The 576,716-nt window shown below is 39.2% G+C and overlaps 28 protein-coding genes across 51 annotated transcripts in view; 16 read left to right on the top strand and 12 right to left on the bottom strand.

The window, feature by feature from the left end:
* Positions 1–5,415, top strand: part of mapkapk5 (MAPK activated protein kinase 5) — a 19,502-nt gene extending 14,087 nt beyond the window's left edge. Inside the window, exons 13-15 of the mRNA XM_062417089.1 lie at positions 1–105; positions 854–958; positions 1,812–5,415. The exon at positions 1–105 is cut by the window's left edge and continues 11 nt beyond it. Of these exons, the coding sequence (XP_062273073.1) occupies positions 1–105; positions 854–958; positions 1,812–1,906 (305 nt within the window). The 3' untranslated portion in view covers positions 1,907–5,415. The remainder of the gene's footprint in view (positions 106–853; positions 959–1,811) is intronic.
* Positions 5,416–10,778: 5,363 nt separating this feature from the next.
* Positions 10,779–21,632, bottom strand: ostf1 (osteoclast stimulating factor 1). Its single transcript, XM_062417088.1, has 10 exons — positions 21,503–21,632; positions 17,177–17,223; positions 15,398–15,448; positions 15,035–15,098; positions 14,824–14,877; positions 14,573–14,680; positions 14,149–14,198; positions 12,171–12,249; positions 11,871–11,969; positions 10,779–10,924 (listed from the first exon to the last, which is right to left on the bottom strand). The coding sequence occupies exons 1-10, from the start codon at positions 21,534–21,536 to the stop codon at positions 10,866–10,868; spliced, it is 645 nt and encodes a 214-aa protein (XP_062273072.1). The 5' UTR covers positions 21,537–21,632; the 3' UTR covers positions 10,779–10,865.
* Positions 21,633–22,861: 1,229 nt separating this feature from the next.
* nmrk1 (nicotinamide riboside kinase 1) lies at positions 22,862–29,989 on the top strand. 5 transcript variants are annotated; one of them, XM_062417368.1, is made up of 9 exons: positions 22,862–22,992; positions 23,090–23,155; positions 26,277–26,367; positions 26,461–26,509; positions 27,072–27,240; positions 28,289–28,360; positions 28,522–28,628; positions 28,827–28,914; positions 29,355–29,989. In XM_062417368.1, the coding sequence occupies exons 2-9, from the start codon at positions 23,127–23,129 to the stop codon at positions 29,377–29,379; spliced, it is 630 nt and encodes a 209-aa protein (XP_062273352.1). In that variant the 5' UTR covers positions 22,862–22,992; positions 23,090–23,126; the 3' UTR covers positions 29,380–29,989. The 5 variants fall into 5 exon arrangements, with proteins under 5 accessions (XP_062273352.1, XP_062273350.1, XP_062273355.1 ...); XM_062417366.1 differs by lacking the exon at positions 29,355–29,989 and adding an exon at positions 29,003–29,331 and having other exon boundaries at positions 28,827–28,910; XM_062417370.1 differs by lacking the exons at positions 22,862–22,992; positions 29,355–29,989 and adding exons at positions 23,265–23,327; positions 29,003–29,333 and having other exon boundaries at positions 23,058–23,155; positions 28,827–28,910.
* A 699-nt stretch (positions 29,990–30,688) lies between these two features.
* On the top strand, positions 30,689–35,837 carry LOC133978982 (gamma-glutamyl hydrolase). The gene is given in 10 exon segments (XM_062417374.1): positions 30,689–31,177; positions 31,237–31,292; positions 31,432–31,546; positions 31,737–31,787; positions 31,875–31,959; positions 32,714–32,852; positions 33,128–33,234; positions 33,512–33,605; positions 33,703–33,840; positions 35,360–35,837. Coding segments are annotated over 10 exon segments (1,242 nt in total). The 5' UTR covers positions 30,689–30,839; the 3' UTR covers positions 35,479–35,837.
* Positions 35,838–37,317: 1,480 nt separating this feature from the next.
* On the top strand, positions 37,318–52,558 carry rnf122 (ring finger protein 122). Of its 2 annotated transcripts, none has more exons than XM_062417373.1 (6): positions 37,318–37,740; positions 42,476–42,632; positions 48,935–48,980; positions 49,089–49,130; positions 49,361–49,440; positions 50,763–52,558. In XM_062417373.1, the coding sequence occupies exons 1-6, from the start codon at positions 37,716–37,718 to the stop codon at positions 50,875–50,877; spliced, it is 465 nt and encodes a 154-aa protein (XP_062273357.1). In that variant the 5' UTR covers positions 37,318–37,715; the 3' UTR covers positions 50,878–52,558. The 2 variants fall into 2 exon arrangements, with proteins under 2 accessions (XP_062273357.1, XP_062273356.1); XM_062417372.1 differs by having other exon boundaries at positions 49,358–49,440.
* A 3,643-nt stretch (positions 52,559–56,201) lies between these two features.
* On the top strand, positions 56,202–62,931 carry LOC133979364 (chondroitin sulfate N-acetylgalactosaminyltransferase 1-like). The gene is made up of 9 exons (XM_062417876.1): positions 56,202–56,564; positions 56,681–56,781; positions 56,894–57,072; positions 58,679–58,895; positions 59,022–59,123; positions 60,268–60,449; positions 62,108–62,202; positions 62,303–62,384; positions 62,648–62,931. The coding sequence occupies exons 1-9, from the start codon at positions 56,202–56,204 to the stop codon at positions 62,929–62,931; spliced, it is 1,605 nt and encodes a 534-aa protein (XP_062273860.1).
* A 5,020-nt stretch (positions 62,932–67,951) lies between these two features.
* LOC133979587 (phospholipid phosphatase 1-like) lies at positions 67,952–74,676 on the top strand. Its single transcript, XM_062418133.1, has 7 exons — positions 67,952–68,151; positions 68,343–68,509; positions 71,451–71,602; positions 71,698–71,978; positions 72,550–72,607; positions 72,939–73,115; positions 73,868–74,676. The coding sequence occupies exons 1-7, from the start codon at positions 68,105–68,107 to the stop codon at positions 73,991–73,993; spliced, it is 1,008 nt and encodes a 335-aa protein (XP_062274117.1). The 5' UTR covers positions 67,952–68,104; the 3' UTR covers positions 73,994–74,676.
* A 4,920-nt stretch (positions 74,677–79,596) lies between these two features.
* Positions 79,597–84,274, bottom strand: LOC133979084 (ATP synthase subunit alpha, mitochondrial-like). The gene is made up of 11 exons (XM_062417521.1): positions 84,157–84,274; positions 83,595–83,670; positions 83,028–83,197; positions 82,523–82,696; positions 81,827–81,993; positions 81,384–81,684; positions 80,962–81,186; positions 80,747–80,854; positions 80,222–80,366; positions 79,932–80,082; positions 79,597–79,802 (listed from the first exon to the last, which is right to left on the bottom strand). Exons 1-11 carry the CDS (start codon positions 84,214–84,216, stop codon positions 79,724–79,726), a joined length of 1,656 nt encoding a protein of 551 aa, XP_062273505.1. The 5' UTR covers positions 84,217–84,274; the 3' UTR covers positions 79,597–79,723.
* A 5,602-nt stretch (positions 84,275–89,876) lies between these two features.
* Positions 89,877–91,066, bottom strand: otos2 (otospiralin 2). The gene is made up of 3 exons (XM_062417875.1): positions 91,000–91,066; positions 90,246–90,278; positions 89,877–90,058 (listed from the first exon to the last, which is right to left on the bottom strand). The coding sequence occupies exons 1-3, from the start codon at positions 91,064–91,066 to the stop codon at positions 89,877–89,879; spliced, it is 282 nt and encodes a 93-aa protein (XP_062273859.1).
* A 4,719-nt stretch (positions 91,067–95,785) lies between these two features.
* On the top strand, positions 95,786–109,617 carry ark2cb (arkadia (RNF111) C-terminal like ring finger ubiquitin ligase 2Cb). Of its 2 annotated transcripts, XM_062417999.1 has the most exons (8): positions 95,786–95,985; positions 99,899–100,232; positions 100,388–100,519; positions 102,377–102,506; positions 102,686–102,790; positions 103,161–103,256; positions 104,667–104,770; positions 107,099–109,617. In XM_062417999.1, exons 1-8 carry the CDS (start codon positions 95,925–95,927, stop codon positions 107,214–107,216), a joined length of 1,080 nt encoding a protein of 359 aa, XP_062273983.1. In that variant the 5' UTR covers positions 95,786–95,924; the 3' UTR covers positions 107,217–109,617. The 2 variants fall into 2 exon arrangements, 1 of the variants encoding a protein (XP_062273983.1); XR_009925058.1 differs by lacking the exons at positions 99,899–100,232; positions 100,388–100,519; positions 102,377–102,506; ... (2 more) ...; positions 104,667–104,770; positions 107,099–109,617 and adding an exon at positions 96,977–97,562.
* Positions 109,618–112,136: 2,519 nt separating this feature from the next.
* Positions 112,137–137,175, bottom strand: loxhd1b (lipoxygenase homology PLAT domains 1b). Its single transcript, XM_062417873.1, has 44 exons — positions 136,783–137,175; positions 136,518–136,584; positions 134,340–134,454; positions 133,780–133,860; positions 133,001–133,185; positions 132,605–132,703; positions 132,381–132,529; positions 131,212–131,335; positions 130,662–130,771; positions 130,373–130,513; positions 130,144–130,279; positions 129,340–129,500; positions 129,185–129,271; positions 128,674–128,809; positions 128,437–128,591; positions 127,683–127,843; positions 127,502–127,578; positions 127,069–127,265; positions 126,315–126,507; positions 125,708–125,868; positions 125,488–125,598; positions 125,280–125,403; positions 123,897–124,048; positions 122,571–122,704; positions 122,258–122,403; positions 121,974–122,078; positions 121,774–121,902; positions 121,531–121,695; positions 120,610–120,791; positions 120,415–120,531; positions 120,046–120,208; positions 119,255–119,409; positions 118,964–119,173; positions 118,719–118,845; positions 118,018–118,226; positions 117,603–117,788; positions 117,371–117,498; positions 117,168–117,285; positions 115,619–115,796; positions 115,039–115,224; positions 114,080–114,250; positions 113,801–113,933; positions 113,397–113,552; positions 112,137–112,617 (listed from the first exon to the last, which is right to left on the bottom strand). Exons 1-44 carry the CDS (start codon positions 137,173–137,175, stop codon positions 112,137–112,139), a joined length of 6,894 nt encoding a protein of 2,297 aa, XP_062273857.1.
* Positions 137,176–152,386: 15,211 nt separating this feature from the next.
* Positions 152,387–154,744, bottom strand: ptger4a (prostaglandin E receptor 4 (subtype EP4) a). The gene is made up of 2 exons (XM_062417402.1): positions 153,890–154,744; positions 152,387–153,556 (listed from the first exon to the last, which is right to left on the bottom strand). Exons 1-2 carry the CDS (start codon positions 154,736–154,738, stop codon positions 152,987–152,989), a joined length of 1,419 nt encoding a protein of 472 aa, XP_062273386.1. The 5' UTR covers positions 154,739–154,744; the 3' UTR covers positions 152,387–152,986.
* A 14,121-nt stretch (positions 154,745–168,865) lies between these two features.
* Positions 168,866–179,163, bottom strand: mrps27 (mitochondrial ribosomal protein S27). The gene is made up of 11 exons (XM_062417650.1): positions 179,091–179,163; positions 178,191–178,268; positions 176,266–176,336; positions 176,096–176,154; positions 175,360–175,474; positions 174,671–174,749; positions 173,527–173,642; positions 173,148–173,250; positions 172,885–173,030; positions 171,016–171,177; positions 168,866–169,324 (listed from the first exon to the last, which is right to left on the bottom strand). The coding sequence occupies exons 1-11, from the start codon at positions 179,161–179,163 to the stop codon at positions 169,076–169,078; spliced, it is 1,251 nt and encodes a 416-aa protein (XP_062273634.1). The 3' UTR covers positions 168,866–169,075.
* A 4,719-nt stretch (positions 179,164–183,882) lies between these two features.
* znf366 (zinc finger protein 366) lies at positions 183,883–192,103 on the bottom strand. The gene is made up of 7 exons (XM_062417119.1): positions 191,990–192,103; positions 189,162–190,190; positions 188,901–189,068; positions 188,506–188,656; positions 187,676–187,867; positions 185,351–185,525; positions 183,883–185,257 (listed from the first exon to the last, which is right to left on the bottom strand). The coding sequence occupies exons 2-7, from the start codon at positions 190,181–190,183 to the stop codon at positions 184,656–184,658; spliced, it is 2,310 nt and encodes a 769-aa protein (XP_062273103.1). The 5' UTR covers positions 190,184–190,190; positions 191,990–192,103; the 3' UTR covers positions 183,883–184,655.
* A 2,352-nt stretch (positions 192,104–194,455) lies between these two features.
* LOC133978795 (isotocin-neurophysin IT 1) lies at positions 194,456–195,858 on the top strand. Its single transcript, XM_062417121.1, has 3 exons — positions 194,456–194,593; positions 195,053–195,257; positions 195,713–195,858. Exons 1-3 carry the CDS (start codon positions 194,474–194,476, stop codon positions 195,856–195,858), a joined length of 471 nt encoding a protein of 156 aa, XP_062273105.1. The 5' UTR covers positions 194,456–194,473.
* Positions 195,859–197,097: 1,239 nt separating this feature from the next.
* LOC133979312 (fatty acid-binding protein, liver-type-like) lies at positions 197,098–198,175 on the top strand. Its single transcript, XM_062417824.1, has 4 exons — positions 197,098–197,420; positions 197,672–197,844; positions 197,941–198,033; positions 198,125–198,175. Exons 1-4 carry the CDS (start codon positions 197,354–197,356, stop codon positions 198,173–198,175), a joined length of 384 nt encoding a protein of 127 aa, XP_062273808.1. The 5' UTR covers positions 197,098–197,353.
* Positions 198,176–198,497: 322 nt separating this feature from the next.
* smyd1b (SET and MYND domain containing 1b) lies at positions 198,498–207,117 on the bottom strand. The gene is made up of 9 exons (XM_062417685.1): positions 206,925–207,117; positions 205,717–205,893; positions 205,208–205,421; positions 203,686–203,816; positions 202,358–202,553; positions 201,240–201,332; positions 200,936–201,099; positions 200,636–200,804; positions 198,498–199,744 (listed from the first exon to the last, which is right to left on the bottom strand). Exons 1-9 carry the CDS (start codon positions 207,044–207,046, stop codon positions 199,580–199,582), a joined length of 1,431 nt encoding a protein of 476 aa, XP_062273669.1. The 5' UTR covers positions 207,047–207,117; the 3' UTR covers positions 198,498–199,579.
* A 1,701-nt stretch (positions 207,118–208,818) lies between these two features.
* Positions 208,819–210,129, bottom strand: sprb (sepiapterin reductase b). The gene is made up of 4 exons (XM_062418191.1): positions 210,031–210,129; positions 209,716–209,944; positions 209,279–209,566; positions 208,819–208,973 (listed from the first exon to the last, which is right to left on the bottom strand). The coding sequence occupies exons 1-4, from the start codon at positions 210,127–210,129 to the stop codon at positions 208,819–208,821; spliced, it is 771 nt and encodes a 256-aa protein (XP_062274175.1).
* Positions 210,130–217,851: 7,722 nt separating this feature from the next.
* On the top strand, positions 217,852–225,789 carry lzts3b (leucine zipper, putative tumor suppressor family member 3b). The gene is made up of 10 exons (XM_062417872.1): positions 217,852–218,215; positions 218,549–218,697; positions 219,429–219,559; positions 219,593–219,887; positions 219,983–220,150; positions 220,851–220,979; positions 221,609–221,800; positions 222,782–223,012; positions 224,653–224,904; positions 225,319–225,789. The coding sequence occupies exons 1-10, from the start codon at positions 217,852–217,854 to the stop codon at positions 225,787–225,789; spliced, it is 2,382 nt and encodes a 793-aa protein (XP_062273856.1).
* Positions 225,790–229,817: 4,028 nt separating this feature from the next.
* ubox5 (U-box domain containing 5) lies at positions 229,818–238,199 on the top strand. 2 transcript variants are annotated; one of them, XM_062417534.1, is made up of 8 exons: positions 229,839–229,911; positions 230,740–230,847; positions 231,022–231,085; positions 231,935–232,036; positions 232,476–233,242; positions 233,336–233,970; positions 234,088–234,273; positions 236,885–238,199. In XM_062417534.1, the coding sequence occupies exons 3-8, from the start codon at positions 231,032–231,034 to the stop codon at positions 237,103–237,105; spliced, it is 1,965 nt and encodes a 654-aa protein (XP_062273518.1). In that variant the 5' UTR covers positions 229,839–229,911; positions 230,740–230,847; positions 231,022–231,031; the 3' UTR covers positions 237,106–238,199. The 2 variants fall into 2 exon arrangements, with proteins under 2 accessions (XP_062273517.1, XP_062273518.1); XM_062417533.1 differs by lacking the exon at positions 230,740–230,847 and having other exon boundaries at positions 229,818–229,911.
* Positions 238,200–239,663: 1,464 nt separating this feature from the next.
* On the top strand, positions 239,664–241,399 carry avp (arginine vasopressin). Its single transcript, XM_062417532.1, has 3 exons — positions 239,664–239,966; positions 240,815–241,019; positions 241,125–241,399. Exons 1-3 carry the CDS (start codon positions 239,847–239,849, stop codon positions 241,259–241,261), a joined length of 462 nt encoding a protein of 153 aa, XP_062273516.1. The 5' UTR covers positions 239,664–239,846; the 3' UTR covers positions 241,262–241,399.
* Positions 241,400–246,201: 4,802 nt separating this feature from the next.
* Positions 246,202–247,594, top strand: ccl27a (chemokine (C-C motif) ligand 27a). Its single transcript, XM_062417871.1, has 3 exons — positions 246,202–246,274; positions 246,996–247,113; positions 247,492–247,594. The coding sequence occupies exons 1-3, from the start codon at positions 246,211–246,213 to the stop codon at positions 247,592–247,594; spliced, it is 285 nt and encodes a 94-aa protein (XP_062273855.1). The 5' UTR covers positions 246,202–246,210.
* A 6,497-nt stretch (positions 247,595–254,091) lies between these two features.
* On the top strand, positions 254,092–261,773 carry slc35d2 (solute carrier family 35 member D2). 2 transcript variants are annotated; one of them, XR_009925040.1, is made up of 12 exons: positions 254,092–254,373; positions 254,623–254,656; positions 255,966–256,052; positions 256,150–256,217; positions 256,320–256,391; positions 256,998–257,066; positions 257,548–257,650; positions 258,109–258,201; positions 258,298–258,365; positions 258,497–258,587; positions 258,960–259,044; positions 259,432–259,567. XR_009925040.1 is itself a non-coding variant. In XM_062417113.1 (12 exons), the coding sequence occupies exons 1-12, from the start codon at positions 254,243–254,245 to the stop codon at positions 259,559–259,561; spliced, it is 1,017 nt and encodes a 338-aa protein (XP_062273097.1). In that variant the 5' UTR covers positions 254,093–254,242; the 3' UTR covers positions 259,562–261,773. The 2 variants fall into 2 exon arrangements, 1 of the variants encoding a protein (XP_062273097.1); XM_062417113.1 differs by having other exon boundaries at positions 254,093–254,373; positions 258,497–258,575; positions 258,962–259,044; positions 259,432–261,773.
* A 27-nt stretch (positions 261,774–261,800) lies between these two features.
* Positions 261,801–264,808, bottom strand: znf367 (zinc finger protein 367). The gene is made up of 5 exons (XM_062417114.1): positions 264,309–264,808; positions 263,331–263,481; positions 262,876–262,995; positions 262,186–262,324; positions 261,801–262,060 (listed from the first exon to the last, which is right to left on the bottom strand). The coding sequence occupies exons 1-5, from the start codon at positions 264,588–264,590 to the stop codon at positions 261,802–261,804; spliced, it is 951 nt and encodes a 316-aa protein (XP_062273098.1). The 5' UTR covers positions 264,591–264,808; the 3' UTR covers position 261,801.
* Positions 264,809–269,075: 4,267 nt separating this feature from the next.
* On the top strand, positions 269,076–272,956 carry LOC133979358 (intracellular hyaluronan-binding protein 4-like). The gene is made up of 9 exons (XM_062417870.1): positions 269,076–269,352; positions 269,943–270,084; positions 270,611–270,678; positions 270,718–270,790; positions 270,870–270,941; positions 271,045–271,125; positions 271,902–272,076; positions 272,436–272,624; positions 272,851–272,956. The coding sequence occupies exons 1-9, from the start codon at positions 269,076–269,078 to the stop codon at positions 272,914–272,916; spliced, it is 1,143 nt and encodes a 380-aa protein (XP_062273854.1). The 3' UTR covers positions 272,917–272,956.
* Positions 272,957–273,340: 384 nt separating this feature from the next.
* cdc14b (cell division cycle 14B) lies at positions 273,341–287,355 on the bottom strand. Of its 14 annotated transcripts, XM_062417105.1 has the most exons (17): positions 287,065–287,353; positions 286,039–286,164; positions 285,792–285,882; positions 285,014–285,089; positions 284,038–284,130; positions 283,819–283,895; positions 283,410–283,476; positions 283,179–283,329; positions 282,851–283,081; positions 282,534–282,672; positions 282,221–282,386; positions 282,019–282,116; positions 277,350–277,397; positions 277,132–277,257; positions 275,964–276,123; positions 274,395–274,460; positions 273,341–274,174 (listed from the first exon to the last, which is right to left on the bottom strand). In XM_062417105.1, the coding sequence occupies exons 1-16, from the start codon at positions 287,171–287,173 to the stop codon at positions 274,437–274,439; spliced, it is 1,782 nt and encodes a 593-aa protein (XP_062273089.1). In that variant the 5' UTR covers positions 287,174–287,353; the 3' UTR covers positions 273,341–274,174; positions 274,395–274,436. The 14 variants fall into 14 exon arrangements, 11 of the variants coding, with proteins under 11 accessions (XP_062273089.1, XP_062273090.1, XP_062273092.1 ...); XR_009925037.1 differs by having other exon boundaries at positions 274,395–276,123; XM_062417106.1 differs by having other exon boundaries at positions 273,341–274,460.
* Positions 287,356–287,604: 249 nt separating this feature from the next.
* On the bottom strand, positions 287,605–290,439 carry prxl2c (peroxiredoxin like 2C). Of its 2 annotated transcripts, XR_009925041.1 has the most exons (7): positions 290,172–290,439; positions 289,786–289,854; positions 288,969–289,022; positions 288,769–288,874; positions 288,541–288,675; positions 288,109–288,444; positions 287,605–288,068 (listed from the first exon to the last, which is right to left on the bottom strand). XR_009925041.1 is itself a non-coding variant. In XM_062417115.1 (6 exons), the coding sequence occupies exons 1-6, from the start codon at positions 290,352–290,354 to the stop codon at positions 288,314–288,316; spliced, it is 678 nt and encodes a 225-aa protein (XP_062273099.1). In that variant the 5' UTR covers positions 290,355–290,439; the 3' UTR covers positions 287,605–288,313. The 2 variants fall into 2 exon arrangements, 1 of the variants encoding a protein (XP_062273099.1); XM_062417115.1 differs by having other exon boundaries at positions 287,605–288,444.
* A 3,048-nt stretch (positions 290,440–293,487) lies between these two features.
* On the top strand, positions 293,488–525,396 carry fbxl17 (F-box and leucine-rich repeat protein 17). Of its 2 annotated transcripts, XM_062417098.1 has the most exons (11): positions 293,488–293,623; positions 295,651–296,159; positions 296,942–297,322; positions 297,519–297,641; positions 297,889–298,146; positions 298,296–298,427; positions 366,841–366,948; positions 377,334–377,464; positions 460,113–460,189; positions 508,918–509,060; positions 525,022–525,396. In XM_062417098.1, the coding sequence occupies exons 2-11, from the start codon at positions 295,671–295,673 to the stop codon at positions 525,157–525,159; spliced, it is 1,980 nt and encodes a 659-aa protein (XP_062273082.1). In that variant the 5' UTR covers positions 293,488–293,623; positions 295,651–295,670; the 3' UTR covers positions 525,160–525,396. The 2 variants fall into 2 exon arrangements, with proteins under 2 accessions (XP_062273082.1, XP_062273083.1); XM_062417099.1 differs by lacking the exons at positions 460,113–460,189; positions 508,918–509,060; positions 525,022–525,396 and adding an exon at positions 441,878–441,985.
* The last annotated feature ends 51,320 nt before the right edge of the window (positions 525,397–576,716 follow it).

Raw genomic sequence — 576,716 nt, 5'->3', positions numbered from 1 at the left:
GTGATGGTTTCTTCATTCATGATCCAGAGAACGGAGGGGAGGACTCCAATGTAGCGCTGGAAAAATTACGAGATGTCATTGCACAGTGTATACTACCACAAGCAGGTCAGTAAACCAACACTGATGTTTAAAAACATGTAACTGCCTAGATTAAAAAGTAAATGTGCAAGCAGGATTGTACTGAGGAAGGAACCACAAATACACACACTTATATACTTTATATCTTGTATACCAGAATACGCTGGTATTTGGATTTCTCTTTAATGTTGGCGTTGTGTATGATGTGCCTTCAGTAGATGGTTTCCTTACATTTCTGTTCAACAAACAAACTTTTTGCCAGTTGGAGATTAAATCAAAACATAGAGACTGCCAATGTGCACACAAAACAGATGACCAGCTATTAATAATGTTTTAATATAATCTTTTTTTTTCATGTTTTGGTGAGCTGAAGACAATTTTCTACCATGGTGTATGTTACGTACCCGAATATTGTCCAGGGGATAAAGGGAGTAACACGTGTAAAAATGAGCAAGGGAGATAGTAACAAAGGGGAAAATAAATAGTTTTTCTACATTATAATCAAAAGATGGGGTCAAAATGGATGTCAAAAGAGAGATATTCTATTTTATTCTATTCCATAAAATATAACTGGCTGTGACTCTATATTTGTACGGCTATGTGAGACATCCAAACTGCTGAGAAAAGCTGCTGATGTTTTAAAAGGGCATAATGAATAAACATTGCTGGAAATCTAATTAAGCTTTTATGTGAAGGATGCACGTGAAGTTGTTCTGTAGCCAAGACAAAACAGCTCAGAGAGAGAGAAGCTTCTGATGTTGATATCTTTGTTCAGGAGAGAACGAGGACGAGAAGCTGAACGTGGTGATGTATGAAGCCTGGAGGTTCAACAGGGACTGTAAACTGCTGAGAGACGGCCTGCAGGGGCTCAGCTGGGACGGTCAGTACTCAGTATCATTGCTCAAAGATGCCTTTTTATATCTCATTTATTGGTTTTAAATAGTTAAAAGCGAAGCAGCAGTTTTGCTTCCAGAGAGAGAAACATCACGCACTCGTGGGTGAAATTTAAACCCACAGAGAGCAGTGCAGCTTCAGTTGTCTTCTCTGTTATTCATTTTTAATTAATCATTTAACCATAGGATATTTTTCTTTTCCTCATATATTTGTTTAGCTACAGTAACTCTCCACATGATCCGGCATTTTTGTTTCGTCTGAATGCCGAAAAATATAAGTTGTAGTTACAGAAACTAAACATATCAACAAATACATAGACATGACCAAATGTTACATTACAGCTCTAAACTAAAAGTGACCTTTGAATGTGAAACAAATTTAACAGCACCTATTGAGATTTTTCACTATTTTAGTAATTTTTGAAAAAATGGGAAACGTTACTTTGTTCAATCTTCTCAAACATGAGAGTGATAATAAACTGAATATTTGAAGGTTTTAGAAAGTCGGTTGTACAGAAGAAGCAATTTGAATATTTTACCTTGGACTTCAGGAAATTGTACAAACTACTTTTCATTTATTTTTTGTCATTTCAAAGACCAAATGATTTAATCAAGTAATCAAGCAAACGATCAGAAGAACAATCATTAGTAAAAATAACCATAAAGTGCAGCTGTAATGATCAGAATCAAAAGTACAGAAAACTCTGCATGTTTTATTGTATTTACTGTCTCTGTGATGAAACCCTATTAGCTAACTGAACAGGTGGAAAAAGACACTTTCTGTTCAAATTAACTTATTTATGATACTCGCTCCTTAACCACCAGCTTTTGTCGTTACAGGAAGAGCCTTCTCCGATAAAGTTGACCGCTTGAAGTTGGCTGAAATAGTGAAACAGGCCATCGAAGAGAAGACGAATCTCCAAGAATCTCATTAGCGAACACAGTCTTTCTATCTTCTTTTTATATTGTTTATTATGACCCTTTTTAACCCACATCTCTAAAGAAGCTTTTTTATGTAAAATGATGCGCTATTTTTTTTTTTTTTTTCATGAATTCACTTGCAAAGACCTATTGTACAGCTGTAGATATATTTCAAAGAGGACTCATTGGTACTATAATTTTTTTTAAATGGACACTTGCAAAGAACATGGAAAATCCTATATTTTCATTTTTGCAAAAAAAAGAAAGAAAAAAGTAAGAAAATAAGAAAAAGATAACAGATAAGATGACAAATCAGTGAAAGAAATTATTTTCTGGGAGGGAATTTTTATTAGCTGCTTGTCCACGATGTCACGTTTTATCCCAATAGTTCATTTTATTCAATTTTCTGTTCTTTTAACCATCCTAAGATTTTATTTATTTAAACAAGTTCATTATTTTATACTTTTCCTGTAGCCTAGCAGTGGGCTCTAAAGTTGGGAAAAGCTGTCTACGTTGTGACTCGACACACTCTCTGAGTCTTAGTCTGGGTTTAAATGATATTAATCTTTTTTGTGTGTGTGTGTAACTCGAGCTTGGCCTTTTTGTTGTATGGAGGTCAAGGAAGAGTGGAATATGGAGGTAAAAGAAAGTGTTCAGCCCAACATTCATTTTGCCACAACTCTCCCTCTTGAAGCTGGCAAGAGACGCACATAATAGATCTGAACAGACCTTAAGCATAAACACTACGGCTTGTTTTCTTTTCTGGCTCATGTACAATAAATCCACAAATATATTTAAAAATCGTAACTTTTTTTTTAGAGCTTTCAACTGACACACAATGGTGCTCAGGCTATGGCACATGGTTGAAAGTTAAGAAAAAAGCTACTAAGTGGATCTTGAGTTAAAATGTCTTCGTCTAACTGCTGTTTCCAAAGTTAAAAGTTAGATCCATGTACTGTAGTTTCACAATCTCGCTGTTCAACTCATACATGTGAAGTAAAGATGCAGTTTATTTGCTTCTGAAGTTTTTGTCTGGCAAGTTAAAATTATTTCAAAAATGCTTTTTATGTTTGCCCATTTCTAATGTGATTTTAAAAGGTCTTAAGTTCATTTAAAATGGTTGATCTGTGAAATGGACAGAATCTCAGCTATTTGGAGTTATATATCTACTTGAATTCAGTTAATATTTAAATTCTTTTTAAAGCAAGAGCATTTGCTACTTGAGCCAAAAGAAACACAAAACCACCTGACATTTTTTAGTGCAATTCAGTTGACTTCTTTATGTCAGTAGGAAAATATCCATAAACAGGTCTGTTAGGATTTCACTGTCATTAAACTTGCTGTGCTACTGAATGTGCAATAGGGCAATAATTTAATCATGTGTTCATAGTGCTTGCATGTACATGGAGGTGTGATAGTTCATATCAGTATGTCAGTATTACTGTCTAAAACAGATCTTTTCCTGCTTCATTTCATTCAAATACCAACAAATGGTCCTGCCCTTCTCTCCCCCTTTAAGTTGTTATTAATATCATATCATTGATTAGTCAGAATGAAATGTGCTCTAGTCATATCTGATATTATTTCTCCAAAGGAGGGGTTGAAAGATGGGATTCACACAGTGTGTAGATGGCTGCGGTTGCATCTTCTCTTGTTCAGTGCTGGATTATTTCTAATTCATGTACTTTAATTAAATTCATGTGTGTTTGACCTTAATGAGAAACTGTCTATTCAGAGTGATTAGCAAACACTGGTGCAATATATTGTGGCTTTTCCACTGAAAACTCCAATTTCAATGATTTTTTATTTTTTTTTTATATATATTTTTTTAGATAAACTGAAGGATGAAGCATTCGGTTATGGGATAAGAAAATTGTTACAAAGCTAAAAACAGATGCTCAGAGATGTTTGACAGTGACAATATTTAAATCGGACATGAAAAGAAAAAAATGCAAGCCTTCCTTTTGTATGCCTGTTTTTATTATCTAGGATTTGGCCTATTGTTTTTTATTTTATCTTTTAGAAAAGGCAATCAGTACTGACATGACTCTGAAATCATCTTGGCCTCCTGTCTTGTTAGAAAGAAAAATGTGAGAAACCTTGGCCAAGATGTTGCTTCACAGCCCCCTGTTTAAAGCCCAATGAAAAACATTTGAAAAGGCCTTATTGCATGGCAGAGTTTTACAAGCAAACGTGCCTTGTTTGTTTATCAGTGAGAATAAATTACAAGATGAAGGTGAAACTCAGAATCATTGCAGGTAGTATTTGTCCTTCTGGCTGTGATTTACTTGTTTCCATGTGGAGAAATTGAGATTTTATTCCACAATTAGAAGAGATTATGTCTTAAAATGACCCTGTAACACGTCTGTCTTTATGTTTCATGTTGGATAATTTCATTTTGGAGCACAAAAAAAACACATCAAACGTACGTTACTGCAAAATCAGCAGAGCTACTGTTGCTGTTTTGTTTCACTTTGACCAGGTCTGTGTGTGAGGATGTCTAATTAATGTATGTGTGTGTGTGTGTGTGTGTGTGTGTTAGTCTGACTGAAGAAAGTGTGTTGTTTTGTCTTTGTATTTCTGGAGGCCTATCAATGAATCAGAGCTGCTTCCTTTAATCTCTTCCCCACCCTTAGATAACAGAATATATATATATATATATATATATATATATATACCCTCAGCTGCCTGAGAGTATTAATATTGAAGGGCAGTGTATTTATTAGCATTTCTGTACTGTAAAGTCAAGGCATCTATCTTGATATTGATAATCCTCACAATAGAAACCCCCCCCAAGGGATCCGTTTAATCATGCTCACAAACCATTTAGCTGCTCAGTTCGACTCAGTGTTAATAAACATTTAAAATAAATCTCTTGAGATGCTACCTCCCTCCTCTGCGTCCTCTTGCTGAGTAGTTTCTACTGCAGGACGTCCTCACACTGACATTCAAGCCTGCCTGACCCACCTGTACACACATTTCACAAAGTAGCTTCCATTTGTCACTTCCTCTCTCCTTGCTGAGTGGAAAAAGACAAGTTTTATTGTTTTATCTGAGTTTTCTCAACATGATAATTAACTTTTCTTTTTTAAATTACCAGCTCTTTAAAAAAAAACTGCAACAGTGAAGTCAGCACTTCTAGTCTTGATAAATACCTTCTCTCTCCTCTGCTGTATGTGCACTCATTAAGTACATAGGTGGGGTTTTTTTTTTTTTTTTTGATTTTCGAGAACATGCTTGCTTTGGCAGATGTGAAGAAGAGCAAAAAAAAGCACATCAAGCAGCCATCCTTGTTTATGTTGATCGGTCGGGAGGAAATGTTTCAAAAGTAAGGAGCCTTTTCTCTGCTTTACCACTCTTGTTTCTTTTCTTCTGGTTTGGCAGTTATGTAGCATGTACCTGAATCCCTCATGAAAGTCTCGCTGTATTTCTGTCTACACATCTGGGTTTTTTGCCTTTTCTGCCTTCGTTGGAATGTCATCAACATGCTGACTTTGTAATAAAGGAATTCTTGACTTTTGAACAGTTCGTTATTCTTTTTTATTTATTTATTTATTTTTTATTGGTCTACATCAATGCTGAAATCAATACACTGCTCATAATTGTATAACTAGACATGAGTGATAGGCAAATAGTGGCCTGTCAGCCCAATCCGGCCCTCCAGAATATACGTGTCCCCCTGATGGAAGCTTCAGTGTTTACTTTAATAATTAGCATCAAATTTTTTACCTTATCCTTAACATATCTACTGTAAGTAACACAATTAACACAAGGCTCATGTTAATCCCAATAAATGTTACTTCTATACTGTCCCTACAGTGGGAGAGGCATTAAAATTGCAGTTGCTACGTGCTGTTTACACACTGCATAGTGCTTCAATTACATCTAATAAACCCACTGGAAATTACATTTTAATGTGACTCCCAGGGTTGTTTTGATTTCACAACTTTAGCCTATTGTTCACACACATTTTTAAAAAAAGGTGGCAGCTGAAAAGAAATGATGTGTTGATCAAAATGTGCCATTTTTTCAACAACAGTATTTTCAGTCAACCATGAATGAAACAGGCCACTGTGTGTATAACAAAGGATGTTTCTGGTCTCAAAGTACAACACAGAACTTACAGTGGGATCCAAAAGTCTGAGATCGCTTTCTTATTCACTTGAATATTCGTGTACGAGTCATTTTTTCCCCCTCCCTTAGCTACTACCTTATCGTGGTGGAGGGGTTTGAGTGTCCCAATGACCCCAGGAGCTCCGTTGTCGGGGGCTTTATGCCCCTGGTAGGGTCACCCAAGGCAAACAGGTCCGGGGGGAGGGACCAGACAAAGCGTAGCTCACAAAAAACCCCTTATGACGAGTAATATAAATGGAACCTCGTTTCCCCTGCCCGGACGCGGGTCACCGGGGCCCCCCCCTGGAGCCAGGCCTGGGGATGGGGCTCGATGGCGAGCGCCTGGTGGCTGGGCCTGCACCCATGGGGCCCGGCCGGGCACAGCCCGAAGAGGCAACGTGGGACCCCCTTCCCGTGGGCTCACCACCCGTAGGAGGGGCCAAAGGGGTCGGGTGCAGTGTGAGCTGGGCAGCAGCCGAAGGCGGGGACCTTGGCGGTCCGATCCTCGGCTGCAGAAGCTAGCTCTAGGGACGTGGAATGTCACCTCTCTGGCGGGGAAGGAGCCTGAGCTGGTGCGCGAGGTTGAGAAGTTCCGACTAGATATAGTCGGCCTCACCTCAACGCATAGCAAGGGCTCTGGAACCAGTCTTCTCGAGAGGGGTTGGACTGTCGTCCACTCTGGATTTGCCATTGGTGAAAGGCGCCAGGCAGGGGTGGCAATACTTATTGCCCCTCGGCTTGGCGCCTGTATGTTGGAGTTTACCCCAGTGGATGAAAGGGTAGCCTCCCTCCGCCTACGGGTGGGGGGACGGATCCTGACTGTTGTTTGTGCCTATGGCCCAAACAGCAGTTCAGAGTATCCACCCTTTCTGGACTCCTTGGAGGGGGTGCTGGAAAGTGCTCCCTCAGGGGATTCCATCATTCTGCTGGGGGACTTCAACGCTCACATTGGCAGTGACAGTGAGACCTGGAAGGGTGTGATTGGGAGGAACGGCCCCCCCAATCTGAACCCGAGTGGTGTTCTGTTATTGGACTTCTGTGCTCGTCACAGATTGTCCATAACAAACACCATGTTCAAGCATAAGGGTGTCCATATGTGCACTTGGCACCAGGACACCCTAGGCCGCAGTTCGATGATTGACTTTGTAGTCGTGTCGTCGGACTTGCGGCCGCATGTCTTGGACACTCGGGCAAAGAGAGGGGCGGAGCTGTCAACTGATCACCACCTGGTGGTGAGTTGGCTCCGATGGTGGGGGAGGATGCCGGTCAGACCTGGCAGACCTAAACGCATTGTGAGGGTCTGCTGGGAACGTCTGGCAGAGTCTCCTGTCAGAGAGAGCTTCAATTCCCACCTCCGGGAGAACTTTGACCATGTACCGGGGGAGGCGAGGGACATTGAGTCCGAGTGGGCCATGTTCCGCGCCTCCATTGGCCGACCGGTCCTGTGGCCGCAAGGTTGTCGTGCCTGTCGTGGCGGCAATACCCGAACCCGCTGGTGGACACCGGCGGTGAGGGATGCCGTCACGCTGAAGAAGGAGTCCTATAGGGCCTTTTTGGCCTGTGGGACTCCGGAGGCAGCAGGCAGGTACCGGCAGGCCAAGCGGGGGGCGGCTGCGGCGGTCGCTGAGGCAAAAACCCGGACATGGGAGGAGTTCGGTGAGGCCATGGAGAACGACTTCCGGACGGCTTCGAAGAGGTTCTGGACCACCATCCGGCGTCTCAGGAGGGGGAAGCGGTGCACCGTCAATACTGTGTATGGGGGTGACGGTGCCCTGCTGACCTCGACTCAGGACGTCGTGGATCGGTGGAAGGACTACTTCGAAGACCTCCTCAATCCCACCAACACGCCTTCCGGTAAGGAAGCAGGGCCTGGGGACCCGGGTGTGGGCTCTCCTATCTCTGGGGCTGAGGTCGCTGAGGTGGTCAAGAAGCTCCTCGGTGGCAAGGCTCCGGGGGTGGATGAGATCCGCCCGGAGTTCCTCAAGGCCCTGGATGTTGTGGGGCTGTCATGGTTGACACGACTCTGCAACATCGCGTGGACATCGGGGGCAGTGCCTCTGGATTGGCAAACTGGGGTGGTGGTCCCTCTTTTTAAGAAGGGGGACCGGAGGGTGTGTTCCAACTATAGGGGGATCACACTCCTCAGCCTCCCTGGTAAGGTCTATTCGGGGGTACTGGAGAGGAGGGTCCGTCGGATAGTCGAACCTCGGATCCAGGAGGAGCAATGTGGTTTTCGTCCGGGTCGTGGAACTGTGGACCAGCCCTACACCCTCTGCAGGATCCTTGAGGGTGCATGGGAGTTTGCCCAACCAGTCCACATGTGCTTTGTGGACTTGGAAAAGGCATTCGACCGTGTCCCTCGGGGGGTCCTGTGGGGGGTTCTCCGGGAGTACGGGGTATCGGACCCCCTCATACAGGCCGTCCGTTCCCTGTACGACCGGTGTCAGAGCTTGGTCCGCATAGCTGGTAGTAAGTCGGACTCGTTTCCGGTGGGGGTTGGACTCCGCCAGGGCTGCCCTTTGTCAACGATCCTGTTCATAATTTTTATGGACAGGATTTCTAGGCGCAGCAAGGGCGTTGAGGGGTTCTGGTTTGGTGACCTCAGGATTGGGTCACTGCTTTTTGCAGATGATGTGGTCCTGTTGGCTTCATCAGACCGTGACCTCCAACTCTCACTGGATCGGTTCGCCGCCGAGTGTGAAGCGGCCGGGATGAGAATCAGCACCTCCAAATCCGAGTCCATGGTCCTCAGCCGGAAAAGGGTGGAGTGCACCCTTCGGGTCGGGGATGAGATCCTGCCCCAAGTGGAGGAGTTCAAGTACCTCGGGATCTTGTTCACGAGTGAGGGAAGGATGGAGCGGGAGATCGACAGGCGGATCGGTGCGGCGTCTGCAGTAATGCGGGCTCTGCACAGATCCGTCGTGGTGAAGAGAGAGCTGAGCCGAAAGGCGAAGCTCTCGATTTACCAGTCGATCTTCGTTCCTACCCTCACCTATGGTCATGAGCTTTGGGTAGTGACCGAAAGAACGAGATCGCGGGTACAAGCGGCCGAAATGAGCTTCCTCCGTAGGGTGGCTGGGCTCTCCCTTAGAGATAGGGTGAGAAGCTCGGTCATCCGGGAGGAGCTCGGAGTAGACCCGCTGCTCCTCCGCGTCGAGAAGAGCCAGATGAGGTGGCTCGGGCATCTAGTTAGGATGCCTCCCGGACGCCTTCCGGGTGAGGTGTTCAGGGCACGTCCCACCGGTAGGAGACCCCGGGGAAGACCCAGGACACGCTGGAGAGACTATGTCTCTCGGCTGGCCTGGGAACGCCTCGGGATCCCCCGGGAAGAGCTGGATGAAGTGGCTGGGGAGAGGGAAGTCTGGGTTTCCCTGCTTAGGCTGCTGCCCCCGCGACCCGACCCCGGATAAGCGGAAAGAAGATGGATGGATGGAGTCAATTTTTCACCAAATGAGTATTAAAATAAGCTGGAACTTACGTTAGCCATCACTTATAAATGGGAACATGACATCTGCCCACAGATACGAGCCTAAACAGATTTAAATAAAAAAAATGTAGGCATGTGTTTCCACTGCCCCACTTAATGGCCCTCTAATGAAATATCTTTTAAAAACTGGCCCCTGCTCTACATGTTGGGGGTGTTTGTTTGCCCGTTTTTGCTTAAAATAACTTTGACTAACTTATTAGAAAAAAACGTCACTTCTGCAATTTTTGAAAAACAAAAAAAAACATCCTGTCACAGCTTTTAGTCCAAACTTCCTTTTTCATAGACCATTTTTAATTAATTGTTCTATAATAAATGTGTGCTGTTAATTTCCAGCTTTCAAAAATGTTTTCTCAGTGTGACACTTTTAAGTTAAAATCTTTTATTGCAGACTGAAGACAGAGCAGATAGAAATTATCTCAAGAAATTCATCACCTCAGACGACATAACATACACAACCGAAGACACACTCACTCTGTTACACATATTCAAGGCACTTTGTCTTTTTCTCATATATATATATATAATTTGTCGGAAAGCAGCAATAAAACCAGAAATTTGCTCCCAGGATGGAAATCAAACCATCAAAAGCTTGAAAGATTAAAGAGTTTTATGAAGTCTGTTTTACAGGAGGCAGATTTTCAGTAACAGTAAACGGATGGTAAATGGCAGTGGAAATGTTATTATCTCAAACCTGAATACATGCAGTACATAATGGTGAGTTGCATGGAGGAATAAGGACAGTCAATACACAGCACTTTACAGACACCTTTATGTGATAACCTTCAATTTTGATAGGAAAATGTCTCATTGGGTCCCTCAGCACATGTGATTAAAAAGGAGAAATATTAAGCTCCAAAATACAGATAGAAAACAGCTAAGAGATACTCTTGGGCGATTTTGGTAGTTTAGTAATTTATGTGCAGCTTGAAAACTTAACTAGAGACAAACCAGATCAATCTTTTAATCTGCACTGGCACTTTAATGCCAGTGTAAATGGGTTAAACATAATCTGTACGCGTGGAATGTGTTTCTCAGTGCTTTGGTCCTCTTTCCTCCACTACATTTATTCTGCCCCTCGGCCCACAGTGTGCAATGGATTCTCCCAAGACAAATTCTTTACTTGTGGAAATGCACTTGGCAAAGCAGGCGGACTGTAAAACGCATTCACTCGATGCTGTGAAATTCCCACTGACTCAATGCAGAGGGTGGAGAACTGAGGTTTTCGTCATACGTGACAGCGCTAAAATGGAGTTACAGGTAAGAACCAAAGCAGCAAATCCATTTTAGGTCCAAAATAAAACTCTCTGACCTCCCCACCCCCCACCCCCACCCCGAACCCAATGGAAGACAGTGTTTCAGCGGAGGGAGCCGGATCAGTCCGAATCCTCGTCGTCCAAATACTCTTCAGCGTTGCTGTGTGTGCGGGTGATGTCTGACAAGAAGAACAGTCAATTAATGACACCTGTAGTAGCTGTAAGTTTCATCATTTGTTTATACAGTATGTATAGTTTTGCATACTCTTAATAAATGCCTAATAAATATTCAAATAGGCTGAAACATGTTTAAAAATTAAAGCTACTAAACAATGACTATAAGATTCTCATTCATGATTCTTCCGAAAACTAAACATACAGGATGTGCTGGCTACTTGTAGCACGCTGTAGCTGTGTGGTTAAATACTGCGTTTTTATTCAAAGACAACAGGAAATAATAAAAAAGACAGTCACTAGTGAACAATATCTGACTTCTTTCACTTCTTATTTCTCTTCCCACCACAGATGAGTCCATAACACAAGGGTAACGCCCTCCTTTACCAAACTCTAGCTACGTGTCACACCGTTTACACAAGATGCACGTATGGGAAATGTGTGTGACGTAAATGGGCATAAACTGCTGTTTACAGCAAACCAAGCTGCCACACCTGCTCTTCTCAGGCAAAAAGACTATTCGTTTTTAAAAATATTATTTTTGTATACAGGTACATGCAGAGCTCAGTTAAGCTTGTTTAAGCTGTCTGGAGGCTACTGGATCCTACAGCATTTTGATACAGACTACAGCGTTCTTTGTAGTTAATTTTATGGATAACAATCATTCCTTTAAATGAAGTTACATCCTTACAGGCACACACATTAGGTAGCATGCACAGAAAACCAAGCAAGAATTCCTGTAAATGTGTTTTTGGTCAGCTTCCTGTTCAATAATTAAAGTCTCTGAAGCTCGTCAAACATACAGCTCATCTCTTCAACAGCTTGTCTCAACGGACCTTTGTTGCTGGCACTAGCGCTAATCTGGACAATACCCCTCGTTACTTTTTTCCCCTTCTCCTTGTGTTATGTGCGAGTGCTGCGATGCTGCCCCTCAGTGGCAGCTGTACTTACTGCCTCCCTGCCTCCTTTTGAGGAGTGAGGCACACTGGGCGTTGGTGGCCATTTCCAGAGCCAGCTTTTTCTCATTGTTCTTGATGTCTGTCCTAGCATCTGAAACAAAACACACTCGCATTACACAACTGGAAATTACACATAGAAACAGACACATATATACAAATGAGCACATCTAAAGACACTCATTCTTTGTGGTATCTCTCCTACAAGCTCTGGTGTTTTTCCTGCTCTGTTTTCATATTGGTCGAATTAAAAAACAAGCATGACCGCAGTATATTTTGAGACATAGATACTCACTCTTGTTCAGCAACATCTCCACAATGTCAGAATAACCCTTCCAGGCAGCAGCATGCAGAACGGTGTCCCCCAGCTTATTCTAAAACACAAAACATCATCATCACTGACAAACATCCTGACCGGCTTTGACATTGTTAAACTTAGATCACAAGTTGTGACCTGAACCACAGCTACAAGATTGTTTTGTATGAAGATTATTTCACATTGTTCTGTTACAAAATCACATCTACACAAAAGTAGCTAACCAGACAGAGTTTCAGTAGCATGTTGTTCCTCAGGGTTACAAAAGCAGATCTGATGTCACTCTGTGTTATTCAACAGGAAAGACCTGTCTGCACTGTTATCTATCCACTTCATTAAAATTTAAGCACCAGTATAGACTGTGGTTTGTTGTCTTTGTTCATTTTGGTTTGCTGAGTTTTCCAAGCATGACTAATTGTTGTCTATCTCATGCTGACTCCGGTCTCTTAAACCCCTGTAACTGCATGTTTTCAGGTCAGTTCCTGTTATGCTCTCACTCCTAGCAAACCTCAGTCAAGTTTTATTTTCAAGAAGCATCTGCACTTTCAGGCATTTTTGTTATAGTAGTTTGGTACAACATAAATATTAAGATAAGATAATCCTTTATTAGTCCCACGATAGGGGACATTTATAGTAATACAGCAGCAAAGTGGATAGTAAAAATAGAGCATCAATAAAAAAAATAAAGAATAATAAATGATGAGCAAAGAAGCAATATGAACAATGGGAAATAAAAATAGTATCTTAAGAAGAATATTGGTGTTGTCAGAATGATAATATACTAGATTTAAAAGTGAAAAAATATATTACACAGTTGAACTGAAAGTAAAAGTATACCGGAAATACTGTACATAAAAAAGTACAGTTTGTCAATTGTCCAGGTTGGGGGTGTTTGTGGTGTACTGGGAGGGGTCCTGATTACAGTCTGACAGCTGCAGGAAGGAAGGTTGTGCAATATTGCTCTTTCACACAATTATTTTTGTCTAACATGATGACACTAACTGAAGCTACAAATGCCTTTAGGATTTAGACATCTTGGTAGTCAATGTGTCTAAAGTACAGTAGACTGTGTGACAACAATGACTGTTTATTGCATGTCACATTGTGCCATGCAAATAAACTATGATAAAATCTTGGTTGCAATTAGTGTCAGACTGTACGGCCTGTATGAATGAATGCAGGAATTAATTAATGCATGGTGAATCTTAGCGCTATGTTGTAAACAGAAAAAAGTATATGAAAGCAGAAGAAAGTCGTCAGCTCATGTCATCTATCTGTGCCACTTTTATATTTTGAAAATGCAGAAAATTTAAAGCAAAGTTATTTTTTGTTTCACCTCCATCATTTAGATTTTTTTTGGGGGGGGGGCATGAATGTATTAGAGACCAGTGTGTTCTCTCCATAAACTTTACGCTAGTCAGTGTATTCTGTGTCATTTCAAGTGATTGATTTGTTTACAGATGTGGGTCTTGGCAGCACTCACATTTGGTGTTAAATTTTGACACTGTCAAGAGTTTGGCCTCAGGTCATCTTTGGTCCCCAAAGCCCCACATCTGTCGTCGGTGAACGTGTCGCTCAGTGTGATCTGGGGTCACCGTTTTGAGTGATGACCAAAGAGTTTACCACATTTCTCTCATGAATGTCATCTTTTATGTCAGACACCCCAAGCGTTGCACGGAGCAAAGGGGCTTTAAAGTAACATTGAGGCAGCAGAAATTTTTTATTTGCTGAAAACAGGTCAGCTGGAGGACAGCACATGACCTGCAGCTGTGAGGGATTTAATAGGAAATCCAGCAGGGCGACTTTCTGCCATCACTGAGCCTTGATCATGATCCTGTAGTTCTCCACCTTTGCCAGTCTCACTATGCTGATCATGTTGCAGTATCGGATTGGGAAATCCTAATAATTTCAAGTCCTAGCACGTTCATGTCTAAATGAGTTTTGAGACTGCTCTCACCTGCTGGTTGAGCTCCACATTGGGCTGGTTTAACAGCAGCTCCACCACATCTGGCAAAAAAAAGAAAAAGAAAAAGAGAACTTAGAGTGACAGACTGAGGAAGGTTTTATTGACACATTATCACATAACAGTAATACAGGAACGATGAACGACAGACAACTTTCATACACCAAGTTCCTGTTTTTTGTGAACTTCTCTTCTCATGTCAAACAAATCTGCTTCTGTGTCACAATTTAAAAGCAAAATCATTCATTTACTACCTAAACAAAAGTAATGTGTGTCAACCCAAAAATTAGGTCAAGCAATTTCAAACATCACTGCTGCCGGTCTCAATATTCAGTGTGTTTGTTAGAAGAAGCTGCCACGTAGTGACCTAAATCCATTATTATTATGAATCAGTATTCTTATACACAGTGTTTGTTACCTTTATGTCCTCCATGACATCCCCAGTAGAGGGCAGTATTTCCAGCCTTATCCAAACCGTTGATCCCCACCTTGTTGTCCAGACATTCTCTCAGCCAGCTCAGATTACCTGTTTAAACACACAAATACGTGCATAAACACACAGAACACACAAGGAGGAGGGTTACTAACAATGCAAACAGTGTCAAAGCTCTTTAAATGAAATAGAAAGGATGCACAGAAATCGTTCAGATATATAGCTTGTTGTTGCACCTCGTTTGGCTGCTTCATGCATCGGATTGTCGATAGACTCGGCCTGCTCAGCCACTGAAAAAAAACAAAAAACAAAACAAGACCATTAGTGCATTATGTAAGGTTCACTGATAAGAGGAGATTACAGTGTAACATTAGACTACATGTTGTAAAAGTCACCAAATAAACGTAATAAAATTGAAAGTTTGTTTTTTCAGAGTTATTTACTCACCATAGTTACTTGGAATTAGCCCTGTCCGTCCCCTGCATGTCCCCTTCCACCAATTAGTGTCACTCTGAAGGATAACAGTCGGGCAAGGAGAGACTATTAGTAACACAGAATGTTTGTTTCTTATAGCCAGAATTCACAGCAGAGACAAGCAGGATGTCACAAGCAAAACTTAAAGTAGGACAAATTATGCAAATGAAAAGGAGAAAAGACTTACTGGTGGTGGAAAATGGGGAAAAAATGACCACAAGAGCAGAAAATGCAAAGAGTGCAATGTTAAGAGTCAAAGGAAAGAGGAAGAAGAAGTGCAAATTCAGATTAAAAGTAAACAAGACATGAGGAGGTGAAGTAGAAACCGTGTGTTACCGTGTCGGAGATGTACAAGATGTCCCCTTCTTCAAAGTACAGCTCGTCTGGCTGAAAAAAACAACAACTCTATGAGCCTCTGAGTGGATCAGTCATGTCAACTCAAGAAAAGTTTAACACATTCACAGTACTCTGACCTCACTACTGAGTTGTGTGTCACTTTTCACCCACTCAATTCCCACCCAATCTTCCCCTTTTTCTTTCTGTTCACTACCAAACACATAAAAATGATCTGAATGTGGGCATGAAGTGGGATTAGTGACGAAGTTTAGTGGTTAAGGTTTTACTTTTTATTTCGGTGGTTTATCTAAAGCTGAAATTAAGTAATTAGTAATTTGTTTCAGTTTCAGTATTCTTATTCAAAAGCAACATTCACTGGTTTCAGATGGGGGTGGCTGCAGTGTGAGTTTTGGCTTGTTAATATGGATTAAATAACCAATTTGAAGACATAATTTAAAGAATTTACTGGCCTGAAATTGTGCTTTTAAAAAAAGCAACATACAGATTAAACAATTAACTGAGACAGACAATGTTTTTATAAAACTGGCAGAATCTGGTGGCAGGTGTGGTTAATCATTAATCTGCCCAGTCTCAAACTAATCAACAATTATTAAAAAAAAATGTGCATCTGAAACAGTAGAACTACAAAAAAATGATATGTCAACATAACAATATATAACTAGAAATACCACCTCACAGTTGTATTCCTTCACCAACGAGTCAAGTTGCAGTCTATGCATGTCTGTCCAGACTCATGTAATATTTGTAGTGAGGGCTTTGAAAGAATGTAATAAAAAGGCATGCAAGTGTATTTTCCTTGTATGTGTTCACATGTTGTTTGGGCAATAAAACTGATTCTGATAGAGCATGTCAGTATGACGGTAAACAATGTTTCAGATGTGGATGTTGCTACAAAGAAAATTCTAAAACGTGCATGCTTCTTCAACCCGGCAGCACAGAAGATCTGTAGGTATCTGTTAGACCACAGTTTCGAGGTTAACACCCAAGATTTGTGCAAACGATTCACTTTCTGAACAAATGTGAAACATGGTTGCATCCTTTTATGGTTATGGTGTTAAATAATGAACAGAAAAGTTATCTTGTAAAACAATATGCTGTCAAAGTGAAGTTGACCTTTGACCTTTTGGGTATAAGACATCACTTCATCATTAATCAGACATGCTATTTGACATTTGTATGAAACGTTGCCATAATTAGCATATTCATTCTTGAGTCATGGCCAATAATCTTATTTGTGAGATCACTGTGACCTTTGACCACCAAATTCTAATCAGTTCATCCTCGACTCCAGGTGCACATTTGTGCCAAATTTAAAGAAATTCCCTTAAGGCATTCCTGAAATATCACGGACAGACATAACGCCTTGGTCAAAGCTGTCTCCAGCGCAGAGGCATAAAAATATTAATAACTAGTTTTAAGCTAGAGAAAAGGGAGACCTTAAATAGCTTTATGAAAATATTCTTGAGAAAATTGGAAAAATCTCAACCCGTATGTTATGGAGACTACAAGAAGTAACATTTAAATTAATCTGAATATAAATGTATGAAAAATGTTTTATCTTGTATTCTTGAGTTGATCGTGTTGGTGTTAAAGAGGGTAAAGAGGATGATTTTCCAGCCCTGCACCTACATGATGTTTTTTTAATTGCCCCCCTTTTAGATTGATAATGAAAATAATTGTTAGTTGTAGCCTTTTAAAAAAAATCTATAGCCAATCATCAAATATCAGAACATCCATCTTTTAAAAAAAACCTCTTACCGTTCTGGGGTCAAAGGTGAACAATGCCCTGAACACCTTGACTTGGCCTGGAAAAGAGAAAAAAACGAGTGAGAAATGTGTCAGCATGATGATCCCTGCATGTGTAAGAGTGGTGAACAGAGCCCACAGTGCTCTATAGTGAGGTAAAACCACAAGTAGTGGCACTTCACTGCTTCTTAAAACGAGCTGTTTGGTTTCACTACAACAAACTGTAGAAGTGTGCAGAACGTATCTCTAATGTGGTCAATGAAACAACAACAAAAAAGGAAGCATCATCTGCCAACCACAGGCTTCAGTAACCTACATGACCACTGCAAACCTAGACTTTTTCCTTAAACATCGATTAATCTGCTCTGAGCTTCACTACAACAGCTCTACACAGTTTTACATGCAGTGCAGGGACACAGACACAGACACAGAGCTGGTCTGTGTGCGTGCAGCCCTCGGGGCCCGGGATGGCTCGCTGTCAAGCCTGGCGTTAGCTGCACTGCTGGAATACCACCAGAGTGGTTGTGGCCTTAGCTGACAGCTGAACTAGTATATGGAGATTCACTAAAAAGCTTAAAGAAACAGCAAATGTGCTTTTTAAAAATACATATATATATTATAACAAATGTATTTCTAATTCTATATAACTAAACATGTATTGAGTATTTTGTGCTGTATATTTACTATACAGACAATGTTTACTAAACAAATGAATAAGCTGGCTAAATTGCAAAACATTAAACCAGCTTTTGTTTTTGGTTAATCAAACAGTGCTGCTGCAGAGGTAATATAATTCATCTGCATTTGCATCAGATTGATAGATAATCATCACTCAGTAGTTCACTCTACTGACTTCCCTGACAGATGATTTGTCTTGGTGTACCCACCCTTATTGAACATGTCTAAATATGCTTTTAAACATATACACAGAATCTGTTTTATCCATTCGTTTGTTTAGTTGTTTTTTACCTGAATTTTAAAGCCTAACAGGCATAATATAGCCTACATGACATATACTGCATTACAGCATGCTCTGTATTGTCTCTGTTGACTAAACAAATAGATAAAAAATGTTCAAAAATTCATTATCCTCTCAAGCCAGAATTTGAACAGACGTCGGTGAACCATGAAAAGCATCTTTCAACACAACTAAAGCATCTTCTGGTAAAATGTTTAATGTGTTTTGACACATTTGGATGGATGCACATCTACTCTGGTTGATGTGCTTCAGCTTTAAAGCTTGAATGTTGGCCTGCTGCGGCTCCCCTCTGCCGTTTACTCAGGGTTTCTATTTAACTAAAACACTGGCTCAGTGTCTCAGAGTGAGAGGGACCAAGTCTCTACACAAACCGAGCTCTGTCTACTCTGCACTGCAGGCCTGGTCATGTCGCTAAAAGCTCACAAGAGCCTGTACTGACTAGTCCAGGGTTTCTCTATGCATTTTAAAGCCTGAGGCGAATGAGAGGTTTCACTCTGTCTGTCTAAAAAGAACATAAAGATGAAGAAAAATGTGATCTCAGAGTCTCAGAGTGAACAAAACATTGTCAGTATATTTTTTTGCTGGTGGGTTGTTGTTTTATTGCAATAGCAGCAGCTACAGTCTTGCCCCAATGTGTCTGATCTTGGTGGCTCCTTGATTTCCCATTCCTGTTCAAAGCCCAACCCAACAATAAACCACCTGAGCTTCCCACAGGGCAGAGATTGCAGCACAGCGATACAAAGAGTCTATCATTATCAACTAATCTGTTCATAATTTTCTTTATTAATCAATACGTTTTATGGTCTTTTTAAATGTCATAAAAATAAAGATGTTTCCGAAAGCCCAAGATGACGTCCTGAAATGTCTCATTTTGTCCTAACCAACAGTCCACAACCCAAAGATGTCCAGTTTACTATCATAGAGGACTAAAAAGGAAGCAGAGAATATTTACAAATGAGAAGCTGGAAGAAGAGAATCTGTACATCTCTTTTTTAAAAAGATGAATGTATTATTATCCACTATCAAAATATTTGGTAACTAATTGATTAATCGACTCAATAGTCCAGAGCCTGTAGTGTTTTTAATTGCAGATTACACACATGGCTCTCTAGTATTGCTCTCTAAATTGTTGTTGATCACAGAGCACAAATTTAGCACACATGCTGGTAAAATATGCAAGGGGCTAGTGTATTTGCTTCAATCACCAGCCAAAAAAATTACTGCTATTGAGTGGCTGGTAAAAATGTGGATATCCACTAGCCATTTGGCTGATAGACAAAAACATTAATTATGCACCCCTGCTGTTCGTCAGGAAATGTTCTGATTTTGAGAGGAAGAGAAAAAAGCTTTTAAAATCCACAACTCACAAGCATTGTTACAGCATGTGTGCAAAGCCAAAGATGTATTTCAATGCTGATAAAAATCTTTGTGGGAAAATTTTGCACCTCAGAACATCTGTCCAAGGGGCCAGTTAGAGACCAGCAGCCCTGAAGTTCGAGCAAATTCATTCAGGGATCAATACCAGCAAACATGGCACATTAAGTACAAAATATCTAAGCTGCTATTGATCCAACAGAAGTCATGTACGCAGTGAATCATCAGCGAGTCAAATAGGATGCATCTGGATTGTGGGACGTCCTGTGCTCAGGATGCATTCATGTTTGTGTCTCCACGTGAATTACTGGATAGGAAAAGAAACATAAGCTGTAGCTACAAACTCTCCCAACGTGGACCGCAGACTCTCCCCATCCCATGTGGCCATCTGTCACGGCGGGAGATGGGCATAGACTATCGCACCTGCCGCAGCAACCAGGCCAGGTTTCAGTGAGCTGACTCATGAATAGCCACATAGAGAATAATGATAATGACAAGTCCATACTAACAGCTTTGTGCTCAGTGTTTTCAAAGCTAGCAGTTAAAAATAAGAGCGAGCCTGTGTTCATCCTCTGAGTGGTGTCAAAGCACATTTTATAGACATGCCTATATTTCTGTACTCACTGATGTCATGTGCTTTTACTTCAGATGGGTGGATGGTTCACAGTTTTCTTTGTGAACCTTTTATTTTACACCTGTCATTACTTATGACATAAGGATGCAGACAAGATGGGAGCTGAAAACTGAAAACTAGGCCACAGCCCTGCAATAAATATTACCTTCATGGAGATTATAATGTTCAAATTTTGCTGAAAATGTTTTAGAGAGGCGTTGGTTCATCTTTATGGTTTTTTGGCTACCCTTATTAAAATAGAGGCTGAACAATACAACCTTGACTAAGAGTTATTTGCAGGAATTTTGCATTGGACCGCAGCACTTTTAAAGGACGGTTTCACCATTTTTCAAGTCTATCTTAAAGCCACAATCAGGTGCCCAAATGAACACTGAAATAGATTTTTTTCTTGCTGTAATAATGCTTCCTGTTAATACTGACCATTAGAAAATCCCTTCATAATGCAAACGTATGGGATGGAGGACAAAATCTACAAGCCTTTCAGTGCAAAAAGTTAATATGAAGTTTCAGTCTGTGTTAATGAGTCAAATCAAGTAGATATCTTTCAATGCTAGTCTTTTTAGTTCCAAGGTTCCTCTTTTTGTTTCTATACCACTGCAGCTCAACAGGAAAACATAAAGAGGAAATTTTTATGCTAAAAAGGCTGTAAATGTGGCAGATATGCACATCATAAGACTAACTCTGACTGCTGAAGCCTCATGTAAGCTTCAGATCAAATTTTAAATGCAGTTTTGATCAAATGTGTATGTGGACACACTGTGGACTTTGGCCCCCATCACTCACATTGAATGGGCTCTTTTAATAGTCAGTATGGTGAACAGGAGGAATGATTACACCATTTTAATGACTATGCAGACACATCTGTTTCGCCTGGGAAGGAGGTATCAAAAATAGCTGCACACAAAGAGCTTGCAGGAAGTAAGACTGGTGTCACTGAGCATGCAGACTCATCATCACCTCTTAACCTACGACCTAAAAGCTACTGAATGACAGCATTAGTTATGGAAATAGGGAAGTCACAGAGGCCTGTTGCAGTGAGCTGGATCCCCCCTGTCACTCAGCACTTTATCCAGCTTCATTGTGGTCCTATTCACCTTAGTGAAACGTCTCAGTGTTACCAAGCTGCATTTAAGTCCTTCTTATTGTCTGGGTGATCATAACTTCACACAAAACGCAAAGAAATATTCAAATATTACGTTTTCACTCACTCAAAAGTGCTCACCGCCCGCCCATAAACGCTCGCATCGCCGACAAGGTGTGTAGTCCTCGTCAGAGAGAGGAGCACAAGTTTTTTGTTTTCTTTTTTTAAAGCGAAATTTTTAACAATAAATACTCATATCGCTGGTCTTACCTGGCTTGGCCGGCTTGGGAGGAGGCTTCGACATTGGCGAGGATCAATAAAATGTGAAAACAAACCAAAGGAAGAAGTGTGTTGTTTCAGCCACAAACGGCGCTTGGACTGTAGAGCGCTCTGATATCCCTCCCAATGCGGAAGTTCACTAACACCAAAGGCTAGGCGGAAAAGTTGTCTGAGCATGCGCAGAGAAGACCTGTAAGGGCTTGTCTTTACCATGTGACGTCACGTTGTCACTTTACTATTACTGTTTGTTATTTTTATTTCTTATCATTTACTGTTACCTTTTATTCATTTGTTTTACTACTATAATTATTTTTACATAATTTAGTTTATTTAAAAAATATATATTTTGATGAGGCTTATGTATTTCTACTTATGTCATGTATTTTATTCTATTATTTTTGTGCATATTTAGTTTACTTTTTAAAATATTTTGATGAGGTTTCTGTATGTAAAGTCCTATTTTCATTTATTATATATTTATTTAGCCTATTATTTTTTATAGATTTTTTCTTTTTCTTTTTAATGTTTTAATTATGTTTGTGATACCTACCTATACTTTGCACAATATATTTTATTTGTTTATATTTAAAATGTATTTATTTATTTTTAGTTATATTATTTTGTACATAACTTAACTTTACATAGCTTTTTAAAATGTTTGGATTTTTCTTTTTGTTTGTGATCCCTGCAGTTTCTGCATGTAAACTCTGAGAAATTATATTTGTATCTTTTTAAAAATGTATGCGTATCTTATTTCATTTTGATTTTACTCTATCTTTCTCTCTGTCATTCATTCATTTATTTTGGTACTAATAATTTTTTGTACATATTATTAACTTTACATGTAGTATGTAAAGTATTTATGTATGTAATGTAATTGTATGTGATCCCTACTTTTTCTCTGCACACATACATTTTTGAATTAATTCATTTTTTCTCTCATCTCATTTTATTTTGGGGTTTTTAAACACATTTCCATTCTTTTATGTTTTGATAATGTTTAATGTGTAAACACTGAGCATTCTGTAGCCTATGTAAAAACAATAGCTATATTATTTATATATTGATCATTGATATAGGTTATTTTACATTATCTACTAATTTAGTCATTTACTATTATTTCAACATTACTATTAATGTAACAAACAGATTCGTTGTAATAGCGTATTGAATTTAAATGGTTTTTTTTTTTTTTCTTTCTCAATGGGCATGTCGAGAGTGACGTAGACGCTCAAGCTGCCAATCAAGAGCGTCTAATGCGGAAAAGCATGACTGAGCAGAGGGTAACCCTACATTTGCAAAATTCTTCAAAAATATACTTGTCTCGCTGTTTTAGGATGTGACAACCCTGTGGATGTGGTCTGACAGTATTTAGTTACAAAATCCACTTGGTTAACTTTAAGGAAAGAATTTGTGTTAACATTATCTCCTTAACCTGGTGTGTGGGGTTGAAGTTACGACTTGCCCACTAATCTCGCGAGGTTTGTAGACCCAAATCTAGGAGGTTACAGTACTTACTTGACATCTCTTTAAGCAGTTCAGTCTGTATCTGAGCTGTTTATTAATGTGTTTTTGCAGTCAATAACGCTCCAGTGACCTGCCGTAACAAGCTGAAATGAAGACACTAGTTGTGGGAATTGGCGGGTAAGTAAGTCGGGAGGATTGTCAACATTATAATTATTATAATGTGTTTTGTTAACCTCCATTCAAATTCTCTTCATTGTTCTCCTTGGGTCATTCTGCCTCCACCCAGCCTGTTGGACCTGACATAGCATTTTGCATGCTCACGTTTTTTAACCACCATGGATATAAATAAGTTGGGTTTTTTAAATTTTTCAATAAGCCTTTGCTAATGCATGCCATTTTGAGATTTGTAAATACTTTTTGGTGCTAAGTAAAGTCACTGAAACACAGACAGACAAGACACCATGGTGAGTAGGTCACAGAAAGACGTGAAAACGGAATTGCTTAATTATATTAAAGGGCAAAAATGCAGAAGGAGCCGTATGGGCACCATCAGATCAATAGGGCATGTGACACACATGAGGCAGCAAATACTGATAAGGGCTATTTACTCTATAGAGAGACAGTTACACGTGCACCTGAGACAAAGAGAACATATCTGAAACTCTAATTGTCTTTTTATGCAGTCAGTTTGTAAATACAAAACATGCAGTGGCAGCTGTGGCACACAGATGTTTTAAGTATTTTCGGATTTCAGATTAAGTGTCTAAAGCATGTCTATAACTATCAATGCGTTCACAATTTTTCAAGTGTCTTAAAACAACAGTTAAGTGCCCATATGATCCTCACTGTAATCATTCCTCTTGCTCATATATGATGGGGGCCAAAATCCACAGTGCGTCCATACAGTTGTTGTTTTTTTGCAAGAATGCAAAAATGGATCTGAAGCAAATATGAGGCTTCAACAGGCTGCGTTAGTCATATTGAGTGGATATCTGCCACATTTACAGTCTTTTAAACATCAGATGTCCTCTTTGTGTTTCCCTGTTGAGCTGTGACTGAAGTAGAGTAACAAAATGAGGGACTTTGGAACTAAAAAGACTGTAACATTGAAAGATATCTACTTGATTTGACTCATTTGAACAACTGAAGCTTTGTATTAGCTTCAGATAAACTTTTAAATACATTTTTACACAGAAGGACAACTGTGGATTTTGTCCGTCACCACTTGCATTGTAAGAGCATTATGAAGGGATCATCTAATGGTCAGCATGAACAAGAGAGATGATTATGGCAAGAAAAAAACTATTTCAATGTTCATTTGGGCACTGGACTATTGTTTTAGGACAGACTTGAAAAACGTATTTCTTACTGACAGCATGCAGTTACCTAACGTGACATATTTAATTTGTTTCAGTCATATCTCAATGTGAGCCTGAAAACCAGTGTGTCTCTTGTTTCTGGTTTCATGTTTTCCACCCCTGACCACAAGAAGCCTCACTGATGGTTGCAGCTGGGTGTGATCAAAAGTGCACTTTGTTGTTCCTCTAACTAAACCCAACAGTGCTAAGTATAACTGATTGATACTGGATTTTATGCATTGGAGGCTGATAGCAGTATTGATATCTGATAGGTTAGAACATTTGATAACAGTAGACCTATATCAGCCAATATCATTTTTACTCAAACAGGAAACAAACATTTTTGATTAAAAAAGAAAAAAATAGAGGAATCAAGTTTTCACTTGTTGCCTGGCAACATCACAGCCTTGACAATACTCCTCTGTATGTATAGAAGAGAAATCTGGGTCTTCACGATCGAAGTCTGAGCTTCACAACACAGGTTTGCGGAAGTGGGTCATGGCTCAAACAAAGAAGATTTCTGAGGATATAAGAAGACGAACTGCTGATACTCACCAGGCTGGAGTTGGAAAACCTTTTTTAACAGTTTGGACTCAACCAGGCAGATTATGTACAAATGGAAGATATTCAACACCACCGTTACCCTCTTTAGGAGTGGTCGAACAACAAAGATCACACCAAGAGCATATGTGTAATAGTCCAGGAGGTCATAAAGGACCCCCAGGGAAATGTCTAGGATATTGGAAGCCTCTCTTGCAGTGGCCACAGTCAATGTTCATGAGTCCACCATCAAGAGAACATTGAACATCAGTGGTGTGCATGGGAGAGATGCAAGGAGAAAGCCACTTCTCTCCTGAAAGAACATTGCTGCCCATCCACAGTTTGCTCAAGACCACATGGATAAGCCAGAAGGGTGCTGGAAAAATATTCTATGGAGAGATGAGACCAAACATTTTTGGCTTGAATGAGAAGCGTTATGTTTAGCCAGAGGCAAACACTGCATTCAAACATAAGAACCTCATCTGATCTGTGAAACATGGTGGTGGTAGTATCATAGTTTGGGCCTACTTTGCAGCCTCTGGACCAGGACGGCTTGAAATAATTGATGCACGTATGAATTCTGAGCTGCAGCAGTAAATTCTACAGGAAAATATTAAAGTCTCTGTCTATCTCAGTAGATAGTGGGTCATGCAGAACAACAACAACAATAACCATAAACACACAGGTCGCTCTATCAAGGCAGAAGAAAGGTAATGTTTTGAAATGGCTGAGTCAAAGTCCTGACCTTAATCCTATAAAATACTGTAGAAGGATCCCTCAAGAAACCCACCAGCATCCTTGTTCTTTAAGGAGGAAAGATTCTTCCAGGCCGATGTGCAGGGCTGATAAATGATCACCGGAAACATTAAGTTAAAGTTATTGCAGCAAAAGGGGGTCACACTGAAAGCAATGGTTCACATACTCTTGCTCCTCACAGATATGTAAGACTGGATAATTTTCCTCAATAAATGAACAAGTTTAATGTTTTTGTCATGTGTAATTGGGTTCCCTTTTTCTAGTTGTAGGTCATATTTATGCAGAAGAAGAACACTTTCTTAAGGGTTCACAAACTTTTAAGTACCACTGTATCTGCAATCATTGGCTGACATATCAACTCTGCTAAATGCTCAATCAGGCTCCAGCACTGACACACCTGGAGTAAACATGTATATCACTGTAGGGTGACAGGTGAGGAGTTAAACCACTGGAGGTCAGCAAAAACTAGATTCTCAGCTGGTGTTGAGTTGCTCTTTAAAAACACTTTTTTAGAAGTTATAGATGTCTAATTGAGGTAGGTGTGTACAACAAGTATAAATTATTATATACTTTGTTTGTGTAGCTTTACAATGAGCAAATATAATAACATCTTCTCATTGTGGTTTGTGCTGTTTTTCCTTCAGGATGACAAATGGAGGGAAATCCACTCTCTCTAAGAGTCTACCTGAGCAGATACCCAACAGCTGCATCATTGCACAGGATTCATTTTTTAAGGTAGGCTGTTACTTCAAATCATATTACAGTCTTTCACAGTCATGCCAGTAGCTTGAGAGCATGTGTGTTTATGGTTGATACTCTTTTCTTCAGGATGATTCTGTGGTGCCAGTGGACAGCAACGGGTTTAAGCAATATGACAGTAAGGATGCTTTATTTTCTCATTTGTTATCCAACATGAAGTCAGGATTTACACATTGCAAGTCATTAGATGTTTGTTAAAGTGAAGTTAATCACTTTAAATTACAAGACTTGATTTTATGATTATAAATTCTGAAGAGGCTCTGAATTTCAGAACTAAGCAGTAGCGATATTACAACTGATGTATTTGTGTTTTATTAATGAGTATATTGTCATGAGCCCAGCTTCTCACAAGAAAATTAATTAATTTACTTAGCAAATAGCGTTCAATAGTTGGAAAGGTTTTTGATTTACAGTGCGTGTCATATTTGTATCTTTGTGTTTATTAACTAGCTAAATAGAGTAAAATAAAATTCAAGACTATTGTCTACCAGAGGGGAACTTTTTCATTAAAACATAAAAGCACAAGCTGAAGAACATGTAATGCACAAAAAAGTAACACATAGACCAAATGTATAGAGTACACCACACTATACAAGTATAAAACATGTCACACCGAGACAGTGTTGTTGTAGCTGCAGTGATAGATTGATAATTATGGAAGTTTCTATGATTCTGTTTAGCGCTCGATGCTCTCCACATGGACAAAATGATGAGTGAGGTTGAATCATGGCAAAGAGATCCTGAATTGTTCTTGAGGGGACGAGGACTGACATCAGAGCGCACATCGCTGTTGGGCAATGAGGAGGTATTTGTGTTGATCATCGAGGGATTCCTGATTTTCAACTACAGGTACACAAAGTGTCATGACTGTTTCAGTTCAAACAAGTGGATTAAAACATTTCACATTAATGTTTAGAAAAATGAGTAACACTTCCTGATATTTTTTGCAATCATTTCCTAGAAAAAATTACAGTAGAGACAGTGTGCATTTCATCAATTTAATTGATTCCAATTAGCTGTAACTTAATGAGCCTTCTAGTCAGTGCACAGCAGTTCAGATAAACCTACAAAAATGGGAAATTTGTCTCCAGGCAAGCATACAATTCAACATGCACTGTATATGAGGAATAACGTTTCCTTTAATTTGTTAATAATGAATTCATATTTGGTTTATTACTGCCATTTTAAATTGAAATTCTGCTAAAAATCAACAACACAACCACTATAAATGTCTGTATTTTATACAGCGCTTTACAATGCTTCTGTTGCTCACTCACCCATTCACACACACACCTATATACTGATGGCGACAAAGCAGGATGCTGACACAACAATTAGGAGCAGTATGTGGTAAGCAAGGACACTTCGACATGCAGACAGGAGAAGACGAGGCTCAAACCACTGACCTTCTGATTAGTGGATGACGCGCTCTACTTCCTTAGACACAGCCGCTGGAACTAACAAACAACTTTTTCCAGGAAACTTGTTTAAATGATTAGAAAATAACAGACCTGTGACTGAATAAATGACAGACTGACAAGCTCAAAATTAATTCATGTTTTGCATAAGGATAGATAGATCAAATCAATATTTGGTGTGAACATGCTGCCTTTAAAATAGCAGCAGTTTTTGGTACTCTGATTTTTCGAGGTACTCAGCAGATTGGTTTTTCCAGACATTTTGGAGAACTTGCTGATGGTTTTGCGTAATGGAAAAATCTAAATATTCAAAGTGTCTAAAATTTGTTGCACAGTACTGTATATACAGTACACAGACAAAATTGTCTATTGCATTCTTGAGGTGGGGATTTCCACTTAAATTGATAAGGTTTTTGCAAAGCTACGAATTAGGTTATCTCTTATGACACGGTCACTGCAAATGATGTTTGTCTTTACAGGCCCTTGAATGAGCTATTTGACAAAAGATACTTCATGGAAATACCTTATGATGTCTGCAAGATCAGACGGAGGTTAGAATCTGTTTAATCTGAGTACTTTTGTCAAAAGTTTTGTTTTTGTTAACTTTTCTTAGATGTTCTTTCACATCATTTTTATTTTCATCTTTGAGCTGATGTAAGCGAAAAAGGAAGAGATCAAGTTTGCTTCATCATGTGTTCCCCCTGCCCCCCAGTTCCAGGGTCTACACGCCCCCTGATCCTTCTGGATACTTTGATGGATACGTGTGGCCGATGTACCTAAAAAACCGCGAGGTGATGCAGAGTATGGTGTCAGGAATTGGTGAGTGTCCATGTCTACTAGTTAGTTGTACTAGATAGTTTTGTTGGAACAATGTAGTGATAATAATGATGATGAGATCAGAGATGTCAAAACATCATGATGGTATTGATATTAATAATATTGTTGTTACTTTAGCAACTGTACAGTTGTTTAATTGTAAAGCAAATAATCTATATGTACAATATGTATTTTTTACAGTATTTCTGGATGGACTGAAGTCAAAGGAGGAGCTGCTGGCTGCTGTGTATAAAGATGTTAGTCAGGAAACAAAAAGGCTCACGGGTAAGTAGCAAAATATTTTCAATTAAATATGTGATCTGATGTATTTCGAATAAATGATGCTCCTTTGAAACTAACCCAGATTATGTCAATAGATGTTTTTGTATCTGAACAAAAGAAAAATTACCTACGGTAAGCTTATTTACCCCCACTTCTCGGAAAATGAAGACACAGAAATATAGTTCCTAATTTGTTTAACTGGAATAGATTAAAAATTAAGCCACAGAGTTTCAAACAATAATAAGCAACAAATCAACAACAATTATATGACAGCCATGAGGTGAATCAAGTAATTTATCAATACAAAGGTATCTTTTGGAATGCAACCAACAAGACCTTTAAGATAGTTCACTTAAAAATATGCACTATTATACACTATATTATATACATGGTTTAAGAGGAAAAACCCAGATGATTTGATTTTTTGTGTGTTTTTTTTATTTGCAGAAAAAGACATTGTTCGATTTATTGACCCTCTGAAAATGATGACTGCTACTGGAGCGGATGTCAAGAAAGTTAGTTGTTTGAACTAAAGTGCGACTGAAAGGATCAAACCAAATAACTTTTTAATGTTACAGGACTACATTTCAAATTGAAAGAAACATGGTGAAAATAAACTGATACTGTAGCGTTTCAAAATTGTCCAGCTGGAGATTGGACAGACACTGCCAGAACCACAGTAAACTCAATGTCTTTACTACTACATGCAGTATTTCCTCCTTTGAGATTACAAAGGAGGAAACCTAAATATATGAAGAATGTTATGTAATGTCTTAACAGTGTTTATCTCTCAATGCATTTTTTAATGTACAGGAGGATTTTGATCTTAAAGTCAGACTTATCTGTATATTGTATATACACATACCATTAACAAGTGATTTAACCTCAGATTACCAAATACATAAAGTGTGCATCATCATTTAAAAGACTCATATTTGTATATTATGAATATTAAACAGTTATCATTGGATAATGTGATTTGATGAGCATCTTTTTTGTTTGTTCTCTAACTATAATCTGAATTTAAAACTCAGCAAACTATAAGAAAAGACACATATGAGTAGAAATGTTGTGTATTTGCATGTTTTTGGGAATGTGTAAGGAAACTGGGGTTTCAAATATTTCTAAAAAGAAGAAGTAGTGCAAAGCATTGCTGGATTAACCTGTAAGGATTGACTTGTTAACTCTCAAAATACTGTTATCTTGAATTTAGTTTAGTAATGTTTACAAAAATGGTACAGGGATGATTGTTGCCCCGGCTGTATCCAAAACACTTTAGCCAAAAATGAATCACTGTCAACTGATCTTTTCTGTTGTCATTTCTTTTCTTGATTCTTTCTTTCTTTGACCAAGTGGCCCACACCATCGGTAAGCATGCAGTATGAACATGTGGGCTAAATTGGCTTTCAGTGAATTGATGAACATTTCAACATTTCATTCCTCTCTAATAAAACCGTTAGACCGTAGTCTCCTTTTTTATCCAGTCGTTGCACAAACCCTCTGTGTGAACTGCATTGCATAAGTTATAAAAAATAAATTGTTGCATCAGTGATTCATTTTGTTCCTTTGAACTGATATACACATAAGGCAATCCACAAACTTCAGCAGATTTTCGAAAAAATGTCCATGCAGCATTATTGGGTTTAAAAGGTCTAAAAATTCCATTAACCAATTTATTAAAACATGACAAAAATCTTTGGGTGATAAAACTCATCAGACAGTTTTAAAACCACAATGTTACAGAAGTCTTTGTCAACAGAAATACCAGAGCAGGTGCTCTTTCAGAGTGTGTGCATTCCTTTTTGCTCCCTCCCTTTAAAATCCTATTTATAGAAGGCCTACTTTCAGCTTTGGACTGAAACCTGTTTGACAGCAGTTTAAAGTGTGCTGTGTGAACTGAGAGCTATCTCCTTAATTGCCTTTGCGTGACTTATGCTATTGCAAGACCTACCTCTTACCCTCAAAGGTGCATCCTTTCAGACACACTTTAAGGTCCAAAATTTTACCAAAAAGTCCACGCTGTCAGCAAAACATTTATGTTTACCTCAGCACTCAACTTGCCTGACCGGCATGTGCAGTACAGGCCTTATCACATGTAAATCTGGGGATTCCTTACTTCCCCCTACTGACTATATCCTCTTCCAACTTGACATATATAAGTGTGCTGCAGCGTCTTTCATGAATCAATACTCTCTATAGCCGCACACTTTTTGTAGGTCTGATTTAAGCCTTGATTTATTTCAGGAAATTAATAAGAAAACATGTCAAAGGTTGGATTTTGTGCATTTGTGTGTTTACTTTTTGTCTGCTGCTGCTGCTTCTGTTGCAGCAAAGCTATGCCGACTAAAGTCAACCAGGAGGCTGTGAACGGGAGACCTGTGATCGGTGAGTGAAAGGCAGCATTAGGTTTGAATATTGCACATTTTACTGAATAGACACAAGATACAAACACAAAACCAAGTATGCGACTGTTTTTTGTTTTTTGTCTGAGTGATCTCAAACCTGCCGTGCTTTTGTCCCACAGGTATTTTGACTCAGCTAGTTTCAGATGAAGTCATGAAGCCATTCGGGAGGACCTACATTCCTGCCTCCTATGTGAAATACATCGAGTCTGGGGGCAGCAGAGTGATGCCTATCAAGTGGGTTAAGTTCTCATCGAGTCAGCTCTTTAAATCTGCAAAATTGAGTTTATATATGTGGACCTACTTTGGACTTTGGAAGTATCAGACAAATGTCAATTAATTAGGTGTGATGTCTTTTAGGATTAATATCATCTGTACTTTTAATAATACAAAAATTAAGTTTTGTTTTTTTGTTTTCCCTTCACAGATTAACTCATACAACTGCTGAATATGAAGACATCTTCAGGAAGATAAATGGGTAAATCTGTATGGCAAATAAATACATTAACTGTGTTTTTTTCAGTCCTTATTTTGTCTTTGTACTGATTGTGTGACATCTGTTTAGCCTGATTTTCATCGGTGGAGCTGTAGATTTGGAGGCGTCAGACTATGCCAGGGTGGCCAAGATTTTTTACAGGCTCGCTCTGACAGTAAGTACGACAAAAATGATCTTTACCATTTCTCCTGAAAGTGAAGTTAACGCTCTAAGCCTGGCTGTCTGTTTCTCTGTTTAAATAGCCCTTTCAATCTAACAACCATCTTTTTGTCTGTAATTCAAGTTTTTTTATTAGCTTTTGCCATATGAACACAATGTGGTAAAATACAACATACTGCTTTAAATCAACAAAGAACAGGTAATAGTAACAATAAATGTGGGCACATATTTTTTTGTATCTGCCTTTTAAAAATATTTGTAGTCTTTTTTCTGTTAATTATCTTTTGATTAAGCACATTTTTAGGTAGTGCTGTTGCACCTACCTCCATTTTTTCATGTTGTTAGTATTTATTGTTGACTTGTTTAAGTCAACAATAAATAAATAAATAAAACAGCCTTTTTACTCTGCTGTATTAATATTTATTTTGCATTATTATATGTTGCTGAAACATGCGATAAGCTTGTAAAATGTAACATGCAGGATATTGCAACATAATGATGGTGTGGATAGTGCAATGGTAATGCTACATTTAACAACAAATTTACAATTCATTGTCAATGTACTTAAGATTTCAAATGCAGGACATTACTCACCAGTGGACTGCCTTTCTACTATTGACTGAACTAAATTTTATGTTTATATTGACCGTCTTTTTAAAGGCGTTGCCACTCTGTTTCAGTGTTTCTTGGATCAAGTATATTCTTCAGAGGCAGCAAACATTAAACTTCTGACTCTTTGTGTGTTTCAGGCCAACGATGCCGGAGACTTCTTCCCTATCTGGGGTACATGCATGGGCATGCAGCTGCTGACTGTGCTGGTGGCCGGAGAAAATCTCTTGACCAACACCACAGCTGAGAATATAGCACTGCCCCTGAACCTAACTGAAGGTTATAAACTACTGATTTATTGCTGATATGTACTTACTTACTTACTAAGGTAAAGTGTTGGAAAACAGCACGTACTGAATCATACCACTTGGTGTCAGTAGTGACGAGTCACAAATCAGAGGGGGGGTTCTTGGCCCTAACATCAGACCTTCTTCTATTATCACCCTATCATTCTGCATTTTATTTTACTATAATGTCATTGTTTGATAAAACCTTGTCTTTATATACATATACAAGTGTATATGTTTCAACACCACTCTGTTTCTCCCCTGCAGAGGCCCACTCCAGCAGGATGTTTGAGGGTTTCCCCAGTGATCTTATGAAGGCTTTGACCCAAGAACCCCTCACTGGCAATTTTCACCACTATGGAGTTACATTGAAGGTACAGTAAAATACTCTATTGAGTAGTTTCACTGTATGTGTCACTTCCCCTGTTGGGATTTCAGTTTATACTATTGAGAAATAAAACTCGGAAACATTCATCCGGTCATTTCAACATCAAGAAGTGTGTTCGCCAGCGATTCTGTTTCATAGAAACTAAACATGGGTAGTACAGACATAAATTATATTATACATGAGCAATCGGCTTGTATAGCATGCACTCAGTATTACTTCATCTGTGATGGATTAATCTAACATGCAGACAAATGTTCCTCCAGACCTTCGAGGAAAATGAGAAGCTGCAGAGTTTCTTCTCCATTTTGTCGACAAATGTTGCTGAAAACGATGCCCGCTTTGTCTCAACTATTGAAGGTTAGAAACTTATTTTTATATTAATCTGCCATTACTCAGGAAAAGATTTTCTAATAGTTTCTAATAGCACCATTTCCTCCTTCCTTCTTCATGTCAGGTAAGAGATATCCCTTCTATGGAGTGCAGTGGCATCCAGAAGTGAATCGCTTTCAGTGGAGCAGCAAGCTGAACTTTCCTCACTCCTTTAACGCTGTCCGGCTGTCGTCTCTCCTGGCTGAGTTTTTTGTCAATGAAGGTAAAGAGTTAAACACAGTCAATTTATTAATAACGAGCAATTTCATAATAGGAATAAAGAGAGGTCAAAGTAGAGCTGTTTGTTACAGAGATTATTGAGATTTTGAGTGAACTACTGAACTGATACTATTTTAGATAAAATACCTTACTATCAGTGATAGAAGAGGTACTGAGATATTTTACTCAATTAAAAGTAGCAATACCACAAAAAAAATCCATTGCAAGTAAAAGTCCTGCATTCAACATCTTATATAACATAAGTATTGTACTTAATGTACTTTAAGCTTCAAAGTACTCAAGGTCTGCGGTTTGATCTCAGGCTCCTCCAGACCGCATGTCAAACTGTCCTTGGGCAAGATACTGAACCCCAAATTACTCCTGAAGGCTGTGCCATCAGTGTGTGAGTGTGTGTGAGTGAATAATTAGCACCAATCCTAATGAGCAGGTTGGCACAAGTGTGTGAATGTGTGGATGTGACATGTAGTGTAAAGCATTTTGAATGATTGGAAGACTATAAATGTAGATGCAGAGCTAATCTCAATTTATACTGTTGGGTAGTCAAATCTATTACAAGCTATTTTATAGTTATTTTATCAAGATAAACAAATACTCTCCAAATAAAATATTGATCTGAAAAGTAACTATAGCTGCGGTATAAATGTAATGGAATAAAATCATAATATTTCCCTCTAAAATGTAATTGAGTATAAGTACAAAGTAGCATAAAATGTAAATATTAAAGTACAAGTACCTCAAACTGGTACAGTACTTGAGTAAAGGCACACAGTTACATGCAGCCTGCTCACCATCACATTGTCCTGTGTGTCACTATATATTAATCTGCTGATTATTACAGTCTATATCCCAACGATAATCAGTTTATCATCACATAAGACAAAGAAAAACACCAATCTGCACACTTCAAAGCTGAAAAAAGGTTATGTTTGACATTTTTTCTTGAAAAATTATTATCAAAAAGTTGCTGCTTAATTTTCTGTGAAGTTATCAGTTATATAACTAATTGCTTCAGCTTTAGTGCACACACAGGTCGGACAGGCCAGTGTGCCCTTGCATGTGCAAACAAAATAAATAGATTACAACAGGTATGGATACAAATGTCAACCCAACAGCTCAGAACAGCCATGTTCATGACATTGTATTGAATAAATTAGGAAATATTCAGATTTTTATATAGTTATTTTAAATAGAGATTAATACTTTTAAAACACTAAACAGTTGAAATGAACACAGGCTCTGTCAGTTTTGATGTGAATTAACACAGAAATGAACACATACAGTTGGTTTATAAAAGCAAACTAACAATTAAAAAACACAGTATGGTGAAATCTCATTATCATCCAGTCTAATTATGCTCCATACTGTATATCCACCCCAAATAATACAATTATTAGATACAGTTACTCTAAATCTGTTTTTACTCGATTTCCCCTAATAGAGAGGATTCATCTATTCTGTTCTATTTTTTCTAATCACATGCATTTCACTTCTGCTTTGTTTAGGAAGGAGAAGTTTACATCAGTTTGACAATCCTGAGGAAGAGGCTTCGTCACTGATTTACAACTACACGCCAGTCTTTGCTGGAAACTTCACAGGATACGAGCAGATCTACTTCTTCTGAAATCCTCTGGCATCTGACTGTGTGGGTGTGTGTGTGTGACGCAGCTGCACAGGCACACAACGTCTTCTGAGTTTTAATCATCTAAAAATGATTCAGAATGCATTTCATGACACTTTTGGCACCAGAACTTTTAGTTTTATCATTGTAAATGAACTGTGAATACTTTAATGTCATGTTGCTGTTATCAAGCTGCTTATTTGCATAAATCAACTTTTAAAAAGGGCTTCTTTCTGTTTTTAAGCCCTTTGTAGTACAACATCTGGATTGGTGCTTTCCAAGGCTAACATTTAGGAAACTATGGTCATGTCCTCTTTGTATGCATGACCTTACAATTGACATGACTGCAGTCTTTAGTTAACTGTGGGCAAAGTATTTGATTTGATTTGAAGTACTTAAACATATTTGTTTAGTAATAGTGTGTGCACCACTAAAGCACAACATGAATTGAAATAATAAAGGTCTTAAAGCCTTCATGACTAAATAATCAAAAATCAAATTTAAAGAACATCTTATGATATTATGTGAACTGTTTACCCACCGACTCTCATGAGATTCTGATTTTAAAGCTAAACCCTGATTGGTGCATGAAAGTATGTTACATCACCTTTTTCTAAATGAGCCAGTTCAAAGCAGCGAGGCGAGTCAAAGAAAAACACAAATACACAGTTCTCCTATGTGGTATATCCCAGACTGTTCCAGTTTTGGCAGACTATTGTGTGTTCATGTAAGATGCCATTACTCACAGTGAGAAGCTGATTGAGAAAATAGGTTTTCAGGGCCTTTAAGGACACATCTGCATTTTAAATCGTAGGGAAATACCTGAGTTGAAGTTCAGAAGTTTAGTTTGTGAGGAAGCTCATGAAATGCGGAGGAGTTTTCATTGTTTTGAAATGAAGTTGAAAGTACCTGAAAAAACCTCCCAGAAAAACAAAACAAGTAACTTGTCAAACTTGTTTTAAAGTTTTAATTAATTCAGTTTATAGTGTGCTCACATTCTGCATCTACCTAAATAAACTGGTGCTCTGTGTATGAAAGACCAGTGGTGGGAAATAAGGATTTACTCAAATGTTGCATTTAGGAGTTTTACTTGACTATTTCCATGTTATACAACACTTCCACTCTTCATTTCAGAGGAAAATATTGTACTTTTCACTCTGCTGCGTTTGCTAATAGTTGCTACTAGTTACTTTTCAGATTAAGATTGTACATATCAGCATATAAATAATAATGCAGTGCTATTGAACTACCAAATGAAAGTAGTTACATGCTGCTGGCATATTAATGTGTCAGTACTAATAATCCAATAATATAAATGGAATACTGATATTGTAACACTTATTACTTCAATAAGATTTTGAAAGCAGGTCTGACCAACATTAAGATAAATAGATAAATAAACAAAAATATACATATACACCAAAGTGGCAAATTGTTTTTATACTTAATAAATGACTGATCATGAAAAGTGTTGCCTATTCATTTTCTTTCAATTGATGAATTGTTCCAACTACTTAGGCTACACAAGGCTTTGGAGTATGTTTGAACCGGGGGTCAATAGGGACCCATTTGCCCCAGGGCCCCTAAGAGAGGTAATCCGGCCCTATATGAGAGGGGACCTGGACCAATGACATCATTATTTCCAAAAAATCCAGGCCCTTTTTTAATCATCCTGTAAAACATACGCGCATTTGTAAACAGGGAGGCGATGATCACACGGCAGACCCGTCACAACACACACCGACCCAGGCGGGATGAGGATTGGTCTCCCCGCACGTCAGTCGCATCTGCGGGGGAGGGAGCAGGAATATCGAGCCAGTGCTCTAGTTTTTCCAGCTCTCACAAAGATGCTGCTGCTGCTGCTGGGTCACTGTTATACCCTCTATTAATAATAATAATAACAATAATAGAGTCAAAACCGACAGAGCGAGGAGCAGAGGGAGACATCCACATCATCACTTCTCCTTTTTTTTTTTTGATATCGGCGCTGCTGCAAATAATGTGACATCACCCTGCTTCAACTTTCGACTGGTTTTATTTATTTTCCTCCCATTTTATCCGTCTTTCACGACCTTTTTTTTTATACAGGTGTTACTGTCTTGTTCACCTGTCACACCGCTGGTCGACCTCACTGGCTCCATTTGGGCACTTCATCACGGTCGTCCATCTGCACAGGCGGCTGCGGCTTGTTGGTAAACACGGATCGGATCCCGCCGGCGAGGACTCCCTCTGGTGCATTGATGCACCCGTTTCAGTGGTGTAACGGTGAGCAGTCATTTATATATATATATATGTTGTGAGAGCTGTTGTTAGGCCTGTGTGATATTGTGCAATATCGCCCTTTATATCTGCAGAGTGAGTCTCTTGATGATGGCAGCAAGGGTGTAGTTTCTGAATCACTCCAGTGTTTTCTAAATTTAGACAGCTCCATTGTCGAAAGAAAGAGGGCTGACAGAAAAACAGAATCACTCTCTTTAACATGTATGTAGGGCTTTACAGTAACTTTAAAGTGTATATCAGTGGTTCTCAAACTTTTTCACATGAAGGACCCCTCAACTGACCCAAATTGGACCCCTGTTTGATAAGATTTTGTCCCAGTGTCTCTGATCTGATAAGATTTATAAATGTTTTATTACAGCAAGTTTATGAAACCCATGACCTTAAATTCTGTCATTGTGTTACTTATAGATGGGATTACAGTGAAAATAAATTATTATATATGCTTGGGACCCCCTCAAACACCCCTGGACCCCACTTTGAGAGCCACTGCCCTATAATATCACTTATTGTGTTTTAAGGTGTCTACAGTACAATATTTGGCTGTGAAGAACATGTTAAAACAGTAATTATCTGAATGTTTTATCAGTTTGCTAATTGATTGCCAGAATAAGTGCCTGCTGAGTCAATAGAAACCTTTATTTCCATCTAAATTCATTCCAGCTGAGAGCCACACAAGGCCAGTCATTGTGCTCTCCATGAAACATTTAGCAAAACATCTTGTTTACACTGCCGCTCTATCTCCAGTTTCTCACTTAAACTCTTGGCCTTGATCAGTTGACAAAAAAAGTCTGAACAACCTCTCAGTCTTGCTTGAAACGTACGTTGATGTGTGTGGAGGCGTTTCTGTCATGCTTAAATAAAATGGACCCCTGATATTGCATTGAAATGTCAATGCTTCATTGTCACAGTGAGACCTGGTGAAGATGATGGATTAGGTGATTTTTTTCCTCCGACTTCAGCCGTTTGGATGCAGCAGCCGCAGCGGTCTCCTCGGTGGACAGTCGCTGGTGTTCAGACAAGAACAATTACTCTCTTTGTGCTGCTCAACTTCCCTGCTATTCATAGAGGAAACAGTGTAAAAAGTATCAAAGAGTGACATTCTGCTGGAAAGAAAAATGAAGCCAGCCACAGCTCAGCGTCAGCTCAGTGTGTCCTGTGCGTCAGTTTGTCTGTTTGTTCCAGTGTTTATAAGTGACATATGTAGTGCTTTCATGCATGTGACGGGGACCTCAACCTACTTTCTTCATGAAAACCAGTAGCAGCAGCAGCAGGAGTAGCAGCAGAAGAAGAAGCAGCCATGCAGGCAAGCGTGAGTGTTTCCCCCCCATGTGAACTGTTGAATATTTGATGGGGAGTTCTGTCTTTAGTGCGAGCAGCCGCAGCAGCTTTGTGTGAACATGGCGTATATAGGACAAAACCCCACCAGGCATCTCATAGGAGTTGTCAGAGAAGCTGCCATAGTCGAGATATTTTACAGCTCTATCAAATCACGGAGGGACTTTTTGCCTTTTTGTACAACAACACGAGAATCAGGATGACAGCCCAAACTCTGTAAGACTGAGTCAGATTCTGTGTCCTCAAAATGAGAACTTTCTCCAGCCTGCATCCCATTTCTGCATCTGCTACCCTTGGCGCCATGGCAACCAATATATAGGTCAGTGGTCACACAGGGCTCCACCCCCAGAAAAATAACACATATAGCTGTCTGCTTTCCATGCATACAAAGGTGGCGGAGGAACACGTGGGCGCCCATCCATACAGACAGTCATGACACAATAAACTCACACACACACTGACCCAGATTTGGAGTGCGAGTCTACAGCAGCTTCACAGGTGACTTGTGCCATCAGCTGTGCAATGACATGAATACAAGAAGCAGAGACATGTACTCCACCCTCTACGTGTGTGTCTCTTTGTCTGTTGAACATCTCTGCGAAGCAGATGAATACACAATGAGCTCTATTGTCACTATCCACATGTTCACATCTGCATGTGTCCTTCGATCAGTTTGCCTGTGTTTTATTTACACCCTCGATCGCCCCTCACTGAGTGAAGTCATTTAGCGGTGGGACTTGATCATGTAGCCAGCCATCAATGAGTCCCCATTAATGGAGCATCAGTGCTCATTCAGAGAGAGTGGAACTAAGAGGCGGGAGGTATTGATCCTCTCATGCTGCAATTTCCACTGTGTGGCGACAGAAATGTCAAATAGAAATGTCAACGTGTTACTTTTGCTGCAGGAGTGACTAGAAATACAGAGATCAATGAGAAACTGTGCTGCAAGTAAACAATAACTGTCACAGTGGAATGAAATTGTTAAAGGTCTTCATCCATCCATCTGTCTTTCCATCCATCCAGATTAAGATTAAGATGTCTTTATTGTCAGTTCTCTGCACTCACGTACATTGAAACAAAGATGGTCCTCTGCATTTGATCCATCCTGTACCAACACTAGGAGCTGGGGGATCAACTCCAATTCTTTTTGACAGTGCCAGTGGTCAGGGGCACTGACAGGAGTATTAACCCTAGCATACATGTTTTTGCCAAACCAGAGCACGTGGCAGAAACCCACAATAGAAAAAAAAACCCCAGAGAGAACATGAACAATCCACACAAAAATTAGAGGTTTGAATCCAGGCCCTTCTTGCTGTGAGGCAACAGTGCTAACCACTGAGCCACTGTGATGCCCATCCATCCAACTGAAGATTTAGCATTCAATGTCAAGATGTCCTTTGTCATTTCTTTTGCACTTGCATACATAAAAAAATGATCACATCCCAGGGCAAGAAACAGTAAATAAAATAAATAGTAATACCAGAATATGCAGCGGCTTTGATTTAAAAGCAAACATAAGAGGCACCTATAAGTGTCCATCATGTACTTATAGTCCATCTTTCCACCCCTGCATTTGTCTTGAGATTCATCCATTCATTCATCAATCCATCACCTGTCTGTCCGCCCATCTATCTGTCCATTCATCCATCCACCCATCTATCATCCATACATTCGTCCACCAAACACTCATTTTATACAACCAACATGCTGGGCTGGAGCCTCTCCCAGCATGCACTGGGTGAGAGGCAAGTTAAACCCTCTGCTGGTCATCACTACAATACATGACAAATGAAAACTGACAGACACTTTCACACATTCACACCTATTATATAGAGTTTCAATCCACCGCACCTGCAGGTGAAAAAAACAGGAAAAACAAACTTTAAACAAAAGATTTTTCACACAGTACAGTTTGTTTGTACGATAAGATGAGTAGCTGTGTGGCTTGGAGGGCAGAGAGTCTGCAGCTCTCTATTATGATTCAACACACTCGTTGATTTTACTGATTACCAACTTGTGTATGAGTGAGAGCGTGCTAATCAGAGACATCTGTATAGCGTTTGATCAGAGACAAAACGTGCAGACTCTCCCACATGGCCTCCTGTTCTTGTTCTAATCTGGAGAGACTCATATCCCGTGTTAGCGCCAATTCACTATCAGTCACTGGGTTAGTGTGACCCCGCTATCACAAAGCCCCCTCTCACATGCATGCACTGACTTCTCATTACTCAGACTGTACAGACACACAAAACACAAGTGCTCTCTGTCTCTGTCTGAATTGTTTTTCTGCATCCGTCTCTCCCGTGAATCTTGAATTCATGTTTATTCTCAGTGTATTTAATACACAATACATGCTAAATTAATTATCATAATGCTTTAAATACTTAGTGTGCACACATACTGCACAATAAACACAATCAGTCTACTGTCATGCCACGTTTGTACTTTATTCTGCACCCTCCCCCACCTCTTTACCTCTGACCTTGACTGCAGACAGCAGTGATACGCTGATAATCTATTTCACAATAAAACAAACACACACACACACACACACACACACACACACACACACACACACACACACACACACACACACACACACACACACACACACACACACACACACACACACGAGTTCAGCATCAAAGCAAGGAGGATGAGACAAAGGAGGGCATCTTTATTGGGGATACCATCTGTTTGGATTGCATAGTTCTTCAAAAAGGAGCACTCAGTTCAGGACATGAAAACATCGGGTTACTGCATCTGTAGTGTATTTTTACTGCCATCAGGAGAGTATAATGGATGTTAGTATGAGAAGACGAATAACGTTTTAATCAAATTGCACTCACCATGGAGTGTTTTCGGTCTTGAAAGGGATGAAAAAGGTTTCAACAGCATCTTTAAATATATTTTAGTTTTAATGCAATAAAACAGGGCTGAAATATAATAGTCCTCTCATCTATACTTTCTCATCCTTCCACTTTAATGACTTTAAATGACACTGACCTGTTAATAGACAAAGAAACGAGGAGCTGTCGTGTCAAGAGATCCAAACATGTTGTTTAGCTACCACATTAAAATTGTTATATATTTAAGTACAAAAGGACGTCACGGGTGTTTATCTACCTATTTCCCTTCACCTTTATGTCTGTGAATGTATGTGTCTGTTCAAAGCTTCAATTTTTGGTTTCCATTAGAGGTGGACACAGCTGCAGGTCTGACCCTCAGCCGCCCATTAATAGTTTAAAAGGATGTTGCATTTAGATGTGTTTTAGAAACAAATTCTGTCGTGTGGTAGTGCCAGCCTTTCTTCCATACGTCTGTGTTCTCAGGTGCTTCCTGTATAGTTAATGTATTTTTAAGTCCTCCCTCTGTCTTGGTGCAGGGTGCTTCTGTGGTCTGGGACTGGTTTACTCCAACAAGTCGTGCACCATGCCGCCCATCACCTTCCAGGACCTGCCTCTAAACATCTACATGGTCATCTTTGGTACAGGAATCTTCGTCTTCATCCTGAGCCTCATCTTCTGCTGTTACTTCATCAGGTGAGGAAGTAGATTAATGTGATTTTTTTAAGAAGACTCCACTATAGAGGGATTGTGTCTTGTGTGTAAGGGAAGGAGGCAGGAACAGGGTGACCTCTCTCCCGCTGTTGACTGTGAACTCCCTGATGAGCTGAGAGGACGTTTGTGTCTGAAGGACGGGATATGAGGCAACAGGAAGCATCCCGTCACAATGTGTGAGGACAGCAGCGAGGGGAAAAGGCTAGATTGAGGGAAACTGCAGAGAAGCTCTGCTCAGAATAAACACGGCCTGAATAGCACACAGTGGGTGTACATGAAATCATCACACATGAACGTCTGTGTTGCACGAAGCTCATAAGGAAACTTCAACACCTGCAGTAGGGGTTGTTTGTTATCCTGAGCCTTCTTTGGATGACCGAGCTTCTGTATTTGGTGAATCAACTGACTTCTCTTAATGTGGTGTGCTATTTTGGGCGTTGGACAGGATTTTGAATCGCTGTCCAAATTGTCATGTTATCAAAATGTCAGTCGGTTGCAGGACCAATATGCTGTCTGGAAAACATGAAGCAGAAATGGAAATGTCAGAATACTATTGGACGTCATAAACAGTGACGTGGCACTTCATACTTAATTTTCTGTTTAAGCCTGCTTCTTTTTCTATAATAAGATACAACTGAATTCTAATGACAGCACTAAATGAAGATATAAAAATACCATCAATCGAATCAACTTCTAACCATAGTTTAAACTTCATTCAAAGTTCATTCTTGACCTCCAAACACCAGCTGTCAAAATAATCTCACCACAAGGTCTATTCAGGAGCAGTTTTGTTAGCTGTTTTTGTTTTTTAATTTTCACTTTAGCACTTAAGCATTTTAAGCACTTTCGGCACATATCATGCCCCTTATGTATCTTTATATATACCTTTACACAGACCGTCAGTTCAGCCTCTGTCTGAAACAGGCCTTTTTAGCTCCTGTCTGTTTAAGACCCCCCTCCCAATGAGCCCACTCTGTTCTCATTGATCAGCTCTTGGAAGCTGCCCCTCAGGAGACATATGCGGTCTCTGGAGGCCATGTCAGCAAAATATGAAACAAACAGTAGTAGTAGGATTTCACAATTTCTTCCTCATGTTTTACTCAAAATGTCAACTTCTCAAAAACATCCATATATGTTTTGACTGAATCTGATCTGAAATATGTGACCATGTGGACAATGCATACACATAGAAAAACCTTAGCAACAAACTTAGCAACCAAGTCTATAAAACAGACGGTAGTTTATGAGCATATGCCAGTTAGAAAAAAATGGTGCAAACAGTGTTCAAAGCAGGCTGAAACCCTGGGTTTTGACTTGTGGGGAGGATTTTGACATAAGTTCACCTCAAGTTTTGGAACTTTGACCTTATTTATACAATATCATGACAGTATTTAAACAACCGAAAAATACTCAAAGCACAATATGTCATCTTTAAGGACTTCTCATCTATGATACCTAAAAAAAACCCTCAAACTTCATCTACTGATCATCAAGATTACATTTGCTAAATACGATAAATTTGTTTCTTCCAAATTGGTCTCAGGCAACCTTGAAGTAAATGCTTTAAAATACAGAAAATTAGGCTTCAATTTAGAGTACCTTTTGATCTCATAACTATTTTTATATTGTAGTTTCTCACAGGTGTGTTTATGGGCCAAACGAGAGGATGACCCAAATGCAGCCATCAAGGCAGACAGGCAGAATGAGAGGAGCGAATGAGAGAATGAGGAGCTTTAATAATCTGAATCTGACATGCGGGCTTACAGGTCGGTAGAAGAAAGGCACCCCAAAACATGCAAACGAGACCAAAAGGTAAAGGCAGGGAGGTCATAAACAGGCAGATGATCTTAACCACAGGAATATCAGGAACAAGTAACGAAGCAGGAATGAAGCAACATTGATGAACTGGCAGGGGATGGGTAACAGAGAACTGGTTATACTGTATAGTACTGGGACTGATGTGGTAATGAGCAGGTGAAGCTAACTGGGGAGTGGCAACAGGTGGAGCAGGTGTAAATCAGGCAGGAAAGTCTGGTGGCATCTGGTGGACAGGTGGAGAATGGAAAAGCCAAGAGAAAGGGGTGAAGGCAGGGATCGAGGTAGAAAGGTCAATGAAAACAAACAGAACCGAGGAAGGAATTGTGACAGTAGAGAAAAAAAACCCTTTAAAATATTGTAAACAAATGCAAGCATTAATCATCCAACATAAACATATCTTTGGTATTACGTTTTGATTTATTACAACCCAGTATGTAGTGGTGAAGTCAGGCACTTTTCTGTAATCATTTCATCATAGTCATGTGTTTTGTTTGTCTTGGGCTTGTTGCTAAATTGACCATCAACTTTTGTCTGAAAGGTTCGGATCCTTCCTGTTTCTCTTAAAACACTTGCCCATGAATCATAACCAATGAGTCACTTCCTTTGGCCCCATCAACATGCTGAAGGTAGTCTTGGGTAGGAGTGTGATTGTGAATTCATTTATAGACTGGGTGATTCATCAGATGAATACTGAGTGATGAATGCCATTCTCTGTTGGGGGCAGCTTTCCTATTATCCCTCTCAGACAGACTCTTTTCTAAATCCAGAGTGCCCCGCAGGTCTGTGATGTTCAAGTTTAACATTACGTCAAGATGTTAAAAAAAAAATATATGTCTGTACAGTATTTGTTCGTCTACATGGGGTTTTTCTCTTTTAATCATACAAAGCAATTATATAAAAGCCTTGAAAGCTGCTGAAGGTTTGCTGAGCACACACGATCCTTTCAGTCCTGCTTCAGATTCAAACTGTTGCTGCTCTAATACTGGCACAAAGTGGGGGTGTGCTCTGCAGTACCTGCATTGTTCAGGAGTGTAAAACCACAAGGGTGCCAAAAGCACACACCAAAAATATCCTATCTTTAATTATACCCCCAATCTGTCCTAACACAGCCGAGTCTGTGTTCAAGTTAAGGAGCAGCACAGCAGTTAGTTTGTGGTGCGAGGGCAAGCTGCAGGTGTTTCAGCCAGACAATGCAGCGACTGAAAGGAAAGACATTAACCCCCTTACCCAAACTAAATTCACTGACTCATTTCATTTATTGTCACTGTACTCTCAGACTGAACAATCCTCTAATGGTTCACATCTTAGAGGAAAAAAGGAACATACAGGTTTAAAGCTTAACACGGTTAGTGCATATATCAACTATTTAATAAGAGGAAAAACCATTAAACTTAGAGGGTCACACAGATACGATCTTACCTGCAGAGAAGTGGAGGACAGATGGAGTTTGAGAAAGTAGAGGGACAGTTAATTCCAAAAAAAAGGGCGAGCTGGAGGTCATCTTCTAACACATGAGAATATATTGCAGCAGTAGAGTCAGCAGCTTATCTGGAGAAACATCTATTACATCTGTGAAACAGTTTCTTTCACTGGAGAAAGACATCAGGGGCCGAATTCACAAATGTTCTGAGAATATTCTCAGAGAGCTCCTAAAAGTTTCTAGCTATGATTCTGAGCTTATGAGTGATTTAGGACATTTTTTAGAGGAACACTGAGCAAGTAAGAGACAGAATATCTTACCTTGGTGAGGAGGTGTGGATGACCACATTGCCAGGTGTGACTCATTCTTTTAAAAGGTGTGATTGGTTGATCAATCAATAAATGAAAATATAAAAATGCACTTGTAGTGATAATGGGCATAGGTAGATAGGCCATAGATAAGCCTCATCATAAAATGTGTGTAATTTGAAATACTATTTTATGCAATAAAAATCTGTGCTACTGTAAAAGTAGCCTATGCAATCTTTGAAAACACAGGACAACTGCAGTAGATTTTAGTTCCTAATTTGATATTGATGGCAGAAAAATGGCTCGGTTTTCATTCATTTCTGTCAATACTGGTCAGTTTCTACAAGTGGCAACATTGGGTGGCATTTATAGCATTTTTTCCAGCTGCCAGCAAATTCTAAATTTTTCCAGTTGCCAAATATCTTAGTGTTGTGATCAATTTCATTTCTGATGTTATAACATTATTGTGTTGGGTGGGAGATGTGAGTGCCTCTCTAATGAGATCAACCACCAACATTATCCCTGCACAATCTAATCTTTAGCGTTTCAATAACTCACTGTCATTCAGTGTTTGGAGAATATTTATTTTACCTCTTACTTTTCTGACTGACTGTTTAAGCTTTTAGTATGTTCCTTACTGTGCCAGATGCAAACTTTATGATATATTGGCCAGATTGAGAAGATATCATAGATTTGGCTAAAATATTTCTCCAAATTGTATGTGTGAGTTGTATGTGCTAAAAAAACCAGAATAAAACCTGCTAAAATGTTGTTCTTTTTTAAAAATGATTATACCACTTATTTAACCAGGTTAAAGTCTCACTCAGATTAAAATTGCTTTTTTAAGAGTGACTTGGCCAAGAGAGCAGCATAAACTAACATACAGTAATCAGACAAATACAACTGTCACAGACAGACAAGTGAACACAATAGCTAGTTAATATGCAATACAAGACTATAGAAAAAAATCCAGTTATGATGCTTAAACAGCTACCATTTCTGCCAAACATTTAAGAGCAATCACAATGACTAAGAGTACTATTTTTATCGATCCTTTAAAATTGACTTAAATTCCCACATAGTAATCAACTCTGGTCCTCCTGTACATTATTCCAGGAAGACAGGGCAGCATATTTAAAAGCTTTTTTGCCTTATTTTGCTCTCTGAGGACCAACATCTAATTTTGGTTTTTACACATGTATGTACACAGATGTATCTGTAAAAGGAAAGGAGTTGGTTTTGTTGAGGGTGTTAAACTGGATTTCCTGAAGTTTTCTGCACACATCATTACACAATTTACACCTGTTGAATTCATTGTGAGTTCATACAATAAGAACGGGTTCAATAGCGGCTCTGTGAGGGGTTTCTTTTATTCTTGCACACCGACAGGGCACAATAGTTGATCTGGAACAGTCAAATCTCCGTCATGCCCCCCTTTCACCGACTTCACATCATTCTCTAGGCATGGGAAACCTTAACACATGTAAAACGTGTATCCTTGCATTGTTCCACATGGAGGATTGTTAGCGACAATTAGTGTAAACAATAAACTGAGTGACAAAAACAACGAATGACTGTCATTTCCCTCCTTAAAACGCACTTCAACCAGATATGATTTTTTTAGGGAGTGGGTTGAGGGGATCAGATCACAAATAAACATTAATCTTTCATTTGAGATGTTCTCTCTGCATTTTGTTTCAGCCCTAAATCACAGACAGTGATAGACATTTGAGTCTATGTTTAGTTGTGTAGAAACAAGAGGCCAAAAATAACTGCCTGAATAGACACAGCCCACCAAGTGATAAAGATCTGCTCTCCATTGTTGGTTCTGGGGGTGGTGCAGGGATTCAAAGAGGCAACTTACTCATTAGCCAGGTTTGTGTATATGTGCGTGTTTGTGTGTGTACTAACATGATACTTAAGTGTACGAACAATGTGTGTGTGTGTGTGTTCTTACAGGGGAACATGTACTGTATTTGTCTGTGTGTGTGTGTGTGTGTGGCCACTGTAAGTGTCTGAAAAGACAGTTAATCATCAAAGACTACTCTGCAATTACACCGTCTGTTACACACAGCACTATAATTTAACCACACAAACTTAAATCTTTGCCTGAAATTAAAGACTTGATGCTAAACGAAGCTTAGAATAAACAGACATCTTCCTTTCCTAATAAACAAACAGTGGTGGAAAGCAACTAAATACATTTACTCAAGCTATGTTTTTAAGTACAATATCAAGATAAATGTACTTTACTTAAATATTACCATTTGATGCTGCAGTAGTTTATACTTGTACTACAGAGAAATACTGTACTTTTTACTCCACTGCACTTATGTAGTTACTAGTTGCCTTGTAGATTAGAATTTTTTACACCAAACTTGTTCAATTTATAAAATATAACGCAATGTTTTAGATTAAACTACCGAAAAGCACAGAATCAGTTAGCTCCACCTTGCCCAGCTACAACATGTTAATGTATCCATAATAATTATCTTATAATATAAAATATACTTTAATATACTATAACTGATTTTTGTACCACAGTTAAGAGAAAACCGGAGACAGAGTGACGCCTGTGAGGCTGTGCTGTCCTTCCTTTATCATAGACAATTGGGGAAACGTCCAACAAAAGTCCACAGAACTACCCTCCACACTTGTGCTGCCCCCAAGTGGCCGAAAAATTAAATTAATGCTTTAATTATGAAGATTTATTAATGTTTTTGTCTGTTCATCCACAGCAAACTACGACACCAAGCCCAGAGTGAGCGGTTTGGATACAGAGAGGTAATCCTGATGTGATTATTTAATACTTTATACTTATATACTTATACTTTATGATCTATGCCAAAAGAAAATCTATATTGAACACATTTTGTTTTGTTACTCCTACAGGTAGTTTTAAAAGGAGATCCCAAAAAGTTGAATCTTCACGGGGTAAGAATGTGATTTCAGTACACATCAAGCAAAAATAAATCTGTTATAATGTGAAACAAAAAACAAAAATGATGCATAATTATAATCAAATGACTGTCCCAAATCTCTCTCTCTCTCTCTCTCTCTCTCTCTCTCTCTCTCTCTCTCTCTCTCTCTCTCTCTCTCTCTCTCTCTCTCTCTTATCTCTCTCCCTCTCTCTCTTTCCATTCTGTCTGTCACTTACACAGCAGACGTGTGCTGTGTGTCTGGAGGACTTCAAAGTGAAAGACGAGCTGGGAGTGTTGCCATGCCAACATGCTTTCCATAGGAAGTGAGTAGACGAGAGCACAGCAGAGTGTTTCTTCGCTCCGGTTACCACTTTGCACCAGCCGAGGCTTGTTAAAATGAAAGTGGTCATGTTCAATTTTGGGACAGCTTCAGTGATCAGAGGACTTATGCACTTCTAGCTGGAGACTTCCTGATGGCAGCATGGCGCTACAGGATGTTTCACAATGCTCAGTTCATTCATTTATTGTGGATATGCCTATTTTTACTTAAAGGAGAAGGCTGGTGATATTTTATTTTTTTCTTATTGTCAACAAATCCCATGAAGCCAAAACTATCGGAGAAATGATCCTTCTAACAATTACTGCTTATTATTATTCCTTATATTCACAAAGACCTCCATTGTTGTCCATGAACTATTAAAAACACATCAAGGAGTCACACTGTCGCTAGGTGAAATGTTCCTTCATTATACTGAACAGTGTATCTTATTTTCTACGTACACCACCCTGCAGCCTTGAATACTCATTGGAGCACCAAAATCTGCTCAAAATAGGCCCCAACAAATACACTATTTACTCCCAATTGAGTAATATTGACCAATAATTGCAGCGTTGAACCGTTTTGAAAAATTATTCAGACTATTTTAAAAATTAAATATAAATACCACAGAATCCACCCAGAATCTAGATGTTGGTGGTGGTGGATTAAAACCAGCAGGTGGTTGATTGAAATGCTCAGTTTAGTCTCCATTGACATGTTGGTGGTCCTAAATTACAATAATAGTCAAAGAGCAGCATCTAAGGACTCATTGACTCATTGTGTTGAGGAACACTGGCAAAAAAGGTCATTGCTCACATAAAGTGACGTCAAAATTGTAATGTGATGGAGCAGATTAGATCTGGATGAAATACCAGAAATTCATTGACTGAGGTATAAACACAAAAACTTTGAGAAAAGATTTAACTCTCGCTGTCATATAAATTTGTTGTAAATTAGTCCCTCAAGGCTCTCATATGCTTGTGCATGTGCTGCGAGTATTGTGTGTTTACAGCAGTGGTTCCTAAACTTTTTCAAGTTTTTTCATGGCACCCTGAGCCACCCAATCCCCAACCCACAAAAAAGGAATAATATGATTCATCTAGAGGCATCGTCCAGGGTGCTGTGGCACTTTCTTTGGGAACCACTGGTTTACAGTAGCAGTCAGAAGTTCAGACACAACTTCAAACTCATTTGAATGTTTGTCCAAACTTTTGGCTGGTACTTTATGTGAATTGTGTCAAAATGACTGAGAGGATCATATTGCATATTTGTTGAAACAGTTTTGCTTGTTTTCATTTTGTCTCCTTTTTGTGTTCATCTGTACAGGTGTCTAGTAAAGTGGCTGGAGGTGCGCTGCGTCTGCCCCATGTGCAACAAACCCATAGCTGGCCCCCCTGAGCAGCACCACAGCATAGGGACTCTGCTGGATGAATTAGTGTAATCTAACGACCCCTGCCAGCTCTGGGAGGGATGCCGGCGCCCAGCCAAACCAGCTGGCTTAAGTTAACGACTAACAGGACGGGGGACCACAGTTTTGCTGTTAAAACAGCAGCGAGACACCAACATGACGATACTAAGTTGGGGTAACCTAGTTACCACCCAGCGAAAGATTCTGAAGGATGCTGTTGCTTAGCAACCATCCCTGAGATGGCAACACAACACCTTGTGGTGTCTGAGAGATTATCTTCAGCCACCCACACATCACTCCACCACTCTTCTTTTAACATCCCCTTCTGCACCCGTTCCTTCACGTCTTCTCTTGTTGCCTCGAGTGAGGTTAATGGCACCACTGAAGTGGATGAGACACAGTTGCATTTTTCACAGCCATGTGGAAAGAAATTAGTGTGAAAGGATGAGAGCGAGCGCCGGGTAGGAGTCACTGGTCCTGTCTGAGCATGTATGAGTGTTGTATGTCGTGGTGGGCAGTGATGACGCAATATCAATGTTGGCCAAGGTTATTGGAACTCTTGTGGAAATGATGAGATGTTTTGAGACGAAGCAGCAGGCAAATATGATACTTTTTCAGCTTAAATGTCCCCAGCAGTAGCGCAAGGACATGTTGACAGACGTTACACTGCTAACAAAACGGTAAAGTCTCAAAATGTATTTGAAAAGAACAGGCTGAACAAAGTTTGTACACAAAATGAGCTGGCTGGAGGAGAATGGAGTTCTGTAGCAAGGACACAGAGAAATTAAATTCAGTTTTTTTTAAAAGATTTGGTGACCATAAACTGAAGTGACACTGGTTAAAGTTAAAGTTCAATAGGACCTAAATGATGCAGTCCAAGTGTAGCAAGTTAACCAGTGTTTTTATGAAATTAAAGCCTTTCACACACACACACACACCGACTAATCGTTTGTCAATGTGTGCAACTGATACTGATGTGTAATATCCATTTTTGGTTTCCACTTCCAATATTATGTACAGTAGGTTTTACATACTGTACATGCTTCACTGGGGTGTTTTATTCTTCAGACATATTTTAATTGTGTTATTATAGATGGCAGGAAATGGCCTCCTCCTGCCTCTCACTGTAACAGTTTGGTTCTTTGTTGAAATATGTTGAAGATTTTTTATGTATTGCAATTTCACTTCACAAAAAAACAACAACACCTGTTTCCACGCCTTTGTTCTTATGAAATGTTAAGATCACGGCTCGGATGCACCACAGCAGGTCGCTTGTTTTCAGGTGTGGTGAATCTTTTATCGAGTCTGTGAAGTATGAGAGATGCTGCTGCATCTGAAGATAAGGGAAGCAGCAGTAGAGACTTTCAGTTTTGTTCTGTGAATTCATCCGGGAAGAGTCTACACTTTCATACACATCATTTTGTGGCATTATTGCTGCTGATTATGTTTTACATTCCACGGTTCTAGGTTGTTTTATTTAAATTTGTGATTTACAGCGATTCAGAAAAGCAAAACACTGCCTAAATTGAGCACAAACCTCACGAAGCACATTGTCCTGACACAGTAGGCACCTGTACTGTAATTAGAAAAAGAAGAAATGACAATGAGAGAAATGTTTCTAACTTGTTGCGTCTGCAATACATCAGCAAGAGAAATGTTTGCTCTGATTCTGGCCACATTCCACATTTTGTAATCCAATGGATGTAAATAATTTGAAACAATAATAAATCCAGTTGTCTGTTTTGCTCAGCCTCGCTTGTTCATTCTCTGATAGTCATGTATCTGGCGCCACCATCAGGTGAAATAATGTATGAACTATTATTGGCATTGCTCTACATCCACTAGTTCAGTCTTTCTCAACCTTTTTTGTCTTGTACTGTTTTGTCACACCAGTAGTACCCTGCACTCATGTGTGTTGATGACACTCTTATTAAATTTAACATAACTGATTGAATAAAAATCATTTGAACAGAAAAAATATTATTTGGACCTACTCAGTAGCTGTTTCAACTCCTTTTCATCAGTCACATGAACCTAATTAGACACTTCAGCTTGTTTGTCTTTTATAAGCCTTGATAGTTCTGGAGAGAGTCCCAACCCCCAGGTTGCAAACAATTGGTCTAAATTACAGCACTGTTCACTCAGTCAGCAGCATTATTACATTACAGACTGACACACACACACACACACACACACACACACACACACACACACACACACACACACACACACACACACACACACACACACACACACACACACACACACACACACACACACACACAGGTAATGTGTGTATTATATTAGTCATTTGCTTGATACTGACAGAAATGAAAACCAAGATATGAAATAGACACTTTATAAAATTAATAAATAAAACTGAGATAAAAGTCAAACTAAACTAAAGCAAATTAAAACAGGTGGGCGTAGAGCTGATTTTTAAATGTGTTCACAGATATTATTGTAAGTCCAGTGGAATTTGAAAATGTAACCACAACTTGAGAAGCACTAAAGTGTCCTTTAGTTTAAAGCCTGAAATGAAAACCAACAAGTCCTGATCAGAAGATCTCAGAGACCTGTGGGTGATGTCAGGCAATAGTAGATCTCTAACGTAGGCAGGTCTAAAAGGGATCACGAGAATCTGGAATTGGATTAAGACAATGTTTAGACATCAAGGTTTAAAGGCTTAGCAGCAGCATTCTGGTCTATGTGTAAACAAGCCGAGGATGCCAAGATAAAACAAGTGAAGAGAGATTTATGGTCATCTGGACAGGATGAAATTAAAGAAGCAGCATCTTCATCTCAGGTTGAGACACAGTAGACCAACATTTAACGATATTCCTCTGAGAGAATTAATAAAATAATATTATAGCATTAAAGATGTTAGTATAAGTTCCACTTTTTTATTGTTTATCATTTCTTTTACAAAACATTTGACATAAATTTTACGCAATGTCACCCTCAAATTTCAGAACGTTAACACGTATTAAATACCATTTTTAAATCACACCATTTACAAGAAAAGCTGCTTTATATAAGTGCATTACAGGAGAAATGAAGAGGAAAAGCTCAGGAGTCAGAGCTCAGGAGTCAGAGCAAATGAAAACAAGGACCATCTGTACGGCGCCTCATTAAATGTGCAAGACCCCGTCCTATTGGTGGGAGCCAATTGGTACCTAGCTATTTCCCCACAACAGATTGCAGGTGGCAGAGCATCGAAGTCTGAAGGGCATTCCTTACTCCTGTTGCCTTCTAATTAGACTTAAGGGCAAAGCAGAGCCTCGGAGGACCTGAAAGGGAATTCAGGATGAAGGCAGATGGTGTGAGATCTCATCGGGATGGGAGTTAACACAGGCTCTAATAGAAAGTGAGAGATGGAAAGAGGGAGACGAGAGAGGAGAAGAAAATGAAGGAGAGGGAGGTGCTGGGAAAAAGGTGGAGACTGAGAGGAGAGAGGATGTAGTCAGACCTCAGTAGTTCAGTTCACACACTCATTCAACTCTCAATTTTGAAGAGGTGAAGAGTTGTTTCATCATTTCTGTCAACTTCTCACTTTTTTTTAACACACAGCTTTCTGACAAGACTGAGACAAGACCTTGCAAACGTTGTTAAATGCTGTTTTTGAGCAAAAAAACTGTCACAAACTGAAAACTGAGCACTTTAGGATGATTGATATCAAATCATAACTTTCCCACGAGCAGCAGTTGGTGAGTAGAAGTTTATCTATTTCAATTTTTCAATCTGTCTGTCTGTAATTTCACCTTTAGAAAAAGTGTTAACAGTGCACTGTGTGATCTGGTTTGCATGTTTCAGCCTGTGATCTCAGTTTTTTTTCTTTTGCAATCAGTTTCATTACAATAGCTCATAAATCTGACAACCACACTGCCTGTGAAGTGTTCAGCTGAAGTGATAGCCAGATGAAAGCTTTGCGGTAATTTTAAATAGATAAAAGCCTTTTTTTTCTAAATCAGCCACAAGAGATGAAAGATTACAATCATTTAATATAATAGACTTAAACACTGTTGATGCCATGTGAACATTCAATACATTCATGAAATGCCTGAAACAGCCTGCTATGTCTCTTAAAATGACAGATGGTAGACTGCATAAAAAAAGGGGCAACATGGTATGAACACATGTATGCAACTGTAATCGCCACACACACACACACACACACACACACACACACACACACACACACACACACACACACACACACACACACACACACACACACACACACACACACACACACACACACACACACACACATGCTCAGCCTGGGTGGACCTGGAAACATAAGCAACTCTTTCATGAGATCAGCCTCTACCTGGGCAATAAAGAGCCAACTGTGCTGTGAATAAACTGATGATGGCAACACACACACAAAAACAGAGAAATGCTTGTTTCTGCCACTTCCCACCTTCGGCTTCGTGGCACTCAGAGTGAATGTAAGGTCAGGTTAGTTCTCTTTCTGTGCATTTAAACCCGAGCAGCAGTCCAACGCCAACGATGACTGTTCCAAGAAATATTGAAGCACATATCAGACTGAATAGGTCAGCTTTGTCGTGCTGTCATTTGAGCTATTAAATGTATTTAAGTTTTCTTTCACTTATGTGTCTCCTTCCTCTGTTTCTTTCTTTTCTTTGAGATTTTGTGTGAAAAAGTGTTGCATAAAAGAGATGAACTTGACGCTCTTTGCTGTTGCTGTTATGTTCTTGAATTGCTAATTATTTTACATTTTACTACTTAATAATCTTTCAAAACAGGGGTTCCTACCCTAGAGTCCAGTCACCCCCAAGTGGTCCCTAGATAAATTTAAGAGGGCCATCTGATTTTTAATCAAAAGCCCTATCATTTTCTATGACTTGCCTCTAATTTTTTCCTTTTCTGACCCCTTCAGGCCCTTAAAATCCTGAAAAAGAAGAAATCTGAGACAGATTGTTTGGCTGATCTGCTCACAGTTTGTGTTCATAACCTGTAATGAGGGGTCACAAATAGATTTTGATTTACTTTCAGCGGTCAAAAGCCAAAAGGGTTGGTAACCACTTTTTAAAAAATGCATGATTTTGTCTTATAGGGAGTGTCAGCACTCTGGGGATGTGACACAAACACATTTATTCAAGAGAAATGAATGTTCGGACACCCTGTGAAGATGCTATCTGTGGATGTGACCAATGAGGACACCACAAGAAAAGATGAGGATGTTTTCTTAAAAAGCCATATTTTTTTAATCTGTGTAGCAGAAACTATGGGTTACTTATCTTTTTGTTGTTGCATCTCCATGTGACAAAAGTTTTGTCATGTTTTAATAAGCTTCAAGTATTTAAGAAGCCTTGTTTAAAAGACAGCCCACCATGTTTAAACGGTGGCTGCTAGCCCTGGTGGCCCGTGTCGGCCTCATTGTGCTGGGCCTGTGCTGCTGTCTGTTTCTGTTCTACCTGCTAGGCTGTAAGCCTGCATCACGCAGCAGCCAGCAGTCCCCTCTGTGGTCTGGAGGGGCCACCACGAAGGAGGGATACATGGCATTGTTGCAGGAGAGGGAGGACTCTCACAGACATTACATCAACAGCCTCACGAAGCAGATAGCCCAGCTGAAGGAGGCCCTCCAGGAGAGGACACAGCAGCTACAGGAGTCGCTGGATAAAGCGAAAACAAAAGGGATTCTGCCTCTGGGTCTGGAGAGTCTGCATAAAGCCCCGATACAGTCTGACCTGAAGGTAGGAACACTGGATGCAGCATGATGTGGAGCCAGAACAGACTCAATGAGGGCTGATGAGATGAATGAAGTGTGACACTATAGATGTAGTGGTAAATGTTTCATCATGTCCTCCAGGAGTTCTTCCGCTCCCAGCTGAACCAGGCAGAGGTTAACTCAGGTGTGAATCTGGCCAGTGAATATGCAGTGATACCTTTTGACACTTTCAACCTGCGGAGGTGAGTGAGAAATTTAAAAAAAACAGCAGCAGAGCTTGCAGGAGTATTGTGTAGGGTATTTTTGCCATGCCGAGTTTCTTGTACAGAGTGGGTGTTTCGTTATGTTGCTCAGGGTGTACCAGCTGGAGACAGGGCTGACCAGGCACCCAGAGGAGAGGCCTGTGAGGAAAGACCGCAGGGATGAGCTGATAGGCACTGTGGAAACAGCTCTGCATGTCCTCAACGGACCTCAGCAACACATAGACAACACCAGGCGGAAGCACACGTACTCCCCTTCAGACTTCATAGAGGGTGAGCGAGATGGGTGAGATCACCAGGGACACAGGGGGCTGGAGTCACGCACACTGACTGGAAAACCTTCAGAAAACCTCTGCAAAATGTTTTCAATTCATTGCTGAACTAACACAATAAAACTGTAGCTGGGGTTGTTTAAAGTGTTCACCTGACCTGAATGTCTGTGAGGAAACTAAGAGCCTGATACTCTGACTAAATTTTCATTTTGCTTCACTTCATTATTCAGTCTGAAATTGTGTGCATGTTAGCTGTTTTCTGTTTGGGAGGTTTTATTATTGTCATTGTCAGTTACAGGTTCACATCGGTCCAACCTTTTCTTCCCAGATACTTTAATCGATACTGATACTGAATTCGCAGTTATCTTTTTTCACAAATTTAAAATCAGTATTCCCCGTTGTGTGAAACCCACTGGAATCACTTTTATGATAAGATGATATGAGACAAGGGATTGCTAAAAACTAAGTCAACAAGCCCTGACTAATTAAATGTATCTGATAGCAGAAACACAAACTTTTTTTATGATGACATTAACGAAGAAACTGTATTTAATGTGAATTAATCACACTGGGTTGATATCCTATGTTATGGATTCGGTGCATCTCTACTTTTAGTTATTTTGTTCTTACTAATCAGTATAAAGTGCAGTAATATATCCGCCCTGGTGAGGTAATTTTGGTGAGGTCAACACATGAGCTAAAATAGTGGTTGCTAAAAGCAGTTTGCTTAATGTTAATTAGAACCAGTTCTTATTTTTGTAAGTCGACTTGCGACAGCATTTATAATTGCATTGATCTCATTCATCATTGTCAGCATGCAGTTTTTTGTTTTTTTTCTGGCTATGCACAGGAACATGCAAACTTTGATGGGCTCAGTTGTTGTTCCTGTCAGTAAACAGCTGTCAGTGAGCACAACACCAAAAATATCTGAACGGGTGAGGACTAATTCTTAGTTTTGGAATGACACTGACCTACAGTATGTCTATTATAAAGGACACTACAATGAAACCTGAGAACAACAATGCAAAAAGGACAATACCAATGTTCAAACCTAGGTACAGTAAATCAAGATAGATTTTTCATTGCATTCATAACATTGTGTATCCACTATGAGAGATACTGTGGATCAGCGGTTTTCAAAGTCTGAGAAAGTCTGATTATATTATTTGATCTCGCAGGCACTCAACAAATGAGCCAAGATAGCATGATTTTGCTGTTTGCCATTACTTCAGACTACACCAAATACATAAAAAGTCGGTCTGAAGGCATTTGTCAGTTTCTAACTCTGGGGAAGTGGGAAAAACAGTAAAATACCTTTAAAACCTGTATCTACGAACTAACTCTTTAACCAAATCACACACATTTAGGCTATTCTACATGATTTCCTTTGATAACTAATGTAATGGTTAGTAATATTTTTTCACTTCCATTCACTGAGCCTCCCCTGAAACTGTTAAGAGCCCCACTAGGGAGACCCACTTCCCACTGTAAAAAACCTCTGCTGTAGATGATAATAGCAGGATACCACAACTGTAAACTTCAAACAAGTGATCCTTCATTAAACTTTATTAAATGTTTTTTTCTCTGTCTTATTGTCTCTATTGCAGGACTGACTCGTACAGAAAAGGGGAAAGGAACAATTTACGACCTGATGTTTAAAGGTGACGGCCCTCAGGACTTCACACAGCTGGTGTTATTCAGGCCTTTCGGCCCCGTGATGCAGGTTAAGAGTGAGAGGATTGACACACAGAGCACGCTCATCAACATCATCGTTCCTCTTTCCAAGAGGGCCGACACGTTCAGGCAGTTCATCAGCAACTTCAGGTATCTTCTCAAAGTGCTTTAACACATGCTGACTGTGGTCAGATCATGATATAGTTGATCTCAAACTTGATTTCTCACATCTTTCTAAATCTCATAATACTGCCTTCACCTGTGTTTTTGGTTCAGAGAAGTGTGTATCAAGCAGGATGGCAGGGTCCATCTCACTGTGGTCTACTTTGGTCGTGATCAGATTGACCAGGTGAAAGCCACACTGGACCAGACCACCAGGTAATGTACTCATCAGCTAATGTTATATTAGTGTGGTGTGAAATAAATAAATGAAGTTAAAACACACGATTGGATGGATGGATGATACAAGAGATTAGATGCTTTAATTTCAAGTTTCTACATCTTGGAAAATAATTATTAGCGGTCATCAGTAGTGTTGAAACAGTGCAAGATTCAGAGGTGGGGTGAAGTTGTTGTTTTGAGTCACTCCAAATCAAAACAAATGAAGTCCAAGTGAAGTAACGAATAATTAGTGTTCAGTTGTTGATATCGAGACCTCTGGTTAGATAATAACATGCACTGATCGATGAATGGATCAATATCAAGAGGGAGAATCAATAACAGACCGCTGTGAGATGAAGATGAAACATGTCTCTTCTTCTCAGCTCTCTTGGAATTCACCATTATAGATTTGCCCGTGCTGCAATGCAGACATTTAGCCCATAAGATTGTTTTTTTTTTTTAAATAAGTGAGAGAGCGTCAGTGTTTTAGGGCTACAGTCTAATAATAAGCTAATCCTCTGAAGCCTCTGGACCCCCTGAGAGCATCACACACACCCCTATTGAGTATAGACTGGGATAATATGAATTGTAATTCAGAATCTGTTTTACTCATACAGTCTATGGTTTTACTTCAGGCTTTCTGGAGCAAATTACTGATGAACTTGTATGTGTTACTTTTAATATATTGTTAAACAGTCTACCAAGCTGATGAGACTGAATGTCTGCAGATTGGTTGTTTTTGAACTTCTCTTCACTTTAAATATGTTAAATTAAGACAATTAAAACAGTACACTATCATAGATGTTGCATTGGTTAACAGTTAGTATTCATTTTCATACTGACCACAATGAGCCAGCAAGCAGGAAAAAAACGTTTTCTTGTGATAAATCATCTCGTTATCACAACAAATTGGCCTTTTGTTTTCTCCAGATAAGATAAATTAACTTGTTATCACGAAAAAACAAGTGTTGTTATAAAATAATAATAAAAAATGTAAAAGTTCATTAAATTAAAACAATTAATTTGTGATCTCAAGACAGAAAAGGTATTTAAAAAATAATTGGGAGCAAGGCTGTTCTCAGCTTCTGTACCTGTCCAGCTACACACAGATGAATCGAGACATGACTTCCTCTTTCTTCAGGGAGACTCGGTTCAGGAGTTTCACTTTGATCCAGCTGAATGAGGAGTTTTCTCGTGGGCGGGGCTTGGAGGTGGGCGCCAGGGCCTGGAAACGGAGCCAGAACGTCCTGCTCTTCTTCTGTGACGTTGATATCCACTTCACTGCTGACTTCCTTACTTCCTGCCGCCTCAACGCAGAACCTGGTAAGACAAGGGGCTGCTTAAACTTTTTCCACATATCCTCATACAATAGTTGCACTTTGGTGTAAAGTAGCAGTAGATGATTTAATTAATCAAGGGTCCTGCTCACCCACAGAGGTGTTTAATTACTCTGTTCAGGTTGATGATGGGTGGAGATTTTATGTGATGTCACAAAAAAGTCCAAATTGTACATGTACTAATAATGAAGAATGGGTCAAGACAGATTTCCTTTAAATTGTATATTAATCCTGCTTTGTTTGTTTCATATCCAGTTAGTTTAAAAAAATTAACCTCTCGTTTAGGAAATATTGATTTTTTATATCCTTGGGGCGGGATGCTGGTTTGCTGCATTGAGTGCAAAGTCAATTATAAAGGTTAATGACAATTTAGTCTTTATAAGAAGCTTTTTGATTTACAGTCTGTGGACAGCAAGGCAAATATATTTATATAGCAGAATTCCTACACTGAACAATTTCAAAGTGATTAAAAAACCAACAAAACAAAACAAAAAAGACAACACAATACTTCTCTCAACTAATGCTGCCTCACAGTTTATAGTTCTGCCAGCTTTTGGCAACGGCAAAAAAAAACAATACATTTCCCCCGGCAAAATCTGTTCTGACCACAACAAAGAAGTGATGGCGTCAGTTTTCATGAACTGGAACCTACCCAAAAATTTAGGAGATTGAAACAGATTAATCATGGTCTGAACATGCCCACACAGCCCTGAGAACAGGTCTAATCAGAAAACATAAGTAAAAAGCATCTACCAAGGGTGTGAAATGCCTTTACGATTTTTAAATTTAAATTAAAGGTGCAAAGCCCACTTTTTAGAAATGTTTGAGACTTGCATTGTTTACATCCATGCTTACTTTCTAGCAGTCTTCTTCTTGGCTACCTTTATTGGTGTATTGCTGCGTTTCTTGGTGCAATACCACCACCTTAAAAACTGTGGATTAGTATGAAACCTTTACTATATTTATTTACTTCTGCTCCTTTACAATTTTTGGAACTAGCTTACTAATGAGTATGGGGACACAACACATACTTATGATGCTTTAATGACATTTATACAGCTGATTAAAGCAAGGAGAGATTTGTGAGCCTTAAAAGTTGTTCAGTACAATGTATTGAATTAAGCATGATATGAATTTAAAACTGCTTTATGCTTGAAATTAAGCACGGTAGCTGCCATTATATTATGTCTATCTTTCCTGATAAGCGTTTATCATTGTGGTGTTTTCAGCCCTGCACATATCAGAGATCATTTAGTAATCAGTCAATACTTAAAACACTGTAATTAATGTAAATCTCTGGACAAAGTGGTCTTCATTTCTCTTTTCAGCCCACTGGTCAATTTTGTCCACATACTAGCCCAGTTCTTGTTCTTTTCGCTCCAATTAAACGTCTGCTGCTTCTGTAAGTTATGAAAAATGCATCAGGTCATGGCTGGTAAAGAATGAGTCAGAGACAAACATAACTGAAACCAGCTTTTCAAAACAAAATGGGGCGAATGTCACAATAGCATGTTTTAAAATAATGTAACATCAATGTATTTACATTCAAATATCACAGATTATCACTTCAATTATTGTGTTTTTACTGGTTGTGTTATTAGTGTACATGTCATAGTGTGGAAATAAAGCTGTTTTTGTCTCTAGGTAAGAAAGTGTACTATCCAGTGCTCTTCAGCCAGTACAACCCATCTATCATCTACAACAATCAGACTCTTCTACCTTCTGTTCAACAACAACTGGTAAGTAATAAAATCATACACAAACAGCAAGATATACTTGAATAAATGAGTGAGTGAGTCAGGGGGACGTAAAACTAATCTCTGGTCTTTTTTGTCTTAGGTGATAAGGAAGGAAACCGGTTTCTGGAGAGACTTTGGGTTTGGAATGACGTGCCAGTACAGGTCTGACTTCATGAACATAGGTAAAGACAAATTTTGTGTCACCAATAATCTATCCTGATCCTTTCCCGCTCCATAAAGCAAAGCTGTTTCTCTTCTTCTTGAATTACACATTTAAGAGCTCCCTGCTGCGTTCTTTAACTTGAACTTTATTTATATAGCACTTTAAACACAACATAGATGATCCAAAGTGCTTTACACAGAGGAAAAACAAACACAGTTAAGTTATCCATCTCCTGATTGTCACTGTTACATCTCATGTCTAATCATCTACATTTCCTTGCAGGTGGTTTTGACAGAAACATCAAAGGCTGGGGCTTGGAGGACGTGCATCTGTACAGGAAGTACCTTCACAGTAAGCTGATGGTGATTCGCTCTCCGACTCGTGGCCTCTTCCACCTGTGGCACGAAAAGACCTGCATGGATGAGCTTCCATCAGACAAGTACAAGATGTGCATGCAGACCAAAGCCATGAGTGAAGCCTCACACGGTCAGCTGGGGGAGCTGTTCTTCAAACCAGAGATTGAGGCTCACTTGAACTCCCAGAGGCAGATAAACAGAGGAACATAGAGAACAATTGTTAGAGACGCTGATGAGATAATGTTTTTAGTCACTGTGATATATGTTCTTATTATGGTTTTCATGATAATTTATGTTTATTTACATTCATGTAAATCTGCCCAGGGGACAAAAGACAAATTTACCTAGGACTTGTGGAGAAACAAAGTGAATATTGTTTGATTTTATTATTTGTTAATAAAAGAACTATCGGTATGTGTCCATTGTATATTTCTTCTCTCTTGAAAAGTAATTGAGGGAATGCAGTGAAAAAAAATCTAAACTTTGATCAGCTTACTTAATAGTTTGTGTTTTTTCTGTCATGTCCCGCTCTAAAGGCTGAAAAAAATCCTCCCATGGTTCATATTTATTTCATATCTATCAGCTGGTAACATTACTGAGGAAACTAGTAACAAAAAGATACATTTTACTGAAATATGATTGATGAGATTGATTCCTCAATACTCTCTGTTGTAAAATATAAATAAAATACAAGTTAAACTTCTCAAACTGCTAAACTGATTTAGATTTGACTGATGTGTTTGTGATTGGATGTGATGATGAGCGTCGATAGTTTTTCTTTTATTCACTGTCAAAAATAGAGACATTTTGAATCGGAAAATCACAGGTAATCACTAACGTTTTAAGTCAATGACATTGATGATGGCTGTGTTCAAGCAATTAAAGGACAGGTTCACACTTTTTAAGTCTGTGTTAAAACAATAGTCCATTGCTCAAATGAGCATCAAACTTTGTGTTTCCTCAGACTGTGTTTTCCTGCTCAGCTGCAGTGGAAGGGTTGTAACAAAAAGACGGACATTGGCACAAAGAAGACTGTAAAACTGAAAGATAAGCACTTTATTTGACTGGCTCCGGTGACTGAAGCCTCATATAATATCTTCAGATGAACTTTTAAATACATGTTTTAAGGGCTGTGGATGTAAGCACATTTGGAGGGGATCTTCTCAATATGAACAGGGGGAATGATTAAACAGAGCAAAACCTGTTTCATTGTTCATATGGACACTTGACAAATTGTGAGCCTGTCCTTTGAGAAAAACCTTTGTCAGGGGTGTAACTAGGCTTATTTTAGGGGGGCTTCGTCAGGAGGAAGGTGGCGCCTACTGCCTGAAGGAGGATCACCACTACTGCCACCAAGCACAGGGGCAGCTTCACATCTCTGGGAAGACCACATGCTACTTCACCATCTGGACACCTAAGCAGTGTGTGATCATGCCCATCTCCCATGATGACTTCTGGCAGTCTAAATTGGGGATCTTGGAGTCCTTCTAAGGACTGCATGCTTCCACAGCTCGTGTAGAACTGTCAATGGACTAAAAGCTTTTTGTAAATAGTTAATAATGATTAACCATGTCTGAGATCAGTTCACATTGTTCAATTTGTTATTTTTTCTACAGTTGTTCTTATGGTTCTATTTGAGATTTTATTTATGTATATTTTTTTTGTAATTTGGGAGCTAATGGATGTGTGTCAGTGTTCTCATCACGCCACCTTTCAGTATCTGGAAACAGGGAAACAAATGATCCAAATCAATAGTGAAGTTATACAAAGTATTTTGTTTTAATAAACTTTTTGATACAATTTTGTTACTGTGTATCTCTATTTTACAGTCTGCTGAAAGCCAATTACACAACACCACACCCTCACTCATGTGTTATTTGAAATGTGATGCAATATCAAAATGTGCGTTTGTCATGGCATGAAGTCCAGTGGATTTGACCAGCGTTTGGTGTTTGGTTTGTCTGCTCTGGGCTACTTGGCCAGTAGAAACATGGAGTTGCAAAATAATTGGCTACTTGGAAGAAATCCAATCCCCCGGGAAGAACACCAGGCTTTGAAGCCAATTTCACAGAGTGGCCAAACTGTGTGATTACAACATCACTGGCCCAAAAAGATTTTTTTCCATAGACTTACTCTGTGAAAGAGACATCTGTAAATCAGCAGATACATTTTTTTGAGTGTCACAATCCCTGTGAAATGACTCATTTCTCTATCAGAATGTGATCCATTTGGTCCAGTCATATTTGGAAAGTCTAGAAGAGGCATGTAATTAAGTTACCCAAAGGGCTAAACCGGAAGTTAGTGATTGTGGCAAGCGAAAATCTCTACTGAGCGTTCTCCATCGACACGCTGGGACTTATAGAGCGTTCACAGTATGTTTTCATCCTGGTATTTCTCAGCAGCAGGAAGTGGCTTTTTTGGTTTCATTCACCACTGAGCAACTATGTAGATGTAAAGGGCTCATTCTAAAGTATCGAAAACATAACAAGTCTTATTTTCATGGCATTATACACTAATAAAAATTAATAAAAAATAATTAGAAAATACTTATGAATATTACATTCCTACCAATATTTCTGCCAATGGATTCCCTTAAATCTTATACACTGCTACTGAGATTTATTTTCCACTTAAACACTGTAATTAAACATGAATTCCTACACAGCCACATCTACTGTGTCTGGTGCATTGATGAGGAGACAGCAAACTCTCCTCTATTAATAGAGACACTGATGCAACCTCATTACCTCTCACACAGCGGAGGGAGGAGCGGCTCAGGCAGTATCAGGCGACGGCTGTCGTAACATCAACACGGGCACAGGATAGGCCCTGAACTCCTACTACCACTTCCCTGTCTTGTGCTGCGTTCATTTACACCTCGGAAATTTAAATTTAAAAAGAAATAAATTTGATTTACAACAGAAGAGATTTCACAATCATCGATTTGTTTTCTAACTGGACTTTACTCCAGTCAAGTGAGCATTGACCATACAGGACTAATCACGTTATCTACCACAGAAAATATCAAAGACAAAAACAACAAAAAAGGGCTACATGCTATTTAAAAAAAAAAATTAAATATATTTTCAATTAAATTAGCACACAATTGACCCAAAGGAAGACTAGGCCTTGAAGGCTTACACTGACTCCAGCTTCTCAAATGTTAGTATTTGCTGCTTCTCTGTTTTATATCACTGTAAAGTAAATACTTTTGGGTTGTGGACAAGGCTGATCCTACCAGCTGCTCTTGGGTTTAATGTGTGCCACATGGTTTGTGATGTTTTGACTAATTTAATCTTGAGGCCCTGTGTTGAGGATTTATTTGAGTATTTCCTTTTATTGCTAATTACGACTCAATTGTATTTCTGAGTGGAATATTGTACTTTTAAAAAATCACTTTTTATTTAATATAGTTACTCTACAGAAGAGTTTACATAGAAAACCTGTAAAAAGTGTATAAACCATAATGCATTGTCAAAAATAAGATGATTTTATCTGGGTTTGTATTTTCTTTGAACTGTCTCTTATTTGTGTTTTTATTGTCTGATTGCAGGTGGTCTCTCCTGTTTCTTAAACTTACACATTCTCTCTTTGTTCAAGCACTTCACACAGATATCAAACTGTATATCCCCATTCTCAGCTAATCCTGCTGCCACTAATGATGTACAAATTTCTAAAGCTCAATTACTCATCAACAAAACCCTTCACATTGTCAGGGCAAGACTGCTGGCTCAGTGGTTTAAGCTCTGTTCTCACAGTCAGTTTCCCTATGAGATTACAAGATTGTGTGTTTGATCCCTGCTCCTGGCGAGACGGCTTGCTATACAGAGACACACAGCTGGATCCAATCAGCTGACTGAAAAACTTCAGTCTGTCTCTCTCTTTCTCCAACACACACACAGGGTTGCTTAAGTCAAATTTGTGGTATTTACATAGACTTAGATTCATTTCCTGGACACTTACTCTAACCCTAACCATAAACACGACTTGCTTAAACTTAAACCTTAACCACTGACCCAGAAATGGGCGTTTTACCAATTGGGCTCACAGCTTTTGCCCTCAGTTGCACAAGCTGTCCCCAGTCAAGTGGGCTCATGTCGGTTATGTCTGAAAGTGACTTATCATATCTAGATAGACACACTAAATATTGGCATGTACACATGAAACCTTACTCTTTGTAACCATGTCTTCTCCTGTCTTCAAATTAAGCTGTTTAGACAGATTGTTATCTTATTTGAATATACAGTACTTACCATCATGCAATTTACAGCAACAATTTACGTGATGGGAGTTATTGTGTGTCCTCTTAAACATGTGTGTCAGAGCAGTCAGATGTTTTTTCTCTCTGATCAAAATTAAAACAATTCAAACCAGGATGAAGATAGATACGCATGTTACTCACTTGCTGCATACTGTTACATATATCTCGTCCACATACCTGCCGATATGAGGCATTTCAAAATAAAAAGAAACTGGTCGAAGCTGGTAATCAGCTGAGAGCAATCACGTGTATTTTCTTCAAGAGATGCACATTCTTAATCTACTGTCTCTTATTTTATTTTCTGTGCTATAGTAATAAAGAAGACTCTTCTTATTATTGATAAACTCCTCAACAGTATACAAATGATCTAAAAGTATCTCTTCATTGATGAGCTACCACATTAACATGCTTCTTTAACCAAACGGATAGGTTCACAACTTTTCAACTCTATCTAAAACAGCAGTCAGGTGCCAATATGAACATTGAATAAGGTTTTCCTCGCTGTAGTCATTCCTCCTGCTTATACTGGCTGCTAAATGATCTCCTTCAAATGTGATTTCAATGTAAGTGATGGGGGCCAAAATCCACAGTGTGTCCACAAAGTGTGTTTAAAAGTTTATCTGAAGGTTATATGAGGCTTCAGCAGTCTGAGGAGTCATTTGGACGTCTGAAGCTTCATATTAGCTTCAGATAAACTTTTAAATACATTTTTGCACAGAGGAAGGCATGTGGATTTTTGCCTCCATCATGTTATAAGGAGCTTTGAATGGCCGGCATGAACAGGAGGAATGATAATGTCATGGAAAAACTTTCAATGTTCATTTAGGCACCTGACTGTTATGTTACAACAGACTTGAAAAACTGTGCACCTGTCCTGTAAGTAAAACATTGCATGCAGGACTTAACTTGTATTTACACTGTGGTGCTTTGCTGAAATGAGTCTTAATACCTTTTAGATACTCACTCTCTCTCTCTCTCCACCCACTCAACGTCGCAACCAGGTTTCACACGTATGCTCTTTTTCCGAGCTGTACGTGAAGGCAGCACTAATAACAGTGGCAGACGGGCGCTTCTCTGTCCGCTGCTCACCGGTAATGTCCCATCTCAGCACCGGACGGCATTATGAGCGGAAGAAATCCTGCCGTGCTGTTTTTTGAGAAGTTGAAAGGGTGAGAGGCTCTTCACTTGTGTGGTGGTGTTAGATTAGTCATAGTCTCTTAGCTTGAGTGTTTAAAAAAAAAAAAAAAAAAAAAAAAAACCCTATAGATTATATTTTACCTTTTAGTGTTCATAGTTTATCGGAGAGTCCCCGGAGTTTTTGGTAGCACAATGACTTTGTTTTAATTTTTTGCCGGAATAGCGAGACATGTACGGCAGATAGGCTGCGTGTCGTCTCGTCCAAAATCAGCCGGCAAAGTCAGGACCGGACATTTTTCACAAAGACAGAGAGCAGAAGAGGAGGACGCAACATGTTTGAAGCCTCAGGAATGCCACTCATCCTCCTAGACATTACCTGTCTTCTCCTAGGTATGTAGCCTGAATCTGACCTACTCACCCCCCCCTGCTGTTAAACCGACCTTTTAATCCGTCTTGTTTATTTGTTTTTATTATTAGGAATTGCAATTCATTAAAATTAAACTTCAAATAAATAAATAAAAACTCATGCACTACTATTTTGGTGAAGGCACTTCTTTTTGTTTAATAAGTAGCTGTTTAAATAAATGATTTACACAATTTAAACATTTACACAAATGTTTTATAAATACCAATTGGGGAGCTTGGGGTTTTAGGGAAGCAGGCAAAAAGATGGAGAAAAAAAAGGCAACAAAGTCCCACCCTGTGTGTGTTTTTTTCCAAGCAAAGCTGTATTTTTAGCTCTCTGTTTGGAAAGTAATCATAGCACATATACATGCTGTAGGGCTGTGTGACATTTAATGGGCAGTCACACAACATTTTAAAGCTCAAAGTTGTAAATATTCAGGAATTTACTGTACTGGATACTTGGATAGTTTCAGTCAGATAGCTGCTATAATCACACAGAGCTCCAGTAATCTTTTCCTGTAATTAATCTGCTCTGTCATTTTGCTTAGTCAGTATCTTGTGGTTGGCTCCCCTCAGCTGAATGAACACCAATCATCTCCTCTGGTGTTATTTAGGGTCTGGCAGCAACAGCCAAACTGGATCTCTTTTTCCTTTTAAATCATTGTTAAGTCTGTCTCATTTTTTCTTAGTGTTTTATGTGATGCTGCTATCTTGGCCAGGACAAATCTGTAAATTAAAGTTATATACCTTAACAGTGTTCATCTTTGACCTGCAGTAAGATATATTACACTGATTGTCTGTTTCAGCTTTCAATATTATTTACAGTTTATGTAAAACATGAATGTCTCTGACTTTTCATCCTCTTATTAGCCTCATTTTTACTTTTTGTGAACAATTTCTCCTTTTATGTTCCCTTCTCATTTGATGGGGTCAGAGGGAAACACTGTAGCAAAATGGAGATTTAAAAGCAAAAAATGTGATTAAAAAAAACTGTTAGATCTATAAAATATGTCATAAAAATCTTAACTTTCAGCAAATATCAACACATACAGTGTTGCTAAATGCTAGTACTCACCTATCCTCTATAACACATACCTATAACTAGGTTAAGAAATTAGAATAAAATATTAGATTGTGCATTATTTAAAACTACCATGATATTTCACCTCTAGTTATGCTCCTCTGTATGTTGGGGGGATAATGTTGGTCCTGCTTTTTAGGTGGAAGAAAGTTTCACTCTAGTTAAAGTAGATATCATTTTGATGGATTAACAGTATCATCAATCAGCACAGTCCACTGATGTCACTCACACAATCACTTTTAGTTTATCCAGAATTTTAATGACGTCAATCGGGCTCTGCTGCAAGTTTACACAAACAGGCTTAAACAAAAGTCTGTGACTGTGCAATGAATCATTAAGAATCAATACCAGTCATATTTCAGTTTAACCAATCATCTGTCCAGTTTTGCAATAATCTGGAAATGTTCAGATAAATCAGAGAGGACAACCAAGAATGTGTAAACCAAAGCGAGTCAAGTCATGTTTTGTGCGTTTTGGTGATTCTTGTACAGCTGGTGCCTCAAGCTCATCATACAATCATTGTTCTATATTTAAAGTCAACTCGTGATTCGAGCGCCAGCAAGATTGTATTTCCGCTAACGACCCCTGAGCTGTTGTACTTGCTTTTGCTTTTGATCTTAAAAACTTTCAAGAGGGGAAACACCAATGTGATCCCAACATGTTATGTTTCCTTTGACAAAATCCTAAAATTACAAGCATTGCGTAATTGATAAGTGGCTCATCAAACTCAGTTTTTAAAGCTGCTTGTAAAGGGATACTCCAGGTTTTTTTTTAACCCAGACCCTATTTTCCAATCATTTTGGGTCTAAGTGACCAAAGGGGCTGCAATGTACTCCTTTGGGGCAATTGAGCCTGTTAAACTATATCCACTAAAAATGCTTGTTTTTGCCCCTGACAGACTCAAGATTGTTGTAATAAGTGTCTGACAATGAAAGTGAATATAGGAACTAGACACCTGTAGCAGCATTATGGTTAACTTTTTAGTTTTCTTACAATTAACTGTAATAAAAGGCAGCCTTGTACAAGTGAACAAACCAGCTTGCATGGATGAATATGTGGGTGACACATTCTGTAATTCCCCACAGTTACTATTATATTTTTTTTACCTGGCAGAGCTGAACTTTGGTCTGGCCAGGCTGTGAATCCATTTATAGTAGTTACAAAGCTGTGATTACTCATCTGTGGACACTTTTAGATTCTCCGAGTGTGGCAGCAACAGGTCTCACTCTGCACAATAAGTTTTCCTCCTCACTCTTCAGCAGAGCAGTGAGTGCAGGAACACCAGCAATTTCACTGAGGTAACCATTACTGTAAGTTATCTTTCATGACAGTAATGTTGCCTCTTAATTTCCCCTCTTTCATTTGTGTACTCCAGTTGGCTGGGTGGCCAGTCACAGTGAAATGACTCATAATCATCCCCATAATAGTCAGATGGGATAGTCCATCATTTTTTCCAGTCTAACTGGATGGTTTGTTTAGCTGTCAAGCTGCACCGGACATCCTCTAGATCCCTATGCAGTTAGCCATAATGCTGATACAGGCAACTTGTTCTTGTGTTTACTTTCACTGTCAGACATTTATAATAACAATCTGAGCCTGTCAGTGGCTCAATTGCCCCCAAGGATTACATTGCAGTTTTTTTGTGGCTGCCAGCTGAAGCAATCTCGTGCAATACTGGACCAATTTTAAAAAAAATGTTTGTCCACTGTAAAATAAAGGGAAATACTGTAGGTTCCAGGTTGAAAATAAGTTTCCCGTTAACATGATGTGCCCTTTTTATGTTTATCAACATAAGCAGAAAGATAAACATGATGTTTACAGTAACTGTCTGCCACTCTCTTCTAGTTGGACTTCCGTTTTTTATCCTCACCCCTCAACACAACCCATTCAAACAAGGTTTTTTCTGTAATGATGAGTCCATCAGATACCCGCTCAAAGAGGACACCATATCCTACCAGCTGTTGGGAGGAGTCATGATCCCCTTCACACTGATCGTGGTAAGTCATCATTCATCCTCTTTGAATGTTACTGCAGAGGTTTGACTGTTTTGGTGTGTGACTGTTTGTTTATTGTGTAATCTCTTCTCTTACAGATTGTCTGTGGCGAGTGCCTTTCTGTCTACTTGTCTCGCATCAAGAACCAATCTTTGGGTACAAAATATGCAGCCTGTATATACAAAGCTGTGGGCAGCTATGTTTTTGGAGCTGCTGCCAGTCAGTCTTTGACAGACATAGCCAAGTACTCTATTGGTCGTCTGCGGCCAAACTTCCTGGCTGTATGCAAACCAGTCTGGGATCGCATCAACTGCAAAGCCGGGGGATACATTGAGAACTTCACCTGCACTGGAGACAAGTTCCTGGTAGATGAGGCCAGGTAATGGCCTGTCAGGCATTATATGATAATTAAAGAAAGACAGATAATTTAAGATTTATTTACATTACTTTGGGATACATGTTGTGATTATGGAAAAACAGTTACACTATTAGAAGATACACATACAAAATAACAATTTCTTAGTTTCAGGCAAGCAGTCATTACAGGGATTCTCCACATACTCCATAAAGTTGGAAGAATATTCCCACTTTTAATTCAGAGGACTGTTTAAGATCCAAAAATACTGGATCCTACATTTGTCATTATGCAAGCTCAGTAGTGCCTTTTAGTTAAATCAATCAAGCAATCAAATGTATATATTTGTCACATGTAATCTTATATGGTACAGTCACAGTGAAATGCTAAATCTCCTCCAGAACCCCTGCAGAAATTATACAACTGAGTCGTTTTCAGCCTGTCAACAATGGGATGTATAAAATAGGAGGAGCTCCTATTAAATTTTGTTTAAAAAAATTCTAAAATGATAATAATAAATCATTTCTCATGAAAATAGCCTTAACTAAACCTGACTCATTTTCCATTCAGTATCTCTTCTGTTTATCTTTCATAGACTGTCTTTCTACTCTGGCCATTCATCCTTCTCGATGTACTGCATGCTGTTCCTCGTAGTGAGTACATATTTTCTATTTACATAAAAAATTATAGCCAATTTTTTTGCCTAATAATGACTGCTAGAGATACTCAAAACAAGCATATTCTAACAATATAAATCTCTGTTTCATCTGGTTTTCTGTCTATATCTTGGCCCTTAAAATGTACTTGTATATTTAATTATCATATCTGAATACAAGACTTATTATAAACTACAGAGCTCTTCTCAGCAAAGGCATGAGCGGACAACACATATAGAGTAAATATTAGCTTGGACAAAATAAACTATATGTTCAAGCATGACTCATTTGCCTTTTGATAGTTATTTTCTCCCTCTGACTACTGTAGCTGTACATTCACGCCAGACTGACGTCAGAGTGGGCGAGGCTTCTGCGTCCCACCATCCAGTTCTTCCTGATGTCAACGGCTGTGTATGTGGGTCTGTCCCGGGTGTCTGACTACAAACATCACTGGAATGACGTCCTCGCTGGCCTCCTTCAGGGGGGTATAGTGGCTGTTTTCACCGTAAGTATCGTCTAATGAGCTATTAAAGTCCAGATGAAATGGCATTTTGAGAGTGTCTAATTTTTGTATTCGTGATGTATTTTCGAGTGAAACAGGAAGGACAGGTGGGACAAGGAATTGGATTTAAACATTAAAAAGTGGGTGTGTAGTAATCAATATTAGCTCTGTGCTGCTAAAAGTTCAAGATTGATTGATGGGTGGAAGTCATGATGAGCACTTTATTTCTACATGTGGGTCCTATTCCTCAGAGGCCGCCATGTTGCACTGCCATGTTTCTACAGTAGCCCAGAACTGACAAACCAAACACTGGCTCTAGAGAGGGCCTGTTGCATTTTTTGCGAGTTTCGCTACCACCGTAGTTTCTCCTACACTCTTGGAAATGGAGGGGAGGGGTATTCAATTGGTTGCAATCTGCAACCGAACAGCTAGATGCCATAAATCCTACACACTGGTCATATAAGTTTAGAAGAATCTTACTTTAAATTTATGCTGGAAATTCTTTCACCATTGTATCAAATGAAAATATACCACATATCTTGGTCTTTCTTTTACATTTCCCCAAAATCCAACCTGAAAGTTTTGGTCTCTTTTGAAACTTTGGGATCTCGACTAGATGTTTAAAACACAGGGGTTGTACCATGTTTGTCTGCACAGCCTCACATTCCAGTGACTGGCCCATCAGGGTTTCAGTGAGGCTTTAAAGTAATAAATCAACAGAATAACAAATAATTTGTTTGATTGCTCTTTCACAGGTGTTCTGTGTGTCCAACTTCTTTGAACAGCCAGTCGACCCAGTGGTGTCGCAGGAGGAAGAGGCCTCACACAACAGTTTACAGGAAAACCCTTCCAATGGGAACCACTATGGCAGCACTGACTGAAACTGAGGCCTCATAGAGGATACTATATAAGACTGACTATTTCTTTGCATTCCTTCAACACGATTTGCTGCCGGAGCCAACACTGCAGCCTACAGGCATTAGCTGCTACTTTTGGTGTGATCAGTAAACTTTGATTACAGTAAGAAAAGTGCACTACAGAAGGCAGTACTTGAACTCTACTGAGATATAAGTTTTTGCAAAGTTTTAGGTAAATCCAACAGTTTGTTATGAAACGACAGGATAAAAGTCCTGGATTTACTTCAGAAAAAGTGGCTTTTTTACAGTGTAAGCTTGTTGGTTGCTCATTTATATTGGTCGGATGTTGCCGTCATGAATGAATGAAATTCCATTTGCCCTGAACATAATGAGCGTCTGTGTGCTCACTGCAAGCAGGCTTGTAGAGGGCCTGGCACCTGTGATGAAGAAAACCTGGACTGTCCTTAAACTTAAAGTGGAGCCTGAGCTCAGAAATAATATATTGTATGTCCATTTATTGCCTTAGTCAGATTGTTGCTGCTGTCTGCTGTTAAATCCCCTTCCTGGTGTAATTTCATGGAAATGTGATTTATTATGAATACAATGCATTGTCTTTCTTTCTTTTTTTACACTTTGTATGAAGCTCTGTTTATGTTTTTGTCCAATGCTCTGTTGTTTAGAGCAGTACTGGTAATAAAATTGACAAAAAAGAACTCCATTTTGCTACTTTGTTTAAAAAGGAAGGAAATTATTTTTGTGTATTTTTTCTGTGAACATTATAAGGCAGATATAACGCAAGATAAAATAAGCTTGGTCAGTGTTTGAAGAAGTACTCAGATCCTATACTTAAGTAAAAATAGAAATACATCAATATAAAAATACTCCATTACAAGTAAAAGTCCTTAATTTAAAGCTGAATTTAAAATCCTACTTAGTACAGAAGTATTATCAGCTACATTTTCTTAAAATATAGTACCTGTTGAAAATCAGGTCAAGACTCTATTAAATACATTTAATAAAGAACATTATCAATACTGATGAGTCAGTGCATAAGCAACATGTTATTATTATTTGATCTTCAAGACTTTATAAGAGTCACAAGATAAATTTAATGGACTGTGAGTTGATAATTTGTATAAGAAGAAAAAGTTATGCTTAAGAGATTTGGAGTCATTTTCCAGAACTTTATACTCCCAGATTTTTATCTGGAGTTTTATGTATTTAAAACTAAGTTTAGAGGAGTGAACAACTCAGACATCTTAAATGTGGAGAAATGACTACACTGATTCTATGTAAAGTTTGGGAACTGCTTGTTTAATCCCAAATAATGTCATGTAATTTAGAGGCTTATTTTATTTCAAATGTCAAATTTTAATATGTAAAATAACTACAGCTGTCAAATAAATGTAGTGGAGTAGAAAGTACAATATTTATGTCTGAAATGTAGTGGAGTGGAATTATAAAGTGGCATATAATGGAAATACTAAAGTAAAGTATAAGTACCTCAAAACCGGGTAAATGTACTAAGCTACTTTCCACTACTGGTGTTGGACATAGTGAGAGCTGTTGACTTCGCACAAAATGTATAGGCTAATTTGCTGTAGTAGATTTATCTTTTTCCAGACTGTGAAGTCAGGTATGGCATCGAGGGATAGAAACTACAGTCAGTGTGTTATTCAGTAACTAAATCTCTGTGAAATGAAGCCTATAACAATGGCTTTTCAGCTGTTTTCAAAGTAAACACTAGATTGGGTGGGTCATTCACTCCTTGTATAGACAGACCATTGAAACCATTCCTATGCAAATATAAGGAAACCTCTGACATCACTGGAAAAACGTGTTCGTCTGTCTGTGTGGTATCATGGTTATTGGGGTGAAGTGCCAGTCAGCACATTGACAAGCAGACACTTTCTTGTTGTTTCTGATGGGAACAGAGGTCAGCTTGTCTTTACACGGGGAAAAGTTCAGTCAGCAGGCAGGCGCTGATCCTGGGCTGCAAATGGAGAAGAGGATCTGCTAGAGCTGAAATCCTATTATAGTGGCAGAAGGAATAAGGCTGTAAGTTTAGCGACTTAGTGAAAGCAACAAACCACACTCACCAGTGTCGATCTAAGTGTATTAAAGGATATGTTCACAATTTTTAAAGTCTGTGTTGATAATGCCATAATCGTTCCTCCTGTTCATAATGGCCATTAGAAGTTCCCTTCATAATGCACTTAAAAGTGGTGCAATATAATGTGCAAAAATGTGTTTTAAAGCTTAACTGAAGCTAATGTGAAGCTTCAGCCATCCAATCAAGTCAAAACTAGTCAAAGCAAGTAGATATCTTCATTACAGCCTTTTAAGTCATTCATTTACATTCTCAATCTTCAACACTTCAAAATGAGCTCTGAATATTTTTGGGCTTTGCTTTACTTTGTGAAACTTGACTTTTCAGTCTCATTTCCTCTTAAAGTTTCATTTTCCAACTGCCAAACTGAATATTGAGACAATGCCACACAAACCAATGTCTGTAATTTTAAGAATGTGTTGATATGAGACACTTGGTAAATTCCTTCAGAGAAACGTGTTATTGTCTCTTTACTGACTAAGCTACGTTGACCATATTGAGCAAATTTAATTTAGAAGTAAAACCTTTGTGTTCACATTTGAGATACAACAAGCTCCATTATGCAGTGCTATTTAGGGGATATTAGAATTAATGTGTTATAGATGCCTCTACATACACTTTTATTTGAGAGTATGCAAGCAAAGCTTAAATGGAACTAGGCATGAATGTAAAAGGAATCAGCTAAAAATGTTTAAAGACAGGTACAATTTCCTGGAGAGATTGCATGAAACTATTGAGATTATATGCATTCTCATTTTTAGATAATTAGAAACCAATTATTCAGGAATATTTAATGGGCACTGCATCAGACACACACACACACACACACACACACACACACACACACACACACACACACACACACACACACACACACACACACACACACACACACACACACACACACACACACAAAACTGCCCATCTCATCGTGGCATCACTTTTACCTCCCCCACATCTGAAACCTGAACGGTCATGTTGTTTCTACACAGAGCTCCCTCTTGTTGTCATGCTGACCTCCACAATAGTTCTTATTGACATCAAGCTCCATTCACTCTCCCGTCACATGTCACACATTATCTTGCCAGGCAGTGACGCCTCTGGAGAAACAAGCAACTCAAAATGCATCGTGCAAAAAAATTATCACTGCAATGATTATTTGATTTCTCAGGCTACTTTTATTCCTTACACACACTTCTAACTTTTTTGGGCTATACTTTTGAATATGAACAATGATCAAGTGATCTTTATGATGGCATTAAATAAACAAACAAGGAATAGGAAAATAATGCAAATGAGGATGCAAACAAGGTCCTATGTGGTCTTGAACTCCACATAGGAAAGAACGGAAAATAGAGGAAGGCAGATGGAATTATCTGATTGAAATGTTGCATGTTTCATTTGGTTCCTGTTTGAGAGGAGAGAAACAGAGAAGTAGAAAACAGAAATACACCACAGAGGAGCGAAAGGAAAATGTGAGAACTGAGGTGTTATTGTGATGATTAAGTGTTGCCCCAAACAAAAAAACAAACATGGCCCTCCTCGATATTCCACCCTTTCGTGATATGCTGCTTTGACATTGAGGAAATAGGTCTGAAAGCAAAGGCTCTCACAAATCTGAAATTTGCATGATCGTACCTGGTGCTGTTTGGAGTCAGAGGAAATATTGTAACTATCAACACTGGCAGCCACTGTTTGTTTTGATAAGGGTAACACAACTTCAAGTTACTCTTTTCTGTGCCAAAATAGATTCAAAAAAAGAATCTTTACGCTTTTTCTCTTTTTACCCTTTTTCAAAAATGTAACATCTACATTGTACAGTACTGTGCAAAAGATTTTAGATGTTTAGATTATTATCTGTCACGCAATACCTTCTGGGAGGCGTCTGATTAGCCTACAATACATTCTGCAGCATGACAACTATCCCAAACATACAGCCAGAGTCATAAAGAACTATCTTCACCCATAAGGAGACCAAAGAGTCCTGCAACAGATGGTTTGGCCCCCAAAGAGCCCTGATCTCAAAATCTCAGAGTTAGTCTGGGATTACATGAAGAGATGCGTAAATCCACAGAACTGTGACAAGTTCTCCAACATGTTTAGAACAACCGACCTGCCAAGTACCTTGAGACACTGTGTGCGTATGGATTTTATTAAGGTTTTTGCTTCTGTTTATTGCACTTTGTATGTAGTTAATTGATTAATAAAAGATAATAGTGGCATTGTTTCTGAAAGCATCCTCACTTTACAGCCTTTTTTCTTAAGTGTCTGAAATTTTTGCACAGTACTGTGTATACATAGTATCTGCCTCTATACTATTCATTGTTTGTTGGCCTTATGGGAAACGCCTCTGCTGGGAGATACACTATAGTGCTGATGTTGCCACCTACTGGACATTGGAGATACATAGGCTGGCCAAAATGTGACAACATCTTGTAGGGTAAGGCTGATGATTTTTATTGTTAAACAAATCCAATGAAAAGACCAAAACCAACAGCATGTTTGACTTTTCTACACTGTATGTGACACTAAGCTGCCACCCTGTAAAATTAACCTCAAACATAAATTAAAAGCTCAGTAGCTTACTAAAACAGATGGGCACTGTTTTAAGCAGATGTTATTCAAACAGAAGCAAATGGTGTGTTTGTGACAATTCGATTTCGTGCTCTTGTGATGAATACTTACCAAAGTGTGTGATCAATCCAAACTAGCGTTCATCATAATGAGGGTACAAAGAAAAGAAAAGCATCTCCCAGTGCAGCAGTGTGGCAAAAATGGAGGTCTATGGCACAGATCAGGATTTAGCTTCACAAACAATACTTATTAGTATCAGTTCATGATGGTTTTGGTCTTTATGGGATTTGTTGACAGTAAGAAAAATATGGAAAGTCACCAGACTTATCTTTTAAATGTTGTGTCCAGTCATGCAATTTTCCCATTATCTTTTGTAGTTAAGATGCAAGTGTAAAGGTTATGATTGTTTTATGGCTTTAACCAGACAGACTTCAGTCACAACATAGTAAATATTTTAACTTTTCAAGATTGTGAAGTCTTACAAGACATATGACAGGACAATACAGGATGGATTTTAACTGTGACAGTGTCACAAATTTATTACCAGTATCAAACATGTCACCCCATCATTTCAACCACAGGTGAGAAACTAGGCTTGAACTTCACTCCTTAAATACTCTTGAGAACAGACATTCAAGTCAATCCAACAGTCATTTGCCCTCTCTTAGATAATGCTTATGAACAATTCATTACAGTACAGTAAACAGCAGGACTCATGACTATGGTATGTGCATCAAAATACATTTGATCATGTCATTTTTGTAGTTCGATGCATTGAAATGCTCAGCATGACGTGAAAATTCAACACATTTTATGCGCTTAAAGAAAAGGTTGAAATGGGTCATTACTCTTCTGCAACTGACGAAATCTGCTCAGAGGGCACCAACCGAATCACTAAACGTACTGTGGCTAAGTGTACAATCAGAACAATATTACCGCACAGTGGGGTTGTAAAATTTTATTTGGAGAAATCTGTACATGGAGGTTTTGGCCTTCAGTGTGTTCACATATATAAGCATAATGGGGACACAGACATGTAGCTCACTGAAGATCAAGAGAAGTGCTATCCATTACTCGAAACTGGACAGGAAGGTCAGTACAAGCTGCTTCAGTTTAGCATCTGATGCCTCTGAGATCTTGCCATCAGCCCTAAAACAGAAAAAAGGTCAAGTTAATTAACAGCCCAGTGTTAATCTGGAGATGTCTAATTTTGCCGTCCAATACTTAAGAGAGACATAACCATTCAAAAGATATTGTGGGCTGTGAAATCGATCTTACCTGATTGCGCTGAGCAGGTCCTGGTGCTGGCTGAGAATGTGCTGCAAGAAAGCCTTCTCGAACCTTGTGATCTTGCTGGGCTCCATCTTGTCCAGGTGACCTCTGACACCAGCATAGATGACTGTCACCTGCTCCTCAATGGCCATGGGAGCTAAAGGAAGGATGGAAGGCAGAATTTAGGGGTCTGATTTTGAAAACATAAAAACACCAACCAAGCATAAAATTACATCATTTCAAGACCTGCCTACTGCTCTTGTGAAATCAGAATGAAACGTGAAGAAAACACTTACAGTACTGTCCCTGCTTGAGCAGTTCAGTAAGCCTGACACCCCTGTTAAGGAGCTGCTGGGTGGCAGCGTCCAAGTCAGAACCGAACTGGGCGAAGGCAGCGACCTCACGGTACTGAGCCAGCTCCAGCTTCATGGTACCGGCCACCTGCAAGGTAAAAAAAAAAAAGGGTTGAACATCTGAGATTGTAGCTGCAACTACTTGATTAAATACATTTTTATTATTTTCTCCAGATCAACTCAAAAGAAAAGAGCATACAGATAAAAACAAAAGTCTCTGACAGGGCTGTTGCGGTTAAGGAATTTCCCCTGTGGTGATTGATAGTGGCTCACCATCACAGTATACTGTATGAATGCTTTTCCCTCCCCTTCTTCTCAACCATTGAAGTGAGAAACAAGAAGGACCTACTCTCATGAAAATGTGAACATAGTGCGGTTGGTTGTGGTTCATTGTGGTTGGCTTGTCTAAAGGCAAAGCATTGCCATATTGTGGTTATTGCAACAACTAGTCTCCAAGCCAGATCTTACCTGCTTCATGGCTCTGGTCTGGGCAGCAGAGCCTACTCTGGACACAGACAGACCCACATTGATAGCTGGGCGGATACCCTTGTAGAACAGCTCAGTCTCCAAGAAGATCTACATCAGACAGATGAAGACAGTCAATATAAGAGCTCTGCAACACAGGATGTTTTTATGAATCCATTCAAGGAACACTTCATGTGATAAACAACTTTGAGGCAAACCTGTCCGTCTGTGATAGAGATGACGTTGGTGGGGATGTAGGCAGACACATCACCGGCCTGGGTCTCGATGACGGGGAGGGCAGTGAGGGAGCCGCCTCCGAAGTTGTCGTTCATCTTGGCAGCTCTTTCCAGCAGACGGGAGTGAAGGTAGAACACATCACCAGGGTAAGCCTCACGACCGGGAGGACGACGCAGCAGCAGGGACATCTGACGGTAGGCAACGGCCTGACAGGAAGAAAAAAAAAAGCTTAAAAAATTACCAAGAGTGTCATTTAGAATACTGTTCGTATTTGCTTGCTGAGATCCATGGAAAAACCCTTGGAGTTCAAGGTATCTTTTAGTGTAAAATTTTTAGACTGCAATCATAAACAAAATCTAACACATTAATGGTTTCCCATTACAACTGCAACCTGAGCCCTCACCTGCTTGGACAGATCATCATAGATGATCAGGGCATGCTTGCCGTTGTCTCTGAAGTACTCTCCCATGGAGCAGCCAGAGTATGGGGCGAGGTACTGCAGGGGAGCAGCATCAGAGGCAGTGGCAGAGACCACAATGGTGTACTTCATGGCATCAGCATCAGTTAGCCTCTTCACCAGCTGAGCCACAGTGGACCTCTTCTGTCCGATGGCGACGTAGATGCAGTACAGCTTCTTTTTCTCATCAGTTCCCTCATTGAAGCGCTTCTGGTTGATGATAGTGTCAATGGCGATGGCGGTTTTGCTGCAGAATGAACATAAATAATCATATTTGCAAGCTTCAACAACTTTATTTGTTTCTTTACAATTGCACCTGAGCCGCAGTCTGCAGATTACTCACAACACATCCAAATCTCTATAAAAGGAATTTATTTCAATCCATTTACCCAGTCTGCCTGTCACCAATGATCAGCTCACGCTGGCCTCTGCCAATGGGCACCAGGCTGTCCACAGCCTTGATTCCAGTCTGCATGGGCTCCCTCACAGAGATACGGGGGATGATACCAGGGGCCTTCAGACCCACACGCCTACGGGTGGAAGCGCCCAGAGGACCCTTAGGAGAAAAAAAAAGAAAAATACATTTTAAAGATGGACCATCAAATCAAGATGCTGAGAAGTTTTAAAAAGGAATCTGAGCTATTTAATGTAAACCATCAAAACTAATGTTATTTTAATATTGACAAAAATCAGTGAAGAGAATTTTTATGTTATCAACGTTAAGACATTTGCAAAATCTCCATTTTTTTATGAGATTTGGTAATATTTCAGGTTCTTCAGGTATCAGATTCTTTTCAACCATTTGGATGCTTACTAATTTAGAAACGGCACACTTGTAATTAACAAAGCTTTTTTTAAAGCCACACCTACCACTTGAGGCTGCCGTGTGAACCTGTTTAATTAATTTCAAACATGACACCCAACAATAAGTTGGTTAATCTAAAAAAAAAGAAAAGATATGCTGATAAATAGGAAATAGTATGACTTAAAACAGATACGTTTAAAAATCATCTTTTATAGATCAAACAATAGGTTTATTTTCCATTTTTTTTATAAAGAGAGGATATTATACTGGTGTAAGTGACCTTTCCATCAATGGCGTTTCCCAGAGCATCCACCACACGGCCGAGCAGCTCCTCACCAACAGGAACATCCACAATAGCACCAGTTCTCTTTACAATGTCGCCCTCCTTGATCAGCTTGTCGTTACCGAACACCACAACACCAACGTTGTCAGGCTCCAAGTTCAGAGACATGCCCTGAAGAAAAAAAAGTACAACTTGTTAGAATAACTTTGATTGCCACTATAGATTGGTGTATAAAGGTATGACTTAAAGTTGAACTGATAACAACAACAATTTAAGGATATGTTAAACCTTTTAGTTTAGGAAAAAAGGTGCAATATTTTCATTTTAGTTGTTTCTATGCAAGAGGACAAATGGAAAAGTCTTGCAAGCACTACGCATGAAAGAATTACTTTCATTACATGCTTGTCAGTATTGTATTTTTAAATCTGTAAATTCAGAACAGAATCAGGAAAATTTATATTATAATAGGCTTTTTTAATTTAAAGTGTCCTTTCTGACATACTTTCAGCCCAGAGGAGAACTCCACCATCTCTTCTGCCTGGACGTTCCTCAGCCCGTACACTCTGGCAATACCGTCACCAATAGACAGCACACGTCCTGTCTCCTCCAGGTCAGCAGCGGTGTCTGCCCCCATGATCTTCTCCTCCAGGATTGAGGACACCTCAGCGGTGCCTGTGAGAGAGCACACATGCATGTTGAAGGATCTTATTTATTAGCCACAATATAACGCTTTCTGGTGTGACATTAAGTCATGTTGAAAATAATACAACTCATCCTTAATTTTAGTTAAATGACACAATTTTCTAAATATGAGGACCACAGTGACAATAATAATGAGACACCAATTTACCAGGCATGTTTAGTATATAAAGTCTTTGATATTAATGAGCTGGGTTTTTCCCCAATAATTTCAGGAGTAAACATGCAAACATGAACACTGCTATTCTGCCTATTTGACAATGACAAGCACTTTAAGAAACGTATGAATCAATGACCTTCAATCACCTTCGGGTACTGACCCATAATGTAAAGGAAATCGTTTCTGTGGTCATGTTTTTGACTTTCTCACCTGTCTTCTGCAGACATAGTCTCTGTGTGTGGAGGTGGTTGACCCCGACGCAGGCGGCCGGTAGAGCCTTGGACACCTGGATTCAATGACAGTCGGATTTAAACACTGATTTAAACATACGTGCATTTAACATGTTGCAGCAGCGATTTAGTGATAAATATGCACTTGAAAAGCCGGGGCAGTGTAACGCCGTGCAGCGGTGACAACATGCGCTGTCAGGCTTTCTGACCTTCAAAGCGTGGCTGAATGAGCTGTTAGCTATCAACTAGCTTTAGCTTGCGTGCTAACTTTAGCGCTGCCTGCTGCAGGACGAAGACGTTTCACAAGGGCAATGTCAAACAACACCAAATACAACAATCCCAATGTTACAAACACGAATAATCGATTAAGACAGCTTAGCTGCATTATTTATTAAAAGATAAGTCGATGCAAAGTTAGCTAGCTTAGCGGCCTGCGTCGTTAACGTTACCCTTCACACCCACAAAGTTCACAATGACATTTAATTAACTTAACTTGTTGCAACATCTCTATCAGATTGAGATTGTTTGGATAAAATACTTACAAATCCTGCCCTTCTTGGCAAGGTTCTGGCCAAAGCTGCTGCAACTCTCACGGATAACATTTTCTCGGGTTGCCAATGACCTGTCCTCCACCACTGAGAGAGTGACTGTAATGGCTGAATGAAGTCTTCTTCTATTTAAGTGACGCTGCTGTTAACTATGCTGTTCTGCTATTCAGTGCTGCCACCTGTTGACGTGGAGAGGTTACTGGCAGCGACATGCACCCCCAAAACCTTTTGTTATTTGGTTTAAATAACTTTTTTATTAAGAAAAAAAAAAACTACCAATACATCACATGTACAAAAGGGTACACATAATATAAGTAATAAAAATGTGCACGTTTTTTGCTATAGATTAACACTAGGGTATGCATGAATTGTCCCTTCCAAATTAAACTACTTCTGTTTTATTATGGATAGTTTTGTCCCAGATACTTCCACATATAGCTGAATATATTGAGTTGATTGTGGTCCTTAATTACAGCAGTTACGTCATCAGCAAATGCCATTGCCATCACAACCACCCTCTCCCCACTGCTAGTTCTGGTGCCACTTGTCTTTGTGGCAACGGTTCATATCAAGTCTAAAACTTGCATCTGGACCTGGGATTTTTCTCAACAGAAAGACTAACATAACTAGTTGTCAGAGGTGCCCATTGTCTTTTGTGGTCTGCATGCTCTCCTGGCTTGTCTGTAGTAGCAGAAGGGGAGTAGTATATGCGACCCTCTCCATCATTTTTCATTCACTTTGACCCAGAAACACATTTCGAGTTTTTGGAAACACATTGTTTATAAAGAGGAAAGTCTCAGCTTTATGGTGATACCAACATAATTTTCATACACCAAATATTCGTTGAGATATGCTTTTCCTGGCCCACAGGCCTATTGGTAGCATCTGTAGACTTATAATTGTTATTAGCTGTGTATTGCACATTAAGACAGCAGATCACCTTGTTTAAGAAGATCATGTTTCTTTTTTGTTTGTTTGAATTTGTTAATGAGCTGGAGAAAGTACACTTCCATTCCAGGATTTTTATGAAAATAGTTTTCTGTACATACATATTATCGAATAAATTCCTGTATTAAAATCACAATTCTTGCTCTTGGTGGTGCTGTGGCGACGTGTAACTCCTCCTTTGTGTGTGTGTGGGTATGTCCTTTGGTTTTAGAGAATGCAGCCCTCTCTAAATAAGGGCACAGGGCACAGACAGATGGAGTCTAAAACTAGTTAGATCCTTTACCCACATGTAGCTTCTGTAACGGGCTGTGGAGAACAAAAATGATCCAGAGAAGAACCGTGATGGACGCTCTGTTTCCAATAATTGGGAATGATGGAGTGAGCTCATTCTGGCTTTATGTCCCACAGGGTACGAAGAGGGTTGAGAAAATAATTAAGTACCTCAAAATTGTGCTTAAATTCTTCTGTAAATGTACTTAGTTACTTTTCCACCACTGGAACAGACATAATGGTTGGAACACAGATGTTGTGCAGGGTTGTTAATATTAATACCTGGTGTAAATTTTCCATGTTCTATTGGTGGGACTTCATTTATCAAGCATCTCAGTTTCACTCTGACAATAGTGTGCAATAAGTTGAACCTCCACTTTTGCCCCTTTCCTACCCAAAAGCTACAGGTCACTATAGTGAATCGGCAAAAATGAGAACCCTCTGCCCCTCCCACCCATGATCACGCTCAAATGTGTTCACTAAATGCTCAACGAATTAAGCCAGGGTTCCTGCAGTGATGAACAAGAATCTGGGCAAACTCTCTATGCACAATATCATCTCTGTATCATCATTATTTTGGAGTCAGGCTCCCCTTGGTTTCCATAATGTTGCTCTGCCCCTCAACCTCTCTCTCTTTATAGGGCCACTCCTCATCTTTTTCATACAATTTGGAAGTAATACATGATAAATGGAAAATAGAGCACAATGAAGTTTGAGTCACTTTGACCCAGAAACACATTTCTTCTATATAGTTTCCCATATGTCTGTAAAGAGGAAAGTCTCAGCTTTATGGCGATACCAACATTATCTTTCAACACCAAATATTCGATGAGATATGCTCTTCCAAAGTTTGGCTGTCCTCAAACATTATTTTTGAGAAAAAGGGCATTAAACATAATAATTAATATTCAGCCATTTTGTCTGTAGTAGCAGAAGGGTAGTAGTATCATATTTACTCATGAACAGTTACTACCTCGTCTACATGAAATATGTAACATTAAACTGTGGAACATCTCGTGTTGTACTTGCTGTAGCAAGGGCCAGAGCTGATGAACTGATGAACACCACAGCAGCATGGGACACCTGAACAGATGTAATACTGTACAATATGATGCAAGAGTAGAGCAGAAACTCAATACAACAAACACAATACAATAAAAACAATCTTAACATTTTTTTACCATCCGTCAATTATGATGTTTTTCAACATCCTTATAGACTTCAAGTTTTGCCCTTGCCCAACACCCAGATGTCCAAAATCAAACAATGAAAATAAGGTTTAAAAACATAATTAATCGGGAAACTTTTAACGTACCTGAATAAAGTAATGCTCAAATAGTTGCTAAGGAAATGGACAGGGACAACAAAGCACATATCTGATATGGAAGAGATGTTACTTTTTTCATGTACAGCTTTTAAAGAACAATCAGTAAATATTGACTGAGCAGATAATTGTAATCTTATTGTATGTCCTTTCCAAATATGTTGAACAGAAAAAAAAATTCAGTCAGTTCAATAAGAAACAAACAAAATGCACAAAATAGACACCGTTTAATCACATTATATTAGTATGGAACAGTAAGAGACAAAAGACTATATAGTGCATATACTCACCACATTAGGCTTCCTTAAACCTAACATCCGGTAGATTTGGAAGCCACCATTAGGTGGCATCATTGATCAATATACCTTCTGTTGGTAATGTATGTACATTACCAACAGAAGGTATATTGATATGCAGTGCTTTAGATTAATTAGGAGGTTCTTCTACTTCAGTATTTCCTCTTTTAAAACATGACACAGAAATGAGGGAAATATATTAAATAAATCACTATTTCACAGTTATAGTAACTACATATTCTGCTCTTGAAGATTTTGTAAGCCTTTGAAATCTAAAGCATCACTTTCTTTTCACTTTTTGGCTCTCCTTGTGATGAACTCCATTTTAGCCAGCAACTTGACATTTTGTTAATATTGATTACTGAGGTGATTTCATTATTGAATCAAGTTTAACATAGAGTAAATACGTTCATTACTAACTTAACTTTGTTTGAGCAGCAACCCCTATTGCCCTCCCTCTAGATCTGCCCCTGCTGGTGATCACCTCACCACAACAAAGTATTTTGGCCACACTGATACTGAAATAAGATGAGATACAATAATAGAGTCCTAATTCTGTGAGGAAATTTTTTTTTCACATGTGGCCCTAATTCTCTTTCATAATGGAGCTTCACATCGGTTAACCACATATTTCACATTAGCAGTTCATTTTTTTTTAGATCAATACTTTTTTATTGTTTTTCTTTTCAAACAGGTAAAGACATCAGATACATGATATGATGAGGGCAATAGCTGAGAGACAGGACACATGGAATAGAAACAAGTTCACACACTTAACTTGCTGAACAGTAAACAACACTGAGACAAAGACTGATAAAAAGAAAATTCAAATTAATAGAAAATAAATAACTAAATTGTTAAATACAGCACATTGATAAAATACTTCACTGGCAGAGGTTATTAAGTGTCACATGTCACAGGTCAGGATGGTTAAGTTCATTATTTGAATATTAATGGAATAATGTCGACAGCACAAACTCAGCAGAGTAAAGAAGGGATCTTCAAAAATTATCAGGGGCAGACAAGTTAATGTCAGGGGGGTGTAAAGCAATAAAAACACTTACTCCAATGAAGTTGAGCTGTCTCCCATTAAAGTTACTTCTAAAATACAAGAGTGAACTAAAAACTTTATTCAAAACTTCAGGCTAGCATCACAGAATCGATATTTACTTGCAATAAAACTGAGAAACAATTTACAAATTACAGCAGAATATAATTAAGGAAATAAATAAATACTATATAGAGAGGTCAGTAATTTTTTCAAGCTACAAACTCAGGAGGTTATTCATGAAATCTACATCTATGTAAATAATCATGTTAGCAAAATAATATTGTTTACAAGATTGTTTGCATAAGTAAGCCTATTTCAACAACAATGTTACTATATTGGAAAGTTGATGTGTAGCCTAGTTTTTAGAGGGGGGGTAAAAGGAAGAAGTATAAGTGAAGAACAGGAGGTGGCAAAAAGAGAGAGTATTGACGGAGGAGAAGAGGCGATGAAATGAAGGAGAGTATGTGAGGAGAAGGTAAAAAGAAGGAGAATATAAGCCTCCATCACCTGCACCACTTCCAGTTTTGTTTTTGTTATCTTGTTTGTTGGTTTTTTTGGTCTCATTATCTCTTATCTTATTTTTGTTATTTCATCCTGTTATCTTGTTCTTCTCATCTCATTCTCTCTTTATTTTGTTCTTGTTATATTGTTATCTCCTTGTTATCTTGTTGTTCTTTTCTCATTCTCTTTGGTGTCTTATTCTCTGTTATATTGTTCACTCTTTGTTATCTTGTTTTTGTTATCTTCTTGTGTCATTCTCTCTGTTATCTTGTTCTTATCTTGTTCTCTTTGTTATCTTGTTTTTGTTATCTTCTTGTGTCATTCTCTCTGTTGTCTTGTTCTTATCTCGTTCTCTTTGTTATCTTGTTTTTGTTATCTTCTTGTGTCATTCTCTCTGTTATCTTGTTCTTATCTTGTTCTCTTTGTTATCTTGATTTTGTTATCTTATTGTGTCATTCTCTCTGTTGTCTTGTTCTTATCCTGTTCTCTTTGTTATCTTGTTTTTGTTATCTTCTTGTGTCATTCTCTCTATTGTCTTGTTCTTATCTTGTTCTCTTTGTTATCTTGTTTTTGTCATCTTATTGTGTCATTCTCTCTGTTGTCTTGTTCTTATCTCGTTCTCTTTGTTATCTTGTTTTTGTTATCTTATTGTGTCATTCTCTCTGTTATCTCCTTGTTATCTTGTTGTTCTTTTCTCATTCTCTTTGGTGTCTTATTCTCTGTTATATTGTTCACTCTTTGTTATCTTGTTTTTGTTATCTTCTTGTGTCATTCTCTCTGTTATCTTGTTCTTATCTCGTTCTCTTTGTTGTCTTGTTTTTGTTATCTTCTTGTGTCATTCTCTCTGTTATCTTGTTCTTATCTTGTTCTCTTTGTTATCTTGTTCTCTTTTATCTTGTTCTTTCTTTGTCATCTTGTTTTTAATCTTCTTGTGTCCTTCTCTCTGTTATCTTGTTCTCTTTATCTAATTTTTGTTGTCTCATTCTCTGTTATCATGTTCTTGTTATCATGTTCTTCTGTCGTTCTTTCTGTTATCTTGTTCTCATTATCTCATTCTCTCATTCTATGTTATCATGTTCTTGTTATCATGTTCTTCTGTCGTTCTTTCTGTTATCTTGTTCTCATTATCTCATTCTATGTTATCATGTTCTTGTTATCATGTTCTTCTGCTGTTCCTTCTGTTATCCTGTTCTCATTATCTCATTATCTGTTATCTTGTTCTTGATATCTTGTTCTCTGTTGTCATGTTCTTGTGTTGTTGCCTCTGTCATCTTGTCAGTTGTGACTATGTTGCCATCACAAACTCAACATCCGGTTGTTGTTTCTACTCCTCCGGTTCATGGGTTCCGTACCCAAGTCGGTCCGCAGAGGGAAAGTGAGCCCAGAAGGTTCTAGCTAGATCCTCGATGTGTTCGTATCCGGCGTGTTTCCTCAGCTCCTCCACCCAGCCGAAGAAGTCGTCAGAGGTCAGGGCCCAGTTTGGGATGTTGCGCTTCTGTCTTCCTCCTGAGAAGGAAACAAAGTGGATTTCTGCTCTAAAATTAACATCTTCAGACTGTTTTTTATGATCACTGATACTGATCCTTGACGATCGACCTCAATTGCCCCTTTACTCCTGTTGCACATTTTCAACATATCTCAGGCAAACATGTCAGCGTTTGTGTCTGTAGTATTTTGAGATATTTAGTCTCACCTTCCCTTGTGTCAATGCGGCTCTCCTCTGCACCTGAAACACACAGAAGAAGCTCAGGGTGAGCTGAACTTTGTTGCAATATCTTCTTATGGCTCTTATTTGGCTATGTCTGTCAGAAACCTGCTGGTGAGAGAGACAGTGATTTACACAACGCTCAAAGGAAACACAGGAGTGCGAGAAGAGTCGAGGTTTGTCGTCATCTTCAGTGCGAATCCTCAGAAAATATCGTCAATGTGAGAAATGTTTGTCTTCAAGCTGAACAGGTCAGAATATGGTGAATTTCCCTCTGTTTTGTCTCTCTGGCCTCATTCAGCCTGTGAGATATATCTCAGGGGTTTAAATCTGTGTTGCTTCGTCAGGATGCTTTAAATGTTTTTTAAAATAAAACTGTATCATTAAATAATTAACTAAATAAGGAGGGCCTCCTTTTTCATTCAAAAAAGTTTTTATCATCATCATTTCCATTTAGTATAATAATCATGAACCTTATTTAACAACCTGAATGACAATTTTCCAAATGCTGGTTTTCGTCCAACCAAAATAGATAATATGTTGAGTATGATATAATTATATATATTTAACTAGAAGCCAAAATAATGTGTCATCATTACAGTTTGTCTTGATTTAGATCTATAAAGTAGCACTGTTTAGATTTATACTGTTTTAAAGATGCAGTGAAATTCCAACAAACAGAAGTAAATATGTTTATTTGAACTCATCCATATTGAACTGTTGAAGTTTATTTGTGTCTTACCTGCAGGCAGCAGCAGCAAGAGGACAGACAGCAAGATGAAGACACACAGCAGTTGACGAATCATCATGTTTCAGCTCAACTGCAGAATCAAACACAACAAGTTCAGAGGATTTTTAACTCTGTAAGCTTTCATTTAAGACAGTTGAAAATAAATTGATCTGTTTTACCCTCTACTTCAAGATCCAGAAATCAAACAAATGGACATCTTAGAAAACCAAATGAAGAACTATCTTTATTTTCTATTTTTCTGTTATCCACTGCTATTTCTTATTTAATTTTAATTTTGTGGTAATGTTATATCACTATAAAACTGATGGGTTTTATTGAAAGGAAAGAACTTTGTAAACACTGATTTCAGAAAAATGCCATAATAAAGTTTATTATTATTATTATTATTATTATTATTATTATTGTTATTATTATTATTATTATTATTATTGTTATTATTATTATTATTATTATTATTATTATTATTATTATTATTATTATTATTATTATTATTATTATTATTAGTAGTAGTAGTAGTAGTAGTAGTAGTAGTATTTTATATATCATTATTATATGTATATTTTAAGAGCAGAAAACATATAAATATACAAAAATCCATGAAATAAAGAAGCAAATATACGGTTAAGATTTCAAAATTAATATGGATTGTAAAGGTGCTACACAAATGAAGTTTTATTTGATTGATTTAATTTCCAAAATGTGAAAATGTTAAGGCCACTAAAATTAGACAGGTTTATTTCTAATTATAGTTTCTTAACAAATGGAAAGTCTTGTTTGGTGAAATTTGGAGAAAGATTTTGTTTTTCCCAACCTGTTTGTTCAGCTTGACAGAAATAGAAAGTTTGCATCAAGTTTGACAGCAGGAGTCTAATGTTTTATTCATCTTTCAAACTAAGTTTAAAAAAAGACAAAAATCTCAGTTTTTAGCTGAAAAGTAAACTAGAGTACTGTACCTGGATCTCTAGATGTGACGGTTTCTCCTCTGTGCTTGCAGCTCTGTGTGCAGTCTGTGTTTGGATGTTGAGCTTTGAGGCTTTTAGTTTCTTCTTTGTTTTTTCTCTCAGCTCCTCGTCACATACCTGATCTGACCTCTGATCTCCGACCTGCTGATTCTCACAGCAGAAGAAGACAAACAGATGTCTGTATTCACTCTGTGTGCAGAGTTAACCCACACATGTGTTTCACTGTTTTCTTCCTAGAGTTTATAAAAAGCAGTTTTACATTTTCTCATTTTTCTTATATGTTTCCAAATATAACTATGAACGTACATATTAATGTAAAAAATGTCACATTTCATTAAAGTTGTGTGAAGATTGTGGAAATGAGAAACCCACCCTGCGCTAAACTGGACAGCTGGAAGACCCACATGCAGGCACTGCAGACTGGCAGGTTATATGAGAAGGGCTTTTAATGAGGAATCCAAAACACAGGCTTACACTCCAACAAAGGGGCAAGGCAGGTGGACAAGTCAAAAATCAAGCTGAGGGTCTAAACCACAAGATCAGGCAGGAACTGATGTCGGAACAGATGGTATCTGGATCGCAGTATTGCTCAGAACAAAATAGTCCATGGAAGCAACAAACTGGGAATGGATGACTGAGATCGGTATATAAATACTGCTGAGCTGATTTTTACTGGATTAATCAGACCCTTCCAAAAAGACTTATAAAATGTTCAAAAATAAAGGACTAGGTCTGAGGAAAGTCTCAGTAATGTGTTTGCAGCACTGGAAATTGATCAAATTTACATGTTTGGTGTTATCTGTGTTCTCTCTTTGTTTCTGTCCTTTCTTTTGCTTTTGTTTCTTGTTTTCTCTAAGAGTCCCTATACACTCTAAAAAGCCCAACTTCAAAACTGTTGTTCTAATATTTTATTCAAAGTTGAGTGAGCAAATATTTTTGAAAAAAGGTGAGCTAACCCAAAATTTCAAGTTTACTAATAAGTAGTGCAATCCACTGAACTATTAAAGTTGAGAAAACTTAGAATAGTGGTTTGGGCATCTGCTGAGGTAACTAAGGCACAGGTAGTGCACAGGTACTGTAGATGTTTGTTAACAAGACTTGGGATTGGGAGTAGTGATGTCATGTCACATTACCAAACAACATGTACATCATGACAGCATGGGCTCTGAAGCCCTCTGTCAAGATCAGTCAATCTTACCAAAAAGTTAAATAATTGTCTAGGAATTAGATAACTTTTAGCAGAAAAAGGCAACTCAACCAAGTTCATGAGCCTATTATGTATACTTTTGAAAGTTTCTGAAATCTACAATGTACAGCATGTATGTGTTTATGTGTGGTCCGTGTATCTTTTGGTCATTCAATTGTCTTTTCAGGAACGACTATTTGATTTTCATTTTAAAATACAAAAGATTAAATTTAAATAAAAAACAGTTTTTCTTCTTTGTGATCCAAAATAATTTTAAATTGTCTTTTCATATTTAGAATAATTAAAAAATAAAATCACTGGCAAACAGAAACAAAAAATGACCTGTCATATTGTCAGACCAGATGTCGTCATCAAGGCAAGAGTGCAATAAAAATAAAAAGCAGTTTAACACTAACTAACAGACCGTTGAGAAAGGCTGCAGGTGGCGCCAAATCATGAACACACAAAACAAAACTTGCTTCCCAACCCAACAGATCCCCACTGACTCACTACAGCTGAAAAAACAGGTGAGATAAACCAAATAAAAACCTTCCTGGATGCAAAAATCTTTCCAGACGGCTGGCTGATGATGAGGGGATGCCCAGAAACAGAGGGATGCATCCCTCAGACTCACGTTAGCTCGAGTTCCAGCCCTAACCACAGAGCTGCTCCTGGAGCATCATTTACAGTGTACGCTGAAGTCAGCAGGAGACTTACATGATACACGATGAACTTACATACTTTACTGCAGCAACAAACCAGCAGGGCACCTACACCAGACTCTAGGAGCTGCACTGTAATAAACAAATTCAATTTGACCAGATAGATCTGAATAAAAGATTTCCTTCATGCAGAAAACACAACATTTTCCTGTTTGCCTAAGCTGCAAACTGCTTTTCAACAATATTCCTGTAAATACAAGTAGATACATCCATCATGCATGCTTGTGCCAAAAAAAAGCAGCCATCCGATCAACCTGGCAAATGAAAAGTTAACCTTAATAGGAGATGGACACTTTAACAGTATACGTTATTTTAAAGTTTGACATTGTATTTGTCATGGTACTGGTTGGTAACTCTTTCAAGTAGAGAGCTGACATTTAAATGTAAATTTCTCTATAATAAGTTATAAAACTGTAATATTATGATGACACATAGTTACAAGTTTTAATCAATACAATGTGATACAAACCAATTCAATGCTAGACAGTTTTTAAAGCTTTAAGACTCCAGCTCTGGCCGTGACCCTGAGAGAGCTCATGATTCAACACTGGGTTATTTTAACAGCGCTGTAATGATGTATCGCACTGCAGTGCCTTTTTCAATAGTGCCAGATTCCCCTAGCTGGCCTTCGTTCCCCTCTCAGGGGGGATTTCCCTTATACATCATGTCAGTATCAGGGTTATTATAGTTAATTAAAACTAATACTAAAACTAAAACTAGCAGCGAAAAAATAAGTTTGTTAATGTGGAATAAAAATGAAAATGATAGTTTTAAAAAAATGTTTTAAATTTTTTTTTACAGAAAATGAAAACTAAATAAAAACTACAATGAACAATGGAAAACGAACTAAAACAAAACAGAATTCCTGATAAAATCAGATTTGTTTTCGTTGTCACAGACCCAACAAGTTTTGCTTTTGATTTAGCTCCAGGTGATAATTACTGAGCTCTGCTGTGGGTTGAGCATCATTAATAAAATAATAAAATGGCTTTGCACAATATGGTACCTTTTATAAACAATGAGTTGGTAAACCATATTTGTGTCTTTCATCCTTTAAAGCTTCTACAAATTAAATCTTTCCTCATGATACCTGAAAAACTAAAACTAAGACTAAAACTAAATTAAAACTAGTCAATTCCTCAAAATAAAAATAAAACTGAATCTACTTAATCACTTGTTAAACTAACTCAAACTAAACTGAAATAAAAAACAAACTGAAAAACTAAACAAAAAAAAAAAGAAATAATGTAAATTTCAAAATTATAATAACCCTGCTCAGTATCCATGAAAAACACCTGAACTTAGATTTTGTTGGGCTTAATGGATACACACTTATCCTCACAGTTAAAAAAACATTAGTTAGAAAATTAGAAAAAGTAATCAAATGTAGCAAGTAACAACTTATTATATTTTAAATAGGTTAACTAGTAGATCTGTAACCTATCACATTTCCAAAGTAACCATTATTATTATACATTATAGTAGACCACTCTACTATGTATTGAAATGAATTATTTAGCAGGGGATTTGAACACTTGCAGTGCATTGTCCAGGGGGAAAGATTTGATTTGTAGAAGCTTCAAAGGACGAAAGAATGCATGACTGCAAATATGGTTTAACATATCATTGTTTATTAAATGTACCATATTGTGCAAAGCCATTTTATTATTTTATTTAATTAATGATGCTCAACCCACAGCAGATTTGATTTGTAGAAGCTTTAAAGGATGTAACCTTCCCAACCCTGCAGACTGTCAGTGTTTAAACATTGCGAAAAGACTATAAAATCAAGCTGGAAGGGTTCACCTTCAGCTTTTTTTTTTGTTATGTAGAGGCACAACATCGCCCTCTTTTGCCTCGGCTATCAAATTACATGTCTGCTTTTGTCAAACCAGGCGAGTCAGACTAGTCGTATGGTTTGGTTTTCTTCTCCTGTAGCCAGCCAGCATCAACCAGCCGCCTGAATGTAGATCCGCATGGGCCACTACTACTCCTCCTCTTATCTCTCCAAATAACCCAGCGGAACCATAAGATAAGGATCCCAGGATGGTGTTAGTGCATGTCGGATATCTGGTTCTTCCTGTATTCGGCTCAGTAAGAAACAGAGGTACGGTATTATAAATATTAACATCGATCCAAAGAGACATGTGCCCTGTTTATCTTAATATTCACTGCAGCTGTTCGCTAGCTAGCTCGACCTTAGCCTTTTTTGGGGTTAGCATTTGTTAGCCATAGCTTAAAGTTTGCGCTTAAATTATCCGCGAACGTGCTCGAAACGTGGTGCTAATTTAATATGTGTCTACTTCGATTTATGTAAAGCGCCGATTGATGTATATCGCTGTGTTGTGATTAGTAACTATGATAAATTAACGCCGAAAGAGATAAGCTAACTGGCTCGATGGCTCCGGCTATATCCTGGATCGGAAACATTTCTCACAAAGGATTTCACATGCAGCGATGTGTGTGCGGCTGCTAAAAAATACGTGATGTGAAAGACACATTCCTGTACAGCTAGTCATCCTGGATAATGTCAGTCATGTGTATATGTTTTATTCAATCCGGTATTATAATTTTATACACGTTACGGAGCGTTGTTTTTCCCTTTTTCTCCCGTGTGTTTGCACTATAAAATACCGCAAAATAGACGTAGCCTGTCCAGCCAGTCAGCTTATCTGTGTCTGGATGATGTCATTTGAAAATCATCTGCTTTTTGCCACAGCTCGTCTCTCTCTCTCATCGCGATTTCTTTTTTTTTTTTTTTTTTTTTTTTAAAGTAATTACTATTCTTTTCAAACGTCCAATGTAGTAATCGATACATTTCGCCAGTTGGCCAAGTGAGCTGTGGCTTCACCCGAGACATTCAATTTACAATAATCGCCTCTTTTTTCCCTCTTTTTTTATTGGCTAAATTGGCACTTCAGCAGCTGTTTTGTTTGAAGCTGCCGAAATGCAAAGAAAGAAAGAAGGAAAGAAAAGAACGATCTGCACAGTTTAAACACATGATAAAAAAAAGCTCCAGTGTAACATTAATTTCATAACAGTGGCATCAGTGATTTCATTGTGCTTTTATTTCTGTTCTTATTTCCCTGTTTTCATAGTATGGAGGCTGGCTCTACATTCTGCATTTATCAGATCTTTGTCGTCCCCCCCATTGTGTAGCTAATGATCATCTGCTGCTGTGTGGTGTGGCGTGGCCTCTGCCTGTTCTCTGCATTTAGCTGTATTGTGAATCCCTTCTTCATTTCCTCTTTCCATCAGAAGACGACATTGGTATTAAAAAAGCACCCCCCTCCCCTCTCTTTTCCCAAGATGTATTCAACCATAGACTTTTTCCATGTTAAGCAGACTAAAAAAAACAAACAAACCAATAGCTTACACCTAGAACAGAGCACCTTTTTGTCTTTTTTTCTGTCAAATTGCTGTAGCACTGAGTAAACATTTTTAGCTCCTTTTTTTATAGATATCAGTTGAATGTCATTGTGTACCTCCCATCCAGTCTTGATAGACAACATGCTGTAAATTCCTGTAAAGTGGATACATTTTGCATGATCTCCAAATACTGCACTGCATTGTTGAACACCAGAATTTGGCTCATCTTCCTTCTCTTCACACAAAGGTGCAATGTACATGATGAAAGTGACACTACAATTGGGTTAAAAAAAACAAAACAACAACTAAATAAAACCCATGCAAATTGGAACCACATGCATGCCATATTATTTATTTGTTAAACTCAGCATTTCAGAAAATGCGGGTCATGTGATCACTTGGAAATGACTGAAGGTACACTGCACCTGCACACAACAACCTGCCATAACTTGTCTCCATTTTTGTGTAATCCTTTTGTTCCCTTTGCAAATTTCAAGCTTCGAATCACACTGAATTATCAGGGTTTGTTTGCCATTTAATGGGCAAAGAGACTCAAAACATATATAAGCAAGCAAAACATGCTCACTGGTGGTTCATTACTTCCCAATTTCCCCCCCACTAACATAAGGCCAAAATGCTATCCATTTCACAGGGATGCCTATTTTCCTGCACTGCTAAAGAGATCCTCTATTAGTAATAACGTCTTTTTATTGTTTGGTTGTGGTCTCTCTTTACCTTTTGTTCTGGTAATAGTACTTTCAATGCATGGTCACATTTTATGATTCATACTTTTTTGTTTTTTGTTTTTTACTACATTGACTAGTTGAAAATCCAATGTAATCTTTCTGTAGTAAAGATGTTACCCTGCTGTACTGGAATCATGTGCTGTAGCCAACACGTCTGCTCATTGGATGCCGCTTTTGTTCTTTTTAACCCTATATGGAGCATGGTGGGCCTTGCCTTCAGTCTGTTGTTTATTTTTGTTGCATGGATTTATACTATTATTACAAACAAAGAGAAAAAAACACAAATTCCACATATACTAATATTTTTCAATAAAGAATATAGTGTTTTTCCTAACCTTCAGTGTGCTTCTTGCTGATTTCCATTTATTGTCCTCCCTTTCCCCTTGTCCCTACCTGCCCCCCTTCCCCTTTCTCCCTTCCCTCCTCCCTCCCTCCACCCCCCACCAACCTCCTCCTCCTCTCCTCTCCCTCTGTGACAAAGATAGACGATTTCCACGCTTCCTCCATCACAGGGCCTGAGTGAATGAGTCTATCTGCTGTCATTCATGGTGACGTTTGAAAACGCAGTGTGCTAACGTTACTTACAGTTTAGACTTTGACCCATGGCAGCAAGGTCGTCTCTTGTCTGCCCGGCTACAGTGACGAGTTGTCAAGCTGAAAATATTGCTGGAAAGTCATACCACTTATCTGTCTGGTGTTAAAAAAAGAAAAGAAATCACACTGCATTTTTCAAGCGTACTCCTTAGTAAATGCAATGTAGACTTAGCCTATTTCATCATGATATATTAAATATATATATTAAATAAATAAAATAAAATCTTCTGTTTACATCAGAATTCGTCATGTCTTTTACCCCATCGAAGCAGATTAAACTCAAACTGTTCTGTAATTTTTCATCTTCTACTACAAGGACTGCACAATCTAAACTTCCAACTTTTAGGCTTGTGGAAAATTCACAGTTTTTGTGCCAGATGGAAGTAACGGAGCACAGCATTTTGATTCCTGCTCCTCGGCATGCCTCTCTTGAGCCAGGCTTTCTTTTAAAAGTTTCTAATAAAGGCTAAATTTGTTATTGCAATTTTTGTCCAGCCATTTCTTAGTCAAAAAGGTCTTTCTAAGCCTGAACGCTGTATTAAAAACCTATTGCACCACAGCACAAGTAAGCCTGTCTTTTTTCTTTTTTTTTTTTCTTCCCGTTGAGTCTTGACAGCAGCCTGTTCGCTGCAGTTGCCAAATAGCTGTGGTTAGGGAGAGTAAAAAAAAGCATTCAAGCTATTTCCTCTCAACTCCTGAATGCTCAAATGGGAGAGCATCCAGTAGAGCTGTACTGTATATTCAAGAAACAAGACAGTAAATTTTAAGTAAAGCACCGATGAATAATGTTAAATTTATAGCCTGGTTTTAGTTTTAAGAAGGAAGGAATTGTTCTTTAAGGTCATAGATAGAGACTTGGCACCTTAACAGTTTAATGTATATCTTCTAGACAGTCAGGTACTAATGGGTTTTCCCCGGAGTGCACTGACCCACTGTCAGCTGCAAAATTTACAAGAACTGAGCTGCGTTGAAGATTATATACTGATAGCTGCAGCCTTCATCTGTTCTGATCCAGCTCCCCTTGTCAGTGAATCTGAAGACCAGGAAACCAGAATCAAGGGTCGGAAAAGAAATTAAAAGAAATGAAAGCTTTTGTGTGCAGGAGCCAAAAAAAAAAAAAGATTTCCATTTTCATGGTACTTGTGGTAACCATCATTTTCCCACCCCCACAGAAGTATTTTTCACCATAGGTAAGAAGTAGGGCTTCATTAACATGCTATATCACACACAGTGACACCACATTTCACCCACAATTAATTCCAGCTAATCTCTCCCCTCAGGTGCCTGACAACTTCTCCTTATCCTCCACAGGATCCCATTTCAACCGGCAACAGCAACAGCAGCAGCAGCAGCAGCACAGCCATGCTACCTCTTGCCGGCATTTCCAGTTAGGTCCTCAGGCGCCGCTGCCCATGGACTTCCCCATGCCCCACCCAGGGCAGCCACAGTCAGGCATTAACCCCCACCTGGCCCCTCCCGGCCACCAGCATGGCCCTCCGCTCCACCCGCCCCTCAACCCCCTGCCCGCCCCCCAGTTCCAGGACATCCCCGCCCCTCCCTTCCTACCTCAGGCATTACACCAGCAATACCTCCTCCAGCAGCAAATCCTCGAGGCCCAGCACCGACACATCCTGCCACCCTCCAGGTATCCACACAGCTCGGCACAAGAGAAAATGTTTGTGCTTGAACCATGAGGAGCAGCTAAACTCTTTGCAGTGACATCATATTTAAGGCCATTTCTTTTACAAACCCTTTTTTTCCCTCCCAGGATGTATTCAAATGCTTGGTTATTTGTCTTAGTAGACGCACCCCAGAGAGAGTTCCTCACCAGCCCCACAGACTGCGGCCCGGCTATGAGTTTGCTCCCCCTCTTCATGTCCCTCCTCAGCCTGTGGTGCAGCAGCCCCGCTACTTGGCTGAGGGCACAGACTGGTAAGAAATATATTATTATAAACCTGTGTACACTTATGTAGAGGCAAACAATAGCAGATATTGTTTATGTGTTGGAACAGTCAACTGTCATGATGTAGATTTAGATTTATTGCCTACAGAAGCTCCACCAAATGATAAAACATGATGTAATACTCACTTCTCTGCTGATGATACACACACTCTTAATGTGGATAAGACATCTTAATTTGACAGCAATACACCACCTTTTAGCCTGCTCAGTTAGATTTTAGGTGCAGTTGAGTTTAAGTCAAGACCAGATCAAAAGTTTTAAGACCAAGCTGAAAACTAAAAGAGAAAATCAGCTCCTCTTTGGTACCAAAATAAGCAATTAAAAGTATGATCCTTATGCCAGCTGAAACATTATTGGATAATGTATTTCCTAAGGTTTAATGTTCTGTCAGCAGCTATATTTGAGACACTTAAGGTCATAAGGACGAGTTAATTATCTGATAGGCTGGATAGAAACAAATGTAGAGAATGATAAGAGTAGCAAAAAAATGCATAGATGGCAAAAAAAAGAAGTTAAAGCACTCAAAGAAAACTGGGACGGTGAGCTTTACATTTATCAGAAAATGATTGGCAAAGCATGAAGATAGTTGAAGAGAAATCATATAGCTACCAATTCACAGATTCAGTGGTATAAAGGCAATTCTCCTAATTTTTATTGCATCCAGGGTTAAAAGTATAAATATATGACAGTCCTTTTTCTTGGTAATCTCTCTGATGAAAGTGTACGAGCAAGCATTACTAGTTAGGTAATAAACTATTTAGAGCACGTAAAAAAGCTATTAAGAAGCAGCTCCCCTGACACAGGACCATTAGCTTTTAATGAAAGTAATGACAGTAATTGCTGGAAAAATTGAGACTACAAGAAGCTAAACTAGACGAAAAGTGGACATGATTAAAAATTTAAAATGAAGACACTGGAAATGGAAGAGTGCATGAATGATGGAAATATAAATGTTTTTCCCCTAACAATGTTTTCCCCTGCAACTATTATGAGAATTTAAGTGAGGGGGAAAAAAACTCAAGATAAAAAACAGAATAATAATAAGTCAAACTAGGCACGAGACAAAGACAGGTCCAAATGTTAGTGAAGAGGGGGTTCAGGCTGGACTCCAGCACTGCAGCTCCACATCCCACATAGCCTATGTTAGTGATTCCCAATCAGGGATACATGAACCCCGGGGGATACTTCTGCAATTACTAGAGGGTACGTGAAAAGACTGTGGAGTAGCTCAGCTAATTTGAAACAATAGACTATTGTTAATTGGTTAAAAATAAAGGTATTTATGTGTTTGTGTTTTTATTAGGAAAATAAACGCAGAAATAGGATGAGAAATTGATGTGAATTTGTATACAACCTGCTGACTTCACAGAACACACCTCCATCCACATGAGTCAGCTGCAACACCTGAACACCACCTGCTCATCTGCTGTTGACAGGGTGTGAAATGTAATTAGGATGAGAGCAGAAGAGTCCAAACAAGTTGCAAAAATAAGTGGATAAATATACAAATCCAAACTTGTCCAAACAGTGTTAAAACAAAAAAACAAAAAAAAAGAGACCAAGCTAAAACACCAGCAATACTAGGCAAGAAAACCCAAAAATAAATCTTGAAAAAAAAAAAAGGAATGTAAGTGAACACATTTTGAACATGAGAGTCTGTTTATGAAGTTTTCTATCAGGGCTGTAGGAGTATGTCAGATATAAAAGGTTGAGAAACACTGGCTCAGGTAATGCTGTGTGTGTAGAAATCCACTGCTCTCAACAAAATGTGTGAGAAAACGACTTGTGTGCCACTGAGCGCCACTTATTTTTCGGTTTGTGTTCAGGGATCTAAGCGTAGATGCTGGACTGCCCCCTCAGCAGTACCACATCCACCCGCTGCCGCAGCACTATCAGCACTACTTGACCTCTCCAAGGATGCACCACTTCCCAAGAAACAATGCCTCAACACAAGTGGTAAGCCCCCCCACCCCCCCACCGTGCAATCAATCATGCTCATCTTGTCGTGAACTCCCAGCAATCCTCCTCTCAGTTTCTCAGATTGATCTCAGCAACAGGGGATGACCTGTGGTTCTGTTTCTCTGATTTCTTTTGCAGTGCTGACGCTAGCTTCTTTTTTATCTATCATGTCTCAGGTTGTCCATGAGATCAGAAACTACCCATATCCCCAGCTGCACTTGCTGGCTCTGCAGAGTCTCAACCCCTCCCGCCACGCGTCCGCTGTTAGAGAGAGCTACGAGGTTAGTGCCACTACTTCTTTCCTCGGCAGACACACCAGTCCACACTCATTTATCATTGTTTCTCTGTGACAAATGCTATGGACAGGCTCGAGTGTGTAACTGATTTTCTTATTTCATATTACTCCCCGCCTCCAGATGCCTCAAATGGCCCAGCTGCCTTTAATCTCATGACATTTGTTTTCATTTGAACGATGCAATTGTTTTCTGAGAGGCTTTTTCTTGTTCCTCGAGGCACCTGTTTTATTGTTTTACATCAAAATATTGCACACTTCCTTGATTTCTGCATTTTAATCTTTTTTTTATTATTATTACAGAAACCCCCTTTTCTCAGATTCACCTGAGACATATTCACATGTTGCTTCCTTTGTAGGAGCTTCTGCAGCTGGAGGACAGACTGGGCAGTGTAAACCGTGGAGCAGTCCAAACCACCATAGAGAGATTCACTTTCCCCCATAAGTATAAAAAGGTAAGACTGGAGGCTTTTTTACCTGCTGGCTACAGTACATGATAGATGTTATTGATGTGGTCTTGTGCCATTGGTGTAGGAAATACTCAGATCCTTTAAACATCAGTAAAAGTACCAATACAGCTATGTAAAAAAGATTACAGATAAAAGCCCTGCATGAAAAAACCTATTTGTGTAAAAGTAGATAAGTGTTAGCAGCAATTTTTTACTAAATAAATATGTAAAGAAATGAGTAAAAAGTACTCATTTCATCCCTCTGACTGATACATTATTATATTTGACATCATTAGATTATTAATAGTGAAGCATCAGTGTTAGAGCAGCATGTTTCTGTTGTAGTTGTTGGAGGTGGAGCTAGTTTGGACTACTTTAAGTACAGCTAGCTAGTTCCCAAACTATGGGTCAGGCCCCTCTAAAGAGTCAGATTAATCTGAGGGGTTGTGAGATGATTAATGGGAGAGAAAACAAGATCAACAAATCTAGTCTTTGGACTTTTTCTGTAATCTTTGTTTTTAGTGAAATATTGGATCATTTGAACATTGGAATGAAACCATGTGAGAAGTTTAGAGGGAAAAATTACTATTTGGTAGAGCTGTTAACAACTCATAGGCATCTGAAATGTGACCCTGACTACACACTGCTTTTTTATGACATCAAAAGACAAAAAGGTTGTAAACCACTGGTATAATCTTCAACAATGAATTGTATTTTAAAAGTTTGTTATATTATCCATTGTGTCAAATCTTCATCTGAAAAGTAACTAAAGCTGTCAAATAAATGTAGTGGAGAAGAAAATACAATATTTCCCTTTGAAATGGCATGGAGCATAAAATGGAAATACTCCATTGAAACACAATTACATCAAAATTGTACATAAGTAAATCTACTTTGTTACTCTCCACCTCTGTCTGGTACAAACAGAGCATTGGGCCAGAAAAATGTTGCACTGGATGTGAAAGAGTGGAATAGAAAAGAGTCGAGGGGGTCAAAGAGGGAAGTGTGTGTGTGTGTGTATGTGGGGGGGGGGCTCTTGCAGCAGTTCAAAGGTCAAACTAATTTTCGTTGGCAGATTAGTGAGACAGGTCTGCAGTGTGCACAATTCAAAGCGAGGGATGACTCATCCGGCTGTCTGCAGATATGTACGTGGAATGAATTTTAAAGACTGTCTATACTGAATATGACCCCAATACTCGGGGAAATAGTATCAGATCATTTGGCACAGAGTGAGGGAGAAGTAATTTAGTGTTCTCCATCTTATTTTTCATTTTTCTGAGAAGCAGTATTAGGTGACTTTTTTTTTTTTTTCTTGTCTGGGCTGACTCAGAGGCACCCTTGGCGTAAACATAACACGCAGCAGCACGACTCACTGTTAATAATTAAAGTCAGTTTTCTGCATTGTGCTCTCTGCAGAGAATACCCCAGGACCTGAAGATGTGTCTGGATGACGAGGAACTGGACACTGATGAGAAGTGCACCATCTGTCTGTCAATGCTGGAAGACGGAGAGGATGTCAGGTACAAGTCATGTTTGGCTTTTTCTTTTTTTTCAAAGGGGAAAATGCTGTGTTGTGCACATGTGAATGTAATTGTGTTTTTTATGTGTTTTTGTGATAATTTTTGTCTCCTGGGTCTGGATTATTTTGGTAAATCTGTTGGTGACTGCTGGGCCTACCTCTATGTTTCTAGCTTGGTGAGCTTTTGGATGGATATTATGGAATGTCTCATTTGCTTATAGTATTTGTTTTTGCAGCCAGCCTCTACAATGCAGTGGATTTGACACGATGATGAGACCAATCTTTACTCTGACGGTCTTGTGTCTCCTAAGAAGACACTACCTGCTAATTAGACCTCAGGGATACCACTTCACATTGCATACTTTATATAACCCTTCAGAGTAGATGTACTTAATCCCGAGTCCAAGCAGTTTCTAACCCTAAATTGGTTCTGCCACATAAGTTCAAAGCATCAGGTTTGAAAATCCTATCACAGGATTTTCTTGAAAATACTCTCCAAAGGCAGCATTAGCATTTCACAAAATCTTATGATGCTCGCCCAGTGTTGTGATCGCTCTAACTGGCAAAGTGACAGAGCATTTTATCTCAGTCTCTGGGGAAAAAAAGGACTAACTAACAAAGTAGTTGAACCTTAAGTGTTGTTAAGGGTTGAGATTGTCTGGTTAGAAGAAAATGGATCAGAGATGCGTTTAGAGTTCGGTTATGCTTACAGCAGACCCAAAATCTCAGAGGTATGCTGTCATACTTTATCTTTATACTATTCGAAGCCTGTAAAATGTATTGCTTATGCAGCTTGTTACAGTGGGAATACATAGATTCTCAATTCATCCAAGCATTTATTGTACGTGCTTTTGGAAAGTTTGTCTGCATGTGTTTGCTTTTTCATTTTGTCGTTTTAAAGCACTTTTGCCTCTGGTTTTGATAAGTGCGTTTTTAAAACTAAAGGTTATTATTATTCAGGCTTTTGAGGGTCAGCTTAAGAAAACATGCATTTGGTTCTGTTCACACATGGTGGCACTAAAATGCATCTTGGCAAATAATAGTTGTGATAATAAATGGACGGCTGTAAATAAATCATTGTGGAAATACTCACAATATACCCTTTCAGAGGTGATGAAGGACTCCTGTCATAAAAAGTTTTATGTTCCTAAAGGACAGAATATTAATGTGCAACAATTACACACAGTAGGGCTGGGCAATATATCAGTATTATATTCATATTGGTATATGAGACTAGATATGGTCTTAGATTTGGGCTATCATAATATCATGATATGGCATAAGGGTTGTCTTTTTTCTGGTTTTAAAGGCTACATTACGGCAATGTAATTATCTGAAGTTACTAGACTGTTCTAGCTGTACTATTATTATGCCTTTACCCTTTATTTGTCATTTAATCTAAAATACTGATGATTATTTATCAAAACTATATTAATATTATCACAATATTGATGTTGAGGTATTTAAAAAAATATTGTGATATTTGATTTCATTGTAATTTATTTATAAAATACAACATATCAGTCTTCTTCTTCTTCTTCTTTACTAAGTGTTTCTGGTATTTTACAATTCACCAACCTTTAGATGGTGAATTGGAGGCACCATCTAAAGATACTGATGGAGGCATTCAGTATCTTACATTGAAAAATATTAGAAAATCGGCACAAAAAGTTCAAATTAAATCAAATGAACAATAAATTGATAAAATACTTTCAGGAAGAGGACTAAACATACTTTTGAGTAGCCAGAGATCAACGTAAATAATTAAACTACAAATACTAGCTTAGTTTAATGTCTGGTGTTTCTGATCAGCTGGTGATGTCAGTGACTCCTCTTGCTGCTCCTCACCACGCTGCAAGAAATGTGCTGCCAACACTGCAGAAAATATCTTCCATATCTTCCAGTGTAGATGTATGAATATTCAGAGTTTTTTGCATCCTAATCTGCAGTCAAATGTTGACTGGTAAAGTTAACAAGCTGTAGAGAGTCCTGCAGCACCTCCCACCATGTTTTTTATTTCAACTGAGGTTCACTAGTCTCATGTGGCCAGATTTCATTGTGTGAAAAATCAAAGGCTGGCCATGTAACACTAATGGGGTTAAAACTTGCATCCACAGGAGGAGGTATATTAAAAGATAAATCCCTGGACTTTATGAATCAATATCAGATTATTTAAATGAAGATTGATTAAAATGGGGAAATCCTTTTTTTAAATCCAGCCCTATTTTGGAGGTACATAAAATGTTAATTAACTAACTGATATTGATACTGATACTGATTTGTATTAAATACATTTTAAATCCTGACCCCACCTCTTTTGTCTCTTTAGGAGATTACCCTGCATGCACCTTTTCCACCAGGCGTGCGTGGACCAGTGGCTGGCTACCAGCAGGAAATGCCCCATATGCAGAGTGGACATTGAGACCCAGCTGACCCCCGACAGTTGATAGCTGCTGTCAACTCCTGCAGCTCGGATCCGATCTCGTGATTCTCCATCGCCTCCCCCTCCTCTCTCTCTGGTGGGGAGGGGGGAGCTCTGCCAAACACCCCTCTTCCCCTCTGCATCACTCAATGAGCCTGCCTTCTGAGACAGCTGTGACAGAGGGATCAACAAAGCACACTCACCTACAACACAGCGAGGGATGGGGTTGAGGCGTAGATAGGTGGCTGGACTGAAGGTTGGTTGAATGGAATTACTGGATGTAAAAGGTAGGAGCGGACACATATGAACAGATGTGCTGAGGCTTCACACGATCCTGTCCGACTGTGCACATTTCTACATAAAGCTACCAAGAGAGGACACTCTGACTACCAACCTCCCCAGCTTGTGTGGCGTATTAAGGCCATTTCTCTGCCACTATATCTAAACCCCTTCCCAGGCCTGTGAAAAATCCTTTAAGCTGCACTCTGCCCAAGCCCTCAGCACATCTGTACAGAACATTATCAAATGATTAGCATGAGGTTGTTTGGTGTGAACCCTTGTAGCTGAACGCTTGTGGTGTAATGGAGTATAGTACTGAATAAGTATTTACAGAGTAACAGTGTTGTGTAGCAAGCAAAAAGCCTTTTCGCTTTGAGAAATATGTTTGTGAAAAATAAACCTACAGAGAGGGTGAATACAGCTCTAACAGTGAGAATTATCAGCGTGTTAAATCTCCATAGATAGGCGACGAGGAGAGAGCTAGTTTGTGTGTAAAAAGGCCAAAAAACCCCTCGTTCTTGTCTAGGTTTTGGATTTACAGTTAGTAGATGCCATCAGAGTTGATGCTAAACCCGCTAACTGCAGGCATGGCTTCCCGTGATCTGTGTAGTGTCGTAGTCGGGCCTCTATAATCTAGAGCAGAGGCCTGAGATGTGCATGCTGTATGGCAGGCTTGGGCTGTGTTGTTATTGTGGAGCAGTAGAAACAGGGACTGTGTCTGTGCATGTGAACCGTATACTATGACTCCGACGATCCCACTCATTCATAGAGGAGGACAAGAATGCACCAAGAAAAAATACAAAACAAAACCCTCCCCTCCCTCCCATCTCCCTTCTTTACACCTCCTCCCCACTCATCCCGAATAGACCAAAGTTGCCCTTAGACACCGATCTCAGACCAGTGTAGCATTTTCTCTCCTAACGTTAGGATTCAAAGAGCTGCTAACGGGTCTGTGTCTAACAGCAACTCCTCTCTGTGGCCTCGCTCATGGCATGATCATGAGAGGCCGGCATGGGCAGTGCCTGAGTCTTGCCATTGGAGTGAGTAAAATCTGACATTTGTATTACCTTTTACCAGAACCTTATTGCCTATCGAACAAGCACATGTGATTTCTATATACAGTGAATCGCCTCCGTTGTGTATCGGCTCCTTTTCATTTCAATCTAAGTTGATTAAAGACTGTCCGGTGTTACAGGGAAAATACAAAACTAGTTTGCCTGTGATATGTGCTAGAATGTGTATGATTGCCCCCCCCACCCCCCACCTCCCCCATGGTAGTAGTGTATGGTATTACTAGAACAACTGTGATATGTTCAGTGATAGAAGCCGTTTTCTCTATATCATGCATGAAACATGTCGGCGTAGTTCACTTGAAGGAGGGTGAAAGGGAGAAAAAGCCATCCATTTGAAAAATACCAAACAATTGTTCTTAACATTAATTTTCAAATTTTTATTTCATTGTCTTTTTTCTGCCATTTGTTTGGTTTTTTTGTTGTTGTTTTTTTCATTTTACTTGTAATTTAATTAAATTTTTTTCTTTCTTTTTTTTAGCTCACATGCCAATTTGGACATGGTACTAATATGCCGAGTCCTTGTCCATTTTTAACCATAGTGAAGAAAAAGCTGCAATGCTGCAAACACATATTTATTGTTGTTCTAATGTAGCTTGTGTTTTGTAAATGCACTATAATATGGAGTTGCCTGAGTTTTTGGTTTGGTGGTGTGGGTTCTTATTGTCCTAGATTTTGTGTTTTTATTCAGTTCCAAGTATTTTCATGCTTCTTTGTGTATTATTGGAGGGTAACTTGACTGTTTGTGTTGCGTTTTTATTTTCTCTTTATGTATGAAACCTCCATCCAAAAAACTACAGATGGATGAAAATGGAGGTTTGCTAGTTCACATAGAATGCTGTGATTAAAGATGCCTTAAGTATTTAACAATCATTATTTATTACTAACTGTAGCTAGCTAGCTATTGTGGTGGAATATTTAATGTCTCTATCTCATAACTTTGCAATTTAATCAATATATTTATTTAAAATAACACAAAATATTAAAAAAAAAAAGAATACCTCATTATGCATTGGTCGGTGGGGATGCTTTTGCATGCCGTCTGTGTTTTTTTTTTTCAAAGGAGAAAAAAAGAAACTTATTGAAAAATTGACTGGGGTTATTCCCAACACATTTTCTAGCCAGCATGGTGCTGTTGATCTGGATTACATTCCATTCATTTTCATCTCTTGAGTTTATCTTTTCAACTTTTAAAAAAAATCTTTTGTTTCTTTTACATACAATCCCTGCTTTGGTCCAAAGTTGACGACAGGGCACAACCCTGTTTTGTTTTTGTTTTTGTTTTTTTTGGTCTTAGTACAATTAGCCCGCTTTTGTTATGATACTGCTTTATTTCTCATAATCAGTCATATTTCATTTTATATATATTTTGTTTTAAATTGACCATGTTCATGATATTCCATCATATCTGGATCTCAATTTAGTGCTTATTACTTTAGGACCCACATAATGAGCGGTATTATTTGTTCTTATGTATTGCTGGCAATTGCTTTGTGTGGGATTTTGGGAAGTATCTAACATGCTAACTTGAGCCATTGATCTTATTGAGCAAATTTCTGGTGTACTGTGGTTATACAATATAGATAGCGTGTTTTACACCTGGGTATAAGCTAACTACGTTTTCGGTGTGCATTTCTTATTAATACTCTACTAATCCTGCAAATTATTATAACATGGATTGGAATGAAGCTGGCTGGTCTTACTATTATTATTATTATGATTATGATTATTATTATTATTTCATTTCGTGCTCTCACTGGCCTTACCCAATGTCCTCCACAGTGTACCCCATTACTCCAGAGCAAACTGGACAGTAGCCATAGTATTAACTCAAGCTCATGAACCGGAATGAACAGTAGAACTTAAAGCACAAGCTTTTTAATGCATGTCCTTCTCAGGTTTTCCTATGTGTATGTGGGAGTAGCTCTGTAGATGTGTTTAATATGATGCTGTACCTTCTTGAATATTTCAAATGTTTCTTTGCTGCTGAAAAAATGTTGATTATTAACCTGCCAGTGAAAAAGGGAAGTGGCCATCTTTGTACAACACACTGCTGTTTTGCTGTAACCGCGCAATGTTTTATGATCTTGAGTATTTTATAGAAAAGTAGAAGTATGTATCAATAATATGAAAGCAATAGCTAAATCATAATGAAGAATAACATGATCAGTGAATATTGTGGAAAATCTTTAGATTCACTTTGGGTGGATTTTGTACTGTATTTATTACTAATGATGATGCAAAAAGTTGCATAGCTTAACCCAAACTGTTCTGTCTCTTTTTTATTTATTGTCTTGTATATGATCTTTTTGTATGTGTTTTTCAAATAAACTGCCTAAAATGCTGAGAACAAATCTAATGTATTAATGGGTTTTTGGTGTCTGCTGTATTTACCATAAAAAAGTACTCTCCTGTTCTGTACACACATCATCAATCTGCTTTTCCTAAAGTTTCTTTCATTTTCTCCTCATTAAAAAGGTTTTTTAGGTCATTTTTCCTTATCTGAATGAAGGGTCTAAGAATTGAGGATGATGTCCAGCTGTACAGATTGTAAAGCCCCCTGGAGGAAAATTATGATTAGTGACTTTACAAATAAGATTTGACTTGACTATAGAAAAAACGTATTTTGGCTGGCATTAGCTTATTGCAGATATACAGTATATGTATCAGCATCATATATTAATGTTGGCTGATAAACTATCACGCAAAGATATGTTTCAGGTTCATAAACAGTGTCCTTGTCTTGATTAGTACATATCTTGGTCACAATTATTTAAGAACAAATATAAGAGATCCTTATCAAAAATGTTTGTCTGTTAAAAAGTTAATATTAGCTGTGTACAAATCCTGTACACTTCTTGGAAGCTTGGAAATAATAATTGTATTATTAAATAAACTTAATAAGCTGCCATTTATTCTCCAGAAACAACATGTAAGTATGTCAAGTAACAATATAACATTTTAATATTTTTGTCCCAAATTCATGTTCAAACAATATGGGAATACATTAGAGAATAGCAGTGCAATTTCAAGTCATTAAAGCACTTTTACTAATGCTGATCTGTCTCTTTTACATTTCTCTCAGTCATTTTCCAGTGCGTGCTTTCTAAAATACAAATATTTTAAAAAAGAAAACTGCTCAAAAGTAGCAACCAAAAAAATGTCTCCAGTAAAAATGTTTGCTAAGTGACATGTTTTTTATCCTGAGGGGGTCAAGTGATTGACACTGAGCGGAGTGCAACATGATGTGTGCAATGATCTGAAAACACTTAGTGATAAAACAGGAAAAGAGGATGAAGTAAAGACTAAATGTTTGCTGTGTTTGCTGAGATCATCTACTTTGGGTAATTTCTAGACCTGTGGAAGTTTGTTTTTTCTCATGTATAGGTTGATAGCAAATTACTTAAAAAAAAAAAAAATTAGACGAGGGGCAACCAAAGCAGTTGGCATGAACTTAAAAAAAACTTCTTTCAACTTGACATAAAGTTACATTCAGGTCTATTTCCTCACAAAGCTCAACTAACATGCTGTAAAAAGGTGACAAAAAACTCTCTAAAGGAAAGGTTCACCTGCTCTTTGTTTCATGCTTCCTGCTCCTAATATCTCGGGTAGAGCACTCGCTGAATCTGCCCGTCTGCCTTACTAGAGTCCAGCCACTTTCCACACTGGAAAATGGTTGTGACTGAGTTGGCTGTGTTGGTCACTTCGATACACTCTAAATACCATCCGCAGCTGGAGTTGCTGTTGTCGTGCTCCACTTTGATCCTCAGCAGCTCCCCGAGGTCCAGCATCTCCAGAACAAAGCAGTCCGCCCGCCCGCGTTCAAAAAGGTTGCGGAACTTCTTCCGCAGATGACGTTTCCCTGAGTCACCGTTGACGCCATAGATGGTGATGAAAACGTTAGCGTCTGTGCCAGCCCCTTTGACGTCCCCTGTGATGATGATAAATTCATACTTGACAGGCACCAGGTTGCGGACTTTGCTCTCAAAGCTCTCGATGGACTTGTAGCACTCAAATGTCAGGAACTGGTCCTTCTTGGCTGCTAGAGGAATTTGTGCATCGCAGTGGAAGAAATACCTAAACATGAGGGGACAGCTCGGAGTCATATCAACACCACCAACATGACATTTTATATAGAACCTCTTTCACACATAGTTCCTGGTAAATTACTGGAATAACATTTAGGCATCGCTAGTGGTTTTCGCTATTCACATATGCAGCCACATTCATGAACATTTCCATCTTGTGCCTTTTCACACACGCTATGGTAATGCTGGAGTAGATGGGACATAGGACAGTTCAGCAGATGTCAGTAATGCAACTCAACAGAAGAAGAAGACGACGACGAAGACAAAGACGAAGACCAGGCAAAGCTGGATGTACATGTACATGGTGGAAAGCATCCTTTATTATTTTCAGGTGACAAACTGTTTTTGTCCAGTCCGGTGTTCTTGTTTGTGAGTTAAATAACCTGTGAAAGCATTGGCAAGGCAACTGTATGCAAGTTGCAGATTCAAATACATCATCAATGGAGTATTGTGATTGGTTCATTTGCTCCACATCAAAGCATCTTTTTTGTCAGATGCGCTTAACCCTTTATGTGCTTGTCCCTGCAATGTTACTGCCATAGATATGGTTACTGCGTTCATTCCTAACAGAGTAGTAACATTGAATTTTTCCTGAAATGTTACTGGGTCTTGAGGTGGGAAACTGGTGGTACAGATTTCCCTGAATATATATCCTTTCTCCCATTTGCACATGAACCCATGCAGGAAAGGTTCCTGAACATTTCACGGATAGACTGCACATGTGAAAAGGCCTTAACATAATGTAGGCTGTGTGAAATTGTCACTCACTTGTTTCCCAGCTCCTTCTCTGTCACCACCACCTCCATGATGTGCCAGAAAGCTTCATTCTTCACCTTCTTGCCGTCTTTGGTTATGTGGCCGAGGCAGATGCCAGCAATCTCTCCTACGTGCTTGGATGAAAACTCAAACGTGTCAGTGGCACCGCTGTGGAAGGACAAAAAAGTTTGTGTGTATTGAACAGCAAAAACAAGTAAATTCACTCGTCTGCCAGAGAATTTTTCTTTTGTGAGTCTCATCGGATTCACTCTCCTGAGAACAGAGACTTGGAGAACAGAAAGTGACGCTACAAGATAAAAGAGAGTAAGGAAACAATACGTAAAAGAGATGATATCAGGCCACATAATAGGGTTTTACCATCAACCGAGCCACCTAGATTCTCTTTGAAGACTTACCATACAAACTTATTTTTCCTATTCTCCAGAACAAATTCCTTGGAACGGGCTTTCCTTCCTTCCAACACAATCCAGGCATTTTCAGTGGTGGAGGCATCATCTGTGTAAGCAGTTGTTGTGGCAATTTCATATTCTGTGCAATGCAGAGACAGATATAGTGGCATTATTGTAATTTCACATCTGGCAAATGGTTGTAATTAGCTGAAAGCAGCTATTGTCGTTCATCTTCGACAATTATAGAGCTTGTAATTATGCCCACAGACTTTCATATTTACTAACTGGTTTTGTCACTGAGGTCTATGGAGTCATTGTTGGCACAGGCCAGCTCCCTCATGATCTGCCCGTCGTCTTCATTTTTAGCCAACCAACGGTCACAGGGGAACCTGAAGGTCTGGTCCATGGCCTCATCTTTCACATCAATGTACTCCAGGTGCCAACCTGGACCTGGGCCTGTTAACAACAGAAGTGAGCAATTCCATCATTGTTTTATTGCTTGTGTACACACATGATGTGTGTTGTTCTGTTTCCCCTTTTAAACACTGATGATAAAAAATATTCTGTGTGCATCAGCCTGCAACAAGCTCTCAAATGCAAAGATACATATGTATATCAAACTGGTTGAGCAGCTCCTGTCTACATCTTAATGTTAATCAAACAAAAAGATTAGATTTTGATTTGACATACAAATCCCTTATTCATGTGGAAAAAATGCAGGTAGTTTAAAACATGAGTTCATTTTAATATTGATTGATTCACAATTTAATTTAAATAAAGGAAGTAGATTAAAATTCAATTTGGTCCATGCTAGATTTAATTAAAAACAATCTGACAACAGAAGCATCAAAATTATAATGAGTACATTGTAACCCTGCAATGATTAGTTGATTAATCGATTAACTGCCAACCCTAAAATGAAGTGCCAACTATTTTGATAATTGATTAATTGTTTGCAGTCATTCTGTGAGGAAAAAAAAAAATCAAAATTGTGGACTGTTTAATCAAGAAATTAATCAACAGATTAATCGATAATGAAAATAATTAATGCAATGATTCTCTCTGATATTACAACATTTTGTTTGAGTGGACAAAACCACACAAACAAGCTTAAGATAATTGATCAAAAGTCAAATTGTCACCATCAGTCTGATCATCAAAGTCATTTTAATTCTGCTATTTCAGGAAACAAAAATCCCTCAAAGTAAATCTGCTCTGATACCAGCCCTGTAAACCGCCCTCACCTTTATTATCATGCCAGACTCGGACTTTGGCCAGCACGCCCACACTGAGCATGTCGGGGTATCTGAACACATCTTTCATTTTACGCTCAAACTTGTTCCTGTTGGTGCTCTCCTTCAGAGGCAGTGTCCCAGTATCCCCATACTGCCCGAACACCATCACATACACATTGGCATCGGTGCCGGCACCTGCAGCATCCGAGGCAGTTAAATAATGAAAAGAGAACTTTTGATTAAAGAAAAAATGGATATATCAATCAGTAGTGATATAATTGGTCTATTTAAACACACCTAGAGTTTACAGAAGTAATAGATGCATTTTGTGCCTCATTTATAAGTATGTTTGAATATGTGAAATGCCCAAAGAGGCTGTTTATTGTGCTCTGTTTTAGACGCAAGGGATACAAGAGAAATCTGTGGGATCATGAGATGATAAACAGGGCAGCAAAGCAGAAAAACACGTTTCAGCTATAACATATTATTCTCTTTTTTTCCCTGACTAAATTGATCCTTGAGTGTATCCCTTAGTAGCCGAGGCAGAAACTGTCACATGACTATACTGCAAAAAACTCATGTGACGCACATGTGACATCACTGGTCTGGACTTGGATGATGTAAGTTGTTTTTTCCACCATGTCCTCCTCATCCACTACAGCTGCCAGCTCGCACACTTTGGTCCTCTTTGGCCCTTTGGTCTTGGACAGCCAGTTCTCATAGGTGAACAGATACATGTCCTCTGTGGTCAGGTTGCGCATCAGGATCTGAGAGCATATATTGAGACGATTAATACACAATCATGAAAATACATGTTTAATACTAAATCTACAAGTCTTCTTGGTGAATGTCACTGTTAAAGGGAGAGTTCACCCAAAAATCAAATATACATATTTTCTCTTTTACTTGTAGTGTTATTTATCCATCTAGATTATTTTGGTGTGAGTTGCTGAGTTTTGGAGATGTTGGTCATAGAGATGTCTGCATTCTTTCTAATACAAATGAATTGGATGGTGCTCGGATTGTGGTACTCAAAGCGCCAAAAAAGAACATTTGAAAATCTTTGTTTCCTTCAGTGTGGTGAGATGGTGGGTGGGTGTGGTTCGGTAGAAAGAAAATAGTTTCTACATGAAGCTGCCCACAACAAGGTCTGTGGATTATCTTGTGAAACTGGGTCATGATTTCTGGGAAGACACATCACTGTCGAGATTTTCAAAAGTATTTATTTTGGCATTTTGAGCACCAAGAGTGCAATCCAGTTCCATTGTATTCAAGAGAAGGCAGTCATCTCCATGACCAATATCAAACCAAAATTATCTAGATGGATAAATAGCACTACAGGTCAGAGGAAAAATATGTATTTTTGATTTTTGGGTAAACTGTCCCTTTAAGTCACAGCAGATGATGTGACCAGCATCAGTTATTTTTAGGGCTGAAAGATTTGTGGAAAATATTAAATATATTATATAATTTTTAGGACCAATGTTGTGATTCTTATTTAATTGTCCACTGTGGAGTCCTCTAGTAGTACTTTGGAGCATTTTTTTAATGCGTGTGTCCATGTTGTGTTTGCCTCTTGCATGCACTAGGACGTATATGCACGTTAATGACCCGATACACAGTCCTATCAATCATTTCACACTATTCCACTTATCTACAGGTGGCTGTAATGTGCAGAGAAACAGAGCGATGCACCAGCAAAGGCAGAGAAGGAGACTGAAAACTAGTAAACATTTATGTTAACAATGCAGGATTTAAAGCAATGTAACTGTTGTTGAATACTCTGTTTTATGAGGAAGGTTTGTTTTCAAAAAACTCCACAGGGAACCTTTAAAATGAATTCAACTACAAGCCTGTATTTGTGGCTTAGAATATTTATCTTTTGAAAGCCATTTGAAAGACTTATATTTTCAAATTGCAACAATAGCGATTTTACATAATCACCAATGTTTTAACAAGCTGTAACAATTTAAATTTAAGAGGAAAATTTCACAGTTGATATCGTTGGTGTTTCACTTATTTTTTAGCTTAATTGCCACTGAAAATGGTTTTATCACACTTCATTACATACAGTTTTTGCTAGGTATTACCAAAAGTTGTGACCCCATAGATATTTTCCCTAGTAGCCTTTATGTTACCCTGTCCAGAAACCAGTCGGGACGACTCCCAGTTCCATCAATCCGAACTCTGATCTTCTTCAGAGGAGCAATGTCATCTATCTCCAGACTGAATGTGTCCTCTTGGCCTCTTTCAAACCTACACAGGAGCAATTTATGATTGTAAGATATGTTGTCTTAATAAAAAGTAATCAGTGCAATTCGGGAGTCATCGGACGACTGACCTGTCCTCATTTTTGGGCAGCAGCATTTCCTCTGTGCTCCCATTGGCTCCGAACACCGTCAGGAAAATGTTGGTATCAGTACCTGCATACTGAGTGTCACCTGTGACTACTGTGGCCGAATAAACAACCTACAACATAAATAATACAGATACAGTGCAAATCAATTCAGCTTTTATGTAACACATTAACTGAACATTTTCCAAGATTTCATATTTTCAGTGCTGTGACTCACTTTGCGGATAATGTTGATCGTGCTGGAGTCCAACACATTGAACAGTCTGGCAGTCAGACCATCTCCCCTGTCTTTAGCCAGCCAGCACTTACATGGAAAGATGTACTTGATACCTTTGGTTGGCACGGCAACCGACAGCTCATCCACCAACCAGCAGCTCTCTGGTGTGACACCGTTATGACCGAGCTGAAAAGAGATGGCGAGAGGAGACTGAGAAAGAGGGGGGAAGGTAGAGCTGGGAATTGATATATCATTTGATTTTGTTTGATCTAGGTACCAGAAGGCACTGCTAGAATTAATTATTTCTGAGCTAGAATGACTTTATTCAAATTTTTAACATCAGCGCATCTGAAGAGGCAGCAGAAAGGGAGACAGTTTCACAGATTTAGCAACAGACACAGTCCCAGATTCTCACTTCCACACGCTTGATCTCTCCTACGTCAGTTCCATAACACACAAAATGGTCCATGGTGCCAGCTGTGAAGGATTTCTTTCCCTCTGGTGGGTCCAGCCATAATCGTTCTGTCTCAACTTCACCGGGGCCAATGATTATGACATAGACCCTGGCGGTGGTGCTTGCATCACGGTCAATCCCCGTGGACAAAGTGAAGTGATAAGGGATGACTGTGCAGGAGATGAAAAGGTTAAAGGGTAAACAAGGTCTTTTATTTGATTTCAGCACATTTTAAAATCAAGAGCCATACACTCTATTTAGCTTTTGGATTCAGTCATTCAAACTTGTGCTTTTACTCATGATTTTATGCATGCAGAGCATTTAGATTTTATTTGCCACCTTAAATGACCTTAAATGAATGAATTGTCTTTTCAAGTGGTTTCACATTGTTCCAGTATAACTATAACCAAAATGTTCTTGAACCTTTGCTCTATTTTTTTGTTGAATACAGGTTAGTCCTATTTCTTTGACGGTTCTAAAAATTGTTAAAATGAAAAAAATAGAGAAACATCCCTCCTAGTTTGTAAGTTGTCATTGCTTATTTTGAAGTGGTCCCAAGTCAGAATGGTTTAAAACCACTGCATAAAATGATGTCTAGTTGTCAACAACACTACTACAACAACCACACTCCACCTGAAACAAGAATTGTTTTGTGGCCTTACTTGGACCTTCTTCCACCACTGCCACCTTTTTCTTCTTTTTCTTCTTGTTGGCATTTCTGTCCAACCCCAGTTTGGCCTGAGCAATCTTCTTTGAATTTGGGTCAGTGTGTCTTTCACCCTCATAGCCCTAAACCAGACACATAAAGACAAATAATTGAAACATTTCCTTCTTGTAAGAAATTAAACAAGAAGAATAAAGTTTTATGATAGCTACCATTTATTACCAAAACCCAAATTTAACAAACCTTGACAAAGAAAGTCCTCTCTATGCGTTTGTCTTCTTTCTTCGTCGACAGCCAGCGCTCACACAGGAACATGTACACCTCCTCTGTTTCCACATCCAGCACCTCCACCTGGTCAAGGTACCAGTCGGCTCCCATCATTGAGTTGTCGTGACGGATACATATCTTAAACACTTGGCCCAGGTCCACAGCCTCAATGGTGAACTTGTTCACCTGAAGGGCAGAGACAATATAACACACTGTGATACCATTTAGCCACAAACAGCGTGTGACATCACACCTTCCCTCACATACCGCTCCTCTCTCAAATTTGTTCTTGCTGTTCTCAGATTTGAGGAGTTTTCGCTCTCCAGTGTCTCCCAGGTCTCCGTAGATGGTGAGAAAGATGTTGGCATCAGTTCCTGCTCGGTACATATCACCTGTCCGCACAGACACCTTGTACGTGTGAGCTGTGACGGACAAGATTTATGCGTGTTAATACATAATTCATGACTTCTTCTTCCTATTGAACACTAAAAACCCCAGAGATTTGTTTTACATGAAAAATGTACATTTGAAAATGGTTATAGCCACAATATGCAAAAGGGCTGCATCTAATGATTATCAATGTTGATTAATCTGCTGATTATTTAGTCAACTGAGTAACTGCTCAGTCTGTTCATGTCAAAAAGTTGGGAAAAATGTCCACCACAGTCCTTAGAGTCCAACAGGACGACTTAAAATGTCTGATTTGGTCAGAAACGCAAAGATATTATGTTTAATATCATGTATGAAAAAGAAAAGCGGCAAAGCCTCATTATTCAGAGGCAAAAGAAGGGAATGTTTGGCTTTTAAAAAACATTTTTTTACTAATTATTAGCAAAATAGCTTTCAATTTATTTTCTGTCGATCATCGATTCCATTAATAAACTAATCCTTTTAGATCTATTATGTAACTTAACTTGCCAATTTAAAGACCGGAAAACAAAACAAAACAGTAGTAAAACTATACTAACATAGTGCTGCCCATACTTTAATGAGACCCTTTAGAATTTCGTTGGGCTATCTCAAGTCCAGGATCCACATTGCAATCAGGGTAAACCTACTTTCCAAAGCATCCTCCACCTCTGTTTCAGTCCGCTTCAGCTTCCCATCCCTGAGCAGTTTCTCTGTGATAATATCAGAGGGGACCAGCTCCCTCTCTGTCTCCCCATCATCTTCGGATTTGGCAAGCCAGCACTCACATGGGAAAATGGTTGTCTCTGAACCCTGTCATTATACACAGACAAATCCTCCAACTTGAGCCCAGCAGTGCCTTTGTAACAATGATATAAGTGAGTATATCTGACTCTAAGAGATGTGTGAGCCAAAGGGTGTTAAATTATTCCTCTTGTAATAATTTAATGAGGGCACAGGCAGGAAACTCCTAATGATGCACTTGTCTTCGTAGGTTATCTCAAATGGATTTTTATCACCTTTCCTTTCCTGAGCTGGCGTCTGATCTCCACTCTGTCAAGGTGCCATCCTGGGTTAGTGCCCCTGTTGTCGTGTCCTATCCTGATCTTCTCTATAACATCGCCGACGTCTTCCAACTGGGAGAAGACAACGCACTCTTTAAAGAGCTGCCTATGTTGTCTTAAAGGATTTACAGCCCAAATCCACACACCCACCTCCACAATAAACATGTCCTCAGCTCCCCTCTCAAAGTACAGCCGTCTCTCTCTCTTGTTGACACACAAGTGTTTCTGCTGTGTGCAGACGCCCTTCTGGCCATACAGAACTATGAACACATCGGCGTCCGTTCCAGCGGCAAACACATCACTGGTGAATATCTTTATCTCATAAGGCACGACTAGAAAATCAAAAGGAAAAGGTGACATTTGTTTTTTCACAAGTATGATGGAAGATGTAAAAGGATACGTTCACAATTTTTCAATTTTGCCCACTGTAATCATTCTCCTTGTTCATAAACATGCCCATTTGGGTCCAGGAGACAGACACACAAAACTTTCCTTTTTGATAAAGCTTATAGTTAGGGCTGGCTAGGCTTGACTTGGACTAGCTCCTAGTTATGCTGCTACAGGTCTAAACTATCAGGGGACTTGATCTCCTCTCTCCTCCTCCCCCTCTCCATCTGTATGCATTCATGTACCATTAATGCAAATCACTAACTTGGCTTCTTCCCCAGAGTTTCTGTGTTGCTGGTTTTTTTTTTATCTCACAGGTTCCTATGGATCATGGTTGTGGACTGCCTGGTTATGGATTGTGGGCTTTTGTGGTCAATGACAATTTTATTTTATGTAATTTTTGTATTTAATATGGTTGATTAGACAATGATGAAAATCTGCTGTAGAATACAGAGTTTACTTGAGCAAGAATGAAGGTTAGGAGTGAAGTACATGATGTAAGCAGTGTGTCTCTGTGATGTTGTTGTAGTATTTGTATTTAGACTGCATCAAATATTACCTCATACATTTTTACTGATAATGCTTCCACACTTTCAGCTGAATAAAATTTCTCATTTTCCATAATTTGTTCATAACTATGTTTACTGGTGGATATAAGTACTTATTTCACTGCTGCACACTCACATGGCATGTAGAGCTCTGTCTGTAACTCAGCAGGATAGAGATCCCTCTCTATTTCCCCATCATCCTCTCCTTTGTCCAGCCAGCGGCCGCACGGGAAGCGCAGTCTCTGACCCTGTGAGGGGGCATTAATCTCGACCCAGTCCAAGAACCAACCAGGTGAACCCCCTGAGAAAAGAGTCACATGATATGTCACTTTCTATTGTGCTTACTGCTTATGACTTCAGCCGCCTTGTCTTTGCCCACCTGAGTTGTCGTGGCCGATTCGAAGCTTTTCCAGATCGCCCAAGTCCACCGCCTCCACAGTGAACTCATTGATCATACCCTGCTCGAACTTATTCTTATAGGTCTTACAAGCCTTCAGGTTGATGATTCCTGTGAGTCACATGACAGGTTAACATTCAGACTGGTTATTTACTAGTTATTTATTTGGTTAGTTATCCTACCTGTGTCGTCATTTTCACTAAATAGGACAGCAAAGACGTTTGCATCGGTTCCAGCGTACTTCTTTTCTCCAGTTTTTATTTTTAGAGTATATGTGGTTGACATAGCTGTAAGTTTAATAAAAACAGTCAGTACTTTAATTCTTTTCATCTTCACACTAACACATTGATCCTTCTTTGCTCTCCTCTACACCTGCATGTTTCACCACTCAGATAAATACTTCAACAGGGCTCCCTTTTATCTTTTCCCTCTACTAAGACATGAGCCAGATTTGAAAGTATGTTACATTTCTGCTCAAGCCCCAGAGTGGCAGCAGTCCCCTCCTCGTCCTCATCCTTCCTCATGAAGGCCTCGTCCACAGGAACCAGCTCCCTCGCTATCTGACCATCGTCCTCGTCTACTGCAAGCCAGCGGTTACAAGGGAAATAATACCTGCAGGCCCATGAAACACCTGTGATCAACACTCTATCTAAAAGACGACACGGTTTTTACATTACCATCAGTTTTATAATTAAATGAAATTATCATTTAATCGTTCTGTTTGTTAAGTGAATGACTGAAGCCCATGCAGACAGTTTGTGTAAATGGATTTCACCTACGTTGTATCATCCTTTGTGTCCACTATCTCCACACGATCCAGGTACCATGCTGAGTAAGACTGTGTATTGTCATGACGGATACGTAACTTCTTCAGAGGACCCAAATCGATAGCTGTCACGGTGAAAACATCCTCCTGCAAAATACATCAACCTGAGATGCTACTGTGTTCCAGACAAAAAAGGCATTTTTGGGGGCATTTTGACAGTTTAAAAGAGAAATGTACAATGAGAGAGAAATGCGGTATTATATGCAACATATATCCCCAGTTGTAAACAAACCAGGGATGTTGCACAAATCACATGGTCGTTATCTGAGACTACTAGACCACTGAAACACAGCGCAGACGATGCTTTTCACCACAAGGTCTGGTTGGAGGCCGTTTTAGAGCTTTTGAGGGAGTTTCATGTTTATTTGTTTTATCATTAAAAACTGAACAAACTTTGTCTGCTGAGAAGCATTGTGTGATTACCAAAAGCTACAGAGCAGCTACTGAATGGACAGTTGCTGGCAACAACATCTGTTATTTTTGCCTCTGGCTCCAAACAGTATTGTACATTCAATAAGCAATTGATTTGAATATGAATTTTCTTGCTTACTGTTTTTTGTTGGAAATAAACACTGTATCTGGGGCTGTTTTTGTATGTGAAACAAATCCTTTCACTGAATGACAATAGGCTATTGTTGCTTTTGATCTGAGGGGAAGAAATAAACCTAATTGTCTGTGGACGCGAGTTTTGTGCTCCTACAGAGCCAGGTGTAACGTAGAGATTAATAATTCACGGTTTTGAATTAAGGAATGAGTAAAAGTAGGGCAGGTTCAATGACACAGAGGACTACTCATCGCTCCTATCAGTCACAGCTGGCTTGCCTGCTAGAGAGCTTGTAATCCTACTAGAATACACTCCCACCCACACCTCAGTTCAGGGCTCATGTTGCGTGGAAGTGCCTGTGTCTTTGACTAACTACTGGTTAATTTCCAGCAGGGTAACGTTCCAAGACAGTGGGATTTGTGCAGCCATAAAGAAAAAATGTCTTCATTGAAAAAAATAAAAAAATAAAAATCTAGTCATGTCGGCTCATGGGTATTTTTTGCTCCTTGTTAATGATTGAATGCATTTGTATCTAAGATAACTGAAGTATAAAGTTGATTATCAGTTGGTGTAATATGAATAAAATATCTTAACTAAAAGGGAAGATCCTTCTCAGTATTTCTCCACTTCACCTGTAACAATATGCTTTAAAAAAATCTCATTTAATTGATTCTTTTCTCTTATCTTTAGCTGATTTACAAACTGGTGAACATCTCCGTGCTTAACCTGTTGTACCTGCCCTCGCTCAAATTTGTTGAGGTTGTCAGAGTTCTTGAGATAGCGCTCTCCGGTGTCTCCGTTCTCGCCATAAATATTGATGAAGACGTTGGCGTCGGTCCCAGCACCCATCATGTCACCAGTGAAGACGCTCACTTCATAGGTGTTGACTGTGAGACAATACAAGGGATGAATTACTAACACCTCTTTAACCTGTCCGACTTACATATATATGTCAGCCACACTGTGTCAAGTCAAACCCTGTGTGTCGACTACATCAACACTAAGTACAAGGTAGAAACATGTACCAAAAATATAGAAGATAATAAAACTAAACAAATAAATGACATCTTAATGTGTGTTTACTGTACATGTATACACACACACTTGTGTTAATTATCAAATTCATTCAACATTAATGTAGATTTTGTCTTGCTTCAGCTGTGTTTGTTTAAATGTGCAATATTATGTTTGTGCCTGTGGGGCTCTGTTCATATATCTGTTTCATTTCCATTGTTGGACTGTGTCTTCTCACACAAACCTCATGTGTAGGTTGTTCACAGTTGGAGGATTTTGTTGTGTTGCAGTTTTAGACGGTGGTGGTTTTACATGCCGCATTGTTTGGTTTGTCATTGATTAATATGTCTGGGATGAGTCATGTAAATGGCCAGACAGAGAAAATATTCATTCATATAAATACACAAGATTTTATTTAAAAAAGGCAGTGGCAGCGCTACGAGCATTGAAGAGGATATTCTGCTCAATGGGAAAAACAACAGAATACAGTTGGATACCCCATCTACATAGTTGAAAATGCAAATTAGTTGACTTATTAATTAATTATGTAAGCTCAGTATTAATAATATCCACTATAAAGTAACTAAATGAAAAGCCTTAATTAGTATAAGTTGCTGCATTTTAAACAAGGAGGTGTTCCTTGAATCAAGACTGGATTTTTTGCCTCTTGTTGTTTTTTATTACTGTTTAAACTATATATCCAGATTTTTTCACAATTGATGTAAATGTGATGCAGTGCTTCATGGCATAATTCAAGAATTCAAACTGCAACAATGATTTGAGTTAAAGAGTAAAATTGTGTATGATCTGTCAGCTCCATCACATTCTGCTTGGTATTTGATCTATTATGATGCCATGTAATTATGTTTCAGATGTTTGGAGACATAAATGATTGATTCACCATTCTGCAGGCGCTGTCACTTCCTTTACTGAGATTGTTTGGTGCATTTTTCATTCTGCTGACATCTATTTAGTTATGGGTCTGTATTTCCCAGGGGAGTAAAATCACACCAAACATGCAGTATGAACTCAAATGTTTCCCTTTCTCTGATTCATTTTCTCTGAATAAATGCAACATTACACTCAGTTATATTAGTTTTCTACCTTCCAGCTCCTCTGCATCCTCAGGCAGCAGCTCAACCACCAGCTCATCATCCTCCTCTCCCCGGGCCAGCCAGCGTGAACAGGGGAAATGATAAGTCAGCACCACCTCCCTCATCTCTTCTCCCTCCTCATCTTCATCCTCCTCATCTTTCTTCTTTTTCTTCTTCTTTTTCTTGTCCTCTTTTTTCTTCTCCTTGGGCATCAGGGCCAAGATTAGATGCTTGACGTCAACACTCTCCAGGAACCAGCCAGATCCGACCCCTGAGTTGTTGTGACCGACACGGACCTTGAAGATCTTTCCCACATCTTTGGCCTCTCTCTGGGGAACAGCGGGGAGGAGACGTACAACAAGTGGTGTTAGCTTGATTTTTTAATGCTGTAATATTGAATTATTGCTTTTGGAACCACTAAAATCCAAGTTTTCATACCTTGAATATTTCTGTGGTGTCCCGCTCAAAGTTGTTGGATCTGCTTTCAAGTCTGATGATCTCTGTCTTCCCTTTGTCGCCGTAGATCTGGATGAACACTTTGGCGTTTGTGCCGGCAAACGTCACATCTCCAGTCACTACTGTTATCTCATAGTTAATTACTGAAAAAGACAGAGTAACAAATGTATAGACAGACAAATTATTTTGGTCTGCACACATTAACAGTGTATAATGTATGTGTGTGTGTGTGTGTGTGTGTGTGTGTGTGTGTGTGTGTGTGTGTGTGTGTGTGTGTGTGTGTGTGTGTGTGTGTGTGTGTGTGTGTGTGTGATTGCCACAATTACAGTTTAGAGCAAAGTTTACAAGGTGGTGAACAAAGAGCTTGTTCAAGGAAGTAATAATGAAAGAAAATGAATACAAAAACAACAACACACATTTTCTTTTGAAAAATATGGCTGAAATAGTTTGTCTTGAGGGTTATTTGTTAAATGAGCAGAAAGTAGCAGAATTTTTTTGAAGATTCAGTCAAAGGCAATTACTAGAACTTCCCAATATCAGATATATACAAAGCATATATGTCTTTTTGAGGTGTGTGTGTGTTGTTTACATTGTTCCATGTCCAGGATCTCGCTGGGATAGATCTCCACCTCTGTCTTGCCGTCAGCTTCATGCTTGCAGAGCCAGCGGTGACTGGGGAACATGTAATGCTTTCCAGTGACTGGTACCATGATCTGAACACTGTCCAAGAACCAGCCAGCACGCATGCCTTCATTGGTGTGGCCAATCATCATACGGTTGATCTGGAGTCCAAAAATAAGATAAAGAGAGAAACTCAACTTTGTTTAATACAAGATAATCTTCACATGTTTGCTGAGAAAGTCAGATGGAAACAGGTTTCAAAATAGTCTGTTTTTACTGGACTGAAACATTTACTGTATGTGCTGAATTTTAGGCTGCACCATTTTCATACAATTTCTGAACATTTCCTTTGACTAATTTAGCATCACAGTAGGACTAGGATGAAAATATTCTGATCACTTATTATCCTCGCTTTCAACAAAAATAGACTTATCACCCTTTTCATCTTGGGAACAAATCTGCAGGAAAAAAGCTTTTAATTAACACACAGAGCTTGTGCAAAATGAAAGTCCCATCAAGGCAACTGACTATTTTGCTAATCCTCTGCAGTATAATTGCTTTAGTGTAATTGCATGATATTTATCATGTGGTTAATTCATTATTACCATGAGTTAAACTGCTGGTGCTACTTGCCGTCAAAGCCATATTAATCACAGACACCTGATAATTTTAGACTGCATACTTTTCTCACAGTAAAGTACCATTATCACCAGCTGTCTAACCTGTCCGATATCAAAGGTTTCCACTGTGAAGATGTCAATGCGACCCGTCTCAAAGTAGTTCCCCAGGTTGTTGTCAGAGACCAACAGCATCATCTTACTGGTGTCACCTTTCTCCCCGTAGAGCTTGACAAACACATTGGAGTCCGAACTGCCTCCAGGGATGTCACCTGTCTTCACTTCGATTTGATAGCCAATGTCTGGCACACACACACACACACACACACACACACACACACACACACACACACACACACACACACACACACACACACACACACAAACACACACACACACACACACACACACACACACACACACACACACACACACACACACACACACACACATAGATTTACTGTTTAAGCTTCCGCATTTAGACAGCTTGAAGTGTAGATGGAAAAGTTGAAATAAAATTCAAGTTTCTCAAACTTACTGTAAAGGCGTTGCCCATCTGAGAATGGCAACAACTCTCTAACAATCTGTCCATCATCCTCGTTGCGGTCCAGCCATCTGCACAGCACATGTAATGACGACACTTTAATCGCATGTTTTACATACAAAAACACCCATTGTTATACATATATTCACTTGGACACTGAGATTTAGAACCTCACCTGTTACAGGGGAACTCGACAGAGTTTGCCTCAGCCTGCCCTTCCTCTCTTACAATCACTTTGTCAAGAAACCAGCCGCAGCCTCCACCTTTGCCGTTATGTCCAATCCTCACCCTGCGGACCTGCCCAATGGCTACAGCCTCGACCATAAACTCGTCCAACTGAGAAGACAGACAACAGCAAGAAACATGACTTTAAAGTGCCTGGTTATACTGTGTGTAAAACAGAAGAGTATGTGCTGAAGACTACTTGACATAAAGACATCTTTGTTGAATTAGCAGAAAAATCATATGATTATTTACTGCATGTGTTGGTTGGGACAAAACAAAACATTTTAGGTTGCACCTTAGACTTAGAGAGTAAGAGAGTAGAGGAGAGAGTAATCGCCATTTTTCAGCATTTTTTGACATTTTATAGACCAAACGACTAGGCATGTCGAACCTATTCCATAAAGGGCCGTCTGGCTGCAGGTTTTTGTTCCAACCAATCAAAAGCCGAGTCAAGCCTGGTGTGCTCCTGCTTGGTTGGAATGAAAACCTGCAGCCACATGGCCCTTTATGGAATAGGTTCGACAACTGATACATCGACAAATACATTTAGAGATTCATTGACAATGAAAATAATCATTAGTTGCATCCCCAGTACATATTAATCTGTAAAATATTTTGAAATTGAAAGGAGCAACAACCTAGAACCTGATGACTGAGATGAGGAAGTTTTCTGTTTCTAACACTGATCTGTTAAATGTACCCACGTTTCCTTTCTCAAACTTGTTGACGTTGTTTTTGCAGTTGACCAGCTCTCGGTCTCCGGTGTCCCCTAAGTCTCCAATCAGGTTGAGAAAAACGGACGCATCTGTGCCGCTGCCACCCATAGAACCAGTGCAAACGGTCACTCTGTACTTTATCACTGCAGAACAGAATAACATTACACATTCAACTTTTACATTTTTCTTTATATTAAATGAACATGTATATAAATTTGTACATACAAGGCAGCGGCTCAGCGATTAGTTCTCCGTTGGCAGGTAACTCCCTAACAACCTCATTGTCGTCTTCATTTGTGTCCAGCCAACGCTCACAGGGAAATGCATACTTCTCCTTTGTTAATGTTTTCATCAGAGTTGCCTGAGTGGAGAAAGGAAATGCTGCAGAACTTTGATTTGAGATGTTAATGGATGCCATGCTGAAGTCCTTTAATATCCTCTGAACTGTCTTTCTTTACTTTAGGATAAGTAAAACACTTAGTTTGCCCTATAGGCCAAATTTATTTAAAACATGATATATCTGCTGGTTCAAATATTTAAACTTGAGATACTCTTTTATTTAATATCTGTTCTGTTATTTAATATCCTCAAGCGTAATCCTTAGCAATCAATCCTTATTAACTAGCACATGTAGAATTTATAATATCTACATAGAAAGTAAAAAACTATCACTGAACACTGGCAAGCATGATAGATTTTAATTTGCACTCTTATTAGACATTTGGGATTTCCTCACCTCACTAAGATGCCATCCTGCAAAAGGATTTCTCTTCTCATGCCAGATACGGAGTTTGGTCAGTTTTCCCAAATTAGGCAGCTCAACCTGGAAGATCCCAACAGGTTAAAAAACAGACAGTTTAAAACATTGATCTGATATTCATGGCTACTTACCATGAACCTGTCCACCTGTCCCTGTTCAAAATTATCTGTTTTGTTGTCAAGTTTGATCTCATCCGACTTGCCCTTCTGTCCGTACACCTGGAAGAAGATAACTGCGTCGGTTCCTGCGCTGGGCAGATCTGACGTCCAGATCCACAAGGACCAGGGGTGCTCTGAAGGAGAAACAAAGATCTGTTGTTTGGTTGATTATGTCCTGGATCAGATTATCAGTCTCCCACTACCTTCAACATTTGTTACTGTGACTGAGATGTAAATATAGCTTCTCTCTTGCCCTTGTTAACAAATTTGTGGGCAGCAGTAGATTTGAGCTGCCTTGTATGAATTCTTGGACTGGCTTTGAAAATGTAGGCCGAGATGGAGTATGAGTTGTGAATACATATATACAACTCGCACAACACTTCAATGGAGATGATTAGTTTTACTTGCCTAAACATCTTCTCTAAACAAATTAAGTCTAAACCATACATTTCTAGAGATTTGTGGAGCTTTACAAATGTGAAAAGGTGCAGAAGAGGAACCATGCTTGTTCAAATTTGTGTGGACAAAATTTAAAGACAAAGAAAACACAAATTATATACATTTATACATTTGAAAACCAGAGGAAAACCCATATTGTTCATAATAACTGGACTGACTATACAAAAACACATTGTAGAGAGACGTTTGTGTAAAGAGTGATTAGAAAGACTTTGATTGATGTAGTATCTATTTTGATAGTTCTAATTCATATTTTTTGGCAAATAAGAGATTTAATGCCACTCCACACTCAGCCATTATTAGTAACGTTCAGCTTACTTTTCTGTCTCTTCTGCCTGAGTGAGACCATCTCATAGAGCTCTCTCTCTATCAGCCCATCTCCCTCTTTCTCATCCAGCCATTTACTACACGGGAAGGTCTGCTCAATTCCTGTGAACGGACAGTACACCACCACCTGCAAAAACAACCATGCAGCATTCAGTTGAATCGGATCACAGTAAATCACCATATTATCATGTGTGCATATGTATGTGCATGTGTGTTATACCTTCTCGCAGTACCACCCAGCACTGACTCCTCCATTGTCATGTCCAATAGTCACTCTGCTGAGCGGGCTGAGGAGCGCAGCGATTTCAACATTAAAGATGTCTGTGAGGCCCCGCTCGAACTGTCCTCCTTCCAGAAACACCTGGTTCAAATATTTTTTGGTAAGGTTGAGAGAAACAATGGTACATTTGGATCCACCTGCTCCGATCCACATGATATATGTATTCCTTCATATATTCTGTTTCAAGTTAAAACTACAACTGAAGTTGTGTACAATATCTTCGTGTTACCTTTCCACAGTTTTTTATGCCTTTTGAGCCATGCATCACGATGTGGATTTTGGAGTTGGTCCCAGCACCTCGAATGTTCCCTGTCACAATCTGGACGTTGTACACAATACCTGGTGGGTACAGTTACATGTCAGGCTATCAGAGTCTCTGCCAGCAGGTCACTGTTGTTCACAGCACCTATGCTCCCCAGGGAGCTGGACCAGATCAAGTAGATCAAAACATTGATAGTCTGACCTGAGAATTAATGATCACACAGCGGGACTCAAGGAAGAAAACACATTTATCTTTTTAGACTGAATAAGCAAGCATGACACAACAAATTATCTGTTCCTTGGCAACAGAAAATGTATTTGCTTTCTGGATTACTTTTCAGACCAGGCAAGCAGAAAATTATTTCCACTGCCAGAATTCAAATTGAATCAAATAATGTGGAAGAAACAGACTGTCTAGTTGTTGTTTTTTTGGAAAACAATGGAAGAAATTTTTCCTTTTGAGAAATGATTATATGTGTTTTCCAAGCTCATAAACAAATGTTTTTGTTCACCCTCACCTGTGGGCTGGCTCCCTCCCACCAAAATGTCCCTCTGTATTTTTCCATCATCCTCATCAATGGCAAACCAACGACTGATTGGAAATTCATACACAGTTTTATTTCCCAGATCATCCACGATCACCTGCACACACAGAAACAAAACAAGAGAACAAATTGTAATCAGCCATCATGTGATGGACATCTATTGTGCCAAAACTTATAAAAAGCTACAGTAAAACAATTTCCCCTGAGTTGCGGAGGTGGTCAGTATGATGGGTCACAGTGGATGATTATCTGCACATTTTGATTCAACTGCCTAACTTTTTTATGAGTCTGTTTATCCTGAAATTGAATGTATAATTCCATATTTACAGTTAATGAATTTATGAACCATATAAACTAATTTAAACTTTGCCAGCTCTTATGTTTGTTATTTTGCGTCAAAATTAAATATGAGAGATTTAAATAAAAACCTTGATCATATAAGCTTCAGCAACAACAAAATACAACAAGCAAACCAAAGCCAAAACAAGACAATATTTACCCCCAAATGATTACATATACATATGAACATATGCATATATATATACATATATATACATGTAGACACATATGCATAATGTATCATCATCAAAATTCATTGCTGATCACATTTGTATGAACTTCCCAACAAAGTACATGTTAACTGCTAATGCAATATGATTCATTAGTGTTGTCATTGCTGTTCTTTGGTGTCAGTCAGCACTACAGTCACCAGCAAATCCTCCAACTCATCTGTCTGTTTCCTGTAAGACAATCCCTTGGTGGGGCATGGTTTCCTTTACACACAGGGTAGGAAATCGACACGTATGTCTGTGTGCATTCTCTGAATTAACTAATCTCGCAGTTGTGCACAACTCAGGTGTGTGTTAGAGGAGCAGATGAGGTCTCAGATGAGAGGACTGAGAGGAAATAAGGGGATCATATGTCTTAAGTACCTCTGCACAGGCAGAAGTAGGCAGAATGACAGAGTTTTGTTAGAAGATAAGAGACGATAAAAAAACCTTAAGTTATACATGATGCATGAAGCAACGACTGTCCTGTAAATATCGGTCTTGGGAATTGATAAAATGGGAATAGTTTTGAGCCTAAAACTCATAGCTTCATTAAGAAATGTTGCCTTGTTGACGATGTGTGTTCAATTTGACCTTATCCACAAACCAGCCTGCTGAGGAGCCTTTGTTATTGTGGCCGATGGTGATCTTCCTCACTTTGCCCAAGTTTGGTGCTTCAATAGTGAATTTGTCTTCGATGCCTTTTTCGAAATTATTTTTGTTGTTGTCAAGTCGCCTTTCCCCTAAAATAAGAAAACAATTAGTATATCATATGGGATAGTCTTGATCTACCTTCAGGTGGAAACCTATCTTCTTACCTGTGTCTCCAAACTCCCCAAAGATATTGATGAAAACATCGGCATCTGTTCCACTGCCTTTTACATCAGCAGTAAAAACACTCACCACATATTTATTATCTGGAAAATTAAGACAACATTTTTTAAAAACCACACATTTTAAAGCACAAAACATAAGTAGAAAGTACAATATTTCCAATTATAATAGGCCTATTGTAAAAATGTAAAATTAAAATGAAATGTAAAAGTAAATGTTACTTTCCACCACTTACAACCACTGTAAAAATGATGAGAAAAACTGATATTCACTGCTCTGGCCAACTCACTTAATTAATCACTAAAAAAATGCAACACATATTAACTTCAGGGGTTTGTACAGCATAATCACTTATATAATCTCATATCAGTGTTACATACATTTGGGCATTTCCGTGGGGTCCATGCTGCCCATCAGGTCCCTGCAATAAAGGCCGTCTCCCTCCACTTTACTGAACCAGTTGGTACAAGCAAAGTAAAACCTCAGGTGAGGCCTGATCACATCCGTCACCACCACTCTGTCCAGGAACCAGCTGGGGTTCAGACCAGTGTTGTCATGCTCGATCCTGAAACAACAGATGAAAGATAAACTAATCTCATTCTTCTTGAAAACAAGTGCAGGGTAGACAGCCAAGACTGGATTAGTACCCCCAGGGGCCCCTGGGCAGTGAAGCTCATGCTCATTCCACTAGCAGTATTTTTCCCACACACTTGTTGATACAAATTAACCACAGTGCAATGTGGCATGCTAACTAATCATCACCTTCCCAGCTGTTAAATTTACAAATAAAACGATTAATCACGAGACTTATTTTATTTTCGATTGGATAACACTGCTGTTGGGTAGGGTTTGGACATACTACTGTAGGTTTCAGACAGCGATAATAACAACCAACAGCAAAAGAATGGGTCAAGCCTTGTGCCACATTTTTTTTGAGCTTGACAAAAAAAGTGCACTTTAAAAAAAAAAAATCCCCCATCATAGAGGGCCCCTTTTTGCTCAAAGGCCGCTGGGCATTTGACCAGTTTGCCCATATGGTAGATCCGGCCATGGAGGCAGCACAACCTGAGCACAAAATCCTGCCTTAATGATTCTTATCTGGTCTGAAATCTGGTCAAGATCAAACTAAAACCTAGTTATAATAATGAATCTCACCCACCGTATCTTTTTCAAAGATCCAACATTGTGAGTTCTAATCCTGAACACATCAGTTTTGGCTCTCTCAAATGCAGTACGACTCCTGACATAACAAAAGAGTAAACAGTTGAAAGCGAGACAAAATTAACAATGCTCTGAAACATCTGCAGACATGAATTTCATTATCTTTAACAACACTAAATTCACAAAAAAATCCAACAAACAAGAGAGAATAAAGTAAACACAAAAACTATTCTACATTCACAACCAGTTCAAAACAAAACTTAAAATCTTATAAACATCTGATAACATCATGGAGAAAATTGTGCCATGCATGCAAACAGTTTGCAAATTCAACTCCAAAATCACATCAGACATTTCATCATCACTCACTGCATCAATAAATAAATACCTCTTCTCTGTGCTGTTAAAGTGGAGAAAAGGATAAAGTTTTAGTTCAAGCATTCAATCACATATGGAGTCTTACTCAGGTCATAACTGAGGCATGTGAATACTGCAATTTAATCAATGTACTATACAATGAGTACAGGCGATGATGTCATCTTTTAAGAAGAAACTCACTTGCTCGCCAGATGGACTTTGGGAGTGATGCCATATTCTCCGAACAGACTGACAAACACGTTGGCATCAGTGCCCGCTCCTCTCTCATCACCAGTGATGGTTACCACTTCATAAACTGCAGGGTTGAATGACATAATAAAATGAGAGTGTGTGTCAGGAAGGAGGGACATTGTATGGTTACTGTGTAGAAGAGTGTGTAGAGACAGCAGTGAGGTGCAGTAGTAGACAGATATAGTTAAGATATAATTTGTGTGTGTTTTTGTACTTCTATCACTTTGAGAATTAGTTAGATTTCTTCAGAAATCTTCAGAAAGAGGTTTTTTTTTGGCACAGCAAATGATTTTATCTCCTAAATGCATTTATTTTTTGTATTAAAGGCACTGCACATCCACACAGGTGTTTTCATGTCTTCCTTCTGTTTAGACATCCACTCAGGTTAAAGTCCTCCAATCAAAAATGTGTTTTCTTCTTATTCCTTCAGTTGCAGGTTTAGATTCACCTTCACTCTGCCCGCCTTAAATCTGAGTTTAACGCCTGTACCTATGATTATTATTTGTGACATTACTACTACTTTGGAGCCAATCGTGGTCCAGTATGCAGCTTTAGCAAGTGTGATGTGGAAACTTGAAGCCTCCAGAGAAAATGGAGATATCTTGTATCCAGCTGTAAAATTACAGTATATTTGCATATTCATAGAGCCTGGATTTTTCAGTTAAGGAAAAGGAGGATATGTCATTTCAAGGAGTCAGAGTCGACACTGTAGAACTAGGCATCCGGCTGAGGAAGATTACTCTGCGTATAATAATGTGGTTAAAAATAGTAGTGATTTAATGGACAAAATGGGTTTATCAACTGATGTGTCGACTCAGCGACTTTTAGACGGCAGACCTAGAAAAAACACATCAGACAAGAAGATATTTTTCATGTCTTATAACATGAACCATAAAGGCCTAGTTGAAGTCTAAATTTGTTGCACTCTAACATAACTGTTTTGAGGTTTTAAGGAGGATAGTATGTATGTATGTATGTATGTATGTATGTATGTATGTATGTATGTATGTATGTATGTATGTATGTATGTATGTATGTATGTATGTATGTATGTATGTATGTATGTATGTATGTATGTATGTATGTATGTATGTATGTATGTATGTATGTATGTATGTATGTATGTATGTAACAGAAGAGTCACAGAGAGATCAGTCTTTACACCCACACAACCCTAACAAAAAGGTCTAATAATGCAACATAAGTGAAAACACCTGCATGGGGTGTGAGTGTGTAGGAAATTTAAATTAAGATTATTTAATAAAAAATGTTGATTCTTAAGGATGTTCTATATAGGTTGAGCATTTTGTGAAGGTTATTAATTAATTATCAATGTCAAAAGACATATTATATTTAAAAAATAATTTCTCTCAATTTGAACGTTCAAATCGACAGTAATAAATAAATAAATAAATAAAAAGCTACTCAAATATTTTTTTTCTAGCTTTCATGGCAAAAACAATGAATTTCTTAATCCACCATTAAACTCTTAATACCCTGCTTCTGTCTCCAAGTGAAAGACTAAAGGCGTTTTTGAAAAGCTAATGCAATATGTTCATCCATTATTAACTCTTTTATTGAATTTTGATGAGGTCTGGCATTAATTAAGGAGACATTTTTGGGAGGATTTATGGATATATTTCAAATTAGTACAACAGGGTTAATTGCCTTTATCACACTTGTCATGAAGGATTTCTGAAAGGGGGCTGAAATCTGGAGACTAATTGAGGGTTGGTGTCTATGAGTGAGATAATATGTGTGTGTTGATCAGAGTAATAATCACAGTATGGCTTCACATTTGGATGTTTTACATTTAACAGTAAGAGCAAAAAAGGAACCTAAAGGACCCCCCCCCCCCTCTGTACAGATTAGTGAGTGACAGGTGTCATATAGCTGTAGGCAGAAGATAACATACTGAAGATACGTATACTATGTAGTATCACTTCACTCAGTGTAATGTTACCAGGACCATCATACTAAAGCTCAAGGCTCCTGCAGCCACTCACAATCCAATAATTGCAATCTGGATCCACTTCTCTTCTGGGTCTCAGATGTCTTTCCTTGAACAGGACATGAAGCATTTTTAATCCAGCTCAGTTTAAAGAGAAATGGAAAGTTTGAAGTTACCTTTCTTTTTGTGATACTCGTCTTCGTAGTTCTCCACCTTTTCTGGCTCGTAGGTTCGGAGCTCATTCTCGTAGATATCCACGTAATTTTCAACCTTTTTCTTTTTGCCTTTTGTCTTCTTGGTGTCTTCATCGCTGTCGGTCCTTTTTTTCTTCTTGTCTTTCTTTTTCTTTTTTCCTTCCTCTTCATCTCCAGCTGTCTGTTCTTTCTCTTTCTCTGAGTCCTTTTTGGATTTTTTGTCCTTTGATCCCATTTTCTCTTTCACTGAGGACTTGTTTTTTCCTTTCTTAGTGGTCTCAATCACATCAGGGAGTTTCCCCCCTCTCTTTTTACTTTTGGAGTCATTGTTGTTATCCTCTTCCTGTGATGCACTGCTCAACTCATCGCCACTTTCGTCTTTGGCTTTCTTCTTCTTCTTGACCCTTTCTTTAATTTTCCCTATTTTCTTGCTGCTTTTCACATCAGGCCCCGATGTGTCAGAGTTGTATCCTTCTTCATCGCTGTCTTTACACGTCTTCAATCTTCCAGCATCCTCTGACTCACTCACCTGCTTACTTTTCTTCTTGGGCTTTGCTCCCTGATCCTCCAAGTCCTCATCATGCACATCTTTGGTTTCCTCCTCCGCTCTCAGTCTTGTTTTTTTCTTTTTTGTGGGCATCTTTAATTTATGTACAACCTCGTAACTGTAACTGATTCCTGCGTGTTCCGGTGAAACTTGATTAAACTGACCCGACTGTAAAAGGAGTGACCTGCTGGCAGGACAAGTCCGGCTCAGAGCTCACAGACTGTTGTTTGGCAGGCCGCAGGGGAAGACCTTCTCTCTGCAGGTGATCCCCATCGACGACAGCAGCAGATGCTCTGACCTCATTAAAAATGACAATCAGCTTGTTGTCACCTGGCCAAAAAGAGTAGACCCTCCCTGGGAACAAAGAGCTGCCAGAATATTCCAGAGTAATATTACAGTAATCCCACTTAGAGTGAAACTGCAAGAAATGACTACAAAGTGATACAGGCCAACAGATAAAGAGTGACATTATATGACACTTCTTTATGTGGCTGAGTGAGGAATGAACATTAAATGAAAAAACACATAAAGCAGGCCTGAGGCTAAGCAGCTGTTTAGAGGCATGTAGTCAACAGATTGCCTACAAATGTATTTTATAATACACATTATCTCAAATGTTTCCATTATCCAGTTTTTCAACAATTCAAGCACTGATTATTTTATTAATTGTTATTTGCACTATTGGATTGGTTGGATCATTACACTAAAAATAAACCCACTTCCACATGTCCTTGATGCTATCTACTTTAAATGAAGGACTTTATGATACTTTTTTTATATGCATGGGTAATAATGAGAAAAAACATATAAACATAGCTGGCCAGGGTCTAAGCAGCTGCACTGACCCCATGTGGAGGCTAATATTCAAGCAAACCAAGTACTAATGTAAAATCTCTTTTTTCACCTTTTCCCCCTCCCTTTTTTGTCATAATTTACAAATGTGTGTGTTGTGTAGTAAAAAGTACCATAAATCCCTCTAAAATGTACAGCAGTAAAACTATAAAGTAACACAAAATGGAAATATTTAAGTAAAGTACTAGCACCTCAAATGTGTCCTTAAGTATCAATCATTTACTTTCTACCACTGACAGTTAGTATGAAGACCTCCTTCAAACTGTCAACTATAATAAAATAGATGATTGTAGATTATACAAAATTGTCAAAATCAGCACAAAGGGAGACAGCATATAGTCACAAATGTTAAATCAAAGTCATCTGAGCTGCATATCAACTGTAAACACAGACTGCAAAGGAGAATAACTGTGTAACATCTCTGCAGGTTTATTTTTCTGTGTGTAGTTTTCATTGCGTCCAGCAGAGGGAGACCCCTTCATTTATATCTGAATTCATGGCATCATCATCATTGTTCACACCATTTCATTCCTCTGCAGAGGATAAGCGTTGGTTGCATCATTCAGATTTTTTACAACAGTCTTATCAAAAGACTCACAGCTGGTTTCCCTTTGTCCTTAAATTTTCCCTAACACCTATTTTTTTCTTTCTCTGTTGTTTCTCATTTGATAGAAAACAGCCATGCTATTCTTGATACTCTGAACACAAAATTAACCAGAAAACAAGCCAAACCCAACCTCCTCTGCCAAAATCACAAAGAAAGCCTCCTCAAATGTCTCATAAAATGAAGACCACCTTACTGTCAAATCTCAATGGCTTCTTCATTTTCTGTTACACTTGCTACTTACCTAACAGTGTGTGCAAGTGTAGAATAACACACTCCAAACATGTAATGTAAAATGCAAAGCTTTTTACACATCATAATGGAAGAAAATACAGAAATTGTGGCTACTGTCTACAATCAAATTAAATGTTAAAAAAACACAATACAAAAGGCTTCCTCCTGTATTCATTTTCTGTCTGGCCAAGTGTTTTTGGCTCCATTTTCAGCAATGTTTCCTTTGGCTGTGCAGCAGACATTTTGCCTGGCATGATGTATTGAGCCACAATGAATCCCTGGATGCTCTTCCTCTTCCTTGTCCTCATCTTCCTCCTTCTGTTTCCCTCACCCTTCCTCTCCCCACTGCCTCGTCTGTTTTGGCAGTACCACAGTTTCATCCAAAATAGGAGAATCGATTTAACCACTGTACTCTCATTTAGGGCAATTTCTGGAGTAAATTCTTGCACCTGTGAATCATCAGTGAACAATACTGGAGTTATTTTTTAATTTAGGAGCCAAAGATCTTTAAGTATATTTGCAGATTCTGGCTAAGAGTTAAGTTGACTTTTGGGTCATTTCATTTGTCAAATTCCAGTGCTAGCATTATATTTATTCACCTTGAATGACCATGAGCTGCTCAGGTTTCGAGTTTTAAAACGGCAGTCAGGTTCCCATATGAACACTGAAAGACGTTCTTGTCGCTGTAATAATTCATCCTGTTCATACTGGCTATTAAAAGATCCCTTTCAAATGTGCTTTCAGTCTAAGTGATGGGGGCCAAAATCCACAGTGCGTCCACACAGTCATTTTGTACAAAAATGGATTTAAAACTTGATCTGAAGTTTATATGTGGATATCTGCTACATGTACCGTTGTTTTAGCATCAAATTCCCTCTTTCTGTGACTTTGGACAGTGTTTCCTTGTTGAGCTGTGGTGGAAGAACAGTAACAAAAAGAGGTAAATTGCACTCAAAAGACTGTAACAATGAAAGATATCTACTTGATTGGACTCATTTGACTGAAGCTTCATATTAGCTTCAGATAAACTTTTAAATACATTTTTGCACAGAAGGAGGCATTTATGAAGGGGTCTTCTAATGGTTAGTATGAAAAGGAGGAATGATTATGGCAGGATGGGCACCTGACTGTTGTTTTAAGCCAGACTAACCCTAACCCTAACCCTAACCCTAACCCTAACCCTAAGCAACATATCAGTTAGGGAGATATTTTTAAAAAAGAAAAAAAAAAAGGTTTATCAAGAGAACAACTGATACCCGCTGCCCTGCTTTGTAACCTTTTACATGGACAGGACAGTGAAGAGATTGACATGTTTGTTAGATGCATATCAGCGATCCACGCAGGAAAAGGAGTTCCATCGAGCCTTTCAAGATGTTTTCCCAACAACCTAAACAAGGAAGCCTGCAGAGTTTTTTAAGTTCTTTCAGATTCATCGAGAGTGAGGAAGCATTTTAGACTACAGAAGAGCAGATAGGCGGGTGAACATGGGTGTACATGTCCATTGGGGCGAGATACTGGACTTCTGAAGCAGCATTTATATGTAGTTTGCCTGAGGATGCTGAAGATTCAAAGGGTTGAATCTCAGTGTCATCTCTCAACCCATTATCATTCCTGAGTTGGTCACTGGAGCAAACTAAGGACCCTGATACCATTTAAAAATGTCATGTGCAGTTCATTGGGTTTTCTATTTCAACATGTACTTTGTCTCTCTGGCTCCATATATATAATATGTGTCTGTGGTAAAAGTCTGTCATTTTTGGTACTGCTTATTTCTTTCCTATCACTCAAACACATTTCCAGTTGGCTTAAACAGACAGACCATGTAATTTCTAACAGTCATGATGAACTTTACTTATATTGCATCTTTCTTTTCTATTTCTGGATGTTCTCTGTTGTTTGGAAATGTGTGTGTGGTACTCTGGTCCTGGTTTGTATGAATTTGTAGTGTTTTGAAGGCTTATGCTGGCTGGGTATGGTTATACACATAAGACAGTTATAAAAAATGTGATTTGTTCATTCAGTCATATGAAAGGTGCAATACAGATACAGTTTTACATGACTGTTGTAAGTTATATCGTCTGACTGTCAACAACAGAGTCACCTTAAGCATATTTCACAAATCTTCAAACCATCAGTGTGCACAACAAAGTGTGTAAAACATTGACAAAATCATATCATCATATATAGTACTGAAGAAATTAAACTGCATAAATGCACCTCAATGTGTTTCACATAAAATCACATTTCACAAACTAAAAACAGCTATACTGATAAATCAAAAGCATCCAAACATATGTTTTAAAACTAAATTAAATCAAGCAGAATAAAATAAAAACTTTCCATTATAACTCAATAAAATAAAGCGAGGGTACAAAACACTTTAATACCAAACAGATTACTTAAAGCAGGATGAGTTAGAGCAGATGTCGCATATCAGATATTTATCAGCAAACTATTTTACTTTAAAAACTTTCTTCTCATCCACACCAATGTCTATAATTCTGGTTTTTGCTTAATAGTTGAGATAGTTCATGCAAGATGTGTTCTTAACGATTCCACTTAGAGGGGTAGATAAAAATACACTGCTTAAAACAATAATGTATGTGTGATATGGTTTTTGCACACAAAAAAGTATGATTAACACATTAAAAATACTTCTAGACATGTAAATGTACTCCATGTGCTACATTCAAAATCTCAGCATCTATAAATATGTAAATATTGCTAATTTCAGAAGTTTGACTGCTGGACAATATCTAATGCTTCAGTGTAAAGTCACTTTTTAGTATTTGTGCACTGCATGCTTTAAATTTCCACATCACACTTGTGTTAGTTGAATATTGGACCAGGATTGGCTCCAAACTAGTTGCGATTTCACCAGTTCTGCTCATAGACCCGCCCCTAAAAAACAGATTTTAAATGGCACAGAGAAACTTTCCGCTTTCAGCAGATGAAAGTGAAAAAAGCCTTCTAGTGTCAAACTCGGCACATACATCATTCTGCACACTGGAGCTCAAACATTCAACTGTAGGAACAAGATGAAAACCATGTTTTTGAGTGCAGGGAGACTTTAAATGATCCAGTTTAGACCCTCGAGGTTCTAAAATCACACCTACGGTAAAGTTTCTGATAGACGTGATTTCTGTGTCTGCAAATATTGAGAGCACACAAACAAACAAACAGAGGAACATTATTCAGTACACATAAAGTCCTGATAATTTAAACAAACAGTCTGACTCATTAGTTTTAGAAATGAAGCAAACTGAATGACTCACATTTATTTTGGATATATAAACCTCAAGTAGCGATGTAAACTCAAATGAGTCTTAAATATCTCCTGTACGTGATGTTGCCATCAGATTCTTTCAGAAGCTTTAGATTATACGTTTAATTGGTTTCCCAAAGTTACAAATGTTTATTTTCTATCCACTCCAGAAGGAACTTCATGATAACATAGCCACGGCTCCTTGACACTGAAGACACTCTGCGAAGACTCTCAAAACAAACACACTAGAGGGTCTCGAGGTTCGCGCAGGATGTGCAGAAGGAAATGAGTAGGAAATAGACTGTCACAGCAGGATACGTGAGGAACATAGTGACTGTCATGTTGCTCAGCCAAAAGCCTCCATGATTGTGGTCAAATGATGTTATGACAAAGGGATCGGATCATGGTTAAACCTAAACACTGATTCATTTGACAAGGGCAAGGTGGTTTGCTCCTTCTCACAGTGATCTGTTTGTGTGGTGGTTATGCAACTCGGAAAAGAGAGGTCGCCATTAGAGCTGGCGGGCTTGTTAATTTGGCCAACAGGTGACAGACTGATGAGAAGGTAGCCTGCAGCCAACAGAAGTAAGTTAAAGCTGCCATGTTGGAGAGGGTCCACCCTGCATTAGTGTGACTGAGCAAGACACTGAAGGCTTTGCTGGATAAAATCACACAGATCTTTCCACAGATTTGACCAATTTTAAAATTGGTCTTGCACAGATGTTGTCCAGCCATCAAACTGTCAATATAACCTCCCACTTTGTGCAGTGGAAAAGCAGGTAAAAGATCAGAAAAGCATGACACTACTTAGTCACAACATTTCATAATAAGACCCCAGTTTATACTTTCGGCGGCCCAGTCGCCAGATTAAAAAGTTGGAATTATACATTTCTGGGTTGAAGTTCTACGTTTCAATATATAGAATATAGAATAGAATAGAATAGAAATAGAAAGTCTTTATTGTCATTGTACAAAGCACAACGAAATTGAGATGCCATCTTTAAAGTGCAGAAACAAAAATAAATAAATAATTATCATTATTTAATGCAGTTTAGTGCATTTATGGCTTTAGCGTAAAAGCTGTTTAATACGCAGCTAATCAACATTTCAACAACATGTATTGTATCAACATGTAAAGTGACGTAGTTCAGATGACATCTATATGAGTTGACTTTCTTATTAAGAGGAGGAGGGGTTGGGTGGTTGGCTAGACCCTTAGCTGGAAAGTTGAAAAAGCATCAAAGCAGAAGAGAGCACTGTTCGAGACCATCTCAAGACCACCACCTGCTTCCTGTTTCAGCTGACAAAACTGGGTGTTTTTAGCGAGAAGTTAAGACATTTGCAACAGTTTTCATTTTTTCATTTGAACCCAAGTCATGATCTATTTGTAAGCCTAACCAAGTGGTTTTTGTGCCTAAACCTAACCAGACTTTAACCACAGTGTTGTCATATCATAAAACATATTTATTCAACTGATCATGGCCAATTTTAAAAGGTAGATATTCAACATATCTGTTGTTTGCAGAAATGTACAATGCCAAAGTTTTATTCTGGAAATAAGGTAAAGTATTGGTAAGATACTTTTTACAGCAGCAATTAGTTTTAGCAAGTCTTGACAGTTTGAGGCTGATAAAAGTACAAAGTTTGCATATAAGCACATGTATGTTAATATGTTAATGTTAATGTTTGACACATGTTTAGATGGTGCAACGTATCTCCTCTATGTTCCAGTTTTTGATTCATTTCCTGAAGCAAGAACAACATAATATGATTGATAATCTACGATTTCTTTTAATCACCTTCTTCAGTATTTTAAGAGGCACTCTTAAATAGATATTTGTCTTCTCCCTGCATGCTGTGTCCTTAAGGAGTTTAGTTTTTTTCTCTGTACTGAAAAGCATCTTGGATCAACTGTGTTGTGTTTTTTTTTTTTTTTTTACAAAGACCTAGTTGAGTTTTTGTAAACCACACAGGAGTAAGCAAACTTTCTGAGCAACAAGAAACACAAATAATTCTGTAATTTTGTCTCATATTTATCCATATATTAGGTCTGTCAGTCAATTTGAGAGTGATATTATGCTCTACTTTTGTGCATTTCAGGGAATTTGTTAACATTTTACTATTGACACTTATACTGGCAGCTATTTCCCATGCAAACTTTGCTAAACACTTGACAGATTTCTTTTCAGATTGTTCAGATTGGGACGCAAAGTTCATGGTATTCATAAAAACTATAAACGTGAACTTGTCAGCATCAATGCTCATCCCCAGTTCAAATGATATTGTGCACTTTGAAGCTGGAAAGATTATATAAGCTTCAGTATCTATTTCCAACTTTGATTTTATCACCATCTTCCAGCTTTCAATGTGAACTTCCTGTTGTTTTTTAGTCTCTAATCATATTGAGCGAGATATGGGCACTTCAAGAGGATAACTTTCTCAAAGCGGGATGCCTTCAGTGCAGTGTAATCCAAGCAGGGCTGCAGTATTTATGGAAGCAAATGGATACAGACAGAAAGACTGATGCTACAACACACAACTCTGTCAGATGTTTTTTTTACCCCCAAAGCTCATCATATTCTTATGATTTAAGAATGTGAAACATACTTATCATACTTTATTATACAATCGTCTAGTGTGTTGCCTTCAGTGGTAAATGCTGGGAAAGATGATGCAGTATGTCCACAAGAGACTATTCTACTAGAGTGGTAAAGTCCATTACATGGTCAGTCAACCAAATGAATATGAATACACCCGAGTGAACACTCTTCAGCTGTTGGAGAGGACAGTTGAGGTTTGAAATCATGTTGGACAAACGCCAGCGACACAAAAATGTAATTATTTCCCAAAAGTGACGCCAGTCATTTAATGAGCTACAGCTTATGTAATAAAAGTGAAATTTACACCAGCTGTTGGGGCAAATTTTAAATTCACTAAATTCAACTGATTACTGCTAAAAACAATACATTTATATTTCACTACGATTTCATTTGACACACTTCAGTTAGTAGTACATTGTCAACAGTCATCGATCAGTATCTCAGAGCAGGTTGGCAGGCTACTCTTTCTCAATAAGCATTCCTGTTTTTCTTTTGAACAAATCATAAACGGCTGAGAGGATTAATGTGATCTGACAGGACATATTTCAGGCTGACTTTTATTTGTTAACTTGTTTGCTGTCATTTTATAGCCAGGAGGTAATTACTGTTGGGCCTTTTTGGAATAACGAGGCCAAGCTTTGAGCATGTGAGTCAGTCTGTTTAGATTGCAAAGTTTCAGCTTGTGTAAGAATATTATATTGAAGTGGTACCAGTATAAAAATTAATTAAACAGGTGACAAAATGGTGGAGTGTATTTTTGACACTTATTTCCTGGTATTGCATTAAGAGAGGCATCATGTTAAATCTTTCTGTTGCTCTACCCTTATAGGGGATTTGTTTGTGAAATGTATGTAGGGACGGCTGTACAGGGAGCAGAGAGCAATAGAAACAGATCCACAATAGATGCCTCGACTCCACATCTGCACTTCTTCACGTTTGTGATGTCTTTGGTACGTCTTTTTCGCCTGCTGAAAGTGCACTTAGAGGCGACATCTGATATAGTGTGTGCAAGCAAGCGCACTTGTTCTCTTTTCCCAGTCGCTGGTAAAGCACTTACGTTCATCATGATCCACGCCACTGACAATTAGAGGCCCTGGTCCGGGCAGTGGAAATGGGGATGGCGTCTCCTTGCCTTTGGTGAGGGTCAAAGAACTGAAATCAAGAATCACAAGTGGAAGAAACCTGAGCGGTGCAGGCAAAAACTCTTCAAACACACACACATAAAAACATGCAAAAACACACACATATTATGATTAATTGCATGCATAATTTGCTCATTCAATGCCCAGAAATGCACTGTTCCCACTCATTTCTTGCCCTTTTGATGTCAGCAAGTTCATAAACATTTCAGGTTGACATGAAATAGCTGTTTTATGACTTACTGCTGTTGTTTTATCTCAGTAGCCAAAGCGACCTCTCCACTAAATCATGTTTCTCCAGTATACTGTACCTTTCACCAGTCTAATCCAGGTTTCCCATGCACGCTATTGGCCCAGAGGCACAACTGACAAGATAGAGGTTGTTTTCAAACGTGCACTATTAATAAGGATCTATGCTGCAGTAGTTTTAGACATGCAAAGAGTGCACTTTCATGACTGAAGCTGTGGCAAATACTGTATCACCGTGTCCTAAAAAGCATACCTAGTGACTCACAACCGTATTTTCTTTTCCTTCTCTTAATATGTGATTAATGAACTGGTTTGATGACATGAGTCACCTCTGTTGCTGGCACACAGAGCAAACTGGGTTTGAGTTATGAGGTGCAGAAATCTTAAAACAAATCAGGATACAAGCGGCATTAAAGCCATCAAGATTGTTTCAAAGCACCATTTGTTAGAAAACCTCAGAGTGAGATGCGGTAATCTGATGCCTGGGCAGAAAAGCAGCTCAGCCTACTGAATCTGGAGAAGCTCTGTGGTCAAACTAGCCAGTTTGGAAATGAATGATTAATGGTGCGGAGAAACGATGACGGGGAATTCTACTCAGCGTGTAATAGGTGATCGCAGGGGATAATGATTATTTGAAAATGATGGAGCAACATATTTATATTAAGCGTCTGTTCAAAAAAATCTGCTGAGTGCTCCAAGAATCACTGAGCGAGGAGCAGAGTTGGCAGGGACAATGGTGCGAGCTGGGAAACGCTGCTGGCTTCCAGTATGTGTGGGCACGTGATTTTCTGTCCGAGCACTTCTCTGTGGACACCAAACTATGCGGTTAAACTGTTTACGACCACATTTTTGCGCACACATCAGATACAAACAACTTTTAAACTTCTTTTTTTTGATGTGGTGGCTGGTGTGATATCTTTACAGGATTGATGAAATGACCTTTGTGTGCTGCATCATCATTTAACTCCTGTTAAACAAAAGCCAAACTTTCTGTTAATTTTGGCAACAGTTCACTCACCAATCTTGTCTGTACTGGATTATACAGTATTATTCATAAGCATTCTTCACCATTTATTATTTACTTAAGGTTTTAATATCATCCCACTCTGAGATTTGTGACACCTTTTGAACTCAATTTGAGCTGGAATCAAGGTTGGCTGCACTCTTTTGCATGACCAGGACTTAAATATTGAGGTCAAATGTATAAGTAATCCCTCATATCTGCAGACAGATTTTTTTTATTCAGGTTTAATTAATTAAGTGGTTTTTCAAGTCAAGTCAATCTTATTTCTATAGATGGTAAATGGACTGCACTTATGTTGCCTTTGTAGACATCTGATTACTCAAAGCCACATTCACACACACATTCATACGCTGATGGATGACCTGTTCTACCTACTGAGCCAAAAGCCAGTATGACAAATCACAAATTTACCTCAAAGGGCTCTACATTGTTTACATCATACGGCACTCCTTCTATTTAAATCCTCATTTCAGATGAGGAAAACCTCTTTTCTAAAATTGCTCTTACCATGGAGACCTGGAAAGAGAAAAAAACTGTATGTCACAGTCAATTGTCTCAAAGGCTGTTTTCTTGTTACCTTATCCCCTTCTGACCCAAGCACTGAGTTTAGTACTACACTGAAGGTGTCCTTAAACCGCCAGATTCACAGAGAAGAACATTCAGAGACGTGACCTCAGTGTATTCAATTGTGGCAAGACAGGCTACTTATCTTACGTCTCCTCTTCAGTATTTGCAAACTTTATCAGATTTCAGTATTGTCTTTTTTTAAAGGTTGTTAATAGGATGACATATAACTGAGATCACAGTTCAGAGTGTGGGAAGTGCGCAACAAGTGTCGTCTGACTCAGTCGGTAATGTTTCATGTGGACCCTCAGCAGTCGATTTCTACAGTTTGTTCAAGCCATAAAATATTTCTTGGGAGGTCTATGACTGATATGAATTGGAAATTTATGGATATAACTCACTCAGTGAACATTTGATCCTCTCTGGGCTGTGGAAAAAGCTTTGGTAAACGTTACCCCTCATGAATACAAGCACCCACCCACACACACACATACACAGACACACACATACACACACAGAGGCAATGACTCGTATCAGTACCATCACCAGATGCTATGATGCTTTCACTGCTCTTGGACATTCTCTTTTCTACTTTGGAACAACTAAACACATCCTGGAAAAAAGATCAACCTTTATTTTAGGAGTCTCTATCCCAAAACAGATACATCTATATTTTATCTATTTATTCTCTGTGTATCAAAGGTCAAGTTATGGATTTGTTGCAAACTTACAACTACTTTGCCTGCTGTTAAAAATCAAAAAAAGTTTTTAAGAATATATAATATGACAATTTAAAAATCCATATTTCTGTGTCTGATGGTCTAGTTTTCTGACAGGTCATCACATGTGGTTACATTTTTCCTGTTTGTTTGAGTATTATATAACTGCAGAGATCAAAGTGACCAATTAGCTGCTGATTTCATGGGAACTTGCTGGTCTACATGACTCTGTGTTAAAACCTTTGAAATAAGTTGGTCTACATGCTGTATATTTGTGTGGGATTTAACAGAGTCAGGAGGGTAACTAGTTCCTTGCCTCAAGCTGTTCACATTGCTGTTTCCTACCAGACTGAATGTAAGGCCGGGCTGCGCTGAGCTGGAATGCAATAAATCTTACGTTTCTTTAGTGTTGTTATCTGTGTTCAACCTTGTTTTATCTGTCTGATTGAGTGGTTTCCTCTGCAGTTTTTTATTCTGCCTTCTTGACCGGGTCCTCCTTGTTTCTGACGTCAGTGGAGTTTACCCAGTTTAATAAATATATTATAAAATGAATAATACAAATTAAATATATAGTTTATAGTGAAATATAACAACTATGAGCATTTTCTTAGAGAAAATGAGAGAGAAACCACATATCATTTTATTTGTTTAGTTTTGGGTTACTGTTAAAGGGCTGTTTCATGTAAATGACAAACATATTTTGTCATTTACCTTCAGATGTAATTTTGGTTTTATCTGTCTAGGTTACTTTGTCAGACTTTAGCGACACGACTGATCTTCATTGGTAAAATCAGTGGAGTGTGGCTTTAATATGATAGCGGTGAATGGGGTTTTCTTTGTGGTGCCCACAACATTAAAAAATGAATCTGCAATATGTCTGAATCCAAAAACCAAACTATAAACAGTTTTCATAGGAATGACTTTCAACTGAAGCAGTACTCCCGATGAAAACTTTCAGTGGCAACCATAGACTGTATGTAAAGCTGGACGCAGCGAGGTGTGGGAGCTAACTGTGTGTCAACACCCATAGGCAGACATCAAAGCCTACCGTAAATCTTCTAATCTTATTTACAAAGCATAATTTCCAAAATGACAACCACCCTCATTGGAAGGCCTGAATCTAGCAATTGAGAACATAATGACTTTTTATTACTGAAGAGAAGTTGACACTATTTCAGTGTGAGTCTACTGTAGCCAGGGATTTTTTGGAGCCAGAATCTTAGCTGCGGTTGGTGGTGTTGCACTTTAAGATACTTACGCGTTGACTTCGGCCTCAAGCTGTGGTTGTTGCCACTTGGTGGCAGCAGAAATCTCAAAGATGGATGTTTACAAAACCTGAGCAGGAGTAAGTGAGGAAAACTGATTAATGTAATTTGGATGAACTAACCCTTTAAGCCTCCAACTTGAGCACAACAACAGCACAGCCTGTTAAACCACTGTGAGACATTTATCAGTCCTTGTCTCAGTTCTGCTTTTGTCCTGGCATATTTCCAGACTGGGATTGCTTTGTGTCCTTTAGAAACGAGGGTGACAGCGGACGTGGTGCAGGGAACAGCAGGTGTTTTCTGCTGTTTATCAACATGTGTGGAGGTGACAGAGTGCAGCACGTCACAAAGGGGTCATGCTGATGTAAAGCAGCTTCGCAGGTTTCTTCCAATGTTGTAATGACGTTCATGTCAAGTCTTATATCACTTAAGATCATTTTATCCAAGCGTCACCACATCTAAACTTTACATATCCAACTGAAACAAATCCACATTTACTGTTGATTTTCAGAGCAGAGAAAGCTTTAACTTTTTTGTTAGAGCTGGTGTCAGTGAGGCTAGTCTGCAGCTCATTTGCACTGGATGTGAATGTACACCTGTTTCACACAGCCTCATTGTTTGCCCATTTATACACTTAATTAAGTATGGCAGACTCTGGTGAGAGCAAAGAGCATCAAATTGCTGAGAAGGCTTGTTCCATGCATCACAGCTACTGTACTGTGTAACACAATTTGTCATGGTTAAATTTGATTAATGTGTGTTGTTCCTGTGTCTGGACGACACTCCGACACTCTGTCTTCCAGGCGTCTCTGCAGTGTGTTTGCCTAAGCCACTGCATTGCTTGTTTAAGCTTAATTGCAATGAATTGGAGCCTTGGATTGTGTTTATTGTTTCAGGGGAGAAGATCTCTCAGCCAGGTCTACTTCCTGAGATTTTTTTCCATTAGACTAATAATTTCTCATTCTCTCTCTCGCTGAGTCTGACATTATCTGTTCGACACATCACCAAGATCCAGAGGTATTTATCTACACTTTAAAAAATCCTAATTTTGTGTAACCTTCCAGCAGAATGTTAACTTTGTGTTTATTTGTGCATAGACTTTGGAAAAGTGTTTGCCTGCTCTTCTTGGGGCCATTTGAGGCCCTTTGCTAATGTGGGTCACTAAACCTTAGCAGGGGTTAAAAAAAAGTGAGTGTGAGAAACTTTGTGCTCATATTATTAACTTCCACTTTATGTTGACAGCATATGACATTACATGTCAAAGGCCATGTTTGCTGTGAATTAATAGTGTGGGTGTTCATTTACAGCTGTATTGTAAAATGTACATATTAGTATCGAGCACACATAACTGCTCAGCTATAAGTGCATTTTCTTTGCATACATTGAGGTCATGTTTGCAGGAATGAAAAGTGATAACAGAAAAACAATGTTGAACTGTGTCATTTCTATATTACAATATCAACAAAATACAAAATCATAATTTAACGACTGGGTTAATAAATACATTACAATTTCAAACTGCCTTCAACCAAATGTCATACAATCACGAGGGGCATGATTATCAGTCTGATACAAACAAATGACTGTTTAAAATTAACAGCAACAAGAAAAATAAGAAAGGCAAGAATGTAATCCATGACATTAAGCAACAATCTGGAGCCAATTTAATATCAGGGAAAAGGATGCTGCCAAAACTAAGATATAAAGCTCATTGGAGTGGAAAAGTTCAAATAAACTGGAGTTCAAATGTTCAGTCTGATATAAAGTGGTAAAATAAGATATCAATGGACTGACAATAAACCACGTAAAAAGGGTGATTGAAAAAATACGTCAGTGGGTAAAAATGTACCCGATTTAGGTCAAAACAGTTACAACACAATGCTGAGTACCCAGTTTCAGTAGTATTTTTTATATTACTGTTGGGTTATGATTTTAGTGTGTAGGATTACAAAAAGGATCATATGAATTGTCTTTTAATTAAAATCTTTAAAATTAGAGAATTGTAGAGGTAACCTCTCACTGAAACAATCAGTTAACTAATCAATTAATCAACCCACATTTAATTAAGAAACTTTTTGATAAATTCTGAATTGCTTGAGTAATTTTTGAAGCAAAATTACCAAACATATGCAAATCCTAGCTTCCTAAATTTGAGTACTCTCTTTTTTTGTTGTTACTGTATCTCGTAAACTGAATGTTTATGTGTTTGAGACTGTTGGGTGTGTGACCTGGACAATCATTTGATAAACTGAAATAATTTGCATTAATTAAGAAAATAAACATAATATCATTTTATAATGAATGTTGCAGCACTCATTCATACATAACATTTTGTACATCAGCTCTTTATTTAAGTCCTGATTTTTGGCTGCTGGAGAATAACAATTCATGAGCATTAAATAAAGATCAAAATACGCGGATAACATAATCAATAAATGTGCGTGAATAGTTCCTTTTAGAGTTGTGATTTATTAACTAGAACCTTCTCTTAGAGAAGAATGATTTTATTACGAACAGTATTTTTCACAACACTGATCATTTTGAATACCATTTTTCTCAAGCTCAAAGACGGGTTGAAATATCTCAATACTCCACACCGAGCAAACAAAACAAAACAGTCCACAGTCTTTGCACCGCACTTTCTTATTCAGCTGCAGAAAAAAATGTTCAACATTCTCGGTCATGTGTAAATAGTTTGGTGTTTATAAACTACGGCACAGGAATCTTTGTACCTTCACTGTGACATCTTATGACATATTTGTGTATATTCCAGGGCTGAGGAACAAAAATGTTGGTCTTCACCACAAATATAATACTGCACTGTACATCCGTCATGGAACGAACACAATATGTCCTTCGAAGCATTGTACAATAGAGCCTGCTTATCTAATTGATCCGAAACAATGGCAGCTCACATTTGATCACTCATGAGGATAAGCGTCAATACTGTTTTCATTTACCACATTGACCACATATGCGTGACTCAGTTATTTTAAACTTCAGGCCTAATCTACTTTACAGTAAAGGTTTCCACAATGATTGAACAAAGTAGCTGAAATATGGAAGGGCATCTTTTCTGTCTCTGACACTTGAGTCATGAAGAAGTGGGTCATCACCATTTTAACAACATCTGTTTTGGGCAAAATGACAAAAATCTGCTCACATGGTCATAGACAGTCATCACTGAGGTAGCTGGGTGCTGAAACAGAGAACACAGGACGATAAAGCTTACAGCTCTTCAAGTTTCTTTTCTGCATGTGCCCAACTTCACGAAGAGGAGTCATTTATTATTTTATGTGCCTTTCCTCATTTTTCAGAGGTTTAAAAGTTAATTTGTGGGAAAGTCATTCAGTAGAGGATTTCTGCTGCTTGAGAGTTTCACAGATAAGTCAGATGCATTTTTCCTCCACTGTCTCGGTGCTCAACGACACCTGAAGTGCCGGGTCTTTTGGGCAGGGCAAGGCAGAAAGGACCCTGATCACATCTGTCCCCTCATTGCTCTGAGCCTCAACACTGCCCTGCTCAGATAAATAAGAAGCTTGTGAGTGTCTGGCCAATGAAGGCTGTGAACCAGAGAGTCTGTCTGCCTTATGAAAGCTTCCAGTGTACACCTCACTTCCCTCTGGCAGGTAAAGGAAGCTCTGGGAGCAGCTGCTGATGTCACGAAGGTCATGGGACACCAGGGAGTGAGAGTCTCGGTTAGAGATGACAGAGGAGAGTTGATGACCATCTATGCAGTTAAAGCTGCTCTGTCTCTGTTGCCCCCTTGCTCCCATCTTGCAAAATAGGCATTTGATTTTCTCAATGAGTTTGAGGAGAACCGCTTTACGGAGCAGGATGTAGATCCAGGGGTCAAGGATGGGGTTGAAGGAGGCGAAGCGTATTGATCTTAGATCAGGGTTTTTGTCCAACCGCAGCTCCACTGGTGTCTTGTAAAGCTGGTTCAAAAATACCTGTGCCTGCAAGAGGAAAGAGGGAGTAGAGGCTGAATATACGGATTTAAACTATGTGTGAGTGTGCATGTGTGTGGTTTTGAGAAAGAAACTAGAGAAAAGAGAACCAGAGCAGCAACATAAAAAGATTAGGAACAATAATAGTGGCTTAGAAAGGGGATGGAAAGTAATTGATTCCAAGCAGGAATATGTTCCTTTCTTGCCTTGTAATCATCGGCTTAGATTTGGTTATAACGGGATGATCAAATTGTTCCATGTACAAATAAAACCAACTACTTTTTAACACGAAAAAAGCCGTGCGTAAAACGTGCGCAGAGCAGCGGAGAAAAGAGAACTTACAACAAGTGGGATGGAGCAGATAAGCACCACTGCTGAGGTGCCTATGAGTAGAATAACCATCTGAATCTCCGCACCGGCCAGACGCCCAAAGCTGCGTCCTCTTCTCCGCGGGTCCACGTTTCGCCCGAGATCAGTTCCCAGCGACATCCTACGCACGAAGCGCCGGTGCATCCGGATCAAAGCCACGCACACCAAGACGTTACAGATGACAGTGGCGAGAATAAGAAGAGAGCTGAAACCCGCATACATGTAGGTATAGGCGGCATCGCTGGTCTTGTTGCTCCTCCACTCTAAAAAGCACCAAGTTTTCGGGTACTGCTTCTTCACCTGGCCGAAGCCCATGCTCGGCAGCGCGCAGAAAAACGCGTTGGAGATGTAGATCGCCAGGAGAGTCAAGCCCGCTAGTCTTTGGTCCACATAATCATTGTAGAAATAGGCATGGTTTATAGCGATGTATCTCTCTACCGACATGGCACATATGATGCTGAGCCCCGCCAGAGAGAAGAAAAGCATGGTGAATCCAAAGTACTGGCAAAGTGGGTCCTCTCCGGGCCACGATCCTTTCACGTAGATAGCGATGGTGACCGGGCTGGCCAGTAGTGTACCCAGGAGGTCTGTGACAGCCAGTCCACACACCAGAGTGTAAAACGTGGTTTCTTTCTGTTCCTTTCGAGATTTACACAAAACCACGATGGCGATTACATTCCCAACCACCCCGAAAATGAACATAATAGACGGAATAGTTGGGACCATGGTCCTCTCTGTCATCGATTGATTATTCATTGTTGTGTCCTCCAGATGCGGGTCAAGACGAGTTGAACAACTTTTCTTTAACGCCAGTATTTCCATTCCAGAGCAGGGCACTTGTTTGCATGTAAAGGATGTTTGGGCAACATTGTCAAAAGCTGATAAAAACAGCATGAACTTTATCTACAAGAACTTTGATCATCCTGTGCTGCGCCTGTGGTTACCAACGGCTCAGTGATGTTTCGCTATCAGATCCTCAGCTCGCTTTGCAAGACAGGAGCTGATTTCACTCACCAAGACAGATAAAAGCAGGCAAAAGACACCAATGACTTCATTGAAGTGTGGCTCTGCCTTCAAGCTTCAGTCCCTCCCCTTCGATTCGTCTCTCAGCCCCCATCGACAGTTCAGCCTAGCTCAGGAAAGGCCTTGGGCACATTTTGTAACTTAAACTCACAGCAAGTATACAAGAATTAAGTAGTTTGTCGTGAAGAAGCACTTCAGTCATAACATACAGAATAAACTCATTTTTACATTCAAATATTCTTGTACTTTTTTAATCATATGACTACACATCACTAAAAAAAAAGAAAAACCCTAAGAGATAAGAAAAGAGCAAAAAGCACAAAGCACAACAGAGGCTCCATAATTATAGATAAAAATCAACAAAATATTGACTCACCACAGACTCACCACAGTCAATTAAATTGTTCCCAGGTCTTCATGCTGATCACTTAACCATTAAATATATTCAGATGTTAGTTCGATAACTTGTGGACGAAACAACAAAGAAACAATATCAGGAAAAACACACACTTCTTATCTTAGAGGATTTCTTAGAAAAAAATAGTGAGGAGACTGTTTCTATTGTTATGTTGTAATATGAGCATTTAATCAGATCATGGGAATTATGTATGGTAGCACATTAAAGCAACAGTAATTATTATGTCATTTGTGCACATAATTTTATCATAGTGCAAAAGAGCATGATGCCGTGTTGAAAGACAGTGATGACACCAGCGTGACTAAACAGCAACACAACAAAACACGATTCTTCACTCTGTGTGGCAGATAGATATAGACATCTGGGTCTAGTGTCTTTAAAATAATAAACAAAAAAGGGTCTGATATCTCTCTCTCTCTCTCTCTCTCTCTCTCTCTGTGTGTGTTTGTGTGTGTGTGTGCGTGTGTGTGTGTGTGTTTGTGTGTGTGTGCGTGTGTGTGTGTGTGTTTGTGTGAACTCACTGTGAGCTGTGACATTAATTTAAGACACCACAGGCAAACCACAGAGGAAACCTGTTAAAAACCTTTCTCATATGTTGAATACAGAAAAGCAGCTGTTTAGTTTTACAAAATGTTAAAAAAAAAAAAAGTACAATGATAAATAAACATAGACTATGCAAATTACATATTTATACTTGTTTCTAGAGAGCTGTAGAGACTTGGACGTTGGTTTATCTCCTGTGGGACTTGAACTACTTAAGACTCGATTTGATCTGAAACTTGAAAGCTGCATTTTGTTTTTGTTTTTTTGCAGCAGATGGTACAACTTGTTGATATTCTTGCACTAGCTTCCAACCACCAGTGGCAGTACGACACACAACACTGCTGAGCCACACTCCAACCCTTTAGGGTGGAATATTGAATTAGATTTATTTAGGCCTGACATTTATTGAACCAGGAGGTCTCTCCCTTAGCCTCAAGTTACAAGCTGGAGAGACTTAAAAGCTCAGTGAGGTAGCTAGGTGCCAGATCATGCAAAGCTTTAAATGTTAACAATAAAATCTTAAAATCAATTCTAAATTTGATTGGCAGCCAGTGTGATGCAGCCAAAACTGCGGTTATATGCTCATACCAGTAACAAGTCTAGCAACCATGTTTAGCAACAACTGCAGTCGATGTAGTGAGTTTTGGCTGAGACAGTAAAGGGTGTTACAGTAATTGCAAAGACAGGAAATTAGGGCATTGAAAAACTCTGTTGAGATCGTGAGTAGATAAAATTGATCTAATTTCAGAAATATTTCTCAGGTGCAGGAAGCAAGATTGCAAAACACTCTACTTGAGCCTCGAAAAAGAGTTCAGTGTCAAATAAAACACTGAGGTTTCTTGCAACTGGTACTACATTAACTGAGAGAGAGCCGAGACTATCTTGTACATGTAGATGCGAACAGGAGAACCTCTGATTTGCCAGAGTTTAATTGAAGGAAGTAGTGGGACATCCAGCAGTGTATGTTGGATAGACAGGCCTTGAGGGAAGTTAAACAACTGGGTTGGAGGTTTTAAGTGGGACATGAAACTGAGTATCATCCACATAACAGTGGAATTGACGTTCAAATTATGGACGACATGACCTAAGGGCAGCATATAGATGGAAAATAATAACGGGTCAAGGATAGACTCTTGCAGGACACCACAGTTGAGATGAGCTGATGAACAGGAGGCATTACTGAAAACAACAGAGACGGTTCTGTCTGAGGGGTAGGACCTGAGCAATTGAGGGGTGGTGCAACCCAGACAAACCCAGGACTCTAAGCGATGGAGTAGTATGGTATGGTCCACCGTATCATATGCTGCTATCAAATAAGACCAGGATCGCAGAGTAGCCAGCATCCATAGTCATTAGAAGATTCATTTGTGGCCTTGATCAGGGCAGTCTCAGTGCTGTGGTGGGCTCTAAAACCAGACTGGAACTTTTCAAATAAACTATTGTCATTCAAGTAGTCTAGAGGCTGTGAGGAGATCAGGTTTCTAAAATCTTGGATGAAAAGGAAAAAATATATAAATGGGTCTATGATTAATGAGAAGATTAGGATCAAGACCTGGTTTCTTTAAAAGGGGCTGCAATGAGGAGGGAAAAATACCAGACTATGGAGTTATTTAAAATGGAGAGTAGTGGGACCAACTATTTCAACTACCTCGCTTAGAAAAGATGTGGTAATAATGTCTAATTGGCAGGACGAGGATCTCATGAGCAAATAGATTTTAGTGAGAGCTGATAGTGTTTTTTAGAGAATATGGGATTATAGGGGAGACTGAAATGTCACAGCAATCTGGAGCCTGATATTATTTACTTTGTTATGGAAGAAATAAAGAAATTCCTCACATTTTTCAGGGGAAGATTCTATTTGGGGAGGAGGGTGAGACAAAACTAAATTAATCACTTTGAACAGGGTCCCTGGGTTATTACAGTTATTGGTGATAATGGTGGAGTAGCCATGGTGGTATGTAGGTACAGGGGAACAAGATGTCATGAATACTGTCAGCCTCTGAAGACGAGCAAACTAAATAACCCAAATTATTACCCAGATATTACACAACTTCACATCTGTAGGTTCACACATTTATTGGTATGCAATGTGCTGGTACAGCGTTAGTTCAAAAGATAACACTGTAACTCAGGAGTAATTACGCTGTACGTTGCAGGCTGTAATCTAAAGCATCATCAAAATCTCAAACCAGACTCCGTGTCAGGTATTTGAGGCTGCTTACTCCCTTCAGCTTGACGGCAATTGCTTTCACAGAACATGTTGAACTCTAAAGAACCGAGACCTTGAGCTCTTGAACGGTGCCTGACGTCACAGCGCAAGGCTGACCCTGTGCTCTTAGAAAACATACTTCTTGTTTTCTTTGTTGCCACTTTTTTGGCATTTATGTAAACACAGAAAAGGGGGAAACACTCTGTGAGAATATGGGATTATATAGCCTTGAAAAAAATATTTAGTTAAGCATTCATTTAAGACAAAAACTATATATAAGATAATTGGCCTTAACATGTCACCCCTTTGAAAAACATGAGTGTTATGTAATGTGTTTGTGTGCGTATGCCACCCTCTGTGTATGTACAAAATTTGATTTCAGCCTCCTGTTGAGTGTTTTTCTTTACGTGTATGTCTGGTTTTGAGCTTTGCTGAATGTTCTGTAAGTAGATTTAAAAGATTAGGCTTCTCATGAATGTGCTTTTCCTGGATTTGTTTGTTGGAGTCAGATAACCTGCAGTGTGGCCGCACAGCAAACTCACAGTAATGACCACCAGCACTGCTGAAATAATCAGGGTTCCGGTAAATATGCCTCCAGCTTACGTACTGTATATAGACAATCGCTGAGCCAAGCAGGTCATACTGTTTGTGCATTTGTTTTTTGGTGGACTTTGTGGCCTAAAGAAAGCAAAGAGGAAAAAAAACTGCCCCCAACACCAACACTTCCAAGGTTATAATTCCTGCACCAAACAATTACTACATTGTGTTGTGGAAAGGTTTTCTTGGCTCTATAGACTCAGATATCCTCCAAGTATTGCCAACTGGAGGGAAAACTGTAGTAGCTGTTAGAAATCTTTGTTTCTTAGAATAAGAGAGACGACAATATGAAGGGGAAAAAATAGGAATGCAATTATCAGTGTGTGGCACAGTGTATTTGCCACAGTATTTAGATGTAGCTCTGTGTGATTTCCGATGCAGCAATGTGCCTAGGTTTTGGTTTAATGTCAGGGTTGAAACTTTGATTTATCGTGTGAGATTATGGTTTGCAACAGGTCTTTTTGTTTAGAAAACATCAGCTGCCTGTAGAGTAAAACATGATCTCCATCGACAGGTACAGACACATCTGGCAGCATGTGGGATGGTTCAAAGAGGCCTATCATCATTCCAAGTTTTATTCTGCAGCACGTGTGCAGGGATGAATTGCTCATACACCCACATATTTTATAACTGACAAAACAACATCTGTATAAACGGAACTTAACTGATTTACGTACATACAGATATTCTAAACTTTGACAATATCAAAAGCAAGTTTATAGCTGGTTGGCTCACATCATTCTCCATATATAGAGTTCCATTTTTCAAAGCACTTAAAGGATATCTTGTTATTGTCAGCTCAAAAGTTAAGATAAGGATTAAAAGTTATGTACAGGCACATGGAAAACTTGGTTATGGTTAGGGAAAGAAGACACATGACATGTTTTTACACTAACATTAAAGAGGCTATATTCAATATTTTTTTATAAAACAAAGTATGAAATGACATCGTGAGAGGTGTTGCACGTAATGATGAACCTACAAGGAATTATCACTCAACTCTCTAGCTACCCTCGGCTCTACAGAGCTTTATAGCAAGTTTCAGCTTGTGGTTTAGATGTTCAGCTGGCTCTTTACTGTTTGACGCTCTCATAGTGATGTTTTTGGACACAGCAGTCAGCTGTTTTCAGAGAAAAACCCACTGTACAATACACTTCTTGCTAGTCACCAAACCGCAAACAGTTTGCAACTAGTTGGTGAACATGGTGGAGCATTTAGCAGCTAAAAAGATAGACAGATATTTTCCTCAGGAGTTGGTAAAGAGCAAGAACAGAGCTAGACAAGAGTGAATATTGGACTTAAACTCACCAGTTGCTCCATAACTGCTTGATGAGTAAATGTAACGCAACTGTTTATTTACACATCCAGCAAAATAGTAACTTAAAAGGTTATGATATTCACAACTTGTTTCTGTTGCCCCCAAGTCTTTTTCCTAACCACATGAATATGAACCCTACTTTCCCTACTTGTCAAAGTACTGTGCTTTGTAATCCTAAAGTTGTGAGCTGTTATTGCAATGAAATGAAAACTATTAAATGAAAATGAAAACCATGAGCTACTTAAAAGAGTGAAAAAGAGACACATGTTGAGAGTACAGAGCAAGGCAAAACAAAACAAACTCAGAATGCTTCAGCAGTGAAGTATGTGTGATGGCAATGAAGGGGTTAAAATGCAAAAAATGCAAAAACATTGGTCTGCTCAATGTTGTTTATTCATGTATAAATTTAAGATAAGTGCTTGACAAGACTACTTATTTTCATAAACCTTGACCCTCAATCAAGATAAAATGTTTGTCTATGTTGCTATTTCAGGCATTGAATTGGAACTTTTTAATAAAGTACACTATCATGAGACTATCATCTGTGGAGTCAGTGTCTCTTGACTTCGTTCTCAGGGGTTCCAAATGTATCTGAGAATAAATTCAGGTGGACTGGTTGTTGTCTTTGAAGAAACTGCGTGTTGCTTGTTTTTAAATGTAAAGTTTAGAAAGACTTTGGACGTGTTTATTCTGGGGTCTGGTGGATTTGTAGATAACATCCGTATGCAATCTCTCTCAACATAACAAAACTGCAGCGCAGAGAATCAGACATAAATTGTTTGAACTGGCACCGAGATTGACATGTGATGCCAACATGAAAACAGAAACAGTTTGTCTGCTTTTTGTGATTATTCCTAGCAGGCATCCGATCAAACTCTGTCATTAAATTGTTTGGCCTGTTAGTGAAGCCATCACATTTAATGGTATCTAAACTCCAACTCCTTAAAAATATAGATTCACACTATAGGACTGCTGTAATCATGACATTAAGTGATGAGAGCATAAAACATAAATCGAATGTCAGCATCTTTGTTCACACAGTTATTGACAGTCCTCAACTGGCACACATCAAACCCAGAAAGGTCAGTTTACCCTTGAGGCTGTATGAGCGCCAAGTCTGCCACAATACAAAAGCTGGCACAATCATATTCATGTCAAAATCACAAAGAGCACACTCTTACATGCTTTACTCCCACATAAATCTTTCTGACCTTCCATCAGGATAGTTTATCTCTAAAGAGGGTGTGACGCCTTTCATAGCAACAGTCAAACAGAAACATTATGGCAAATAGCTTTTAAAAGTGTTAATTCGCCCAAACAATTCAGATTCTTTGGAAAAAACTGTGAGTCCTTCATTTGTACAAGGGAACTATTTGTTGTTAGATCATTAACAGGGAGAGAAACTCAACGCCACATTAAAGACATTTACTGTCAATCTTTACATGACCAAACAGGCCTGACTGCACTTTTAGGACATGATGGAAAAAGCCCAACGGATGTTATATTGCTGATGATGCATAAATAAAGGAAAATGCTGCAGACTGAGGGCGGCTGTGGCTCAGGAGGTAGAGCGGTCGTCCACCAATTGGAAGATTGGCGGTTCAATTCCCGGCTCCTCCAGTCCACATGTCGATGTGTCCTTGGGCAAGACGCTTAACCCCAAATTGCTCCCGTTGCTGTGCCAACGCCAATGTGTATGAATGATTAGCTTCCCCTGATGTGCAGGTTGGCACCCTGCGTGGTAGCTCCTGCCATCAGTGTATGAATGTGTGTGAATGGGGTGAATGAAATGTATTGTAAAAGCGCTTTGAGTGGTCGAAAAGACTAGAAAGGCGCTATATAAGTACAGGCCATTTACCATTTACTGACTGCCGAAACAAAACAAATGAGCAGGACCAAAGGAACACTGCATCTCTTTTAATCAGCTCATTTATATTCCAGTGCTGTTTGTGAATTAGTTTTTGCACACTTGATGCTGTTTGTGAACTCCGCCTGTGCCAGCTCAATGAAAAGGTGTGAAACCCAATGGGAACATAGGCTAAAGTTAATTCTCAATGTATATCAACAAGAAAAAAACACCTGTTAATTTTTTGTGCTGCCAACCGCTTTGCTAACCAAGCTAGCCATTATAGTAGTGGTAGCTTTATTATATTGAGGGTCAGACAACAATATAACGAAATTTAGATAGCACTCAATTAAAAACATTTTAAGACATATATATAAAACATTGTTAATCTATAAGAGCAATAAAGTGCAATATGCAATATAAAAAGGTGCAAACAGTAGCAATGCTTGTTGTAACAGTGGGCCATGCACACTCCAGTGAGTGTGAGTGTGTGTGAGTGGGATGAGGGGATCAGACCATGTTCATTAGTTTAACAGCTTGGGGGAAGAAGCTGTTTTTCAGTCTTGTAGTGTGTGACTGAATTGTTCGCCTGTTGATGTGTCACTAATACAACTCTCTAAGTAATTATTAATTTAATGTTGGATTTTGCCCCTTTACCATTACTCTTGTGAATTGTACGTGTATGTTTCCTAGATTAATTTAAAGGAAAAGTTTGACCATTTCATGAATATGCTTATTTAAGAACCACTTTACCACTTTTATGTCTGTTCAATACATATGTTGCTTACTAGCTGTAGCCAGCAGTTGGTAAGCTTAGCTCAGCATGAATACTGAAAACAGAGTCAAACAGCTAGCCCACATCTTTCCAAAGGGAAAAAAATCTACCTACCAGTACCTCTAAAACTCACTACCAATATTTCTTCGCTGGGTAGGCACTGTTCCTGGTCTAGAAATAGAGAGCCAAAAAAGTCACATATGGGCTAGCTTCCGTTCTTCTGTACTGTAAATGCAACCTTAAAACAGTGAATTGTCTTTTTTTCACTACTGTTGTACACATGAAACCATCTAGATAGCTTAAGAGGGGCTGATAGGTGAATTTTGTTACCTTTGGACACAGCCAAGCTAGTTTCCCCCCAACATTTCTATTTTTTATGCTGAGCTAAGTCAAATGGCTGCTGGCTACAACCTAATATTTACCTAACAGACTTGAACAGTTTAGATCTTTTAGTCTAACTAACAAGAAAGTGAATTAATGTTTCCCAAAATATCCAACTATTCCCCTAATATGTAACTTTTTTCTTCCAGGCATGAGAAATGGTGTAACAAATATGTGTAACCTGATGAATCTTGTTATGTACTCACTTATCTTTACAATAACTTTTCTCTAGGTATAATATCTCTTCTGGCTTGTGACCACTATTATTGAATACATCGCCCTTTTTTTTTCAGAGTTTCACAATTGCTTCCAGTAAAGACTTCAAAGGTCAAGTGCTGTCTGTAAGGGGATAACATCACTCACAAACCCAACCAAATAAAAAAATAGTCTACATAGAAATGTATTATCTCTCTTCAAATATCATATTTTAATCTATTTTATCTGACTTTATTACATTGTGTTGTATGCTGTTTTTGTATTTTATTGATTTATTTACTCATTTAAATATTCTTGAAATATGTAATCTTGATGTGTACGTGTAAAGCATCTGCTTTGTTTTAAACTGTGCAAACATCCCTTAAAACTTTGTACTAGAATAACCTAGATAAGCATTTTCTCGGTTCATGAGTTAAAAGATGATGACAGGACATGAAAATGTGCAGAACTGATTAAACTGATTAATAATAAATCTTGTTGGTTGCTTAAATACAAACTATGACCCTAATATCTAACTAGATAATTTCCCCTCGACAAATGTGATCAATCACATGATATATTGTTCTCTTGATACAATTAGTCAGTTGTTATCTTTTATTGGTTGCTTCACATTTTCACCACTGATGCATCTGCTGGTAAATTCCCATCAGCATTTCCCACATCATATTCCCTTGAGGTTACATTAGAACATTTTATTGTCAGAGTGTGCATTTTCTAACTGGACTGATGGTTATGAAAATATGTTTGATGATGACATAGTAATAAAACTGTAGTCACCAGGTGAATCAATCTATTTTTCTTTACTGTCATGACTGGAGCTACAGTGCTGCTTCATGCTTGTCAGCTCGGTGGGACAGCTGTGATATGTCTTCACAGACAGTTACATCATCCCTAAACACTAAGACATGTGTTTTATCCACATAACCTCAGTGTTAGGTCAATACTGTTTCACAAAGCTTTGCAGATTAAGTGGTCACAAGGTGAGCGAGATACTGGAAATGCCTATCAGAGCATCAAGTATGCCAAAAGAAGGGTCATATTTGTACAAGAGCCATTGTGTAGTACTGTATGGATTGGAATGGCACATAAAACAAGAAAGTTATGTAATAGCAGTAATATTATGATAAATTATTTGCATGGCACTTTTCTTAAAACAATGTTATAGTGTTTTACATACAATACAATTCAATGAGACAGAGATGTAAAACAACCACAATTAAATAAATAATAAACCTGAATAATAGAAAATAAAAATAATAAATCAATAATAGTATTATCAAATTGGGAATAAAGGTCATGTAAGAGTTAAGCAGATCCAAAAACAAACAGTTGGAACTTTACGGAAAATAAGACCCCTCAGTGGCCCCAAACTCCCAAATAGCAGCACATAATGAAGGACTGTTTATATCAGTGTGTTTTTAGGAGGGATTTAAAAGATGAAACTGAGTTAAAAAGCCTGACTTCCTCAGGCAGGTCAGTCTAGATGCCTTATTAGAGAAAGCATAATCAACCTTATTGTTGAGCCTTGAGTGTGGAGGGCCTTGGCTGACAATCGTAGGCCATGTTCTGGCTCATAAGGGGTTAACAGGTCACCAATGCAGCCAGGGGCTCGACCTTGCCTTGCTTTAAAAGTAATCAATAACATCTTAAAATCAATTCTAAATCTCACTGGTAACTAGTACAAATGTGTTAAGATTGAGGTAATATGGTGCCTGCGTTTGTTGCCAGTTAAAATCCTAGCTGCGTTATTTTGAACAAGCTGGAGATGTGAGAGTGATTTTTGATTCAAGAGCTGCAATAGTCAAGGCAAGAAGTAAAAAATATGAATCACGTTCTGGAAATCATCACTGGGAGAGAGATAAAAATGACTTGCCTTTTGATATATTCCCTAACTGAGGGAAGCAAGACAGCACAACTCTTTGTAACTGCCCGTAAAAAGTCAGGTCACTGTCAAAAACAACTCCTACATATCTGGTCACATAGGAGAAGGATTATTATACAATGAGTCAGCTTGCTCATGTAAGATAAGATTTCTTGAGTTTGACTGCAGAATAAGACTATTACAGTTTTTCTTTCATTTAACAGTAGAGACTTGTGGGACATCCAACACTTAATGAGTCCTTGATGTCCTCAACAATGACGTTGGAGTTCGGGTATGTGCGTCATGGTTCCTCTGTAAAATTCAATTATTGTACTGCTTACTTTGTTTCTGCCACTGTCTGTGCATTATGTTGCTTTTTATATATTGGGATATTATAAAAACAATAAACAGAATTTTTTTAAAGAATTTTTCTTAAAGCAATTTTTGCTGATAGATGTCCCATCATGTTTTTCACTCAGCACTGGGCAACCACCATTTCTCTTTACTAATGCAGTTAGTTTGTGTTTGTCTTACAGTATGTGGTCAGGATTTATGAGAACTGTCCTGTGTGTCACATCACATTTTTCAGTGTTTGGCAATTCAAATAAAAGTTACTGTAGATCACAAATAGAGCTTTTACTGTGATCATTTTTAATAAACATCTGACAATCACTATTTTATGAGTGAGTTTTGTGAGAAACGGAAACTCTAAAGAACTATGCAATATGACAGAGTGAATTTGTCAAAAATAAAGATGACAAGCTAAACATGGGAAAATGTACGGGCAGATTAAAAATAGTAGTCAAAAGTAAACCATGGACCAATTTTGACTATAAATTTCCACGCTGTTTGCTTGACAACACTGCAAACTAAAAACCACTCTCTAATAAAACTCTGTGGAGCATGAAGTCTTTTAAACTATTTTGTATTTGATTTCAAATATCGCTTTTGTGACAAACGTCTCTGTGTTTTTGCATAATTGTTGCAAACATTTTAACAGCTTGAAAAGGTCATCTACTCATATTTAATGATACAATTACATGCAAATGAATCAGACAGCAAATAAATCCCATTTCTAATTACAACCGCATGTCTGCTGAATCCATTACTGTTTAACAAATGAGCAATACACCCATGTCAGAACACATAAAAGCCATGCATGGCCTCAAAACAAATAGACAGATGAATTAAACATTATTTGTTTTGTTTTATCTTTTTAAAATGTTAAATATGAAGAAGCTGACCTTGATGAATAATGAAAGATTAATAAACATGTTTCTCTGGCCAGGCAGGCTGAGGGCAACACAACCAGCAGCGTCTTATCCTGTAATCTGCTTCAGAGAGCAGGATGCAGGCACCCAGTGGTCCATCTCAGATATAAATCACAATTACGTATCAAAAATATAACCCAATCCTGTTGAGTTAAGTCAAACAATGAGAGGTAAAATCACAACAGGGTTTGTATTTACACGACAAAGAAAACTGTAGCCATTGGAAGATAAAATCTCTACGACGGGTGGTTAAAAATCAACTAACAGGACAATTAGTGAATTAAACACTTTGACGAACTCAGTGTTTATAGTGGAAAGTACGTCTTAAACCTAAAGGATTTGATAAGGATGTGCTGGCAGCTCTTTATCCTACAAATAAGGTTTCCTGGTATAGATGAACGGTGTACATTAGCAGGTGGTCTGTATCCAAGTCCAGCACTAAAAATGTCTAATGCACCCCTTTTTGTTGCAGACTTTCTAATATTTACATATCTCTAATAAACCATGACAAAGTTTCGCTACAACACCACTCCTTTCCTTTCACAAAAGTACTCACACACACACGCACGCGCACACACACACACACACACACACACACACACACACACACACACACACACACACACACACACACACACACACACACACACACACACACACACACACAGATCTTTTAAAACACTTAAAAGGGTCTGGGCATCACAAAACCAGTCATGTGGATGTCAAACTTCCTGACTTTTTTCCCCGCATTACGTCTCACCTGATTGACCTCATCTGCAGTGTTAGCACACCTGTCTGGCACTTGCTCAATGACCCAAAATGAACCAAAATGACGTTCTAAAGACTTTGCTGACAAGAGCAACAAATGTCAACACTTGTGTTACTTTGAAACCAGTGATAGGACATCAAGCTGGCAGAGAATGATGAGGGACCCATTTGCGGTTACACCTAATTTACTGAGTACACAGTTACAGGTTTAAAGTTCTATTGTTGGGAGATAAGATGCTGGTACAAGACAAAATACTTCATTGCTAGGATACTGAGTAGATAGTGGGACTTTTCTTTGTGTTAATAACACTTGAGCAATACGTCTGTGTACAGTTCAGTTGGCCACTTAAATGTCACTAATGCAGCAAGAAAGGTAGTTGCAATAAATTACACGAGGGATGTTTAGTCATAAAAGAAGAAAAAAATCTGAAAAAAAGAATGGTTATGAAGATAATATCTGAAAGCTGACAACATAATGACAAAAAGCTCAGGAGAAAGCAAGTACGTTGACAATGAGTTGATTTTGTTTTGCCAACTGCCGTTTCTAAAGTTAAAAGTGAACTGTTAACGCAGATAAGAAGTCCCAAAGGTACTCGTAATCACTGAAACTTTCAACATGGTAACTGAGCAGACTCAATCTCCTAATGAGGATGAGATGTGATGGTCAAAAGCTCCAGAACAAGCGAGTAAGTAAACCTTAGAGTTGAGACGGGTTTGTCAAGAATAACCCATCAAGCTCAGTTTCATCAGTTACTCCTCCATGTATTGGTTACTGATAATGACTAATGATACCTCCAAACTGCTGAATTACATTTGGTCCTCTTACATAAGAAAACACTTGCTGTGAATGAAGTTTCTCTCAGTAACGGCAGTCAGCAAGGAGCCTCCATATAACTCAATTGTTCTTGTTTAAGCATTTCCGTGCTGCATTCATTCAGGAGTGCATACCAGGTCGTTTCCCAAGATCATGCTCTGAATACTGAATAGCTGCAACATAATGTGGAATGGAGGCATTATGTGATTTGCCACAACAGCATTTTAGTCTCCAAAGATCTATTATCTTATCTTTCTGCAGCGCCTGAACATAACAAACACATTATTTGTCAGTTAAACTGTGCAGATTGTTCTAATTTACTGACTTGTCATTATGTGAAAGCACTCCAATGTTGATGTTTTATGGAGGTGGTGATAACTTGATTTCATTTATCAGGGTCTATACTGCATTATTTATGTTTTCCTCTGCAACCGGAAAGACTCGTGGTCACAATTTCAGAATTCCTTTCCATGCAAAGAATTTGGTTTTCTCTAGAAATGCTATCAGCTAATTCTTCTGTGCAATACCCCTTTTCATACTGTGAGAAAACACACACACACACACACACACACACACACACACACACACACACACACACACACACACACACACACACACACACACACACACACACACACACACACACACACACACACACACACACACACACACACACACACACACACACACACACACGTCTGCAGGCAGAGAGGAAAAGGAGTGGGAGGATGTGATGGTAAGATCTTTCCCCAGCTTTCCCTCCTTTCTGCTTACATGAGGTCACTCGACAGTCGAATCTAACAATTGATGTGCATACGTTCTAATAATGGTATCATCCCACCGTCCACAACAGACAAACAATAACAGAGACAGAAATTCTGAAACAAATGAAAATCAATATCAGTTTTATTTTAGACATAATGACAACAGAATGTTTGAATTTGCCCAAATTAAATTATAAAAAGAGCCCAATACATGATATATACAAAAGTAACATGACTTGTTACACCAGCAGAACTGAGAAAGTGACAATTTTAGAGAAATAATATTTGAACCTTTAAACACACATACTCAGTGGACAGTTCAATGATATCTGATTCACCTCCTTCTTCAGTGTCTCTAACCCATTCGGGCTGCAGCTTTGGCAGCTAACCGCTCCTGTTTCTCCTGATTGGCCCTTTCCCTCATCTCATTCTCCCTCTGAATCAGCTGCATCTTCTCAGACTCCCAGGCCAGGGCCCGGCTCTCATACTGCTCCAAGTCGGGTTTCTCAGCAGCGGCCAGGTTCTGCTGGGCTAGAGTGGTCACTAAAGCCTGGAAGGAGGCGGTGTCCACTTTACCCTGAGACTCCAGCTGGCTGCTCAATTCCTGGAGAGGCAGGCAAACAGGAAGAGGTTGAAGGCATCATACATCACTGAATTTAAATGACTTGAGTGCAACCATCATTTGAAACAAACCACTTCTGTCATGGTGGATAATAAGCTAAGATTCTCAAATCACAAAACAGTCACAGTTCATAAAAATATTTCAGTTTAGATCTTCAGATAGAGAAAACAGAGTCAACATATTATTTTAAGAACACTGTGCTTATAAAAGCCCTGAAAAGACTAGTACTGTTTATAATTGTCAGCTTTAGGAGTTTATCTGTTGAAGCCACAGACTATTCTCATTATCAAACAAACCAATATAATGGTATAAACAAAATTGGTGTGAAACAACATTTAGACCATAAAGACCATCACAGTTTACACACACGTTTAAATTGGGTTTGAAAGACACTGAATGTCAAAGCAAGCAATCAAACAGAATATAGTTCAGCTGTTTGTTAGTTAAAGTGTGCTGCTTTGTTAAATTTCGTATATAAACATGCCTCTCAATGTGCCGCAAGACAAATTCAAAATAAGCGTGACAATAAAGGAAAAACCAATCCAAACTAAACTAATCAAATCAAATCCAACCTGAGGCCAAAATTGTCCAGTGAGCTGAACTAACTTATTATAACTGAAGGGACGATCTCTCCCCTGGGATAGATTAACATTTAACATATCAATCAAAAATATAACTGAACAATGACGACACAATAAGTAAAATGAGAAAAGAACAAAACAGTACATTTTTACAGGGTTTTAGTCTGTTATCTGTAGTTTGGGCACACTGACTGGCCGCTATCTGATTTATAAGACTCGTAATTAATCAGTTAAACAAGTCAAACCTTAGAAACGGTTTTTTTAGTGCGGTTCACTTAAATTCAAGGATTTAAAGAATGTGTCAGAGAGCCACTGTTGAAATAGTTTTTCCCTCAGTTGAATCATCAGATACTAATTTTTCTCCACCTACATTCATCATCAAAATAAAGCAGTATATAGGCTTGATAGAGTTTGGTTAAAATGAAGCAGCGAGACTCCTCACTGGTACCCAGAAGAGCTGTTTGTGTTGTTTGATTGTAACCATCAATCAAATTTTAATCAATCTGTAAAGCATTTTTGTCAACGTCTGTTGTTTTACAAGAAAGAGAGCCCGACCAGCAGCTCACAATTAGATTAATTAAGACTAAAAAGTTTTGTCTCAAGACAAGGCAAAATATCTGAAAAAAGATGAACTCAGTCTATCTAAAGATCCACATTCGAGAGCAGACCACTGGTTTAAAGACCGTCCAATGAGCTTTTCACATCTTCCAGGTAGACACAGATTTCTCTTCATTTCAGAGCAGAAATTAAATTCAAGAGAAATGTCTTGTGACTGATATTTCAATACACATGAGCAAGTCTTTACAGTTATATTATCGTCACACGTGGTAATTTAGCTGAAACCATTTTAAATCTCTGCCAGTGGAGAGTTTCGGGAAACTATTTAATCGGATTTCAGTCAATCAATTAAAAAGAAACCCTTCAGTATGCTGTCCAGTTAGATTACACTTGGCAGACTCTGAGTTACAACCCCAGACACGGCAGGAAACCCTGTTTATCATGTTTACAGCACTGGCCTGACAAGGGAAACAGATGTAAATTCAGTGGCTGCTACAAACAAAAGCACACCAGGTGTAGACACCAAACCCCCACCTTGAATCTGCTGGTATAATGAGATAGCTTTTCCCGCTCTGCCTGGTCTTCTTCATCTACGGCGTCCTCGTTCTTGTCTTCCTCTCCTGCCGACTCCTCTCCAGAGGAGTCCGAATCTGAAGCAGAAGATAGCTCCTGCAGCAAGTTATTCACATAGTCCAGCTGCAAAATAACACAATAATGATGTTATGTATGCAAAAAAAAAAGTGTAATTCAAGTTTATTATGTTTGAAAATTTGATATAAAATGCATTTCAAAGAGCTAAAAGAGCTATAACTGTCTGAAATGCGTTTACTTGTTGCATATTATGAAACTGTATACAACATTTTAAACTTTTTAAGAAGATGCTGTCGCTTATTTGAATGATTATAAAAGAGACATAATGATTAAAGAGGCTGAACATGATACTTGACAATTTACCTCTTAATCTAAGGAAGAGGTAAGATTAACTGTGACCTGAGGCAGCAGTCACCAGCACCTTCGTCTGAGACGTAATATTTCTTCTCTGTCCTACACTGTTATCTGCTCTATATACATTATTGCTGCGCCGCTGTCTGACACACGCTGTTTAGTTCCTGTTTCAGTGATTCTCACAGACATCCTCGCTGCTCCGGGCTCTTCAAAATCTCATTAGACACAGACAAAACTGAACTATTGAACTGGACAGTGCAAGCCAGATTAGAGGAGCTACACCCGACTGTGTGCGTGCATGTATGTAAAAAATGACGACAATATGACAGCATGTGTGTTCTGTCTCAGCTGATGAAGACTGTCTGTGTCAAGTCCCCCGCCTGGAGAGTAACAGCAGTCTGCCTCTATTGTGTGTGCGTGTGTGTAATATCATGTTGATGAGTCTGTTATGTGACTCACAGACTGTGACATTTTGATTTTAGACACAGATTGCTATTTGAAATAAAGTTTAGTACAGATTCATGTGACAGAAAGAGTCTACAACACTTTTGACGTCAAACCTGCAGTCAATAGTAAAGATCAATGACAAAAGTTCATTCCCTCCGACACCACACGAGAATGTGTTGTGTCACATTGTGGTGTTTGTTTGTTTATATCTTGCACTTGTATAAGATGTAAAAGGACTTCACTGTAGGTTGTGCTGTCTGTTGCTATATTGCTCTTTTGTTTTCCTGTATGCTATGATATGTTTACTCTCACTGTTATAACAGTGTCTGTTGAGGTGAAATATGCATTTGATTTGTTCTTAACCCGGAACGTTTTTTGCTCGTTTCGTTTTTGTCAAAGAAAAAAGAAAAAGAACATTTCTATCGACTTCAAAGGCACCCTTTTGTCATGTTGTCTTGGGTGATATCAAATGACATAATTAACGCAACGTCCAACTATTGTTTTTGTTATTGATTAATACGTGGACTATTTTCTCAATTAATTGATTCCTCTTTTAGGCTATACAATACCAGGAAAAAGTCATGCCATTACAATTTCCCAAAATCTAAGTTAACATATTCAAAAGTCTTGATTTATTGAAGCAAAAGTCCTAAACCCAAAATTACTCAGCATCAAGTAGTCACATTTAACAGTGAAATGTTCCACTGTTTTTTATTGCTGACAACATTATATGGTCTGGACTTTGGAGATGTTTTGTGATGTCACTGTTCAGAGCAGTGCCACAAAATATCTACTTAGTCCTAAATGATAATGCCTTTTTTATTTCTGACTCTACATAAACTAAACTTAATAAAACCTGTAGATAATAAACAGCTTGTGATTAAACGAGCAGTAGCTGTTTCTAAATGGGAAAAAAAGCTTCTTTCTGATGAGTCTGTGTGTGACATCTACCCGAGCAGACACAATTCATTACTGCCGTCATGATTAGGGGCTCAATTTTCCTGTCCTTACTGTGTCTTTGGACAGCTTGACATCATCACCGGGAACAGCTGCCACTTTCTCCATGACAGCCAGCGCTTGGCTCAGATATCCACGGGTCCAGAGGAGGGGCATCCCTTTGAATACGCCATGTATGCCCTTTAGCATCTCTACCTTGCCTGCATGGGCAATGAAGAGGAGAATAAATGAGACGAGCAGCATAATGATAAAAGCACAGGATTAATTCACTGCTGCCAAAATAACAAATAAAAGAGAGAAGGAACCCAAACACACACCTAGGAAAGCATTGCCTAGTAGCTGAGCGCTGAGTCCGACAGTGTTGTCTTGCTTGAGTCCACAGATGAGCAGTGACGCACCTAACAGCCTCTCCTCCGACACCTGAACAGTAAGGAACGAGTGTTTTATTATTTTTCTTAGCCTTTCACAAAATGGTTGTTCATGGGAGAGTTCACCACTGACTTTCCAACAACTAATTTCCCCAAAAATGAATGTGTGACATTTTCAGCTTAAGCCCCTCATTCATCACTCTGAGAATCAGGAAATGGATGACTTCAGAGTAATGCTCGAGGTCATGCTTTTCCAAGTGTAAGAATATTCTAGGATCATTTGTTTTCATAACAGCTCCCATGTTGTTGATCATCCTGTTTCACTCACGGTGAGTTGTGGTCTGGTTGCTAGGTAACTGCCCAGAGCATACAGAGACAGGATCTGTGTGGATGGAAGGTCGAAGGCCTCCTGATGCATCACCTCCTCGACCACAGTGCACGCACCTGGATATTACAAAAAAACATTACGTCACTTTTACACTCTGTAATTAAAGTCATTGTTGCTTTTCTTTTTTCTTTTCAGATGTTAATTTGTTGATGATACATGAGCACTGAATATCAATACCAGAATTCGGTCAAAATACTGACATTTTATATACTGTATTTAAGTTATAAACACACCTTAATCTATCAGTTGCTGTAATAAAAATTCTAATATGTTAATAATAAAGTGAAATAGAGCTGTACCAATTAGTTGTTGGTTGATAGATTAAATTTTGATAATCGATTATTGTTTGTAGTCATTTTTCAAGAGAAAATACTGCAATTCTCTCTTGAATTATTTAAGATTTACAGTATGATTTACAGTATGACTTTTCATGTCTGCAAGCGTCACAAATTGTTATAATCAGTACTGCTTGATGTGTTTTGTTGCTTCAGTGGCTACATGTACAAATAGTGGATATTGTTGCTGTAAAATTGTACTAATTGTTTGATGTATCTATGCAGGGCTTTAGCACTGTCTTGTTGTGATTGCCTTAATGGCATCTGGTTGTTTTCTGTCTTAAATATGTAGCCAGCTGGCTCACTTACAGAAATACTGATTCATTTGCACTGTCCTTATGAATACAAAAAAAATAAAAATAAATATGAATATTTTGTGGTTTCTTCAGTTTTCTACAATAGTCATCTGATTATCTTTATGTTATTATGTTGTTATTAATAAGGAGAAAAAAAGGCTGCACCTTGGACTTTGTTGAACAGTCATTGACATTTTTCACCACTTTCTAACATTTTACAGACCGAAGGACTAATTGATTCATTAATTATCAGTTCCCCATCACAAAAAGTGGTATCTTTCCAAACAAAGAAAGAAAAGTGAAAAATCTGAGTTGACAGCTCCCACCGCTGCAAATATTCAGAGTCAACAAAAATGTGTTTGGAAACCTGCAGAGACTCTGCTCTATTTCAGTCTCTCTAAATCATTTTTAGTCCAAATGTTTGATTGAAAACATGTTTTAAAATTCCCTTACTTTTAAAATCTCCTTCCTTAATGTAAGAGTCTATGAGCAGGTTGAAGGTGAAGTCATCTGGGAATATACCATACTGGACCTGCACACAAACACATACACACACATTTGTGTTTACAATCATCAAATATTTTATTTTTACACATTTTTTTATTTATGTACTTTCGTGTTTATCTGACATGATTTAGTAAAGATGGTATAAATCACACACACACAAACTACTGTCTCTGAAGCACCACTGACATCAAGACCTCTAATCTCACAGTAACATGACACAAATTAAAACAACAGAGGCTGTCATACTGACCACACAGGCTCTGCTTTACCTCACTGTAAACACCTCACTGGTTAGTGGACGTCTCTGCTGTTGCAATAATCCAGTGATGCCCAGATACTACAGCTCATTTAGCGACAGTATGAACCCCACGCTGGGTTGAAAATGTCAAACACGTTTGATGTCATTTGTGCTGCTCAGATCAGTCTGAAAATAAACGTGTGTGGTTCAAACTGAATATGTAATCATTCACACTGCCAGATAACTACAGCTGTCAGAACTGATCAGGAGCCTCTGATCAGAGCCTCCCTCTGATGATGACTATCTTCTCTTCAAATTGTTTTCATGTGTCTTTCCACCCTTTTGCTAGTTTACTGTCTGTAAAGAATAACTGGAGGGTATATAATGTGTTGCATACCTTGTTTTGAAGTGTGTGCAGGGCCTTCTCCCTGGCACCGTATTTTAGACACTGTCTGATCCAGCTGTGAATGGTCCAGTCTCGCAGGTACCAACAGTTTGGACTGTGACGAAACCTGGAGGGGAAAAGACAAAACAAAACACACAAAGGTTATATTGTATTTCTGTCACAGTTTTGCTTCATTAAGGTGCAATGTAGAATTGCAGGAAATGTGAAGAAGAGAAGAGATAACATGTAATCACACTTGAGCATCACAAGTCTGTGGAAAACAATTTCAGTTAATGAGCCACAAGTAATTTGCAAATTAACAGGACATCTGAATTAGGAAAAAACAGGACTTATAAATGAATACAGACATCAAAAATGGTAGAAGATATTAGCAATAATAATTAATACTTACAAACCTCCTAAAGGTTAGTTATTCATTCTCACCCGATCATGAAAACGAATGTGCTCTGAACAAGGGGTGCGATTGGAAAATATACTAAATCTTGTAATCACAAGAATGGACCAGATTCAAGAGGAAGGAGTAAACAGGAAAGGTCTGGAGTTGCCCAGAACAAAGAAAAGCATGTGACTGAACATAAACCAAAACAGACAAACCAAACAGACAATTCATTCCAAGAAAAGCACAAAAGTTGGTACCTTACACAAAAAAATGAGCACTTATCAGCGTATTTGACACAGAAATAAATGTAAATACAGAAAATGATGCAGACAGAGTGACTTCTCTTACTTGTAAAGGTAGTACTCTGCTTGCTCGACTTCCTCTCGACATGATATGTTGTCAATGAACTGAAAGACAAACACAAAATAAAAACTTTGTCCCCCTGTGCCTACAATATCAAACAGGTTTATTGATCATATTGACAAAATACAGGTGATAGACATGCCAACACAGCTTACCCGTGACACAGACAGAGAGCTAACTGGAAGGTTTCTTTCGTAGGTCCTGTTCATAATGTTTGCCAGAACAGCTGTAGGTTAAAAAATTAAAAATAAGAAAACAACAAACAAACATAAAACAAATACTATTCAGTAAGTTATGTAATAAATAAAGTACGCGTCACAGTTGAAAACTTGCCCAAAACAAACCTGAATGTAATCAATAATTGTCAATTCATCAACCTTTTTTTTTTTTTTTTTTTTTTACAAAACTTGTGATTTAATTGAGTTTTATTTAATTTAGCCCTGGTAAAGTATTGTGGCGCAATCTAGTCTCACATCAAAATATGTTAATAGCTACATAGGTCCACAACCCAAAACATATTAGTATCATAATAACGGCTCTAAAATAGTTATGTGCCTTCATTTTTGTCCTATTCTTTTCTATTGGTCTGCATCTCTGTCAGCAAAACAAAAACAAATAGTTTTGACATTTTGATAACATTTCTATCGAGAAATGAGCATTTTATCTTCATCATCTTTCTTTCACTTAATGTATATGATGTTTAGTTTGTCAGTTATTATGAAGACATTTTTAGGCTTTCTATCGCTGCTATGATGGTATGATAACGCAGTTGCATGTTTGAATCATTGTCTTTGTGTATCTGTTATTTGTGTTATTTTATGTTTGATTATGTTCTTTTAGTAATAAACATAGATTTTGGATCAGGGATGAACTAAATTTGAAACCTAGAATTTGAAGCTTTGCGACTGACTGAGTGGAGGACTCGCCTGGAAAATATTCACTGAATGAAGATTATGAAAATACAATACAAATTTCTCACAAGAAATGTTATCAAAATGCATTTTAATCTTAACAATCTTAAAAAATTGAATTTTCCACTGAGAATAAAAGTAATGTCAGCCTTTTTTTGTTTGTTTGTAGAGACTTGACAGTCATTTGACGAGGATAAAAAAGAATAAAATAAAAATAATTGTGTTATTTTATGTAACTGTTTGATGATGTCCTTTCAGTAATAAACATAGATTTTGGAGCGGCCAGGGATGAAATGTTATCAAAACACATTTTAATAATGGACCTATCTTGAAATATTGCATTTTTCACTGAGAATTAAAGTAATGTCAGCCTTTTTTTGTTTGTTTGAAGAGACTAGACAGTCATGTGATGTGGACGCATGTCAATGAAAAAGAATAGGCAAAAAAAAGAAAGAAAGGCATCTCACAATTTTACAGCCGTTATTGTGAAACTAATACTTTTTGCACTGTGGACCATTGTAGCTCTTATACAATTTGATGTGAGACTGGGTTGTGTTTTTAAATAGTGCACCGTGTCGCTGCAGCACTACACTGCCACCATGTGTTGATCACCTGCACACACAGTAAGATATGAAGCTAGACTGCTGCATGCAACCATCCATACAACAAAAGTTTTCATTCTCTATCATTTTCTTGACATGATATAACCTGCAATACTCCTGTATACGGGTATCATTTGGAAATGTAATACTAGGGCTTCTACAATATGAATATATATTGTAGAATATATAATATATAAGTTTCTGTATTAGTACCACAACAATACTTTCAATACCTTACTCAGAGGATTAAGTTCAGCTTCTTTTCCATGTAACAAAACGTGCTAAACTAGATGTTGTCTTCACACAAAGCAGCTGTAAAGCTTTAAACAAAAAATGCTGTCTAAACTTAGCAAACCTATCATTTAATGAGGAAAGGACTACTTTAAGGCGTCTTCAAAGGTTGTATCCAAACACTGCCTTCTCTTGCCTGACTTTTGTATCCTTTGTAGCCTTCAGTACCCCACACTGGGATCCTTCAGATAATCTCCAACATTTTAACCTCTAACCATAAAGGAGAGTCTTTATAGCTATTAGGACAGTTCAAAACATTACTGTTACCACTCTTACCCAGGTTCTGAGGATCTTTCTCTCTTGCCTCCCACACTTTGGTGTCTGTATAAGCAGATGAGAGCAGCCATCTTCTAGCTGCAAATACAAACATGAAGTCAAGATACTACATGTATGTAAGGGTCAAGTTCATCATTTTTTAAGTGTGTCTTAAGATGACAGTCAGGTGCCAAAATGAACACCAAATTAGGGTTTTCTCGCCACAGTGATCCCTTCTGTTCATTAGAAAATCCCTTCATAGAGCAATTATAATGTAAGTAATGGCAGTCACAATCCACAAGCCTCCTTCTGTACAAAATGTAGCTTCAGCCGTCAAAATGAGTCAAATCAAGTAGATATCTTTCATATTACAGTCTTTTTGGAACCAAAGTCCCTGGTTTGGTACTATGTTTCCAGCACAGCTCAACAGGGAAACACAGAGAGTGAATTTAAGGCCAAGAAGACTGTAAATGTAGCAGATATACACATGATATGACTAACGCACATAAGCTTCAGATCTACTTTTAAATGTATTTTTGCACAAAATGACTGTGTGACTGTGGATTTGACCTCCATCACTGACATTAAAAGCACATTTGAAGGATATGTTAATAGTCAGTATGAACAGGAAGAATAATTACAGTGAGAAAACATCTTTCAGTATTCATATGGGCACCTGACTGTTGTTTTGAAACAGACTTTAGACCATTTTAGTTAAATAAAAGAGTAATGACAGAAAAGTGTGGTTCAGGTTAGCCTCGGTAACGTTAGCTGCCCTCATTTAGCTAATAACAAGACCTGCGGACATTTCGCTCTTCTTGCCAAAACAGGACGATGATAATCAAATTAATACAAGCTAAATAAACTGTGAAAGCAAACCGAACTGTGCTTTTATTGTAGCCAGGTTTGAGATGTGCCTACCTGAAAGAGACGGAGATAAACTTTTAACTTTGACAGCTGCAGTCACACATCGTTTCAACACGGAGGATGCCATCTTTGGACGATACCACTTCAACGCCGTGCAGGGGAGTGTTGGATATTCTGGGTCAAACCAAGTCAGCTCTGCTTCCAACGACATGGAATCGTCATTTAGCATAAGTAAGATTTATCAATGAAATAAATGTATTTGCTCATTATACATCAACGACTTATATAAAACTGTTAAAAAATTAGCCAGAATCTATCTACGGCAAACACTGTTTTAACGCGCTGCAACCTTTATACAAACCAGATAGTCCTAAAATTAAACCAAAATGCATCAAAAATGTGTTTTTATTTTCTTCCCCTAATATCTAAACTTACCTGCCAGACTATTGAGAGTCGAAAACAAAGAGATAAAAGCAACGTTTGGTGCCAAAATACATGGAATACGTCAATCTGCAATATGCACATTAGCTCTTGTTTTTATAGGGGCCTAAATGTGACAGGAAATAAATTAATTACCATATTATTTTTTATTGGTAATTTATTATTATTTTTTGCCCCCCAAAAAAGAATGAATGTGCAATAATAAACAAATCATACATTTTCTATATCTATTCATTGATTAATTTACTTTATTCATTAATTATTTATTCATTTATACATCGTTTTTTATCTGAATTTATGTATTTAGCTCCATATTTATGTATTTATTTTACATTTTTGTACAGAATGTATTTATTTATTTTTCTCATTTATTTCTGTTTTGATAAAAATATCTACCAAAAGTAAATTAGCAGGCTTGCCAATAAGCACAGTGAAGAAAATAATAAGTGTTTCCTTTTCTAAATTACAAAAATCTAAAGTATAATCTTTATTTAGCTCTAGTTTAAAGTATAAAATCTGTTATTTTCTCTCTATTAATTTGTTAGTTCTTTAGTCGGCAAAACTGATTAATAAATTAATCAACTAATTGTTGCAGCTCTAATCGATGTAAAACCCTAAAAGCACATTAACTTTAATACCAATGCAATCTGCAGTAATTTTGTATCATCTTAGTGGCATTTACACATAAAGATGTTTCAATGAAGTAGTGTCAAATAATAAATATAATATACAAAAGTCTGTTAAATGTTAATCCATTGTTACATTTATTATGAATTAATAACTTCCCTCCAACCAATTTAATTGTTGAAAATTAAAGATAATAACCAGTAAAACACACATAACTTGCTTTTCTGAAATTAATATCACTGCAGTAGGTTGATTCAATAGAAAAGAAAGAAATAGCGAGCAGGACCAATTTTGTGACAGTAGAGGGGGCTATTTATGTGATGAGGAGGCAGACCAGATACATACACACAAGCAGAGATGTAGGAGCTTCACTTTGCCTTGTGGCATTCTGCATATAAAGCAATGAAAAGGCTCAACATTACTCAATATGGTTGACTACTTCCTGACGCTCATCAGGATACTAAATTTGTCTGGTCATGTTTAAACCATTGCAAAAAACCCTTAAAATAGTAACATATCCTCAGAACAAAGGAAGGATGATATTGCTCTTTGAGGCAGGGTGACCCTGCAGCACCTACAGTGTTCAGTAGGAGGGAGCAAAATGGAAGCACATGTGCATTTGTTTTGAGTTATTTTAGTCTAAATATGCAACACTTTGTGCATTTTGTGCACACAGTAGCAGGGCTGTTGACCTGCGATCCCTCCTGTCAGTGAGCCAGTGTTTTTGTTCTCCATAAGTACTACAGGAGGACAGCCCTGGGCTATAATTACAGTAGAGCTGCTTGGCACTGGGTCAAAGGAGGTGACAGGTTGAATCTGGGGTGGGACAGTTTTGTTAAACAAAACATGGAAGAATTTTAGCACCCTCTAGTTTGCTCACTGTCCAGCAAAACAGGAAGCTCTTACCTGAGCTGCTGCTCTGGAGAGAAGTTAAAGGAAGTAAACATTTCTACACAAACTGGAGAAACTGTTAAATCTTTTCAGTAATATACAGTATTAATGGCGGCTAATATTCAATGCTATTCTATGCATCTGGCTTTTTGCTCTTTTTGGCATTGTATTAAATGTAAACATTGCATGAGGAAAGTGTACAATCAGGTTTAATCTAAAATGTATTATTCCTGCACAACTCTCTTTATTTATTTTTTATTAATTCAGAAGTAATTATTTTCACTATCTCCATTACAGTCATGCTGAGTCTGCTTCCACAAAGACTGTTGCCTGAATAGATGACACAAAAATTACATTCTAAGATATTTGTTTGCACAGGATGACACAGCCTTTTAATTTACTATATCAACAGATGGATAGCACACGCCAACTGAATTAATGTGTTCTTGTGGGTCTTCAATAATGTTTCAGAGTGAAATATTACATTTTATCCAATCAATCAGATAAGAGCATCAACAGTTGCCGGTTGTTGTATTGGTTTGAGTTTCAATTATTTGTACAGGTAAACTCAAACTACATAGAAATTAAAGGGCCTACTCATAACCTCTACCAAAATAATATGCAATAATATTCACAGTGTCAAAGATATATATATGTATATATACATAGGTCTCAACATAAAATACAAAGCAAAATGATAGAATGGAAGTTAAAAGACTTTTTTTCCTCAGTGTTGGACTTTAAAGATATACCAAAAATAGAAAAAGTTTCATAAATTAGGACCCCCTCATAATATTAAAAGTTGACCTCTGCTTGTAGTATGTTTGGGAAAATGAAAATTATATGACTGTCTGTTTAAAGACTCAGTCTGTGCATTAGAAAATACGACACTGCATCAAGAACATATCTGGAAAATGTTTGAATACTTAAGATGGGGAAGTTTCTGAAATAAGGGAGCGAATACGCAAATAGAGGAGGAGGTTTTTTTTGTTTTTGTTTTGTATTTATGATTCTATAGTCCAACACGTGTGATAAAAAGAGTGCTCCTAAAAGGAGTACACTACAGTAAATTGTCAGATTACATAATACTGTAGGTAAGTATGCTTCAGAGGGAATGGAACAGGATGGGCACCACCCTGTAATATACAATTTGACATGGACCTTGTATTAATACTGAAAAAATAGTGCCATAATCCCTGGTCATACCTCTTGATTCTTATCTAAAAGGAGATCTTTTTGTTGGAATCTTTAGGAGACTTTATAGTCTACAAAAAAGTAACGAGGATCAGGTCTGGATTTGTTCACTGATGAATCTATGACTAGATAAATCATTTGTTCAAAAAATAAAGTGAACAAATGTCCATCGCAGTTTCAAGGTGAAGTCTTTATGTTGCATGTTTTGTCTGGACAACTGTTAAAATCCCCAATATAATAAAATTGTAATTATGTTAAACAGACAAAAGGAGAAAATCTCTGACATTTAAGAAGCTGGGACAGACTAATATTTACTCAATACATTTAAAAGTAAATTAAGATTTACAGTTAACATGTAGCAGGAAAAGTCAATTGTTTAGCTCTTATCTGCTGTTCAGATTTATATTGCTGTTTAAAGTCAACAATTATATCAACTAATATTATTACTGTATAGCATTTGCATTTTAAAGCTTCTTGTGAGTGTGAATCACAAAGTTTGGATAATTCAAATTATATTTGTATAACGCCTACAATTATTCCTTTCCATTACATGGTTAGGCGGTCTCTTCTCATCTTCTCATGCTTATAATTAGCATCAGTAGTTCTCATTGCAAAAGCGAACATCAACTGTTTCTTACCACAGGATATATTTTCCCATCAGAACAGTATTAACCTGTTCTCCTGTGCGTGTGGGGGTGATGTGTGGAGTCTCATGCTATCTAAAGTTTCAGTTCATCAAACCACACAGGAGTGAGAGAATTATGAAACAGCGTCTATCATATAGTGGGGCCTCTGAGCTGGGATCAGTTCTACATGCTGCTCTTCAGACGTTGCGTAACATGATTCGGCTAAGTGAAGCTGATCCTGGATTAATGGCAGCGATGCATAAAGCCCATATCCACACTCTGCAGTTCCTCTCTTGAGCCAGCGGTTGGGATTGAAACGTGTAGGTGAGGAAAGGAAAGGAGAGGAGGATGTGAGAACTTCCTCAAACTGTTTGCAGTTTCGCCCTTTTGGACACGGTGGTCGTCACTGGTAGAAAAAGAGAAGCTGCTGTTCTGCATTTCATCTGACAAGAAATGACACGATGTTTACCTGAACTGGCACGATGAAGCTGGATATTATATCATAGTGTGGGTTGAAACAGTGAAGTATACTTTAATTACTTAATTACTGCATAGAGTGATATGTGTATATCCCACATTATGCATTGTATGATACTGTATCATCTTCTACTTTGTGATAAAAAACAGTTTTAGGCGGGGTTTCATTCTACTAGCATTTCTCCATTCAACAAGGCTTCTGCAATGAGCAGAAACAATGCTTTTATTATGAGTCATACAGACATATGAAGCCTTTGTCTGGGACACCCACTGTGTCCGTCAGTGCTGTTTGATCGCAACCTAAAAGAGAGAAGGGGAGAGGTGTTTTCTCTTCCTCTTCCTCTGCTTTGAATGAGAAGCAAGCGCAGAAAGGCAAGCTTTTTGAAACTCACAGCAATCATCTGTGGCTTGGTAAAGTGTGTCACAGTGACAGTGAGGGATGTGATTTAATATCTGGGCTTGTATTCGTTCAAAAACACCAGTCATCGGGGTATGGTAGAAAAACACAAACTGCAGGTTCATTGCACAGATTCATGCATTTAAGCTTTTATTTCCGTATTTATTTTGCAGAATCATATTCAGTTGAGCATCGCTGCTATACAGGAAAGACACTGCCAACCCCAAAAATTGAATTAACAAAGTCACAGATAAAAAACAATCTAAACATTAGACAAAATGTAAAAATCACAGTTTTTTCACAAATACACTCAAGAGTTAAGTAACTCGAGCTTTCCCATATTCATCAATAGTACATTATTACACCCAACAGAGAAGATGTTTGCTTTGAGTACAATGTCGCACAAATAAACAAAACAACAAAAAATCAAAATTGAACTATTGACACAATGTTTTTAGAAATTAAGAATGATTGATTTTAATGTCACACATAACCTATCCATAACCTTTTATTTAAAACTCCCACTAAAAGCAAAATTGCATATTTGAATTAACAATGCAGTTATTCATTAAAAAACAAACCAAAAAAAAGAAATATATTTTGCAAAACTATCCTAATTTGTCACTCATAAACTCACATGAATGGTCTGTCAGTGATATGTCTGTCAATAAAAATATGATATGTAAAAAGAGTTTGCTTCACAGCTTTTTATTTCAGTTACTTACAAGTTTATTTATTTTTCTCTATAAGTAAATGTGATATGTGCATGTCCCCTTTGCTGTAATAAGCTATGTTACATCCTTCACAAACATTTTCCTCCATATCGCTGCATGAGTCCTACACACTTTCTCCTTCACATCCTCTCTCCCTTTCCCTCTCCATGATTAATGTTTTCCAAAACCTGCCTCTTCTTCTCAGCCTTCCTCTTGTTTTTTCTCATTCTTCTTCCTCATCCTGTCACTTGTTTCAAATCTGCTCTGCCTCCTCTCTCCCAACATCCATGGCTGCCTCACAAAATCCATCCAGCTGCTGCTTGCTTTGCTCTGGTTCTTCTTCTGGCTCTTGATGATGAATCTGATCTTCCAGCTCTGAATCGGAGTCATACGAGTCATATGACTGTCTACGGCTCGTCTCGTGGCGCTCACCTAGCTCTATGTCGGATTCATAGGCTGTCTCAGGTGTTTCTCCTGACGCTTGAACCTGGTCACACATGTGATCTAACAAGTGTCCTTCGTCTTCTGCTGACCCCCTCTCATATGTCTGGTCATCTAAACTATGCTGGTACATCTGTTTCTGCTTCTCCTCCTCCCCTCTCTCCTCCAGCTCACGTAGGTACTGGTCCTCGCCTGCCGGCTCATGTTGGTCCACCTCAGGGCTGTACTGGCTCCTTCTGTACAAACTCTCCTCATCCTCCTCCTGACACGAGCTTCCAGGGACGCTCTCGCCATCAGACTGGGAGAGGCGAAGGCCTGGGGGCTTCTGGGATAGATCAAAAGGCTCCTCTTGGCTGAAGTGGGTGAGGAGACCCATAGGAGTGGATAGGCAGAATCGCCCCCTCTGCCTGAACACTGAAATAACAAAAATAAGCAATTACATCAAGTGTATGGTTTTTTTTTGCATCTAACAGTGTATGTGTCATCTACAGGTATGTGCATCCTTACATCTTTCATCCAGGCCTCTGTCCATGACGCCGTGTTTCACCTTCATGTGTCTGGTGAGGTTTCCCTTCAGTGTGAACTTGCTCGGGCAGTAAAGGCATTTGAAGGGTTTGCTGTCTGAGTGGAGGTGCATATGTCCCATTAGGTTATGCATCCTGTTGAACTCCTTCCCACAAAGCTGGAAGACAAAGAGTTGGATATCCATGTAAGTTATCAATAGCCAAATAAGAAACTGAATGCATTAACAGTTATGTATGTGCTATGTATTCTGCACGGTTTACATAAAACTTCTCACAATTCAGCTGCGACCAATAACTTTCTGGCCTTAGCCACGAAATAGTCCAGCACACAATCCTCCATAAAATGCCTTTCTGATGCTTGCACACTCAGTTTTTGGTAAAGATTAAACAAATGACATACAAAGTCATCCCATGCCATGGGAAAAGCTTTAGAGGTTCTGGTAGATGGATTTAGGTAGCTTTGGTCAGAGCCAGGCTAGCTGTTTCCAGTCTTTATGTTAAGCAAGTACAAAATGTACTAGTATTGAAAGTAAAAGTGCTCATATTGGTAAATTATTTATTACATTATTGCATTAACACATTATTTTTATAGTGTTGCCTTAACATGTAAGCTGCATTTTTTAAATATTTATTCATCTTAATCTGCAAAGTAACTGCAAACCACAGCTGTGAGATAAGTGAAGTGAAAGTCTGCAACTAACGACTATTTTCCATTATCTATTTAGATGATTATTTTCTTGAATAATTGATTAGTTGTTTGGTTTATACAATGTCTCCACAACCTAAAGATGTTTAGTTTGACACATAGAGAACTAAAGACTGAGTAAAGACAATCATCTGATCAGTTAATTGTTGCAGCTCCAGTGTAGTGGAGTAAAAACTACAAATGTCCCCCCTAAAATGCAGAAGAAATTAAAAGTAGCAGAAATTGGTTATACCCAACTAAAGTTCAAGTAAATGTACTAAGTTATTTTACACCCCTGGCTGTAGTAAAATCTGTTTGGGGATACAAAAACAATAGGTCATCACCCATCTATTATTTTTCTTTCTCTGCCAAATGTCTTTTGTTAGATGACTAATTTGACCAGAATGCTGATTGTATCCCAGCACGTAATCATGAATGAATGTACAGGAATTCACATTTAGATACACCCGACCTCCCTCCCACTATCCTTGTTTTCCTCTTTTCCTCTCTGTCTTCCTCCCTCTCTCTCTCTCTCACCGACAAGAAAAACAGAAAGAGAAAGACAGAGAGAGAGAGGAAGCAACATCTAGACAAGGCCAGGAGGAGAACAGGGAAGGGCAACTCCTGCGCTGTCCTTCCTCTGCATTCTTTTTTATTAGGGTGGTCCTTTCCTTCAGGAGGAGAGAGGGACTGTAAACTGTCCAAGAGGACCGTGAGAAAACAGGAAGTTCCCTCCAGCAGCAGAGAAAGCGAGATGAAATCTATTTGCGGGCCTTGTTCTCCGGGGAGGCTGGGGGCCATTGTTAGAGAGGCAGTTTGTGCGGCGATATCCTTCCTATGAACAAGGAGGCTCCCACTGCCAAAAGCCTCTCTGCTATCTGGTCATCGTCTCAGTCCTTCTTCTAACCACCAAGGTCAAAACAGACACTCCAGAAAAGTGGGGAATTCCTTTTATAGCAGCTACCACTAAATTGTGCAGGTTCGGTTCTTGGCCGTGATTATCACTTCATAAGCATTGCTTAAATTAGTGTACTATAAAGGGAACGTCTGAAGCACTGAGGATGCTTTTATCCAAACATGTTACAGTACAACGACTGAACATTAAAGGATTAGTTTGATATTTTGGAAACTACATTCACTGACTTTCGTGCCAAGAGGTAGACAGGAAGATTGATACTGTCTGCACGCTAAATATGAAATTACAGCCACCAGCCAGTTCGCTAAGCTTAGCATAAAGACTGAAAATATGACTGAACAGCTAGCCTGGCTTAAAGGTAACAAAATCTTTTCGTATGTTTTCGTATGTTTGAATTTAAAAAAAAAAAAATAGAATTTGTCAATTAGTGATCTTTAGGGACACTAGTAGACAGACGTTACATTTGTACAGAGCCAGGCTAGCTGTTTCCCCTTGCTTCCATTCTTTATGCTAAGCTAAGCTAACTGTCTTCTGGCAGTAGCTGAGGTGTGAAAGATAGAGTAATGAAAGACCTTGTGTTCTTCTCATCTACCTCTCAGCGAGAAATAAGCATATTTCATAAAATGTTGGCCTATTCATTTAACATGTGAGCTTAAAGGCCAAACACAACATAAAGAGCCACTTCTGACATGTTAAATTTGACCAACCTTGCATTTATAAGGCTTGATGTCAGAGTGGACGATCATGTGAGCCTTGAGAGTCTGCTTTTGGACGAAGCTCTTGAAACACATGTGGCACTGATAGGCCCGTATGTTGGTGTGGATGAGGACATGGCGCTTCATGTTGGCCAACAGCGTGAACTCGCGACCACAGATGCGACACTTGTGCTCCTTCACCCCCTGAAGAACGAGAGAATGTGAGATTGGAGCTGTGAGAAATGTGGTCAAAAGACGAGTCTGTCCAAGATTATAGTTAGTTTAGCCTTTTAAATACTAATGTATTGTGGAGATCCTAATATTTCCATGGATAACAAATATTTCAATATGAATTTTGGGGAAATATAAAATGATGCACAAAACATGCAGAATATTGTAATTCAATAAAATGGTACAGCCATAAAAATGTGGAGTCTTAAAGGACGTTTAAAACATGTCTGTCTAAAAATCATATAACTTCAGTGAAAAGTTGGCACAAGCTCATATAGTGTATAATACTATGATATATAGAGAGAGTGTGAAATAAGATGGTTTTCCTAACTTAAAGGTACTTTAGGGGAAATAAAAGAGGAGATGTTAAGGGGTTAAAAATTGCTTCAGCAGCCCAAGTCGAAGGGGAAATTGCTTTGAGACAGCTGCCAAAACAACCTGTACGGCAAGTGTCCAAACTCTTTCAGCCATGCTCACTACACTCAAAAATCTAAATAAGGAATAATGGAAATAATGATAATTATGTTGGAAGTCAAAAACACAGCCTTTTTCTTCCAACCACTGACAGAAAATGCTGAATCTTTTCTCTCTGTCCTCTTAGTTAAACTTACTTTGTGGGTGAGTGTGTGCTGTTTCAGGTGGTGTGACTGAATGAACTCCATCCCACACTCGCTGCAGATGTACGGTCTGATGTCTTTGTGTTTCATCATGTGGTTCTGAAGCTGACTTGGGTACTGGAAAGTCTTCTGGCACTCTGCACACCTACATGAACAACAGGCGTTACTTCTTTATGAAGCCAAAAAGAGAACTGAAATGTTAAAGCAGCAGTTCAACATTTTGCTTGCATTCCAGTCAAGAGTTAGATGAAAAAATTACTCCCACTTTTAGGTTAAGACTGGTGTCTATTTTCTCAGCTAACTCTCAGAAATGAAGCAAATAAGGCTATTTCCCAGAATGTTGAACTATTGCTTTAACAAGACAATTATTATGATGTTTTTGTGCTCACCTGTACAGAGTGGGGCCACGGTGGGCAGTCAGGTGCCTCTTCAGCTGGGCCAGTGTGGGGAAATCCAGACCACACTCAACACATACGTTCTCCTGGCCTTTCTCATGCTTCAACTCATGGGCACGAAGCTCACTGGGGTAAGCGAAGCCTCGGCCACACACACTGCAGCTGGTTGGGCAAAGGAAGTATGTGTGCATAAGAGAAATTAGTAAAAAAGAGAACATTTGTCAGTAAAAGACAAACTTGCTACAAAACATTTACCTGTATGGCTTCACGTCACTGTGCTGCATCATGTGTCTCTTCAGGTGGCTGGTTTGGGTGAAGGCCTTGTGGCACACCTGGCACTTGTGAGGACGCATGCCCTGGTGAGTGAGCAGGTGTGTGTGCAAGTGGCTCAGCTGTTTGAACAGCTTTCCACACAGGTGGCATCCGTGTGGCTTGATGCCGCTGTGCCCCAGGATGTGTGTGACCAGGTTGTACTTAGAGGTGTAGGACTTCTCACACATGCGACACTTCCATCGCTTCTGGTCGCCTCCCACGTCCACATAGTAGCTGTCATCAACATGGACATTAAGACCCAGCTTCTCAGCGCTGGTCATGCTGCCTCGAGGAGGTCCGTCACGGCTGCGGTGACCAGGTCGGAGGTCCTCTTTGGGGTAGAAAGGTCCAGGGGAGAGGTGCATGACAGACCCAGGCATGAAGAAGGGGTATGGTAGGAGGCTATGGTGGAGAGGGGGGAAGTATGGAGGGTGGAGGAGGAGCGGAGAAGGAGGCCAAACAGGGGAAGGACTGAGAGACTCTTGTTTCACCTGCACAGGTAGATTCAGACCGGGTGATCTGTGATGCAGCTGTAGTCTGTTTAGCTCAATCATGCCAGGGATGGCCTTCGGAGATGGGGAGGGAATGGGACGAGATTGGAGGGAGAAGGGAATATGGGAGAGGTCCACAGTCTTCTTTCTGCTGCTTTCCTCCTCTTCCTCTGCTCCTCTGTCTGGAGACTCGCATCCCTTTGCATCCACTTTGAAAGGAGTTCTTTTGCGTTTTTGGGATCCCTCTTTTTGCATGTAACTGGGCCCAAGCATGGGAAAGAAAGCAGGTGGGCCTAATGTGCTATAGGTGTCTCTGGTGGGTGATATGCTGGGGTATCGGGCAGGGGAGAATTTTGGGGGCTTAATATAGAGCGGAGGTGGGCTTAGGTAGAAACTGTGCTGAGATGGTTGCCTTAGCTCATCTCTGACAGAAGGACTTCTTGCTGGGGAGAAATGTATTCTGTCTGTTTCCATCTTCTTGCTGCAGAAAAAAGAACAGGAGAAGTGGTTGAAATGTCGTTATTTTAAATGTCATTTGTAAAAAAAAATTGACAAAAGCACATCCAATGACTGTCTGGTGTCTATTTATGCCACGAAACTGTCTCTCTGAAGGTTTCTCTGGAAAGAATGTCAGTGGACAAACGCACAGTGTGTCAACACCCACACCTTTCAGTGTTCAACCTGAAACCTTTCACTTCTTCCTTTCTCACAGATCTCCTCCTCTCCTGAAATTAGGAAGTTATCTGTGAAATGTTCACCTCTACCTCCCGCACACTTTTCGCTTCTCCATCTCTTCTTCTCTGCTCTGTTCATCTTTTTTTTTTGTTGCACTGATAGCCAGGAAGAACTTCCTCTTTTCTCATCCGCTGATAGCGCTACGTGCTGTTTTAGTCCGTATCTGCATGTACAGCCTATATGGTTCAATTAAGTAACTGATAAGCCTGAAGCTATGATGTTAAGATGTTATAGAGCTATTGATAAAAACCTCTACTGTAGTTTCTATATACATACTTTAGTGTAGATGATGGTCACGGATTAAAAGATGGTGATAAACAGAGAGGAACTATCCTACTTCTGCATGACATTCAAAATAGTGCTTAGAAATGTACTTATCTATTCTATTCCTGTAAATAGTTCAGCACGTATTAATGTGCAACTGATGATCCATATCAATCCACTGTAGCATGACCACAAGTTCTACTTTTTTCTCTGTTATTTGGATCCCTGTTGGTTGCAACTGTAGCAACTATTCTTCCTGAGGTTCATTAAAAAACTATATTATGCTACATATAAATACACATATACCCATGTAAAGTGCAACAATTTAAGATTATATTCATTAGTTGATGAATCTGTGGATCATCAATCATTTGATCTAGAAATTTCAGAATACTGTGAACAATATGAAGAGGGTGTTGTTAACTGTGTTTTTGTCCAAACAACAGCCCGGAATCTGAAGATATTCAGATTATTATCACATAAAATACAACAAAAGCATAAAATCCCCACAATTTAAAGCGGGAACTGGAGAATATATGGTGTTTTTGCTTGAAAAATGACAACCAATTGTCAAAATAGTTGTCGAGAGTTTGACTAATCAATTTATCAACAAATCATTTATGCCATAAACATGCAGACAAGAAATATTATTGAATTAAGTCATGTTGAAAAGATGAAAACAGCATGTTGAGGATGATAAAGTTAAAGATGATGAGATGAAGATGAGTTCAGTCAAACGACCAGAGATTTCAGATAAATTCAAAGTGACAAATTCACATTTTTATCATTTTGTTTCTGACAAAAAGAAAATTCACAAGCAGTAAAACACTTTCTAACAACAGCCAATATTTGTCCATATCAATAAAAAATGAAAACAGACATTAAAATGATACAAGTGCTTTGATGCACATTAGTGATCTACATAAAACATAAACTGTACTAAGTATAGTATGCACACATTTCATGAAGTATATATTACGATTTACCTCTTATTCTAACACTTCTCAACATTTTGTAACAACTTCAACTGCATTTTTAACATTTCCTTTACAGCATGCTTTGAATGCTCCCCTTGATTTTTTTATTCTTCTATTATCCTCTTCACCTCTTTCATGATTTATGAGGAAGGTGCACTGTGCAAAGACCCCAGCCTATACTTTGCCACACCATGCATTCCAAACAATCCATTAAAACCGAAGCCCCTCCTTAACATATGCCAGTCAGTGCCATGTAAGTGTGCGTTTGTGTGAGGCTGTATCCAAGTCTGTGTGTTGAACTTACCAGCTGAGTGTAGCAGAGTGTGTATTCTGTGATGCTGTTGCTCTGTGCTGGCTGAAATGCTGCTGCAGCTGCTGTTGTTGTACCTGTACCTGCCTTTTCTCCCTCCTGCCTGCAGTGCAACTCTCCTGACAATGAGCCGCCCGTCCACGGATAGCATTTGAAGTGACTTAAGAAAGAGAACAGGAACAATCACTTTGTTCTCATTTTTCAGATGAGTACCTTCGGAGAGAAGGAAGGAAGGGAGGGGAGAGGAAGTCAACAAGCCTAGTGCCTTCCTGCAGAAAAATAAGGAAACACTAGATAGACATCTCCATTTCTCTATGAAAAAGGGATTTGCACAGCTTTTGGAGGAGCACGGGAGGCAAGATTTGATATTTCAGAAAACAATGCTTTTGAATATTTAACAGCTGTGAACCGACATGCAGTGATGGAAGATGATTTCACTCTGTGAAAACCATTCATCTCTTTCTCTTTATCCCGATTATCAAAGAAATACATGTTCAGAAAGATCTTTCTTACATTTAAAGTTATTAAAAACTCCTACATTTTTAGGTGGAGTTCTAACAGATACAATTCATGCATATCTATTATTAAAATAAAATAAATGTATGTTTAATATAACACAATCCAGCAGAAAAGCCACAGCAAAAACCACCTCTGTGAAACATTTAATGTTCAGTTTTTGTGAAAGGAAAAGAAAAGCTTTATTTCTCTTCCTTCTACAGGGTACATTTTGATGCCTTGTTTTTGATTTCATCATATTGGATTGCACAATATTGTAAAATGTCCCTGTTATTTTGTTAACCTCCTGCATGAGCATGACAGATGAAAACAATCATAGAAAAAATTGATGGATAAACTGATGAAATGTGTCAACACAGCCACTAGGAGGCAAGAGTGGCCCACTGTCGAAAGGATGTTTGTCATATTCCAGTTTCCAGCACTTTATGACTACTGTTTGTCATATTTATCTTCACAGACTGACAGCAGTTATGTACTGCAATCTGTCCCTGAGTGATAAATATAAACAAACTAATGTCAGTCCACATCTTAATATCTTACACTGCCCTTTTGGCTCTGAAGTTAGTCAACTGTGTTTTTAATTGGGATGATGTGGCAGTGAGTACATCAGGGGAGAGCTGCAGTAATTGAGCTCATATCATTGAAAGAGTGTCTTCTGTGGGTTGTGGCCGATCATTAGCTGTGTTAATTAGCTCATGAGACCAATTAACCTAAGACCTAGACAATGTGTGCTTCAATTCCTGTGAGGGATTAAAGATTTAAAAAAATAAAATGAGGGAATCAGTAGGTGTGTGTCGGTGTGAGGGTGTTTTAAGTTGTGTACAAACTTCCGCTATCTGAGTACAGCACTGCTGATCCATCATGGTGGCTCAGCAGCCCGAGTTTTAGAGTTGGGCTTCTTCTCATGACCTTTGAAATATTCTTTCTTTAACTTTCTCACATCTTACCTTAAGAAGATCAGTATGCTAGCTAACAATTACAAACTTTGTTCAGTTCAAATTTGATTCTTTTTTACATTTGAGAGCAGTAAAAACACCATAAACACTGTTCTTTTAGCTTGAAGTGGTATGACTTTTCCCAAAGTGACCCAGCTGATACACATTTTTGCACATAAAAACAAGCAAACTACATTTCAAAAATGTTGGAATAAAATTCATTAAAATCATGACGGCTGTTACACTGTAACATCGGATCATACTATATAATGCTTGTGAATGTTTTTGCTCCTCAAAAAAAGGTGTAAAACCTAAAGAATACACACACTCTTCCCTTTGAAAGATTAATTAAGGACTAATCACCCATTTGTTAATGACTGATGAGGTATTTAAGAGTGAAAAATAGAACTGTGGTTCAGAAATTTGGTATAGAGACTAATTATGAGGCAGTACTGTGAAGGGTCAGCATATCTCCTTTTTTAAATTAAGTGATGTCAAAGTTGTGCTTCCCTTACGTCCATTCATGCTTTGACTAATTTCAAGATTGAATAATGTTCCCACCCTCTTCTTGACCTCTCCTGACTTTCTACCACCTCCAACATGCACAGTCACGCACCACAAGCCCTTCCCTAATCATTCTCAATGGTGTGAAGCAAACCAGGCCACACAACTGCCCAGCCCTTTGACCCAGACTGCCCAGTGGTCAGTCTCATCACTGAAAGTGACAGTAACTATGACAAACTCATTAAAGATCTCTAAGTGGCTTTTGGGTTTCTGTGTCACTCTCAAAAGAAGCCTAGAAAGTATATAAGATGAGTCGGGGCCACCATGCAAGTACAAAGAACTGGTCAAGCATCTGGGAGCATCTGAAACACTTGAATTCTTCTGTTCATCGAGCGATTAAGGAACAAGTGAGTACATTTTCTGCTTTGTGGACATCTTTCTGGCATAGCTTTTGTAGTCTGTCATTCTTAACAGCCTTCCTTGCCTTCCCTCTATCCATCTTTCTTCCTCTCTCTCAGCAGAGATGACTGGAACTGCTGTGTCTGTGTGCCTACTTTTTCTGCTGTCTGTATGTTCAGCATGCTACATTTCTAACTGTCCCATTGGTGGGAAGAGGTCCATCATGGATGCCCCACTGCGCAAGGTGAGCTGCCTTTACCATTCTTTAACTTTTGAATTATTTTGTGAGCTATTAAGTTCAGATAAGTATAGCATCAGCAAAATGGAAAACATTTTCTTGATTTAAAAAGGGTTTTTTCCATTGAAGGTCAGCAATTGCACATACAAGACTTAAGTTAGGACTGTGAGAGTCTAAGGATCAAAGGTTTAAGGATGGAGAATGTTGTATGCTATACAGATTGTAAAATCTGGCCAAATTTGTGAAGTGTGATTTTGGGTTGTTTTAATGAAATTGGCTTTACTGGACTTGACAGGCATCAAAACATTCACGCGCAAACAGAAAAGGAGGAAATACACGTTCAAAACTTTAGAATGCTTGAGAGACATATCAAGGATAAATAGATCTTTTCTCAGATATGTAATGCTAAATAGCAGTGCCATTGTATTCTAAATAACACCAAGAATAATCACTTCTCTCCACCAGTGCATGTCCTGTGGCCCCGGGGACAGGGGCCGCTGCTTTGGACCCGGTATCTGCTGTGGGGAGGGCCTTGGTTGCCTGCTGGGTTCCCCAGAAACAGCTCACTGCGTGGAGGAGAACTACCTACTCACTCCTTGCCAGGCAGGTGGGAGGCCGTGCGGATCTGAGGGTGGACGCTGTGCTGCTTCAGGACTCTGCTGTGATGCAGGTCAGACTGTCTTCAAAGACTGATTTCTATCTTCATGTATCATATAGGATTCATTTGTATGGTTATTTAGTGTCTTTCTTTTCTATAATACATTTTTGATTAGCTAAATTGTGGAAAAAGACTACTTTTTGGGAGAAAATGTTTTGTTTTTGATCCCACCTGCTCAAGTTAATATTATTTTGTATATGCTACTTTGTTATTGCTTGAGAGTAGGAAAAAAAGTGGTGATGCCTGTTAGGGCTGCATATATTTAAAAATGTAAGCTTAAATAGGTTGCATGCTGTATTTTTGCTGTTTCGCTACAATCAGTCATAGTGAACTCATCTGCCCTCTCGTTCTGAAAAGGTTCATGGTCACACAGAACCTGATAACAACAAGCTGTTATCACACATATTGTAAAATATAACTGCTGAAGTAAACGAAAAGCATAACTCCTCCTGTTCTTCATGCCACAGAAAGCTGCACCACAGACCAAACCTGCCTCATCGAAGAGGAGGGAGACGATCAAGCTAGCCAATTCGATGGCAGCGACCCTGGTGACATCATCCTCAGGTTCCTGCATCTGGCTGGCCACTCTTCTCCTCATCGAATTCACCAATGATATGCTCCAAAGCCTCACCAGACGCTCTCCAGCTGTAGGGACAGATCAGGGCTTGTAGATCTAGGTTATATTGTTGTATTGTTTTGTTTGTCAACACTCTGATTATGTCCTTTCCCCTGGAGTACTTCTGTGGAGTGCTTTTGTCTGGATAATTTTATGTATAAAAATAGGGATGAATACTGACCGTGGTCATCCAGATATCTGCATGTTGAAATAAAGTTTTGAGAGAATATTCAATGTTGTTGTTTTTAAAAAAAATCTTAAACCTGATTAGAAACTGTGCAGAACAACCAGTCATCATAAATCTTATCATGCTGCTGTGTTCTTATACTCCACTATCACTAAAAGTACAAAAACCACAGCCGTCTTTATCTCTCATTTAGCTTTGCACAAGCCTGTAAAGGACCAATGTGTTAATCCAAAGGATCCTCACATGGTCCTAATATCACTGTTGCAACATTTAAGATGATTATCTTTTTTTTTTAGGAGGCTTATCTTTTATAGTGATGTCACCTGAGTAAAGCACTAATGTAATGTAGAGTATAGTTCACATTATGGAAGTGACAGTGACATCGAGGAGTGTTCGCATGATTACAAAATGATGATACAAAAATGGCATTACTATACGTTCAAAAATACTAGCTTCACTTTATAATGCACACAACTTCATAGTAAGAATTTGTATCATGGTGACATCCTTTTTTTTCAATATACTTTCATGAAGAATAAATTAAAACAAACAGCACAGTGAAAAGCTACAACATAAAAAGTTGCGGCTGAAACCACGCAGACAAGTAGTTGAGTTTAATTTTTCAGGTGTTTTTTTCAGCATGAGACTGATTTTTACTTTAAAATCAACATTCCTTGTGTTTCCCCATTGTAGACAAAATGAAATATTTTCCATGATATGTTCAGATAAACCAATAAGAAAATATCACGGCCCACAGTCAGCTCTTTGAAAAGTCACGTAGACCAAATGAGAGAAGAGATGAGGTGAAAAGAGAATTGGTTAAAATAATGACAAGAGGAAGACAAACAGAAAGAAAAGGGGTGAAAAGAAGGAACAGAAATCAAGAGGCAAAAGCTGTGAGAAGCAAACAGAGGGAAGGAAGGAAAGAGGATGAAGGAATAACGAAAGCAACAACATATAGTCAGCAGTTTTTGGTGTATGACACATGCAGTGTCATCATATGTGGTCAACTTACAATGAGAAAGACATACAAGATTATTATGAATTGTCTTTGTATGAACCCAGTGTGACTGACATATGGACTTCTCCCCTGCATGAGGGTTACCTAATGTCTAGCCACTCTTTACCTCTTTTATCTGTTTGGCTGTCTTTATTTTTGCTGGATCTTCTGTGACCTCTGCTGGAAGAAGTGGGCTGGAGCTGCTTTAATTGGAGACACCTGTGGTTAATGATTGCAACGCTGCAGTTTGAAAGTATAAAACAGGCAGATAACTCTTTCTTATTTTACCTTCACTGTCTGCCACCATGTCTTTCTCTGGAAAATACCAGCTGGAGTCTCAGGAGAACTTTGAGCCTTTCATGAAGGCAATTGGTGAGTATAATAACAGTTAGCATCAAAAATGTTTTGTTGTGTCATGTGGTTGCATAATTGGGCTTTTTATTGACAAAATTGTGACAGTTGCAACATGAGAAGTTTGCACCATCAAATTTGGTCAGCTGACTTGTCTGGCAACAACCTGTAGTGTTCAATTACAACTGACTGGAAACTGTCAGCCAAAGAATTGCAACACATAATATCATACACACATAATGGTCTCTTAACTTGTTGCCCTTTTGCATCAGGTCTCCCTGATGATCTCATCCAGAAAGGCAAAGACATCAAGAGTATCTCTGAAATCGAAGAGACTGGCAACAACTTCAAAGTGACAGTCACTACTGGCACAAAAGTCCTTGTCAACACCTTCACCATTGGACAGGAAGCTGAGCTGGAGACTATCACTGGAGACAAGATCAAGGTAAGTCAGACGGTCTTCTAGGAACTAAATATACTTAGGTGTAACTAGAAATTAAATATTTGTCATCTTTACAATCTCTTGTTTCGCTATTGGCAGTCGGTGGTTCAGCGAGAAGGCAACAAGCTGAAGGTCTCCCTAAAGGGAATTGAGTCTGTAACAGAAATGGTGGATGGGAACACAATTGTCAATGTGAGTAGATGAGGCACTAAATCACTTCCCTAACTGTTACTGCATGACTCTTAAAGCATCTAATGCTGTTCCTCTAAATGTCTTCTTTCAGACTATGACTCTTGGTGGTATCGTATACAAGAGGACGAGCAAACGCATGTAAAAAGTGAACACTTGGGATAATAAAATGCATAAGGCAGAACTTTGTCATGGTTGTCTTTACAATACCATCCTGAATGGGGGTATATTTTTGTGTAAAGTTACTGCTTAGTGCATTACCCACTGGAACATCATGAGAGCCATGGTAGCATTGTATTTGAGGGATAAAGTGCCTGTGTGACTGGTTAAAGGTCTGTTTTGTTTTTTTCCTTCAACATCCATGAACTTGACTGAGCTGATTGCCTGGAAAGTGCTTAAATAGGCTCCATAGTTTTCCAATTCTCCTATACTGGAGGAGTACAAAAACATGGCACACTGAACAGCAGGGGGACTGATAACTTTAATTTTAAGCCATACAAGGGATGACAATATCAGTACACCACTCACTCCAGAATGACTGGGTTGCCATTTAAAACAATGCACAAATATCCTTTAGTGCTTGAACGCCACTGACAACGGCCCCTGGCATTTCTTCTGGTGCCACCAATATGTGAAATCCAGACCTCGACATGGATTTGTCATAGGTTTTTGTATAGATGTGTTCCCACTGACTACAATGCAACTCAGACTTTTCCTCTAGTGCTACCATGAGGCTGAAATTCTTGGTTTTTAGCATCACAGGTTTTACCACTCTTTTGAGGGTTCCTGTGAACACATTACTGGCCCCCTTTTTTCTTTCAATTAGTCCAATACTCTGGTTTATGGGAAAATAACAAAGTGACCAACTTTGGCTTCAGCAAATGTAGCGCCTGAACAACCTGTTAGCATTGTCACTGAGCATGATACCATGTAAACATTAGCAATGACAGCATGGTTTATTGGGTTGTGGAATTGCCTCTTTCAAACATGCCTATAACAAACGATTACTATTTCAAAAAATCAGTGTGCTAACTATAATTTTTGGTTGTGTAATGGCATTCAGAACATTGGTTAGTTCTAGGCAATAACATAATTGAGATTCATTTGAGGGTAGAGCGTGCCTAAAACAGTAACATGGATGTAACTCAAGTTCTGAGTACATGTAGAGTGCTGACAGGTTTTTATATTGGTTTGCCTCTTCATGGCTTCACCTTGACACCCTGGAGACAAATGTTAGCCACTACCCAATCAAAGGGGTAGTACCTGTCCCTATAAGTCCCTTGCAAGCATTGCTTGTCTCCCTTTTTTTTTTTTTTTTAAGTCTGCAATAACACTGGGCCCAGCTGGGCTTGAGGTTCTTCAAATGTAATGATTAATTTCTGTTCATTGTAATAAGAGTATTAAAAGCACAAGTTTGGTGTGACATCTTATTAGTGGAAAGTATAAGAAAAGCAAGTGATACAGAAAATCATGTGACTACAGTATATGGTTAGATTCACACACCAATACTCAAAACTGTTTATGGTAAACAATGTCTGCAGTCCAGCAATTACTTCCTTCGGTGGAAGAGGTTCTTGATTCCATCCTCCACAGACTTGGGTTCATGCAGCATGGTCATTGGTTTGTTCTTCAGGGCTGCCTCTCTCATACTGTGGTAAACGTATTCGTTCTGCTTAAACATCCTCAGCTCCATCTCTGTCTGTACGCGCATAGCCTGTAGAAATATCAGGAGATGTTAGGGCTTAAAATGTCCCCCTGTTCATAATTTGTGGCATACAAAAAACAGATTATATACATGCTGAAGTGGCCCAAATCTATATTTTGCGTTCAACTGACAATCTTGGTTACTTGTATATTTTGTGATTTATATACAATCTCTGGCAGGTCTAATGTGCACATGCATGGCAGTTTAGGACCTAAACAGTTGTCACACAGGTGTCAGATGCATATCCCTTACAGATGTGAATGTGAACAATCAACATAAGACCAGATCTGTCTAAAAAAAATCATATCTGAGCAGTATTGAACATAACTTAAGTAAAATTTTGAGCCCATTTCTCAACAGATTTTAAACCTGCAAATATTTTTTTTTACCACTTGGGGGCAGTGGAAACAAGCAACACTGACACATCTTCACCTTTTGAGACAAACTAGTAAAAGTTTCATATTTAACTCAGATTCTGAGCAACATTCATCTGGAGTTATGTTTTGGCCTTCTTGCATTTCTAAATCTAATTTCTTTCTTTTTAGCCATGTTTGGTCTTCACCAGCTGCTCAGGGAAACTAACTGCTAAATGCTCAGCTATGATGACCAATTAGTTACTAACTTTGTCTATCTGCTGTTTGGTCCTGGACAGGAAGTGTAAGTGAGGTTTTAGAGCTTCTTTGCTGAAAACTGCTATCTGCTTTATGAAAGTGAGTAAACCAAAACATTAAAGCTGTGGACCAGACAAATAAAATGAGCTGAAAGATGCCATAAAGCTCCTTAGAGCAGAACCACAGCCGTCTGATCATATTCTGTGAGTTCTGAGTTCATCACCACAAGCAACTCCTTTTACATACAAGTAACCATTGTTAATATAAGAATATTTTTATAGCCACTCACTTCAAGGTCCTTGGTGATGGGATGTGTTGGGCCGTGGGTGACCATGATAATGGCATAGGCCTTGCAGATCATCCCGTGAGCAACTTCTATCTGCCCAGCCTGCCAGTGGGTGACTCCTGCTCGCATAGCAGCCATGCCAAGAGCAGCGTTGTTTGGGTTGTACAGCTTACTGTTGGGAGAAATGTAAAGATTTAGAAGAGATTTCATTCATTAGTGTACTGTATATATTCATTTTTTTTTTTACACCAAAGACTCAGTGCGGTTATCATAATTGCAAGACTGCACCGTATCTGCACTCACATGTAACCCTCCACCATTTTGCGGGCGTAATCTGCAGCATCGTCGAAGTACTGCAAGTAGGCTTGCACTTCACTTAATGTGCTCCACATCCTCAGCAGGTAGATGTGAGTGTCAGCCAAGACCGGGTCTGTTTTCTCTATGCACTCTCTGCAGGTTTTTACCACCTAAAGAAATATATTTTAAAAAAATAATAGAAGCAATTTAAAAAGGAAGTGGGGTTAGGCATTTCTGAGAGGGGCGATAAGTCTTCAATTTTATTATGTCAGTTAGATTTTTATTTGGTTATTTGAATTTGATGCTGTACCTCATGGTAATCGCCCTTTAAACGAGCCTCTTCCATCTTCTCCAGCATTTTCCAGCAAAAATCTGTTGCCTCTTTTACCTGCTCCTCTGAAGGCTGCGATTGATCAAACATTAATGAGAAAGTCAAGCACTGTTTCATCAAGTTTTAATACAATGACACTTAAATATGCCATTATTATTATACAAAGTTTTTAGAGAACACACTATTTTAAAAGCCAACATGGGTCTGCTTTTCATCTAGGTTCATAAAGGTGAAGGTCTGATTATTTTTATCTCTTTTTTCAACCTTTGACTTGCTGCAGGCACCCCATCAAAGAGCGGGACAATCTTCTTTTTCCCTGATAACACTGTTATATAAACATGTACACAATTACAGAATAATTATTTTATTGGTGTTTTTATCAAGTCCAAACAGTCATATTGCAACAGATTGCCTTAATTTGTCTGATTGCGTCAGTTAAAAAATAAAGTAAAAAACACCTAACTGCATTCTGCTGATATTTTATGACAAGCTAATTATAACTCATGACACACACACAGTGTCACACAGGCACACAGTGTCACACAGGCTCACAGTGGACTGGCAATCGTCACATTGACAGAAGTGTAGTGCCTCGTGTTTCATAGATTAAGATAAGGTCAAGCCTCCAACTGAAAGCCATTCAATTCTTATACTTCCTATGTTTTTGTGTGCATTGATTTACACAACACATTGTTAAATTGTCAATTTTAAGCAATTTGGAATTGGTAATTCAATATATAAATCAATATAAATCATATAACAAATATTCCAACTAATCTGCAGTAAAACAATTAGTCAGTTACAAACCTGAATAAATACTTTAAGTACTAATTTAAGAGGGAATAAAGTTTGAGTATTTTTCTCTATCTCGATGCTTCTCAGACAGGTGTGTTAATGCACATACATGTAGCTAAAAGTTGAACCCATTAGGATTTATATTTGCTTAAAATAGTCACTGGGGCTCTGCTTCTCATGTTTCCCGTCTGTCCTTATCACCCATGTCAGTATAACTGTAGTGAGACTGGTTTGGTCCTTTTTTTGACTTGTGCAGTCTAATATCTGTCGGACAAAAAACATTTAATTAAACAGACACAAACCTTGACTCCATCCACTTCCTTTCCCGCCAGTTTTAAGTCATCTTTGATGTGGTTCTTGCAGTGTTCACATGTACATTCAAAGAAGTATTGTGCTTTCAGGTGTCTTTGTCTCTCCTCAGTCAAATTCAAGAAGTCTACATACGCCACTGTCAGCTCATCTCCCTCTTCAATCTTACCCATAGCACGCAGCTCAATCCTGAGGATGGGAAAAATTCAGTTAACACTACTAAACACAAGCAGACATTTATGCAGTGACTGGTTTAGTTTTTAACTATCAGGCTTCTTTTCTACAAATTGCAATTTTAAGACGACGGTTAAATACTGTTCCATAATGTGGCTTTCAGTTCAGTCAGTGCAGATGAAGGATTGAAGGAGTGGATGAAAATAAATATCAGACAAATTATGTCACATTTAAACTTTGTAAACCCATTTTTTTTTTACCAATTTTCTAAACTTAAATGTTTTACAGTAAATTTATTTGAGGTGACTCTTAAAGGAAAGAAAAGGTTTTTTTTTAAAGGCTTAAATGTGAAATAATTCTTGATAATTTAGCTTAGTAAAAGGAATATGTACTTGGAAATGTTTTTTTTGTCATATTTGGTACATGATGTTAGAGCTGAAAAAAAGAGGAAGTTGTTTCTAATGAGCTGATGAAATGTCATTAATGGCATTAAATACACACACAGCACTCATGATAGACAAAGACGGTGCGCCACACACATGGACGAGCACACGAAGTGACAAACCAAGTTCACGTAAAGACTTGTGTGGACATGACAGATGGTAGATGAACATATGAGAGGTGAAAATAGAGCAGAGAAACAACCAAACCAGCCTGTTGTGGTGATAAAAAAATCGAGATGTTAGGGCACTCAAGTAGTTTATCGTGATGTATTGTATGAACATTGAATCACATCACAAACCTACAGTGCATACTACAAAGAACTGCAGAGAGATTTTTCTACAGTAGATGAAATGGGAGCGAGGTAGGTAATATGTGTAGTAATGAAGCATTTGGCACGTTTCAATGTTTGCATTAAACAGTAGTTTTAGGCTGAGGTAACGCACCTCCGTTGTGAATGAAACATAGTATTGACATCCGATTGACTGAAAGACAAACAGGAAGCAGTTTTACACCAAATGCAACCTGACAAACACACAATCACGCACACCACAACACGTTAACTTACACATAAACATACAAACTATAAAAACACTGAGCACTTTACGTTTTCAGTCATATTAGATTCTGCAAGAATAAGAAAAAAGACAATAGACATTACTGAAGCACCTTTTTTTTTAGTAAACTAGTGTTGTGTGTTGCTTACTTTCCATGGTTGAGGATGACAGTACAGTTTGGCCAGCAGTCATGATTCACGAGACACAGATTCGGGAAGATACCCACTCCGATCGCCTGAAGTCCCCTTTGGTCGCTCACACTAAAGCCGTTGCAGTTAACCTAAGAGGAAGAGTGGCATTATTCCTGTGAATATAGGACTTATTGATATCACACAGATCAGTTTTCTGGAGTTATGTACAAAACAACCCATGCAAAGCAGGAATTTCAAACAGCTCTTCTGAGTAGTTTGCTTCAAAGTCTCCACTGATTTCTTCAAAGGACACAAGTAAGGCAATATAAAAGCAAATAAATACTACAGATTTGTCCTAATTCAGTGACTTTAAAATGTGATAATGGGTCCAGGGCTGCATCTAATGATCATTTTTATTATCTGTTAATCTGTCAGTTATTTTCTTGGTTAATTGATTAGTTGTTTGTGTAAAAAAATGTACTTATGTAAGTTTTGTTTTACTTGAAGTCATGCATTGTTTAGGTTTTGGTGTCTCAAATGTCAAATTAAATGCCATACATTCTGCCTCCATTGGTGTTTTAAGATACAAAAGCTTTTAGTCGTATTGATTCCTTTTTAGTGTACAAACTTAAATCTTGCTGCATCTTTCATCACGTATTAGTATAGGTAACTGTTAAATTGTAATAACACCAATAGATAATGATTTGTCAATAATCTGCATGTTCTCATCTAATTAAACTATATCAACAGACTTTAATTAAAAATCTAAGAAATTAGACATTTGTATAAAAATGAGTTAATGTATGTGGTTCACTCTAAAATGTCAGTAAACTAATAAACCAAGTTTTGCAGTTAACAGCTTGTTGCTATGACAACAGTTTCAGATTCATTTTAAGCCAGCTACGAAAAACCAAAAGATCCAGACTCGTGTCAAATCGTAAATGCTTTCTTAATCTGGATCATCTGATTATTCATGTATGGAGAATGCAGATCCAGAAATGTGGTCAGTTTTTTGCCTGAATTGGTTAACCAATTGGTCAACTGATTTATGATTCATCTGGACTGCCTATATATTCATAAAGCCCCAAAATATCACATGACCACTTCATATTTACCATATATTTGCCTTCAGGAGCTTCAGGGTGTAAAAATCTGAAGGACTGAAAGACTTAAATTGGACTCTTTGTTCTTGTGAGCAGCTCTTAAACACTTTTGTTGGATATTTAACTGTGGTACATTGTGTTAAAGTTAAATGTCACAAGTTGTACTGCAGGTATGATTCCTCAAATTATCACCGGTTTTTACTGCTTTGTGTAAGGGGAACCTTTCTGGTGGTAAACATGAGGTAATTGATTTTACGCTTTAACAAGGATGACTGAATGAATTACTTTTGGTCTCTTTGAGGCCAGACTGTCGTAAATGTGGAGGAGGGGCAGGTGGCAGAAGGCCTCTGATTTGGCACACAACTGCTTTAAACCTATTTATATATAAAAAGGAATCAATGGATGACAAATACAAGGATGACATTATGTAAACGCACCACTCCAAACATATGAGAGACAGCGTCAAGCGTGTGCTGCTTGCAGCCACGAGGCCAGTACTCCAGGAAATTGTGGATGTCCACTTTCAATTCCTTCAGCTCATCCTCCTGCATGTCAGTAATGTGGTCCTCCAGTTCGTCCAGTGTGGTCAGCTGCATGTCAGATACGATGCTGCCCTCCTTGTCCAGGCGCCACATGATGCGAGCCACCAAACTGCAAACAAAAGCGATGAAGAAGTAGACATGTGACTTCAAGAGTAACAAGCAAATTCAACACACATGACAAACAAACTGATATGAGCATGATGAAACATAAAGTAAGTTTAAGTAACTATTGTTTATACAACCAGTTTATGCAACCAATAATTATACAAGTAAATACAAGTAAAGAGTCAACAATCAGGGAAAAAATACATAAATATTGTTGGTTCATTATTTGTATTTTATTGATCCAAAATCAAGAATCGTGTAACATCTTTTTGCCCCTCCCCACTTCCACTTCCACTTACCGGATGCTCTCATTGGGTGCCTTGCCGTAAGCTTTGATGGCACCACATTCTTGCTTGTGTTCAGCCCAGCCAGCCCGCTGGCAGGTTCGATCACAGTAATGAGCGAATTTGCACTGGCCGCACCTGTGGAGCTTGTCTTGTCTGCGGAAACAGCTGTGGCAAATATTCTCTGCCAGACTGCAGAGAGAGACAGAGAATAAGCGGAAAAACTAAAGACATTATGATATGTATATTACTGTACAGGCATAGAGAATACTGGTTTTCCCTTAAAGCTGGACAAATGCACTGTTACAGCAAATTATTTTCCCCTTTTTATGTGTTTTTCTGCCAGTTTCAAGAATGAGTATGAAAAGTCTTTTGCTATAATTTTTGAGGTGACATACAAATTGATAACCTGAGAAAAGGCGTTCATTCTTGACTTTAGGATTAACACTTGAAAAAAAATAAAACTTCACATCTTTCAGCCACATGATATGGTAATAAGTGAGTCGAGAGTTGAGGTTATTTTGTCACACAAGTTGGTAACTGTTCTAAACAATATACAGAAATATCTACAGTTAAATTAAAGTTGGTTTAATGTAAAGTCTGGTCTGTCGTGTGTTATTTTTAGGAATACATTTTAAACCAAAAAGTCATCATACAGAAAACCATAAAAACAATGACAGTAGAATACTGCTAAGTAAACTGGCTGAGAAAGATACACATGCCATTTATGTTTGAGTATAGGTTATTATTGTCTCTCAAACTGCAATAGTTTATCCATTTCACGATTCATCTCAAACACTGATGACATTTGGAAAAACATTTTATGTTAGATGTGGGGCAACAATTTCCAAGTCTGAAGAAAGGTATGTTTGTTTCTCATTGTTCCAGATACATTTATTGCCATTTAGTGTTGGTTGTAAGGTCATAATAGCACCAGTCATCCAGTTACAGTTATGTAAACATATTCCCATGAGGATGAGCTGCCTACACAGGATTTAACTTGACAAACATACATGATGAAGTCATGTAACATGTTGTAAGATTACACACTCCCATGTAGTTGTCAATCCACAGTAAATCAGATTGAGGATTAGGATACACTGGATTAGCTGTAATTTCAGTGTAAAAGATTTTTATTAAACAGCTCAAAGGCACACATTTCCCCTGTTATGACAATTTCTGACCCCATCCCCCACCACCGAGCAACCGCATCAGCACTGTACCTGTCAAACACAACAGCTGAAAGACCAGGTTCAGAAAAAATGACATCTCCAGCCCAAAACTCCTTGGTAGCCTTCAGACCCCTCCCCTTTTCAGCTGTGTTAAATATTTCCACGTTCTCCATGGTAGCAGCACCGGTTCCTGAGACGCTGGCGGTCGAAAGAGGAGAGATTCAGTGCAAGAGTGAGGCTATATACTCAGTTGATGGTTGGGTAGTTGAAGAGCTTGTAGACCAATCAGTGGCCTCTGTATTCTCCAAGAAAGACAACTGCACATTCCACACCCAAGGTACTAAAATAGCCGCACACCTCTTGAACTGTACCAAGAGAAACTGAAAATGGGTTGGTGATCTTTTGTCACTTTAGTTCACTCAGAAATCAAATGTCTTCTGAGGACACAGTTGTCAATAAAGATGAATACTTCATCTAGTTGTCATTCTCATCCTTTCAAACTCATTCAGTTGTTGTTGTTGTTTTGTGTAGTATTGTCCTGTCCTGATAGAAAATCCCCCCCAACCCCCCACTCATGAAATGGTAGGTGCCCAGTCCAAGAAGGTTATTTTTGTTCCTCAGTTGGGCCTGTCTGTCATGACTCTGTGGTGACGTTAGACAGCTGCGAGAAGTTGACAGAAGCAGAGCTGAACTATCTCTCTGCCTCCACTATGTTCTGGTGCTTTCTCTAAGTTTCTATCTCTCTCTCTCTCTCTCTCTCTAAGTTTCTATCTCTCTCTCTCTCTCTCTCTCTCTCTCTCTCTCTCTCTCTCTCTCTCTCTCTCTCTCTCTCTCTCTCTCTCTCTCTCTCTCTCTCTCTCTCTCTCTCTCTCTCTCTCTCTCTCTCTCTCTCTCTCTCTCTCTCTCTCTCTCTCTCTCTCTCTCTCTCTCTCTCTCTCTCTCTGTAATTGCAACATAAGTTTTGACATAAAAGAAAAAAAACATTACTTTCTCATACATACACACTGTGGGCACTAGCTTTTTGGTCCCCAGAAATGAGTTCATTGCCCACAACACCAGGTTTGGGTCCTCATAGTGTGAAACATACATTATAAATACAAAAACTCACTCAAAAGCATGTGCACACACATTCATACACATTCAGCCACATTTATTCTGCTTGATCTGTATATCAGAGCTCCACAGACCAAATATCAGCCAGTATCTAGACACCACAGTTTGTTAAAAACCTGTACTAACCAACCAGTTTACATCCAACCCCCAGAGTTTTAGGAAAATGCTAACGTAGAACCAACATTCTTATCATTTTTAGCCAAATGAGTTTTAAAGTAAGTTGGTGATGACATCTGCCCTCAGATGGGATACAACCCAGTGTTATAAATTAGTTTTGTTTTTAAATGAATTAAAAGAAATAGAACCATATAAGCCTGTGTCTCCTGTGCTGGTTAATGGCCCCCCAATGAGAACTCTTGAAATAACTGATGAATGGTTGAACCTAACTGCTGATTTTTCTAATATATTGATACAAATGTTACATATTTATGTCACTGCTTATAGTAATAAGTGTGAACAGTTCCACTGTATGTAGTGCTAGCGTCCTGTCTGCTGAAAGTTTGTCCAAATACAAACTTAATTTATTATATAATCACTCAGTTGCACTGAAAAGTTTAGTTAAAGATGTTTGTTCTATTAATTGGTGTTTACGGCATGTTTTACATCAGCAACAAACGCCAACGGACAAATAATATGCAAAAGCTTGAGATTTAAATGATTTTTAATTTACAGATTGGGCCAACAAAATATACAGAAATATCTTTACCTACATTTTGAAAAATAAACGCCACAATAACATGAAAGAGTTTTAATATGTTACAGATAGAATAAGTTATTGTCCCATCTCTAATTTTGAGCACCCCTAAAAAGGGTCTAAAATCGCCACTGCCCATCACAGTTGGAAGAGGTCGAGGTGTGACCCTGATGTGAACTCATTCTCCAGAAGCACCTTCATCAGTTTGGCTGCAGACTCCTTGCAGGGAATTAAATTATAACGGGTGCCTGTTAACCTCAGAATGTCTTTCTGCATCTCCGTGTCCATAGGACCTAAAAGAAGGCAAAAAATTAGTATTATTTGTTGCCTTTTGTCCTCTATTGGACATATACATGAGATTGTTAAATGAGATATAGCACATCCTTTCAGCTTGTTTTGTTTTCTTTTATTTTATTTGTAGGCAGTAATGTTGAAAGCTTCAGAACAGGTGGACCTTGAATGGAGATTATTTGTCAACTTCTCTTTCCAATAACAGAAATGACTCATGAAGCTTTCTATCTTTCTTTCTTTATCACAACATTGCTTCTCTACAACATATATTTCTGTCCTCCTGGCTGATATAACAAGTTACACATACCTGGAGAGTAGCTGAGGACTTTGACATTTGGCTCCTCTGCAGCCAGTACCCTGAACATCATCACCCTGGCTGATTTGCCGGTGCAGTACAGCACCCAAGATGGCATGGTCTGCACAGCAAAAACAGAGGAGCAGTTCACCACGCTCCATTGCAGGCCCGCTCTCGGTGGAAACACCTGCAGAATCCCTGCAGTCAGTGCCAGAGCAGAGCTAACATTGAAGGACAGGTAGGAGTTCACCTGATCAAGGTTGGTGAAATTCGTAAACGGGGTGATGTCACCTAAGGAGGTTGAGAGCAGAGAGAGGAGATGGGTGAGAAGGTGTAAAAAGAATGGGAGGTTAACATGAGTTGAAAACATGAGGGATCAGCATACAAAATCTAATTAGATAAGCTACTCAGTGGTTGATCTCAACAAAAGGCAAATTATCCAGACTCACCAGCATTGTTGATGAGAAGCACATGATCTATTTCATTCGAACTCTGCTGTCTTGCTGCACTCACTGTCTCATTCACGCCGTCTTGTGTGCTCAGATCAGCCGTGACGCAGTGAACCACCAGGGTCTGGTTCCCAGTGAAGCTCTGCAGCTCTTCCTTCAGCTCCTGGAGCAAAGTCCTGGTGCGAGCCACCAGCAGCAACACAGAGCCAGGCTTCATATAGTGGGACACCTGGATGAACACAACATTTCTGTCTTTCTTTCTTTTTTTTTCTTTCTTTCTTTCTCACATTTTTTCCCAACAAGTGGATCACTTACTTGGTGTGCCAGTGCCCGTCCAAACCCCTTAGAGGCTCCTGTGATGATACAGATGCACCGGCTGAGAGTCCTGACATTTGTAGAGTGGATGTCGGACATCTCTGGTGAGAACACAAACAAATTAAGGGGAAAAAAGTGGATGTGAAAGAAAGATTGTAGCTAATGTGAAAGGGAGAGGACAGAACAGAACAAGAACAGATGAAGTGTGAAGTGGATGTGAGCACTGGGCTGCTTTTATAACCCAACATCAGCAGGCAGAACTGATGCATTTCATGCTTTATATTTTACAGTGAGGAGAAAATCAAGAGAAAGGGGGAGTCTGTGTGAAGCCACATGAGTAAATGGAACAATTACTGTAAAGACCGCTGTATAAGTCGCGCTGGCGTATACCACGCAGTCTATTTTGGGGGGTCTCATGCTGGGAAAAATGCTTTTCTATTAAAGACTGGTTTATTTGAATGCAGCAGTAACTATTCATTTATAAACACATATGTTTAGACTCCAAAACTTTCTCAATTTACTTTCATTAGAAACACAATTAAAACACAAATAGTATACCTGAAACTGTGTGTCGGGTTAAGGTTTAACGGTCCTGTAATGATTTGCTTAACTGAACTGGACCAGTATTTTAACTCAGACTGTGTTCGGGTTAGGCTGAGTTTCAATTAAACCTTTTAAAAGAACACAGTAACTTTACATATTTGATACAGTGTGTACCTGTGTGCTTACTCGAGTCCCAAAAACTCTTAATCAGAGCTGTCGCTGTGCACATATAGACAACTGCACCTGAGTAGCGCTTTGGCACATCACGCTTCAACATCAGTAAGATGGCCACCCACTTTGAGCCTGGTTCTGCCTGAGGTTTCTTCCCGTTAAAAGGGAGTTTTTTCTTGCCACTGTCGCCAAGTGCTAGCTCATGTGGGAATGTTGGGTCTCTTTAAAATTAAACTTGAAGAGTATGGTTTAGACCTGCTGTGTAAAGTGCCTTGAGATGACTTTTATTGTGATTTGGCGCTATACAAATAAAGATTGATTGATTGATTGAGTGATTGATAAACGTTCTTTCACCTCAATGTCAAGTGGTTTACTCCAGAAATGATCTGTGAAGTAACATCACACCTAAATTCTGAAACTTTCAGTGCCAAAACTTTTTAACAGCGCCCTTTAGGGACCGAGGTCTAATGAATATGACAACCAACCCGTGTGACAACCAACCCTGTTCTCCCCTACTGAAACATCACAGCAACTAGCAAATACTTCTGAATTATACACCGGTTTTTACGGTAGATATTTTAAAGGCTTTTAAAAAATGTATGAGACTATTTCAAAATAAATACATTCAGAAAAATTATATAGATCGGCACCTTTGATGAAAATGGTGTACTTTTTATAACAAATAGCTTTTCTACTATCATCATTTAAATATATATTTGATAAAGCACTTTATACATTGTAATTAGGAATAGATTTTAATGAACTGCTGAAAATATATAAGTTAACATAACCTTCATGAGGCACATTTTAAGCACACAGTAGTTTCTCTAGATAAGTTGTGCATCAAAGCAGAATAAAAGAAAAACCAAAGAGCACGGATGTCAATAAAAGAACAATGCTGATAACATAACAAGACATAGCAAATAACAAAACTTTAAAATGATGTTATACTTGCATTATAAAGTTTTACTCACAATATAAACTACATTTGTACCTTCACTTCAGTCAGACAGACATAAAAGATGAAAGAATAGAGACATAATACAACATACAAAATATACTGAATACATACTGTTACTACTTAAACATATTGAGGAACTGGGTGCTAGCTGAACTAGATTTAATAGATCATAGCGCCCCCATGTAGCCAAATTGAGCGAGAGCATCCCTTGTATTCACAGAGAGGCCAGTGTCTTCCCCCTTCATGCCAACACTGCATTGTTACAGTTGTGGAAGTCCTTGTACAGTACCTCCCCCATTGACAGTCAATCAGGGACAAATATACAGACACAAATATGAGGTTTTATTATATAAAAAGATTACATTTCACTAACATTATAGACATTATAGATTCAGGTACATTATAGACATTATAGATTCAGGTACCAAAATTGTGTAACAATTCTCACATAAGAACATAAATGCATCATAAGTAAATCACATGACATTGTAACTCTTCTTTATATAGTTAATTAGCAGTAACCTGATAGTTTGGGAATGTATATGCAAATATACAAATATATTCTGCAGTTAATTACTTAATGGATCATGTAGATGTTTATGTATCCACAAAAGAAAATGCTTACTGTGCCCTGGAGCTTTTAGAGTTCACTCTGCATGTGCTTTTTTGCCCTGGATGTTCCTCTCCAGTCCTGTAGGGGACACATTGGCGCTCATTTTCTTCACAACTGTGCCAACACAACTCAGGCAAATAAGAGTGAAGAAGAAAATTGATCTTCAAAACTGAGCTGGATGAGAAACTATTTCAAGAGAGCAGGAGATAATATAACAAACATGTGTAATAAATACAGAAACAAAACTTCACAGTAAACAAACAAAGTAGGAGGCAGAAGAGGAAAGGAAAGTCTGGACAAACTACAGCACTTGAAGACGAATTCAATGTTGTGTGAAAAGTTTAAGAAAAGTCAGAAAAGTTCATGTGTGTCTCTGCACAAAGATAATAATAATTTATTTTTCTATTACTAATAAGTTGATTAAGTGATTCTGAAAAATGTGAAAATGAACAGAAACAAGCACCCCAACAAGAACTGCTGCACATTGGATAAGACAGCATGTAACAAAAGGAAAGAAATGAAGAGAGTGAGCCACCAAATACAACCAATTATAATGAGAGCAAAGTAAATATGGAGTGAAAATGAGACAGGGAAGGAAGGAAACTGCTATCCAGTGAAAAAGTCAGGAACCACCGAAATAGAATAAGGAATAAAGAAAGGAGGAAGCATTGAGGAAATGCAAAGTAAAGATGGCAGGCAGTCACAACACAGCATATTATTGAGTCACATGACTCTTTGGAGACTTCTGGAACCTCAGTGATCAGTTGGTGATTAAGCTGTGCATTGTCCCAAAACCGACATTTATGAATTTATCATCTATGAATTCATTACATCAGTCACATCTGTTAATGAAGTTTTATCTAAATTGTTGGCGAGAACCCCTTTAAGTTGATATCAGGATGATATACAGAGTTACAGCAGGTTTTACAGTAAATACAGACAACATTTTAATCTTTTTTGAGCAAAAATGCCAAATAGTCAGTGATTGCATTTTCTTAAATGTGACAATTTAAAGCTGTTATATGCGATAGTAACCTGAATATCTTTGTATTTTAAGACTGTTGTTCAAACAAAACAGGACATTTGAAGATGTTGCCTTTAGTTTTAAAGGATGGGTTCAAATTGTTTCAAGACTGACTTTAACAACAGTCATGTGCCTATATGAACAGTGAACGAGGTTTTTTCTGGCTGTAATCATCCCTCCTGTTCAAAATGCATTTAAAAGTTTATCTGAAGCCTATATGAGGCTTAAGCAGTCTGAGTAAGTCATATTAAGTGGATATCTGTAACATTTACAGTCTTTTCAGCATCAAATTCCCTTTGACTTTGGCACTAAAAAGACTGCAACATTGAAAAATATCTGCTTGATTTGACTGATTTGGACAGCTGAAGCTTCATATTAGTTTTCAGATAAACTTTTAAATACATTTTTGCACAGGAGGAGGATTTTGGATTTGGTTTCCAATCACTAACATTTTAAATGCATTACGATGGGATCTTCTAATGATCAGTATGAACAGGAGGAATGATTACAGCAAGAACAACATGGTTCAATGTTCATTTGGGCACCTCACTGTTGTTTTAAGACAGACTTGTAAAACTGTGAACCCGTCCTTTGAGAAATTATAATGGGCATTTATCGCTATGTTAGACAAAACAATTTATTGAGAAAATAACGAGCAGATTAATTGATAATGAAAATAAGCATTAGTTACACTCTAATTATTTGCGTTTTTCTCTCTTCCCATGTGTTCTATCACTAAACCTGATTTTAGTTTATTTTTTACATTGATGGCATAAGTTTAAACACCATTAGCCTACTGTCTCCACTTAATGTTTCATCCATCCATCTATGGCTCCATCTAACCATGCATGCATCCATCTATCCATTCATGCATCCATCTATCCATTCATCCACCCATCCAGGCATGTCTATGCATCCAACCACCCATCCATCCATCCATCCATCCGTCTATCTATGCATGCATCCATACATCCACGCATGCATCCAACTGTCCATCCATCCAGGGGACTGTATATGACTCTATAGGCTTTTCCCGAGGTAGAGCACTGACTGGACGGATGCCAAAAGGGGGCGTTTGTATCATGCAGCCGGAGGGGCGGGACCAGAGGTGGGTGTGTGTCTCTCAGCTGATGCGCGTATCAACCGACCGACTCCATCATCAGCATCCGACGCTGACAGCGGTCGAAGACAGCATCCCTAATATTACCGACCCACGGCAACATCGGAGAATAATTCAGAGCATCGGCCGAACAGGATTGACGTTGCTGTCTTGTGACAATATTGTTTATTGAGGCTGCCATCTTTCAAACCGCCGAGCTGCATAATAGTGAGTAGCCTTTGATGATGGACCGCCAGGATGCTACAATCGGTAAATCAAAGCTACTGCATGATACGTCGTCAATGTCAATGACGCTGTGCATTTTGATTTTGGTGTTTTTCATTTAGTGAGAATCGTGTGTTTGTTTTTAGTCACGGGCCTTGGGAGCGCAGTCGATTCAGGGCTTGATGCGGATGCTGCTAAAGCCGCCCTTGCCGCCCAGGGATGCAGAGAAAAAGGGAGAGAGAGGGAGTCGTGAGGGGAGGGGATTGAGGCAGAGCAGCAGATAGATAGGCAGTGTATTTTACTACTACTACTATTCACCCAAGTGGAAGTAAACCTCTAGTAAATGGGCTGAGAAGGGGAGGTGCACTGACTATACTGCATCTATCTATCTATCTATCTATCTATCTATCTATCTATCTATCTATCTATCTATCTATCTATCTATCTATCTATCTATCTATCTATCTATCTATCTATCTATCTATCATAATAAGGCTGTAATATGCTACTGTATGGATTTGATGATGGGGATGTTCACATGTGAGAAAGCTGTAATACTTCATGTTGTGATTCATTGTTAATGTCTGCAAATTAAACTGTATTAATATATACAGTATACAGTATATACAATATATTAGCTCGCATTTGCAGTCCACACTCTTTTGGCAGTTTGTTAGGTACACCTATACAGCTCTTCAATAAATCCTGGGTTATAAAAAGTCAATTTTTGTTGAAACTGTTTTAGAGAAGTGTGTAAAGTGGTGTGGTCATGTTGGAGGCTGTAATTTGTGTTGCTGTTTAATTGAGTTGAAGTGTTTCCAAAAGGTTTGGGGGGCATTTTTGCTTTTATTAGATTGGATGAAGTGAACAGGAAACATGAACTGATATGTCGATTACATGGTCAGCATCCTAAAGCTGCCTAAACCCTTAAAATAACTGGGACGCCCACAGAGAGGTGTTGCTCATATTCACCCTCTACCCTCATTGATATAAATTTCACAATGGATGAAATACTAGAAACACCTCTCAGTATAAGACAGTACAGTCCAACTATGCAACAAACTACAGCCTCTAATTGTAGACTACCAGTTTATCAGGTACACTTAGTTGAAACTAACACAGTCCAATGCAACAGCTATGAAATAACTGCCATCTTCATAAAGATTACAATGTTAAGTTTTTTTTAAACTGTTTAACCGTATGTTTTTTTCAGATACTCCTTTATCCCAGAGCCCCAGAAACCAATCAATATTCCTTAAATACCACACCTTCCACAAGCTTTTCTGTTAGTTATTTAGTTAGTTAGTTAGTTAGTTAGTTAGTTACTTTGTTAGTTAGTTAGATAGTTAGTTAGTTAGTTAGTTAGTTACTTTGTTTGTTAGTTAGCTTGTAATAATGGGTTTAAATGCAAATTTGTTCAAGAATTTGCATTAGTACTAATAGTAAAGGTTTTACTACCCTGTCAGACAGGGTATCAACATGAAGTAAAAAATGTGAAAGCCATCAGGCATTTACCATTTCAGTCTTTTTTGTGTGTATTACCAAACAAAAACTGCAGAAAATCGCTTTATCACTAAGTATTTGCAACACATTCAATATGTGGCCTTCGGTGCCCCTGAGAGTCTGGGGGCCCGGGATAGTTTCTTACTTTGTGTGGTTGGTAATCTATATAATGATAATAATGATAAAGTGTAATGCAATATGATTCAATAGTATCACAAACTACTACCTCCAATATTAACAAAAACTTGAATCAACACCTGTCTAAAACATTTTCAATGAAACTGAACATTATAATCTTCATGAAGGTGGGATTTATTGCAAAGCTCTCATATTGGACTACATTAATTTCAGCTGGGTGTGCCTAAAAACACAGACAAACCTGCATACTGCGGCCTCATGCAAACTAATACAATAATAAATAAACCCTATAAGGAGTTTTCAGTGGACAGTTTTTGTCGAGACCGTATCACAGAGGTGTTGATTAAACTCTTGGGTAATTTTTAAGCTGTAGCTTGGTGGTATTTTTCATTTGACGATACAGGAAACTCTGAATGTTCCTGTTTTCCTCATTGCTTTATAAAGAAATACAAAACACCACCACCATCAACCACAGTATCAACAACATACTTGCACAGGTGGCTCTGTAACTTACTCATAGCATATTAGCATGCATAAGTATAGCCTTACAGACTGTAAGGCTATACTTATGCATGCTAATATGCTAATAATGTCAGTGTATCATGTCATAGTTTAGTGTTAGCAATTTATTAGCACTAAACATAAAGTACAGCTGAGGGGGATATCTTTAGTTGTCCAGGAACTTAAGGAACCAAAACATTGGACAAATAAAAAATCTGAGCTCATGGTGGTATAGAGTAAAAGTCATCAATATCAAATTTCATTTTTCGCTGAAAATCAAAAATGTCAACTTTATGGTGGTGATAGAAACAAAAAGTTTGTTCAAAATAAAAAAAAAGTTAAAGTTAGAGACCAAAGTCAAGATTCATCCTCTGTACAACATTTCATGACAATCCATGTTATAGTTGTTGAATTATTTTAGTATGGACCAGTTGAATTAACACTTCTCTGACACATTATTAACAAAAATGAAGCTTCACTAAATCTGTATTTATTGCAGAGCTGTTGTTTTCTATTGCATAATGTTATGCGGGTGTTCCTGTTATTATGTCCACAAATAAAACACCCTCCTCCTCCAGTCCAGCGATACTGATGGAAATAAAGCAGTAAGAGTCTTCACTGTTCACCTACAAATTGTGAACATCATAAACAGACGCCAGAAACAGAAATTAACAATGTGATTTGTTTCCATTAGCATCATTCAACTGGAGGACAGGTTTATTTTTAGCTTTATTCATACCCTCAATATGTATACACGTGATAGTGCAGACTTATCCATCTGACCTTTTTCATTGTTATCATGATGGGAGGACCACGCTGCCCCTTTATGTGGGTTGGAATCTATTCTGCATTAGCTATTATTGTATAACTAGTCATTATGCAATTACAATATCGTATAACTCCTTTCGTTTTTCTGTGTTCCTCTAGTGTGTGTGCCCCCACTACCTGCATTAGGTTGTGATGACCCACACTACTTCCAAATGTATCTGTGACCCTCCCCAATCCTGACTCCTAACCTCTAATCCCTGACCTTTGACCCCACTATGGGCAGTGTTGGCAGTGGGGTGGCAGGAGAGCAGGAGTTTGCCATGAAGTCTGTGGGCACGAGGACCACCCTGCCTCGGGCCCCTCCTCTCTCTCGCCGTTGTCCTGCCGACCGCAGCTGCAGCGCAGAACGGCTGCCCCGCCCCCCGGCGACTATATCTGACGGGACGGCATCTAGCGATGAACGAGGGAGTGTTAGTATCGGAACTGGGACCTGTACTGGGACTGACCGGCCCACCGAAACAGCCTCCTCCACCAACACTGAATGTACCATGACAGCCCCATCCAACAACAACCAGTTGGAGTGTGGCAACGGAGCGGGCAGGAGGGAGAGGGAGTGGGAGAGAGAGAGGGAGAGACAACGTGAGAGGGGGAGAGACAGGGACCGGGACAGAGACTGGGACCGAGAGAGGTTAGAAAGGGAACGAGAGAGGGAGAGGAACCGGGAGAGGGAACGGGAACGAGTGGAGAGGGAGAGGCTCGAGCGAGAAAGGGAGCGAGAGAGGGAGAGAGCCAGAGAGAGGGAGCGGGAGAGAATTGAGAGGGAGAAGATAGAAAGGGAGAGGGAGCGAGAGAGGGAGAGAGAGAGGGAAAGGGAAAGAGAGAGGCTGGAGAATGAGAGGTTGGAGAGAGAGAGAGATAGGGAAATGCAAGCTGCAGGTCTAGATCTTTGTGGGAACCTTGTGGGCCGAGGAGCAAGCGAGAAGAACGGCGTTGGTATGACCCAGCACCAGCACAGAGAGATGGTGGCCGCGAGAACTGACAGTGAGAACAACCCGTCCAGCCACAACCCTCCAAACCATAACCCACCCAAGATTCTGCCAGTGTCTGGAAAACTGGAGCAGGTACTTCAGGATGTAAAACGGCGGTTCCCAACTGCACAAGGAGTAACAAGATGATTACCAGGATATGAAATAGTCAAAACCAACAAAGACTTTTCTCTAATATTTGTGTTTGTCTTGTGAAAGAGTTAAGGCCGATAAAAACTTTGAATGAAACAATCATGCCTCAGTTGAACTGCTCAAAACTCATATATAAACAGTCTGTAACAAGGGGTCACAAGTTGGACACTTCCGACTCAGAAGACCTGAGTGAAACACATTAACATTTTAAAGCCTTAAAGGATAAATTAACGCTTTTCAAGACTTTTGTTAAAATAAAATATAAAATTTCCTCAGACCCACTTGATTTGGCTAACTCACATTGCTAAAGCTTCACATTAGTCTCAGCTGAACTTGGGAAAGTATCTTTGCATGCAACTAAGGCGGTGGACTCTTCACCAGGAGACAAGATCACAGTGATCAAAACCTCTTTTTAGTGATCTTTAAAACCATTATTTGTGATATCTTTCGCTTATTTGCAGGATGTCAAAATGCCACTGGAAAAACTGAATGCAAGCTGTTTCAAATTTCAAATACATTATACAATAATATGAAAAATGCATGCATGCTACATCACTTTATTATTTGATCACTAAAGCATGTTTACTGTAGTGATGACAGACAATTTTTGTCAGCTGCAATGTTATATTATTATTTCTTCATTTCTTCTTCTGTCTCTTTCCCAGGCAATGCAGAACAACTCCGGCCTTGTTCGTCCCTCTGCCTTCAAGCCGGTGGTTCCCAAGAGCTTCCACTCCATGCAGAACCTGGTGGGCCAGGCAGGAGGGGCTGGAAGCGAGGGCAAGACTGAGGCAAGGAGTGAAGGGTTCAGTGAGGGAAGAGGTGGCAGGAGAGGCAGGGATGGGGGAGGAGAGTCAGGAGAGGTCCCAGAGGCCCTGCTCCTCGACCAGGACAGCCCAGTAAGGGTCAGCAGAAGTGAGGGTGGGGGAAATGGTATTGAAGTGGTTCAGGGAGGGATGTCTGACTCAGGGAGGAACTCCCTGACCAGCCTGCCCACCTACACAGGCTCAGGGTCTGGTTGTGGACCCCCAGCAGTCCTGGGGCCTCTAAGTGCTTCCACCAGCCACATCAACAGGTTGGGCATGGTTGGGGCAGCGGCAGGCCTGGACAAGCTAGAAAAGCCTGGCTACCAGGTAGTGCCATCAGTCGCATATATATATTATATCCGAAAGTTATAAATGCATGTTGGTGTTATCGTGTTGAATGTAATTTTGGTGGTTTCCTGCAGAATGGGTTAAGTGCTTCAGACAGCGGCCGCTCGTCCTCGGGAAAGAGCTCCTCATCCTATCAGAGGCTGAGCCACCTGAGTGATGCCCCAGCACCTCTGCGCCCCTCACCCTCATCTGATGACATCATTCAGGACCTGGAGGACCGCTTGTGGGAGAAAGAGCAAGAGGTCAGAGGCCATTCACAGATGTTTGATTTACAGTTAAATTGCAATTTGTGGGTCTTTCGTTAAAATGATACTGCATTTTAAGGGTCCTTTGCAATGCAAAAGTAGAAAGAGTCGTTCACCTCAAGCAGCAGTAAGCCATACACATTTTTTTACTTTTATTTACCCGGAGTGTTTCAGAGATTTCTGTCTCCAGGAAAATGCAATGAAGGTGAAAATAATTTGTTCGTGGTGCATAACAACTTAAATTGAACTTGTTCCAGAAACATTGCCCCAGTTAGTCTGGATAAGTCACACATCTCACTCTCAGCAGGTTTCATTGGTACTATTTCGTAAGCAGAAAGTAGTTATGTGCCTCCAGATGGACCATGCATGGCTACATACTAATAGGAGTTCAGTGAGAAAATATTTTGTTTTGTAATGTGGGTGAGCTGACCTTTTAACCCTCCCAAACTGGGAACGATAAATTCATTATAAAGGTCCAACCCACAAATAACTTATGTACTGTATCTTAGAGAAAGGAAGTGCAAATGTGCATCAACAAAGTGGTATAAAATGAAGTTTTCCATCAAGTAAATAAGAGTATTTGTAGAAATTTGCTTTAGATATTTAAGAAATAAATGATCAGCAGTTTTAGTCAAATGTATTCTGTTTAATACCCATATTGCTGATTTGTCGCCTGATTCCTGTTCTTCTCTACTAGGTGCAGCATATGCGCCGCAACTTGGACCAAAGTGAGGCAGCAATCATTCAGGTGTTTGAGGAGAAGCAACGCGTCTGGGAGCGACAGATGGATGAGCTGAGACAGAACTATGCCTCACGCCTGCAGCAGGTGACCTCACTGCATTTTACACTGCATCCAATGAAACTGATCCTCAAGAGCAGGATGTCACTGCACTTAATTTGCAGTTGCATCCTGAGTCATGTCTAAAATGTTTGTGGAAATCTTGAAAACAAATGCGCAAAAAGAACCATGATAGCAAAATCTGATAGACTAAGATTTGTGTGGAGTACATATAACAGAAAGCCGAAAATGTTTCGTTACATTTTTACAATATATGATACTGCACTGTGGTCCACTCATCTCAAAATTCAACCAAAAGTCCAACCAAAAAAAAAAGGCTCCAAAGATTAGTGCTAGAAGAAGTATTAAACATCCAGGTATCATTTGTGTAGAGGCAGTAAGGACATAGAGAAAATGATTTTGTGCTGATTTTGATTTGTATTGTGTATCTGTGGAGGAAGCTGCCTTTTACTGTACCTGGTTAATGTTGGAATCAATATACAAGTGCACTGTTGGAAGGGCATTGAGGTCAAATTTGTTCCTGATAATCAACACTCACAGACACTCTGGCAGTTTAATGGTTTAAACTGCCGAGGGTGTTATGACAGGATCTGCACGTGTTCCACAATAGACAGACACAGACAGATCTTACACTGTGTCTGTATGTTTGTCTGCAGGTTACACGTCGTGCTCAGCGCTCCCAGACTGCCCTGCAGGCCCAGATAACCCGTCTGTCCCAGGACAAAAGGAGGCTCCAGGAGGAGATGGCGGCTCTGCTAGCCCAGAGAGAGGAGCTCGAGAGAAAGTGTCTGGATTATAGGAAGGAGCAGGCTGACATTTTGCCTCGCCTGGAGGAGACCAAATGGGAGGTGAGCAGAGCATGTTCAATACTGAATGAGTTAGAGAAACCTCAGAAATTAAGGAGTACAGTCTAGACCTGTGAAAAGTGCCTTGAGATAACTTGTTGTGATTTGGCGCTATATAAAGATTGATTGATTGATGGTATTACACCGATAGAACCAGATAAAAGGACATAATGAAGCCTACGATGCAGCAGCACATATGTGTGTCAGTGCCATTCCTCTGTGAAGAGCTGTGGAGGAGGATAAAGCTCTCGTACAGTGGGCACCAATACCCCGCGGGGGGTCTTTCCCCTGTGCAACATACAGTATGCCTGTGTGATAGCGTCACACAGCCAGTGGGGAAAGTGCTGTCTCATCAGAGGCTTTCCCTGAGAATGTTCTCTGTAATGCACACCATGTTTTGTGAACTTTCAATGTAGATCCATTGGCTACTGCCTGAATTTGCTTAATGATAAGCAAATTTCTCTTGAAAAATACATTAAGCAGAGGACACATTTTTTATGCTAACAATCTTGGTTCCCTCATTTTCTTTTCTAAGGTTACATTGTTCTGTTGTCTTACAGAATACACTTAAGTAAAAGTCATCTGTCAGATATTTCTTCCCTGGTCTATTATTATTATGTCATATTATGTCTTTATTATTTCATATGTGGTATTGAGGTATATAAAATAATCAAATTGCATTGCTTTAATATTGTGATACTTGGATTAGATTACTGATTATATTTTTTAACAGGTAGTAAGTATTTTAAAGTAATCTTCCCAACCTTCGATATGAGTATACGAGTATGTGGGCTTGACTAGTTCAGGAAAATGTTATCAAGGTTACATCATGGTAGACTGAGCAGTGAAGCACTTAAATAAGGGTGTGTGTGTGAAACTGCCTGTGTCTGAAAGCATGTGTGTACAATCACCCCACTCGTACGCAGTATAAGTTTGGGACTAGGGAGATACCATTCACTCACTTTTTTACTCTTGATGTGGCAGGTGTGTCAGAAGGCAGGAGAGATCTCCCTGCTGAAGCAGCAGCTGAGGGAGAGCCAGGCTGAGGTGACCCAGCGAGCTGGAGAGATGGTGGCCCTGAGAGGCCAGCTGAAGGAGCTCAATGCCCAGCTGAGGGAGCGGGAGGAGACCATGCTGGGCCTGAAGGACTCCTACAGCACCAAGAGTCTGGAGCTGGAGAAGTGTGAGGGAGAGCTGAGGAGGACACTGTCAGAAGCAAGTTTTCTTTTTTACTTTGTCACAATAGATGAAAACTGTGACACAGAGCATAGTTCATCCAGTAGAAGAGTCTCAAAATATAATAAAGAATATATTTAATCAAGTTTTTTGATAGATTTTTTAAATTTTACTTTGCAATGAAAGCATAGAGTTTCATGATATTTCAATATTCAGCATACAGCATGTGCAATCATCTCTCAGTATCTCACAATATAAGATGATGGTGATTTTTGTAGAGTTTGTTGACTTTATAAGCACCTCCACGTTTCCACAAACTGTGAACAGCATCCATGCATTGAGACAGAGGTGTAGGTTGTTTTACCAGTTTTCTGTCAATAAGTTTTGTTAATGACCAGCATCGTTTCTATACAGAAAACTGAGATTCATCCTCAGTTTGGCCAAAATATCAAAGTATACACATTACTAAGATAAAATATATTTCTATACATATATACCGATTTACATAGATTTACATTTATCATTAGTCAGCATGAATTTATGCTTATAAAAGCATTACCAAATAATACAAAGTAATAATAAAACAATAATTACTTAGTAATAGTTGTTAAATTAATGCATAGTTGTATAATCCGATCTGTGTCATCAACATAGAATTGTATATTAATAACGTTTTTCTCAGTGACTACATCTTGGGGAATAACCTTGGTTAGGCATGAAAATGATGATGATATATAGTTTTGAAACTAACTCAGATTATTTAAGCCCTCAAATGAAAATGGTCTGCAGCAGCAGGGAATGATCGACTTTATTAAAGGCTTTTGAGGAGACTACGAAAAGAGTAACACAATGTTGATTACTATCCAAAGCAGTCTGAATATAGTTTATAATAAGTGAGATTTCTGCATTGGGAAGGTTAGCACTAAATCCAAATTGTTGAATGTTTAATCCACAAAATCTTCTCTGGTAAGGAGGAATTCCAAAATATTGGGAAAGGGACCAGGACAAATTGGAGATTGAGCAACATTTATTACAGCCAAAACAATTTTCTCTTTTGTGCAGTGTGAGCTCATAAGCAGCTTACACAGATAAAAATATGTATATGTGTTATGCAATAACCAACGGATTAGCAAGTTTAAGAGCATTTTTCTGTTTTATGTTAAGTACAGTTAACAATTTGTGCATTTATCAAATGCTTTTATCCAGAGCAACAGTAAAGTAAGTGAACATTACTTAAACATCAACAGAAAAGGTGCAAAAAACACACAAAATGAAAGAGTGATCAAAAGAGTTGTGCAGCTTACTCAATACACAAATTGAATATAATATTGAAATATAAAATTATGATAACAGCTTTAATAAGGAAACCTCCGGGGGTACATGGATTTACAGTATCTTCCACTATCCATCAAGACTTAAGACTTACTTTTTTCCCTGTCCTGTAATCTTCCTGGATCCAGTTGACTATATAAATACATATATAGCAGAAACAATTACTACATGTATATATACTGAATACTGCACATCTGATAACTTTATTGTCTCTATGTTGTCATTATAAACAATATTTATTAATGCCTCTTGTTTTTAATTTTGTATTTTTATGAACTTTAACACAGTGAGTTATCAAGTTTTCAACTAAATTATGTTTTCCTTTGATATTCCTTTTTTGTCCACAGGTGTCCATCCTCAGAGAGAAACTGGGTGTATTTGAGGCAGAGGTGCTTAGTCTAAAGCGGGCTCTGAATGAAGTTAGCAGAGGAGCCGAAGTTGTCGTGAGCCCCAACTTAGCTGCTGCAGGACTGTTGCCACCCTGGGGAATTGTGCACTGCCCACGAAACCCCTCTGAGCCCTCAACCAACTCCCTCACCCCCACGTCTGACACCCTACTGAGTCTTCAGAGTGATGAAGCCAAAGCCCAAAGGCAGGAAGCTCAGAGACAGGAGAGGCAGCAACGTGAAGAAGCTCAATGGCGTGACGTGCAGCAGCGGCAAGATGCCCACATACAGCAGGACATGCAAATTCGTCAGGATGGCCAAGTCCGACCAGATGCTCAACTCCGCCAGGAAGCCCAGCTTCGTCAGGAGGCTCACCTCCGCCATGAAGTCCAAATCCGTCAAGAGGCCCAACTTCGCCAAGAAGTACAGCTGCGTCAAGAGGCGCAGCTCCGTCAGGAGGTTCAACTCCGCCAAGAGGCCCAGCTCCGTCAGGAGGTCCAGTTGCGCCATGAGGCCCAACTGCGTCAAGAGGCTCAGCTACGTCACGAGGCCCAACTTTGTCAGGAGGTGCAGCTACGTCAAGATGCTCACCAGCCACAGCGGGTCCAGGAGGGTCACTGGGATGAGGCAGGGGAGCTGCGCAGGCAACTAGAGCAACTTCAGGCTGCATTACGTCTGGAGCGACAGCAACGGGAACGTCAGGCTCTCAACTTTGACCAGGAGCGACACACCTGGCAGGATGAGAAAGAACGAGTTTTGAAATACCAGGCACAGTTGCAGCTGAGCTATGTGGAAACGCTGCAGAAGAATCAGGCTTTGGAAAAACGCATGAGCCAGTTGGGAGCTAAACCGGCTACAACCTCCACAACCACCACTATCACTACCACCACCACTTCCTCCCCCTCCTCCTCTAATTCTCCACCTCCACCGCCAGCCCTTTCACCTCTGTCTGCTCAGCCCCCTTCCCTCCCCGGTCCCATCACCCTCACCCTCTCCCCCCCCTGTGAAGACCAGAAGGGGACGCCTTCTCTCCACCAGCTTGCCCCTCCTTGGGCAGGACCTTCACGCCTGGAGAGGATAGAGTCCACTGAGATATAGACAGCTCCATGAAACAATTTTCAGTACTATACACACACAGTGACAAGGCCTCTCACACTAAACCACTTCAACATACCATAGAAAAACATTTCAGTCTACAATAGAATAAATCAGTGCAGTCTGACATACTTTTCAAAGCAACTACAGACACTTAACAGCAACAGTGACAAGTAACAAGGTAATCATCTGAACAGGAAGTTGAACTACATTTAATCTATCAATGATCTATCAACCTCCTATGCAGCCTTTCTCTTACTAGTTGCACACTACATCCTGCATTATCAGTGTTCATGAAAAGTGTGCCACACTGATGGGTGGTGTAAAAACAAAACGTTAAATGACAATGTTTAGATAACAGCACTAATACAGAGGTCATTTAATACCCATCCTAGAAAAGGACCAAGACAATCAGGGATATTGTCAACAAGAATATTATGCTGTATTTATTCATTGTAAGTCTGTGTCACTGGTAATGTAAAAGTAGAATTAGTGGTCAGAGTGTGTGATGTTAACCTGCATTTTTGGCCAGAGAGCGCCTTACTCCATTCTTTCCAGCATGTAGAAGAGAATAAGTTAATGCTGGGAATAGATCAGAAAAAAACAAAACATCCAGAGGGTGATTATCATTTTCAGTGCTTTAATTATATATCAGCAAAACAGCTACACAACACTACTATACATAACTGGACTGTTTCATTTAAATCCCAGCAGATGTTAAAGGTCACACAGACACTTGATACAGTTATCAAGTCATTTCATGCACAGGGTCCAACTCTTGTGACCCATCGAAACACATCATTAAGACCAACAGAGTTTATATTTTCTACAAATTGAATTAAATAGATGTTTAGCAGATAATCAACCCCATCCGAATATGAAATAAGTTTTAAGACACGTGGGAGGAACCTGGGAGGAACCTGGTTCGCTTTCACTGCAGACTCTCTGTGGTGACTAAAAGAAATGAACACTAGAGGTCGCTGGAGAGCTTTCACAAGCAGTTTCTATTCTTCTCATTGAACTGTAAAACAGTGCAAATGAATGGAAGCACACAATCTGAATTTGGTTATTATCATAATTGTGTCATTCACTTTGTGCATTTACAGCCAAGAAATCAGAGAAAGCCGTCGGTATCCCCAAAGTTTTAAGAAGTTTTATAGAATGTATGATAAACTAGAAAGAAATACTTATAATAGTTATAGATTGTAAATGTGTGTGTGTGTGTGTGTGTGTGTGTGTGTGTGTGTGTGTGTGTGTGTGTGTGTGTGTGTGTGTGTGTGTGTGTGTGTGTGTGTGTGGGAGAGCGGCTGTGTGCATGTGTGTATACATATGAAAAGCTTCAGCTTATGAGATTGAGGATAGAGGGACTAGTGGCAATACAGCAGTTAAGACATATTAGGTTTTTCTGGAAGGGGAGGGCTTTAAGTACAGTAAAATTTTGACACAAGGGGAGCAGGACTGAAATTTCAAACTGAGGGTGTCTACATATCCTCCTGGAAACACATTTTTCTGTATAGTTCATTTAGACAAAGACGGAGGAGAGGGAAGTTTGAAAAAAAAAATTGGAAAAGTGAAGAGTCTGCCTCTTTAAAGGGAGCATTCAGGCTAACTGCACTATGTAGTGTCCTACACACAAGTTATGATGTATAGTAGACTCAGATGTGGATATCATGGCTTTTATATGTGTTGTTTATGCCAGCATACAAAAATGTTGCTCAAGAATATTAACTTATCTCTAAGGTATTACATAGTATTATCATCTTTATTATTGTTATTATATTATGGTGAACTGACAGAGAAAATATGTGCCATTTGAGCTTTCCTTCACGTGTTTTTTTTTGTTTGTTTTTTTTAACTGTGTAGATAGCCTATTGGCCTATCATAATGGTGCAATCATAGCAACCCTGTCCAAAAATGATGTTCCTTTTGATGTAGGTGATAAATGTAGTTACAGTATTGCATTGTTTAGAGAACAAAAATGCTACCAATTTTATACATGTTTCAGAATTATTGTTTGCATTTATGTTACTAGTACTGTTCTGGCTTGATTCAAACCACCCCTTTGTTAAAATTCAGCAGAACTAATAAAGACATGTGAATAATTCAGCAGTTTTTTGTTGTTGTTGTTGAGCAGATCATTTTTCCTGTTAACGGTGTCTGCTGGAGTTTGGGATTCATTTGTGGCTTGATAATTGCAAACCCACACATCACAGTGATAAACTTGAGAAACTGCGAAATAACAGACAAGATAAAGCTCTGCTGGTTTACTTACTCTGTCTTTATTCATATTATTGGGTTTTATTTTTGCTTCTTGTTAATTATTGGTTAATTTATACTCTATTCTATACCTCTTAAATTATTCAAGCAACCTGAAAAAAGACTATTAAACAATATGTTTACAGTTTTTTTATGTATATGTATATCAAATTGCAACACAGGGACCTGAACAATAACATGGCACTCCCTTTAATTGTATTTGCAAAGTTTTAACCAATACGAATTTCCATATGAACACTGTAATACGTTTTCCTTGGTGCAGTCATCCCTCATCTTCATACTTATTATTAAAATATCTCCTTAAATGAGCTTTCAATGTAAAACTCACTGTTGTTATTTTGTGCAAAAATACATTTAAAAATATATCTGAATCTACTATGAGGTTTCAGCTGTCTGAGTCCAAGACAAATCAAATGAGTATCATCCAAATGTAATCTTTTTTAAATGTTCTTCTTGTGCTACTATTCCTCATCCACAGCTCAGCATAGAAACACAATTTAAGAAACACAAAGAGAGAATTTTGTAGAAAAGACTGAATGTATATAGGATATCAAGAATATTTTTCAAACTCAAACTGCTTCATATAGACTTAGGAATATATTTTGTGGGTTTTGGACCCATATTTTCCTTTGGAAACAGAATAGTAAGGAATCTCATAGCTGTCTTCCAGTATGAACAGGAATGATTATAGTGAGCAAAAGCGATTTCACTGTACATATTGGCACCTGGCTATTTAGTCTTATTTGAATCTGTAATATGTAGTAGGTCTGGTGATAATCTGTAGACATGCAACCTGTGAAGGGTCATTTTGGAAACACATGTACTGCCCTGTCAAATGTTTACATGATATGACGACATAGAAGGAGGATATAGGTTACTGAAATTACATTATGTAAGGTGTCACAGTGAAAGGGTCTGGATCATTCTCTGGGAACATCAAGCACCCTACCACGGTATCCTTGAGATGCTGCAAGCCACAGAGTTACCTCTTGTAAAGATGAGAGACCCTGATGACCTTTGTGTAGAGGAAGCAGTACATGACTGAAAATGACAAGAGAAAATCTGTGCTGAGGTAATGAACACATCAGTATCAATTAAGCTCGTGGTGCAAAGTTTACTGAATACATTTACTCAAGTACTGTACTAAAGTACAATATTTATGTACTTTCAGATGTCAATGACCTAAGCCAATAATAATATTTAACTCTAAACCTTTCACATGGTTTCATTTCAATAAATGTTGAAATGATCCAATATTTCACCAAAAAATTAAAGATTAGAGAAAAAGTCCAAAAACTGAAAACAGATTTGTGTGTCAGAACTTGTTTTTTTCTTCTTTCCTCTCCCATTAATAATCTAGGTTGGGAACCACTAAACTAGCTAACTGTATATAAAGTAGTTGAATCTTGCTCCACCTCCAGCAGCTACAACAGTAACATGCTGCTTACACACTGATGCTTCAAAATTAATAATCTAATGATGACATAAATAATAATAGATCAGTCAAAGGGATGAAAGTATTTTATACTTTAATACTGGTTTACTGCTGATTGCCTACTTATGTTCTTTTACTTAAGTAGGACATTTCATGAAGGACCTTCACTTGTCTTGAGTATTTTTACAAAGCTTTTACCTCTTATCTAAAGGATCTGAGTACTTCTGCCATCATTGGCCCTTTGTTTTGCCCACATTTCTACATACGCTGCGCATTCACAAAGTTTGTCCCTTTTCGGCTTCCTTAGTTTTGCTGGCTAAGCTAACTAGCAGCCATTAGTTATCACTTATCTTCATTTGACCACAAACGTAAAACAAGGAGTCCAAATTAGCGTTTTGTTGTTCGACAACCAGGTAAATAAGCTTTTTCAGCTGCTTTAGTTTGTAAAGGTAGCGTTAATATGTGTGCTTTAGCTTTAACGTTAATATTATTTTTGCTAACTTTAGCTTGATTTGAATAAGTTACATGCTTTCTAATATATTACTAGCTTTAACGATATGTGTGAAGCTCAAACATAAGAGGACAATAATATTCATACTTACCCCATTGTAGCACTCACACTCACAGTAATTAGGACTGCAGGTAACTATTATTGTCATTATCCGTCAACTTGACGATTATTTATAGTATAAAGTAGCATAAAATTGAAATTCTCAAATAAAATACTGAAGTACTGAAAATGTGTCCATCATATTAGAAACAGCAAGTATAGAAGCTCATTTATCTGTAAATCTGTCAATTGTAATTTTATACATCTAATGCATTTTGTATTATTATCATACATAAAAAAGTGTGACGGTGGAGATATGAGCTTTATGCAGGACCTTAAAAAATGTTGTATTCAATATGTTTGTGTGTTTAAAAACATGCTATGAGAAATAAATTGCAAAAAATTCCCAGTGTATCAAATATGATACAAAACAAAACTCATAGATGCAAAGTGTCCCATAAAAAAATTTGAAGGTCCCATAAACACTCCAGTTTCAAAGAATTAGGGTTTTAGGCAATTATTTGATGGTTCAGGCTTTACAGGGTTAAGTACAGCACTTGAGTAAATACACTTAGTTACTGTCTACCATTGAAACGGTGTAATTCACATACTGTTAAAATGCATTTCACTGATCAGTTGTCAAATATTGCATTAAATGGAAATTACCTCGCTTTTATTTCCATCACTGTAGTAACTTAACAAAATGAGCTCGCCTCCTTGAACCCACTGTTGAGATGAAAAGTGAATCAGTCTCCAAGGGTCATATTGTTGTGGGGCCAAAGGTTATGTGAACTCATGGGTAAACACAAACACACACAAAAATGTGATTACCTTCTAATAATGCAGGACAGTGTGACGTACCATTATGAGTCAGTGCTGAACAGTCGTATTCACTCAGTGCCACACTTAACCTTGACTTGTAAGTGATGTAAGAAAATGTGTAGAGGTCTAAAATCAATTTGTGTCTTCACAGGTCAGGGAATATGGTTGTGAATCTCTGCCTGCCCCACTTTGATACAACAATCCATTGCAACAAGGTGGGACACATTACATTCACCTGTCACTTAACTGTACCTTGTTCAACTTGGATTTGTACTGCTCGAGCACCCAGGTGTCAGCGACTACTGTCTAAAGCAAGCAATAAACCCAAATTAATTCCCTCAAGTGGGGTCTTACGAGAGCACCGTGAACATTTTTTCACGTGCTCAATAATTATTGAGAAAGACAGAAATAATATACACAGACACAACACAGGACAGGATGGAGATGGAGGACGTAGACGTGAAAATAAAGAAGCAGATGGACAGAGACGTGTGTGGGAGACTGAATCACAGCTGACCTTGTCGTGTTCTTTTTATTGGTATTTTGAAATCTGATTGTGGCTGTATTATCAACACATTCAAAAGATGTCCTTTCACTCTAAGAGTTTTTCAGTTGTATTTTTTTTTTACTCCTCTACATCACCTTTGTGCTATCAATTTTCACTCTGTGTGAGGTTTTACATTGTTTTGTAGTATATATTGTTCAGTCTGACGTAAATGTGCTGCTCTTGGCGAGCCACATTTCCAGTGAGACGAGGCTCAAAACTTTTCCAGAATTTATTAACCTACATAAACACTTACAAATCTTTGTTGTTTAACCAATTTAGCCTGACAGACACATGAGGTTTGTCATGTATTACACCAGAAACATTCACCAGTTCTACTTAGAAAATCAGTATTGTTGATAAAATGACATGAAGTTCTGGCTTTGATTCTGGCTGAGGACGTTTTTCTCGATTAATCACCACTAACAGCATCTATTATCTAACAAACTTTAAACTTTTCATTTATGTTTGCATCCACTACAGATGTTTAATTCCTGTTTGATTTGTCTCTCGCCTGCAGCTGTGCGCAGACGGGTATGATGTCACAAACCTCGTGTCCACAGACCCGGCTCTCCGGAAGCGAGGCTTTAAGCTGGAGTACTTCCTGCGTCCACCAGTACAGGTGAGATGATGCTATTGCACTTGGGTAGACTTGCTTTAGACACACTTAGCTTCACATATCAACAGACTGAAGTGTGACCGACACCCAAAAGTGCATGTGATGTGAAAGTTGGATCATTACAAGTATTTTACCTTTTTAATTCAAGCAAGAATGAGGTGTTATAACATCTGAGGGATAAGGGTTTGTAAATAGACTTTTGTATTCAGTTTACATACCTGAGGCATGAGCACTGTTATTAATCTTAGAGCATAATCAGCAAATTTAACCTAACCACATTCACGCTATTTTCACTATATTTTTTACATCTTAATGTTTATTTGTGTATCTATAACTGTCCAAATCTCAAGACTTTAGGCTCCATGTCAACAGTAAAAACCCATGGCAAAATTTCTATATTCATCCCCATCATTGACATCCATTCTTGGTGAATTCCTCTCAGGTGACACTGAAGTTTGGCTTCCAGGTGGAGCTGTGCAGGGTGGATGTGGAGCTGTGTCCCTGGGGTATGGACCGAGGACAAGCCTGCAAGAAACTAGAGATCAGCACCAGCTCCGATCCTCTACCTTCCCAGAATTATGTCAAGGGTCAAGGCCATGAACAGGGCCAGCGAAAAGAACAAATGCACATGCAGGTACCAAAACAAAAAACAGAACAAGAACGTGGCAATAAATCTGGTCGGTTTATGGGACACCAGTGGAGTGTTCAGGCCCAAAGTTGGGATGACGAGGCTCTGGATCAACAAAGAGGCAGGACGCACAGTGGGCAGAAGCCCAAAGAGCATGCTCAGTCAAACACTCAATCCAGTAGTTCTGAGCCCGAGTTTAGACTGGTAGGTCGTTGCGAGCTTAGGGAGGAAACCCAAATCTGTTTCTCGCGTTCACATTTTTCTCCCCGGCCGCCATTCCTCTCTGCTCCGCCTCCACAACCTGCCAACTGTCGGCAAGAGGAACTTTGGAATCGGGGACTGCTTTCATTAGGCTCCGTTACGCAACTCCGTGTGACTGTGCCAGTCGGCGGTTCTGCGTCTGCACTGGGGCTCAAAGCTTTGGCCGTGTGGGGACAACCTGCTCGGCACTGCACTGCAGACAAAGTGGACAGAATTAGAAGAGTGCACGAGGCCAGTGAAAGACGACTGCCACAGCCTTCGTTTTTTAGCCCTTCTGTCAGTCAGACCAAACGGCCACAGCGAGCAACAACAACTCCAAGGTATGTATTCATGAGCCACTGTAACATTCTTGTCTCCTTCTGCTTTATAAATTTGTGTCAGAAACAAGATAATTGTTTTTTTTCTGACTCTAGCAATCATGCAATCCCAGAAGAGTTCATCGACCCCATAACTCAGGAGGTAATGACGCTGCCCATGCTGCTGCCCAGTGGTGTGTCAGTAGACAACGCTACCCTGGAGGAGTACCAGAAGAGGGAAGCCACCTGGGGTCGACCCCCTAATGACCCCTTCACTAGTGTCCCGTTCACTGCGACCTCCCATCCTCTCCCGAATCCCCAACTGAAAAGCCGCATTGACCCCTTCATCTTGCAGAGGGGTGACGTGAGGAGGGATGGGACGTTGGGGAGACAAGGGGAGAGAAAAAATCCACAGCCCTCAAGGCTCATCGCTTCTGTGGAGGAAGGAGAGTCCCCAAACAACTCTCCATGTCCCAGTAACAGCTCTGTAAACAGCACTAATATACAGTATAATGCTGGCACCAGAAACACAAACAGGACTACACACATAGAAGACACTGCCCCAGGACATTCATCAGGAAATAGGATTTATACATCTGACTCCCAGCCTCTTACCAAAGATAATAAATTAGAGTTTGATAGGAGGAAGAAACGAGATCTAAGTGGATTTCTTAAAGAGTCAACAGAAGAGTTTGCAGCTGAGAAGCAACAACTACCTCAAACAAAAAGACCAAGAATTGATACAACCTCAGGTGAGAAGAGACATTTTCCTTTAACATATGTGCATTTTGTATTTCTGTGTGTTTTATCTTTTTTTCCTGACAACATGTCTGTTTGTGAACGTTTGCTCCTTCACCATTCCTCTTCAGACCCTAGCTGCAGCTCTCACGAGCAGCGTTTGTCAGCCAGCCTGGACGAAGCCCTCTTCTCTGCCCTGAGAGGCCGACCCTCCTTCACCTCAAATCTGTCATTGCAGCGACAGGTTACTCCTGACTCTGAGTCACCTGACGGCTCACAGAAATGCCAGAAAGCAGATACTTCAACCATGCCAACAGGTAGGATTTGTAAAAGTGCACTGTGAAACACTTTAGGTAATACTCTTCCAAAAATATTGTGCTTCAAAACATACTGCTCTGGCTTTCAAGCTTTGTTTTTTTGCAGTCAGTTTGGTTCCATAGCAATTACAATAGATTCAAATGTTTGCGCAGTAAAACAACGTCCATAGTTAGACCTTTCCTGCATTATAATTCAGTTCAATGCTTCCATCTGTATGGAATTTTTTTTTTTTAGCTTGCACAAAGCATTTGTGTTGGTTTGCTCACATTACAACATGCAGCTCTCTCTTTCATTGGTCCTTTGAATCCATTGCTTTATCACTAGCAGCGCTCTGTTTGTCCGTGCCAGTGTGTAGCTTGTTGTGTAGCAGCAACAGCAGGGAAAAAGTGTAAGCGGCTAATATGACACTGATCTTGGAAAACAATGGATGATCATTTGAGAAAAGCAGTGGAAGCAGTCTTTGTTGTGGACAAGATATCACAGGATGAACCAGATTTCAATCTAAATAATGCCATTTCAGCAACTCTATATGTTGGTCACCCTTCTGACTTTCATATTAAGCAACACAATGTCTCTGCTTTTGAGTTACACAATCAGAATATGTTAAATATCACTGGCTGAATTTTAGCCCAGATACCAAAACACCATCATAATATCAAATGGGATTTTAGATTATTTCATTTCATTCAATCATGATTTATACAGTAGGAAAAGTATGGGCTGGACAAAGGTAAAATTCACTTAGGACAATATATTACCAACATAATACCTGCTAAATATCAGCATATTAACATTGAGCATGTTAGCATGCTGACATGAGCTCATTTAGCTTTTAAGGGCCGTCCCCACTGAGAACTACAACTACGACGACAACGATGTGAGCGTCCACACTGAGAATGATAACGTCCTGTAAACAGCAGTGTCAAGCACTCGCTGCACGCTCCATCTGTGTCCACAGCTAATTATTGATGAGTATGTTGTACAGAGAAATAAAAAGAAAAACAGAAGAGTTCAGAGGTGGATGCTGATTCAGTGTGTAGTAGAAGAAGCAGAAGTATTTCAGACACTAGTTGCTTTGATGTTTCAGTATTTACAGACCAAACTGACCCGACCGACAGCAGCATATGTTGAAGCGCAGTGTGGAAAAATGCACCGCTGCAGCAGTGACACACAGTATGAGCACAGATCTGAAGCCTGAATGATCTGCTAACTTTGCTCTCGGTGTGGACGGCCCTTTAGTCTTGTTAGATTTTCAGGAGCCTGGATTGACCAAAATTGAGTGTAGCCACAAGCCATGTTTTTCTCTCTCGTACTTTTTTGATAGTTTCTCAAGTGATTGAGTAATTTCCAACACTTGGTTAATTCATTGTTGAGAGGCATTCAGGGGTGTAGAAAATCAAAAACTGAGGATCTAGTTGTTTGAGAAAGAAGGAAACTCCTGAAATGCTCTGAAAATGCACAGTTGTACGCGGATGACGCGGTTATTTTCACCCCCGCGAAAACCACGACAGAGGCTGCTCAAATACTCACAACAGCAATGGCTCATGTTCAGGACTGGCTCACTGATTCTTCTGGTGTCTCGGAGGGGAGGAGCTCGCTTTGGTGAGCGAGTTCAGATACTTGGGAGTTTTCCTGGACTTGACATTCTCATTCAGAAAACGCGTCAAAAAAGTGTCTAACTCTGTCAAATACAACCTGGCAAATTTCAGACAGATCAGGAATTCATTAACCAGCAGTGCAGCTTTGATGTTTTTACACTGTATGATCTTCTCACATATAGACTACTGCTTAACGAGCTGGTCACTGGCATGTACGACTGCACTCAAACCGATAGAATCTCTCTATAAAAAAGCCCTAAAGACTCTGGATAAAAAACCCTTCTCCTTCCATATCTGCAAGACCCTTAAAAAACATAATTTTTTAAGTTTCCATAATTTTAAAACTTTTAGATTTGCCTGTTTTGTATATAAGAGTCTCCATGGTCTTGCTCCACCGCCGCTGAATGAATTAATAAAGAAAAGGACTCTGGGAGGTATGAGCACCAGGGCCTGTGATAGAGGAGACAGTGAGATTCCCCACAGGCGCACTATGTATTCCACAATAAGGGAATGCCCCCCCCCACATACTCTTCTTTTAAAGGAAAACTAAAACAATGGCTCAAATCACACCAAAGGTGTGACCACTAACTGGACTTTAGACTACTTGAACATGACTTTTTATTGCATTGTTATACCCTGTCTGGGTCTGGTATCCTCCTGGTTGTGTAATGTATTGTGTTATGTGTGTGTTGTCTCTTCTATTTGTATTTTATCTATTTATTTGCTGTCTCTTCTATTTGTATTTTTTTATTTATTGATTAGGGACTACGGATGCAAATTAGCAGCTTTGCTATAATCCGGCATGTTTACAGAGATGTTTTCGACGTTCATTAATGTGCACTGTCCCTATCCAAAAATAAAGTATTTATTATTATTATTATTATTATCATTATTAAAAACACAATTGAACAACACACAGCTGTGTCTGAGAATTTGAACCTGATGCCTGATGTTAAATGAATATAAATCTGTTAATTAATTTCTAACTTTCTCCCTTACGTTTGTTCACCAGACGAGAAGACGTGCTCTGCGTGTTCCTGCGTTGTCTCCGTTTACTCCACATCTGCTTCACCTGTCTACCGTCTAACCTGTGGTCACTTGCTCTGTCGTGCCTGCCTGCAGAGGGAATCACAGCAACTAAACTCTGTCACCACAGGAACATGCCATCACATCTCATGCCCCGCTTGCCAAAGCCTGATCTCTCGTAATGACATCATACGTGTGCATCACTGACAAATGGCGCAAAAAAGACAAACCTTTAAAGCCTGTGAAGAAATGAAGACTGTCCTCAAGGTAAAGACAGAATTTTGTAGATACTAGATTGATTTTATTTATAGACCATAAACTTTGTTTGACGCTACCTCATGGTTGTATTTTATAACTGCTGAGGATGTAACTTCTCTCTAAACATTTATGAAATTCATAATAACTATTTGAATTACAGTCATTTGTCAAGTTTGTCACGTTCAACAGCCATTTCATTTGTAGTATTTCTTCAATTTTGTTTACTCTACTAAAATTGTCCCTTAAACAAGTGACATGAAAAAAGTAGGTCAGAGTTTTGTTTTTAATTATCACAGGTGAAGAAAGAACATCACTGAAAGCAAATACTTTTGCCAACCTCAAAGACATTTTTTTTTCTAAATGAAAAAGAAAATCTTATCCTCCACCACCTCCACCCTCCTCTCCTACACCTCCACTTTCCAATGTTAGCCTTTTCATTAAGAATTGGCATGAAGCTGCAGCCTTGGTTCTGCAGCCTTTGTACAGATCATTTGTAGATGTTTTGAGGACACACAAAGAAAGGTTTCGTGGACGTAAATGCTGTGAGCAAGAGGCCAGGAGAATTCAAGTGTGAATCGAGTAGACCAAGGCTATGTGGTCATTGTGATGAAACGGACAGGGTCAGTCTCAGCTGATCAGATTCCCTCCTGATGTCATGTTAGCACTGTCCTCATCTCAAGTCCAGTCTCTCTTTCTTTCTTCACTTTATTCACTACTTTACACTCCCTCCACTCTTGTATAGATGTTGTTGCCTTAAAAGGAAAGTGCAGGCATAAAATGTACTGACTGGAACATATGATGGACTCTTTTTTTTTTTACTACTTTTTTACATGTGGGGCATGAAATCTAATATGTATTTGAATGGCAAGTGTTAGTCAGGCAGTGTTAATATATGGAATATTTTTGAATATGTTAATTTCTAGAAAATTGGTATAATTCAGTCAAGCTTTTGTCACATCACTATCACCCACTGGATTATGTATTGTTTTTTCTCCATGTTCCCATTAAGGTTCAGTGTTAAATAATAAATTGTATACACCGTGGTTTCCAGCAGAGGTTTTACTGCACGTCCTCCTGCTGAGTGTTCTTGCCCATCTCTGCATTTTCTGCCTCTTAACACCTCACCTTAATCACTCGTGTGTATGTCATAGCGTCGATAAAAAGGGATAAACAGACCAAAGTCAGGAAAAAACAGTATTTATTGGGCTTCACAATCACATACAGCATAATACATTGGTTGGTTTCCCTGACAACATTTAGCTTAACCAAGGTCATGATCCTGTATCCGCTCAGCGATAGCAAAGACTGAAATCAGGTTTCTTTTTTTTTTTTTTAAGATTCTTTTTTTGGCCTTCTGCTTTTATGTGAGAGGCATTGTAGTCACACAGGAAACAAGGGAGGAAAGAGAGGGGTGTGATGAGGGTCTCCCGGCAGGGAATCAAACCATGGATGTTGTGGTTATGCACCTGAACATTAAGGCCACCCCTATTAATTTTCTGCTTGTTAAAGAAAGCTGGATAAATATTGGTGGTAGATAAAGCACTTCAGTTATATTAATTAGTAAAAAATTAAAATAAAAAAGACTTATTATTGTCAACTGTCAGAAGTTTTGGTTTCTTGTACATCTGGCAGTGAAGAAGCTGAAGTTTATTATTCTGTTATATAAATATAAATGTATATCATGATATAAATGTGATCATGCTTTAACTGGTAAATTCACCCAATATCATGAATTGAATCACATCTTATGACATTTGTTTGTACTTAAAGTTTCATTATAGACATCAGAAGTGATTTGTTAATTTTGTAAAGACATTGTGCTAAATTGTTTCTATAGTTCAGTACAGTAATGCACAAGGGCACCACATCCTGTATTTATTGAATGATGAAGCTTGAATACTGTGACCGTAATTAAAGAACTCCTTCACACCTATTCTCTGCTCTGATGCTCAGTTTTGCCATTAATCACTTACCTGTTAATCAACATCACAACAGCTAATAGATCAGATAGAACCCTAAGCATGGAACAAGAAACAAAACAGAATAATGAGCTGAAATGACTTGTGTTTATTTCAAATGCTAATTAAAATGCTCATTAAGTCTTAAATTATGCCGAAGGGATAATTCGTGTGACCTTGAGGTTGTCATGATGCTAACACTGTTGCCTTCATGTGACAAGTCAAAAATGTCTGTCCAGTGATGAGCAGCTGTACTGTGCATGATCGTCATGAAATGTACTTAATCAGTGCTTAAATCTAATTAGTTGTACACAAACTCCAGTTAATTGTTCATGTAATGCCATTTTTAGTGTCTGCCCTCCTGCCATCTGCCACCCAGGCTCAAATTATTCAAAAAAGTTGTTCCAATAAACGTGGCGCAGTCTTGAATACAGAAAAGGCATCTCCTGTTGTCATCGCTGTTTTCTTGTGTAGATTTGTTAGATGGCACACATCTGATGCAAAGCACTATCTGCTGCGACCCCTCGCTTACACGCCGCGCACAAGCCGGTGGCCTTCGGGCACGCGTGCGCGCGGCGAGCAAAGCTGCACGACAGTGACGTCAGATCCAAGTGTCAGCCCTTTGTCAGATCATGTCCATCTGCTTATAAGTGAGGAGTCGACCGGGGCAGCCGTCAGACACCCACCAGGCGGAGGAACTCCAGGTGCAAGCTCTTATCTGAACCAGCAGCGATGCCTTACTCCATGTTTCCCCTGTGCGTCCTGGGACTCCTCGCCCTCTCCTCCGCCTGTTACATCCAGAACTGCCCCCGAGGAGGGAAACGAGCGCTGTCGGAGTCTGGACTCAGACAGGTGAGGACCATTATCATCACTGACTTTCTTTCTTTCTTTTTGTTTTTTACGCCTTTGGAAATTGAGATCTGGAAATTAACTAACTTCATTTAAAATATTGATTATCATTTAAAATCATGCAGTATGATAAGGATAATTACATTTATATGGAATTCATAAGAAAATGTATTGCTATTACCAGTCCTTTCAGTATCCAACTAAAGAGGAAAAGGAATAACACACCCATTTTTACTTTATCACTGTTAAGGAAAATGATTTTTGAGAGAAAAGTATTAAAACATTGAAGAAAATAAAAAACAATATAGCAGGAAAAAAGCATAAAGTTAAGCTATGTACAAATAAATTGAAATTGTGTGTTCCCCCACAGAAAGGCAAAGCTGCAATTAGACTTTAAAAAAAAAAGAAAAGTAAATATGACAATTAATTTAAATCAAAGTATTTGCGTCATACAAAATGTGAGTGTATGGTGCATTGTATTGTGCCTCATAAAATTGCATTTTCTGATGCTCAAAAAGTGTTTTTTGTATTTTTTGTCACAATTGTATGATTAATAGGGTAGTGACAGAAATCAGTGCATGCAATCAGTTTTGAAAACAAGGTAGACTGGATGTTTTCGTGTAAGTAAGTACATTTTTTTCTATCTAATAACATGTCCATCATCAATGTTGTATGTGAAGGAAGAGTTCATGTATTTCCAAAAATTCATAGTTCTCAGGATAGATTAGAGAACATCAGAAATGTTTCAGCAAACTGAATGTAACACTGGCCAGTTCATGCTTCAAAAAATAATTTTATTGTTTTATTGCACCTGAAAATACATGGTTATATCTGTGCAATTCTTCCTGTAGTGCATGCCATGTGGCCCCGGGGAAAGAGGCCGCTGCTTCGGTCCCAGTATCTGCTGTGGGGAGGGCCTCGGCTGCATGCTGGGCTCCTCGGAAACAGCTCACTGCATGGAGGAGAACTACCTGCTCACCCCCTGTCAGACAGGAGGGAGACCCTGCGGATCTGAGAGTGGGCACTGCGCTGCTTCAGGACTCTGCTGTAACTCAGGTACTCACTGTAAATACTTGATGATGTTAATCCAGCATGAATTGCTCTATGGGCAGTTTGAATAAAGTTCTTTTCTTTTCCACCCTTCCTCTCGCGTTGTGACAGAGAGCTGTGCGGTGGATTCGGACTGCTTGGGGGAGAGTGAGGCCTCAGAACCAGCCCACGGCTCTGCAGCGAGCTCACCTGCAGAGCTGTTGCTGCGCTTACTGCATGTGGCCACCAGAGGACAGACTGAGTACTGATACTGTATCTCTGCAGGTCCCTCTGCTCCTCAGGGCCCCGAGGTGCAACAGAAATGAACGTCCTCCCTGTTCCACTATAAGCCTTGAGATTCGAACCTTAAACCAATAAAATGCCAAGACATACTTTGATCTCTCAACCCCTACTGCTGTGCTAATCCTGTATCTGAAAAGATAACTTGCATTATTTAGATTCTGGGGGAGAGGAATCATGAGTAAATATCATGTTTGTTCTAACCTTAGAAATGTACATACTAATGCACATACTGTAAACAAATTTTATTCTAAATGAGTTGATATGACACACCTTAATACTCCAGTTCAACTAAGAGAGTTATAGCAGAAAACACTGTATATAAGTCAGAGATAAAGGTTGCTGCAGACATTGGTGTAAAACAGCTGAATGACAATGCTTGAGAAGTTTTCTTGTGTAGTAGAAATATAATTGTATATTGAAAAAGGGAAAAACAATAGACTGTATCACTGCCAAAAAAGTTTCTGTCGTCTGCTCTCGTTATTCCCAGGTTTCCACATAATTACACCTTTTAGTAGGTGATTGACTGATAAAACCTGTTATTTATTCTGTTAACTGCTTAAACCATCGTGTACCTGCATGCATGTTTGTGTGTGTGTGTGTGTGTGTGTTTGTGTGTGTGTATACATGGGAAAGTGCGCTGAAGTGAAAGGAATGTGTTATTACCCAACATATAAAACTACACCTGAGATACCAGCCACGATTTTCACAAGTGTCAATCACTTGAACTTGCTCAAGGATCGTAATTTTCCAGAAGACACAGTTCGTTCAGGTGCCGCTGTTTACACAAAACTAGATTTAATGGTTCTACTATTGACACTATTTGTAAAGAAGGGACATCAAACACTGGATTTTTTAAGAAAACTGGGCGTTTTAAGGTAGATTTAATGATAGCTGTTCTGGCAAAACATCTGAATAGTCCAGCACTCACCAATAAAGTTAGTGAACAGTGTTGTAGAGCCAGCACAGACAGTTTATTTCTCAGCTGTGTTTCAACATGTCTAGTTCGCTTGGCTGAAAGAAAATTAAGTCTAATTGTCATATTCTTGTGTGTGTGTGATGTGACTGATATCGCATTTTCCCACCCAGACTATATGGGGGCAGTTTCACCTCTAGCTGGAAACAGATGAGGGAATTCCCAGATGCTGATAGTTACTTGTTCTGATTGATTTGATAATTGTGTGGCAAATCTGAGAACATTTCAAGGAAATTGTGTTGGGTTTCTATCCAGCAACACTTTATTGCAAATTGGACCATGTTGCAACAGTGATGCTAATTATACACTACTGGTCAAAAGTTTTAGAGCATCTCCATTTTCCCAATTTTTATTGAAATTTACTTAGTTTAACAGATCTATATTTATAATCTGGCACTCTACTGAAATATTTTTTGCATGAATTGCAGTTCAAAAAACCCTATTTATCTTATTCTGAGTCTTCATGCAGCTCATCGGTTCAGCCTCTGTTTGAAACAGGCTGGTTTATCTCCTGTCTCTTTAAGGCCCCCCATAATGAAGAGTTCACTCTCTTTTGACTGGCCAGGTTTTGGAAACTGCCCCTTGGGAGACTTCCAGCTTGTACGGAGGATATGTTGACAAGCCATGAAACAAACTACTGTAGTAGTAATTCACTACTTTTTCTTGTTCTTTACCTGAATAGTTAACATCTTAAATACATCGGCACATGTTTGAGCCAGAATCATTTCTACATAAGTTAACCTCAAGCTTAAATAACAGAAAACCACAAAAAGTGTAATATCCCCTTTAACATTTCAATGCACAAATAAATTATTGGAGGAAGAAAATATTTTTGCAGATATACAGTGCATCCGGAGAGTATTCAAATCCCTTCATTTCCCCCACATTTTGTTATGTTACAGCCTTATTCCAAAATAGATTAAATTCCTTTTTTCCCTCATCAATCTACACACAATATACCATAATGACAAAGTGAAAAAGGGTCTTTCTAAAAAAAACTTTTTCGCTTTGTCATTATGGTGTATTGTGTATAGATTGATGAGGGAAAAAAGGAATTTAATCTATGTGTGAATACTTTCCAGATGCACTGTAAAAGCCGAACAGACTCATACTTTCTGCGATGGGAATCAAATATATTTCAGCAAGTTCACATGCTTCTTACACTGTTGCAGACATTCCCACAAATATGTTGCACTTGGTTTCTTTCATTTCTGTCCAGATTTTCTTGTTCTTTTTTTCTAAGATAGTTCTGACACAGCCTGGAGGTATGTTTTGGGTCATTATCTTGCATTTGGATGAATACCAGAACAACTAGGCGTAGACCAGAGTGTACTGCATACCTATGAAAAATGCTGCGGTAGCCTTTTTGCTCCAGGGTGCCAGTCATTCTGTGCAAGTCACCAACTCAGGATCCAGCAAAAGAGTCCCAGACCGTCACGCCTACTCCTCCATGCTTTTTATACAGACAGAGGGTTGAAAGTAATCAGTAAAAGTGTAGAAATTATTTGCATCAACTTTCAGGACTTAATTTATGTTCATTGCTGCAGGAAAGCTTCTACTTTTTAACCCTTACTAGATGGGCCTTTTTTAACCTAAACTTGTTTTTCAATCCCACTTTGAGCATCATAAACTCAATAAAAACTTGAAAAATGCTCTGAAACTTTCACCTGGTAGTGTAAATTAATATAAACACACATTATCACATATTGCATTCAGACAGATGTGTAGACGAACATATGGTATAAGCAGAAAACCTCTCTTTTTTACATCTTTCTAACCTAGATTGACCAATTTTTGCACAGCTGAGTTATTGTAAAGTTCTGCTTGGCTGATTTTGAAATTGATTAATTAACAGTTGAAATAACTCGTAATTATCTGTTTAACAGTAACCTGAAATTGAATGAAGCAAAAGGACCTACAATTCAAGCAACATTACAGGATACACAACACAAAGCAGTTGGAGTGTCAAAGGGCCTTTTTCGACATTTTGAACTGTCACAGTAAGAAAAAGCACAGGTGTTGCTAATAACATTAACAATGGCTTTGTTCAATATTTAAGTTTTTCAAGTGTCTCATTAAGCCGTAACAGTGAGCCAACATTCACAATACCAGGACCCTGAAACTGAATCGGCTAAATTGAATTCACCCTTCTGTCATTTTCATTCATTACACCTTCGCTTTTCTGAATGTGACATGTCAAAATGTTCTCTGACTATACAAAGATGTTTTCACTTGTTGGCTTTTGACTGCTACCACGTCACCATCTTTTCCAGTTTCAAACACCCAAAACATCAGTCTTTCTTTTGTGCTACTAGCAAAATTCCCCTGAGGACCTGTTAGATTGTTTTTATGTGGGTTTTTTTTTTTGTAATATTGTTTGGCTCGCATGCTCTGTAAAATTGCACAACATTCAACAGCTTGCAAGCCACACCTGAGAGTATCTGTGTGTTAAGTCAACATAAAATGTCATCAAAGTCAACATGGATTCATTTGTATCAGTAACACCGTAAACAATATCTGTCTGGTTTTATTGTTTGTTTGTTTGTTTTGGGAGTTTTGCCTTTACAAGTATTTGAGGAATATGAATACGATTTATTTTATGTTGTTGTTGTTGTTGTTTTTTGCTGGTAAGGGTCAGCTGGTGCAGAGCAGGGGGGTATTCCAGAAAGCGGGTTTTGTGATAACTCAGAGTAAGTTAACCCTGAGATGAGGAAAACTAAAAAAGTTATCCGTTCCAGAAAGAGAGTTAAGTGAAACTCAGAGTCAGTCACCATGGTAACTGACTCTGTGAACATAACCTGCTCGCTGGCAGGTTTTCTTTAAGAAACCCAGAGTTTTCTACCTGTCTCCTAACTGAAGCAAGCTGCCAGACATGGTTGTCCATTTCTTTGCAATCCAATAGATATTGAGGCAGAATTAATTTGCAATGCCTTATGTCGGGAGATGTATTCAGGGCTCAATTGGATGTGCTTTCATTCCGACATGAATATCTGTTAGAACGGAATCACTGTTCATTACACTCAATCATTTCTTAACATTCTCCGGCCATATCTGCCTTCTTGTTCATCTTATTCTTAGGAAGTATTTTATTTAATATTCATGTACACATCGTCACATTATAGTCTTAAAATCAATTACTCCAATATGTATAATAAGTAAAATTGTGTCATTTTTAGCTGCTTCCAAATACGTCACATCACTTTTTCACCTGTATGCAACAATTTTAAGTGAGGTAAGTTAAGTCAGTGGAGTGGTGCATTAAAACTTAAGCATTGACTCGGGCAGCAATTTTCTCCCATGCCACTTCTCTCTCCTTGACACAGAAGTATAAATCAAGCTTTACACTCAGAGTTTGTTGAACCTCCTACCTGGAATACCTGGAAAAATGATGCTTGAACACATTCTCTCTGGATCAAGCCTATAATCATTACTCCAAACTGCTGCCAAAAAAGGTTACTCACAGAAGAAATCAGTTGTTTTTTAACAGTGAAATCAAATATTTCCTTTTGACTGTTTGAGCATCGTTTTGCATCATTTTGCTTTTTGCTTCTAGTGGACCATAATTGTTTAACCTATGACATTCAGTATATCCTGTCTTTCATGACTCTGGGTGTTGAGGTCGCTGAACTTGTATTTGGTAGCCATTAATAAAACAAGATCGTTTGAAAAGAGTGCTCATTAAACCTGTCTGAGCCTGTCTGAGCCTTAGATTCCTGTAAAAAACTATTCCAGCACCAGCAGTTTGAACAAAGATGCAAACTCAAAGTGAAAGTAACAGTTGATTCACAAAGGCATTTATATTTTAATAGGGTGATTAATCATCACTGTTTTATTACCTTATGTACCCCGCCGTGGGCGGGGGAGCACAGCTGTATGTTCAGGGCCGATACAGACCTATAAAAAGTGAGGACAAAATTTCCTGCCATCATTTTCTCTGCCAGTATGGATCTCAAAGTCGTGTTCATGATTGTCTGTCTGTGTGCTTTGGCCATCGCCTCAACTGAAGGTAAGGACTCCAGTGAGAAATGAGAAATACATTTTACACTTTTATTTGTGTGTTTTAGGGAAAGGATGTAGTATTTGGCACATCTAGGTGATTTTTAGTTTTAAATGAGAGGGATAATATTAAACCTGTTGCAACATGTTGACTTTGAAGTGGTTATTAATGAAAAAGAAAAACTAGGACAGCACTCCAAATTTCCTTTTTTTTAAATTACCACACAGACGTTTTGCTTCTTCAGCGTGTGTGCTGGTGAACACACATCACACAGGTGAAGTTAATTATAAATGTCCACTCCTGGCAAAACAGGTGTATCCCAAAGGAGAGAGACATATAGCCATTTTTTTTTTAAAAAGAAGGAAAAATAGTTATTCCGCATATTTGACTGCACAATCAAAAACTTTCAGTCCTGTTAAGTGTTTTAGTTGCTGAGCATAAATGTTCATAGTCATTATTTTCATTCTCTGTCAAACCAAACAAGTCTAATACAGTGTATTGTGCTCTTCAAAAAAAGGTAAACTACTGAAATTGTGCTGTGTGTAATAATGGGAAGATCAATTCTTGAGTTTCTCTTCAATGCTGAAAAAAGTTTATTTTGGGAGATTTAAGTTTGCTTGTCCTTTTGTTATCATTCTTGAACACATTTAAAAATAGAATTATTTTGTATAACCATATTCTGTTGTTCTTTTTTCTTCTTCCTACAATGGACTTTAATCCCAAATTGTAGCTGGCATCCCAAAATGCTGTGTCACAACAAAAAAGGTCATTCCAAGGCGGATCCTGTTGAAGGTTCGAAGATGGGAAATGCAGCACAGCAACGGTGCCTGTGACATCTCCGCACTGATGTAAGTGATTAAGGTCAACGATAAACTCAAAGATTACAGTGATTTTGAAGTTGTTTCATTATCTAGTATCCACTTAGTGAGAGACAAAGACATAAACTGTTCAGCCAAAAGGAGCATGTAAATTCACTTACTCTAATTTATGGTTTAACAATTACTCTAATCTTATAGTTTCATATATAAATATATATATATATGTTTTGGGTTGTTGTCATGCTACAGAATAAATGGTTCATTCAGATGCTTCCTTGATGGTGTTGCATGATAAGAATGGATAATAATCTAAGTGTTTAAATAGCTTAAAACCTTTGCACAGTACTGTATATAGTATATTCTTGCATTTATCTAAAATTGAAACTTTCTTTCTTTGTGGGTCCGTAGACTGTATGTAAAGGACATGAGAAGGCCCGTATGTGCTCATCCCAAGCTGAAGAACCATCTGGTGGTCCTTCAGCTGAGGAAGAAACGGAGATCAACTATCTGAGTTGTGGAGTAAAAATAAAATCTCTCACTATGATGTTTTCAAGAGTTTTCATCCTACAGAAACTATCCTGTTTGTTTCTTTTTGTCAGTTATGCAATATATCTTGATTTAACTCCTGAAAAGCAGCTTCTCGATACGTTAGGTGCGATCAGTGGTAAAATAAATCTCTGTACAATGTGACTTTTTTTGTTTGTTTTTGTTTTATTTCACTTTTCAGATGTAGTCAAACTATCGAGAGAGATTTTCTGGTTACAACAATGTTGCTTATTGAAAATAAAACATACAAACATATCTGTGTGGTCAAAGTAATATAAACAACAGAGGCATTCACTGGTGCTGGTTGTTTTCTAACTACATGAAGAAACACAGTCAGATGATGCTGAATTTATTTTCCTGGAGACAGTCTGTGTTAATTCTTTGTCACAACACTAGATGAGAGCATTCAGAGACCATAGAAACTTTACATACATCTGAGAAATCTAAAAAAAATGCTGCAACGTACCCATAGATATGCAAACCTCAAGTTTTCAATAAATGAAAAGAAAATTGACTTTCTCTGTTCAGTCTTGCCCTCTGATGATGAAAACGCTGACACCGCTCCCTCTCTCCGTCATGATTAATTCCATTGAGACAGGCCACAACATAGAGCATAGGTTATAAAAACATTTGGAGAGCTTCTAGAAAGATCATCTACTTGATTTATTTGGATTCACTCCAAGGTGAATGATAGATGTAATCCTTTGACTGTAACTGAGGTGCTTTCTTGTACTTGGGACATTTGGGATCACTAATGAAAACGTATCTGTTGTTATGAAAGTATTGCTCCTAAATGCATTTGAAGAACACATCTGTGAGTGTAAAAACATTTAGGCAGCTCCCTGTTGTTTGAATTCTCACCTCCATCCACCATCTTACTCCTGTTATTGGGTGATTACTTCATCTTGCTTAAATAAAATATTGTAAACGTATGCTGGAAAACAACTGTGAGTTAAATTTTAAGTGCTTTTTCCAAAATAAATAAAATATTATTGTTTTAATGGAACGCCTCCTTTCCTTATAAAACATGCTCTGGAGCCTGACCTGAAGGTATAGAAATACAGATATCTAGTATTGCAGGGCAACAGAAAAATCCAAATCAACATTTACATAATCCAAGACTGAAAGAAAGCCAGTAGACGTTCTTCATCAGGTAGCAACAGATGCTGCCTGTAGTATTTTACAGCCTTCCAGATTTCATTAATAAACAATTTGTCAGTCGCTTTTGTGTAAATTCCTACTGTAATTCCCACTACTATTACATTCTTGTAGTCATTCTAAATAACTATCCTGTAATAGCAATGAAAGAATCAGCTGAAATATGTGTTGATGACAAGACAATAAAATCAAAGGTGAGCAATAATCCACCTCTGCAGTACTCCATTCAGAGTCACTAATATCGAACTATTAGTCAGTTTGAGACCCAAGGCTTCAGGATGTTATGATAGTGAGGTATTTGTTATTCACCCCATCAAAGCAGCAGAAAACCAACTGCAGCAATTTTCAGTCATAAAGCCTGTTGAGTCACACAGGAGAAATACTTTCTTTTAATTTATGTGTAGCCAGGTTAGAATAGGTTTCTCCAGAGACGATAAATCAAATTGTCCTTAATATACAGAAACCTACTAGTGGTGCAGTGTAACTCAGTACATTTACTCAAGTTAGTACAATTGTATGGTACTTGTACTTAACTTGGTACTTCTACTCCACTACATTTCAGAAGGAAATATCATATTTTCTACTACATTATATTTATTTGACTACTTTAAACTTTTTTTACTTAAAATAACAATGATAAGGTTATAAATATGGTATTATAAAACAGTGTTTCTCAAACGTTTAGGCTCGTGGGCACTTTACGAAAAACATCACTGTGTATTTGTGTCTCTTTGTCATGTTTCAGATGTCTCACATGGTTTCAAATAAATAAATGTTTGAGGCCCAAAGAGGTGCCTGTGACATCTCCGCACTGATGTAAGTGATTAAGGTCAACGATAAACTCAAAGATTACAGTGATTTTGAAGTTGTTTCATTATCTAGTATCCACTTAGTGAGAGACAAAGACATAAACTGTTCAGCCAAAAGGAGCATGTAAATTCACTTACTCTAATTTATGGTTTAACAATTACTCTAATCTTATAGTTTCATATATAAATATATATATATATGTTTTGGGTTGTTGTCATGCTACAGAATAAATGGTTCATTCAGATGCTTCCTTGATGGTGTTGCATGATAAGAATGGATAATAATCTAAGTGTTTAAATAGCTTAAAACCTTTGCACAGTACTGTATATAGTATATTCTTGCATTTATCTAAAATTGAAACTTTCTTTCTTTGTGGGTCCGTAGACTGTATGTAAAGGACATGAGAAGGCCCGTATGTGCTCATCCCAAGCTGAAGAACCATCTGGTGGTCCTTCAGCTGAGGAAGAAACGGAGATCAACTATCTGAGTTGTGGAGTAAAAATAAAATCTCTCACTATGATGTTTTCAAGAGTTTTCATCCTACAGAAACTATCCTGTTTGTTTCTTTTTGTCAGTTATGCAATATATCTTGATTTAACTCCTGAAAATAAATAATAATAATAATAATAGAATAAATAAATGTTTGAGGCCCAAAGAGGTTAAACTCTCCAATATTTCACAAAAATGCAAAGATTAAAGAAAAGTTTTGAATATTAATCCAAATGTATGTAGTAGAAATATGTTTTTTCTGCCTTCTTACTAAATCTATTATCTCACCACCTCACTCAGATTCCTCTTGTGACTCTTACAAATTAGTCATGGTATGCTGCTCATGCCTCATTGCCTCATGACTCATTACTATTACTAATGTACTTTAATAAATGTATTTAATATATTAGTCAGGGGCTGATTGTCTGAAAAAGTACTTTTACTTATACTTTAAGTAAATTTAGCTGATATCGCTTCTAAATGTTAACTTAAGTGAGATTTTAAATGTCGTCAAGTATTTTACATTGTGATATTTAGTAACATTTAAATAGTATTTCAACTTTTGTTTATTTTTATCCAGCTGATACATATTTCATTATGTCAATAGATGTTCTAGGTTAAATTTGACCGCCCCAAAAAAATATTATTTTAAAATATTGCGCAAATTTGGCACAGGGACAAATGAAAGGATACTGTGAAGAACATGTATGTAAGGGTTAAAAGGTAACTTTCTTACACAGTAGCAATATCTCGACACCTCATCCCCTGCATCCCAACCTGTCTTGTGAGACACTTGATTGATTGGCCCCACTGCACTATGCAGAGTTGAGTTTCTTAATCTGTTTGTATTGGCTTTTAGCTTTGACAGTTTGTAAGTTTAAAAAAAATTAAAATAAATAGGTGTCATTTCCCTGCAAGTGTGTGTGCACAGCCTAGGAAATAAATGTTCCAATTGCAGTACGGCTGCCGCATGCAGTGGATGGTTTCTGCTTGTCCCTTAACAAGTTCTGAAATGATGCCAGATCTTCTTCTGGTGATTTTAAGGGCACATTTTTGAACTTGCTTCCAATTCATCTTGTTGTTTCTTATTGTATCCCACAAAGAGCCCTGTGCTGTATTCAAGGTATGGCCTTATGAGAGTATATTGCAACTAAATCATCAACAGGAAGTCCATTTCTGAAGCCGTTTTGAGGCTTTCTTTGACACTTCTTGGACATCTATGTAATTTGACCATTGTCTTTAGCCTTGACAAATCATCATTTTCTAATAAAGTTCTTCAAAACTGCAGGTGTTCTCATAACCCTGAATAGTTAGTGTTTGCTTTGTAACCGTAATATCAGCACACACATAAAAACTAAATGACCAGTGTTCGCTTTAAAGCAGTAGTCTCAGCATACACATAGCTTGCGCTGCACTTCATTGTTTTTCCCCCGTAAGACCTTAGAGATTCAATAACCTGACTATAAACACAGAATACTATAAAGTACCTGATATAGATACAGTAAATGATTGTATGTTTTGAGTAGTACAATAATGTTGATGTATTCATCAAATAAAAATATCCTTCAGTTGCCCTAACCAGTGCTTCAGTTGTGCAATGCAGGGATAAATATGCGTTGGCAAAGGACAGTTGGCAAAGGGTATACTTCATAACAAATCTGTCTTTGACTTTCCCCAAACAAAAAGTTAGAGATGGGTTGCCACTCTTAGACTGAGCCAGGATTTATATCAGCAGAGACCCAAAGTCAAATCCAGACTGGTTTAAGAGACAATCAGGCTCTGTGACTTCAGCTTTAGTGTAAGAAAATATACTGAACAAACAAATAAGATGGTGCCAAATACCCATAAAACATGTCACAGGTGAGGGCTGGTGTACTCCTGCCAAAAGTTTAATCTTTTGTGGTAATCCTCCTGACACTGATTCATAAGCACCTGAACTGTCACAAAGTGTTTGCTGTGGTTCATCTTTCTTCAAAGGGCAACGTGATGGATCTTTTTTCCCAATGTGTAGTAGAAAGAGAAACAGTTTGAAAAAAAAAAGATACCTCTAAGCAAACAAGAATAATATAGAAACTGTCAGACTGCTGATATTAAATCTGGAGGCACAGAGGGGGAAAGTCACAGCAGGTCTAATGCAGCAGCACCCTCTAGAGGAAATACTCATAGCTAGTAAAGGTGTGGCGTGTGGTGCTACTGTGGTCACTTTATATTTAACATTTGACATGTTATTATTAATCTCCTCCCCTCCAAATTCCTCAGGTTTGCCAGAGTGACTTTTTTCTTAAACAGTGTCGTGCAAACAGAAGGAACCGCAAATGTTTATCTTACTGTGTAGTTGGCACAACTGTCAGGCTCCACACCCCCTTAAAGTACAAGTTCCTCCTTGCAGACTTTCACTCAGGAAACCGGTTTCAAAGTTGCACATTTTTCTTTTGTTTCTCTTTGGGCTGTCAGAATACTTGCTATGGCACTTGAATCTGCCAGTAACCCACAAAATAGAACCATTAATAAGCATGTTAGTAAAGTGGCTGCCACAAGTTTTCAGTATTTTAATTAACTGTCATTTTGTGGTTTAAATGCATTGTCAAAGTGTTTCTTTATTAACATATTTGCCTCAACAAATAGCTTTTTCATAGTGAAAACTCTACTCTCAAACAAGTCAACCTGTCCGAACGACAGATGTGGTCGCAGCATAGCGCAGTTTCTTATAGATAGCTTTGTCTACTTTCCCAATGAAGCATGATAAGTATTTTTTTATCAGCCAGTGTTTAAGTTGGCATGGCTACAAGACAAGTCAAAATGTGCTGCACAATGTCATAACATGATATCTTATATCACTTATGTGCAGTAACACATCTGTATACCAGTGTGCAATATAATACATATTTGTTCATATTTTAATTGTCTCTCTTTTATCTTCCTCTTCTCTATCATTTTATTATTCACTCTGAGTAGAGCTTGAAAAAGCAACATTTCTGTCTTCAGTGCTGCCATTTGTTGTGTTGTTGAGCATGTAACAATATAATCTCTTGAATTTTGAATAAAATGTCTATTTATGCAATGTTTTTCATACAAAAACATACAAGGACACATCTGTTAGAATACATTTAGAGGTCCAGTTTCTGCATTTAATGTTTTTTTAATGATGTATCTTTAAGTTGAGAAAAGTATAGAGTGATTGTGTGTAATAATTGGCCACAGTGCTTTACGATGGACATCACAGTTTGTGACATCACTGTAGTAGACATTCACAAGCAAGAACAAAACATGTCCGAAATGTTAAACTCATATCAAAGGCTCCACCATAGAGCAGATGACCACACTGTAGTACACATGCTCCATATAAAAAACCTTACAGTTTTAGCTTCAAATAAGAAAATCTTCGTACCCCATTAAACTTCCTCAAGTATGCATTTCTTTTTGTGTAATATTGCACACAAAGTGGAAAGAGTATTCACTTGACAGAATATTTATAGGATTTTGCAACCAAAACAAAACAAAACAAAACAAAAAACATGATAAACTAACGAATACTTTAGTATTGATTGTGTACAATAAGTTTATTGTCAAACTCAAATATCATTATATATGTTTATCACAAGTGTTTAATAACCACATTTGAGGGATCATTGCAAAAAAAATGTATGTTTATAGATGAGATTATTGGCCAATATATTGATAATCGATATCATTTTATTACTCTCTAATATCGGTGTCAGCCCCTCTCTTTAAATGTTGGACTTTAGTCTGTCAGTATTGTGTTATCACTACTTAAACTCAAGAAGAAAAATCCAAATACAGCCTTAAATTGTGTATTTATAAAAAAACAAAAACTACACTGAACTATAGCAAGCCTTTAAATTTTAATTTAGTTTAAATGTTTTAATCCTTTTCTTATGTGTTAACTTTATCATATCGGTCGACAACTTGAAGAATAAGTCATACTGCTGTGGTTGGGCTTGACCCTTCCTGATGATTACATAATAATGGGAGGACCGCCCATCTCCCCTTTTCCTGTGTGGCCGTCCACTACTGGTTGACAGGAAACACCAGCAGAAACAGGCAGCACACCAGCAGTCACTTCGCCTTTTCAAAACACTGTATTCATAGCCTATCATTTTCACAGTGTGACAGGTTTCTTCTCCAGGAGCTGGTGATGATGTCTGCCCCAGCCGGCCAGGAAGCCGCTGAACACTCCGGGCTGCACAAGTTTGTCTCTGCCGTGTTTTACGCCGGTAGCTCGTTTCTGATCACGGTGGTGAATAAAACGGTGCTGACGAGTTTCAGGTGGGTGGCGCTTTGTTGTGCTGTCACTTTGGTATTGTACACTGTCGATGGGAAGCACACGCACAGTCGCACACGCAGAAAGAGAGAGAGAGAGAGAGAGAGAGAGAGAGAGAGAGAGAGAGAGAGAGAGAGAGAGAGAGAGAGAGAGAGAGAAGCTGAGAATAACCCGGATAATAAGCTGATTTGCCGTTTGTCACTATGGAGTCACTTTTCCTGATCTGGTCTGATAAAGAACTTGTTGCTTTGCAGGTTTCCATCCTACATGTGTCTAGGAATTGGCCAGGTGAGTGACCCAGTTTGGATTTTCATATTCCTCCTCCTCCTCCCTCTCTGTCTGTCTGTCTGTCACAAACAGTGGTGGAAAGTAATTAAGTACATTTACTGAAGTACTACAATTAAGTACATAATTTATAAACTGGATGACAATGGATAACATAACTAGCTTTTAAAGTACAACACCTTGTTAAAGCCAGAACATATTTTAGAAATCTTTCATTCCACATGCCATACAAGCTCTGAACCTGATATGACTGTACCAGGAGATCTCCTCAGAGGGCTTTAGTATAGTATTTACACCTGCTGTTGCTGTTCATGTGTATTTGCACAACTTTTTTCTTTTCCCTTTTGTTGTATGTCATGGAGTGTCTTGATTTGTCTTGTGTAATTTGATGTCTTGGAGAGGACATTTCCACCATGGTGGACAATAAAGTCTTCTATCTATCTATCTATCTATCTATCTATCTATCTATCTATCTATCTATCTATCTATCTATCTATCTATCTATCTATTAAACCAGTGGTTTGACGTCTTGCAAAAAGCAGTGTGCAGTCAGAGTCACATTTTCACATATCTGTGAGTCCACCAAATAGTCAGTTTTCCCTCTGACCTTCTCACGTAGTTTCAATTCAATAAATGTTAAAATGATCCAATTAGAGGAAAAAGTCCAAAAACTGAAGAGAGATTTGTATGTCAGAATTTTGTTTTTCTTCTTTCCTCTTCCATTAATCATCTCACAACCCCTCAGATTTATCTGGTGACCCTTTGGAGGAGCCTGACCCCTAGGTTGGGAACCACTGGACTTAACCATCTAACTGTATATAAAGTAGCTCCATCTCTAGCAGCTAGCTTATTACTTAGTAGGTTTACACATACAAAGAATCTGCCTTGGTGTTGTGGTGCATAACAATTAAAGAAGAGAAAACACAAATACTTATACTTGGTAAGAGTAAAATACCACTACCATAAAGAAAGATGATATAACTATATAAATACATTTTACTATTGAAATGTGAAATATCTTAAATATAGTAAAAAATACAGTGGGATCCAAAAGTCTGAGGCCACTCTCCCATTCACTTGAATAGGAAATTGGTAAAGTAAAAAGTAAAAGTAAAAAAGTACTTTTTCTTTTATACATTAACCACACATTGTTGCCAATACTTATGTACTTCTATTTAAAAGGATTGTTCATGCAGTACACTACTTTACTTGTAATAGAGTACTTTTACATTGCTTTATTGGTACTTTGACTTAAGTAAAGGACCTGATTACTTCTTCCATCACTGGGCTCATATAGTTTTTGTTCTTTCAGATGATCACCACCCTTGTTGTCCTTTATGCTGCCAAAAAGAGAAAAACAGTCCAGTTTCAAGATTTTGACAAAAGTGTTCTCTTGAAAGTAAGGCATTTCAGTTTTACCTCTTGACAGTATATAATTATATTATATTCTATATAAAAAGACAAAATCTGATTTTTATCTTTTATGTTCCTGCCAGATGTTCCCTCTTCCATTGTTGTATGTTGGGAACCACATAACAGGACTGGCGAGCACCAAAAAGCTCAGGTTTCATCACTTTGACTGTGGTCTCATTAAGCAGATTTTGGTCATTAAGTTTCACAGTGCTTAGTCAAGAGTCTTTCCAAAAACATGTTGTGTCTTTTACAGCTTACCCATGTTTACGGTATTACGGAAATTCACAATTTTGATGACAATGATCCTGGAAATATATATATTAAGGTATGTTTTTTTTATTTTACTATTAGAGATATGTAGAGCTGCAACGTTTGAAAACAACATTAATCAGCATCTATTTTGATAATCAAATAATCGTTTTAATCATCATTAAGCAAAACTACCAAATATTTGCTTGTTGGAGCATCTCAAATTTGAGGATTTTAAGCTTTTTGTGTCATGATAATAAACTGAAAATCTTTGGGTTCTAGTCTATCAGTCAGACAAATCAAGACATTTTAAGACAATGCTTAAGAAATCATAACAGGCATTTTTCACTATTTTCTTACAGTTTATAGGCAAGACAATTAATTCATAATATAATTTGCACATTAATCAGTGATTAGAATAATCTTTATTAACTTTGAAGCGCTTAATAGAGTATGATTGAATAATTGTATAGGAATGATGACAGATTTGGTATGAAAGTATTGTGAAATATACAGTGTGGGGAGATTTGTGACAAGTTTATTAAGACAGGAGTTTTCAGTGCACAGAGAGAAGTGGATGTGATTTTACAAAGAAAGAGATTGTCAAGTGTTGTCCTGATTTGGTGTGTCTTCCTGTGTAGTTTTGGGTTTTGCACTCAATGCTTTTGTGTTTCTTTTTCAGAAAAACGTTCCCAAAGCGACTTGTTTACAGTGTTGTAGCTATAATCTTTGGTGCCATGGTTGCTGCAAGGTACTTTTTTTCTTTAAAAGTAACCTGACTCATTTTGAATTGAAACACCTTGTTTAAAACAGACGTTTTCAGAGTGGGAGGCAGGCCTCCCAAGGGGGGCTCCAAACAGTTTCAGGGGAGGCTCAGTGAATGGAAGTGAAACAATATTACATTTGTTAGCAGAAGCAGATCATGTAGAAATGCCTAAATGTATGTGATAGAGATAGCTCAGAGTAGTTTTGGAGAATTTTACAGTTTTTTCCCCAGAGTCATACAATAATAAATGCCTTTTTATGTATTTGGTGTATTTGTAGTGTTTCAATCGTTGAGTGTGTATGGGATCAAATAACATAACCATGATCCTATAGGCATCCAGGAATTAAAAGAAAAAAAGCCTTTTTCAATGCTTTGTTTGAAGGGAGGCCCACAGTCTGAGACTTTGAAACCCCTGGTTTAAGAAATAATCAAAGTGCCAAGAAACCAGTAATTTTGTCTCCTTTAGTTCTGACCTGGCCTTCGATGTTGAGAGTTATACTTTCATCCTGCTTAATGATGCCTTCACTGCTGCCAGCGGTGTGTACACCAAAAAGAAACTTGGCATTGAGGTAACATTCTCTGCACATTTTGTACAAATAGAGACAATTTGATCTGTATTGTGCTGGTCGTGTCAGAACAGCTAAATAGTTCTATAGGTGTGCTTTGCTTGATAGTATGAAAAGCTGCCCCACATATTATGAGGTTATAACAGATTTTATTTCTGCACAATAAAGCTTGTTTTCTCAGTTATAAATTCTAAAGAGTTTGACTATATTGATTTTGATTGCTTACATTATATTTTTTGTTATTTATAAGAACTTTGCAGGGAAGCAATGTGATTAAACTGTATTTAGCTCATACCTGTATGTCTTTTATCATGTATGCTTTCATATTTCATACATGTTACTGTTTTACAATTGTATAAAAGATGGACCATAGGTTTTTAACTTTACATGCCCATAAGTTATCTGTGTATGTTCAATTTTTACTCACATTATATAAAATATTTTACTCTTTTTTTGTAAAGGGCCTTGGGAAATATGGTGTCTTATTTTACAACTCATTAATCATTGTTATACCAACTCTCTTGGCAAGTGCATTTACTGGAGACTTACACAAGGTATGTAACTGTGACTGTATCAAGTTTTTGTTTGTCTTAAATGCCCCAAACTGTTTCCTTTTATTATATAACCTACTTTTATGTTTTGATCCACAGGCAGTCACATTTGAAGACTGGGTTAAAGCCACATTTATTTGTTGTTTTCTCATGTCCTGCTTCATGGGGTATGTCACTTTAATTCAGTGAAAACCTTTTAATGATTTCTTTTTTGTAAACTTCAAAAGTCGAACTTCGAAACTTCCATTACTGCCTCAACCTACCAAGTTTTTTAAAAGCCTTGGCACTGTTATTTCAGGTTTGTGCTGATGTATTCCATAGTCCTGTGCAGCCACTATAACTCAGCGCTTACTACTACTGTAGTCGGGGCAATAAAGGTAAGAACACACTGATAAGAATGTGATCCTTGGACTAGAAAGTAGGCTACTCAGAGTGTATACATTTGTCAAAGTTACACAATCCTCAAAAAAAACGTTTTAATTAGAAAATATTTAACGTTCCAATCTGGATTCTGCATCATGCGAGTGACAGGCAAGTAGTGATAAACTATTATAGGATACACATGGCAGATTTTCTCATTAAAGTAAATGCAGTAGTTCATGCTAAAAGAGCAAAATGTTCAAAATGTTGCCACAGCTTAACTCTCTTCATAAGTCTTTGAGACAAAAACAACCTCCTTTGCAGAAGTACTTATGCATTGTCACATTTTTTTTATCCCTCACATTAATGCTAACAATATAATATATTTTTTAAATGTCCCCAGAATGTTGCTGTAGCCTTTATTGGCATTTTTGTGGGTGGAGACTACCTGTTCTCTTGGACAAACTTCCTGGGCCTCAGCATTTGGTAAGAATCTGTTCAAATGTATTTTATTGTACTTTTTTTTCTTTTCTTACAATTATAAACAGTTTGCAAAAAACTTATTTAACTATGAGCTTGTAGTAATAGTAATAGCATTAATAGTTGTTGTTTTTTTAAAAGATCAATTTAGAAATCTTTCACTTGAAGGGTTTCTTTCCTTCATGTGACCAAATTCTGTCACTAACTAAATACAAGTCTTGTATTTCCAATCCAGAGCAAAACATGGATGTACAAGATCAAATATTTCCAGACATATGTGTTCTGTCATCTTTGAAATAAAATCTATTATCTATAATCTATCAAGTAACAGGGAAGTGGTAAAAATGTTTTCCATGGCCTAACCATGCATTGCTTTTATCTTTGGCTTTGCAGTATGTCAGGTGGACTTGTGTACTCATATCTCACTTTTAACAACGAAACATCTGGAAAAAACACAGAAGGAACACAAGAGCTGAAGATTCACATTGCAGAAGATCTTAAAGAGAAGTACTCTGCAAGCTAAATGGACACTATTATATTTATCACCACTTGGTGTCACTGTCCTGCTTCATATTGGAGAAAACTACTGTTTCTTATCTTTTGTATTTCTTTGAAATCAATCACTTTCCCTGGATAGATTATTGCTGTTATTTAATAAACACCACTACTAAATGAATACATTAAAACAAAAGAACACATGAATTCAGGATCCGGTTCAGTGAATGTTTATTGAAGACCAGAAGTGGTATAACAGTGTGGGCAGGCTGTCAGAGAAATCTTAACTTTAAAATGTGTAACAATGTCTACCAAGCAAGCAGGATCACTCTACACATGTCAAACATGAAAACTGTTGGAGGTTGTTAGCAGAGGGGACAACTGAAACTAAAATTCAAAACTTCAAAGCTCTTGGTAAATCGTGCACACTCAATATTCTAACAAACACAATCTGTATATATTAAATGCCATACATTTCTTAAACCACAAAATAGTCTAAGGGTTAGAAATGCTTCACAATAAACTATAATCAGGTACAATAAATCATTTGGTGTCTTGATTATCAACAATTTACTTGCCTTCCAGTTTCACCTTAACTCCACAAAAGGGCAATTTGTAAATCAAACAGATTCAAACATCACAGCTAGAGTGACAGAGTGAGAGACAGGTTGTAGGTGTAGGTTTCCACAAAACAACCAGATGTAGGGCAGTTATGAGAGGCTTCATACAGTGTTGAATGATGTAGTGTTGCTTAAAAAAACAGAAAAGAAAGAAAAGCACCCAGCACTACACATCATTTCATGAAAAAAAAAAAAACAAGTGCCATTTTCCTGGACACGTGACAAATCTGATCTTCAGTGCATTGCAAGCTTAATCCAAGACTTAATAGGGGGTGCAAGTACTTAAAACATATCTTTACTAATTTTCTTTCAATGTGGACCAAAATGTCTAAAACTGACAATTCCTATTAGCTCAAAAGGATGTTTAAATTAATGTGGCTGAGAACTTTTTTAAATTTTTTGCTGATTTCAGAATATTTCCCTTTAGACATCGTCGTGATGTCAGCACTCTAAAACAGAAAAAAAACATGGTGAAATAAATATCTCATAATTTAAACTTTGAAATGAGATGACATACATGCACCACACACTACCATGATGCTATGCCTGTATCATAACTGGTCTGCCACCTTTTAATATAAAAGATGGCTGACATCATGCTTCCTAAAAATATCTCCCGTCTGGTTGGAAAACAACTTCTGGCCTGCAGATTTTATACATGTCTATGAGGAAAACTGCTGGAAAAATGAGAATATGGCATGTTGTAAGAAGTATTCTGGTTCTCCAAATATTTTGGAATATTAAGGAACTCAAACCAAAAGACATGAGGATGGATTTTCCCTTGCATCTCTGGTAATGTCATGCGGATACTATTTCATGTATTTGTACTGTAAGAAGTGGTGAAACTGTCAAAAGTTTGGATTGCTTGGCAAAGTTTGTGCCTTGCCAGACCTCTGGATTAGGCTTGCAATGATCACCTCTCATTTGCATGTAAAAATGACCATGTCTCCTGACAGACTGATCCAGCTCCCCTGACTTTTTTTTGTCTATTCTCACCGCTTCTTGTAAAGAGTTGTGTGGGTGAGGCTAAAACGATCTGAAATCTTTCTCAGTCCATTTCTGCCACTGCTGGCTGACATCGGTGGCTGAAAAGTTGTGCTTGCGACACTAGAGATGAAACCTAGGAGCTGTCTGACAGTCAGGATGCAACTTACATTTTATTAAGTTGGACCACACCCTGTATCATTCTGTCCATCTGAGCTTAATCCATATATACATCAATCATACACACTCTCTTACACTCACAATATACTTAAAAAAACTCGTTACCATCAAAGTGCAAACAAAACAAATTAAAACATAACAGGTATTCTTCCTTTGCCTTCAGAAGGCAGAAGAAAGAAAGACATTCTTCATATAGTCAATTCTATAATAATAGCAGCCTAAAAGGATAAAATGGAAGCTGAATAAGGTGCTTTAGCTTGTGCCTTCCTGGTGCTGTAAAGGGGAACAGATGTTGCTGTACATTAACACTGATCTTGGGCCAATTCAGCTCTTTCTTAAAGTCTGGTTTCACAACTTGATAGAATAAACTAAACTAGTCACTGATCTGCGTTTATGAATGATTTCTAGCTGCAGCACATATTGCAGGAAGGCGGATTGGGAATGGAGATATGAGGGGTGAGGGGTCAGGGAGGAGGGTGGGAGTTCAGGCAGACAGGTTGTTGGCCAGCTCGATGAGCGCCAGAGCACCGTGGAGACGCTCTCGTTGCTCCTGGAGGCGGCGCTTGGCGGCTCCCCCCTGACTGCCCTTCTCTTCCTCTGGGGTCTCCTCCTCTTCCCCGTTTTCCTCGTCAGACTGAAGGAACTCCATGGGATCCTGTTGCTCCTGGTCTTCAGCGCTCCCCTTGCCCTGCGGTTTCACCTTGGTGGTTGTCGGAGCGCGTTGCTCGCGAGTTCGCCAGTACCTGCAAGGACAGAGAGAAAAGTGCATATTAACACAAACTGAAACTGCACTATATGTTAGAGTATGCATTCTTTCTGAAACTGCAAGTCCACCTGTTGAGATAATTTCAGAAATGTAGCCACTTACTTTGCCAGCCACTCTGCCACAGCCTTGTTGTCCACCGACTGGGCCTTCCCCAGGCCCTCCTTCGGTTCCTCCCTCTTCAGACGGGAGAAAGGATGCTTGGGGCAGTGACGGTTGGCATGTGTGAACCGATTGCCACAACCTGAGGAAAAAGCACAAAGCAGCAACATGTTAATCAACAGGTGTGAATAAATGCAGTAAGCCATGAGAGGTCATGTTTCTCAGCGACATTAAAGTTGCTGCGATGTGTAATTCAAGACCTATTTTGGTAGTCAGTTCAGTTTTTTAAAAATCAGTAAAGACTGTGAATAAATCCTTTTCTCGTCACTGTTATTAACTACAAAAATTCTAGTGGTGATTCCCTGATAGTACATATTTTTTTATTATTCATAGTACACATACTATGAACAATTGTGGTCACAATTGTGTATTTCAGGTACTTTCCAAAAGTCTTCAAACATAATTCAACCAATTATAAGCTCCACTCAGTCACACTGACTGAGCCCAATTTCATACCAGTGGAAAGTACCTAAAATCTCAAGGTAACAAAAAAATGTGTTGCTTACTACAATAATAACACTTCATCCAGTTTAATGACACGGTCTCTTTTAAAAACAATGTGATGGACCACCTCTTGTGGCTTACAGATTCAGTCTAATTTAGATAAATGCCGACTGACAAGTAAAAACACACCTTTCTCTGAGCACACAAAGGGTTTTTCCCCAGTGTGCAGCCGCTGGTGTGTCTTCAGCTGACCGCTCTGGACAAACGCCTTCCCACAATTTGGATAGTCACACAGATAGGGCCTCTCTCCTGTAGGGGGGGGGGGGTTATTTAGATAATTGTTTTATTGTTCAATAGTTATTACACAGTACTGCTTAAAATGATACACACATGCACTATTTTCAGATGTAAATGCTGCAATCACAGTAGGGAGATCAGTCTTTTTCTACTTTCGCAGACAGAACAGAGCTGTGCCTCCACCTGTTCAGCATCTGGTTATACAGATGTTTACATGACCCTCTCTGCTTCTAAAGGTGGGCATTATATACCACCACAACACCCCCACCTTTTATTCCAAAGTACTTTTAAAAAACTAATATATCAATACATTATAACCTTGTCCATGCCTCGCTGTCTGAACTCACCTGTGTGTGTTCTCTTATGAGCTTGGAGAGACTTCTCTCTGGGGAACACCCGGTTACAGATGTTGCAGCGGATCCGGCTGGATGAAGTCTCCCCCTCATTTATCAGCTCCCGGACGGTGTCAGCTCGTGGACGACCTCTGCGGATACCATCCTGGCAGCAAGAATACACAAATTCAGATCTCAAATTCAGCAAAAACATCAGATCCTGAGTATAATTTGTAGTTTGAGTACCAAATGTTTTTAAACTACCAAATTTGTGAAAAACTCGTTTCAGAAAGTATAATTTTAACTGGCACATGATGTTAAAACTACTTTTATTACATATATGTATATGTATTTGTTATTATAAAGAAACATTCAGTACATGTTAGTTACCAGTGATTTGTACTCGATACATTGAAACATAATGTCGATCATTATTTCCTTTGCTGAACTCACGTGGGTTACATTGTGGCACGTTTGTTCATTATAATTCATTCATTCATTCACATCCGGTTACATTTTTGGCGCGCATACACGTCATGTATGAGCAGCTGCTCCCAAATCAGGAAGTAACTGGGGTTTAAAATCCACCAGGTCACACCCTAATGCGCGGGCGTTTTTTTAAATGACTCTCAATCCCGGCCATATTAAGGCTGAGTCCATACATAAATTCCCAATTTTAATTCGTCTAATCTCAATTTATTAACAATTATTTACCCCAAGACTGCACTGATCTTCTCCAACTACTCCGTTTGGGATAGTTTGTCTTTAAAAATATCAATAGAAGCATGCATGCACTCTTATATAATGTTATTACTGGTAGTTACATATATTTTAAGTGTTGTTTTAAGTTATAACTGTTGTTATACATGTAATCCGGTGTTGTCAAAAGCCTCAAACTATACTATTACAATATGTTTTGGCCATTACTGCTCAGTCTGTGCAGCAACATCATTTTCATGTCACAGTTTGTAATGAATGGGTTTGAGCATGTACCTTCATCTGGTCAGGTGAAGGATCAGTGTCTGCTTCTCTGGCCGTCTGGGTCCCGGTAGGGGACGAAGCCCCGCTCACTGAGCCCGGGCTCAGAGTCACATTGTGGGCGTTCTCCCCCCATTTCCACGGGTAGACCATGAAGTCGCTGAATCCAGGGCTTGTCGGCGTCAGAGCCTCAGCTTTAGTGGGTTTGATCGGGGTGGTTTTGATGACCGACACCAAAACTCTTTTGGGAGAGTCGTTGCAAAAAATAACATGCGGGTGCTTGTTATCAGCCATCATGAAAAGATAGATGTCCCGGTGTTGAGTCAGAAAAGCAAGTTTAAAAAAAGAAAGATTAAAGTCTCACTTATATTTGATTGTTTTGAGTGCGCCCTATCAATCCGGAGTGAATATGTCCTTCATTTCCACAGAGGCAAAGAAAAGAAATCCGTCCTTCGCTACAAAGTATCCGCAGAAGATACAGTCAGGGGTAAAGATGACTGGTAGTTTCCTCTTTGACGCGGCCGCTCTGGACTGACCTGTGTGCGCCCACAGGATCGTTGTCCCGCGTTGCAAAATCGCGCCTGAGCCGTCAACCGACCAATCAGCTGCAGGAATCCACTCCCACGTGTCTGAAGCAGCCAATGAGAGCGGCCACATAGAATAAGTCTGCAACATAGTAGCCTGAGACAACCAGGGCGCTCTTTACGTTGTGATTGGCTGAGACGCTTTTGTCCAATGAGATTGAAACAATATTGGCCAATAAAAAGGAGCGAAGGGCATGGTCATCTACCGCTCAGCCAATGAGAGTGAAGGGCGGGTAATTTTACATTGCAGACGAGCAGATGTCCCCTTTCCCGCGCTGAAGGAGTCTGTTTATGTTATTACACTTTTTGGTCAATTTAAAGGGAAAGGAAACGGTGGCTCAGAGGCGCCAAAGTTACGTAATCATTTTAGGGCGGAAATACATGAACAAAGGGCGCACTGTGTGAGAGGAAAAATAAATAGAAACTTAAGGTTACTTGAAATGTTTTTGGTGATATATCAGTGTAAGTTTTTACTTTTGCTTTACTGCTCTCTATAACAGACAAAAATGCAGAATTACACCTATGTAAGTTATATTTAAATATTGCATTGAGGAGACTAAAGAGTGGCTCTGATTTCCCCTTTTAAGTTGGTTCTCCCCAATCAATTGTTAAATGTTTTAACATATCAGTGTAATTTTGGAAAACACGCAATTAAAATTTTTATTTTTGCTCTTAATTTCCCCATCAGAGAAAAAACCCAACCAAACCAGGAAGGTGCTTTTCAAACGCACTCACGTACTGGAAACATGAAGACTTCAATTAATGATGTCATTAACTGACACTTTTTGGTCTACTGACATTAACAGTAACTAAGTTTATGTATTCAAGCAATTTTGTTTTGGATACAGTTCATGTTAAATAACTTAAGTATGTAGTCATTGTCCTATGAGTATTCACTCTAGTGCAACAAAATACTTTCTGTTTGTCTTTGCTTGCCTGTCCTGTCTGTCTCACTCATTCATGCTGTAGTAATCAGTCAATAGGTGCCTTTTCCTCAGTGAATGTTCTTAAATCACTGCTTTAAATATTGCTTACTTATTTATTTCTTAACCAAATAGTTGGTTTATATCGTGTTTTTACTTTCTCACGTGGATGGTATGGTCATTGTGTGAGTCAGTATGCATGGGCCACACAAGGTGTCAGTGTACACATCTGTCCTTATCTGATGTTTCTGGCACAGCCCACTTCACCTGTTAATTTGTGTGTGTTTTTGGTTTGTATAAGGTCTGGGTAGACTATAAAAACTGAATTACTCTCTGGGATAAATAAGGTAATCTGACTCTGAATTCACATGGTTACTTAAAAAAGCTCATCCATACACTGTGCTGTGTGCCAAAAGGAGAACTGATTTACTCTCGATGGTACACCATCCAGATTATAATTTAAGAATACAAACTTCTTTTTATATTTGAATGTCATGCATTGACATAATTTTGTAGCAAACAGTGGTTATTTTAATGTAATCAATACAAAAACCAATTTTGTATGTCAGACTGGAAATAAATCTTAATTAAATATGGATTTTATATTATAGCAATAATCATTTAAAGTATGCTTACATTATAAGACTGAATGCTTTAGTCTGTACATAACACTTGTACACTACACTCATACATTTATGTGTCATAGTGATATATGCCTACCCCCCCCTCCCAAAATAGGTTGACACCTACTTGTACTTTCTACTCTGACCACTAGATGCAGCCAAGTTTCATTATGCAAAATATATCCTGACTCATCCTATCAGTGAGAGTGACACAGCTTAATTTATGAGGTATGATGATCAAATTGTATTACAACAGTACATGGATCTGACTAAATGTATATACATATGTTTGATCTGTTTTTCTAGCCATTTATCTAGTTATCCCTGAGGAGAAATCAGGTTCTGTCTGAGGCAAAGAACAGTATTCAGATGGAAATTCTGTCTATGAGTAATTTTGGAGTTTGCACTTTACATAATTACACTGGGGAATTTAGGGCAGTATAAAAGGCATACACATATGCATACTGAAACTTCATTCATATTGTGCTATAAAAAGGAAAAGTCAATGCTACACAGTAATACTTGTATTCCTGAATACAGCTGAGTTTAATAGCTAATCAAATGTCTATGTCTAAATGAAAGTAGACACACTTTAAAGGTTAAAGCATCAGCAACACTTGTAGTGTATGAAACAATTTCACTGTTAGACTAAAGCGTTGTCAGGGTCATCCCCACGCTTTAATACTTAAATTGTTAACCTACACTTTAAGTACAATTGAAATTGACTTTCATGAAACCACTCAATTGCTCTAAGCCTATGGAAATACCTATTTTAATGTAATGTTCTACATGAGGAAATAATTGGTTTCGGCTGGCTGGCGTAAGCAGCAACATCTGAGGTTTTGTCAGGTTTGAACTTTAAAGGGAACCTCTTGGCTTTTTCTGGTTTTCTGTCATTTATATACTGTAATGATGATGGTCAAAGCTCCAAAAGTTGAGAAAAACATACGTTAGAATGCTACAAGTCAAAAGCCAGGGCTTCTGCCTGCACTTAACACTTCGTTGGCAACAGCTTTTCTTTGCCGATGAGTTGATGTCAGGTTGTCGCACATGTCCCCTGTCATATTTTGGATTGGATTACAGCTCAAATATGTACAGTTGTATTTGACAAGTTGACAATATGAGTAAAAAACTAGAAAAAGTAGTGAAATCCTACTTCTAATGTTTTCTTTATGGTTTGTTGACATAGCCTAGGGGCTCTTAAAGACACATGAGCTAAAATGGCCTGTTTTAGAGAGAGGCTGAATCTATTACCACCACTGCTACCAGTCAAAGACACTCAGAACAAGCTTGTGGCTGAACTTAAATGTAAATTACAGCTTTTTTAATAACTAGCTAGTTTACATTTTTCTAAGACTATGCTCAATGCTTATAGTAGCTAACTGATATGTATAAGTAGCTAGCACATATATTACAAATCTAACTTTGGCCTATTTAACCATCAAGCTTTCAAATTATTACATTACTAGTAATTACTAGCCATTAACATTAGCCTAAATAATTATCAGTACTATATGGTTGTTGTCAAACTGTCCTCCTTTTATAATGTAGGCTACAGTATGGCGTCACCATGGTTACCCAGAACGTTAGCCGTTATATAAATAGCTAACGTTAGCCAAACCTCAACCGTTGACAGTTGCTGCAGCTGAAGAGTTACTGATATCCTCTCAATAGTCTTATTTAAACATCGTTTTTTCAGCAGAACTCAGCATTGTTTAAGCCCAAAGTCATTTTCCAAAGGTCAGTGCTCTTTATTATTTGGTTATGTTTTTTCTCCCAATAATACAAATATAATACACTCACTGGCCAGGTAACATTACACCTGTCCAATCTTAATCCAATTCCTTCATAAACTCCTTCATAAAATCAATTTAAAAAAAAAAGTTTATACATTTTCAGGTTTTGATAACATTATCTAAAAGGTGATAATTCTACTTTATGTTTATTATTGAGATGGTAGTGCGTGGTGGTGGTGTACTAGGGTGCATTATATTGACTGGTGTTCCTACTATTTTGTCCACCCCATTAACATAAATGGGCCGGTGAGTGTAATAACATTGTTTCAAATTCTAGTGTAACAATAGCTTTTATCTTTGGTTGCTATAGTTTAAGCTATGTAACTATTTTCAAAATGGAAATGTAGCATTGAACGATATGTATTTCTTCTTTTTTTAAATTATTATTGTTATCATTAATATTATTTTTTAATATATATATATATATATATATATATATATATATATATATAAATTGCCTCTCAACTTCAGTTCCCGTCCCACTTCCGTCTGCAGAACCTGACTAAGCAATGAACAGCAGCAGAGGACTGCAGCCACATCAATTCAATGAATATTGATTAGTCGACAGCCTATTGATGAGCACAGGGGCGTGGTGTCGCTTGTTTCCACACGTGCGGACATTTAAAAAGTGTCGACAAACTGCAGCGGGCGTTTGCTGGAAGTTTAGTGGGGACATTGGAGGACCGTCTGCAGCTTTTTTCTGTTGCAGCTTGGCAGGAAAACGGTGGGTTTTTAATGTTTTTTTTTTGGATTTTGTCATTTGATAAGCGTTTATATTAAGAGTGTGAGAGAGGAAACCAGCTTTCTGAGCTCTGCTTGTGTTTTTCCCCCCCTTCATCATCATACGCAGGCTAAAATGCTGCCTGACGCCTACGGGTGCGTTGTGGCGAACAGGTTTGGAAATCTTCTGGACGACGAGGCTGACCCGTTCGACCTAATCAACAAAGTGGAAACGGAGAAGGAGAAAAAAAAGAAGAAGAAAAAGCAAAACGATGATAAGAATGTAAAGCAGAAAAAACCCGGCCAGAAGGAATCCCAGAAGGACAGACGTGTTCCCATCACGTCGGATGCTGTAGACTCTGCTCCAGGTAAAGCTAGACAGCTTGGCCGCAGCATCGCTACACACCCCACATCCACATAATTCTGGCAGCTGCGACTATTTCTAGATTGGATAGTCCTGCCAAAAGTGGGCAGCTTGCTTGGGCTGTGTCAGCTGCTGATGGTGCAGGGTCAGCGAGGCTGCAGCCCATGTGCATGCTGTCAGGGTGGGTTTCCAGGTTGCTGTGTTGTTTCACTGCACGCCATGGGTCATCTAAAGCCAAATAACTGCATTGCACTTTAAAACTGTCTATAATTGAATAGTTTTTTTCCAAAGATGGGAACACTCCAATGATCATAGGACAATAACTGTTTACCAAGATGTCATCATCAAACCATTTAGGGACTGTATTATTGATAATAGTACAATGTTTAGGTTGGAGGTTTTTTGAGAGTAGGAGCTGGATAATGTTTTAATGTCAATTTTGAGGCACAGCTTAGTAACAGGAATATTGCAATACCATGCCAAGATATTTTGCCTTAACAGTGTTGTGTAGTCTGCCAATGAGTAGGTTTTGTAAATCAGTGGTTAAAACAAAAGTCCTTGAGCTTGATTTGCCAAACATGAATAGATGTAACTCAAAATAAATTCAGTGTGCCTCAATAACCTACTTTCTGTCCCCAGTTCGTAAGCAGCAGGCCCATGCTGGACCGGTGAACGAGAGTGGAGACGGCAGTGAGGAGGCCCGGAGAGGCACCAGGGTGGCAGCTTTCAGGGAGCGTAGGGCTAACCAAGAGGAGTACCCTAAGGAGTTTCCCATTTCTAAGTATGTGAGCTCATACAAGCTGAGGCCAAAACACAACTCACAACATTTTGGTTTCCACAAGTCTGCATTTGTTGCCACTACTGATTAAAATTTGCCAAACTGTCAACTCTTTAAAATGTTAAACTCAAAATGATTTTGTTTCATACAGTCAAGGATATATTTTTGGTGCAGAAAGGGAATTTCATCCCCCTTATCTTCCCTAACTATGCTTTATTTTTTTTTTTTAAAGATGTCACATTCTTACTTCTAAAATAAAATTCATGAGTAATGAAAGGCACCATTGCTCAATTCAACACACTCAGGGATCTTGCTGCTTCACTCACTTCACTTATTAACTGCAGACATTTTAGCATGAACAATTTTCCCTTTTATTGTCACTGATTAAGTGATGTCACTTCATCAATTAGTTTTTAAAAATATGATTTACAACCACTGATGCACCTCCAGAGCAGCATGCCACCAGATGGGTTTGAAATGAAGCAGCTGTCACAGGAATAAACTCAGTTTTAATTGTATTGGTACCCAGGCCCTCCTATAATCCAGACTCTGACCAAAGAGGCAGGGGAGGGACAAGAGGAAGGAGAGGAGCACGAGGTGGAGGTGGAGGTGGAGGTGGATGTGGAGGTGGAGGAGGAGGAGGATACGTTAGGAACCCAGACAACTTTAATCTGAGGGGCAAAAGAGAATATGATCGTCACAATGGAACGTAAGCCATTTTTCTGTTCACTTGCACATGCTGCTTTTCTCATAAAGGCATATTTACACTTTTTAACATTTAATTGCAGCGGTATTTCCCCTGAGGAGAAGCGTGGAGGCAGAGGACCCTGGAATTGGGGCTGCGTTGACGAAGCTGCAAGGTTGGTGAACTTTCATCAGCAACATGTAAATATCTCTTTCTAAATGTGGGCACAATAGAAAGTTGTGTTTCTGTTTGTCCTTGTCCCCCTTGGTTTTGTGAAGTGAATTAATGGAGGTGACATCTGATTCTCCGGGCAAATCAGAGGAACCGCAAGTACCAGCGGAGCAAGAGAATCAGAATCTGTGAGTAACACACACAAGCAACTTCTTAAAAATATCGCAATCACAGCCCCATTGCCAAGTAGCAGATTATTCAGGGGGTGACACAGTTCACTAGTAAATGGTAAAATACACAGAGCACTTTATTAGGAACACCTGTGCAATCCAATACTACAGCTCTGCCGCAAATTCAACTTTTACAAAGCTGATACATTTTCAGTTTTTGTTATTATATTAATGTTTTCCTAATATTTTGCCTCATGTATGTTTGTTGTATTTTTATTATTGATTGATCGTTTAATCTATGAATGATCAGAAAATAGTGAAAAATGACAACTATGATTTAAGATATGTTAAGTGTCTCGTCTTGTCTGACCTATAGTCTAAAACTCAAATATATTCAGTTTGTCATATGAAAAAGCAAATCCTTGTTATTCCGTTGAAAGTTACTTAAACAATTAATTAGATCAGATCAATTAAATACATGCTGACTAATTTTCTGCTCAACTAATCGACTAATTGTGGCAGGAAAATACTTGAAAAAGTTAGATTAGTCAGATTACACCAATGTTTCAAATTGATTTATGCCCCTCTTTTCAAATTGTACATTTCATAGATGCCCCTGGTTACCAAAAATATGCCAGTGAAATGTATATTTCTCTGGCTTGTTTTTTCTTTCATCAGAATTGTGTGCTGGAAACGTATTTTTTATTTTGCAATGTCACACTAGACTCACATTTTAGAGATAAAACATCAATATAAAATGGACTGATAGACGCAGCTTAATTCTCTTGTGATAGAGCAACCGAAGAGGAGGACGGAGAAATGGTGGTCCAGCTTGCCATGGAGATGACCCTTGATGAGTGGAAGGCCCTGCAGGAGACAAGTCGTCCCAAGGCAGAGTTTAATATCCGCAAAGCAGAGAACAAGATTCCCTCCAAAGCCAAGGTCATCCACCAGTCAAAGCGCATTGAGGTGAGTATGTTAATGAGTTAGTGAAGACCAAAAACAGACTTTGGCCAGCTGGAGGGTCAGAAACGCAACTCCAAATAAATGTGTAGTTTAAAAATCAGTTGTTTACATTTCTCTATGACAGAAGTGTAAATTAGGCAATGAGTGAATCAAGCTACAGTTGTCTGAACTATATTTGGTTCTGTTAGCAGTGAACAATAAAATTAGTTAAAGCAGCAGCAATGGGCACAACAGTTAAGCTAAAAATGATGACTAGCCGGCTGTTGCAAACTTCTCCTTTTTACACGGTGGCTACTGTTGTGAGTTTTGCTGTAACTCACAGCCTCACTTAACTATATTTGGCATTTTCTTCCACTCTTTAGAGCGTCAAGGAGCCTATAGAGGACATAGAGGATGAGGGCAATTTCCTCCGCCGGTCTGTGAATGACATCACCTCCCTCCTTGACATCAATTTTGGGAGTCTTGGGCGCCCTAGCCGAGGGGGTCGAGGAAGGGGTGCACGAGGTGGTCCGAGCACTCGCCCAGAGAGACCCAAACCCATACTGGAGAGGGTATGTTCTCAACTCTTAGGTCACACTAATGAGATAAAAGTCAAATCTTTTCTCCGGACACAAAATGTGAGCTCACTTAATTACATGATTAATTCTCAGACTACCAGAAAATCATCAGCGTAACAATATAATCCACAGGAAATCAACCAGAATATTAGAAAAAAGTCCTCAAGATTTGTGCAACATCACTAAATTTGATGCTAATGGCTGTGTTGTTTCCCTCCAGGGAGATGAACTAGCTCCTGACCCTGATGACCCAGAAGACTTCCCAGCACTATCAGCAGGAAGATAACAGAGTTCACTTGTCTTCATTTAGCTCCTGTGGGGAAAATGGGTTGCACTTAACACTTGCTGGAAAACAGTTTTCATGTTTCTGCTGTTCTTAAGGTTTGGGGTTTTATTGTATTTGATTTATTGTTCCATTGCACTGAAGGCACCGTTCAGCATTTGACTTGTGGAGAATAAATGCTTTTGCAAGTTTATCATGAAGCTGGATTTCTTTTATTCAAAACGGGGATAATTTTACCAAAAGAAAGCCAGGAATGTGATCAATTTGGGTACTTTGAGTTGTGTTGTCTTTTTGTCTAACTGTGCTCAGCCAGGAAAGAGACCTTTCTTTTTTTCTTCAGATAACAATGTTTTGTCAGTGAGAGGAAAGACATCTAGGTGTTTTTACAGTTGAAGCATATTGGTGTAAATATTAACAGGCAGAAAAAAACTGGGGAGTACAGTTTATTTAAAAAGTATGATTCTATGTGCTCAAAGCCAGTATTTAGTGGATTATGAACATGAGTAAGACAAGGCCCCTTCAGGACCATTGACTTGTTTCATAGCATGATTAAAACATAGTACAAAATATTTACAAAATAGAAACTGAGTATATCAAATGTGGACATATTTACAGTCTTGAAATGCAGTAGCTGAAAAGCTTCACAAGTAAATTTAAAAAGGAATAAAAATACAAGCCAGACAAGAGAATGAAGGTACAAATCTGCACAGTACTGTACTTTTAACTTGTGATGGATTCCTGCAATACTTTATTTCATTTAGATCCAAGCTCCTGTTTTAACATGAGCCTTGAAGGTCAAAGAGCAGGTTTTTATCTTAAGCTCTTCACCAGGTGTTTTCACACTCCTGGATTCATCCATCTACAAATGTGATTCTCGCGCTGTACAAACAAAAATATCTGCTGCACAGTGTTCATTTTCACACATTCACATGCCGGTCTAACAGTTGCGGTTCAATCTGATTTTTGCTAATACATGCTTTGATAAGTAAGAACAACCAGGCAATGATTATAGAATATGCTTTTGTTTCATGATGCTGTGTTTAAAAATATATAAAAACGAAAGTGCCTTATGGGTAAAATAACTCGTAATCAAAACAATGTATAAATGATTTATGTCACGTTGGTTAAAATTAGTTCTAATCTTCTCAAAATCTATTGAAAGAGTATTGTATAGAAGTTGGATTTAACATAAAATTCCTCAGGGTTTCCAGGTCCATGTGCTCACCGAAGTAGAGGAGCTCTAGCTTTGGGTATAGAGTGACTAAAGAAGAAAAAGAGAAAGGAAGCATAAATAAAAAGGGATGGACATCACAGAAGTACACTGCACTATCCACAATTCAATTCATCTGTCAACATTTTTATCATTCATGCAATCAATATTTATGCAAATCACTAACATGCTTTTACGAACGCTTTATAACAAATTCAAAAGAAGAAAATGTCAAAAACAGGACGACAGAAAGTGAAAAGGAGATAGATACCATAGCCTGGAAAATCTCATTGATTGCAAAGAGCTGCGAGCTTTACGTCCTCTGGAGACAGTGCGTCTGTTGTGTGCAAGAAATATAAACAGAGGAGGAAAGAGAAACATTACAGATGAGCCGCAGTTAAAAAAGGATGCAGAGGTTGCTACAGAGTGGTGATCACAGCCCAGAGGCGAAAGACACGGTGAGCAGCAGAGAACGGAGAAGCTACAGCCAGTCATACTCCCAACTTCCCTGTTCTTAGTAAAGATGCAAGGAAAGACACTTGAAGGAAGTGCAGCGAGACCGAGGCAGGTTGAGTTTCATTTGGTCAGCTGACTGTGCTGCGCAAGCAGCGTCAGATTTATAAAATGTTAGTAACTCCTGTCTTTAATTTGCAAAGTGGAACAAAATAGTACTTGACAAAGTCAGGCTAGATACAGTAAAGATGAATAGTAAAGTATAGTATAGTGAAAGTATAGTAAAGAAGACACTTGGCTGGGTTGCACCATCATGGTTTAACTACTGATTATTGACAATCAGTCTTGTCATACCAGACAATTGAAGATCTCCACCTGTCGAAGTCAAGGGATTTCCAAATGCACAATAGCTGCTTGAACGGTGGCAAGAACAGCTGCTTACAAACCCACGCCCCTCATATTTTCTCATGGACACGCCTTATAAGAAATGATACTATTCGCCCATTCTCCCTCCGTGCTAGACTGCATGTAACTGCACCGATAGGAAGCTCCGCCTTAAAGACTATGGATTGATTCTGCAATGCAGGTTTTTAAAAACCTGAAAAGGTTTGAAAGTCAAACAATCAGTTTAGTTAAAAGGTAACTCCAATGCTTATGCTGAAAAATGCTAAATATAAACACTTGTTTATTGACTAGAAACACCACAGGGCACCTTTAATCTATATTACCTATGTTACACATTAAGCTAAAAAACAATAAATTACTTCTCTTGGTTATATTAGAATTTAAATGTTGTTCTTATTTTTCATTTAATTTACCACTCTGTTATATTAGGATATCCACTGGCAAATTAACCTCAACATTTGTCAAAAGTTGCCAGATTCAGCAGGAAAAGTAATTTCTCATATTTTAAAATAATCTTTCAAATCCATTAATCATTTCGAATAAGTCTGTTGATCTTTCCTCAACGAACCATCATTTAAAAGTGAGATTGAATCCTGCTTATTCATAACCTGGTAAAAACATCCGACTGAGAACGATCTGAATCACAATTCAATTTTGTCTAATCCTTGTTGATGCAGCCCAGCCGAAGTACGTTAAGTGATTATTTATGACCACTGTCATGAGCACAGAGGAGAAAGAGGGAGAGAATACTGAGACTCTGGATTTTGGCTGGATTCACAGGCACTAACGACTTGATCTTTAACTTTGTTACACAGATCAAATCATCCCACTGCTGCCAAAATTTAAAAGAAACCATTTCAAATATGACTTCCCCCAATTGGAGGATACAGAGGAGAAGTCTTCATAAAAAGAATAATCAGAGTTTGTGTGCAAAAGTATCCAGAGCCTCCATTTGGCTCAGAGTGGGTCTGAGGGAGCTTGCCTGTGCCATGTTTAAGTTGATGAGATTGCATGTGTTGGCTGGGGCACTGGCTGTGTCTCTGTGGCCGCCACATGGCTCCCAACACATTGGGTCCCTGTCGCCAGCCACTACATGCAAGTTGCCTAGGGACCTGACCAGTCTGGTGTGGCACAGGGAGCTGCTAGAGAGAAGGGAAGCTGTTAATTGACTCCACAAGGATCCATGAGTGGCTATAGCCTCTTGGTTGCTTTTCAACTGCGTGTCAACGTCACATCTTAATACACAAAAACACACAATGTAGCGTCTAACTGTCAATTAGGTTCCTGATAATGTAGTAAATAGAAAACATACAATATTTTTTTAAAAAGTTGAAATGCATGTCCAATACTGAGGGTGGTGCTCATTATCTTTGTGTTCGCAGTTTTCGCTACACAGACAAGTTGTTTAATTTGACAAAATTATCAACTCAACATCAGCATGCTGGTTTTTTCCCAGAGCTTTTAACCACACATCATAACAGTCTTCATCATCAAATTGAGTTGGCTCAGTTGTTGAGAGACAAAGGCACAGGAGTTACTGACTTTGTCACAGTTACTTTTATCATCTCCCTCTCACTTTTTAAGCTAAGTTTCATGATTGGGTCACATAATGACAACTCAGCTGTCTCCATGACAACTGAACACAGTCCATTTATTGATGAATACTGCAAAATTCAGCTGAAATTCACAGGAAAGGGAAAGTAAATGGACTTAGAATTAAAATGATTGTGTTAAAATAATGTTCAATACATCAATATGAATGTCTACACCCAATTTTAACTGATATTCTTAATAATGTATACGATGTTGTGTTTAATATTATTTGGAAAAAACAGTTTGTAGTGTCATTTCACAAAAGTGTATTAGATGTGTGATATTCATTGATATAAGTGAAACAATAATTTAAAAACGATGTAAATTATAAAATATAGTTTAGTTACAACAGTCATAAATCCTTAGAGATGGCTAGAGGTGTATTTCCTTACTTTTAAACAAAGTTGAGACATTACTGAACAAATTGAAATCTGCCTGTTCTAACTGCCTTTTAACCAGAAACACATAAAAGCATCAGACGTTTCAGCCTTGATCTGCCCTGCCCAATTAGAGTAATGCTGTGTAAATAATAATGTAGAGTCAATGCAGTTACTAACCTGCCTGCTACTCCGTTGGCTGGCAGTGAGGTTCTGGTCCTCTTCCTGCTGTCTGAGTGATCAGACAGAGCCAAAGGGTTGACACTGGCCTTACAGCCCTGAACACTGGCCTGCAAGATGGCCCTGCTGCACAGGAGAAAGATAACATAATTAGACTTTAGCATATCTTATATCAGTATGTTTAGCAGTGCTTGAAACACATACAGACTAAACCTTACTTCAGGGACTGTGATGATGACCTGGTGTGAATCTTATTCTCTTCTTGTCTGTGAAAACACAGGTAACACGACAGGAAAAATGTGTGTAAATTTGATATATACAGAGAGCAGAGTGAAAGATGGCAGATCAGAGTGGAGGCAGAGGAGGGCAAAGTTTTATGGAGATGGGCAAAAAGGTTTTACAACTGACAGTTTAAGAGTTTTGCTTAGATTGCAGCGTCAGCAGCCAGGTTTGATTAGTAAAGCCAAGAAAGTACCAGAAACAGCCTGAGGGTGGCGCTAAAGAACTTAAGGAGGACTTGATTTGCCTTTTCAGAACGTTATCATTTTCAGCAAAAAGACTTAACTCTGGATGTTTTTTTTATTTTTGACAACTGGATCTTCAGTCAACACAATAACAAGCAAAGCATGATGTTTAGGGATGATGGAGGATGGGAACAGTCTGCTACTAAATCATTATGTGCTGAAAAACAGGTGAAAAGGACAAGACAGGAGCCTCTCTTGATTTTAGATTTTAAAAGACTGACTCCACTTGTCAGCTCAAAGTTAACTGAGCTTGCACAAAGAATAAAGTAACAAAGATGATTTTGAATAGATTTCTGATTTGGGTTGGGAATTAAAGAGAGACAGGGGGGCTCACTTACAGCATTCTCAGTTAGAGCTCCAGAAGGGGGGCAGGACAGGTTTTTGGGGGCTGACGGGCGGTGGAACTCATTGAAATCCTAACCCGTCTATACAGAAATGCAGGATGGAAGAAGGGAAGCCATACACAATCCACCACAGGGCAAGGCTACACAGGGAGGAGAGCAGCATGGCTACCAGCCATCTGAAAGGAGGACAAATCCAACAACAAGAGCAAACGGAAAAAAAAGGGGGGAAAAAAGGAAGGAGAGACAAGAGACGTCCGGGCAGGACACAAAGCCTCTGATGTTCAGGTTTTCCACTGGGACTGGATACGATTAAATGCCTTTCATTGAGCCTTGCATTCAACAGTCATATCAGCAAGTTTTTGCTCTTCACTTGCTCTGATGTGTTAGCACATACTTAAAACCTGACCGCTGTGGACATTTTGACACACAGACGTTTTAGTTTTAGAGTTATTTTGTAGTGGCTGATATTCCATAATTTACATTAAACAAACATAATTGACAGTGAGTTGTGACATGTACAGCATGTTGGGTGGGAGACTATTTTACAGTTAACAACAAAAGGAGAAAAATGTCATGTAGAAAACATTTTAACAAAACTTAACAAATGCTGTTAATCTCTATATACATATGTGCTAATAGATATATGTGATCATTAAATACCAGCTGATATCTGCCTGCCAATATATATATATATATATATATATATATATATATATATATATATATATATATATATATATATATATATATATATATATATATATATATATATATATATATATATATATATATATATATATATATATATATATATATATATATATATATATATATATATATATATATATATATATAATACTAAGTATATATAAATATGTCTCTAAATGATCAGATCTTACTAATTGGAACACTTAACAAAGAAAAGCTAGTAAACAAAGCTCAAATGAAACATAAACACTGATCCAGTCACAAAAGCAATGGAAAAACAACAGGCAATAGACAGTGAACCCGGCCCAACATTTATTACATGTTAGACACAAACATAGATTGAACACAGACGCATGTCCATGCGTGCATGTCCAAGGGTGCCATGCCTGTTGCCATGCATGGAAAAGGCAGAAGAGATGAAGAACAGTTTTCATATAATTGTCGTTCTAATCGTCACTGAAAATTCAACGTGCACTTCAGTGTTACATAAGAAGACAAACAGAGGAGGCAGATAGTAAAGGTTCAGCTAGAAGTTAATGTTTACGTAGCAATCAATGTCCGAAATTAACTTAGACTCACCTGCCAAGTGGGTAGATTAAAAAAATCCACTAACCAAACATATTTTTACCAGCAAAATTAATAAATTGCCCTTTTGTGTCACATATACAAATTTCATTGTGATTAGAAAGTATCGATAACTAATTAACGGTAACTAGCAGCAGACTGACGGCAAGTGACAATTTAGCGTAGAGCTGTAATGTTGAGTAGTTGATCTCCCATATTGTAAAAAACTGCTGTGAAACCAGGAGCACTTGAGATCTGTGACTGGCACTCCTTTGCCTCAGACCGTCTCGAGTGCTCCTCAAGACACGCCTAAAAAATAAAATATGGGTCAACACTGTTTAGGGACAAACATGAGTAATTCCCTACGAGCCATTATGCAAGATATTTTATTACATTACTATTTTGGTACACCTACTATGGCGGATAGCTTTCCGATATTTACTCGCTATTTGATGCTTGGTGGGTGTTAATTTCAGATCCTGGTGGGCTAGCAACGTGTACACTGATAAGGCATGTGGTCTAAAGTGCAAGAAAGTCTCCCTCCTGAGAACAGATAAGAACCCACTTTTATCCCACTACCTTGTGTGAAGCTCACACATGTTTCACAGATCCAGGGGAATTTACCATCTGAACAGTGCCCTTCAAGTTTCTAATGAACTCACAGTATACCTCAGTCTAATGAAATGATGCTAAGACCCAATTCCTACTGACAATTTCCAAATACACTTAGAGCTTAAATGGCTGATCAGACAAATTAGCTACTTAAATAAACAATAACTACTGCAGCTCAGAACGAAGACCAAGAGTCAAACTTTTTTTTTCTTGAATGGTGCCAAGTCAGTAGTGCAAGCCAAGCACTAAAACATTTAATTCGACTAATCCAGATCTTAAGCAAAACTGTGATTAGTTGAATAATTGGTGCTGCTGTAAGCAAGTACAGCATGCTCAACTTGAGAGCTTTACTGTAACTTAGAGGATATCTCAGATAAGCCTCGATATCAAAGCAGAACAACTCAGTGTGTCCATGAGAGGCAGACAATGAAGGACTTAAATGTAATGCATCCACTAATTGCATGTCCACTTCACACCACAGTCATCCAAAGAAAGAAAGAGGAATAAGAAAAAAAAAAGAACAATTTCAATCAGCCATACCGTTAGCCATACCATTCACTGGCATAGCAACCGGTTCTACAGGAAGAGGATATCAGCTTGAAAGGAAGTGGCGTGCACTTACCTCCATCATACAAAACCTCACATCCTCTCTTATTCTTTTTCCTCTCCCCCACTCTTTCTCTGCCTCTCTCTCTGCTATCTTTTCAACGGCAGGCAACACACCGGCCACGCCGTACCCATGAGGCTGCAGCAGAACACTACCACCTGCCTGACATGGGACAACAAAAGCCAAAGCCATATGGGTACATTGGCAGAGGCCAGTCAACCATTCTCAGCCACGCTGACACGCAACGTTCACATGGCCAGATTTACATGGACAAAAATCATTTGGACTGTCACTAATTATGGCACATGGTTGATCTGCTCAGAAATGAAGAAGAACAGGGAATCACAAAATTGTATCAGTGTCCTTCCTGCTCAGATAACAGTGGAAGGGTTAGCATTAGCGGTCTAGCGCCTCCTGTTGGAACACAATGATAAAACTGGCTAGTCACATGTTATACTTGTCCAGCTCTTTTGCTTCTTCAAAGCTAAAATAAACTAGAATAAGGAGTGGTTTGCGATCATAACAACATGGCATATTGACTTTTACTACCAGCTATATCAACTTTTTCTGGTCTTCCATTTAATGCCATGCTTGTTTCCCTTTTCTTGACGTTACCAAAGTTTATCAGTTTCAGATTTTGCAAGTGCCAAGCCGTGAAGAGTGCACTTCTTTCACTGCAGAGCAAAGACTAAGGAGTCAAGGAGCCATCCTCTGTTTTATGTTCAACTCTTTCAGTGTTACAGGCATTTGCCCACAGCCGCATGGGTGCTACTGACACTGAAGTCCCCTATAATTTTAATATACACACAAACTTGTAATAGAAAGGAGCCAACAAATTAAAGACACTGAAATAATAAGTGACTAGCAAGCTCTATATTGTTGTTTTTTGGCCGACTACTTTTCCACAACTTTTGACTGAACAACACAATTTACAAAGTACCAATCCAAGCAGTATATCTACTTTCTAAGATTTATTTTTTCACTTCCACATCTAAATCCAGCCTGTAACAAAAAGTATTTTTCCTAGAAGATTGTGTGTCAGATAACGCCAATCTAGCTCTCAAAAACAAAAGGTCTGCCTCACTCCGTCTTCATATTTGACTCGACACTTCCTTGACATATTGTTTATCCTCTCAACTCAGATTATAAAAAGGTGAAAATAGGATGTTACTCTTGATCTGCAAGTGGTGCCATTTAATCCAAAGAACACACAAAAAACAACAATTGTAGTATTACAAAGATAGTGCCTGGGTCCTTAACTCATCAATAAGTGATGGTATTAGAATGAAATTGCCATGGTATGGGTAAGGGAGAGCAGCCATGCCTAAAACCTAACAAACAGGGTATCTGACGGTCCTAAATATGAGGATTAGAGGATAGAAGAAGGCTCATCGTATGAAATGAACTACTACTATTCATATATCATGATCTGAGGGACTGACAAAAAGAGAGGCATCGCTGATTTTACAGTACTACAACACATAGGCGTGACGCATGATGAGACTTGCAAGGCTGCCTGGGTACTTACGATAGCGACCCTGATGATGATCTGGCCTGTCGCTTGCTCTTCAGGGCTCGCAGTTTATCGCCCTGCGTGAGGCCATTTCTCTCCTCCTCATCATTATACTTTTGATAAAGCAATAAAAACAAAAACAAAAAAGTGTCATTCAAAAATCATGAAGCAAACTTGGAACCTACAAACACGTCAGGAGTGTCATTTGGAAACTCACCATTTCCATTTCTTCTTTCTTGGATGCTCTGTTCTTGTTGCTCCCGTTAATGGTTATGTCATCAACTCCAGATAGGATTCTGGTTACAGCCATTTTACCATTCTCTTGTTCATTAAGCATTTTCTCCCGGAAAATATCTCCCTCTGCCCACAGACTGTTCTGCTTTCTGTGGTACAAAATTAAACAAAATATGAGAATATAAACCCTGAATAAACCCTAAAAAAGGTCATATACGACAATAGCAATATACAATATTTTTAAGCAAGCTAAAATAGTGACATCTTAAAAACACTACTTGAGTGTATACACCTACTCTTCGACAAAGTTCTGCTGAGGTCCAATGATGGACCCAGGCCGGCAGATCCGTATCCAGGCTATCACCTCTGCAGCAGTCAGGCGGTAATGCTTCATCATGTAGCAGCCAATCAGAGTGCCAGTTCTCCCGAGACCGGCTAAGAGGGGGAAAAAAAGCAGGGATGGTGTGAAATTGTGCAATAAACAGGATACAGTACACGGTTAAACAGCAGCTGCAGGAGTTGTTAAGAGTATCCTGCACTAACTGCAATCGGCCAATATAGAAGGACACATCAACAGCGTGAACGTGGGTCATCTTTTCTCGTCTCATCTCACCTTTGCAGTGGACAGCGATGGCTCCTTCAGCGTTCTCACAGATGTTGAGGAACTTTCTGACGATAGAGTCAGTCGGTGTACTCCCATCCACAAAGAATAGGTCGTGATGTTCAAAGCCCGACTCTGTGAAACGTCTGGCATCATACATCTTTTTGTTGAGTCGGACGACACTAGTGATGTTGTGTTTCCTGAAGTAAGGGATGTAGGCCTCAGGAGCATGCAGAGGGTAGCCTGAGGAAAGAAAAAAAAATAACACATTATTGTGAGTTTAAGATTTGATGAAATGAAGTAAAAGACAGTTTAATTACCTGATGTAAATTTAACTTACCATTCTCTATTTTGCTTTTTGGGTGAGGACCGCTGAATGCGAGGAACTTTCCTGGAATGATCCAGTTCAAATCGCCATTTTCTGCTCTCTCATAGTGCTCATATTCTTCCACATCAAAGTTGGAGAAGTCGAGCCAATCGTACTGCAGAGCCTAGTAGATAGTTGAGAGGAATCTCATTATGAGCATGACATAGCAACAAACAAAAACAAATAAATCTTACAATGATGTACCTTGTGAACGGCACGGAGGCAATCTAGGATATTCAGATTGTACATGCAGGTTCCAAACGAAGCATCTCTGTGAAGCATAAAATAGACTGATGTTTTTTGTCTGCACAAACATACTCAGAATTTTTATTTCTCTTAAAGCATTTCACTGGCTAAAATACAAATGCTATCTCACATCTAACACTCTTTGTTGTTTTAAAATCACTCACAAAAGGAGTTTTTCCTATACCTTCTGTCACTCGCCCATGACACTTATAATTCTGCTGATCTTGAAACCTTATTCTGTGTTGAATATTTATTTAAAAAAAATGTCCTTTCAATCACTATTGAAAAAGTTATAATAATATACTGTATCTAGATAAATTAAGCAAAGTGTTAAATATAAACTGTATAGGTGATGGTAAATAGTTACCTGAATGGAATATATGTTGCATTCCTTGACATCAGCAGACTGTAGGCCTCCTCCGGCATCATGTTAAGGTGCATTACCTTAAAATACAAAATTCTCCAATAAGCAAGTGCCTCTTGTATTACATGTTGATGCATACAAAAGACCCCCCATCTATCTGATTAATGCAGGTACAATACAAATACACAAAGTACATGGAACATACGTGTTGACATTACTTACTGCATATGAGCCTATTAGATAGGCAGCATTAGCTTGTTTCTTCTGGTCTCCACAGGTGTAAAATATGATCTTCTTCCTTGAAAGTGTAATGGACTGTGCAAAGACATTGATAACAGTATGAACTGACATGTCATGCTGTACTCATTTCTTTTACTAAAAAAATCTAACAAGTACACATTAAAGTTATGTTCCACTAAATATGGTAACTAAGACAATCTATAGAGGTGAGACAAAATTGTGAATTCTTCATTGGAAAAAACAAAACAACAACAAAAAACTTAAATTCCTTAAATTCAAAGATGCTACATAGGTGGTGGGGTGAATGCCAATAAACATAATTTGTAATCTAAAACAAGGTTGGGCAAACAGCACATCCACTGGTGAGTTTTTAGAAATATGGGACAACAATAAGAAGTTGCAGTGATGCTGAATCATCTCTGCCTAAACTTCTGCTGCCCAAATCTGTGCCCAAAAGCCTTGAAGATCAGGTCATGTGCCAAACACAGACACGCTGCCTCCACAAAGAGGAACAGTGATTTCACAAGTTGACACAAACAAGGCACATTAGGGTGTGACAATTGACACTCTAATACAATACAAAGTACAACATGTGAGACTCTTTCAGGGGTAGAACGATAAAGTCCTGGACTTATTTCCATTGTCGTGTCTGATGTTCTCAGAGTCCATGAATCACTTAACAAGACTGAGACATGCTTTCATTGTCTGACATTAATATTACAATTTAAGCACTAAAACAAAATAATTGAATCCTAAGAACAAAAGGGACAAAAATATTTCAAGGGACTTAAATCAAACTATAAATAGTAGTAAAGTACTGCTGATAGGCGTGCTAAATACTATGATCCTACTTTGTCTTGTTTACATACTGCAGGTATAAATAGCTATTGATTGACCTGGCTTTTACATCCCATTCTCGGCACCAGGAGGTGCAATTAACAGCGGGGGTTTACTTTACCTTGAGCTTCTTTGTCAGCTTGCAACAGAAGCGATAAAACATGGCCAGGTTGAGGGGACCAAAGTCCGCATAGAAGCTGAGAGAGAGAGAGAGAGAGAGAGAGAGAGAGAGAGAGAGAGAGAGAGAGAGAGAGAGAGAGAGAGAGAGAGAGAGACAGAGAGAGAGCGAGAGAGAGAGCGAGAGAGAGGAAGAAAAGTGTGTGTCAGAGTGGCTATTTATGCAACCAGCTACAGTCTCTGGGGACGTTTCACTGGATAGAATCATCTACTTTGGACTGACACAGTAAAAAAAAACAGAGTAAAGACTATATTTGGAACCATTTGATGTTACGGTGGGTCAATCAGTAAAGGTTAAAAAAACTGCATTGACAGAAGGTCTTTTTCTACCACTGGCACAAATTCAGCTCTGAAAGGTCAGTCATGTCCTCTCCTGAGGCCATTGAAACTGTCCCGACCTCCACACTGGAACTGCTACAGTAGCTGTGGCAATGTGCCTCTATTTGCCTTTCGGTTATGTGGATTTCCTCCAGGACTAACGTGGTTAAATTTACATATTATCTAAAGCAGTGCACAAAGCTTTGCTGAAATCTTTTGCAGAACGAAACCCAACTCCAGATTGGATGGAAAGCTACTCAGTTGCATCTTTGAGAAGGGTGTGACAAACTTCAGGGTGTGTGCATTAAAGAAGTGCCCTTGCAATCACATGGAGCAAAGCCCTTAGATATAATACAATATGCAGCAAGGCTAAATGCAAATAGGGAATACAAGTGATTACTTACTTTTCATAGGCCAGCTCTTCATCTATGCAGAAGCAGTGTCGTTCAGTTGTGCTCTTGATCTTTTGCTGAAGTGTGGCGAAATATAGTTGATCTAGAAAGAGAAGGGGGAGGGGGTGGGTGAGTGGCATAATACAGAGGCTGTTAGTTGCTTTTGTCATTCACACAGACTTCTGCTGTCTCTCATTTGCACCAAAGCAACTCCGCTTTGTCTATAACTACTTATTGCATGTCTTTTCTGGCAACTTACCCTTGATGAACTCAATACATCTGGACGAAACATCGTCCGCGGTCATCTTGCCCGCAGTTTTGAACATGACGTTTTGCAGAGAAAGGTTGTTTTTCTTCAAGAGGATTTGCGCATACTGAGTAAAGTCTACACAAAAAAAGTGTACGCGAAGATTAAATAATGAATACGTTTTTGTTTTTTTTAAGGTCTAAAGTTTAAAAATAAAGTGCTTCTTAAACCCTGACTTCGCTATCAAGAAGAAGAAATTTGGCACGCCGTAGAGGGAAGGGAGTTTCGTGTGCAAGTGCGCACTCTGCTAAAATGATCTGGTTTTGGCCCCTCCCCTCAGCTACAAGGGGCTGTTCCGCGAAACGCTATTGGCTGCAAGAGTCGCAGGGCCCTACGTGATTGGAGGAAAGAGCTGACAATCACGCTCAGCCACGCCCCCTCCAGTTTAAAGTTCTCTATTGGAGACATATGATAGGCCCCGGGAGCGTTGCCAAGCGGTTGCTAGGACGAACCCGCAGCCAGTCAAATGCGTGATTTCCACTCTGACGTACCTCCCTCTTTCTGATTTGAGCAGCTCAAGGATGAAAGCAGGAAAAAATATGATCAAATTTAAACCTTAGACGACAGTGACAGTGGTTTATGTGCGATATTTATGACACGAATACACCACTCAGCCTCTCAGTACACAGGCATATCACTTACACACACTGTAAAACAATGTCATGCGCACAAGCGAACTTCTGATGCATTTTCTTACTCTGGTTAAGACTACTAAAGCCTTTCTGATAGGCTATTGTGCATTTTAGTCTGCAGACTGCTTTGGTAAATCTGCACAAAAAACAGTGCATTATCGCTAAAGGGACAGACGGTGTCGCCATATTAGGTCAAAAGCTGCAAAAAAAAAAAAAAAAAAGCTTTCACAGCCTACACCCTGGTGATTTTAAACATCAGTGTATTTGCACGCGCACCCAGCTGTGTCTCCACCTATGTATCAACTAGGCTGAAAGTTGACAGGGTTTATTCTGCAGACCCTCTTACCTGCAATCTCAATGTAAACATCAGAGTTAGGCTCCGCCTCTGAGCTGTGCAGGGCTGCACAGCGCTTTTTCCTCGACTCGGCTCGCCTCCTCTCGCTCTTGCGCTTCATTTTCTACCTCAGGTCTGCACGGTGGACATTCCTTAGCAGCTGCAACAGGCCTCCTATTCTTCTGCTTGTCCCCGTTTTTTTCTTTTTGCTGTGTTACTTTGGCATGCCCGTGTTGCTCCTGCAGCGGATGATCTGTATCTGCGTGTGTCTATGTGTGTGTGTGTATGTGCACAGTCGCCTTGTCTGCTCCAGCCTCTGTGATGGTGGTGACGTCTATGAGCAGGGGCAGGTTTCTGCTTTCTGAATCCCCTGCATGTGACGTATCAGGATGAGATGTCCAGTGCCCACCCTTCACTGTTCAAATGCAGCAGCTGTATGGATAATGTGGGAATGTAATCCTGGATCCGGTTTGAATATTACTCTGTCATGACCATGCATTATTGTTTAAATCCTCAGCTGTGGAAATTACACAGACAAATTCAGCCAAGACATAGCAATTACACTTTATTCACAACATAACAGACACTGTGATTATAAGGATCCAAGATACAGCAGGAAGACTGGGATAAGGCTAACATCAGTGCATCTGGTATTAGACCTATTATTAAGTGTTCATGAATATCAACCACAAAGCCATCATACTACAAATGTATTTAAACATATACATATGTAACAGAAAAATAATTGATAGAAAAGGTAGAAAATGTACAAAGCTTGAAATAAAAACATGTTTTTAAAAGTAGCACATTCAAACCCAATCACTCATGCTTTTGGATTTAAGACTGTATTTTGACAATAACTATAACTAAAGGTTCATTTGCAAGCATTTTCTGGTTGCTTTCACCACATCTCAAGGTCTTCATCAGCAGACTGAACTTGCTCAGTCCACTTGCTAGATTTTTACCAAAGCTTTGTGCAGTTGAAAGCTCTGGGAAAAGCTAGCACGCCACTATGACTTAGATTTTATTAGTTAGAAACTACTCTCGAGAATGAACAGGAACACATGCTTAGCCTAGACTGTGTGTTTTAGACTTAGCCAAGGTTTTGGCAAGGCAGCCAAGTTATTACTCAATGGTTTGTCGGAGCAAAATGGTGACATTTAACTAAACGAGCAACATGTTTGCATTGTGTACGTGTGATTATAACAGTAATGTGTGGTGAAGCATAGACGGACTGGCTCGCTTTCAGGCAGCCAGCTGGCTACACATGGATGATCTTTGGCTTATCACTGAAGTCCAGAGTCTGTTGAACTCCAGCGAGCTGCAGGAGCCAATTAATGGGCATGTGGTCCAGGCGGTTCATGTCGAAATGTGAAAAATGGATTTGAGAGCCTGCAGAGAGAAGAAACAGTGATGGATTAAAAAAGCACAGTGGCGCAACAAAGATATAGCTATAGAAGGACATTTGAGAGAGACAGGAGTGTTCACCTGGTCCTGCAATTATGGCTCCACCTTGCTGATCCATATCACCCTGGAAGTCAAATGCAGGACTAGTCATGGCCCTCCATATACTCTTCATTTGGCCCATAAAGATACCAGACTTCACATGGGGACTTGGGTGAGCTTTGTACATAAACACAGAAAAACACTGCTCTCCATTAATTACAACTTCAGAGTATACTGACATGGATTTCTGCACTCATATAAATGCAGTACCTGAGTTTGTAAATTTCTCTTCCTTTTTCATCCCAAGCTTTTGATAAATGCACCTCTCCGGGTCCACAAATATTTCATGAGGATACAGCGTTAGCGAGCAGAATGGCTAGATGAGAGATTGAAATCTGAATCAGCATAACAGAAAAAAAGATGTGGTGTGCTTAAATTATTCATTAGGATTACAAAATTACTTACAGTACCTCTATATGATGATGGGCAGACTGGCCAATCACAACCAAATTAATGCCAGAATCCTGCAAAAAAATTGCAAAAAACATGATTTCATATTTATAGTTTCCCTGACTATCCCAAAGGGTATTATCTCTGATTTGCATGTAAAATGTGCAACTTGGCTGTTTAAATATAGTGATGGGATGGAAGAAGTACTCGGATCCTTTACTTACGTAAAAGTACCAATAAAGCAATGTAAAAATACTCGGCAAAAGTAGTAGTTAAAGTTTTGCTGTAAAAGTAGTGGTTTGGTCCCTCTGACTGACATATTATTATATATGACATCATTAGGTTGTTAATACTGAAGCATCAGTGTGTAAGAAGCATGTTACTGTTGGATCTGCTGGAGGTGGAGCTAGTTTCAACTAGTTTATATACAGTAAGCTAACTTAGTCCGTTGGGATCCTCCAAAGGCTCACCAGATAATCTGAGGGGTCATGAGATGATTAATGGGAGAGGAAATAAGAAAAAACAAAGTTCTGGTACACAAATCTGTTTTCAGTTTTTGGACTTTTTCTCTAATCTTTGATTTTTGATGAAATATTGAATCATTTTAACATTTGATGAAATGCAACTATATGTGAGAGGTTTATAAGGAAAAATCAACACTCACAGACATCTATAATACAATATTTCCCTCTGAAATGTAGAGGAGTGAAAGTGTAGAGTAGCATCCTTTATTAGTTAGCTTATTAGCTTTACAAGCAATTCAGTAATTGAGTGAATGTATAGTTACTCTCCAGCACTGCTTAAATCCCTCCAGCACATTCCTGCTCAATAACTGACCTGTAGTGTTTCTTTGGGTATTTTGCTCAAATCCTCCACATATTCTGTACAGCTGTAGCACAAGAAATTCTGCAGAGACATTTAAAACAGGTTAAAAGAGAAATGCCAGATATTAGATTGCTTTCAACACTCTTGCACCTACAAGATAATATTCAGCCCTCTGTCTTCACCTATGGGCATGATTTTTCCATTCTTCCATTTCCATCATAGCATGGGAATTCGCTGATTCGGCATCTGTCCAAAAGGCCCACCTGTTTGGCTACTGAAGCCTTCATAAAGAAATATTTCCTCAAACTCTACCAAACTTAAGCCGCTCATGTTTTTGAAAGAGCTAGGCAGGCTATGAATTATCAACAAGGCTGAAGCAGACAAAGTTGTTCCCCTACCCGCACAAAAATTATGACCGATTTCCTGTCTTGGTATAATTTCTTGAACGGAAAAGCAACTCCATGTCGGTCGTAAATTAAACAATCCTCGACGTCTTCAAGGCGAATATCGACCAGAGGGCCTCCACTTTCCCCGTTTTCTCTCGTTACTTGCCGAGTTATTGGTGACTCTATTTCAGCCATTTTCTTGAGTCTTCCCAACTTTGCACTGCTATTTTGGGAGTTGCCGTTCAGGCTGGCTGGAAATGCACGCCCATGAGTGTGTGTGTGTGTGTGTGTGTGAGAGAGAGAGAGAGAGAGAGAGAGAGAGAGAGAGAGAGAGAGAGAGAGAGAGAGAGAGAGAGAGAGAGAGAGAGAGAGAGGACAAAAAAAATGTTATTTAAAGAAAGTTGAAAAATAATAGCAGTAGACGGGCAATTCTAGGGTCAGACCTTTAGGGGGGCTCAGCTCCTAATGAGAATATGACATACTATAACCTGCAAGTGTTCAAGCCCCCTGCTAAATTACACATTTCACTGGATAACATTAATTACAACAAGAAATATTAATGCATAGTAGAGTGGTCTACTATAGTGTATAATAATAATAATAATAATAATTAAAATAATGGTTCAGAATAAACAATCACAGATTTCTACAGAAAGGATAAAGACAAGATTAAAAAAAATGTATGGTCATATGCATGATAAAAAAACACGGAGGTTCAGATAATGCAATGAAATTCTAGCATACGTGTTTGTCCCATCTCTAACAGACAGGCTAGCAAAATAATTAAAGTTGTATAAAATAATCTTTATTTACTTATTTTTAGAGGTGCTGAGATCAAATTTAGGGGTGCTTGAGCACTCATAAAAATGGTCTAAAATCGCCACTGGCAGTAGATAAAGTTGATTAAAGCAACGACAATTCTGTAGGCTATATGCAGATTGCAGATTATTTACTGGATTAAATGGGAACTCCTACTATTGAGTGATGCAGTTAAATAAAGTTGGTTGACTCACAAGAGACATAAAGTAAAGACAAGGCAAGTTTATTTATATAGCACATTTGATACACAAAGAAAGTCAATTTGCTTTACATAATGCATCAGAATATACAGACAGAGATAAGAACAATAAAAAGTAAATCAAGACTAAAAGAGACATCAAATTAATAGAATAGTGAAATTAATCAAATTAGATTAAAAATGTAAAGGAGCATTGGAAGGTGGCATAAATGATAAAACATATGTGTCTTCAATTTAGATTTAAAAGTAGTCAGCATTGTTTCTTGCCTGAGGTCTTGTTTAGTTCTTTAACTTTAGGAACCACCAGAACTGACCTGACCTACTCATACAGTATTCTCATACTATGAGAAGAAAGCATGAGATTTCTGATGTCTCCAGGATGAATATTGAGTGAAAGGAATAGTCAACATTTGAAGCAGCAGAGGATGATATATCTTGACGTTCAGACCATGAGTCAGTCTCCATAAACTCTCATATAATGCAACACAATAACATCTTCCATTACATTCCCTTGTGTCCTAATTGCTATCCTCTTTCAAACTCCACACCCCCAGTTTGTAATATAGGCTTTCTGTAAAGACTAAAGCCTCAACCCAAGCTCAGATAACACTGTTTACACCCTCAAGGTTATTATCTTAGACTTGACAAAGCTCCAGTAGAGCCACAGTGTGTAGTTGAAGTCCCCTTCTAATGAAGTACCTGCGTCAAGGTAAAGTTTTGGGGATACCTTATCCCATGTTTGTGTCTCTGAAGTTATTTTACATTTCAGAATTTTACACTGATGATTTCATTGTCACAGATTCTCTAGAAGATGATTAGGAATAATAGGTAATAGGTCATTTGGCAATGATTATCTTGAAGATATTACCCCTTAAACAGGATGTAATAAAGAATATGCTAGTCAGGGGTGCACAATAATGGAGAGTTTTAAAAACTTCCTGACTTCCTTTTTTTCGTTAACTAAAAAGAAGAAAAAAAAAGTGGCAACTCAGCTCAGCCTGCAACCTGAACATAGAGACATAGATCTGTGGCCACCTTGCTTGTCATAACGGAGGAAACATAAGGAACATAAATACTGGATTTTATCAACAGAGGAGTTTTGATTTAATAAGAATATGTAATCGAAGAATAGGTGTTTACAACAGGGAAGGATTAAACTTCTACAATGAGCTGTGGGCCCCTATTGAAGCACAACTTCCTTCCATTCTTCTGTGTGTACCCTGTTTGAAGTACCCATCAGTTAGAGAGAGCATGTAGACTACACATGGGCTGATTCTTTGTATTTGTTCACAGCCCCAGAAACCAACCAGGACTGCACCTGCAGCTAGAGTACGACCCCAGTCCAGATTTGCTGTGTGTTCGTTAGTTAGTGCTAATTGGTTAAACAACTTCATAGGAATGTGCACCATGTGAGCACATCATCTGAACACCATAATGAGGGTGTTAAAACTGATGTTTGAGACAGGGCCCCTCAAAGAGACCGGTAAAAATGGTTTATATTGTGATAATTGCTGCATTTTCCAAAACATGCCCATGGGGAGTTTCACTGAAATCATGACAGCTGATATATGTTAGGTAATCATAGGGATTGCAAATGTTTCTCCTAAAATGTTTTATTATGAATGAAAAATAGATCTGTAGTAGAGACTAGTCTGTTAGTAAAGAGACTAATCATGAGGGGATACTGTGAAGGATCAGATTATGAACAATATGTAAGGGTTAACATTTGAACCACAATAAGATAAGACAAGATAAGATGTATCTTTATTGATCCCCCAAAACTGACACAGCAGTATTGTGAGTAAAAAAGTAGCAGCCGAAAGGTGAATGTGATAAAATAAATAAAATAAAATAAAACACTATATATACAATAAACAATCTCTATGTAAATAAATCCCATATATATATATATATATATGTTCCTGAGATTATATACATGTGTGCAATGCTCCAGGGATTTATATAGTAAGGACAGCATCACTCTTTTTTAGGGGTGGGAGGTACTGGGAGCTGTGGTGATGATGGCTGATGGTATGAAAGTGCTTTGAGGCACATGGCTGCATGAGTCTGTTTGCAATTAACAACACAAAACACACATAAAAAACTAGGGTTTCATACAAAATTGAGCTAAGAGAAAAGGTAAACAAACTCCCTTCAGACTTTGCTTCCCCCTTCTCTCAACGCCCTCCAGAGAGCAAGGCACCGTCCAGCATCCAGCTGACCAATTACGAATCGCGCTCGTCGGCTTCCTTCCCGCTGCCTTCTCGGTGCGGAAGTGCTGTTCAGAGAACTGCCACTGTTTGGGTAAACACTAACGCTAGTTCAGTAGCTGCTTTTCTCTCGTCCGTGTCTCTCCTGTTGGGAAGTTGTCAGCGCTCGTCTTGACCGTGCAGCACAGCAGTATTATGCAAGCACCGCCCGGAGTGTGGGGGCACCGTGTGAACTGGTGAGAGATGTCTCATAGTCGAGGGGATGGGCTACAGCTAACTTAGCATCTGAGGATGGAGCAAGCTAGCCTGTCTGTCAGAAAGCTGCACAGAGTAACAGTGAAATCGACTGTGTTTTTTCTCTTCAAAATGAGGGTATAATTATGTTGTCAAGTTGGAGCAAACCTGTCGCAATTCAAGACAAATCACAATATTCAGGTTAAGACTGATATGGGTGTGTGTGCTAAACAAATGACCACCTGTTCTCTGTTTACATCTTTGCATCTTTGTTTTCATCCGGCAGCTACTCGTTGCTATTATACTATTTTATAGCATTTTATTATATTGTAGGTGACGATATTAGAGTTGCAACCGATATTCACGACACAATGAACACAAGTCAGCATGCTCTGACATAGTGGAACGCTTGCTGCTCCTTTGTTGTGCGCTCTAAATTTAGTTTAGTTTATGTATAAATAACACACTAAAATATATAGGCAGCGAAATATAACACAATAGAAATGACAGCAACCTTTATTTTTATTTTTATAGATCAACAACAAAATAATAGCCATTCAATGTTTTTCTTAAGGGTGTAGGATGAAGTAAGGAACTTTTCTAGTCGTACCCCTTTTAAAAAAAAAAACTTTTTTTAAAGCTCTAATAATCAAATCAAGTAAAAAACCTTTTCAAAATAACATAACGGAATAAAAAAGAAAAAAAAGAACAAACAAACAAACAAAAGAAAAAACAAACAACACCAGTCAAAATGTCACACTTTACCAAATCTTATTATCCCAGTCCACCTCTTTGTTCATCCTTTCTATATCTGTCCAAAATGTTATTTTTAAAGATCTGTTTAAACTTATTTAATGTTCTACATTTTTTTCATTTCTTCAGTACAGTTGTTCCACCGATTAACTCCTTTTGTTGTCATACAATGAAGTTTAACATTCGTCCTCACTAATTGCTTTTTGAAAACCAATATTCCTCTGAGAAATTTAAGCTAAATTAATAGTTTAAAAATAAATAAATAAATAGACAATCAAGCGATAGTTTCTGCTGTGCACTAGAGAGGAGCATGTGATGCCAGTGTTGTCTAGTACCATCAGTCTATTTTGAGGATCATGTCTTTCTCCACAGCTGTTCCACTATATCCAGTATGTAGACCCATCTTGATTGTCCTTGACACCTAAAGGACAGGTTCACAGTTTTTCAAGTCTGTCTTAAAACAACAGACTGTAAGCATTCCTCCTGTTCATACCGGCTATTAAAAGATCCCCTTCAAATGTGCTCTCAATGTAAGTGATGGCGGGCCAAAAAACCACAGTGTGTCCACAAAATGTATTTATAAGTTTATCTGAAACTCATATGAGGCTTCAGTACACAGAGTTCAAGTGGATATCTGCCACATATACAGTAGCAAATTCCGTCTTTGTGTTTCCCTGTTGAGCTGCATTGGAAGTATAATAACAAAAAGAGGGATTTGGACACTAATAAGACTGTAATGTTGAACGATATCTACTTGATTTGACTCATTTGAACAGCTGCAGCTTCATATTTGATTCAGTTAAACTTTTAAATACATTTTTACACAGAACAAGGCTTGTGAATTTTCCATTTACAATTTTACATTATAAGAAATGCATCATGAAGTATGAACAGGAGGAGTGATTATGGCAAGAAACAAACTATTTCAGTGTTTATTCGGACACCTAATTGTTGCTTTAAAATTGTGAACCTGTCTTTAAATACAAAATTCACATGCTGATGTGCATTGATTTGTGGCTTCTGTGGCACAGGAGCATTATTTTACTTACTTGTTCTGTTCTCTACTTATAAAGTGGTAGTACAGTGATATTAATAGGGCTGCCAACTGTCGTGTGTGACCAAGAAAAACTCGTTTGAGAAGCCTGAAACATCACATGTGCTGATTATCAAAATATTTGCAGATTTTTTTTTCTTCTGATAATCCACTAATCAATTAATTGACTAATTGTTGCAGCTGAAAATTATGTTTTTGCTAATAAATTCCCTCTTGTTTTAGAGTTTCTTTGAATCATCTATATGGGCCATCTTCTCTCGAAAAATGGTTACCGTCTGAAGAAAAGGACACGCAAGCTACATCACAGGAAGAAGAAGAAGAGGAACTGTTTCCTGCAAGGCCCGTGCATGCTGTGCTTCATCGTCCACAGCAACAGCAGCGGTCTTGACGACGACAGCGACCACCTGGAAACTGGTATCAACGGCAGCGGGTGCCGTCACAACAGCATCACTGGAATCAGTGTCCCTGGTGTGGGTGGAGTTGGCATTGGAGCGGCAGCTGCCTCGAAGCTTGCTGAACGATACGCAACACTCGCATCTCCTGAGGACTGCTCCAAGTTCCTGTTGTCACCCCGGGAGCTAGCTATCTGGGAGGGCCAGGGGAGGAGTCTGCTGTCAGCGGTTCCTGCCAAATTGATCCCGTCACCTGCGCTGTTTCGAACAGCTGGGGTGTCTGTGACTGTGTCCATACCTGTGCCTGTACCTGGCAGCACCAGCGACTACACTGAGATGGTAAGCAGCTGGGGATGTGATGCAACAACAGTCACAAGTATTAATAACTGGTGATAAAAACTCTATAGTACTACTCTGTTTGTTAAATCTGTCCCAGATGAATGCAGTCACACAGAATGATCTCTCAAAAACTTGTTAAAGAATGTAGAATATATGTGAAAACGATCGCAATGCTTGAGATGTCATTTTTCTGTAGTGACTCATTTCTAATAGTTCATTACCCCTAAAGATCATTAAAAATGACTGACCTTAACTAAATAAAGGCAGCCCAAAGAATTATAATAATATAAATAAAAAAGTGTTGGATAAGGGATATAAACTTTAAGTAATCGTTAATCTGCTCCTTCTAGCTTAAAGCTTAAACCATTTAAAATTATGTGCATTATATATGGGAACAAATGCATCATCTATCATGATTTAATGACTCTTGTATCAGGTTAATTGGCACCACAGAATGCAGAACAAGTTTATCATGTCAAATTAGGAGCTGCTTATTTTGACAAAATCAGTGTAACATTGTTCTAGATGTGTGCAGTGGCTCCAAAGTTTCTCTGTTTTCTAGATGAAGTTAAAGCACCGATCAAGTCAAAGCTCAACCCACAAAGCAACAACTTTTTTGATCCTTGTATTATTTTGTTCTCATTATTTGTTTCATAATGTGGGCGGTGTAAACTCCTTAAACAGTGTAATTATGATTAATGGCTTTACAGTCAAATCTGCTGTGACTTGCCTGAAGAAAATCTGGTTTCACATGGCTGCTTTGTGTGTGTCTCTTGGTACAGGTGTGCAAGAGGAAGTGTTCGGAGGTGCAGAGGTGCACCCCCTGTAAGCAGCCGCGCTGTGCCTTTGCTGCCCCGGATGGAGGGCTGGAGAACGGAGGAGTGGGAGGGGGCGGGGGAGAGGCCTCGTCGAACTCTGAAACTGGCCACTGCCACCTTCCCCTCTGTCCACTTCCATCCTCCTCCTCTTCTACTTCTTCTTCATCCTCCTCTTCCTCCTTACCTGCTGACGGCTGCTGTGGGTTGGGTCTTCATGCCGATTTCCCCCACAGTTCAGACTCGTCCCCCTGCTGCCTGCATCACTATGACGACTGCCAGGCGAGAGGTTCTGATGCTGCTGATCACTTAAGTATCAACCACCTGCCTTCCTCCATCCTTCTTAAGGTCAGAGTTCATCAAAGACTTATTTAGGCTTTGCATTTATATTTAATGATGCATTTCTGTGGATTTGAATGAATGAAAGATGCTTAAGTACTAAACCAAATCAGTGTACAATACTTGTTATTGTCTTTCATTTATTTATTTTTTAAACAAATCTGTATCTTTGTGAACTGTACCTTCTTCTCTTGCCTCCCCATAGGTGCTCTCACACTTGACGGTGAAGGAGCGCTGCCTGTGTGCCTCTCTGGTTTGTAAGTACTGGAGGGACCTCTGCCTGGACTTCCAGTTCTGGAAGCAAATTGACCTTAGTGGCTTACAACAAGTAAGTCAACACATAAAGTGGCACATTTTTTTTGGGCTAAAACAGGGTACACTGTTTGTTTTTCACATTCTACATTTCAAAGATATACTGTAGGTGATGCTGTGACTTGGAATAAATGAGAAGTAGAGACTTTAATGTCTAGCCGCATACATGAAAAAAATAACTGCTTCTGGGATCAAATCAAAGACTATTTTGTAAATTTTATTTTGGTTTCTTACTGACTTGTATCCCTTCTTCTGTTTCCCAGGTAAATGATGATCTTCTGGTGAAAATAGCCTCTCGGAGGCAGAATGTGACCGAGATAAACATCTCAGACTGCCGTGGCGTCCACGACCATGGTGTTTCAGCACTGGCTTCCCACTGTCCAGGCCTGCAGAAGTATACAGCATATCGTTGCAAGCAGCTGGGTGACATGTCTCTGTCGGCCTTGGCCACACACTGCCCTCTGCTGGTGAAGGTGCATGTTGGAAACCAGGACAAACTAACAGATGAAGCATTAAAAAAGGTATGCATTTAGAGCCAGAATGGAGACACAAGAGATCCAAAGCCTCATGTACTTCAGTGTCTGGGATTTACTTCTCTCATGTGTTCTTCCCAGATTCCCAGATTTTGATCTTGCATATACTCATTTATTTCTCTCTTTTTTTGCCTCAGCTGGGAGAGCACTGCAGTGAGCTGAAGGACATCCACTTGGGTCAGTGCTACAGTATCACTGATGAAGGCATGGTGGCTTTGGCGAGAGGATGTCCCAAACTGCAGAGACTCTACTTGCAAGAGAACAAATTGGTCAGTCCCACACTTCATTGCAGTGCCTGTTTCCGTGCTTTCCTCGGGGTGTCTGGTTGTAGAGGAGCTTGACTGTCTGTGTGTTTGTGTTTGGCAATGTGACATTTTTGAAGTGTGCATTCATTTGATAAAAGCTCTCCATTGGTGCTTTCCTCAGCTACTGTGTTGTACGTAGCTACCAGTAGTATTTGGTGGTTATAGGTTGATATTTTTGTGACTAACTTAATATTTTAATGATTCCTTTTGTACTGTTCACTCTAACGGCATTACATTTCATAAAAGCTTGATAGTTGATAATCTTCACACCAACTGTAGCAGTTAATCTTTCAAATATGTTTTATGTGTAGAATTTGACAAAATTGATTTACATGCAGGATTTAATGTCAGCAGCTGTCTCAATAGCAGCCCTAATCTCATCCTTGAGAGCATTTAGAGATGGAATCGACATTTCTAAAACAAAAAGATTGTGAAAACAGTTCACCCCCTGTTTGATTTATAAACTAAAAAATATGCAGGCGTTTCTATCTTACTAGTTATCTTGGCCAGAAAACTCTCTGACTGCAGCCAGCTGGCTATGAAAATATTGTCAGAGCACTAATATTCCTGTCTTGTTACTTAATGTTAGTTGCTGAGATTTTGCAGTCTGAGAACTGAAGGAGTTTAGCCTAAAACGGCACCAGGTGCGCCTTCCAATAAGTGCACCAGCAGTTTGAAAGTTTGCCAGGCAACATTTACTCTCATATACACTGTTTTAGGGAACAGATAATTCTGTTCTCCTGCTCTAATCTTCCTCCTTCTTATTAATCATTCACCTCGTGATATCTGCACTGATTTCTTGATGAATTGATTAGCTGCCAACTGTTAAATTAATTATCAACAATTTTTGATCATCACTTAATCGTTTTGCATAATTTTAAGTGAAAAATGTGAATATGTTGTGCTTTATTTAGTCCTCAATAACAATAAACTGAATATCTTTGGGTTGTGGACTGTTGGTTGCGCTTTTTAAACATTTTTCACCATTTCCTGACATGTAATGGACCAAACAAATGAATTAATCAAGAAAATAATTGTGAATTGAATCAATAATGAAAATAATTGTTTGTTTTTAGCCCTACTTCTTGTTTTTGTGTAACACAAAAACCTAATATGAATACACAAATATACAAAATCTTAAACTTAAAGGTACAATCCATCATCCAGTGTAAACAGGGAAGTTTTCCCACCAACAAATCCAGATTTTAAGCCTTTCAGCCTTGGCTTTAAACTATGTGTTTGTGTGCGCATGATGGCTGCCTCATGTTTCCTGTGTCAATTTGGAGCGTTGATTATGCACATCCTCAGAAATGAACTATGTGTTCACACAGTAGGGGCAGTATAGGGGCAGTGTGGGAATGTGACAGGGTTAGGGACCAGTAGACGTGAGCAGCGTAAATTGTGATGGAAAATTTTGAAGACAATTTAATAGCCCAAGTCTGCAATAACCCACTGTACAGTTTGTCATTGCTGCTCTACAGTGACAGATATACTTGTCAGAATAGCCGGCTGATTCAGGGCCTGACATACCATCTATGATGGCGCCGCTGTCACTTTTTCTGCCGTGATCTTAGAATTAATGAAATGGTAACCTCCTCGACTGTTGCCGTGTTTTATGTATATCTTTAGTTCTCTGGTTGTATATCAGTAACAAAGTACATAGACAAGTATATGAACAACTGAGTTCACAACACAGCTAGTTTTCAATTTGAACGTGTGGTTAAAAAGCAAGTATAACTTCAGTCTTAGTTGAAAATCTAAACTGCATATTTTTTCATCAATGTTACACATTCATCTCAGTTATGTGAAGGTATTCAAATTCATAAAGACAAAAAAAAGAATTTCAACTTTAACCCACAGCGTGAAGGTATGCAGCTCATGTGACTGTATGTGAATACAAATATTTCCACACATGCATCTATTTACTGATAAATGCATTAATCAATTTAATAACTGGTCTCTTTAGGACAACTGGTTATGTTTGCATCATGAATGTGGAACTGCTGTACTGCCTTTTTCACTTTTTTCATTGTATTCTTTTCATTAACAACAGCTGTGAAAAAAGAAAAAGTGCCACTAGATGTTGCTGTTTCCCAGTTTGTGAAAACAGTCTGCCAGCTGCTGCATTCCTCATGCTCTCCACAGCTTGTTGATAGTAACAGTGAGTTGTGGATTTCTATACCAAATTAAAACCACGTCTTTTCTTTTTCTTTATCATTAAGCATCTTCTCTGGATTATGATACAAGACAGAGAACATAATTAATCATTTGACAGGTGTGTCTCTAATCTTTTTATAGTTAGATCTTTGTTTTTTCAACGGTGCTTTGCCCTTTTTCCTTCTAATATTTATTTCCAGTCCATGAGTAATAATGAGCTTGATGAATTAGTCCGCCTTAAGTTGTTAACAATAGCTCAGTTTGTTAAAAGCTCATTCATCAACTTAATAGTATATGAAATTAGCAATTACCACTAGGTGAGAGATTAATATTGCTTCTGATAACATTTCAGCGCGGCAGTATCGTTTTCAGACAGTCATTTTTCAGACGCAAGATCATTGTACTTATTTTAGCTTCCTGTCCTTAGTGTGGAGAGAAATGGGCTGAGCTTATAGGGGAATTGTTATGTCTAGGCGCTCTGGTTGCTTGGCCTAAAATTGTCATTAAGTTTGCCAGAAAATTAAGAAGACCCAGAAAGGCCTGCTTGCCATTTCTCCACAGAGGCCATTTATTTTCTCTGACAGCTTGAAAAACTACCTAAAGTTCTTTCCTCCAACTCTTCAGAAAGAAGAGTTTGTTGCTTACAGTCTCCAAACCAGATAAATCTGTTCTGTACTGTGAGATCCAAAAATATGTATGTCAAAAGATTTCTTTTGATATTTTGCATTTGTACTCATTTAGACTCAGATGTCAGATTATACAGGCTTTTGGCTTCCATATAATAACTATCAATATTTCATGAGATATGAAGAATTTAAAGAATTTAAAGTACAAAAGGTGCTTTAATCCCTAAAGCACCTTTTGTACTTGAGGGATCTTTTTTCACGGACACAAGAGGTTGGCTGTTTATAGACCAGCTAAAAGCTTTTGAAGCAACGTGGAAAAAGCTTTTATGAAAGGTTTATGCAAAAACTGAAAGGCAGAACACTTTTGGGAGCCCTTGCTCTCTATGTGATATGATCCAGGAAACGGCATTGAGATGAGCTTTTTGTTTTTTAGTGTGCTATAAATCCTCCTCTCCTCTCCTCTCCTCTCCTCTCCTCTCCTCTCCTCTCCTCTCCTCTCCTCTCTTCTCTTCTCTTCTCTGTTTCTCTTAATCAATCACAGAAGATGATGAGCCTTTTACTCACTCTGATCTACCTCCTCTTTCTCCTCCTCCTCCTCCAAAATTGAATAATTGAATCGCTGCAGGATGTTTCTGTGTGGTCGTTGACTCGCCGTCTCCCTTTTTCTTTGTCATGAGTACACCACACATGCATTTTTTTTGCTCTTTCCTTCCCTTCTTCTTGTCGTGGTTGTGGTTTTAGTTCCATGCTGGAGGCCATTTTCTCTCTGCTAAGACCATATCGAGCTCTGTAAATGGTTAAATAGCTTTTTTTTGGAGGGATTTGCAGCACTTCTCTGAATAAGCTTGTGTTGCCTTAAGGAAATGCTCAAACCACTACTTGCACTAACAATATTGGTAGTAATTCTGCTAAAGTTTCTCTGTTTTGAAAGAATTGTCAGTGTCCTGTGAACTGAAACCACCTACCTCTAAATCTTTGTTGGTAGTCAATAAAAACAGAGTTGAGGAAAGGTTTAGAGACTTTAAGCTGAGTGTAGACATGTTTGGTTTTGTGAAACTTAACATGGTTCCGAGATAGAGTTAATAGATGATGCATTATTTCTTCCAATTATCATTTTGAAGGGCACACCACTAATTTTTGTGATAGATACCTGTTGGAGGTAACTAATGCAACGCTGAGGATGTCTCCAGCAGTGACTGGTGCCACCAGATTTTGTTTACAGCTGACAAATTGGCGCGTGCTCTGTCATTGCTGGTTAGCCTGCGGCCAAATCAGCCCTAGGCTACAGATAACCCTGGGCTAGGAGTGTGTTGTGTTACTTTTGTGTCTCTGTGCCTCACTCTTTTTTATTTACCCTGCAATCTTTATTGCCGTTCATCCACTATTTATGCCAGAGTTAGTTATATTGCACCAATTGCCTTTCAAGGGTTATTTTCATCTTCTGAAGTGTTTTTTTTTTTTTTTTTACATCCCTCCCATTCATATTCTGTTCTCTTCCACCACTTCGAAGGGCAAAGGCTCTGAGAATAGCAAATTCACTTTTTCCTCATTTCACTCCAGTCTGCCTTAGAGGGGAGAGGCAGCCTTGAAAGTCTAACTCTGAGTTCAGTCATTAGTTTCATACACCAACTAGTGGACCCACTATAAGCTGCAAAAACCTGTCATCACTCTTCTATCTATGTTGGTAACTTTGCTCCTTCAATTAAACACACATCGCAATCTGCAAACATTTCTGCTGGTGAAGCACTTTTCTTCTCCTTTGTCCTGTCTCTCTCTAAAAAAAACAAAAAAACCTTTATCTGTTCTCCTGTCTTGTTAAAATCAAAGTGCATTTAATTTTCACACAGTGTGATGGCAAGATTCTTCCACTGGCTCCTCTCAAAGACATGCGCATGCACACACACACACACACACACACACACACACACACACACACACACACACACACACACACACACACACACACACACACACACACACACACACACACATACACACACACACACACACACACACACACACTGATTATTTACAGTTTTAATTAGACCAAAATGTGGAAATGTAAGTGGAATTGGAGATGACCTAACATAGATTGCCATGTGCCCTCAATTTAGGTGTAATTACTGTGCGTGTACAATCAGAGCTTTCCTCCCGTGCTTTCACCAGGTTTTTCGTCGTTTTCTAACACTTCAACGTTCGGCATGGAGGGAAATTGTGGCTGTAGAACAACATGAAACACTGGAAAAGGCGAACTGTCAGAATGAACAGTATTTCTTGGCCATTGGTCAGTGAAGAAGGCCTCATCTCCTGACCTGATTGGCTGTCTGTGTAGCCTGTCAGTAGTCTGGCTTTTTTGCTGGCAGGGGAATGACAGCGAGGTCCCTGTTGGTCCAATCAAGCATACATGTGGATTAAACTGTATATTGACATTAGCAGATTTAATTAACTGGATTAGAGGGAGAGCAAAGACAAGGGAAGTGATAATGATAGCTTTCAGTTATTATGGGATAGACCTTTTGACATACATCAACACACACACTAGTTTAAAAACTGGAAGCGACACACATGTGAATCGCTGCCAGCTGCACTGGAATCTTTTCTGGAAACTTCGTTCATGTATTTGACTGTAATTACAGATAAATACAACCAATCTGACCAGCCACACACACACACACACACACACACACACACACACACACACACACACACACACACACACACACACACACACACACACACACAAACAGTGCTTTGTCCGTCTCCTCGTCGTGAGCTCCTCAAACCCCCTCACCTCAGTGTTCAAAGACATGAGATTTCAGGATGTCAAATGTCAGATGTTTGATGTATTTAATCAGTTAAACAGCTAATGGCACTGGATTATGTCTGTCAGAAGGAGGAGAGGCTCTGCTTATATCCAGAATTTCCACTATTTAACGTCAACTACGAGTCTCTCTCTGTCTCTTTGTCTTTGACTCTTGGTCTTTATGGATTTGGAAGGGACAATTGGGTCAAGTCAAGATGTAATTTACTGCAGTGAGCTGTGGAGAGATGTGGTTGTCTATTGTCAATTTATATTGTCATGGCAATGAGGCAACCTATCACAGAGTCTCAAATGCACAATCCGTCACTTTCCTGACCTTTTCAACATGAACATCTTAATTTTCCTCCTTCTCCTCTCTCCTATCTTTGTTGTTTCACCTAGAGCTGCAGCTAAGAATTATTTTCATTACTTGCTGATTATTTTCCCAATTCATTGATTAGTTGTTGAGTCTATATAATATCAGAAAACTGTTGATCACTGTTTCCCACAGCCCAAGTTGACAATTGACGACAATTTTTTCCGTTTGTAGCCATCAATAGTCCACGACCCAAAGATATTAAATTGTCAATCAAAGAAGAGTAAAGAACACAGGAAATGATTACATTTAAGATGCTGGAAACAGTAAGATTTGACATTTTGTTCTTGAAAAATGACTAAAAATGATCAATTTAGTTGCAGATTAATTTTTAGTGGATTGAATAATTGAGTAATTGTTGCAGCCTTTTTTCATGCAATCTTTTATGTGTGGCAATGTCCATTCTTGATTTTGTTGTTGTTGTTGTTGTCATTGTCATCAGCTTATTGTTTATCATCATGATTTTAGCCAAACCAGCAGCTTGGCTTTAGAGCTGGCATGATGCTGGTCTGTCAGTTGGTGAGTCCAACACTTTGGTCCAGACTGAAATATCTCAACTATCAGATAGATTTGCATTAAGAAATGAATGGTGCCTAGAAGATGGGCCTGTACGACTTTGTTGATCTCCAGTGCCACCATGAGGTTGACATTTTTAGATTTTAATAAAACATCTCAACAGCTATTGGATAGATTGCCATGACAGACATTCATGTTACCAAATGATTAATCTTAATGACTTTGTGATCAGTTCACAGTTAATATCTCAACATCTACTAATTGTGTACAGACAATCATTGTCCAAAAACAATGTTCCTCAAGACTTTGATGATCCCTTGAGTTTTCCTTTAGCGCCACCATGATGTTGACATTTTAGATTTGTGGAGGTGAAATGTCTCAATGACTGTTTGAAGTATTGTCATGAAATGTGGTGCAGACATTGACGCTACACTCAATGAATTTTAATATATGTGCAAGCAGCAGATCAATGAATTGATGATGGAAATGATTGGTAGTTGCCACCCTATCTGTGTGTGAGTCATAGGACACGGGGACCATTTGTAATGATAATAAACTTTGTGCTTTGTATTCTTTAAAACTTTTGTTTTCACCGTCACCACAGGTTACATTCTCAGTATGTATTCTGAGCTAACAACTCATTCCTCTCTTTGATATCCTCCCCTTCATCACTCTGTTGAAGTGCCTCCGTATCGATCTGTGTCCCCAAAAATCTGCTGTGTGTGTGTGTATTTGTGTGTGGAGCGGCTGCTGATTGGCCTTTGCCTGAAGAGTAATCAGATGCATTAATGAGCACCGACTTTAACTTGGGCAGCCAGCTGCACTCAGACACAGACATTGTCGATATGTTCCCTCCGCTGTCTGCCCAAGAACAAAACAAGTTTTAAAGTGGAGAGAAAGAAAAGATAGAAGTGAAAACACTTTTGGAAATGCGAGTCTGTGAAGCGTGTCTCCAAAGCAATATTTCACCTTGGTACAATGTTTTCTTTTCAACAATAGTTACCCCAGGAAGAGTCAGCGTCAACATTAGGCATTTTCCTTCCTGACTCTATCAATAACACAGGTGAAATTACTTTCTGAAAAAGACCTTGGTGTGGCAGGATGCTCCGTTGGATCCTGAGGGACTCATAGAAATGTTAAAAGAAAACAAAGTCAAGTGCATGACAGACGCGGTAATTGAGAAGCGGGACAGCCAATATAACTGTCCCTCTGTTGTTGAACAGTGACAGAACGCCAAAAATGACAATGCTTTGCCAGAATCGAAAATCTCTGTTTGGCAGGGTAGAGTTGGAGAGTGTCTGAAGCAGGAAGTGAAACTTCAGCTGTTTATCTATTTGCTGACTTAAAGCTAGTTATGGTTAGTTAGTTATTTAAGGTTTTGTTTCTGTACCAAACATTTGGCCCACTCTGAATGGGATTACTAGACACTGCTATATAGCAAATCATTAAAAAAAAGGAACACATAATGTGAAAATGTGTATATATTATTAGTTGTAACATTGCTTCTATATTAAATTAAATAACATACTTATGAGCACAGTTTCAAATATAATTTTATATTATAATATAACTTTATCCGAATGAAGGGCTTTTATCATCATCTTCCAGGCTTTTTCCAAGAGACTGGCTACTTGAAGTTTTTAAAGTTTCATATGTGAACAGTCTTGTGTAGTTCCTCGTAAAAGGACAATATAAAATAGAGCTGCAACAATGAGTCAATTAATCAATAGTCGTTTGACAGAAAATTTATCTATCAGTCTGTTTTGATAATTGAGTAATGAGTAAATGCCAAATATTTAGCAGTGACAGCTTTTCGAATGCAAAGTTTTCTGTGTCATACATGATAGTAAATGGAATAACTTTAGATTTTAGATTGTTGATCAGACAATTAGGACATTTGATGATGGTGCCTTGAGCTCTTAGAAATTATAACATGCATTTTTCTTTTTTTGCTGCTATTGCATCAATAGTAACAGCAGTAATATAGTGTAGTATAATTAAAGGATAGCTACACAGTTTTTCAAATCTGTTTTAAGACTACAGTCATGTACCCAAATGAACATTGAAACAAGTTTGGATCGCTGTAATTATTCCTCCTGGTCATACCGATCATTAGAAAATCCCTTCATCATGTACTTACAATGTCACTGATGGGGCATAAAATCCACAGTCCTCAAAAATGTATTTGAAATTTATCTGAAGCTTAAGTTACGTTAGTCAAATAAGTGGATATCTTCAACAGTCTTTTTAGTAAAAAAATCCCCCTTTATGTCTTGATGGACAGTGTTTTCCTCTTCAGCTGCAGTGGAAGTATAGTAACAAAAAAGAGATAATTTGGCGCTAAAAGGCTGTAACTTTGAAAGATGTTAACTTAATTTGACTAATTTGGATGTCTGAAGCTTCATTTAACATTTTTACTCAGAAGGAGGGCTGTGGATTTTGTTCCCTATCACTTGCATTGTAAGTGTGTTATTAAGGCATCTCTTAATGGTCAGTGTGAATGAATAATTTTGGGGCACCTGACTGTTGTTTTAGGACATACTTGAAACTTTATGACCCTATCCTTTTAAGTAGGCACTGACGTGATGGTGTTTTAATAACACTTTCACATTCTTCCGTGCAGAGTGTCTAAGTAAAAAAAACAGTATCTCAGGATAACAGATAAAGTTGAATTACCATTATGACCTTAACAGTGACGTACAGCAACCAAAGCTAATATCAAGAGTCTTTTCTGAAATGCCAAATACATACAGAAATGTGTTCGGCCTTAGGATGTCAGTTCAGATGCTGTGTTTGACTCTCACCTGCAGAGGGTGTAGTAGGACTGGCTAAGAGCAGTAATTTAACAGTGGGTGACGAGTGAGCCAACAGGCAGCCGAATCCCTCTGTGTTGCTTCAGACTCCTCGTAAAAGATCCCATACTGCTTTTAAAAACTTGCGGATATTACTAAATATTTGAGTGACACACACTTTAGTTTTTTTTTGGATCACTGCATGTAAATGTAAGAGGCTATAGGAAGGAATATTTAGAAGTTGTTATTTTTGATTTGAAGACTTACGTTTTATAACCTGTTGATACTTTGTCTGCTCACATAAGAGTTTAATGTAGGTGGTTGTATATTTCATGTTATTTGAATTGCATGTTATTAATGTCATAATTTGAATACTGTTGAAATGAAAATAACCATTTCTCACCTGTAGTCATAAATTCTGAATGGCCTTTGCAGTGGTAATATATAATCACTCAGTACTCGAGATTGTAGCAGCACTCATCTCCGTGACGTTATCAAGCATTGGCCTGCAGCTGCCAGGAAAAGCACTGACGAATGTTAATGTGAATTTGACTTCCATTTCTATTCCCTCTCTGTTCATTGCTTACTCTGGCTGAGCACATGGAGGAACTGCAGCCTGGGACGGGGGTAAATCTGAGATGAAACGCACATTTAATTTTTTTCGTTCTGCCTTTAAACTCTTTTTTTTTTTTTTTTAATAATTGGGTGGCTGGTATGAAGCCTGTGCAAAACTTATCCTACCTTCAGGCTCATAACTCACTGTCGTTTGATTTTTGTAAGCTGACGCTTTGTTGTAAAACTGCAAAATGAATACCTATGATGAAATAAGTTAAATGGGTAATATGAAAGAGAGCTGAAACAATAAATCGATTAATTAATGAGCCTATTCATTTTCTTGCAAAAATGCCAAATATTCACTAATTCCAGCTTCTCAAATGTGAAGATTTAATTCTTTTCTTTGTTTGTTGGATTAAATAAATGAAAGTCACTGTGGGCTCTGGGAAATTATAATAGCCATTTCTCACTATTTTCTGATATTTTAGACAAAACAATTAATTGATTAAATTGAGATTATAAACAGCAAATTCATTGCTGTTAAAAATAACTGCTAGTTGCAGTCTTAGACCTTGTGTGTTAGTGTGTTTTCCTTCAGTCTAGCCTTCTGTAAACTTGTGTACATTTTATAAACCAGTAATTTTATTTTCCCTCACAGTTGTTCCACTCCTGCTAGCCAGCAGCAGCTTGGGAAGGTTTTGGCAACACATGAGCCAGTAACTTTCTGACAATCAATTTAGGCAAAATCATCTTGGCACCCATTTCAATCCTCCAGCAGGCCAGCGCCTGGGCTCTGACCTGGCCAGTGTTTAAAGAGCATTGCTTTAGAGGCCTTCTGTTTATCCAGCTCCAGACAGCAGCAGCAGCATCTGACACCCAGCCAGGGATGTCACTATGATTCATGGCCCTTTCCGACACCTTGCTCACGCCTTTACTCTTCTTAATCTCTTTGCGCTCTTTCCTTCACCCCTTTTCTCTCTCTCTCCTCTTCTCGCTCTCTCTGATGAGTTTTCCTTTTGTTTGAGAAGGGCAGAAATGATGTCATCATTTAAAGCAGGCGCCCAAAGCCAGGATGGAGGCCTAGCCTTTAGCCCAGTGGGCTAGTTTGTACATACTGTGATGAATGGACCTCCTTGGGGATTTACTTCTGCTGTGGAGGAAAGACAGAAAGTGTAAAACAGAAGGAGAGAGAAGGTCTAGATTCCTTTTCCAGCTCGTTTTCAACTCTTTTTCCCCCCCTGTTTTTCATGCTCGTTGTCCCGCTACTCACCCCATTGCTCTCCTCCTCTCTCAAACAAGCCATATCCTCCCTCTCCATTTCTCTCCCCCCACTGTCGCTGTCTCTTTGTGATTGAGAGGCCAAACCCGCTCTAATCACTGACTTCATTAGTGATGATTGATAAGAGGCAGAAAGGTGTGTGTCTATGTAAGCGTTTATATGTTTTGTGTGTGTGTGTGTGTGTGGGTGAGAGATGGTTTTTTGTGTGTCCATTTAACCCTCCGCAACATTTCCTCCATCTACCATCTCACCCTCCACCAGACGTCACCTTTCTGCCTTTCCCCCCACTGCCCGTGATGCACTTGGGACCGGTGATAGCGGCAGCAGCGGTTCAATACTCGGGGTAATGAATGTGTTTAATAAGCACAGTGGGTCGATGGGCTTAATGAAGGTGTGACAGAGGATGGGCCTGGAGAATGCTGCTGTAACGAGACTCTAACGAGCCACCGGGCTTAACGAGGCCAGGCTATAATTGGGATTCCCTCACCTGTACAGTTTCTGTCTGCTTGGCCTCTATGGCCCCCCTCCCCCCCCGGCTCCTGTTTTGGTACACTACATTTGTTTGTCCATCAACTGATTTATCTCTCGTCTTTGTGATGTTTTTCTTCTCCTCCATTTCTTGCTCTGTCTCTGCTTCCTCTACGATTCCTCCTTTTCTCATTATTTCTTTCTGTTTTCTGTCCATCTCTCACACACGCCTGCTTCTTAGCCTTCGTCTCTCTGCAGCCTGTCCATCTTCTCAAGGACGACCTGGCTTAGGAATGTTGGCTGAAATGCTGTGGAGTACTGCGAGCGCTTTTTTCCTCCTTCTTAAAAGCGGGTTTTCTAAGAGGCCTGCCAGGCTATTTCTGGAGGCCTGGAGCTTTTATTGTAGCTAGTCCTGGCGCGCACAGCTTTGTTGTACAGTGTATGATTTTTCATTATTGCAGATTTAAGTGATTTTTGCAGTTGTTTATAAGATAGTCAGAACATCTCAAACAGCTTCTAAATGTGTCTTCAGATTGTAAAATACAGCTGTAGCAAAAGTACCCACAGTAGATTTTTAAACTTGGGGACTGTAGAGCCCTACATTGTTTAGGGAATGTTAGAAATGAATTTACATGACCATTTTATCCTTATGAGAATTCATATAAAGTATGTGGCAACAGAAGTTGAAACACTACAGCCAATTTTAAAATGGAAAAACATTACAGACCCTCAAAATCAATTGATTTATGTGCGAATACTTCCCTTTTGTTCATTTTTCAGTGCAAGTTGAGCCCACAGCCTGGTGAGAATTTGAATATAGTATGCGATTTTACTCATGAATTGGCTTGATTTAATACTATTCAGATGTTTTAATAGTACGGTCACAAATAACTTGACTGGCGTTCTCGCTGAACTCACAAGAGAAGGAGATTTGTGATTTATTTGTGTTTCCTTCTCAGTACGCTACAGTTGTTGCTGCCTGAGAGAGAGAGAGAGAGAGAGAGAGAGAGAGAGAGAGAGAGAGAGAGAGAGAGAGAGAGAGAGAGAGAGAGAGAGAGAGAGAGAGAGAGAGAGAGAGAGAGAGAGAGAGAGAGAGAGAGAGAGAGAGAGAGAGAGAGAGAGAGAGAGAGAGAGAGAGAGAGAGAGAGAGAGAGAGAGAGATGAGAGAGAGAGAGAGAGAGAGAAAAGATTCCTGTTGTCTGGATCTGTTCAGTGCAGTGTGATGTTGTATTTTTCCCAAACTCAATACTGCTGGAGAGTTTTTAAAGCAGTGGTTAGTTTCCTACAGTTTAAAGATGGACTTCAGAGTGACATTGGAAGTAGAACAGCATATGGCAGCAATCAAGAAAACACATATCAGTTTTTTAGTTCATGAAAAATTTAAAACTAACTGATCTCAAAGAAATGTTTCCACGTCCCAAAGTGGTGTCAAAACCATTCCTACTCAGTGAGACCAGCAGCTAAAAACATTTACATTTAATAGTTATATAAATGGAGAAAATGAAGAAAATTCTAATTCTGAACAACTAAAACAATTACCTTTTATCAACACATTCTTGTGATTGACTATTTACTTTATGTAATTTGCAGTTTCATTGAGTTCATAATTTTCAGTTCTTTTCTTGTCCTGAGTTGTTAAAAAGCACATTTAGAAAGGCAATGTTTACAAGAAAAAGTTGGAAACTAAGGTTTTCTTGTTTTTTCAGCTTAATGGAAAAAAAGGATACAAATGGTGGCATCTGCTCATTGCACCTCCAACTTATCAACAGGACAACAACCTTTACAGCAACAAGTAGCAACTGCACAGCATCACTGACTTGACATCCGTCAGGTGACCATGCTGACACTACTGCTACCTGTTGGTAGTAGTTTGTGTGACCTGATTTCTCTCATTTATGTGTCTACTAGAGGTGTCAACACAACAAGCTATATGTTGTCTTCTTTAACGTGTCATGTTTTATTTCTCTGAAGGGACAAAACAGGTTTTTTTCTTACCTTTGCCGCAATTTTCCTCCACTGATTTTCTTTTCATGTCTGTTTAGGGTTTATCAGTTCATAAGAGCGTGTCAGAACATTTTAATCAAATATATCTGTGATGTGAGAAAAAGTAAGTAGAAGTCTGTGTTTCTTTGAAATATAGTTTTAATTTCTCGGTTCCACATATTACAAAATCATGTCACTTGTTGATAGATTCTTCCACTTGTCCAGAGTCTTAATATAATCACATTCTATAATATTGAACTCTGCAGTTCAACATTATAGAGTGGCTATACACCACCCACTCCTGTCTTTGAGAAGCAGCCATAACTCTCTGCTTGCTCTCCTTCTAGCACCAGTGTTTCACCACTGGAAAAGTGTGACTTCCTGAACCTCACATTTCTTTGCCTGGCGTTGCTAGAGTGTTACGCTGTTATGAGATATAGCATAGAGACAAGCAATCGATTAATGGTGCACTTAGCTGGGCTAATTAACAGCTATGTAGAAGTGGAGAAAGCATCAGGCAGCATCAAGGAGGTTGTTTCTCCATTGCCAAGACCCCAGATAACCTTTGAAGCATAGATCACTTTACAGCATGGTTGATATCACAGGTCGCAGGGCACAGCTGCTCCATGAGACACCATGGACACTGCGCCGGGTTGGCTTTATCACTGGGCAGAAAAACACAGGTCACTGAGGTAAACAGAAGTTCGATTGGCATTGTTGTTACTGCAATTAAAACACATTTAGTATGTCAGTTTAGGACAATTTTAAGAAGTTGGTTTCGGATGATTTAAAAACTGCTGTGTAAAATATTGTGTTCATTTCCTCCTTATTTTTCTCTTATTTTTTTCTCATCTATCTCTTTCCTCCTGTTGTTCAAACTTTTCTCCCCCTTTGAGACTGTGAGTGACATGAACAACAGATTTTATTGTCACCTGCCACTCCAAATCCCGCTCTCCTTCTTCTCTCCTTGAATCTTCCTCCTTCCCTCCCTTTTCTCCCTTCGCTCCCCTCCAATCTACCTCCAGTGTGAATTTGGCTTGACTAAATTAGCTCTCAATTAAAAGTGAGTTTGGTAAAAATGAGCATGCTCCAGAGGGCACTGATGAAAGGGGAAGGCAGAGCCGAAGGGCCGCCAGGCTGACTCACTAGTAGTCTGGCTGGCTCTACCCGTCTGCATCGTGTATTTTCAGGCATGCAAAGTAAATTATGTGTGTGTTGTTGAGTGAAGGCAGCTGATTTGCATTTAGATAAATCCCTGTGGATGTGTGGTTGTCATTGAGATGCAGGGGGCTGAATCCAGTGGCCCCCTACCCAGACACCACTACCTGCAGGGGAGGATGTGTGTCTTTGTGTTTGTCTGTCTGTCTGTCTGTCTGTCTGTGTGTGTGTGTGTGTGTGTGTGTGTGTGTGTGTGTGTGTGTGTGTGTGTGTGTGTGTGTGTGTGTGTGTGTGTGTGTGTGTGTGTGTGTGTGTGTGTGTGTGTGTGTGTGTGTGTGTGTGTGTGTGTGTGTGTGTGTGTGTGTGTGAGAGAGAGTGAGAGAGAGTGAGAGAGAGCGAGCCCTTAGCATGCTGCACTACCTCGAGTATTTGCCCCAATTTTCTACACAGCGGTGAAGGGATGGAAATATGAGCCATTACTGGAAACATAGGTATGTTCACATGTGTGACTGCACAAAATAAATGTGTAGCTGACCTTTTTATACCTGCGCAGGACTAATATTATGACTAATAAGAACTCACTGCACACAATAGGCTCGCTATTGCATCCTATTGGAGGTATAGTTTGGTTGGAAGAAAACGTTGAACCGCTGAAGGTGAAGATGTTCAATTTTCGCATCTGTCCATCACACAAGATGAGAAAAAGACGTTCTTTGCTGCGTGTTATGAAATATTAAGCAACGTGAAGTAAGCAGTGTCCAAAAGCTGACAGTTCCCATTAAATCTTTTTGATTGTATAGAAACTGGCCTCCTCCCCTAAGCTGGCTCAAATTCTCAACTTTAATGTATGTGGTCTGGGGGGTGTTCATGTAAAATGTATTTCTTTTTCTTCCTGCAGTGTATGGTAATGCATGAAGCTAAGTTGTATACTAACGGGATGTACTTTTAACTGATGTATGTCAAAATTCTGGAAAGAGTAAGTGTTACAAAGATCAACACTTGAAGTTTGAGATGGGATCGGTCAGGCAAAAGTAAAGTGGTGGATCATTTGTTGTTAATGTCTCTATTTGTTTAGAACAGTGTGGTTTGGTGCTTTCGGCCCATTGATGGATTGGTGGAGGGGGGAGGCGGCTTGCTGCTGATTGACAGTCAGGGCTGAGTGTGGCCAGATGGGCTGTAGTGGCTGTAAATATGAGGCTTGTGTGACAGGTGAAGGTCAGTGTGGTGGGAGGTAGAGGAGCAGCTCAGCCTAGTGGGAGGCAGATGTGTTTGTGTTTGTGTGTGTGTGTGTGTGTGTGTTTGTGAGAGAGAAAGCTAGCTAATACATGTTTTTAAGTCTTGGTTTTGGTTTGCATGTGTCCAAATATGAGAGATTTATTTTATTCCACGTTAGTAAAGCTGTTGGCTTCAGCACACTTGCTATTAAAACCCAAGACATCAGGTCTTAGTCTGAAATAACTCCCTATTTGCTACATTTAAAAAAACTGTATGTACTCTTCTCTATTTTATTTGATAGTCTGAATTCTGAGCGTGTTAATTTATCCAATGTATGGCTTCACAAAGGAATGAAGATAGTGTTTCTCCATCCCTCTGCTCTTTCTACATCCCATGAAGACTGTTGTATGAAACTATTGAGTATCAATTACACAGAGAGTGGTGAATGAGTGAATGATGGAGTGAGGGAGTGCTTTCACAGTCGGACGCAGTCACAGGTTCACAGCCATTTCTATCCAAAACTAAACAGTGTACACTAGGTGTAAAAGTATGCAAAATGTTCAGTTTATTTAACACAGTGTCGGGGTCACAGGGGTTTTATATTTATCTTGAAAAGCATCAGCAGGAAACAGTGCCTCATATTTTATTTTTGTAACACATTAAACACATTTTATACATTAAATTATAAAACCCAACAGATACAGGATTTCTGAGACTGATACCAATATCATTATTTGAAAATCTTAAATCCAAGTATGAGATCATAATTCAAGACCAATATATGTGCTGCATTACAGTCATAAAATACAGTCAGTGCTCATGAGATTGTTGTTCTTATAATTGAGTAAAATTGCATATTGGCAGCATTTGATATTGCTTTTGCCTGGTCTGAATCTGCAGTAAATGCCTGCTTGAACATTGGTACTGAAAAACTTGCACCTAAATTGGGAGCTGGTTGCAAAAACAGTGAATATTGGAGACAGTTTAATCAATTAGAGCTTAATTAGAGTTATTTTATTAGCTTCAAACTTTCCAGTTGATATAATTACTCATAATAAGCAGAACGTGGTGATTTTCAGTATGACTTATATTGAAAAGGCAACTATCTAACACTGCAAAGCTCTCTATTTCTCCTGTCCTTTTTTCTCTCTCGCTTTATCTGAACTGTATTGATAGAAATTGTAATCTTAAACTGATTACCCCTTTGTGTGCAGATGCTGGCTAATGGTATTCAGGAAACTCTTTGCTCTACCTCCCCTTTTTACTGTACCTTCTTCCTCTATTGATCTCTTTCTCTTCCTCTGTAAATCCCTTTCTTCCTTGAGTAATCCATTGTGGTGTTCCCATGTCTGCTGGAGCGGTGCCAGGGTAGCGTGGGATTACTACTGCTCGAGACACCCCCCACACACACACACACACACACACACACACACACACACACACACACACACACACACACACACACACACACACACACACACACACACACACACACACACACACACACACACATATACACATATACATAGAAATACACAGAAATACACAGCCTATATATACACACTTGCAAATGTCTCCCTTCACTATGTGGAGCACCGCAGGAATGTGCCAGGGGACATTCGTGTTGTCTGTCGAAGGCCTGCCGGGACTCAAGGGAACCTTCTGTATGGCACTAGGTCAGGGAAACCTTCATACCTCCTACTGCAGAGTTGTATCAAGGGAAGATGATTTAGTGAAGTTCCTGGCCTTCTAAGTTACTTTCTCACACTCGTATTTTAGAGTCTGGCAGCTCATGCAGGAGAACAAGAGGGATTGCAAAAGCAGGAAAATCAGTTTTGGTTAGATAGAGAAAGAAATAGGTGGGAAAACGGGAGCAACAGAAGGAGGAGGGTGTAGAGGAGAAGAGAAGGGGTTGCAGGCAGTTGGTTACAATTTTTCATTGCAAAACAAAGAGCTTTAGGGTTAGGGTTACCCTCTCTAAACTGGGCAGAAGAACACAAAATAAAAGCTCATTTTTAAAGAGCTTCCCAAATAACTTAACATCAACAACAGTTTTCAATGGAAACAATTGATTATTTTCGAAATTGTATACCTTACATTAACCAAACATTACATTTACATTTTCCAAAATTATATCAGTGTTATCATTCAGAGTAGAAACAGATGTGATGTGACACGTCTGACAAACTACTTGAGTGTGACAAATAGTTATTTCCATTATTGATTATTGCAGATTATTTTCTTGAGAAATTGTTAAGTCTATAAAATGTTAGAAAATAGTGAAAAATGACCATCAAATATTCACAGCTGAGATGCGGGTACTAAATAATGTTTGGCACTTTTGCTTGAAAAATGAATGATTGTTTAGCAAAACTGTTGATGATTAATTTTCTGTCAACTCATTGATTAATGGGCTAATTGTTTTAGCAGTACAAAGTACGTATCTGAGTGTAGGAAGTAATTATTTCATCTAATGTGTGTTAAATACAGTGCCTTTCCACTGTGCAATTTCCATTGAGAAGGATAACTGTTAATATATTTTACATAATTAAAGGTGCACTGTGGATTTCGCATTGTAAACAAACACACCACCGGAGCTCTTGGTTTGAAATATGTGTAACCATGGTTTGTATGTTAGTATTCTGTGTTGTTGCGGAGGCTTTATTTTCACTTTGTGAGCTGACAGTATATGAGAAGACTGGCGTGAGGGAGGTTTGCTGACTTGGGGAATTAAAGAAGTCTCCACTGCTATGTTAGATTCAGCAAGTTCAGGAAGAGCCAGTCATGGCTGAGTGTGTGTGCGTGTGCACGTGTGTGCACGTGTGTGCAGTCTCATCCTGCCTCTCTATTTTACTTTTTCCTCCTCCCTTCCTCTTTCCCCTCTGTCTTTCTCTCAGTAATAAAGCAGAGTATTTATTTCCCCCTCTTTGGCTCTAAGGTCTCTTAAAGGGAGTCAGGGATCGAGCTGATATTAGACAGTATGTGTGTGTTTGTGCATGCGACAGAGTGTGTGTGTGTGTGTGTTTGTAGGCACTGTATTTCTCTCACTCTCACACTGTGCTGTCTGCTTGTCTCATCACCCATCCCAAACGTACAGTTGAGTCTTCTTGCGTGCTAACACACCGAGATAGAAAGTTGCTGATTTTGAGCCGCAGGGACTCGTAGGGGAGAGGCCTCTGGCGCGGACTGATTGAGCTGTGCTGAGCTGAGGTAGAAAAGTTACAGTAGCATGCTATTACCTGCCAGCGCCGATGAAGTTTATTAGCATTGCAGATACGCTCTGGAAGAACTCAGTGCAGCCAAGCAAATAATTTTATGACTCTAGTCCAAGAGGGAGGTAAAGGCTAAAAAGGTTTGTCTCATTCATGTCAATGAGACTTCAGCTTGGACTGTCTCTGGATGCTTGCATGCCAGTTCACAATGAAATTCAATTTTTAATTTCAAGACCCCTTCAATTGCAAATTCTTTGGAATCTACTACTTACAGTAGTCATAGTCATTAAAGGGTATTTTTGAAGTTAGACAGACATAACAATGTTCCCTCTGTGTTCTTTGTGCACATTTATTTGGATAATTATCATCAGGGTCATATTGGATTATTCACAAATGTTGGTCAGGACAACATATGTGAGTCCACAAAGAACAAGGTTTTTTGGTGCTTTTTTTTGCGTTAAGGCAGCGAAGCTGAGATCTGCTCAGAGCGTTATGCTGGTGAATTAGCTCTTCACGGCTATGGGACTGAGCCTGACAGTTGGCACAGTGAAGATGATTTATGACTGGCCAGGAGAGTCAGAGATGGATGAGGAGAAATAACTTTGATCAAAGTTTTCCTCTAACAACAGAAGAGAGCTCCCTCTTGGTCCCTGTTGATATCTGGCAGAGTCCTGACATTGTTTTCCAGAGGGAAGCAGCAGAATCTGTCTGCTTGTTTTAAATTTGTACAGTTGTGCATTACACAGTGTGCACATAGTTTTGTACCGGTGAAAAAGAACATGCCATCACAAGTCATTATACATGAGATTCGGCACAAAATATGGTTGACATATTGCCACCTAACTGTCAAGATTCCCACCAGATTATAAAAAAAAACACAACAGAAGATTGCATCCTCCCACGCAAGCGCTGCAGCACATAACTGTATCAGAGACACACACAGTAATATTAATTTAGCTCTCACTTGCACATTCATGGTTCATAGATAATCAGCTCTGACAACATAAAAGCCAGTTGCTCTCTGCTGCTGACTGCTGTAACTTTACTAATTGCTAGTTTCTTGTTAGGGCGCCTATGTGGCTACAGATGAAAAGGAGGCTTTTGGCTAATTGTGGTACATTTACTTTACTCTACATTTATGTACACAGTCCCAAATTAATACAAATAATAATCTGCCTCAGTGGCAGATGGGATATTTGTACTTTATTCAAAGGCCAGTAACTCCAGATATTGTAAACAAATGACTGATCCATAACAGTTCATTTTAATTCCTGAATACCAGCTTACTTCAATTAACTGTATTAACACAATATGCAGTGTTGAATGTAACATTTTTAAAAATACATAACTTTAGGGCTCACATTGGACATGTTCTTTATGATAGTTTTTCTTCCAGGAATAATATTAATGTCATTCTAGGTCCTCAAACTGTGTTCAAGCTTTGATTTAAAGTCTAAATAAAATTAAAGTGTCTTTTTTTGTCTACTACATCAAACAAAAAGGTAGAAATCTATATTTGATACAGCAAAGCAAGTCTTGAATAAAGTGATAACGTGGTTTTCGATCATAAGCAGAGTAGTGCTGCAATAATCAGCTAGTTAGTTGTCAGCTTTTAAATAAATCAGCAACTCTGTCTATAATCGATTCATTGTTTGGAGTCAGTCTTTGAGAACAAAATGTTCAAACTGAATGGTTCCAGCTTTTCAAATGTAAATATTTTCTTTTTTTAATGACAATTAAATGAGTATCTTTTAAGTTGCGGACTGTTCATTGGGACAAAAGAAGACATTTGAAGACATCATCTTGGGCTGTGGGAAACAACGATGAACATTTTTCACAATTTTCTGACATTTTATAGACTAAACAATTAATTTAAAAAAAATTAGATGACAATAAAAAGAGTTGTTAGTTGCAGCCCTTACGCGGAGCAGATGGTCACACCGAACCTGGTAGCATCCAGCTAAGTTGCACAACATAAGAGCCACAGACTCTTAACAACAACCCACATTAGCTTTCCTGCTAAATAGATAAACAGAGCTTCGTAATTGGACACATGCACAAACACACACACATGTTGGCTTGGGTTGTGGCCTCTTTCAAGGCTTAGATGTTCTGCAGCCAAGACTCCTGTGGTTTTCCTTCTCAGTGTGTGTCCATCCCTCTCATCTGCTGCCTTTCTACAGGTCACACCCTAATCCTGTGAGGGGCTTTGGGGCCAGTTGCCCCTAGTAAGGGGGTTACCGTGTTCGTCTCGCAGGGACCAATCAAGACTGTCTATCTGTAACTATGTTCCTATGTCACGATTGTTCAGATGGCTGTTGGGGGCAAAATATTTCATGCTGGGTTGTTCATGATGTCCATTAAAGGCAGATCGACAAGATATCCAACGTGGATGAAAGAAACAGACACAAACACACACAAACTACGTTTTTGCATTCACTATCCATCTGGTTTAAAAATATGTTATTGTTTCCAACCTGGTTTTGGCTCGTACTTTATGATATATGACATCAAAGACATGTTCGACTTAATGAACGGTTGTGTTTTAGCCTCTCTATAATCTCTATAAACAGATATCTCCATATGAATGCAGAACCTGTAGGCAACGGGACAAGATTTTGGTACAGGAAGTGTTCTGGTTTCTGTTTGTAGTCCGTGTAGTATTGACCAATCACATTTGAGGCTTTGGTTGCATGCAGGTAAACAGTCCGTGTGGAGAGCAAAAGAGGTGGAATGCATTGCCTGAAATGGTGGGAAACCAATGGCTATTGTCTGACGATTCAGCCTTTGTTAGCTTTTAGAAGAGGAAATCTTGGCCAAGATCTGGATATCCACTGGCTATACCAGAAGCCCCAAAATATTGACTGTTGCCCGCAGAGGCTAAATCATCACCAGACACATAGCCGATTGCCCTGTCTGCCACTTTCTTCTAGTTTCCGGTGCCTGTCCAACATCACTCACATATCATTCTTTTATAACTGTAGCAGTGGCATGGGAACAAGAGTCGGTAGGAGTTTATCCTGTATTTTTTGAGGTTTTATTTTGCAGATGCAACTCTGTACAGGAATCGGTTCTTGAACTTGAATACTTTTATTGTGCTAAACCACAATCTGTCAACAGCAAGTATTGAGTTGCCAAATCCCAAATGTTAGCATTGATTGTTTTGTCACATCTTGACGTTTACTGTTGTAAGTCTGTATTTTTATTCTGTTTTTAAACTTTATTTTATATTAAAATAACATTAAATTGTATTGTTTAAGAATGTTGGCTTATTTTGTTGTAACAAACAAAAAAGTTTTTTTTTTAAAAAGGATTTTTTTTTGTTTATGGAAAAGAAGCTTTGAAAAAAGTTGTTTTCGGTACAGACACACAATTTAATGCTCATAAAGTAATCCACTAACAAAAATATGTTCATATGTGGATTTAGACCAGTCTCCAAATCTCTGAACTCTAACCCAACAAATCATTTCTTGTACTGTGGGTCCTTTATGTCCTTTAATTAGCTGCACATGATGCTGAGTGAACAAAATATTTTATAAGTGGCACCAGTATTAACTCTTTACACTACTCTTTAATGTCTGTTATGAATTAATTTGTTGAGATGTTGAAAAATGTAAAAAATCGTGTCACAAATCAGTTTGGAAACAAGAAACACAAACATGAAAGTTTGAAACCCAGTTGACAAATTACATTTTGCTGTTACCTGTGCAGGATGCTTGTCTGTTTATCGCTCTCCCTCTTCTTGTCTCTCTCCATCTCTCCCTCCCTCTTCCTCCAGCTCAGACACACTGCTAAACCCGTGAGTGTGTCTGAGCTCTGTGAGAGCCAATGTTTGATTCTGTTCTCTCTGTGTTCCTAGAGCCCAGCCAGCTTCCCAAAACCCCCAACCTTCACTCTCCCTCTCTCATCTCCCATCTCCCATATTCCCTCTGCCATAAGACCCTGGCTGACCTGGCACGTAGGCACATACTCACCCATGTCTCCCACCTCCTCCACCCCCACCAAATCCCCTATTTCCCCCAATACCCCCCCCACTCTCCAGTCTCCTCTCCCAGCACGGACTTGAATCCACCGTCCATCCACCTCTGTTGTCTGGACTTGAAGCACAAGCAGGTCTCTTTGTTCTGACTGATAAAAGGAGGAAAGCAGGCCGAGGGAGGAGGATTAATTTAAGCGCAGGCCAGACGACACATCTGCTTGTTGTGTTCGTGTCTTTCCCTTTCCCTCCCGTGGTTTCCCTTGCTTTCGTTCTATTATCTTTGGTGAGAGCAGAGGATATTGGGTCGAGATGCATGGTGAACTCTCAGGGCCGTGACACTCCTCTAATCCGCTCTCTGTTCTGTCTTTTGCCCTTTCTGTCTTCCTGCTGTCTCCATCCAGCATTACCTCCCTTACTCTCTTTCTCCCAGCCTCCTATTCTTCATTTTCTCACAGATAACCTCCTTCCTTCATTCTTGTAGGGAGAAAGTGGTAATTAGAAAAAAAGGATGCTGTGTTGTTCAAGGTTATGACACTGATTTTTTTCTTGCAAATGGCCAGTAATTGTATCCACACAGACATTAACATCAACCATGGCCAAGTAGACACAATCGAACCCTGCTATTTATTTTTATTTTTGCTTCCTGTCTTTTGTTTCGCTTTCTTGCATCTCGTTCTTCCTCCTGTCTGGTGCGAGAGAAAAACTGGGTCACTTGTCGTTTCTCCTTGCGTATGTTTCACCTTGGCTTCCATGGCATCTCTGTCCCCCACCCCCCACCACCCCCTTCATTGTCCTGAATCCTGGGTCATGGTTACTGGTCCATGTCAACTTTCTCAGTGGGCGTGTTTGACGGCCTTTCTGCTCTTGTGACAGCTCTCTGGGTCATTGGAGACAAAGACGAGGGATGGGAAGGGATTAGTCCTTTTTATTTATGGTCTGGCTTTTATTCGGTGTGCTTGTAGAAGAATTTGCAAACATACAATTATGCTTTAATATGCATGAAAGCATTTTTTTGTTTTGTTTTCTTCTGCTGTACTTCTGAACCTGGGTGTGTTACTTTTGTATTCATATATGTAACTTGGTCAATAGGGGCATGCAGAGGCGATGACCTTTAACCCTGACAGCGATCTTTGGCACTTGAGGTCGGTCGCGGGCAGATGTAACAGATCTAAAATGTCTCTGATCAGAGCAGACAGGAACTTGGGCCAGCGGGTGCGTCTCCCTGTTTCTTTGGCCTCCTGCCCCATCCATTGTCATCCCGCAGACCCCTGCTCCCCTTTTCATCCCAACTCCTGCTCAGCATCCCACGCCTGCTGCACCAATAGGGATACTGTAAGAACGAGCGTCTTGTCTGCTCTGTCACTTCATGCTGACACGGTTTGAGGTGGAGTGACACTGAGCTCCACCGTAGTGTCAGGGAGCAGTCTGGCCCAGGAAGTGTGACCTCCGTGACCCTTTCCCAGACCAGTGGGACAGACAGGGGCTCTCTTTTGTTTGTGTTGTGTAAATGTACGTGTGAGAGAGAGCGGGAGAGGAAGGCCGGGGTCTCTGAGGAGGGACTTCCATTTCCAAAAGGAGCAGATCAGCAAAGCTTTACTGTTTATACAATAGGAGAAAAGTTTCTGATGAAATTGCCTGAAAATTGCTGGCTCAGGAAGTGTGCAGAGTTCACAGTTCTACTTGCTGCTATTGGGGTTAAGGGCTAAAAGCATGTTCTAAATGAAAAATGAATTTACTTATCAATTAATCAGCAGACTAATAGATAATCAAAATAAAATATTAGTTGCTCTAGAGGAAAATAATTGAAGCAACTGGAATTTCTTGTAAGTTTGGAAATTTGAACTGTTACACATGAACACGGCTGATGTTGATAGCTAAAGCAACATCTGTGTCGTTGGTGCAAGTTGTTTGTGGCACATTACCAAAACTATAATTTGGCTATAGCTGAAATGTGGTTCAAAATGTGTGAATCAGATGAGACAAAAAGTCATCATGTTATTAAAAACAATAATTTCAACCAACATAGATCTTACCAGCTGATCCTCAATCTGAACTACTGAAGAATAGACAAAGTTTCCTTTAAAAGAGGGGTCTCCTACTAAAATGATTAGGCTTGCAGTAGGCACCAAGTGTGGCAAATTAAAGGTGCTTTCTCACCTGGTTTTACATGGTTCACTTTCGCCAAACCCTTGAGTGTTTGCCCCATAATGTGCTGTGTTTGGGAACGTTTGTCTATGGATTACAGAGAAGACCCATCTGCAGAGGTGAACACTATAAAATGAAAATACTTAAGAATTTCTGACATCATGCATAAATATACAGTAAATATACGCCATGCTTTGTGAAATATCCCTTAGCAGAGCTTGGTGCACCTGCCTTAATATGAAAGCACAGCGTGGGACAAAACCAACTTATACATTACCATTGTCATTGTGATGGCACACAAATTACAGCATATAGAACATTATTGTATGGTTTACTGTGTGTTAGTACAGTGCCACAATTACCGTGTCCGTCATTTTCTATGTAGCTCTTTTTTCATCCCCTGAAATGTTTGAAAATGATGACAAAAACGAAAGGAGTGACCTCCTCCAGCCCACAGGCGAGACTTGGATTGGATTTTCTGGATGGCCCAGCCTGCAGCCGGCTGCAGTTGGACACTTATGAACCCCCTGCTGTGTCCCTCTTGGGGGGCATTTACTGGACTGTGACAACCTTCAGACGTCCAGTGAAAACTCACCCTCTACTGTGCAGACTGGCCATAACAATACAATTATCATACAGCATATACATTCATGTTGGGGCCATTGTTGCTCTCTAACCTAACTCAGACTCTATTGTTGCCCTCTAACCTTTGTCTGAATTTCATTGTCAAACAGCGCTTCTATGGAAGCTGCGCTGTACCGAAAGCTTGAAATTCAAGTGGCTTTCCTAACGGTAGCCAGTTTGCACCAATGAATTAGGAGTTAAAAGAAGAATCTGATAGAGAAGGGCTGTTAGATATGTGAGAAAATGTAAATGGTTTGCAGGAAGCATTAGAGATCTCCGGTCCCACAAGAAATGCTGCAAGCACTCTTGTTCAGCATCAAAAGACTCGACTCGTTTTAAAGTTAAGTACTGGAGTAACAGTACAATGGAGTTTTTCTACATTCTCCTTTCCCTCCTTCCTCTCTTTTCTTTTCCTTAAAACTTTCACAAGAACTGCAAACCTTTCTGGAGGAAGCATGGACATGCTACAGCTCCATCAATTTCACAAATATACAAGCTTAGTTAGACCACCACACTTACTGTTCTGTGTATAACGATGTGTCCTGCTTCGGCACAAGGTAAGATAAATGGAATATCTCCTCTGTACTTGTTTATGTAAGTCCCTCAGACAAAGTAGTGACATTGGAGTTCCAATTACCTGTGCAATATCAATGTGGTGCTTAGGACAGAGACTTCACTCCACTTACAGCTGATAGTACTGTCTCTAAGGGTCTTTATTCGGGCTCCTAAAACGTAGTGCCATATAATAGATGAGCTGAGATTCTTGGAGACTTGGCTCACATGCTGCGTGAGCTGATAAACAGCGCAATGTGGCAGTTTAGAGATGAAGGATATTGTTGTGTGTGCCCACTATCTGCTGTGTGGTTGCTGATGTGATTTACATTATTCTACTCCACTGTGGGACTGTTATCAGCAAATGCATCTATGGATTTAGTAAAATGAGTCAAATATCTAAATCTGCACAGGGTTGGCATATGGAGTTGTCAGCGATGTTACATACAGAGGGATTCTGACTCTCAAACTGCATCTTTCTTGTTGTTCAGTTTCTCTGAAGATGTGATTTAGTGTTACTGTGATTTTGGCATTTCATTGCAGAAAAACAAACCATCCTCCATTGGTTGTAGGAGTTGTAATTTCCCTGTCAGGTTGGTTGTTTTCCGCTATGATGCTCAAAGCAGTGGCATTAAAAAGAAAAACATAAAAGAGGAACAGAGGCACTCAGCAAGAATGTGTGCACTCAAATTTAGTTGTTTTTTTGACATTTTTTGGAATTTGGACAAATTCTGATAACCATTGCACACCGGAAGTATAGCATTTTCTTGCTACATCCCTGAATTTTTACTCTCCTCATCTGGTCTAGTGTTCAGAAATGACTTCCATCTATCCTCAAGACTGCTTGTTACTCATCAACGGCTTATTATCTGCCGTCAGAAGAACCCATTTACTGTCATTTAGTCTTCTACATGATGAAAACAATTTACACAGACTCGAAAATTGCTTGAGCCAGGTTATCACATCAAATTTGAATCCGTAATTTCTTTTGGTTTCCCATGTTGCTGCCCAAGCGTTTTTGTGTGGACATTATATGATTTCATGCTTACCTGACAGCGGCGAGAAGAAATTAAAATCTGTGCCAGGAAACAATCACCCGTGAACATTTCAGATTTGATAGCTTATTTGGGACATCTTTGGGCCTGCAGTTTATTTCCAGCTAGGATTGACAACATAAACACTGTAGTTTAATTGCAACAAAAACAAACAAACACTTAGCCTTATTGGAAAATAGGTTCATTTGCAGTGTCTGTTGTTGTTGTAGTAACGTTACTGCAGGCAGTTGTGTTTGGAAAAGTCACAAGAGCCTCATCTTTATGAACTATTTTGTCACCCATTTGAAAGACGGATGAATTTCGGGCCACAACTAGTGATTGTTTTCATTATCAGTAAATCTATTTTTCTCAGAGGCCACAGTGTTGGTAAAATGGCAAAATATTCAATAAACTGTCAAATATGACAAAGAAAAACAGCAAATTTTGTGGCATTTTTCCTTGAACAATGACTTAAACGATTAATTTAGTAACAAAACAGTTGCAGATTAAATTTCCGATATCAACTAATTGATTAATTGACTAATCGTTGTTGATTAAATAAACAATTGGTTCAGAGAATTACCTCACTCACCTAGCTTACATGTATTATTTCATGTTTTCCTTATTCAACTTAAACTTTATTTATCATACTCCTTTATAGAGCAGTAGATCTCACAGTATGTATACAATTTTGTTTGTTTTGTTTTAATTTTTTTAAATGATGCTTATATGCACTAGAATACATTCATCTACATGCTCATACCTCCATTTTTTTTTGTAATTTTGGTTGTAGGCTGGGTAATTCACAGTTGTGCACTCAGTTGTGCATTTGTGCATTTTAGATCAATCCTTGTGCATTTGTGCATTTTAGATCAATCCTTGCACACTCTGCAGTGTGCCCGGGGTTCAGGGGCTGAGCACTCAGTCAGGGTGGACAACGGGCCCTCTGCCTCTGCCAGACCAATTAGGCAGCAAAGCAAGACTAATGACCGTGGTTAACTTGGCCTCTGAAGAATGGAGCTGTCCCCATTGGACTGCCTTGTTACGTGATTGAGTAGGGTGTGTATGGGTCTCTGTGTGCCAGGGTGTGTTTGTTAATGTGAAACAGGGTCTAAATGATGACAAGCAGATGCCTGCAGTGGGCGCGTCCACCCATAACTTGGCCTCTCTTCCTCCAGAGATTACAACACAACACCTCTGTGCCACCTTGTAGGCCCACACCTGGTTACACTGTGGGGGTGACGGAGAGTAGGAAAATTAATTTCTATGATTCCCTCCCTTTTTAACAAGCTAATTAAGCACTGTGTGTCGCATCCTGAGGCAATATTGAAATGACTCAGTCACAGTTCAGTAATGCTTCTAATAGATGGAGGAAGAAAGGGAGCTCAGGAGAGAGGGACAGTGAAGGAGCGAACCAGACAGAGATGTGGGGGACGGGGGATGGCAAGGGGACAAATTAGACAGAGCTGAAACAGTTGTGTGTAACAAGCTCCCCACTGTATTCTTCTTAGACGGACAGAGTTGAGGAGGTGCTCAGGCAGACAGGCTGCTCCGGTCAGGAAGTGGCTATGCAGCTGTAGATATCATCAATTTAAAGTAGCTCTTAACACCACCAGGGGGGGCTGACTCAAGGAAAGACATTGAAATTCTTTTGCTGAGTAGAAACCTTTATCACTAACTTTTCGCTGTTCTCCCTTCTCCTCATCTGGACTTCTTGCACAGCTTGGCACGCACAACTTTCACATGTTCATGTTTTTTTTCTTTTTTGTAAACACAAAAAATCTGTAACAGCCGCTTTGCTATTTGTCAAAGCTTTTTAAGGTTCAATAAAAACCAGACTCTTCTCCAAAGAGTAGTTGACCACAGAGTTAAATAACTCTGACTGTGCCTTCACAGGGACTGAAAAACAACATTGTCATGGTATTCATTTCTTTAGACTAGAAGATAGACATTCCTCCATGAAGTGAGAGGACTTCAGATCAGACGAAGATTGATTTTGTAAATGTTGCTTTGCTGGATGGGCCTCATACATATGTGTGTACATTTTTTGCGTATAATGCATGCAGGTGTCTCAACTTATACCAGTAATCTATCTGTGTTTTCACTCATCTCAGCTGTGAATTTTTTTAAATATCCGGAGAACTCCACTCTGTTTCATAAGGAGGCATTAAAATGACACCTGACTCTGTTAAACTAGTCCTACATTTCCTGTGTGTGGCAGGTCATTAGCATACAAGTATTAAAAAGACAAAGGGAGGGGTAAAATGCTATGTGTGAGCAAATGTAACACTTAGCACCAAAGTCAAAATGTGAATAATTTGTATCAAATAAAAGGCATCCTTGTTTGGAGGAAATCAAGTTCACAGGATAAGGTTTTCCAAATTGTTTTTCCCACCAAAAAATGAACATTTTTGCCGATATTTTTGAGTGAGAATATTTCTCTTTCCAGTTCTTTTTCAACTTTCTCCAGCTGGATCGATTCATCTTTGTGTTGCCAAGACATCTTGGCTTGGCACAGCTGACAGTTTGTGTTACTGACCTCAAAACGCCAGACTAATTTTCTTCCTGCTGGAGAAATGCTTTACCGCACCAAAGTGCATATCATTAAAGTATCAGTAATGAGACACCTTCATGCTCACATCCAAATGTGAGTACTTGGTAGCGGGCCCATCACTGATCCTGATGTAGGTTGCCTTGTCGGGTGCCAGTTTTTTTTGTTTTTTTAAGACCCCTCGCAGGCTCACAGTGAGGCCGTAGAAGATTGGCCATGATGTAGCTTTTTGGGCATGTTTGGTTTTAGACTCACATTTAGACAGACATTGATCGCTTGCTGTTGCTTGGATGACGGAGGTAGAACTAGTGCGGTAACACAGTGAGGGGAACTGTTAGCTACCTGCTGTTTACATTTAGTCAAAACAGGGGGGGGGGCCCTAATTTCTCCTGGGAGTCACAAATTAGATCGGCCAACTTGTTGCCCTGATCCCGTGCTGATATTTCTACACACTTTTAAAGGAAGGGAGAGGAAAATACGTTCAGGAAAGGGAGAAAAAAAACTTCAATAGAATTTTAATTTGTTCTATTAATTTATGTAAATGACACAGAGCAGGTGTTTGAATTGGAGTGTTAAATTGCTTAGCCAAGCATTGCCATGTAGGCTGTATGTAAATGCAGGTGTGTGCTAATTGAAATTCAATATCCTTCTCGTCAGCAAGGGTTGCTGGCCTTCTCAACTGAGCTGCCCTCCCCCCTCCCTCCTCTTCTTCCTCTGCTCTTCCTCTTCTACCACACTTGTTTGCCCTCCAACCTTACCTAAGTGGGTCTTTAATTTAAAAGTAAGGGCATTAACTTTTTCAAACACAGGATAGATAAAGTACCTCTTGCCAACAAATGAATAAACGGCAAAATAAATAACGCTCTTTCTCACTCGCTCTCTCACAAACACAGAAATGCACACACAGATACACACGCGGAGATCGATAAACAGCGGTATTGAGGCATCTCTTGAGGTCTGTGTCTGGCTCAGCGTGATGGTTGATTTATTTGTTCTTTGCAAGAGGCGGTAAATCAGTGCTTACCCTCAGGCCAGCTTGGCTCTGCACAGCCAGGCAACCTACTTAGTGTCACTCCTCAACCCGGCTGGATCAGGCATCTGGCCAGCCTCTTTATTCTCATGTTTGTGATTTTTGTTTGCTGCAAAATTATCTTTTCAAATTCATTTTTCTCCCCGCTTTGAAATATGTCGGTGCACTCCAACGTTAAAAGCTAATTCAGGGATTTTAAGTGAGATACATCAAGGTGAAGTTTGCCTGAGATGCTAACCATCTGTAACAATGTTCTCTGTTAATATTCAGAGAAGGTAAGTTGAAGCGTCTGGCTAATTGCTACTCAAAGATGTAGAAATGTGGAGGGGTAAAGGAAGATGGAGAGGAGAGGATGGCTCACCTTCCCCCAGGGCTCTCTTAGGCGTTGATGCTGTGTGTCACTCTCCTCAGCTCCTCTGCTCCCCTTTGCTCTCCTCTGCCCTTCTTCTCTAGCTATTGCCCTAAGACAAGAAGCCAAGCTGTCCTCAGCAAACCACGACTCTCATTGTGGAGACAGAAAGCCACCAGTACAAAAACCTCTTTGAATTCTCAGAGCTTTCCCTTTTCTCTTTATCTCCTCTCTTACCTTTTCTTTGTTTATTGACAATAAGATATATGACTGGGGGTCACGCATTGGAGGACAAACCTGTTTGTGTTGCCTTGTCACACTGTCAAATAGAAGTTTTCCATTGTTGCAAACTTTTAATGAAGATTTATCTTGTTTTAAAGTGTTGCGGTGGATTGAGTTCAAAGAAAGGTGATCGAGGACTGCAAGTTACTTTGTATAACTTTGTGCAGCTCTTAACAATGTCTAAGCTGCCAAACTGCTAGCCAGGCAAGCTAATTGTCTTTGGCTCAAGCATCGTTTGGCTCAAACTTCACGCCTACTGTGAATACACACAGTGGCATTGCTCATCAGGGGTGTGACATAGCAAAGAGGCATCAACACTTGACCTCTTCTTGGCTGGACGCTCCGATTCAAAACACATTACATCTTTTTTAATACAGTTTGTGTAAACCTTCTTCACAAGATTATAGTTATGACCAAACTTTTACACCACTGCCTTAAGCATGTGTGAGATGGCCATCAATCCTTTCAGCAAATGCCCAACAATAACAGTCTGCAGAGGGAAGAGGTTAGGGTGGATGAAGCAGTTGACAGGATGCTGGACCTCTGTTAGTTTCCTGTTTCCTACTGACAGTCAACACTTAGATCTTTTAACCACAACCACAATATTCCCTAACCATTAGTAGTTATGATTTAAATCGTGATAGTGAAGGTCTCCCAACCTTAATAAAGTACGCTTTAATACATTTGAAGTCTATTCAACTTAGAAAAGTTACTTAGAAGTTCACTTCCTGCCTTAAAAATGTGACTTAACTGAGCTGAAGTAGAGTAGAACATAAGATGTTAAGTTGAATCAATAAGTCACACTGACGAAAGGTCATGATCAAATTTGCTTTCCTTTTTCATTTTATGTGTTTGAAGAGTTCGTTTTTCATTTGACACAAAGAAGGTACAGCTGTTGTTACAGATGGAGTGGCTTTGAACCAGAATCTGTATGAAGTAGACATGCCAAGGTGGTCTCAGTGATAGGGACTGAATATGATACTAACCTCCATCATGGTTTGCATCAATTTTATTACTCTTAAAAATGTTTTCAAGTATAGGTTAAAGACCCACAGCAAGTTTCCATCCTGTATGTTTTCTTCAAGCTACAAAAACATTAGGGTCTCTGGACTCTCAAACAATGTTATGCTGAGAAGTCTGCTCATGTTTAGTTTCTTAACAAGTGGCCTTGCAGCAGTACATTCAACTCATCATTTGAAGTAAAAGACTCAAGTCAGGTGAAGACGTCACCGTTTTCGATCATTGTTTAGCTTTACTGCTCAGTGTCGCTGCTTAAATAGCGTTGTTTTCGGCAGGCTCTAAAACCGACTGTACACTACGTGCTCCGCACCAAACAGCACACACAGTTAGAACATAGAGGAGCATTTAGCACCTAAAGAGACTGATACTTGGAGGTGGACAGAAATCCGACTCCAAATTTATGACAATGTTGCTCTCTAAAAGGGATGGAGTTGAGTCCGAATACAGTATTTGGAATAGCACATATAGTTGGTTTTAAAATATTTATTTCCTACAAATCTTTTAAAAATCTTTTAAAATGAATAAAACAAGAGTATGCAGGTTGGGACTCTGCTGAGAAACCCTTGGGAGAGACTTGGCAGCCAGACATTCATCCGTTCTCTGTTTACAAGCGGCAAACATTAAAGAGAATAGAGAATAGCTGGTCCACCTTTAAGATCAGTCCATCTTAAGTGGGCCTGGTCAGGTTAGGCTAACCCATTGTCGCTATCTTCATTTTTCCATCAGTTAGGGAAACAACTGTAGAGGCTTTTCTTGGTCTTCAGAAGCTGCAGCATTTATTAACTGACACACTGTAGCCTGTACTGTATATTTACTGCCAGATTTACAACTTACTGCTAAACTTCATTCCCATTCACCATCACTTTTCTGTCCTTTTCTCAACCACACACATTACGCACTGCCTTATTCCTTAAAGGAACTATGCAACCAAGTAGTTAATTCCTAGGCAATGACAAAGGTTGATTTGTGTTTTGGAGCAGAGTTGCACAGAGGCTCCCAAATGTTATTGATTTCCGGATGAATGGATATTTTTCCATTATTATTGGCATTAAAAAAATACATTTGGCCTGATGTGTGTACCCGTTGGTCTGGCGGCCCTCCAGGCCTGTACAGTTATTGAGGAAACACTGATGTATGTTGTTGTTTTAATTCAGAGGACTCAGATTCAGCCTGAGCGTCAACTTGAAGCACTATCCTAATATTCCTGCTCCAGAGAGTAAAAGACAAACAAAAATAAATGTGTGTTGGCCTGCAAGTTGTCACTGAGTCATTAGAGCCCATCAGAGTTGATTGTGCTCCCTGGAAAAAAACTAAAAAACACCAATAACATTTTTCTTTTTTAAATTGAGAAGACTATCAAGTTTGTCATGCCCCTTTTTTAAAGAGTCCCTCTGGCAATATAGTGTTTATTTTATGGGTAAAGATTTGACTTTTTAAGTGTCTTCTAAATTAGAGGCCTGTTTTAACGCCAATTTAATATTCTGTTTAGATGCTCAATTAGATTTGTAATTGCTCCTCAGGCATGATTGCGTTTATATTGGCTAGGTTCATTAATACTGTGAGACCCAGGTCTGTGGCCAGACACGCAGTAAAAATGAAATTAAACCCTCAACATTGGGCTCAGGCAGGGTTGGATCAGCATCAGCAGAACACAAGGGAGTGTGACTCCAGTGACAGATTGGAGGCTATAGCTGTATAAAGTGTTACATTCAGTAGTTAACAGTTTTATACAGTTTGCTTTTTAAAAGTCACTAGAGCTCATCCAGAGTTTTAAACAGATTATATTTGAACATTTTGTTGAATTGTGCTGCTCACATATGGTTTAACTTATGCTGGAGTGATGTGAAAATGAGTTTATCATGAGTTTGAGAGGTAATAAGAGGACGACATTGACGAGCAGAAGACAGACGGATGTGAAAATATAATAATAATAATAATAATGGAGAGTTCAGTCCTTAGAGCTTTCTTTACTCAGTACTTTCCATTCCTTTCTCCTTTGCTTTCCCTCTGTCTGTCTCTTTCTTTATTTGTGTCTTTCATCATAGCTTTTCGCTGCTCAGTGTGTTATTATAAAGATGGCTGCTGTCTCTGGAGGTTTAGATCTGCCTGTCCAGAGAGCCTAGTCTGAAAGTCCAAGAAGAGACCCAGATGTCTAGACTGTTCCCAGGATAATTTAGTCATGCATTCCTTAAAGGTGTTAGAAAAACACCTGCATCTGGTGCTCTCTCTCTCATCTGTCATTCTCTCCCTTGAATCGTTCTCTCTATGTATGGAAGCCCAGGTGGTTCAGTCTTACAGTTACTATGTTAATGCACTTTAGCACTCACAGAGCCTTGTGAAAATACAAAGGTTTTGTTCACTCTTCGCTGCTAGATGGATCCAAGACGAAATTAGGTTAATTTATGAGCCTGCCAGTTCAGTCACACCACCTGAGTGGAATAATGGACACGTTTGGTGTGCAAATTAAACAAAGGAGTGCATTAAGAGCTTCTGATTGGTCTTACATTTGCTTTTACCCAAAATTCCTTTTCATTAAACAATTTATCCCACATCTAATAGAAATTATGTTCTGCTTGAGATTTTTTTTCTTGTGTCGTTTGCTAAATTTGACTTGATTAGATTTTGGCAAAAACTATCAATTCAACTGAATTGTGGAGCATCTGTGAAGGTTTTTTATTTCATCTAGTTTTCAGTGTTTTACTTTAGACTGTCAGAGAAAGTCTGAGTAACAATAGAGAATCTTTTCATCAGTTGTATTTGTCTTTTGTCTAAACATTTATCAGTTCGCAGGGTATTAGTCCTGTCAACATTTTGTTATTTTAAAATGCCATTTTACCAATGAGCTGCTAATTTGTATTGAAGTTTCTAATACAAAGTGTGTATGTGATGTATCTTCTTTTAGCATGCCAAACCTGTGATGGCTGAGGAAAAATCTCTTTAATAAAACAGGCTTTTTGTGGCCCCACCAGATGATTATAGTGCAAGCGTAAACAAATAAATTGTCGCATTGAATAATTCTTTGAAATTTTCAGAAAGCTCTCTTCATTCGTTTGGCTGCCAACTGTCGTATGATGCCAGATCGCTTTGGCTCTCGCTCTCTCCCAGAAGGGACAAACCATATTGATGAAGCCAGTCTACTTTTAATGTGCATTTCATGTGTTTGTGTGTGCGTGTCTGGGGGCGTGGAGGGGGAGGCGGGCGGGGGGTTGGAAGTGATTGGACTCTTGAACTCTAGTGTTCTTAGCTCTTTAAACGATTACATCAAAAACACATTTATTTCACGCTTTCATCGCTAGGGGCACATACGCGCGGAAAGTGAAAATGTCATTTCAAAGATCAGCCTGATTGTTCTAATATTGTTGATTAGGTTTACATTCCTCCAAGCTCACTGAAATCATTGTGGAATTATGTTTTGTACATCTGTTGTGGATGATGTCATTTAAGCCAAATGCCCTGCTATTGATGTTGTTTCTTCAGGCTGATGCTTTTGCTATGATGTCTTACACTACACATAAAAGCAATACCTTTATTACATTATTCAGTGTCATTTTCTCTGTTTTTGTAAGAATATTACAGCATGTTTGAAGTAATATTGTTTATGCAAAGTATGGACAATAACACATTTTGGCTGCTTAGAGCCCTCATATATATCTGCTGCTTCACAATGTATGTATACAAACAAGTGGCTGTGACACAACTGTCATTGTTCATTGACTTATCTGTGTACCTTGTGTGTATCTAGAGGTTGATAGTGTGTATCAGTAGGGGCAGATCTGCGCTGATTCATCCCTGGCCAGCACCAGAATATATTTGGATTTTTTTTAAAACATAAAGGAGCACAACCTTTGCACACCTGTAGACAGATGGGTGCATCTGAGAAAAAACATGAGCCGACAGTAGTGGAACAAAAAACTCCTGTGCACTATCTACTTTGCTTGCAATTAGAGGAGATTTATTGGGAACAGTGTTTCGGAGCACAGACTTTCATCATCTGAAATAGGTTGGTTGATCAATGCGGACCAATAAGGTCACACAACAGAATGACATCACTCATTTAATCAAGCATCATGGCTCTTTTTGCCGGCGGTATAAACAAACAGAAATACAAAATGTAAGAATGCACACCATCACCACAAAGAAAAACTACCATTGAAAAGATAAACATCCCCAGCATCTTCAAAATCTAATTAAAAACTGGTTGGAGCTTAACAGCATAAAATAATTAAACATGGTGACACCTGGGGAGATTACTTTTGGCCGTTGTTGTTGTTTGTTAACTGCCCCCACCATTCATCTGATTAATTGCATCCTGAGGATCTTGAAGAGCAATGATTAGTCAATAAACTGATTAGTTAATTGACAAGAAATTAATTGTAAAAATGGTGATATTGGCACATAGTTCTGGGCAGTCCTCTCTCAAAGGCATTCATGGTGTTGCACTTGGTTGTACTGTGCACGCAAAAAACTGATGGAAGTAATTATGTGATGAATAAAAAAAGAGAGCTTTTGTGAGAAGTTCAAATCCTGCCACTTTTCCCAAAATGTAAAATCTGTCGGATGCAGCCTTCTAAAGTGTTTGACAATCCTTTTGAAGCACACTGGCACCTCTACTGTCTGTTAGTAGTTTTATATAGTCCTGCATAAGAGAAACCTGAACTAAGTGTTTTAAATCTAGTCTTTATAGAGAGTTGCATAGGTTCATTTAAGTATTAGAGAAAAGTCGGGCAGACACACTTGGCACTGAATAAATTGAGTGCCAGAGTTATAATGACGGGAAAATCCTGACTCGAAACTTGCAAAATGCCAAACAGAACAGAGCTGAGAGGAATGTCTGGCTGTATGTCTTTCGGTGCCAGCTTGGTTTCATGAAATAATTGAGGCAGTTTGGTCTCCAACTTTGCCCCTGAAGTACTGGCACCATCAAAAATAATCTCTGAACAGTGGATGGTTCCTGACCGAATGCTTGAGAAGGAATTATTGTATTATCAATTTGTAGGCTTACCATTTATATAGTATTGTAAACACAACACTAAGCCCAAAAAATACCATATCAAGCCCATTCATGCAAGCATTTTCCAAAGAATGAGACGCACACATTGCAGTAATGCCTTCCTCTCTTTATGTGTCTCTTTATTGCCTCTATTTACAGTGTTGGGTGGGATATTATTTTCCAGGTCTCAACATAACGATTACTTCCATACTGCTGCTTTGTCAACTGTTTCTCCTATGCATTGTTGAATTTCATGTGTCGCTCTGATACCAGCTATTGTTGTTTGAACCTTTTTGCCTACATGGCTTTAATTGATTGAGGCTTGTTTGACTCCCGGGGATCTTTGCATGCAGGGCTGTTGGAAATAAATAGCCATTTGGACAAGTTAATTGACAGAAGCAAAGAGGACTGCTTTCTGCTCAGAGAAAAGGAAAACATAATTTAGCTTTTGTTAAGGAGCTTTTCTTTTCAAGAGAGAGGGGGAATATTATGTTCCCTGCGAGAGACCCTGACAGAGAGCTAAATGAAATTTCCTCATCTCTGACTCAGCTCCAGGTCTGTCTCATTAACTTCTCTCTTCAGTGATTGAGCTCTCATGATGGCCACAAGAATACCCCCTACTGCCTGCACACACATGCCTGAGTGAACACACTCACATCCACACACACACACACACAAACACAAACACCAGTTTCTCATATTTATTTGAGATTAGGTATTGACTTTCCCGTTTGGTTCTTTAGTTTCGTTTGCTGTCTTTGTTGATAATGAGCTACTTTAATTATTTTCAAGTGACCTCTTGGATGTCAAAAAGCCAGACACAATTTTAATATTCTGGGAAACCTTTGACTGGTAGAAATGTTTTTTTTTTTTTAATATATGCTTTAAATTTAGACAGTCATTTGTTGTAGTGCTTATGTCTGTCCTTCTCCTAGCAACCACATTTCTCTGCTGCCTTCAGGGTAGGGCTGCAACTAACGATTAGTATAATTATTATCTTATTACAATCTCAAAGCACTCACAAGAATAACAGCAGAATATCTCCGCTCACACTAGCAATATTGTAGCTTCTGAGTAGAAAACCACACTTGAAGAATGACACTGACCACTTGTAAAATCCAAAGGAGCTTGTGACCGAGCACACAACTACTATCATTGCTCTCCTGCTCGCAAAACTTTCACCTGCTCGCTCGCAAATGTTTTTTCTTTTTGGCAGTAAGTGGGTAGACCTTAGGCCTTCTATGATTGGCCGTTGCCTTGTCTCGGCCCAAGTAATCAAGAGACGACAAAGAAACACTGTACCCTGGCACTACTACATGAGCAACTGTGGATGTGTCACACAAGTAGGTCCGCCATCTTGGACAGCTAGGTACGGCAACACCAACATAGACCAGTTCTAGATAACTTTTGTTGTGATTTTGAACTTTACAAATAAGATTGACTCAACTCAAATGCATGCAAAATCTTACATTGAGCAATGTATTTGAATTTTTTTGTCTGGGATCTGTCTTTTGTTTCTTCCATCATTGACATAAATTCGATAAAACACATTCTGTAGTTACTTTTATATTGTTTATTTTGGTAAAATATCAGGGTAGGCAAACATATTGACATTGAGATAAAACAGAAATATCATCTCGATCTTCACATACTTACCTCATGAAACCGTTCATCTGTTTTCAGCCCTCTAATCGTATTGACATACATATGACATTTTTCACAGCATGAGTTATGACTTAAAACTGTTTTGGTTCATGTTCAAATTCTTTGGCAAAAAGGAAAACTGTACTCATTCAGTAATGGATTGAATGTGTTTGTTGGAGCTCTGTCTTTTGTTTCTTCCTTCTTTGACATTCATTTGATAAAACACTGAGACTTTTTTCTCTTTACTTAGATCCAGTCGTTGTTTTTATAATGTTTATTTTGGTACAACTGGTTCAGGATGTAATTCTTTGGCCCTGAAAGTTAGAAAAGTAGTGTTAAAAAAAGTACACAAACTTTGGGTATTTGCTTGAGCATTCTAGTTGTGGTGATGTAGGCAATAGCTAATATTTTTTTTCAGAATGAATGCTGAAGAAGATACGGAAAGATTTTTTTGAATACTACATTTATAACTTTCAGGGCCAAACAATTCACATCTTGAACCAAACAGTTTTCTCCTTGAAGGCTACTATATTGCTCTTGTGAGCGGAGCAGAGATGTCCTGCGCACGACTGCTGTGAAAAATAATGTGCATGCGCAGGTGTTTGAATTGTACACGACTCCTCCACATCCGTGTGCGTGAATGTCATTTGCGCTTGTGAATTTTGGCACTGATACGCAGTCATATTCATATTGGAGACGATCATCCTCTTTACTAGCCGGTAGGGGCCGCAAGTGATTAACAACTGCTTCTTTTTGGAGTCTCGTTTCCTTTAGGGACAAAGGCTGGTGTCGGCACACTCAGTACATTTTAATGGAACTTAGCTCCGAATCAAAGGAGCGATGCTTGAAAACACTACACTATTCATCTCACAACAGATTTCTCCTGCTACATTTTCTACAATTCTACTCCCTCTTTCTCCACATCTCATCTCTGCCTGCGCTTTTCACATCTCTAGTATAGACTTCTTGTGCTTCTCTGCAATTATTTGTTTCACGCTGTCCCTTTTCTCTTACCTAGCAGAGTGTGTCATTTGTTCAAGTATTTATTTGTTGAAAAAAATGCCTGATAAGTGGTGCACATTCCTTTAGCTTGTTGATTACAACTCATTGCTATCTAGAGTAAGATACGATGTGTTCTACATTGATTAACTGATTCAATTATATGTTGTCGGTTGGCTGTAGTAACCCAGATAAAGCCTGCAGGTAGAGCCCCAATCCCCAACCTGATAGTCAATCAAAAAATAGCACCATAAGATAGGTAGCACTCTACTTAACATAAAAAAGACAGAAAGAAAAAAGAAAAAGAGCTGAATTGCACTAGGTTGCATTTGAACAAGGTAAATAATCAATGCCACATTTCAGCCTAGTCTGCCTCCCTCATGAGAAAGAAGCAGTGCACTGACTGTAAAGCTCTACATGAGGTGAATAAATGAGCCGTAGGACATGTGGAAATGACCTGTAAAGTTCTGGTTCTTCCATTGCAACGTTTTGGGTCAATCCCATGTAACTTCTAAAACATGCCGTCTTCCAGTATTCATTCTTGTGGTCTCGTGCACCTCCATGCATATAATATGTGTGTCCCACATCTTAAAAATACCAATATGCAGTACACTTAAGCCACACGCTGTGCACCCTTAAGGCTCAATTATACTTCTTATGGTCTCAGTGGCACCCATGGTATTTTTGGTGTCCATGTTGCGACTGCAGGGTTTGTGTATTTATAGTTTCACATCATCTCGGGGATCACCTCTCTGACCCTTTGTGATGACGTGTGTGATCATGGGACTTGCGTGGTCTCCACAGAATTTCAATTTGGGGCTGGTGTGTGGAAGTTTCTCCCTCACATCAGATCCTCCGCAACACGGATACTGCCGGTACTGCTTAGACAATGCTGAGTGTATCCCATACATCATCATTACTGCAGCAGTAATGCACCTATAACCAGTTTTGACAACTAACAACGAAAAAGTTTAGAGCTGCAAGGATCAGTTAATGATTGACATAAAATGTATCAGCATCTATTTTGATAATTGAACATTTGATGTTTCCAGCTTCTTAAATGTGACAATTTAATGCTTTTCTGTGTCATACATGATAACAAATGGGTAATGACAAAATTCGAAGTTCTTTAAAGTCATCATGAGCTCTAAGAAATTATAACGGCCTTTGTTTGGAAACATTTTTTTTCCAGACCTCATGCAGAAACACAGAAAAGTGAAACTTAAGCAGCCCCTCTTATATCATTCTTAAAACTGTTGCAATATGCACTCCTTTCTGTTTCTACTTTTCAAGTGCTTCTCCGTCCACCTTACAGTAATTGATTTGGGAATGGAGTTTTTGCATGGGGAAATAAAAGGAATAACACATCTTCTGGTCTCACGCTTTTAATCTCAGCCCCATTTCTCTTTCTTTTCATGTCTATAATTTGGTTGATGTTGAAATGAAAAAAATCCCTAAATCCACTGAGGCATCTGCCGCTGCTCTTTGCACAAGTATGGGACTTGAAACGTTTGTGTCTCTTTGCATATGTCTTTGTGGTAGAGCTGCAGGTGTATGGTTTCTGGAACACAGCACAGGTAAAACTGTCCCATCTCATCTTTTTGTTTTTGCTTTTTCTTTTTTTACATGTTCCATATCCCTTCATGACAGTTTTTTCTTTTCTTCTCCATCTGTTTTTTCCATGTGCTTTTCTCTTTTTCTTCAAAAATATCAAAAGTAAAATGGGAGATGTGTAAATATGGAAGAACAACAACAGGTTGAAGTTACTGTAGATCATCCTCCTCCCTCCAACTTTCACCACCGCTTCTGGCTCCACCAGAATCCAACCTCTTGCTTCAGCATTAAAGTTGTGTGTGTTGTGAGAAGAGATTTAAGAGTGAAGGAAAGGCTCCAGGCTTACACTCCGTTGTAACATGAAACTTTAATGTCGCCCATGGCCACATATGCAGCAAGTTGCCTCAATATTTAATATAGCAATTAGAAAGGTTATGAGGAGCCGTGGAGAAATTGTATTACCCGTGCATTGTTTTTATTTATTTTGTTTTGTACTCCCTTACTGTCATATTTTACGTGTTCAATATCTTGTTTTCTTGGTTTACTCTCATTTGTTCTGATATTTTCAGAGATAATGCATGATTGTTTCTCATACTTCAGCTATATCCAACACTTTAAAGCAGTCTCTTTTTTTCATGTTATTTATAAAGTGGTGTTTTAGCTACCTGCATCCCAGTAGAAGTACACACTCAACTGCATTTCCATCTTTATACTAAAATCATCCGGGCACTACACTGCACCTACATAGCAGCCCACCTGCCCCAGCACACACACACACACACACACACACACACACACACACACACACACACACACACACACACACACACACACACACACACACACACTCACACTCACACTCACACTCACACTCACACTCACACTCACACTCACACTCACACACTCACACTCACACTCACACACACATGTACCACATGCAACCAAAAAGGCCTTTCCGAGCTGTTTCAAGTTGTACTTGCCCATTCCTCTCAAAATGGGTGGAAAATGGAGGAGCTGGCGCCAAATAGGCCGTTTTCCAAATCACTGAAAACCCCCAAATGGTCTCCATTAAAGTTCCCGGGCTCTTGGCAGAGGAAGGCCACAGTGTTTGGAGGTCATTTTTAAAAGCCCTGTGGAAATACCCCCTTGCAGCCATCTCAGGCCATCTCTGAGTGAGTGTTTGTTCGTGTGTGTGTAAGTGACTGAGTTCAGGCTTTATTAGGCTTCAGTGGTGTTTGGACAGCCGGAAGAGTAGTACTAATAGGACAGAATGATGCAGAAATGGACAGAAAGCCCCCTTGCAGTTCTTGAAGCTAATTTTCTCTCTCCCTCACTTTTACCCTCTCACTCTGTTTCAATCACCCATTCATCCCCCCACCCCTCCTACTCCTCTTTCCACTTTTCTCTTCATCAGCATCGCTCTTCTTTCTTAGCCTTGGCTGTCATACGTGTTGCTACACTAATTTTTCACATCCCTTTTTTCCTGCTATTCGGCCATTTCCCAAAAGCACTTTGAGTCAGCGGGGGGAAAGCTTTTAGCCACTGATTACTCCTACACAGTAATCTCTCCTTGTTTTGCCCCTCTTTCTGTTTCTTTCATTTTATTTTTATTTTTATTTTTCTCTGGTTGTCTCTCTTCCCCCTCACTACTCCTTCTTTTCTGTCCTTTTCACTCCCACTCTCTGTTATTTCTGTCTTTTGCTTTCATTAGTCAGATATTTGATTGTTTTGTCTCTCTGCCCACTTTTATCCATTTGAAAATGACCAATAAATATTACAATATGCTGATCTTTGTCCACAGTACGAAAGGCAAGTTTACAGGCAATGTAAAACAGAAATGTCCTACAGTTTAATCTATAACATTCAGCGTTGGTGGGCATCAAGGGGCGCCAAACATGTAATGGTGGAAGTTAAGTCCATTTCCCAGAGTGCCAAGGTTCCCTTATGAAATCACTTTATATTTTTATTGAATTTTTTGGGTAACCTGTAGCTAGAGGGGACCTCAATGATGTCCTACATTTTACTTATATTTTCCAGAAGGTGAAATGTGTCTCTCAGCAGGACAAAAATAGTCTTTATTTTTACAATATAATTAAACTCATCTTCTATACCCATTTCCAAAAAACACTGGCAGCATTTGACACATGTCAAAACAGCATCCACTATTATTTTCTCTGTAAACTCGAAAACTATGCCAGTGTCCCATTTTCCAGCGCTGACCAGCAGGATGTTTTTTGGATTTGTATCCTTGGGATTAGCATGTCCCAGCTATTGTACGTTGACTTGTTCTTCTGTGGTCCTTTGTCGGTCACTGTGGACCAGGATAGACTTATTTCTAAAATAGTGCTCTTCTAACATGCACAGTCTTGGCGTGATAAAGAATAATAATAAATAAGATACTTCCTAGTGAACCATAGCTGGAGATATTAGCCCTCTCACAGAGGAGAAAACACACAAAAGACAAATGAATCCAGAGCAGCACTAGAAAATCCTGTTGACAAATTGCAATATGTGTGATGTGTGTTAAAGCTGTCAAATTATGCACATTGGCAGTGTTGGACTTCATTGTAACACATTTTAATGTGTGTTAACAATATGTGAAAACTGGTGGTTGGATATTCTAGTGTAAGAAGAGATAATGGAGTTCATATTTTGGAAACGTTTAGTGAGGTGTAATAATTTCCAAAACAAGGCATGGGTCTGATTGTATATAGTCACACTTAAAAAGTGTTTAACCTACTATGTGTTTTATATATTTCATGGAGATCATGTATACCTTTTTAAAAAAGAAGGCGTGATTCAAAATGTTAAAAATGTATCTCATGTCGTGAGTACTTTCATGCAGAACAGCTTCTATCATCATGCTTGAAAATGTTGCTAAAATTCATTGTGGCATGAATGATCTTTGAAGTACGGAACTCTCATGCTTCCCACTTTAACACTGTTCTTGATCTCAGAGTCACTTTGTGGGGTCCATTTATCTGGGGCTTGACCCTGAAATGGCCCACATATTTCCCAGGTCACTGGTCTGGAGACCTCTCTTCACTCTCTTTGTCTTTGCCAAAGTCTTTGTCCTTTTTTCTCTCTCTTTCTCCTCCTCTCACTCTTTCTTTGTCTCAGCCTTTTACAAAGGGTTCTTTTACTCTCCGTTTTATCACTTCTCTTTCCTTCTCTCTCATCTGTCTCCCTTTATCTTCTCTAACCTGTCTGTGTTCCCTCTCTGTTCTCAATAACAATATAGCGCTCCTCAATTTGTTCTACTAGCAATAAAGACAGATGAAAACATGAGCGAGAGAATGGCTGGTTGGTGCGTCCTCTGCCTCACAACCCTCAACTCTCCTCTGACACTTTTTCTTTCCCCCTGGCAATCTGCTCAGCAGAGATGTGATTGTTGGAGCAACTCGAGCAGAAGTAACACTAAAAGGCTTTTAATCTTTATAAAATCCTCCCTTTCTCATTTGAACTTTTTTTTTGTTGAAGTAAATTGAACATCCATTATCAGGGAACAGTGTGTTGAGTTTTTTTTTTCTTTTTTTGGGGAAGAAAAGCACATGAGAATATTGTGTGAGGTGTGCATTGTGTTCCTGTATGTGTTTTTTGCATGTGTGTGTCTGTGTCACAGAGGCATTTTGAGTTATGCTTTGCTCTCAGCGATGTCTGTAATTAGCAGTAAAAACCCCTGTGACATGGCCTGGGCTGCTTTTCAAGGTTATTCATTCGGTCTGCTAAACTTAGTCTTTCTGCCCCAATAAATTGTGTGTTCAGATGTCTGAATAAAGTTGTCTTCACTCAAAGGGGACCTATTATGCGGTTCCTTAATTTCAGTCATATATATATATAATGTTACAATGTCGGATGTTTATATTAAACGTGTTTAACGTATTAACATTTTTTCTACTTTTTGCCTGAGAAGACGTCGACTCGTGACAGATTTCTTTATATAGCCATGACTCGATAAAGCTGGCATGCTTTGAGTGTTTTTCCATTACACAGCAGGCAAAGTAAAATAGGTTATAACTTCACCTGTTGGGGTTGTGCTGGTTGTCTCAGCTCTTCATCAAACACTAACAACCAAAATCACTTGGCTGTTTCTGCTGGTACTATTCATCCCTGCTTTATTTCTAACTGATATGTCGAAACAAATACCTTCAAATATCTCCATATCTTGTTGTCGACCAGTTTTTAGTGCTGCTAATGAAGCTCCATTTTTTTGAACACGTTCCCCTTTTCTATGAAGAATTAAAGCTTGGTTTGCATCAGCAGTAACTTAACACAAATCTGATATGGCTGCCCCTTGACAGGCGTCCAGAAAGCTGGCCAATCAGAACAAAGTGGGCTCATCAAGATGTGGGCCTTAAAGACATATGAGCTCAAACTGCCTGTTAGAGACAGTGGCTGAAGTAAGTACTGCATTCAGGGCCAGAATAAGATACATTTTTTGAACTGTGAATCATGCAAAGCTACTCTAGTGGAGTCCCAGAATAAAAATATAGAATTGGAAATTAGGAAAATATGTCGCCTTTAATTTTCTTTGGACTGATTGCAGGCGTCTGTTCATTCCTCAGTTTATGTTAATTTTGTAGAAGATTTCTAGTATGCATATAGATGTTTCCGACTTAGTCTGACCTGTGACCTTCCTCCATATCCCCTCCCTCCAATCACATCAACCACGGTTTCTGTTTCATTCATAAAATATTCATCCCAGTGAGGGAATTAATAATTTATCATTACAATTCAGGATCAGACATCAGACAATCACCATGAAATAATAATTTTCCATTCTGTCACGGCACATTGAAAATTCATATTTTCTCTACACTTCACTCTGTCGTCTCACCCCCCTCCCACACACCTGATAAGCTCAACACCTGGTGAGGGACTGAGGCTGTGTCAGTGTCTGTCCTGTCCTGTTCTGTTACCATGGTGATTAGGAGCTTAGGAGCCCCAGAAGGGCCCCTAATAAGCAGGAAACAGGGTGTGAAATTGAGGTTGTAGGACAAATATAACATCTGTTTTTTAAGCAAGGCTGTGTGTGAAGATGGTGGTTTAATGTAAATTGATATAATAATAATTTTAAAAAAAAATAGCAGGCGGATTGTAAAGTAGTTGTCTATAAGTTGATAAAATGTGAACATTTTTCACAATTTAAGTGTATTTCTGTATTTCTCAATAACCTTAAACTTCTTAAAATTGAATTTGATGTAGGTTTATTATTGTGTTTAATGTTTTGGGTCAAAGACAATCCTTTCGGAGGCTTGGTGTTGGGACACTCCTCAGGACACCGCCATGCTCTTGGGTCTCATTGGGACATGGCAGACTGAATGTAAACATTTGTACCAGTATAATGCTTGATTCTGCTCCCCATGTCCCCCACAAAGTAAAAGCCCACCACAAAAAATGTATTCTATAGAAAAGCTTTGAAACCCTGTTGCCTTCTTCCTGCACATTAGCTCTTCTTACTGAACGATATTTTACTCATCTTTTTGCTGAATGATGGATGTACTCATCCTTCTATTACATTATCTTAAAATCAAGATACATCGATAATGCAGTAATGCTCACTTTATCCAGCAATACATAAAACAAACAAACAAAAAACCCAGCTTATTTTACATTTTATTAACATTTGACAAGCAGTTACATTATTTCAGCATTTGGGATTTGTTGTATTAAAACAGAGTCATCAAAGCCCTGTCAACAATCTTTCGTTGACCCCCAGCTATTCAACTCTTGTAACCAGATACCTCGTCAACTAACACAAACTGAGAGCACAGATCAGTGTGCAGAGTCATTTGGTCCTTCTTTCAGATGAAAATCACTTTGAGATAGCCTGAGGCAGCTAGCCACCTGGAGTCACAGACTAAATTAAACTAAACTGTGGCAGGTATGCATGCAGCATAACTAATCACATCACAGTTTACAGGACTGTAGTGACTGATAACGGCCAGCTACCATCACTTTTTGTAATAGCTCAATCTTATAATTTAGACATTTTACACATCGCAAACAAAGACAAGTCTACAATATAACATTTTAAAAAATTGGAATAATTGGTAATCATTGAAAATGAAAAAGTAAAAAAAAAAAATCATAGTATGCCTGTTCTTCCACATTGGATTTCTTTTAATGTCAAATTATACCTTTGCAGTGATGCCATGAATGTTTTCACCAAATATGATAAACTTAAAACTACCCCTGGGAGTATTTCTATCAGAGTTGCCCATCTATAGCACGTTGCCATGAGATGCTGTCTTGTCTGTGATGGCCTTAATGCTGTTGGACAGGTATGGGATTGTGAATCAGTGGACACTGGAGGAGGCTGATCCCGGCTGTCTACTTGCTCATCACTGGGTGCTCCGATTCATTTGTTCAGTTCCTGGATGCCTGTCTTTCCCTCAGGGCGATACCCAGCATGCCCCGGCTCTTTTGCTCACAAAGGGATTGCTTCAGAAAGAGAGTCGATGAAGGAGACGGGAGAAGCAGACCACATGCGTGTGACTGTTTGATGTTTCAGAACTCTGTTTCAGTCTGAGCGGACCGCTGTATTATGCTTTCAGCACATGCAAAACACAAGCCAGGCTTTATCATCTGTCATTCGTGTGTGTGTGTGTTGACATGTACTGTTTTTGTGTGCTAGTGTGGACTTTTTTTTGAGGATGCTCACAGCAAAACGGGTAGGAGAATGGTGATCAAAGTCTTAACCCCACTGCATTAATCATGACCTGCTTATAATCCAAAGCTTGCAGAGCCCCCAACGCTGCCTTCGTGTGTGTGAGTTTGTGCACATGTTGATACCATAATCAGCAGGGAATGCTTGTTAATAATACATTTACAGCTTTCTATCTGTGGTCTCTTGCTTTTCTGTTCTGTCTGGCCTTGAATGCTTCTCTCTTTTTGTATCTTTTTTTTTTTTTTTGGTCTCTGCCCCCCTCGCTCATTCTTCCCTCCCTCTGTGCTCCCCTGCGCTCTTCATTTTTCCATGGAAGTGGTAGGAACTGTTGCATTAGCACAGCTTGAGTTTTCACTGGTCTGCAATGATGCTTCTGTCGGACCTTTGATTCAGGCTGGAACCAAAGATAGTCTTCTTTATAGATTATTTTCTCAATTAAACATTTCATAGTAGGGCTGGGTGATATCATCTAAAATCAATATCACAATAAATTGCTGCATTTACATCTAACAATTAATCAAAATGTTTTAATACACTTATGCACATTATTCTTTGTCCTCACAGTGGAGCTCTTATTAGTTATTTCTACTGGAAAATAAATGGACTTTCTCATCAATTATTAGTTTATATATTTATATAAGAAAAAGAAAAGCAGCAGATATCCATATTTGAATCTGAGCGAGCAGATGTTTGGCAGTTTTCTTTGAAAAAGATAATTATTAAAACAATTGCCATTTAATTTGACTAATCAACTTGATGTATTAACTAATCCTTACTTTTCAACCATTATATAACAACCACCAAATTATGGTTATCAGGTTCTCATTTTGTACCACCAACAGTCTAAAACCTAAGATATTAAATTCCTAATGATATAAAACTGTGAAAAACAAAGAAAATCTACACACTTGAGAAAGTACAATAACCAAATGTTTGATGAATTACTTGAATATTGAATACATTGTCAAATCTTTCTTTAGTTAATGTGTCTATTGACTAATTGTTAAAACATGCTACAGCACCAAGTATGTTTGTGTTGATTGTTAAACAAATAGGTAGGTAAGTAATGTATTGGTTTGAAATATCACAAAGCCTATAATTTACTGCTGAATGCCATGGGTGACTCAGTGTATGTGTGTTTGTATTTGTTTAAGTGATACTGTATTTATGTGTGTGTTAGATATGGTATGTCTTTAAGTGCTCTGCTGCTACTGTACCAAGGACTCGTTGTGCCTCCTTTCCTCCTACCATATCACAAAGATTGCCTAAGATAGCAGATCTCTGTGTCAACCCCTGCTGAGCTGACTCTGCAGCAGGCCATCCCATAATATCACATTTTTATGCATCCCTCTAATGCTGCCTGTAAATGTGCCACTATTTTATCCTCCCCTCTGCTTTCTTTTATCATTAGCAGTCCCTAACAGAGGGAAGCCTTGGTTGTAAAAGGTGTAACTTGTGTGTTTTCCCTTGTGTACATATGACTCACTCACTCACACACACACACACACACACGCACGCACACACACGCACACACACAAACACACAGTCAGAGTATACATGCTGATGCCGTTCTCTGGTGCTACACTTTTGTTCTTTCAACACAATATGGTCTTTGAATGAGCTGCTTCTGACTCAGGGGTTGAGTTGGGTTCACAACGAGTCTGTACTATGGTTACAGTAGAAAAGAAGAATGTTAAAATCACAACTGTAGCACAGCATTGATGTTGTTCAAGTTTGCAGTCAGTCCTACAGTGTTTATTTTAGTGTTTTCACCACAATGTTAAGGTATTTTTTTGCAGTTCCTGAACTGCATAAAAAGAAAAGAATTCCTGCAATTGCCACTATTGACTCCAGGAAAAAGCTTAATGGCCAATTCATGGCAAAAAATTAAAATGGCAAAGTAATGTGTGTTAAACTTTGTCGTACTACTGTAGTGATTTATTCATTTATGAATTAACTTGGACACTTTTAATCAAAGATGGTGTTTCCATCTACACCACACACACTAATACGTTGTGTGTGGTGGACCACGACTGAGGAACGGGCTTGTAAATTTGGATTTAGCCTATTACAAGGTGAAATCCTGACTACACTGCTGAGATGATCTGTCAGAGATGTCTTCAGATCCAAATCTAAACACATTCATTGATTTAAAAAAATGATACCAGCCTGTCTGAAATAGCAAACGTGGTTGAAATTAGTGAACCTACATCTAAGCAACTGATTTGGGATGACAGATGAGAGAGGAGACAACTGCAAGTGAAGGATGAGTTCTTATTGTGCTCAAATTGAGTATGAGTGTCAGCCTCTTTCGTTGTTTGGGTTATATTTGATTAGCGGAGCTGCTGTGAGATTAGAGATCTTGATTAAAAAAGTTAGTCTGCAGTAACAGCAGAGCAATTTGCTTTCTTGCCAAGAGTTAGTTGGGAATATTTAAACCACTCTCATCACTGTATGTTAAATATTAATCTAGAAAGTCAAGTCATAAATTGTAGTTTTTAAAATGCTGTTTTCCGATGGATTAACACAGATATAACACATGAATTAGTGAGCTTTAGAGGTGCTGCCAGGCGGGTCTTTTTAGCCGTTGGCTCTTTATTGACATATTTTATGAGATATCTATAACTTTAAGTATAGGATGACCAATTAGTTTAGTATGATCCAGTTTATGGATGAAAAGTAATCTGTGACATGTGTCTGCATACATGGTTTTCAGGATGAGTTAGGATAGTAGTTATCTCGTCTGTAATACAGCGAAGTGGAATTATGCATTCTGTAAATGTCTGCAGACCGACGTTAATGTCAACACTACCCTAGTTCTATTTTATTCATGTTTCTTCTCACAACATTCTCATTTTTGTTTGTCTGTTCGTTACCTCAGTCCCCACAAGCTGGTTGCGAGCCAGTGTGTGTGTGTGTGTATTAAAACAGAGCACTGTCCCCAACGGAGACGTCTTGACTTTTATTTCTTGGATTTATAACAAAACCCCGGGGAACCACACTGGTATTTCCATGCTGGGCTCTGAACAACATACGAAGGGTTGTTTTAGTTTTCTCAGCTCAAATGCTTACATGCCAATCCATTTGGTGCAGTGAGTCACTGTGTTTTTTGTGTGTGTGGGTTGCTGCTCACACATGTGGGTGAGATGGATTAACCTATACTTGATGTGTTTTGTGGTGTAATAACAGCCCTGTGACAAGGCATACATCTACTAGCAAAAGCTCTCATTCTAAAACATAAAGATAGAGCTAAGTTCTTTTGTTGTAATGAAGTACTTTGTATCTGCAAGTGTCCGTATCTACAAGTGTGCGAGCAACACTTAACTCAAGCCAATAAGGACTCTATTCATGCCATGTGTCTAGACAAGCCCCAGCTTTTTTTCCAGCTGTTTTTGCTCTCACTGTCCCTCTCATTCCTTTTCTTTCTATATTTTTCCTATTTCAAATTCCATTTTTAAATTCCTGTTAATTCGCTTATACTCAAACACACACACACACACACACACACGCTGGGTTCGTCCATATCTCTTGGTGCACCCTGTAACACCCAAGGGAAAAAATGACTCTCTCTAACAACCTTTACAACCTTTACAAAAGGCCTGTGGACCTGATGATAGCGCAGTGTTGGTAGGAAAACACAACACAAAAGGTCAGTTTTCCATTTTCTGGTGGCCAAGCTCAGGTTTGCCAACACCCCAGGTCTTATTATAGGGACATTTATTATGCAAGCCATGCTGCATATGGCCCAGCTCCTGTAAAATTAGCATTTGCGTGAGTAATATGGCAGTGAATAAAGGTTTAACAGTGACCCCATAGCCATCTGTGATAGTGTTGAACTAATTAGCTTACCACTGATGTCTCCCCCCCTCTCTCTTTTTCTTTCTTTCTCTCTCTTTCTCTGTCAGTCACTATCAGTCACTCTCAGACGTATACATGCACAAACACACAGTGGAGTTATTAGCCATGTTAATGTGTCGGTCCCTGTTTAACTCCTGGACATTAATTGTCAAGTTGAACAGTAATGGGAAGGATAATGGTCTACTTGTCCACGGCTTATTATGTAGAAAATAAAGGGAGTACTTGGCTACTGAGCTTTGGTGGAAATACATTTAGTCACTGCTGTCTGTCCTAACCTTTTCTTTAATATTAGGAATTGTTGTTATTGTGTAGCACAACTCTACATCTCCCTTTCTTTTTCTTTTATTCACTCAATTTTTAATCTCTTAATTGATGGAAAGTCTTTTTAGTTTTTCCGCACAGGTAAATCATGTAAATTGTTTGTCAAACTATTAAGTTCTAGTTTCTAGTCAGACCTTTCCAAGAATAAGTTGCTTCTAGGACACCAGAATTTCTTTATATTCAGCTTCTGTGGAGGACACTTTGTGAAATGCCACCTTACTTATGAAATGTATGGAAAAAACCTTGATGTTCTCTCCTTGCTTTTTATCAGAGGAGCAAGCTCCATCTCTCTGACAGCAGATATGTGTCCCTGTCACTACTCATACCATCAGTTTGAATAATGCTCTGTGAATGAGCTCTGCGCCGACCGCTAACATGCAACAGCCTTCTAATTTCCCTGCCCTGGGCACTGTCACCTTACCTGGTCATCATCTGCATAAAAAATCACTGTGAATACCGGCATGTGTGCATCTCCCGAGTATTCAGGATGTCAGCTGTCCCCACAATGGTCCTCCAGCTTTAATCATAAAGCCCTAGCAGGCAGAGGCTGCATGCCTAGAGGCCATGAGGGCATAGGAGGCAGCAACCCCCAGGCCAGCCCCGGGTCTATATGGCTTACATTGACAAGGTGGAGGGTAGGAAGAATAGATATTTGCCATATAACTAAAGCAGCCTTTATGAGAGCCTACAATGATATAGTTCTGGAAATGGTTCAAATGAGGTCAGGGTGCCTTAAAAATGAAACTCTGAAATATGCCTGCGCAGAAAGATGAACGAAAGCTGTTGCAAGTGGTTTGAACTAAATACGACTCCAATTTAAATGTGGAACTTATTTAGATATTAAAGTGATCTCTAAAAACTGATATCATGTTTGTAATGAGTGATTGAAAATACATTAAAAAACTAATCTGAAGGACTCCTTTACAAATACTAGACATACTGGTTTGCTGTATATTTCAAAGAAAAGCCTCCTTTGTTCAGAAAACATGTTTTCTTTTGGTCTGTTTCTCTTCACCTCCTGCCTCTGCTCCAGCTGTCTCGCTGTATCTGATCTGTCTCTGATCATCCTGTTAATCTGGAAGCTTTCCTTTGTGACCAAGAGCTCTGCAGACCGTATTGCACCTGTGTCCAACATCCAGGCTTTTTCAGGGGAGCGTGGTTTGCAGGAGGTGTGACAGGAGGCCTGTTTAGTCTGCAGGATGAGCGGAGAGGACTTGTCAAAGTTGACTGAGGTGTAGACACTGAGAGTGAGTTTTGTACACAAGAATACAAGAAAGAGGACAAGCAGATGGCTCACAAACAAAACAAAAAAAACACCAACAAAAAAACAACAGAAAAACCAAAACCATAAAGGCGTGCAGGAGGTTTTGCCTGCGTTGGAATGTATCTTGATGAAACAAGTCATTTGAAACAGGCACTTCTTTGAAATAGTGCTAAGAGATGGAACTCTGCAATCAATAAAAGCACACTCCTACACATATTTTCATTTGTAAGTTTGTTTGCATTTAGGACACAAGTAATGATTTTCTTTTTCTCTCTGGTCGTTACTGTCCAATTAACATAGCTTCTTCTTACAGAGGTAATTGTCTTAAGAGAGGCAACACTTAGTTGTTTTAATATACATTTAAGTCTACTTTCTGCCTTCTGATTTCCTGATTTATTAAACAAAATGGTAACAAGAAACAAGATTTCACAAATTTTGGAAAGTGATGAGAGAAATCCACTTAACACAAGTAGACTTGGGTTTTTAGTAACTAAAACTTTGTTGAAAAATACTCTCTGCACCCCGATGGTGTAAAAAGAAAAATTCGACCTTCATTGGGTATATAGATTTATTTCTTATTTAATTTTTTCTTAATCGGGAAGTCTCATTGAGATTGAAATCTCTTTTTCAAGAGAGACCTGAGAACAAAAAGTATTCATAATCGCCCAAGAACACAATCAGCAAATAGAAACAACACAACTGTGGCCAGACATTCACAAACAACAGCAAATTTCATAACGATAGTAGTGATAATAATAATAATAAAAACAGTTACACAAGTACTAAAAAACATCAGATTGACTCTTATATTAAGAAAAACTCTGGTTTAGTGATAGTGCTGAAGTCTTAGTGACCACTAGTTTATTGTTAATTGAAGTTTTATAGACAAGAAGCACACAGATTTACCCACATAAATGACATCAAGAGTCAGACAAAACAGAGAATCCACAGAAAGACGCCTTTCTGTATTTAATTCTCAAGTCTCAAAGTTTGGTCTACATATTTTCTCTCTTCTCACATTCACACACACACACACACACACACACACACACACACACACACACACACACACACACACACACACACACACACACACACACACACACACACACACACACACACACACACACACACACACACACACACACACATACCATACAAACTCTGGACTTTATCATATTTGCTGAATATCTTATTTGGTGAGGATTAACATCAAAGATCTGTGTACAAGATCAATATCATCTAAAAAAAAACACAAAGGTTCTGAGAGCTGCTGTTTCCCTGAGTGAGAGCATTGAAGCCGTTTGCTGCCAGTCCTGTGATTCTCTCAGCCGTTGCCAACTCCCGCTCCATACCTTCAGTACTGTGTCGATAAGAAGAAGAGGGTGGTGGTTCTCTCCATAGGCTGCTGAACAGAACAATCCAATATGGGCCATGGCTGTAACAGCAAGCATCAATGGGCACGTCACCACAGCAGCTTGCCATTCTGGTCTGGGTCTATGGCTAACTTGGCCTCTTTAAGTCCCATTTTTCATCATTAGCTTTGGACATAAAACTGATCTCTAAGTAAAGCTTAAAGTGTTAAAAGTCAATTTCAGGTCCACCCTGATAGATTGTCCTGAACAGTTACCATGGGAACTGTGAAGGGCTAAGAAGTTCAGTGTTGTCTCTCTTGGTGGTTTCCAGTTCTTTGTGAAAGGGAAAGACCACCAGTAAGAAAACTTATCAAGAAGCCAATTCATAGTTTAACTGGCCTCTGTGCTGTGAGAAAGACTTCCCTCCTTCTTTTAAATACATTACAGTAACTTATATATGTTTTTGAATGAGGGTGTGCTTTTACATGCACTCTAGTATTCAGGTTATGGATAGATTTTTGGAGTATCCTGGTTATATGCTGCACATGTAAAACACCACATCCTCCTTTAGGAAATCTAGATAACTCCATCCATCTTTTTGCACCCTCTTCCACTGCAGTGTTTTAATGGCTTACGACTGGACAATTAACACCATTAGCTGTTTATCTTGACAGACCGTCTCTGAATACTTGCATAATGGCAGTGAATGGAAACATGTATTGATTTTAATTTTCTTTTGCCAATTCTTTATGGAAATTTGGTTAAAATTTGAACTGTCGAGTACAGCATCGTTCAGGCATTCCAAAATCAAACTGAGTCTATCCACAACAGTTAAGGTAACTTGGTGCAAAAATGACACTGAGTCATAGATTCTCTATATCTTAATGAGTATAGAGAGTTTAAAAAACCCCAACACCGACCGCACGATGAGAACCCTGGACAATATTGGAATCATGCAAACACGTAAAAGTCATATCCTCAACATGATCAAAATCATGATAGGACTGAACAGCAGGATACCAATAAACATGTATACTCATTAAAATGCCTAATGAGACACTGAAGTAAAACTTTGCACATTTTATTGAAAAAACACTAACTTCCTGGGAGAGACTTTTTTTTCCACCAAGCTGCATGTTTTGACGGCAGTCCACCTCCTATGTTAGATTTCTAAATCAAACATTGAATCTATGTGTGGTTGCAAACACCACTACAATGCACTAAAACCATAAAAGGGTTAGATAAAAACAGGTTATATAAAAACTTTAATATAACATCTTCAAAAGTCAATGCCAGCTTTTAACAGTTGTGAGATGTTTTGCTGTGAACAACAGAAGCTGAAGGGCAAGCTGGAAAATTGATGGCTTACTATAGGCAGAGTGAATGGATTCAGAGCTAGCATTTTCAATAGTATATTTTCTCTGGCTTCCCTGAAAGAGGATAAGAAAACAGGGACTTATTTTGATTGTTTGTTCTGCAGCATAGTTATCGAGTTCAATCTGTGTGTGCCTTTTGTAAATGCAGAATTCATACAGCGCGTACCTCAGGACCTTTGAATTTCTGAGATGTGTTGCTATAACACTGACCCTCAAAGCAACACAACTAGCCTTTATTTTGATTGCTTTGCAGCACACATCAGCCTGAGGCCTCACGCTGTAAAGCACACAGTCACATAACTAATATGGCAAGTTGACATTGGGGATGAGCCCTTCAGTGAGTGTGTGCTTGGGAAAAGAATACACTGGGATTTGAAAACTCGAGAGTGGTGTTCGAGAGCTCTGACAATGTGGTGGAATGACAGCTACCACTTTGCATTTAAAGGAGCAAAATGTGCCGTTTGGCTTCCTCTACAGTAGCTTGTGATTTCCGTCTGACACGCAACGAAGAACTATTGATGTGTGCTTGGGAACCGAACATGTTGGGATTCGAAACCTCAAGAGAACTGTTAGAGGGTTTTGACAATGTGATGTAATGACTTTGCATTTATAGGAGTAAAGTATGTCTTTTGGCTTCTTCCACAGTACCTTCTTATTTCCATCTGTCACACAACAAAGGACTATTGATCCTCAGGGAAACAGGCCAAGAACAAAACCTCTTCATCTTTGTGGAAACTGCCATTTAGGGGTCTCCAGAAGCCAACACTTACCCCTCTGCCCATTCCGACATATGTACAATTACATATATACACAGCCACATTATGATAAAAGACAGTGTGTGAAACCCTTGAGGGAGCTGAGGGCTGAAGCCACTGAATAAATGACAGGTAATTTTCAGTTGAGAGTGGAGCATACAGGCGAGCCAGGCGATCAATCACTTTGGCGATCACCCATGCAGATTTCAGTCCTCCTGGCATCATCAAGGCTGATGACATCGACGGAGCGAGACAAGATTGCTTGACAAGTGTGTGAGAGCGAGAAGTGGTTGTCGTGTGTGTGTGTGTGGAGATGCCACATTAATTGATTTCCTATAAAAATGCAGCCTTTGTCCAGGCTATGGATTTACTCCTGCTAAGTAGATAGCAGTTACTTTTTTGTAAGACGTGAAAAGTACAGGGCAAGTTTTTTTTATGGATTTTTTCTTCAAGTGTGTCTGAGATGGCCGCTGCTGGAGAAAAGTGGATCTATTGATCTAAGGAGTTTCATTTTTCAAACATAGTCATCTTTCAGAGCCGGTTTCGATTTTGGGGGGGAAAAAAACATACAGTGTGCGTTTCAGATAATTTCATGGCCTTTTTGTCGTAGTGTACAGTGGACTGATGTCAAGGGTCTTGATGTAGGTGGTGACAGTGGATGTCCATACTCCTCTTCAGCCTAACTTGAGTTCATTATTTAACTTGACAAGACTGAGTATGTATTAAATAAATAAAGACAGCAAACAAACAAGCTCCAACAGTTTGGCATTTTAGCCTGATAAATGACATTTATTATAAAAATTGGCACTGATGAATTGTCTGTCCCTTGAGTAGCTGAGTGATGGGACTTACTGTTTCAGCCCTAGTTTGAACTTTATCTGGCTGTACCACCACTGTATTCGAATGGAGAATTTGTTCTGACAAAAATGTGACAGTTAGGGCTCCAACTAATGATTATGTTTAATAGTGAATAAATAAAACTGAAAAAATCTGAAAATAATAGAGAAGAACACTAAAAGCTAAAAGCTTCCTCAACTCAACAAAAGACCATGATGAATCACGAAAAACCTAGGCAATTCTGTTAAACTTTAAAACTCCTTTGATAAGATTTTTTGGGAACGGATCATTTAAAGGTCTTCCTAATAACTATAACTGGCCATTTCAGTTATATTGCAAAAGACTGTATCTGCTGGGAGCCAATAAGAAATCAGCAAAACAAATAGACAGGTGAGACCTGAACGTAAACTGTTGCATTCCTGCTCTTTTGCGTTGTGTTGCTTAGCAGAGAGCGCCACTGAAGTAACTTTGTAATGCGTCTTCATCTCCCCGTCACTCTCCCTCCCTCTCTCTCTCTCTCTCTGCTATAGTTAGTCAATTTCTCTCACTCTGTATGTCTGATAAAACAGTACCACAGATTTTAGACTTGCTCTGCCCAGGCATTAAATTTCAGAAACAATTTCCTCTACCATGTTGGTCAGTCTGTGGTGATAAATCAAGTGGAGCAGCCATTTGTATGAATTTCCATTCCTTCCCCCCATGTGTTGCATCTCTAAACAGGAACGCCTTGAAATACATATTGTATGAGCTCAATCAAGTAGAAATGCAATTCCTATCTTTAGCACCCAGAAAGAGTTTTCTGTTGATGCACTAATTGATTAATGAACTTATTGTTTCACCTCTAGTTGCAATATTCTCTAAACATTGTACAAAACTATTATAACACTGTCCCTTGCTTGAGACTTCCCGACTTAAATCATATTTATCACTTAATGCTACTTGATTGATTTGCCTTTGGCCTGCCCCCAGTTAGCCATTGCTGTGTTGATAGTGTGAGAGCCTGTCCTTTCTCTAGCTGTGTTTTACACGCTGGCTGTGCTGTGCTTTCTCTTGCAATTTCTGGCTCAAAATAATGAGCAGGGCAGAGGTTAAGAAAGGCAGAAAGATGGCAAGAGAGTGGAAGACAAGTTGGTTGCTTACACTAAAACCCTCACAGAGAACAAGAGAGAGTCACTAATGCCTTTTTGTTTAAAAATGCCTGCTGCCTACAGTGTGGCATCGTGGGTAGTCAAGTGGACAGGGGGTGCTTATGGCAATGCTGACAGTTGCTACCTGGTGTTGCCCAGCAGCAGGTCACCATAACACACACACGTGCACGGACACGCATACACAAACACACACACGCAAACCCCTGCTGGTGGTTAAAGGTCTTCTTCTTCTTCTTCTTGTGAGGACTTGATCTCTCACACACACACACACACACACACACACACACACACACACACACACACACACACACACACACACACACACACACACACACACACACAGAGGCACACACACACACACACACACACACACACAGAGGCACACACACACACACACACACACACACACACACACACACACACACACACACAGAGGCACACACACACACAGAGACACACACACACACACACACACACACACACACACACACACACACACACACACACACACACACACACACACACACACACACACACACACACACACACAGATGCTATCCTCCTGTTGTGACCTGTTTTGACTTTCACATTAGTACTCCTCTGTCAGGGCAAGAGTGGGCGTCAAAGAGCGGCCTGTCATATCTTAACCCTAAAGCAAAACTGTTATGTTCATATCCAGCACTATATTTTTATTTTGGTACTCCATGAGAGTAGCCTTGCATGATTCACAGTTCAAAAAGCTCCTTATTCCTCTTATACTGGCCCTTTATGCCGCCCCTCAGTTCAGCCTCAGTCTCTTACTTGGAAGTTTTATCTCCTGTCTCTGTTTTGATTGGCCATATTCAGGAAACCTGTCAAGGGGCAGCTGTTCAAGAGTCATGTTAAGTTACCACTAATGCAAACAAAAAATTACCTCCTTTATTGCTTCATATTAAAAAAAAAAAAATAACTAGATAACATGAAACCTTTATTGTGAAGAATTCACAGGAAATTGAACATGTTCCTCCCTGAATTAGCAGAGCTTTGTTATTGGCATTAAAAATGGTTGACACAACAAAATATGGAGCTATTTGGAGCTCTCTGTTCAGCGGATCAGAAATAATGCAGGGAGGAAAAGTACCAGCAGAAACAGCCACAGTGATGATGATGTTTGATGAAGAGCTGCAGATGGCTGCACACTGAGTCAATTTCAGAACTTTACCCTAATTAAATAAAAATGAATTCTTGAGAATGTTATTTCATTCACTTTAAAGACTTGATGGAGACAAGAACCTCATCTCGTAATGTGTTTCAGAGGATTTCCTGCAACTGGCAATGAAGTGACTTCTTATGCAAAGCTGCTGGATAGGCATGAAGATGGATTGTTAATAGAATGTGTTGCAGTGTATTCAGTAATCATTATTAATCTGTGTGTCGGCGGATTCTTTCTCAGCTCGGCCCAGTGTTCATAAAGCTTGGTTAATTAGACTGATTGATTAGATGGTGGTGATTCAGAGCTCTCATCACAGCTCCTCGTCCCGTCAGGCCTCTAATAAGATCAGATTGCTCTCATACTCACGTACTCCCCTGTGCTCATGCGCACACGCACACACACACACACGCACACACACACACACACACACACACACACACACACACACACACACACACACACACACACACACACACACACACACACACACACACACACACACACACACCTCTCCATCTTTCTCACTGCCTGTCTGTCACATCCATATTCAGACAGGATTTACAGGCATGAAGGAAGCAGCCAAGCTTGCCAAAGCAATACACTGAAGACTAGAAGCTACATTATGTTAACATGAAAAGATTGCAAATCTCTCATCCCTCCCCCCATCTCACTTTCCCCCCTCTTCCTCCTCTTCTTCTCCCTTGTCTCTCACTGGGATCCACCCTGTGTTGCTGTCTCATCACGTCTCATAAATACGACTAGTCCTTCTGTTTAGCCAAGGAAAACATGAGACTGGATAGCTGGAGACCAGGAACCTCACATCTGTCCAGACTCAACAGTGTACTTGGCCTGCATGTGTGCGGCATGTGTGTTTCTGTAAGCCTGTGAGAATGTTTCCATCTCTGTATACATCAAATATATTTGTTTCCCTGCACTCTTAAATGTGAATTAGCTTTGCTGAAGCTTCAGTTACTCGTCTGCTTTTCTGATCAATACCCATGCACAGCTTCAAGCCGACCACCCTGCACTTAGAGCACACTGCCTGCTCATCAGCACAGAGACAGCACAGTAAAGAGACTCTCCCTCGCTGTAGTAAAACTTTATGACTTTCCGTGTTGCTTTTGTCTCCAGGCATCGGATATTACAGTGGATGATAAGTATTAATTTAGATTTTTGCCAGATCACCAGTCCTGTGCGTCAATACAGCCCGACTGAAGTCTTTTAAAAGCCACTAAGTTTGGTGTGTGTGTGAGTGAGTTTATGAGTGTTTGTTTGAATTTGTGTGTATATACCAAGGCTGTAATGAACCCACTGCAGTAGCACCCCTAGGAGAGTATTTATGGAGAAAATGATTACCTTGGAAAGAACAGAACTTTGATGAAAATCTCCCCACTTCAATTTGCACTTCACAGGCCTGCAGTTGACATCCTGTTGGTAAAATTGAAAACCTGTAAAATTGCAGAGAGTACTTCAGTAACGAAGAGCTTTAGTAAAGACATCATTTCAGCAGCCCTTGATTGAGGCCTCGTGTTGAGATTTAGCATTATGGAGCCTGTTTTATACAAGTCCAAAACAGATCTTTTGATTTGTTTTGGACTTTATTGTGATGGTAAGTGTTCTTTGTTTGCTTGAAATTCAGACCTGGTTTAGTTTGTAAAAGTTTATGAAAATTATATGGTTGTAAAGTACATTTATTTGTATGAATACACATGGCAAAATGTACCAAATGTTGGGTGAGAATTTCTATGGATTCCTTAATATTTTGATCATGTAATAGTTATTAAATCAGCTGACACCATTCTCTAACATGCCTTTAAACTACCTTTGAATCCTGCCCTCACCTAAGCAAAGAGCAGACATTAAGCAGGCTGCATTGTATCTGCTTAGACTAACCTACATTGGCTGGCTGGCTTTGCTTTTCCACAAATGAATCAAGTGTTTTGACCTGTTGTAGAAGTGAATCAGAAAAAGAAGAAAGTTGAATCAGGTTCAACATTTGTGGCAAACCAACGCAATGTTAAATAAATGCTTCATTTCTTTTTCTCTGAATGCTAAATGTAAGACTTCAGGAAAGTTTACTGGGTCATCAGGTGACATTAGTTTAAATATATTCACATTGTGCACTTACAAATATAATCTTTCATCACTATATACCTTTATATTTGACAGATTACAGAAACTGTTTAGGCATTGTATGTTGTTCCTTCGTTTTATATTTATATATATTCATCTAGTTGCTTGTATATTATAGTCATGTATTCACTTCTCTCTGTTCATCGTTGATGTCCTTGGTTTGGCTGTATGTTCATCTGCACTTGAGTAGTTCGTGGCTACATCGTTTCCTTGGTGAAGAAGAAACTATTCACAATGATAATTGAGATTTTTTCTTACATTTCTGAAGCTTAGAAAGATAATGATTGGATCTGCATTTGTTTGAGTGACTGCAATGTCTTGTACATAACCCTCATACAGTTTCTTTTGAATGAGGTGCATTTGTTAACATTCTCTCTCTGAGGTTTCTGGCGGGTAAAGCAGAAGGCACAGCTGGAGGATGGAGCTTGAGGTCAGACTAAAACTGAGTGGTTTTAGTCTGCAATGAGAGAAAATGTTCTGCAGCATTTTCTTTTATTCAGGGAAGATGAATCTATTTTTTTTCATACCTATGTGAGGGCTGAAAGTTATCAGAGCCCTTGTTTCAAACACTGACAAATGACAGTGTGCCTGCCATCCACACACTCCCTGACCCCTCTCTCTCTGATAAAACTCACTTCACCTGAATGTGTGTGTGTGAGTTTGAAATACACACAAAGAAATACATAAACGAGTGAAAGAACACAGTTAATGACGTGAGGGAGGCTGTGTCGTTCGTGTTGGTGAGGATCGGCCAGGTTAAATGAGGGAAGGATGTAGAACTTCAGGTGGAGGGAGCAGGGAACTGATTGAACAAGGGATGAAAGAGATGGACAGCAATCTGGTCTCAAAGAGGCAGAAGATATGGAAAATCTCTTTTGTCTGAGCTTTTGATAGAGTCATATGAGTCATATGATAGACGATATTGACAAGCATAAATACCCTTATTGGAAGACAATTGGCCCCCGGTTGCTACCCCAGCATTTTGTAGGAACACACCGCCAGACAAAAACCACATACAGCATTACCATTTTCTGCTACCACAGCACTCTCAACAATTACCTTCCAGTTCTTTAAAACACACACACACACACACACACACACACACACGCGCACACACGCACACACACACACACACACACGGCTATCTTTATGACTGAGGCATTTCCACCATTCCAGCCCAGTTTTTTTTTTTTTTTTTTCTGATTTCCTTACCTCGTTCACCCAGAGACCATTAAACCTGATCCCTTCTAAAAGGCTTTAAGGCCTCTCTTGGCTAGCTACTTCTTCATGGCTCTTTTCATGTTTTAAAATCAAAGTCCGTGGAAGGTGGAGGAGGAGGAGAGGAGGAGGCAGAGAGAAATTTGGGACGGGTTTTTGTGTTTGCGGGTTGGAGACAAATTTTAGTTAAGAACCCATATGGTCTCACTCACACACACACACACACACACACACACACACACACACACACACACACACACACACACACACACACACACACACACACACACACACACACACACACACACACACACGCAGACACACACAGGCTTAATCTGATACGGTACATGCCCTCCTGGCCTGTTCTGCTCTGGTGGGATTCTATTTTTTTCTCCCCTTGTCTCCCTTCTCACCTGCTGAGAGTTACTGTAGATGTGTAACCTGCTCTCTGTCTTTTTGTCTCTGTCTGCTTTTACACACACACTCCTGCAGCACAAACCGTGGTGTGGAAGGCGGTCTGGAGGTGGCCTCTTCTGTGATTCGTTCACTGCTCTTGCAGACAGCTCTGATTTAAGGTTAACAGTGGTGTTGTAGCTTTTTGATTCTGCTGGTATTCAACCTGAAAATGTTTTCCTTGATGGTTTTTTGGCCGAGGCAATGTTTTAGGAGCTCCGGCCAGCTCACTTCACCTGCCAGCTGCTCTGCTCAAGCTGGTCCTTCTGGAGCCTTTTTAAAATGTAGTTATTTATTTTTTTAAAGTTTGATACTCCCCCTGTCTCCACCTGGCCCTGCAGATCAGGTTCCATATGCATCAGTGTCTCAGAAAGAGAGTGCTGACTCACCTTCAGTTAATCTTTCCTGACTGCAACAAGAGTTGATGGGTGGTGTGGTGGGTCCAAACCTGAGGTGTAGAATTTTAAGATGCATCCAGTTATCGATCGGTCTGAAAAACTGTGTTCTGTGCAAAGCTAGCAAGTACAATGACCTGCTTCAATTTGTACACAGAGCTATGTCCAGGATGAACAGTTCTGTACCAGGTGGTAAGTTTTATTCCTTTTTGTCAAAGGCTTTAACTTGGGCTACTGGAAGGAGGAGGAATACTCTGCAACTCCTTCAAAACCACCCATTTTCTCAATATCCTTCCATTTTAATCGACTTTTCTACCTCAGCATTAGTTTTTTTTTTACCCTGAATTCTTATCATACTGACCAAAATATGATGCCGAAGCTTACCACCAGAGCCAGCTGGACATTGCACCAAAATGGGATATGCACTCTCAAATTTGTCTGGTTTCAGTAGAAGTGAAAGGGAAGTTGAGGGAATATTTGTTGAATATTTCTTCTTAAAACCACCTAATTCCAGGACAGAGTTTAACTTTCTCAGGCACTATTTTTCATTTCAGGCATAGAGCAGTTTTACATTCATATAATACTTAATAATTCAGTACATTGCACACATTTCCTCCTGGAAAACCTTTCAGGCTCTCAAATCTTTTCTTGCTTTAATCCCTTTGCAGAATGATATACAGTACCAGGTGAAAGTTTGGACCCACCTTCCCAATCACTTGAATGAGTAAGTGTGTCCAAACTTTTGACTGATACTGTATCTCCATAAGTTATTATATTAAAAGAGTAATAAAGTATCAGCACTTGCAAAAATGTCATATGTAGTGGAAAAGCTGTATGTTTACAGACCTCATCTTTAATAACCTGGTTCATTGCTTAATCATAATGTCAGAACTTATTTCCACTGCCTCATCTGTGACGAGAACACCTTTGTAGTCACCTTGCATTATGAACCTTTTTGAACTTAACAAGCACTTTGGCTTCATACTGATAAGGTGAGAGACATAGCTTTGAGCTTTACCAGCGTTAGAGGAGGTGTTTTACCCAGATAAGCCATGCTGTATGTGACTCAGTGAAAGATAAATAGACACCTTGTTCTCTCTTTTTGTGACTTCTCTTTCCTCTTGCTGTCCGTCTAGGTTTTCCATCTTCCTCTGTCTCGACTCAGTAACCTTTAAGGTAGACCTAGAGGTGTGGGGGGAGGGGGTGTGTATAATGGAGGCAGAGAAAGGAAGGGAGAGGCCACATTCCAGTGATAGAGGTTTGATTAAGTCTGAAAGTGTGTAGGCTTATGTAGGACATCATCTAGACTATGAATGGGTATAGGGTCAAAGTGAAGAGTGGCAGAGCAAGTAATAGAACAAGTAATAGTTTAATCTGTGGCAGAACAAAACTGAGACAGGGAAAACAGGTATTAATGAGCAGGGTGACTCTGTCCCATGCACCAACAAGTTGTTAATATTTTTACTTAAATAAGAAGATAATGAAAACCCATTAGGCAAAAAACAATGCAAATGAGATTCTCATATCAGGAGACATTAGTTGGTGCTCAGACCAAAAACAGCCCTGTGTTCAACAAATGCAGGGAGCATGGCAGTGATCCAGGTGTAAAGAGAGTAGCCAATGGGTAGCCAATGCCAGTAGATTAGCTGAGGAGTACTACTTCACGAATGCAGATATCCAAAGAACAGGAGTGAGAGGTTAGACTTTTACCTAGCATTGTGATCTATAAGTCATAACCGACAGTGATCCAGGTAGTTTAGTTTAACAGAATCATGAGGTTCAGTGGCTATCAGATGTAAAAATATGTATCAGTGGTTTACGATGTTATGAGGAGGGATTTTACTACACTTTAAAATTTTAAAGATGCTTTGTATTCCAGCAAAACTTCAGTAAAACGGCAACCATTCTTTTTTTTTCTGGAGCCTTGATATCTTACATCAACCGAGTTTCCTCATTTGAGTAAATGATAGGGCTGCATTTTTTTCAAGCAGGGTTAATCTCTGTCTGAACACAGCTGTGCAGTTTTAGCGATGTGATTTGCAGTGTAACCGTAACACTGCTCAACGCTACAACTTCATTGGCAAGTCGCCAGTTTAACAGGCTAATTAATTAACTTGTCAATCAGTGAAGACAATGCCCCTGGAGAAGCAGTGGTGGTTACACTAAACCCTCATGCTTTATGACTTAGATCTGTCACACCGTCGAGAATAATCATTTCCCACCGGAAACAGATGATGAAAACAATAACATCTCTGCTGCTTTTTTGGCTTGATTAATACATTTCTAGAAGGTCATGTTAAGGCCAAGGCTGTAGCAATATAGTACGTTTTAATTAATGTTCTCATATTCAGTCTTCCTGAGCCATTTTTCCTGTCTTTATGTAGCTCTCACAGATTTTGCTCCAGTTAGTATTTTATTAGTGCCGGCAAAGTGTTAGTTTTAAAAACATCTCATACTTGGATTTCATTCAAAATTGTTGAGCAAAAGAAGATTACTTTCTCATCCCTTTCTCAAAAATGTTGAAATCGATAGTTTATATGTTTTCATCACTTGTTAATGCACTGTTTGTGTTTCACTTACCTTTTGGGAATTTCAGAAAGGAACACTTAACATTTTGACAGGAATGGCTAGATTTGAGGAGAGATATTTCTCCTCTTATCTTCTTTGATGTTTGTTTATCTTTGGGTTTTGTGTTAAGTCAAATCCTCTCTCTTCTGTTCTTCCTTGTTCTTGTCCTATTCTGTCTTTGTGATTGATGATAAGAGTTTGAGGAAGCACTGGGCAAGCCTACTGACAGCAAAAACAATCTCCCACATATTGTTGGAGCGTGTTGAGTGTGGTGAGGGAGGAGAAGTGGCTATCAATACCCGTATTGATGACTCCAGTGGAAGCTAGTGGAAATGTTCTGCTTCCCTATTGATCTCTGATCCATTATAAGCTGTTAGTAGACGGCTGGATGAATGATGGGGAGCGGCCCATCCATCATAAGTCGACACCCACGCTGCTTGGCAGACACACTCTTTTAGCTGTTTTGTCCGTTATCCTCATCCTCTTCTCCTTCTGTGATCCTCCCTTTCTCATTCCTTTATGTCAACCGCTTGTTGAACACAAAATAACACACCCGACCATGGCACAGATGGAGACATTTACGCACAAATTTGACAACACCTGTCTGCACCCACTTGGTTTGAAAGATTCTCTTTATAGAAATGTTTGCCAAAATGACTGTAAAGTTCAACTTCATCACACCCTTCTTTGTGTTTCTTCACTGCAAAGTGTCCATCAAAGAAAGAAAACAGACAAAAAAGTTTTTCCAGATTCTTTTTCACCATGAATGTCACAAGTTGACTCTAGAAACTGTGAATGAATGAAACATTATAAACATCTATAGAGTGAATGAATGACATTGAAGAGAAGGCATGCCAAATAATACTCTGAAGATATCGATTTGAACTCTCTCCTCACTTCTCTATTCTAATGTTCTTTCTTTTCCCTACTTTTTTGTGCTTCAGGTCACTGATCGGTCCGTGCGAGCGGTTGCAGAGCATTGTCCTGAGCTGCAGTTTGTTGGCTTCATGGGATGCCCTGTGACGTCTCAGGGAGTCATCCATCTTACAGCAGTAAGTATCCAACAACTCTCCTCACAAGTTTTTTGTAAGCTGTGACCTATTGTAAGAGCACTAGTCACGTGTTCACCCTCAGTAAAAGTGAAGATATGGTCTTTCCTGCAGCGGAGTTTAAAGAAGGTTAATTTCAGTCAACAGTTTGACTTTTTTGTGGTAATTACTTTTATTACCAAATGTCAACAGAAGTTTTAGCATGAATGTTTTTCTGTATAATCCTGTTACTGTAGGCCAGCTCTACATGTTGCGTCGTCTCCAGGGGGGAAATTTAACTGTTGGCGAGTAAACTCGGGACCTCGCTGTGTGTTTTGAAGTTATTTCGTGTTAACTTTTAAATCTCATGAAAGCCTAATGAGATGAATCCTAATAATACGCTGCGGTTCTGACTACACCCTGCTGTTTGGATATTACCATGTTAATGAGTAGGGGCTCTGTGGTGAAAGATGCACCATGCCATATAAACATGGACACACACACACACACACACACACACACACACACACACACACACACACACACACACACACGCACACACACGCACACACACGCACACACACACGCACACACACACACACACACACACACACACACACACACACACACACACACACACACACACACACACACACACACACACACACAGAGAGTGATTACTCAGATTAAATTCACAAGCAAATGCTATACCTTGTTTTTCTTCTTTTTTATTTTCTCCAACATAACATCCATCTAGAATGCATGTGTGCACCTGTGTGTGGATGTGTATAATATGTCCGCACCCATGTGTGCTTGTGTGATACAATTCGATTTGTGTTTGCTGTACCTGGGTGTACACGTGAGTGTAAACGTACCCTTGTGAGTCTGCGTGCGCCCATTCCTCCTCAAATGCAATTACAGTTGTGTTAATAGGACAGAGACACCCGAAGCCACGCTGCATTATTAGATTAAACAGCAGATTAATTTGTGCTCATGGTTTTGGCCCCCTATCATCTCTGCAGCCTCCACTGACCTTGGCCATGGTGTTGTAGACAGACAGTAATGAAGCCAGCCAATCATAACAGCATTAGCATACGTGGAGGTGGACGCACACACACACACCGCCTACACGCACAGTCCAGAGTACCTCATTATTATTTATTACGGTATTAACCAAGGTGAAGTTTTAGGAGTTCAGATGAGCAAGTTCATATATCTGATAATATATATATATATTTTTTTAAAGCTGCAGTTTTGAAAAAAAAACAAACAACATTTCCAGCTTTTTATTGAGGTTCTCAGCTTTAACAATACAGATGCCAGAGATGCATGCAGACCCACATTTTCATTTCATTTGTGTTGTGTGGGCCAACAACACACAAAGCAGCACTGACACAGTTACACACACTTACATGATAATTATGCCTTTGCTTAATCGAGACCCACCATAGACCTAGTTTGTCCTTTTCATGGGTGGGGGGCTGAGGATCTTATGGAGAAGATAGCAGGTTAACAAATTATGCCACATACAAGTGGTATATGTCACCTGAAAGCTGAGAACCTGAAGATTAATTTGAGATGCAGGTCAGCACTGTGTTTTAAGTTTTTCTAGTCATAAATCTGTAATAAACATAGTGATTTGATCAAGGACCTGATTCTTCAACATTTCTGTTATATAGCTTTTAAGTCAGACCCAGACATGCTTTAAAAGTGATCAGAAAAAAAATCTTAAAATCAATTCTAAAACGAACAGGGAGCCAGTGAAGAGAAACTGGTAAGAAGAACAGCTTCTGCATTTAAAAATCAAAATGTAGGGAGAAAGTATTTCTTGCTACAGTAAATTAGCTTTGCATTATGATTATTTTTTGCTTGGTTCATATCAGCTGCTAAAATACACTGTAAGGCTGACAACTCCAAATATGATTCAAACACAATGACCATTTAGCAAATATATTTTTGAAGGAAGTTGGAAGTTTTTTTGCCCCAAGTATGTTTTGACCACATTCTGTCTGTACAGATTCACACTAAAATCACATCGCTCTTTGTTCCTGATATTTCAGCCATCATTTTATGTGATCCATCGCTTTATGTCCTGTTCACTTGCTCTTTCACTCTCTCCTCTTCCTCTCTCTGCTCCTGTAATCTCTGACAGTAATTATCTCGTTTAGCAGTTGATTCCTCCTCTCATTCATTCCCAATTGGTCCCATCCAGTGTCAATTTGAAAATCATATTCTTGCGTTTAGAATCGTTGCATTTCTGATGACTCCGTGGACCTGAATGCGATTCGAGGACTGCGGCTCTCCTCTCGTGTTCGATTATCACACTCCCTCCCACTTCTTTTCTTCCTCGATTGCTCTCTCTCGCTCTGTCTGATAATCTTCCCAACCCCCTTACTTGCCACCTAGCCATCAGCAGGGGTGGAGAATAAAAAGAAAAGAAAATCCATTACTTTTATTAACTTCTCCTATATGACACACTCATTTCAGATTGATGGTCTTTTTTTAAAATACCGACTCCTCACAAATTAGGCTGTGAGGGAATCAATTGAAAACGTATTTTCTTAATCAAGTGAGCTGATGGTTGAAATGGGCCACCCTTGGTGTTGAGTTCGATGCAGATGGTCTGTAGAGTAACTGTAAAGCTGTGGCATTTATGCTCCCCTAATGGCTTTGCAGTGTTTCACTCCTGCGGGAGCTGCGCGGTTCCGCTGTGATGTGCAACACAACTCAATATTTGTTGCGAGGCACCGTTTGATAAATCATCATCTTGTTAGCGACTAAAATCAGGATTTCTGCTGGCTGCGAGAGTAAAGCCTCCTAATCGAAAACAAGCTTTCTAACACTTTGCTGGCTGTTAGGAAATCAAACTGTACATTCAACTTCAGCCTGAGAACAAACACAGCGGTGAGTTTAAGAAACAGAAACGTATCTGATGTGGTCTTTTGTGTTGCTGTGCCAGGGATATACTATAAATTTATAGTTATGGTTGGTTTCCAGATTGACGCTCTAAGTAGGCAACGAGTTCTTGACAGTAATACTAATTTTATTGATGAGGCTTGTCACACTCCAAGGCTGTGTAATGGATACAAAACATCTTGGGTTGGAGGCTTTGTGGGTGTCCCAGAGCGTTCAGTGATTTGGCGCCCTCCCTTCGCAGCTAATTTGAGAACTTCATACAGTATACTATGTATGTGCTATATGTGTGTGCACCTACTGTATATGATCATCATTCATTCTGCTTATTCAGTTTCAGAGGGTCCCCCCTTTAGTCAAGCTTGTGACATGCCACAGAGCTGGAAGCACACTAGATTGTGTGTGTGGGGAAGCAGTGGGCGTTATTATGGTTGGAAGGCTTCACTCAGCCAGTTTGAGTGTAACCTCCACTCTTCTTCAGATATATGTTTGTGTCTTTTAGGAGATAGATTTGTGTGTATATTAGAAGTGGATAAAATACAGTATTTCTTTCTCTCCGCTTCCTGGTTACACTTTTTTGTTGTCTGAAAAAGGAACAACTCAACATCTCAGTGTTGTTATCTATTTCTTTCCAATCTCTTTCTGCTTTTTGTCACCATCACCATCTGCATGTGTACAGTATCTCTTTTTTTGTCTTTCTATCGTTCCCTCTCTCTCATGCACACACACAAAAACACACACACACTCTTTCTCCCTCTGTCTCTCCATCTTCCTGTCAAGCGGTGCTCCTTTCTTCTGGTAGTGATTAAGTCCAAGGTCGACTCTATCAGAGAGCTAGTGTTTGAGAGCAGATCTGGGTGCCAGAAAGCCTTCATTCCCCCAGCCTTAGATGTCCCACTGATGGCTCCCCTTTTTGCCTGTCATGACTACCCACAATGCCCCTCCTCATACATCAGCCTATCACTGCCCTAAGACACTGTGGGCCTCAAAATGCCTTTTTTGTGTGTGTGAAAATTCCCACCCTCGGGAACAAGAGAGGAGGCCAAAGACATAACAAATGGAGAGGCTGTTGAAGAATGTGTCAGAGATGAAAAGAGGTATATTTGGAGACTGTAACAGCCCTGTGTTGTCTCTCTGATGTGCAGAACTTGGATGTTTCTGTTCTTAATTTGGGGCCTTGTAGATTAATTCAGCCATGCCGCTCCAGTGGTTTTGTTGTTCTTCTCCACGGAAAGTTAGGACCTTTGATAAATGCCCTCTAAATTTGACAGAATTGGACCATGAGTAATACCTCATTTTCTCTGTGTGTTTATGAGCAAATAAAACAGTCTGGTTTATGACAGTGATGCTGCTTAATTTCCTAACCAGAATCATATGTTCTATCCATCCTGGTGGCTTAGCGGGCTCAGGCGAGGAGTATGTACTCGCAACATCCTGAGTTCAAATTTGGCTCACAACCTTTTCAAAAAAGAAAAGAAAACGAAAAGAAAAGAAAACAAATAACAATTTTTCTTAACTTTCCAAATCACCATGAGCAAAGGGCACAAAATAAGTTTTGAAAATGGTGTAACACAAAAGGTTAAGATACAGGTCTCCACCCACTGTCACCTTCACACCCACCACTTCACCGCTCTCTCCCCATATGGGATGAGTGGTGTCTGGCTTTGCTGTAGTCTGCTGGCCCCTTATCTCCTCCCCCTGACTGGAGCATAGAAAATACATAATCACAGTGCCCTGTGTCAAACTGATAACCCCCAACACAAACCAGTGAAGTAAGTGTCTCTGTGTGTGTGTGTGTGTGTGTGTGTATCTTTCCCTATGTACGTGTGTGTGTGTGTGTGTGTGTGTGTGTGTGTGTGTGTGTGTGTGTGTGTGTGTGTGTGTGTGTGTGTGTGTGTGTGTGTGTGTGTGTGTGTGTGTGTGTGTGTGTGTGTGTGTGTGTGTGTGTCTGTGTACTTGTACATGTGTATTGTGTCTCAGGGGTGGCAGAGAGGATAAAGGGGAAACGAAGGAGCAGAGGGGATTTGGAGGAAGAAAGGTAATGGGGTTGGGGGGGTCGCAGAATGAGTCGAAATTGTAATAATAATTTTCTTCACTGCTGTATGGAGGAGATTGGGGGATTTATGAATATAATGAGTAGAGAAGAGCCTAAGGATGATGTGTGTCTCTTGCAAGAGTAATTGAAGAATAATTCATTTGGCTCTAAGACTTTTAACCCAGAGACAGACAGAGATAGAGAGGTTTTTGACCTCCGGAGGGAGGGGTATCATGTGTCATTACTGGCCCAACGAGTGTCACTGTGCTGTGACTGTCATCCAGCACTGTCACATCGGGTCGTGCATGTATGTATGCGTGTGTATGTGCGTGCCTATGTGGTCATTTGGCTTAGTGCGCCAAAGAGAAACCCACGCTCTCTATCTCCTCGAGCCTTTCCTCGCCACTGAGTTTGTTATCAACACCAACACATGCAGGATTAGCAACTGAAAGAGAGAAAGAGAGAGAGAGAAAAAGGGGGTTGGAGAGGGAAAATAAGTGATAGACAGTAGATGGGCACAAGACAGATGAAGAGAGAAGGTAACCACACAGACACAGACACAGACACAGACACACACACACACACACACACACACACACACACACACACACACACACACACACACACACACACACACACACACACACACACACACACACACACACACACACACACACACACACACACACACAGGATCAACTCACTGGTCCATGACTGATGCAGACAATGTATTTGTGATACCAGACCCATGGCCTTTCCAGTATTTTGCCTCAGTCCTTTTTCAAATATTCATATCACTCTGTCTGCACAGGCCTCTGTGTATTTGTGTGTGTGTGTTTTTTTCTGAATGTGCGTCTAGTGAGGGTGTGTGTGTGATTTAGGCTTACTGCAGACGGATTGTCTCGACACAGCTTTCTCCTGTCTGACTGAACTGTCTGGGATGCTTCGATATGGAAAAAAAGCCCAGCATGTATGCATGAGCGCGCACTTGTATTGTACTTTTATTCACCTAGTGACACCACCGCCATTCCTCTCACCCGCCCACCCCCACCCCCCCACCCCTATACCTTGCCTCATCCTGTCTCCACCAAACTCCAACACATGTGTACAGGCGAGCGGAAATATGTCCACAATTCCACTTCAACAACACACTGTGACTTTGACTTCTTGCTCAGGACTGTGAATATTAGTTCAAAACTTCTGCCTGTGTTGTTTAAAGGATTTAAACTGAACTTTCTCTGTTTCCTCCTCTCATCTTCACTGGCCTGAGAATTGAGTTTCCACTGTTACGGTTGTTAGTTTTACTGAAAAAGCACGCCTTTTTTTTCTTGTTTTATAGACAGTACTTGCATGCATGTACTTTTTTCTTTTCTTTTTTTTGCTTTTAAGGATATGCGTTTCCCACAGAAGGACCTATATTTCATTGACTAAGCTCACATACTAAATCCTGTGGTGGTTATAAATTAACTACAGCAATGAAATAGCAGCTCATATTTTCCAAAATCTAACATGTACGCTATTTATGACTAAAACAATGCTTGCTCTGTCCAGGCTTTTTAAATGTCATCCAGCCACTTGTCATGTGAGACAGTGAAGTTGATGGACAGTAACAGCAATGAACTCATGCAGTTTTGTGCCAGTGTTCAAGCCATGACATCATATCCTCTCCATGGAGTCCACCAGGCCTCCACTTCCTGCTTGGCATCCTGATGGTTGACGTTGTGTAAATAAATGTAGTAATAGCACAGGTAGTTATAGCTCTACATACATACACAGGTATGCCCCGCACACACAAATACACACACACACACACACACACACACACACACACACACACACACACACACACACACACACACACACACACACACACACACACACACACACACACACACACACACACACACTCACACCCTCTGTATGCCAGACTGTGAGATACACTAATGTAATAAAGTGTCAAATCATCCTCTCGAAATATTGAACTCCAGCCTATTAGTGGCGAGTGAGAGTGTACCTGTAAAACAGCTAGTTATTTTTCTTTCATTCAAATTGGCATTTTGCGTTCGACCTCTGACTCAGGCTCTCACTTTTCCTGTTTGAGAGAAGCATTGAAGTGAAGCAGGTGGGAGCTAAACTGCTTAGAGCTCAGGACTCTTAAGGCAAAATTGTGGTGCTACACCCATGTCTCAGACACAAACCATTTGCTCATCAAACTCTTAATTAAATAATTTTCTCTAATCTTTGCATGACAAAATATTATATGGCATCATAGTTGATGTGGAGTTGGTGTACAGACAAATGGACAGTGCTGAAAATGTTTAAAAAAATTTTTTTTTATTTATTTCCAGGAAAATATTTCTTAATTTAATTTAAGAAATAAATTGAGCAGACATTAAATTGTTTTTTAAGACCTTAGCAAAACATATTTTAGGATGGGTCATTTAATTTACTGGTAATTATCATTAATAATTAATTTCACCACTTAAAATGGAAGATTCATTTAACTACTACTGCTATTAACATAATTGCTGCTTTTGTTAACAGTCATTTTGTCAGAAAAAATCTTCTCATGCATATTTTTGCACATGTGAACGTGTGTGCACATAGCGTTAGAATATTCATATAACCAGGGTGCACATTCGTTTCTGTAACATGCATGTGTGTTCACGGGGCGGGGACGACACGCTGGCCTCAGAGCAGCTGGATTTTGCAGGTTTCAATGTTTTTTATGAACAGCATGAATAATTATCCAGGTGTAACTGCCAACTCAGAGGAGACGAGACGAACTCTGCCTGGTTACAGAACGTAGCCATCGAGGAGGAAAACCTACCGAACCCTCACCAAATCCCCTGCTCTCTATTCTATTTCTCCCTCACTTGCCCTCACTCTGTTTTCATTCTTTTCTGTTTCCATCTCTCTCTCTCTCTCTCTCTCTCTCTCTCTCTCTCTCTCTCTCTCTCTCTCTCTCTCTCTCTCTCTCTCTCTCTCTCTCTCTCTCTCTCTCTCTCTCTCATACTGTGCTGTGAATCAGTGGCTTTGTCTGCTTCTCCGTCTTAAGCATTCGTCCCCCTCCCCTCCACCATTTCTCTCCATTTATTTTTCTTTCTTTTCATGTCTGTGTGTTTTTGGATCACAGACATACATGAGCAGAAAATAAACTATGTTATGAGTGGAAATGATTAAATAAAATTGGAAGCATTAAAACCTTTCACCTGTGAGTCAAATTACGATAATCTGTCTACTATGAGAAAACAAACACTGGCACTGTGGCCTGTCACATTCTGTTGGTGTGACTAATTATTGAGAGGTTATTTCTTGGGTGACTTCATTTCAGGGATTTGAAGGATATTTTTCTTTTGGCAGATGTCTGCTAAACTGTGGAATTTATTTTCCTGCGTTGGTTTTTCACAGATGGATTAACAAAGTTACAGTCCCAGCCGTGACGCTGCCTCTTCCCTTTCATGCAGACATCTGCTAAATTTTCAATTTTCTTCAACCTAGCTACGCTCTCAGCCAATCAAAACTCACTCCGGTTGGTCTGGTTTTTCATTGGTTATCCACATCAATGAGACAGTTATCATTGGTTGTAGTAGAAATTCTTTTTAGCAGACGTAAGCAGTTTTGAAGATTTGGAGAACAAATACAACTTTTGATGTCGGGGCTTTTTACACACAATTTTTACTCCAGGCTTAATAACCACAAATACTGAATGCAAATAATGTTTGTGTGTGTGTGTGAGGATATTTGTGAGGATATTTGTGCTGTTGGTGGTAATTTTTTTGACAAAATGAGTGTTGCCATGAATACAGTACTTGTGGTTGTGGTCACTCGGTCTATTTTCAGGTCTGATTCTTGCAAAGCCTTTGTTTCTTATACAATGCCCCCCCATACACACATATATACACACATGGCACACACATCAGCCTTATTCTGCATGAATAATTTAGCATGTCGATCTAACACAGGCCACAGGGGCATATGTCAGTGTGTGTGTGTGTGGTTTAACAGTAGATGCATGTGTGTGTGTGCACGTCTGTGATAATTCATGCAGTTGAAGATTTTCCCCCCTTAATTAAATACCATTGTTTATCATGTCAGTTTAGCTGTCCCTGACAATCACGACTGTATTCTTGACCCATCTTTGTGCACACAATCTGTTAAATGTTTATTTCATTAGTATATCTAAGCGTGTCTTCACAGTATAGCTGCGGATATGCCACAAACAAAATCTGTTTCATGTTTATTTCATGCCTAAGCAGACCTTTTATCACAAGAGGTGTGGATCCAATTTTCTCTTGAATGGTGACAAAAAAAAGCCACAGGCTGCTTAAGAATAGAGAGACAAATGGAGTAACTAGACAGAGGTAAAGGTTTTGAAAGCCTCTTTTATTACCTTCAGCACAGTGCGGCATCACACACTCACTGTGTTTGTTTGCAGTCGGTGTGTGCCTCTCTGTGTTTTGATTCCCAGTATGTGGGGACAGGGGAGAGTGTTTACATGTGTGCTTACTTCACACAGCGAACCGTGGTCCTTATCCATTTCTCCCATGTGTTTTCATGCTGGTAGGTATATGTCATGCCTATGGAGCCGACAATAGTGCTCAGTGATCTTAACACCAACTGTAAGCTTGTTTTCTCTTTAGCCTCGGCCATGACATTTACCACCCTGCCTCCCTGGCGGCTGGTTGGAGTATCATACCTCTATTATCTTGCATCCCCGGTGTGTGTATGTGTGTATGCATCTGTGCTTTTAATAGATTTGAGAATGTATCAGAAGAAATACACCAGTGCTGTGACTTGAAAAGCATTTTAGTAAATTCTGCAAGCGGGAAACACTTGTTCAACAGTGTGTCAGTGTGAGTATGAGTTTCAGAAGTAGATATTTTGACTGGAGGATTCATCTAAACTCCTCTTATAGGGTATACTATTATATATTATTCAGATGGGAAAGAGGGATTATTGAAAGTCAGTAAGATGAATGCTCATATTTGCTCATAACCCCTCACACCAGGCATGTAGGTGCAGAATGGTAAACAGTAACAGCAAGCAATGTTAAATCATTTATCTGCCTTGTTAGCTTTCATTTTGCATTTCTGCTGGGTTTTTTATTACATGTGGTGGTACAAGCTTACTCAGTGTATAGGGAAATTCACATTCTTTAAGTCATATACCATACGTCCTCACCAAATATTTCCATTCCTGCAGCTGAATTTTTTGCATAACTCACAGTAACTTATCATCAACAGATCCTTCTGAGAACCAACAGGAAATTGTGAATCTGTATGCCTTTGTTATTAAAAACGCTAATTTTTATATTGTTAAAAGGAAGCTTTGTTATTAGGTCGTTATTATGAATGTAAGATATCTGCTGTAACTAACAGTCAACCTAAGCTACTCTTAGCTATCTATTGTATCTGGATTTTACATTAATATACATTTTTGTGTGTGTTGCCTCTTGCAGCTACGTAACTTGAGCGTCCTGGACCTGCGGCATATCTCTGAGCTGAACAATGAGACGGTGATGGAGGTGGTGAGGAAATGTCGCAACCTCAGCTCACTCAACCTCTGCCTAAACTGGAGCATTAACGACAGGTAATTCAAGTCACGTTTTTGTTTTGTATGACTCAGTATCACGTACAATGTCTCGGTTGGATTTTCAGTGTCTCAGCATCACAGTCTGGTTTATCTCAGGCACTTTCAGTAACGAAAAAGAGCTGACCACACAAAGAATATATGGAGGAAACCTTGGTTGAGGAAATTGAATGGCCAGGTTTGCAATAAGAGCCACACAGTAGGTGGTAAAAATACAATAAAAAGAGCAAAGAGTTGTATCTATAGTATATCTTAAGAAGCTTATAATGGTGTGTACCAATAACCATATAATACATCCAATACAAGTTCATTCATCAGATCCAGAGGCTGCCCCTTCTCAGTAAATCTTTTGACTAATGGCTCATTAAGGTCTGATGAGAAAATCTTTTATAGATTAGTCATTTTTAAATTGGTAATTAATGTCATACCTGACATTGTTATAATATTTTAAAAGAGGCCTTTGTATATAATAAGCGCTATACTTTTTTGATTCTTCATTATACAACTTTGAAGGGAGCAGTAACGTGCACACATTGAAATACTGTAAATGAAAGCACATTAAATGTACTACACCAAAACAGATAGACTCCTTATGCTAGCACACGCTACAATGGCATAGACCGAACAGACATGAGAATGAACTGGAGTAGATCCCAAATAGTTAATAAAAACATGATATAAACCACAATAAAAAAAACTGTTTCTGTTTTCCTACTGTCTGTCTCTGGTCATCTTTCAAATTGCTTTCATCCTCCTTTTTTTTTACTCTCACTCCCTTTCTCCTTCAAATGGGAGAGGGCCTGTACAGTATACGACAGCAAGAGTAAACCATCTCCTCTTTTATTTATTATCTTGTGTTTTATTCATACATTTCTATTTAATCTATTGATTTACAGCTAAGGCTATGGCTTCTCTGCTGAATGTACTCCCACTCTGGCTTAGGGGTGTGAACACAATATTGAATTTACCATGGTGCACAGCAACAATAGGTGCAGGGAAGCTGTGTGTGTGTGCGTGTGCGTGTGCGTGTGCGTGTGTGTGTGTGTGTGTGTGTGTGTGTGTTTGTGCATGTGTGTGTGTGTGTGCATGCATGTGTGAAATCATTCTTGCATTATTGAGTTTACAGCAGACATGTGGTGGGAAGGTTATGGTAATACCTTACCCACCTCCTTTCAATCAAAAAACATGGAGTTTGGTGAAATCCTCACAGGAACATATGGTGTTATCAGCTTCTTTCCTTTAACACACACACACACACAGCCTCGATTGATTCAGGGCTGCATTGATTCCATAATGATATTTACTGCATTGGTTCAGGGGCCAAAGGTGTATGTGTGTCTGACTGGATTTGTCTGGAACACCTGTGGGACTATTGGAATTTAAAATGATGTGTGTGACTGTGTGGCCATTTCTGTGGGAGATAAAGAAATGTGTGTGTGTGTGTGTGTGTGTGTGTGTGTGTGTGTGTGTGTGTGTGTGTGTGTGTGTGTGTGTGTGTGTGTGTGTGTGTGTGTGTGTGTGTGTGTGTGTGTGTGTGTGTGTGTGTGTGTGTGTGTGTGTGTGTGTGTGTGTGGCAGCAGCATACTGTAAATGTGTTGTTGGCTTATGAATGAAGCAAAGGCAAGAGAGAGTGAAAGGGTGGGGTGGACAGTCGTAGCTGACGAGTCTTACATGCTCGCTGCTCTGATGCTGCACTGCTCCACCCCCAAAGGAAGAGTTTAGAAAACCCAGCAGAAGTAACCGGCCTGCTGACCTGTGTGTGTGTGTCTGTGTTTGTTTTGTGTACATGCTGACTGCTGCTCATGCAGCCAGAGCAAATAAAAGCCTGCAGTCATAAGCTGCTTTATTGTTACACTTTATAGACACACAGCTCTAAGCAAAGAGGAGGGGAGGGAATCTTATTTAAAGGGAGGACCTGGCTTGGTGGTTGTCGCAATGTGAAGATGGAGGTGTATGTTGAGGTGTGTGCGTGTTAGTGAGAGGCTGTATGTCTAAAAGTACCCCATTATTCAGTACTCCCTGTATAATAGACTCTCAGTAGTTTTGTCCACAGTGAGCAGTAAATTTAGATTTCAAACACTTACCAGTCATTATTGCAACATCACTGACTTGTGTAGAGTCACACAAGAGTAATTTTCACACCTATAAAATGTGATGCGTTGCATTGTGTCATTGACAGAAGAGAGAAGCTGTTTCCGTTTTATTGTGTAGTAGAATATCTCATGGCACTTTAAAGTGGATACATGAATTCAACTGAATACCCCTCCCTTTCAAGCATGTAGGAGAGCTTAAGATGCCCGAAAATGTCCTCTCTAGAACCAGAGTTTGGTTTGTCTGTTCTGGGCTACTATTAGTATGTATTTCTTTATATGGTCAAGTGGCTCAGGCTACGAGCCAGACGGTTGAGTACGTCTGTCATCAGAATTACATACATAGGACAAATTTAGTTGGAAAGGCCCCAACTGAATGATCATACTCTGTCAATGATGCCCCTCGGAAAACAACTGACACACCAGTAAGGGTATAAGTGTGCTTTCTGGTCACATCTTAGAATTGTCTCATGCATGTAGACTATTTCTCAGAGCGCGTATTCATTAAACATGAATTAAGAAAGAATTCCTGATTCGTCTTATCTTTGCATATGTGAGAATCATCACAGAAAGACTCATGTTTCATTTAATAAAAAAAAAAACACACAATAAAAAAACAAATTTCTACTATATCACAAACCAGTCACTACCATAGACTGTATATAAAATGGACGTAACATCCGTGACGTCACCCATTGGTTTGTGGACTGCTGCTTGGAAGCGAATAGTTTCGGATCTGGGCAGCGCCATCTTGAAAATTTCGGGTGCATGCCCTCCTGAACCTGTTAACCAATCAACCTGTCAATCACGATGTAGCCACGCCCTAATGCATACCCTGCTTTATCGTCAAATATAAAATCAGGGAGGCCAAAATTTCACAAATGAACATCATACCACATTGAAGAAGGCTTTAAACTAGGGATTGAGACCATAAACACATTTTGAAAACATTTACTGAGGTTATAAATCAAGTGAGAAGTTGGTGAATTCTCCATTGACTTGTATAGAGACGGAAGGCCTTTTGACATCAAAACGGTCTCCCCCTGGTGGCCTTTTGATAGAATGCAGTTTTAAGTTACTTCCGAGTTGGCATCATTTCAGAGGACCGGAACTCCCCGCCTGGTCACTACACAGCTGTATTAACAAGAGTACCTATAGATAATGATATAACAAAACTCATTGAAATAATTTCTATGTAAGGTAACATGAGCCCAGGGGTTGCTTGAGTGGGCTTGAGTCAACTGAATGACTTAAATTTGAAACATTGAATTTTATAATAACATTGATAAAGAAAATGTATAACGTGGATGGGTTATATCAGTGCTGATGCACAACCTGCTTAACATTACAGGAAAGTTTATTTAGAATTGCATGTCTTCCATATTTATATATGTAGGAATAGGAATGCATGTGATGTATTGTGCAAAGCATTTGATATTGCCAAAAGCATTTTTATGTTAAGCTTGTATGCTAGGACAGCATCAGGGTTTTATTAAGATGCACAAAAAAAACTTACCCCGCTGTCATGGTATGTTTAATTGAAATAAACAGAAAATACAACAGAGGAGCTTAAGTTAAACCAAAGTTTCTGTTGAACACTGATGGATCGTCAGTAACTGCAGTTTCAATAAACAAATCCACTCAACAACCCCAAAAAGAAGAAAAAAAACAAGCTCTGTTTTGCATTCTATGTGTCTGACGGAAAGAGAGAGAGAGTTAATGATGCAGGTAACAACTATATACTGTATATCATTTCACAAAATAACTCCACCCATTTCTAAGCTCCTCACATTTTCAACATAGCTGCAGCACCTTCTCCTAAACCAAACATTTAACCAGGTCACTTTATTTTGTGCTCAGTTCTGCTGAGATTCGCAGCGCACACAAATGTCCTTTTTTTCCTCACTTGTAATAAGCTTCACTTTTATGGTTAAAAAAAATAAAAAATTCACTGAATGCACATGTTTCTCCAGTAATAGTGCTGCACTTTTCAACACCCCACTGAGGTCCGTAAGTCACCCTCTGTCAGCACTAATTAGACTAATGACTATCAATCACACATCAAAGGAGACGCCCAGGTGCAGCAGTGTTTTATATTTGGACCTGATTTTCCCGTGTGACGAAACAGAGCCAAAGGGGCTTTAAAACTCAATGTTTGAACAGCCACTAAAACTTAACATATGTAGGTAAAGAAATAAAATAGAAGCAATTCACAGCAGTTGGTGACATTTCTAAGACTTGATAGAAAGACATCATACATTTTTTAACACCTATTAAACTGCAAATTTAAACAGGGTTTCCTGTACTTTAATATAAGGTCAGTATTGGCCCTGAAAAGAATCCAAAAATTAATTTATCACAGATTACTATCTGTTTACTTGAAACAATTTTGTGTCTTCTTTTTATAAAGTCACTGAGGTTGAAACAAGTAACAAGTCTGTTTTTACAATGTAAAGGGTAGAAAGTACAGATATTTGTGGTCAAATGTAGGGAGGGAAAGTAAAAAGTCGTCAGAAAAATAAAAACTCAAGTAAAGTACAGATACGTGGAAAATCTACTTAGTACAGTAACGAAGTACATACTTCGAAGTACATACTTCGTTACTTCTCACCTCTGCTAATTCTTGGCAAATATTACAGTTTAAAAACGAGGGGTTGCGACTTGAAAATAATCTGATGATGTACTTGAGCCGCCGAAGACACATTGCGCGTCACTTCAGGAAGAAATATACATGAAATATAAAATATATGAAATTAAATATATCATTTTATCCACAATTGAGTGCCCCCATACCCATAATTCATTACAAGTAGATCGTTTTTACCTGTTTGTTTCAGGTTGCTTTCTCACCACCGGAACTGCACCAGAGTTCAGCAGTTGGTGCGGATCGAGACCACCTCCTTTTGTGGTCTGGGACTGGTTAATTTGGTGCGGAGTACGATTGTTGCATTCTGACCGACGCAAACAAACCGAAACAAGGGGTCAACCGAACTACGGTTCGATTAAAACACACTAAATGCTGTTGGTGTGAAAACGCCCTTACATACCTTAAATTAACATTCCAGTGTGTACATAGACATACACACATTCCGGCAGAAGTTGTCTGAGGAGTTTGATGGGCTGTTTAAAAGTGAGATTTTATCGATGATGGTTTTCTGTTAGTGTGTTGCCATTGACAGAAAGAGAAAGTGGAGCTGAAATGGCTTATTTGGCTCAAAGTTCGAAGAGTCAAAGGTCGTCAGGTTCACTGCTGTTGGGGAAGTTGCACTCATACACACACACACACTGGGGATGCTCGGTTGTTGTCACAGTAAAGACCTGAATGACTCAACCCTTTCTCACATTAGCTCTCTGAGGGTAAAGCTGGGTCAGAGGTGTGTGTGTGTGTTTCAGACTGATGACAGTGTGCTGTGAACAGGTAAACAGGCAAAGGAAATGACCCCTTATTTCCAGGATCAATTTGTCCCCCCGACAAGGGGCCATCGGAGAGATGGATCCCTGTGGGAGGTAAAGTACCTTGGCCATTTTTCCTTCCCCTACCCTCTTTTTACCCTACTTCTTGTGTCTCATCTTTAAGAAAATAAAATAAAAAAGCAAACAAACACTATGTATTCTGGATCTCTCCATCTTTCTGGGTAATAGCTGAACAGCATCTCAGTGGAGGAAAGCGAGAAATGATGACCAGATGTGGCCTTCCCATTGTCGCAGTCCAACAGGCAGATTGTGACAGTGGGGCACCTGTTTTGTGGTCACTGTCATTTCTTGGGGAGAGACGATGGTTGTGTGCTGCAGGCGGGCATTGTTGGTCCTGCTATTTCTTTGTATCCTCCTCTCCAGCGATGATGGTAAACCAAAGTGGGATTGTGTTTTTCAAATGCCAGTGTTTGAAAATGGGGAGCAAGTTATGATCAAAGTGGAATGGCGGAGCAAATGGCAGAGCTCACTTTTTTAGAACCGAGTTTAGAACACAGTGTCAAAGTTAAACGGTTTTCTTTCTTTCTTTCTATCATTTTTTTTTTTTTTTTGGTCCTTGGTGTCTGTTTTTTTCATCTTGCAGAAACTCAAGGGAGCTTTTGTGTTGTGCACATGGTGTATTTGTGATATGTATTACTATTGTGTGTGTGTGTGTGTGTGCCGAAAGAAGATTTATTTTGTACCTGGAGACATTTGTGTGTCTCAGGGGAGATTGTGTGGATTTTAGAGTTTAATTTCTACCATAATTAGTTTCTTTGTCACATTGTACTTTTTGTGGTAGATGTAAAGAGGTTCAACATGGATTTTATATGAATTTAATGCTTTGAGACACACACCTCTTTGTGTGTGAGTGTTCTGCAGTAAAGTTTCCTCGCTGGTTTTGGTCAAAGCAATGATTTTATTATTAGATTATTTGTTAGGATCACCATTAGCTGTGCCCTAAAGCATAGCTACTCTTCCTGGGGTGTACTTTTGAAAATGTACATTAACATTACAGCCAACACAAATGGCAAACATAAGACATATGTTAGAGAATAACATTATGTATAATAATAATAATAATAATAATAATAAATCACATTTATATAGCGCTTTATACGGTGCTCAAAGACGCTTTACAATATCCCCATTTCCTTATTAAAACTATGTAAACAAATCTTTATTAATTATAAAAGGTTAAAAAACAAACAAAAAAAAGACAAAAACAGAAGTTAAAACATGAAGAGTACAGTGGGAGCTAGGAGTTGAAGGCTAGTATGAAAATGTGTGTTTTTAGTGCAGATTTGAAAGAGGAGAGGGTTGGGGAGATTTTGATGTGAGGGGGGAGTGAATTCCATAGGGTGGGGGCAGCAACAGAGAAGGCCCGATCACCCCAAGTCCGGCGCTTAGTCCGGGGGACTTGTAGCAAGTTGGCAGAGACGGACCTGAGGGATCGAGAGGGGGCGTGGTGATGAAGGAGGTCAGCAAGGTAGGGGGGGGGCTAAGTTGTTGAAGGCCTTGTAGGTGGTGAGGAGGTGGAAAAAGGCGGTTTTGGTGATATGGTTGACATGGGGGAGGAAGGAGAGAGTGGGGTCCAGGATAACTCCAAGGTTACGGATTTTGGTGGAGGGGGTGATGGTGGAGCCGTCAATGTTGAGGGAGAAGTTCTGAGTGGAGTGGGTGAGGGAGTCAAGACCAATGATGAGGACTTCGGATTTGTTGGAGTTGAGTTTGAGAAAGTTATTTTGCATCCAGGTCTTAATGGCAGTCAAACAGTTGGAGAGGGTTGAGAGGGTGGAGGCAGTGATGGTTTTGGAGGGGAGGTAAAGCTGTGTGTCATCGGCGTAGCAGTGGAACTGGAGACCATGGTGACGGAGGATCTGACCAAGTGGAAGCATGTATAGAATGAAGAGGAGTGGACCAAGCACAGAGCCCTGGGGGACACCGTGGATGAGAAGAGCAGTGGCTGATTGACAGTTGTTGATGGCAATGAATTGGTGTCTGTCAGAGAGATAGGATCTGAGCCAGGAGAGGACGGTGCCAGTGATGCCGAGGGTGGATTGAAGACGGGAGATGAGAATGGAGTGGTGGATCGTGTCAAAGGCAGCACTGAGGTCAAGGAGGATGAGGATATTGAGGGAGCCGGTGTCAGAGGATAGCAGAAGGTCATTTGTCACTTTGAGGAGGGCAGTTTCTGTACTGTGTTTGGAGAGGAAACTGGATTGGAAGAGTTCGAAGAGGTCGTTGGAGTCTAGGTAGGTGATGAGTTGTTTGGCAACAACACGTTCCAGGATTTTAGATAGAAAAGGCAGATTGGAAATGGGGCGGTAGTTGTTAGGGGAATCGGGATCCAGTATGAGTAACTTACACTGATGAATCTCAACAGAGTTACCAGCAAAAACTACAGATCCGCATATGCATAGCATCCTAGAAATATGATGTTCCTAGGTGTTTCCATATTTGCTTTTTAGACATGGATTTCTGTGCCAATTTAGTCAGTACCAGCGGTAAAGAATAGCATGTTTTCACTGCTCTGTGTTTGCCTTGGGAAGTGAAAATCAGCCTTCTGTTGCCTTTCCATGTTGAGAGTAGAAGCACAGTGTTTAGCCTGTCTTCAGCTTTTAGACAGCAGGATGTGCCAGCTTGTTCTGAACTAGCTGTACTAGTATACCTAAATCTTTTATTGTGGCATTCACCCATATTTATCTGGCAGTAATCAAGCTGTGAAAGAATGAGAGTATTGAATACAAATTTGGTTCAATCGGGTAGAATGTATTTTTTTTAACCTTGCTTTACTATGGCTAATGCCTTGCCCATTCTATTGACAATAGTGTCAATGTGACAGTTTGTTGTCAAGGGTGATGCCCAATAGCTTGGTTTCCTTTACTTGCTGGATGAGTGTTTTATTTATAAATACTTTAAGTGCTACATTTTGTCTTAGCGAATAATTTAAAATCAAGCACTACATTTTTTTTGTGGATATGTTAATAACAGTATGTTTTCAAAAATATGTTTAGTGTTTGTTTTTATGATCTACTCTCTGATAATATCTAGCTTTGTGTTCAAGATGGCAGCCAGGTCAGCTGATGCTGTTACTGATGCATGTACTATAGTGTCATCCGCATACATAGTCATTGTAGCTTTTTTTAGTACGAGAGGTAAATCGTTGGTAAAAATGGAATAAATAAGTGGGCCTAGACAGCTCCCCTGAGGAACTCCTTCCACAGACACACTATCTAAGTAACTTCCATTAAAGATGACTCTTTGTGATCTATTTTTCAGATAGCTTTCGATCCAGGCAGCTGCAGATGGTCTAAATCCATAACACTCAAGCTTTTGAAGAAGAAGCTTGTGGTCAATAATATCACATGCTGCTGTAAAATCTAATATGACTGCTCCACAGATCATTTTGTTGTCCAGATGTATGTACTAGTCATCTGTCATTTGCAGTAGAGCTGTAGAGTGTTCCTTTCTGTAAGCATGCTGGAAGTTTGTTATTAGATTATTTAGTGAGAGGTACTCATGTATTTTATCAAATGCTGCCTTCTCAAAGATCTTACTTAGTGCTGGTAACAAGCTGATGGGATGAGTATTAGGACCACTAAATTATGTTTTCCTGTCTTTGGACAGTGGAATGACTCTTATTCCTTTCCAAGCCTGTGGAAAGATTGATGCGTTCAGGTGGGTATTTAGTATGTGATAAATTGGGTGTGCAATATGGTCTATAGCCATTTGGACCAGTTTACTATCTATATTATCAATCCTTGGTTGTTTGTCATTATATGTTAACTTTATAAATGTATCCACTTTTTCCACTTTTAATTGACTGAACTAAAAATCGCAGGACTTACCCCTCATCATTTTTATGTTAAAAATGGATAAGCTATTTTCTTTTCCATGTAATAATTCTCTTCTTAATTTAAATACCTTGCTTCTGAAGTAATCATTCAAACAATTTGCAATTTCTTTGGGTTTTGTGATAAAGGTATATGGTTAAAAGGTAAATGGACTGTACTTATATAGTGCTTTTTTAGTCGTTATTACCACTCATAGCTCTTTTACATTACATGTCTCATTCACCCATTCAAACATTCATACACTGATGGCAGGGGTGCCACAGGGTGCCAAACTGTTCATCAGGAGAAAACTATCCATTCATACACCGTTGTCACAGCAACAGGAGCATTTGGTGTCTTGCCCAAGGACACATCGACATGTGGACTTGAGGAGCTGGGAATTGAACCGCCAGTTTTCCAATTGGTGGACGACCGCTCCTTCCTCCTGAGCCACAGGTGTCCCCTCACAGGTGTTTAATATCGAACAGGTGCATTTTTGTCAATATCTGAAAAAGGTTTTAGTGCTTCAAATGGTTCTTTTTCATTGTAGATTTTGAGCAACATATATTACTGACTGCTTCCAAGAAAGCTTCCTGAGAGAACCTCCTGTAAGACCTTTACTGAACGACTGTTTCTTGCAATCACTAATACATTGTGATCAATACAACCCATTTAAACTAATACAGCCTTGGTATATAAATCATCTTCATTCAAGTAACTCACTAAATAGTGATACAAGATGATGTGTTGATACCCTTGTTAGTGCTTAATCTGGTTGGTTGTGTCTCTATTTGTTTCAAACAGTAATAGCCAGTCAATATTTACATCTAGTGTAAAAACAACTTCCATATTCATTCACATGCTTTACCCAGCATCTCACATAGTTTCTAAATAATTATGGTTTGAGCTTGGTGGCAGCCCAGCAGCTGCAGACATTAACCCTGCTGCTGGACACAGAGCCTGCGCTGAGATGCAGATTTATGTTTTCCTCCACTGTCTGTCTGAGCTTTTATGTGTTTGTTTTTGTGTGAGTGAGCTCTGGTCAACTGGCCTGTATTCTTGGTGAAAGCAGATGCATGGAGTAAGTGAGTCATTTCTTTTATAAGATCTTTATTGTTGGAGGTTGGCATTCTTCCCCTCTCTTTCTCTTTAAAAAAACAAAACAACCTCTCAGTCTTTCCAACAGCTTCATTTAAAAGGGGGAATCAATATTTGGTTGCTCTGTCACTTTTTTCCCTTTTCTTCTTCAGGCCAGCCTTATCTGCATTTCTCCATCACTTATGAGCATTACAAGTCACAGCCCAATTTGTCTGCTCTACATTTTTGTCCCTCTTCACAGAAATGGGACTAGATGAGGGATGACTGGGGGCCCTTTCTGACTTTCAGGAGCTTATAAAGCAGAAAATAATTGGAGAAGCATTCTCCCAGAAACACACCTTCTCTAACACTCAAAGCGTGTGGATTTGGAGGCATTTGCAATGGAAGCTCTTTCCAAAAACCCTCTGTTGTAGCCAGCTGGCAGATCTCACAGTGCCTGGAGAAGTTTTAAACCCCAGCGGCAATAACCACAGCTTGAGTTTGAAGACATTGCAGAAGTCCCTTAAAATGCAATGCTACAGACGGCCGCTAGGTGCTGGTTACAGAAAATCCCTCACTCCAGTAGTCTCCTTCAACTTCTTTCAACTTCTTTAATAAAGTCAACTTCTCTCAAGAAATAGTAAGTCAATACATTATTTCAATGAGTCGTTATGGACTTAATCACTAAGTTCAGCCCATTTAATAAGTGTGGTAGTGGTCATTTTGGAAATGATTGGTATATTAATAAGATTTGAAGACTTATAATAGCTTTGATGTTTGTCGTGTGGGCACTGATTGACAGCTGTGATTGACATTTTGCTCTGAGTCTGACTATTGATGTGATGTTTCAGCAAGTTTAATGTTACTCGATAAACATACCTGCTGCTTTAGTTAATTAATATTTGCCCAAGTGTGCACTGATCTGCGTTCCCAGTCAGATAGCATTAGCCTCAGTCTGAGGTAATGGGGCGTGTTTCCAGAGTATGAAAGGAGACAACCTCCACTCCATATTTGGAAAATCCTGGCTCCAAACGGAAAAGATGGCACCATAAGCAGCAACTCTTGGACTTCAAACCAGCTTTAATGCAAACCAGTAGGTGAAGCCACACCTTGCTATGTCCATCTTTTTATACAGTCTGTGGGTAAACTCCAAAATAAAATGATTATGTGATACATCAGTGTGATCGTGTCAAATGAGAGTTGATTGCTCTGGTTTGTTTCACCACAGTGAAGTTGACTCGGGCCCATTATTTGTCAAAGTTGTGATAATTAAACTGAAGATTGCTTTAAAAAGGCAACATAGGACTAATTAAGTTCTTTGCTCAAGTGAATAATAAGACACATTCATCAAGTGGCTACTACTAAGAATGACATCAATGAGTTAACCTATGAAAGCAGCTCTCAAGTGATGTATGCTTTAAGTATAGCCAATCAGACAAAAACATTTTATGTCTGCCCTATTATTTAAAGAATCCTTACATTTCTGCAGGGATATGTTATTTCTTCCAAAGCCTACCTAATTTAAGTGTTTGTGTGAAATCTTAAATATCTCTTGAAACAATTAAAACCCTGAAACAACAAGACTCCAATATGGATCAAATTAAAGAAAAATTGGCTGAAATTAAAACATAACAAGAACCAAACTGGAGCATGGAGGAAAACTCTGCTACTCGTATAGCAGATGCTTCAGGGAATATGTATAATAAACAGAACTTTTATTACCACAAGTGTTGCATTAAAAAAAAAAGAAAGAAACCTATATGTACACAAATAGTTACAGTTATGATCAAGTCATGTATTGCACACGTAAACACCTGATCCTGGTTTCAGAAACTTACTCCAAGAGAAGGCTGAGATTTTGAAGAATCAATATACAACTGGACAGAGATGATCAATTTTCAAGTTCTTTATTTTCACATATCATTACACAAGAATAAGAGTAATAATATTAGGTCACCAATGCACTAAGGAAAAAAGAAGGAAATGTTACAAATAGTAAAAGCAATAGTAATAGATAGGAGTATAAACAACAAAAAGAGAATAAAACATATGTATGAAAAGTGTGGTGTGCATGTGTCTACCTATAATATATGAATAAATAGCTGTATACGTATATTGTATGTGTATATGCATGAATATCTATGCTTATATATGTTTGTGTGACATCAGGCAGGCTTCAGGCTTTTAATGTCCATTGTGCAGATGCCTGGTGGCCTAGTGGAAAAAGCTGCCTTGGAGCCTGCTGATCCGGGCCTTGAGACTGCCGTAGCGCTTGCCAGATCGTAGCAGCTGAAACAGTCCATGGTTGGGGTGAATGGGGTCTTTAATAATCCTGGCTGGGGTCTTTAATAATCCTACAGATCAGAAACCTGGAAACTGTTAGAATCATGTAAAAAAGGATATTAATAACCGGGGTTGCCAAGTTCCATGTTAATGCCATATCAAGAATATGAGCAACAACAGGATAAGTGTTAACACAGGAATACCCGTGTGCTTATAAACACATTTATTGCCAGCGTTATTCTTTCCACCCGAGGAATGAAAAAAGTATAACATACTGTCAAAAGTCAATCATCATCTCCAGAAGAATATTGTGTGGTCTTTTCAAAACATCTCAGAATGTGCATAATGTGGTTTACAATTATGTCGCTAATAGCAACCCCTACTGTCACAGTATGACAGTTATTTGACATATTAGCTATATAGTGCACTACATTTATCCTCCACCATTTTATTTGAGTTTCTGAAAGCTGAGTGTATAAATATATCCACTCTATAGTTCTAATATACAGTATATTGTCCTTGGTATGTACTATCTACTTTCTTCTAACAGTTCCACAATGCAATGCTCCACATTTTAAAGATGTGAAAACTACCATCACGTGACTCTACAATTGATGTTGATATAAAATGCAGATGATTACTTTGTGTCTGAAATCTTGATTTGCTATTCACCATTCAGTAAACTTTTTAGTGTATATTATAGGTAGTAGTGAGTGAGTGAATAAAGGAATGATTTTGGACAAAGTCATTGTGACATTCAGCCTTTGGTCAGAAATCTGACCAAGCAAATATTGACAGCCATCTTTCACATCCTACCCAAATTGACATTCTTGTAGGAGCATAGTAGTTGCAGAAAAATAGATGCTCTTTTATTTTGGCTGTTGAGGGATTGTTGGTCATTTTATTTTTCCTGCATAGTAGTGTTAACCATCTGGCGCTAATATGTCACTAATACAACATTTTATGTGACTGTTACTCATATATTTTATTCTATTTGAAGCTTAGTTTTGATTGATCTTTCTTTGGTGATTTCCTCCTGGCATGAGGACAGTATATAACTAATGTCACAGTTGGTCTAGACTTTGGTGAATCCAGTTTCTTTGTTACACTACCAATTTATTTTTACAACACTTTTATCCTCTTAAGGATATCACAACATTTCATTTTCATATAGGATCCCAACAGACTGCTCTTAACAGACTTTAGACAGTTTTTTTGTCCAAAGAAATATGACAAATAGGTTTCATGGTTGTTCATTGCTGAGTAGGAAAAAAAGTCAAGAATTTTTACTTTTATCTGTCGCTGTCACAGTTTTATAAATATGTGCGCTGAAGTGCAGCCTGTGATAATGGACGAGGCTTTTTTTCTTTTTCTGCTTTTAACCTACTCATAACATAAGTAGAGGCCGGCGTCAGTTGAGTGTTACTACTAAAAAAAAGTTAAATGACAAACTTGTGGTTTCTGTTGAGTAGAAATTCTCTGTCTGACCTCACTAGCTGCTGAGTTCAGCCTTAAAGGTTCATCTCTGTTAAAGAAAGCAGCTGCACTGTGTAAAAGTGAGTGAATTTGTCAGATAAGAGGTCACAAGAAATGTCTACATCTATTGTACAACCTCAGCTTCCTACGGCACACAGGTTTCCTCCAGCGCACTATTTTTAGTTTCTTTTGTTTTTTTTGGATGTTTTCTAAATGCCATGGAAAATGTCAGCAGAGCCCAGACCAGGGGCCGACGGACATTTGTCCTTGTCTTGTTTCTACACCACCTGTCTAGATTTGAGTGGAGGTGCTGAGAGGCCTTCCCTTGTCCTTGTCACGTCTCTTTTCGGCTCTTTTATTTTCACACATACATCACAAAGACGTGTGATTTGAGCGATGCTACCACTGCTAAGAATGTCATGGTTCCTTCCTTTGCTTCCTGTGGGGAAGTCATAGCGATACCTGCACTGTACTCACATGATCTGTAAATTAAAAAAACCATGCCTCTTTTTATTTACTCAGGCTAGCCTTGTTGGAGCAGATTAGCTGTCAGCAGAGATTAGAGTCCTGGTTAGCAGAGTGAATACACAAGGAGGGCGAGTGTTGCCCTGTTGTCAGACATGATGGGAAGAAAAGGTGCGGGAAAAATCAACGAGGTGTAATGAAGGCAGAATGATTAGGTACGGCAGATGCACACGTATGCAAGTAGCAGATTTTTTTCTTCATTTCTCTCTGTTATGACTTTCATCTCAGGCTCTAATTCTCTTTGTTCTGTCTTTTATTTCACACTTCATCTCTCCTCCAGTTGTCTTTCTGTGTTTCTTCCTCTGTCTCTCTCGTACTTTCTTTCCCTCTCTCTCTGTCACACACATAAACACTGAGGTGATTATTTCTGGCAGGTTGGGTGTGAAAGTGTGCTATGATAAACATGCTGCCGTGGTTATTAATTTTGAGTAATGGCAGCGTCAGACTCCAGTGCCTTGATAAGTATCAGAGATGGAGGAACATTTGTGGCGCGGCGCAGAGACACAATGAAGGCAAGCAGCTGGAGCTTATAGGCTACAACAGCATGAGTGCTGCTGTTGTATCCAGGCACAGATCCAGGGCCAGCAGCAACCTGCACCTCTCTGTGTATACGCGACCCCAAACCCTTGACTGACTAAAATGTACAATATAAAATAAGTAAAATATGTATTTAATAATCAGATTCATATGATGTTGCTGTATAGTAAACCAGGGTCTGAGCCTGACCTCTTCAGATGAAGTCTCTCTGCTCGCCACACCACCCTGCTGCTCCAGGGTCTTTAGTTTGATTGGAGTGCTCTCATTTCTGGAAGTCATAAGATTTGATTTGTGATGCACCGTCAGTGACAGCTAAACAGCTGCTGAATTTAAAGGGGCTTTAAGTAATCTTTGACTTTTATCACCCTCTTTCGGTGACTATGGAATTGCAGCAATGCCGATTGATGTTTGGTTCAAGTCACTGTGTCAAGTAAATGTGTAACAAAAGAGTCAGAAATTTGTAAGGTAGCTAATAAGAGCAGAGGTTCAGCAGAAATGTCAAGTGAGAAGGCAATATTTTACAGTTTCAAATACAGAGCCTTTCTTTTGGATCATTTTTTGTCAGCCGTGCTGATATGGCATTTTAGTTATGCTGTCAAAAACCCTTTTAGAGTCTGATAGATCAGTTTTGAAAGCAGCAGTGGTGTGATGTCCCACTTTTGAACGCCTGCTTAAAGTATCACACTAAATCCTAAACAAAAATGTATCTCTGCAGCGTAAAAATTACCTTGTGAACCATCCAAATGTAATCATTATATGGGAAACCCTGCATCTCACAGCTGTGGAACCACATTAGACACAGGCCTTTGAAGCGCTATTATCTCACAAAATGAGTCATGAGCCTGACACTGGAATTTAGCTCAAATCCATGTTAACCAAATTGTTGACCCATGACAGCAAAATTATTGGTTCCATTTTTGACCAAATACATTTTTCCTGTAATTTAATTTTTTTCAGCGTATAGGTCTGTGCTCTTTCAGGCTGGGCAAATTATTGTTGCTTTAGCCTATTACCAGACTAGGAGAAAAGAGAAGAAGCCAATAGAGAGAATGGTTTTAAAAATATGGTATTTGAATCTGTGTGCTGATGCAAAATGTATGTAGATGTGCATCTTCATTTGATTTTCTCTCTAATGTTATTTAAGGTCTTGGTTTGAAGAGTTGATCTCATTTAATGCTTTTTTCCAATTCTGAAGTTCCTGTGTTTTGATGTTTTGTTTTGTTTTTTTTTGTTTTTTTTTCAAATTATTCCTCTCTGAAGGTTAAATTTCTGCTGATGAGTCTTTCTCTCAGTTGCTTTTGTGTGTGTGCGTCAAAACTATTCACAACATGGTTTTCGGACTTGTTTTTCTTCTATGAATCAATTTTGAGTCCGATTGTCAGGGAAGGAAAGGGAATTTTCTTCCTATTTTCTGACATTCTTCTTTAAGACCTTTCTTGCTTGCGCTAACGCAATTATTATTTATTTATTTTAATGTGATGGTTTTACAAGCTTTTGTACAGGCTCAGTCAGTACATGTTCACTTTACCACCTCAAAACAGCAGCACATGTCTCTTCTGTGAATATCTTTGTGCATATGCCCAAAGTGGGCATCTCTGTATGCATATTAGTAGATGCTTGCTTGTGAATGGGTGCTTAAGAGCATATGGACGCAAGACTCTGGCAGCAGGCTGCATGCATTCACCCTTCAGATGGTTCTGTGTGTCACGTGTAAATGTGATTTGAGTCACCCAGAATCAGTGTGTCAACTGAGCAAGTAGGTAATGTAATCACACAGAAATGTTCTTATGAAGTGCTCCGTTGGCCAGGAACCAACGCAGTGGACTGTGGATGGCGACACCTCCTCTGTGGAAATGGCGTGACCATCAGCTCTCCATGTTCCCTGACTGAAAGGAGCAGAAGTCTTTCACTTAACCCTTTAAGCCTGACTCTTGAAGAGTTAGGAGAAACCCTCTGAATTATTTCCTTTCATGAGATAACATACCGTCTTCTCAATGTGCGTTTTACAGCACACATTAATTATCCTCCCAGCATTAAGTCTGGAAAAACTATGCAGAAGTGGAAAGTTCACATGAGCCGTTACCTTTCAGAGTTGCTTTTGTACTTGTGGATGCTTTAGTGGTCAGGATTTCTATGTATGAGTTGAGATTTGTGTTTGCGAATATGTTTGGCGTACAGGTGGTACGCAGCAGGGGACTGTGGCTTATTATGGTCATCCATACTGTGGGGTCAGAAAGTTGCTGGTATAATCTAAATGGTAAAGACACCACGGGGCTCAGCTGCCCTTGTTTCACCATGCTGGAGACCTGGCATTTGGCCTCTGTTTGAGGACCAAAGCTGTAATTTTCTCTGTCTTCCTCTGTTCACTGTGGCTTTCGGAAGACTGGGTCAGATGAATAAAACAAAAGCCATATTCAAAATTATTCTTTTATACGCTCATCCTTTTATGCCTTATTTCTTTATCATCAAATGAGCACATGTCCTCATGCCCTTGTTCCGTCCCAACAGCACTTTGTGTAATTTTGGTCTGTTCTTTTTTGTATCAGTGCTGCTTTATTGATACCATCACTTCCTTTCTTTCTTGTCTTCCTTCCTTCCTTCCCTTTTTCCTTTCCTTCCTCTCGTTGCTGCGCTCTCTATATCTCCCCGAATCTCTCCTTTTCTTCCCACTTTTGCTCCCTACAGCGTTCCCCCATTCTCTTTGCGTTGCGCTCATTTGTGTGATCGCCTTCTTCATACCCACAGCACATCCGCTGCCCTACAAATGAGAGCTGGGAGAGCAAAGGGGAGAGCATGATGCAGGGCCCAACGAGCAAGGTTTAATGAAGCCAGCCTAAATGAATTTACTGCTTTCCATTGAGCCGCTCTGTCCCATGTGGCGGACTAGCACCTGAGCCATTTTATCGAAGGCCTCTGTTCTGCTACCTGTTTGTCTGACACCTCTGTAATTAGCCTCCACTATTGAGGAGAGTAATTGCATATTAGAGCCAGGTTCTGTATTGGGAGCCTCAAAAGTGAAAATTTTTATGCAAATGTTCAGAATCAGATTAAAAAAAATTATCCAGGGTTTTGAGTGTGGGAGAAATAGAGGAAGTTTTTTTTTCCCAAACAAGGTGAAAGGAATTGCATGTATCACAGTATGCCCAATGGATGGAGGGGCCGACATGTCTACTTGGATTTATTTGGTGGTATATTTATGTAGTAATGTCCCAGGATAAACACTAAGGGTCGGACATATAATCAATATTGCAACATATCGCAACATCTCTACTTGCAATAGATTATTGATATACTGGTGCCAAGTATCATAAATTGTTTTAATCATAGGACTGTTCAGATATGATTCAGCTACTTTGACTTTGACCACTACTACAGCGCTACTACCCTTCGCCACCTAATGTAGGCACTGAACAGTCTGCTGACAGTTAGATGAATGGCAATTGTAGGTGACAACGAAGACGAAATGCAAGCAAAATAACCAGCCATGAGCAGCTGTTCTCACAGACTCCGTGTGCACATTGGAAACACAGAGAGTCAGCCGGAGCTTTTACTGTCACTAGAAACACATTCATTGCTCTTTGTGAAAGTTTCTGTGAGGTATCTGTGTTGTAGCTGAACTATAGTGGCATTACTACAAGAGGCTCTCCAGTGTGTCTGTCGGGGAGTGTTAGTACATAGCTGTAGCCCTGCAGTTTATCATGTTCATTTTACCGTTGTTAGCCCTGAATATCTCTTAACTTAACACAATAAGTTATTCTGTTGTGTTTACTTCCAAAGAAAAGGAATACATCTTTGGTTTATTAGCATGACGTTGCTATATCTTGGCATTTTTGTTGGCATTTCTTTTCTGTAAAACTTATGTATTGTTAATAAACATTGTGCATTATCTAACTATCTCCTGCTCTTGGAAATATATTTTCTTTCTTTTTCAGATATCATGATATGTTATATATTATTTCTTTGTGATATATCATGTATAGCAGTGTCACCTTTTGATGTGATAAGTAGTTATCGTTGGAAGAATATCGCAAGTTCATCCATGATTCCCACCCCTAATAAACATAGAGAACGTTTTTGCTCCATGGCTGATTTACTATTTCAAATTGGTATTTTAAACTTTGCTCTGTGATGGGACTTTAATTATAAATTAAATTGGAGTTATTAACTGCTATTGTTGCTCACCTGGTTTGTATTAGAGGCTGCAAAGGGCAAATACTGTGCTGACTTTTAATCCTATTCTTTGTTTCGTTATGCATGTGATTGTGTGTGTGTGTGTATGTATGTGTGTTTGTGTTGACTGGAAAGTATGGTCATGCCAGGTGCTTGCTACCTCTCTAGTTAGGAACAGAGCTTCAGACTGAAAAACTTGGATTGGGTTGCAGCTATTTGTATATCCATTATTTCGTTTTTATGTGAAGTTTTTTCAAACTACTAACTTGTTTTTCTAACTGTGATTAATCTAATCAAATTGCACCATTGAAACTTAAACATCTTGGCCAGCAAAGACTAGCGATTATGGAAACCAAACCAAAGCTATTTAGAAATACTCAGCATACAACCTCACCGGCCAAGGACTTTGTAAACACAGACAGATACACAAAGGCATCTCCCTTTTCTCTCCTTCTGTGCTAACCTGCCCAAACCATGACATATGGCTTGTCTGTTTTGATCAGACCATCAAATTCTAAACCTCAAATTTAATGTTCAGTTGGAGCAGAACGATGCATAAACACTCTCCAGACACCCCTAGGAACTCTGGGAAATCTGTCTTTCTCTTGGAAACTTTCACTTTTTATTTTTAGTCAGAAGTAATTTGAAACTCAGAAATCCCCTTTTCTGACATTAACAGAAAAAAGAAGGAAAAACTGTGTGCCGTATATGTCGTATGGGTTTCTACATGCATTCTTTTTTGTGCATTTGTTATCTTGAATGATTGTCATGTTTTGATCTTTCTTTACAGGGATGTGCTCGAGGCCAATACCTCTGCTCTCTGATCACTCTGTGTGTAAAAATTGCATTTTAGCCTGCTGGATAAATTTGTCTTTTTAATTGTGCTTCCTCATAAAGACAAGTTTAGTGTGAAAGCAGCACCCCAGCTGCTGGTAAAGATTTAGTGACTCGTCAAAGGAGGAGGACACTAAGGAGCATGTACCTAGTCCTTTAGACAGGACTATAAACTTTCTAAACATTTTCAAATTAGTATGCTGCCCTGCATTTTGAATTAATATTAGTTAAAATTGGACAAATCATGAGCGATAAACATCTCAGACATTTAAACGTTTACTTTGTTGCACTTGGGGAGGGTTTGGACGACTTATCTGATGCTTGGCCCTTATAGCGTGCTAAAACTCCTTTTTTTTTGCTGTCGGAAGTCTCCTTCCATTACCTACTAAGCCTTTGTCAGATTGCAGGGCTGTGAAGCGGTCCCCTATCACCACTGGTAACGGTAGTTTCCAAGTTCCAGTCTATTCAGCTCACGCCGCCACCCTTCAGAGACTGGTAATAACTATTTGCTCAGGCTTATACATTCTCACCCTGTGACTTACATTTTTTTCTGTTTTCTTTCTCCATTCATCCTTCTCAGTTTACTGGATCCATATTTTTTCTTTCCTCTCTCTCTTTCTTCTTCCCTCTCTCCATCCTTCTCTCCCTCTCTGGCGTCATCTTTCCTTTCATCAAAGCAATCACTATTTAAACTCTCCTCTGCTCCAAGGTCCTGTCAGATCCCCTAGAAGCCAAACACTATTAAAAGAGGTCTCTAGAGCTTACCCAGTGTGTGTATCTGGGTATGTGCATGCATGTGTACAGTAAGTGTGAATTTTGCAGTCGTATTTTAGTCTGAAGCCACAACTGTGTGGTAATATGTGTATGTATCCACATTGGTGTAGAGGGTATCTCCTTTTTTTGATCCTTTGAATCTTCAATAAGAGCGTGAACTCTGGTGGGAAATCTATTGGCAGCAGATTCAGAAGATCACGGAAATTCAGCCTAGCGGGAGGCAGTAAAAAGGTGGTTATGGTGGGGGGAGCTAGAGTGGTCGGAAGAGCTTGCCATAACCCAGAGAGAATAAAAATATGAATAAAGTGTAGCGTCAATGACCTTGTGGTATGAGGTTTTGTGTCCTTTGCCCGTTCTGCATAGCTAAATAGGAAAAAAAAGTTTAAACACACACATGCACATACGCCCAAAAGCACACTTACTCTCATGCACACACATTTGTGTTTATACAAATTCACACACTTTCAAACAATCTGCTCTTCTTTTCTGTCTGAGAAAAGTTTCTAAGTTTCTCTACTGTCCATATCTGATTACAGTGCAACCAAACAAACTCACATTGTTAAAGGCTGTCAATAACAATACTGATGATTATATGATATTGCAGAATGAACAATTTATTTCTGATTCTCATATTCAGTTTTACTCACTTTTATAGTTTAGACTGTGCAGTACCTTTCTGACCTGACTGGACCAGGTGTCTATATTGAGGGAGGGATATGGAGAGATAGAAAGTAAGAGGGAGAGAGAGACCTGTTTCATTAGCAGATTGAGGGAGCTGTAATGTGATGGCTGGTTGAGATGACTACTTAAATGTGATAGGCCATTAGCCATTCATCCCTACTGCACTATTAATGCAAGGTATGGAAAATGCAATCATGCAAATCACTCTTCGATCAGAGCCTTTCATAGAGGAATAAATGCTGACGGCGTGGAGGGGAGGGTGTGTTAAGAATGAGGTGGGCAGAGGATAAGTCTTAGATAGAGAGAGACAGAAGGAGAGGTGCATTATTCACTTCTTTACCTCCTCTCTTCAATCTAATGTCAGTTTTTGTTGTTCATCAGCACCTTGTCTGTTTAATTTTTAAAATGTCAGGGGTTATGGCTGACATGGCATCAGGACACAGATGTGGCAGTTGAGTATGATAGGTGCTCTGTCTCTCTGTTCTTTGCTTCCCATCTTAGGCCTCCAGCAACATTACCTTACATTTGTTTTAGTATTTAACATAGCAAAGGAGCAAGACATATACGACTGCAATGTTTGATAACCTACTAATGAGCAATAAGACTGAATACTTAAATTAGCCTAATATTACGTTTATAATGAGATGTCAGCATCACACGAGTAGTGTAATGTAAAGTGACTGAGGGAGATAAGGGGGTTAGGTCTAGTTTGTTTAGTTGTGTTTTATTTTTATTTTTTATCCCATAGCTACAAAATCAAACTGAAAGCAGAACAAAAAACATTGGATTTGACTTGAAAGTGGAGTTTCATCTTGTATGACTCTTCCCTCTAAGAAATGTCGGGCTATATTCCAGTGGGGTCCATCAGCTCGTTTATTTGTCAAAAACACTTTACTCCATCCAGTTGAGGTTGTCTCTTTTGACAATTTCCACTATTCAGTATCTGACAAAAAAAGCTGGAGAAGATATGACGTACAGATTTCAAACTGAGTGCACGTAAACCATCAAGCATTCAGAAACATTAACGCTGAATCTTTTAAATATGGGCTTATGGTTTCACAATTGATTCAATGTCCAATGTAAACCAGTGCCCATAGTATTGAGATGATCATGTACTTAGGTCGTCCCGTTCTGATACTAAAATGTACTCACAAATAGGGCTGGACGATATAGCCTATAAATAATATTGTGATTTTTTTGGCTGTATCCTGATACACAATATATCTCAATATTTTGAAATCTCCTCTAAACTACTGGAAACTACTAAAATACTGAACTGCTAAATGAACTGCTGTTACAATAATGTTAAGTAAAGTGCTGTTGCAATGTATTAAAACAAAACACTGCTACAATAGAGTTAAATAAAGTACTGTCATAATAAAGTTAAAGTTCTGCTAATACAGTATAATAAAGTTAGAGTTAAGTACCACTACTAATACTGCTACTACCACTACTATCACAACTACTACTAGTAATAATAATAACAGCGTTGGGCAAGTTACTATACGATTGTAATTAATTACTGATTACATGTTATTCACTGTAAAAGTAATTACACTACTTTACTCATTACTTAGCAACAAAAGTAACACATTACAATACTCGTTATTTACTTTCATTAATCAGTTGTCAGCTCCATCAAAGTTGCCTTTAAGCAACTGAAAATCCTCCACACATCCATCTTTTTTGTTTAACACATATAGAAATAGAAACATTTGAAAAGAAAAGAAAAATCACTGATAACTAAATGTTATCTGTCACAGAGTATGGTGCCTCAAATATGCCATTTAAATCTTGCTCAGTTTTGTATTAGTCCACTTCCTCTTTCAATTTACTGACTGAGACATGGTTCTCCTCGGATAGTCACTTTGAGTAATTGAACCTGACAGTGAATTTCCCCCAAATACTTTACAGCTTCTCATAAAATACTTGATCAGGCCTCAAAAATGTTGATTAGCATATTCAGCTAGGATAGGCCGATGTGGTACACTTTAAATTAATAAGCCACTTACTGTACAACATTTCATGAGAGAGAGAGAAAGAGAGAGAGAAAGGCATGGCACAGCAGAGATGGATGCCTTTTTTGCCACCTTGTGAAATGTGTAATACATCTTCATTTTAACGGGTGTTGTAAATGTCAGGGCACAGATCTTCTCTTAATGAAAAGATCACCCTGTGTCCAAACTTTGACAAATGTATCTGATTTGAGCTGAAAACTGGGGAGTCGTCTCCCAGTTCCAACAAGCACTAACAAACTCAAGCTGTTGCCTCCTCCTGCGCAATGTCTGAGCTTGATCAGTTTCAGATTAAATCCTGCTTCATCATAGTTCTTGCTGTCTTACCGTCTGGTGTGGTCACCAGTGAAATGTTGGGTGATGGTTAAATTTAGCCTGTGACCTCAGAAAACATGGACCGAAAACCTGTTGAATTAATCCACAATAAACTCACTTAATCCAACAGGCCTCTTCAGATCAGTATTGTTCAGATGGGCTCTGAGCATAAAATAAGATTTATATCTTAAATGTGTCTCTATATTGATTCATTGTGTGTTTTTTTGTAAATGTATGGTCGCTAAGCAGAAGAATGTGTTACTGTGACTCTAGCCAACCGACCATCTGCACCTGAATCTGGAATTTGACAGATGTTGCATCAAAGTTTGATGTTGCACCCCGTTGTGCTATAAGTGGTTTGGCTGACCCTGAAGTTAGGAAACCATGCGTTTCTGCAGTGAGTCAAGGTGCATCATTAATTTTGTTGGCAGTATGGCATCTTTTTTCTATAACTTTTCATCCTGCAAGCTTTAAAATAAAGGGGAGACCTCTAATCCAACCTCATTTGATCCAGACGCTGTCGATTTGCATAATTTTATGTGTTTAACTAATCGTCAATAAGATATGAAAAGTTATATCTAATTATCATGGTTTAAATTAATTTAGATTGTCTCGGGAAGAAATTGGATATTGGATATATTCAGTAGTCTCGAAATCGATTGATGTCTTTCTAAATTAACCCTAATGTTCTAAAAACTTTTCTTTGAAGAAGTATAATCCCATAATGGGGTGTGTTAAGAGCCTGGAGCTTGTAGTGTGGGCCACTTTAAAGCTATATGCGCCATGCAGAAAGGTTAGCGTGGGTTTGAGGATCTGAAAAGTGTTAGATTGTGCAAGCTGCCAGCAAAACTTTTTCTTCTGCTCCTCTTCCCACGGTTTTATGCAAACTTACAGTGATGTCACTGACATCAATTTACCCCTAAAAGCTGAGCCGCACCGGGCCATTACAGAGTCAATGCCGTCACACAGCGTCCTCGGGTGGAGGGCGAACAGGGAGAAAATGAAGAATCAGCATATAGATGTAGCTATACACACACACACACACACACACACACACACACACACACACACACACACACACACACACACACACACACACACACACACACACACACACACACACTTTACAGCACACAAGTGCTGTGGCTTTATCATAATGCACAGCAGGAGTGTTTTAAAATATAAATAATTATATGGTTTTATACTCAAGCTTTGTCTATACTTAACCTATGACTCCAGTTTTTTTCTGTTATTTACTTTTCTTTCTTTTCTTCCTTTTATATACAATAATAATGTAACTTCACAACACGGCTGCTCTCCATAGCTAGGGAAATGAACAGGATGTAAATAAATAAATAACTGAGAACTTAATTGATCAGGTCTCTGCCCTGTACATATTGTATAGCTGTGTCCTTGATATTAATACTTTCAGTCAACAAAATCAATATGTTGAAGTATGAGAAACCAACAGAAATAATTTAAACGGTTTGTGTGCTTCACTGGAGCAAAATAGATCAGTGTCTAACTTCTGGTGGTAAAACAGGTGAACAAATATGCCTAAATTACTGTTAAAGGGGGAAAACAAACAATTTGGATTGTTTTTGTTTTTTCCTTATCATGAATAAATTATTAAATAAACAACAACTCGGATATTTGGATATTTTGTGTTTATGGTGTCAACTTGATTTGCACCAGTAATTTCTTTCTTAAACATTTCCTCAAGTATATCTGCCAGTGTTAGAGCCCAACAGGGAAACAGGAAATTTCAAAATAGGAATGGTTGATTACGTCCACGATCAGAGATCGAGGGCACAGAAGGACTCTGGTAGTGACATGCTGTTGTCGTTTTTCATAACCTCGGTGTACTTTGCTGTGGCAGGCCTGTTTTAATTTGCAATGTGGAGTGCTTTACTGTGCTTTTTTTGCTTGTTTTTTTTGCTTAAAAGCTGTCCTGCATTACAGCTGCTTTTAAGCATGTTCATCTATCACATAAAGTGAGAGATGGCGGGAAGCAAGCATAGAGAGAGAGAGAGAGAGAGAGAGAGAGAGAGAGAGAGAGAGAGAGAGAGAGAGAGAGAGAGAGAGAGAGAGAGAGAGAGAGAGAGAGAGAGAGAGAGAGAGAGAGGAGAGAGAGAGAGAGAGAGAGAGAGAGAGAGAGAGAGAGAGAGAGAGAGAGAGAGAGAGAGAGAGAGAGAGAGAGAGAGAGAGAGAGAGAGAGAGAGAGAGAGAGAGAGAGAGAGAGAGAGAGAGGCTTTAGTGATGGCTTTATTGGAATGATACCAGTTAATAATTATTCTGCCCCCTCTTAAAAAAGACAGAATGAAAAAAAAGGAGGGTTGAGTTAAGGCAGGAAAGCAGACACAATCTGTAACACGCTGTCTCGACTAATAGCTGGAAGTCAGTTTATACTGATCACTGGATGGCTCTTTCCTAATTGATGTGATGTGTGTATGTGTGAGTATTTCAGTCAGTGTGTGTGTGTGTGTGTTTCCTTGCCGTCGTTGAATGTCTGTTTGCCTAGCAGTGAGTGTGCACATGTTTTCAGCAGCGGCATGTGTGTGTAAATGAGCTGTAAATCTAATCACTGTTAGTGTGAGGTAATGTGAGTGAAAGGCTGATAGAGCCCATTTCACCAGTCTTCCATGAGACCAACCTGTCTTGTCCTTTTTTCCTCTAAGCTCTATCTGTCCCCTATCTGTTTGTGCTCTCTCTAGAGAGAAAGTATCTTTTCTTCATCTTGAACAGAATAATCTTTGACAGAGAGTCAGAAATAAAAGCAACACAGAATCCATCTTCTTTCAGCGGATATTTCATTTGCAAGCCCTTAAAGGTTTTTGTTGGAGGATGGCAGTGTATCACCATTTCCCACTTGTGCTTCGCAGTCGAGCTTTAAGTAGATACCAACACCTGCCAACACACACAATGTGAGTGCAGATGTAATCCCTACTAACTGATGTTATCATCTGAAAATGAACAAAGCTGTGTCATTGTAATTCATAGTGGGCATTCCTCTTTGTGTGTTGAATATGCTTTATGACCCATGTGCAATGCCAAACCACTGTGAAGTGGTAAAAAGTATATATACAGTATGACCACTGATATTTCTTCAGTTTTCCCCCAGCTGTTATGGAAAGCACCACAGGCCTTTGCAGGGCACTGAGGAGACAGTGAGTGTCCAGAGGGAAAGAAATGATTACCACTTTGCTACTTTGACTCTATGGGCCTCTGGTGGTGTGTGGGGTGTTTTATTGGGGTGTGTTTGAGCGTGTTGAAGTGTGAATGTGTGAGTGATTGGGCTCAGGGTGTAATTCTAATGGTGCCAAAGGGATGATTACACTGAAAAGATCAGATTTGTCTCCAGTTCTCTCAATGAACACACTACAGAAAGATAGAGAGTGGTTAAGTGATGCAGACACAGAAAGAGGCAGAGGGGGGAGAAAAAAAAAGTAGAAGTGAAAATGTAGCAGTAACATAGAAGTGGGGGCAGAGGTGGAGGACAGAGAGAGGTCAGCAGGGGAAGATCATCACTGACAAGTATCAACACTAGCATGGAGGGATGATCAGTGTTTGATAAACCATGTTAATATCAGCTTTTAGTCTTCATATTAACAGCAGGCCCATACATTGGTATAGAGAATAAAGCAAACTGTACCATAATATTTCCTTACCCAGCTTACCCTTAAGTGTACCCACATCCATTAAGTGTATTTGAATTACATTCTGGTCTTGTGACATTAACAATAATCATTTTTGTAGCACTTTTAAAAAATATAATGAATACCTTGCAGATAGTAAAAAAAAAAGAAATCCAGTAAATGATGATAATTTGGAAAATTAAATGATGATAATACAAAGATAATATGATTTGATAAAAGTTACACACATCAAAAAACAAAAGTACCAAGGAATAAGACATACACAGTTTGAAAGTTAATGGGCCAAAACTTAAGCTAGCTTTGGTTTTTAGTACTGATTTTTGGTATATCCAGGATTCAGACTGATCTGTGTCATTAAAAAAACACAATTAGCAAACTTTTTTTGTGGTTCACAGTCAAAATAAAATACTCTAAACTTGAAATAAATCTGGGCCTCATCAGTAAAACAGTGAAAAGAAATACTGTATATTGAATGATTTGAAGCAACTGTAGAAGAAGAGTAGACCTTAAATTAAGCCTTGGGGGAGTTCATGGGAAACTGGGTCTGAGGATGAGCCTGGCATTGTTAATATGCTGTCTGTGACTCCATGTGACTCATGTTATGTATCTTTGTGCTTGGGCCCGGTAAAGCTTTCTTTTTTTTTTTTTTGTAGAATATCTGTTGAGTCATTCAATATTATTATGAAAGCCTTCAAGATTTGTTGAACCAGAAAATATTGCTGATCTGCAGCCAATGGGTTCAAAACCACTTGCTTTGTTCTGTTAGTTAGTTCTCAGCCACACAGGTTGTTTGATTATGTGTTTTCATATTGTGTTTGTAAGTGCTATATATACAGTAGGTTTGTAATGAATGTGGTTTTCTATACTCTCTTGTGTCTGTGTGAGTGCTCCAATGTGAAGCATGTTGCTTGTGTGCATGTGTTTTGTAGGCTTTTCAAAGTGTTATTTATTCAAACAGCATGTGTCTGTCTCCAAAGATCCCACTCTGTATGAATTTTAGACAAACTGTGCTTCTAATGATGGCCTTTGGCTCATGTTTTTAATGATGTATGAGTATAAAGAAATATTGTTTTCTACTGTTGAGCTTCTTCAGTGGATTGTGACAGATTGTGTTAGGAGTGACACCACTCTACTGAAGAATACAACAGTTCTGACAGGCATAGTGTTTGGAGTCAGGATACTGATGCCTCTGTGACTGAAACAAGAATAAATTGGACTAGATGGAAGAGAGTGCTGAACTTCAAACCACTGAGATGCACTTCAAAAGTTCTCTCTTCAAATCCTCTGCACAAAGTCATCATTGACATTGTGTTTAGTCTGAACATGAAGAATGTCCGACTTGGTTTCTCTGCGTCAAGGATCGCTCTCAACTGCAATGTTAGCATGGCATTTAATCAGAGTTTTTGCAAAGGTTTTGGCCTGTATACCTTGTACCTTTTTGAGAGTGAAAACTAAAACACATGAAGGTCAACAAGTTAAACCTACAAACCAACTGGATTCAGACAGAAACAGATCAGTTGCTTTAAGATTTAAATAATATTAGGATTTTGTAAACTTAAAAAAGTTTCAGACACATTTAGATCACTTCAGTCTGTGGTTTGAAATTAAAAAGATGCCAAAAAGGCACCAAGCAATCAGAGTTTCCCACTGTGTTTTCTACTGAAGGTAGGCCAGCTCTCCTGACAGAAAGACCATCTCTGCTAACTTCATAATAATTGACACACTTTAATGACATAAAACAAAAACTGTGAGAGGAAAAGTGCAGAGGTGCTATTTCACACAGCTGCTACAGTATATATTTGTGAGCATGATTGCTGTTTAGGCTGCCATGTACTAACTGAACATGAAGTAAAGGATCCAAGAGGTTTACTTTTTGCTTTGTTGTGTCAAACCTAAACAGTACATTGTGCATATGATTGGGTTTTGTTGGGTTTTTTTTTGTTCATAATGTTGTGTATAACTATTAACCCTTAGGTTGAAGACACCACGCTGTTGAGCAGTGACGCTAAATGCGTCAGTGCACTGATGCTAAAAGTCCACTTTTATTCTGACTATGACAATATTCAAAATTTGATACAGATACATATTTAAACAGCATATTCTGTTTGGATATTCAAAATTAGGCCTTATTCCAAATGTAGGATTTTCTGGTCAAGAAATGTGGGATATGCCAATATAAGCGGGGTTTTTTGGACATTTTTCCAGCACATTTGGAATATGCATTTGAGGTTTTTACTACAGTTTTCAACACATGGCCCTTTCGCCTGTTTACCCCAAAATTACATATATTGGAGAAGAAAGGCAGACAGAGAGGATGGGGACGTTGGGGATGGAGGACATTGGTTATCATCCTGACTGTAACCATACATTTATAATAGCAGTCATATCAATATCACTTATAAACATAAGGCAGCAGCTTTTTCACCTTGCTGGTTTTTTGAGATGTTGTGGTTCTCGTTCCCACTGAAGCAAAGGGAAACCCTGAAAACCCTCCTCACATTTAAAGGAATAATAGTAAAATCTTCATTTTTACTAGCCATGTAAACAATTCAGTAGGAATATTGTCTTCTTGGGAATAAGGGCAAAACCCAGAATATTTTGTGAATATAAACATAGTCAATATCTGTAGGCTTTATTTTAATTGTTGCTCCAGATGATCTTGTCTGGTGAAATATTTTGGTCTGTTGCTGCTTGTGGGTCTGGACAGGTAATGCGGTGCTGCACAGCTGAGGGATTTGTGTTGTCTCTCTACCCCATCCTGACAGTGACTAGCTCATTATTTCCTACCAGTTCAGCTGGGAGTGTGTTACCGTTCCTTCTGTTGCACGCACACACAGCTTTAGACCACTTGACCTTGGTTGCTATGACAGCAGCAGTAAAGGCTGCACTGAGGTGTCAGTGTGTCTCTTTGACGAGTCCCGCAGGTACACCAACCCCCAGCCCACCCGTGTTCTGTGTTTGTGTGTATGTGTGTAATGATGATTAATACCTTTGTTTTGAAAGCCAACTGAGAATTGTTGTGTGTCTGCATCAGTGCGAGTGTTTGCGTTTGCGTGTGTTTGCCTCAGTGTGTCAGTGAGCATGGGCTTTCCTCTTCATGGTTGTCTGTGCCAGTGTGTTTTAGCCTGTTTGTGTGCATCAGTAGCTTCCATACCTCGTACCCTCCTCGCTGTCACCAGCATGATTGTTGTTTATAGTTTTGACGTCTTGCACCTTGTCCCCGTTGTTCATCAACCTCTTTCTGTGCTTGTGAGAAGTTTTTGATTTAGTCTGGTCTCATTCATGGCTCTGCCTCATCTATTTTCTGTCTCCCTTGCAGCCAGGTAACACAGGTCAAATTGGCTGTGAACATGTTCTGGTTTCAAAATATTTTGAAAAGTAAAGAGGCGGTGACTTCGTCTTAACCAAGCAGCAATTAGGGTGGCACTCTGAACTTCTTCTAATTAGTTGTTTATCTCACAACATTTCACTGTACCTGTAGGAATTTCTCATTAATATGTTCTTGTGAAATTAGTCATGATGACACAGTTAAATTACTCTGCAAAGAAAAATAACTTCACAAAAAGCTGGTACCAATTTAAATTTCTCCTGATTGTTTTAGTGTTAGAAACATTTGTATCAATGGCACACTGTATTAAGTAATTATTATCAATTTTCAAAACTGTTACTACCTTTCTAATGATTTTTCCTCCATGTTAATTCTGTGCTGCAACAGTAATCCACTTTTCTTCCTGGGATTAATCCATAAACAAACATAAGATGCGTTTGAAGAAAAGTGGACAGAAAAGTTGCCTGTTACGAAGCAGCTTTTATTGTAGCAGTTTGTCAGACATGTTTGGACATAGTCTTATGCAGTTTACCTTAATTGCTATTTTACCATACCAGACTTAATCTGTTTCTTGTTAATGCACATTTTTGGAATATTTGGTATGCTTTAATCAGCCTTTTCTGCTATCAGCATTACACTCCAAATGAAACAAACAGCCTCTTTAAATGAGAAGGAATGTGCACAAAAATGCACAAACCCATAAAATGATGACTACAGGAAAATTTAACTGTGACAATTATGTGTGTATGTGTGTGTGCTACATTTTTTTTTTTCTCAAAGATTTTGTCTGTCATAGACACCTTTATTGAGCAATAGACAGACAGGAAACATGGAGAAAAGAACCTCCGGCCGGGATAGGAACCGGGGTCGGCTGCGTATGTGGCATGCGCTCTAACCACTCGACCACCTGCGCGCTGTGTGTGCTACATTTAAGAAACAAAGCATTCCTGTACTTTTCTATATAATACACTTTTATTAAACCGTTTCCCCTGCATGTCTGTGTAGTGAAATCTAATTGCAAATCACAAACTTTGATAAAGACTTCACATCAGGGAGGTTTTCATAATTGTGTTTACATGTGGCAATGTTGAACAAAGGTTCTCAGAGGACATCGAGTCCAACAGCGAGGCTGAAAATACACATTGACACAACATGTGCATGTTACATATGAATATTCATATTTTCTTGTTTATGAGAACATTTGACCAACCTCTCTTTTTTTCTCTCTCTGTCTTTTTCATGTTGCTGCTGGTGTCTGTATTTGCCAAATCCAGGTAAGAAACATTTCATTTCTGCTCTGCTTTTCACACCTTATTCTTATATTTGCACCCAGTTTTCACCTTTTATGTCTGTATGTTTTCCTCCTCAAAACTGTATTTATTATTGTGGAGGCTTCAATTTGTCTACCATCATGCATAGCAAACATCACGTTGGAAGTTTTGCCCTGAAATATATTTGAGAAACATGTTAGTGTTGCTATGGAAAGAAAAACATGGCCCACTTTCTCTTTACCTTTTCTTTCCCCTCTTCATCTATTTCTTCCTTTCTTCTTCTTTCATTTGGCCCTTTTTTTCTGGCCCTGGTCTGGAAGGGTCCATATTTAATACCTCACTTATGTTTGTTGGCTCTACATGAAGAACAGTTTTAATAGCTTTGGACGCCACCCATTCTCTCCCAGTTTTGGCATCATAACTCTGCCTCTTTTCTTTACTTCCTATACTTTCATCCTCTCATCCTTCTCTTTCATGGCACTTACAGAATGACATACAGAGAAATCAATGTCTCTTTACCCAGACCTGGACTCAGTCAATGTTAGTGAGGTCATATGCTGCTGTAGTCAGGTGTGATAGTGCTCCTGCTGCCACTTTGTAGCCTGAATCCCATTGCTATTTAAGTATTGGCCAGTTGTTCTGTTCAGTTCCGTGTTTTTGAGTGCCTGTGCCAGTGTTTGTTTGCATGTGTCTTAGGGAGAGTTAAGTGTGTAACTATGTGCATGTATGTTTTGCTGGCAGTCAGTGCTGGCTTGTGGTGGAGTAGTGCGCTGGCACTGGTGAGGTCCAGTTACCCAGAGTGCACTACACCTTAGGAGGTAATGCGATTAGGGCGCAGGGACAGGGGATTTGTTCAGAAAGCATAGAGAGGAACATCAAACACAAAAAGATGGGATTATCAAAAGATGAAGGGGAAAAAAGTGCCCATTTCCCTGTCTGTCTTTTAGCCATATCCACTTAGACAAAAGAGGAGGAGGGACGATGACACAGAGGCTAAGCTAGGTGCAAGGTCTTTCTTTCTTTCTTTCTTTCTTTCTTTCTTTCTTTCTTTCTTTCTTTCTTTCTTTCTCGTGCTCCTTCTTTATGGTGGAATCCCATTCCTGCAATTTCAGTCCCATCAGGGAGTCCCCATCAAAACCAGATGTTATCTCATGTCATGAAGTGTCATTCCACTCCATAAATTATGCAAGTTCACTACAGTTCAGAGCAAGTGGAGTGAAACCTAAATATCACTCATAATGCAATGAAACATTCAGCTATCCCTTCTGTTTTCTCCTTTCATATTTGTGAGTGGCAAAATGGCAGATGGCAGGACGTAGTGTGTAACTATCATAAATATTCTTGCAGAAACCTTGATTCAGTGTGGTGTCACAGCCCTCCACTCCTTTACAAAAAGTAATATTAAATAACATCAAATGTTGATTTGAGGGCTTGAGCTGTGATTGTTTGAATGAAACAACATATAAGTAAAACGTTTATGTGTTCAACATGTTTTTATTATTTTCGATCATAATTTTCAGCCTGGATAATTTGATTAAAATTAATATTTATTTTCTGGTTGTTGTCCTTCTTCTAAGTTTAGTCTATGTTTGACTTTAAATATTGCAGTCTCTTATTCTGACAAGCTTCACAAATTGTTTCCGCAAAAATAAATACATCTCATTCTCCATTAAAGAGACGGTGGAGATTGTAGTTCTGACACTGTCATCACTGATGCAAAATCTTGTAACAGAAACAACAAATTAAAAGGTGGTATATTAAACCCCTTTCCCACAAGTTAACACAGTTCCCTGGGGTCTTAATAACATGTGTCTGACATTCTTTGGTCAAAATACCACAAGAATCAAGCACAAGGTCCTGTCGAAACAGCCCTGTTCAGAACAGCTGGTTTGAGTGCCTGTCCTGCCCACCTCATCCATGGGGTATGCTGGCTACCATGGCAACTGTTGAGAGCAATGACAAGCCTGAACCCTGGAGAAACATGGCTGCCGGAAAAAAACATAGCTGTGCCCATCTGTAGTGCAGCAAATACACAAAACGCCTTGCTGTACTCATGTGAGTTTGACCACAGGATTATTTTTGTGCAGTGATGTTTCTGAAGCTCAGCCTGAATGAACCAAAAATAAACTTAAATTTAATCAAATGGATGCTGAAATAACTACATCATTAATTCATGTTTTGTTAGTGTTGTCTGCAAAACAATAAGCACATGTTTAAAATGCTTGTTTTCTGAATGGAATTCAGATCCCTCGGCACAATGCTTTGCAAACATTGTGGCTCCTTCATCATCACTCAAAATAACACTATCTTAAGAGCGCCATATCGTAAATACACATAGATATCTATATACTGTCTAACTTTAAAATTAGATAAACTGACCGGCACTTAACATGTTCATTATTAATGACAACAGCTGAGGTGGTGTGTGAATCTGGTGTTAACGTACCTTTGGCTAGGCTGAGAAGCCATTTTGAAGATAAATCCACTTAATCCCAAACGTTTAAAAATACACTCCTCCTGTCGGTAAATTGCTCCAGATCAGATCAGAATCGGGTGTTTATGCCTCCAGAAGATGAGACAGCAGCAGCAGTAAAGAAGGACTCTCAGTCTCTGCTCCCCAGCTCTCTCCTCCAGAGCTGGCCAACGCTCAGCAACTGTCTGTCAGCAAGCAGGGCCTCTGCCCCTTAGTCCAGCCCTGTGATATGCATACATGTTTTGCCCTTAGCTTATCTTATTTTAGTAAATTTAGTAGGTGGAGACTCCAATAGAGGCCTGGACAGGGGTGCGGTACAGTATTAATGAAAATCCCAAGAGACTTAAGAAGAGGCATCAAATTTGAGTGGCTTGTTGAATCACAACAGTACAGAGCAAGCCATCCCACACCAAACTGACTGTTTCACTGTTTATGTGATAATCATATCATAATACGGCCCCTTTAAAATGTGCATATTTTCACCAGGATTTATTTGTATGGAGTAAACATACTGGCATCTTATTTTCAAGCTTACCAGGAGCTCCAGTTCTTTCGGTTATGCTACTAATGTATCCTCTTGTGTCTGTATTGGTCTACTCAAAAGATGAGTATACATTTTTTCAACAAAAATGAAATATTTTGAAGTCATGTGGGTGCATCTTTCTCTCTGTTTGCCTGAAGTGATCCACTGACCCTAATTTGATTCACATTTAGTCTGAATACAGCTTTAATATTCCTATTATGCAGTTTGCTCCCGTATCTATTTTTTGCCTTTTGATTGACCTTCTCCTGCTGTTGTAATCTGATGATGTTTTATGAGCTTACGAGGGGAAAAAAGACACAGTGGGCGAGAGCTAATGTTCTCTGTGATGTGTGTTTGCTCTCAGTTCACATTCCAACCATAACAATCTGAATCATCAGTTAAAAGACTGCTTTGGTGTGTGTTTCCAAAAAAGATCTTGCGTTTTAACCAGAAATGTGGCGAGAAAGAGAAGCTTAACTTGTAAAACTCCAGCAACTCCACCATCAGCAGGGGAAAGTATGTGCGGTCTTGGCCAGCGCTGTTCCATAGTGTTGTGTGTGTGTGTGTGTGTGTGTGTGTGTGTGTGTGTGTTTGTGCGTGCGCATGAACATGTACATTCAGTGTATCTCCCTGATGGAGTGTGTGTGTCTCTGCATGTGCACTGTCAGCCAGGCCTTTGGGCCATACCTCCATGAGGTTAGAACGCCATGGTTTCTCACGCTGGTCAGAGGAGCTCGTAAAACAACCAATGAGAGGTTGATGTCATTCATCCAACCACAGCTGTGCTATTTGGGACTTTGTTAACGAAAGAACGGCTGGACAGACAGATGAACTCGGTTTGGGGTTTTACAGAAAAGTCATACGGGTCATCTAGCTGAAGACAGATCCGTTGATCTGTATTAGTGCACACACAAACCGGCTCTTTTCCTGCCTGTTCTGATGTGTCCCCTTTCCCTTGAGTTAGGCCAAAGGAAACATCATGGCAGCTATTAAAACGGGTTTGGGCTTTTTATGAGCGGCAGTAATGTTTTTAGTGAGCTGTTATTATGCAGTGTCCAGTTTCAGTTGCTCCGCTGATGTATCCTGTAAAAACCTGCACTGCACCGGGCCTATTGATGTGGCTTTACTCCTAACAGCACGAAACAGGCAAGCTCAGTTTGTCTTCTCTCTCATCCTCCTCCTCTTATCCACTTGCCCCTTTTTCACTTGGTCCATATCTCATTTCCCTACTTACTTTTTCATTATTTATGTCTATAGAATTTACTTATTTTGTTCATTCATCCTCCTTTCCAGCTTTATCCTTCCAGATTGTAGTGGTTTGACATCCAGAAGTGTGTGAGTGTATGTATGAATGCATACAAAATCAGCAAATTCTTCACTATCAGTATCTCAAGGGGCATATGATGGTATGGAAATTTGTTTCAGCGCATCCCTTAATAGTTCTGCAGTACTTGTAGTTGGTGGCAGCTCTGGAAAAGACTGGGGAGAGTGAAGTGGAGGAAGATGGTAGAGAAGGGGAAGAAAGAGAGAGAAGAATGTGGAAAAATGCATCACAAACGGCATAATGCTTAGCATTTAGATGCGAGGGCAGATCCATAATTCATGTTGCTAATGAAAGCTAGGAGGTAGCCAGTGAGTGAGGAGGGTGAGGAGGGGACCATGCAGATCAGATGGTTGGTAATAGCATTGCATACAGATATAGAGTTAATGTTCACCCTGTGCCACACCCTCCTCTCCTCTCCTCTCCTCTCCTCTCCTCTCCTCTCCTCTCCTCTCCTCTCCTCTCCTCTCCTCTCCTCTCCTCTCCTCTCCTCTCCTCTCCTCTCCTCTCCCTTCCTCTCCCTTCCTCTCCTCTCCAACTATTGCCTCCACAGGCGCAGTTTGCCTTGGCCCTCCACAATAGAATATAGACTGAATGATTTCCTGCTACTCTGTTAAAAAGAGCTGATATTGGCAGGAAAGGCTGTTTAAAGTCTAAAACTGAAAAAGCAGTGTGTGTGTGTGTGTGTGTGTGTGTGTGTGTGTGTGTGTGTGTGTGTGTGTGTGTGTGTGTGTGTGTGTGTGTGTAGGGTTGCAGGTGTGTATTTGTCACTCTGTCTGGATGCCCTTGTGTAAAAGTATGTACATTTGTGTTTCTGTGGTCAGCAACTGGGACAGACATGGGGCCCCAGCAGGTAACTGGGCCCAGGATTCTGAGTCATTTGGCTTTGGAGACAGATGTGTGGCTGCAGGCTCTTCTGTGGCTGTGTCAGAAGCTCCGCCAGAGTTGGTTTTCTCTGCAGAGAAGGACCTGAGAGATTGGTCTCCGTTTTTTTAGATCATTTTTTGCCATACTGGAGAACATAATGTGGTTAGAGGCAGGAAAGATGGCAAGAAGAACTGAGGAGTATGGCTGAGAGCGCTGGAGTCTAAGTCAGGATGAGCAGATAACGGACAGAGTACTCAGTCCCACTTTTGTGCAGTCTCAGAGCTTATAGTGTCACTCACAGCATCGTTTGTGTAAACTGTCTGTACATAAATGCTATCTTAAAAGTAAGGTTCAAAAGGCTACTGAGTGAGAGGACTGCACTCTGCTGTTATACAGATAAGACCAGTTTTCTGAGTTCTCATTGGCAAAGTGTCAAAGGAAAAAAGTGATTTCAAAGAGAGGATATTGCAGGTGTGCAGAAAGGCCTGGCCAGTACTTACAACTTGGCCTTCTTTTTCAGCAGATGCACTCACAAACAGAGCAGTGAGGCAAGTGTTGCCCAAGGGCCAAGCAGAGAGGAAGTTGGAGATGTGGTTATCATTTCCTTTGATGGGGCCACAGAAGGCTAAAGGTGCCTGTAGTCAAATAAGTTGCCCCCTCCTGCCTTTTGTCTGTTTAGACTCTGATGGTCAAAGACCCTGAGACTTCCAACTTCAAAATGCCTGCATTTCAAAGGGTCCATTCAGACAGTCTGTCAGTCAGTCTGTCAGTTATTCCATCACTTAGTCAATATAATGATTCTCTCCATCTCTCTGAGGGCCTTATGCCTATTGGTTATCTCTCCAGGCTTTCTCATACATTCATTTATGAGTAAGCCTGCTCTGTCCAGGGAGGGGTCTGATTGGATTGTCAGTTCTCAGTTTTATTCCATAACTGTTTATCACATCTCCACATTTCACTTATTGCTTCCTCCCTTGGTCCTCCAACTGAGGTGAAAGTTGGACACTGTCTAAACAGTTAAGAGCCGTTCAGTTCACCTTCTTTTGCCTTCCGCTTGCTTGTAGCCCGGCCTAGCAAGGGACAGTGAGGTTATAAATTGTGTAGATGTGTATCTGTGCACACAAGGTCCTTTGTGTGCCTGCGTGCATACAATATGCATATGGACATATGTGCCTTGTGAAGACCCTATTTCACAAGAGCCAATCTAAGTAATGAAAGTAGTGAGAAGGGGATAGGGATTGCGTTGGTGGGAGGCAGCGGCAGAGAGAGAAGGAGCACTGGGTCCAAATTATAATACAAATCCTATCAAGTCAATCATAAAAGCAGTCAAGATTTACTAGTTTCATTTCACTTCCCGAGATTCTTCAGTTTAATAGGGCAGCTGGGAGAAGAGCGAGCAGGATTGCATGGGTGAGATGGGAAGTGCATGCATGCATGCGTGTGTGTGTGTGTGTGTGTGTGTGTGTGTGTGTGTGTGTGTGTGTGTGTGTGTGTGTGTGTGTGTGTGTGTGTGTGTGTGTGTGTGTGTGTGTGTGTGTGTGTGTGTGTGTGTGTGTGTGTGTGTGTGTGTGTGTGTGTGTGTGTGTGTGTACAATCTATGAATAACCTTCCACCAGCCATTTCAACCACTGGCTCACAGCTCCCTAGCTGGAGATAGAACACTAACATCTTACAGGCATCTATTATTGAAGAAGCTGAGCTAGTAGGACGCCTGCCAAACCCCTGTCCAACTGTTAACACTGGAGATGAAAAAAACAAACAAACAAATAACAAACACACCTCTGCAGATACCTGTCCTGTTGAAGAATACAGGATTTTAATGACATACTTTTATAGTAGACATGAATTTGTTTCCCCTTTATATTCAATACTCTACATATTTTAATGATTGTTTTGGGCATTTATTTTATTTCTGTAGTGTGGTTTCAGAAGATAAAACCCACACAGTGTATCAGGTATTGGCAATGCAAAGCTCCAAAGGCCAAAATGGGTCTTTTTCAAAACATGATCTTCTTCCTGAGCAAACTGAATTCCTTCAATTCACACAGAATTTTAGATGTTCAAATTTCCATTTTCTGAGTTTCTCCCCAGGTTGGCTTAAAAGTTATGACTGAAAGTTTATTCTTGACTTTGGAGACAGCAGTTTACACAAAAATGTCATGATCTTCCAGAGTGGATGGAGGTTTGCTCAACGTTACTTTTAACCATACAAAAGATGTCCTTGATGTCCGTGCTCAAAAAAAAGGAAATTTGTAAAATCTTCAATCTGTAAAAGGTAAAAGAAAGTCTGTGCACTGTAGCTTCCAATGCAGATATAGTTTTAATAGGATATATTTAAAACTTAATCACATTAAAACTATATCTGCATTGGGAGCTACAGTGTGCAGACGTTATTCTGCCTTTTACATATTTGGTTCTTTGGTCCAGGATCTTGTGTAAAGTTTTTGTTTTGGATGTGCACGTCTACCACACAACTTTTTCATAAAATGAACTGGGCAAACTTAGTCTGCTGAAGACAATAAAGAGATACAATTGAAATCTCCAAAACAGCTACTAAATGTGGCCTTCTAGTGAGAATGTTTTCAACTACTATTTTCAAGGTCAAGAATGAACTTTCAGTTCTATTTCAGTAATTGTCAATATTAACTGGATAAATAGTTAATCTTTGGTGAGGAATGAAAGCAAACAAAACCATTTCATAGTTACAGAGAACAATGAGGCGGCTGATGGGATTAGAATAAGCTCATTGCGTCTGTGCAAAAAGAAACAAAAGCATCCTGGGCTTTATGTCGGCATGTTTGAGTAAAGACAGTGTTCTTTGTGTGGAAACACCGGAGGTTTTCCAGACAGTAGGTTGGCATTTGTGTAGTCCATTTTTCACTACAATGCCAAAATAAGCAAGATGGGGCATTTCTTTTTAGCTCTGTCTCTGAAATTTCACTCACCTTTAGGAGATAGTTTGAGGTCTTTTGAGAGCTGGGTTGTTTTGATTGACTTTTCTTAAATTACAATACTCAAACTAAATGTCTAAATGCCTACAACAGTGTGTCCTTAGCAGTGACTTATGATAAACAAGGCGTACGTAGTTCCAAGAAAGGGTACCTTTCATATCATGTAGCATTCTAATGTGCGCTCTTATCACGTTTATCACCAGTATGGATTCAGAAGACCAGTATGGATGTGTTTATGTTTGTGTATACCCATACATGACTGTTTGTTTGTCTAGCTTATCAATCACTGTGTTGTGTCCGTGTATTTGTTCTGGTATACAAGCACTTTGTGTTTGGACATTGAGACGTTCATTGTTAAGCTGTCAGAATTGTATGAGTGGGTAGAGATGGACATCAGTCTATGTGACAGTCAACGATCCAACTGTCATACCTCTCCATAGACATCCCTACTCCATCATGCTGCCATAGAGTGAAGTGGTAAAAGAAAGTAAAGAGACAGGGAGCCAGTAATGAAAATAGGGGACAGTGGAAGAGTAGGAAGTTAAAAGAAGGTTGGGCAGGATGAGAGACAGTTTGTGTAACTTTGATATATGGCTGACTGATGTGGTTTAAATCAATATCACTATATTAATAGGTTTTTTATGTATTAATACAAATCAAAATATAAATTATGAATTATTAAAATGAATGTTTAAAGCAATGAAAAGAATCCTTATCTGCAGAATCTTGTAAAGCATTAACACTTTGTTAATACCATTACTATTCCGCTCAAAGTGTAACAATTATAGCACTGAAGTAACGCAGAGCCTGGTTCCAAACCACATGTCCTATTTGTTCTGTTCATCAGTGTCATGCTCACTGATGGCTGCTTCTGCTGGTTAGAGAGACAGACAACCAATCAGAGCTATGGGGATGTGATCCTTCTGCATATCTAGCTACTTAACTACATTCATAAAAAAATCGGTCCAAAAAATGACAATAAATGTAAAGAGTACATAATGTGCATTTCCTGGTCTATATTTATGTTCTTGGGCTTCACAGGTGTATATCATGATTTACCCCTCAGTTCAGCTTCTCTCTGAAACAGGCCATTTTAGCTCCCTTTCCCAATGAGCCTGCTCTGTTCTGATTGATCCGTTCCTTGAAGCTGCCCCTCGGCAGACTGCTGTCAGTTCCACAGGCTACAGTATGTAAACAGTAGTGGTAGGATTTTGCTTCTTTTTCTTGTTCTTTCCTCAAAATGGAAACTTTTCAAATACATCTCTACATATATGAGCCCGAATCTGATCCAAAATATGTAAGTTGAACAACCTAAGCAATGAAGGCTACGGAAAGGACGGCCATTTGCAGGGATGTATGAACAATCTCCCGTCATCATGAGTACGTAGGGATAACTTTGCCAACAGAGCATTTGGGACAGGCTTAAATCTGGACTGGATTTTTATATATGTTCATTTCCAATTTTGGACTTTTGACCATGGTTAACATTGAAATCCAACATCCTATATATATTATGTTATTGTCCTTTGACAATAACATAATATACTCTTCTACGCCCCCAACTACAACAACTGGCTAATATGAACGCAATGTAAAGCTTAATGACTGAAGTGAAACAAAATGACTGTTCAGTGTGATTATCAAGTTGAGAATAGTCCAGCCCTGCTATGATATGTTTCTGTGCTGAGGACATACAGCCCTTTGTACACTTACTGGTACACATCCATCGGTTTCTTTGTACTCCTTTGAGCTCCAGCCTCTCCTCAACCATTAACTACTAGACAGACATCAGCCTTAGCATTCTTGGCATCTGATTTTCCTCTGTTTTTGATATCTTTAGATCTGCAGTGAAGATGATGAAACCTCATTCTCACTCTTGCAGTGATTCCTCAGCCACCTGCTGTATCAGCCCTGAGGGATTATCAATTATCATTCTCACAGTCCTTTTTTCCCTTCCCTTGCATGGGGCAAGTAGAGCCAGGGTATGTGATAAAGGATAATAAGAGCCTACAGGTGTAGAAATATCTATATTGAATAATTCTGGAGAGCCACATGACACTAGTGCCTAAGCTAGAGAGGAGCAGCAGCATTCACAGTAGACCAGATATGACAGCAGTGGCCAGAGCACATCAGACAACTTCAATTTGTTTTCATTCATGTATGTGTAGATAAAAATATGAATCTAGTTTCACGCTTTTTTAGCTATCCCTGGAGTAGAGTAGCAAGTAGGCCGCTGAGATGTCCCTTTACTTCCCTTACTTTGTGTGTGTTCATGTTGTATCTCTGTGTAAATGGGTCAGAGCACTTCATCCATTCCTAGTGCTGGTACTCGCTTTCACTGTCACTCTTTCACTCTTTCTTTTTGTCTGCCACTCAACCAGGAACAACATTCTTAGTCATCCTGCTATTGGAGACGTTTTCTTGATACTGTACATATTGCATGTATTGGAACGATTGGTTTACAATGGGGTTGAAGACCTTGATTAACCTCTCTGTCCTTCTCTTTGATTCAGCTACTTCCTCCCGCTGGTCTTGGTTGAGGGTAGAAGTTAAGATTTTCTTTTCTTGCTTTTCAGGAAATAAACACCTGGTTAAGTTGACATTGGCCAGTGGACATGAGTGCTACTTCAGTTCATGTATGTGAGGGTTATTTCCTGCTCAGACCTTTTGATGTTTCAATAAAAACTGTTTGTCTTGGCTCCATCAAAAGGAACTCGGGTGTCAGCAGTGGATGCTTGGCTTTAAAACTAAATGTTTTTATTATTTTTTTTTATTTTTATGGTCAAGGTAGCCTTATTGCTTTGCTGCCAGCGTGTTGCCTTCTTTTTGAAAGAGGGTGACGTTCCAGTTGTTTCTGGTATAAGGTCTTATATTGAAGTTGGAAATGTACATGTACAGTGTGTGTCCTCCATGTGGAAGTGCAAATTGAAAAGTACATTTGATCTGATTAATGTATTGTTTATTAATCGAAAAATACATATCCTCAGAAATGTGTCTCAGAATTCAATAAGCTCTGAGTAAACAAATGGCTTTCATGGTTTTTAAAGCTGTCACTGTTGATCAATGATTCTTACAATACTGATTATCTTAAAATATAGCATAATATGTCTAGTGGGCCATTTCTTCAGTGCCAAAAGTCTACTTTCTTTGAGGCATGGAGGTGGGAATGTCAATCTAAGTTGCATTTGATGCTCAAGGGGTTCCCAGTTTTATTAGTTTCACAGATTTTTAAATCAAGTGATGTATGCTAGTTACGATGCTGTGGCAGTGTAACTACGGGACCATGGAAGTATCATGAGTTAACTCCACTGGGTGTGCTTAATTCTGCAAAGTGGCCTCATATTTGTTGCTTGTAATGTGTTTGCAGAGGAACAATCAGAGATTGCCCATGTGACTATAAATCCAAACTACAAACTAAAGCCAAACTACAGAAAACAATGTATGAACATTAAAACTCTCAACTGTGTATATGTTTATTTTTACGGAGTGTCTATTTGCACCCCTTGGTACAAATAGCCTCAGCCACACAGCTGAGCTATTTGCACCCTAGACGTACAACAACGTGAAAACATGGCAGACATTCATCTTCCACGCCAGCAGAAAAGGGCAAATTTAGAAAGGTTTCATATCTAATGTTTGTTCTAAAGACATTTCTGGCGGGAAAGTTGTATTATATTTTCATAATCTTTCCTCAGTAAATGCATACAAGCGTCAGTTTGTCAGTCAGAAATTATTTGACGCCAATATCTATCTTCCGTATTAGCAAATATATTGGGCTTTCACATCATTTCAAAGGACCGAAGCGGTGGCGTAACGGACAGCGTGTCCGTCATTAGTGTAGGAGACTCGGGTTCGAGACTTTGCAGCAGTTATATAGCCTAGTGATAATGTTTTTAGTGGAAAAATTCATTTCCCATTTGTAAAGTAACTTCATAACTTATTGAAGTAAATGCATACAACCTGAAAATACCTGAATTTACAACCTTCAGTTTGTTATATGATGGAAATCAAATCTTGACAGACAAGTCAATGGTTGCCATGGATACCAAATACATTTCAGACCTCTCAATTCTCAAGCATTGGCCCTGAGACATGCACTTCAAGCTGCTCTCACGCTCACATGCCACTACTGAAATTTTTTCACGCCGAGAAGTGATAGATCTCACCGGACAGAAATTATTATATGATATACAGAAGAGAACAGCAACGTATATTTATCCCGCTGTCCCGGTGGGATACGGGAGTCTTCCGCATATCTCCAGGCGCTCCCCTCCAACACTCAGTCCCACAGGGTACTTAATGCACTCCTATTGTACTGGGGTGCAAATAGCATACATTGATATTTGCACCAAGGCGGGTGCAAATAGAACACTTTGCTATATATACCAGGGTACAAATAGCATCCACTTCTAATTGTACTGGGGTGCAAATAGCATTCATTGATATTTGCACCAGGGGTGCAAAATAGCCTTTGCCTTATTTTTATCAAGTGTGACCAAGACATAAATATTCTCTTGCAGTAATGGTTGGTTTACTAGTGGCAGCACTACAGCAATAGAAAATGCAGTCATATTATTTTGCAGGTGAATAGGGAATTTTTTTTTTCTTTGCTGTGCAATGGCTGAGATTTAAAATGTTTATTCAATTGTAGAAAAAAAGCTCTATTCAGCAGTGTTGTTTGGGCAGTTTTGTGGTGTTTGAGAGAATACCTTTGCTTGTGCTTCAATGATTGACAGTATTGATCCTGTGAATGAGGTCTAACAGCAGATGCAGTCATTTGTATTAGTTCATTCTGAAGGCTTCAGTCTCTTGCTGGAAGTCATACCTGATCACTCAAGCACATGTCTCACTGACCTTTGTAGGTAAACTGACATGACTCCATTTTCCATGCACACACGTATTCCACTAACACATACTGACCTTTGTTTGATATGTAACAGTGTGCTCATTTTCCATAAAAGCGTGTAGCAGCAACAGTCTGGAAGAAGAGAGTGCATGAATTCAGGAAAAAATAGAAAGGAAAAGAAAGGGAAGGCAAAAAAAAAAAAAACACATGAAAGAGAAAGGTCATTTATGGCTCATGGAGTTAAGATCTCTGTCTCTGCCCTCAGCTAGAGACTTGACAGGATACAGTAAGTCAGGCCAGTTCTCTCATGCAGGTAAGACCTTTTTCTGTGTTTTTTTCAGAACCATTATTATCTGAAGAACTGCTTGAAGTTCAAAATCTGGAGGAATAATAACTGTTTGCGGTTCATCATTAATGGCTCCATGCCTTTTTGCTCTCAACACACTGCTGCATGTGTTGGCCTGAGTTATGTGCCGGTGGGGCTCTGCCTCAGGAAGACCTCTTAGATGAATCATATGCTGTTCTGGGCTGGACTGCTTTCACAGTTGGCTGACGGAGGCATTTGCAGGCCGTTATTATTGGCTGATATTAGGTTAGCATAGACATACAGTAAAATGGGTAAACTAAGGCATTTTCACTGTTTTATTGGTAGCATTTTGATGTACGTTTGACTTTAAAGACCCTGAAAACCTTATAAGCAATGATATCCTACATGAACAGTTTTGGTTGTTTTACTTGTGAGATTTCTGTATTTCTTTTTTTCTCCATGCCCTCCTCATGGGTTTTAAGTGAAGTTGGAAAACAATGATGTCACTTACTTATGTGCACCAGTAAGGATTTAGAATAATTTAAATCAAATGCGATAATCATTCCTTAGTTTTTGCTTATGTTGTCGGGCCGCTGTCAATCATATCTGATCAAACCAGATAAGCTGAGTTTTTTTTACAAGATTAAACTCTTAATACATAATAACTATGGGTGTTTCTTCCCCCTGAAATGTAAGTTTGATTGTTACTTATTGTAATATTGAATGTTCTGGCACTGTCACCACATTTTCAGGGGATTTAAAAATTGTTCAAATCAAGTTTTTATTTAGTGCTATCTGATTATTTAGTTGATTGTTCCATTCTGAATGATCTTATCTGGATTTTTTTTTGTTTTTGGTGTTCTTAGAGTCCTTAATCTTTGTCACAAAACATTTATGTAATGTGTGTATGATAAAAAAAAGAATATTGTATGATATTGTTACCAAATTTATCTTAAATGTTGGCATTGGTCTCATGGATTCAGATCAGAAAACGAATATTTTAGAGGTTTTAGTTCAGTTCACCATTTTCAGTAAAATAGCTCTACTGATTGAATAGACAAAAGGCAAGTATTGATACTTTATCAGTAGCATAGTTTTAATCTTGCTTGCATGTTTGTCTGAACACAAAATGATATGTTAAAGAGCAAAGGAGTGGTGTGCTATTCTTGTCTCTACTTTACTTCTGATCTTTTCCTCGTCACTTTGAGTTTCTATTACAGAAAAGTGATAAATGCAGTTGGAAAGAGAACAAGAGAGATGGTGAGGTTTAGATCCTGATAGAAGAGCGAACAAGAGAGAGAGGCTGTGGGTGTCATTTGCTCCCACCTGATGCGTGAGAAAAACACTTGTTTTCACTTCTGCCAAATGACTGTCGGCCTCCGAGAGAGGATTTCATCGTTCTGTTCCATCCTTGTCATTAGTTCACCTGCCTCTTCAGCCCGCCCGGTGATTGTCTCTGATTGGCCATATTTATCTCTGACTACCGTGGCAACCATTAGCGTTGGTGGTGTGGAGAGGTGGCAGTTTGACTAATCAGTTGTATCTGCCCTAGCTCTAATACTTTGTCTGTCTCTCTGTGTGTATGAGTGCAACCATATAAAAACTCTTTTCTCTGTGTGTGTGTGTGTGTGTGTGTGTGTGTGTGTGTGTGTGTGTGTGTGTGTGTGTGTGTGTGTGTGTGTGTGTGTGTGTGTGTGTGTGTGTGTGTGTGTGTGTGTGTGTGTGTGTGTGTGTGTGTGTGTGTGGCCGTTGCCAAGAGGAACAAAAAGGGAGAGAATTGAGCAATCAAGGCGGTTGAAAAGATGAAAATTTACAGCAAAAATTACTGAAGAACTGTGCAAAAGGCAAAGAGGTGTGTTGGTTTTGGAAAAGTACAGCCAAGCTGCTAATCAGTCAAACTGTCAGCAGCCCAGGCCAATCTCTACCCACTCTCTTGCTGCTTCTCACTACCTCACAGTTTAAATCAGAAAATCACTGAGGTGGTCTCGAGCAGCATCCTTTTTACCCAGATACCTACACTGGATTAGCAAAAAGAAAACTGTATGGGAAGAATGAAATATAATACATACTCTTACAAACTGAAGAGAAAAGAAGTAAAGCAGCGTTGCCAATATGCTCCCCTCCTCTTTTCACACTCTTTATAACTCTGAATCATAATAGAAGGCAGGACTAGATAGGTGAAGGTTGCAAAATAAAATAAAAGCAGCTAGTGATAGAGGGAAAGGGAAATGAGGATGAAGAAGGAGGAGATATATGGAAGTTTATAAGGAAAGGTAGAAAGGTGTGTGTGGTGGGTCATAATGGAGGCTAGAAAGATAGTGTGAGAGACGGCATCTTTATTCTAATGTGGCCCTGCCTGTGCCTCTATACAGCATCCTGAAAAGACAAATTCGCTGCTGTTATTTATATTTATGAATTCATGCGATTTGGCCCAGTGTGAAATGATGGGTCATTCCCGCGCAACAAGAAGGGCTGGTTCTGAATTTACAATCACCCACACCACCCTTCCTATTCCCCCTTTTCCACCTTCTACTCCCAGTCCACCTCCTTCTCTTCTTATTCCACACGCCGGGATCTACTGAATATGGATGGAGGTGGAGTGATGGAAAGAGGAGAGAGGGACGATGAGGCAGAAAGAGAGGGAGAGAGAGAGAGAGAGAGAGAGAGAGAGAGAGCGTTTCTGTGACTGAGGATGTTTCTGTCACCAGTTTCACACCTAAGGAGATGTGGCACGGGAATTAATGGCAGTCGGCACCATGGTGAAATAGCTGCTGGCAGTGTGTGTCTGTGTGTGTGCATACAAACTTGTGCAGCAATTGCGGTTCAAAACATGAATGCGCACATACACACATGTTCACAGATGATGGTCATTGATTGACCAATCCTGTTCCTTCTCCAAAAGAATAATGTACCAGACTCGTTAGGGATACTGACTCTGAGTCTTAATTACCACCTGAATCCCACTAATTGTTAGCTTTGTTGCAAATTGTACCTTTTTTAATTGCATATCCAAGCTTGCACGTACTTTAATTCAAAATGTATTGTTCCACCACAATACATCATAAGTAAAAGCTGTTATATTGCTATCAAAATCAATGCAGGAATATGGATAATAATGGAGACACACATCCTTGCTTTTAGTGGCGATATATTGATGCTCTTGTAGAACAATGACAATCACTGAAGACATACCAGAGTTAGTGAAGTATTGAGCTATTTAGAAAGTTTTGTTGTCGCACGAATGAATTGACATTTACATTTATGTAGACTGAGTGGCAAATCAAAATAAAAAGTTTATGTGGATAGATGAGACATAACTTTGGTTGTTAGTCGCTAAAAAAGTATATGACATCCACCTAATGAACTGAGAGCAGCTGAATGTTTTGGCATCTTTAAACATGATTTTAAAAGCTCTTTAGCCTGGCTTTTTAGTAGAATATTTTATGGGCATTTTTAAACTTATTTAATCATTTCTTTTATTGTATTAAAGTTTTAAAATGATTCTATTTTATTCTCTTTATCTATTTTTAATGCCATTTCTGTTTAATCTATTTTATTGGTTCTATTTTATATCATTTTTTGTGTGCATAAGTCTGTTCTGTCTTATTATCAGGTTGTTTGTCATCTGTAAAGCAGTTCAGTTAAACTGTTTACTGTGACTGCTTCTTCTTTCACCATTCCCTCCTTACCATTCTTCTGCTGACAAAAACAACAAAAAATGACCATATTCTGCTTTGTCAGCAGTCAGTTTCGTACATCTGTGACAAATAGCACTCAATTTCCTGTAGATGCCTCACAACAAAACCCTTCCAGTCAGTGGTTTGTGGTGGAAAGTTTTTAATGTGAAGCAGCAGGAAATGTTCCTTTTGCATTAGTAGTGTCTTAACACAGCAATTAGAGCTCTGATATGGCTGTAGGAAAGCTGGGGAGCACATCAAAAAACAGAAGATTTGCCATTGAATGAAAGCAAGGACAGGAACATAGATGTGATCTAAATTCCAAACCACAGAAACGTTTCACAAAAGCTAATTAAGCTTTTTACAAAATGGCACCTGATCACCTGCATGTCCTGTTGATCCAATCGGTTTAACACAATACCTCAGCTTTGCTGGGGCTGGATGCCCTTACTGATTGGATCTGCTCCCAAACAGAACAGAAATAACAAAGTATAGCTTGTTTATCCCCTTACTTGGAGGGCACAGCATGTCATAGCATTTCTTTACTGAGCCAATAAAAAAAGGACACATTGTGTGTAAAGTTTTTGTGCATTACTTACGGGCATCTATATGTATAATTAGTCTCAAAACATATGCACATGAAAATCAGGTATGTATGTGTATGTTATATGAGCACATAGAACAGTATCCATGATTGGAAACAAATCCTTGTGAGGGAGCATTTCTGTACCACGTTGGGCAAATGTGGTCCCTTGAGCACAGGGCTGTGACGAGCTCAAGCTCAACCCTCCCTACACACTTGCGACAGCTCAACACTTGCTTGTCACCTGTCAAGTTGACTTTGGAGACTTTGGAGCAGGTTTGGAATACCATGAATGTATTTTATGCTCTTTCAACCTTGGGGGCGGGATCCCGTTCATCCCTGTGAAATTGCTCAGTTTCGCATGAAGCCAAAATAGTTTAACTTCTGGGTATAAAATTACTTGGATATTCTATACATACATCTTCCGTGTTGTGGGGCCCATAAAGCAAGCACACTAGTGATTCCTTTAACCCCGCTTACCAACTGCATGCACATCACAGATTTCTGCTGTCCAAGTTGGCTAACTTCCAGTTTAGCCCTCCGCTAACTTGAATGTAGGTTAAAATAATTCAGTCAGTCGTATGGATTTTCTAGACTTTCCAATTGTTATCGGACCAAATGGATCGAATTCTGATCATGAAATGAGTGATTTTGTAGGAGTTGTGGTGCTTAAAAAAAATGTACCCACCATTTGACCACCACTCCTTTTCCCATAATGTGGGCAAAAAAATTTGAAAAAAAAGTTTTTTGTGCCCGTCAGATCCAAAAGTTGTAATTACATGGTTTGGTCACTATGTCAAATTGGTTTCAAAGCCCGGTACACTTCCTGTGGACAGTGGCTAATGTCTTGTGTTGCCTAATGGCAGTTTGCAAACAGCTTTTAGGTGCATTACCGTTTCCTAAAAATCTGAAAATATCCCTGTATCCTGCATCACCTGAACTCCTCTACAACATTTCTCTAATAGCTAGTGTCATATGATTCCTTTGTAGCATAAGTTTAATTTTAAGTGTCTGTCTCTCTTGTTTATATCTAGGACTGTATAAAAATACATGTTCGACTGTTTCCTGTAGTCTGCAATGTTAAGATGTACCCATAGCATGCTTATTCATTATGTTTAATGTACTGTTCAGACCAGTTTAACCAAACCTCATCTTTCGGTACATCTGGAGTCTCTTATTTGATCTTTTTTCGCTCCTCGCTCCTCACTTCACCAGGAAGTTGTTCTGGTCCGCTATTTTGAAGGCCTTCTCAAAGCTCTTATTTCTGATCTGAGGATTGAGGAGTGAGGGGGGATATTTGAGGAGCCATGAGCGTTGATATAGGGAGCCTCCACGGAAGTCTTTTACCGGCGGACGCAACTCCCTTATGATAAAGAGGTTATTGATTGGATGACGCAGCTGATCAGACTGATCTGATATATCACAACATAACATTCAGACCGGAGTGGAGACAGATAACAGATTAAACTCAAGTATCACTCCCACATTTTATGTTTTATTTATTTTTGATTCACCATCCGGCTAAACATCTGTTAATTGTTAGTCTAGAACCACAAACAATGTTCTTCATTTAATGGAAAGATTTTTTTTAATGATCTGTTATTTCCCCCCATTAACTTTTATTATGAATGAAATTAAAGCCATGGAGAGTCTGTCTGTCAGCAAGAAACACTTTTTAAACACATCATTTACATAATTTATAATCATTTTCATTCAGTCACATGTGAGGCTAAAAGTTCCTGAGTGTCGGGTTTGATATGAGTTTCATCGTTTCAACTTTCCCTGAAACATTTAGCCTTATACATTATCTTCAGTGTTCAAAAGACACCCTAATTATATTCTGGGCACTAAACTATGAATTCACAATCAGAATATCAATAAATATGCAAGTAATTAGTAAATAATACAAATGCATTCTTCCAGTAAAAATGGTTCATTTGCCTCTGAGCAGGACACAAAAAAACACAAAATAAATACTGTTTGTCAAACAGGTAGCAGGCTAAAGAGAGAAAACACTGCAGCTGTGGCATTGATAGTGGTAACTGTGAGCCTTTATTAGTATAAGCATAGTGCACGAGTGTACAGGTACAAACTCCATCAAAAGTCACCACAGCTGTTAACTCCGACTGACAGCTGATCCAGCTGTGATCCTCTGCTACTGTCAACAGGAACGGACTTCGCTTCATGTGATGTTTCAAAGGAAAAGACGTTTTATTTCTCTAAAAACATGTTTCCTCTGTCCTCCTTTACTTTCTACTCATGGTGGCTGACCCCATGCATACATTTTATCATTGTGTAAGGGATGTATCCATGTGTCTGTCTCAGGTACGATATGCACTATATGTGGGTATTTTTGTGAGCATGCATGATTCTCCTTATAAAACAAAAAGTCCCCTTTGGAAATTCCTTTTATGGGCACAATATTCTGCCCATGGAGAAATACCATAAAACTAATAGCTGCTACAGTCTTACTTAGCCAGAGGCAGTGCAATTCATCTGAACACACACACACACACACACACTGAATCTTTATGTTTGGGTAAAGCCTGTCAAGTACAAACTGCTGTGATGATGCTGATTTTGTTAAAGTGATTGATTATTTCCGAATACTCTAAATACTATCTCTGCACATTCTTGTAATTATACTTTCCTCAAAAGTTTTATATTGAAATATATTTATGCATAGATATTCTGTAAATTTCATACAATGAGATGGGCCTAGTCAGAGCAGCAACAGTTGAAATTGCTACTGTTCTTAATTGGCTCAAACACGTGCAATTAACAATGATTGCAATCAACAAAGGCAGCCCAGAGTTGAACCGCCCAGTGTTAAGGTATGTTATTATAGTCATTAGAGGCTGCAATTACTATTTTACTGCTCTGCACCCTGTATCTTAACCACAGTTTTGCATGTGCCACTTTCCCCGTGGGAGCTTGTTGTTTGCCTGTAACTTAACTCATCCATGTTCTTTATTAGTTATTTTTATGTGAGGAAATCCATCTCTGTAGCTGTTATTGTCAACTCACAGCAAACAGAAAAAGGCTAGACTTTCACTCTGTGTGTGTGTGTGTGTGTGTGTGTGTGTGTGTGTGTGTGTGTGTGTGTGTGTGTGTGTGTGTGTGTGTGTGTGTGTGTGTGTGTGTGTGTGTGTGTGTGAGATTGGGAGATTTACTTTGCTGTAATGTGCACAGACAATGTTATTTTACAGTGGTGCATGTGCTTCCCAGTAGTGTGGATAGGCACTGCTGAAAGCATGAGTTTTTATCATAGTAATATACACATTTATTTTTGGACCTTGAGGAAATTTTCCAGTATTTGTCTGTATGAAAGATCAGCAGAGACCGAATATATAGAGAGGGAGAGGATGAACAAGACTAAGTTTGAACATATAATATTCCTTCGTGTTTTATAGGGAGAGGAACACAAACAACAAAACGGATACCCGGATGCATTAAAAAAAAATACCTGCCCCTCTCCTCCTCCCTCCCTCCTCCATCCCTGTCCACCAGCATCATAATGTAAAACAAATTTGAACAAAGCCTTGTGAAATTGAAATAAGCCTTTCTCTGCATCGGCCTTGGAATTAGTTTATTAGAATTTAAAAGGAGCCTCAAAAGACTTAAAACCCCATTTTCACAGGGAAATTAGTTTTCAGGGAAAGATATATTGTTCACATTTGGAGATGATGAGTTGGTTTTGCACAAAGGGGAATGTTTTTGGTGGGGACTTTTATCAGATCAAGTCGCCACAGGTAGTGCGATGTTAGGTGCTTTTTTGTTTGTTTGTCTGAAGTAGTTTGCAGATAAAGCTGAGAATAAACAGCCCTTTGTCTGTTTAGACTAATTCCCTTTACTAAAGAAGCTTGTGTTTGCGTCTGTTAAACTAGCAATCTTTTATATATAGACCCTCGTTTAGTTTTATAAACCTGAAACCACTATTTATCTGTAAAATAGTACATACTTACTGAAGTTAGTTATCTGTGTTTCGAGTCAATCTATGAGATTCTCCCTGAGTGTATCTGACTCATTTACTTGTAATTTAACTCTTTGTATCACTTCCATATTGCCAAGCCAATCCCAAAAAAATGCATCTTTTTAATAACTGCATAAACTGTGTCAACATCTTTTAAGTTTTTTCCTTTGGATTCACAGATATACCTTAAATATTTATGAATTCACATGATGTATGTAAAATGCTACCACTTTTTCAACACTGCAGAATTCATATATTCTTGCACCCTGTAGCTCCTGTTGTGTTTATTGAAGAAGATGGATGGATGGTCACAAATATGACAGAGGGAGGAATGGAAATCAGGGAGAGTAATGATCAATGATGGACAGATGGAGCAATGAGGATGAGCTGCTTTTGAGATGGATAGACAGATAGATAGATGGAAGAATGCAAATGAATATATTTCAGAGACTTTTGAGGTAGGCCACACTCAGCAGTGAGGTGAGGAAAGGCATTGGTAAAGGTAGAAAGATTGAGATAAAGAAAAGGGATGTATAAGGAGCACAAGCACCTTGTCTGGACTTCAGCAATTACTTATTGGTTCCCTTCTCTTTCTCCATTTAATGAACCTCTCCCTCACAGCACTAACTGGTGAATAAAACTTAGTGGCTATGCAGTCATCTTTCAGTGCTTTTAGCCCGACATTTGTATCTGATTATCATTCAGAATAGAGCTGGGTGATACGGCCCATAAATCTATTCTTATTTCTATTTTTATTTATAATAAATATTTTTTCAGGCTATATCAAGATACATGGCATATCTTGATATTTTAAAATCCCTAAGATACTGTAAACTACACTAAACTACTAAATAAACTGCTGCTATAATCATGTTAAATAAAGTACTGTTACAATAAAGGTAAACTAAGTACGGTTATAACAGAGTTAAATAAAGTAATAATAAATAAAGTCCTCAACCACACCCTCACTACGCACGTATATTACACATTGCCTTATTTCTAAAGTAACAATGCTAACAAGAGTTTCCCACGTTTTGGAACAGCACCACACAAAGGCTCCCAAAAGCTATTGATTTCTAAATGAATGGATATCTGGTGTAATTTTTGGCATTAGAATGATATGTTTTTGGGTTGGCAGATGTTTTATTTGGCCTAGCCTGTACAATTATAGGGCAAGCCCTTTTAGTGCTTTGTAAATGTGTGCACTGTCTACTGTTCATAGTATGTTTTGTGGTACCTCTTGCGTCAGTCATTAATAAGAACAGTTCCTTTTTTCTTGTACTTGTATTAAAGTGACTTTGAATCTGATGATGATTCTGATAAGAATGGTGAGAGGGGGAGCACGCTTCCTGAAGATGAATAACTGATGGCAGATTGTGCAAGTGATTGAAAGGAATAGATGGAGTGATTTACAGGTGCAGTGTAGTTGGCAGTGTGATCGTGTCATCGAGGTGAACTGCACGACGAATACTTTGAGCTGTGGTCGTGTGACATTAATTTAAACATTTCCATACCTGGCACACTCATTTCACATGGGAGCACATCTGTTCGCCCTAGTAAGGGGTATAGTAGTAGTTCCCATGCATACACACACACATTCACTCACTTGTGGAGGTGTGTCCCACCTCCATCATACTCCTCTCTTCTACTCAAACAGTCAACTGAAAGACAAGTGGTATTGACAGAGGTATGCAGTTAGGGAGGCAGCACCAATGTGTTTGTCTGTGCTTGTGTTCAGCGTACAAAAAAGGGGTGTATCTGCCAATGATGGGGTCCACACTCCCAGTTGTCATTTTATAACAGCTTGTAGACAAACTCATTACATTCAACACCTGCTCCCGTCACGTACAGTGAGGGTCTGTATGCTGGCAAGCATGCAGGCAAATCAAGTGTGTGAATTTGCTGTAATTTACCCACAGTCGTCTATATTCAAGTCTTGTTTGGGAGTAACATGAGATGACTATTGTGTGTGCGTGTCTGTGTGTGCGTATATATGTACTTGTGCTTGCAAGATTTTAGATTTTTGAACCATTAAGCTTTTCTGAATGAGTGAGGAGCATCTTTTCTGTTTTGCATTTTCACTGAGTCACAAGTGAGGAGCATCAACTCCTTAAGTGATAGTCTTTTTTCCCAGGGGAAGGCACCTAAATGACCCAGACTCAAGAGTTTGTTGTCGGCTTATGAAAAAAGACAGCCAGACTGCCAGCCTCTGACAGCCCACAGCCTTAGAACCTGTCTAAAAGGTGACACCCAACTCCACCAAGTCTCTGCTTTCAGGCCATTGTTGTTGTTCCAGACCCTTTTCCTGCCTTTGTGTGTTTTGGGCACTGGGATAGAGATGTCCTCATTTAGAGAAACCTCTCAGATGTAGCACTATGTCACTGTAATGGAGGAAGTTGTTCTGAGACGTGCACAATATGTGAAAACAGTATTTTCTTTGAGCTCTTGAAGCTGCGGTACAGTCAGAGTTTATTCACAAATTAGTGGTTGATTGATACATATATTGTGGAAGGGATCGTTGTGATGGATGAGTATACTGTTGCTCCGCTCTCAGCCGTGATACAGGTGACTGCAGAGGAAATTACTATTGTAATTAGTTTTGCATCTTTACCTTTTATACGATTACAGTTGCTCTTCTTGTGCAAATATGTTAGTTTGAATCAATGTATTCAAGATAATACAGCATCAAAACAGACCAAACCGTTTATCAGATTTCACCTATTAACTTGCATTTTGTCATAATTTTATGAAATGAAATATCGAACAGATTTTAGGCGTACCAGTTAAATTTGCAAAAATGCTCCCTTTTTAAGAACAACTGAGACAAAGAAAGAGAAAAAAATAAAGAGAACAGGAGAGGTTTTGTCCCAGTCTGTGAAAGAAAGGTGAGTGTTTTTTTACAGTGCATCTCTTCATTTTGTCATTTCAACAATAAATCAAACTAAACATGATTTATTAAGATACGCCAGTGCCAGACTACTCCTAAAGATTCTGGTGAGTAAGAGATTTTGTTTTGAAGAGAAAACAGCAAAGGACACATGTCACTCTTTCCAAACGTGATGCCTCCCACATGACTGAGGGAAGTGCTATCGTAACTTTCATGGAGATCAAACATTTGTACAGAAAACCAGGCAGGTCTCACAAAAATGAAAGCATTCGAAAAACTTACACATGACATTATCAGATGTATCAAAATTGCAAAAAACAGGACTAAATGTACCACGCAGTTTATCTGTCATTCTTTTTTTTACTTTGTATGTTATGTACTTTAGATGATGATTAGGTAGAGTGTATGTCATTCACATGATCCTTTTTCTTATTTTTTCCCCTTCCTACTCTGTTGTTGCTCTTGAGGATCTTCTCTTTTTCTTATTATTTTTTTGTGTGTTTTTGTTGTTTTGCTGCTTGATGATTTCAATGCAGAATATCTCCTTTAAGAAGAAAACTCACTGGTGTCACATACAGCATATGTATGCTCTGATTAAGGCTTCATACTGGAATACATCGCCATATTCGTCAGTCCATTGGTTGTAAATAAAATAATCACAAAATACTTCTCATTTTTCTTTGTAGTGCTGCATTTTTTCCCAAATATCGCTGGGGAAAACAAAGACAGTCAGCTAATAATATTAGCATAGTTTGTGATTACCATGCAGCAGATTGAATTACCAAACACAAAACACTGAACAAAAATGGGGGATGTGGAAAAAAGAAAACAGGAGGAGGAGAGTGAGAGAGGTAGAGGAAGAAAGAGAATCAGGTTCCTACTGTACTCTTAATGTATTAGGAGCTGAGCCTCCCCACCTATAATGGGTCGGAGGGATTAGGGGGATAATCCACCATGTCTTCTCTTTTCCTCCCATCCTCGCTCCTTTTACCTTTCTTCTCATTTTCTCCCTCTTACTGTTCTGTCGCCACGAGACGCAGACAAGACAGTGCTAAAGAGAGAATCAGTACAACAATTAGCGTGCATGTGTGTGTGTGTGTGTGTGTGTGTGTGTGTGTGTATGTGAGACAACTCCGATGGGAGAATCTGAGAAGCTGAGAATAATTAGCTCCCATCTAATGCCAGGTCAGCTTTTTCTGGCATCAGTGCAGATAGCAAGCTTTGTGTATATGTGTGTATTTGTGTTTCGTTTATGGAATTTCACAGTTTCACATGTTTCCTCAATCCGCCTCTGCATGGTCATGCCCTATTCTAAACTGTTTACGTTGAGGTGAGCGCTGGCAGACAACATTGCGGTTATAGAGTTTATTCTATCCCACTGCCCTTGACCATTCTCTTAACACAGAGAACAGGCAGATAAGAGAGGATTTACACACAATACTGAAGCCATTAGCGTCTGGCTTTTTCTCCCTCTCTCTCTCTGGGGTTTGTTTAGTGTTATCAGATCCACTGGGATGTGTGGATGGCAGATTGAATGTCCACAGCCATGGAAAAGGCCAAGGATGTCTAACCTCCTATTCACACGCTGCTAGCCTCATCAACAGAGGGCCCTTTGTCCCACAGCAGTCAAGGAGATGGACAGTACAAGATAATTGCATTCGGACAATAACCGTCTCTTCTGTTTGTTTGAATGTGTGTCTCTTTGGGATGAAATGGTAGATGAGTGTTTCTGTGTGGGAGGGAGGGAGGGTGAGTGATTCTGTTTGCGTGTCTTTGTGCGCCTCAAATTTCTGTATCTGTATGCAAGTATGAATGAATGGGCTTGATAAAAGATTTTTGGAGCATGTATCCAGCAGTGAGCTGTCATCGTCTACCTCTGAGGCTGAATGCTGACTGGTGAGGACTAGACAGTGAAGTCATAACTTGACTGATAAGATTCTTCAGAAACTGCTATTAGACCCAGAAACCAGCAGGGAAGACAGCAGGGAAGCCAAAAGTATATGAATGGCAGGGAGTGAAACTGAATGGCAGCATCTGAACTATTAGGTCCCATTTCCTCCCATGATGTCATTCTTCTATGATCCAGGTGTGTTCTGTTAAACCTCAATACAAGGGAACATTAGTATGTTTGTGCTATAAAATGGTGTAAAAAGGGTTGGCATTGCATTATATTACCCTAAACTATTGATAATACACACAAAAAGTCTGTGAGGTCACCTGTATGTCTATGAAGGAACTTTTTGAAACCTTTTGATTTGGAAAAAATGCTGTTGCTGGCTGTATTTATTTAATTATTTATATGGAGCAAGAAACCCACATTTGATTATAGGGTTAAGCTGAGAGTAACATCAATAGAGTGATAGGGTTACACATTTGTCAATCATTCAAACATACCCCTAAATATAGCCCTAGTTAAACCATAATGATGTTCTTGGAGCAACACAAATATTCTTAAATCACACCAATATGACATTATTTCATGATAATGCACACAGGACAAATGGCAGTACATTAAAATGAAAATAGTTAATATCACAAATAATTTATAAACTTTATGTGGAGCTTTTCATTTAAATGGCACACAGTCAAGACTCATTTGTTTCTTAGCTTATTTATTTGTTAGTTGTGGTGGTGGAGTGCCTGCATCTAGTGAATGCATCTGAAATGCTTCAGTTTTTGACTTTCAATATTTATCTCTAGAGGACAACTATAAACCATGTAAGCACTAAATATGAATTATACTTGAGTCCCCTGTCTAAAAATCCCAAAATATAAAGCACATTTCACTCAAAGTCTGCATTGTATCTGATTTGAAAAACAGGACCATATGATGTTCACTTTTTACTAATTGGCTCATGTCAGATATTCCAAACACTTTTGAACTGCAATGCTTGTGTGAACATTGCCACCTTTGACCCGAAGAACACCGCCTATTATGGTCCCTCTACATTGCTCCCAGTTGTACAGTATCACATTAATATAAAGCACTGTTGCTTAATGTACTTCTTAAGGCATGATGATGGGGGTAGGGGGAGATTGTTTTGGTTCTGTAATGAATAGAGTGGTCCGGGGAAGAACGTCAGCCACTGTTGTCAATTATCACTACTCTCCATGAGCCATGCTTGACAGAGAAGAACCACAGCCGGCGCCTGGATCACTTTCTCACTCACTCCGCCTTTCCTTCCTCAGTCTTTCTCCCATTCATTCTCCGCAGCTTGAGCTGAGTCCCATTGTGCCTCCGTCTCTCGGCTTTCCCTCCACCTTTCCTTTCAGACGTTAACCCACTCCTTTTAAGTCTAGCTTATTCTTGGCTGCACCCTTTTTTTTAGTTACATTGTAAGTGTATACATATATTTTCTTCATTGTAGTATTTCTGTTGCTATATCTTCTCTTCTCTTCTCTTCTCTTCTCTTCTCTTCTCTTCTCTTCTCTTCTCTTCTCTTCTCTTCTCTTCTCTTCTCTTCTCTTCTCTTCTCTTCTCTTCTCTTCTCTTCTCTTCTCTTCTCTTTCCTTTCCTTTCCTTTCCTTTCCTTTCCTTTCCTTTCCTTTCCTTTCCTTTCCTTTCCTTTCCTTTCCTTTCCTTTCCTTTCCTTTCCTTTCCTTTCCTTTCCTTTCCTTTCCTTTCCTTTCCACTCCTCTCCTCTCCTCTCCTCTCCTCTCCTCTCCTCTCCTCTCCTCTCCTCTCCTCTCCTCTCCTCTCCTCTCCTCTCCTCTCCTCTCCTCTCCCCATCATATATTTGCCTCCACAGAGGGTGTAGTGGGGTTGACAGGCAGTGAGCTCACAGTTGTAACCTCCCTGCCACCATGCCAGGCGAGGCGCCACTTGAGGGTTTGGCTGCAGATTGAATAGCTCCCAAAGATGTCATATCCAGACAGCCTCCCTGAATTACATTTCCTGGTCTTCCCTGCCTGGCTGCCTGCATGCCTCCACCAATCAAATAGCCCGGAGTTGCCATGTGGCTGCCCGTTCCACTCTCTCCAAATTCCCTGTATCTTTCTTATTTTCTCTCTTTACCTCATCCCACAGCTCCTCCACTTACAATCTCTGGGGTGTGTCCCTCACAGAAATTATTCCTTCACCACTTGGTGTGCAATCCAACCACTGCGAGGCAGACCAGCAGATGGGCATTCTGATTGGCTGTCAGCTTATGTTTATTTCCTTGTTGTTGGGATGTCAGATGAGATAAAACATTGTTCTGCTGCATTTGTCATGTTCTCTCAGAGTGGGGTTCATAAGAAAGAAGAATAAGAAAAGTTTAGGTTATAGGACATGTGGTGGAACAGATTTGCCCACGGCTGTCAGAGGTGTCCCACTGCATTATCTCTTCAACACGTTTTCCTCTTGACTTTTCTTATTTTTTACCATCTGTCTTTGTGAGACACTTCATAGGGATTATACCTCAGCCATGCACAGATTCAACAATGTTAATAGAGCCTAATCATCCAGAAAAAGTGCCACAGATTAATGAATATGGTAGCATAATATGACTATTGCTTCTATTACTGCAGCTATTAGATCGCTCACAAACTTCTCTGTGAAAGAAAAATTGGCAGAGAAGAGGGGATTTTGACATTTGAGTAAAAATAATACCTTCAAAGTGTACAAAGTATATACTGTATACACACAGGGTTTCAACTGGAAATTCAATACTCATGTGTTTGGTTCATTCCAGTGATTCTCATTGTGGTTTTCTTGTCACTGTGTATGACCTGATCTGGCCAGAAGGTGGGTTATGTGAGCTGGAGGAGAAAAGGAGCCCAGTGAGGTTTCATTGTGAAGGAGAGGAATAGACCCTCAGCTCATATAGCTGTCCCTCCCTAAATTGATAAATGAGGAACAGCTTCATGTGGAAAACACCGCAGATACACACTCGCTTGCAGAAACTTGTGCTGATAAACACACACGAAAATACTCAGGCACACAAGCATCCAAGTGCACCCTCTGGAAGTAGATGGAGTTTGGCTTTCCACACTAACAAACAGGTGGTGGATTTGACATTCATACTCGCACACATCCAGACACACACACATACATAAACACACACACCCACCTCAGGTGGTGGAATGGGCTCCCATGCTGGGTGGGTATCAAAGCCGAGACATAAAACTGAACTGGCAGACTGGGAGCCGTACCACTCCAGCCCTCCAGTCTGCTGCTTTTTGGAATTTATGTGTACGTCTGTGTGTGTGTGCATAGTTGTTTAAGCATGTGTGAAAGTAATGTATGCAAGGAAGTGATTTTTGCTCACGTACTAGTGTGTGTCTTTGTGCACAAAACTTCTTTTTCAGGTTTTTGCTTCTGTTTTTCAGATCAGCTCTCTAGCTTTTGGCAGAGACCTTTCTCTGCCTGTCCTTGAATGTAAGCTAGATACTTGAGGGTGCTGAAAAGTTGTTGGAATACAAAGAGTATTATTGCGGGTTGAAATATGTTAGTCTTTATGAGGACGCATTATCACCCTGCACAATTAGGATTGTCTGAATTTACCCTAGATGACATCACCTCGCATGACAGAGGCGGCGAACAAGGCATGGCCAGGTTTTCTTTTACTGTGATAATGGGGTAAAAAGGAGACATGTGCACAACCGCTTACTCATGCACGCACACCTGCGTATACTCAAACACACAGCCACACAGTTTTACACACACATTTGCACGTCATGTATGCTGACTATGTATCACAGCATGCTGATTCTTATACAGTCATGCAAACATGCTCACATGTCAGTGTGGTGCTTATTATGGTTGTTTATGGCAGTGGAAATTAACATTCTCTATGGTTTTGTCTCTTATGGGAGGGGATGATACGGACTATAAATCTACTTGATCTGCGTAGAGTGTCATGGCGTATTACACACCCTTTTACTGTGGCTTCATCTTGCAGCGATAGCGATACCACATCATTGCATCTACACACATACACTCACACATACACCAAAACTCACACACAGTTGGTGCACAAATCCCAGCCGCATAACTCCCTGTGTTGCCTGTCTCCGACCCATGCTGAGTGTGTAATGAGCGGAGCTTGAGTAAGATTAAGGCAGATATTGTATGGCGTTGGGGGATTGGTTACACTTTGAGCCTCAGTGTTGTGGTGGAGCGCACTACAGTGCTTCTGCTGGTTGGCTGAATGACCAGCAGGATCCCCACTGTTAGTCTCCTGACATTTGTCATAGCATTTTACTCGACACTGCTAATGTGTTTCAAGGCAAACACGTACCACCCATCAGGGGGTGTTTTTTCTTTGGAAATGTGAACACTGTCGTAAACTGTAAGGAGGCGCGCTGGGATGACGGCCATGAAAGGATGAGAGGCAGCGGTAAAGAGAAAAAGATAGTTAGGATAGAAGAGGGATTGTTAGGGAAGAGAAAGGAGGGAGTCTTAGCACGTGAGGAGGGTAAAGGGGAAGTGATTGTGAGAAGAGGACAGTGTTTTGGGGAGGATGGAATCAAAGAAAGTGCACAGGGTTTAGAGAAGTAAGAACAGAGGGAAAGAACAAGGCCTACGAGAGAAAGGGGGATAAACAGAAACAGAAAGCCTGGATGACAGACAGGAGAAAAAGGCAAGATGTTGAAATAAAGGGTTGAAAAGCACAGGATTCGAGGAAAACATTGGTCGAGGAAGAAAGAGAGGGTCCAAAGACTGTTATCATCTGGAATCTATAGAGAATAGGGGGGCAACATGAAGAGGGTATAATCACATCCATCAACAACACTGTCTATTAAAGCCTGTGCTTCTCCTACTTTGTCTTCCTCCCTCTGTCTCTCTAAACCACCAGCCCTGGTCAATTCTCCTGCTCGCTAAAGAGAAGATCTTTGTAAGGATGATGACTGTAATATCAATTGTTATGTGAAGGGAAGAGAACAAAGGCGATACATCTGGTTTTCTATCCTCTTGGACTATATTCTTATCCTTTCCCTCGTGTTTTCAGGTAAATGTACTGCTTATTGACTCCTATACAAAGAAAGCTTTTGATAGATAGAATAGATTACAACTTTATTGTCCACCAAGGTGGAAAATAGTATTTGGCCCCTGTGCAGTTCATTAAAACATACACACAGCATGTAATAACAATACTGACAATATAAATACTCCAGTTAATAATATATTATACACACAATTTAAGAAAATACATTAGGTAAAGAACAAAAATATTTGCTGAACCATTTGTTTTTGTTTGTTTTTCTACAAACGATAGAATTTTAATTTTATTGTTATAGTTTTTTTTTTTTTTTTTTTTTACAATTTCCCCACACACAGAAATTATTGGATGCTGGTCAGTACAGATATCAGTAAAAGAGCACAGAAAATGTTTCCAGTAACAGAAGATGAAAAGAAAAATGGTGAGAAAGTAAAAACAAACATGACATTAAAGTTTTGTGAGACAAATAATATGTATTTTTAAAAATCACATATTCCCCTTTTTTAAAGATCAAAATACAATGAATGGATAAAAAAGTAAATAATGAGTCCTACTTATGGAGTACTTACAGTACAGTATGTACATAAAAGCACCTAACCCCCCCCCCCTTCTCTCTCTGTCTCCTCACCCATTCTCATCTGTCCTCCTCTCGCCTAAGCTCTGTCTGCTTAGCCAGTGATAAGCCACTGGAGCGTCGCCTGGTTGAGACTGCTTTAACAAATTCACTTTGCTATCAAGCTAATAGGATTTTGTTTCTTCAGCCCATGCTAAAGATGGCATCTTTGGACATGAGGAGAAAGAGATGAGGCTGTGTGATGAAGAGGCGTTGTGAAGCAGAGACGACAGCAACTTGAAGCAAAGGGATAAACTACACGCCCCTCTCCCTTTCTTTCCCATCTCATCCTCCCTCCTTCCCTCCTTCCCTCCTTCCCTCCTTCCTCCTCCTCGTTCTTCTCCTATAGCATGAAAATCTCCTCACTCTTTCTTGGCACGGGATCAAACGGCATGTTCCGTGGGGAAATTCATTTAGGATTCTGGCTTTTTCGAAGGGGTATTTTTGGCCAATGAGCTGGCGAGCCAAGCAACATCTGTTTTCATGAATATCTAATGGTTGTGTGTCACAGGAGTCAAATGCCTGCTCTGAGAGATGCTCCCACTGTTATTACCATCATAGTTATTTAGCCACCAGTTTCTCATTAGGGTCTGTCTTTCTAATGTCCCCATGGAGGGAACAATTGGATTAGCAGCTAGTTTAAACAGTAAATGCTGGGGACCTCTCCTTCACTTTAGAGATTATTTATTTGTATATGTGTTGGTTTTATTTGTAGTGCACCATGTGTGTTTTATTGCTTATGTGTGATACTTTAATATTATGATAACACTGCCAAGATAATCAAACAGGACAATTCAGTGATGATACTGAGTAGGAGTAGGTGAAGAGATAATAAGAATGCTATCATTAAACCCTCTCATTAGAAACTGTAAGCAAAAACTCAACCTTGTGGTTTGTGTAATAGCAGCTTTCTCACACTTCTTTTAGGCTGCTGATAGGGCAACACAGTGTTAAAGTGTTATAGTTGCATATGTTACTATGGAGACAGTGGCAGACAGGAGTCACGGTCAGGTCAATGGGGTGTCTCCAAACATCAGTCAGAGGTCAAGATTCAAGTAATAGATGCTAGCATGAACCACAGCTTGAAATCCATTTAGGCTGTTAATTTTTTTATTATTATTATTATTATTATTATTATTATTATTATTATTATTATTATTATTATTAGGGCCCGAGCGGCGACTGCAAGTCGCCTGGCGAAAGCCCTGTTATTCGTTCATGCCCCAACGTGCAAGTGACCCCAAAGTGCAAGTGACCCCAAAGTAATCAAGTAATCAAGTAATCATGTGGTATGGAAGACCCCCGGGGAAAAATGCTATATTGAAATTGTAATGTTTATTATTAGGGCCCGAGCGGCGACTGCAAGTTGCCTGGCGAAAGCCCTATTGAAATTGTAATGTTTATTATTATTATTTTTATTATTATTATTATTATTATTATTATTATTATTATTATTATTATTATTAGGGCCCGAGCCGCGACTGCAAGTCGCCTGGCGAAAGCCCTATTGAAATTGTAATGTTTATTATTATTATTATTATTATTATTATTATTATTATTATTCTTCCGACATTTCGTGCCCCAATTTCGCCCCTTTCCCAATTGCGAAAATGCTTATACTTTTGCACGGACGTCCGGCCTAATCCGAAATTCGATATTTTTGGGTGGTCGCACATGGTCGACGCAGAATGGCGGAATAGCGCCCCCTACAAAGTCCAAAAATGCCCATAGGGAATTTTGCTAACTTTGTCCTATGCTCACAAAATTTGGTACACATATGTATTATACCCACATATGCAAAAAAGCTTCTTGACCTCATGACCCCAACCCAACAGGAAGTCGGCCATTTTGGTTTTGATTTTTTCCCGCCTAAAATTAACTCCTCCCACAGCGTTCGCCCAATCAAGTTCAAATTAGGTACGCAACATCTCCAGACCTAGCTGAGCTTAAATTGTACTCTGCGCATCCGTAGGTCAAAGGGCGTGTCTGCCAGGGCTCAACTAACTTTGGCGTGCCATGTACATACGAGTGGCTCTCACGCCCACATACTTCATCCAATCAGCTTGCTGGACATGATGATGGCTCCGCCCTGAACGTCCCGATATATTAACTTCCCACGTAACTCATAGCGCCCCCCCCCGGTGGTAACAGGAAGTGAACTTAAATTCATGAAAAATACATAGTTGACCCCATCAACTTCATTCCACTTCTAAAACATGCAGAACCAGTTGGTGAAGCTACATTATGAACACTGTGAAGCTACGAGTAATGGCGTCCCTGTGGGGGCGTGGCTACCATCAATTCCTCGCCATGAAAATACGTTTGGCTTTTTGATGGCTTTATTGAACACGTATCATCATGAAAATTGATACACAGGTCCAGGGTGGACACCTCTTCCATCTGATAGGGGTGTCGCTCATGTCACCCCCTAGTGGAAACAGGAAGTGCCATTTTTTGCATCAACATTGTCCGATTTCCACGAAACTTCACGTGTGTGATGAGGGACTGACCCTGAACACACCTGCACGCATCCCATTACTGCCCCCTGGTGGATGAACCATCAAATGCTCATAACTCCCTCTTGCTTTGTCGGATTCACTCCAAACTTCAAATGAGTGATGAGGGGCCGCCCCTGAACGCACCACACCACATGTGCTGACTGCCCCCTGGTGGATGAACCATTAACTACTCATAACTCCCTCATGCTTTGTCCAATTCACTCCAAACTTCACATGAGTGATGAGGGGCCGCCCCTGAACGCACCACACCACATTTGGTGACTGCCCCCTGGTGGATGAACCATTAACTGCTCATAACTCCTTCATGCTTTGTCCAATTCACTCCAAACTTCACATGACTGATGAGTGGCCGCCCTGAACACACCAGACCACACCAGACCATATGTGTAACTACCTGTGACGGCCCCCTACTGGATGAACGAAACATTGCATTTTTGGCCTCCTTCCAGGTTTTTTCTCACTTTCTGCTTCACGCCACAGCCCCGCCATGCCTCAGGCCCCCCGGTGGCATGGGTGAGCGAGGGCCCGCCATCGCCGCTTGCGGCTTTAATTATTATTATTATTATCATTATTATTATTCTTCCGACATTTCGTGCCCCAATTTCGCCCCTTTCCCAAATGCGAAAATGCTTATACTTTTGCACGGACGTCCGGCCTTATCCGAAATTCGATATTTTTGGGTGGTCGCAAATGGTCGACGCAGAATGGCGGAATAGCGCCCCCTACAAAGTCCAAAAATGCCCATAGGGAATTTTGCTAACTTTGTCCTATGCTCACAAAATTCGGTACACATATGTATTATACCCACATATGCAAAAAAGCCTCTTGACCTCATGACCTCAACCCAACAGGAAGTCGGCCATTTTGGTTTTGATTTTTCCCGCCTAAAATTAACTCATCCCACAGCGTTCGCCCGATCAAGTTCAAATTAGGTATGCAACATCTCCAGACCTAGCTGAGCTTAAGTTGTGCTCTGCGCATCCGTAGGTCAAAGGGCGGGTCTGCCAGGGCTCAACTAACTTTGGCGTGCTCGCCATGTACATACGAGTGGCTCTCACGCCCACATACTTCATCCAATCAGCTTCAAACTTGCTGGACATGATGATGGCTCCGCCCTGAACGTCCCAATATATTAACTTCCCATGTAACTCATAGCTCCCCCCGGTGGTAACAGGAAGTTAACTAAGATTCATTAAAATTACATACTTTGCCCCATCAACTTCATTCAGAACCAGTTGGTGAAGCTACATTATGAAGACTGTGAAGCTACGAGTAATGGCGTCCGTGTGGCGACGCGGCGACCATCAATTCCTCGCCATGAAAATACGTTTGGCTTTTTGATGGCTTTATTGAACTCGTATCATCATGAAAATTGGTACACAGGTCCAGGGTGCCGACCTCAACGTCTCCATTCGCTCATAGGCGATCTCACTCGTGTCGCCCCCTAGTGGAAACAGGAAGTGCCATATTTTACATCATCATTGTGCGATTTCCACAAAACTTCACATGTGTAATCACTGTCCCACCCTGAACGCAACCGCTTGTGTTTTGTTACACTCTACTGCCCCCTGGTGGATGAACCATCAACCTCTCATAACTCCTTCATGCTTTGTCCAATTCACTCCAAACTTCACATGACTGATGAGTGGCCGCCCTGAACACACCAAAACACACCAGACCATATGTGTAACTACCTGTGACGGCCCCCTACTGGATGAACGAAACATTGCATTTTTGGCCTCCATCCAGGTTTTTTCTCACTTTCTGCTTCACGCCACAGCCCCGCCATGCCTCAGGCCCCGCGGTGGCATGGGTGAGCGAGGGCCCGCCATCGCCGCTTGCGGCTTTAATTATTATTATTATTATTATTATTATTATTATTATTATTATTATTATTATTATTATTATTATTATGTTTTAAATTACATTTGAAAGCTTGAAAACACATTTTATCCATACACTGCACTTATACCTTTTCTAGTTGACTCACCAGCACAGTGCTGTGACCTCATTTTGCCATTATTTGGAGAGCTCTGTTTAGCTGGCACATCATTTTCCAACTTTGTGTGTACTGTGTGTGTGTGTTTGTGTGTGCAGTTGTGTTTGTGTGTGTGGTATTGATGATCCTTAGATCATTATACTAGACATGTTGAACTAGTTTCATGGACGACCTAACGTCTCGTAAAATGATGAGACAGAGTGTGACGCTGTGATCTGGCATAGCTGTGGTTTTAATGCGGTTGTCTCGCCCGGTCCCTTTTAAGCACTCTTTACTTTCACACTCCTCCTCTTTTTCTTGTGTTCTCCTTGTCCTGATCTCTTGCGCTTTCTTTTGCTCTTTATGTACGTGGAGTTTTTTTTGTCTTTCTTTCTTTTTGTTATACTTTCAGTCACAGGCTGTCATACCATGTCTTTTCACTCTCAAGAGAAAAATATAAAGTACTGTAACTTTTGAGGAAGAGTAACAACCTCAGTGACAGAAAACACAACGTGTGCAAATCCAAATAAAGGATGACCAAAGCCAGTGGACAAGGAGGTTAAGCTGCACTGGAGAAGAGCACACATTTTCACCATCGATCAGCTGCCTTGACCAGTTCTGTATGAACTGTCTCTGCTCTCCCCAAATCTTTTGAACAGTGTGAGTCCATTGATTGTGAGGCTTTGTCATCCTGGTGTGTGTGCCCGTAAACCAGAGATCCTAATGAGGCTGAGTCCATCCAGCAGAGTAGTAGCAGTGAGCCTTTGCACCAAAAATGTAACAGCTCATTCCTTCTCAACAGGAGCCGTCTTATGAGGCAAATTCTGCATAATTAAAGCTAGTCTGTGTAATTGAGGTATGCCTCTCTCTATCGTAGGAGCAAGGAAATGACATGCTGCAATATGACTTGTTGGGCCATTGTACAAAATTTGTTGTGGTATAATTCAGTGGCCTCCCACTCACCCTCCTTCCTTCCCTCCTTCCTTCTATGTTCATTGCCCTTCTCCCTTCCTCTTCATATCCATTAGCCTAATGAACACCCTCCAATTTCCTGCCACCGGGACAAACATGGCACACAGTATTGTTCTCTTATACTCATCTCTTCTCGTCTCGTCTTGTCTCATCTTGTCTCATCTTGTCTCTTCTCTTGGCTTCTCTTGGCTTCTCTTCTCCTCTGTGTCTACATATTTATATATATATGTGTGTCCAAGTGATTTGCGCACATGCCTGCATGTGTGTATCGTGTTTGCATATATGTGTGTTTGACAGAGAAAGCGAGCAGGAGAGAATGCGTTGGTAAGCTCTCATTAAAATAGATGGCGGTAATCAAAGTGCAGAGCAATTAGCCATGGCTGAGTGGGTGGAGGGTGTATACTGTGTGTTACTGTGTGTTACTGTGTGTTACTGTGTGTTACTGTGTGCCACTGTGTCAGGTCTATTGGTAAACATTGTGATAGTTCACCTCTTGCTACATGTGGACACGGAGCAGAAGAGTTAAGATATGCAGCCCTGAGGGGCATGCTCAGCTCAATTTATCACAGTCAGACTGGCTGTTTCCTTTAGTGCCCGAAACAAGATTCTATTATTAGCTGGTAGTTATTTGTTTTATTATCTTCTCTGGAGAAATCACATTTAATCATAGCAAAATGCTACTCTATGTTTTTGACAGGATTTCAGTGAAATAACATTGTTTCAGTGTCCTAAAGTGAAAAAAAGCTAAACTTACTTTTCTCATCAATTAATACCTGTCTGTGTTTTATGAAAACTGTGTTTTTGTTAAAATGAGTGAGAGAATCTCCCAGTGTATGAAGTGAACAATTCCTATAAAGAGTTATTTGAAAAATGAGTGTCCCTCTCTTGAAGGGGTTAAGGTTTATAACAGAAACGTTCTCAGTTCACTCCCAGTCTGAGACCTTTTGTTGCATGTCGCACCATTCTCTTACTCCCAGTGTTCCTATGTGTATCTGCATTTTCACTTTAATAAAACCAAAATGCAGGTAAAAAATAAATTGATTTTCTTTGAAAAATTGCACTGGTAGTTTCTTTTTAACTTGTTTGAATAAGATTATAATTTAATGACTTGATTACAGAGAAAACTGGCTTGGGAACAAGATATTCTGCAGTAAAACCAAAATGGAAGCTCTTTTGTGTTCACAATGCTACAATTTACAAAAACATACAAAGCTGAGCTGAAGCTTTTTTCTACAGCCACCTGACTGCATGTAATACAGAAATATGTGATGCACCAGAAAGCAGATGCATCCACTGCTTTTATTCCCCACGGTGACATCTATCATGGGCAACCATCTCTAACCTAACCGTTCGTTTCGCAGAGGCAGAGCTCCACTAACTTTCTCTCCTGCAGTAACACACACACACACGCACAAACACGCACAAACAGACATCCCTCTGTCAACTCAGACCTTAGGCTGTAAGTGTTATCATCATCTGCCATGGGGCAGTGCTCATCTTCTCCTGAGTTATTTATTGTGTTATGGCTGCAGTGGGCAGACCGTAGAGGCAGATAAGGGCATGGCATTACTTTACAGAACCAAGTTCATTTACAGGTGAGTATCTCACTTGCATGTCCTCGGGGAGAAGCCGCTTAGGTACCACTGAGAAAGGGACTGCAATGGCAGGGCAGAGTGAGGAGCTATCAGAGATCCACATTGTGTGAGCGGTGTCAGGCCAGTTTGGTTTTCGCTGGCAACCACGAAGCTGCTTTAAAATGCTGTTTGTGCATGAGCATCACGGACGCTCGTCAGCGTTGGCAAGGCAACAGGCTGTCCATTTGGGTGAGCTTCAAGTGAATAACTGCCACTTAACCTCACAAAGTGCTTAGCTGTTTTTTTCCCTCTGGCTTTTGATGGACAATTCGACTGGTCTTTGAGTGACACTTGTTTTTGGAAATGGTGCAATTGTTTGGCTAATGAATGTAACAGCCAAGAGTTTACGGGTAAGTTTGTATCAAAAATCTCCAGACGTGTAATGCACTTTTGAAGTCTGTATTACTAAATGTATACCTCTAGAACAGCTGAATGACCATTTTCTCAGAGCAAGACTGTTTCGACAGTTCTAAGTAATAACATATTTTGGTGGGGGGGGGGGGGGGGGGGGGGGGGTTTATTGAAAAGAAGTAAACAGCCTCTCTAGGAGATGGAACAAGAAAAAAAAAAAAAAGTTTAAAAATTTGGGCACCCTAAATAATCAGTACTTAGGGACAAACCCTCTGATATCATGGCTTACAAACGCTTTTTGTAGCCAGTTAAAAGTTGATATGTTCTTGTATTTGAGATTTTCTCCCATTCTTCCTTGCAACGGGCTTCTAGTTCTGCGTTATTCTTGGTCCATCTTGCGTGCACTTTTAAGATCTATCCACAGGTTTTCAATTATTTTTAAGTCAGGACAATATGAGGGCCATTCCAAAACTTTCAGCTTGCGTCTCTTGAGGTAGTCCATGTTGGATTTCGAGGTATATTTGGGATCATTATCCTGTTTTTCAGCTTCAGCTTTTTTACATATGTTGTGATGTTTGCTCCCAGAATTTGCTGGTATTTAGTGGAATCCATTCTTCCCTCTACCTAGTCTGACTCTTCGGATGTGGATCGTGTGTATAAGCCTAACCATTGGCCGGCTATTTCAGTTGGAATTCTCCGCTTCTGCTATTGGCGTGTTACCCTTTTCAAAATCCCTGTTGCTACAGGAAACAGCAACAACCTCCAAGGTAGCAACTTACACACTGAATATGGCAAGTTTTTTCAGACCTGCCTGGTTCTTTTAGTGAATGGTTGTAAAGGTATACAAAGAATATGCCTACAAGATTTGCTGTATAACATGGATCTTCTTGCATATTCTCCCACCGGTTATGGAAAAAAGTTTGATATTCTAAGCATGGCCTGTCGTGCAGTGAGCTAGCAAGGGTAATCACTGTGGCATGAAAATGCCATGGTTTTGTTATTGTCCCCTTTGGTTGGGATAATGGAGGACTCAGTGAAAACCCTGCAGTCAAGGGTGCTGCTTATGCTGTGTAAGATCCAGACACAAACGAGTAAATAGCTGCTGGCCAGTACTCCATTTTCTATGGATCTTCTGAAACATTAGTTGGAAAAGATAGATGGAGTGTGATAATGCAGATGACCATGTTTCAAGAACATGCAAGGGCACCATTGCTGCATTCTCAGCTTAGTTCTGCCCAAGACGATTGTGATTTGTTTAAAGACATATAAACAAATCAGATAACTTTTTTATCCCTATAGCAGGATAATAATATGTGCAGCCAGATCTCTTTCCAGCGCTTAAATGAAATGTGGAGAAAGGTCTAACTATGCAAGACTACCCTCCACCCATACAGTGTTTTCAATACCACTGGCTACAGCACAACCCCAAAGTATGACAGATGATGGTAGATGATGGATGATAGATCCACCCTGTGCTTAACACATTGGCAAGGTGTTCTTTTCATGAAATGCCGCTCCTTTTTTTCTTTGAACATACCTTTGTTGATTGTGTCCAAAGAGTTTTATTTTAACTTCCTGAGTTCACAGCTCTTGTTTCCAGAACACATCAAGCTAAATGTTTCGTTGCATACTTCTGATGTTGGATTTTATGATGAGGACACAGGTAAGGTTTTCAAGCATCGCTGCACAGTGGAATGGTGCACCACCACTCCTGAGTCTGCTAAATCTCCTGCAGTGTTGGTTTTTTTTTCAATCAAAATGGGGGTTTTGATTTGCCTTTCTGACCAGCATATGAGCAGTTCTCTCAGAGTTGTCTTGATCTTCCAGATCTCTTCTTGACCACCAAAGCTCCCCTAAACTGCCACCCCTTAATTACAGTTTGACAACACTTTGCTATCTTCTTGTAGCCTTCCCCTGCATTGTGGGCATATATAACTTCAATTTTCAGAGTCTTGCACAGCTGCTTAAAGGAACCCACGTTTGCTGAGTCTTTGTACAATGTTTGAAGAGTCAGACTATTGGTTAAGCTTTGAAACTGGCACCATCTTACTTTTCCTAATAACAATTGTTGACATGTCTCAGGCCTAACGAGTTTATTAAGGCCTGAGACCGTGTACAAATAATCTGAGAATTCTGAAATCTTAATCCCAAACTTTTGCACATGCCACAATGGTGTTTTAATTTACTTATTTATTTATTTTATTATTTTTGTTTCATTTTGACATAAATAAAAGTGGATAAGGAAAAGTGCATTCATCTTTGCTTAAAAATAGTGTGTTTTTTCCCCATATACTATAGAGGCTATGTTTACATCTTTTAAAATTTAAAATCTCCAAAATATGTTATTTGTCAATGGGTGCACAAACTTTTGCATACAACTGGGTATCTAAGCTTTTTCCACTTAGTAGAGTATTAGATGTATCAACCTTGCCAGTACTGTATACTTGGAAAAAAAACAACCTTCACTGAGTATTAGATTAAGACATAATCACACATAAGGACCTTGCTGTTTCTGTTGGCCTGCGAAAATGTGCTCATTCAGTGCTTGCATGTTTCTTTCCCAGACAAACAAAAAGCACAGGTTGGACAGGAAAGCTGAGGAAGACAGGCATTTATGGCTTCAGTTATGACCCCATCGGCACATTTTTGAGCAGGCAGATGACAAGCTGCTGGATCACCCTGCCGTATTGCAGAGTCGTTTCAAAACATGATTAACGGTGGTGGAACACAATAGGAATGTGATTCTCATTTGAGCGGTGGGTACGGCAGGCTAGCCTGGGAAATCATCCAGGCCCTAATTGCCAAAGCAGACCCTGATTCAGACGGCTGGAACTTACACACACAGATGCACACACAAGCACACATGCACACATGGACACTCAAACAGATACAGATACAAACTGTATCTTTCAGTCTTGGCTTCTGATTTTATGATTTTGTAATCTTATCATAACAATAAACAAGCATGAGATGTCTCTATAAACCCAGTCATAGAACCATTTTAGTTCCTCAGTAGTGAATTGGAACTTTTTTCAGTGTATAAATGTTCTCTATTGTGAGGTATGAATTAACACTAGGGATGCACCGAAAATTCGGCCACCGAAGATCTTCGGCCGAAATACTTTTATCACCGAAACAACACGCCCGAAACAGCTAACTAAAGAGATCAGCTCCTCTGATGCATCTGTAGCAGACGTTATTCCTTTAATTGCAGCACTAAAGTGAAGTACACTCTTAGAGTCTGTCAGCACACGTTTCACTGAGATCTATTTGGATCCTCTGCACTTCATTGCGACTGTACTTGATCCGCGTTATAAAGATCATTACCTGGATGTGGGATTAAAGCAGCGCGCACCAGAAATGATCCGGGCCGCGATGGATGCGGAGAACCCGCTTGGAGACGGAGAAGCGCACAGCACAGGAGAAGGTGTGTGTGTGTTTGTGTGACTATAAATGCAGCGTGTGTGAGAGTAAAGCATCCTTATAGCTCTGTGTTGCTGCTTATTAGACCGACACCGATCGCATCCCCCCACCCCCCCACCCCACCCCGGACCAATACCAATCGCACCCCTCCACCAAGTGTAATGATATTTTTAACTTAATTTAATTTTATATTGTGCATTGTTGTAATGTCAGTGCTAAATAAATGTTTTCATACTTTTGTAATTGATTTATTCTTTGAATTGCAATGCCTTGAGTTTAGTACACAGTCATAGCCATAAATGCAATGGTACTAATAATTGGCATAATAATTTATTTCGGTGTTTCGGTTTTCGGCCTTGGTTTCCTCATTTTCGGTTTTTGGTTTCGGCCATGAATTTTCATTTCGGTGCATCCCTAATTAACACATTTTCATTGTTTTAAAACATATGTTATTGTTGAATGTATTTTGAAATACACAAACTAAAAGACATGTATTTGGGAAAATATTGCATTCACAAAGTAACATGTTTTGGAGAGATAGTTTTTCTTTCCTTTTTATTTTTTCATCATCATGACATCCACAACATTCATAGTAAATGCTGACAAAACTTCAAATTTGATAAGGTATGATGATTACTGTGAAAGATTATTTAGTTTGCGGAATTGTCAATTTAAGTTGACCTGATGCGTGTTTTTTGAACACAACACAATTTTGATTACACCCCATTCAACAGAAGAATAGTGAAAGTCTACACATATTATCGGAGGGTCAGCAATTTCAAAAGCAATGAACATGTTCCCTCTCATTCAATAAAACTTGTATTGCTTCATTTTAAGATTGTTGCTTTTCATCAGTATGGAGTATTTGCTTACTGAAGGGCTCTTTTGAGGTATTGGATATTTTTATATCGATTTATATTAGCCCAGTGAAAGAAGTCTTAAAGTTTTTTTTCGTCCACAAGATTCCAGAAAGTCAGTGGTGCACATCGTCTGAGGAAGCAGAGCCTTGCTTCCTTACACTTGTGTATGGATTTATGGGTGATATAAAGAAAATTTACAGCAAGAATCATTTTGCAAGAGCGTTCTCCTCAGAAGTATAAACCCCCATCTTGCCTTGCTCTCCTCTTCTGTGCTACTCCGCCCTTCCATTTCATTAAGCCTAAAGTCAGCCATGGAAGTCTGAAGTCTCGTCTGTCACCGCTGCTGCTGCCTCCTCCTCCTCCTTTTATGTTTTCAACCTCTCCCTAGACCTTCAACCGCTTTTCTTTATATATTTCATGCCTACTTTCTTTCTTTTTCACCCTTTTCTCTTGAAAATCATCCATTTCTATTTCCCTGCTCCCTTTGTGTAGCTTGACAGCCGTGTAATTGTGGGCCGTGTGAGGAGCGGGAATGAGACGAGGCCTTGTGTTGGTCGGCACTGTGCTAGTGTACCTACCTACAGCCATTCTCCCAGCAGCGTCTTTGTTCCGGCTCCATTGTGATCAGCTAGCTAAAGAGAAGCGCTACACATGTTGTTTGGCTAGAAGACTGTCTGCAGTCTTTGTGATAAATATGGACCTCTGTTTCTCTCAAGTATTGTTACTATTCTTCCTCTTACTGCTTGGCTGCCGGGATACCTCTGGCTGTGCTGCATAAAAGAAGATTAGTTTCACCTCTGAGAGACACATTTACACAAGCACAAATAACACACTATTCATAATGACACACACACACACACACACACACACACACACACACACACACACACACACACACACACACACACACACACACACACACACACACAAACACTTGGTTGCCCCTTACTCCCTTTGTCCCTCCTTTCTTGCCCTACATCTCCTTGTTCAGCCTCACTGTAAAGTTGCCCCAGTTTGCCGTGTATGGACATGGTACAGTAAGGTGTTTGGAAGTCCCCTATGTTCCATAGACAGCACTTTCATGACAGAACTTAAACCAGACGACGTGTTGGATTCAGTCAAAACAGTCATTGATCTATTATAATAAGCAACCAGGTGTTAAGGTAATTGCACATCTGGATGCATTTATGTAGATGAATGTGATGCTAAAAATATGACATGGTATTGTTGAGTTTCGATTAGTCAAAAATATTTTATTAACAGCATCAGAGAGTCAAAAATACTATGCGGTAAATGGAAAGTAATACAAATTTGCATTAAGTACACACTATAAATATAAAATAACCACAAATGCTACCTAATTTACAGAATGGCTGTGGTAAAAGGCCAATAGCTCTTGTTCTTTGTTAGCGTTTTTTAAGAGCTGGGATTAAGGGCTGATAACCAGGCTTTGTCTCGGTTTAACTTCTGGTTTCACAACAAAACACTAAATACAAATACAACACACTAAATACAGTACACAACAGCCTGCTGTGCTGTTGAAGAGCACAGTTACAAACTGTTTTCAGCTAGTTGCTCAGTGATTTTCTTTTTTTCTTTTTTTTTTACCGTCATGTTTCAAACACTGGGCAAGGTTGTCCAAGTGCCCATATTACTGACAATATACAGAGGGATTTTAAAAGGCTTTGCTAGGTTTCTGAGATGTTAACGAATCACTACAATTCCTCTCTCTCAGGATGAAGGTAAAGAGCAGCCTACTTCAGTACTGTGTGATTTTAAAAGTTTATTTTTCTTAACCTTCAGTATAGTACACAGCAGATATTATTAGATTCCTCTGATAAATACTGATCCATATTTTACTTTTGATCATTCAAGAACTTCTCAGACATATATAAAAAGACATTTTTACAATAATGCTTGTTAGTGGGCATAACATTTTTTAATAAAATGTACTGTATGTTTACTTTAATTGCAGCTTTTCAGAATGGAGTATTAATAAAGCCACAGTGGTTTCTAAAAACTGAAATAATTTTCAGTAAGGTGATATTGTATGGAAATTTGTAGTGTCAGTAAGTTGGGCTAAGAGCAAATTTAATTTCAGCAAATACAAAATTAAAAAATAATGGCTCCTTAGTCAGTGGCTTTTCACCTTAATCTACACTACTTATGTTGTCATACCTTTTTTGCCTAATTTACATGTTAGTTCTGTGGAAATTGCTTTTGTTAATTAGATATAAGATATAGTGTTTACCATGGTTTCAAAGTTACATTATTTAGTTTTTATTGAGTTTTTCTTTCCTGAAAACTCCAAGGGAAGAGCAATTAAGTATCAGAAGTGCAAATTACTGTGTGTTTTTCTGCTGATAATTCAAAAGTATAGTTGAATCTGACTCTTTATGGTGTTTCGGAGAAATTATTAAATTGTTACTTACTGTTACAAGTACTACATATTAGTGCAGGGACAGGGAGAAATTAACCTTTTCTCTCTTTCAGTCAGAAGAAGTGTTATATCAGTCAGGCCCAACTCTTTTTTACTATGATTCAGCCTTTTATCCTTCAGTGTGGAGTTGAACAAAGGCTACATTATTTGGCAGGCAGCTTTAGTTGGCTGGCAAAATAATTAAATTAAATGAAAAAGATGGTTTAGGGTTGAGCAAAGTCCTCAAGGTCTGGTTGCTTGCGTCCACTAATTTAATTTAGATAGAAAATGTGTGTATTACTCGGCGCTTAAGGATGACAAATTCCACCAAATCCGGGGTATGCCAAGAACCAAACCAAGTTTGATTTTGTTTGTGTGCGACTGTAAAAATGAGATAGAGAGTCGAGTGACAGTTTCATTGTTTACCTCTAACTGTTTATGCCGACAGCGCGGTGACACTGAGCCAAACGCACACTGACCCCTGATGAGGCTCGCTTCCCCTATCCTCTCTATCCTGCCTGCTGGTTACACTAATCGTTTAAACACGCAGTCCTTTCGTTGTCATGGAAACAGTTTTATTGTCATTTATTGGAAAAAGAGGCCTTGGGCTGTATATTAGCGCTCTACATAACTATAACAAAATGCTTTCTCTGGTCTGTTTTATGCATTTGTAACATTCTTCAAAGTATATTTCTTCCTCTGTGGTAGCAGAGACAACTTGTCTCCACTCTTCTTTATTCACTTGTGTCATTATCATTTACTTCTCACCCTATTACTTCCTCTTGCTCATTTTTCAGTTATTGTTCAAAATCTTCCCCATTAGCCTTCCCCTCAGCTTACCCTTCATTTTTTGTCATCTTGTACTCCCACTTTCCTCTCCCCCTCCACTTAGTCACCCTGCTTCCATGCACTCTTCAACCACTTCTGTTTCCACTGAGGGGCTGACTTTCTGCTCTCCCATTTTCGGACACATTTCTTTCACCTTCCAGTCTATCATTCCTCTCCTTCAGTTCCTGCATCTCACACCATACCATAATGAACTCTATACATTTTCTTTGCCACTTCATCAGTTCTTCCTTCCTTCCACATACCTGCATCCTTCTTTCGTCATCCTCCATCAATTTTCTGCTTTCTCCTCCTCTTCTGTTTAATGTTTTTTTCTTTTTTCTACAAAGCCTTTTCTCGTCCACATCGCACCTTTCACTGGCTATTCTTCGCCCCTTTTTTCAACAGCACCAGCAGCTTCTCCACCTTGCCACACTGTTGACTTGCTCTCCTCGCTGCATCCTAATGCTCTCACCATTATCTCCTGTAGCATTGCCTCTCCCTTAATGTTCAGTATGCAAACCATGCCCAACTCGGGCTTTTGTCACAGGCTCTGTACATTATTGAAAGCGAGCAGATGACTAATTCATGGCAGCTGAGACTTGTGGGGTTTGGATGTAGGTGGGTGGAAGCATGTTGCCTCTTGAAGGCCTTTCATTTGGCGTGAACCATGCCTTAGCTATCACATCCCATACCTCTGCTCCGTCCTGCTTTGTTTTTTCTGCTGCCTACTCTCTTCTCCTTCCATCCTCTCATTTCATCTCACTCTGCCTCACGCCCTATTAAGGGCCCTGTGCTCTTTCCTCTTTTTCCTCCCTTGTCTCCCACGGTGTTCCTTCCTCTGTCTCTGTTCAACCTCAAGCTACTGTATAGAGATTTCTACTCACTCTGTTTCCTGCTGTACTCGCCTTCCATCTCGCCTCACTCCCTCCCTCGTTCATTGATGTCTGATCTAATTGCTTTTGCTCTGACCCTGGGGACCCGGGCACAGTGTAACAAGCTCCCAGAGGATGCACTCTGCCTTGGCCCTCATCGCTGCATTCCTGAATCACTACTTTCTTTTTATCTGTTTCCTCGCCGACTCTTCATTCAGTGCATTCATTCATTAGCAGCTCTAATGCTATAGCCCCAAGACACATGGCATGATACTGTGGTCCTTCTGGCTTAACTGAATCTAATCTCAGTCAGACCACAACTAAAGGTTGGGCCAGGAATGATCAATTGCAACAGGTCTTTTTTTAAGTGGATTTTTTCTTGCTTTCATCTTAGAGTTGGCCAAAGAAAGAGGAATCAAGTGGTGGATGGAAAAAATAAGAAGGGAAGGATGGACGAAGAGAAAGAGAGAAACATAAACAGGCAGAAGTGGAAACAGAATGAAAAAGTAAAGAAAGGACATCTTGATAACACAGTGGCTTGCTGAACCACTGTAACTGAAATTTAATAAAAAGAAGTGAAATAAGAAGGACAGTAGGCACGTCAGCAGTGGGTTAATCTGATGGAGAAAATCATGAAACATCCAGGTGGACATTCAAATATACTGGTTATGCTTCTCATTATCAGTTTTTTCCATTGATGCTGTGCCCTCTAAAGAGTATAGCAACCATAGTTGACTAGACGTCCTAGCCCTTGGCTATCGGCTTGACCCTTTGGCTGAGTGGTTAGCGCCGTTGTTCGTGGTTCGTGCAAAACGAGTAAAACATTGTCACGATGTGCTTAATTTAGGGATGTTATATCCCATCTACAATGGCACTGCTGTGGCTTTATCTGCTGTGATCTCATAATTCGCAAAATAGTAAATTGCTCAAGTGTTGCCATTTTTATTGTTTACATCATGCAAATCTGTAAGTTCAATGTATATCCTCTGTTCTCTGATGTGCCCTCTAGTGGAATCCTCCTATAACACAAAGTACATCAGCAAGTATTTGAGAAATTCTGTTCACAATGTGAACGTGAGGTTAAAAAGCAAGTATATTGCAAGCCTTAAGCAGAAGCCAGTGACCATTTTAACAGCTCTAACTTCACTCAGAAATAAAGGATTTCAGAAATATGACACACATTTAACTTATCTCACTTGCATCTTTCCCTCCTTGATCCTACAGTGTGATATCTCACACATCAAGTGACATCTATGAATAGTGTCACATCACATCCTGGAACAGTGCATGAGGAAAAAAAAATACACAAGCTTACAAATCATGCTTTGTTCAGGAGGAAATGTCATTCTGCTGAATTCCCTGTTGATCTGCATTATATTTTCACTCCTGTTTGCTAGATAGTGAGTGAGGACAGCATGAAAGTGGAGAAACTCAAATTTTCTCGTCAAGTCTTAACACATCAGGCCTGGCCTATAGTGAGATAAGCCAGCGGATAGAGTGAATATGAGTAATGCATTTCAGAGTAAGCTCCGTCGTCAGTCATATTGTGTGAAAATGTATGAGCACAGTGAATATTCTTAGAAAGCACAAGAAGAAAAACCTCAATATTGTTCCCTGTTTCACTTTGACATGAAGCTCAATGATGGAAGTCAGCTCAGCAATTTTTTTTTTTCAGCCTCTGCTTTAACATTAACACGAGAGCTGCACAATATGTGTGTGGGTGCTTGTCCTTTTTGTTTCATAAATATTCATGATAGAACACCAGCATAAAGATCAAAACATTTTCTCCTGAAGGTTAATAGGTCAAATGCGTTGATCAAAATCTAGTTGTAGCACACACTCCTCTCATTAGAGGCATTTAAAGAGAATCATTTGATACAGATACTCTGATCTTCCCCTTGGCCCTCCCTAGTGTATTCTCTCTATCTCTCTCTTTCTCTCTCTCTCTCTCTCTCTCTCTCTCTCTCTGTCTCTCTCTCTCTCTCTCTCTCTCTCTCTCTCTCTCTCTCTCTCGCTCTCTCTCTCTCTCTCTCTCTCTCTCCCATTCTCTTTTCTCTCTCTCTGTCTCTCACACACTCCCTGTAGGTCCTTTGGGCTCAGGCACTGGGCTGAATCCCTCTTTGAAGTGAGCGAGCTCAGTATATATGTGCGTGTGTGTGTGTGCGCGTGTGTGTAAGTCTGTGCATGCACACACAAATATGCACGAATACTCCCGCTGTGGTAGTGCACACTTCTTTAATCAGATCAGGTGTTTAATTATTAATGTGTTTGTTAAAAGAAGCAGGGGCAGAATATGTGAACAGTTACGACCCTGCAGCTGTACTGTTTAACCTTTACTGTGGAATAATCCTGTGTGTGTAACAGGGGAGTTTAAGAGAAAGAGAGAGCTGCTGTGTATGCGGGTCCATTGTGCTGTTTTTGAACAGGGGCAAAATTTCCTTCAAGCAAAACTGACATGCAATATACAGAACATAGACGCCTCGGGTAATACTTAAAACATTTGTTTTTTCTCTCTGTCTCTCTGTAGGTGTGTGGAAATCATCGCCAAGGAGGGGAGAAGTTTGAAGGAGCTCTATCTTGTGTCTTGTAAAATCACAGACCACGGTAGGATACTTTCAATCACTGTCCCTTTGTTGCAGTCAACCTCCAACATTATCATATTACCATATTACACACGGTCACTACAGTGATTCAGGACTTGTTTGATTTTACAGCTTGCCCCCTATGAGATTTGCAAACAGTAAAAATATCATTGAAAAGTTTTACACAGAATAAAATAATGTTAGTTGGATCCCATTGGTGCACTTCATAGATGCTCATACTGTTGTTAGAGATCTAACTTTAAGCAGAAATGTACCAAAAGGTTGCCTGACAGCTGACTTTTTGTGAATTCAGATGTGAGAAGTTCAATATTGCAGGAGCTATATTGTCTTAGAGCACAGTATGATCACTCACTCCTGGCAGGATTACTATGCGTTTGCTTGTGTTTGTGGATTAGAGGCATTTGTGTTGTCTGACAGTAGACATGCGTGGTGTTTTCCTTCCCAGCGTACAGGCAGGCAGGCAGGCAGCTCTTTTATCCCTCTCGCATCATCTCCCCTTTCTATTTTGTTCACACTACCTTGCTTCTCTGCTTGATTCCATCCTGCCATATGTTTTGCAGCATATTTAAGTCTTTTATCAGCTCCAGTACAATACACAGTTGGAGTACTTCAATACGGAAGCACCAGGAATACAATGCTGACTAACACTGCTTGCATTAATTATTCGATTTCTCGTGAGGCAGCACGTTTGTCTGTTAGGGTGTTGTAATGGTGTTGTGTGTGTGTCCGCATATATGTGTGTACCGTGGAAGTTCAACAATTGACACCTACCAGCTGTGTCACCAACTAGTGTTTTTGGGTGTGTACACTTTTAGGAGATACTCAATCATTGTTAGTTCTTTTTATCTTCTTTTATCCTATTTCTGAACTAAATTACCCCCAATTTGCCATGTGCTCAGAACATTTATCTAACTGGAAAGAAATGCTTGACTTGTAAAGGTAGGTTGAACTTTTCGTTTAAATATGTCCTGAATACTTTGAATAGCCAGGGTTTGAGCCCGTTTTCTTTTGCTCTTATATTATCTGGTTCGCCTTTTAAAAATCACCTATTCAACATTACACAAAGGGAATAATGATATAACAAACTAAAAGGCTCTCTGCTTGCTACTCTCATGAAGTTTTCTTGAGGATGCCTCTTAAGGTGAGTTAGATATTGATTTTTAACTTGAGAAAGTAAATAGCCTTGCTCAAATCTTTATAGTTGTGTCGTATAATATTGCTTCAGTTTGCTTTTTTTTAACTTCCTGTTGTCTGAATTTTAAGCTCACAGAAAATTTTACAAAGGGTCTACAGAGATAAGAGATTAACAAGCCGTCTGCTTGGCAGTCCCATGGTGTTTGTTTGAGAGCTTACAGAGCTTAGACTGGTTTTTGTTGTGGGCACTGACATACATTGAGACATTGTATGTAATACTGAGGTACAAATGAATTTGTCTGGTATGATGGTGTTTTGAACTCTTTCCATACATGGGACCAATGTATGATGTGTGTAGAGCCACGTATTGCTTTGCTTGTCCACTTTCATCCATATTCATAGAGACTTGTTGCAGTTTCAGTTGTTACTGTTTCTCTGTTGTTTTCTTGCAATATTTCTCTTTAGTTTTTAGTTGGTTAGCTGGGTAATTGTATAAATGTCTGCAAAATGAAACAAAATTCTCATCAATGAAGGAAACACTTGTGTACCTTAAGCAGTAGTTTAAGAACAGTATTCGACCCAGGTCAGGAGGACAGTTACAAACCCTCAGGAAGAGTGTTGGGCCATGATATGATTTTAATGTAGTAGCCAAATTCAGTGTTGCAATCACATGACAAACACTGGCCAACAAAATGCTTTTTCCATTGGCAATTATAACAAATGTGGCAGCCAGAAGACATAGAGCACATTTTTCATGAGCATCACCAACACCTCAAAATGACTACAGTATGTATGAATAAAATATGATGAAAGGCTTTATCAGTAAATTAGAGTGCCGAAATCACAATGAAACATCTGGACTAGCCTGTGTTCCCTTAGCTTCTGTAACTCAATGGAGTCTCTGATTCAGCATTTCTTTCATTAGTCTGTCTAAAAAAGTGAGGCGTGTTCCTGGGACTTGGTTTCCATATTTTAAGACAAATATGCTTCCACTACAATTATTTGTATCAGAATTTGAAACGGTGTTGATTTTAACACAGTTAAACAACAAGTACTTTGTGAGCACAGAAAAAACTACAGTCCCTATGATAAAACTAGCTGTGACGCCTTGTGTAGTTCATGGACGCACCTCCCTTAAGTCTAGGGCTTTGCGGATGGTGTTCTTTAAAGGCTGCTAAAAATATTTAAATAAATAATGATATCAGCTTTGTTTTTTCAAAGAACTACCGTCCGTATCTAAACATATGAAGCGGTCCACACAACATGCTGTTGAGAAAACCTCTGTTCCAAGACTGGATTTTTAGTTATTAGCGTAATTACACATGTCAATGGGATTTTTTTGAAGTAGGCTTCTTACTTTTGGAACAGAACCTGGAAGTTCTGGTTTCACTCCAGCTCTCTTTTCATCCGATTGTGTGTGGAGCCAACAGGAAGTCAGCCGTTTCAGCCAGAAGAAGTCTCTACTGCACATGCTCTCAATCAAGTTGGCCTGAAAAAAGAAGGACTCTAGTGCTCATGGTCTAAAAATGTCATCCTAAAATGCACAAACCCACAGAAGCCTATTTGTTTTTTTCTTTTTTTGGGGGGTGTATGTGCTCAATGAGCAGCTTTCATTGGAATGAATGGGGCAATCAACTTGGAACGCAGTATCCAGTTTTTCTAAATATATCCATGATGTTGACCAATGCAGACCATTGGCAAGCCGCATCATTATGTCTCTGAATGGGGTATTAGTCTTGCAGTCCAATTTTGCACTTTGTGAGGCACCATGGTCATCAGTTTACAGTGCTGATATATCTGACCGCTACACTGTAAACTTAGAAAACTCTTCATCTTTTTCCCATTTGTACACTACCTCTATTTAGCTGCTTCTGTTGTGATTTTACTACAGTCAGTAGTGACAACAGATATGAGAAAAAGTATTAATGCCAGGCACTAATTATCAGAGATTTCCCAGAGGGAAGTGCTGATTATGTTACGTGTTGCTAATGAGTGGGGACTTAAATGATTACTCTCCAACACCAGTTGCAGTTTGCTGCTGACTTGTGTGATATACTGTGACAATAATCACCTTGACCCCTCTGAACCTGAGCCTTAACTGTTGTGTGCGTGTGTGAAATGTTACGTGGGCGTGTGACCACCGGTGTTTGACGAATGACTCCAAGATCACAATAGTACATTAAACCAAGAATGCACACAACCACCCCCTATATATCCCACTCTCTTTCTCTTTCTGTCTCTCTAATCTTTTTGACCAAGATGAATTGGTGATATCTGATCTTCTTCCTTCACTAATGACCCCTCTGGCCCTCTTTGGCTGATGATGGGGTCTGTGTGTATTTATGTGTGTGTGTGTATGTGCATGTCCATCCAGAATAGAGATGCCTGTTGTAGGAGCTCTGTGCTCTAACAAAATGATTGGTGGATTTCCTGCTTCAGTCTCTGATAAATTAAATAACAGAAATGAGATTTTACATCTGCCAAGCCGGCCCCCGTTTTTTTCCGCCCATCTCCTGTGCTAATTATTCTTATTAATGGCCTCTCTGAGTGCATTTGAGATGTCCACAAGCCTCTTAGGTTTGAGTGTTCTGTTTTTTCTTCCCGGCTTTTGCTTCCTGTGTGATTTTATAGGAGCACAGAGGACAAACAGAGACATAAAGACAGGTTTAGATGGCAGCAGGAGAGAGCTAAGCAACATGTAATTTTACTCCCAGTGCAGATGGTTTTAGAGATTATTTTGTGTGGAAAAGGAAACAAATGGACAAAGCGAGGATAGAGCTTTTTTGACATAATCATCTTACTGAAAGCCCTATTAGTGCTATGAAAAAAAAAACACTTCCTAGATCTCTCATTCATCAAAAAACATGCAAACTAATTAGCTTAAATGACATTTTGGTTGTAATCAAGGCAGTGTAGAGTCTATTTAAACACCTGGATTCTGTGATTCACATGTTACATGAGTTTTATGCATTTTGCACACCTGTAACTAAGGATTGGTGATGAATTATTGTTATTGCCACACTTCTGAAATATATTTTTTTAAAGCTTTCTCTCGAGATTTCCTCTCTTTCATTCCACATTTTGTTTTCTGTGTGCTACTTAAGCTTTGTATACTTTTCAAAGGAATTTTCTTCTTCTTTTTGTTCCCGATATTATCCTGATATGAAGCCAAAATCAACTAATGAGGTCAAACATTTAAAAAGGGCACTTCTACTCTAATGAGAAAGTAAAAATAAGAAAAAAGGACAAAGTATTTTTCGAAACATTCGAAATCTTAAACTACAATTTAGCTTGTTAAGTGGGACTAATTTAATAAATATAATAAAAATCCTCTGTGCTTTCATCTAATCAGGCACCAAGGGTACTCTATACTTCTTGGAATCAAACAACAGGGAACCCGTATGGCATATATTTAGTGTTATCATAGGATCCAAGGTTATTTTGATAATACAACTCATTCTTTCATACAGGAACCCTCCAGCTGCAGGCCTTTGAACAAATTTGAGCCCTGACCATTTATGTAAGAACCCCTAATCTACAGAGTACCAATTTATCACTGACACTTCCAGACTTCTGGGGCTTCAAAGACATTGGTTGACTTTCCAACACATTACACAGTAATTATATATTGACATGTCCTCATACAGTAGTTAAGGTTGTCTCAGTCAAAGATGTTGAAGTTTAGAAAGTCTGTTTTTGGATAGAGGGGTCAATTAAAATAGTATGGATGTCATTAGAAAGGTAATTACTTTTTTTTTAAACTCCCTTGGTTGCAATTATTTAGAAAGATGCCATGCAATGAGATAGTTACTTACACACTTTGCATACTTTAAGTATTTACACGTTATAACAAAATAAAAATGGGACCACCTAATTTCCTCACTTCCATAGGCGTGGAGTGGGGTCTCAGTTTGCCCATCTCTCCAGCTGAAATAAAAATACTACTATAATTGGTTTGAAAGCTGATCTTTATGAGGAAAACCTACTCAGCCTCTCTCCCAGTGCTAATCAGATCTCTACTCCAGCACTGTCAACCTCATTGACTGACCCTTACACAAGCAGTGGCCCATACTGTATCTGCAACACACCTGGATAGACAATGATACTTACCAGTCTCCTCTCCCTCTCGCACTTCTCTGTGTGCTTCTTTCGTTCTCATGTGTGTGTTTTGCATTCACATGCATCCATTTGTATGTCTGTGCTATATTTGTGTGTGTATATCTACATGTACCTGCGCTTATCTTGTCCGTGGTAGCCCATCTGCTTTATCCAGACACAAAAAGAGAGACCTTGGCACCTCCGTTCTTTACATATGGTAATTCTCCTCTTTCACCTGCACAATCCCTTACCTTGTCAGTCATGGCCTCCTGTGTACATAAGTGTGAATACAATATCGAGTGAGAAATCTTCGGGAGAGTGTGTATGAGTGAGGAGGAAGAAAAGAAGCAGCTTTGGTCTGCTTTCAGAGGACTATAAGTGGAGCTGCTATCGAGTTGCGAAGTGGGAGGAATTATTTCAGGCTCTCAGAGTGATGCAAATCAAAGTCCAATTCATTTTTTTAAAAATAAACAAACATCAGAGTCTGTCTATTGCACTGCTAACAACAAATGTAAGCTGCATGTAACACCTTATAGAAACCTGATATATATTATACTGTATATTATTCATTAGCTTACAGCAGTTTTGCTTCTCTGGCTGGCTCCATAGAAACAGTGGCTGAGGCTCATGTACGTTAGTAATTAGATCCCTTGTCATACCAAATGTGAAACAGAAATTAAGTTATGTAGTTAAATCATCCAGGAGACACTTATGTGTTGCATAACACCAAGGACATTATTAAAATCTTAAAAATGGGAATTTAAAGTAGAAATACTTGAAATACTTCATGAACAAACTGTACTTCCCATTTTGCAGCTATGCTGTGGCTAATAAGAAATCCTGACAATGACAGCTCATCATCCAGACTGTTGTGATTGTGTTGTGATGTTGTGTAAGAGCAACTGAGCTTCTCAGATTGTGGATTTCGCTTTGTCCATCTGTATTTACCCATCTGTCAGCTTGTGCAATTTTTTTTGTTATTCAATTTTAATTAATGTCATTCTCATAATTGATCACCCCCAGCTCTGCAGCTCTCACATAGTTAACATGCATGTAAATTGTTCTCCATTTTTTCTGCTATGAACCCTGTTCTAACACCAAACCTCCTTCCTCCTCTCCTTTCCCCTCTCATCCCTCTTTCCATCCATCTTTCAGCTATTGCTTTCATCTGAGGCGCTTTATTCTAAATGCCCTGAACATTGATAGATGGGGCTTCCCAGCCTCTCCTCTTGAGCACAACCTCAAGAATGAAGCATGGCTGTATGTGTAAGTCTTTGTCTGTGTGTGTATTTGTATGACTCTGTGCTTGTTTACTTGCCTACATGTGAGTTTGCATATATTGTAGCAGGTTTCCTTGCCGTTGGGGAAATGTTGATACGTACACACTCCCCAGAGTATCATAGTGCTTTTTACAAGGTGAGGTTGCTTGGCATAAAAGCTGAAACAGCACTGGAACAATCTTTCTGACAATGAAAATGGCATGTGATTGTTACGCTCCCATATTCAGTATGATGAGACCATTAGGGTTTACTCCGAGCTGAGGAGTTACTGCGCTTGATTTTAACCTTAAGCCAGTGTTCACTTTCATTATTCTGCACTGTTTGTGCGATTGATGTTCATGTCAAACCTTTCAGCAGGATATCAGTTCCTTGCAGGCCATGGTTGTTTGGCATGGTGCCATTTTGAAAATGTCATGCAATATTGTAGTCAATGCAGTAAAGAAAAGTAAGGAGCACTTTAATTAAATGATCAGCTATTGTATTTACATGTGACATGATCAACCCTAATGGTGACATGGTAACAATGTAGAAAGCTGTAGCTTCGTGGTGCTTCTGTTTCTTTCTCTCTTCTCTCTGTGACATCTCTATTTCTCTTCAAGCATTCGTGTGCTTTTCTTCCATCTTGTTTGTTTACTAAGCAGTTATTCACCACCATACAGTGTAAGTGCTGCAAACATAATGTGATGTAAACTTAGATAGTGTAATAGCTTGTTTGCTCCTCTCTGTCAGGCATTTAGTAGGTAAATAATGTAACTCTAAAAGCAGTCGATTAAAATGCGCAGAGCAACACAGCAGATTTATGTTGGCTGCTAAGGGGAGCAAGTCAATAGACAATCTTTGTTTGTCTATCACCACTGCGAGTGTGGTTGTGTGGTTGTGTGTGTATGTGTGTTCGTGTGATGACTAACAAAAAAGTTATGGTTTCTTGGTTTGCAGTTTAGTATGAATGTGTCTGTTAATGTTCATGGGCTTAAGTAGCCTATAGAGTTAGTAAGTGACGGACTGGGAGACATTTTTTTGTAATGTTATTTTAAGCCTATAGGTAGTTTATTTGAATGCAGTTTAGGAAATACCAAAAATCATGCCACTCTTGTCATGTGGGGACTTAGTGGGGAATAGTAACAATAATCAATATTTTTGGAAACTCAGAGATATGCCTATAAATATGTTGGAAACAATTAATTGAACAATACATTAACTTATTATAAGATTATTTATAATTTAATTAAGAATTGAACTGTGGTGAAGCATAATCGCGTCACAATAGATTATTTCATTTTTGACATTACACAAACTTGTCAGTAAATATCAGCACATTATTTAGTTCAGTCTTTGAGGTCCTTGGTCTTGGACAACTGAAATTATTTCATATTCACCTGGTGACTTAAATGTTGAAGAGGGTAACCATCACAACACAACCTGACAGGAGCACTACCCAGGTGTGATCCTCCTGACAACAATTCCATTAAGTGTAAAACAATGGAACCGGAGGTAGCCAAGCCCAGAGGCCAAATCCCATGACCCTTTTCCATATCACACTATGACCCTAAAAACCAATGGAGCATTAGTACATGGAAATAACACCTACTAGGAAAATTCATAAGCTGTGTGTTTGCGCCTCGAGGGGGAAGAGATGGTGGAACAGAGAGGAGGAGGGTAACATATGTTGTGGAGTGCTACTGGACATGGTTAGGGCAAAGACTCATAAAGTGGGTTATTATCTCTGCAAATCAATGAGAGTGCTTAAGATGTGGGGAAAACAACCAGCAGAACGCTTACCTCAGAGATGAACTCCACTACTACTGCAAGACCACCTTGATGCTTGCAGTACACGGTGCTCATATTTGCTGCATTCCATCAAGGGCTGTAGACAACAATAACTTTCATTATCATTTAATATGCATGCTATATTCTCAATTAATCCCATTAATGATATTTCAAGAGATAGTGGGAAAAAAAATGTATCATTATTTACAAGAGCCCAGGATGATGTCTGTCAGGATGATGTTTTGTTTCAATCAATCAATAGTGCGATACTAGATATTAGTGTATAAAGATAAACATAGGGATAGACTCAGCGAGGGGAGACATCACACATTGGTTTGCATTGGAGCCTGTTTGAAGCCCAGACTCACAGGTTATGGTCAGTGCCATCTTTTCTGCTCAGAGCCAGGACCTTCCAAATGAGTGTGGGGTGTTATATTTCACGCTCTGGAAACACATCCCATTACCTCGATAACACTGAGCAGTGTGTACTTGGGCTACTTAACTACTCTAGCTAAATTGTGCTAACAGGGTAGGTATCATAACCAAGTATTATTAAACTTATGAAATATTGTAACACTAGTCCAACTCAGCGCAAGTCCCAGAGCTGGAGAGAGCAGGTGAATAAATTGTCAGTCACAGCTGTCAGTCAATAGCAAGCTACTGTAAGTCTTCAAATTTTATTGTACAGCAATAATTTTCAACAATAATTTTCCAAATTTCGCAATTGAGAGCATAATGACTCGATAAATAATTATTGACTCAGTATTTTTAGAGAGAAGTTGATATCTTTCAAATGGGAGTCAATTGAAGCCAACATCTAGGGGCCTTTGAGGCACTTAAAGGTACTTCCACATTGGTTTCAGGCTCAAGCCATAGTAGTTGCCGCTTGGGCAATACAAAGCAAAGCAGCTAATTTCCTGCATCCGAGATGTTGAGACTAGACAATGTTTGGTAGGTCTGCTTAAAAAAACTACTGAAACTTACTTAATCAAATTGTTATAGGTTAATCTTCTGTCATTTGACGAATAGATTAATTGACTAATTGTTTAGCAAAATACAAACACCCATTAGACATTCTTTTTTTGTTTTCATATAAGTGGGAACACCTTTAAAATGCTACAGTAAGAAACATGCAACAAGTAAAACCCTAGAAGTAGGTGAAAATGTGTCAGCCATGAATAAAGTTTCCCTTTGGCTTTAGCCAAGGAAACTTTGCAGAACTGCCTGTCTGTTTAGAATAAGAATAATGACCATTTTCCCCACCATTTGCAAGTTTGGAAAGTTCATTAAATGATATACAGGAAAACTGAGACAGTGACAAGTAAGGGGAGAGCAGAAACCACGTAAAAGGCTGGACTTGAACCTCCACAGAGGGAAGACATATAGCTAGATGACCCCTGCTCAAGTGCATAAGTACTCTTCCATAGGGTTCCCTTCTACAGATTCTGCATAGTGCCTAGCTGAGTATATAAGTCGAGATTTCCATTTCCTTACATCAGCCTGTGGTGGTATTTGCAGATTGGGAAGCAGTGCAAAGAGGCTGAAATTGAATTAGTTTCCATATATTGTCCTCTCCTCCTCTTTCTCAAGCTAAGCCCTGTGGTCTATCCACTGTTTGCCTTATGGGGGAGAAAAGTGAGGGGGGCTTAAGCTGTGAAGGCTGGGGCTTATGCTGTCTACCATCTTACTGGTCACACACATATAAACGCACACTCACACTTTCTCTGTCTCCCTTAGCCACTAATACACACACACACCCTTGCTATATGGATTACAGTTAAGCAAGCCCAGTTTGCATTTGCACACACAGACGCGAACACAATCACACAGGCAGTATGCACACATTTTGTTGATACACTTTTGAGCTCATGCTATTATCTTCTTTTACTCACAATCAAATTTCAGAACACATACTTTGCTTTAACTTTTGAAAAAGAAAAGATGCTTAAGCCTTTGCTATTTTAGGCTTAAGTCTATGGCGGAGAAAGATTAGACTTGGGTGTATGTGTGGTCATATACAGATTTATATGTAAATATTTGTTTGTGTATACAGATGTATGTGTCCCCGTGCGCAGAGGTGTGTATGTATACATGCTGCCAGAGGATGTAATCATGTCTTGTATCTGCTGGATGACAATAATCTTTCTGATAGAGATGGTTTTAGCAACAATAGGACCCATGTGTTTTATGAAGCTTTGATATAAATGGTCCATTTGTTCCCTTCCTCCTGCCTCCTTGCTCTATCTCTCCCTCTTTCTCAGCCCTGTAGTTCCTAATAACAGCGTGCTTCAAGTGTGCCCGTGGGACTCAATAACACAAAGCTGTGTAAGTGTGCAGAAGATGTCCCTGTTATTGCTGGCTATAAGGTTTTTTGTTTATAGAAGTGAAGTGAGACATTGCATTTTCTTATTTTTCTTATTAGTTCCTGTGCATGCATGTGACATTGTTCCTAGTTGAGGCAGCATATTAGCCACTGTGCCTCTGCCTCCGAGTAGCACTGATTCAGCCTGTGGACAGGTGTAAAAATGCTCAGTATTGCTATAATGTCTCAGAGGTTTCTCTTTCTCTCTGTGGTAATCTCATTTTATTTTCTTTATTTTCTCTCCCCCACTGTCTTGCTCTCTAGCTTTGTCCCTTGGTCCTCATTTTCCTCCTCCTCATTCCTCTTAGGTGTGAATAGAGCTGTCCTGTAGGTTATGTGGGAGTTGATGTGTGTTGGTGACCAGATTTGGGAGTGTTTAATAGTTAAAGCACCCTGCTGTGGGTTCTATAGTTAGCTCTGGCTCCCTCTGATAATGTTTTGCCAGGTCCTTTTGAGATTTAGCCCCTGAAGTCATACATGTTCATTTCCTTCCACTTCTGATGATTTGTCTTACCCTGGCTGTTACTATTTCTAGTTTTTTCTTCTCTTGTCTTTGTAGCATTTTTGTTTTGACCTTATTTTTTTTCCAACATTACGTCAAATTTCAAAAATCCTGCAAAATAGTGACAATAGTGAGTCTGCATATTACTACAACTGGAAGCCACAAACCAGAGTTAATTGTCACCAACTAATTTCCATAAAATCAAAAGTATACTTTAATATGTGTGCATTTATCAACAGATGAACAGCCTACTAACTGCTGAAAGATACAAGAAAAACTTGAACATAAAGCAAAATTTCAAAATGCAAGCAGCTGATAATAGCCAACTCCAAGTCTTCAAGCAGAAGTGTCTTGACATGTTGTGAAAAGCATGCCTTAATGGTTCAGCTGCACCAAGGTGAGAGCAATGATGTTTCTACAATGAAGTAACAATGCTAGAAATGTCATGTCATATAAATCATTTTTTGAATTGTAATTACCACTTGACATCAGTATCCAGCTGCTAATCTCAAATACTTCAGGTCTTTGGCATTGTTCTGCTATCTCAGGTTTATCTTACTCTGTGGTTAGGAGTACAGAGTATAAACAGTGCATAAAACCACTGTAATCTTAAACCAGTCAAAACCCACCAAGCACCTAAATTTTCATTGTAGCTGTTTTAGTAAGATACTGTCGATTTACATTTTTGTAAGCCACAAAGCCGAAGCAGCATGTGGAATGTCAGTGGCTTTTTTGCTGTAGGCCATGGTCTTCAATTGGGATTTCTTCTTCACTGATGAACCTTAAAGAACACTTTACTTTTTAAGCTTGGCCAGCAGTCACCTTTTATAATATATGAATACATTTGCATATAACTTCTAAAATAACAACACCTTAACAACTTAACAATAACTTACTTACATTTCTTTTCCATTTCAGTTCTTTGTCTAAAAATTACAAACATCTCTGCTTGTCAGTTACAACTCTAAAAAGTTGTATAATTGGAAAACAAATTAACAGAAAATATAAGACACTTTAAACGTGAAAGCAATTTAAGTTAAGCTATATATACGCCTGATTTATTGTGACATGTTTGGGTTACATTTATAGGTTTATGTGTCTCAATTAAATTTAGAATTGGCAATGAATGCAACAAAGTTAAAAGGAATATACTATCTTTTAGATAATTTATCTACCTCACAGTTACACATCTGACAAGATTAAAAACTTTCTTTTTGGAAGGTCACCCCCTTTCTCATTTTTCTACATCTGTATATTTGAAAGATAATACCGCTGCTAATCTCTTGCAAGGTCAGTGCTTGTATTGAGTGATTATCCCCCACTGTTTATTCATACTTCCTGCTGATGTCATTTCCTCCTGCTGGCTCTGACCTTTGACCTGTCATTTACCTCCTATCGTTGCCATGGTTTACCCCACCTTGGTGGCTGCAGTCCAAGAGAACATCCCCATCTTTATCTCTGTAGGATTCCTCTGCTTACAGGAAGGTTACTGTAGTATCTAAATGCAAAATCTATTTGTACTTAAAGGTCACTTTTCATTTGGATTCCTAATATCATTTTGCATCCTCTTTTCTCACTCCGCACTTTTTCATTGGCTCCTAAACTTAGCTTCTATGACTTTTTCATTCGCATTTCTTTCCCCCCCTGTTCTGTCCATATGATGTCCTTTCCTGCTGTTACCCAGTTGTTGACAAAAGTGCTGTACATCATTCAGTTGATGGGGAATGGCCATAATACATAATACATCTGCCATGTTTAAATGGCTTAGCTCATGACTCTTACGCATGTTTCAGCAGCCGCTCTGGCAAATAGCCATGGTGTCAAACAGGGTGCTGGCTATTCCCCCCCCCTCATCATTTGATCAGTGGCACAGATAATATATCAAACCCCTGCCATTATACTTGCATGTGTTTGGTGTGTGTGTATGTAAATTATTATATGATAAAAGGCATGTGTAAATTGCTGCTCTTTAAACATGAAAGGCAGTGGGGGGTTGCTGTCATGGCACACCCTTGATTTACTGCAACACAGCATATTCCCCACTGTAATTCGATGTGTCTGTTTTGTATAATGTGTTAGACTTGAAGTATTAATTATCTTTAATAAATATGTAGATTCAGTTTTTTTAAACCTCCTCATTACTTGAATATTTTGAGGGATATTTAAAAAGATTGCATTTGGTATTGGGTTTTACACATTCGCCGTACATGTTTTAAAGGTCCAGTGTGTAGAATTTAGTGGCATCTAGTGGTTAGGTTGCAGATTGCAACTAAAGAGTATACCCCTCCCCCCCACCTTCCTACCATGTAGGAGAATCGACGGTGGCTGCGAAACTTGCGTGTAAAACCCAAGAGACTCTTTATAGACCCAGTGTTTGCTTTTGTCCCTTCTCGGTTGTAGAAACATGCGGTGAAACATAGCTCCCTTTGTAGATATAAAGGGCTCATTTTAAGGTAACGAAAACACAAAAATTATTATTTTATACACTAATTAAAAACCAAGTCAGTTTCACTACAGGCCAATAAATCATAGACAGTGGGCGATATGGATGGATATTTTTGTTTTTGTTTGTTTGTTTTACAATTTCAAGACCTCTAACCTTATTTATTTCGGTCAACTAGGACAGGATGGTGATTATATTTGGTTAATTGTTGTAAAACAATTAACATAATGTGAAAAATTAACAAAAAATTATGTTTGGCTCTAAAAAGCAGTGAACAAAATAATACACATGCTGCGTACCAACAGACAAATTCTCTTCTGTTCACTGACTCAAATACTTGTTTTTATCACTGGACTGTGTTTTTCTAGAAGATAATTACATTGTGGAAACAAGGCTGAATTTTGCCGGAAATCAGCTAGCAGGATATTGCACATTCTTAAATCCATTGACTGTTAACACAGACAAAGCTGTATTAGTTGGAACATCTATCTCAAGGCACATTTTTATATTAATAATATATTTATATTGTTTTCAATTAGTTGCTCAAAACAAATCAAAGGGACTGTCTGAACGGATTTGGGGCTACCAGTTGAATTGGTTTGGCTTATGAGCTCAGATTAATTTAAAGGTTAAATTGAAATTCTTGGGGGTGATACAGAAAGGATGATTAACTATGTTAATTAATTTATATGATTATTGAAATCTTAAAATGCTCTATAATAAGAATACTTACAAGAATCCATATTAACAAGCTGCCCAGATATGTAACGTAATGTCAGTCTTGTCACTCAAAAAATGTCTCCATTTTGTGATACTGCCATGTCTGCATGTCATGACCTCACTCTACCTCCCAGCCTCATGTATCACCGTCCTGTTCCTCTTGTCCCCACCTCAGTGTTCTTGTTTGGCACTCAAGTCTGTCTACGCCTCACCTCCTCTTTACATATTGTAATCTTTCCCCCCCCCCCCCTCTTCTCCTATCCTCTCTCCCTCTGTTATCAGTATGTCCTGTAAAGCTTCATTTACAGAGCGGCCCTAATCAGATGTGTACCAGTGGAGGGCAGTTTGTGAGAGCAGTGTGTGGCCTGATAGATAGGACGGCTTAGCAGAAGGGGAGCACATTGTAAGCCCTCAATTATATGCCTGACACCAAGACGCAGGAAAGAGACACTAAGGAGGCCTGTTTGTGTGTGTCTGTGTCATTCTGGAGTGTTTGACTTGTGCACATGATTTTATATGCTTTTATATGAAAAAAAGGCAGGCTTGGAGAAAAACAAACTGTAGAGCACCAGGACAATGAGGAGTGAGTGAATACATACTTCTAAAAAGTTTTGAGAAAGGCTGCATTTAAATGACAATGATACAACTATTTCATTGTTTTTCTGTTGAAAACACATCAATACTTGTCGTGTGAATATTTTGGTTGTGTGAGTATTATAGCTGTGAGCATTTTGGGAAGAATCAGTGATTAATAGAAAGCTGAGAGCAGCTGCCTTATTTCAAGGTGCAATAAGCAGGTGCTCTGTCTTTCTTGTCCTTGTGTCTTTTGTGTTTAATGAATTCTACTTTTATAAAACCTATACATTTTCAGTTTTTTGTTGATACTCTCAGAAAGGTGATAATAGTTTATGTCGGCGGTGGTGGTGGACTGCATTTTATTGTGAAGTGTGCCTCATATTTTGTCCACCACGCTATGACTTTAATAACATAACACTGAATTATCACCTTTCTGACAACGTCAACAAGAACTGAAAATGTATAAGCTCCTTAAAAGTAAAATTTGTGGCTGAGCTGCTGTATTGGATTGCATTAGATTGCCCAGGTGTACTCGGTGAGTACACTGTACATCATATAATGGACCCATAGGACATGTGATTAGTTTTAGCAGTGCAATCTTGACTTACAGTCGGTATAATGCAATTGCTGCTTGATTATCACTAACTAAAATCCACAGGTGAAATGCAACAAGTTTAGGTGTGTTCTTTTAAAGCTGTCCACAGATATTCTGGAAAATGTGGGAAGTTACTAAGTGAAGTAACGCAAGTCCCCTGATACACTGAACATCACATATATAATGATATAATAAGATGGTAAATAGTTGAGTGTGGAATTGTATTTAACCGAAACAGGAGTGCAATGTGGAGGGCATGATGGGGCTACGTAGATCCAGCCCTTTTCCATTCTACTTTGAAGGCCATTTAAAGCTTATGGTTGGCCTGTGTGGTGTTAGGCCCACAGAGACATGAGGTTGGAATCAGATGAAGCATGAAAAGGTGAGCTCGGGAGAGCAAACAATGAATTGTGTTTGAACATTTCATGCTGCTGGAATTCAATGCTTCAAGGCTGCCTACCTCTGCAGATAGAATATTCATCTACTGTTTTTCCCATAGAGGCGCACAACCTTTGGCGAAAAATCACAGTGCAACTCAACCTTGCTTTTCTGCTTTGTTATCATGAAGCCTCTAGTGCACCCACTAAAGCTTTATTTGATGCTATTAATCTTTTAGTTGTTGTTGTTGTTGTTGTTGTTGGTTTTTTTTTTTTTTTTTTTTTGACTTGTAACTTTTGGCCATCACTTGAATTCCTTTAGTGCCAATAACCACAAGTAACATCCGGTACATTTATTTAACTTTTTGTCTTGATAGAGTCGGTTAAGCTTCAAAGCTCTATGGTGATGCTGCCATTTATAATAAGGGTCATTCATTATCTGCCCATACTTAACCATCACTGATTAAATTAAGTGATTAAGTATGGTCAAAGCCAATGACACAAGTGTCTTTAATGAGTGCTTTAATGAGTGTTTTTTTTTGTGACACAATAGTGTTCCAATATAACCACTATCAGCAACCCTGAGATTATATACATGTACTGCCCATTTTACTTCTGCCCCCCCCCCCTTTATTTTACGTTTGTAAATGTTTAGTAACTGTTAACAGAAGATGGTAGGGTAGCATGAAACCTGTGGTACAAGGTCCAGAAAAAAGCTGTAGTAATGCACAGGTTGCAAACTTACCTACAGAGGTGTTGTAGTTCCATGTCTACACATCATCTAAACATCTATCTGTGTGCTTTACATGCAGTGTCAATTTGTATTTGTGTTAAATTTCAAAATGATGTCAGACTGCTTTGATAAAGAAAGGTCTTTCTGGTCTTGGCTTAGTTAACCCTTCCTAAAAAAGCACCCTGTGCCACACAATGGCATCCTTTCAGGCCCTCGGGTTGGCAGGAAACCAGCTATTACAAGGTCAAACGTTACCTTTATTACTTCTTATTAGTCTACATTAGCCCTCATGGGAGATTTTACATAAACAAACACCCACACAGACTTACAGAGCTGTAAGCTCACTGAAATGGCAGTTGGAATCCTGCCTCATGCCAATAGACATGCCCTGGGGATCTCAGGTAAACGTGGGTGTTTTTCTGTTTATTGTTTGGTTATAGACTATGACAGACTCAATTTTTTTTTTCCATTTGCAGTCTCAACAAAGTTTATGGGATGGAAATTGTTGCTCTCATGTGAGAGCGCTATCCTGTATTGGCAAGACATGACTTCACCATTTGAAAGACATACACGGACATGCATGCACTCACTTAACCACGCACAAGCACAGACATCAGCAGTGTATTTCTAGCACTAATGAGAATGAAACTCTGTCTCTTTGCTGTAATTGTGGATGTGTATTTTCCTTCTTTGTCTCTAAAGATTATGTTTGTGAGGCCCAGGGGCCCACAGATTGTTTTGAGTGTCTCTTCACTGTGTATGACTATGCTGCGCCGCAGGTGTTCAACAAAGCAGCCCCATTGGAATGCAGCATTCGCATCTCCATTGGGGCATAAGAAGTTTTTATCGATATGTATTTCTCCATTCCTTGGAGTACAATCAGTAGTATCTGAGTGGCCTTGGCTTCTGGTTAATACAATGAATGTAGACATATATATGCAGCACCCTTAAATGTGGTCAGGGAAAAGGCATTCTGTTGATTTTGTATTGTATAGCTGGCTGTATCACGTATTGAGAGAATGCGATGAAAGAGGGTTGTGTTTGTGTCTCTATTTACGAGTCAAAAAAAGGTTGTAATGAAGTTTTCAGTGTTTGCCTTCATTTTTTTCTGCTATTCAGTCAATTATAAAGTAGGCCTTAGTAGACAACATCCATTAGTATCAGTCCGGGCTGTTTCCAGAGAAAAACTCCAAGTACATGCATCAATAAAGTAGAATTAGTGGAAATTAGGGCAGAAATATGACATGCTCAATAGAATATGGCATTTACATTGACAGTCAAACCATGAAATACATTTCTCTCGCTCTCACTTCAGCTATGCCTCCCCCTCCCCTCTTTTTACTCTTTCTTCCCACTTATTATTCACAGACCATAGTCCATTGCTAAGTGCAGGTGAAAAAAGCCATTAAGTCACTGGCTGGGAGGCTTATGTGTGTGTATGTGTGAGAGAGAGAGTGACAGGAAGACAGAGTGCTACCCATTCTGAAACATGACATTCTAATCGTTGTGCATGTTAATTAAGAGATTTTATTGAAATGTTACTTGTGGCTGGAGAAATTGCAGACTTAATGAAGGGTTTTCATGTTATATGCATGCAGGGAGATGTGTGTGTGTGTGTGTGTGTGTGTGTGTGTGTGTGTGTGTGTGTGTGTCAGTGCGAAGTGCCTAGCTATAAGGAAAAATCCTTGAAGGTTCTACTAGATTCATGTTTGTTGCTCATATCAATATTTCCTCATACGTTTTTCTCCGCCTCTTTCAGACTTGTTTTCCTTAATAGTTTCCTCCAAATGTTGAGGTCGAAAGTGGTTTAGTATATCAGTGTGCTCTGCATTTGGTTTCATTTGGCTCCCTCTGCTTTTTTTTTTTTTTTTTTAATCCCAGCAGGGATTTGGTTGTGACACTTGTGAACAGGCTTCACTGACATTCGGAAAATATATTAAATATACACCATATGCTCTGAGTAGAGACAGCATGGCAGGTTCTGTGTTTGTGTGTGTAAATGTGTGTGCATGGCATTTGGGTGTTTGCACATGTGCTCTGAGATAGAAACATGAACACTTACATTGACTCACACGATTCAGTGTTTGGAGTATCCAAAGTCAGTTATGTTAAGATGGAACATGACGCAAAATTTTGAGGCGGTTAGGCTTGCACGGTATCTATATTTTCATACCTTCCTGACATTTTACTAGGATATACGGTAAAATGACAGCATTTGCGTTTAAAAAAAAACAAAACGTAGAAGGTGAGCTGCTGGCGATAACAGCCATCATAGTATGTATGTTACAGTATTGTCTAGTATGTGGACTTCTGGATTTATAAATACCCGCACAAACCCCAACCATTTATGAAAGCCGATCCACACTGTCTGACCTGCAAAAATATGTTTCATGCGGTCATGTGTAAAGGTATAACTGGTCATACATGGTGTTCTGGCATACATTGATTACATGACTTGCCCACCACCCGCGTATCAGCACCACATAAAATGCTAAGCATCTTATCAATACTTAGTCAGAAGACTGACACTACAGTTATAAATTTAAGTGTCTGCTATGTGAATGTCAGCCATAACAGCAGAGTCATTGAGCGCACTGTAGTCGAGTGAGACATCTGTCCTCCCTTTTGCTCTCTGCTGTAAACACACCTAGTTGTTGGTGAGCAGCTGCTCTCTTGTCTCCCCGGGCCTCTGTGCTTTTTTTCGGTAGAATGTCTCCTGCTCTCTGCCTGTCCAGCCTGCTCTCAGATGGTAGACAGGTTGCCTACCTGCAGCTTTACCCTCACTCACACGCTCTCTCAACCGTACACTCGCTCCACACTGAAGGAGCTACTCTACCAAGTAGGGCTGGGTATTGTAAGAATCTCACGATTCGATTCGATTTCGATTCTTTAGGTCCCAATTCGATTCGATATCAATTCAATTCGATATTGATTTAAATGCTTCGATATCGATTCAGTAATAAGTAGAAATACACAAAAATTCATTAGAGTACCTGTTGCTAATTTTAAAATAATTATTTATTTTCATGCCCATATGAACAGCCATGGTATAACTCATAACATTGATGAGCAATAAAACATCTGAAAATAAAGCATTAGCACAATAATACTGAAAACGGAGTACAAAAGTAAACAAATATGACAGTACTGAATTAACACTGAAGCAAAGTGCATGTAAACTTATGCGATCGCGCTAATAAGCGGTAACACAGAGCTATAAAGACACTTTGCTCTCACACACGCTGCATTTATAGTCACACAAACAAATACACACACACACGCAGTCACTCTCTAGTGCGCGCTCTTGCTCGTTTACTCCACATTCCGGGAGATTACGTCTCATTTGCGGGCGTCAGGAAGCCACTATAAATATGCGGGAGACTCCCGGAACTTCCTGGAGAGTTGGGATGTAAGATGTCGGCGGCATTGTCGGTACTTTCTCCGTTAATCCCCATTCATTTATTGACTCCGTCAACAAGTTTTGCTTCGGTTGCCATGTTGTTGTTGTTTGGTCGAGTGCTGCCTCCGTCCGTACAACGAATCATACAAAGGTGTTGTGGCCAGGGGCTTGAATCGATTCAGAGGATTTAATGAATCGATATTGAATTGGGAAAAAATATATTGCAATGCATTGATGAATCGATATTTTTACCCACCTCTACTACCAAGAGTTTGCCAGGTAATGACACAGAGGTTGACCTATGTTTCAGAGCAGTGCTGCACAGAGGCTCCCAAATACTATTGATTTCCAAATTAATGGATATTTGGCATTATTTTTGGCATTTCAAAATAATTCAGTAATTGCCATTCATAATTGGTGCTAGTTTGTGGATAGCTTACATCTAACGTCGGTACAGTTTATACATTTGAAGCTGTAGGCAAGTCAGCACTGACTGCACAAGCATTCCGTGATCAATATACATTAAAGACTAAAGGTAAAAATTTGCTTTGCACTCTTTGTGAACACATCTTAAGAAAGACCTCCAAGTAACCTTGTGGATGGCAGTGGCATTCAATTTCTGTGTACCCAAGTCCACAGACTGTATTTCTATGGTTTGGTTGATCTTCAGAAGTGACAAAAAGAACATATTCTAACGCTTATACTACCATTTGCCCTCAGCATTTTACCCCGAGTGTGAGAACCACAATGGACTCAGTTACTTACTGGCTGTCTCCAGTAAGTAGTTGACCCTAAGACTCTAAGAGGGACTGACATGTGCATCAAGGATCCACTGACCTAGTCTAAGGGAGGCGAACATGCAGTGCTGCCTACATAGAAGTTTCACTGGCCCCAGAAGTGGGAAATACTTGATTTCATTTGATATCTGTTCTACTTTGTGCAGCTTCTATTAAAGAGGAGTCTGTCACATTGTCCTATCATTTGCCATGTGCCAGAAATCTGTTCTAATGTGGGATTCGAGAAGCGATTGGTTTTCAACCACCCTTAGTTGAAACATTTCCTATAGGGAGTTAGGTGCCAGCATCCACTGATAAGTGGAGTTGCTGGTGGTTCTTGACACCTTTTCACATGAGCTGTTAAAGCTTTTGGACAGTCTCTTTTTTTCTTTGGTTTTTTATAAATTCCTTCAAAATGCTGCAGCCACCCCTAAATACCTCTGAGCAGCGGCAACTTTTGTTAAGAGCCTGCTATCTTTCTCTTGCAACCACCTCATGACACTCTGGGTTAAAATCAACTTTACAGGGAGGCTCTACACTTGTAAGCTTTACTTTCTATATATACATTAACTTTACTTTTCATGAACTGACCTATTGCAGCCGAGAGAGGGGAGTTTTAGAAAGGGCAAAAAATACAGACTACTTGTCTGACCACATTGTCTGGCTGTTGAGTTACCTGGTAACTTTTTGTTTGTATACAGTAGGTTTATATAATTCCATAGTTTTCAACAGAGCCTTGCCAAAGCTGGTGCTTGTTGCACCTGTGAGCACCCTTTCCTGCGGACGTGAGATGTGTGTGTGTGGTAGAGATCTGCCATGTTATTGCCAAGTATTATAAAATTTCACTTATAATTAAGTGTTCTTCAGTTCTAAAAAGCATTATTGCACCTCAGCAATTATAAGAAAGGTAATTGAGAGCAGCCTTAGATTTATCTTTCAGAATTTACTCCTTGTTTGGGAATATCTGTCCAACCCAAATTCAGGAAATCACCCCCTTTGACAGAAGCGATTCACTTTAATTTTTTTATTTTGTCTATACATGGCTTATTTAAAGTTACAACTACAACTCAAACCGCCTTTTAGTAGTATTAACGGTCAGCATATTTTCAGCAATAGCCATTCAATGCATTTAAATACAATAATTGTCTCTCTATGCAGTGGCTTAATTAGGTAGTGGCGGAGTCGGCCATGCCTGTGCTGGATTCTCATTTTCTACCAAGTGTGGCGGATTCACAGAAAAAGGATGCATGCATGTAATTCAGCACAATTTTATCTGATATCAGCTTCACTGTAATTGTTCGCTCTTTTTACATCATGTCAGTGATTAATTCAATTACAGTTAATGCAAACTGAACATCCTGCTGCCACTGCTTAATAAACAAAAATAGTAAAAGTATTCCACTGGTGAAACATAGAGTGACTTATATTGTGAACTGGAAAATACAAAATGTGCTATCACAGTTGGCAGATACCCCAATTACTTTGCTGTTTCTGCTCTGTACTCTTTCTGAGAATGTAACTACTCCAAGAGTGTTTGTTGTTGTATTAAACCACACGTTAAACCCCCTTTACCATGGGAACCACGAGTGTCACCATAACAACCAGGACCGGAATCTTAAGGATAACAACTTATTATGTGCAATGTATATGTTCATTATTGTAAGCATAATTGTACATTACAAGTGTCTGTACTAGCTGGGATTTGGAAAATATACAGTATAAACCCTCTATAACATGCTGAATTTCATTTCTATTACTCACCTAACATATGAACTAATGGGTTTTGCAATTAGCAGCACCCAAATATGCATTTTCTCTTTCCAAGGTCTCTTTCATGGACAGACCATCAGCCAGGTTACATACCTGCAGCAGACAGAGCATATGCAGGATGGTGACTGACAGACCAGGGCCAGGGTGACAAACAAGCTCTATCCTCAGCAATGGCTATTGATTTCAGCTCAGAGGTCTCTGCCTGATATGGCAGCAGTCATGGTCAGCCAGCCACCTAAGCTAGAGCTAGCGGGCTATTAGCCTGGAAAGGGAGATGCAGGAGAAGACAATATTATGGTCATGGCCAGTCAGAATCAGGAGTATGATTCGTGCATTGCAAGTTTATGATATCTTGCCTACAATAAATTGTGCAGAAGATACAGAAGAGCCTCACTGTGTCGTATTGTATCTGTAATTACTGTATGTACTCCGATGCTGTTTTATGTCCATAAGCAACTTTCATCTAATTTCATTGAAGTTATCTCTCTGCATTTTAAGCTCTCAATGGAAACTTAATTGTACTGCTTGAATTTTGCTCCAGCTGCTGCAAAATCATGACAATAGCACATTTACAATTTCACATTAATATTTGTAGAAAGAGGTCATCATTATGTGATTGGACGTGGAAAGCTTACAGTGCTGGAATTTTGTCTATGACGGTCTCCCCCATTTGCTTGCACAATTAACTTCACATAGTGCCAGGAAGAACAACTGCATGTGGTTAACTAGAGGGCAGCGTGCTTCTGGATGTAATTGACTTTTTCTTTCCATTACTCTTGTTTGCATTTTCAATACAGTTCTCATGAAAAGTGTGAACTAAGTGCCAAAGGGTAGAGTGTTAAAAGCAGAGGGATTAGCTGGCCCTCTGCATGATAAGGTCTCTTTCTTTTTTCCTTGTCAACCTTACCATGGAGATTAAATTTTGTCTTAGCTAAATTCCACAAACGTGTTCGTTTGTTAAGCAGGTTGTAAACCTGTGCTTATATCAATGTCTGATGGTGATTTATGCCTCACAGCAAAACTTTGTATGACAAACAATGATGCTTTATTTTTGTGTTTTGGTGCTAGTCAGAAATTAGATTTTGACAACGTACTTAAAAAATATATTTGTACATGTATATATGGTGTTTGCATGGATCCTTGACAGTGCCGTCTCGCTCGATTTGGTTCTTCCTTGCGCCCCTAATGATTAATGGTGAGTGAGTTCCAAAGTAAAGGTGCCTATTTTCATCTGTTTTGTAGAACTCATTACAGTGCCTTGTGTTTTTTAACATGCAGCCCTCTCATTACCTTCAGTTGGTTGCTGCTGCTTTGATCTGTGACAATGTACCGTTACTGCTTTGTGCTGCTGTTACAGCAGCATATTTTTATAAATAGGCATATTAGAGCTGAAAGTACATCTGTATTTTTGATTAAGGCGGATATGGTTGAAATGTCATCCACTCAAAGCAAGGCCAACCCCTTACTCACCTTATTAGCGAGTGGATGCTCTGTGCACAGCATGGTGGATTTTCTTATGTAAAGTCAGTTGATCTGTTTTGTCTTAAACTCCTCAGAAATGCTGTTAAATAAGCCCTGAACTGCAGACAGCACTATTTTATGGAAGTGACCACTGGGCTGATGAGATGCAATTGGATTGCGTATCTGAAACACTGATGGCAGCGTTATTTTATGGAAGCTGTTTTTACTGTGCCTTGGAGCTTTGCCAGATTGGTGTCATGGTGTAGGGACTTACAGTCCTCTGGACTCAAGTTATATGTCCTTGTTCAAAGGAGTAGGAGGGGTCAGCTTTTTATGTACTTTAATGATGAACGGATGAAAAAAAAAGTGAATTCCTATACTCTTCCTACTCTTTGATGTATGGGGTTGTTTGTGATGCACAAAGTCCAATTTAATCAAAAGTGGTTGTATTTTACATTAAAAGCTGACATGGATCGGATGGTTTTTAAACAAATTAGATGCCGGGCTCATCTGAAATGTGCACTGGACAGTCTACGAAATGTGCTTTACAATGGTATAAGCATCTACTGCATAAATTAATGGGCCTTGTGGAAGTTTCCTTCCACAAGTAAATGAATTACCACTTAGGCATAGCTTTGCCACACAAGCTCTGTGAAAGAAATAGATTGGAAATTTGCTATAAAGTAAAGCCTCATTTTCATAGTTGCCTTGTGTTATCATTGAAGAACCTGGAATAATAATTAAATGGGTATGTTAATCTTATTGAATGTCTGAAATTCATTTGTGAATTCTGTCAAATGCATACAGAAAGAAAACTGCCAGCAAGTGTGGGATATTTTGTAAGAACAGCATTTATCGATGGTGGCAGCTAACCTTAGTTTAAGGCAGGGATGATGACATTTTTTGGGCCAATAACGGTTAAAAAACAAGTAGGCTGATGCCATCTCTCTGACCATACATCCCACTTCTCTAACTGCACTTCTTTCATTTTTTATTCCCCCTTGTTCTCTTGCCCCTGCTGGGTTAATATGCTCCCCCTTATTATATGAAACCAATCTCACCAGAGACAGGCACAGCACTGTGTCAAACACATCAATACCCACATGAATGTGCTCACACATAAGTTATACTCAGTCTTATTCGACCTTCAGCATGACACAGTCCCTGGGCATCTTGACTTATGCTTGTTGTAAAAGCCTCACTGTTTGCCATGCTAATTAAATTAGCTTTTTGGATTATTTTTTCTTCTTTGAAAATCCTATTGTTTCTCATTTCTTTTTTGGTGTGTTTATACTATTATCTGGGATTTACACACCTTTTTTGTGTTTTAATCACAGAATAGGAGGACAGAAATAAATATGGGAAATGGGGTTTACAGAAGCCCCTGATATTATGGAAAATGGAGGTTGAAAACTCCTGACATCCAGACAGTGGTTTACAGGTGCTATGACTTGGAGGAAGAGAGAAATAACTTAGGCTGATTGTAGACACAAGCACAGCGGAGATTTGAAATAGGCAGAGGTTGGTCCAGGAGGCTTTTATATGACGAGTTACAGTAGCAGCACAGCGCCAGGGCTTCATGCTTTTACGATGGAGTCACAGTTTTCAGTGAGCCAGTCCATTTTTCACAGGGACGAATTGCTCCTGACAGTCCAATAGCTAGGCCAACATTTCGCAAAATGTAAAAGGTCTGGCGCAAATTAGGTCTGACCTTATCAATAGCTGGGACCCATCCATCTAAAGGCAGACCCCCTGTCGCCTTGTGCAACAGGGCCGCTCACTGTCTCATTCCCTTCCCACAGTGCTGCCCTACATCTCTGTAATGCTCACTCGCTGTTGCTATAAGGTTCACCGTGCCTATGCACATTTCTCTCTGAATCTTTGGGCAAATGGCCCTTTCTGTTTTGGACTGTGAGTTGGGCTCCATCTGGTTGTTTGTTTATCCATCCATCAATTGCAATATCTCAGACGCTGCTCACTTGATTTTTTATTAAACATGAGAGATTGATGCATGTCTCTGCTTTAATCGGACAGTTTCAGAATTGCATTGATTGTTAAAAGGGATTTATGAGCTATGCATTACTTTTTTATCCCTGGATAACAAGCAGTATCTCAGAAACCACTTGTCCAACTTTGACAGAGTTGTGGTAATGAATGCTTTTCACCAGTTCATTGTAACATTTTACATGGATTGCAAGGGAGAGGCTAAAATAAACTGACCAGTAAAACCATGTGAAAATGTACAATTCAAAATAGGACTTCTCAGTCAAGGCCACCTTGGCCTTCCTTAACATGCACCACTTAATCCTACCATAAACTAATTCCAATGTGACTCAGGTTGGTCTTGCCTTTTGTCCTTCATCACAGTCAATGTTACTTAATTTAATTTCATTATTCTTTTACCTGCTTTCTCTCCTATCACAATTCCTTCCACCAGTCTCCTGAGGTTTGTTCTTGCGTGATCTAGTTTACCATCTTATCTATCATGGACACTCAGTGTGTTGTATGTGTGTGCATTTGAGCTCACAGTAAAGGTACTGTGTGTACTCTTTGTGGAAAAGGTGCTCTGCATTCTTGATGAATTATGCATTATTGTCAGCAGACTAACAACATTGGTATCTTCAACTCTTTGTAGCTAGAAACACAAACTTAAAAGTCACTGCAATACTGTACATTACCATAAATACAATGCACAAAATGATAATTAAATTCACAATATTTTTATAGATGAAACAATAGAGACAAAACAGTTAAGCTAGAAAAGTTTAAAAACCTTCAGATAAAACTATATAAATGTATAAAATTATAATGAATGACACTATTAGTGACTAGTAGTAGTAAATAATTTTGAACAGGGTATATTATGAATAAAATATTTTATTGTTTTTTTTCCCCTTTTTAATGTTTACCCAATCTCAGAACCCATCAACTATATGTCTGATGATGATTTAGCCCTTTGGGAGCAATGACCAATATTTCAGGGGTTGTGATGTAGAAAACAGATATCCAGATAACAGATAACGGATATCCTGGCCAAGACTTCCTCTTCTATGCACTAGTTGTTGTTTACAGTCTGATTAGCATATTGAGAAAGTCCTGACGACATTGCTGATCATCTCTATGAACAGATATATGCATATAAATGCAGATTTAAAAAAAAAAGCTTAATCATTATCAGATAACAGCCAAAAGATTGCGTTTTCGACCAATACGTTCTGCTTATTTTACTCTTCACACTGCCTTTTTACTTTAATGCAACCAAAGCATGCTCAAATGTGATTGGTAAATACTTATCAGACTACAAATAGAAACCAGAACACTTCCAGTACCAAAATCTTGTTCTGTTGCCTACAGATTTTGCATTCATATGCAGACACCAGAGAGATTAAATTTTAACTAATTAAGATGAATATTTTTTGAAATTACAGCTGACAAGATGACTGTAAAAGAAGAAAATTGAATTCTAGGGTTCACTTCCACTGTTCAGTGTCATGAATCTGATATGATAAGTACATTCCAGCAATTATTTTATGATGAAGTGTTGGAATTTACCATTTTGTTGTTTTCACTTCAGCTCAGATTTACTTGTCTTTTTGTGTTTAAGTTAGTGATTTTTTATATTGAATGCCCTTGGTGAATGGATATATTTCTGTATTTTGTCAAAGTGAGAGGAGGAATGGCAGCTCATCGGATTTTCTGTACATACTCACATTTCCACCATGAATGTAGAAGCGTATTAGCTCATATGCCTTGCATTCAATTGTTGCATTAAGACTGTCCACCAAATATTTTCTATCAAATTAACTTCTTAAATATATGATCATGATTGTGGCACAGCTGGAGTCAAGCTGGCCTTCAAAGGACTTGGCAGAGGAAATAACCCTGTGTGAAGTGAGATTACTCTTTGATTGTATTAAAGTGAATCTTGAATCTTGAATATTGTCGACATGTTGTTGGTATGTTGTAACATTGACTGCATCCTGAACTGAACTGAACAGACCTGAGCTGAGCTTGGCTGGGACTTTGGTCCCTCCCTGAGGAAAGCCAACCAGCTCACACAGTAAGATCTGCACCAACTAGAGGAGACACTTTGGACAAGTTAAACAGTGATAAATCTGCACGTCAGTATGATTTAAAACACGGCCGCTACGTTCTGTCGGCGTTGTGTCATATCGCCGCCCCCACAGGGCTCATATTGTCCGCCACATGGATCTTTAAGAAGCAAGGGAAGATGAAAGAGTGAGAGCTGAGTGTGACAGGCTTAACTCGTGGAAGAAAAAGAACAAGCTTTGATTAATTGCAGTGGAGGTGATTGTGAAGGGAGATGCAGAGGGTGAACAGGTTCTACAGTAGGTGTTATGTGTAGGCGGTATTGGCACGCTTGTGTTTGTGTTTACACATGAGCAGGTATCTGCTGTGAGTCTGTGCATGTATAAACAATATGTGGGAGGAGGCGTAATAAACAAGAACACATAAAAGCTGTATTCAGGCTTTTTTTTGCTTCTGATAAAACAAACATGGCTAGAGTGGAGAACGATTAAGATAAGAATCAGATTTTTTTCTCATTTTCAACTCTGAAACAATTCACAAAGTCAAAGACTTTGACCACTAACAGTGCAGTCAGACATTTGGGCATGTTAGCTAACGTAGCTTCGAGCCGCTAGCCTCAAGCCGAGATGTAGAGTAGGCAACAACAGTCTGATATCCTTACTTCTCTCTCTTACTCCACACACCAAGACTTTCTTTTTCATTTTTCAGTCTTGTATTCTTCAGCCCCAAACGACAATGCCTAAAGTGATACTACTTCAGGCAATTAATTAGATCTCACGCAGCTTCCTCTGGAGCCACCAAAGGCATTATACAACTGCGAACAGTTTTTGATGTGTAAAACTGGTGGTGTTCCCCTTTAAGTTATAATTGACATGAAGTAAGTGCAGTAATATCCTCCATTGTCCCCTTGTTTTGTCCCCCTTCCAATAAAGCTATAAAATGCTTACATCTAGAAACAAGTGTGTCCCACAATTCTCCTTAACATGAGGCCACTAAGGTTGGAAATTATAGTTATGCTTACAAATGAATAGATGCAAAGTAGTCTTCTATATTCATTGTCTATTTTTTTGAAAAGTAACACTGTAGAGAGTAGGTACAACTTGCTCTTCTCTTCTTGCGAAGCATGATGAATCCACTATTTAACATAGCAATTTTCATCAGTAGGGGGCTGAAGTCAAATATCATACAAAGGTAAAAGGCATCCTGCAATGCAAGTGTGCTAATGTGGAACTGAGTGCACCCTATCCATGATACTGCAGTGTGCCTTGTGCTATACAGGATGGATATACTTTTTTCTGTCCATTGCAAGTTATCAGTTTAACTGGTTATCATAATTGGTTGCAGAAAGAGACAGCTTTTTTAAATCTGAAAATGATTACTTACAGTATTGTGATTAATGAGACAGTCCTGAGACAAATGGCAAGTTGGTAAAAACCCACAGACAAAACATGTTTTATTTGATTGGAAACTGAGTTTCAATAGAGAATTGATTTAGAATCAAATCATATCTTCAGGATAATTTATAAAGACTCCTAACCCTACTCCTGGTTTTAATCACGGTGGAAACAACAACAAAAACATTACCAGAAAAAAGAAGAAAGACAGATGAAAGACATTGCATTGATTGTGCAAGATTTCAGCATGTTGCAGAATTTGACAGCAAATGAAACCTCTCCTGTGTGTTACGGCTGTGAGGCTTGATGCTACAAAATGCAAGCAGACCATGTCTCTTACATGTCTACAACTCTAGTTTGAGGAATGACTCTACCTTACCTGAGTAGGCTGCAGTTTACCAATTCCCAGAGCTGCCTATATGTGTGCAACACAACTCCAGATGGGTAGAAAACAATGTTTTACTAAATAATCCACCTCCCACTCCCTTATTCCAGCCAGTTAATACGGCCATTAGTGAACGCACAGGATAATTGGCCATTATGTTCTGTTGAGCTACAGTCCATCCAACATTGCAGACTGGTCCAGAGTACACATTACATTAGCTAAGCCTTTTTTTCCCTGAGCTTCAGGACTCACAAGAGTTAAGAGTAGTTAATTGGAGAGAGCGGGTTGTGGGAGTTTAGAGGCTTAAACTCCGTGAGCAAGGTTGTATTCATTAAATGGAAGCTTTATCTGTTTTATAATTCACAAAATGTTGGGGGGTTGGACTGTCAAATCCAGTGGTACATGAAGTTAGGGACCACATATATTGCTTATTGTATTACCAGGTATACTGTACGCAAAAGCTGCATTGGAATGAGGGGACAGTTTTCAGCATGAAAGGGATAAAACATTGAAAGGAGCAACTGAGACAAACTCAAAGACCCTTGGATTTAGGAGGGGTGTGCATGTGTGGGTGTCTACACTATGACTGCATACTTTCTTTTTTTGTAGGCTGTCAAAGTTTCTCAGTGAGTTATTGCAGTTATGCAGGTTGCTAGTTTTTTATTTCTTTCTTCTTTTCTTTATTTTACAGGCACACATACAGACACATGCTGTATTTCACATGAACATAAAGGTCCTAAATCATTCATGTGAATAGACCTGCGACCTATTCTCTGTTTCTCCATAATAAGTGAAGGCGTTGATCAGCTGTCTCGATCAATACCTTACACACTCTCACTCTCATACTTGACCCCTATCCTCAAGACCGTCTAATATATTCAAGATGTAGCCATTCATTCTCGTCTGTAGGGGTAAGAGGAGATCAGTGTAGAAAAATTCACTTTCATTCGGACCTTGATAGATATTCAGTACAGTAAAAAGAGAGGGAGCAGAGATTTTGGAATATAATTTATATAATAACAAATTATCATTTTTATTCCACTTTTCAAGTGAGAAGCAGGAAGTGCTTTAATGTGCATAATACACTCTGAAGTGTAGTGGATGTGTTGGAAAAATAGGTTTCTATTGTCCGGCACAACATGCTTTGTCCCCACCTCTTGTCTGAAGTGGCTATAAAATACAGTTATTTTCCTTGGCCACTTTGTCCTGTATTCTCCACCTGACCCTCTCTTGCTTATAAATAAGAGAGTAATTGCATCTCTTTTCACAAAATAATGTGCTGTTATGAGCGAGAGTAGGTAAGTGAGTTTGTTTTTGATGCATGTGAGACAAAGAATTAAAGTGACAATGAAAATGGGGAAAAGGAAAGAAAGGAAATGATAAATTACAGCTTCCCTTCCAAATTTAAAAGCATGACTCGATCAGTAAACATCAGAAAAGAGTAGTTGTAAAGCATGTAGTCTGATCTTTTGCTGGAAGATTTACCACTCCGGTTAGTGAATAGCTGACCATTTCATCTCTCTGTAATGCTCAGGTTATGTTTACGCCAGACAACACACCATGATTTTCTTTAGTTTCGATATAGCTACTGCATCCGGTGCCTCAAAATGGATCTGTCAGCCCTCACCCAGGGTTCAAAGGCCCAGAAGAAATTGAAATTGTATTAAACTTGAAAATTTTAACTGTAATTTGTAATTAACAATAAAAACAGAATGTATTCCTCTGGTCAGATTACCAAGATCCCAGCACTTCTTTAGGCTAAACTATTACTATTATTTGCTTGTTTTTTTAAAAGTAATGAAACAAATACAAGAGGGGCAAGGATGGAGCATTTTATAATTTGCTCAGCATGATCAGCTTGTAGCTTTTTACTTGATTTAATTCACATGATTGTAAGAAAAGAGATAAAAGATTTGTGAGGAAACTTTCCTTTCCATTGTGGAATCTTAGTGACACAACCTCTTTTTTCATAGTATCATTGCTTTTGTCTTCAAATCACTCTTCTTTCCATAATTTCCATATTCTTTTCTACCTTTCTTCTAACCTTCCTCCTTACCTGAGGTATTTTCAGGACATGTCTTACCAGACAGTATTACAATACAGTTTCTAAGAGGGGTGGCAGGCAGATGTCTAAATAACCAACCGGTTCTCACTCCGAACTCGTCAAATGCTGACGCTTTGTCAGGCCCCCCTCTGCATCACTTTTCAGTGCACTGGGTACCCTTTAGCGTCATTTTTCAAAGTGCAGGGTAGTCCGATAGACCTCTATAAAACTCCCATAATGTCTGAAATAGACACCATAGAACAATGATGTCTATATAAGGTGACAACTTATTTAGATGTGGCGGCTTGGATGGGTGGATAGATAAACAGACGGCAAAAAGTGGACTTAACTTGACATTGTTGCTGGAGACCGTAGTGCACTTCCTGCTTCAAGTGACCATTTTAACCCAAACAATGATATTTTTCTACTTTTTTTAATAGTGAATTGTAACGGCTTGTGCAAGCACAAAAGATACCTCCAATAGAAATACATTATATAGTTTAAATTTCATGAACTGCTGCGATATTGCACATTAAAAAAAATGTGTCTAATAATGAAGCTGGTAGGTTAACATTGGAATAAGTTGAAAGCCAGGCGTGTCTTATACAGACGCTAAAGATGCCTTGTGCATCAGTATCACATGCCAAGGGGTGTGACAAAGTGTTGGTATTTGACAACCTGGGAATGAAAACGGGTTGAAATAACCGCCCACTGTTGGCAAGCAGGTAGAACATCAATGAATTGTGGAGCTTCCTATCAGAAAATCAGAAAGCTTGAGCTTTCTCTGTTCACAATGCTGACTAGATTTTCTGGCTCCTAAGCACAGGGAATCAGTGTGAGACACAAGCTATTGCTAATTGAACGCAGGGCCTGACTCGCTAACATGAATGATTGTTTCACACCCCATCTATAAATCCTTCACGGTTACTCCTGAGGTGCAAATGGAACTTGAATCTTCCCCCACAGCCATCTTCACTCTGATCTACGTATATCCTGCTCTGTTTTTATCATTTGTATAGAGAAAGACAGAGAGATATAGTTAGGAGGAACATTTGTAAATGGAAAATACATTTATCACTGTCTACATCTACTGTACATATCTTCCAGTCATTTTAAGTATCATTATGCTATTAGATTCTCCACAATTTTCTAATTTGTGTTCCTTTTAAAATATAAGTGTTGCAGTCTAACATGTTAAGAATGAGATCTGACAATAAAGATTATAAGACGTGCATTTCATTTTATAGTTGTCTGCAGGCATTGAGTGTAAGAATGACATAAAGCACTGCATGCATTGATATAAGGAAACAGCTCATGTACAATGTAGTGACACACAAAACCTAATTAAGACTTCATGTTTCCTGTGATCGAGTATGTAGTATGGGTATTTTTTGTCCAGTCTGTGAAAGATTTTTTTCAATACATACAAGAACAAAAAAGCAGCAGATGGCTTCTCTAGAAATAATGATTTATCCAACTGAGCTGGCTGTGTATAGATACCACTAAGAATAATGTAAAAGACGGAGGCAACTTGCAACAAACTTGGAAAAAGAAACCAAAAAAGCCAGTAACGTCATGTAAAGGTGGGGTAAAAGAAGCAGGAGGCACTAGAGGGCACTCTCATTCTCCCTACCCCCTGATAACTGTGCTCTGTTACACATACACAGACACACACACACATTCACTCACGAAGGCAAAGAACATGCTGAACATTCAAATATGAAAGTCAGAGTGAGATGTTCTCACAGCTACTAGGAGACAATCAATTTGAATTGTATTAATCAGTGCTTGCACTCAGGCCCTCTCTAGTTCACTATTCAATTACAACTGTTACATCTCATCCCATTCTCTCTCTCTCTCTCTCTCTCTCTCTCTCTCTCTCTCTCTCTCTCTCTCTCTCTCTCTCTCTCTCTCCACTTCTCTCTTTTTTCTACTCTCGCTCTGTCTGGGTCTATATCGCTTACTGTAGCCACTATCTATATTAATATTTCCCCATTGTTTTTTTTTTCCTGCAGCAGCATAGATGATAGATTTTAACCTAATGAAAAGCACTTCTGTTGAGATTGAAAAGCTCCTTAAACACATCACAGCAAAGCCTCCCTCTTTTCCTCCCCTTCCGTCTTTTCCTCCCACTCCTTCCTTGTCCCCCCCTTTTTTCACTTCCTTACTGCCCCCTTTTGTGTACCCCTGGTCTCACCCCATTTTCTTCTTTGACATGTATGCTTCATCTGCTGTACCCTGTATACATTCTGCTACACCCAACCACTTTTTTCTGCAGTCCTTTCTTACATTTCCCCCCCTCTCCCTATGCTAAATGGGCTGCATTACTGTAATGAGCTGGTAATTTATGGAGGAGGAGTGCAGGACTTGTATCATTTGCCCATTGAGTGTTTGGTCTCCCCAGGCTCACCCACTCCTTCTGGAAACACATGCACACTCACAGACTCCCCCTCAGCCCCCAAAAGTAAGTAGGGGCATAACTGCTCACACACATACAGTATGTGCCCATAATGACTCAGGAAAGGAACACGTTGTCTACACTGGCCACGCAGCAGCACAACAGTAACAGCTGTGAGTCCTCTGTCGGTGCACACACCGAATCCATTCAGCACTAATGCGCTCTAACAGACGCATACAAAACCAAGGCACGTAAAAAACCAACAGAGACATAACCCACCTGGAGGATTATGTCATTAACCACTTACTAACCTGACAAGCATTTTTATTTACACATTTCTTGGTTAAAAATGCACATTTTGGTTTGAAATAAAGAAGTGAAGTTCATATGTGTGATAAGTGTGGTTGTTATAGAGTCAGAATGGCCCAACATTCCCGTTAGTTGGTAATTCCTTTATTAGATGCCACATGTGCATATACTAGAAATGCATCTAAGCATTACCCTTAGGAAGCAAGAGAGATAATAAGCATATGTTCACTTGATTAAAAATTGAGGCTGTTAACTTTGAGCAAAACGGCGAAAAAACCTGAAATTGCCCTGTTTGCTTTATGCTGCCACTGAGCTCTGCATTTCAACAGGAAAAGCAGTTTTCATAAATGTTCTCCTTTGGTTCCCAGGCACAGGTTATAGCCATCACTACACAGGATAATTGTCATTGTGGGATGTCTTTCTATTTTGGATGTGTAACTCAATAGCCTACAGTTGAAAGTCACAGAGAGGCAAACATCCAAAGAGAAAGAGACCTGTTTAGACCACAGGGAGACAGGGAGGGGGGGCAGCAAGGGAAGAATGACAAAAATTACAGTGAAGGAAAAAAAAAAAGGTTCAGGGAGAAGAAGATGAAGAAAAATAAGTAGGGCGAAATTGATCCTCTACATTTGACCCATCCCATACACATACACTAGGTGCAGTGGGCAGCAGTGCAGTGCCCAGGGACCTTTGCCTTTGGAGTATTAACCCTAACATGCATGTCTTTGATAATCAGAGGAAACTGAAGAACCAGTTGAAATACACCCAACATGGGGAAAACATGCAGACACCACACAGAAAGGACCTCGGACAGCCAGGGTTCGAACCAGGGCCTTTTTGCTGTGAGGCAACTGTTCTGACCACTGAGCCACCATGCTACCAGGGAGGGAGGGGGGTTGGGTAAAAGAATGAGTAAAATATGTTAACAGTAGGGGATACTTTGACTTTTGTCTGTTTTGGCTGGTAACCTGAGTGGAAGATTAAAGTGAAAGTAAAAAGTCAACATTGCAAGCCACAGACATTACAAATAATGTGCATGTTTGAACTGTACACTATACCCATCTACATGGATGGCTTCCCACAAGGATTTTAAACACCATGGCGACAGTCGCTGAACCCTGTCTTAAACAGGTCAAAGGTCAACTGAGCTACTGAGGAGGTGACAGTGACCCTGAACAAGGAAACATCCTTCAGAAAGGATAAGGAGGAGGAGAAGACAGCGAGAGAGGGGGGAAGGTACGTAAGAGATGAGACGATGAGCAAAGCAAAAGAAAAGAAGAGGGAAACGGATAGATGATGGCAAAGGGCCCAAGAGACATTTTCACATAAACCACCGGGAGAAAGGAAGGCTTGCATGCAGGGCAAAGGTTGCAGTTTTACTCAAGCTTAACAGTACACGATAGATGAGAGACACGATAGTGAGGCAGTTTGTAGGATTGAGTAGCTGTGTTTTTTAAACAAAAAGACAAATCCACAAGAAAGCAAAAAAAGGCATCTGTGCTGAAATGTGGGCATTGTGTCTTTTGGCTGAGGCTTGTTTTATTGCAGAGTGATTTCATTTCAAAGAAAGTTTTCCCATAATACAATTCTTGCTTGATTGTATTGGACCTAAAGTAAAATACTCGTGTTGCTTTTTTCAACTGGTGCTTAAAACATTCAGGCAAATTTCTAAAGTCAGCAATACAGTAGATGAAATATTTGTGGCGAAAGAACTCATCTATTTTGTGAATTCAATATATAATGAGAAATATGAAGGGAAAAATGTTTTCCAGGATACCGTTTCCCACGTTACCTTACAGCAAATTATCCTTTCAAGAAGAGCTCTCACGCAGTTTCAAGTCTATAGCAGCACATTTGGTCTGTTGTGTGTTTCTCTATCTGGCACTGACTGTGAAGTTACCTCCTGGAGAAAAGTGCTTTGTGTTTTTATGAGACATTCTGACTATGCCGTGGTACAAAAACAAGGTTCTTAAACTGTCATTTTGCATTTAAGAGCACTTATCAATTTCATAGACGCAGTCAAAGCAGCAGTCTCAAGTAAGACATGAGTTATTCTGTGAGCGTCTGAAATGAGCCTTGGGAAAGGTTAGCCATAAACTTAAAAAAAAGGTGTTTGATCTATAGCCAGATATTGATCAAAAACACTGTCTAAGCTTATGAAAATGTACATGTGTGTATGTGTGTGTGCACTTAGGTTGAGAGTGTGGGCTGAATACAGCAATGGCACTTGACGTGTGATTTGAGTTATGGCCAGGTATTGATCAGAAAACATCGAGCCAGCTTTAAACTTTGCTAAAGAGCTTTTGGTGAGACCTGACTAAGTGCAGTTACAGACTCATGAGCCATTAAGAGTCTGTATAAAAGAGACTAAAGTGAAACAAACAGACTGAGATAAGGAATAAAGGAAAATACTGAATGAGAACTTCTCTTTTTTTCAGAAGAAAGGGCCTCATTTTAATGGAGATACTTTTTTCAGCCTGTTTTTTTTTAACATTATGAATGCAACTCTGTTGGTTTTTCCTTTCCAGATGTCTGTAAAAAGCCTGTTCAATACTGAACATGATGAAAGCTTTAAAATAATAACATATTGTTAGTTTTTGATTATCTATAGTATGTATGTATGTTTTTATGTTCTCATACCTACTATTGCTTTAAGATGAACTTTTATGTGTTGGGATCTTTGCTTTTTTCTGTGTTAAAAGTCTTTCAGCTGTCAACATAATTTAACCATATTCTTTAGATCCTTTAGTTTTACCTTTATTCAGCTGACCTTAGTGTTTTCTCACAGGTCAGACGTCATTGAGCCCACTCAGGGCACACCATGGTTTATGTCGTCTTTTTTTTTTGAAGTCATATTTTCCCCATCGTTTTCTTCTCCCAATGTTGACTCTTTAAGATGTTGTGTCGAACAGAGGGCATATAGCCAATACCACTCAAGCCTTTACATTTCAAAGCAATCAGTTAATATTGAGAAGATGGAAGTGGTAATTACATACCATATAAAATTAAAGTACAGGGTCCATTAATGTGTGTGACTCATCGCTTTATAGATAATGGAAAGATGAGGGGAAATTCTGTAAATTAAAAAAACGTTGCATCCATTTAAGTTTTTAGGACAAGGTTTATGCTAGTTTTGAGCTTACAAATGAAAATTACACTCAAGCATTTTCAGTTTTAAGATGAGGGTTGAGACAAGTGCTTTAATTCAGGTTGATATTGCAACAGTTTCCCAGAATCTTAGTTACTATAAATGGCATGTTGAGTCCATGGTTATCATTTTTTCCTCTTGGACACTTGACAACATTTTAACCAGTCCTAATGCTGGTCACATCACAGAGTATAGCTGTCATTGAAATGTTGGCAATATTGTCTGCTGCTATTCTCATTGGTTTTGGATCAAGGGGAGGAAAGAGCATAACTTTTCTTTGGGTGGGTCTGCCTGCCATCAACGGTCTACTAACCTAATTGTTGCACAAGTAATTGGTATTGGGTTATTTTATTTTTTTTGCTTTTAGGAGCTAAGTAGACCCCTTATTTACACACACAGACAAAACCACACACACACACATACACACACGCATTATCAGAGGTTATTGGAGGTTTTTGTCAGGGGTAGAGGAAGTTGTGTATCTGGTTAATGATTGCTGCTGGGTTAAAGTGGACAGAGTGGACTGTTAAAGGCTTGAGATAAGCCACAAAAACAGACTCTGCAGCACTTGGGAGTGTATTAGTCAGAGACGGGGTCGTTTCAAGGAAAAAAAAAAAGGGGACATAGCAAGAAATTACTTTAAAAAAAATGTCCCGTGTGGATGTCACCATCTTCCTGTCAGTCAGTGTTGGTATTTAGTGGGAATGGAGTGCTGCTGCTGATTAACTACTTACCCTGTGCTGACGAATAGCTCTCTATTTTGTGTTTTTTGTGATTATGACTAATTGAACTTGCATTCACAATGATTACAGATACAAACAAATATTTAACCCTTTCAAACATACACAATCCAAGCTAAGCCCAGCCTTTCCCCTTTTCCATCACAAAACTAAAAGTCCAGCTGAGATCTCAGCAACAATGCGTTTATACCTTCCAGACAGGTTTAAGTAGTATTAAGATTGGCAGAGAATGCCACGGTGTGTTAGCCTGTACTCTGTCTAAGCAGTATGAAAGAGCAGCCAGTTTTCTTATGGATCTTAATAAGCATGATGTAAGAGAGGCCCATTTCTGGGCTCTGGATCCAATAGTAGCGTGTAATTATCTTTAAGACCTGCTCCCTATGCTAAAGGATTAGCCATAATCCATAACCAAAGCCATAACTATTGCTACGCTACGTTAATTCCAGTCAGACACATGCAATACACAGTTCAGCAACTAGGATGCCTTCTGTCTTCATCTTCATCTTCTTTCTTCCTCTTCACTTTCTCTCTGCTCCTCTCTGACTGTCTCATTTCAAATTGAAGTTGTTAAGCTTTAGGCCCCTCTGTCTGTGATGTCAGAATTGGAGAGCAGTTTTCCTGTTGTACAGAATCCAAAATAGAGAGATGGGAAGACAGACAGAGAGTAAGTGAGTGATGGAAAAAGAGACAGACAGAGAGAAAGAGAAAGAGAGAGAAAAGGTGGGGAGGATTAATATCCTCAAAGGAGAGGTGCATAGGAGCAGAGGTGCTGTTGGTTTGAAATAGAGCTTAATATCCTGCTTTTACTGCCGATGGCAATGGACTGTATGTGTGTGTGTCTGTATCTGTTTACTACTTCTGGATGTTGTCTTTGAAGCAGCAGGATAAAGAAATAAAACACATAACTTCCGCAGAGATTATATACACAATACGCCCAAACAAAAATAGACAATACCACAGGCCTGTTAGTAGGTTATTATCAGTATTTAATGGGCATTTTTATGGGAACATGCCTATTTTATATAAGTTTATATCAGGGTTGTATTATCCATGATAAAAGTCAGAAATAAATGAAATCTCATTCTTTCATGACAACAATTCTGCTGCATTCATTAACAGGGACATCTGTTTGATCAGTTTAAGCTGTTCCAATTTCTCCTGAAGTTGCATCAACAAATAACTGCTTAACACTGCATCACAAACAGACCTTGAAAATACTTCTTACATATGTGAGAGGGAGTGATGTATAACTTTGAAAGCAAAATATTAAAAAAATATGTTGTGGTGAAAAGGGTTCCTCTTTGTTGTTAAGAACATTTTTAGATTTAAAGGCAATAATGACAGTCAGGAGCACATACTTCAGTGCATGTGGCATCTCTGGAAGAACAGCACAAATAACAAAACTACCTAAAATGTCACAGCAACTCAACAACATGGTGAAAATATCGAAATTATCACAAAATCCCCACCACGCAAATTTACCTGGAGCTCTATGTGCAATATCAGACCCGACAAGCTTTTTAGTATTTGTTTGTTTGGTTGTATTTTTTCCCCCTCTGTTTACCCCCTGATGTTTCACTGAGCACAGGGGTCCCTTTTTCAGGCACATCGTGTTCACACTAACACAGTTACAAACATTCACACCTGGAAGCTGCCCAGTACAACTGCAGCCTAATCTGTTGGCCACTGGGCAGCTCAACTGGAGCAGCTGGAGATTAAGGGCCTTGCTCAAGGGCACGTCAATGGTGATAATGAGTCAGCGGCAAGCACTGCTCTTTCTTTCACTTTCCCCACCAAGATTGATCCTGCTGGTTTAGGGATAGCTAGTGGTTGCAAGCCAGCTTCTTGAGCCCCTGTGCCAGACATCAACCCTATCACATCAACCCTATCGCCTGACAAGAACGCCAATACTGGATGATTCTGTAAAACCCTAGATTATGTTTAGTGGCAATTATACATCCAGTGCCAACATTTATTAACATAAAATTAGCTGCATGGTTGAGTTAAGGGAACGATTGAGGTTATGGTAAATAAAATATAGTTAAGGTAGAGTTAGGCAACAAAAACACATGATTATGGTTGAGAAAGATGAATAAAATGCTAACATTGTGACGAGAGGCATACAAATCTGACCTACTGCACGAACGTCCACCACCCCGCTCTGCACTTTACTTCACATCTCACTACATATGTGGTACTTCCTCTCCCTGCCTGGGCAATCAACGTTAACAATGGATATAAATTGTGAGGTGCAGAGTGATGTAATATGGACATAACTCCTATAACTGTGCAGCCCTGACAAAATGTGTAGTATCTGAAATTTCTGCCAGTCACGGCTCTCCAGTGTGAGTTCATCCTGTTGGAACTCATTGAAACTCATTCATTAAATACTCTTAACTGAACAGAATTTACTGCTCTTATCCCAGACAATAGTGTGTTCAGCCTAATTGAGTCCTGATGAATAATGTCAACGTGTTAAGTGTCCCATTGTCCTGTGTGTGTGTGTGTGTGTGTGTGTGTGTGTGTGTGTGTGTGTGTGTGTGTGTGTGTGTGTGTGTGTGTGTGTGTGTGTGTGTGTGTGTGTGTGTGTGTGTGTGTGTGTGTGTGTGTGTGTGTGTGTGTGTGTGTGTGTGTGGGAGGGAGGGAGGGAGAGAGAGAGAGAGAATCAGTGACGAGTGCTTGTTCTCAGCGGTGAAGGAAAGCCTGTTGTAGGTCACCTCTGTGATAGCTCCATCTCTCCTTATCACCCCTTCACTCTGTCTATCTGTTCTTGCCCATCACTCTTCCTCTCTATCTCTGCGTCTCTCTCGCTGTCAGTCACTCACCTTTCCAATCTTCCTCCCACTTTAAACTTCACATCCCCTCCACAAGGTTATCGCACTCCTAAAACAGTTTGTGTGTGTGTGTCTGTTTGTCTGTGTGTGAGTGTGTAGGTGCTTAAGTGTATTATTTTCAGATGCTAGACCACCATAACACATCAAAGTCACTTTTTTTGTTGTTCTGTCCCTACCTCACCACTTTAACATTTCAGGGTCTGCTTATTGTCTCTCTCTCTCTCTCTCTCTCTCTCTCTCTCTCTCTCTCTCTCTCTCTCTCTCTCTCTCTCTCTCTCTCTCTCTCTCTCTCTCTCTCTCCCTCACACACACACGCACACACACATTCATCCATCCAAAAAACACATAAAAAATTATGCAAGCACACACAGCCACAAAACGGTACATGTCAGCTGGTTTACATCAGATCAGAGACTGATTGGAAAATGCCCGTGCCCTCAGCACAGTGCCTTCTCCCTGCCCGCTGGCTAATTAATTTCCTACATTGAGCATGTCCCACCATAAAGTGCTCTCCCTCCTTCTTGAGTCCCACTCAATCTGTTCCTCCTCTCTCCCATGTCTCTCCAGCGGGCCTGGCTCATTTCAGATCCCTGTGGCCTTTGATTGCGTTTGCCCAAAATGTCAGGGCAAAGAACATCACCTCATAGAACCTCTGCCTCTCATTTTATTTCTTCCCTTTCCCACTCCGCTTTTCTCTCTCGTTCACTTTGTGGCTGCATGTTTTTATCTAACTTGGAAGATGAAACTCAGTTTTTGTCACATCAAGTTCATGTTCAAGTACGCAGCTCATAGGGTTTTTTCCCATCTAAATGGACAGATTGTCTGCATTCCTTTGCCAGTTCTCCCTAGTTCCCACAGCTTTTAATGTTAATTTTCAGCTAACCACAGGCCAAAAACAGTCTCTATCTTGTCTTCACCCTCCTCTGCGTGTGTGTTTCAAGTGCTTTATTTGGTATGTTGTTTACTTCATTAGTTTTGGCACTCTGTGGGACCCCAGTCAGTTTGGCTGGGTACTTTGAAGATGAGCATGGTGTGTTAATCAATCAGACAGTGAGACCAGGGCTTGGTCAGGTCAAAGAGTCATCAAAGGAGTTAAGTGACGTCCACATGGTACTTGTTGAGGTCACCTTACACAGCTTTTACATGTTTGTATGCCATATGTTTTCATGCATGTATCCTATATTTACATGCATGTAAATACTCCTGAGAGAGTTTTTACTTTTTTGCTGATGTTGACAACCAGTGTACATCATTGCCGTGGTGAACACATGCAAAGGAAACACGCACATGTTGATGTACCCACTCACAGAGAACTAAGCTTAGAACAATGCCCAGCCATGAAAATCAAGTCGTCCAAGTTCAACCATGCAAAATCCATGTTACAGTTATGATTAGGAATGGATGATATCACAGTTTATGCATTTTTTAGAAATTAATTGAGACACAGTTTATTGATGAAAAAATAAAGGTAGATCACATTAATGCCAGAATCATATAAAAATCTAATAGCCCCTTTGATTTACGACATTGACCGCCATGCCAGAATAAAACAGAAGATATTTAAGGCATAGCTTTCACAATATAAACAGCATGATAAAATGTCAAACGATGACATATTTATATATGGTGAGCAGTGTATTAATCCATTACTAAACCATATTTATGAAAGCCTTGCATCAGTGTTGGCATTTATGTAAGCTTTCTTTTAAGGAATGTTACATGATACAGCACACAGCAGAAGTGCAAAACTGTTTGTCCGTACTGGTAAGAGTATCGCCAAAAGTGGATGGAAAAAATACAGATTTTGTTCTCCACTTTAAGAAAAGTTGCTATTACATCTTTTGTAACTTTCACAGCTTAAAAGGATGAGAAGTGAAAAGTTGTTTTCTTTTGGTTTGGGGTATAGAGCTGCAGAGTAGAGACAGCAATGTTGAGGCCAAGTTTTTAAACGCAGCACAAAGAACCAACTGAATGTCTCTCACATTAGACATGACAGTTGTGCTCTCTGGAATACATCAGCTATAATAAGCCTTTTTTCTGTTGTCCCCTTCTGCCATATCCACACACACACACACACACACACACACACACACACACACACTGCACACATGCACACACTGCATCACAGCAAATCTGTACCATATACCATCACGTCTTTCGTAAACGCTCTGTCTTCATCAGCGGCTAAAATATGGTGTATAGGGTTACAACAGACCAGCATGGGGATGGATTCAGAGCAATAAGATAGCAGTAATGGCACACCATCATTTAGGAGAATGTAATAAGTGAATATCTAATAAGCCTGTAAAGGATGCTTAACTCTGAAGCTCTGAGGTCAGGTACAGAGATAGGAGAATAAGCTGATTAAGGAAGGTTTCTTCTCACGTTGCGGTCATCACAGGATTGACCAACTCTTGACCTCGCTGTTGGGAGTGCGGTTACCTTAGCCCTGAACCCCTCCTATGTTTGGATAAATCCACTATTTATGGTGTTTGATAACAGCTTGTGGCTGATATGGGTAAGGCATAGGTTATGAATCTCCAGTCTAGAGATAATGTAGGAGTTAATGGAGCACCAAAGATTTAGGGTTTTACTCTGTTATTCACCCTTTGCTTGACATTTATTCCTAACTGAAAGCTATTACATTTAAATTTTAACATGTGGGAATGTCTCAGTGAAAGATTTGCAAGGCTTATATGATGCAATCAGCTAAAAGGTCTGGTTTTGACAAAGGGATGACTAAAAATACTGAATGGCCTATCACACAGTTTGAATTGATTTGATGATTGATTTGTTGTTTAGTGATTGATTGACAAGAAGATATGTTGGCTCAAATCCCTTGAGATGCTTAAATAAATGGAAACAATTGGTTTTACATGTGATCTCCACCTGTTTCTCATTAATTATGTAGTTTTATTCCCTGATGACCGAGTTGGTAAAAGACAGGTGAAATGTGCCATGCTCAAAACGAATGATATCCAGGATTTAAGGTCAATATCTGTCTTCCTCTGTTTCTTTTCACTCTAAAAGGGGGGGTATACACACACGCATGCACATTTACTTAGGTCCCTGTTGGGGACATTACGTAAACTTACATTCCTTTCCTGGAGACGTACCCTACCTTAAACACCACTTGCCTAACCCTAACTCTAAGCCTTACCCTATCTCTAATCACTGACCCAAAAATCGGCTTTTTTTCTCAAATGGGGACTCAACCATTGTCCTCAGTTAGACAAGCTATCCCCAGTTAACTGGTCAAGAGTCTGAAATGTGTCCCTGAAAGTAGACTGAGTCAGATCACATGCACATATCTACACACACACTGAACCAGATCCCAAAGCCATTTTCAGGCAGGGCAGCCGAGTGTGTCCTCATTACCGTCTGAGTGTGTAGTCACCACTCAGTCACAGCTCCTGCTGCCAGAATGGGATTTTCCCCTCTTTTCTTCTCTGACTCTTCCACCTCTTTTCACCTTAGCTTCTCTTGCATATCGCTTCATCTATTTCTCTGACAGAAAATCATTATCAGTTAGGAAAGACAATTTCCTGCTCCTACAGTCCCTTATACACCTATATTTTAACAATTGTGTTAAATATCAGGAAATTATCAGTAAATTGCAATCACCTTAAAAAGACAATTGAGAGTTGAGAATTAATGACTTTTTTTATTGTATTGAATTAAATATAAATTTATCTAAATTGGTAGTTGTAGCCACAAACATGCTGTACATTTGCTTTACAACAGAAGCTAACACTATCTGTGTGTAACATGCCATACATTATGTAGCTTTCATTGGTTGACCTTTCCAGTGTAAATGCCTTCAGTAAAGTGCTATTTACTGTAAGAATGTTGTTTCAAGATAATAATCCTTATGCAAATATTTAAATCATAAAACATTCTTCTCAAACCAAACAGTCATTATGGAAATATTATAAGTTAGAGGATCATCAAAGTTATTATAGTTTATCTGGATGGGGGACATGAATGTTTGTATTAAATGTCATGACTATCCATTCAACAGCCATTGAGATATTTCTACGCCAAACCACCTATGCCAACTTTTTGGTGGTGCAAGGGAAAGTTCAGGGGATCACCGAAGTCATTAGGATTCATCCTCTGAGGATAATTAATTAATATACAAAATATCATGGCCAAGCATCCTGTGGTCCTAGTCTGGACCAAAGTGGGGGGACAGACTGATACAGCATGTTGTTTGTTACATGTTCCTAATGACAGTGATCAAGATTTAGACAATTCCCAATAAAAGTTCAGTGATATAGTATTTGTGTTTATACATTTTTATCAGTGGGTATGCCAAGTTCATTTACAATTGCATTGTTGTAGATTTAACTAAAATACTAAAATATAGGATTATTCACAAAATGTTATTTGACAGCTGAACATTTAGAGAGACATGTAGCATGGGTAGAGAGAGGTCTATGACATGCAACAAAGGTCTGCGGCTGGAATCAAATTAGGGTGTCCCATATGGAAAGATTTTGTACATCAATTTATGTGCGACTGTGTAGGGGTGTGCTTCACTTTCACTTCCACTATTTCATAATGAAAAGAATGCAATAGATCTGTAAATCATTTATTCACATAAACAAAATAGTATAATTATGGTATGCCTGACAGAAATAAAATCTGCTCTTTTCAGCACATTTCTTTATGCACATTTTTATGTGTAATCCACCACTATTTTACGAATCAAAAGGCTCTGAGCTCCAACTGCACTCTCTTACTCTGACAAGATGGACTAAAGTGCACAGCTGTAGTAAAAGCATTTTACAGAAAGCTCTTCTCCTTTGAAAAAGTAGCCAACGATTTCCATTTGCCACCAAGAGTGGCTGTAGTTTAGAGTCTCGTGATAGAGGATCAAAGGAACAGAGAGAAGGAGAGCACACACAGGGATATTAGACTGTAATGTCGACCAAATGAACTTGTTGATAGAGTACTAAACAAGTCTAATAGCCTTACACTTGGCTTGTTCTGACAATAGGCATTATCTCACTCCTTCAGTTTATTAACTTGAGAGGGTAACAAAATGATGTTTAGTGTTATTGGCCTCCTCCTTTTTTTTCCTTACTGCTATCTCAAACTGCCATATGCTTTCTGTATAAAGTCTAGAACTTGTCAACAGTAATTTCGATTAGGGAGGTGGTGCTTGCTTATGTGAGTGCTGCACAGTAATCAGGAGATGCATGGACAATGTATTCACTCGAACTTCTTATACATTCCTGGTTGCAGGCACCTGTCTGCTTCTATCCTCTCACTTTGTCAGATGGAGGGAAGTAAAGTTGAAGGGGAAGAAACGGGGATGTGGAGTTGGCAAAGGGGAAGTAGAGGGAGTTCTGTTGTTTGGTTCAGTTAACTATGAAGCCTTGCTCTTATTTGATCTCCCCTGTTCCTCTGAAAACTCCCAGTCCCCGTGCAAGGGGGTTTTAACAGCAGCAATATGTGTGTTTTAACATCAGACGAGAGGTCTGAGCCCAGGTAATTGAATTTGGAATCATGTGATTGGACATGACAAGGGGAACAGCATGGGGAGCCATTTCACTTGACGTCTTTCCAGCCTCACACACACTCGAGTGCATACAAACACAAGTGTCTTAGTTTTTAGAATTCTTTGCCAGGTCACCACTACTCAAAAAACAACATGGCGGCTCTGTGTGTTGTTCACCCATCTGGCCTGATGGAGCCTCTTCCCCACGGTGCCATTTTACATGAAACATACTGTAGCTTCAAAGCCATGTTACTGCCTGTTTAGCTATAATGTGCCATTATGCATGGCATCCAAGTGCATGTTGGAGCTCAAAAGGAACCACATGTGGAGCCCTCCAAGTGCCCTAAGCTATATATTACATATGTTACATACTGTACACAAGATGTATCTGTGTGTATGTGTGTATGTGTGTTTGGGGGTGTGTGTAAAATACTCTATATTACATAGCTCCAGCTGGACAGGAGAAAAGGGGGTTAAGTACATGCAGTTGATTCAAAAACCATAAGATTATTCATTTCCCCTCTCCTATGGGAACAAGCTTCTGCTACACTTGTACACATCTGTACATGCACACACATTTACCCAGTCTTACACAGCGTCAGTCTGCTGATTGCGTGTTATTTAATACTGTTATATGTGTAGGCACCTTGAAAAGTGCTTGCGATAGAAGTGAGAAAGGGAGAGAGAAGAAAGAGGAAAAGGTTCAACATAAAAACAAGTTTGTAAAGATTAATTTTTACCCTGCTCATTGACATCTGAGTCTCAAGCTTGTTTGTAAAAAAAAGTTTTGAAGTGAAATAGATTTCTACGAATGAGAAAACAACATCAGGGCTAACTATTTGAAGGTGCTGTCAAAGGCTTTCTCTGTCTTTACCCTCCACTTTTCATCTTTCTCTCATCCTTCGCTCCTCCTCCTCTTCCCTTCCCAGTCTCATTAGTGATGGTTGTGAGAGAGTGGAGAACAAAGCCCAGGTCCTGCTAATCGATCACTGAGCGGCACTATCAATCGACTGGTGAAGCACAGGTCTCCTCCATCTGCTCAACAATTGACGGGTCAAAGATTGATGAGGAAGATTGTTGTCTGTGTGTGTGTGTGTGTGTGTGTGTGTGTGTGTGTGTGTGTGTGTGTGTGTGTGTGTGTGTGTGTGTGTGTGTGTGTGTGTGTGTGTGTGTGTGTGTGTGTGTGTGTGTGTGTGTGTGTGTGTGTGTGTGTGTTAATGCAAGAGTATGTCTTTATTTGGGGTAGGTTAACTAAGATTTAATCTCATCTTGTTTGCCAGCTTCATGTTTTAATTTGTACTGTTCTCAAAAATAAATGAAGTCATTTTTTAAAGGGAAGCACGTGTGAGGTCACAGTGAGTTGTGTGTGTGTGTGTGTATGTACAATATGTATGCACACTTGCTCCAAGGTAAAACAAAGCCCCTGGACACTGACAGATATTTGTTTTTTCCGTGGATACTCTTTACCCTGGCTCTATGTCTGGCAGCAGTAACCAAACACACACACACACACACGCAGAATTAAATCATACGCTGGCATGGAGTCACAGTTTACCCTGGCATGTTGTCTCTGCCTTTCAGCGCTGTGACTCATGCCATCACTCTAATGGATGAATCCTGCACCAGTCTGAACAAGCATGTGAGATTTGTGTCTGTGTGAGATGCATGTGTGTGTGTTTCGAGCCATCCTGTGTGTATGTGTGCATATTTTCAAGGTGTTATGTAAACAATGGAATTATGTGTCACAGTTGGCCAGATGACTTGCCCCGGTTTCATCTTGAATTTTTGTGTGTCTCTTTTGGAGAACGATGCTGCCACATTTGCATGAGAAAGGTTGTCAGACTAACACCTTTTCCTATTTCTCTCCTTCCCATCTTCCACACCTCTGTTTCCTTTCCCCTCTCCGCCTTTCCTCTCACTTCCACAGCTCTGATAGCCATAGGCCAGTACAGCAGTACTATAGAGACTGTGGATGCTGGCTGGTGTAAGGACATCACAGACCAGGGAGCCACACAGATCGCTCAGAGCAGCAAGTCCCTCCGCTACCTGGGCCTCATGAGATGTGACAAGGTAACAAGGCTCAGCCCATAATGTCTCCTGCTGTCTGGTTTCCTGTCAGTATGTACGCTATTGTATGTGTGGTTTGCATCAAATAAATGCTTCTGAATGTTTTGAGATATGGCAAATCCATTTTTTTGTGTACTGTAAAACATTTTAGAGGAATTTGCAGTATGAGTTATTTTTGGCTACACAAAGAGCTGGTCAATTATTTGAATTGTTGATCGACAAAAAAATAATCTGCAACAAATCTGATACTGAATTATTTGTTTTAAAACTTTTTTTCATGCAAAATGCCCAATATTTCCAGATTTAATTTTCTGCAATGTGAAAATGTATTGCTTATCTCTGTTTTTATGTCATACTAAAGCAAATCTATTTGTGTTTTGGAACCCTGGTACACAAAATACGAATTTTGAAGATGTCACCAGCTATTGGAAATAGCAATTGGCAGTTTCACTTCTTTTACATAAATCATCAAAAAAAAGGAATATTAATGATACTTACTATTAGTTTCCCAACTTAGTAGCCAACTTTCCCTAATACAGTAGCGATACGCCTTTTGGTACTCTGAATGTGCTTAACATGTGTAAGTAGGTGTGTGTATGCATGTCTATGCACATGTATAATTCACACTATTTACATTGTAAGTATAAGTAGGAAATAATAATAATAATATTAGTAGTAATAATAATAATGATAGTGCAAACAATATATGTTTTTGTTATCGGGGGAATATTAATATTAGATATTAATAATACAATCATATGTAAAACTCAAATATTGCCATACAAAGTTTTAGTTTCAGCATTACCAACACTGACCAATACACTCAGGTATTTTAAGGGGATAATTAAGCTCAGTATAAATAGTACATATGCATTTCTGATGGTTGATAAATTTCCATCAACTTATGGTCTATATCTATTGCTCAACATATAATGCACACACATACACATTTAGACCCACACACACACATGAAATCTCAAAAGTCCCAGGTTAGGGGCAACTAGCCAATTAAAAAGTGTCCAGAGGAGAGCATGTTGAGTACCTAAGCCACTACCGCCTGTGCCCAGTATGTCTATGATGCGTATTTGAGTCAGCTGGTTGGGTGATAACAGAGGTAAAGTGACATAGTGACCCCTCTCAAACCTACTTCGAGATGCCTCTGGTTCTGTTGGACAATCTTTCCAAAGTCACCCTTAAACTCTCTTCTGGCCTCTTACCCATCCAATCACCAACCTGATGGCAACACATGTAGTTTTGATGCCATGGTAACAACCCACCCACTTCTCCAATTGGTTCAGAGGGGCTCCTACCACACAGATGCATCCACTTAGTGTGGGATCATTCAGTCTGACATGAGTGGGATGAGGGCAGACAAGGAAGGGAGAGTGAACAGCTGGCCTAACCTAGAAGCTTTAGCTTTTACAGATATTGTACAGCCTGGTGTATTATACTGTACTGGTACACAACACAGGCCATTATCCCACTGCTGGTGGGCCTCCATATGGTGAGTGTAACAGTATGTTTTAATGAGCCTTTCGTTTTCAGGTTGACATTTGGGTTTTGGGCTGAACAAATTTAAAAGCCCCTGCTGTGCAGTAAAAAGTGAAAGTCGAAGTTGGCAGGGAAGAAAGAGAGGGAGGAGGGAAGTTGACTTATGGTCAAGGCCTTTCACCAGGTTATGAACTCATCATTTTTATTTCTTCATTATAAAATCAGTGATATCTGTGGATCACAGCCTTTAGTTGACCCTATGGATTTCTCTGATAAAAATGCCCACCCAGAGATCGTTAAGTGCGACATGAACATCAGTGTATCATATTTATCTATTTATACTGTAATAAAATTAAAACATATGAGGGGTCTGACAGTGACCTCATATGTAAGGTCTCAGTGATGAAGCGGTGTGCTCAATTCACATTATTGCAGACACGAATGTGTATCTATCATATTTATCTCAGAGTAATAAAGAGTAACTGCATTACATAGCAGGTGATCACTTAGATTCCATTTTCATTTAGTTCCCTCTTGCCTCGCCGACTCAGTGACCCAACAATCGATATCTACAGCCATGCTAATAAAAATCTCTTCTGGAATGACCTACATCTTTATTGGAATATCAAATTTTCTTAGTTTCTTCCCACCATATGCTTTCATGCCCCTGCCCTCCCCGACAAATTCACCCGTCCCTCTTCCCATATTTATTATATATTTCTGTGTTCAGATGTGATATTCTTACTCATAATTTAGCCTGCAGGATGGAAAGATAAATAATTATTCTCCCTCTACTCTGAAGGGGGAATTTGGCGATGACACAGCTAAATAAAGCAGTAATTGATGCTATTAGAGTTGTAATGGAGTGTGAATCGAGCGGAGAGAAGAGTTTGACAGTTTCCAAGGTCAGGTACATTATCAGCTGAATGACAGAATTAATTCACTGCATGCTTGCCCTCTTCACCCATTTCTCTGTCTTCCCCCTTTTCACGTCCTAAAATTGTGTTTAGCATTGCAAATGAGCCTGAAGCACTTGTGAGGATTGGTCTGTATGTCCTGTGTGGGAAAAAGACCAGCCCACGGCAGCCACTTCCTTTCTTTGTTGTTGTTGTTGTTGGTGTTCATTATGTTAGGGGAGAAAGGGAGTTATAGTAGATATGGTCAGATTTGAGGAGGAGAGAGAGACAGAAAGAGAAAGGAATAGGGGTAATCCAAAGTTTGCTCAGAGGGAAACAAATAAACAGAAATAAGTTGTTATTACTGAGGTCACAGTGGAAATGAGAGATACGGAGTGAATTAAGGAGGTAAAAAGGTGAGAGGCACAGTCAGACCAGAGGAATTGTAGTTATCTACACTCAGCCCAGGGGCAGGAGTAACCATGCTCTGCCTTCACCTCACCTCCTACTCATCTCTCTCACCCCCTCCATCCCTCAAACCTCCTGCTCCCCCCACTCACCTCCCACCGCCCTTCAATCAGAATATTTACGTGTTTTACCTGTGGTCATTTACTGTGGCTGAAAGTCTTTTCCATAACAACTCACTGACAGAGTAATTATTGACCTTTGTTTTGCAGAGTAGATGCTTCAACCTTTTGGCCACACTGCTGCTTCACATCAATTTGTTCATTTGTTTGAGAAAAATCTGTACAAATCAAAGTGTAGTTTTGCTAATCATATCAGTGATTTTGGAAACCAATTATAATTGGTTTGACCACTGCTTGATTAAAAAATAAATAAACACTGCTATTACAGTGGTTGTAATACAGTTTGCAATGATGTGTATACATCTACTTAAATGAATTAAATCACTATTTTTGCAAACTTGTTTTTACTATAGTCTGTGCATTCCATTTGGTTGTGAATATTTCTGATTTGCATTTGACATTTCAGCCTCTAGCAGTGTTTTATCATGCTTTATTTGTGTATCACAGCAGTAAAATCTGGAGGCATGTCCAATTCAATCACAGGGCAAACTAATCTCATCTCTCTACTTAATGAACTTTGGGGAAAACACAGAAGCTCTGTGTGGGATTTTTTCCCCTCATGCCTCATTTTATTTAATCCTCCACTACTGAAAATAATTTGTCCTTTCCTCTCTTCAACCAAGTGTTGAAAGCATAAATGACCAGCATAAAAGGTCAGCAGTATTTCTTCAGTGAAGTACATATTTCTTATTTCAAGATAACCAGTATGAACCCTGGGCTTTTCACTTGAAATAAGTTTTTTTTTTTTTTTTTTTTTTTTTTTTTTTTTACACACCCTCACCTCATATTTTCTGACATTATAACAATATAAAAATAACAGAAAATCACAAAAAGTGTGATAATTCTTTTTTTTTCTCTAATAACCTTCATTGGTTTGTTAGAGAAAAGAGTTTGTTGGTCCATTTGTTGTATCATCACCTGTCACAGACGCGATGTCATCTCTATTGTCATGCAAGTGCTGACAATGAAAGTATTTCTGATTTTATTGTTGTTTGCACTAATGACTGTATATGGGGATAGATTTTTGTCCTCACTGGGGATAAATATAACTCAGCAGAAGCAGGGATGCACAGACAAGAGGGCCCCCCCACCAGCTACTGTATAAGCCACACTGACTGTAGCTAAGGTCATTGACAGTGTATAATGTTGGTCTGCGTACCAACCATGAATGTTTGTATTGCAAAAATAAATTGTATAACTGGTTGTATACACTTAGACATAGCGTCCTGCTTTGGCAGATAGTTATTTCTTGCAAGAGCTATGTTGACAGTGTTTTGGAAATACTGCAAATGTCTCAAAGTTAACATTTCCCTCACAAGGACTTTGCTTGGTTTACATTCAGGATGTGTATTTTGCAAGAATTTAGTACAAATCACTACAATATACAAAAAACTTTGTGGATCAGAAGCGACAGTATCACAGTAAGAAACTGACCTCCCTCTTCAGCCCTCCATAACCCAATCTTTATCATGAATAACCTAAACCTGTCTGTCTTACAGATGTTCAGGTGACTTCTGCAGCCAACATTTGGCTATTTTAAAATAAATGATGGTTTCAGTCTCTCACTATTTCTTCCTCTCTCCCTCCCTTGCTTTTTTCCGTCTCCCTCCTCAAGGCTTCCCTCCACACTAACTGATGTGGAGTTGGGTTTCAGAGCGGGTCCTGTCAGTCTTAGACAAATACAATCTTGTGATAACCTTGACACACAGTGCGGACAACCCAGTCAGCTCTCTGCCTCAGCAGTGCAGCTCGGCCTGTGTAAATTTGTTTGGAATTGTCAAAACACTGGGAATTTTAATGTAACAGCTTCCCTGAATGTCACAGGACTTAGAAAGTGTAGAATTCATTTAAGAACTGTTAACAGGATCCAGCTGGCTCTCCTCAAGTGGAGCAGTGTGAAGGATCGATTTCCTCCGTCACAGTTTATACAAACGTGCTTCCGTACTGTATACATTTTACTGCCAGGGAGCCAGAATTGTGTGTCCACTGCCATTTGGACTGATATGAAGAATTGTATTTTTTAAATTTTTTTATTTACAACATACCTAGTTCAAGCACAGATCTGTGTGAAGTCTATTTGATTGTCAGAATATTTTCTTATTTAGTTTCTCCTTTCTTTAGCTGAGCCATAAACGGTCTCAGTAGTATGGAATGTGTGCATTCGTCCCCCTGACGTTTTTCCTTCTTCCCTTTTCCCCCTCAATGTCTGACTGAAGGATTTTCTTTGTGTCCCAGTGTGTTTATACGTGCTCAAATGCAACATGTCTGTGTGTATCAGTGTGTGTTCTCAGAGAGGAATTTATGTTATTTGCTGTTAACACAGCTCATAATGGAGCATTGAAATCAGAACCCCCCCAGGCCTGTGCAAATGGCGTGCTCCGCCTGCCTCAAATGATTACGCCCCTGCCCTCTGGGCCAAACGTCTCTGTTCTGCAAGGGGGAAAGAATGCGATTGATCCAGACTCACCCAAAAATAATCAAATCAATTCATTTCGTCTTCTTGCAGATCTAACTCTGTTGCAATCTTTGAAGTATTCAGCTAAAAGACTCAAGGAAAAAATTGCCTTAATCTTCTGAAAAACTGATCATTTTTGCTCAGCAGTGCGTGTCTCTGAAAAGTCCACTTCCCCAGTGAGTCTACAGTTAAATGTTTGGTCTTCGCGGTGGGAGGAATTCATCTCTGTACACTTCCACAAACACAATAGAACATTATTTATTAATCTAAGCTATGTCTTTGATTGGTGAATTTCAGTGTATTGGTGTCAGGTCATTTTCAGCTAAAATGATAGTGATGTCGTTACAACATTCTGCTCATTGGACTGGGCAGACACTGAGACGCAGAAACACAAACACAAACACACATAAACACACCAAACTCACACAAATGCACCAAACGCCTATGTTGTAACATTTATAGCTTTTCTGGTGTGTCCAATTACAGCGGCAGGGATCCAGGAGAGAGATTTATTGATATTTGTAGAATCTCACTGTACCGCCCAGTACTGTACATTGTAACTCATTACTTCTTATCTTGACACTGTTTTCATGTCTTCTATGTATGTGTTAAGTTGCTGTTTTCAATAATGGGCCCTTCTAGCTACTCTGTGCACAGCCTTCATCCTCTGTTGATGTATCACTTTGGGGATTTTGATCTTATTCAGCCTCAATGGAATGTTTTCTTTAGAAACGTTTTTACAGCTTGCACATACAGTGTGTACTTGCACATACAGTCTGTACCTCTCTTTTCCTCTCATCGTCTTTCTTCTCTTTCTTCCCCTCATTCTGTTAACTTTTCCTTTCTACTCTCCTCCTTTCCACACCAATCCTTTACACCCCCCACCCCCCCTCCACACACACACACACACACACGTCTTTTCCACTACTTCATTAGAGTGAAAATAAATGTGCAATCCAAGTTGTGAAACAGAGAGGGAAGCAAACTCACACAGTCAGCACGAAGCCGGACTAGGAAAATAATGACACTGACTGCTACCGGCCCCTTCCGTTGTCAGCTGGTGGAGAGGGTAAAAGTTATCATAGTAATGGAGGAGAGGGTGGCCTTAAGGGGAAAGAAATGAAAAAAACAAATGACAGAAATCAAGAGAAAATAAAATAAGATTAGATAGAAAGAAACAACAGAGTAGGAGCTTGCTATTCCTTTCACAAATGGCCCCCAATGGTTTTGTGTAAGCAATTTTGAAGTGAGCTCCCATTACCTGAACTGGGGTGTCGCAGTGTTTAGGGAACAGGTATGAGCACTGCTGCAACCCCAAATTGAGCAGGCAGACAGACCTTGTTAAGAGAACATAAATCCCAATCAATATGGTTGTTCTACAGGTGCATACAGCTGCTGGGGACTATACACAGATAGGCACGGCACAGCAATTTGCAGACATAAACAAGGACCTAATTGTTCAGGGCTTGGAGGTTTAGAATGACGAAAACAAAGATGAAGTATTGCGAAGAGTTAGGAGGCATTTTAACTCTCGTTTAGGAAATAAGAGTTTGGGAGTTCAGCAAAACTTTCTTTGATGAGTGCTGTTGTTGTGAGCGGCAGGAATCCTTAGTTTAAAGGCTTCTAAGCGAAGAGGATTAGGAGAAAAAGGAGCGCATGCGCAGCATCAAGTATGAGATGGGCAGGTCCTCGGGTTCCTATTTTCCAGGCTTTGGTTGGACTTGAATGTTCAAAGTCGAGAAAGTAGTTTGAAAGAGTCATTTGCCATTTGTGATTTTCAGTGTAATCTTGGAGTCTCATCCCGCACAGAAGAGCTGTATTGATTGGCGGTCTTAACTGAAGCTGCCTCCTGATCATCCCTTCATCTTGTTTCTAAAGGGCAGGAGCAAGGGACAGCAAAGGAGAGAGGGTGAAATAAAGTGAGACACGGACAGAGTTCACCAGGTGTCTGAAAGGAATCTCAGAATTGCCCTTCAACTAAAATCTACCAGACACACACACATAAATCTGACCTCACCTGACTCACGTACACACTCATGCATTTCTTTGCCTTCGGTCTACTTCGCCCTCACTGTGTTTTTACCATGCTTACCGCTTTTTGTCTATCGTGTTTCTCCTTCCCTCAGCCTCCTCTAGGCAAGGACAGCCAAGGTTGTTTCATATTTTGGATTCTGCTCACATCTTTTGTTCATTCAATTAGTTCATTCAAGTTGCCCCCCTGTCTTGTCTTTCAGCCTCCCCCTTTTCTCCTCCTTCTGCTCCTCTTCTTCCTCCATCATCCAGGGCTGTTTACTCATCACAACGGAGGTCAACATAATCTCATGGAGTCATGGGCAGACAGTAGACAAGACTCAGTGTGGCCTAGATATTCACACTTGCCAATAACTAACGTTTGGCTCAATATGTTTTCCACATTGGTCCACAGGACATTGAGGGAGACAGTCATTGGTCGCAGCCCATTTTAGCCTACAGGGCAGTGTATGTGTGACTATGTTGGTGATGAATTATCCATTTAATGCTAATGACAGTGTAGCTCTCCACAGCGAATGCTATGAATAGTCTTGCAGAAAGTGATCCAATTAACATTTGAGATAAATAGCAATTTTCACCAAAAAGCTAAAATTCAGACAATAAAGACACAAATGATTATCATGTTGTCAAGATGTGTCTTTGCTTGTACTGACAGTGATTAGAATATGAGCTAGAATGTGTGCATACCATGATTTCAATGTAGCTTTTTAATACAGGGGAGCTCTTTAATTGCAGAATTATTATTCAGAATGAACACATAATTCAAAATAATCACTCTAGGTGGTGTCCTCATGTTTGGTTCACAAATGGGATCACTGAATATGGCTCACTGCTTTGTTATAACTTTGACCGGTCTACAAATGTAATCCAAGCTCTCTTCGCTCTGAGGAGTCTCTATGAATTTTGTATCATGGTGTTCTTTGTGAGGACAGGGTCAAGCTGTCCTTGTTCTTTATTTATTCTGAAGAACAAGGGAGTCATGTGAGGCAAAAAATTAAACACAGTAGCTCTGTTGTGATTATCTTTAAGGAATTCTGCTTGTGTCTGACCCCAGTAAGCTGCCCTGGAATTTGTTCCTACAGTTTCTGGAGGTGTGTGTGTGTGTGTGTGTGTGTGTGTGTGTGTGTGTGTGTGTGTGTGTGTGTGTGTGTGTGTGTGTGTGTGTGTGTGTGTGTGTGTGTGTGTGTGTGTGTGTGTGTGTGTGTGTGTGTGTGTGTGTGTGTGTGTGTGTGTGTGTGTGTGTGTGTGTATTCACTGCACTACATGGTGCTGCTTGCCATTTAATAAGGTAGAGGTCGTCCTAGTTTACAGAACATTCAAAAGATTGGTTATTATCTCATTGTGCTCCCAGTGACAACAATATATGACCCAAACTAGCCCTTGTGCTAAAAATATACCTCACCTCTCTTTCTTTCTTGTGTTTCCTGTCTCTATCTGTGTGTTTGTGTCTGTGTCTATTTTTTACATTAATTTAAATATTGTACATAAAAAGTTACTGCTAAGGTTATATCTATATATACAATCTTTACCTCTACAACAATTTAATATCTATTCGTCAATAAGTTCATAAAGCAAAAGTGGAGGTCCTTATTGGTCCAAAACTTTGGACCCAATTAGAAACAGATCCAACAAACCCAACCTGCCTAAAAAAATAAAAATAAAAATAATAATGTGCCAATATTACCCAGACCTGACTGAATATAATTTGAACCTGACCATCATTAAATGCTGGGTTTTGGTTACTGTTGTATGGACATGTCAGAACCTTTATCTTAGAGCACTGTATCCTTTGTTGTATTGGATGGTATCATGTCTACGATGTACATAGTAAATCAATTTATAGCAATGACACAGTATACTGGAACAGTTTGACACTGTATTTATCTTATTTTGAGGATAGAAATTAGGTTTGAGTCCATCCATATTCTATGATTTAAGTACAGCTGAAACAATTTGCCAATTCATCTTTGAAGTGATCATTATAAAATGAATCTGCAACTATTATAATAATCAATTAATTGTATTTTTAGGCATAAATGCTATAAAATATCCAGCAGCAAATTCCCACCATTGGGAATTTGCTGCTGAAACTGAAACTGTTTTTAAATAGTTTGACAGAAAACAAGTTGAAGACATCCACTTGGGCTTCAGGAAATAGTGGTTATAACTCTTCACCCTTTTCTGTCAATTTTTAGACAAAATGATTAACTGTGAGAAAATATTCAGCAGAAAAATCAACAATAAAAATAATTGTTAGTTGTGGTCCTAAATTAAAGTATTATTTCATGCAATCATGAGATAAAATCATGTTTTACTGTTATAGCACTTCAAGTGAAGTATGCTTTCAAGAAAGGGAAGGTTGTGTGTGATTGCAGCCAAAACATTCAATCTAATTCGACGCGTTTTAGTTCTCTGCGTCACCACAGCACCTCTTATTTAAATTAGCTTAATTTTGGTTTCAGTTAATAAAGCTGCAGTGTATCACCATTTTTTTCTAGCTAGAGACTAACAAATAAATTGTGTAAAGCCTCTTGAGTTATGGAATGTTTTCCTCCAGCCTGCAGAGATAAGAAAGCCAGCATAGAAAGAGGGATTGGGCTGAGCCGCAACCACATTCCTTTAGTTACCTTTGTCACGCGTGATGGAGTGTAGGGTTTACAAACCTGGCCTCCAGAACCTCTTTCTCTGACCCTGTTCAGTTGAGCCCCCATTCCTGTGTCCATGTGTGTGTGTGTGTGTGTGCATGCACTGACACCCTGCTTTTCTGCAGTTGTCTGATATTGTGCAGGGATAAGGGTGCGTGAGCGGTACCAGACCTTAGTTGTCGCAAGCAGTGCCTGACCTGGTTTTTAAAAGCACATTCAGAGCCATGCACTGCAGATTTATGTGAGGTTCCCATAGCTTTCTAAGACAAAATCAAAATGTTTGAGCTCAGGTTTTTGTTGGTAAAGAGCTGTCTATTCCTTAAGCCTCCCAGTCAGTGCATTGATAGCTCATTTACTGTAGAAATATTGAATCCTTTGCAATAAGTTTGTGGTGACCTCTTTTCATACTTCTGAAATCCTCCGCTTTGTTAGCCTCCCTCTTTTCCATCTACTCCTCCCTCTCTCCTTCCTCTCCTTCTTATCAGAGACGGAGAACTATCTTTCAGTTGTCCAGTCACTCGTTTAGAAACTTTACAACTGGGACTTTTCCTCAGAGCAGTTTGAAGAAGGCTATAAATCTGGCCTGTTTAAATCCAGGCTTGTTTAAGCTGCCTTTTACAAAGATCTGATGCACTGCATTCTTCTGCTGCCTAAACAGGCTTTTTAAACATTTACCCCAAATGTATTTACTGGTTGACTGATACACTCTCTTCATGCAAGTAGACAGGGAACGGGGGTATTTGTCTCTCTTTATGGGCCTGGGACTAGCAATGGCTGCCACATGACCCAAGAAAATGGGGTGAAATAGAAAGAAGTAATTCTGCAGACCTATACTGAATTTAATGAAAACACAGAGGAGTAAGGAGAAATATGAACATTTGTATTTGGATAAAATAAAACCAAAACACATTATTTGTCACTTAAAATGAACCACTGATCATATCTTTGTTTTCTGATATCTACATGCATATTGAAAAAAATTTAGTTCTGAAGTTGTTCAATATGAGCAGTCAATATTTTATTGCTTTTTTGTTTGTTTGTTGTGGGGTACAATACCTGTACTTAGTGGGTAAGATATATTAAGAAACAAAGGAGGCCATAGTTTTTTTTAGCTCTTTTATTTCCTAAACCCTCTGCTTATTCCATTTCCCTCCTTTGATTGCTAGGAGCACTCAGAGGGTGTTCTCACCACACCAGTCTAATATGATATGCATCTTCGTGTTTGTGTATCTGATTATCGATTTACGACCCTCTTCTTCTTTTTTCCACTGAGAATGTAAGCCGCTGCTGCATTAGACATCTTTACGACGTGTTTTACTGTGCTGCTTACTAGGGGAAGGCTCAGCTTTTGCGGTAAATGTATATTTTACGTGGTGATAGAGTGCATTTGCATCAGAGGATCAGCCTTAAAGAACGGCTTACTGTTAAGAAAGAGAGAGCAGAGGTCAGTTGGGGAGCTCGCTGTCCGTTATCCTCAGTCGTCATATGTTAAAGTCGAGGAGCAGTTGTCAACAGGCGCACACGCAGACTCATAAAACTAGTCACGTTTACTGTTCAGCATGTTCAAATAAAAGGTGCTTTTTGCTGAACAGCATATCAGACATGCATCTTTTTGTTTTCCCCTCTTCCCATTCTTGCCTTCTTGTAAACCCTGACAACACCACATTACCCGTCAGCATGCATTACACTGCACTTAGATCTACAGGGCAGCATCTTTGAAGTTAAAATGGGGGAAAATATCATAAGTATAGGCCTCACTCCAGATAGATGTGGCTGTGCTCCCAGATGCTTCTCAAAGATTAGAATCATCAGTGAGTAGCGATCTGCTCTATCTTATGGCAGTACAGTACAGTACACTACACTGGATCAGGGCTATATGGGGTAAAAGAAAAGAAAAAAATCTCCACCAAAGCCATACATCTAAAGCACCATTGCAGTCACCAGAGGCCCCAGTGCTTTCCGATAGCATTTTCAAGCTTATGTTGCCTAGCAACAAAATATCATTAAGCACAGTTTTGCCCAGTAACAACATTTCATTCTAGGAAATGAAAAAACTAAAAACAGCTGAATCATTGGTTTGAAGAAGTCAGTGGCACAACTGTTGTAACCAGAGGACTTCTCCCCCTGCCAGCGCTTTACCCGCAGCATTTGGTCTGACCTTCATGTCTAACATCAACTCTGAGCTGCAAATACCAAGCAGGTGTGGTGATGTCATCACAGCTCATTCAACATACCACAGAGCCATGGAAAGGGCACACTGCCTTGTTCTGGAGAGCAACTTTAACTGTGAAGTCACTAGAAGAGGGTTTCTTTTATAGGATTTGGTTAGGCTTTTTTTTTTTTCTTTCTTTTTTTTTGTAGACCTGAAAAGACTTACAGTAACTCTCGCTGTCAGTCTAGCGCTGGAAGAGAGTTAATGGGCGCAATGAGGTATAAATGCTTCTGTCAACTGATTTTCTGTCCAAGATTTTCTGTCCAACAGCAAGAAGTTGTTGTAAAAATGAACACAGCCATATGTCATTCCAAGATGGCAATTAAGTCCAATAAATCGTAAACCAGGTACAGCAAGTTTCCAGTGTTGTGTTGTAAGCATTTAAAATGTGTACACGGCACGGATTTGATTGATTGATAGTGAAATCATTTTTTTCTTCAATCTTGATTGTTTTTTTCTTCTGACATAAGAAGTTTTAATTGCAATCATGAAGCGCATGTTTCTATGTGACAGTAATTACATTTAAAACTTTAACAACTTGAAAATACTCACATGCAGTATTATCAACAAGTGCAGCAGAGGTCAGTGTTAAAGTTAGTCTTTTCATGATTTCCATCAAAGGGATCTTGTTGCAACTCAAATATTTAGTTTTTCTGCAACCAGCAATTAGAAAATGATTCAGCGTTTTGATTGGGAGCTATTTTGTGTGTGCTGTGTTTGCTCAGCGAGTGGAGCTGCACTAAATTAGCATTAATGAATGTTATGGCCTCCCATCAGTTTGACAGGTCTATTCTTTAGATCAGTTTTAATTGTAATTAAGCCCTGATTAACAAGCTGGGGGATGTTTCATTCTCTTTTCAAGACTATAGTGTAATATGTTATGAAGGCAATCAGGGGTTTGTCATTTTATCCGCTAATGAGGCTCAGCCATATGTCATAACAAACTGAACTTCTCTCTGGTAATAGCAGGCACTTCAGGCTTCGCTTCAGCTGCTCTTCTGCTTCTGCTTTGGTCCTCTTTAAAGGCAATATGCGGTCAACTTTGTTGGAAAATCACAGGTGTTTGTCTGGAGGAGAAAAAAAACAGGTGTGAAGTCACTCCTATGCTTTAGAGGTTAAGACACCATGAACCACAACATGCCTGGTTCGAATCCCAAGGATTCAAAACCTTCCTTCTCTGGAAAGAAGGGGCTGCATTAATACTTTATTCTGAGAACAACTGTGTTTTTATTGAAATCTTCTTAATTTGTTGCCTTTGCCAGGATTTATTAAACCTTCTGGCACAACTGTTGAATCTCGTAAAGTCGGTAAGAAAAAAAGCACAGCAATTCACAGCTCTGAGTTGGGTTATATCCTCTTCAGTGAGCCTTTTTGTGAGTAAACTTTTAAGATAAAATATCCCAATGGTCTTACTTGAAACTACTGATAACATTACTGTTTCACTTGTTGCCTATGATCTTCTCAGTACAATAGGTGTGGTGGTTTGTCTTGTTAAGCTGTCTGGCAGTTTGAATGCTCACATTATGTAATTATAATAATAAGAATTCTGTAATACATTATTCTTTAAGGCAATATCCTGAAACATGTTGTTATTAATGCATCAGCTTTACTAATGAATAATTGATCACAGCACTGAAAGCATTGCTGGAACTTTCTCATTTTCACCGTTACCCACTGATTCAGTTCACCTTGCCAGCGGTTGAAGTGTTAGAATAATATTTCATATTAAAAACTCTTCCACCGGGCTGTGTTGTTTTTTCTTCAACGCTGAGTGGAGGGAGATCTAAGACAGGACTACTTTTTGGCATTTATTCTCAGGATGTCGTCTGATCGGAAAAACAAAAAACAGATGAAAATGAGAACGGCTTTTGACCCTGTGGTCTTGATTTTGTTTTATTTTTCCCGTATCGAAGGTATCCTGAAAGAGTCTGTTAAGCCTCTGTTTGTTGGCGTCAAGCACCCCAACTGCAGCTTGCAGTTTATTCTTTGGCAATCAAAGGGAAAGCTAACAGGCTCTGTTGTTGCCTTTTAGTCTTATTGGATTCACTTGTGCGGTGCAGAGTTTCCACCTTCTTTGTGAGACCCAAGAGGTATCAATGGTCGGTTCGCTCAAGCACAATTATTCTCTCATTCTGATGGTTTTATCCTGACCAAGTCTCTCTGCCTTCCCATTTGTTTTCTCCGTTTGTGTTCTTGACAATGAGTTGCTGATATCCAGCAATTAAAGAAATGATGTGCAGTGAAGAGAGATGAGTAAGACAGAAAATTACAACCAAAACAGATCATAACGTCAGCAAGAGCCAGAGGGCTCTTACAAATAGAGATACACTGATGCAGTTTTTCTGTTCCAATCCAACTCTGATACCTGAATTTGGATATCTGCTGATACTGATACTGGTACCGATAACAGAGCTCTTTTTTCAAAATATTATTATTTGTAAGTTTACAGGTTGTAAGGTCCTGAATTTGACCCATTCTCCTCTGGTCACCCTACAAGCAAGATAAAGGGAACTTGGCTTGGGTCTTGAGGAGGTGTCGCATTTATTCAATGAAAATAGCATAGACCGTACACACAGCTATACTGCTAACTTCATAATCTCTGCTCCAGTCTATCCTACAGGGGCCACACTACTTGTATAATGCAATGGAATCTGGATCGGTATGTGTATCGGTAACATCAGTCCAATGTTTGATTTCTGAATTACGATTGAAACGGTCCCAACTATATTTACAATGCAATACTTTTCTTCCAGAAAACAGAGAAACCAAAAGACTCTGGGGCAATGAACCCAGGGAAAACTGTGTAACACTTTGTCACTCTTTTGGCAACAACGGATAACTGTGTGCTCAACATGTGTGTGAGTGTTTATACATCATTTCCCCTGGAAAGTGTCATGCTCACGGGTGAGCGGGGGTAGGTTCTGGGTGGGTTGCGGTTAACCCCTCAAGGTCTCCAGGGTTACTCTGCCTCTGTTCTTTGTCAGATTCTCAGGTTTTCTCACTCTTGGCTCTCAGTGATAGCCTGAAAAAGTGTTAGACTGGCACAGAAGTGTGGGAGTGGGTATTAGCTGCTTGTCTTTCTCATCCTCTGAGAATATGAAGGCCTCATTAGCCCAGTGAGCTCAGCTGGCTTCTGGTGCTAAACCCTTTGAGACTTACAGATATACTGTATGATCTTAAGAATCACTCATATTAGTCATATTATTAGTTCAAGGCCATTTTGACAGTGAATTTGTTGACAGACTCACTAACAGCTCAATCTCTGTTGATTAACTTAATAAGGCATTATTATGGTGACGGTAGGCAGATTTTTAAATTACTCCTTTTAAGATAAGTCATTTGAAAATCTGTATTTTTTAGACCTAAAGCAATATCTTTACTATATTTATATAATATTAAACTGATTGCCTCTTTTTGCTATATTTACCCAGGAGTCTCTGGAAATCAGCACTTACACAAATCATGCCAGTGTGTTAATGTAGAGTTGGACTAGGCATTACCAACATTATTAATCTCTCACCTATCTAAACATTTGTTTGTCAAATCCATCAATACTTGAAAACATAATTATAATCACATTTGCTGTCTTTGATGTAAACCTGGCCATTATGTTGACATACTATCTTTGTGTATGTGCGTGTTTGCAGGTGAACGAGGAGACGGTGGAGCGACTGGTGGTCCAGTACCCTCACATTGTGTTCAGCACAGTGATGCAGGACTGCAAGAGAACCCTGGAGAGAGCTTATCAAATGGGCTGGAGCCCCAACACATCAAATACTTCGTAGCTACCGCTGGATCACGCACATGCACGCACACAGACCCCAGCAAATATACACACACACACACACATACAGCTCCACCAAGGCCCATTTTGTGTACAGACACACATACACAATATTTGCAGCTCAGTCATGTTTCCTTCTCATTCACAGTTCAAACATGCATGTGAACATGTAGCTCTACACACACTCATACGCACACACACACACACACACACACACACACACACACACACACACACACACACACACACACACACACACACACACACACACACACACACACACACACACACACACACACACACACACACACACACACAAACAAACAAACAGATGAAGGTCCAGTCCATCAACTGTTTCATTTGAAACAAATATCCCATTTCAATAATTTAGGTAGAATATGGGCCTAATTAAGAGAGACTTGATACACCTACCAGCCACAGGTTACTTTCAACATTTCTGAATCGTCCTCATCATCATGGGCTATTACGTCAACATCCGGCAATATACTGCATTTGTTTCAGACAGAGTTGTTTTAGTGGAAAACCACGCTCTGACAACGGTTATTTGATAACAACTGTCAGAGTGTTACTTCATTGATAGTATGAATATGAAACCTCATTCATTCAAAGTCCTCCACCTCGTCTCAGATTTAGTGGAGGTGACGTGTAAATGAGGAAGGCGGCGATCTGGTCTAGAACATGTGAAAAATATCTAAACAAACACTTCATCATGTCAAAGACTTTCAGTGATGGTTTAGATCAGAATGAATGAAAATACGTTAAAAAAGGTTTCTTGCCCCAACTGGAACAAATCTTCCAGAGCACTGCGCCTGTGTCAGCCCACTGCAGTGTTTACTTCCTCCAAACTCAACTGCCACAGTGAGATCGCACAAGACTGAGCAAAAGATCTGCACCTGGGGAGACGACATCACACTACTTCAGGGGCTGCAAGGGGCTTCAGACCACACATGAGGCATTTTGAGAAATCTGTGATGTTTATTTTTACTTTACATTTATACTTTCTTGGATGTCCAGTGCAGTGTTAAAGGAATTTGAGGACTCATACATGTTGAGATTGTTGACAAGGCTCAATTTGAAGGATAGCGTTCTTTGCTGTGACTTAATATGCACATTGTCATGGTACAGATGAAACATTCAGGCCAGAATCAAGCCCAACCCCCTGAAAAATGTATGGCAGAAAATAGCATTTATTATTTCTCTAAAGCTGCATGTTTAAATTGAGATGCTCATCTTATTTTTTCAGCCTAAGAGTTACTCTCTACATATGATTAGAAGTAGAAATTCACATCTGTTTGACTTGGGAACCATGCTATTTTTTTTGGTGCCATGCATAGATTTAGGGTTGACTGAGCATCTCCTTGAGCACAGAATAACGTTAAACCATGCTTGAAACAGAAGTTGCCTTTACCTAAAAACCTGCGGTCATATTATCAGAATATTAACCACAACCACCATGATGACAGATAAGAGGAAACAATGCCTTAAGTGGTTAGTAGGTAAATGCCATCAAGTGAGCAACCTGCAATCGACCCAGAATTTAAGAAATGTTTATCTTCTCTGAGTTTATCAAAAAACATATTCCCATTATTTGATCTGATATATATATATATATATATATATATATATACATATATATATATAGAAATACTGTGTGGGATTTACTTAGCCAATTCTTGGTTTTGAGCATATACAGTACTTGTAACATTAGCTATGTAGCAATGCAATGAGGGATTTATCTTTCTTAGTGGTGTAGGATGTAAAGAAAAAACACTGGCCTGGGTGTATGATGAGGTCCAGTAGAAGTTGGTAGGGGAGAGTTCATCATTTTTCATCTATTCTGTAGAAACTCAGTAGTGTACAGTTGAAATTGCAAATAACCAGGGTATTTTTCTACCGTGTGAACCAGCTCTGGGCTCAGCCTCTACACAAACTGTCACTCAGATATGAACAATTACTTACTGAGCTTAGGGTTTGAGTATAACTGTAAGCTTTCTACAGCAGATTTCAGATAATTAAAAACACATTCATTTTACCCATGTCAGGATTTGTAGACTTAATGGATGGTGTTTCTCCCTCAGCCTGTTTTTTGTTCTGTTTCTGTTCCTTTGTAATCCCGATACGCACTTTCTCCTCTGCTAGATGTTGACACTTGATTCCTGATTTGTTAAGGCAACCGTAAATGACTGGATTTACATAAATATGAATAAAACACTACTACTTCAAGCTTTTTTTTCTCTTTTCCTTGTGTATGTGCGCAATTGAGGCAGGAGAAGAATATTCAGAATGACAGTGAAATACTTTTCTGCTCATTTTACACCATCTGTGGACTGCTTAAACTTGTTTTTTCCCCGCAGGTTTTTCCAGACTTTTTAGTACATCAATTTCATCAACACAGAGACTGTAATGAATATAATGGTAGAAATGGTAAGATTCGGATTTCTCAGGTAAAAAGCAAATAAGTACACCAGCACGTTTCCATTGCAACCAAAGTCCTTGGAATGCGCAAATATGACACACAGAAGCCTTTGTATTGTTAGAAATAAAGATGTTTTCCACAGATACATGCATTGATAATGTGTTTTCTGTTGAACATGACACAACAATCAACCTGCATTTCTATTGAAGGGGGAGTGAGTTTACACATCTAAGGTCTTGAGGACATACATACAGTATGAGAAAAAGTTGTATAAAGCCTTTGTGGCTCCAGAGAGAGCTGCGGGAAGTCTAATAAATTGCATCAAGTAGCTTCAGGTCGGTCGGTTGGGACTGAAGACAACAAGTTTGAAAATGCAAAAGAATCAGTGGGGGTGGAGTTAGACAGAATGGAGGTTACCAAAACTTCCACTCCTCATCTCTGCTTCAGGCTTGCGGCTCAGGGCAGCATTAGCCTTTACTGGCATCATGCATGCAGATACCCAACTGAACTGTTGGCGGTCAAGTTGCCTTGTAGGTATTGTAGGAACCAGGTTGTGACCAAGAAGACTGGGTGAAATTAAACATGGGTTCTTGGTCTTTCTGCATCGATTCAGATCCTTCCATGGGCCTGGAAATGTTATAGAAGTGCCACACTAAATCGGTGTTGTACTCCTTTAAGCTACACTTATTTCAAGGTCAGAACTGTTGTCAGAATCACAGGAGCTCCACATCTGAGACGAAATGAGGAGGCATCAGCTTGCTTCCCAGCTTGGCAGCAAAAGCCTCAAAGAGCTAAATCGCTGTCACTCAATATGTCGCCAGTCTTTGACAATATTGTCCCTTTCAAGTGCCTATTTTACTGTTCAATGTGTTTGTGTTGTTTCATGTCTGGCGATCAAACAAGGCAGATAGCATCAAACAGGATGCAAAGGCTGGTTCTTCCCAGATAGATTCTTTGTGTTGTCAACCCAATTTGTGTCAACGCAAGGTGCAATTCATTTGAGTCACAGCTAAAGAATTATTTTCTAATCTTAATAAAAGCATAGGGAGCTCTGTTTTTATCAGCAGGTTTCTGTTCATTTTCTCTCAAGTACAGAGGTATGAAATGCCTGGAACAAACTCAGATATACTGTACATACATAAATACAACACACTTCTAAATATATAGTAAACTTAAAAATATATATACACATCTAACATGCAGTGATCAGTGAGAAGTGTGTTCTCATGTATTTACAGTATAGTAGTAGTAGTAGTATCTATAGTAGTATATAGTAGTATCTCTTATGTCCAGTTACAGTCACCCTGCAACTACTACTTGTGAATCTTCTAATTTTAATGTTTTTCCCAGACCTTGTCAGTAATGTGTCTTTTCAATCATTTGTGTTTTAAAATTATATTCTGGTTTTGTACCAGATTGCATTCTATTGAAAAGTTTCAGTTGTAGTTTTCCCAGTAACTTTCTAGTGCAGTCCGGTATTAAGTGTCACAGGATTGTGTTTGTTAGAGTTATGGGCTATTGTGTTGAAGTCGCAGCAGATTACACAGGTCTTCATTATATTGTGTCCTCTGTAACTGTTTTCTACAAACCTCCTTTACAACAGTGAAATAGAAACTGAACAGATAGTAAATAAAAGATAACACTTGAAAAGCTGTGAGTCACTTGATTTTCTATAAGGGCTTTTCTAGCATTTACACAGGAAAGAAATATTATATGTGTTATGTGTCTTCACCATTAGGCCACACAGGATGCTCTGGAACATGATTTGGTCTTTCTGTAACTAGTGAACTGTCATCAGTCCATGAGGAGTTTTCACCTGTCCAGCTGCCGATGCTCTCCTGTGAAGTTTTCTCTTTCCCCAGCTGATGTCTGAACAAAGTAGGTCTGACCTGGTAGCCCTTGAGGGACTTCAAGGGCGATTTCTTTAGACACCTGCCGGGTTGTCTGTGGTATCAGCCACACTTACTGTCTCGTTCCTCCTCTCCTCTGTGCTCTCTTTCTTGAGAGTTGAGGCCTTGTTTTCTGACCTCTTTCATCAACTGTCCATGAGATATAAAAGAGATAAATATTCACTGAATGTTACTTACTAATTTTTTCACGTGTGTTTGACGCATTAGCACATTTAGCGAAGAGACAAGTGAACCAGGTGCTGCCAGTGAGGTTCACAAGGCTCTGTCCTTCACTGAAAAAATGACCAATGTTGCTTCTCCGGTAAGAAAAATCCTGGCTTATTCTTCACTGGCCATGATAAGCAGAGGCATTAATAATTTGGCCTGTGGCTTGGTCTCTTCTGCAGTTATTGAAGGCCTTCACATTTTAGAATGACAGGTTTTTTTAATATCTTGGCTACAAATGAGCTGATATCCCTGCACCTCGCTCTCATTTCTCTCCTGGGTAAATTATGCAGCTTGCTGAATTTTACTGCTGCCAATTAGCGCCTTTGCAAATGTGAGTGTATGCCATGGATTCTCCTGTTGATTGAGGTGGATTCCATCAATGGCTTACCCTCCTCGGACTTCTGCAATATTCATCAAGGTGGAAGAAGGTGTTCGGGCGGCACTTGAATGAGTGACTGCCCCCCAGAAAGGAAAAGGCTGTGCAGGGCACAGCTGAATAGCAATAGAGAGCAGTAATTAAACTTGGTAAATATTCATGTGGTCATTACATTTTTAATGAGGTGCTGATAAGAATTGGCGCTGACCATACAAGACATTTGTCATGTCAGACCTGCAAGGACGTTAGTCTAGTCTTCCCAGTAAATTAGTATTTTTCAAGACCTAATCATAGCTGACATTGACGAATGTCTTTGACTGAAAAGGTAGGGGCTCCTTTGAACTTTCTCACAAGAATTGATGCAAAGCATATAGTCGCAATTAATGCTGTCTTTGGAAATATGGCAGTCCACCCTCCACAAGCTTTAGGTGTATAGTCACGTACTAAGTATGTCAGAGCCTGTTTGTAACGCATCAGAACAAGATCTTGATGCTTGTGAGAGAATATTACATGCAGTTACTTGTTGAGCCAGCTGATGATGGTATCTACTGTGTAAGCTATCTGAAATAGTACAGCCCCTATCCCTTATATAGCAATACACATTATCTCTCAGTTTTATGCTCAAAACTACTTACAGTGCACAAGTTTCATCTGCAACAAGTCATGTCTTGTCTTCAAGTATTTTGTGTAACATGTTGGTCATCTTTATTTCAGTAACCATCCAATACTTTTTGGTTCCTTGTGGTTAATATGGTCTCTTTCTCACTTTGTCCCACTGGCTGACTGTGGAGGGTCTGCTCTGCTACAGCTTCCCTTCATCCTATTCATCCTACACCGAATCAACTTTACTCTGGCGCCACCCAGCATTCCCTTTACTTCACCCCTGCCCCCTCCAAACCCAGATTCTTCCCTTCTCTTGGAAATGATGTCAATCATTTGTCTGCGTCTGCCCTGAGTAGTTCAAGAGCTTCAATATTTATCAATATATAAAAGAAAAATATTTCCTGTCCATCATCATATACTGTTCTCACCCAACTCCCAAGGGAGCCAGGAGGTATTTCGCTAGCCTAGGTACCTGTGGTATTCTGCCTGCCTATTGACTTGTGTTGATTCTGCAACTGGGAAAGAGCATAGCGTTGAATAGTGAAGATGTTAATGGGTTGACTTTGTAACTGACACTGCCTTTGAGCTGCAGGAGCTAGCTCAGTGTAGGTATTCATGACACCAGAGGAGCCTGTGCAGTTTAGGCCTTGAGGAGACCCACAGAGAACACCAGAGGAGAGTGTTTGAATTACACTGGCTCGTTTACTTGTTTTGGACGGTTGAAGTTGGGTAGTAGAGGATGGATTTTTCTCCCAGTCACTGCATCTGGAAATCGAACTAGAACACAATAGACACTGGCAGTATGTATGAAGATTTATGAGTATGAATTCCCATATAATGGTTTGCCTCTCACCAGGGGCTACAACTAAACCATCATTCCTGTCCAGCTTCATAAAGATAAAAAGAAATGAGATTTGTTAATCCACCGAATTTTGACATCCTCCCAATAGGCTCATTCCTGCCGCCTGGGGAAAGTATCAACCAATGAATACACTAAAAATAAGTGAGGTGTTCGTGTGTCGGCAGGGATAATGAAGTCACTGTGATTCCCCGCGTTGCAAAGCTCCATGTAGATGTTGTCTCTCTGTCTCTCAAGCTGGAGTTAATTGCAGTGTTTAGGCAGAGTTAAGTCTAGCTTCTAAACGGCAAAGGTTAATTAGCAGCAGAAGGATCTCCACACAAGATATGTTGACATTTACATTTCCTTCCTGGCTAAAATGAGAAAGAATCCCATTTGGTGGCATTGGGATGGGACAGGGAGAAAAACGATTCCTCTACAAACATCCTCATTTCTATGCAAGCCTTGGCGTTGATATGCAGATTTGGCAGTTGGATGACATTTAAAAGTAGTTAATTGTGCAAATCTTTGTTTTAGACTGGAAAGGTCGTGGATAGTGAGAGTCTTTCATCATGAACTAAACCCCCACCTCCCTCCTCAGCACAGCTGCAGAGAAGGGAGGGGGATAAGTTGGTTTCTCCACTGACCGCTGTATAAAGTCGCCCAACGCTTTTCAAGGTGGTTCATGAATATTTATATGCACAAACTGTTTGGAAAATGAAAATTAATCTGCAGCCTGACGGGAGATGACTCGGCTATCTGTTTTCACCAAAGAACGTAATTCTCCCCATTCAGGACGAGTATGCTCTATTGTTTTCTTTCTCATATTCCTAAATGTCTGGATATCAAATTAAGCATGTTGCCTCTTGATGAGGGACAATTTTGTTTTATTGCAATGTGTTCTTCTTATTGCAGCACAACTCAACATATTCCATAATGTTACTCCTATAAGATTAGTTTGCGTTTGGCTATCATTACTTAGCCACTGCAATTTTTAGGGTAAACTTATACAGGAAAAACAATCCTTCCCTCTGAATGCAATATGATAATGCTAAATAGATTTATTGCATGTTATATTTTGTCCATATTTTGGATATTACTATCTAACAGGCAACACTGGTGAGAAAGCACAATGAATTGAAGATACAGCAGGTGCACAGATTGGAAATTTTACACCTGGTTTCACCTGAATAGCACAAATGGATACATAATTGCTCCATTTCATCACTTCCCTTCGCTGGGTGACATTAAAGGGAGCTCTTTGAGAGAATGGAATAAGGATGAATACATCCAACTGGGGACTTGAGCAATGCTCAAATCTGATCATGCATATTTCTATTTGAGAAAAATCACTCCCTTTGATTTGGCTACCATTAGGGTTCCTCCAAGGATACACTGGTCTTGTTTACTTGCTGAAATAACTTGGTGCACATTTAATCAACGCATGATTCACCGACAGCCCTTTGTTTTCTCCTTGAAGCACGATCTCACATCCTCCCCGGGGCAGTTTTCATCAATTAAAACAGTCCAGCCCTGTTCTAAAGCTACAGATGGCCAGCGTCAGACCTGACCAGATTCAGGGTCTCCCAGCCAACTGCTCTGACATGTCAGACATGCTGGTATGCCTTGTCACTCCCCACTCCTCCACTGTAACAAAGGTTTGGCTAACTCCCCTCTGGAGCGCCAGGCCCAAGTGGCTCGCAGGGATGTGAGGCGTGACGGAGCCCCAGTCTGAAGGCCAAGAGTGCACCCCAGACCTTGTTTCAAAGCACCCCCTCCTTTCTCCCTTCCTACTCTAGAAACCTAGTGTCCATTTAATCCTTCTTCAATTCAATCACCCGCCACCCAAACCCTCCAATCAGCACCCCTCCATTCCCTCCAGAACAATCACACAGACACACACACACACACACACACACACACACACACACACACACACACACACACACACACACACGCACGCACACACACACACACACACACACACACACACACACACACACACACAGACACACATATTCCCCTTTGCATTTTCCGCCCTGAATTCTCCCCTTCATTTTCCATCTTCAAATCTCACACACTCACACTTGCTACTCGCCACTTCTTGGCCCCTCACCACCCCGACCGCCCAGTCCCTCCACCCACCTTGGTTGCTTTCCAGGGGTGTGTATTTCACGCCCTGGTGGCTGGACAGGCTCTGGGTGATTTCCCAAGGTGGGGGCTGAAGGTTGGGCAGGAACCAGTGGTGTGGAGTGATGTCAGAGCTGGGACTATGATTTGCGTGTTTGTGTGTCTTTGTGTGTGTGCTGTGTCACTGCATATCTATGTGTCTGCATGTGTAGGAGTATATAGTTTGAACTCCCTTCAAAAGGCCAGCTGTACAAATGCTGCTCTGAATGAGAGAGGTGTTGAATTAACAAGCCATAGGAGGCGCCCTATTCTCATGTGTTGCTCCATACACTGACCTGGCAATAATGAGCCAGAGACACATTACAATGGTTCTTTGTGGGTTATGTTATGAACATTACTACACCAAAGGGTCTAATGTGCTTGTGTGTGGAAAGCCAGATGAAATGACAGTGCAGCGAGCCAACTGAGCGTAATGAGAATATTGTGTTTTGAAAAAAACAAAATGGGGTGAATTTGCACAGGATGTGGGCCAAGGCAACATTCCCCGCTGTGCTCTTTAGACAGTGTTCGGGGATCTTTTTCAAACCAGCATGACAGTGCTTCCTCCTCTGTGGCTGGGCTCTGAAAAACAGGTTTTATTTATTTATTTACCTCTATTTACTCAGGCTAGTCTGACCGAGCGTGCTAGGCTGCTTTTTCAGAAACGCCCCGCTTCACCCACATTCAGTCACACACATTTACACCTCTGGGAGCCAAGGTTTCCCCACTGTTGTTCACAGAGCATTTCTACTTGACCAGCCGGGTGTTAATTGCCTTGCTCAGGGTCACTTCCAGAAAAGTTACTTGGGAATGTGCTGGCTTTTTCTTTTGCTCTGCCCTCATATTTCCAGCTCAGGGAATTGAAGAAACAGCCTTCCAGTCAAAAGCTCAATACTCTGAGCCAGCCTCATGGATGGCACAGAAATAGGTAGACAGAGAAAGGTTTTCTGAATAAGCTTCAGGTTTTCTGTAGCACTCTCTGAATGATCATGCTCAATAGGAATGTCATGACTGTTAAATGCAGACTAAAAGCTCATTGCATTTCCCTTTTGTTAAGTGTCCACGCTGGTATGTAATTTGCTAAATGTCAGCACTGTGGCTACATTCAGCTACGTGACAACCAAGCATGTCTCTGAAGCTTTTTCTTTGTGTTGCTCTTGTGTGATGTAGTTCATTTATAGCCAGATGACTTAATCCAAAGAGGTCAGGATTCCTGTCTCAAAACTAAACATGTTGAACAATACATTGGCACCAGCTCCAATGCCAGGCTGTGAGTATATAAGTGTAAGTGTGTGTGCAAATGCCTGTGTCTATAGGCGTACGTGACCAAATTGTAGGAGACTTGCCTGCCTGTCCAACTCCCACTATTGTCATGCCATAAACAACATGTAGAGACACTATTCAGGAAATTTCTGTGGTTAAAACGCTGACAACCTGTCTCCTCACAGCTATTCTCAGAGTTTTTTTTTTTTTTTAAGTTCTGGTTGTTTGTAGTGAAAGCAAAGATAAAAGGATACAAAAGGAAGGGACAGACTCTGGGAATTGTTTTCCTGTTCTGTTTGAATGGTTTTGTTTGTTCTTTATCATTGCAATTTTTTATTAAATAGCTATCTGTTTTAGATGAGAAGTCAGCATTGTGTCAAGTCAGAGCTGTTTCCTAAATTTCTAAAACAAGTCCACATTGACGCAAAGCCTGCAGATAATTTAATTCCATTCCATTTTATTAAGTGTCATCTTTTTTGATTAACCATAACAGCAAATACATGTCATTTCAGTTAATTATGTTTTCTTTCAGGAAACATTGGACACTTAAATCCCTAGCTGCTTTGAAAAAAATACACACACTATTTGGGAGATAAAATTATGCATTTTATCCAGCAATTGCAATATTACAATTGAATAAACTCAGCCAAACCAATTCAGAACTTTTTTCCAATCATCTCATACTTTAATAACTTCTGAATGTATGATTTTTACAGACATGCCACTTTTTTATCCACAGTGGAAAATGTTTTAATTTTTCGTCTCAACCACAAGCAGTAATAAATGTGTTACAAAAGTAATAAAAACCTAAATCAGCAAAAGACAATGTCTTTCAAACATGTTTCAGCCAACATAGATAAGATGTGGCGCTTTGGGTCAGCATAAGGTAAAGAAGAAATAGGAGCCGAGACAGCATATTCATTGAAATATCACCAGTATCTGATTGGCCTGATGTCTTTCTTTGGAAGCCAAGATAATGTTTCCTCAGAATGTTTTCTTTATGCTCTCTTGATAGACAATAACAGACTGTTTCCATAAAATATGAACTCAACTTGTCCTGCTGTTGTTCACCAGGTTCTTTTTTCCACTCTGGATCTTTTCTCTATCTTTCATCTTCCTGGCTTGTCCTTGTGTGTCTGTGTTTCCAAAAGTGGTGTTTGGATTTCATTTCTCTTTTAGCCTCTATATCAAAGATGTGACAGGTGTGGTCTGTTAAGGCAGTGTCATTCAGATGATCAAGATGTTCTTACTGTAACCGGGAGGATCCAGTTCAGTTCTGGTCATGATGACTGCTTGTCTGAATGGGAAGTGATTGCAGTTCACTTGATGAGCTCAGCTGACTGAATCAAGCCTCTCCCTGTCAGACAGAGAGGGACAAAGTGGAAACCAATATCAGTAATCTTTCTGACCTTATCACTGGATTAGCTAAACAACACCCTCAGGAACCACTGCAACTATGTACTGTAGATATAAGAAATTAAAAAATGAAACATGTTTTTTGTTTGATGTGTGTGATTAGACAGCCAGAGGATGCGTTTTTATGAAGTTTTCTTTTGGGAAGAAAGCTCTGTGCCACAGCTAGAAAAACATTGCATACTGTATGAATCTTTAAAAAAGAGAGCACAGTGGAGATACTGTTTATTTTACAATTTCTTAAACTGTAAAGTTGAAAATGAAGATCATGAAAATCAGGTGTATGTTTGAACCAACAGAAACAACAGAGAGCAACAGAAACAAATATGATTAAATACATTCAATCAAAATATTTTAGTTTTGTGTTGCAACAATTGTGACTGAAAAACTTCAATGACTAGTTGTACCATTGAAGGATATTGCTGGTAATCTTCTATATTTTTAGAGCCAAATGAACAATGAATTTATCTACTTACAAGTATTGCGTGTGTAGCATAAGTGTGATATGTTGTGTACCTCTGTGCTGTAGACCTCTGTGGTTGTCCAAAGACTATTAAAAGCATGTCACTGAGCACTGGGTGACATGTTCTTTTGCCAAGAAGATTGCAGCCATGTTAGTTTGTTTAGAAATGCTCCAAAGACTGATTACCGCGGTCATGATTTCTCAATATCACTGCAAAGTATTTCCTTGTATGGCAGACACCACAGCACATGCACAGAAATGTGGTCACTAGCTTGCTGTGCTACATATTACAATCCTTTCAATTTGTACTTTAGTTATTTACAGTAAGAAAAATGTAGAAAATCAGCAGCCATATTGTTTAAATATGAACACCTGTTGAATAAAAATGATTGGCTTCCCAGAATAACTACATTGTGCTAAGAGAACAAAATTAACTCAGCACATTAGATAAAAAAGGTAGCTGGAGTGAATCTTTGACTGTCTAATACACTCTCAGTCAAAACAGAGGTCTGGAGAATGGGATATTTTAAATAAAGACATAAGTATTTTCTCTCACTTTGTCAAACTATTCCCTTTTCACATTAGAGATGCTGCACAATGTGAAATAGCTGCTCTCCATTAAATAAAAGATTAGAATTTAATTTTAATACAAAATATTGGAACCAATAATTGTTGTCAACAGTTTATGCAATGAATCTTGAATGTGTACCTCACTCATTATTGATGGGGATCCCATATTGACAGACATACAGCAGCGGACGGCAGGTTAACCTTTATAACATGCATTAATTCCTGTTAACCGGGGGTAGTTGAGGTATGTGGCCTCAGGGCACATTTCCTGTTAATCATGCAAATTTTGACACTCTCCCAAATAATCAAAGCCTGTGTAACAGAAATCTTTTGCTTTCAAGATTAATTGCGGGCAGCTCTGTATTTTCTAACACCACCTGGCCTGTGAACAAGCTAACCAGCCACGGCAGCAGACTCATACACCTTGTGGAAGGACTCCATTCATCAGCCTGTCAGTTCAATAACATCAATAGCCCCGTGGCCAGTGGTTAATCCAGCTACTTAAAGGTCCGCAGAGCCACACCTCTCCTCTGATCACAGCAGATGTGTCCAATTCTCAGCCACCCTGGCGCGTTTACCCACTCGATTCTAATCACAGACTCTTTCTGTTTTCCCATTTCCTCACCCAGACTGTTGAATAGACTTGATGGAGGTCAGTGGGAGAGATAATCAGGCTGAGAGACTTGGTAATAAAGGTTGTGATTGCAGCGTCATATTCTCATATATTCTATAAGGGCACTGTAGCAGTGGATAAGAATAATGTAAATTTCAAAAGAAAATATAAAACAGAGAAAATAATCTTGACTTTGATTTTTCGTTTTTTTTGGTTTTTTTTCCTGAATGGAGCAGCTCTGTGATCTCAAGGGCTGCTCCACGATCTGTTATTCTTGTACTTTCTGGTTGTCTGTCTGTCTGTATTACTCCCTGCAGACCTCCCCCTACTCTGATCCGGGATCAGCAAACTTTATCAGTGAGCATTGTCCTGAGTGTCTCTCAATAGGTCTCTCTGTGGAGGAAGATTCTTTTACACAAGATCTGTGCACTTAAACGCGTCTGTCAGTTCTTTTTGATTCCATTGATTTTCCAGTCTGAAGGCTTAAAGCTTCTTTTATGTAATAGTCTTTTTTCTTGCTTTTGAAAGAGAGAGTAGAAAATAGAGTTTGTGTGTATGTCTTGTCTGACTAATTCACAAACATGAGAGGTGACCCTCATGTGTGAAGTGACCCTCATGTGTGCATGTGTGACAGACATGGGGTTGTGGCCTTGGCGAAACATCATTCTTTGAGCTCCAGCTTTTCTCTCTCCCTGCCACAAACTGCCTCTCTCCGGCTCTAACCCTGGACTGTCTGACCCAAACCTTCATCACCCTTATCCCTCCGCTTCCACTGCATCATATCCATGAGGTAATAAACACAACAACGAGCCTGACCTCTCCAACATAAAGCTCAGAGGATAACGCATCCCTCTGTCTGATATGACAGGAATTTCTTTTTCTCTCTTTTCCCTCTCTTTACAAGTCAGAGTGATGTAGACAAAAGTGTATTGACTTTGAAGGTTGGCTACAGAAACATCACAGGCTTTGTGCAACAAAGCTGTCCGAGTAAAAAAGCAGATCAATACTTTTCATATTCCGCTGTGGTGGAGTGCTATCGACCAGGGCCTTCACATAGCCATGCCGCTTCACAACCAGCATGGCGCATTATTCCAAAACGTGCTATTTTAATCAGGGAGAGTCACTCTATATGTCTGACAAGTATGTTGTCGTCTCTGTCACTACATTCTTCCAATCTGCCTTCTTTTCTCCTCTTCTGTTGTCTCCTCTCCCGTCCTCTCTTCTCGTCTTCTCAAGGATTGATGGATCAGAAAAGTGGTTCCATCCGAATAAGAGTCTAAAGAGAATCTGTCAGAACCAAAGTGACACGGCGAGATAGAGACATCCGACAGAGTGCATGTGCATCACAAGACAGGGTGACACTTAAGAAGCTGTTTGACAGTGTAAGTAGTCGAGCTGGGGCTCAAAGTGTTCTTTGCTGGCGGTAAAAAAACAGGCGCTTCTCTAATTTAAAAGTGCTTTTCTGTCCTGTTACTTCTTTAAGAGGCCTGATATATGTCAATTTCAATGCTCAGACTTCATGCTAGACAAACTGTCATTCTCACATTCAAATATAAAGAAGCCCACATTCACACATGCCTCCAAACACCCTCCAGTAAATTGCATGCATTTTTTGGATCCTTCTTTGCTGCCCTTCACAATGTAATTCAGAAACAGTTGGAAGCCAGTGTGTTGATGACAAGCCTGGGGCCCAATCACATTCATTCCACTTAATGTGATTTCACCTATCCTGCTGCTGCTGGCTAGGACCCCTACCGCCAACCTGATATAGCCACTGTATCTGCGCCGCTTCTCTTCACCTATGAAACTCTCAACACTGTCATTGGCGGCAATAGCAGATCATGATCATCATCATGCTCATCACCACTGCCAGTGCTATCATGCGCACTGTCATCATGATCATCTTTACTCACCACCACCTTATAGAGCAAGCAATAGGTATAACTGTCATAATGAGGGTTGGAAATGTGAAAGTGGAGGGTTCTCTCTCCAGGCGGCCACAGCCTGCAAGTTTTGGTATCTGACCCCACAGAGACACACAGATAGTGTAATTTATGTCTTTTCGGCTATATGTCTTTTCATAATAGGCAGTAGTAGTATAGTATTGTAGTGCAGGAAACCATGCATGAAAAATGATATATAACCATGTTTCATGATGCAAGAATCATGTAATTTGAAGGGCTGTGCTCCTTGTACAATGTAAATATCCTTACATTTTCAGTCTTGGCTCATTTGGTCCCACAGCTCTGTTTGAAATGTCACATGTATCGACATCTAAGGGCAGCAAACAAGACTTGTCAGAAATACAGCAAACAGAGCCCTGTTTTTTGTGCTGCCAAACAAACTACAGGCTGATGAATACAGTCTTAAATATTGCCTGACATGTTTATTGAACTTTTAGTCACATGTTGTCTTCATTACTTGAAATAATGTGTGCGCACCAGCTTTAGCCTCTGCATCTTGTTCAGTATGTGCATTCATCATTTGCTGCCTCTCTTGTCATCAATTTCAAAACAGCATGAATAAGGCAGACAATAAAACGACCAAATCAAGAGTATTATTATTAAGAATTATCTCTTGAAACTTGCATTTTCTGAATTATTCCAACATTTTAAAGCACTTTATGTTTTCAAAGGTTTTACGAAATTGTCAAGTTGATGAAGTCTTTTTGAGCAAAATGTTATGATTAGCTAAATGGTGCTGCTCATATTTTTAGTTTCTCATCTTGAGCTATTGTCCATAATGATAAGGTCAATAGCATACTGTGTGCAAGAAGACACACACTGTAAAAAGCCTGTATCGCATATACAGTGCTCAAATAATCAAACTTGGACAAATTCACAACTTAAGAGACTAATCAGCAGTCAAGTATTAAGAGTGAAGATATGTCGAGTAGCACTCTCACCATGCTCAAGTGCCCCTTCATACCAGAATGGGTGTGAGAAATTGTGAAAAGGGTTAGTAATGCTGTATGTAGAGTAATAAATAAAATAAAAAGTGTAGGCAGATAAATCATGTCTTTTTTCCGTTGTCATGCATAAAGATGACACATTACCGTTTGAATCCAGTGGGATAACATGATGAGGCAATTAACTGTGCCGGATACAGGCTCATCTAATTATTGAAAGTTTTGTTTGTGTTGGAGCTCCTTAGAGATTTAGGTGTAAAAGTTTGAGTGTTCCCAACTTGACAAGCTGCTTATTATTTAGGTCTGCTGTGGTATGGCATCTATCCAGACGGATCTGACAGTAGGTGAAGTAAGTATTGTTTCACTGAAACTCAGAATGGTTACATCCTGCTGTGCAGATGATAATACTGTGATTGTGTTGTATTTGATTGCAGGATGGATTATAGTTTTATGTTGATAATATTGTGCTGCACTAATCCAAAAACAACATATATCTGCTGGTGTTATGGTTGCGCCGCCCCCCAGTGAATTAGATGCAGAACCAACTCCCTTGGTAATTCAACATTGGACACCAATTATCAGCTGGTGTCAACAGCTGGCGCCCTTTAATCCTTAAAAGCTTGTGGGTGTTCATTTCAGCTCAACAGAAACGCCAATAAAGCCAAATAGGGTTATATGGGTACAAACAATCCACATGTTATTGCCTGCCAAAAATAAACATGTTCTCAATACACCAACCACATAGTCGCTATAGATGCCTATTGTAGTCTCTACCAGTATTTTAACATGTAAGAAGGCTTAGTCAAATCTGAAAGATGGCAAGGTAATAGAAAAATCTTTTACAGCTGTGATGACTCTAAAAGTGGTCAACAATGAAACTAAACTACGATGATGTAGTGGAAATGCACTGACCCTTTCTTGTCTCCCTTCATCTGCAGTGTTTTTCCTTGCATTGGGAGAGACAGTTACCCAATCAGAATGGAAGAATGTGGTACAGTGCTGTGGGTATGCTGGTGCGGGCTCTACAATGGTAGGTGACTCACATGGAAATAAAACAGAATGTACTCCAGTATAATAACCTCACAATGACTTTTCATTCAAACAAATGACAAGGTTATGTAAGTATTAATTCCATGATTTAAACAAAATCATTATTACGTTTTTTAAGGGAATTGTCAACAATTTGGGAATTTTGAGCATTGCTTCCTTGCCGAAAGTTGGATGAGAAGATTGATGCCACTCACGTCTATGCTAAATACAGACATGAGAGCATTAGCTTAGCTGAGCAACTAATTATTTTGTCATATTTCATATGTCTCTTTCATGGCCTGATGTAGGCCTGCTAACCTCACAGTGATGACAAGACTCCCGGGAAGTTACTGCTGCAGGCCAAGAGTCCTACACATAACCTTCCTAAGAAGGTTTTTGTACAGATGAATCAAACAGAATTTAAATTTTAAAGGTGGTGGTAGGCAGACAGCTCAGACAGAGCCAGACTAGCTATTTATTAACTGTGTCTGTATACTCTGTAGTAAGCTAAGCCAACCAGCTTCTAGCTGTAGTTTCATACTGAACAAGTGTGAGAATGGTATTGATCTTCTCATCTAACTCTCAGAAAGCCAGCAAACAAGAGTATTCTCAAATTAATCTTGAACTCTGAACACAAAATGATTAATAATCCAAGCAAAATGTATTATTAAAGGGAAATTTTCACACTTCACTAGCATTTGCTTTGGGTTGTTCGATGCTGATACTCGATGTCCATCAAAGTGTCAATTCCCTATTTGCTGTATCTCTACATACTATATAACTCTACCCTGACCTTTGACCCTAACACCAGTGCCCACACTGAATATCTTCTATGATTTACATGCTATTGTAACACCTAAAAATCTGATGGATTTATACACATTATCTTGTAGCCACTTGACACTAAGCCGGTTATCATATTGGACCTTCTAAATCAAGTGTGACGATTAAATTTCACACTGTCATTTGCCTTTCTCTGGAATGTTATCAGTGAGGCATGTGGCGTGCATCATTGTGCTGTGGGTGTGTGCATGTACCGCTCCTGCAGAGGAGTGTCTCTTCATCTCAGAGATAAAGAGTGTTTATCAGCATCTTCACTTTTACTCCCCAAAAGCTCCTCCTGAGCACACGAAACTCATAAATAAAGAACGAGGATATTCTTTTGGGTCCCCCACTAGATAAGCTTTATACCAAGTCTCATTCCTCATACATAGAGTGTGCATGGTGAATAATCTGATTGTCATTCTAATAATTACTGTATGTATTTGACATTTACTGAATGTGTCTTAGGCCATTGTACAATCAGGAAGAAAACACTTGAGAGCATAAATACCACATTTAAATATATAAATATATGATATTATTTTTAGTGCTTCTGGCTCATTGTCGATGTACATTGTCTTGGTGGTACTGTATAATTCACTCCTGCTTCTCTTTATTAAAGTAATTCTACTGCTGCTCCTATCTCTGTTCAAGTGAAACCTATTTTTTTGAAGAGTATTCAAAAGGGTCCTTCTTTTGCTCAACCCAAGAATTCTCCCATTTGATTTCACATTATAAAACATGTTTTATGGAGGGTTTTTTAAGGTGTAATATGCTGTACAGATTGTAAATTCCCCTGGGACAAATTTGTGATTTGTAGCTATATAAATAAATGATCTCATGATGATGGCACTCACAGATAAGTGGTGACTTCCTGCTTTTTTGGCTATAGAAAAGAGTCACAAGCCTGCACAGGCAGCCATGGGGTTGATTATCTTGCAGCTCCATTGCCACGCTCCATACGGAAACATCACTGTGTCTCTTCTTTGTGTGCCATTGCGAAGCAGGCAGGATCCTGGCACAGTCTGTGGACTTCCACTGTGAGCTTTCTATGGCCAGCTTGAATGGTGCACTGATGAAAAATGAACATCACTTCAGGCCCCCCTGTTCATTTCAGACTTTGCTTTTGGGAACCACATTTGTAATAAAAAAAAAGTTTAGTTTAATTTAGTTTTTTTTTTTAAATGTCTTGTGACCCAGAATTATTTTTATTCCAAATTCTATGCTAATCTGTGAAAATGTATCCTATCAGGATACATAGCTACTTGTTCATTGTAGGTACTACTTTATTTAGACATTCTTAAATTATGACTTTGAAGAGGTCAGAGCTCAGAATGTGTTTGAACATACAGTATGTTTTTGAACATACAGTATGTGTTTGGTGTTTTTTGATCGGATATACCTCAAGGACATTTGCAGATTAAACATTTGCATTCCTCCCATACCATCTTACAACTCTCAGTCCCACATTGTATTAACCCACGTAACCTGCTGTGTGTCTGCTCATGTTGCGGGACTTTCATGTGTGCTTGAGGCTTTCTGTTTGTACTCTGAGAGGCAAGGACAGCATGGAAAATCACCTATGATTGAACATTCATCCTCATGTGCTCCACATGTACACATCAATACACATACATGCGTGCACATGAACATGGAGCATAGACCTTAGTCAGACCAGTTCATTAATGCAGTCTCACATAGCCAAACTGGATCCAATGCCCAGCTCAGCATACACCTAAAATTGACTGTACATGTCTTTCAAACTTTCATCATCTGCTACCACACCCAAAGTTTGTACTGTTTGTTCTTCCACTCTTATCCCAGTCAATATGTTTGTTTGGGAGAATATGTGGGATGCCGAGAGAGTGAAAGGGTGAGAAAGTCAACAGGAACAAATCTCTATTGCCTGGTGTAATATAACGGTCATCAGACTTCGAGGAGGGGGTAAAGCATCTGTCTGTGGGTACATGAGCACATCATGAGTGTTTATGTGGGTGTGTGGTTTGATATATATTGGTAAGTGGTGGAGTATTTCTGATGTAGTATGTCTCTGCCTGCAGTGAAAGCCAATAGTGTCCTGTGGCTAAATCATTTTACTCAGTAGAGAGTATTGGAAGAAACACCAAAGCTACAGTTAAGACTTTAACTCACTGCCAAGACCTCACATGTGACCTGAGATTGGTCAAAAACTCAGAGGGAATACAAGTGGGAAAAGAATTCAGGTTGCAGTGCAAACTAAAAACCTGAAGTGGTCGGTCGCTCACACGCATGAAAGCATTAGGTTTTTTTTTTAAACATTTATTTATTATGGATTTTGTTCATTTTACAAACAAACATAACAATACAAAACAGCACAATAGCACACAATAAGGCACATTATAAAGAAGCAACATAAACAGAAAATATATAAATATGTTATAAAGCGTAGATATAGCATATGGATTGTACTCATACAAATTCCACACTACAATCGTAAAAAATACATTGTATATACTTCAAAATAAAGACAGGACAAAAACAAAACTAAAACTAAAACGACCAGAAATTACAATTATAATATAAACAACTTAGTCCTATTTGTCATCCATCCAACCATCTACATCCATATTATTATTCTCAAGAAAATTGTAGAAAATATTCCATATTATCCAAAACTTGTCAAGTTTGTTCTTTGTTGAGTAGCTTATCCTCTCTAAATCAAAATAAAAGGTCATTCCCCTCAACCATTGTGCTGTGGTACAAGGTGTGTCTGATTTCCAAGAGCAAGCAATACATCGTTTGGCTTCTAAGAAACAAATGTCCAACAACGACTTTACTCTTTGGGTGGTAATGAAGCCCTCTGGGTAGAGATTTAATATGCATAATTTAGGATCAAGAGGAACTTCCTCACCAATGATTTGGCTAGCCAGATCTAATACTCTCCTCCAAAATGATAGTATCTGTGGACATTCCCAGATACAATGGAATAAGGTGCCTTTTTGGTCTTTACATTTGAGGCAAGTGTCAGGTATATTGGGATTAAAGCGGTGCAGTTTAGCTGGAGTTATATACAATCTAGTTAGCCATTTATACTGCAGTAGTTTGGAATTTGTATTGATAGATTGGGTCTGGCCCCTGAGACATGCATATGACCATTCTTCCTCTGTTAAATCATGCTCTGTTAAGTCCAAGTCTGTTCTCCACGCTTGTAGTAAGCGTTCAGATGACTCTTTAGACTTACTCACAAACAGCTTATATAACAGTGAAATTTGGCCCTTGGCATGTAAAAAAGCCGAAGTGTAGTCCTCCAGGGAAGATAGGGGAGGAGGTTTCATACTATTGCTCAGTTTGGAGAGGATGAAGCTCCTTAATTGCAAATATTTAAAAAAGTGCTTCGTAGGAATCCCATATTTTGACTTAAGCTCTTCAAATGACATAAGAACTAAGTTATCATTGTAGAGGTCAGCTATTTTGGCTATACCCTTAGAAGCCCAGATTTTGAACCCAGAATCCGCTCTACCAGGTATGAAGTCATCACTTCCAAAAATTGGAGAAAATTGATATAGTTTATTAGTTTCTCCCAGATATGCAAGAGCGTTGTGCCAAACCGTTAGAGAATTTTTGAGAAAGGGGTTACTAGTATGTTTAATTAGTTTTTGTTTGTTTGCAGAGTGTATATAAAGTTTTAAAGGAATGTTAACTAAGTGAGATTCTATCAATACCCAGGCTGGAGGAAGATTTCTCTCAAAATAAAACATTGCTGCTCTAATTTGAGCTGCCCAGTAATACCATTCTAGATTAGGAAGTTGTAGCCCACCTCTATCATATGGCAAGTATAATAGGGAAAGTCTGAGCCAATATTTCCGATTTGGAGTAATTGATTTTATAACCTGCAAAGCTACCAAAGTAATTTATTAAATCAAGTAAAGAAGGTAAAGTCTGTTTTAAATTGGAGCAAAACAAAATTACATCATCCGCATACAAGGCTATACGATGTTCCATATCCCCTATAGTTATGCCTTTGAAATTAACACTCTTCCTAATTGCCATGGCAAGAGGCTCAATTGCCAAGGTAAACAACAATGGAGACAGGGGGCAACCCTGTCTTGTGCCTCTATACAACTTGAAGGGAGCTGAAGACAGACCATTTGTTAGAACTTTAGCCTGAGGGTTAGAATAAAGAAGCTTGATCCAGTTAAGAAATTTCCCCTTTATGCCATATCTTTGAAGGACCTCAAACAGGTAATGCCACTCTACCTTGTCAAAGGCCTTCTCGGCATCCAATGACAAAATAGCAGTGTCCATACATCCACTTTTCTCATAAACAATATTAAGAACACGTCGTATATTGTGAAAGCCCTGTCGCCCCATCACAAAGCCGTTCTGGTCAGGGTTCACCATTTGTGGCAAAAGTATATCTAACCGTCTAGCTAATACCTTACACAAAACTTTAAGATCATTATTGAGGAGTGAGATTGGTCTATATGATCCACATAAGGTAGATGTTTTCCATGGCTTTAATAACAGTGTAATTATTGCCATATTTAGAGAGGATGGGAGAGACTCACTCTCCAGAGACTCTTCATACATTTCAAGCAGAGGTGGTATTAGTGCATCCTGAAATGTTTTATAAATTTCGATGGGGATCCCATCTGGGCCTGGTGACTTTCCCCCTTTCATTGTACCAATGGCTGCAGACAACTCTTCATTTGTTATGTCCAGGTCTAAGTCAGCCAGCAAATTCTCTTCAAGAGGAGTAATGTTTAACAGATCCAAAAATTCCTTTTGTTTTTGTAAAATTGAGTTTGAATGATCTGTGCTGTACAAGTTCTGATAGAAACCTAAAAAGGCATTGTTAATTTCCTTAGGGTCACTTGACTCTACACCATCATCCAACTGGATTGTATTTATTGTTCTTTCAGTTTCAGATTGTTTAATACGCCAAGCTAGAAGCTTACTAGCCTTTTCCCCTTGTTCATAATAGGACTGTTTCAGTTTCAGCAGGCTTTTAGTTGCCTTATTCACAGACATAACATTATATTTAGCTCTGAGTCCATTAAGTTCCTTAAATGACTGTTGAGAGGGAGTTTTAAAATGGACTGTTTCAGTATCCTTTATTTTTTTTTCTAGTTGTTCCATCTCCAACCTCCAGGATTTGTGCTGATAACTTGTGTAGCTTATCATCTGTCCTCTCAGGAAGGCTTTAAATGCTTCCCACCGCATAGAGGCTGACGTTTGGGTTGTATTAATTTCAAAGTAAAAGTCAATTTGTGCCCCAACAAACTTAATAAATTCTGGGTCTTTAAGCCAAAATGACTGAAGACGCCACCCTGTTGGGTTATTCAGAGGCTGTAGCATGTTCAAACTAAATGAAACTGAAGCATGGTCTGAAATGATGATGCTATCATACCAGCTACTGGGGACTATGGATGTTAGAGAAGCAGAAACCAAAAAGTAGTCAATTCTGGAGAAAAACATGAGAAGGTTGACTGCTTAGGGTGAGTTTTCCTCCATATATCAATTAAGTTAAGCTCTCCAATAAACTGTAACAATTCCTTCCTTGACTGAGAATGGGAGGCATCTATCCCAGTAGATCTATCAATATCAGGCTGGAGAGTGCAGTTAAAATCTCCACCTATGATGAAGTTTCCAGGCAAATCGGCCACTGACAAAAATAGGTTTCTGAAAAATGAGGGGTTGTCGTCATTGGGTCCATATAAATTAACAAGATTTAACCTGACTGAAAGGATTTCACATTGGATAACAAGGTATCTCCCAAATCGATCTATGAAAGCATTAGTTGTGTGTAAGTGCATACATACAGTATACTGTATACTTTGTGCACCTTCTAATAGCTCTTTTCAGCTGGAGGAACTTTTAAAGTAGTTGTTTTAGAAGCTTAGGAACTTTACCCGTGTTTCAATCAGAAATATCAAGGTCAAAATTTAGTACCTGGGGTTTAAATCCATTGCTCCATGGGTTGAACTTCTCGATAGCCACCAGTATCAATATTGGGATAATGGTAGTGGGCATTTATTGTAATGTTAACTGAGAAAAGTTTAACCCTGCTTCCTTTCTCACCTCTACGCACCTGACCAATTGCTGTGTGGAGTGGGTGAAAATGTCAGATTTTCTGTTTCAGAAATTGTCCCCAATTCCAACATCAGAAAGGTGTAGGGTAATTGGTTTTAGATGTCATTTGACAAGTACTTCTGTTGGAGTATACTGGCGCTTTGAGAGTTTAATTTGTTAAGTGATTCAATTTGGTTAAAGCAGTAATAAATAACTATATACTAGTCAGCACATTGTGGCTATTTTTGTAGATAGGTGCTCTGGCTTTTTTCAGCCTCCCTCTCCACCTCTACATGTCTCCTTTGCAATATCCTAACATCACAGTCATGCAAAACTGCAAGGTACAGGATAATGTGCTGTGCATACTGTGAATGTAATTGTTTCTCAAAGACAAACATATAGTTTTTTTTAAAATAAGTTATTGTTCTATTTGAATATCTATGTGGTTATTCAAAAGTGTTGTGTAAAGGACGTTTAGTTCTTGAGTTCAGTTCTTGGGACTATTTGGTCAAAAGAGACTGAAATGGTGCATGTGTGTTATCCCAAAGGAAATTATGGTTTTATCCTTACGTGTGTGTTTTGTTTCTTGAGATGTGATGTGTTTGTTTGTGTGTGTGTGGGTAAGTAAGTGTGTAAGTAGGTAAAAGAGCGATGTGATTCAATCTTGACAAGGCAGTTAAGCAGGGGAGCACACATAAAGAAAGAGGAGATGCCTGACCGTGGAGGGCAATGTGAATGTGTGGATGGAAGGAGCTGAAAATGTCACAGCAAAGAAGAAAGAATGTTTAGGCGGTGAGGGATGAGAAGAGAAATGCAATCTGGGCCCAGACAGAGGTGTAACAGACCAATTTGTTTGTGGTGTAATTGAGAGAAGATGGGTTGGCCTGGGTGATAAGTTGGCCAGGTCTTGACCAGACTGGACTGGGAGGATAAGAGGGGTTCCGAGGTCTGTGTGAAAAAACATTCAGATAGACAAATCTGTGGGGCAGCAGGAAAGAAAGATGTGTTAACAGAAAAACAAAAAAGGGTTTCAGCAATAAAAAGCACTCAGCTTATTTATTGAGCTGTTTTTAAGTCTTTGGGGGGAAATTCATGTTGAGACTTAAAGTATTTGATACAATTCCAAGTCTGAAGTTTTTCAGAACAAGTCAGGTCCCACCCAGCCAGAGCCCAAGTAAACCAATACAGCTGCCATGTGGACTCACAATGATATGGGTATAAGGGTACTGTGCATTGCCAGTTGAATGGCAGGCAGAGTCAGTTGCATTGGCACACTGACCCCTGATTAAAGAGATTAGCTTTTGTTTTGTTTTATTTTCTGGCAATGAGAGTTTGAATTGTGAGGGAGTGTGATAACATCTGAGACATGGTCATAAGGGCCACATATTTCAATATATAAATGATAGTTGAAACAACTACAGACTCCCCATATGCAGCCGTTTTAATTGAAGTTGTTGAACAGAATTCAAGCTGCAAAACAACTAATACATATGGAGCATCTTAATAGTCTCCAGTGTACAGATTTTGTTACAATGGAAAATAATAAGGATTATCTTCAATGGTACTTTTCTGGACCAAAATTAAAATATGGCCAAAGGAATGTAGTACAAAGACAGAGGTTGACATGATGACTGTACTTATGCATGGTGTAAAATGTATAAATTCAACAGGAAACTGGAACAATAGTTGTTTTGAATACAGACATGGAGAATAGCTGAACAAATAAAACATAAATCATCATTATTCAGGTGAAATATTAATTATACAATCATTGACAAAAATGTGGCTAATGCCAATAGATGGGAAAAACTTAAATTGAAAATAACTTGACAAAGATACATTAATGGAGACTCACTATTATTTTCTTCACTATCACTCAGGCATCACATTTCTTATCGTTATTTAAATATTTCTATTTTATTTATTTACCTTTATTATTACAGTAGTTAGAGAGGGGAAAAAATGTGCATTTTGAAAACATTAATTGTAAAGTATGTCCACCAATGAGAGGGCATTGAGGTGGGTTTAGAAACAAACATTTCAAGTCCTTTTTTCACAACTTAAATCTCAAATCTTGAGTCCATTGCTCATTTATAGAACATCATTTTTTGTGTGTAAGCAGTACTGACTCTGTAGACATTAACTTTGAATTCATACTTGCCCAGTGGTTCAACAGAAAAGGAAACATAGCAGCTCAGAGTTTATTTTCTTTACAGCAGTGCTCATATACACTTGCGCTGGGAAGAGATTTGAGAGTACAAAGAAAAAAACCCACATTTTTGGACCCTAAATATGACAGATGTTTTGTGTTCAAATAAATAAAAATGTTTGGAATTCCAAGTGTCAGTTTTCTGTAGCCAAGCTCAGTTTTTGTTATATTTGGATTACAGCTATGGGCTTTCCAGCAGTACTGCTACAGGCAAACTAGATTGGCAGCTGGCGTTGCTGGGAGGGTAAGGAGGGTGGGAGCAGTGGGGTCGGACCACGAGGTCAGGAGTTGACCCACCAGGAGAGGAAGTAGGGAAGAGGAAGGGAGGAGAAGAGGAAAGTGATATGGGAAGAAGGGACCTGGAGCACTGACACATGGAGATGGAAGAGAAAAAGGGAAGGGAGGGGGGGGAGGATGAGGGCAGAAAGGTGACACGCTCAGACACACAGAGAGAGAGATGGGGGGAGAGATGGAGAAAAGGATGAGGAGAGTACGGGATGCTGCTGATCCACTGGTTTGTCCTTGCAGACAGTGTGCAGCCTCCGTGTGTGTGAGAGAGCAAGAGAGAGAGAGAGTTTTTATGTTGTTTATTTTCCAGACAGGGTCAGGGCAACGCAAACACACACAAACAGCTCCATCCGTTACACCACAGAGAAATCTCTCATCTTTCTAATCTTCAACTACAATCAACAAATCAATGGCCAAAACATTCTGTTTGGATGATTGGTCAAAGTGTCTGTGAAAGGGTTCAACTATGTTGGTACGGTAAAACTACCACATACTTTGATAGGCTGTAAAAGAAAAAGAAACAAACATTTTGGTCAGTCTGAGGTCTCCAAATTAGTGGTTATTATGTTGTTGGTAAGAAGGTCTCTAACCTCTCAGGGTTCATGTAGTACATCTGCTCTTTATAGTTTGTTTTTTGCAGTTTTTTGAACAGCAGTCATCTCAGAAAGATGAGCATACAACTTGGGTCAGAATTGAACTCTGCACTTGCAAAGATAAACGGCCACTCTATAAAAGTCCTGTTGAAAGCTAAAACCTGTGTGAAATAGAAAACAAATTACTGTATATGGACAATGGAAAAGGAAACATAATTCCTTTCACCTGGAGGACAGTGGCAGGTAGTAAACTCAAGTCCAGGCTTCAAAACTTCAGGAACCTGTGACTGATCGTACAAATGTTACGTCTATGTTTTTCATAAGTCTAAAGCTATCATTTTATTGTCAACAAGTCCTCCAAATTAAATGACAAAATACTTGGTCTGTAACTACCCAATAGAACGCCCAATACATTAAAGTGTTTTCTGATATGTCGCCCCCATTTGCAGGACTTTATTGGTTTGTGCCCTCCAAAACTGTTGCAAATCACTATTAAAAAATAAATCTGTTTTGGAAGTGACAAACCAATGCGAAAGGTCTGATTATGTTTAGGCATAAACTTGACTTGGCTAGGGAAAGATTATTATTATGATTTAAATAGGCTCTTAAGTTTAGCAAAAACATCAGTCATGATTTGGTTTAAAATTATTACTTTGTTAAGGTTTAGGGGGCCTTTGTTGTCATAGTTATAATCAATAATAATCACATGGCTAAGGTCAAGGAACAACTGCAGTCATTGTTGAAAGAGCTTAATATGTTTGTTGGATATGGGAAATGAACAGTTGTCACCCATGTTAAAATCAGCCTTCAACATTTTGTTGATCCATCTAGACTTTATTGCTCTACAATAACATCACCTGTTTCTTCTTTTACTCCCAATGGACAATGTATGTTACTAAATTAGGATTTGTGGATTTCTTACTTATAATCCGTTAAGTCTGCTTTACCAGATGTTAAGAAGTTGTTAATGAATTGATTTTGGTCTAGATGTTCTGTTGCTCTTCTCCAAGTTTGGCCAAATTGCCTATTGAAGAGGTGCTCCTGATTAATTAAAGATAATTAAAGACACAGCTATGCATGAGGAGGATAGACCAGATAAATATAGATAAATGATTTTTCCTCTGTCTGGCACCCCAAAATGTGCAACTATAGAGCTATAGCATATTGACAATTCAAGTGTTATTTAGTTACAACTTATACACATTTTATATTGTATGTTTTGTTACAATGTGATAACCGTAAGTCTTTTGAGCTGTGATCATACAGCCTGACTCATTTAAAAAAAAAGCATGTGTGTGTGCCATCATAGTTTTTAGCAGGATCAAAGTTTAAATCCTCCCCTTTTCTTCCTCTGCTGAAACAGAAGATGGGAAAACCCCCCTTTAACAAAAATGCAATCCTTTGACTGCTGTTGACTTTATAATTATTGAAAACTGACATTAAAATAATCACAGCCCACTTCAAGTTTAGTATGAGACATATCTTTCCTTTCCTTATTACTTTGAAATCTTATGGTATGTGGAAAAATAAAGGTTGGTGATTGTTACCAAATCTTGCATCTGCAGTGTTTAGCCTCATAATAATGCTATGGCCACTGCCACGCTGCAACGTATCGACCATTGTTTGATTAATGACGGTGGCGATCTCTGCTGCAATCATCTCTCATCCTCAGGTAATCACGGCCTCACTTGCCCATCTGTCTGCTCTACTTTCAAATCACACCATCTACCTGCCAAACTGTCTGCAACCGGAGCCCCAGTAATGATCCAGTCTGCCCTTGTTTCTTGGTGTAAAAATAGTCAGATACATAATTAACATCATCGCTCATAACAGCTCCAATAACTGACTGTCTTTTGCGGGGATGAAGGATGAGGGTTCGGCTCATCTGAAGGCAGAAAGTTGTTAGTCCAAAAACTACTCAATCATCCCGTCTTTACACTTCCTGCATGGCAATTGGAAGGTTGCCAAACACTGCTGCAGTTCTTTATTTGCACTCAATTTAGATGGTTTGGCGCCCAGGTTGGTGTGTGTGTGTGTGTGTGTGTGTGTGTGTGTGTGTGTGTGTGTGTGTGTGTGATTGTGTCTTTAGTCTCTTCTGTCTCTCTTATCGCTTCCTTATTCACTCCTATCCTGTCTTACGTTCTCTATTTCCTTTGCTTTTCTTCTCTCATTTGTCTCTCTTCTGCCATCTTTTTTTCTGTTTCTCTTCCATCTATGGATGCACCAGATATTTTTCCTTATCTCTCTTTCTTTTGTCTTCCCAAATTCCTCTTACCTCTTCTTGCTCTCCCTCCCTCTCTTTGCCTCTTATTTTATCTCTTTTTCTGCCTCTTGAATCATGTTTTTTTCTTGACAGTCATAGCTGGCTGTTAGTCTGTCTAGGGTGAGGGGTTATGGAGTTCACTGTGCTTTAACAGACCCAGCTCAGGTCCTTGCTGTAGAGGCTGTCTAGTCTAGTTTCCACCACCAGGCTAACTCAAGATTTCCTCATTATTTGTCACACAGCCAGTGGTGGCCTTCCCATGCACACACTCACAGACACGCACATATAGGATGAAGTTATTTAACTGGACAATGACATGACTGACCCATTAAAATGTGAAAACTCTGAATCCATCATTAAAGCCACAGTTGAAAACATGCATAACTCACTTTGCAGGAAGCTTTGTATTTTTTAACATGTGAGAGGAATTTAAGTTCTGTGGTTGCAGGCTTGTAAAGTGAACTAAAAAGTAGCAGCCAGTCTTCGCTGTCTTATGTATTCTTTAAACTTAAGCCTGTGACTTCTTAATGATGCTGTGAAAGCTGAGTTATGTTGGAGTATGATTTTCTGTGTATTCATTTGTCACTGCGACACACTGTTAGGTTCATATTCCAGATTAACTGTATTTCACTCATATCTCTTACAGGTAAATCTTTTTCATGATGCTATTTTTTTGCTCTTGTCAAGCTCCAAACCCAAACTATTGTTTTTGCTGAGCTGCTTACGGCAAAAGATTTTTTTTTTTTTTACTTAATTTTTATTGAGTTTTTCTCAACAACATGACAGGTATATGTACATTTTCCCCTTTTAACAGCTTCACATAGTCTTATTTTAGGATCGCCACGGCCGAGCATAACGTGTTATTTATGTTATCAATGTTTAATTTTGTTATTAATGTTTTTTACTCGTGTTTTTTACTCCTCACTGTTAGAATCGACCTGCACAGATGTTGGTCATATTCCTGCACTGTCTGCACACATTGTTGGACTTTCATTCCAGTAGCGGTTTTCGATGTGGGCAGCTGCTTAAGGCGAGATTGGTTTTCTATCGTTTATCTGCACATCATGTCTTCTTTTTATAATGTCACCGAGGTTGAAAGTAACGAGCCTGTTTTGACAATGTAAGGAGTAGAAAGTACAGATATTTGTGTTCAAATGTAGGGAGGAAAAGTAAAAAGTCGTCAGAAAAATATATACTCAAGTAAAGTACAGATACCTGAAAAATCTACTTAAGTACAGTAACAAAGTACAAATACTTTGTTACTTCCCACCTCTGTCAGCATCATAGTTAAATATTAAAAAGGCAATGAAACCTGTAATTTGTAAAAAAGTAATTTGTACATTTTTCATTGTTTTGCCAAGTGCTTTGATTTGCTGAAACATTACTATGACACTGTTAATCATAATGTAGCTGCCAGGAGAAAAAGAAATCTTGAGGCAGCCTAAGCAGAGGTCGATATGGCTATGCCACTGACTGCCAATACATTGAGCTCACCCAAAGTTAGTATTTTTGTGATGCTGTTTGTTTACACCATGTTTCCAACAAAATTGACTTGTCAGGCCAGGCAGGGGATTCTAGTAAATCAGTAGTGTTTTCAGTCTCTTGTTAAAAATGTCTGAGCTGAGCTTTCGGCCTGGCAAGACCTGCTTGGCCCTTCTGTCAAATAGTTGCCCATCTCTGTGTCTGTCTCTCTCTGTTTATGCTCCTCTACCAAACCACCGGGGCCGACTGTGCCATCTGATAGTAGTCCTGTGAGTTCGGCAGAGCTCCAGCTAGGAGAGAAACTTCCCAGAACAAAGAATGGAGCAGTGACCTGGCATTCCACTGCGGAGGAGCAACTGCCAAGCTCACTGATTGAAACCTCTCCTCAGCCAGCTCCCCCTCCCTACATCCTTCTTCTTTATACCCCACTCTTTCACCCCTCTTGCCCTGCCGTTTTCCTCCCTCCACTCCACCTGACTGCCACAGGGACACATAGAGAGGTATAGAGAGCCACTGAGCGTGAGAGAGGAATAGAGTAGGCAAGCTCTCGATCAGAATGCGAGTGGTGCTTGACTCTCCCAAGCACACAAACAAACCTGTCTGCTGGAGAGTTTGGCACACATTGACCTGACCTTATGGTCCAGGGTTCATGTGCTCTTTGACAAACTGCAGCTCCAAAGTTTCTCTTCACCTCCTAAGTGTGTGGCACAGAATATCAATAAGGATCAAGAGTGACGTGCCATCAGATTCCCATTGAGAATGTTTTTAAGACCCATAACGACAGAGGGGTCATAAGAGAGAAAATAGTATGCATACTCATAATGTCATTGTGCTGCTGTCACCTATAATAATGATGTTGTTATTGAAATATGCTTGAAGGCGAGCATATGTTTGCGGATTCACACCCTTTCTACAGTGCAGCATTTTCACAAGAGGCCATTGAATCCTGTTGACCTGCTGCCGATTTATTCTGTTTTGTTTTGTTACTAAGACAACTTGAATGTATTCTAACCTTTGTTAATGCAGATATGTAAATCTTTCCAGTTCGGTCAAAACACTCATCTTAAGGTTTAAACCATTTCTTGCAGCAAAAGGCATTTTAGTTTTACAAATCTGAGAAAACTTGGCACAGATTGCGGTGAACTCACAAGCCCCCCCACCGGTAGAGACTGAGATACACAGCATTTAATGAACAATGAATGTCTGTGCTTAGAATCAGGTGAAATAATTGGATAATTGTTGAGAGATGGAGTTCAAGGTAATGATGGAATAGGCTGACAGTTGTCTTCCTGCTCGAACTTGTGCTAAAAGCTTAATTAGCTTGTTGTCAAGACGGAAGTCTGTAGGAATGAATGAGGAGCAAGCTCTCAACCCCCAACAGCGGCTTTGCAACATTTAGATCCTAGAATAAGTACAACTGGAGATACCATATTTTTTTTCTAATTTTTACCTCTATTACACCAGTGTGAGAATAACAACAACCTGACATTATATGTATTAGCCTATACGGAACCAAATCTGGATGAAGAAGGTTTACCATTTGAGCCAAACTCAGAGAGGGTTAAGAAACAGCGCCAAGTAACTTTACTGTGAAATTACTATCAGCTGGATGCTGCTGCAATTCAGTTTATATTTTTATTGATGAGGCTGGCTTCAACTTATAGCTAAACGAAGGGGATGGGGACTGAACATTATTGGCCACTGTGCCATTTTGACTGTCCCTGGACAGTGTGGTGGCCAACTGTTAGCCAGCAAGTTGTCCTCCATTGCCATGCCAACCATGGTCCCTACAACACCTCATCACATTCCTGGACACATTACATGGCATCCTCATTCCAGTTGAGCAGAGGGGTGGATCAGAGCAGCCCAGGTGTGTGGTCATATATAATGTGGGATAATGTGAGTTTTCACCGAGCTGCTCTGGTCCACAACTGGTTCATCGACCACCCACAATTTATTGTTGTATACCTCCCACCATATACCACTCCCCTTTTTTAAACCCAATTGTTTTTTCTGGCCTGGCAATGGAAGGTGTATAACCACCATCCCCTTACACGCATGCCTCTTCTCCAGGTAATGGAGGATGCATGTGGTGATGTTGTTGTGGGGGGTGTCTGTGGCAAGAGCCCTATCTCCAGAAGTTGCTTTCCCTGCTGTTTAGCCAGGGAAAACATTGCTTGTGACATAGATGAGGTGCTGTGGCCAGACCAAAATAGGAGGTAGGATGCAGCCTAATTTTATTTTATTTTTTTTCATTTTGTATTTGTTTTTTTGTGATTAGACTTTTGGAAATATAAGCAACTTTTATTTATTTATTTATTTTTATTGACGAAGAAACTATCTTTTTAAATGTTTTTCCTGGTTTTCTCCTGTTGTGTATGTAAAAAACATTTTAAAAAACTGTTTTCCAAACATCATTGTGTCGCTGTGTGTTAGAAACATATTCATATGATGGCTGTCATTTTGAAGCAAAAAAACATTTTGGAAAGAGATGAAATAGTTTTGAAAGCAGTGATTTATTTTTGCTAGAGATTTGTAGAGTTTTGCATTTTGTGTAAGTGGTTTTGTGTGTAGAGTTATGAGAAAATAAGCATGTGAACAATAGTGAATAACTGTACTCACAGTATGTCACCATGCACAGTGACAGGTACACGGAGACCAATTACTTCTAAAATGCATTTTAATAACCTGGCAGTGCCCCAAAACTGAAGAAAAACATCCCAAAGCAGACTTGAGAATCTCATAATTCTGAGATTGATGATAAAGAAGAGACTGGCAAAGTTTTTTGGGAACATTAGATCAATCCCTATTATGAGCCACTACAAAATATATTGAAATATGTCTCTGTCTTTTTGTCACTTGCTCAGTGTCTCTCTTGAAGGTAATCAGCCTCACAGCATGTCCTTCCTGTGGAGATGACTGTCTTAGATGACGTTTTCCTTCAACTCATTTTGTGTCCAACATTATCCTTTGCCAGAAACTTAAGGTTACAATAAGCATCCATGAAAAAAATGATTATTTGTCAACACAACATTCTCACTAAAAGCTGCTCAAACAAAGCAAACAAGCGGAAGTCTTGAAGAACCTTGATTAACTTAAAAGATCAATGTTGCCTGCATACGTCTTAAACTTGCTTTTCAGTTTTTCCTACAAGTTGACTTGGTGTGGCAGATTTCATCAGGTTTTTTGTCACAGTTAGGCAGGAACAGGCTCTTCCTTTAATTAGAAAAACAGCCTCTTCCAGAGTGGTGACACTGCTCTCTTTCACTGGAGAGGAAGTATGGCATATGGATACCAAGCTACAGTACCTGGTGCAAATGTGTGTGGGTGTTCAGATGTGTTACAGTTTGTCTGTGGGTGTTTGTCACTCTAACAAACAAAACCGTTTAAGACCATCTGCCTTGTTAATGGGGGAGTGTGGTGCCAGTAGATGCTTTGATAGCAACCTTTGAAACTATGGACATCTGTGTGTGGTGTGTGTGTGTTTGTGTGTGTGTTGCTGGGAGAGATGGCTCCATCTGTTTGTATTGTTTCTCTCCTTGATTGCTCTGCTTCCAGCAAACTTGTATTCTGGGACTGTTTTATTTTGTAACACACACCCACGCATGCATACCTGTGAGGATGCATGTGCATGCAAAAGTGCACACATACACAAACACAGATACTCAATGGGAACTGAGTGACATATCCTAGTCAGTACAGTACATGCACAGTTAAGTACTTGGGGAAGATCACAAATAGAAAAACTTTTGAAAGGCCAGTGATTGTTATCGTTCAAAAGAGCCTTTGTCTCTTCTCAAAACTGCTGAAAATTTGTGGATGATGGAAGATTTTCCTAACTCTGTAATTGTATAGGTTGCCCTGAGGCCAAATGTTTAACAACAATTTTTTTTGTCTGTTGTAACTGAATTGTTACTCAGTCTTCAAGCAAGACTTAACATTTTTAGTTTACTCATTAATCCTAAAGTCATATTCTCTCTTACACAGGGTTCAGTTTCATTCTATTTCCTTGCTTTTGTGTGTGTCTGTTTTTGTGTGTCATGTCCTGTGACGTCAGTATGTACATGTGTGAAGTGGCCCAGCGTCAGGCTCCTGGGACCTGAGAGACATAAGGCAGAGACAGGGGCGAAAGGTTAATAAACACACCCCTGCTCACACACACATTCATCCACACAGAAATGTTAATACACTTACCAGACACCACACATATGCATTCATATGTTGTTAGAAGGGGTTCGAGCCTGAGGGGCTGAAACCCTATTGTTTTTGTGCTGGTTAATTGTGTGATAGTTGCACAGCAGTTTATTGTGAGAGCTGCACAACAGCTGCACAGCAGCTCTCACACAATAAATGCACGCTATTTAATTTTCTTTATTTTGCCTTTTTTTGGCGTCTATCTACTGCTGTATGTTGCAAATTTTCAACGTCAAAATGTACATCTTCTTTGGGAGATGTATGCTATTACTTTTTGATTTTATATCATTTTTAATAGCATTAAAATCCATAATAGCAGTCTATGGGAGGAATTGTTGAAGTGAATTGGTACCTTTGTCACTTTGAGACTTAGCCGCTCAGACATCAGTTATCATATTGTGTTGTGATACCTTTTGCACTTTCGGAGCAATTTAAGTCTATAATGAGCATTTTTACAGTAGTTTCCAGGTCTCACCAGTGTGTCATGTGACCAGGCAGAGTGCAGAGCAGAGATTTTTTTAGTCCAGAAAAAAATTATAAATACGTCTCACTCCCACAGTTTTATCTCCTCAAGCACATATCATACCTTAAAATGTGGCCACAAGCTTCTTCTCTCTCTTCCTCAATGTAGATACATTTCCCATAGGACATATAATTTTGATATCTATCCCTTAATTCACAGGGAGGGGGCTGTCACAATCTCATTGACTGCAATACAGTCTGCAGGCTATCAGCTCTCCCTCAGTCTCATACAGATAATCTCTTCCTTCTAAACACTTTGTACACATGTTATATATCCTCATGCTCTACAAGTCCTCCTGCCAGTAATTCAACTCAATTTTAGGCAAATCAATTTTTGCTGAACAAAATGTGAATTTGTTCCCTGTGTATCAAGGATCCCTCACTAGTTAAGCCCTGGGAAAGGTCTATTTTCCCTTTTAGATCACAAGGTTCTGGGTTTGATACCAGCTCATGGCAGTGCTTTTCATAACATTCCCCTTGTACGAACAAAGTTGCTTTAGGTATTTATCATGTAACATCATTCATTGTGTCTTCAGCTCCTTTAATATTATTTAGATGTATATGCATTTTAAAAATATATTTGTTTATCATCTTTTGTCATCAAGTAACAGTTTGTCTGAATAGTCCAGTGATTTAGGATCTTGCCACTACTATTCCCTTTTTTCATCCAAAGGTTCTGAGTTTGAACTGGCTAAGGGCAGCACTCAGTAGAGTTGAAGGTGAAAGGAAAACAGATGTACACAGGTACGGCCAATCTACTGATTGAAAATGGAAGCAGCAGCAATTAACAACTTTCTGCTCTCATGTCCTACATGGCTAGATTGCAGACAAATCTATCCATATAAGACATGCCCATTTGTGCCAAGACACATTTTTGATCTCATCCTAAACTGTAGGTCTGATGGCTACCAAACTGTCTGGAGATCATTATTGGAAAAAGCTTATTAAAAGTTGCATAAAGCTTGTTGATATCTTATTTAGTTTTTAAGTTATTGACTAATGAACTTCAAAAGGATGCAGATTAGCACGTAAATATACCAAAGTCAAAAACTGTTAGGCCAATCATCACAAAACATACCCTGAAAGTTTCTTTCAACTTGACCACTGTGGGTGCCACAACACAAATCAGGTTATAAGCAGGAATTGTTCATCTAATCATTACAAAACTTGCAGGATATGTTTCAGTTGAAACAGTGTTGAACCATATGTGTAAAACTATTTTAATATCACTCAATAGGGGGCACCTCTAGGTCCAAACACATGCATAGACCTGGTGCAAATATGGCCATAAATCAATGACAGTTTGTCCAAACTTCTATGGGCTGTATTGGCTTGATCTCTGGAATCCCTGCTTGTGGCTACATTTTCACTTATGTTTTTCCTTAAAATAAATGAATAGAAACATTGCATCACTGTCAGCACAATGCTTGCTGTGAGTCATTAAACCAAGGAGGATATGTCTGAGCTTAGCTTAACAAAGAACAGAGAAAATGAGTGCTTTTCAGTTTTGTTTAATGTTGGGAATGTATACTCAAACCGATGCAGAACTCATGGACACACACACTTACATACAGCCACGTGTATCATAAACATGGCACATGTTTTAACCCCAGGGCCAGCGGTGTGCTGCAGAGTGGATAGGGCCAAGAGGGACCTCACTCTGTCTCTGTTCACATTATTCAAAAGAAAAAAGCTTTTTTTCCTGAGTAAATTGAAATTTGAAACAAAATGCCTATTAAGAGCTAAGAGACCTCCCTGGAGGAAAGAGCGCTGGCATTTAACATGCAGACCCTGTGTTTAGCTCCAGTCCTTTCAAAAAGCAACACAGCCAAACCAATCTCCCTGAGAACGGCACAGCACATTTCTTGTGGATGAGTTTCTGCTGCAGCCCAGATACACAAAGTGAAATGAAAGCTTCATGGTTTATCAAAGAAGCCATAGTGTTTATTCTACTAGGAGCAAACACACAGGCTGCCTAATAACACTGGCAGGGGATATTTCCTCCAACACGTATACAAGAGGACCTGAAAGCTACTGTATGGCCCTCAGTGAAATGTATGTGAACAGGCTTATGTTCACTCAGAGGTGAGATATAAGACCATGTATGGAAGTAATGATTCAAATGGCATGAAAACTCTTCAGATGGCAATTTCCGTTTTAAACTGCTGGAATGAGAAATTGTGTGAGACTCGAGACATTTGGTAAACAGTGGGGTGTGACTGTGTCATGCAATGTAGCTATGTCAATCCTCTTAGGAGTCATTGGTAAGCGTTTTAAATACTTATTTGCACAGAACAATGAGACAATCACTACACAAGGATTGCCAGGAGCTGAGACATAAGTTGATGATCTTGGGATCAAGTGGAAGAAATGGAAACCACATTGTAAACTGAAGAAATGAGTGTGAGTTATCTATGGTCTGTTTAAAAGCTGCCATATTTCTTTAATATTCTCTCTGTGTGCATCTGTGGCTATAATGCAACTACATCTTCTGCAAAATAAGTTTATGTGTTACTAATTTGCTTATCCAAATGCATTTTGGCTCAAAGGTTTTTGCTGTGAATCACATTCACTATGTTTTTTTCTTCTTACCGCACAAAAGTCATTGAGAGGAGGGTGAGGCATAAAAAACACAAGACTTTGGGTAAATTGTGAAAAAGTCTGAATCCCTTCTCATGCTTTAAGTCTTTGTTTACTTTTTCAACACTTAACCAAGACCATATATCCTACAGTAGTTCTTTGAGTTGCCTAAACAAAACCATAAAAACCTGAAGAGGAGGGTAGGGGAAAAAAAGAAACATGCTGAGAGGGAACATTTTAGATGTTTAGTATGAACATTTTTCATTAGCACCAGTTTGCGGATCCATTCAGTAATGGATGTTTGCTTTTTAAAACACATATGAGTGTAATTTGAGGGGACACGGTAACACAATGTTATGTTTTCATAGCCTTTTACTTTGTATTTCAAGCTGTAGTGGCATAGTCGGACATTAAGCTATATGCCTATACTGTATAGTGATAAATACAGCCTGTGAGCACACTTGCACACACTCAATAAACACTAGCCTACCTATCTTAGTCCCTTAATGCCATTGCTCCGAAAGGCTATATTTATTCTTTGCCCATTTATTTGATGTTAATGAAAGAGTGGATCAAGTCGCATCAATCAGGCACACATACACACATACGTGCACTGGCATGCGATCTTGTAAGCCTTTATAGTTTGATCAGCATCCTGATCTTGAGAGGAACTTATCTAGCCCTTTTCAGAGGAATGTGAAACATCTAATGGAGACGCTATGCTTGTCAGCAGTATCTCTAGACTACCAACGTTCTCTACGACTAAATGCAGACAAAGTGTATTGACTGAGAAAGGATGCAGGAGGATAACTTTTAACTGTCACTGTCTGTCTCTGTCTGGAGGTGAAAGTCATTCTGTCTTTCTCCCTGCAGCACAACACATCCTCACGCCTCCCCCCTTTCTATCTCTGTATCCTCCATTTATCTGTCTCCTCTCTCGTGCTTCCCCACATACAGTAGACAGTAAACATACTCAGAGAAAAGCCATTCAGGCTAGACTTCCAAATGGACGGCCGACTAACCAGAGAGGGCTCTTTATTTCCCACAGGGTGGCTGAAGGTTTCTCTACACTATCATGGGCATTCTCCATACCCAGCCCAGACCACTGGACAGACAGACATGTGGGTGTCTGTGTGTGTCTGATGCGATGGGCATGACGAACATGATACATCTCATCACATGCTTCTCCTTAGCGGATTAACAGGCAGGCTTCCAACAGCATTTATGCCAATGCTCCTGTGGGGACTGGCTTTGTGCAGGCAACGGGAAAATTCAATCACTGCCTAAAGGAAAGGAACGGGCTGAATGAAACGCTACTTTGGTTCCATTTCCGTGTTAACCGCTGTTTTTCAAGGCTGCAAATGAGGAAAAAGAGAGAGGGATGGAGTGCAACTTCTCAATCTGTCCCACTCGTATTTTTCACTCTTTGTCAGGAACAAGGTTGTGGCAGGATGGATCACGAGGGCACATCTGGTATCTAATGTCTACGAAGAACTTATGAAAAAGTAGTTGATGAATATGGATTTCAATTTCAATTTCAATTTTATTTATAAATCTTTTTACTGATATGTAGAAAATTCCACCTTATTAAATCCCACCTTTTTAGTGGCAACTGAAACATGACCTTAGACTGAGATACATTAGTTATACTATTATACAAGTTATACCTACTCATTATTTAGCCTTTTTTGGTCACATCATATCACAGCAATAATAACTTGTTTTCCCATGAAGCTGAAACTGATAAATGTTGTGTGAGGGAAGTGAATTATCTAAGGCCCTTGGAGTGCTACACTATTATCTTTTTCACAATTTGGACTTTTATATAACATACTGTTTTTAAGCATTCTTTTCATTTTCCATTTGCATCACTCTCAGCACAAAATTAATTAACAACATGTTTATGTTATCAGACATCATGGGGGTTAAAAGAGGCACAAGATGTGGCATCATTAATGCGATACAAGCTTATGTTGGAAAACTATCCACTGTAAGAGTGCTAAGATGGTTTGAAAAAAGCAGGCTTTACACAAAGTATTTTTTACCTCTGCTGATGCCATTGTACTTTAGAAAAATGAAATCTGGAAGAGAAGGAATGGAGGGATTTTTACATTGGTGACAAGCCGTGGTAACTTAGAATTTCCAACATTATGTTAGGGCACAGAACTTGGAGTGTCTACGCTCCTAGACATCTGTTCATGCATTTATGCCTCAGAGGATATTACCACGTTGATAGGTATCTCCTAAACATCTGCCTGGAAAAACAGCCCAGTCCCAGGCTCAGTAACACAATTGTCAAATACACCCGGGTATGGTTCACCAAGCTTGCCAAGATCCAAAGGGAAGATCCTGATGTCTTAATTTGATCACAGTATTACCTATGCAAGTACCTACACACACATTTTTTTGTGATCCCTGTGGTATACATAAAAACAGATATATACATTTGTGGAACTGGTAATCTAGTCTTCAAACATGTTACAATATCTGTAAAGACAAGCATTTACACATGAAGGTGTCAGATATGAAGGCAATAACTGTTCAAATTTAAATTATCCTCTTCATTAAATGTGCTCCAGGTAAATCTAGTGTAGCGTAGGTGGCATTCACAACATGTCTTTAAAAAATAAAATGAAGTAAAGAATACATTATGACCTTTGACTGTGAGCTTGATTTGATACCTCTGGCAGATACTAGCTGTTTGAGATATTGTCAGTCATATATCCCAGAGTGCAACTGAATGAGTAATGCATGTGCGTGTACTTGAATGTGAATATGCGCATGAATGCACTGGTGCTTGTATACCTCTGTGAGTGTTTGTGTGTCTGACTGCTGTGAGACTTGCAGAAGAACAGAGAGTGAGTGAGTGAGTGAGTCAGTGAGAGAGAGAGAGAGAGAGAGAGAGAGAGAGAGAGAGAGAGAGAGAGAGAGAGAGAGAGAGAGAGAGAGAGAGAGAGAGAGAGAGAAAGAAAGAAAGAAAGCAGTAGGGGAGGGGAGGAGAGGAGAGGTAAACTAAAGCTGCATGACGAGTACATCGGGGCACAGAGCCCCAACTGGGAGCGACAGTCCGAACACAGATACACCGTGTCCAAGCAGACAGTGAGAAGTGGAGGAGATTTCCCTATGGAGGCAAGCCTGGGATGCTGGACACCTGAACACACATTGCTACACACACAGACAGCAAGTCTGCACTTACAATCCTGCAAGCAACCACTACAAAACACAAACAAATGATCATGCACGCATGCGCATGCATGTGTTGTGTACTTGCAGTGCAAACAAATGTATTAGCATGGATGAGTGTGCACACTTGGGACACACACAGTCAGAGATAGAGCACTGGAAAGAGGGATGGGGTTTTTGCATCTCAGAAGGCTGAATTTTCCCTAACACATTGAAATGTAAAGTTCACTTCCACCTCCCATCAGCATTAAGTCCTGACCAGAATACACAGTGCAGATGAGGTGAGTGTTGTCCTGCCCCCCCACCTCTCTTCACTATTGCTGTCAAATTCCCCTCACGCATGTTCTCTTTCTTCACTGAAGCAACAGAAAAAAAGAAGAGGAACGCCAGGAATATTGGATATGTTCATGTTGTCCAGTGCTTACAGCAGTCCTCTAAGATGAGGCAATGTGAGTAGAGTGTGTGAATTGGGTATGGTCTGCATGTGTATGAGTGTGTTTGTTTGCTCATGTTTTTATACTACCAGAGTTATGTTCGGATTCACATATTTAATGCATGCCATGTGATGATTCTGTGCACATGATGGAAAGACAGACAGATGAATAAACACCCCTGCTTCAGTGCTCACAAAGACAAAAACCGGAACTGAAAGCCTGAAGAATAAAATGCTGTGAATGGGTATTGCCAAGAGAAATTGAGGGAAAATCTATTAATACAGTATTTTCCTTTGAAGGAAACAATACTTTAGGTTATGTATTATCCTAAATAAAAGGCTGCATATTGGGAATAGACAATAGATGTGATTGACAAGGAGATGAAACAGTTCATTTTAGGGCGTCAAAATGACAATATTGCAATGTGACACTCTGTCATAAAGGAGACCGTCATTGAAGCAGAGAGCTAACAGCTATCACTTAGAAAGAAAAGTAAAATCTTACACTTATAATGTCCTGTCGCCCACCCTAAGGGAAGAGAGGATGAGGATAGAAAGAAACATTTTTGAAGGACTGTGACCAATCTATTGTCTGTGATTGGCAAGTGTTATCCCTACAGGTTAGTTCAGGACTGTGTGGGTGGATCAACCGCCAATATACCTAAGTGGGTTTCCTACAGTTCAATTGGAGACAGTTCTATTACAGACATGTCATACTTTTTTGTCTACCTGTCTGAGTCTGTGAGAGGACGACAGTGATAGAGATGAATAAAGGTCTCAAATGGTTGGCTTACTTTTTCGTGAGGCCTTCCACATTGACTTCAGACTCCTAGAATACTTTTTTAATACGTTTCATGTCACCCCTCAATTGAGAACTTAGTTGTTGAGTACTCACCTCCAATGGTGATCTAAACTCCCAATAATTTCTCCCAAAAACCAAGTATGGAGCAAATGAACCTCTGTTGTTCAATCTAACTCCATTTTCTACAGGATGCTTCCTATAATGTTAATTTGGGAAAACTGGCCAAAGCTATGTACTCACTTTAGATGTTAGTTTTTTTGTTTTTACTCAGGCACACTCAGGGTGTAAAACAAATCTCTCTCAGGGACCATATATGTGGAGACACAACCAAGAACAAGCAAACAAACTTACTGGATGTAGGGAGGAACAGAATAGGGTTTTGTTTGTGGCAGAGAAAAAGACCAGGCAGCAAGCACTTTTGAACAAGCATGAGGTAGGGCAGCTACATTCTCATAGTTACTCATGATCCAAGATGAGACCCTGTGTTGTGGTCAGAATCACAGCGTGTTGGATTTTGGCAGGGTCCACCAATTGACGTTGGCTGTAGGGGTTTTGTTGGCAAAATTGATTTGTCCCTGTTAACTGAACTGGGTATAAGAGAGTGGAGCCTAAAACTTCCTGTAAAAAAAAACCCAAACATGGCAGACACTGCAGTCAATGCCAGTAAATGGCTGTGGATAAAAAGAAAAGTGAGCGACTGGGGCAAACATATGTAAGTGCAGAATCTTGATCATGTTATCTGGTTTTGTTATGGACATGAGCTGAGAACTGAAGAGGCTTGGTTAGTTTGTTTGGTGGGTAGCTGCCAGTGATGGCAATATGCAACTTAGCTTAACACATAATGCAGTTTCTGCTATGTGAATTTAGATGGGTAAGACAATTAACTTTAGTAACAGAAGTCAATAGTACAATAAAATAAGAAGACGGTTCTGCTGTTATGACCCTGACACACCCTGTGTAACACTCAAGCACTAAGACTGGCTAGGTATCCATGCTCATGCTACTAGCCTTTTATTTACTAGCTCTATGTTCACTGGATGTCTGGTGTTGAGTATTGAGAAATGTTAATTCTAAAGGACTATGAGTTAATAGTTTGAATCGAGTATAGAGGCTGTATTATGTGAAGCTTGGAAGCTGAACTACTGTGCAAGCCATAGCATTCAGATAAACCTGTTAAGCTAATGGGTCTAGCCCATATAAAGATATAAAGTTCACCCTGCTGAATATCTGCTCTTTCTAGGATTTAACTGCAGTTACTACAGGGCCTAATGATAGGATAAATCCTCACTGAACATCAAGACTTCCATAGGGATGCTCTCCTAAATTTTGGAATGTTTAATTTTGTGTATTGATAATATCTGTAAACTTTTAAGCCATTAATCAAAAAAACAGAGCTAATTGTTTTAAAAATGTGTCAACCATGTCAAGTGCGTACTTAACAATACAATATATCCTCCCCATATACACTATTGAGATGTTAACTGCATGGTTTACATTTACATCTTATTTTGCACACGAGGAAATCACTGGTGGTGTAGGTGATGACAAGGTAAATATTTGCTGTGTATGTTTAAAGCCACCTTAATTTCTCTGTTGAAAAATAGCTAAGTAGTTTGATTATGCTGCATGAACAGCTGGGGCAATTGATTTATTCTATTTTAGAAGACAGCTTTCTTCTTATGTTGCAAAGTGCAGTGATACGAAATTATATTATACACTGGTCAAAGCTCAATTCACAGTTGGTGCACAGCTGGTTTTCCATCCCAAACATCCACACAGTGCTCAAAATCAAAATAGTCAAAATTGGTTTTCTGTGTACACATGGGCTGCATTTGGAATGAAGACCATATTGACACTGACGGTGGCGTCGGAAAAGAGAATTGCACACCAATCACACATGGGGGCTACAATGGCTGAATTCTAATTTTGGGATGAGCTGTTCTTTTAATAACACGAGGATCTATAGCCACACTTTTTGTGAACCCCTGGGGCATGCAGAGGTCAGTAACTAAAAGGTTATGGCAGGCAGGGTATGTCAGTGTCATGAATGCTAATAAGTAAATACACATCTGTTTGATCATAATTTGGGGTCGGAGGTTATGACTGAGGTTAAGTTTAAGAGGTCAGTAGGTTAAAATCAGCTTTTAATCCATTCATTGTATTGTGCTCACAAGAAGAGAGGTCATTTAAGATTTTGAAACAAGTCAACATGGTGAAGTAAATGTGGTGGTAAACAGCACAACCAAATCACCCGAGTCCAAGCACAGCTGCTAAATAGATTCACCTCTCTTTGACACACAGCATGTGTCCGAGACAGACAGAACAGGACAGGAAGTAATGCTACTTATGCCAATCAATAATATCTTTATTGAGAGAGAAAATAGCGTTGTCAATGCACTCTCTCTGATTAGCTAACCTCATCATTGATAGTATGGGCTATTGACTGAGAGCATCAGAGTGCTCGTCATAAGGGCCATAAATGAGGAAAGGTGTCCCTGGTACATTGATCCCAGTCTCTTGGGCACTGGAGTGCTGTTAACAAGAAAAGGGTTGTTTTTTTTAAAGCGTAATGCCTGACATTGTCTGTTGTAGAGACAGTCATATTCTCTTTAGGATGTGAATACTTTTTTAGACAATCACAAAGCTGTGAATCTTATAATTGGAGATTTTCCTGTGTAAATGCACTATATCAATCTGTCTGTCTGCCCTCCCCAAAAAATGTTTTATTACTTGCTGTTTTGACAAGAGAGGTCTTTGCAGTTAAATAATTCGAAAGAACCCAAAACACTCAAACAATTTAAAATCTGTTAATCTTTTCCCCAAAATAATAAATTATGTTGTCAAGCAGTTTCACCTTCTGGTCAACGTCAAGACAGAGAATCACAAAAGCATCAGTTGTGTCTGCTATGGGAACTCCTCATATCCTGCATTTTTATTTTTGTACTAAAAAATGTGTTTTGTGCAGTCTAGTACTACTCAAATGTAAAAAAGTACAAATACTAATGTGTTTTATATCATAAAACAAAGTGGACAATTATTTACACCTTTAAAAAGCTGAAAACAATGCCCAAGTTTATAGTTTTAAACTATTCATTTATGAGCATGACTTTCTCTCTACATGTACATTCTACTTTAGCATTACTCTAGAGGATGTCATGTAAGAGGAGGAGAAAATATGAAACTTAGCAGTAAAGTATTCTTCATCAAGTATGACCTTTGTATTGCACATTAGATTAGTTTCAGTAATATAATGTGATTTCTGTGGTCTGTGCAGTCTGCTGATGTTCTTCCCTGCAATTTAAAGAAGACGAATGCAGGAATGCACAACTTCAAGTCATCAGTGGCAGAAAGTACAAGCTGTCTTCTCCACAGCGTCAGCATAGAACAAGAGCTGATAATGCAGTTTTATTAGGAGGACAAGCATGTTAATAACCAAAAAGCCACCGAGAAAAATCAGGGATGTGGCTCGGAAATGCACTTGCAATTGCATCCGGGGTAGTGAGTTCTGCAATCATAACATTGCATTGAATGTGCTTAAATGGATGATTTAATGCAGAAGGAAATGAGGAAGTCAGACTTAAAACACCCTAATTAAGTTTGGCTGAAATAAGAAGTTACCATAGGCTACCAATTTAACTGGTATCTATCCAAGCTTGACTGGAACGTATTGCATAAGCTTACTTCATGACCTACTGTACCTCTTAGCTCAAGAAAGCCCCCATTGGGATGATGGTGTGTGCTTGGATTTGATTAGAGGCCGGTTTTTGATTCTGTCAATGACCCCAACAGTCACCAATGAATCTCTTTTTTCCTCTTTGTCATCTTACAAATTGAAACAATCTTCAATATGAGTTATATAAACGTGTATCTGCTTTGTTATAGTTCACTGGCATTTAAGAACATGCTTTTAAACCAATATAACATGTGTATACAGCTTGGCTGTATACAGCTTAGCTCTATACACATGGTGGCACTCAGCAGCCCGGTTGCTACATCAGCTTATTTGAATTTAAAAAATATTTATTGTTGTTTAGTTCACATCTGAATACGTGCTTATGATATTTACTGTAAGGCAGTAATATTTCTTCGGCGGTGGCATAAAATCAATATCTTCTAAATAAACCTGAGTGGCGTTTCAGTTCAGACAGCAGTTTGTTACGGCGTCGTTCAGTTGGGCCTGTGAGTGTTTAAAAGGTCTGATGGAGAGTCATTCATCCAGTCATTTTATACAGCCACCAACTTACTGATATGAAATAGCATCTCAATAGCTTGTTATCGACTGTTATGGTGTTTTATCATTTATTTTGATAAGTGAAATCAAATTTGGGATGTTGGCCAGGCTGCTATTACCCGTTGAGCTATAGTGGAGTAGGCCGATGTGAGTGTATGTGCATTCACAAGTTTTTGTTTATCTGTAGGTGAGTCTGAAACAGAGAAAAAAAAATACGGCATCAATGTCCATTTGTTATCCCTCAGCTTGGGTGGATGAACAGACCAAGAGCCTATAAGAGGTCAGTGGTATGCAGCTTGGGACAGGGCTGAGACTAGGCCTGACTGGATCCCTTAAAGATGTTATTAATGGCCATGGGCATACACACACACACACACACACACACACACACACACACACACACACACACACACACACACACACACACACACACACACACACACACACACACACACACACACACACACACACACACACACCCTTTTTGCAATGCATAACTCAGTAGTAAGCCTCTTTCTGTGTTCTGTCACAAGAGATGGGGAGCAGAAAGCAGAACAGGGTGACTTTATAATCCCTGCTGTATTTATACTCCACCCTACTGACTTTTGCACTTCTCTTTTCATTCCCCACTCTTCTTTCTTTTTTGTTTCCATTTCTTCATGATTTCTCTTTACACGTCTCCTATATACATGTCTGATTTTATCAGGCTTCAAAAACTTTCCTTATTTCTAATATTGTAATACACCACCTCTTTTTTAATCATTTCACCAAGGCTTTTCCTCATCTCTTTCTCTTTTTTCCTCCAGGGGTTCTCATTGTTGGTTTTATTCTATGGCTTCCTTGTTTCTTTTTTTTGCCTATTCCCTTTCTCAAAATTATGAGGGAGGCAAAGAGCAGAGAGATGAGAAACTTGACCTCCTTTCTCACTAAACACAAGACTTATTTTCCATCTGACCCCGTTCTGCCTCCCACTGTCTTTTGTGTTCTTTAATTTTTGATTTAATTGTTGAAAGTTTGATTTGTTTCTTATACCTCTTATAGTCATGTACTAATAAGTGCAACACATCCATACAGTATGTATTCCCACATGCAACACTTAGTTGCACTGATTAACACAGAGAAAATAGAAAGAAAGGGTGAACCCATGTGGCATGGCAAGCAGCACTGGCTGGAGTGTATGGATGCTGACTGTGGAGGTGAACAGAGGTCTCTTCTCAGGCTAGTTTGTGTCAATTCCTCAACTACAGAGGGTTCCCAGACTTTTAGGCATAAGTAAGAAAAACAGAGTTCCAACACAATATTTTTTTAAATAAATAAATAAAATAAATATAATTTAAAATACACTGTAACATGCCAGAAGAGAGAGAGAGAGGAGAGAGAGAGAGAGAGAGAGAGAGAGAGAGAGAGAGAGAAGAGAGAGAGAGAGAGAGAGAGAGAGAGAGAGAGAGAGAGAGAGAGAGAGAGAGAGAGAGAGAGAGAGAGAGAGAGAGAGAGAGAGAGAGAGAGGTGAAAACATGTGTGCCCAGAACTAGTTTGCGTGTCTTCTTTGAAAAAGAAAACACTTTTTTTCACTTTGCAGGCATTACCATCAAAATGTTACAGTATTCTGCCCTCTTTAGTGTTTCCAGCTCATGCCAGGCTTGCTGTTGCTCCACTCTGGACTATTCCCAGCAGACAAGCTGAGAGTGTAAATCAATGCTTCTGAACTGATGCTGAGGCACAGTGTACCCCAGGTTTAGCCCAGGTGTACCTTAAAATCAATGGCAAAGACACATGTTGGATGCTACATTAAAAGGAAAGGTTCCCCTTTTTCCCCAAGTATGTCTCAGTATTCTCAGAATTAAATCTCAGTAATAAGATAAGATAAAATAAGACAAGATAAGATAAGATAAAATGAACTTTAATGTCCTGAGGGAAATTTCTTTTGGGGCAAAAGTGTTACACAGATCTGCAGTCAAGCAATAAATGACAATACCATACATACTATATAAAAAGGTGCAAAATGCAAGATGCTGTTCATCTGGCAACTTGGGCTCAGTGCACAACTATCCAAACCTATCCATTACTGGATTTCAGAAGGCAATATATGCTGTCTAAATATATGAATTTTGCTCTTCATATGTACATGTTTGGCATATAACATTCCCCTCAGGATTGAATGCCAGCAATTTATCCACTGAAAATGGAAGGAATGCATGCAAATTTGATCATTCACTATCATTTTTCACATGGAACGGTCCAATTTAGAACTGATTTTATGAGCACTAGTCAAATGCAATGAATCCATCCATTCTCTAAACAATTTATTCTGTCCTTGAACTCAGAAGTCCAACATTATTTTCAGATTTGCTTCTACCCAATGGACTTTCAGATAGTTCCACCAAACTATACTTTTCCCCCCTGGATACTCACGGATTTCTAAACATATCCAAATCATATCCAGTCTCTCAAGTCCAATGAAATCCCTGCATTTCCAGCCGCAAAGAATGAAAATATTCAGTTGGTTTGATTCATAAAGTATTAAATTCACACTAAAAAAATGGTGGGCTGTGAAACATCTAATAGAGTGCCTTAGCATTGACAATCCTGACAGCTAGAAGCAGAGGAGGAATATCTGGCACATTTACTTCCAAAATGCTTGCAGGGATATAGTCATTGGAGGTCAAAACTCCAGCCACACTTTATCTGCTGTGCCTTGTGATGCACCTTACTGAACGATGCTGCTTATTACCAAAGTTAATTAAGGGAATGTGCAATTGAGGCCACTTGCCTAACTATTTATAAAGAGCTGATTATCATTTATTTCCCCTCACACTTGCCTAATTTCGTTCCCTATCATGTACCAACACACTCTGGTTTGACAATAAACTTCCTAAACTTAAAATGTGTAGTATAAACAACCTTATCATGAAACCAATGCATCTCAGCTACAGCTAACATTATGTCAACCTAAACCAGAAGCCCTTCAAAACTCTCTGAGTTGCATTGAATTCTCTCTTAACATAATAAAGACAACAGACAGACAATAAAGACAGAAAGACAACTTTGTTTGTTTGTTTTTCTCCTTGTGGGTTTGTCTACATGAGCTACATTGTGTTTCCATCAGACTACTTAAAAATATGTTATATTTTTGGGAATTTTATTATTCCAGACATTGGTCTGAAAACCTCACTCTTCACCTCCACAGTCTGTTCCAGGAACCAATTGGCATCCGGTGGTGTTTTTATGACTGCAGTGAATACAACACAATTTGCTTTACAGCCTGCCCATTCTTCTGTGGTATTAAAAAAAAAAGTCTAACTAGTTTAATTCCTTCTGGTATGTGCTTAATTACAACAGAAGCTACAGAAGAGAGTTATAAGAACTGAAAAGAGCTGATTATCATGAACCAACCAAGATAATATTATTTAAAAACTCACAATCACACATTTAGAGATTTGATGGACTTTAAAACACCACAATGAATGTATAAAGTTAAAAATAAGATGCTTCCTGACTGTATCGAGCAGTTGTTTCAAATTAGAACGAGTCAGCATGAACTAAGAGGAATTTGCATAAACAAATATTTGAACAAATGCAAAACAAAGACATTTATCAGTGAAAGGAGGTCATAGGAATAGGAATAGGTTTGAAAAGGAAATTAAAATGTGCAATACAGTTAAACGATTAAAAAAATGTTAAAAACAAAAAACAATATGATTAATAAGTATCAAACTGGTGTATGAGCACTAGTGTATGTGAATTTTGTTTGGGACTTTTGGGTATACATAATGTAAATTGTACATATGTAAATGCTAAGGCTTCATTCTACACCTGTTTGGTCTGTATACATTTGCTTTGGTTTGTTACTGCTTCAAAAGTAATGACGTATTATTTATTTATGTGTGTATTTGAGTTGTAAAGACCAAGACCAAGATAAACTGAACAATTAAAAGAAAACAGTGAGTGGTAATAAAACTAGTGCTGCTTTAGCACTGTGCTCTTACAACTTGGAGAATATTAACAAAATATTAAACTGATGTTATAAAGCTAAAAAAAAGAAAAGAAGAACTGGTCATGTCTTCGTAACTTTGTCTATAATATGTCAGGTGTGAGTGCACCGTTATATTTTCTACATAAGGGTCTTAGCTCTGGTCCACTGACACATTGTCAGATGGATGTTTAACTCCAAAATTTGGATAAACTGGCAGCTGAATAGTGTCAATTGTCTTACATCAAAAATCTCCTCAAGTCCCATTGCTGACTGTCATGATTCATCAACAAGTTAATATGCCGGTATTAGTGTGAAAGAGCAATATGCATCAATGGCAAGAGACACATTACTCTTTTTCCCTTATCATTTTTTACTATCTCATTTTCTGCCTTATTGATTTCTCATCTCACTCCCTCTCTTACAGTCTGTCTCACTCTCTTCCTCTTCCTAATACCACAGAGAGGCATGGACTTAGACAACTTGTAAACCCAGATAAGGAGGCTGAAAGCACATCTCACTTTGACATATATAGGGTCATTTTTTACGACCGGTTTATACAATCTTTGCCCTTTTACTCCTTTTCTTTATTTCGTCTCTTGACACACTCGCAAATTGGGATGGCAACTTTTACATGTCGAGTTTGACAGAAAGAGATCACAGAAGTCAATCACAGCAAACTGGCCTGTGCGTGCGCGTTTGTGTGTGTGCATGTATGTGAATGTGAAGTCTGAGGTGTTTAAAGCTGAACATGCCACTGTCATAAAAATAACAGAAGACACAAATGCCCTGTGGATCCCAGTGCCCCACTCGGCACAAGATTTTATTATGCACTCCTCTGTCCACTTTCGAGCCCAAGAGGAGAAATGACGAGAGAGTGAGAAAAAGAGGGATGAAGATTTACACATCTGAAGAGTAACGGCGTAACAAGCACTTAAGTTCGGGCATGGGCATTGGGAGGGGCACGGCCTTCTCTCGTTAACTTTAATAAAACACTCCCCCAGTCAATGCCCCATGCAGTAAAACTCCTGCATCTAACACTCTCAGCTCGACTCCTACTGTATATCTCCAAATTTTTCCTCTAGACACACACAGACACACACCCTGATAATTGATGCTGCTCCTTTTTTTCCACC

Source organism: Scomber scombrus, chromosome 4 (assembly GCF_963691925.1).
Source record: "Scomber scombrus chromosome 4, fScoSco1.1, whole genome shotgun sequence".
Taxonomy (NCBI): domain Eukaryota; kingdom Metazoa; phylum Chordata; class Actinopteri; order Scombriformes; family Scombridae; genus Scomber; species Scomber scombrus.
Note: the sequence above shows the minus strand (reverse complement) of the source record. Positions and strands in the feature narration are given on the sequence as shown.

What these genes read in the sequence shown, in the direction of transcription:
- loxhd1b (XM_062417873.1), bottom strand. Translation starts at nt 137,175, where the DNA reads ATGCCCACAAAAAAGAAAAAAACAAGACTGAGAGCGGAGGAGGAAACC. An exon ending in AGTCTGGCATGATAATAAAG is followed by an intron (nt 114,251 to 115,038) that starts GTGAGGGCGGTT and finishes TGTTGTTAACAG; the next exon opens with GCCCAGGTCCAGGTTGGCAC. An exon ending in AGACCTCAGTGACAAAACCA is followed by an intron (nt 113,934 to 114,079) that starts GTTAGTAAATAT and finishes TGCATTGCACAG; the next exon opens with AATATGAAATTGCCACAACA.
- nmrk1 (XM_062417366.1), top strand. Translation starts at nt 23,127, where the DNA reads ATGAAGACACTAGTTGTGGGAATTGGCGG. An exon ending in CGGGTTTAAGCAATATGACA is followed by an intron (nt 26,510 to 27,071) that starts GTAAGGATGCTT and finishes GATTCTGTTTAG; the next exon opens with CGCTCGATGCTCTCCACATG. An exon ending in GTCTGCAAGATCAGACGGAG is followed by an intron (nt 28,361 to 28,521) that starts GTTAGAATCTGT and finishes CCTGCCCCCCAG; the next exon opens with TTCCAGGGTCTACACGCCCC.
- LOC133979084 (XM_062417521.1), bottom strand. Translation starts at nt 84,216, where the DNA reads ATGTTATCCGTGAGAGTTGCAGCAGCTTTGGCCAGAACCTTGCCAAGA. An exon ending in ACTATGTCTGCAGAAGACAG is followed by an intron (nt 83,198 to 83,594) that starts GTGAGAAAGTCA and finishes GCTCTCTCACAG; the next exon opens with GCACCGCTGAGGTGTCCTCA. An exon ending in TCTCTATCACAGACGGACAG is followed by an intron (nt 80,855 to 80,961) that starts GTTTGCCTCAAA and finishes TGTCTGATGTAG; the next exon opens with ATCTTCTTGGAGACTGAGCT.
- mrps27 (XM_062417650.1), bottom strand. Translation starts at nt 179,163, where the DNA reads ATGGCATCCTCCGTGTTGAAACGATGTGTGACTGCAGCTGTCAAAGTT. An exon ending in TAAGGAAGGAGATTTTAAAA is followed by an intron (nt 173,643 to 174,670) that starts GTAAGGGAATTT and finishes TGTAATATCCAG; the next exon opens with GTGCGTGCACTGTGGTCGAG. An exon ending in CAACCAGACCACAACTCACC is followed by an intron (nt 173,251 to 173,526) that starts GTGAGTGAAACA and finishes CTTACTGTTCAG; the next exon opens with GTGTCGGAGGAGAGGCTGTT.
- avp (XM_062417532.1), top strand. Translation starts at nt 239,847, where the DNA reads ATGCCTTACTCCATGTTTCCCCTGTGCGTCCTGGGACTCCTCGCCCTC. An exon ending in CGGAGTCTGGACTCAGACAG is followed by an intron (nt 239,967 to 240,814) that starts GTGAGGACCATT and finishes TTCTTCCTGTAG; the next exon opens with TGCATGCCATGTGGCCCCGG. An exon ending in AGGACTCTGCTGTAACTCAG is followed by an intron (nt 241,020 to 241,124) that starts GTACTCACTGTA and finishes GCGTTGTGACAG; the next exon opens with AGAGCTGTGCGGTGGATTCG.
- LOC133979312 (XM_062417824.1), top strand. Translation starts at nt 197,354, where the DNA reads ATGTCTTTCTCTGGAAAATACCAGCTGGAGTCTCAGGAGAACTTTGAG. An exon ending in TCACTGGAGACAAGATCAAG is followed by an intron (nt 197,845 to 197,940) that starts GTAAGTCAGACG and finishes CGCTATTGGCAG; the next exon opens with TCGGTGGTTCAGCGAGAAGG. An exon ending in ATGGGAACACAATTGTCAAT is followed by an intron (nt 198,034 to 198,124) that starts GTGAGTAGATGA and finishes GTCTTCTTTCAG; the next exon opens with ACTATGACTCTTGGTGGTAT.
- LOC133979364 (XM_062417876.1), top strand. Translation starts at nt 56,202, where the DNA reads ATGTTTAAACGGTGGCTGCTAGCCCTGGTGGCCCGTGTCGGCCTCATT. An exon ending in CGATACAGTCTGACCTGAAG is followed by an intron (nt 56,565 to 56,680) that starts GTAGGAACACTG and finishes CATGTCCTCCAG; the next exon opens with GAGTTCTTCCGCTCCCAGCT. An exon ending in CAGTTCATCAGCAACTTCAG is followed by an intron (nt 58,896 to 59,021) that starts GTATCTTCTCAA and finishes TTTTTGGTTCAG; the next exon opens with AGAAGTGTGTATCAAGCAGG.
- LOC133979358 (XM_062417870.1), top strand. Translation starts at nt 269,076, where the DNA reads ATGCTGCCTGACGCCTACGGGTGCGTTGTGGCGAACAGGTTTGGAAAT. An exon ending in TGCGTTGACGAAGCTGCAAG is followed by an intron (nt 270,942 to 271,044) that starts GTTGGTGAACTT and finishes GGTTTTGTGAAG; the next exon opens with TGAATTAATGGAGGTGACAT. An exon ending in CCAAACCCATACTGGAGAGG is followed by an intron (nt 272,625 to 272,850) that starts GTATGTTCTCAA and finishes GTTTCCCTCCAG; the next exon opens with GGAGATGAACTAGCTCCTGA.
- rnf122 (XM_062417372.1), top strand. Translation starts at nt 37,716, where the DNA reads ATGCACCCGTTTCAGTGGTGTAACG. An exon ending in CCCGTTTCAGTGGTGTAACG is followed by an intron (nt 37,741 to 42,475) that starts GTGAGCAGTCAT and finishes GTCTTGGTGCAG; the next exon opens with GGTGCTTCTGTGGTCTGGGA. An exon ending in CAACATGCTTTCCATAGGAA is followed by an intron (nt 49,441 to 50,762) that starts GTGAGTAGACGA and finishes TCATCTGTACAG; the next exon opens with GTGTCTAGTAAAGTGGCTGG.
- ubox5 (XM_062417533.1), top strand. Translation starts at nt 231,032, where the DNA reads ATGGTTGTGAATCTCTGCCTGCCCCACTTTGATACAACAATCCATTGC. An exon ending in CGAGCAACAACAACTCCAAG is followed by an intron (nt 233,243 to 233,335) that starts GTATGTATTCAT and finishes TTCTGACTCTAG; the next exon opens with CAATCATGCAATCCCAGAAG. An exon ending in AAGAATTGATACAACCTCAG is followed by an intron (nt 233,971 to 234,087) that starts GTGAGAAGAGAC and finishes ATTCCTCTTCAG; the next exon opens with ACCCTAGCTGCAGCTCTCAC.
- ostf1 (XM_062417088.1), bottom strand. Translation starts at nt 21,536, where the DNA reads ATGTCGAAGCCTCCTCCCAAGCCGGCCAAGCCAG. An exon ending in TCACCTTTGACCCCAGAACG is followed by an intron (nt 15,449 to 17,176) that starts GTAAGAGGTTTT and finishes TGTTTTTTTCAG; the next exon opens with CCAGACGAGCTGTACTTTGA. An exon ending in TCTTGTACATCTCCGACACG is followed by an intron (nt 15,099 to 15,397) that starts GTAACACACGGT and finishes GTTATCCTTCAG; the next exon opens with AGTGACACTAATTGGTGGAA.
- LOC133979587 (XM_062418133.1), top strand. Translation starts at nt 68,105, where the DNA reads ATGAGCGGAAGAAATCCTGCCGTGCTGTTTTTTGAGAAGTTGAAAGG. An exon ending in CATTACCTGTCTTCTCCTAG is followed by an intron (nt 68,510 to 71,450) that starts GTATGTAGCCTG and finishes ACTCTCTTCTAG; the next exon opens with TTGGACTTCCGTTTTTTATC. An exon ending in TTCCTGGTAGATGAGGCCAG is followed by an intron (nt 71,979 to 72,549) that starts GTAATGGCCTGT and finishes TATCTTTCATAG; the next exon opens with ACTGTCTTTCTACTCTGGCC.
- fbxl17 (XM_062417098.1), top strand. Translation starts at nt 295,671, where the DNA reads ATGGGCCATCTTCTCTCGAAAAATGGTTACCGTCTGAAGAAAAGGACA. An exon ending in CCAGCGACTACACTGAGATG is followed by an intron (nt 296,160 to 296,941) that starts GTAAGCAGCTGG and finishes CTCTTGGTACAG; the next exon opens with GTGTGCAAGAGGAAGTGTTC. An exon ending in ACCTTAGTGGCTTACAACAA is followed by an intron (nt 297,642 to 297,888) that starts GTAAGTCAACAC and finishes TCTGTTTCCCAG; the next exon opens with GTAAATGATGATCTTCTGGT.
- cdc14b (XM_062417101.1), bottom strand. Translation starts at nt 287,173, where the DNA reads ATGAAGCGCAAGAGCGAGAGGAGGCGAGCCGAGTCGAGGAAAAAGCGC. An exon ending in AGCTGACAAAGAAGCTCAAG is followed by an intron (nt 284,131 to 285,013) that starts GTAAAGTAAACC and finishes GTCTTTGCACAG; the next exon opens with TCCATTACACTTTCAAGGAA. An exon ending in AGAAAGAAGAAATGGAAATG is followed by an intron (nt 282,117 to 282,220) that starts GTGAGTTTCCAA and finishes CTTTATCAAAAG; the next exon opens with TATAATGATGAGGAGGAGAG.
- ccl27a (XM_062417871.1), top strand. Translation starts at nt 246,211, where the DNA reads ATGGATCTCAAAGTCGTGTTCATGATTGTCTGTCTGTGTGCTTTGGCC. An exon ending in GGCCATCGCCTCAACTGAAG is followed by an intron (nt 246,275 to 246,995) that starts GTAAGGACTCCA and finishes CCCAAATTGTAG; the next exon opens with CTGGCATCCCAAAATGCTGT. An exon ending in TGTGACATCTCCGCACTGAT is followed by an intron (nt 247,114 to 247,491) that starts GTAAGTGATTAA and finishes GTGGGTCCGTAG; the next exon opens with ACTGTATGTAAAGGACATGA.
- ptger4a (XM_062417402.1), bottom strand. Translation starts at nt 154,738, where the DNA reads ATGGAAATACTGGCGTTAAAGAAAAGTTGTTCAACTCGTCTTGACCCG. An exon ending in TCTGCTCCATCCCACTTGTT is followed by an intron (nt 153,557 to 153,889) that starts GTAAGTTCTCTT and finishes TTCCTCTTGCAG; the next exon opens with GCACAGGTATTTTTGAACCA.
- slc35d2 (XM_062417113.1), top strand. Translation starts at nt 254,243, where the DNA reads ATGATGTCTGCCCCAGCCGGCCAGGAAGCCGCTGAACACTCCGGGCTG. An exon ending in ACGGTGCTGACGAGTTTCAG is followed by an intron (nt 254,374 to 254,622) that starts GTGGGTGGCGCT and finishes GTTGCTTTGCAG; the next exon opens with GTTTCCATCCTACATGTGTC. An exon ending in CTGTAGTCGGGGCAATAAAG is followed by an intron (nt 258,576 to 258,961) that starts GTAAGAACACAC and finishes AAATGTCCCCAG; the next exon opens with AATGTTGCTGTAGCCTTTAT.
- znf366 (XM_062417119.1), bottom strand. Translation starts at nt 190,183, where the DNA reads ATGGAAACAGACAGAATACATTTCTCCCCAGCAAGAAGTCCTTCTGTC. An exon ending in TCAAGCCTTATAAATGCAAG is followed by an intron (nt 185,526 to 187,675) that starts GTTGGTCAAATT and finishes TTTGTCTTCCAG; the next exon opens with CTTTGTGGGAAGGAGTTCAA. An exon ending in CAGAGGCCTGGATGAAAGAT is followed by an intron (nt 185,258 to 185,350) that starts GTAAGGATGCAC and finishes TTGTTATTTCAG; the next exon opens with TGTTCAGGCAGAGGGGGCGA.
- smyd1b (XM_062417685.1), bottom strand. Translation starts at nt 207,046, where the DNA reads ATGGAGAACGTGGAAATATTTAACACAGCTGAAAAGGGGAGGGGTCTG. An exon ending in TCTCTCATATGTTTGGAGTG is followed by an intron (nt 203,817 to 205,207) that starts GTGCGTTTACAT and finishes TCTTCCTCTTAG; the next exon opens with GTTAACTGCAACGGCTTTAG. An exon ending in TAAAGGGCGATTACCATGAG is followed by an intron (nt 201,100 to 201,239) that starts GTACAGCATCAA and finishes ATATTTCTTTAG; the next exon opens with GTGGTAAAAACCTGCAGAGA.
- prxl2c (XM_062417115.1), bottom strand. Translation starts at nt 290,354, where the DNA reads ATGGCTGAAATAGAGTCACCAATAACTCGGCAAGTAACGAGAGAAAAC. An exon ending in TACCCAAAGAAACACTACAG is followed by an intron (nt 289,023 to 289,785) that starts GTCAGTTATTGA and finishes ATTTTTTTGCAG; the next exon opens with GATTCTGGCATTAATTTGGT. An exon ending in CTGCCCATCATCATATAGAG is followed by an intron (nt 288,875 to 288,968) that starts GTACTGTAAGTA and finishes TCTCTCATCTAG; the next exon opens with CCATTCTGCTCGCTAACGCT.
- LOC133978795 (XM_062417121.1), top strand. Translation starts at nt 194,474, where the DNA reads ATGACTGGAACTGCTGTGTCTGTGTGCCTACTTTTTCTGCTGTCTGTA. An exon ending in TGGATGCCCCACTGCGCAAG is followed by an intron (nt 194,594 to 195,052) that starts GTGAGCTGCCTT and finishes TCTCTCCACCAG; the next exon opens with TGCATGTCCTGTGGCCCCGG. An exon ending in AGGACTCTGCTGTGATGCAG is followed by an intron (nt 195,258 to 195,712) that starts GTCAGACTGTCT and finishes TTCATGCCACAG; the next exon opens with AAAGCTGCACCACAGACCAA.
- lzts3b (XM_062417872.1), top strand. Translation starts at nt 217,852, where the DNA reads ATGGGCAGTGTTGGCAGTGGGGTGGCAGGAGAGCAGGAGTTTGCCATG. An exon ending in ACTGAGGCAAGGAGTGAAGG is followed by an intron (nt 219,560 to 219,592) that starts GTTCAGTGAGGG and finishes CAGGAGAGGCAG; the next exon opens with GGATGGGGGAGGAGAGTCAG. An exon ending in TGAGGAGGACACTGTCAGAA is followed by an intron (nt 223,013 to 224,652) that starts GCAAGTTTTCTT and finishes TTTTGTCCACAG; the next exon opens with GTGTCCATCCTCAGAGAGAA.
- sprb (XM_062418191.1), bottom strand. Translation starts at nt 210,129, where the DNA reads ATGTCCGACATCCACTCTACAAATGTCAGGACTCTCAGCCGGTGCATC. An exon ending in GCTTCTCATCAACAATGCTG is followed by an intron (nt 209,567 to 209,715) that starts GTGAGTCTGGAT and finishes CTCTGCTCTCAA; the next exon opens with CCTCCTTAGGTGACATCACC. An exon ending in AGTCCTCAGCTACTCTCCAG is followed by an intron (nt 208,974 to 209,278) that starts GTATGTGTAACT and finishes GCCTTCTTTTAG; the next exon opens with GTCCTATGGACACGGAGATG.
- ark2cb (XM_062417999.1), top strand. Translation starts at nt 95,925, where the DNA reads ATGGTGTTAGTGCATGTCGGATATCTGGTTCTTCCTGTATTCGGCTCA. An exon ending in TTGGCTGAGGGCACAGACTG is followed by an intron (nt 100,520 to 102,376) that starts GTAAGAAATATA and finishes GTTTGTGTTCAG; the next exon opens with GGATCTAAGCGTAGATGCTG. An exon ending in GAAGACGGAGAGGATGTCAG is followed by an intron (nt 104,771 to 107,098) that starts GTACAAGTCATG and finishes TTGTCTCTTTAG; the next exon opens with GAGATTACCCTGCATGCACC.
- otos2 (XM_062417875.1), bottom strand. Translation starts at nt 91,066, where the DNA reads ATGATGATTCGTCAACTGCTGTGTGTCTTCATCTTGCTGTCTGTCCTC. An exon ending in CTTGCTGCTGCTGCCTGCAG is followed by an intron (nt 90,279 to 90,999) that starts GTAAGACACAAA and finishes TGTGTGTTTCAG; the next exon opens with GTGCAGAGGAGAGCCGCATT. An exon ending in CCGCATTGACACAAGGGAAG is followed by an intron (nt 90,059 to 90,245) that starts GTGAGACTAAAT and finishes TTTCCTTCTCAG; the next exon opens with GAGGAAGACAGAAGCGCAAC.
- znf367 (XM_062417114.1), bottom strand. Translation starts at nt 264,590, where the DNA reads ATGATGGCTGATAACAAGCACCCGCATGTTATTTTTTGCAACGACTCT. An exon ending in CTTCACCTGACCAGATGAAG is followed by an intron (nt 263,482 to 264,308) that starts GTACATGCTCAA and finishes TCTTGCTGCCAG; the next exon opens with GATGGTATCCGCAGAGGTCG. An exon ending in CTTTGTGTGCTCAGAGAAAG is followed by an intron (nt 262,325 to 262,875) that starts GTGTGTTTTTAC and finishes CTTTTTCCTCAG; the next exon opens with GTTGTGGCAATCGGTTCACA.